General features: G+C 40.0%; 5 protein-coding genes across 8 annotated transcripts; 3 read left to right on the forward strand and 2 right to left on the reverse strand.

Annotated features, from left to right (window-relative positions):
- The first annotated feature begins 11,289 nt into the window (after nucleotides 1-11,289).
- Nucleotides 11,290-64,756, forward strand: LOC114645385 (galectin-4-like). The gene is made up of 13 exons (XM_028793248.2): nucleotides 11,290-11,744; nucleotides 35,153-35,241; nucleotides 40,565-40,766; nucleotides 41,357-41,488; nucleotides 43,273-43,299; nucleotides 47,720-47,737; nucleotides 48,362-48,391; nucleotides 51,944-51,961; nucleotides 54,118-54,153; nucleotides 56,232-56,261; nucleotides 59,661-59,749; nucleotides 63,053-63,218; nucleotides 64,403-64,756. The coding sequence occupies exons 1-13, from the start codon at nucleotides 11,700-11,702 to the stop codon at nucleotides 64,547-64,549; spliced, it is 1,029 nt and encodes a 342-aa protein (XP_028649081.2). The 5' UTR covers nucleotides 11,290-11,699; the 3' UTR covers nucleotides 64,550-64,756.
- A 12,039-nt stretch (nucleotides 64,757-76,795) lies between these two features.
- Nucleotides 76,796-318,304, reverse strand: LOC114647942 (tyrosine-protein kinase receptor UFO). Of its 2 annotated transcripts, none has more exons than XM_028796666.2 (20): nucleotides 317,676-318,304; nucleotides 240,439-240,640; nucleotides 239,043-239,143; nucleotides 235,994-236,176; nucleotides 200,920-201,000; nucleotides 198,125-198,240; nucleotides 161,237-161,435; nucleotides 134,910-135,049; nucleotides 131,580-131,724; nucleotides 131,436-131,459; nucleotides 118,558-118,684; nucleotides 112,401-112,492; nucleotides 104,765-104,860; nucleotides 99,748-99,825; nucleotides 97,121-97,210; nucleotides 90,666-90,787; nucleotides 90,290-90,399; nucleotides 86,362-86,521; nucleotides 86,061-86,197; nucleotides 76,796-83,338 (listed from the first exon to the last, which is right to left on the reverse strand). In XM_028796666.2, the coding sequence occupies exons 1-20, from the start codon at nucleotides 317,755-317,757 to the stop codon at nucleotides 82,885-82,887; spliced, it is 2,739 nt and encodes a 912-aa protein (XP_028652499.1). In that variant the 5' UTR covers nucleotides 317,758-318,304; the 3' UTR covers nucleotides 76,796-82,884. The 2 variants fall into 2 exon arrangements, with proteins under 2 accessions (XP_028652499.1, XP_028652489.1); XM_028796656.2 differs by having other exon boundaries at nucleotides 97,121-97,213.
- An 80,227-nt stretch (nucleotides 318,305-398,531) lies between these two features.
- On the forward strand, nucleotides 398,532-480,223 carry si:ch1073-83n3.2 (uncharacterized). Its single transcript, XM_051919044.1, has 5 exons — nucleotides 398,532-398,741; nucleotides 452,323-452,581; nucleotides 457,163-457,196; nucleotides 461,601-461,712; nucleotides 479,711-480,223. Exons 1-5 carry the CDS (start codon nucleotides 398,699-398,701, stop codon nucleotides 480,022-480,024), a joined length of 762 nt encoding a protein of 253 aa, XP_051775004.1. The 5' UTR covers nucleotides 398,532-398,698; the 3' UTR covers nucleotides 480,025-480,223.
- Nucleotides 480,224-500,418: 20,195 nt separating this feature from the next.
- LOC114647959 (cytochrome P450 2C23-like) lies at nucleotides 500,419-525,921 on the forward strand. 2 transcript variants are annotated; one of them, XM_028796692.2, is made up of 9 exons: nucleotides 500,420-500,774; nucleotides 500,873-501,035; nucleotides 509,873-510,022; nucleotides 514,026-514,186; nucleotides 514,267-514,443; nucleotides 515,255-515,396; nucleotides 521,432-521,619; nucleotides 521,846-521,987; nucleotides 525,544-525,918. In XM_028796692.2, exons 1-9 carry the CDS (start codon nucleotides 500,601-500,603, stop codon nucleotides 525,723-525,725), a joined length of 1,479 nt encoding a protein of 492 aa, XP_028652525.2. In that variant the 5' UTR covers nucleotides 500,420-500,600; the 3' UTR covers nucleotides 525,726-525,918. The 2 variants fall into 2 exon arrangements, with proteins under 2 accessions (XP_051774834.1, XP_028652525.2); XM_051918874.1 differs by lacking the exon at nucleotides 521,846-521,987 and having other exon boundaries at nucleotides 500,419-500,774; nucleotides 525,544-525,921.
- A 3,906-nt stretch (nucleotides 525,922-529,827) lies between these two features.
- LOC114647966 (ADP-ribosylation factor-like protein 2-binding protein) lies at nucleotides 529,828-559,571 on the reverse strand. Of its 2 annotated transcripts, XR_007933503.1 has the most exons (8): nucleotides 559,499-559,571; nucleotides 553,319-553,361; nucleotides 548,826-548,887; nucleotides 541,946-542,052; nucleotides 541,496-541,581; nucleotides 537,417-537,513; nucleotides 531,099-531,936; nucleotides 529,828-529,839 (listed from the first exon to the last, which is right to left on the reverse strand). XR_007933503.1 is itself a non-coding variant. In XM_028796703.2 (7 exons), the coding sequence occupies exons 1-7, from the start codon at nucleotides 559,515-559,517 to the stop codon at nucleotides 531,850-531,852; spliced, it is 501 nt and encodes a 166-aa protein (XP_028652536.1). In that variant the 5' UTR covers nucleotides 559,518-559,571; the 3' UTR covers nucleotides 530,944-531,849. The 2 variants fall into 2 exon arrangements, 1 of the variants encoding a protein (XP_028652536.1); XM_028796703.2 differs by lacking the exon at nucleotides 529,828-529,839 and having other exon boundaries at nucleotides 530,944-531,936.
- Between the last annotated feature and the right edge of the window lie 17,145 nt (nucleotides 559,572-576,716).

Consider the following 576,716-nt stretch of genomic DNA (forward strand, 5'->3'; position numbering starts at 1 on the left):
TCCAAGCTGTGCGTCGAGGTGAGTCCGACTATATCTAGCCGGAACCTCTCAACTTCGCGCACTAGCTCAGGCTCCTTCCCCTTCAGAGAGGTGACATTCCACGTCCCAAGAGCCAGCTTCTGTAGCCGAGGATCGGACCGCCAAGGTCCCCGCCTTCGGCCACCACCTAACTCACACTGCACCCGACCTCCTTGGCCCCTCCCATAGGTGGTGAGCCCATGGGAAGGGGGACCCACGTTGCCTCTTCGGGCTGTGCCCGGCCGAGCCCCATGGGTGCAGGCCCGGTCACCAGGCGCTCGCCATCGAGCCCCACCTCCAGGCCTGGCTCCAGAGTGGGGCCCCGGTGACCCGCGTCCGGGCAAGGGAAAACGCCGTCCAAAATTGTTTTTCATCATAGGAGGTTTGTTTAACCGCTCTTTGTCTCATCCCTCACCTTGGACCAGTTTGCCCTGGGTGGCCCTACCAGGGGCATAAAGCCCCGGACAACAGAGCTCCTAGGATCATTGGGACACGCAAACCCCTCTACCACGATAAGGTGGCGGTTAAAGGAGGGGAACAAGCCCTGTCAACGCTAACAATTTGTTCAGAATTGAATGAGTTAAATTCTCACCATGTTTTCCAAATGCTTAGCATCAAAGAAATTTATTAGATTTTGTTTTAATATTGTTCATCAGACTACCATATATACTTGCGGATAAGTTCTCCCACGGATAAGTCGGGGCTTGATTTTACCGTATAATTTCTGGTATTTTATAATATCGGTCGTATAAATCGAATGCGGAAAACTCACGCTATTGGTCCAATAGATTATGATATGCTAACGCCCACCTGAGAGAGAACCGCGGAGCACATGGCCTTTTTTTTTCTGTGTATTGAGCCTACATGACCACACGGTAATACCCAAGTTATTCCGAAGTGACGTTTGCACTGATTTGTGTTTTTTGTATCGCCCACCCTCATACACCTTTATCGTAAGAGCATCCCTTATCTATGATGGAGAGTTCGATCAGAAGAAAATATGAAGCTGGTTTTTAATTAAAAGTCGTTGAAGTTGCGAAAGAAATTGGTAACTGCGCTGCTGCAACAAAATTTGATGCGTCTGAGAAACTGATGCGAGATTGGAAGAAGATATATATAAAAAAAAAATTTAAATGTCATATTTTTAAACAGGTGTAGAAGTCGGGGTCTGATTTTATAATTGATTTTTTGGGTTTCAAGACCCGACTTATACGTGAGTATATACGGTAAATCCTCTTTCACAGCCAACACTTGAGATCTGGAATGTAATTCCAAAAGTGAAAGCAGCTCTTTGAAGTGATCCTGTTGTTCAGTAAATGTAACCAAATCTGAACACGTCTTTGCAGTTCCGGTTTCTAATTTTTCCTTAGTCAGAATCTTGAACCTCATTTAGTGCTTTAAACACAATTACATCTGCCTCTGATGCTTTAACAGGTCCTTTAAATTTTACCTTCTTAACAGATGTCCTCCAGAAACCTGTGTAAATAGTTCTTAGCAAAGCCACACTGTCACTCATCAGGGGATGGCTTTCTAAGCATTATCTATACCCAGGTAGTCAACAAATTTTTAAGTTTAGTGATTGAATCGATATGAGATTTCTGGTTCAAACTGAGATGGTCTACTTTCCAGTCACTGCATGCTTTCCCTGTCCTGTTTTCAAACATATTTTGCAAATGCGTTTAAGAGTAGTTAATCATTTTTGCCAGAAGCACATGCTATCCTGTGCAATATGTAAATCCATGTTAACAAAACATTCTGGAGTCGACCATTCCTTTTTAAACCCCTGAACATTGTTTCTTTGGTGTACTACTTGAAATCTCTTCAGCTTTTCGCTGACTAAAATTGCGTGATGGCCCACCTCAAGCCATGATTCTTTTATTTTATTAAATACTTAACAGTTGTTAAAGCCCTATAATGGAATGGTCTCTTTAATATCGACCCCAATTTAGCACACAGGTCTCAACATGACAACTCTGAGAAGACTAAATAGGCTTATAAGCCAGCCATCGTTATGAGTCAAATAATCATCGCCATCCCTAAAAACTCACTTTAGCCTGTCATTGGTGAAATCCCCAAAAGAGATAAGAGCTGTCATTGCCAGTTATGTTATACAACACACAGCCCACCCTTTTTATAGACAAAATTGATAGGGTACATACCTGTATACTGTAAATCGTATGCATTAGACGTTATTACCAACACTGAAAAGAGAACATGTCAGTTAACTGTTATAGAATTAGCTAATGAACATCTAAATGTGTCATATGCATTTTTAAAATGTGCAGTGAAATGAGATGTTCTATATATATATATATATATATATATATATATATATATATATATATATATACATATATATATATATATATATATATACATACATATAAGTCACACACATGCACATGGGAGGCAGATAAAGGTCCTGAATGAGAGTAATTCCGAGCCAGACCAGAAAGGTGGCAGAGTGCACTTACTCTCTCTCACTTCTCTGTATACAGTACATACTGTATGTTATATATTACCTGCCAAATAATACAAAGAGTACACAACACGCGTTTTGGGGCTCATCAGGTGTGGTGGATGTTCGACGGCTGTCCGATTGGGTTGATTCTGCGCAATCCAAGTGCTAATGACTTGCTCAGCGTAGCCCCTGAGAGATAGTAACGGGTGTGCGTGCGATGAATTTTATACTCTGCACACCTCATAAGGAGGTCATTTAACTCGGCTCTGGTTTGTGTTATTTTGAGCTTGTGCACCGGATCAGAAATACACTGGTGGGCACTTTCTCAGACATTTCTCAGGATTGTCAATACTCCTGTGTGCTGTACGGGTTATACTGGACTCAGGTCTCATATGCCTCTTAATAGCCAGCCAAACATAAGTCGTATCCTGAAAAGAGTCTTTGATCAGCGGAGGTTTGTTTAATAAAATCTGTATCTTGTAGTTGAGAAGTATTAAAGCACAAGAGAGGGAGCTTGGAGGACATAACGGGGTGAAAAATCCAAAGAAAAAGCCAAAGATTTATGCACTGGTATTTGGACAAAGATAAGAAGGCATACATTGTCCATCCATCCATCCATTTTCCAACCCGCTGAATCCGAACACAGGGTCACGGGGGTCCGCTGGAGCCAATCCCAGCCAACACAGGGCACAAGGCAGGGAACCAATCCTGGGCAGGGTGCCAACCCACCGCAGGACACACACAAACACACCCACACACCAAGCACACACTAGGGCCAATTTAGAATCGCCAATCCACCTAACCTGCATGTCTTTGGACTGTGGGAGGAAACCGGAGCGCCCGGAGGAAACCCACACAGACACGGGGAGAACATGCAAACTCCACGCAGGGAGGACCCGGGAAGCGAACCTGGGTCCCCAGGTCTCCCAACTGCGAGGCAGCAGCGCTACCCACTGCGCCACCGTGCCGCCCAGGCATACATTGTGCAGGAGGCAAAATATTTTGAAATTAGTAATGTATGTAATCTATCCTGGAAAAGGACTTGCAACGGGGAGAAAAGAAGGACAATTATTTTGTGGAGGACTGATGTAATAACCTAAAAGAGTCTGAAAGGTTTAGATCCATAACAAATTTAGCAGTCGTGAGTGAAGAGAGGGGAATGTGCTGTTCGATCAAAGAAGGTGATTTATCAACAAGGTGTTAATAAATGCATTTGGATCTAGAATGATAATTCATTTGTATTCAGAAAAAGAAAGGATACATTTAGTAATACCAGCAAAAATGCATTATTAAATTGAGTTGGTGCGTAAACTGAACTAAAATCCATCAAAGCATAACAGAACTTGCCGTCTTGATTACCACCAGAACCAGGAAACTTCGACTATAAAACACTGCGAACTACAACCAAAACTCCACGCTTTTTGCTCGAGGCAGAGGAGGATGCAGCCACAGAGTAGTGCTTGAAGGCCGCCCTTTGGATATCTTTAGCCAAAAGATGGGATTCTTGCAAACAGGATAACTTTATTTATGAGATAATAAATCAGCAACACTCAGACGCTTGCAAGTGGAAGTGAGAAACCCTACATGCCAGGAAATGACAATCAGATTAGCCATTACAGAGGAAAGGAGCAAAGGATAAGACAGCAGCAAAGAACTACTGTAAAAAAAAAATATTAAAGAAAACCCAGCGCATTTGCCCAGTGGACACACCAGGAACCACATATAACTAAAACAATAGCCCTGGAAACCCACCCCAAAAAAGACAAAAGACGGAGCCTGTTTATACATTTGTGCTGAACGTTTCCGAGTTTGTCTGAGGATAAATTGAAAGAGGAACCTGATATTTGAGAACTGATGTCTGATGTCAGTACAGTGAACGACCTGGGACAAGAGGCTTGGGTATCATTCAAGGGAGTCATTTCTAAGGTTTTAGGTAAAAACAAGCATCCAAACTATAAAGAAATTGTGAAACTTGATTTAGTTAATCTTAAGAAATTGGGTTGCAACAGGAGTCTCTAGTTCATTTTTTGGGATACAAATTTGGAATTTTTCCACTGAAAATCTTCGAGTGGTGAGTGAAGTGGTGAGTGAAGTGGTGAGTGAGTGAAGTGAAACATTTTATCAAGGTTACAAAGATAATGAAAGAAAGCACCAGGGATGTTAGGATGTCAGTGTGATGGCAGACCACTGCTGGAAGAATCATGGGGACGTATCAGAAAAAAAAAAAAAGTGGACAAACGACGGCCCACCACACAAATAAAAAAATTAAGAAGTGGAAAAAACTGGAGAAGTTACAAGTAAGTCAATGGTGTTTAAAAAATTAGATTGACTAAATACTGTCACGTTAAATTGATTGAGGTCAATTTTATATACATAAAGAAACTGTGTCATTTGTTAGATGTTAATTATTTTTTTATTTTTGTAACTAACATTTTTCCACCACATCACAATTAAGTACATTTTAATGGGAGTGCACCAAATTAACATCATTCTGGTCAAAAATCTTTCAATGCCTATCAGACAGCATTGGCACAATCACTCCTAACCCATTAATATCTGTGTCTGGTGGGCTCTCAGATGGGCTTAAAGTGGAGAAGGACAAACTGATTGTAATGGCCTCAACTAGAAGAATCCCAGCCCCCTGGTCATAACTTAGTTGGTAACTCATCTTCTATACTATTTGAAATTGGTAAAAAAAAAAAAAAATCTCACTTACAGGATCTGTTTAAATTTTTTTAAAAATAAGTCAAGATCTAATTCATAAAATTTTAGAATAAGTATTGTAAGAAGCGGCCGGCATACTTGCCTTTCTTTATTGTTTTGACAGATTTGCTCTTGCTGTTGTCGCTCCTCTGTTTCTCTCGGGTGGGGACTGAATTCTGGTTTGTCAAGTTTGACTTGATTGTAGGTTGTGTTATCTTCTTTGTTGTCTAAGTTAGACTTGATCATATGGAATATCATTTTCTTCAGATAAAATTAATAAAAAGTACATTTTTATTGTGCTCATTAACTATTCACAATTAAAACAATATATTTAATTTTGCAGACTGCTATAGATTTTTTTTTATTTTTATAAAATACAAGTCACTACCATTCTTTTGACTTTTTCTTTGTGAACTTCAAAACAATTTATTTTTAAGCCATTATTTGGGCTTGATCACTCTGCACTGATAAGGTTGTTAGGATTATATGAATCAAAAGGATAAATCCTGTATACAGGTATATAAAAATCACCCAAATAACTGTTATATTGTATGATGAGGTTTTCCGCAAGTTTTGCTACTTTTATAAATGTATTAATAGAAAACAACAACAAGTGCCAGAGTGGTTCTTCAGGGCAATGCCATAAGGCAGGGGTGTCCAATCCTGGTGGGCTGCAGTGGCTGCAGGTTTTAATTCTAAGGGCTCGTTTATACTTCATGCTCAGAACGCATACGTGCACACTGCTGCACGTTCCCAGCATTCATTTGAGGCGTCCTCTGAGCAGGTCCTCAAAAATTAACGCGACGCTTGCGCGAGTTGCAGTACCAGCAAACAGTTGGAGGGCACAGTGTAAGGCCAGGTTTACACTTCACACAGCGCATGTTCCAGTGGACGCTCCTGCTACGCAAGCATTGTACTGTTTATACTTGTGCATGTACTTTACGTAAATCTGGAGGAATCCACCAGGTGGAAGTGCAAGATATTATCACGGTGAGAACAGGTTTGGCTTTGCTGTGTTGTGAATTGCCTGGAACACCCATTAAATTCTAATGACACCTTACCGCAATATCTCTGAAAAGGATGTTTAAGGATTAACTCCATCAATCCAGGGATGTGTCCATTCCAGCAAGCATTGGACATGAGGCAGAAACAATCCCTAGAAAGAGCATCAGGTCATCGCAAGGTGAATACAAGCACTCACATACACTAACACCATATTAGTGCCACCAAATCTGCATATCTTTGAAAGGAAACCAGAGCACACTGTGGAAACCCAGCAGGAAAACATGTAAACTCCAGGCAGGGAATACCAAGGACGCGACTCCCTGCGAGACAGCAGTGCTACCGCTCTGCCACCGTGTCATCCCCATGTGTGTAATTATTAAATCATTAATTTCGTTTAAATAATGAACATTGTTATCTGTAAAATGTCACATGCATACTTTAATGCATTTCATCATGAAAGTGATATCAAGTATAAATCTAAGGATTCTAAATGTGCAGATAGTTGGAATATTATACATTTAATGTGTTCTGTGTGGTGATCTACTGTTGTTTGCCACTGCTGTCATGTGAGACTTTTAAAATGTATCGTGTCATTACGATCGGGAATATGGGACGCTTGAATATAAAAGCAACACAAATGCATCTGTATGTCGGCATGTTACTTCACCACATTGAACTATTCATGAAACATCGAAGCGCACACATCGATCCTGTAGGATCTGCATAGTGGCTTTCTGTCACATGTTGATAGTAAACAGAGACTGATCTGTTGAGATAGTAGGGAGCAGGTTAAGGAGACCCTGGAGAGGTGGAGATATGCTCTAGAGCGGAGTGGAATGAAGGTCAGTAGGAACAAGACAGAAAACGTGTTTAAATGAGAGGGAGGTCAGTGGAATGGTGAGGATGCAGGGAGTAGAGTTGGTGAAGGTGGATGAGTTTAAATACTTGGGATCAACAGTACAGAGTAATGGGGATTGTGGAAAAGAGAGTGCAGGCAGGGTGGAATGGGGGGAGAAGAGTGTCAGGAGTGATTTGGGACAGACGGGTATCAGCAAGAGTGAAAGTCTACAGGACGGTAGTGAGACCAGCTATGTTATATGGGTTGGAGACGATGGCACTGACCGGATAGCAGCAGAGAGAGCTGCAGGTGGCAGAGTTAAAGATGCTAAGATTTGCACTGGGTGTGATGAGGATGGATAGGATTAGAAATGAGGACATTAAAGGGTCAGCTCAAGTTGGATGGTGGGGAGACAAATTCAGAGGGGCAAGATTGGGTTGGCTTGGACATGTGCAGAGGAGAGATGCTAAGTATATTGGGAGAAGGATGCTAAGGATAGAGCTGCCAGGGAAGAGGAAAAGTGGAAGGCCTAAACGAAGGTTTATGGATGTGGTGAGAAAGGACATGGAGGTGATGGGTGTAACAGAACAAGATGCAGAGGAAAGAAAGCTATGGAAGAAGCATGATCCGCTGTGGCAACCCTTAACGGGAGCAGCTGAAAGAAGAAGAAGAAGAAGGTAGTACAGTATATCCTGACATGTTGCTGCTCTCATATCTGCCACAACAGACTGTTGATTTCCTGTTTTTTCTAAGACCACTGTCAAGATGTTTTGGTGACCTGAGCAGACCAACATGACCGAGACCTTCACCTTTCTTCATTTTCAGGTTAGCTGGTCATATGTCGGCTTGTTTTATGTCTCATTATTGTTTGGCTGCTCATTAAGGAAAAAGAAACAACTAAGGGGTCTGAGTCACGTCATTAAAACAAAGGTAAAACAAGTTAATCAGCAGCAAAAATTAAGAAGATGGTTAGAATGAAAACCTGTAGCCACTGTGGCCCACCAGAACCAGAGTTGGACACCCCTGCCATAAGGTGAACCATTTTTGGTCCCCAAAAGAGCTATCCACATGAAGGTTCCAGAAGGAACTTTTAATGATGTAGATCTGTATCAGGCTCCATACAGTATGAACAGATCTGTGAAACACCAATAGGTTCCTGATTTTTAAAGGACTCTTCCTGCATACAATCACATAGGCTATGTCCAGAATTTCCTAATCTGTTAGTGTCCTGCCAGGTAGCCTACCATACATTAAAGATTTAAGTCCAACCCGCCCCCACATATTAGGAAGTTTTTCAAAGCCCACAGAACCAACCACATATGCAAAGAACTTGTGCCTGAATGAAATGGCTCTTTGTCATGCAATAATTCAATGAGGAACCACACAACCCAGTGAGGAACCTTAAAGTGCCATTAAATTTACCATTCTTTTTAAGAGTGAACACCAACAATAATAGTAATATAAAATAGACATACATAATAACTTTGCAATTCAAGAAACACCATGGTTTTTTAAGTGTATACTGGCCAGTTCTGCATTTAGGCAGAACTAACCCCTTCCAATATTTCTGTTGCTCATAAAGTCACACGAACGATCCCTCTAAACTGCTCAAAATGGCAATGCGGTGTGCTGGTAAAATAAAGAAAGAAATGGAAAGAAAACACAAAATCTACAGTGCTCGTCAAAGCCCATTTGGAGCCCAGGCGGTGTTTATGGACGTCATCCCTCGTTGTCCACAGCAAACAGTCAGAATCAGGGCTGGGTTAAGATGAAATTGGGCCTGATGCTGCAGCGCAAAAAAAGGCCTATTTTTTCTCGGCATCATTGGTGCTTGTGCATTCGACACTCACTCGTCTGTTTTCATCTGGGCCTATTTCAGGAATGGGCCTAATACTGCAGCATCAATAGCACCCACCTTAATCTGGCCCTGGTCGGAATTATTAGATTTCCATGAAGGGGATGCCTCCGTCAGTGCCATAATTTGATGACATTTTCGCGGTCCCCCTCGGTTTTCGGAGCGCAAGCCCCTTAACTTTCATAAATGGAGCCCCTCAGATGACTGCGCCCCAGGTAGCCGGCTGTGTTATCTAATGGATTGACCGGCTCTGACAATATGTATCCAAAATCAGCCCAATGTCGAAACTTGATAAAAGGTACAGAACAAAGGTGCTGGAAGATGCAAAAGCCAGCTTTGTCCTGAACAGAGCTGTGGGGGTCGGCTAGAGTCTATACCAGCAAGCATAGGGCACAAAGCAAGGAAGAAACCCTAACAGGGTGCCAGGGCATTGCAGGGCAAACACACAAACTCACCAAAGCACACACAGGGGCCAGTTTAGAATCGTCAGTTCACCTAACCTGCATGCCACATGTCTAGACTGTAAAACTACTAAGAAATCAAAGAAACAAGGACATTCAGGGTTAAGAGGGGAAAACAAGGAAATGCTTTTGTAAAACTGCGTGATGTGGGGCGGGGTCAGGTCTAGGTCTCCCTCCGACCCGCCCACACCTATCCCTGCAGCCGAGGATAACGTTAAACGGGCGGTGCACCGCCCCATGATGTCTGATCCCCGCAGGTAGTTGGATGGAGGTCGTCAGTTGCTAAGACCATACAGCGCTAGAATGCTAAAATAATATTAAACAATAAAAGATTAATGGGAGTTGGACAGTTGCACTGAACCCAAGTGTTTATAATCAGGGTCTGTATTGTTTAAAAAACGCTGCCCTCCCAAACCCTAGGCGATCTCCTAGTTCGCCTAAAGTTGGAGCCGGGCCTGACTGGGGATGTAAGAGGTTTATGGGATTAAAGATAAAAAACAACTTTTTTACGTATATGCGAAGAAAACATTCAAATAGCACACAGTCAAACGCAGGACATTAGACCCTTGGGGCGGATGCGCTCTGTACTGCGCCACCGCAAATTCACCTCACATTAGTGGGAAGTACCTGGTACTTCCTGCGTCGGGGGCACCAACTGAGTACTTCGTGTTGCATGCGTCGGGTGCACCAACTACCCCTGTCCCTGTAATATCTATGCAAAATTTGACAGAAATAGCTTAAGCGGTGTAGATTTGCACCCGGACAGAAACGCACGCGAAACACAAGTTCAGACATTATGGTGAAAGGAACTGCCAAGGATGAAAGCAGAGTCATGTTCGCACACGGGGTTAGTAATTGGCCTGTTTGGCGGACGCTCGTCAATTTTTACCGATTTCTGTAATCCACAACTCCGATTTAGATTAATTTTTAACACAGCTGCCGGTCGTTGCCTTTGGCGTCCACTGTTGTGTTAATTCTCTCCTGTCAGTCCCACAGTTATTCGTTGTTTTGGTCCTTCCTTGACCGCCCGCATTAACGTCAGATGAAGAGCAGCCGATCCACACATTAGACGGCAGACATTCGCGAGGATCAATGAGTGACCCCGACACGCCCATCCTTGATCTTATCGCTACCTGACTACATGGGCCAGGTGTGTAGAGCAGGGGTAGGCAACGTCGGTCCTGGAGTGCCACAGTATGTGCAGGTTTTTGTTCCAACCCAGTTCCTTAACGAGAACTCAATTATTGCTGATGAAGCACATATTGCTTAAGTGACATTTTAATGCTTCATTTTAGTGGTCTCGCTTGTTAAGGTTCTCCAACCTTAATTGCTTATTTCAATCTTAAACTGCTGCATTCAGTGTTTTAATTGCTCCTTATTAGCAATAAGATGTAAAACAGGGGTAGGCAATGTCAGTCCTGGTGAGCCGCAGTGGCTACAGGTTTTCATTCAACCCAATTGCTTAATTAGAAACCAATCATTGCCAATCTCAGACCTTATTTAATTTTATGGCTTGTTAGTCTGTGCAATGTAAGGCTTTTATATCGTAGATTTTTTTCCTTTCCAAGGATATCATCCAAATGATTTGAAGCCTAAAACAGATCATTTTCAGTCTGTCACATTTTTCTATTAAGTGTTTTATTAAATCAAACCGTGCATGATGAACACACACAGATGTAATTGGAAAAAAGCTAGCTGGAGAACTGCTGGCTGCTTTGTCTTTTACATCTTATTGCTAATAAGGAGCAATTAAAACACTGAATGCAGCAGTTTAAGATTGAAATAAGCAATTAAGGTTGGAGAACCTTAACAAGCGAGACCACTAAAATGAAGCATCAAAATGTCACTTAAGCAATATGTGCTTCATCAGCAATAATTGAGTTCTCGTTAAGGAACTGGGTTGGAACAAAAACCTGCACATACTGTGGCACTCCAGGACCGACGTTGCCTACCCCTGGTGTAGAGCACCACTTCCCGGGCGTGCCTTGTTCATCTGTCCATCCTTTTACTTATCCTGGACAAGTTCACAGCAAGGAAGCAATAATAGAGCGAAAAGCGGGGGGCAATCCCTGGACAGAACGTCAGTTTGTCTCATACACACAAACTAGCGTAAATTTAGCAACATCAATCCACCTGACCGGTTTTGTCTTTGGAGTTTATCCCATGACGACAGCCTCACACTTTCTAGGAAAAGAAAAGCTTCCCGCCCCATGACGCTGCCAGCCAGCCGTTCGGTCGGCCCTGCTCTCCTGTCAGTTCTACAAGTGTGTCCACGACTCCTCCCTCCAGGTCGCTAAGGTTTAAAAGACACCGGTCTCGTCCGCCGCTGCTTACGCCATCTCAGCCTGACGAGATACCATGGCGTTTATTCCTCCTCCTGGATGTCAGCCCATCTACAACCCGGTGAGTGTGTCCGTCGCTTTCCTTCAATTCATAAAGTCCGTCTTTCACATCTACAGTATTCGTTTTAACTTTTTTAGTTATTTTCTGCACAGGCTTGCATTTTTCTTTCTTCCCCGCCCCTCACAAAGTTTGTATAAGAATCGCGTATTTACTAAGTAAGGGGTACTCAAATATCTGAAGGACAATTTCTAGTTGTTCATTCTGAATCCCTGGTAATTAGCACCTTCCTGGGTGCGGCTCAATGATGAGTCCATGCTGGGTCATTAAATGGTCATTCTTGTCGCATGTACTGCATACTGGCTGGTGCGCCCCAACAAAGAAAACTGACCTGATTGCAGCTGAATATTTCTTGGCCGTTGTGGGGATGTTTCGTTCACGTGTGTTCTGTCTATTCGGGGGTCCCGTTTGTGACGTTTCACCTTCCCAGTTGAGCGCGTTGCCGGGTGAACTTTTCCTTTTGCCAGTTGATCTCTTACCTGCGAGGAACATAAACGGCTTCTTTCGTGGAGTTGATGCGTGCCACTTCACCCCAGTAAAGTTCGACCAAAATATGACATTTGTGGCTCATCAGGATATGTCTTTATTTTATACAATTAACTAAAGTTCAAGCCCTGCGGTGGGCTGACGCCCTGCCCGGGATTTGTTTCCTGCCTTGTGCCCTGTGTTGGCTGGTATTGGCTTCATCAGACCCCCGTGACCCTGTAGTTAGGATATAGTGAGTTGGATAATGGATGGATGGAACTAAAGTTCAAAGTCAGCGTTACGTCACAGCTCGGAGAAGTTTGGGGAGCTTCTTTTTCTCCGAATTGTCTGACTTGGGGCTTCGAGTTCGTAGGGCGTTCACGTGGAATCTCCGCCTCGTAAACTTCAGATTTCGTGCAATCGGAGCTAGCAGTTGTGAAACTTTACCTTCTGTGCACAGTGTGGGTGGGTGCAGGTGCGCCTGGGGGGTTGCTTAGCATAGTCATCGCGCAGGGTTGGTTTTATCTGGATGGAGGCACCACTATAATGGAAAGCCTATTCAGCATGTATTCACCATATTTTGTATTAAAATTCCAATTACTGATATCGCACGTCTTGAAGTTTGATATTAGTGTTTTAAAAGTTGATATGAAACTTTTTTCAAAATTTCATATCGGCATTTTTAAAATTGATATCAACTTTTTCAAATTTGATATCAAGGTTTTCATTTTTGATCAACCTTTTGAAATTTGATTTCAAGTACAAAATTTACAGTTAACATATTTAACATAACAGGCACACTCTTTTAATTATGGCTTGTCTAGTTCTTCATTTAAATGCCGAAGGCTACAATTTCAGTATACGGTAATTTTGTACGTTTAGCTCAATATCACACCTTTTTAGAATTTGATCTCACATTATTGATATCCTGTTTAAATTTGATATCACATGTTTAATATTCGATGTCTACTTTTTGAAGTTTCTCTTGTCCATTGTCAAGTTCTTAAGGTTTGTAATCAGAAGTCAAATCTTTGTTAGGTTTAAAATTTGGTATCCATATAATCCTATGAGATGTTCTGAAATGTGATATCACGTTTTGAAAACTTAATATAAAATTTCAGAATCACGTTATGGAATTTAGCGACACGGAACAGTCAAAACCTCAATTACTGCTGAAAGATTCATCCACTTATACTTTACGTTCTTTCTCCATATTTTTACATTCAGCAATTTAACAGAATATAATAAACTTTTACGGTGAAGTATAAATCTTAAGGTCTATTCATAGCATTCGTAGTCTGAGTCCCGTGTCGCGTACTGTTTGCATTATTAGATAGAGAATAGTTTACTATTCTATTATCTCTGTTTATAGTGGTTATGACTTTGGGTTTTTAGTCGGCTGTCCCGTTTCAGAAGGACTAGCCCCTTGGGCACACGTTATATTGTAAAAACCTGAGAAATGGCCGACGGTGGCACTTAGTCTCATCTGTCAGTTTTTAATCGGATATTTAATGCTATTGAGCGGGCCCGACAAGAAGGAGCGTCTTTGGCAAACGATCTTCACTGTCACTGCTTGATATCAGTTTTGTAAGTGATGACATTCAGTTAGTGAAAGCTGACAGCAAATTTTAAAGCCTTTGTTTTCCGAGCTAGATCTTTAAATTTCTAAATGTGGATATCAAATTTCTAAATGCTGATATATCTCAAATTTCAGATATTTGAGATCAATATTGAAAAAGGTGATCAAGTTTTAAGTTTGATATCAAATTATGCCAACAACACTTGTGTTCTGTGATTTCTGCCTGCTGTTACTACTCGCTTCCTTTTCACTTTAGTTCCAATTTTTTGACAAATTAGATAAATTTGCAAATATAAACGTTCTTGCTAAACACCAAGAAATAAATGTACTTGGTACAAATGTAGTGTCACTTATAGAAATGGTAAGAAAGAATTAAGGTGTAAATGGAGATGTACATTATGAACCAAAGGACCTTAAAGTAAACCTATCAAATTTAAGTCTTTTGGGACACCTTTTACAAAACCTGCAGAGTCATATTTATGACTATTCGTTTTAAGTAATATGTATAAATTTTTATTCCAGAGTTTATGTATGTAAGTAGTGATGATGTGCTGCTGTATCATTCATATATTCCTGGAGTAAAAGCACCTTTTTTAATTTTGAAGATGCTGCAACAAAACCTAGAGAGGAATAGATCAGGCTCAGTGAAATATTATGTTAATCTTTAAATGATCAGTTTTTATAAGTAAACTGGAATCCCTGTAAGAAACATGCATGCCATGGCGTACATTCTAGATGGACGGCAACTTTACTTTTTAATTGAAGTTCAACAATGCAATCCCTTTAAATGACAGGCTAAGGTGACTGACCATTTCAAAAAGTTATAAATACTGATATCAACTTTCCATTTGCTGATCTCAAAATTCAAAATGTTTATCAAATATTATCCTTGCTAGCAAACATTGTCCCTTTGACGGATGCTACTTTTATACCCAATCATGATTGCTCACCTGCTGCCAAGTCACCTGCGTAATGTGGAGTCTTCCAAACTGATGTGATGTCGTGCACTTTTCAGTCTTAATAATACATTTTATTTATATAGCACTTTTCCTAGGCTTGTATTCGAACCCTGGGCCACCATTTGCTGAGTGTATTGCAGCTATTAGTGTAAAATTTGTGTATATTTATGAAATACAATTATGTTGGTCAGTAATACTATTGAAAATCTTTTTTTGTAAGTTTGTCAGTTTAAACTTCATGTGAATTAACATATCACAGAATTGTTTTTATGCATTTTGCAAAATATCCCAACTTTTCTGGATATTATATGTATTGTAATGTGTTACAAACGGTATGCTACTTTTTTTTTTTTTGTATAAAAAGCTGCACATTTCACTGGCCTGGATTTATGAAACCCTAACCCCATGTAAGAACCTTCATGAATATGACCAGCCACAAAGCCAAATGTGAATTTTCTTGTGTTTTTAAGTACGTTTAGCCCTTCATGAGCTGTGATGTAAAGAGCATTCATCTCCTTTTCCCATCCTTGATTTGTGGTTTGAACACTGGCTGCTGTGCCACCAGATCACGCTCTTGCCAAGTTGGACTAACTGGATTTAAAACTAAACTGACTCCTCATTGGTTTCTGTTACCAGATTGCACACAGCACACTCTTTTCTGATTGGTCATACACTCTTTTATAAATGCTGGTTCTTTAATGGCACTTTACAAGGAAACCTGCAATACAGTAAAGAACTTTTTGCTTGATCAAGTTCCATTTCATTTTGGGGAAGGTTCTTGCATATGAAGTTGGTTCTTTGAAAAACTGAAATCTTTCATGTATAGTAGATTGCAGGGCACTAACAGATTAAAAGAGCCTGAGTTTCACCCGTGTTACAGGACATATCCAGCAAGAGTCTTGGTTCTGCTTCATGCTCCCAATTCCCTTTAAGGGATCCTTTTGAACCTGACATCGTCGGTAATGTAACTGGATGAGCTGGACAATGAGGACACCAAACGAAGCAAGGGGAAAGGTGCAGAAGTGCTTTTATTTAAAACCGTCAAAATCAAAAACTGTTCAAATAAAATGCAGTGCTCAAAATGGTCCAATAAATCCATAAGAACAGGTTGAAGTGTGGAGGTTAAAATTTTAATGAATAAATCCAACTAAAACCGAGGTTAAAATACTGGCTGGAAACAGTCCTGCTTCTCCCACCGGGCCCTGCAACAGGGGAGTCTCCCTACCTGCAGCTGACCTTCTCCTTCTGATCTTGGTAGACTTTCGATCCCTGACTCCGTAGGGCTCTGCCACACCGAGACTCGGGTTCCCCAGCAAACGGGGCGCTCACACTGGGCCATCTACCTCCCAAGCCTCCGACTCCCGTGACCTTATGCGGCAAGCTGTCCTTGATCGTGGTCACTCCTGCTCGTCTGCAGGAGTGACCCAATCCATCTGCCCCTAGGTGCCGCCAAACACCAAAGGGCTCACTTCCCAACTGCCTGCACTGCCATCGAGCCTGCTCTTCCTGCTCGCTCGCTCGCTCACACCTACATCATCTATCAGCCTCCAGTTTCCTCTTCTTTCTCCTCTAATCTCTGTTCACCTTTCAGATTTTTTTTTTTTTATACCCCCCCCCTCCTATTTATAATGGGGACTTGGCACAGGTGCGCCGATTAGCAGCTCCCGGCATCAATTACTGATACAGATGATTCCTCACCTGTGCACTTATCTGAGGAATCGCTTGTGCCTCATCGTGTCCGAGAACCGCTTCGGCCACACTACCACACCCCCTCTAAGCTGCAAGTGCAACGATTTATTTTAAAACTAGCCTTTCCTTCTGAGCTGCAGACCCACTATATCAGTCATTTTAAAATCGTGAGCCACTGGTATTTCACAAATTTATTACCATCTACTGTATTTGTGCTTATTTATGGAGCCTGTTGTGGATCTAAATAAAAGGTTATTTTCATGTTGGATGGGTCTATTGGGATCTAAAAATGGTTTCCCTCTGGCATCCCTCTGAAGAACCAGTCTGGCACCTTTTTATTTTTAACAATATGTGCTGTTGAGCTCTGCACAGGACCAGCGTGCCTTCCACCCACCCAGCACCACGAAGACCATCTCTTGCTCCCTGTGGCTCTAAAATAGGCCAATTAAATTGACCCTTCAACAAATGATTAAAAGTAAGGACATAGAACTTTTATTCAGTTCTTTTTCACTTGATTACATGCTACGCATTTGGTTAACCCCTTCCTGTCTCGCTGCTCCCAGATGGTCAGAGGACTCCTGTGCACATTGTCATTACTGAGCACTGCAGGCAATGTGTTAGTGAAAAAAGGCAATACTTCTGTAAAATAACTCGGTAATTTAAGAGAAGCATGGAAATGAGCTTCTGTAGTAACATAATAGTAAGATATAATTCTTTACATTTATATGGCGTTTTTGTCCCTACTCAAAGCACTTTGCAACCGCTGTGCAGGGAGGACCTGTAGCAATGACATTTTATTTATTAGCTGTATTTTTACTTCAGTAAAATTTAAGTATTGCATTAGGTTATTTGCTACTTTAAATCGTAATGTCACTACATAGTGTGTCCTACTTTTACAACTGCTGGTGTGACTCGTAAGAAAAGCAGTGCAAAGAATTGGACAGAGCGTGCGCTATCCACTGAAAGTGCAGAGTCATTCCACAATTTAAAAACTTGCAAGCCAAAGAATTAAACAATTTGATTTTATTAACGGCTGAATAGGCGATTGGTTGGAGTGAAAACCGTGGTCCTCCAGAACTGTCCAGGTCCCCAGTGTTATCTGGTCCTCTGTTGGCTCTTTATTTTTTGGGGACCACCCCTGCTTTAGAGTTCCCTGTTAAAACTGACACAGGACACATTTGGGCAGATGTACTGACTGCTGTTCTGTCTGTTGTAGTTATTTATTGAAATTGGAAGGAACACGACACCATGAGTAAACTCAACATGCTCTTTGCTTCTTTATAGAACTGAGATACCCACACTTCCCTTTTTCCCCCCATGATGCAGTGCTCAAAACATTTGTTTATGTAAATTGGGGTGTCAACATTAGTGCTTAACAAGGACAGCATACATAACCTACTCCTCCCTCTTCAAAGGAAAAGTGCACAAGAACAATAAATCCAAGCTGAACCCAACTTTTTTGTTTTGTTAAGGGAGTGAGTGGGTGAGCCTCTGTCCCATTCTTGAGGGTAAGCAAGTCTAAATCTAGACAGGTAGGCTCGTCTGAGTCGAGGAGGATAACAACGTTCAGTGTAAGCATCTGTTGAAAGTGAAATAAATTGAGGGAGATGTCAAAAATTTTCTAACTGACTCTTCCTCATTCACAGGTGGGGATGATGGTGTTTCTCTCCACTGGTGGTACTCTTTCCTCAATAACAGGCCACTGGTTTACACTGCTATCAGAATTCAAATCGGGACAATCCATGTCTGATGACTCAGTGATGGTCCCTGCCACAACTGATCCACATGTCTTCACCAAACAGTATCATCAGCAGTGCAGACAGTGTAAGAAACGGGTCCACTCTGACTGATTACGATGGCAGGAACCAATTTGGATTTGTTGTTAAGAACCTGCCAATACTGAGTCATGAGGATGAAACACCGTCTTTCGCTTTCTCGTCTCGATGTTCAATTTGTTGTTGTTGTTGATGATATACCACTTTGTTTTGTTTCTGTTGGCTATTTAAGTCAAAAGTTGTTGTATGAAGTTGTCTCTTCATTGTTAGTATGGCAGGTGAAGCCTTAGTGGTGCTCAGTAAGAACTGGTTTAAACAGGTATGAAGAAAGCATTCATCTTGTGATACTTTCAGAGCATGATTCATTGTCCGTACAAACCTTTGTGCTAACCCATTTGTGAAAGGATGGTGTGGTGCAGAGTCAATGTGCTGAACTCTGTTGGCTGGTAGGAAAGTGGCAAATTATTGTGACACAAACTGAGGACTGTCATCACTCTCAAGTTGCTCTGGTAACCATGACAAAACAATTGAAAAGTTACAGGAATTATTCTAACAGCAGTTGAGTGCATAACCGAAACCCCTGGCCACTTACTGTAGGCATCCACAACCACCAGAAACCTCTTTTCTTCAAAGGGGCCTGCAAAATCCACATGGATGCGCTGCCAAGCCTTTTCAGGCCAGTCCCATGGGTGAAGCAACACCAGCTGTGGGGCACTTCTAATCTTCTGACAAGAACAACCTGTCTTAGCCCTCTCCTTAATGTGTTTCTAATCCTGGCCACCAAAAATAACTCCTTGCTATCTATTTCATGCAGAAAATACCAACATGACTTGCATGAAGCTGCTGGATCAAAAGGTTTCTCAGTGGTGGAGGGATGATGAAGACCAGCTTGTACAGATGATTCACTTTTCCTAGGAAGGTAGGGTTTTAGTTCCAGTGAAGTGCTAGGGCTTTTACCCGTAAGAACCATGTCCATTACTTTAGTCAGTATTGGATCATGACGAGTGAATTGTTTTACTTGACCTGAGGTCACAGATGTCACTTACCTGCTTTAAAAAAAAAAAAAAAAAAAAAGGTAACTGGCAAAAGGGTAAGTGCGAGTCCATCTGCATTGGCATGCAACTCACGTTTGCGATATTAAATATCATCGGTACGTGCAGATAAAAGCAATGCCCATCTTTGCGTTTGGGTAGCTGCTAGAGATGGTATACCAGAATGAGTCCCAAAGATGGTAGTAAGGGGTCAACGATCGGTAAGAAGGGTACATTTTTCTCCCAAATGCATACTGATGAAGTTTGCGAATTCCAAAAATTATTTCCAGTGCCTCCCTCTCAATTTGTGTGTAATTACTTTCAGCTGTATTCGAGGTACATGAAATAAAAGCAATTGGTTTCTCCATCTCATGATGGCACAGTGTTCTCCCCAGAAATTTTTTCTAGCCGGGCGGGACGGGGAAATTTGGTGTTGGGGAAAATTAAATGTGCACTATTTGTATTAGTTATTATTTTCCAATGCTCAATATGACTTCCTTTTTTAAGGTTTGACACTTGTGCCAGAATATTTTTATTAAATATAAGAAGTATCCAATTCAGGATCCTAATTGTTATGACATAAACCAAGAGGCACAAGTATTGTCGCTGTCGGGAAGAAAAGTGAAAACAATTAGAAGGGGGGGGGGGGGGGGGGGGGTTATGGGTATGAGAGAGTGTGGGAAACCTAATGAAGAAAAATTTTAAAATATTCTTCAAAGCCAACTTGCATATGCAGAAGGTGTCTTCAGTTAAATATTTATTCTTCTTCTCTTCCAAGAAGCCCAGTTGTCTGCAGCTTTCCCATAATCAAAGTCCCCAGGATCTGGGCCTTCCAAGTAGATCAGCATGAGATTACTTAGCGTGCTTTGATTCATGTGATTTCTCAAACATGTCTTGATCCTTTTAAGGGCAGAAAACCCCCTTTCACATTCAGCTGTGCTCATTGGGATCACTAGCCCAATATGAGATAATTTGGCAAAATTTGGAAACGACTCTTTGAGCTATGATGTTGTTGCCATTTTTAGTAAAATCTGTTTTGGACTGAAGTCTTCTGATTTTGACGCAACTGTCCATTCTTGCCTGCTACTTTCATATTTTAAAATTGGAGGGCTACCATTTTTGAAGTAATGATTGAAAAGAATTTCGACAGACTCGCTTGAATCGTGAGTTTTTGCATTGAAAACTTTTGAAAAGCTGGAAATAATTAGCATGTCGGGGGAATCTTGCATCATATATTGCAGTTTTGAATGACATTACATCACTCTGTTTATAAACAATGCGGAGATCTGACCATTCTTCTGCCAGAAAATTAAGGCTTTGAAAATATCTCCCAGGAGTGTCTTTTAACTCCATGATGGACAATTTTGTGGCGAGCAAAATTAGCTCAGTTTCGATAATATTGACATCTTGCCTTTGCAAAGCCTTAGATAAGTTGGACAACAAAGGTAATACGTCTGAAAGCATCATCTGAGAGGAAACAAAATTGTATGTTTTAATACATCTGCTTAATCCTTCAGCTGTGATGTCATTTCGTTCAGTGGCCTCGGCTATGACACTCCTCATATACTGTCGTGGTGACCGTACTGCAGAGTCATGAGACCACCATCTTGTGTGACTGGCCATTTTCAGCTTAATCTGGGGAATGTTCAGAATATTTTTGATTTCTGTTAAACCAGCCATCCTAACTGAAGAATTTTGGAAGAAATAGAACAGCTGCCTTAAGATGTCGTTCAGTTTTAGATAGATACTTTATCAATCCCAAGGGGAAATTCACATACTCCAGGAGCAACATACTGATACAAAAAAAACAATATTAAATTAAAGAGTAATGAAAATGCAGGTAAAAACAGACAATAACTTTGAATAATGTTAACGTTTAGCCCCCCTGGTGGAATTGAAGAGTCGCATAGTTTGGGGGAGGAACAATTTGTTAAATAAGGTACAGCGGCTTCTGCTTGGGCACTTGCAAGGGCCAATAGGTGGTTTACATGGTGGCAGTTGACGGAGTCCAGATGTTTTATCTTTAAGCAGTTCTGCCACACCTTTCTGATTCCCAATCATAACAGCTGCTCCATCTGACCCTAGTCCAACCAGATTAGCAGTTTTCAATCCATAGTCTCACTCAGTGTGTTGGTTATAGTCTCCGCTTTGCCATCAATCATATTGCGGGTTGATACAAAACTAATTCTGACCTCTTTAATGACCTGGCAAACATATTTAATGTAAATAATTGTTTTACAACTGAGATGTCTGTGGTTTCATCACACAGAATACTGAAAACATTTTCAGCGTGTATATTTTTCAGTATGTTAGACTTTATTTCTGATGCTAGGACATCCAGCAGCTCTTGCATTATTCTTTCAGTGGTGTAATGTGCATTTTTACCAACATTGAGATGTTGTAAAAAGGAATGGCCCATTTCTTTAGTGTTCCAACAGCTTTTCAAACATGGTATGTGGCAACTCATTTTTTGCCAACCAATACATGGATCTTAAAGCTCCCACAAAGGCATCTAAGTTATTTAACACAGATACAGATCTTTCAATTTGACCGATTCCAGTTTCCTCTAGTACACGCTTTCCTAAAAGGTCAGCAGAAGACTCCATGTGCGTTTTACTTTTTTCATGGTCCAGCAAGCTTTCTTTTCGAATTCTTGTGCATGGCATGTTTACCCAAGGTAACTTCCTCCTTGTTGGGTGTTAGTTTGAATATGTCATGCACACTGAGCACCACATACATTTTCTTTGGCCATTAGCCAATCAAAATCTTTAAGCCATTGTTTGTTTATGCTGGAAAAGCGGTGCTTAGATTTATCAATTGGCAGAGTATGTGCTGAAGAGATTTCTCCTGATGGACCAGCCTCTGCAATATCTTTGTCTGAAATTGCCCCATCAGGAGTTGACGCTGCACCTTCATTAGTTTGTGGCGTCTCTTTTCTGAAATAATTGAGCAGTGTTGTTTTCTGAACACTTTTATTACTAATGTTGGTAAAATGTTTGGGAAAAAATAAAGTACCTATGAATAAGACTTTTGAGTGGGAAAGTGGGAGCCTGTTGGATATTCAATGCACACTTGCACTATGGCAGGGCAAGATATGAACAAAAAAGGAATGACAGATGGGTCACTTTAACAAAACCCTCAGCAATTCAGTGACACAACTTTTGCTCAGGACACAATGTGTGCTGCAAGGGTTTCGGCTCACTTGCAATATGGACGCAGGTCCAAATATGAGCAAATAGAAGAACGGCAGATGGGGTCACTTTAACAAAACCCTCAGTATGAGCAAATATAAAAATGGCAGAGGGGGTCACTTTAACAGGAACCACAGTGAGTGCTACAAGGATTTTTACACACAGAACACCCCTAATGCTTAAACAACTTTGTACTTAGCAAACCAATATATAGTTGTTTAAGTACTCAACAAGAGAGCAGCTGTACACTTAGCAGCACTACAGACTGCACTGACACTGAGAACAGAGACGGCACTTCCTGGTGCCCTTTTTCTGATCTGACATGCTGGTTCCACTAGTCTTTATATTTTATTATTTACACTGACTCTGCATACACTGTAATCCTGAATGCTAATAGAAGGTGTTATAGGTTTGTGACACCTTCTATTAACATCACAGCAGTCCTCTCGCCTGCCCACCTCTCCATACTCTTTGCTTGTGAACTCCACTCCGCCTCGTCACCGCTATTAGCTTGTTCAGCATCCAGTGATCGGCAACATTCCGCCCTGCCTTGCCACTTGCGATCCTGCTTCTAAAATATTTGCCCACCCACCTGCTCGTCCCTTGCCATCTCTGCAGATCATTAGATCTGCCTGTGCCTGTAGATCCGCGGTGAGATGACAGCCAGGCGCTCACCTAAATTAGCCAGACGCTAGGGAGAACACTGTGGCATAATATGCGACATCTCTGCACCAACTCCATATGGAGAAGCATCACATGCAAGCTGCAATGGCAGTGCTGGGTCAAAGTGTGTGAGGATATCAGATTTTACAAGAGTGCCCTTAGCTTTGGCAAAGGTTTTTCTGCATTCTTCTGTCCACTTCCAAGCCCTGTCTTTACATAAACAAATATGCAAAATTCTGGGAGAAGTCGGGATGTGGCTGTAGGCTTGTGCATGTGCGTTAATATTCATTGATTGGGATTTATAAATGAGAAGTGTGTGCAACTTTGCTTATCCACAATCTTATGCATCTCATTTTTTTGTGTGTACGCACATTTGTTATTGTTTGTACACTGTTTTAGTGTGAATTCTACTCATGGTGTTGTACATGAAGCCGCAGGTCTTTAAACCCGCAGTCTGGAGCTAAATGACTGTTTGCCACAATGATAGCAGGGTCCTATACAAATGTCTTTGCTCTTTACATTTACCTTTTTTTTTTTTTTTTTTTTTTTTTTTTTCCCCCCCCCCCCCCCTCTCCCCCTTATTCAGGTAACTAAAATGCTTTCTGAAAAAGTGAACAGCAGACTTCTGAAATCTAAAAAAATCATTTGCAATTTCATTTTCCGAGCAAACTAACGGCATGTTGGAATGTTCAAATAATTTTTAAAAAATATTTTATGTATTGTACATTGTTCCTCCTTTTCTCAAAACCCAAACCTTGCTTTCTTATGCAAATCTTAAACATAGGTTATATATGCCATGTGTCAATAATGGTAATCATTGAGTTTTCAGTCACTGTTATCAGAAAATGTCCAATTGTTTCATATCAAATGTCCTGTCTCGTTGCTGAACAAAGAATGTGATTCTCTATGGTCAAAAAGAGTACCTGGTACTTGAAAATACCACATCCCTACAGAAGATGGCAACTCAGTCAGCCAGGTGTCTGGTGAAGACAGTCAATTGACTCTCCAAATATTCACCATAGAAGAAGTAGCTGAGATCGTGCCCTTTCAAAGTCACACTCCTGATGGATCAGATGCATCCTTCACATTAGACCATTAGAGGCTATGTGGGGTGCATGAATGATGAAAAATGTTGGCTTGGTGTGATTTGTGACAAGAGTGAAGCAGAATCGGACATTGCAATACATTTCATAAATCCAAACAATCCTGCAGTCTTTCCGTTGGACACCTAATGACGGTATTTGTTAGGAGCCATTACAGTGTCATTTCACTGCTTAGTGCACCTACAATGGTTACTTGGAGGCTACAGTACCATCTTCATCTTTAAGACAAAGATGCCATAAATTCTGCACTTTGAAATAGAAATGAAATTGGTCACATTCCTACTGCTTCAGTACCAAAATGTTAACATTACATTATAACTAGTGTTGTATTTAATGATAAATCAAGCAACTGTTGCTCGTGTTGTGCTTAATGTCATCCATCCATCCATCCTCTTCCACTTATCAGAGGTCGGGTCGCGGGGGCAGCAGCTTGAGCAGAGATGCTCAGACTTCCCTCTCCCTGGCCACTTCTTCTAGCTCTTCCGGGGCAATCCCAAGGCATTCCCAGGCCAGCCGGGAGACATAGTCCCTCCAACGTGTCCTGGGTCTTCCCCAGGGCCTCCTCCCAGTTGGACATGCCCGGAACACCTCACCAGGGAGGCGTCCTTGAGGCATCCTGAACAGATGCCTGAGCCACCTCATCTGACTCCTTGATGCGGAGGAGCAGCGGCTCTACTCTGAGCCCCTCCCGGATGACTGAGCTTCTCACCCTATCTTTAAGGGAAAGCCCAGACACCCTGCGGAGGAAACTCATTTCAGCCGCTTGTATTCGCGATCTCGTTCTTTCGGTCACTACCCATAGCTCATGACCATAGGTGAGGGTAGGAACATAGATCGACTGGTAAATTGAGAGCTTTGCCTTATGGCTCAGCTCCTTTTTCACCACGACAGACCGATGCAGAGCCCTCATCACTGCGGACGCCGCACCGATCCGCCTGTCGATCTCGCGCTCCATTCTTCCCTCACTCGTGAACAAGACCCCGAGATACTTGAACTCCTCCACTTGGGGCAGGATCTCGCTCCCAACCCTGAGAGGGCACTCCACCCTTTTCCGGCTGAGGACCATGGTCTCGGATTTGGAGGTGCCGATTCCCATCCCAGCCGCTTCACAATCAGCTGCGAACCGATCCAGAGAGAGCTGAAGATCACGGCCTGATGAAGCAAACCGTACAACGTCATCTGCAAAAAGCAGTGTGTGCTTAATGTGCCTTTGATATTTCCCTAACACCCCAATTAATCCTATACCCAAGTTAGCAATGAAGTACTTGATTGTCATTAATGATAAATTGTGAATTTAACACGTTTACAATGGAAAACAAATGAAAGATTCACATAAGAAAAGAGACTCGTTTATGAGAAAGAAGGGACCATGTAAGATCTAGGAATAATAATTTAATGTCTGCACATTCCCACAGTGCTTTAAGCTGATCTGAAAAGTAGACCCAAAAGATTTTTTCCACATTTGGGAGTTCTGCTGGTAAACCCTGATGCTGTTTCTTGTTTATAACCTTTTGAAAAGCCCTGTGTAGGTAAAAGGACATAGCAGCACTAGAAAAGGTCCAGAGAAGAGCAACTAGGCTGATTCCAGGGATACAGGGGTTGAGTTATGAGGAAAGATTAAAAGGGCTGAGCCTATACAGCTTAAGCAAAAGATTAAGAGGAGACCTGATTGATGTGTTTAAAATTATGAAGGGAATTGGTCCAGTGGATCGAGACTGTGACTTTAAAATGAGTTCATCAAGAACACGGGAACACTGTGCGATATTTTCCCTTAATAAGTTTCCAACTAACATTAGGAACTTTTTCTTTACACAAAGAACGATAGACACTTGGAATAAGCTACCAAGTAGTGTGGTAGACAATAAGACGTTGGGAACTTTCAAAACGCAACTTGATGTTTTTTTATTTTGGAAGAAATAAGTGGATAGGATTGGTGAGCTTTGTTGGGCTGAATGGCCTGTTATCATCTAGAGTGTTCTAATTTAAACATGGAAAAAAATTCAGCAGGCTTCATCAGTTAGAAGTATGCTTTCTGAAAGTCTAAACGTAGCAAAGCCATTCTTCCATACAAAATCTCTCCAGTTCAGTTCAATTTGGCTGCTGAGCATGGACAGCCTGCTTCAAATCATCCCATAGATTTTCGATGATATTCAAATCAGGGGACTGTGGCGTCCATTCCAGAACATTGTACTTCTCCCTCTGCATGAATGCCTTTGTAGATTTCGAACTGTGTTTTGGGTCAATGTCTTGTTGGAATATCCAACCCCTGCGTAACTTCAACTTTTTGACTGATGCTTGAACATTATCCTGTAGAATTTGTTGATATTGGGTTGAATTCATCCGACCCTCAACTTTAACAAGGGCCCCAGTCCCTGAACTAGCCACACAGCCCCACAGCATGATGGAACCTCCATCAAATTTGACAGTAGGCAGCGGGTGTTTTTCTTGGAATGCAGTGTTTTTCTTCCACCATGCAAAGCGCTTTATGACCAAATAACTCAATTTTTGTCTCATTAGTCCAAAGCACTTTGTTCCAAAATGAATCTGGCTTGTCTAAGTGAGTATTTGCATAAAAGTGACTCTGTTTGTGGCATGAGTGCAGAAAGGGCTTCTTTCTCATCACCCTGCCATACAGATGTTCTTTGTGCAAATTGCGCTGAATTGTAGAATGATGTACAGATACACCATCTGCAGCAAGATGTTCTTTCAGGTCTTTGGAGGTGATCTGTGGGTTGTCTGTAACCATTCTCACAATCCTGCGCATATGCCACTACTGTACTTTTTTTCTTGGCTTACCAGACCTGCTGGGTTCAACAGTAACTGTGCCTGTGGCCTTCCATTTCCTGATTCCATTCCTTACAGTTGAAACTCTCAGTTTAAACCTCTGAGATGGCTTTTTGTAGCCTTCCCCTAAACCAGGAGACTGAACAATCTTTGTTTTCAGATCTTTTGAGAGTTGCTTTGAGAATCCCATACTGTCACTCTTCAGAGGAGAGTCAAAGGGAAGCACAACTTGCAATTGACCACCTTAAATACCTTTTATCATGATTGGACACACTGGTCTATGAAGTTCAAGGCTTAATGAGCTCATCCAACCAATTTAGTGTTGCAAGTAATCAGCATTGAGCAGTTACATGCATTCAAATCAGCAAAATTTTTGCACAGCCAGTTTCTCACATTTGATTTAATTTCATACAACTAAATACTGCTTCACTAAAAATCTTTGTTCGAAAAACCCCTCAGTACTCGGATGTTCCTAGGAAATGAAAGACATACCACTGTTGTTTTTTTTTGAAAGTAGAGTAAATTTATGCAGGCTGAGGGGTTCCCAAACTTTTTCATTCATGTATAATATGTATATAATATGAAACCTACATATGTGTATTTATATATGTATGTGTATATAAATAATAATGCTCATAGTAAATGTTAAACAACCTAAAATATCTGTGAAAGTTACAGTGCGCCTTGAGAGAACAGAGAACACCCCACCTCACTTTCATAAGATTAGGGGCTCTGCTCGTCGGCTTCACAGGGCTCCGCTGTTCATTTCTCATCACCATTGTAGGTGTTCTAGTCGACTCAATCACCAGTGAATTTGACTGTTGTCTGATCTCTTGAAGCACAGAGCCTGATCAGGAGTTTAACATGCTCCGCTTGACTGGTAATTGTGCGAGTTTTATGCAAATTGTGAAACATGCGTACCCATGCACTTTTTAATCTGTAGATTTTTTTATTATTGTTTTAATGCTCCATGTGAACCCTTGACTCAATGTGCTGTAAATGAGATTTGTAGTTACCGACAGCAGACATTTGACTACTGCCCATGCACAGTTTCACCCATAACCTGCCGTATTCCACGTAGTTAGATCGGTTCCATGTCGGATCACATTCTTTCTTTGCATGAACTCCACCAGGGTTCACTTGGTGCTGCACCACCCTTTCCAAAAGGTCTTGGTATGGTTGCTTTGGTCCCCACCAGGGTGAGATTGATTTCTTCACATCTTCCTAAATGAATAGTTTATTGGGTGTGGGCATGGGGGGGAATCTGGTCCAAATGAATTAGGGGTGAAAATGCCTTTATCCACAGCAGGAGTGTGTGTATTAACTTGTCAACACTGTACACTCTGTAATGGGATTTCGTGGTTCTTTACTGGGTTGGGTGGTTTCTGGTTGAGCCTTTTCTTGACAAATCACCATTTCATTCTGAGAAGGGTTCTTTGCATATGAAGTTGTTTTGAGGATGGAGGAACATCCTGATATTGGGGGGGGGGGGAATGTAATGTACAGTTGGCTAAACATGCATAGCAGTATATGAACAGATTAAGAAAACCTGAACTTAGCCTGTGGTGCTGTATGCAGTAGGCAGACTCAGTCCTGAAAAATTTGGTGATCCAGGCAAGGCTTTAACAGGTGCCCCTTGCATCAGTCGGTTTCACCATAAATAATTGTACTCGTACATTCAGATAGACTGCATAGGTTTGCCTTTTGAATTTTCTTTATTTTTAAAACAACAAAAAGCACACAACTGTATTAAAGAGGGAAGGAGCATAAAAAAATGGGGTAGTTTACAACATACAATAATAAAAACAGTGCAGACATAAAAGAAGAAAAATTAAATATAATTAAGGACATTGAGAAAACTTTTATTATGCAAGCCACAGAGCAACATAGCCTAAGCATTGTTCTATAGTTTTGCCCGTCTTGCCTTTCTTCTGTTGTGAGACTGCATAATTCATGCTAATGATGGGAAGTCCTGCGAGACATTCTTGAAGACCTTAAGTATGTTTTAATGAGTCTGAGCTTGGAGAATCTCCTTTCAGCAGAAGCCACTGTAACTGGGAGAGTGGCAGAGATTCGTAGAACAGCCCACGTATCGTGGTAGATCTCAAAAGCTCCATATTTTATTTGATGGCAAATTTTGCATTTTAAGTTCTCTGCCATCAACATCTGGCTGCTCATGATGGGTTAGAGCGGTGCTTAGGTTCGGACGGTGCTCTAGCAACGCTTCTTTTGACATTCTGGGGAAGTTGAGGAGCACTCCAAATGTGTCTTTCACTTCACCCAGGTTTTTAAATTCTCTTGTAGTGAAGATAGTATCCACAACTACATTTAAGTGTTCTCACCAATTGGCTCATCTCCTGGAGGCTAATATTCAGAGGTGTCCTTAATTAAATTTTGGATTAGAGCATGAAAATAGGGAAATTTGCATGCCAAATTTGTTTTTAAATTTGCATACACACATTTGTATACAAATTTTAAACTTGATATTTTGCAATAATTTTGCAAATACATGTATGTGAATGCACTTTGAACAGCACCTTGTGCCCACCTTGAAACAACCATTTATGGACCATGCTATTCAACCACATAGTTGTATAATGATTAGAATTACCTGTAAAGTTGATGTCCAGAGTTCAAGCTGTAGGGTCTGTAAGACTTGCCAATTTGGGTATGTCACATTTAATGACGGTGTGCCACTCTTCCAGTGCATCTGACTGCCAATAGTATGCTGCCTGATGGAGCTGCTGCTGTCCAAAGGGTTACCAGGTGTGGCAAGTTCAGCTGCAATCTCGGTCGTTGTTGCCTCCAATTCGCTGAGGTTATGTTAATTAATGCTAAGACTGAAAACTTCGGGGGGGGGCAAAAAAAAAAAACTTTCTCTATTTCAGTGTCAAATTTCTCTCTTCAAAGAACCTTTTATTTAGTGCCCTAAGCACAGGTCACCAACAAGAGCAACTATGTTGAATGGCAGCATGTCACTGCTGCTGTGAATGTGGAGAGCTCCACCAACCACACCATGTTTGAAATGTGTGATGGAAAAATGATCATGTTTACTATATAATGTATTGCACTGTAACATTTCAGCTCTGTTGCATATACAGTACTTTGGCACCACTCATCCGTGTGCTCATTTGCAGTACTTCGGCTGTGATTCCTGGTTTGTATTTAGTATGCAGTGGTCTCATGGAAGAGATTACAAAAATTTTGGAAGGTACAAGGCCATCGTGGTTTATTTACATGAAAACACAATGTGCACTGCACATTCGTACAAAGCATTTTGGTGTGTTAGTGGCCTATTTGTGTGTTATTGTCCTGAACAATTTTTTTTGACTGGAATACTTATTTGACATTTGTTTTAAAAATTACAAATTTGTTTGACAAAGATTAAATGTTCAGGTATTGGCATTTGTAACATTCAATTGTACTGCCTCCATAACAGTATGACCAAATTTAATTTTTACTTGTTTACAGAACTTTTGCCTTTTACAAGAGATTGTACTACTTGCATTTCATGATTACAATTTCTATTTTTTTTTTAATCAATGTGACCCAGGTGGTTTGTCGTGTGGTCGGTGCGGTAATGCGCTCTAATCTGCACATGACCCCAACCTAGTAAGAAACAATTTTATTGCATTTAGCTATGTAATGTTGAGTTCCACAATATATACAGTATTGGGTATCAAGAATGATGTAAAATTTCAGTACTTCGTATCGTATCGAGGTTTGAATTGTTGGTATTTTGACAACTCTAGCAGGTTGTCAGTTGGTGTATGGCTTCCAGCACAGCAGGCATGATGGCACTGAAGCTTGGCTGAGATATTCCTGAGCTGTTGGCCATCTCCCTCTGATAGGTGCCTGTTGCCAGAAAGTAACCACTGCTAAAATCTGAACAGGTAGAGCCCGATTTCATGCAGTCTGTCGGAGTTGGACAGTGTGTTGCTTTCCAAACAACAAGCCCTGGGTTACTAAGCAGCTTAAGTCTCCTAAATTAGAGAAGCAGGATTCAAATCTGGTGACACTCTGAAGGATGCACAGTGAGTGCTAAAGAAAAGGCTGAGTGAAGAAATGGAAGCTTAAAAAGCTAAAATAGAAAGCAGTCACTCTGAATAACATGAAGGATGTCTGGAGTGGACTGGACATAATTACTGGACTCGAAGAATCCAGGGCTCAGCTTTGTCCACATCCTCTTCTAGCACCTAACACCCTGAACCAATGTTTAAATACATTTTCCTTCCCAGTGCCTTCTTCTTCCAATGATCAGTTTCCCCACACAATCTCTACTTCATGGACAACAGCCACATCAACTGGAATGTTTCATACAGTAACTGAAGACCAAGTAAGGAGACAACCAAGGAAGCTACACACAGGAAAAGCTGTAGGACCAGATGGAGTCCGTCCTCGAGTTAAGGCCTGTGCTGACCAACTTTGGGGTGTCCTCTGTCATCAGTTTCTTGGTGCAAAGAGAATGTTCTGTGCATCTTCACATCAGCAAAAGCAAGGAACTAGTTGTTGACTTTCAATGTACCAAAAAGCCTCTGCCTGGTCACAATTCAGGGGGTGGATGTAGAGGGGAGGTGCTCATGAATAACAGGAAGACAGAGGAACCATATAACAAAAGGACAGAGCAGGTTCTTTTTCCTTAATGTGGGAAGCAACATCCTTTTCTACAACTCTGTGATGGCCAGTGCATTTGTCTGTGCTGTGGTGTGCTGGGCTGGCAACATCATGTCAGAAGAGGCCCACCAAATCAACCAGCTACTTAAAAGGGCAGGCTCAATTATGGGATAATCTGTGGACCCCTGGTGGTCATACCGAAGGAGAAAATGAAAGCAAAACTGAGTGCTATTTTGAACAAAGCTGCACACCCTTTCTCTGATACACAAACAATGACGACTTTCAGCCAACAGAGCATTCAGCAAAAATGTGTCAAGATAAATGACTGGGGGTTCTTTATACCAACTGCATTACACCTGCATAACGTCTCATTGGGACTGTGACAGCAAAGTCAGAAGTTTTTTTTTTTTTTTTTTTTTTTTCTTTTTAAATGCTTTATAGTCATTCCAGTGCGAGTTCAGACCTGTGTGTGTATTTTGATTTTTATGTGCATGTATATATAAAAATTATATACATACTGAACACATACATAATATTTTAAACAGCTTCTGTAAAAAGCCACATTGTCCCCCCGGGACAGTTTTATCTCCTTCTCGACCTCTCATTTGCTGCCACACAGCGTTGAAAACTTAAAACAAAGGCATGCTGTGACATTACTTGTGGATCCATTGGTCTCAACTGAGATGTGCGTATTGGAAATTGGCAGGTTAGTCAGCTGTAAGAATATCCGATCTGCCACTTGGACGAATACAGCTGTTCTGAATGATGAGACCTAAGTGCACACTCTTGCACAGAATGGTGTGGTTATCCACAGCACTTAATTTTCCACTCCAGCATAGAGTGATTTAGTTTCAAATGTACCCTCATTTTTAAAAACTGATGTCCTAGTGAAAGAGCTTGAAAGATATGGACAAATCCTATTGAAAGGGCCTGTAAGATTCCACTGGGCTGTCGATCACCTGATTTTTATAGCATGTCCCTTCTTTTAGGAGACAAGTGCACATAATTTTGAATGATTTACAGGGTGAACTTAATGTGGCCCTTAAGTTTTAGAGTGGGTGGATTTGATTATGTAGTCTTTCACATCAGAATCGATGAAATGTTTTAAGTGTGGACAGGTAGGGCAAAAGGCTAAACAATGTAACCGTTGTGAGATGACCAGCGATTCAGATGCACCTGACATTTCAAAAAGTAATGGGGGGAAATGCCTTACGATGGATCACTGTGTGCAAGTGGAAACCAACTCTCCAAGGGGGACCTCCCAACCCCCCTTAATCAGATAGGTGGTGGCTATTGGCCCCTGGGTGATGCTCCTGGGTGATTTGCAAGTTGTAAAATTTAAGAACCACTGCATTGGACTATAAATAGGCTGTAGAATGACATTTAGAACGTTCTGTATGCAGGTAGCAAATCCTATCCATGTATTTAGTTAATGCATTTATTCAAATCAAGGGAACTGCATTGGTTCTAATCCTGCAAAGTGACAACAGGTAACAGATATAACAAGTTCTTCAGTGCAAATACGCTGCCTTGGCCCTCCTGAAAGAGCTAAACTTGAGTCTGTACTTCATATTCGTCACTTTTAAAGTTTGGGTTGTCATTTAGCTGGCTTAGCTGCATTTCACAACTTGATCAAGGGTGCAATTTCTCACTTTTTCCAAAATGTGTACGGATGGGCCAGAGTTGCTGTACATGTAGAGTCTTGCACAAATCCTGAATTGTGCGCATGCAGATTTCCATGCATATTTCAGAATACTGTGTGTGTGTGTGTGTGTGTGTGTGTGTGTGTGTGTGTGTGTTTTTAGAAATCTGACCCCAGGCCAGTTTGGCTCCCAGTCCACCATCTGTCATCTTTGCCAATCGGTTCAGGGCGGTGGCCAGTTGCTGGATCTGTAACTAGTGATCTTTCTGTCATCCCTGCCGGCATTTTCTTCTAAGTGTAGCAGCACTGACTACTTCTGAGTAGCCGAGGGAACTGTGGGTCACATTACAGTGGAGAGAAATCAAAGATGCTATAAAAATGGAAGTGTCTGTGTGACTTTCCTCCAAGTGCTCCAGTTTCCTCTCACTGTCCAAAGACATGCAGGTTAATCGGACTTACAGTATTAAATTGGCCCATGTAAGTGGCCTGGTGGTTTTCCCAGCAATGAACTGGCACCCTGTCCAGGGTTTGTTCCTGCCTTGTGCACTATGCTACTTGTGATAGCTCCAGCACCACCTGCGACACGGTTTGGTGTTAAGTGGGTTAGATAATGGCTGGTTGACTGACTGCCTTTCTGTCTGAAATGTCCAACAAAATTTTAGGTGTGTCTTTGGATTACACTTTTTAGGAATGGTCTGTTCTGAATGAAACTTCTTTACTAATGGTACGACTTACGCCATTTTGAAGGAATTAGGAACAATTGCCAGTTTATCCACTTGAATTTGCATTTTCCAACTCTAAACCAGTCAACTCTCATTTTATTATTAGCTGAACAAATAGTTAAACCATATTCTGCATATGTGAAGCTTCATCAATCATTTGAATGATATCCTTGGAAGGGAAAAGAAATCTAAGATAAGAAAACCCTGACAACAAAACAAGCCGTAAAATTTTAAATCAGATTTAATTAGAAGCCAAGCCTTCCAATAACAAAACATCTGGTTGGAACTAAACCTCAAGCCACTACGGCCCTCCTTGACTCTTGGTCTACATTTTAAATGGGAAACCAAAACTTGAAGTACCTAATAATAACAAAGCTGAAGTTTTTAACCAGGAAAAGTTTTATTAAAAAATGTGCACACTAACACACTGATCCACAGGCTCAGATCCAAATTTTGTATACACGTATTGGGTACAAAAAGTAGATTTCAAGTTCTGGGCTATTTCTGTTAACCGGAAGTGGTACTTTACCTTTTATTCATGCAGCTACAGAGTCCAATTTATTCAATTTAATAATTGTTCGATATTCATTTAATTTGTTGTTGATGGTTCTATAACATACATACATATAAATATCATTGTCGTCTTGCAGTTTACTCCTCAAATATCCATCCCCATATCGGAGTATATGAGAAAGTCTAGGGGAGACCACTCCCAATATTAATATAAAAGTGAGTTGCAACTATTTAAAAAATTTTAGTTTTGTATCTAATCTACATTTATTTATATTTAATAAATATTTACTACTGTGGTGGGTTGGCACCCTGCCCGGGATTGGTTCCTGCCTTGTGCCCTGTGTTGGCTGGGATTGGCTCCAGCAGACCCCCATGACCCTGTGTTCGGATTCAGCGGGTTGGATAATTGAATGAATGAATGAATGAATTAATTAATTGTATGTATTTTTATTTCGGGTAGTGTGCAACTTTCTGAACTTGAACTTTTGAGTGCCGCACTATAAATTTCCTTTTGTTGTTCATATCCCTGAATAAGCCACACCCCCCATCTTTTTTTTTTTTGGCCTTTAACAGAACACTGATCTGCCTCCCCTTTCTAACTAAAGATGACTTCTCACCTGGGCTGTGGTATTATGTATATTTTCACACTGTTTACATAACTATGAATTTTATTCTTCCTAGACTTTGCCCTTTTCCAGCCCCATTTATGGAAACCTCCGTGTTGGGATGTCCATCTACCTGCATGGGAAGATCCACCATCACCACTCCAGGTAAGCTGCAGAGCCACAGACTTGAGTGACTTCAAATCAGAAGCCTCCCCAGCACCCCCTTCTGGCCAGCCAGTAGCACTGACTCATTCAATCCTGAGTTCAACGTTGTCTATGGGTTTCCATTCCAATCTAATTCTCCTTTATTTGCTCTCCAATCCTTAATAAACCTCTTTGCTGTTTTCTATGCCTTGGTGTTTAATCCAAAAATGATGAAACTGGTTCAGCTACGTTGATTGGAGCAAAGTTCAAAATTTGTGTATTTTCATTCTGCTTTTCCAGAAGTTCTGGTTACTTATGCCATCATTTTAATCACAGTAGCTGCAGCCCTTTGCGATTCACGGTTTGTCCCCGTGTAAATTGCTTGTGATTAATTCTCTTTATTAGAATACTGTGAAGAAAGTCAGTGAGTGGGAACAGGGATGTCAAGTAATGGGATTGAGGACCAGTAGGTTTGAGACATCTGACACTGAAGACATTGAAGTTTGTGTCACTTTGATAAGGCATACTATGCTGAAGTTTGCGATGACAGCCATTTTGCGCCGCTACGCTCGCCACACATTTCGTTATTAGGTGGTGGAGTGAGAGACGGTTAGCTACTTAGACAGTGGATGATTAGTTGGCTCAGAGTGGATGAGGTCACAGAGGGCAATTTAGCCAGGATATTAGGATACACCCTACTCTTTATAAAATATGTTCAGGGATTTTTTTTTTTAATGACCCCAGAGAGTCAGGACCTTGGTTTTGCATTTCCTCTGAAGGATGCTTCCATTTTTACAGCACAGTGTCCCCAATTGCTGCACTGGCATATTGGGATCCACATTCAGACCAAAGGGTGAGTGGTCCCTGTTTGCCAACAGTTCTTTCAGCAGCAACCCAATCATCCATTCCTTGGAAATAAGAAAGACATAACCAAGATGTAGCAGTTCAAATAAAGAGACGGGGAGGACACTGAGAATTAAAGTGTGCAACAGTGCATTTAATAAATGGATATTTATTAAAAAAAAAAAAAAAAAAAAGTTCTATAAAAGCAAATCTGTGTCCTTAGATGCTCAAAATTTAAAGCAATGAGTGAATAAGTACTACTAAAATCTATTCTTCTGCACATCCCTATGAATTCATACAACACGGCCTGTCGCATCCCAAACTGCCACCTTAGCTGGTAACCCACAGCTCCCAAAGGCACCTTGCCCTTCCCAACGATGTGGCTACACTGTAAATGGTACCTCCGTTTCCATGGCTTCTTTCCATCCTAATCTGCTCCATCTGTTGGACCCTCCACTCCGCCATCAGTCCTGCCCCCTTTAGATTACCCAACAGAGCTGATATGACCTGTCCTGTACTCTCACCTCTGAACACTTCAAGGCCAAAACTCAAAAATGAGCCCTTCATTCTCGTTTTGTTTTTACCATCTCGGCACTGACATACCTTCTCTTTTAACCTGCGTCAAACTCTGGGTGGCACTTGTCAATTACATGCAACTCCTTAGTTAATAACCACATAACTGAGATCGCATCTGTCTACATGTGAGCCATTTGTCCATGGTTATGAAGCCCAAAATCTCTATTAAATTAAACCATTAAAACCTCCTCCTGGACTTCTCACCCGCAGAATGATTGCAAACAGAAAAGTTCTGTCCACTTTGAAGTTTTATGCTGTCCCACATTCTATTAGTGTGTGAAACTACCGGCTCAATTCTAGGCTGAGACAATGTTGAGAAAATATGGAATCCATAAGTGCAAAAGAGTGATCAATCGTCTGGGCTAGCTGACAATGAGGTAAATGCTGTATTGTTGAACTTATAAACACAGTCATTGAGACTGTAGGCAGATTCCTTAAACCCTTTTAAGTTATCTTTTCCACAAACACATTCCGTAAATCCAGTTAGGATTCTCTTTGCCTACTATTCCACAAACACTGAGCTGAATATCTTAATCTTTCACATTCTCACAGCAAAAATCCCCTCGCATGGAAAAGGTCTTCATGCAACTTTGAATCCGGGGTTCCTTAAAATATTTTCTGTAGCAGTGGCATGGTGGTGCAGTAAGGACCCACAAGGTTCATTCATGGAGTTTGGACTGTGGGAGGAAACTCACCAGGAGAACATGCAATGAAATGCGGGTTAGGTCAACTGGCATTGCTAAACTGGCCCTTATTTGTGTATCTATACTCGCTCTGCAATGGGTTGACTTTGTCCAATTGTTGTGCCTGCCTTGCACCTGATGCTTGCTGGGATAGGCTACACCTGCCTCATGACTGCACAGGTGTATCCGGCAGGGGGCACTTGCTCCCTGGAATTGTCCTTCCTTGATGCAAAACAGACTAGAGCCATACTTATCCCTTTTATAACCATGGTGGAAATAATCAGACTAGACAAATACGATACCATCATAGATATACTGTATGTATTTAACTTGCCTTAAAATGTAATTTCCACCCCAAAAATACAATGTATGATTCATTTAATGTATATGTACATATCCAGGCTGGAGAGAAGCCAATTGAACGTACATTCATCATTCAGCCTTCTACAGGGGTTGATAACCGCTATATGAACTGGACCTGGCAAGGTGGTGTGCAGCATTTGGTCAGTTTTTGGCTTCTTAAACACTCACGTTTACATATTTTGCCAAGTCTGTTCTCATGGCCTCTGTAGGCCGTAGCCGTTGTTTGCTGAATCAACATAAGGCCAGAGTGACCATCAGCATTTTAATATTGCCTGCCTGGGTTGTCTTTCTCATGTTTCTGTCAATCTTCCTGGCCAGTTTCATCCTGTTGACTGGTGTTTGTGGCTTCAGTTTTAAAATAAACATCATAGATTACAGTTGGCACACTTCAAACCTTTTTGCTACAGCAGGATATGGTGGGTTTGTAAAGTGAATGGACATTTGCTGTAATAGCAACAAATTCATTCTACTTTTCAACACAATGAACACTTTGTATGTGCAACAACTTTCTTCAATAAAATGAACAAACGTTAATTTATTGTGGAAGTTTAATGATGGCATATCTGACGAAAACTAACATACATAGCATTCTTAGGCCCCTTCTGCATTATATTCTGTGATTATAAACCAGTTTTTCAAAAATGCACACTCTGATCACAGGTTTGTCCTGGTTACGTGGCCTTTTCCTGATAGGTTTTTCTCCCATGCAGTAATAACCAATTCCAACATGGCAACCACAGAGTTGCTTTCCATGATGCTTACTCTGTTGCTTACCTCTAGAATCCCTGAAGCTACCAAAAAAACTCATCCCGGCCCACTTTTAATCCCTTTGCACCTCTCCATTAGCATCTTTTGTTTTGTAAATGCATCGATCAGCACAAGCAGAAAGCAGACTGCTGTCCCATCCCCACCACCACCACCACCACCACCACCACCACCACTGGAGCTCAACTTGGGCAAAAAGTTTTTCCAGCTCAAGCCTTTTTCATCTGGGTCTGAGGTGCTTGGAGTTGTATAGGGTAAATAAAATAGTGTTGTTTGGAACACAACCTGTATGCCAGCATCTCTGAACCTTTAAATATTTGCTACCCAAGTTTTCATAACCGTTTTAAACATGCCCCCCTAACATTTTTTTGAAAGGAGCCCACTAATACCAATTTGTTCATTGTGTGTTTTTTTTTTTTTTTTTAATTAATGATATATCATAGATGCATATTTTATTATACCTATTTAACTTTTATTGATATTTTTCTAGTATCAGAATGTAGTTTAAGTTAATTTGTTTTGGTTTCAATAGATGTAATTTTCAAAATTTCGATTGTTGTGTCCCCCCCCCTTGTTACTTTGCACACCCCTAGGGGGGCCCGCCCCACAGTTTGAGAACCACTGCTGTATGCGTCTGAATTGCACTTTTTCAGTTTGAATTCTGCATACATATGCAAAAGGCAAATTTAGCAATTGCTACAGTTATTGCGATAAAGCCCAGGTTTGGCATCTTTACCATCCTTGCAAGGAACATTTGTTTTTGGGTAAAACATCCTATACTGTATGCAAGCCCAGTATAGGTGGTCTATGACCTATGTGTCTGGCCATTTTGGTGTGGAAAGATGTTTATTGTAAAATGATGTAAAATGCTGTTGTGGATTGAGGTGGTTTGTGTTTTGAAAATACTTTTTTGGAAGTTTAAAAATGTAGTATGGACAACCTTTTAGTGTGCTTGTCAGATTGAAATATTGCTTTCAGCAAGGGTTTGTACATGTTCTCATACTTTTGACTTTTATGATTCTGTAACCACCAGATGCCACTATTTTTTCATCTGCCCATTCTCAAACTTGTGGAAAAAATGCAATTTTATTATGCATTCACTTGTCAAAAAATCTTCATATAAGTAGCTTCTTGAACTTCTAAATTCTGCAACCAAAGAATAGGGATTTAATTTTTTTTTTTTTTTTAATACCTAATACATTGGGAATATCCACCCATCCAAGCAAATTATTGCACAATCCCTTTGCCAATAGTCCAATGCAAACTATGGTGTGGTGGGGGGGCTGCTTTATCTGGGATTCGGGGAAACCTTGACACAATCCCATGAATATGAGATATGCAGTCCCCGCCTCTGGTATATTCCTTGCTACACCAAGCCCATCTCTAATTTGGAGACACCCTGTAATTTATGAAGAACGACTGAAAGAGCTAAACCTTTTCATTTCAAACAGATATTAAGATGTGACATTTTTGAATTGTTTAAAATTAGAGGGTATTATTTCGGTGGATTGAGACTGTTACTTTAAGAGGAGATCAGCAAGAACCTGGGATCACAGTTGGAAATTTTGTTAAGGGTTAATCTTGCACATACCTTAGTAAGTTTAGAGAACTATAGATGCATGGAATACGTTACCAAGTAGTTCATTAAATGGTAGCAGGGATCTTCAGAATGAAACTTCATGTTTTGGAAAAATTAAAGGACAGGACTGGCAATCCTTGATGGGCTGAATGGCCTCTCCCAGGGTTTTATTTCCTCCCTTGTCATCTGCCTGTGATCGCCATCCCAGCTAATACTACCACATGCACACACCCACCCCCGTGTCTCTGCAGCCACTCCAACAATGATTCATCTGGCCCTGTGCCGCTCCACTAATTTGTACATCCATACTGCAGGTCCTCCGGCTGGCTGCTTGTTTCATCCTTCACTTGTGCTCATGTCCACTCACATCCCTCTCAAAATACATCACAACACTATTCCACCAGCCACAGACTATCGCCGATGAGGAATAAAGTCTGCTGAGTAACGATGCGTTCACACCTAACTTTTTATACCACTTGTGGTGATAACCTTTTAAAGTTAAAAGAAAGCAATTTTTTTCCCCTCTCCCTTCCAGTTTCCATGTGAATCTTCAATGTGGCAGCTTTAGCGGTTGTGACATCGCTTTGCACTTTAATCCCCGCATTCAGCTATGGGACAAGGTGGTGTTCAACTCCTTCCAGGGTGGATATTGGCAGTCTGAGGAGAAGGCGCATTTGCCCTTCAGGAAGGGAGAGGAATTTGAGATGGTGATCATTGTGAACCCGGAGGGTTACCAGGTACGTCACTTGAGGCAGTGAGAGCTAACCAGTTATGATCTTCTTTTCAAGTGCTCCCTTTCCTTATCTGTCCCCCCCTTTTTTTTTTTTTGTAGGGTGACTACTTATTGGGAGGGCAAAAGCCGTGCCAGACCTTTGCTAAACACAGTTCACTATGCCACTGTTAGGAGTTTCCGTTCCTAAGGTGACATAATTTTATACATCCAAGATGCATCAGTCCACACACATGATCTCTCATCGTGGCTGATATGGTGTCAGTTTACCACTGCCTGTCACATCCAATGTCCCAAGCAGTGCTGTTAAACTGGAATATAACCTGCAAGTCTGGCTTGAATTAGGCAGAGTATAAGCTAAAATATTTGGATGACGCCATTCATGTTACCCTGTTGGTGCGAGCTGCCATGTCTGTAGTACTTAAGCCCTGAAAACTGGGAAACTGAAATGTTGACAAGTAACAAAACACTTGTGTCTTAGGGTTTTGGAGCAGGGTTGGGGAGGGATTAACATACACTGAGAAAACACAGGTGACATCCCCCTTGACCCCTCTGACTGTCATGGTATTCATTTTGGAGCCTTTGGTGTCTTTATAGGTCAATGTCAACAGAGAGCAATTGTACTTCTTCCAGCACCGCATTCCTTTTGAGCAAGTAGACACCTTGGAAATCGGAGGTGATGTCATCATCCACACCCTGAACATCATTGGTGGAGGCTGGAGTGGAGGGGTGAGTTACCGGGATTGAGCGGGGCTCATGCGCCGGGGTGGAGCCAGCATTCAATCTAGGTTTAGTTCCTGTCTTTAGCTTGGTGTTGCTTCAATAGGCTTCTGTTTCACTTTGAGACCAACCACCTCAGACAAAAGATGAACAGCCAAGATGTGATGACTCCAGTGCCAGATGGTGCACTACTGCTCTAAGACTCCTAAGATCGCCCTGCTAACCCAAACGGATGTCATTGTCATTTTGAGAGACTGCAGATGATGGGACTCCAATTTATTTTTTTTTCAAAATGAAGTCTTGATACATTAGATAGATACTTTATTAATCCCAAGGGGAAATTCACATACTCCAGCAGCACCTTACTGATAAAAAAAAACCATATTAATTTAAAGATTGATAATAATGCAGTCGGTGGCACAGTGGGTAGCGCTGCTGCCTCGCAGTTAGGAGATCTGGGGACCTGGGTTCGCTTCCCAGGTCCTCCCTGCGAGGAGTTTGCATGTTCTCCCCGTGTCTGCGTGGGTTTCCTCCTGGGCGCTCTGGTTTCCTCCTACAGTCCAAAGACATGCAGGTTAGGTGGATTGGCCAATTCTAAATTGGCTCTAGTGTGTGCTTGGTGTGTGCTTAGTGTGTTTGTGTGTGTCCTGTGGTGGGTTGGCACCCTGCCCGGGATTGGTTCCTGCCTTGTGCCCTGTGTTGGCTGGGATTGGCTCCAGCAGACCCCTGTGACCCTGTAGTTAGGAATATAGTGGGTTGGAAAATGGATGGATGGATAAAAATGCAGGTAAAAAACGGACAATATCTTTTGTATAATGTTAATGTTTACCCCCCCCCCAGGTGGAATTGAAGAATCGCATAGTTTGAGGGAGGAACGATTTTCTCAGTTTGTCAGTGGAGCAGGACAGTGACAGCAGTCTGTCGCTGAAGCTGCTCCTCTGTCTAGAGATGACACCGTTTAGTGGATGCAGTGGATTTTCCATAATTGATAGGAGCCTGCTCAGCGCCCGTCGCTCTGCCACAGATGTCAAACTGTCTAGCTCCATGCCAAGAATAGAGCCTGCCTTCCTCACCAGTTTGTCCAGGCGTGCGGCGTCTTAATGCTGCCTCCCCAGCACACCACCGCATAGAAGAGGGCGCTCGCCACAACCGTCTGATAGAACATCTGCAGCATCTTATTGCAGATGTTGAAGGACGCCAGCCTTCTAAGGAAGTATAACCGGCTCTGTTCTTTCTTACACAGAGCATCAGTATTGGCAGTCCAGTCTAATTTATCATCCAAAGAGTTGGACTGTAGTTGTGTGAATATGTCCTGTTTCTGTGATTGACAAGGTCCCCTGCACCCTTATTTGGGTGAAATGGATTTGAAAATGTTATTGCATATGTGAAAATGTAAAGGTTGACTGGAGCCACAGCTCAGTCTTACTTGTCAAGGTATCTGGAATTCAGTGATCTGTGGAGGTGGGCAGTAGGGTGGTTGGCGCTGCTGCCTCAAAGTTCCACTCTTTATATATTGTCTGTCCTGTGAGGAGTTTGCATGTGCATGTGTCTCTCTGAGCTTTTGTTTTTCCTCCTATGTATCTCTTGAATTGATAGGCTTAGGATATGGGGGTGGTTTGTTTGTGTGCATGAATGGAGGAGGCCTTAAACCAGTGTGCTTCTTGGTGATTCATACCTTGTACCCATGATGGGCTTCACTATGCTTTGCCATACAAGTTCAGTATGCAGAGGGGTGGACTCTTGGAGGCTTTTCTTGTCATTCTGATCAGGCCTTTTTTTTCTTATCCATGCAGATGCAACCAGCAATTCCTTCCTATCCAGTAAGTATCCCAGACCTCCTTTTCCCACATTGGAACATAGCCAATAGCTATATAGAATCGTACAGTTGTGGCATGAGAACATTTGGCCTAACAAAGAAGGCAATGCCTCAAAAATTGTCCCATGGAAATGAGAAACAACCAGCAATGGACTAATAAGCCCTCACTTAAACAGATTAGAAAAATGTAACTTAATAACAAAAAACTAAAGAAAATAATTGAAACAAACTAGGAGAAAATCCGGCACACACAGAAATACTCCACCCAAAAATAATTTTTTGTTACTTACCCCTATGCAGTATGTACCGATAGCTGAGATCTCCTGTTTTCTTGGAGATGGAGACTAAGGCTTCTAGGATATCAGAAACTATGGTGACAAATGCTGGACAACCGCAAATATTCCAACTCTTTTTCATTCATTGGTCAAGAGTACCGTCTTCAACTCTACAATGTGAACTCCTGTGAACGACTTCATGTTTGTGTGCTGCTTTCTTTTTCCAGAGCTATTTAACATTTTAGCAGAAAATGCAGACATTCTGTACATTGTGGGCATATGACTGAATAACTGATATGTGGATTATGTGACAAGTAATTCTACTTCTTCCCATGGATGATTTTGGTATTTTCTATTGTCCAGCATTAGCCACCATAGACCACTTATCTGTCTTCCATGAGATAAATTTTCTTGACCATCACTACAAATTGCATGAGGTCCTTAAAACATTAAAAAAAAAAAAAAAGCGCCTTTTGGCGGAGTATTTCTTTAAAGGGACAAATAATAATCGGAAGTAATACAGCATTGCATACACTCCTTGTCAAGAAAAAAATTTGTGTGAATAAAAAATAAACCAAAGAAAGGAAACTGATAAACTAAATTGCAGGACTGCTGGCCAAATAAATCCACATTGAATTAGCGTAACTCTCATAATTCAAGGTGTTCATAAGAAATGTAATGATTTACTTCGTGAGGCATATGTACATAACGAGCAAATACCTGAAATATTCAAATTTGTTTCAGTTTAAATATTTAAAGTCTAAACATTCTCAATTGTAACAGGAATTTGCCATTTTTTCACCCCTGATAGAGGTCTAGGTCCCTAGTGAAGGATCAAAAATAACCATAATCACACTGACCTAAAAATGGTCTAAAACAATTACCCACTTGCTTATGTTTAAAATTTGCAATTTATTAAATTTTGTGGGAGTGGCTGTTGGAGGGCTAGGACCACTGGAAAATAAATATCAAACATATTTATGATCAACCACCTTGAAATAGTATAAAACACTCCACATTTGTGAAAACAAGTAACTTTGGCCCTTTGTGTGCCATTTGTAACCTCCTGGGGTTGGTTGATGTGGCATGCACAACTTCAAGTCCTTCTGATAATTTTTGCTGAAGACACCAATTGGCTTACTCTATCATAAGGGTGTCATTTCCTGCATATCATATAGTCTAAAATAGCTAAAAATAAAAGCTCCATCATAACTAGACATCAAAATGTGTCGAATGGTATATCCTATCTGGGAGTTTTCTTGCACTGGTGAGAAGGGAAATGAGGGACAAAAAAAAAATACTGAAGTGATTTTATTCTTATGAATGCCAAAAACCAGACTGGCTGCCCAACTAAAATGAATGAATTACAAACAGTGGTCAAAGAACCAAAGACTCCAAACAAGCCTTTTAAATTGAACTGTAAATGGAGGAGAATATGAGGTCCAAGATGTGAATGAGGACCCCACTGCAAAGATATAATTCCAATCAACAAGCTCAAAAAGCACCTGCTTATAAAGAGGACTACCATAATTCAGAGAACCTGAGAAAAGCATAATAAATGAATGGTTTCATTTTTATGGGTAAATACAAGTAAACAAAATGGGATGAGTTAACCATTAATTGTGGGATCACACTTTGTAAATTAAAAATGACATCTGTGTGTTAAATATCAAGATCTCTTTTTGAAAATCTCATGAATTGAGTAAGGGCCAATTCACTCTGCATGAATCGGACTGGACTCATTCAAATTGATGGAGCCCACTTGTAGCTGAGATGATTTTAGGCCAACTTAAGATCTTCACACTCTGTGACCTGAAGTGAATCATTTAACCTGCCATTGTTCACAACATATTGTAATAGAACATAATTTATGAGGTAACATAGCAGAACCTAATATCCTGTAATATAATGTAGCAATACTCTCAAAATAGTGTAATCCAACTTTGACCCGAGTTGTAGAATAATGAAAACTACATCTTTGTGACTTAAACTTTATTAAATTTAATTTAATTGGATAAAAGGACCATTGCACATCTGTAAGGTGTACTGCTTTGGGTCAGCATTACAGGGCTTTTTTGAGCAGATTTGGACACCCCTTCTAAGTTCCGTGGACATTATATATCATATTTCCTATGATTGACCATTCAATCCTATAGTACCAAGGATCCAAACTTTTGGAACAGATGACATTAATGGTGCATTCACTGATTTTCAAATGCAAAGTTGGGTCACATCTGATGAACAGACCTTGCAAAAGGTTAAATACTCCACCCAAAAGTGATTGTTTTATATATATATATATATATATATATATATATATATATATATATATATATATATATATATATATATATATATATATATATATATATATATATATATATATATATAAAAAGTTACCACATTTAGTTTGGAATGATGGCTGAGAAATTTTTAATGCCATGTGTTCATGTGTAACCAGAGGAAAAAAACTTATGATATAACCATTAAATGGCAATCCATGCTGCACAACTGCAAATGATATGAAAAACATCTATGGAAAAAACTTCACGTTACTGTCACGTAATCCACAGGTCTGTTTTTTTTTTTTTTTTTTTTTTTTAAGTTCTGGCAAAAGCAGCATATATCAAACAAGAATACACATTCCCATACTACCATGGTTTTTGAATTGAAGATCTGTCTTTCCTCCTCATTCATTGGACAAGAGTCTTCAGTTCAAAACTAGAGTATTTTGGGAATTTTATGTTCTTGTTTACAATGTTTAATTTTTCCAGCAATACCTCTTAATAGTACTTTAGCAAAAAATACAAGTGTTTTGCACATGTTCAGCTTACAACTGGGTAATGGACATGTTGATTGTGACATTAGTATAAGAATGTTTTTCCTTTACATTGGCCATTGTATAGCATTAGTCACTACCGTGTTCTATCATATCTCTATCTCTTATACACCTTTTCTCTCATTCTGCTTGAAGCCAGGAGATTGCATTCTTTTCTTGGCCATCACTGTAAACTACATGGGGTAAGTAATATAAAATATTTGGGTGGAGTATTCCTTCAAATAAAGGAAGGTAACTTTTTTTATTTTTAGTATTGTGATGCAGCAACACAAAATGTCTTTTAGGGGTGAGCAGGCCTCTGAGCAATTTAAAAACTGACCAGGACCTCACAGAACAGCTTCAGAAACAGACCCTAACCCCAAGCAGCCAGATCCCAAACTCAAACTGGCTATTAGGCCTGTGTGGGCCCAAAAGGTGGCACCAGATTTAAACTTACTAAAACCACTTTTAAATTTTTCAAAAATGTCTAACGGAAAAGGGAAACTGCAAAACTTTTGACATCTCAAAACTGTTTTGTAGCATGTTGCTTGCCAGTGCTAACCCAGTGGATTCATGCTCACTTCATTCTCTTAAGTTGTTGACTATCCATAAAAGCACTGGTAGCTTTAACAACATTAAGTTGGATAAAATTGCAAATTTTGACAGATCTGGTGTGTTTTTTTTAGGCTCCCTTGCAGGTGGCTCTGAAGCTGCTCATTTACATAATGGAATGAAAGGATATAATGGTAGTGTGTCCCCAGGCTGATACACTGGAACTATCTTTATAAAGAATTTAGCTATATAAACAAAATGCAAAAAATGGCGAAGCAAAGCAACAATAGTCAAAATGAGGCAAAAGATGTGCATAAATAGGCAATCTTAGCAAACAAATCCAAATCCCCAATCCAGTAAACAGCAGCAAAATTTTAAAAAATCGAGTACAGCACTTGCAGAAAGATCTCTGCTCCACAAGCTCTCCCAGTCTACTGGGACTCACTCCTCCAGCTGAATATAAAGGTGGAAGGCAGTTGTGATGTCATGGTGTCACTGTCTCTTTGGGGTCCCACCTACAAAACACAAAATATTCAATCAACTTAAATGCACAATACCTGAGTAGTACATAAACACGGCAATCTTGGCAAATTTCATAAAACCAAACACATGAAAAGTAATTCCAAAATAAGAAAAAAAAAAAAAATCAAAAGTAAACCTAAGTCAGGGCCCAGGCTGTGGGTGCAGCCCAACCATTGTTGTTTGGAGTCGTTAAATAAGTTTGTCCTTTTTTCGTGTACAAATTCTAATGCACTTTTTTTTTTTTTTGTCTTTGTCAGGGTCAGCCAGGTTATCAGGTATGTCAGAATTTATCAATTAGATTTGCACGTGGGTTGGTATGACTGTCCTTTGTGGTCCTGTGTGCCACTCCATAACTCTTAATGTGGTCCTGAATTGGATTAAGTGGGGTTTGGCCATGGTGGATTTATGAAGTGTGAAGGCAGTTTGTCGCTCGCTAACTGATGGCTATATGTTCTCTCCTTGGAACTTGCAGTCTGCCCAGTCGACTCTAAAGGTTTTTCACTGATCCATTCAAATCAAACTAGAGAAGTGAATGGAATAGTCCAGACACAGAGGTCACTGGAAGTCCTCCTGAAAGATTTACCTATTGACATTTTAAACCCTTAGGATTTTAGAATTCCTATGCTGTATACCTGCAAAAAAAAAAAAAAAAATATATATATAACAGCTAGTGTCTGCTTCCACTTCTGATTCTGTTGGTGAACCCAGCATACAAGATTAAGTCTGCTGGTCCAGGAGAAAAAATCGCGCACAGACAATAACTGGACACACAAGTTAAAATCACATTGTCAGCCTATCAACTAGAAACACGTTGTGTGTTAGCAGCTTGTGGGGTCTATCTGGGGGCTTGCTGCCAGTTTGTGTTTGTTTTTCACTGACTGTTTTTGTTTCCTCTCTAGGGTCAGATGATGAATGTTACATCCTTTTCTGTGAGCCATTTTCAAGTTTGTTTTTTTTTTTTTTTTTAAACTGTAAAGATCTGTGACATTTTACTGTAGACCTTCAAATGTCCATCTGTGGGCTTACCATGTAGGTGCCTGAGCAGGGTCCACTTTCATTTCAAAGATAAGTGCAGTATTTTTCAAACTAAGGATATTTCTTTATAATCATGGTATATATCTATTATATACAGTGCATCTGGAAAGTATTCACAGCGCATCACTTTTTCCACATTTTGTTATGTTACAGCCTTATTCCAAAATGGATTAAATTCATTTTTTTCCTCTGAATTCTACACACAACACCCCATAATGACAATGTGAAAAGTTTACTTGAGGTTTTTGCAAATTTATTAAAAATAAAAATGAGAAAGCACATGTACATAAGTATTCACAGCCTTTGCTCAATACTTTGTTGATGCACCTTTGGCAGCAATTACAGCCTCAAGTCTTGTTGAATATGATGCCACAAGCTTGGCACACCTATCCTTGGCCAGTTTCGCCCATTCCTCTTTGCAGCACTTCCCAAGCTCCATCAGGTTGGATGGGAAGCGTTGGTGCACAGCCATTTTAAGATCTCTCCAGAGATGTTCAATCAGATTCAAGTCTGGGCTCTGGCTGGGCCACTCAAGGACATTCACAGAGTTGTCCTGAATCCACTCCTTTGATATCTTGGCTGTGTGCTTAGGGTCGTTGTCCTGCTGAAAGATGAACCGTCGCCCCAGTCTGAGGTCAAGAGCGCTCTGGAGCAGGTTTTCATCCAGGATGTCTCTGTACATGGCTGCAGTCATCTTTCCCTTTATCCTGACTAGTCTCCCAGTCCCTGCTGCTGAAAAACATCCCCACAGCATGATGCTGCCACCACTATGCTTCACTGTAGGGATGGTATTGGCCTGGTGATGAGCCGTGCCTGGTTTTCTCCAAACGGGACGCCTGGTATTCACACCAAAGAGTTCAATCTTTGTCTCATCAGAACAGAGAATTTTCTTTCTCATGGTCTGACAGTCCTTCAGGTGCCTTTTGGCAAACTCCAGGCGGGCTGCCATGTGCCTTTTACTAAGGAGTGGCTTCCGTCTGGCCACTCTACCATACAGGCCTGATTGGTGGATTGCTGCAGAGATGGTTGTCCTTCTGGAAAGTTCTTCTCTCTATACAGAGGGTTCTCTGGAGCTCTGACAGTGACCATTGTAGTTCTTGGTCACCTCTCTGACTAAGGCCCTTCTCCCCCCACCCCACCCCCCGATCACTCAGTTTTAGATGGCCAGCCAGCTCTAGGAAGAGTCTAGAGAAAGAAGCTGTAGAAACCTCAAGGATGATCAGGGGAAACAGGATGTACCTTTTTTTTTTTTTTTTTTTTTTTTTTTTTAAATAAATTTGCAAAAACCTCAAACTTTTTTCACGTTGTCATTATGGGGTGTTGCATGTAGAATTCTGAGGAAAAAATGAATTTAATCCATTTTGGAATAAGGCTGTAACATAAAATGTGGAAAAAGTGATGCGCTGTGAATACTTTCCGGATATTAATATAATAATAAATAAAAATCCTGGAATGACGCAAGACTTTTTCAGAGATACTTTCAAGTCCTGCGAGACGAGACTTACTGCCAAGAGATCTAACCACATCCGGGACTGGAAATAAGAGTAGATGCCAAAGTAGAACGTCGTAAAGAGGTTCAAAAATGTTGGTGCGGTACACATGCAGAGCAGGTTAGAGATAATGGAAGTATGAAACTATCAAAAAAAAGATAGTAAAGATCACATTACCGCAAGCAAGCGGAAATTATTATACGGTGAAATAACTGAACAGTGAAAAGAGATTGAATGTATTATTTGGATTTAAACTTTGTCGGAGACTTGTAGATTGTCTAATTAGATAGATAGATACTTTATTAATCCCAAGGGGAAATTCACATACTCCAGCAGCAAAAAATATTAGAGTAATAAAAAATGCAGGTAAAAAACAGACAATAACTTGAATAATGTTCAACGTTTGCCCCCTCTGGTGGAATTGAAGAGTCGCATAGTTTGGGGGAGGAATGATCTTCTCAGTCTGTCAGTGGAGCAGGACAGTGACAGCAGTCTGTCGCTGAAACTGCTCCTCTGTCTGGAGATGACACTGTTTAATGGATGTAGTGGATTCTCCATAATTGATAGGAGCCTGCTGAGTGCCCGTTGCTCTGCTACGGATGTCAAACCGTCCAGCTCTATGCCAACAATAGAGCCTGCCTTCCTCACCAGTTTGTCCAGGCGTGAGGCATCCTTCTTCTTAATGCTGCCTCCCCAGCACACCACTGCGTAGAAGAGGGCACTCGCCACAACCATCTGATAGAACATCTGCAGCATCTTACTGCAGATGTTGAAGGATGCCAGTCTTCTAAGGAAGTACAGGCGGCTCTGTCCTTTCTTGCACAGAGAATCAGTATTGAATTTGTGTTGCCATCGGGGAAAAGTAGTGTTTCTTCCCAATGAAGAGGCTTATCTGCAAGAATTAAGACTTGTTGTTTGGTGAAAGTGAAATCCACATATGCAAGCGCTAGAGATGCAAAGTGGCTGGTGAGTAGTGCAGGCCAGAGGTTGGAGAGCAGGAGGCAAAGCCCCCTAGTTAATTATATAAATGGGGATATTAATATATATTATTTCTGCTATTAAGAAAAACCCTTATCATATAGCAAATACATCCTTCTTTCAGGCCAAAAATGTTGGAGTATTGATGCACGTGTTTGAATTACATACTGCAAACCGCATAGCCAAGTTTTAAGAAGGGGGCAAGGGCACAAAGGTTGTGTGGTGTTTGGAGTTTTTTTTACTAAAAACACAATGCAGTGTAATTTGTTCACTTCAGAATCCCTTTCTGTCGGCTGTCAAATATTGAATGTAACAAGTGAAAAATCAGCATTGATTTGGAAAAAGTGATTTCATCACACCCCTGTCTGATATTACTTGCCATGACAGAATATAACTGGGGAAAAAGTAGAATTGTGGAGCAGAGTATATCAATATAATAAGCAGAGTGTAATAAACTAGGGGCTTGTTGGAGTTGTCCTAATTCCATCCATGATGGTGGCTGTAACCAAGCTAACGAATAAAGTAGGATTTAAGGTATTCTTATCTCAAGGAAAATACTTCCAAAGAAATAAAATCTCAGATGCCTTCTAAACATGAAATATGTATTTTCTTAAATTGAAACCTTCAAGGTAGATCTAATTGGTAAGTTTAAGGCTTTTTCATTCACCTATAGACCCTGGTACCATATATCTTGCTGCTTAGAATGGGGATAATTTTTGGGGAAAAAAGTTCATTTTATAACACACTTTATGTGGCAAAGTGTGTGTGTGTGTGTGTGTGTGTGTGTGTGTGTGTGTGTGTAAAATGTTGAATGGACAAATCTGGGGCAGAATAAAAAGCTCTTGTCATGAACTACTGCCGCTCAGCCTTTGGTGTTCCCAGTATTCTGACATATCCTGAGTTATTAAGTATCATTATTGATAGAATATTTTTTTTATTTTAGTGTTTTAATCCTGCTTTTTTTCTTTTCATTCCCAGGGTCAGCCAGCATATCAGGTGAGCTGCATTTTGTCTTTTAGCAGGAAAAACAAGAGCCTTGCAGTTTGAAAACCAGAACTTGTGTGACCAGTTCTGCCAGCACCTAATGTGCTGCAGCAGCCATTTGACTTTTTTTTCCAGCATGTTTTTAATGAAAAAATGTTTGTTCAGATTTTTCCCTTTACCATCATGTGATATTTTCATTATGTCCATCTCGGGTTTTTGTGCCAGTTGCTGAGTGCCCAGTTACTGTTGCCAAATGTCCAGTTATTGTTGCTATGTGAATTCTGAGTGCCCCAGAATAATCTGCAGTGATGTTGTTTATAGTTATGTGATAAAGTACACCCTATAAAATGTTTTTACTTTTAACAAATGTGGACTTGTGAAGAGTCCTTCTTCATCTGAACAGCATCTATAGTTAAAGGTGAATAATATAGCAAGCACCATGCCACATTTACAGTTTGAGATTCCTTGTATAATTTAAATAAACAAATTTTGCATGGGAGCGGGATTCAACCTTTTCATTTCACCTGAATACCTAGAATTAGAATCGAGTGCAGATGACTAGAAAATCATTATAGAGAATCTTGTCTGAACCAGTCTTATTTAAACTAACTCAGACATTTAGTGTGCTTTGACATGTTGCCACCATGCTGAGATCAAGGGCTGTCTGGGGTTTACAGAAAGAAGTTTTCAAACCGCTGCCAACTTGTCCTGCCTAGGCCATCCCAAAAAGCTTAGACAAAGACCAGAATACAAAGTTCTGAAAGAAGTCTCTTAGATCACCAGAATGTTTATCATATGGCCTCAGGGTAGATCTTGGCACAGTTGATGCCAAAGTCTACCATTGAGTCTACCATTGAAAGAGACTGCACTAATCTACATGGTCCAGGAAAAAAATTGTCATGGGCAGACCTTAGTCTTGCTCTGAAGACCTAGACTGCTGGAATAATGTTCTCTGGATGGACATGGCAAAGTGTTGTATGACCACAGTACTAGATCCCAAGTTTGGGGGAAAACTAAATGCACCATTTTGCCCAAAGAACCCAATACCAACTGTAAAGCATGGTGGTGAAAGATCAAATCTTATGTCCACATATGTTAATGAAAAAAGCCTTTCATGGGATTGATTTTGTTTAATTTACAGTTCAGACATATGGTCATGTCGTAAACTCTCCCTCTCTTAAAGCAGATTCACCTGATATAAAAATAATAATTCATTACATTTATGTAGCGCTTTTCTCAGTACTCAAAGCACTATCCACACAGGGAGGAACCGGGAAGAGAACCCACAATCTACCACAGTCTCCTTACTGCAAAGCAGCAGCACTACCACTGCGCCACCTGTGAGGATATGTACCATAAGTTAGGACTCCACATAGAGGCATTACAATCTGTTATGACTGAACATGTGGAAGAAGACCACTCCAGATGGACCCTTTTGAATTTTTATCGAATGGGAAGTGGAGGTCCTCCTTACTGGGAGGTGGGAAGAAAGGTGAAAAGGTTGGCAGGGTGTTGGAAATTTACCACACACACAATCTTGAGTGCTCATTTTACCTTTTTTTTTTTTTTTTTTTTTTTTTTTCAAAGCGGTTATCAATTTAAGTGCTGCCATGTATTTTGTACTTTATTAATTTAAACAGAAAAGATGGCAACACCAAACCATTCTACGATGGGTCATCTGAACTTGTTGAAACAGTTTATGGTTAGACAATCAGATTGCTGGTCCTTGAATATTGGAAACTAGCAGCTGCCCCAAAGTAAACTGATATTGGATGCCCTTGTGATTTGCAGAAAGACCAAAGAACACAAGACTATCCAGTGAAATCAGATTTAAAATACAGAAACTGTGATGCCTATGACTAGTCAAAGCAAAGATTGCAAGAGTATGGAGGCTTGTCTTGGTGATGCACTTTAAACATGTCTTCTTTTTATTATGATTCATATTAATGGACTGGAGTGAACTGTTAACATACAAATGTTTTATAAGGGATGGGTTCAAGGGTTTATATTTTGCCATGTTGTAAAGGTCATTAATTGGCATTAGCAGTGTGTATGTAGTAGTATTCACCTATATTCCAAAGATGTTCCATTTGTAGTTTGTGTTGCATTTCTTTCTTTACTCATACTGACCAATTACTTCCCTAATTATCTACTTTGTACTGTTTTAGGGTGGAATGCCTGGCTATCAAGGAGAAAACCTCATGGTAAGTATAAGTCCATTTTGTATCAACTTTTGAGCTTTTTGCACACTCTGTAGTGGGTTTCTTTTCATATCTTGGCCACACTGATACAGATCCATCCTCTGTGAACAAATTAAACATTGCTTTCACAAGTGACAGAGCAGGATGGTTGCCAATCTGATGTCATACACACAGCCCTTGTGACAACATAAAGGTTGAACATCTTCAAAACCCAAAATTCTGAAGAAGCAAAATAGTTGCATTTGGCTGTTGGTCTTTAACTTATTTTTAAACCTGACTAGGGGGCTTCGCTTGCCAACCCCCCGGCCTGCGCCATGCGCCAGCAAATATGTGTCTTTGCTGCTCGCGTATGTGGATTTCACTTTCACCAAACACCAAAACTTTTAATTCTAGGCCTCTTCATTGGGAAGAAACACTACTGTTCCCTGACGGCAACACAAATTAGATGATCTACAAGTCTCCGACTTAAACTTTAAAGCCACACAATATCTACATACTTCTGTCATATCATCTATGTCCATTTATTCGATCTCTCTTCGCTTTTAGCTTTTCGTCAATATCGCATTGTATTTTGATTCCATGTTTGGAATTACATTGTGACAATACAACGTATAACTGCCTGTGAGTGAATATCGTTTTTCTCTTTACACGAACTGTCTGACAATCGCATTCACACAAATGAGAAATGATTGAACCGTGTGCGTGGTTGTAAATGTTTTAGATGTGGACGGAACTTTTCCAAATCTCTTTGCATAAAGTGTTGTTTCATGGGGCTTGAAGTTTTCTCTCGCGTTATTACACTTTCACCAAATCTTTTAATTCTTGCGGATTCACCTCTTCATTGAGAAGAAACACTTTTCCCTGATGGCAACACAAAATAGACGATCTAAAAGTCTGACTTCTTCTTTTAAATCTCTTTTCGCTGTTCCGTTATTTGAGTAATAAGTTCCATTGGTTTGTACTAATGCAATCTTTACTATCATTTGTTTTGAGACACTTGAATTTTCCTACTTCCATTATCTCTAACCTGCTCTGCATGTGTATCGTGCCAACGTTTTTGAATTCTTTATGAAGTTCTACTTTGTCATCTACTATCTTGTATTTCTGGCCCCAGGTGTGGTTAAATATCTTGGCACAAAGTCTCGTCTCGCAAGACGTGAAAGGGTCGTCTCTCTGAGAAAGTCGCCTCTCGTCTCTCTTCCCAAGATTTTTTTATTATAATAGAGAGATATTACACTCCTGATACTGAAATACCATTTACCGACACTTGTATACTTTAGTTTTGTGTGAAATGGGTGCCAATGTAATGTTTAGGCATGGCTGCATGTATATGAATCAGTGGAAATGTTTTGTAAAAATAGCAAATGGTGGCTAATCTGTCATTTTATTTATAATCTGTTTATTCACCAATCATACCAAAACAGCTGAATTTTCATAAAATATGTTGCCCTCCCCATATTGGGGAGAATGGTAATGGAGTGGGTCAACCCAAAAACTAGTGCTGACACAGGTGTCCAATTCTCATCAACTGACAGGAGTGCACTGGGGCTGATGGGAGGACACATTTATCAGCACATACAAATTTTGTACTAGCCAGAGCAGGATCTCCTCCAAGACTAATTTTGAATTACGGTTTAATTGCCTCACTACATTACAGCTTTTGTCAAAGAGTGTCATTTTATCTTATTGTGAGCTGCGTTTAGCCATGTTCAATTTCCAAAAGACAGATTATTGAGAAATCTACTGAGCCAAAACAGATGTTTGTGCCAAATCCTTTACAGAGCAATCTTTTTCTTTGAACTACCCAAAAACTTTTACAACTCAAACATTTTTTAGGGAGTTTCTCTGTTGCAAACTCACATCTGAAACCAAGTGATGAACGTATATGCAAAAGGAAACTAGGCTGTTTTCCTCCCCACCACCTGTTATTTTGTGGTATTTTACGCAACCTATGATGGGAGATTCAGTCTGCCAGAGCACCTCACCAGCTTGGTGTGTGTTGGCCAAATGTGCAAATAGGAATTTGGGATTTAAAAAAAAAAACGAGCACTGGATTAACATTTTTCTCCAATTTCTTCCAGATTATGAGTAGTCCAGCAATCTCTAATCCGGTAAGTATGTGCAACCCACCAACATGCTGATCCTGTTGATATCAGCCTTTAGTAGGAAGAGGGCTTGAGAAACATTCATTCTGCTTAGAATTTCAGCTAGCTGGATTTAAATTAAATTTTAGTGCAGTCCTCATTTTGAAATATTTTTGATTCCCAATATCAGCAGAACACAAGGAGGTCTTAAGCATTAAGAAGCTAATTCAGTGAAGCCAAACTTTATGGCAAGAGTTCACTAAGGGCTACTTGAGCTCCCTTATTGTCTCCTAGAGTCTTAATTTCACGTTGCACATTCCTTTTTGTGTTTAGATGCTGTGAGATTTCTGAACTCTTTTAGGACCCCCAATGGGACAGCACACTGAAGTGTGCCTGCTGCGTCTGTGGTGGACTGCTTGTCCATTGCCGACGCAACCACAGATTTGCTGCAGTGCCGCGGAAGCAACTACGAGCCAATCGAGATCGCGCTTTGTGCCTGTCGCCAATGGGTAATGCAAGGGACATTGTAAATGCAGGGAACAGTATACGTTGTCCACTGACCTGGCCCAGACTGTGCCCGTTTGCTGTGTCTGTGTGTAGGAGAGTGGTAGTTCCCACTGCAATAAATAACCCTGCTGTTCCTGTTTCAAGTTAAATAAAGCTGGCTTTGCTAAAGTACTGAGACTCGGCCTCGTGTTTTGGGGTGCAAGACAGTGACTCAGCATCACAATGTATTTTGCATAAACGTTTTTCTTTGAAACTTCTACATGATGAAGCTTCGTTACACCTTATGGCATTTTGCTTATTTAATGTGATTTTTTTTTTTCCTGTCTATTCTATATAGCTGGATATACTTTGATACTTTTGAGAATGGACCTGGATTAGGTCCTCAGTGTTTCCTCTGCACGAGACTAAATAGATTTAAACCTTGGAGTCTGTCAGAGTAAGACAAATCCTTAAGTCCTGGAATGCCCTTGGTTGCTCTCCTCTACACAGCTTCAAATGCTGCTATGACTTTCTTGTCCTGTTTAATTCTGGTCACCATGCTGCATCAGATACGGTCTCGCTATTGCTCACATTTAGGAGGCTGCCTTTACCATAATATTCAACAGGGGTGCATGCTTGTTGAATGACCTCCTTGCTGCTACTCGTCAGACTTGGAACTGCTCCAAAATTGTCGTTGATTCCTTCACTGCAATTTTGGTCACCTGAATTTATTACTTCTTTAAATTTCATTTGACCTACAATTCACTAACAGTAATGCATTGGTATGCCAATGAAGCAGATGGTAATAGCTTCTGTTGCAGCTTGCTCTCACTTTATGTACAGAACCACATAAGGCTCTGCTCCAGTCCTGTTTTAAATCCTTTTGCTTGTAATCTCTCTCCTTAATGTGCTCCCTTCCAGAAAGGTTAATGGTAACTCAGTTTATACAGTGAGAGTGCATGTGGCTGATAGTGTGATACTCTGACCTCATCCCCTTGTGCCTACTACTGACATAATAAGCACTGACCACCAATACATTCATAATGGACTAAGCAAACTAAGAAAATGAATGAAGTTCATTGCTTTGGTGACACCCTTATTGGTAATTCTGGTTTAACTGTTCTCCAGCAATCACAACAACAACAACAACAACATTTATTTATATAGCACATTTTCATACAAAAAGTAGCTCAAAGTGCTTTACATAATGAAGAGAAGAAAAATAAAAGACAAAATAAGAAATTAAAATAAGACAACATTAGTTAACATAGAAAGGAGTAAGGTCCGATGGCCAGGGTGGACAGAAAAAACAAAAACTCCAGAAGGCTGGAGAAAAAAAAATCTGTAAGGGTTCCAGGCCACGAGACCGCCCAGTCCCCTCTGGGCATTCTACCTAACATAAATGAAATAGTCCTCTTTGTAGTTCGGTTTTTTCACGGAGTCACTTGATGCTGATGGTCATACAGACGTCTGGCTTTTAATCCATCCATCATTGTTGGAACATCATGGTGCTTTGGGTAGATGGTGGTGGCTCATGCCACCATCAACAGGACACCGGAAAAGGAAACAAAGAGTAGGGGTTAGTACAGATTTTGAATAAATAGTTATTATAATGGATATACAGAGTATCAGGAATAAATTACAGTGAAGTTATGAGAAGGCCATGTTAAAATGTGTTTTCAGTAGTTTTTTTAAAGTGCTCCACTGTATTAGCCTGGCGAATTCCTACTGGCAGGCTATTCCAGATTTTAGGTGCATAACAGCAGAAGGCCGCCTCACCACTTTTTTTAAGTTTTGCTCTTGGAATTCTAAGGAGACACTCAGTTGAGGATCTGAGGTTACGATTTGGAATATAAGGTGTCAGACATTCCGATATATAAGCCGGGGCGAGGTTATTTAAAGCTTTAGAAACCATAAGCAGAATTTTAAAGTCAATTCTGAATGACACAGGTAACCAGTGTAGTGACATCAAAACTGGAGAAATGTGTTCGGATTTTCTTTTCCTGGTAAGGATTCTAGCAGCTGCATTCTGCACTAGTTGCAAACGATTGATGTCTTTTTTGGGTAGACCTGACAGGAGTGCGTTACAGTAATCTTGCCGACTGAAAACAAACGCATGAACTAATTTCTCTGCATCTTTCGATGATATAAGAGGTCTAACTTTTGCTATGTTTCTTAGGTGAAAAAATGCTGTCCTAGTGATCTGATTAATATGCGATTTAAAATTCAGATTACAATCAACGGTTACCCCTAAGCTTTTTACCTCCGATTTGACTTTTAATCCTAATGCATCCAGTTTATTTCTAATAGCCTCATTGTATCCATTATTGCCAATCACTAAGATTTCGTTTTTTTCTTTATTTAATTTGAGAAAGTTACTATTCATCCATTCTGAGATACAAGTTAGACATTGTGTTAGCGAATCAAGAGATTTGGGGTCATCAGGTGCTATTCATAAATACAGCTGTGTGTCATCACAAGCTGTGTACAGCACAATCACATTAATCATGTATTTGATTACAGTATTGTGGGAGCCTATCTTACAGTGTCAAGTACAAGGCAGGAACAAAACTAGTCCTCTCCAGGACACACTCGTAGCAGAACTTAAATTTGACTTTGTGGTAGTACCACTTTGACTCCCATAGTATGGTCCATTAAATCGTTGATTTTTAGAAGGCGTTGCCTGCAGTACTTGGACAGATTGATCACCAAGGGGCATTCCAATCAGGATTCAGAAGTGACCCACTAATCAGTTTAGTTGTGAGTGTACCACATCAACAGGCTAGGGACAGTCTCTGGAAAAATCTCAAATGCACATTGGTGGTGTTCCCTTATTTAAGCAGCTCCACTGCTACAGCAATAGCTAATTTTAATATCTTTTGTAATCTTCAAATATTCCAGAGCTGAAGTTTGAACAAAATGTGTATCTTTATCCACCAGGGAGTCCCCTACAGAAATATAATTCCAGGAGGCCTTTCACCCAAGAGGACCATCATCATTCGGGGCATGGTGCTTCCAGGTGCTGGCAGGTAAGCAGATTGTGTTGGCATTGATTTAAATTTCTAAAGAGTATTGCACTAATATATATAATCTCTCTCAAGCAAAGCTGATATTGCTCAGCCACTGCACATTTTCATTATCCTCCTGTATACTGAAGGGTGGGTATGAATAATGACCAAAATGCCTATAGCTGTTGTGATCCAAGTTCAAGGCCATTATGCAGATCAATGAGACCACCGCAATATTCTATCAGGTATTTAACTTGATTGGACTAACAATTGGTTTTACCAAATTATCACACAAGTTGTACATTATCTTAAACTTAAAATGCACAGGTCCATACCTGTGGAAGAATGGAGGTGTTGAGAGATGGCAGCAGAGTTTTTAAACAGATTTTTTAATGGAATCTTGGAAAGTGCTTGAGGCGTGAAGTGTATTGGTACTGATTTTTAAGAATAGGCGGTATGGGCAGAGTTGTAGTAACTATAGGGGGATAAAATTTGATGAGCCACAGCATGAAATTATGAGAAAGATTAGTGGAAGCTAGGTTAAGAAGTGAGCTGATGATTAATGAGCAGCAGTATGGTTTCATGCCAAGAAAGAGCACCACAGATGCAATGTTTGCTCTGAGGATGTTAATGGAGAAGTTTAGAGAAGGCCAGAAGGAGTTTCATTGTGTTTTTGTGGACCTGAAGAAAGCATATGACAGGGTGCCTCGAGAGGAGCTGTGGTATTGTATGAGGAATTCGGGAGTGGCAGAGAAGTATGTAAGAGTTGTACAGGATATGTACGAGGGAAGTGTGACCATGGTGAGGACTCCAGTAGGAGTGACTGATGCATTCAAAGTGGAGGTGGGATTACATCAGGGATCGGCTCTGACCTCTATTTGCAATGTTGATGGACAAGTTGACAGACAAGATTAGACCGGAGTCCCCATGGACTGTGATGTTTGCTGATGACCTTGTGATCTGTATCAATAGTAGGGAGCAGGTTGAGGAGACCCTGGAGAGGTGGAGATATGCTCTAGAGAGGAGAGGAATGAAGGTCAGTAGGAACAAGACCAAATACATGTGTGTAAATGAGAGGGAGGACAGTGGAATGGTGAGAATGCAGGTAGTACAGTTGGCGAAGGTGGAGGAGTTTAAATATTTGGGATGAACAGTACAGAGTAATGGGGATTGTGGAAGAGGTGAAAGAGTGCAGGCAGGGTGGAAAAGTGTTGGAAGTAATTTGTGACAGATGGATATCAGCAAGAGTGAAAGGGAAGGTCTACAGGACGGTAGTGAGACCAGCTATGTTTATATGAGTTGGAGACGGTGACACTTACCAGAAAACTGAAGACAGAGCTGGAGGTGCCAGAATTAGAGGTTATGATTTGCATTGAGTGTGACGAGGATGGACAGGATTAGAAATGAGTACATTAGAGGGTCAGTGAAGGTTGGGAGACACAGGCGAGATTGCATTGGTTTGGACATTTACAGAGGAGAGATGCAGGGTTATATTGTGAAAAGGATGTTAAGGATAGTGTTGCCAGGCAAAAGGAAAAGGCCTAAGAAAAGGCTTATGGATGTGGTGACAGAGGACATGCAGGTGATGGGTGTAACAGAGCAAGATGTAGAGGACAGGAAGATATGGAAAAAAATGATTCGGGTGCTCCCTTTAGGGGTTGCCACAGCGGAAGAAGAAGAATGCAGTAACTTTAAAAGCTGCTGTTAACTGTGAGAGAATTAGTTCAAAAACATCAATGTGACTGATGCGTCACTGAAATGCACAGCAAAATGAGATTTTTTTTTTTTTTTTTCTGTTCGTTGTCATGCTGCCAGGAGTTTCTAAAATGCCAATGCCAAAAAGGTCTGCAAAGGACTTGTGGATGATCAAAACCTCCTGTAACATTAAACCATTTTTCATGACAAGTTTTATAAATCTTGACTTTTGTGTAAGAATTTCTGAGCATAAGCATGTTTTTATATGTGAGTCACCAGATTCTTTATAAACGGCAGGTGCCCTTGTAGCCTGCCATCCTCCAACTGTTAGAACAAGTAAGGCATATAGGAAAGAGTGAGCTAGATTCCATAAAGAGTACATTTTTAATTTCCCTTTTGTATTCTCAACTGCTCCATCAGTGAGTGCATTTACATTTGCTTTAATAGCCCAGTTAGTCACAGAAATCTGGTTTCAAATATGTCCTGCATATCATTATTCCAGTTAGAAAATAACCAGGGTGTTGGTCTTTGAGAAACATTTTAACACATGTACTTTATATGTCAGTTTTAATAATCCAGTTATTTGACTGATTTAAAGGCTTGAGCATTTTTAATTAAATGTTGAAGCTTGGCAGCATAATCTTGAGACCGTCTCCTTACTTGTTTTCAGATTCATGGCAGCCGTTGGGGTTTTTTTGAAAACCAGGATTCTGAGTTAACCAAGTTAAGCACCTTATCCCAGTTTTGAGTGTGCATGTTAATGCTTTCATTGAGACAATCAATGGCAGTTAAAGTTGGTAGGCAGGTAGTACTGGATTGTGTGGCCACAGGGAGGACTAAGTGGGTATGACAGCAGCCTAGTAGATGTGTCTGGCATGAGAGGACATATGAGATACACAACAGAATGGCCACACCAGAGTTTGTTCTAGTGGTCTGATAGTGGAATTTGATGGAAGGTGTCAGTGAAGGCGAATTGATTTGTTTAGAATAACAGGTGGGTGACAGTCAGCCGTCCATGGATGGCCATAGTGGTGCCAGTGTTGTCATGAACAGAATATTCATATTGACCCTAACCTTAACCCATCCAAGTTTTTCAAGAAAGAAAAACACAAAGGTGTGGCTGCAATATGCTCAGCAGGAATGAATAAACATTTGTCTAGTCTGTTAGTTGATGCTGAGTGAAGAAAAAGCCCACAAGCTACTGTCTCCATCCTGTTGGGTTTTAACATTGGAAGCAGGTGTTGCAGCTACAGCAGTGTAGGGGTGAACAGATGTAATTTTGACCATCCCCCTCATGATCAGCAAATGATTCAAAAGGATAAAGTCTGGAACGTTATAGCGATTTCATCTAAGCGAAGGATTCCAATACAGTCATACAAACTCAATCTAGTCAAGCATCAGTGGGATAATATGGTATGAGCTGCTCAGAGTAGACCTCTACCAGATCATTTATTATGAAAATGGGAAGACATTGGCCTTCTTGAAACCATTGTTCATCTACGACCAGTTCAGGCTGTCCTGAGGCCATCTTATTAGGTAGTGAATAATAGTGTGAAGAATAATCTGTAAAAGAAAGTGAGTGAATGTGGCTTGATTAACACCCACTGCCATCTCCCTTCCTGACTCTAGGTTTCACATCAACTTCAAGGTTAGCTACACGGGTGATATTGTGTTCCACTTGAGTGCTTGCTTAAGGGAATACATTGTCATAAGAAACAGCTTCCTGGGCGGCTGCTGGGGCCAAGAAGAGAGGGAACTGGAGTTCAACCCCTTCCAACTGGGACAGTACTTTGATGTGAGTATCACCCTTTCCTGATGGTAACTTGTATCTGTCATGAGATGCTGAAGAGTTCATGAAGGTGCTGGACAAAATCGAGGCAGCCGGGCCTCTGTACTGCTTTTTGGGTGTTGTTCCATTGTTTGCCTAATTATAGTTTTACCAGTAACGGCGCACTGCACGATTAATGTGCAGTGAATACACTTGACTTAAGCATTCCTAGTTTTCATCCTCCGTTCGCTTAGCATCCGTTTGCTCAGAGGTTGATGTGCTTACTGTTTCCTGAGCAGCTCTTCTTCTCTCCACCCTAGCGGCCCACTTCTTCTTTCGTTGGCATCTTTTCGCGTTAAAACTGATTAAGTCGGTGTTTGTGTTGCAATTACTTAGTACGTTTTCCTTAATTTTTCACTTAAGCTGGCACTTACTGTAAGTCTTCAGATTGAAGAGTTAGGTGAAGTGACGGCGAAGGTGGTAGGGATGAGAATGGCGCCCGTACGCACAACCACACGGCTGCACTGCTGGCCATTGACAAGAGTTGATTCTACAGTAAAATAAAAGAAATAACCTTGGAGGTCAATCATCACCCCAAAAGCGGATAGTAGACTTCACGTAGTATGTGTACCAAATTCCAGGTCAATAGGTCAAATGGTTTGCGAGCTACAGGTGATTTAAAATCCTGGACAGCCATGGTGTGTATATGTATAATATATATATATGTATATGTGTGTATGTGTATACACACACTCCGCTTGTGAATAGTGGGATCCTATTAAGTTTCCCATTGCTTTAAATATGACACAAATGTAAGGTTGTCATGTCTCCATGTGCATCAGACTATCTACTTTCGTAATATTCCTTTTCAATTATACGGCAGAATCTGTACAAACTGTGCATGGGAAATTGGTCCATCGTGGCATGCTCACAAATTCAGCTACACTCTTCCATATCCAGCCATTTTAGACTATCTGCTCAGCTAAAACCCAAGTCTTTTGGAATGAGGGCATGAATATCTTCAAAAATAGTGATGGGGCCCTTTTGAAATCTGAGACTCCTGTGCCCTGTGTGTTTACCTAGGAGTAAAGTTGTGGGAAATAAGTCTTAAACTTCCACTCACTCCAGTTTATCAGAAGATGCAGGGAAGTGTTTTTTTTTTTTTTGTCTAAGACTGTGGAGTTCACTGTTCTTCCTTTTCTTCCCATCAGATGTCCATTCGCTCTGGCCACCGGCGTTTCAAAGTATATGTAAATGGACAGCACCTCTGCAGCTTCCACCACCGCTTCCATGAGTTTCAGCAAGTGGACACACTAGAGGTTGAAGGCGACGTCCAGATCTCTTACGTCCAGTTTTAGTTTCTCCACTATGCCAGAATTGCTTTGTGTTCAATGTCGCTACACAGAAGTGTCCTCCCTCAGTTCAAAGTGACCTGACCACTCTGGCTGAAAAGAGCTGTTAAATTTTAACATCTCTTGCTCTTTCTAGATTTGTAATAGTAATATTTTTTTAATGGATCTGGTATTTCATTTAATAAAGTTATGCTCAACAAAATCATTTTCATGTCTTTGTTAGTTGGAAATCCACTTAGATGTCAGTGTGCAGAATGAACAGTTCAGCATGCAGTATGGAGGATTACATTATCTGAAAGACTAATGAAAACGCAAAGACCAATCTTTTATTTTTTCCCCATTTATGATTAATGTGAGATCTTAAAGCCAATGGAAAGAAGTCCCAACATCTGCTTCACTGCCAGTCTTTGTGTTTTCATTCATGCTTTCTTCCAATACTGCAGTAAAGAATGAAGAAAATTAGCTGATGTCCTTCCATGTCTACTGGACTTCCAAAAATCTGCAGTTTTGAAGGTTAGTGTGGTGTTTTGGTTGGAGGAGAAATGATGCTGCAGTATCTTCTCTTGGATGGCAGAAGTGTGAAAAGTCCATGTGAGGGGGTGTAAGGGGTCCTGCACAATGCTGCAGGCCTTGTGAACACTGCATTGGTAAAATATGTCCTGTAGTGAAGTGTCACCCCAATAATGTTCTCTGCTGTCTTCACTATCCTTTGCAGGCGCATGCAGTCGGATATGTTGCAGTTGCCATACCAGACAGTGATGCAGCTGGTCAGAACACTCTCAATGGTGCCTCTGTAGAACATTGTGAGGATGGAAGGGGGAAGACTTGCTCGCTTCAGCTGCCTCAGGAAGTGTAGTCTCTGCTGGGCTTTGATTAGTGATGAGGTGTTGTGTCCACGCAAGTTCCTCAGTTATGTGCACACCGAGGAACTTGGTACTCTTAACAGTCTCCACATCTAAACCATTGATGCTGAGTGGGATGTGGGCAGGACGTGATTTTCTGAAGTCCATGATTCTCTTTTGCCTTGTCAAGTCTTGTCTTGAGTGGACATGTTAGCGTTTCTCCTGGGTGCCTTCAGGACACGCTGAAGGGAAGCTTGAGAATTTATATTTCTTATAGCCTGGAAACACTCATGAGTCATGGGGATGGAACCACAGGAGTACTTCCAGGTTGAAGAAGTCCACAAGTCTCCATCGGACCTAGAAATGCACACACATCACGTGGTTAGAAGGACAGAAGCACTTCCGGGTCAAAGACTATTTTTAAAGGGATGGTGAAGACTCATCAAGAGAGCCAGAGTTGGGTGGGAGGAGTGGAGGAGAGATTTCTGAATAGTGATTGTTACTTTGATTGTGTATGGTGGTGGAGGTGTTTTTGGGCACTGCATCGAGAAGAAAAACCATTAAAGATCTTCTTGATGATTTTACCCTGTGTGCAGTGTGTCTGTCTGTTGGGTTGAAAGAGGTAACAGCAACCTCTAGCATTCACAAAGGTAATATAAGAGTCGTATCCTTTAAGTTACCGTATTTACTCACATTTAAATTCTCCCACGGATAAGTCGGGATTTGATTTTTATCATATAATTTCTGGTATTTTATAATGTCAGTTGTATAAATTGAATGCAGAAAACTGAAGCTATTGGTCCAAGAGATTATGATATGCTAACGCCCACCTGATAGAGAACCACGGATCACAGTGCCTTTTTTTTCTATGTGGGTGAGGCAATGTGCTGTATCAGTAGGTGCTCCTAACCTCTCTCTCTATTGTGCCTTACGTGACCACATGGTAATACCCAAACTATTCTGAAGCAACGTTTGCACTAATTTGTGTTTTTTGTATCTCATACCCTCATCCACCTTTATCATAAGAGCATCCCTTATCTACGATGAAGCATTTGATCAGAAGAAAATATGTTGCTGGTTTTAAATTAAGTCATTGAATTGGCGAAAGAAATTGGTAACTGCGCTTCTGCAACAAAATTCGATACGTCTGAGAAACTGATGTGAGATTGGAGGAGGCAAGAAGATGAAAAAAAAAAATAAGTGTTGCATTTTTGAACGGGCGTATAAGGCTGGGTTTTTTTTTTTTTTTTTTTTTTTTTTAGGATTGATTTTTTTCGGATTTTAAGACCCAACTTATACATGAGTATATATGTGAATTTTAATGGTAAATTTTCTTTAGTCTGCTTAGCTTTAACTTGAATATAATATAGCTTAACATAGATTCAGTTTAACCCCCTATATGAGTTATAGAAAATGGAATGTTGATAATCTTAACTCTGTGTGACAGTAGATTAACCTATAGATTGAAGTTAGATGGCTAGAAAGAAACATTAACGGTCAGATAGATATTAAAGGCATAATGTTTTCTGCCTAGAAAATGCATAGAAACCTTAAGAAATGTAACCTAGAATATCATAACTTCATCTTTTTTCCTTTTATTTTTTGTTTACTAGCAACTTTTTTACACTATTTTTTGTGTGAACTGTTTGTTTTGAATTTCACCAAAATCATAAAAAATGAAGACAGTTGGACTGTAGAGTGTTGTTTGTATGATGTGTCTTACTGGTGCCGAAATAGCTATCTGGTAGCAGCATTTGAACTATTTGGAAACCCTTGTCAAATGCAGCTACATAAGTCAGAAAACTGCCATTGGAGGACCTTAATGCTAAAAGAACTGATATAAAACAAGGTACTGTGCCTTACTTATTCACTTACCCGCTTACTAGACTCTGCATGCTGACTGTGATTGAATATAGAAGGAGCAAAGAAGCTGTGACGGCGCTTAAAGAATTGTGGGGCAAACGCTGTAGTCGTCTTTTAAATAATCTTGTATATGTCAAGTAGAGTAGAAGGTGTGTTTTTTTTTTTTTTTTATTATAATTGAATTTATTAAAATCAAATAACATTCCATACAAGCAAGTCCAAGTTTTACAAAACTGGGTTCGAAACAATTTAAGCCCCACCACTGAGAAGGAGAGCCAGGCCAACAGAGTAAAACTTTAATAGTAGGAAAAATAAGTAAATAAATGATTAGAATTAAAAGGGAAGAGAATCCGCTCACTCAATTTAAATGCTTATTCCAAAATGTTTGATTTTTTTTTTTTCCAATTTCCGATAATATACAGTATAACATCAGTTACCCACTGACTTAGAATAGGAGAGTTACGATTCTTCCAGTTGAATAAGATAAATCTATGTGCCAATAGTGAAGTAAAGGCAATTCCAGTTTGTTTGTCCTTCTCCACTTTAAGCCCATCAGGAAGCCCACCAAACAGTTATTGGATTAGGAGGGATTGTGACAGCAATGCTGTCTGAAAAGCATTTAAAGATTTCGGTCCAGAACGTTGTTAGTTTGATGCAGGCCCAAAACATATGGCCCAATGAGGCTGGAACTTGATTGCAACATTCTCAGGTTGGCTCTTGCCCTGGAGAGTAGAAGCTTTTAATGAGCAATGGTTGAAGCGATGGATCCAGCTAGTCAGCAATCTGAAAAGAAGAGAGAACGCAGCAGGTTCCCACCATCGTCCACAGGAAACAAACAAGAATTAAATTGACTTAGAGAGCTCACCCCACTTCCTCTGGACAATCTCCTTAACACTGACAGACAATGAGAGCCTTAAAATACTGTATGTAAGAAATTATGATGAAGTAAAAAAAAGTTGTTCAAGGCAGATGTATTTTAAGTTATGCCAAAAATATGACCATCTTCGGCTAAGGATCTGTACTGGGATCCAGAAGGTTGCCGGTTCGAATCCCCGTCACTGCCAAAACAGATCCTACTCTGCCGGGCCCTTGAGCAAGACCCTTAACCTGTAATTGCTCCGGGGTGCTGTACAATGACTGACCCTGCGCTCTGACCCCAAGGGGTATGCGAAAAACTAACAAATTCCTAATACAAGAAATTGTATAAGGCGAAATAAAGAACAAAAAACAAAAAAAAAAAGTCTTCATGATTAACTAATGGCTTTACTGAGTTCTGATAAGGACCGCAAAAAGTACTGTAAGGATCATAAAACTAATATGAAGAGTTAATGAGTTTACAGGGACTATACATAACTGGATTCAAGATATGAGAGCACAATCTCAATCTCCAGAGTGACATACTATAATAAGCGTACATTATAATGGCTTAATAAAGGATTTAGTAATCTTAACCTGGAAACAATGTCCAAACAGTAGTCCAGCCTGAGAGTCGCATCGCTCATATTCTTTGTCTGTAAAGACCAACGTTGTAGCACGCATGAAGGCAAAAGCCGAGCATGTGATACTTGTCGCAAATACAAAAGCTGCTAAAAAGAGGAGAGCCTTAGAAATGGAGGATGTGCAACTAAAGGTTCAAAGAGAAATGGAAGGAGTGCAGCTGAGAGCTTAGCATCCAGTAGTGATGTGATCATGTGGTTGGTGATCATAAATGTTCCACCTCCATGCTCCACGCTATCTGTTAGTGTTTTGCAAGCCTTTCTTGCATTTGTCATAGTGTTCTTCCAGAAAGATGTAAAGTGCTAATGTTTTGGCGGTATGAGTCTATTTTGAGACATGGATTAACTGTTTCAGTGACTGTAATGCATTTTGGAGGGGAGATTAACTGCATGGCCAAGCTGTTTTGAGACCATGACTTCTGTACTGCAGAATATTTCTTAGTAATTGAAAAAAAACAGTAAAGTCTCTTTTAAAGCAAATGCAATAATCGGGACTTCCTGGAAATTAAAAATTCAAAGGTGTCAACATCAGCACCATCAAGCTGAAGAGTGGTGAGACCCCAAGCTCCATTAGCACTCTGCAAGACAGGAAAGCCAACTGTGAAGTGAACTGCTTGTATTAGACAATCAACCAGTTAGATTTTTATTCGAGTGAGAGAGGAGACTGGTGCAAGGTATCCCACATTTATTAAAGTACCAACTGTCTGAAAATGTGAAGCAGCTTTTAAAAAGTCAGAACATAGCCTGAAACATCCCAACATGCAAAAAATATTAACATTTTATGCATTTTACAGCATGCGTGTTTAGAGACTCATTATCAAGTTGACGATAATGAATGTTAAAAACCAAGATATAAGCATTATTCGTTTGTCACATTTTCACCATTTTTTATTGTTTTTCATCATTATTTACTGTCCTGTTTTGCTCACATGATTTGCATCACACTGTGTCACATAACTAACGACTGATGCTATTTAAGACTGCACTTTAGCTTTGAAATACGATTAATTTGTAATCAATTTGATTTCCATTTCATTCATTGGTGAGGGGCAAATAATTTGCAGTGTGGTTTTCAAATTTTGGCTGCATGTTAGGTTTTGTGTGTTCGCTCGATTTTTTTTTTTTTTTTTGGTTTTCTTGGTTTTGATTGAGAGATCTTTAACTAAATTGCCATTAAAATGTTACCTTTTCCCAACACGTTTTCAATATTAGGGACAGTCGATAGGTCTGACAGAAGAAACTGCTCGTGAACAAAATTGGAGCAACGTTGAACCTTTGAGCAAAAGCTGAAGCAGGGAAAACTTAGCAGAAAGTTCTGAACTCTGGCTTGTTTATTGTAATTCCTCATAATGGTTTTGCTCCTTTCAAGGTGAGAAACCATATACTTTTAAATATGGTCAAAAATGGACCAGGAGATGAAATAAAAAACCTATGAGCAGGGAGTAGTGGCAACATTGATATGGGGGATAAAAAACAGAAAATGGCAGCAGCAGTGCAGAAGAGTTTGTGAACATTTATCAAGTGTAATGACTTCTTTCTGAAGTACAGCCCTGTTTGAGCATGATATCCATCACCTGTAATCCATTCATTCTCAACCTGACTTTTAAATCATAGGCACGAAAATAATTATTAGTTGTTTGGTAAAGTGATGAAAACTCTTCAAAGAGACTAATCTATGTGACATCTACTTGTCACCCTCCCTGATGTTGGGCTTGTGGGCTTCAAATGCCAGTGTTCTCCTGCAGTCCGCTTTCAAATGAGACAAATTCATTCTACATACCTGCACTTCTGACATGAAGGAACAGGCTGTTTGCTTTTCTATTCACCTTTCTGGATTAGTAGGTTAGATGAGAAAAACCAGTTTGACCAACAATTCAGGAGCACTGAAACAGGGGCAAATGTTTAGCTAATGACACTGACTCACCAAGGGAATGGTATGAAAATCAGCAGATGTCCGTCCCTACGCCCCGCCTGCCAGCTCTTCTTTTGAGAGCTCACTGTGCTAATGAAAAGCCTGTTGTGAAGAGTCGCCTTTATGATGGCCCCAGAGGGCAAAATGCAAAAACAAACAAGTTAGAAAATGTAAGCATGGTGTAAAATTCAGGTGCCTTCGATGGCTTTGCAGGCACTGCTAGCCCTCAAATGACTGCTTGTCCATCACAAGGACCCCACTTGCTTTCACACACACACACACACACACACACATACAGTGACAGTTTGCAATTGGAAAATAAATAAATGAATATAACCTAAAACAAAAACTATTGTAAATAATTCCTTCTAGGCTTGAGCATGTCTGGTTGTTTTAATTTTTTATAAAATGAGACTTGCAAAGCTATTCACTTGTAACAAATGTTAGGGAATAAAAAAGTGAATGGTAAACAGTAGTACAGTGGGTGACCATTATAGGTATCGGGTGAATGTGGCACTTTAATGGTAAATTATCGGCTGACCAGATTTTCAAAATCCCAAACCAGGACACTTGTGTTACATGTATGCCTAAACACAAAACCCATTCTCATTATTTTAATGCAGGGCTGTGGGAACAAGTACTCTGTGTTTGTCCTGTTTTGTTGCATTACAACCTGGAATTTAAAATGCAGCTTTGGGGGGTTAGCACCATTTTGATTTACACAAAATACTTTTTATTGTGATACAAACAATAATTAAGGCAATAAAACATAAATCGTGAGTATGCATAGGTATTCACCCCCCAAAAAAATCAATACTTTGTTGAGCCCTCATGTGCTACAAGTCTCTTTGGGAATGTCTCCACTGGCTCAGCACATCATGTCACTGGGATTTTCACCCATTCCTCAAGGCCATATGGTGAAAAATTGATGGGCGGAGTGGTGGCTATGAGGCTAGGGATCTGCACTGGCAATCGGAAGGTTGCCGGTTCGAATTCCATAAACACCAAAAGTGACTCTACTTCATTGGGCCCTTGAGCAAGACCCTCAACCTGCAATTGCTCCATCCTGGGTATGACGTTAATCTGCATCCAGCCCTGCAAGTAGGCCCTCCAACTGGCAGGGAAAACTTGAGGGTTGGTGGCAGAATTGACACTCCAACCACCATTGAAAATCTCACACTGTTCCATTCCATCTGAACTAGTGTGGTGCTGAGGTGTCACCCGTCACATGGCTGCACTCAGGTTCTAATCTGGGATCCCAAGGTGGTTTGTCACGTGGTGGGTGCAGCAATGCACTGTATCATCGCGTGCGCCTAACCTTAACCTTTTAACCTCCAGGTCAAACTGCTCCAACTCCTTCAAGTTTTGATGGGTTGTGCTGGCGTACAACAATCTCAGAGTCATGCCACAGCTTCGCAATTACTGTAGACTGAGGTCTTGGCTTTGACCTGGCCATTTCAAGACATTAAAATGTTTCCCTTTTAACCATGCGAGTGTAGCTTTACCAGTATGTTTAGGGTCACTGTCCTACTGGAAGGTAACCTTTTGTCCCAGTCTCAAATCTCAGGTAGACTGATATAGGTTTGTGGAGCAAAAACTTTAGTGTTTTTGCCTTGATGGGAGTGATAGGATGCGTTAGCGCCACAAAATATCCAGCTAAGAAAAAGTAAGGTTAAACTGTAACGCCTCTGTAAATTGTATTGTGCAAGATAAGCAAGGCTGGAATGCTAAATATGTTAAACCGCAAATATGTAGGAAACTGTGATGGCTTGATGGCCATGCGGGAATGGACTTTAAACAATCAGAATAAAGGAGATAAAGTGTACAGTGCAAGATCAGTATGTGGATGTGAGAAATAAGCAGATCAATGAAGTACTGCGTTGCATGATTGATGCATGCTCCTGAAAGGACCAATCCGTTTAAATGTTCTGTTTTATCACGTGTTGTATACTCTGTGGCCACCAGGGGGTGCCAGAGAGCCGAAGAACCCTAGTCACAGTAATAATAATAATTCTTTGAGTAGTGAGAAAAAGCGCTATATAAATGCAAAGCGCTCAACAATTGCAGGTCAAAGGCCCAACAGAGCAGAGTCTGTCTTATACAGTTTGTTTCAAATAAATTTTTGAAATCTGCTCTTTTATTTTGAATAGCCCTGTGTTGTAGTGTTGGCACCGAGGGCCGCAATGGATGGCTTTCTTTGCTCTTTACATGGCTCTTTGAAGTGGCTTGATATCCTTAAACGGACTGCTTGCCTTTTGCCGCACTAATTGGAAAAGCATGTGACTCTGCAGGCTTTCCATTTATATAGGTGCCACTGCCATTAGTGATGTAATATCGGCTCATACTTGGGTGGCTCATCTCTGGCTTATGTACCTTGCCAGTGCCGTTACATATCCCTCCCGCTGAAATCACTGTCCCCAGCAACCTCTTCCAACTCCTTGCAGTGGCACACAAACTTGTTGCAACAGTTTAAAGGTCTTCTCTCCTCCTTCAGTCGTGCAGCTGTTGACGAGGGCACATCGGCACCTGTTTGTCAAATGGCACAGTGGGGGTGTTTAATGCTGTGTTTTCATGCAGTTCAACAGAGGCGTTCAATGCTGGGCAGTAGTAGGCAAACAGGTAAACCTCTTTGTGTGGAGATGCGGATGTACCAATCTCTTGGCTTTATTCCTTTAGTGAACTGGAGCTACATACTGTGTTCCGGGTCTGGATATCCGCTTTGGGACTCTCTTTCTGCTGCTGCTTCACCACGTCTCTACTGTCTGCCTTGTTGTCAGGGTAGTTACCACTGGCCCCGTTTTTCACAGCTCAATTAGGGTGTGCAGCAGCAACTCGATCTGCCACACCTTTCCCCATCTCCATGAGCCTGAAGCTCTGCCAGCATCCACGTATCCAGGGTAATGGACCTTGGAAGATGTAAAAGCGGTGGTGGAGCTGCAGACGTAGCAGTCTCTCAGCTGTCTTTCCCCCAAAACTACTGCTGCAAACGTCACTCCAGATTACAAATTTGAGCTTTGAGACTCACCAGCAATTTCTCGGAAGAGCCAGTCAAGTCTGTTTTAGGTCTCTGAGGCACTCAATACTCTGTTAAATCAGACTAGTCTTTTTATCCCGCTTCTAGCACCAATGTAGTGTTGGCGCCAAGTGCCACAATCGATTGATTCTCTGCTCTTTACATGGCTATTTGAGGTGCCTCACTGTCCTTAAAAGGACTGCTCACCTTTTGATGCACTAGTTGGAAAAAGCATGTGATGTTGCAGGCTTGCCATTTATATAGTCATCTCTGCCATTGGTCATGTAATGCCAGCTCGTACTTGGGTGATTCATCCCTGGCTAATGCTGCTTGTCAGCACCATTACAATATATACTGTATAAGGTATTTTATTTTCATTCCACTTCAACAATCTGGACTATATTGTTTAGTCCATTACATAAAATCCAAATGAAAATGCATTTAAATTCAAGATTTTAATGCAATGAAACAGAACTAACACTGAACACTGTCCCAAGGTATTGTACATATTCCACATAGGCCTACATGATGTACATACAGTACACGCATGAGAAATGAGTTTTTGTGTCTTACCAGTCTGCAGCCTCTTTTATCAAACCTCCATTAAACTTTACCTATTGCCCAGAAGAGCCGACATACTGCCAATTCAGCAACTGCATGATATGTTTATCTCTTCATTGCCAAATGACCTTTCCATACCATAAATGATTTGTTAACAATCAGGTATGTAGACTTTAGTGACTCTCTTTATCAGGTTTATTTTCAAAAGGGATTTCACACTGCTGTGCAAACTAACAGGTAACAAAATGCAAAATATCTAACAAGTAAGCTGGAGAGTTTTTCAGTCATGATCTACTGTCCATGAGACATTTCAAATAAAAGTTTTGTTGGCCCGTACATCTCAATATCAGGCTTCGGAATTATCAGCACTGAATGCAAAGAAAGCCAGCAGCTAGTGATGACATCAGAGCTCATTAGCAACCTGGATTTTGCTTTCAGCGTGTACCGCTCGCATGCATGGGACCGAGGGGCAAGTAAACGCAAAAGTCCCTAACTACCTCTGCCTGTCAACAAGCCATTGCACAAAGTAATATGAAAATGTATACATGATAATATACTGAACTTAATACTTATTAAGTACTGTTGATTCCAAGTATTTAAACTCATCCACCTTCGCCAACTCTACTCCCTGCATCCTCACCATTCCACCGACCTCCCTCTCATTCACATACATGTATTCTGTTTTGTTCCTACTGACCTTCATTCCTCTCCTCTCTTGAGCATATCTCCACCTCTCCAGGGTCTCCTCAACCTGATCCCTACTCTCACTACAATATCATCAGCAAACATAAAATCCTTACACTGGTTCCAGGTTAAGTTTAGGGCTGATTTTCAAAATCCTCCTTTTTACATATAAAGCATTAAATGGCCAAGGTCTGGCTTACTTGTTTGAACTTATCATGACTTTCAAACCAGAGTGCACATTAAGATCTCAAGGTGCCGGTCTGCTAACGATTCCAAGAATTAATAAAATAACCATGGGAGGACGAGCTTTTAGTGGAATGGTCTGCCTGCTACTAGAAGACATGCCCCTTCGGTCTCAGCTTTTAAATCCCGGCTGAAGACTTGTTACTTCAGTTTAGCACACCCTGACAAGAGCTGCTGATTAACTGTACAGACTGCATCTCTGTTGTTTAGTCATTAGCACTAAAACATAAGTAACATGATAGTTAGAATTGGATATTAACCCTCACCTATTCTGTTTGTCTTCTCGGTACTCAAATGTGGCACTTGGTGGCACGGCCCACCTGCCAAGTTGTTTTTCCTGCCTAAGGCAAAGTCATCCCTGATGGAGGATTGCAGGAATCGTTGGGTAGAGGGGTCCTTTAATCGGATTGGCTGGCCCAGCGCTGACTCAGCTGTGGAATGGCCAATAGGGGGAGGCAGCTTAATGGCTGAGGTCTTCAGGACTCTAAATCCAAATCATATTATGGGATATCATGTACTGTTAAATTCTGTTCCATACTTGTAATTTTTTTATTTTTTATACTGTATTGAGGATTTGTTCTGTGTATTGTATTGACCCCCTTCTTTTTGACACCCACTGCACGCCCAGCTTACCTGAAAGGGGTCTTTTTTTGAACTGCCTTTCCCAAGGTTTCTTCCATTTTTTCCCTACAAGGGTTTTTTTTGGGAGTTTTTCCTTGTCTTCTTACAGAGTCAAGGCTGGGGGGCTGTCACAGGGCATGGCCTGTTAAAGCCTATTGCGTCACTTCTTGTGTGATTTTGGGCTATACATAAATAAATTGTATTGTATTGTATCATAGTCCATGGGGACTCCTGTCTAATCTTGTCTTTCAACCTGTCCATCACCATTGCAAATAAGATAGGTCTCAGAGCCGATCCCTGATGTAATCCCACCTCCACCTTGAATTCATCACTCACTTCTACAGCAAACCTCACCACAGTCACACTTCCCTCGTACATATCCTGTACAACTCTTACGTAGTTCTCTGCCACTCACTACTTCCTCGTACAATACCACAGCTCCTCTCGAGGCACCCTGTCATATGCTTTCTCCAGGTCCACAAAGATGCAATGCAATTCATTCTGGTCTTCTCTATACTTCTCCATCAACATCCTCGGAGCAAACATGAAAGGCCAAAACAAAATTAAAATTCAACACTTTTTGGAGAGCATTTTACAAACCAATTAGTTTTTGGTAGTTGAAAATAGCTTTTCAATGTGGATGGAAAGCCAATAAAATTTTTTTTTTTGTGGGTGAAAACCCCATTTCAGTGTGGACAGATGGACAAATTTACGCATTTTGACAATGATTTGTTTTTCGGTGGTCATAAAACAACAGTTCAATGAGTATGTAAAGTGTAAATGAATCATAAAAAGACGTATTTTCAAAAGTATCCTATTTATCATGGAGTAGGGCTCAGTCAGAAATTTCTTGCATGCCATCATTTGAATTGGTGTCTTAATTATGATGAATTGTAATTTGCAAAGCAGACTTCCTATCTTCAAACCTGCTCTTTAGTAATTGAACAAACACTTAATGTTTTTAGAATTCTTTCTAAAAAATTAATTAAAAAAAAAAAAAAAAAAAAAACGGCCAACCATTTTTTAAATAGTTTTATTAAAAGAAAAGCAGATATGTGCCCTGAGTGTTGAAAATCTGCACATCCTCGCAGCCACTCTCAGGCACAGAGAGATTTTCTCACATACAACGTATACAAACTGTACATAGATCTGTAGACTTGTTTTGCTATTTATATAGAACTCTTTTAAAAATGATAAAGTATTTTCTTCTGGACAGACACACCAAATGTGTATTCTACAGTACAAACACAAATCTCCTCATAGATAAAGGCACATTGGTTAGAAAGTTAAAATTTTAAATGCATGGTTAGCTCAAGTTCTGCCTCTCCTGTTGCATTCCTCTTATTGCACCCAGAAAATACAGAAATTAAATAACTCGGATGAACATTTTTACACATCCTGCTTGCTTCATAGGGGAGTAACCAAAAGGCCTCCTAAGTTAGGCCTGTCATAACCCATACGTCACACGGAAACAGTGGAATTCTTGGGTTTAGCTGATCTTATTTTCAAATTAATCAGAAACTTACTGTGACTTCCCTGTACTGCTCTTATAGCTTCAAGTGAGATTTGACTCATATTGCTAGAGCTGTGTTTCCAGCATTAACCCAATAAACTGGAAGAAGCCTAGATGTGCGTGTAATGTTATAGTAGTCAACCGGATGGCACACCCACTTAGCAAGTCGACTTTCAGAAGAAGACAAAATAATTAATTTAACAGTACATTAGTATTAGTGATGAGTGAAATAATGTGATTGAAATTAAGTTTGCAGTGGAACTCTGATTAATAAAAAAAAATGTACAAAACAAATTTCGCTTTTATTAAAATTTGTGACATTGACACATGAAAAATGTCTTTTAGTTCCTGTCTTGAAGCGATTTCATGCCTTAATTCTGTATGCATCTGTGTGTCATTTACTATTTAAATACAGATCTCTAGTGAAAATAAATTACCAGACTCATTTCTGGTCATGTGTAGACATATTGTGGTGCTGTCAGACGTGTATTGTGGATATTCTACTGGTAAAATCTTGTTGATCTGAGTCCCAAAGAAACTGAAAGCTCAATAACGTGGAGTCTACATACCATCAAGCTCATCTGCAGAAATCAAGAAACTGGAAAGGACAGTTTCAAGTTAACAGTCGACCAGGTGGGAGGCAGGCAACTTTCTGTGTCGTGAGACTTTCCTGTGGACAAAATCCAGTAATGAGTATGATGGTATGTCTTCATGTGGAAAATATGCAGCAGGTCAAATAAAAAAAAACACATTGTGCTCCTCTGCAGTGATGTGAACGAGAGGCAAAAACATAATCGGTTTTACCAGTGTAGGCAATTACCTGCATTACACAGCTGTGGAAAAGAACACAGATAAATACAGAACTGTGAATGAGGTTTTAGGTCAGAATATTCATTATCATTTTCACCCCTAAAAAACTTTGAAGCTCCCCAAAAAATGTTTTTAATGAATTTGGCATTTTTAAAATGATCTGTAAAACAAATTTTAGCACTAGTTTCTTAAAACTATATGCAAATCGAAACTCTACTCTTTTTGCTCAGCACTAATTAGATGAATTTTGATGAGGACTGGCAATTCATTCCATCAAAGTTCACCAGTCCTATTCACTGGTTTTCATAATTTAATCACCAGACAATACCAAGACAGACAGAATGTGACTGCGTTTGAGTGAGCCAACAGCTAAAGAATTACAGTTGCTTTGCTTCAGTCTTGTAACTTGGTACAAAGCATGGTAGATGCTGGAGGGTTTTTCACACTCGCTTTCATGGCCATATGATCAGTGGCATTTGAGCGACAAACACTATTACAACTTGTGCTGCTCAAGCGCTGGTCTGTCCTAATGTGTAGAAGTTCATCTTCAAATTAAACCAGCAGACATAGCGCAAATGAGGCTGAGTTTGCTAAATGAACATTAGTGTCGACTTTGTTCATTCTTTTGATTAAAGTGATATGTAGAAGATAGAAATCAGGTTAGGGTTAGGTTAAAGTTAAGAGTAACATACTCCGTTTAGCTAAAAGTACAAAAAAAATCATAAGTGAAAAAATAGCATTTTACTGTTCACCATGGCAACAGGCATAACATAAACTTTGTACAATCCTTCTAAACTTTGAACAATTCCTTCATCCTTATTTTCAAATCATAGCGCGGATGACGCAGAGACAAATTAACAAGTTCAACGTACTGATGACAGATCAGATGGAGCAGGGACAAAGTGGTGGCCAGACTAGGGGTGGGTTTAACAAGTTTGGGATTCCATTGTCCCCTTAGGGTGAATTTGGTTTGTGCTTGATAGTATAATGGCAGCCTCATGTTCAGGGATAATGTGCCTTTACTATTGTAATAGGTTAGAGTCTGAGTGTAGGGATCACAGCAGATCAGAGTCTGAGGAGATTATGACGTATTAATCAATTGCATCCGATATGCAGAAAAGGTGATTTGCTTCTATAAAATCACTCTGTAACTATGCCAGTAATTTAAAGGGTTAAAAACATCAAAAACAAGCAAACAAAAAAAAAGTGCTGTTGTATATAGTGTCAGTCTATAAGAATCTTTACAAGTATAGAGCTACAAAATGGTTGTATGTGTATATATGTTATAGAGCACAGGCATGCTAAATGGCCGGCTCACGGACATTGGGAGAGTCAAAGGCAGGAACTGAACTGGCGTTTGTGTGGGTTAAACCATATTAAATATGTCATCCATTTACTGTGCGCTCCATGCCCACAACAGTGTAGTTCTTGACACATTTTTATTATCTTTGAAGCGCAGGGAGGTTGAGTTATTTAGAGGCCCAGGATGCCTAAACATCAAGGCCGGTTACTTTGCACAGCACCATTCTGCAGTATGGTGGCACAGTGGATAGTGCTGCTGCTAACTCTGACTTAAATTCTATGTTTGGTTGTTGTCTGTGGGGAGTTCGCATGTTGTGTCTGGGATGTACTGCTGGTGTAATCTCAACAGCATTTGTTGGTTTGATGGATGACTTCAAATTAGCCCCGTGTGTGTGTGTGAGAGAGGGCCCTCTGTGTTTGTCAGTGACCCTGGTGTGTGTGTGTGTATGAGTGACCCCTATATGTGTGAGGGGGCTCTCTGTGCATGAGTGGGCCCTTGTTAATAACTGAGAGGGTCCTGTGTGTTTACCATTGTCCTCTGGTTAGTGAGTGTCAGGGTCCTGTGTGTGTGCATGTGTGACTCAGCGGACCCTATGTGGGCCCTGTGTGTCTCAATAGGACCCTGTTTGTGACAATGGGCTCTATGTGTATCAGTGTGTTTTGTGTGTGTATCAGCAAGCCCTGTTACTGAGCGAGTGTGCCTGGTGTATGTGTGTGTTTAATTAGGACCATTGTTTGTATCTGTGGGACCTGTTTGTGTGTGTGGCAGTGGACCCTATGTATGAGTGGGCCCTGTTTGTCTCAATAGGACCGATGTGTGTGTGTCACTGTTTGTGTCAATGGGCTCTATGTGTGGCAGTTGGTTCTGTGTGTGCAGCAGCGGGCCCCGTTACTGAGTGAGTGGGCTGTGTGTGTGTGTAATTAGGACCAGTGTTTATAGCTGTGGGACCCGTTTGTGTGTGTCAGTGGGCCATGTATATCTCAGTAGGACCAATGTGTGTGTCAGTGGGCTCTATGTGTGTCAGTTGGTTCTGTGTGTTTCATCAATGGGCCCTGTTAATGAGTGAGTGGGGCCGCTGTATGTGTCTAGGCATCCCATGTGCATCAGTGGGCTTTATATGCATTAGTGGGCCCTGTGTGTGTCAATGGACTCCATGTGTGTCAGTTGGTCCCGTTTGTGAGTGAGTGAGCCCTGACAGACACAGATACCAAGAATTGGATTAGATCAATTGACCAAGCTTTATTTCTGTCATTTTCTATTAAATTTCTTTTCTTGCAGTTGTAATGGTCTTATTCTGATTATACAGATAAAAATAAAATCACCAATAATCTGGATGACATGATTTAGCCACTGTATTGTCGTTTAAGATATGGTTCCTGTTACACTGGACTATATGCACCCCATGTCCTTGAATCAGCTCGGTCATCGGCCTTTAACTGCAGTGCAAAAGGGCTACCAGTTAAAAGGGCTGCTGTTAGAATTTGGAGGGGTTGAACTGGTTCAAGATGTGGTAGAGAACTGGGCCTTGATGGACATCAATTCCCAACTACTTCTTGCTGATTTGATTTATTGCTGGGTGGATGAGTAGTGATTTGGCCACCTTTATTAAGTAAGCTGATATGTATTTTCTATCACATATGATAAAGTTCTGTATTTGAATCCATTTTTGTTTATCAGGGGATGATGATATGTTGTATGTTAGTTGGACATGTGTGTTACATTTTCACTGTACTTAGTACCACTACTTATGCTTTAATAAACTGGCAAACTGAAAGGCAGTAAGAGCAGAAGGTATGTGATGCTTTCCTAAAAGGTAGTGCAGATAAAACCAAGAAATAGAATGACATCACATTCTGGTTGTTGATGGGACGGTAAAGTAGAGGAGAGCATATTGTTGTCTGCATAACATGCCACACAGTTACTTCTGACAGTCTCATCCTGCTTTACAGGACACAGTGACACGCTGTCACAAAGTGCATAAAGTCATACAATCAAAACTCATACAAATCAGGGCAACAGAGTTAGCACGCGGCGGGCTCAACTGCCACATCCTTCCAAGCTCCCCTTTGAGGTCAGAAGAGCAAACTGGCTAAAAGACGAGGATGCAGCATGAAAAGAGAATGCAGAGCAGAAAGGCACAAGATATGTAGGAAAGTTATATTAGTGCAAAATATATGGTGGAAGTTTGTGTCCCCCTTTGAAATTATTACTCTATTGTGCTTTAGCTAGTGACCCTATGTCGTAAGTAGATAATTAATACAAAAGTTCAGTAAATCCATGTTTTCTTTGGTCTTCAGAAGAAGCCGTCCATTCAACGGTTCTTTTTTGTTCAGAGACTTGAACAAGGACTGAGTCAGTCAATGGGGAGCTGGCGCACTCTCTTACACTTGAAGTATTGTTTCATTGTCCACTCACAACCTCCAAAATTCCACAAAGAGGTGTTACATTTGACCCAGACCTCTTTGTCTTTGTGCCATCTTATAGGCCAGAAACAAAACTCCATTGACACCATCAGTGGTTAGGTCTCCAGTACACTCAAGTCGTCCATTCACTCTTTAACTGGCCCCATTATGAAGCTTGCCAACATTGCTTATCAGCAGGGAGTGCGGTGGCAGTGACAAGCATACATTCACACACTGATCATCTCAAATACAAAAAAATAAGAAGAAAATGGAAGAAAGTTCCTGACATTAAAAATAAACATCTCACAATGATATATGAGTAGAAACTGGATCAACATGGAGATGAAAGAAGGGACTGGATGTGGGACTGGAATGAGTGACACCGGTGTTTAAATCCTCACTGACCATAGATCCAATAAACGGGCTTGTCCTTTGGCACAACATGTACATTTTAAGGATCTACTTATTAGCATGAGCACATTCAGATCTCCATCTTGTCCTTTCATCGCACTTCTTTTTGAGGTCATTAATCCTATCTGGGTCCCCAGGTTCTCCAGACTTGATGATTCTCTTCCATCTTTTGTCACCAGAGCTACAATGGTAATGTTGTATGTTTCCTGTCTGGGTGATTTATTGGGACACCATTATGGAATTCAGTCAATCAAGAGTGATATCCTGGCAGTGAAGGACCATCTTGTCTATGATGCTGGGAGCTGGATTTGTAAGGCAGAGCTCAAGCTGGTCTGAAGTTCTAACCAGGATTCAGTTGCCTTCAAAGTTGCAATTTGAATCCCACATATTCCCTTTTTATGGTTTAAAAAACTAGAATTGAACTCAAAAATGTAACCAATACCAATCAAATGCTGTAGAAGTCCAATGACTTGTATGCAGAACACATCCAAGGAAAAGCCTCACAATGGACTGGTTAGGTATTGGAAGGTTTTTTTGGGGCACATCAACAAACAAGAGTGTGGCCTTCTTTTGATGGCCATACAATGAAGCCAACTGAAGAAGGTAGTTGAGTTTAGCTATTTCCTTCACTGAAATCCAGAAGAGTTCTGCTCCTGAGGGACATTTGTCATTGTTCATGGGGTGGCTTATAAAGCACACCATGGACAGTAGAGGGCAGTGCTGGTCCTTCCCCATCAAGTTGGCTAGCATTCTCTGTCTGGTTCAAACTTTCCAAAGACTCACTAAGAAGTCTGGTAGTCTCATGCTGAGGGCATAGGACATAACGGCCTGGTGGGTGGATATCTGCCGTGACAGTGGTGCCTCCCTTAGTGGGGGCACTAAGAAAAGAACAAGGAAGGTGTTTGAGACTATCAGGAGGTTCACTTCCCCCTACTGCACCTAGCTCACCAGCGTCATTCCTACTCTGAGAACCAGGTTCCTCCATATTGACATACAGAATTTCTTCAGGATCTTGAAGGTCTGGTAGATCCTCCTGAATTTTTTCCAGCTCACAGCGTAGATGCTCAAATCCAGGCCTCTCTTTTGGACTTAAAAGCCAGCATGAAAACATCAGAGTATATCTAAAGTCAAAGAGAAACACAGTTTAAGCAAAGAGTCAGCAGTAGCCAAATATCAAATAATGAAAACAGCACAATAAAAACATGCGGGTGCACATTTGTATAAAATATCTCTGTATATATAAAGCATTAGGACGTCTGTCCACCTGTGTGTCCAACATCCATACCCTTTCTCGGGTGTAATGTTGTCTGGCATCCTTAAAAGGGCAGGATAGTCTGATGAATAAAAGCAAGTGGCCTGCTTAAGACAGTAAACTGTGTAGTTTATGTTTGTGTGTCTGTGCATCATGTCGTCTGTCATCTGCAACAGGGCTGGAATGTCTGACGAAGAAAGGGAACAAGAAGCACAGAAAGAAAGAGGGATGTAAGGGCAAGAATGTCTGATGAAAACTGGCAACAAAACATACCATTGTACCATTAAACACGTTTTAATAAGCGGGCGTTTTGCTATGCTTCTTCAGTAGTTATCCCAACTCATATCTGAGCAATGCTAGTTTAACATCCCCATTATTACTTTCTTTAAATACGGGATGTAGACTTACTGTAATGAAGGCAAAAATCAATCTATATATAAAATGCTAAGGGTTATGTTCATCTGTCACATGATTACTCGCAAACCACTGGGTCTAGAACAGGGGTGTCCAACTCCGGACCTGGAGGGCCGCAGTAGCTGCAGGTTTTCATTCTAACCCTTTTCCTAATCAGTATCCAGTTTTCACTGCTAATTAACTCCTTTTCCCTTCATTTTATTAGCCCTGTTTGTAAGGATTCAGTCTTCTGAATTGATTTGTTTCTTCATTAAATGGCAGCCAAACAGAAATGAGATGTGAAACGAGCCCACCGATGACCAGCTAAACTGGGATTTCAAACTCCAGCCAATTTCACTTCAACCAGTTCCTTAATGAGAAGCCAGTTCTTGCTGTTAATTAAAGCCCTTATTGAATAGCATGACTTGTTGCTGCTCTCATTCTGCCACAGCAGACTGTTTATTTTTTGTTTTTTTCTAAGACCACCATCAAGATGTTTCGGTGACCTGAGCAGACCAACATGACCGAGACCTTCACCTTTCTTTATTTTCAGGTTAGCTGGTCATGTGGCGACTTGTTTTGTGTCTCATTATTGTTTGGCTCCTCGTTAAGGAAAAAGAAACAACTAAGGGGTCTGAGTCACATCAATTAAAATGAAGGTAAAACAAGTTAATCAGCAGCAAAAATGGCTCACCAATTAAAAAGATGGTAAGAATGAAAGCCTGCAGCCACTGTGGCCCACCAGGCCCGGAGTTGGACACCCCTGGTCTAGAATTTTAATCTTAATTGAAAGCTTATGACATAATGTGGGCTGGTGAAGCAAAATATTTGGGTAGCGGTAATGAAGTGCATTGCTGAGGCCACTCATAGGAAGGAGAAGAAGAAGGAGAAGAAGAAGAAGAAGATCAGCTGCATCATCTGCTGAACATGTACGGGAAACAGAATGCGCACACGACAAAGACAGACAAATGCCTGCACAGACTGACGTGTGCTCCAGTCCACACACCAAAGTGATCACAAAACAAAGTGCTACACACCATAATGCTATGAAAAACAACTTCTGTGCTTACATCTCCTGATTCTCCAGCCAATTACAAGTAGTGCATCAGTGATGAAGAATGACAAGTGGTTACCTTGAACATAGACCCACTGAGCAGCTGGCTGATACTATGGCTCACAGAAAATTCACAAAGCCAGGTGTGTGAAGCTTGTCACATCAAACCTAAGACTCCACTGACTAAAGGGTCTGAATACTTGTGTCCATGTGATATTTATTTTTTATTTTTGAGAAGTTTGCAAAAAAAAATCTGTTCTGTTATCACTTTGTCATTCTGGTGTATTACAAGTTGCTTGATGAGGGGAAAAATGAATTTAGGAGATTTTAACTCACTGCTGCAACAAAGTAAAATGTGTGTAAAAAGTGAGGGGGTCTGAATACTTTCTGAAGGTGCTGTAAAGGATAGTAAAATGGTCCACTGAGAAGGTTATCTCAGTTTATTTTAACAGTCCAGGTTTGTAGGCACCCAAAATCCATCTTGGATGTACAAGGTGGCCCTCGTGTCTTCATAAAATAAGCACCGGAGGTCAAATGCCTGAAGAGTCATTTGATGAAAGGCGTTCTCCTTGAGCTCTAAGGGCTCAGACAGTTCAATTTCATTCTTGGTGGAGAGTGCAGGGCTAAAGGTTGTTCTCCATCCTTGATATGGTGCACATACACGGTACTTGAGTAATCTGACATACTGCCTCAAGGAATGGAAACTTCAAGGAAACTTTATACTATGGAAGGAGATAGGGAATTGCTGGAGGCAGCACACATACATACAGATAGAAAAACAGGTGATTTTGTGTATATCCGTCCATTCATCCATTACCGAATCCAGTTTACTGTCACATAGGGGATGGAACCTAACTTGGCAGCATTGGGTACTAGGAAAGGGGCTGCAATTCATGGGGCACCAAGGCTCACACACAAACTCACTCTCATGTCTATGCATCAGATTTAACTTTGCTGGTTCTCCTTGTGATTGAGAAATGTGGAGCAGCAAGAGAAAAACTAGGAAGAAAATGCAAGCATCAAGTGAATAACATTTACAACATAATTAAAAACTCATAATAGTGTAATATTTAAAGTCTGGAGCTGGGAGCCCCCAAGAGAAAGGCCTTAGCTGTTAATATAAGATGCATGCCAGTTCACATACATTCCATCCAGGCAGTCTGGTGGCTGCTTCAGACGATTTCCTTGCCGAAGGTAATCATAAATCTCACTGTTTTCTACACCTGGATAAGGTGTCTGTCCCCGGGTGGCGATCTCCCACATAGTTACTCCGAAGGACCACTGTGAAAGGCAGAGGGAGTGTGGGAAACATTATTCAGTAACAAAATAAAAAAAGCAAATCAGAAAAAAGAAACCAAACAAAGAAGGCAGAACTGACAATTTACACACTGCTGTACAACACTGAAAGAAGACAAAAACTAACAGGGCATCAAAAAAGTGCTCACCACATCACTTTTGGTTGTGTAGACACGGTCTGCAAGACTCTCAATAGCAATCCACTTGACTGGCATCTTGGAAATTCTGCCTTGTCTGTAATAATCACCATTGTAGATCTTCTTGGACAGCCCAAAATCTGCCACACAGACCGTCATGTTCTCGTTCAGCCTGTAGAATGAGATGCATTCATAAGTTTAAAAACCAAGGTGAAGTGCAGGAGATGACAAAAATACTGGGCTTGGAGTAGGCCCAAATTATTATTTTTTATTCATTCTATAATCCCATTTATGGGAATGTGCCAGTTCACCAGAAGACGGGTATACTGGGGAAATCCTGGAGTCACCAGTGAACCTGAAATATGCATCTTTGGGATGTAGGATTTAAACCAGACTATCCAGTGAAGAACCCACATAGACAACTGGGAGAACTGCAGCTCTAACTACAGTGCCACCATGCCACCCAGGCTGATACATGTTATTATTGCACTGTTCTTTTACTAACAATATGTAACGTGTGTGCTACCAAGACTGACTGAATGATTTTTTTTGTTCATGATACCACAAATCTGCACAAAGAACCAGAGGCTTGAAGAAACAATTTAGTGCTTTTGTGGCTCAATAGGGTAGAAGGAGCACATCGTGGGTCAGGATTTATTACAGCATACGGAGCACAGTGCTGATCCTGGGATTGAGATGTTTCAGCCATGTGGAAACGTCTGAAGCAAATAGAGATTAAGAGGTAAGTGAAGTGTTCAACATTAGCAAAGGAATTCAGAAAGTGGATTGAGACAGTTACTTTAATAATAATTCTTTGCATTTATATAGCGCTTTTCTCACTACTCAAAGCGCTCAGCAATTGCAGGTTAAGGGCCTTGCTGAAGGGCCCAACAGAGCAGAGTCCCTTTTGGCATTTATGGGATTCGAGCCGGCAACCTTCTGATTTAACAAGAACATGTGGATGCTGTAATGGAGAGTCATATGTAGCATAAATATTGATAATGTTTTTATTAATGTCCCAAAATATCTAACTTAAAAAATATTTAACGTGGAAGGGAAGTTAATGTTTAATGATATCTAATTTTAAAATGCAGGGAAGCTGGATAAGCCCCTTGTTGACTTGGACATTTATGACCCTACTAGACCAGATAAGAGTTTTTGTTAAGTGCTGGACTGGGGGTTTGAAGGCTGTGCAGCCATCTGGTTGTAAATGATTACACATGAGTGCTTTGCTGTAACCCACACCCCTGGTGAGTGTAACGCTACTATTTTGATACCCTACCTGAGGCCTGGATTTAGTTGGACATTTAGAATTATGTGATTTATGAAGGAGAATATGTTTTGGAAACCATCAACACATCTTCCAAGAAGACACACTGGGGAGTACAGGTGGCTGAAATTAAAGGCCACAAACAGGCCAGACTGTTGAGCTGAGTTTGACTAAGCTGAGTCACTGCGAACGACACACCCACTGATATAGAAGGTGCGTCAAGAACAATAGAAATGGATATAATTGTGACACACTGTGTCTCTCACTACTGCTCTATTCAGACGGCATGCAGTGTGTTGTGATCATTCCATCCAAGGGCCATAACAGAATACATTGAACAAGAGACCAATCAACATACTAAGACAGAGAGACACCTGGTAGCCAAGAATGCTAGATAAACTTCTTAATAATCAGGTTGTATTATTTTACCAAAACTCATTTCATTCTGTTTTGGGCACAATTGGAAATCTTTAATTAATCTACGTTTGAATAAAAAGTGTAACTTTCTCTTCTGTCTGTTTTGGGATTACAGATGTACAAGAAATAAAGAAGTTTTGAGCTACAGTAATAGTCAACCATGACAGTGAGCAGGCTGGTAAGAAAGAAACATATAAGGGCTAGAGATGGGATTTGGGGCATTCAATATGGGGGTCTATGTAGAAAAAAGGGGTTGAAAGAGAAAATAAGGTCATCCTGAGATCCTACCATGACAAAACAGATGTGATTGGAAACTTGTTAAAGGCAGATTACTCACAAATGTTTGGAAAGTTTGAAGTTTGTCTTCATGCAAAGAACCATAGACAAACAGAATAAATTACCAAGTAGAGTGGCGGAGAGAAGGACTTTAGGCATCTTCAAATATCGATGATGTTAATTTTGTACAATCTGGATGAATAGGATGAATGAGCTTATTGGCAGAATGACCTGTTCTTGTCACAATTATCCTAATATTTTAAAAGACAGTGTTTGCTTGTATTTCTGTGCTTTTTTAAATTTCACAGGAGGTATGGAGGTAACTTAAATGGCATTAGAACATCCATCCACAACCTTGGGAAAAAAGATAGTCCACATAGGTAAACTGAGCATATGTTTTATCCATCCATCCATCCATTTTCCAACCCGCTGAAGAGGACAGGGCAATTGAGGAAAGTACATTTAATTACATGCAATACCAAATTAATTTTTTTTCAACTTAAGAGAAATAGATTGTGTGATAGCTCATTAAATCAAAGATTTGCTTTTCCTCCAGAAGTTTCTACTGTGTAGAAAATATTCAGAAATTTTCATCTAGTACCAATTTTTATACATTTAATCGTTCTCTTTCATTCATTACAGTTTAGGCTGTGACGATGCAAGTCCCCTCCAGACTCCCTCTTCACGTATGGGAGCCTGTAGAACGCAACTCCGTCGATAGTTATGACTGAGATGAGCTGACAAATGGGGACAAATTTCACAAAGAGCAAGGGGATGGTGGAAAAGTGCCAAAGTGCTTTTATTAAAAACCAAATCCAAACAAAACAAAAACACTGTCCACAGTGCAGAGTCCCAAATATCCATAAATAAATCCACAAAAACCAAGTGAAAAGTGGGGAATAAAAACCATAATAAATCCATTAAATGCAGAGGTTAAAATAGAGTCACTAACTTCTCCTGATCTCAGCCCAAATTTTTTGTCTGTCCAGCTCACCCTTTACTCGCGTAGCCAGCGGAGACTCAGCAGCCACAAACTCCTTTCCTCCGACCCCTGTCTTGGCTGCCTCCAAAATGTGCAGCCAGACTGTCCTCCCATCTTCCTTCACGCTCCCACAGTAGTACCTCGGATGCATAGAGAGGTCATCAGGACATGCTCATCCCACCCGACACAAATATTCAGTGGGGCGAACCAGCCCCTGCTCATCTCGTCTCGTCTCGTAACCTCTATTCTTTCTCATTGTTTCTCTCGATCTCCGATCCTTGATCCCCTCCACCTGTGCCGGCCCGTACTTATATGGCTCCATGGGGGCAGCGCCTTAATCTCACATGGCAGGAAGCTGATGAAGCTATTGAGAATGATCACACCTGCATGTGCAGGTGCAACTTGCCCCAGTTACCTCATTAACTCCCCGTGGTTGTGCAATCGCACCCACGGAGACTGACACGGCTGTCTGGATTTAAAAGTGGTCATTCTTTTGAAGCTGCGGACCCGCTATACCATATAGGCAAGGGGAAGTCACATTTTTATGACCCATATGGAACCTGTCTCTGTTACATACATTCACACACATAAGAGAATGAGTGCAGAATGAGTTATTGAGTTCTGTTAAATAAATAAAATATAAAATAATCAAAATTAATTTTCACTTTGTTGAAAACAAAAGAGAATGTAGCTCAAGCTCAAAGTGGTATGTGAAAAATTGACTTGAACCCAGCTGAACGTGTGCGGTTTTATTGTGCCCAATCAGGTTCAGGTGTCAGATGTCTAAATTTAACTGAGCTCAGTAGCCATGCAGACACTGACATGGTGGGTCCAACGGTCAGGGTGGCAGAAATGTTCTGTGTAGTGGTCTTCAAGTTGCCTGTTTTGCTCGCATTCTTATACAAACTATCCTGGTGATGGATGATGTATTTCTGGCAGTCAGCCTCTCCCATATTTAAAGACACCACTACAACACAAAAACAGCCAGGACTTACATGCAATTTCTTGCAGCAAGATCACGATGAATAAAATTTTTATTGCTGAGATACTCCATTCCTCTGGCAATGTCCGTCATAAACTTAACCAACATCTGAACTGGTAAGTACTGGGAGAAGGAGAAACAACCAGATTAACACTGGATAAAAACTTTGAAAGATGAAGAATATTAGCAAAAGTGAGGGATTAAAGGAATGGACAAGAGGAGAAAAGAAAAATGTACAACATTCAAGGATATAAAAGTATGAAACTGAAGATCTTTAATGGCATGTAAAAAATAGAAATGATACCATCAAAGAGCAACAAAGGGTTGAGAATCCCCAAGAAACAAAGATGTCCCCAGCCCCAGCAGGCCTGGCAGTTATTGAAACTTACATGAGGACTGTCTCCAAGTCTGGAATAAAGAAGGTAGCTATGGAGATCTCCATGCTTCATGAAGGGCAGAATGACAACTGGCGAGGGATATCCTTCACTTTCCACATTCTGTAAGCAGACCCCTGAAAACAGGTGAGTAGAACAAGATTAAAGAGTAAACAGTAGCCATTTTTCTTTTATAATAATGCAGGGCGAGTCAAAATTATGTTAACACTAATGAAATATTTGTATCGTGACCACACCTTTGGGTGGTTTCATGGTAGACCATTGTCATGGCCTCCACACTCCCCTGATTTGACACCCTGTGATTTCTGGTTATGGGGTATGATGAAGGAGTGTGTGTATAACAGGATAATTTGTGATATCAATTACCCGAAGGACAGAATGCAGATTGTGGTATCATCTACTCCCCGCAACATATGTGTCTGGGTTTGAAATGGTACTGTTGCTCGTTGGTTGTTGTGTGTCGAATGTGATGACGAACAGGTTGAGACATTCCTTAAATCATCTTCCACATATGAAGTATGTTTTGTGAATAAATTGTTTCCGCCGTTCAAGTGTTAACATAATTTTGACTCATCCTGTAAAAAAACATTTATGAAATAAAGTTAGGCATATTGATTTGACTTTTTAATAAGTTCAATAATTTTTACTAAAAATGAAAAGGTCATTTCCTGTCAAGATACTAAATCCAGTTTGAAAGAACCAGTGACACCCAGGGGTCAAAAACCCAATGACTCTAACCAAAGGAAATCATAGGAAGGATTTGTAGACAACACCAGGGAACCAGTGGGCCTGTTTGCTTCTTCCTCAACTCTGAAGTCACAGTTCTCAAGTAAGACCCATGAACCCTGCTTAACTTCTCCCACCTCTCTGCTTCTACTAATGAATTCTCCTTTAAAAAGACCCTGCCAGGCTCCCAAAATGTGCCTGTTACATGACCAGAAGTAAAGATGTGCTTAATTTATTCTGTGGCCTTGGCAGCCTATTAGAGCAGCTGAGCAAAAGCCTTACCAAGTGTCAAGTGCCTGCAAAATTTATGGCAATGTGGTTAAGTGATGATGAAAAGGATTATGTGAGGATCTGAAAAAAAGTCTAAAAATTGAACATAATTTCACTATCCATTCCAAAAAAAACAAAAGAAACCTAAAAGTTGGGAGAGTTCAAGGCTACCTTACGTTGCCAACATCCGAGAATGTATGCAACTCTAAGGAACATAAAGTGAGACAGCCATCACTAAAGTCTTAGGAGCTCTTTTGAAGGTTACGGTTGTCCAAGGATGGAAGGATAAAGATCTGGAGTGAGGATAAACGTTAGTTGGAAAGGTTTCAGATCTGCCCTGCCTCCATATAATGAGGGATGTTCAATCACTTTTAAAGAGAATAGGAGTCAGGTGGAGACTGCAGTTTGTGAGACTCAAGGACAATGTTTTTGATGCGGATGAGGGCAACACTGGAGCACCACAAGGAACAGTCCTGTCTCCCTTTCTCTTCACTCTCTACACCTCAGACTATAAATATGATACCAGGTCATGTCACTTGTTGAAGTTCTCAGATAATTCTGCACTTACGGGGTATACTGATAAAGGGGATGAGACAAAAGAGAGAAGTCAGTTGGAGAACTTTGTTTCTTGGTGCATAGAGAATTGTCTGCATCTTAACATCAGCAAAACCAAGGAACTGCTTATTGACTTCACCAAGGAGGGTCCACGTTCAGTTATTATTCAAGGAGTGAATGTAGAGGTGGTGCACATGAATGACATGTTGGACTGGTCTTGTAACACAGAGGAACTATATAAGAAAGGGCAGAGCAGGCTCTGTGATTGTCAGTGTAACTTTCAATGCTGTGGTGTGTTGGGCTGGTAATATCACTTCAAGAGAGGCCCCTTGAATGAAAAGGGTAATTAAGAGGGCAGACTCAGTTATAGGATGCACTCTGGACCCCATGGAAACAGCAAAAGAGAATCAAAACGAAACTGAGTGCCGTTATGAACAATTCTACACATCCTCTCCATGCTGCACTACTCCTGAGGACTTTCAGCAGGGGTGTGTCAGGAAATGGGACTGGGGTCCTTTATACCAACAGCAATATGTCTGTATATTGCCTCACTGTGACTGGAACTGCCAAGTTAGAAGTTTTCTTTCTGTAGCTGTGTTTTTCCAGAAGTTCAGCAGCTCTAGCATACAAAATGAGATTCAGCAAAAGCATAAAGCGTTGAAACGATTCCACAGACAAAATATCTTTGTTTTTAAAAGCTTTAGTTAAAATTCAAAGTAAAACAGTTCACACAAAAAAGAGAAAATTGATATAGCAATAAAAAGAAAAGTTCTTGTTAAGAAAAGTTCTGTTCAAAGCCTAAAACTTGTTTCATTTCTAATTGTTACAAATCTCTTCTAAATGTTTCTGAACCATTTGAGAACATTATAAAATCATTTCTAAATGGTCAGAAAACTGTATGCTATCACATTTCTATGCTGTAAGTGGGTGTTTGTGGTCCCTGCTAGCTCTGGGACCTGTTCTAAACAACAACTGTCTAAATTAACACACTGTATCTTAATTATAGCAAGAAGGTTCTACCACTTATTAACTTACAGGGGGGAAAAGGCTACACCATTGTCTATGGCAGGCATGTGCAACCTTGACAGGACTATGGGCCGGATTAGAAAGTAGAAAGATTACGCGGGCCGGAGTACTTCAGGATATATATGTATTTCTGAAAATCGAAAATGCAAGAAGGCCAAAAAAAAACAACAAATATTTATTAATATATTATTTAATAAAAACTCTTTATTAATGCGACGATTGAGATTGCATGGTGGTCACAAGCTTATCAATATTAGGAGATATTGTGGACGTGGAAACTCGCAACGTGTTTTCTAGGTGCTCATCAGTAATTCGCGTCCTGGTTTTGGATTTTACGAAGTTCATCCTTGAAAAAAGTTGCTCGCATTTATAGGTGCTGCCAAATAGAGTCATTCTTTTCTGAGCAAAAGCTGTGAGCTTTGGAAACTTGTCACGTGGGAAAGAGTTTTTATAAAAGTCAAGTAATTCAATATCATTGAATTTTGATTTCAGGACAAGGTTCTCTTGTAGTTCAATTAATTCCATTTGCAATGAAAGTGGAGCTAGTTCGACATCAACATCAAATGGACAAGAGAAAATTTGCAAGTTTGCTTCTTGATTTTTAAAATCACGGAACCTAGTGTTGAATTCTCCACTCAATGAATTTAATTCATTCACAAACGATTCACAATCAAAATCTTCGTGGTTCGCAAGTGTGGGAAAATGATAAGTATTGCCTTCCTTTAATTGGCTTTCCCAGAGTCGAAGCTTATTTTGAAATGATTTTATGTGTCCATAAAGCTCATGAATCATTTGTCCCTGAGTTTGTAATTTAGCATTAAGTTCATTTAGATGTGTTGTTAGGTCGACAAGAAATGCAAGATCACACAGCCAGGGTTTGTTTTCTAGCTCAGGAATAGGTTTTCCTTTCATGTCCATGAAAAGAGATACCTCATTTCTCAAATCATAAAAACGTTTCAACATTTTTCCCTTGCTAAGCCAACGCACTTCACAATAAAATGTAAGATCTTCATGATCAGAAAGAACATCAGCCAGAAATTCTTGAAATTGGCGGTGATTTAGCGCCCTGGATTTAATGAAGTTTATACATGCAGTTATTGTGCCCATCACATGTGCAAATTTAACTGATTTTGCACATAAGTTTTGCTGGTGTATAATGCAATGCAATACCGACAAATCTTCGGTACTGATTTTGTTACTTGATAATTCGGTTTTTATTTGGGCAACAACTCCGATGTTTGGTCCAATCATCGATGGAGCTCCATCGGTGGATATTCCGCATAACTTTTCCCACTTTAAATCAAATACAGTAAAAACAGTTTTTACTTCCTGGAAAATGTCTTCACCCCTTGTTGTATTCTTCATTGGTTGGAGAGCAAGCAATTCTTCCGTACAATTGAAGCTAGCGTCAACTCCGCGAATAAATATAGCCAATTGAGCGGTATCGTTGGAGTCTGTACTCTCATCAAGAGCAATGGAAAATGCTTCAAATTTTGATGCAATATTTTTAATGCTTAATTTTATGTCACTGGCCATTTCGTCGATTCGTCGGGTTATTGTCCAACGAGAAAGACTTATCTTTTCCATTTCATGGCTTTTCTCTGGACACAGAACATTCGTGACTGCAGTAAGGCATTCCTTGACAAACTCGCCTTCAGAATATGGTTTTGAGTGCTTCGCAATTTTTTCGCTAACAATAAAACTTGCACGAACAATATTGTCAGCTACATCAGTATGTTTGCGGAATAACATCTGTTGTGCCGATACACATTTTTTCAAATTTTGTATCTTATCTGTTCTTAGTTTACCTTTGTAACTGTTGTAATTAGCGTGTTTTGTATTGTAGTGTCTTTTTAAATTGTATTCCTTTAAAACTGAAATACTTTCCAAGCATATCAAACAAAGAGGTTTTTCTTTCTGCATTATAAAAAAATAATCGTCAGTCCATTTCTCTTGAAATGTACGACTCTCAGCGTCCACTTTTCTCTTCTTTGTTGAAGCCATCTTAATTAGGGTTTGATCAAAAATTCACAAGTATTTGTAAGTATTGAAATGTAGGCCGATATAGCGTGAAACTCGAAACAACATGCAGATAGGTACAGCACTAGCAAAAACCATGAAAAGACTGCGCTATGCTACACACGACAGCAGAGCAGAGAGATGCAGCAGAGTCAACGACTACGTGACTACGAGCTCTTGCACACTTTAAACGTGCGACAGTTCCGGACGTGCCGTAAAAGAGGGGGAAGCACAATATAAAGTACAGTGGACCCTTGACTTACGAACTCAATTCGTTCGCGAGGGCTGGTTGTAACTCCAGTTGGTTGTAAGTCAAGACTATTTTCCCATAAGAAATAATGGAAATACCCATAATGCGGTCCGAACCTCCCACTGAAACACTTACTTAACCTTTTCATAATAAAAAAAGGGTTGTATAATGTGCATAATTTACCAAAACACCAATAATTTTTCTAATGTACTAACCAAAAAGTAATAAAAAGTGCCTAGCCTACCAGAAACAACAATTTCATACTGTACTCACCATTTAATTTGACATCTTTGGGCTGCAGGAAGGGAGGAGGATGATAATGAAACTGAAGGCTTTTTAAAGGCTTTCTTTAACTTGCGCTCAGGCATTTGCAATCATTTCAATAGCTTCTTTTGCGTTAATTTTAATCTCCTCCTGCCTACAAGTTATTCTGACGAGAATTTTTCTCAGCATTTCCTTGCGATGATACAAGGAACTGTTTCTGAACTCTTCTGAGACCCCCCCACACTCAATGGGAACGACATGCTGAATTGCGTCCTGAAGCGCGATTGCCGGGACTGTGGAAGCTTGCTTGTCCATTGCCGGGCAGGGATATCACATGCATATCACCCATCGATATCTTTTCTGTTTGCTTTGGCTGAGAGACTCAGCACAGCTTTAAGCCAGCTGTTGCCCCAGCAACAGATAAACAGTCTTCCATACGGAGTTTGGACTTTGGCATGTCTTCTAGTTGGGGGAGGTCCCAAGAGAGTTTACAAACCTGACATTTTATTGAATGAGTGCCGCATTAATAGGAATGTTTCTGTTTGTTTACAATCGCGCAAGCGGATACACGTGACCGCATTCAGGTCGTAACGCAAGATGTTGGTCGTAAATCAAAATAAAAATTTTGGCCGTAAATCAAGTTGTTCGCATGTCAAGCCGGTCGTATATCAAGGGTCGACTGTACTTCAGAAAGCACTGGCCGCATCATACTATCAAAAATAATCCAACAATACCACAAGAACAAACAGGCATCACCAAGAGGGTTAATGGGCCAGATTCAATGATATTTGGAAAAGTCGTCGCGGGCCGTATAAAATCAGTACGCGGGCCGGATTTTGCCCGCGGGCCGTAGGTTGCACATGCCTGGTCTATGGCTATGACTAAGCAAACACTAATATGAGTTTAACTTAAAGCTTTAACTTCCTAAGATTGGCTCTTACACTTTCCTTTCTATTTAGTTTTCTTAATTGTTCTGGTGTGTATTTGAGTGGGGTTTAATTACATAATTAAACAATATTGTTTATTACTGAGCTTCTGTTAAAAGCCAATTATCCCATGAGGACCAATAAAAGTCCTATCTATCTATCTATCTATCTATCTATCTATCTATCTATCTATCTATCTATCTATCTATCTATCTATCTATCTATCTATCTATCTATCTATCTATCTATCTATCTATCTATCTATCTATCTATCTATCTATCATTGCCTTTTCATGTGTATCTATCAAGCATATACATATAAAAATAATTAAACAACAGTGATCATGAATGTAGCATTATACATTACAATAAACGTTTCACATTTACTCCACCAAAACACATTGCTGTCTCACCTAGGAGCCTCATAACATTTGGGTGGTCAAACTCCTTCATGCAGGCAGCCTCCCGTAAGAAGTCTTCCATCTCGCTTCGTGTGCAGATAGCTACTGTGTAGAGAAGAAGGAGCAGAAGACAGACAGAGACTGTCTTGTGAGGTTCACAACAAATTTAAAAAGCTTATTTTATATTAGGTTAGGTAGACTTTTATATAATCCAGAGGGATATTTGTTTGCAGCAGGAAAGTTCAAAAACAACAGACACTGTTATATAGATTCAAGAAAGTAATCCAAGACACAACATTAGAACACTCTAGACAAGAATAGGCCATTCAGCCCAACAAAGCTCGCCAGTCCTATCCACTTATTTCTTCCACAAAAACCTCAAGTCGAGTTTTGAAAGTCCCTAAAGTCTTACTGTTGACCACACTGCCTGGTCACTTATTCCAAGTGTCTGTGGTTCTCTGTATAAAGAAAAACTTCCTAAAGTTTGTGTAAAGTTTACCCTTAACAAGTTTCCAACGGTGTCCTCATGTCCTTGTGAACTAAGTTTAAAATCACAGTCTTGATCAACTGAACTAATTCCTTATTTAATTTTAAACACTTCAGTCAGGTCTCCTCTTAATCTTCTTTTGCTCACACTGTAAAGGCTCAGCTATTTGAATCATTCCTCATAATTTATCCCCTGTAGCCCTGGAATCAGCCTAGTCGCTCTTCTCTGGACCTTTTCTAACGCTGCTATGTCCTTTTTGTAGCCTGGAGACCCCAACTGCACCCAGTACTCCAGATGGGGACTCACCGGTGTGTTATAAATGTTGAGCAGAACCTCCTTGGACTTGTACTCATCACATCATGGCACTATATAACCTGACATTCTGTTAGCTTTCTTAATGGCTCCTGAACTGTGTCTGGGTGTTGATAGTGTCGAGGCCACCATGACTCCTAAATCCTTCTCATAAGATGTTCTTTTGATATTCAGACCTTCCATTGTCGAATCAAGTCGACGTGTCATACTTTACACTTACATACAAAAAATATATAAAAGTAATTGTTGTAAATCAGAATGCACACTTAAAACATTTTCATTAATAAAAATAATTATGATTAATAATGTACATGGGCGGCACGGTGGCGCAGTGGTAGCGCTGCTGCCTCATAGTTAGAAGACCCGGGTTCACTTCCCGGGTCCTCCCTGCGTGGAGTTTGCATGTTCTCCCCGTGTCTGCGTGAGTTTCCTCCAGGTGCTCCGGATTCCTCCCACAGTCCAAAGACATGCATGTTAGATGCTTTGGTGATCCTAAATTGTCCCTAGTGTGTGCTTGGTGTGTGTGTGTGCCATTAGGTGGGCTAGCGCCCTGCCCGGGATTGGTTCCTGCCTTGCTCCCTGTGTTGCCTGGGATTGGCAACAGCAGAACCCCATGACCCTGTGTTAGGATATAGCGGGTTGGACGATGACTGACTAATAATGTACACAACAATTATTCAGACTTTAACAGGATCCCTACCACTACTGAAACTGACAACACATATAATTCTGGAAATAGATAAGATCTGGAAACTGTTGCTCAACACTTTTGGGAACCAAAATCTGCAGCCTAACGGCAACAAATAAATTTCAGGGAAAAAAAAATGGCTACTGTCTGACAAAACTGAGCTGTCTGTCTATCTAATCTGATTATAATCCAGCCCAGTTACAGACGTTTGATACAGATCAATATTGTTAAAAACTTTTATAGCATCATTCTATGATGAAATCCAAACTAAAAATGAAAACATTTATAAATAAAAACATTACACAAAGATCCGTCATATCTTTGTATTTTCAAATGACCCCATCTCATCTCAAGCTCCACATCACTTCCACATCATGTCCGGTGTTTCTATAGTGAATACCAACCCAATGTGCTCTTCAAGTCAGAGTCCCCCATTGAACCAGCAGCTGCCTTCTGGCTTGCAACGGAGTGTTAATCTGAAGGAAACAGCTCTGCCATTAAACATACATTTGATTTGATATAGTGCCTTTCTATGGTGTTCTCCCTTCCTGGGTAGTGGCCTACATGTTTCTAGAAATGGAGACCTGTCAGGTGAAGCAGCATGCTCAAGTCCACAGAGTACGTTATTACTGGAGACTGAGCTGGCACTATTGTGTGGTGACCACAAGGGGGCCACCCTGCTTACATTTCCATTAAAGTGTACACATTTCTGCTCTTTCAAAGTTTCATAAGTTGTTCTGTATTGTAAGAAATTTGTCTGCTTTTATGAGGTGAGTTATTGTGTGTTATTTATAGAGCAATATCCACTTGGTGAGAAACAAGGACACGACCAGCTTGGCACAGTCTGGAGGATAATTTATAATCAGATGTTCAGTGGAAAAATGGGAATAGACTGGCAGAGAAGGTACTGTTGGACATGCCAGTGTGAGAAGGCATGGGCCTGTAGGGGTGCCAGTTTCACCACTCATTGCAGCAGTGAAGCTGAGCTTGGATTTCCGACCAGTGGGAAGAAGGTCCCTCTTTATCATTAGAGAGGGACACAGAATATGCTTATGTTACTTAAAGGCAATACATGAAATTAATAAAGATTGATTCACAGAGCAGCCCTTATCTGAGGATTATAAAGACACAGATTCAACCAAACACTCTTACTTTTCATGGTTTTCACTGCCACTTTCAGGATGTAGTCTTCCTGCGTAAGTTGTCCAGCCATGACAGATCCAAATTCCCCTGAAAATGAAATACAAGTAATTCTTTTAATAGAAATAAATGTGATTTTCATTCATTTTTACAATAATGCTCAACATCTCTTTTCATTTACTGGTGTGTATGATAAGAAAGTAATCTTTGTGGCATTTACTGTGCAGACATGACATTAATTATGACAAACAAAATCATTTCACGATTCAAAATCAGATTCTTGTGAACTTGAATAAATGTGCAATGTTCTTTTCTAAGGAAGGTTTTGATACAATTTTTTTAAAACAGAGAACTAATTTTCCTTCTCAGAATTTTAAACTCCATGAAAGACAGAAAGTACTCATCCTGCCAATCAATAAGTGTTTTGAGGATTGAGAAAAGTGCTATATAAATATAAAGAATTAGTATTATTATAATAATGGGCGGGTGGCACGGTGGCGCAGTGGGTAGCGCTGCTGCCTCGCAGTTGGGAGATCTGGGGACCTGGGTTCGCTTCCCGGGTCCTCCCTGCGTGGAGTTTGCATGTTCTCCCCGTGTTTGCGTGGGTTTCCTCCGGGCGCTCCGGTTTCCTCCCACAGTCCAAAGACATGCAGGTTAGGTGGATTGGCGATTCTAAATTGGCCCTAGTGTGTGCTTGGTGTGTGCTTGGTGTTTGTGTGTGTCCTGCGGTGGGTTGGCACCCTGCCCGGGATTGGTTCCTGCCTTGTGCCCTGTGTTGGCTGGGATTGGCTCCGGCAGATCCCCATGACCCTGTGTTCGGATTCAGCGGGTTGGAAAATGGATGGATGGATAATAATGGGAGGGCGGCACGGCGGCGCAGTGGGTATCGCTGCTGCCTAGCAGTTAGGAGACCCGGGTTTGCTTAACCCTGCGTGGAGTTTGCATGTTCTCCCCGTGTCTGTGTGGGTTTCCTCCGGGTACTCCGGTTTCCTCCCACAGTCCAAAGACATGCAGGTTAGGTGGACTGGTGTTTCTAAATTGTCCCTAGTGTGTGCTTGGTGTGTGGGTGTGTGTGTGTGTGTGTGCGCCCTGCGGTGGGCTGGCACCCTGCCAAGGGTTTGTTTCCTGCCTAACACCCTGTGTTGGCTGGGATTGGCTCCAGCAAACCCCCGTGACCCTGTAGTTAGGATATAGCGGGTTGGATGATGGATGGATGGATAATAATGGGAAACCTCCATTATGGATAAGAATGGCCACTAGAGGGAGCCAACTCTCACAGTGGAGTGCTTGAGGTTAGAATGCAGAATACTGACTAGAGTTAATATTTTCCTAACCCATTATGTGGACTTCACACAGCACTTGTGGTCTGTGCTGGAAATGGAAGATTTAATCGATTGCTAATTGTGCCTCAGCTTCCCTGGGAAACACAGGCCAGTTTTGGGTTCCAGTTCAGGGATGTGGAGAGGGAGTTTGGAGCCTATCATGGCAGCACTGGATAAGAGGCACGGACATCATTTAAATGTGGCAACTGCCCATCACAGGACTCACTCTGACTCAAATCCCATTGGCACAATTTGGAATCAGCAGCTAGCCTAAAAGGTGGCACATACAAAGTCCACATAGACAAGAAGTGGACATAGGATTTGAACCCAGAAGGCTGCATTCATGATGCAGAAGTGCTAAATACTACACCACAATACCACACAATGGCACATTTTAGATGAAATGCAGAAAAGCTCATCAGACTTTACAATATTAGGATATTAGAACAGGTGTGACCAGAACAGGCCATTCAGCCCAACAAGCTCGTCCATCCAGCTGAGATTCTCCAAAATAACATCAAGTCAAGATTGGAAGGTGTGTAAAGTACAGCTCTCCACCACACTACTTGGTCACTTATTCTGTTGAATCTGTGGTTATTTGTGTTAAAAAAAAACATTCTATTATTTGTGCAAAATTTACGTCTCTGCATTCTTGTTGCAGAGTTTATATGAAAGTAACTGGGGTTTACTGTAAAAATTCCTTTAATAATTTTAAACACTTCAATCAAGTCACCAATTAATGTCTATTTGCTAAAACTAAAAACTCTTTCCTCATATCTCATGCCTTCAGTTTCATGATTAGCCTAATCGCTCTTCTCTGGACGTTCTCCTGCGCTGCAGTTTCTTTTTTTGTACCTCGGAGACCAAACCTGAACACAAGACACAGGTGAGGCCTCACTAGTGTGGTAACATCAACATTAATACTAGTACTTAGTGAAGATTGAAACAGATGAATTTTAATTTGCATATGTTTTGAATTAAAGAGTAAACCAGGCACACAAAGTGCTGAAAATACTCAAAATGCCCACTAGAGGGGGAAATAACCCTGGATAGTAATGAAAAGGGCGAAATAGAAAAAGAAATCAGTTGCTTGCAAAGATGCTGTGAGCCATAACATAAGCTCTGAAAAGTACAAAAGGCATAGCCAGGAATGACAGAAAAGGCAATGGCAATCCAAAGCAAACAAGTCCAAATCACAAATCCAAAATAAAAAGTCAAAAACTAAGGATTAAGTCAAAAATCCAGTCTTCTTCTTCTCTCGGCTGCTCCTGTTAGGGTTTGCCACAGAGGATCATCCTCTTCCATATCTTTCTGTCCTCTGCATCGTGTTCTGTTACACCCATCACCTGCATCTCCTCTCTCACCACATCCATAAACCTTCTCTTAGGCCTTCCTCTTTTCCTCTTCCCTGGCAGCTCTATCCTTAGCATCCTTCTCCCAATATACCCAGTATCTCTCCTCTGCACATGTCCAAACCAATGCAATCTCACCTCTCTGACTTTGTCTCCCAACTGTCCAACTTGAGCTGACCCTCTAATGTCCTCATTTCTAATCCTGTCCATCCTCATCACACCCAGTGCAAATCTTAGCATCTTTAACTCTGCCACCTCCAGCTCTGTGTCCTGCATTCTGGTCAGTGCCACCGTCTCCAGCCCATATAACATAGCTGGTCTCATTACCGTCCTGTAGACCTTCCCTTTCACTCTTGCTGATACCCGTCTGTCACAAATCACTCCTGTCACTCTTCTCCACCCATTCCACCCTGCCTGCACTCTCTTTTTCACCTCTCTTCCACAATCCCCATTACTCTATACTGTTGATCCCAAGTATTTAAACTCATCCATCTTTGCCAACTCTACTCCTTGCATCCTCACCATTCCACTGACCTCCCTCTCATTTACGCACATGTATTCTGTCTTGTTCCTACTTACCTTCATTCCTCTCCTATCTAGAGCATATCTCCATCTCTCCAGGGTCTCCTCAACCTGCTCCCTACTATCGCTACAGATCACAATGTCATCAGCAAACATCATAGTCAACGGGGACTCCTGTCTAATCTCGTCTGTCAACCTATCCATCACCATTGCAAATAAGAAAAGGTTCAGAGCTGATTCCTGATGTAACCCCACCTCCACGCTAAATGCATCCGCCACTCCTACCGTAGACCTCACCACTGTCACAAAATCAAAAATCCAGTAAATCACAAATAATCAAAAAGCAACAAACACTGGAAAACTCACCACAACACAAACACATTCAATGAACTGCAAGGAACTGCAGCCTGTATAGGGCTGAGGGCAGCCCCCTAAATTGAAGAGCAGGTGGTCCTACCTCTTGGGAAAACACACACAAAACAGAAGAAATACAGCAGAAGATACTTTGAAGATAAGAAGCTAGATTAACAACAATATTGACATAAAAAAAATTAACAAAACAGAAAAAAACAGAAAAAAGTAAGATTTTGGATCCCAGTTACTGCCCTGGCTGTAATTTGACAGCATACAGTTTTGCCAAATTGTCCCTAAAATTAGTTTTGCAAGCAATTTTGCAATTGATGTCACCACAATCTTCCACAGATCCTTCTATGAAGCTTCACACGCTCTCATCTGCCTCATGCACTGCCTGCCTGCACATTCACGTCGCCAGTTCCACCTCGCACTCTTTAACTGGGGTCTGAGGTAACACCATCTGCACTCACGTTCCTCTGCTCCATAAGATGATCCAAGCTAGAATCCTTGATTGAGACTTAATGGCTTTTCTTAGGGGTTTTAGAAGTGCTTCCTAACTGCACCCCTGTTCCATGCTCTGCACCAGAATACTTTTTCTAGTGTTTTTGAGCAGGGAGTACAAGGTTTTGTATAAAATATAAACATATGTGCTAATGGAATGAACTTCAAAGGGTGATTAAAGTCAAACGTTTTGGCACCAATTTAGTTTTGTGCAAATTGTTTTGCTCATCAGTAGTAGATTTATTTCTTGTAAATTAACTTCCCCAATGTTCTAAACATGTCAAACTATAATAATAAAATATAAAATACAATTAAAACATAATTATTACTGTAACATTTTGTTATTATATTATATATGATTAAATCCTGATTGTCCACAGTCTTAAAGCAGATAGTGATGAGTCCACCAAGACTCCCAGGCAGTGATGTTAGGAGTGGGGGGCATCAGTGGTTTTACCCCCAATCTATAGCAATCATCACCCGATCTTTTTTGGGAATGTACAAAATTAATATCATTGGGATCCTCATACTTTGGTCTATCCTGCTTGATTCAGCATCTGATCACAGCGTGAAAGGCTAAGGGATCCCCCACTCTTCAATTTTATAGATTCCATAGACGATTGCAAAACTTCAAGGTGGACCAAAATCTGCTATTTGATCTCTTTTGTCTGGATAATTAGAGTAATAACATGCAACAAAATACCAGATGGGACAAAGACCCTAATCTCTGCAAATCCTAATGGTACACCCAGTCCCAGGTCCTCTTCATTAGGTGTACCTTCATGATCAGATCTCCCATTGTATATTCAAATCTAACATTTCTACTTCCTATATAAGCTTGCTCGTCTTAACTGAAACTCCAGATGAGAACTCATTGGACAGAACTCCTAAAGTTTGTCCAGTTACTCACTACTGGTAAGTGAAAAGAAGAAGAAAAATGTGAGGCAAAGGTTAACTACAGTGAAGTCCTTTAATTACCTTCACCAAGAGTCTTGCCCAATGCTAGTTTGTGCCGATCCACCATTACATCTTGTAGCTTCTCCTTCAGGTCATCGCTGATTCCTAAGCTGTTTACTGTAAGAAGTGACAGGAAAAAAAAAAGTTCATGAGTCACCGCTTGTTCTAGGGTTACAGCAAAGCTTAGCAGAAGTTCCTGAAGGGTCACAGAACACGAAAATTGCAGAAATGCAAAAGCTGATGACACACCAGGGTCAGGGACAAGAGTTCAGATATTGGTCACTGCTTCCCCTAAACTGTGGCTGCTACACGTAGCTCTAAGGAGGTTTGAGTCTCATTCCAGCAACTGTCTGTGATTAGCTGGCATCTTCTCCCCAAGTGAGGTATCTCTGAGAATTTCATTTCCATCCTTTATTCCAAACAGATGTACAGTATGTCAAGTGTGGGTTTGTGTTTGAGCATCTGCTGTTCTGCTCTGGTTTAGCTTCTGTTGGATTTTAGTTGGATAGGATCTGCCCTTGTACAACCCTGTGACAATGGTACTACCACCATTAATTGAAAAATGGATCAATGCAGCAATTAATGTTATTATTTCACTGCATCAAGGATCTGCTTAGTTACTTTGGGTACAGAGCTTTCATCATCTTCCTGTGTCAGTGTTGGATTTTCTCTACTTGTCTCTCTATTGTAATAAAAAAAATCCTGGGACGAGACGAGACTTTTTAGCTTGGGACGAGACATGACTGGCGAGCAAAGCCCCCTAGTATGCTAAATTATATAAACTAGCCACAGTACCAGTTGAAGACAGATAATTGAAGAATTTTAAAATATTCAATATCTCTTACACTACATGTATCTGCTGTGCCTTTCCTCAATATCCATGTGTGTCTGAACCTCCCTTGACCCACACTCCCTTCTTTCGAGCATCTTAGAAGGTGACTCTCTCAGCGTGCGCCTTCACTCCTCCTTGTGTGTCTCACGCTTGCACTTCCTCTGACAAATAAACTGACTAAACTGTCACTAAACTGACAAATCACACCAAAGTCAAACTGACCAATCAGGTTACTCTGAGAGACTTGACACGCACACAGACCTTAGTATTTTACTATATAGTAGATTTGCTAAAGTGGGGTGCAAGTGTGTGTGTGCCTAGTAATGGATGGTGGCTAACTCATTAGTTCCTGCTAGTTCTAGTTAATGGAAAATCTGTGATGGAAAAATGAGGTTCAGAAAATGGTTTGATGGATGTTTCGCACAATGCCAGCATGGTGGCATAGGTTTTTGAGATGCTTTCTCACTTCTTATTGGTCCTGAAATTTGACTGTCAGATAGGTGACTATTTATGTGAACTTCAATCTTCACACTCGACCTGTGCGGTGCGGTTTTTCTGCAGCACCTTAAAGACATACATTAATTGACCAATCATAACTGACCCCATGTTGGAATGTGTATGTGTGCGTCAGGTATTTGTGAAGCTGAAGAAAACAAAATGTTTTGCAGTTTGAAATTCTTGACACATTCAGCAGTGGAAACTCGAAACAGCTGTTTTGCTCTGGGGAATCCGTTGCAGTGAAGTGTGCGTGCGTGCATGTGTGTGTGTGTGTGTGTGTGTGTGTGTGTGCAAGAAGGTGAAAGAAGGCCTCAGATTTGATAAAAGGAGTAAGACTTAGGCTGGCACCCCCATCTGTTTCTAGCCTTGTGCTCAGTGCTGTCAGGATTTAGCCAACCCGTAACCCAAATTGGATTAAGCTGGTTTGAGCATGATATATTATGTTATTATATACTGTGCCCTGTGGGGGGCGCAACTGATCCCCCAAACCCCAAACATAATGGCACCACCACAAGTCCCAGGATCAAATAATAATTTATTTTAGCAAATACCTTCACACAGGTTATTCTAAGGCACAGACACAAGCACAATTCCTTTTCCTTCTTCTCTTTCCACTCCTCTAGGTGAACTTTGTCCTCTGTCTCCCAAGTTTGACTCCCCAAATGGATGTGAGGTGTCTCCTTTTATACAAGACCCGGTACAAGGGCATATCCAATGGGAAGCACTTTTGGGTCAGGAAGAAGCTCCCCAAAGTAGCGAGAGCTTCTTTTGGCAACACCCTCTAGCTGCACCCAGGCACCATGATAAGGTTGCCTTTCAAGACTAGAGTTCCCTTGATACCCTACGGGTATCCAAAGTGGGAACTGACTGGAGAAGTAGCACTGCATCTCATGTTGGGGGATGAATTGTCCTAGTCGATCCACTACACCACCAACTGCCCCAACTGGTATAGGAATCATTAGCCATCCTGGCCGGATTGCTTCTTCCATTACATTAGCCATCCATTATGGACTTCTGGCTGGGTAAGGCAGCACTCTTCTACCCAGTTGGGACGCCAGTCCTTCCTTGTCGCCATTCACATTTATCTGCTAATTTTCTGGGTATAGCTTGTCCTTCACTCGATCACAGGGAGCATAAAAAACAAATGTAGCAAGAATTGAGAACCAAGGCAGGAACCAACCCTGTGTTGAATGCCAAACAGGTCCTCTAATCATTCGCTTGATGCCCGATCAGACTGCCAATTCTTGACACCTGTTTTTACACTCACTGTGATCGAATACTGGAGAAAATGCATAATAACATAACATAACATGCTCACCCACAAGGGCCCTTTTAGAGTCAGCAATTACCCTAATGCCGCATCTCTGTAAGCTGGCATGAAACCGGAAATGGACATGTGGAGAGCAAGTAAACCCCACAAAGACACTGACTAGGTTGGGGATCGATTCTGCTCCCCCTAGAAGTAAGAGGCAGCAGTGCCAACTGTTGATACTATGCCAGGTGTACACTGTCATTACGAATAAAACAAATGATACAATGTTTACTTGAATAGTTAATAGCCAACTGTGCTGAACTAATTAATAATGATACTGGCGAAAGATGTGATAACTTAAATACAACTGTTAATAACAATAATAAATAATAAATATATGTTTGAAAAGAAAAATGCAAGATTGTTAAACCCATAGATTCATCTGTTATCTGAACCTGTCTTATCCAGCAGTCCCATAAATTCTCAGTCTGCCCTGGCAGAACTGGGAACAGTATGTAATAAGAAGCAAGACAGGGTAAGATGCCAATCACACATTAACATCTATCCATGCCAGCTGAGATTGAAATCCCAGTCTGTGCCGTGAGGCTGGTGTGGTAACCATTTAGTCAGATCCAATTCTCTGTGACCTGATGGACTTCAGCACACCAGGCCTTTCTATCTAAAACTGCTTCTCTGAGTTCCTTCCTTCCTTATTGATGCCATCTACCCATCTTACTCATCCTCTTCTCCTTTTGTTTTCAATGTTCTCCAGCATGAAGGAATATGTCTTCTCATTCTGTGGCCAAACTATCTGAACTTTTCTTTGACAATCACACCTTCCCATGAGCACTCAGGCTATATTTCTTCAAGGATGAATTTGGTGGATCTTCTTGCTGCCCAAAACAACTTTAGAAGTTTCCTCCAGCACCAAAATTCTTTTGCTTTGAGTGTTAGTGATGCTCCAACTCTCACAGCCATACATATCTACTGAAAACACCATACCATACGGCCATTGCTGACAATGTGATGTCTCTGCTCTTTAGTGTCTTGTCTGGTCATAGCTGTCCTTCCCAGAAGCAAGCATCATTTAAGTTCATGCCTGAACTCTTTATCTATAGAAATCTTGGAGCAAAGGAAAAATAATATATTACTAATTCTCTTTCCTCTTTATCTATTAGCAAAAAATTGACAGGCCTGGTTGACATAATCTTGGTTTTGTTGAAGCTGAGCGGCAAGCCAGCTCTTCTTCCACTTTCATCAAATGCCTCGCTTTCAGCCATTAGATTAGTGTGATCTGCATGTCTAAAGTTGCTGATCATGCAAGATGCAATTTCCCCTTGAAGATTAACAAAGTATATCAAAATAAAAATTTATGACAGCTACAGGTTTGCCCTTCAAAAAGTTTGCCCTTCAAAGAGATACCAATATCATAATGCAATAGCTGGCTTTATCCTAAACACTAAATTCAAATCAATAGTTCTCGGATTTAAAGTAGGTGTCATTTATGGTTTGATTCTTGTTGACTTCTTATGTTGGCCGTTGCTTTATTCCAATCCTTCAGGGTCACCTTTCTCTGGCACATGTGAATGGATTTTTCTTCTTTGTTTGTTAAGAAGCTCTTCTACTTCTTTTCTTTATTGACACCTTCTAGTTGAGTCAAGTCCTCCTGTTTTCTCTGAGGTTTCACAAACAGTGGCCTTGTTTAAAAAATTTGTCGCTATTGCTTGTGCACCTTGCTTTATTTTAGCAAAGTATGGACACGTGCCACCCTTGTCTAATTCCAATACAGACTGTCTTCCACGCTTCTAGCCTAGCCTCAGGTTACCCTTTGGAATAAAAGGGATCACTCCAGCCTTTGTTATGGTACATACAGTAGGTGTAGTTGTCCAGCTATGGAACAGTTATGGCTTGATCAGGAGCTCTTAGCACATAGGGAGCACAGATCTAGGGATTACAATGGGTCGTAAAGGAAGGAGTGGATGTTTTGCCATTGGTTTCCTGGATGCAAATAATCCCAACCTTTTGGATGTCAACTGGTACAAAGTTTTGTCTATCAAGATTGCCAAATGTTGAGTTATGTTGGTTTCTTCACTGACCAAGTGTTTAAATGGTGTATCACAAGGACCTCCATGGATGTCATTTCTCCTGTGATTGATCAGTTTTATCAGATGAGACCCAGAAACTGCATTCCATAGAGGCCCTTTGGGGACAGAACTGACACTTGAACTGAAGTTAAGAGGGAAATTGGTAATGCCAGTCTACAAAGGAAATGTGGAGTACCCAGAGAAGAGTCACCTGGACACGAAGAAGACGTGTAAACTTCATACATACAGTGAACAAACTGAGTCAATCCCAGTATGCTGAAGTTAAGAAGTGCCAGTACTAACAGCTACACCATCCCATACCTCTTCTCAAATAACAATGCAGATGTATTGGGCTGGGGGGCAGAGTGTCACCCAACTCTAGAGAGATGCCAGTTTGTTGCAATGCCACTTTCTAAAGTATATGATAACAAATTTTATTTGAATATTGGGTGTCAGAATGATCTTTGAATCCTGTGTCATGCAATTTACTGGTGCCATGTCCAGTGCTGGAATGACTGCTGGTCACCTTGAACTGGATATAACAGGCTTGAGGATGTTAGCTCACATTATCATCAATACTTCATCTGAACATTTGGGCATGAATGCCAATTAGGGGCATCACATCAGTGAACTGCATATATGTCCCATGCAGACATGCAGTGTAAGCTCCACAGATGTTTTTTTTCCTTGAATATGATTGACAGTCAGCTGTTGTTAAGCTAAATATTTAAATTCAGTTAAAACAAGAAAATTAAACAATGATAAAGATCTGCTAAAAGACATTTAAAAAAAACTAGATTCCACACAAATTCAATGAAGGCCTTTTACTTCCCTCCCTCATTAAAATTAAAAAGGCTATTTTTTTGGTGAGTTTTATCACAGTGGTGTCCGCTTTCTGTGTCTCCGCTTAATTGGTTCTCATTAAAATGCAGACTGACTACTTTAGTGAAGAGGGAGGGCGGTTTGTGACAGCATCCCGAGCTGAGCAGCAACAAAGAAAATCAAGACGAGGCGGCCTGATAGTCCAGACAGGACCGGACAAATTTATTTGGAGGCTTGTCAACATCTGAGCACAGATGTCAGATAGGGGCCTTTTCTTTTTTATGTTACGCTTCAACGTAACCCAACAGGGTGAGGCCTGTTTTCATTTGGGCGTCCAATTCATTACTCACCTTGGCACGCAGAATACAGCTGGGTTCAGACAGCGAGCAGCCAATCAAAATGACCCTCTTTAAGCCCAGTCGTTGTTTGTGAAGCAGGCCCAGACCTCCGGATGTGGCGTGGCTACAGCATTGCGCTATAAGTTTGAGATTAGTGAGATACCGTCTGTGTGACACAGTTGAGGAAGGCATGACTGTTGATTCTTATTCCTGTTTTTTGGTGTGCCTAACTGCTTTGTCTTGATTCATATAAAGTTTTAAGCATACACCTATCTTTTTTATAATTTCCAATAATAATTAAACTCATTGCAATCTGTGTGCTTTTTGTTTATTAAAATAAGCATGCTTTTGTATATAGTATAGTAACATATAGGGTCTCATATAAAAACTGTGGCGGATTTAGGCATGGGCAACAAGGGTAGCTGTTTTGGGCGGCATTTTGCAGGGTACAACATAGAGCACCCTCACCAAAAAATTCAGAATAGTGATTACAGCCTGAGCCGTTTAGTCCATTAAGGGTGCTGTTTATAAAAGTTAAGGGGCAAAGTCAGAAGTCGAAATCTAGTAATGATATTTGTACTTCATATATTAAAGGTTAAGGGGTGCACGCTCTGTAAAGTCCTCGTTATGTACTTAGAGGTGAGCGACTTTTGTAATAGAATGGGCACCCACTCCAGACAGTGAGGGGGATCCCCACTGCTCCTGGTTGTTGAAGTCCAATAATATGCATGCTCGTTGTTCTACTTCCTGCAGCACTTCAGGGTGTGGCAGAAGAGCTGCACTCCAGGGCTCAACAGTTGATGGCACCCACGGATCCTGACAGGGCTGTATCCAACTCCAACTCCAACTCCTGTGGAGCCCTGCGGCAGGGGGACTGCTACCTACTGCTCCTGGGGATGCAATGCTCTGGATACGCTCCCTTCCCTGGTCCTTCCAGTGTGAAGGTGAAGGGCCCTGGCCGCACGTCACAAGGGGTACACACTCTGGACACCAAGAGACTATCCCTGGACTTTGAAATCTTATACTGACTATCTGACTATCTGCTTTGGACTCAGAGGGGTGCCACCGCCCGACCCCCAAAACACCACCAACCTATGGGCATAAACATAAAAATTGTGACAAACAAGAGCAGACCATTCAGTCCTTCAGGCTTGTTCATTAAGCTAATAGGTAAAGTCTATGTCACATTATGTGACTTTTCTAGCAATTTTCATGTGTACCCTTCATTTAAATTTAATCTTAGTGAGTTGAAAGTGGTCATCGGTGTTGTCATGCAAATGTAAAGGCAGTTGCATAATGTGACATACCCAGTGACTAGTCTTCCCCAACAAAAACGTAGGCGTAGGTCAGTGTGCATCAGAGCTGACGGCCAATAAATGCTCAACTGGAAGTACAATACATACAGTATAATGCAGAGACGATATGATACCATTCTAACTGAAAATAAGTGAACCATCTTATTTTGGGGGATTTCTAAAAGAGATTAGTCCACATTATAACATTGATCCTCATAAATAGTTTATGAACACAGTGGTTTCCATTACAGACAAGCCATAGAGTAACCTGAAAGTCCTTAATGGGGTGTCTGTCCACCTCTCACACACACCCAGACTCATTTTTGAGACATAAGGAGAAACTGAAATGGAGACAATAAGAATTTCTAAAGATAGCGTCCAGTAGGATTTGGAACATGGGTTCCTGAAGTGCTGAGGCAGCAGTACCATCTCCCATGCTTCCCTAATTGTTACACTGATGTTACATGAGGCTCTTCTTTACGCATTGCAATATTAAAAAAAAAACTGTGCTGGTGCCAAGACAAAGTTCCACTTACAGGTTGCCTCCATTGTTCGACGGCAGTAGGACCGCTGAGCTCGATATCTGACTACCAGTTCACCTCGTTCCATCATAGGCTCAAAAGCTTCCCTGCCGACACAAAAAAGAGTGAAAACATTAAGCAATTGGGGGGGCATCATTTTCAAATAAATCTCAGCAGAAAGCACTGGGAGCTGGTTAAGCTTTGTGTCAACTTTTCTTCCACAAAACATTAAAGGACACTAAGCTATTGCCATTAGTTGCATTGAACCAACTCACAATTTAGGTGCCAAATGAGGCACATTTTAGGCATTATAAGGGAGCGTCAGGTATGGCCATATGGCACAATTCCTAGAGGGTGATCCGACTCACAGGATCTTCAAGATCTCGACCTGTTCTGTTCTATGCTGGATGCAGCAACGTGCTGTACCAGTGTATGCTCTCCAATCTGATTTGTCCTGACCTGTGGGAGTGTGAACCTTTTAGTTCTAGGGCTCCAAAGCTGTGGAGTAATCTGCCTGCTTATATAAAAGGTGCCCCTTTAGTCTCAGCTTTTAAATCCTGGCTGAAGACTCACTACTTTAGTGTAGCATACCCTGACTAGAACTGCTGATTAGCTGTGCACACTGCATCTTTGTGTTTGTTAGTTATTTGTACAAAAATATAAGAATTACAATAATTATAAACTACGAATTTCCCCCTGGGATTAATAAAGTATCTATCTCTCTATCTATCTATCTACTGCTAACCCTCATCTATTCTGTTTCTCTCGCACTTGGTGCCACTATTCAAATGGCAAGCTTAAACTGACATGAAACTTGCATGCTGTAATGAATTAACCAATCATTTGCTTAATACGTTTTTAATTACAACATAATAAAACAAAGCCAAAATTAAATGCAACACCTGCATATGCATTACATTTCAGTAACACGTCGGATTGCATTTCATTTTGGCATGACTTATCCTCCATACTTCTAAGACAATTCAACATTTTAAAATATTAACAATATTAGGGTTTTGTTTGACGATAAATACATTTTAGTCTTCTATGTGCTTTTTAGCTGATGTCTTAATTTTGGTTTATTAATGCCTCTTCATTCACATTGTGGTGCCCGGATGGGGGTGGTACCCACCCGGGATGCCCGAGAAGACTGGAGGAGGGCCTCGAGGGGGCGACCGCCCTGGGGGCCACGGGTACAGAGCTGGGAATCTCGACCCTGTAGGGGCCCGTGGTCACCGCCAGGGGGCACCCCAATACCAGGAAGTGCTGGGGGGAAGAGGAACAGGGACACCTGGAGTGCTTCTGGGGATACAGCCGGCACTTCTGCCTACACTGGGGCGTGTCGGTGGGAGATTGCCGGGGACACACCTGGAGCACATCCGGGTGTTTATTTAAAGTATAAATGTAATGAATTATTATTATTATTATTAAAGTGGCTGCCTCCCCTCAGAGGAGGACTTGAATCGGGAGCGTAGTTGGACGAGGTCTCTGGAGGGGAGAAGGAAGCGGTCTGAAGACTTAGAGAGAAGGCATTGTGTTGGCCAAGGACTGTGGGGTATTGGGTTTGTGAAAGTGACTTAATGTAATGGAGGCCCTAAATAAACGTGTGTGGGGTAAATCTAATGTGTCTACCTGTCTGTGTCCGGGTCATATTCCACAACATGTTTTGACCTTTTCCTGTTTTCTGATAATCTTTTTCAATCATCGCTTTCAAAACAATGTTTACTCTGCCACAAAGTTACAGTCAGGGCCTATTTTCCTTTATATTGTTGCATTTGTATTTTTCATGTTTTGTCAAAATTGTATTGTTTACTATTATGCCCTTTAGATTTAAATTCTCCACCATTCCTTGTGTTTTGTATGTGGAACCCCAGGAGGGTGGGGCCTCCCTGATGTCACTGCTGCTGCCTTTACATTCAGGTCAGAGTGGGGTGGTCCCAGCAGTGGCTCATTGATTTTGTTGGAGCTTTCAAATTGTGAGTATTGTCTTCTTTTGATTTTCTAGTTCTGTGGGCTTTTTGCTTTGATTTTTAGTTTTAGATTTTTGGATTTAGTATTGGGATTTGTTTACACTGAGTTGCCTTTTAAAGCAACATCTTTGTGCTAATTTTTGCCTCTTTTGTCCCTTTTTTCAAAAATTTCTAATAAATTCTTGTGTTTATGAAGATTATTCCTTGGACTTGTCTCATTTAGCCAGAGGTTATATGATTTCTCTCCTTAACAGTAGCATTTGTGCTTATTTTCAAGAATATCTTTCTGTCCTCTCCAGTCATCTGACGAGATCATCAGATTTAAAATGAATCTTAAGAGAGTTAAAAATTACATAAGGACTCTATTTTTTCTATTATTTTCATATGTAGATTAGGCTAATATGCTATCATTTATTCTTATCTACTATTTTGGTAGGTAATATTTTAATAGTTCTTTTATTAGTAATAATAATATTTCTGTTATTTTCTTTTCCTGTTGCTTTTTTCTTTTTGTAAAGCACATTAAGCTTCAACTTTTGTATGAAAATGTACTTTAGAAATAAATGTACAGTGATCCCTTGCTATATCACGCTTCGACTTTCGCGGCTTCACTCTATCGCGATTTTTTCTCATACACGCTTACGTCACTACGCATGCGCTTTCTGAGAACTTTTATCTAAGCCCCACGATGGCTCCTAAACATGCTGCTTTCTCTAAGCCATCTGACAATAAAACTAAGCGCCGGAGGAAGATGCTTACTATCCAGGAGAAGGTGAAACTCTTGAATATGATCAAAGATGGCAATACCCTACAAAAGCCTCCTCACGCATATGAAAAGACAGCGCAAGCAACTGCCTATCAAGATGTTCTTCAGCCACGCACCCAGACACCCACTGCCTACTCCTAGTACTCCTTCAGCGGAAGAACACAACGATGCACCTGCTGAAGATACTGCACCACCTGAAGACTCTCCTACTGAGGTCGTGCCTTCATAGGTTAGTGGTTGTGTGTAAGAACTGTGTGTGTGTGTGTGTGTGTGTAATTAAATGTACAGTACAATAATCAAGACACTATATAAAAGCGGTCGGGATTGTCATTCCATCCCATGAGTGCAAAGTGTAGCGGTATTCCGCTTATCACAGACTTACTACTTGCGGCTTGCGGTATGAAGTGACGCCATGTGAGCAGAGTTCTGGTGCTCCCATCGTTCCCTTGTTTTTGTGTGCGATACACTGGAAAAATAGACAAAATTATGTCTCTGGAAATAATTAATGTTGATGGAGTACAAATGCCTCACCGCGTAGTAAATATCAGGGGAGATGGTGCTTGCTTATTCTCATCTATAGTTTATTTAGTGCATGAAACTCCGTCTTTAGCGGTACAGATTTGGGCTGACATTGTACAACTTTGGACAGGCACTCGAGGAGATAAAAAAACTTAGGTTTTCGGGAGATGTTATGAATGGGGACTTTGATGTTCTCATTCCCTACACTTACATGCCTGATGTACACATGGAGCGCACACAAATTGAGGATAAAAGTCGGTCATATTAAAAGGCGGGTGAGCCTAGTAATAATATGATATGTGTAACGTCTAATATTATTAAGTTCAGGTGCTTCATTTTCAACAGGTGCATAAAATCAGCACATAGTTATGCAATCTCTGTTGACAAACATTGGCAGTAGAATGTGACATACTGAAGAGCTCAGTGACTTTAAACATGGCAGGGGTATTGGAAACATGTAAACTACCTAAAGTGTGATTCAGATAGTCAGTCCTTTGATTCTGACCAGCTTGGTCTTGGGATGCTGCCTTTGCCACAAGTCAGCATGAGAATTTTGACCCTGCTACATCTGTAAGTAGCATGGCACAACTTCAGTTGCTATGGAGGATGGTCCTAGAAGTCATGCGTTTGAAGTCACCAGCATGACACTTTAAAAACTGGTGCCATAGAACTGTCATCATCTGAGTTTGTGGATTAACACAGAAAATCCTCTGTGTGTGTGTGCGTGTGATGGTTTAGTTAGTGTTTTTTAAATCCCCTGGTCTTATTTTCTCTTATTTTGTCTAATATATTGGGTAATACGAGTGTAATGGTGACTAAAGGGTGTTATTTCATGTCTAGAGGGCTCTAATAATGTTAAAAAAACGTATTTAGAAGGTCGTAAACAGGTTTTCTATACTCTAACTGCGAAAATATTCGATTTTTAAATAAAGACTCCTGCTTCGCGAAAATTCATTTATCACAGTAGAGTCTGGAACAGATTAACCGTGATAAACGAGGGTTCACTGTATCTGTTGTTGTTCTTTAAAAACAATGCCCCTTTTTAGGCCTATGTGGGCCAAAGTCTACCTGTGGTAGTTGAGGGTTGGTTGCCTGGGGTTAAGGCATATCTGGAAAGGTTGGTAAAAGTTCAAAAACTTCTTTGATGGATTTTTAGGAGGCTTTTCTTTGATTTTTGTGATTCTGTTTCTCCCCAATATAGTTCATAAAAAAAGCTTATGGACTTATGAAGTGCCTGGGTATTGGAAAGAGGTAAACCAACCCCAGTGTGATTCAGACGGCCAGTCCTCCAATTATGACTAGCTTCAAGTATTTTGGGACTATGCAATGTTGGTGTCATATTTGATCAGAGATCATGGGCAGCGTTGATTTTGGCATCAGCAGTTCTTTATGTTGAAACAGGAAGGAATTACATTTTTATTGTACACTGTAGCATATAGTGAAAAAAATGTTAAATGTAGTAAAATTTATGAATAAGTTTCATTTCAAACCTTGCAAGAATGTAATAAAAATGTACAATTTTATTAATTCATGCTAACTAAGAGCCAGCCTAGACCTATTCTGTAATACACCAAATGGCCAAGCGTATGTGGACACCCCTCCAAATTATTAAGTTCAGGTGCTTCATTTTCAACAGGTGCATAAAATCAGCACATAGTTATGCAATCTCTGTTGACAAACATTGGCAGTAGAATGTGACATACTGAAGAGCTCAGTGACTTTAAACATGGCAGGGGTATTGGAAACATGTAAACTACCTAAAGTGTAATTCAGATAGTCAGTCCTTTGATTCTGACCAGCTTGGTCTTGGGATGCTGCCTTTGCCACAAGTCAGCATGAGAATTTTGACCCTGCTACATCTGTAAGTAGCATGGCACAACTTCAGTTGCTATGGAGGATGGTCCTAGAAGTCATGCGTTTGAAGTCACCAGCATGACACTTTAAAAACTGGTGCCATAGAACTGTCATCATCTGAGTTTGTGGATTAACACAGAAAATCCTCTGTGTGTGTGTGTGTGTGATGGTTTAGTTAGTGTTTTTTAAATCCCCTGGTTTACTCATTTTAGGTTTTGTGTTTACAGACTGAGAGTTTGAGTTACTGTTTAAATACTGATGAAGCACAGGACTGACTCTTGCTTATGGACTTCCTGGCTGATTTGAATGTTTCTTCTCCTGGTCATTGCCAGCACACTTTGCCTCTCCCAGTGTGTCTTTGCCAATGTATCAACTTTACAGGCTGAAATGCATTTCTTTCTCCCCATATGACTGATATTTATTTTTTTTTCCAATTTTAAGTACTACATATTAGCGGGTTGGAAAATGACTGACTGGCTGACTGACATATTAGAGGATTGTGGATAGCTGGGGCTTAGATGGCAAGATAATGGGTTCAAAGGAGGATTCTATCAAAAAATGTGGTCGAGCACTTATGGAAATGTGTTCTTGACAAGTCACTTTTAAAACAGCTAAAGTAAAATTTAAAGAAGAAAGTATGTTGAGAAAGTGCACACTTCTAAAATGTAGCACTCATGATGGAAAAATATAGAAGAGCTTAAAATGAGACAAGGCTGTCTGTGCTCTGCATTTTCAGGATACATGAACCAGCTCCAGACATAGTGGCCATGTTCTGAGGCAAAATGAAAGCTGGCTTGCCATTTTCAGAGGGATACATCACCTCTGGTACTGTCCTTCAAGGCTTCATTAGACAGTGAATAATTCAGTTTAAACGATCATCTATTATAGGGACCCTGAAGGGCAAACATAAACAAAAAATGGAAACACAAAAACAAAAGATAAAATGCAAACAAAAATCTATTTATTTTGTTTGAATTTTCATGTTTTTTTTTTGTTACTGTCTTGTTCTTTGGGGCCACTGTCATTTATATTGAAAAAAATAATACAAAGAAAACAGACTCACCCAAAACGAGTCTCTTTTCGCCGAAGTCGAGCGATGTAAACAGCCACCAGTATGGCACAGGCAATGGCTCCAGAAATTGCTACAACGACGTACCACCAGTGCCAAGAAAAGTGGCCAATGGATGCATCTGGATAAAAGATCAAGAGAGAAAAAATGCATGATATAACAAATGTAAAAAAGGGGAGCCCGTCCTCCAGCATCGTGCAGACGATTTTCAGATACAGTAGTTCAGTTTTTAAAGCACACATAACTAAGGAATACATATGAATGATCTGAGCAGGACATTTTGATGATACTGATTTATATTTTATGATATCAAATATGCTTCTTTGATTTTTTACACAACATTTAGGGGTTATGGGGGGTCAGAAACACAGGGTGCAAGGTGGAAAATGACCTTGGACAGGTGTCTGCCCATCACAAGGCACACTCCCACACATTCCTGCACACCTACCCTGGGACTACCAAGCTGCCATGAACTGCATTGGGCCAAATGTCCTATTCTTGCCAAAATTATTCTTGTGTTCTAATTGCACTCTGATTGGTTTGTACTTATCATGTGACTCTTCACCGATTGTCATTCCCTGACTGGTTGCCCTTTACAAATGAAAAACATTTTTCAACATAGTGGACATAGAGGAGCTGATTTTCGTGGCACCTGCCGTGCTGCTTACCTGTATGCATCTAAATTATGTTTTATACAGTTTGAATGCTGCCTACAAATCACTCCACTCGCTATATATCAGTCAGTCAGTCATTATCCAACCTGCTATATCCTAACACAGGGTCACGGGGGTCTGCTGGAGCCAATCCCAGTCAGCACAGGGCGCAAGGCAGGAAACAAACCCCGGGCAGGGCACCAGCCCACCGCAGGGCAAGCGCACACACGACAATTTAGAATCGCCAATGCACCTAACCTTCATGTCTTTGGATTGTGGGAGGAAACCCACGCAGACACGGGGAGAACATGCAAACTCCACGCAAGGAGGACCCGGGAAGCGAACTCGGTTTTCATTCTAACCTTTTTCATAACAAGTGACCAGTTTTCACTGCTAATTAACTTCTTTTCTTTAGCCCTGTTTTAAGGATTCAGTCCCCTGAATTGATTCTTTTCTTCATTAAATGACAGCCAAACAGAAATTAGACGTGAAACGAGCCAACAGATTATCAATTAAACTGGGGATTCAAACTCCAACCAATTTCACTCCAACCAGTTTCTTAATGAGATGCTGATTCTTGTTGTTAATTGAACCCATCATTTAATTCCATGGCTTGTTGCTGCTCTCGTTCTGCCACAGCAGAACATTTCCAAAACTGTTGATTGTCTGTTTTACTGAGATCTTCACCCTTCTTTATTTTCAGCTATTGTGTGATGTGCACAGGGGAGCTGGTCATGTGGCTGCTTGTTTTGTGTCTCATTATTGTTTGGCTGCTAATTAAGGACAAAGAAACAACTAAGGGGTCTGAGTCACATCAAATTAAAACAAAGGCATAAGAAGTTAATTAGCAGCAAAAACTGATCAATAATTAAGGAGATGGTTAGAAGGAAAACCTGCACCCACTGCGGCCCTCCAGGACCGAAGTTCAACACCCCTGCTTATGTCATCTGCATTTTCAGTCATTTTAATGTGGACTGAGATACTTTCACAAACAATGCATAAAAACTAGTGTGGATTGAGGTTGTTTTCATTTAGAAACACCAATAACCTAACCTGCATGTTTTTAGGGATTTGGGGAAAAATTAAAATATCGAGCGAAAAATCCAGGCAGACAACAGAAGGGAATGATAATGCAGCATTTAAATCCCATTGAAACTGAAGCAGCAAATCAACATAATAGACAAAAAAATGCAATAAAAATGCATTTCACTCTATACCCCTGTTTGTGTATATGTGACAAATAAAATTTAAATCTAAATCATCTAATGTCATATTGATATTGTAACAGGCTTCCTGCATGTGTTGACCAGGCTGCCCACATCCACAATCTGAACTCAGGCCCTTGCGATTCTTTGTTATCTTGCAGATCAGATTAATAGGCAACTTGTACTCCTCAGCCTAGTGACCCCTCCATAGCTCTAAGAGGCTGTTACTAAGTGTGTTTTTGAATTTAGTTTTAAAGTCACAGGCTCTGTCAACTCCACAATATTTTGAAGGATTAGGTGAATAAGCTGCCATGAACTACATTGGGCCAAGTGTCCTATTCCTATCAAAATTATTCTTGTGTTCTAATTGCACTCTGATTGGTTCATACTTATCATGTGACTCTTCACCAATTGAATTGTGGTCATTGCAACATCTTCTCCACTGACTTGTTGCCCTTAACAAATGAAAAACGTTTTCCAACATAGGGGACAGAGAAGAGCTGCTTCTGATGCTGCTTACCTGTATGTACTTAAATTATGTTTTATTCAGTTTGAATGGTGCATACATGTGCAAAAGACAAATCATCTACCACTCATCTATAGGAGTGTGATAAATCCAGAGGCAAACCTCTGTGTCACCTGCATTTTCAGTCATTTTAATGTGGACTGGGATACTGCCATAAACAATGTGAAAACAATAGTGTGAATTGAGGTTGCTTTCATTTAAAAATACAGAAAACGTGGTAGTGTGGACATAGCCTAAATTTGATTGCCATAGATACTGTCTAGGTGGATTGGAAATAAAAAATTGGCCCTAATGTGTGTTTGTGTGAGTTTGTCCTCCCTGCGATGGTCTGCTCCTGTCTTGTATCTGATTACTTGTTGGGATGGTGTCCTTCCCTACCCTGGATAAGTGGGTTTGGAAGATGGATTGATGGATGGATGTTACAATGTTCTCTTTAAATGTTTTGATATCCAGGATATAACAGTAGCAACCAAACAGGCCTGTGCTGGCAGTTTTTCACTGGACGCACACATTCACACGCCTCACTTTTCCTGGGCAGTACTGAGTTGCTACTTAGCCTAAAATTCATATATTTAAGATTTAATGAAAAGTGTGGAAAGTACATATGGAGGTGGAGGAGAAGTCTAAATAAAGGCTGAAAATTGTACCAAGTTGTGCTAGCATGTTGTTCTTACAAACAGCTGTCCGTTCATCTTTGTCCATTTCAAGGTGGCATGATGTGGCTGGTGGTGTGGCACCTTTATGATGGATGAGTTACCAGTTTATCACAGTACAACACAGCAACAAATCATCACTCAGCGCCAGCCTACCTAGAGTTATCACTGAGACTAATAGTATTATCTCAGACATGGCAGGTAGAGTTCCTAGAGAGGCCAGGGGTCAAACCCAGGAGCTGATCTAGCCCACCATCCACAATGAGGTTTTAAAATATTTGACTGCCTGTACGCCACACTCTCTTATGAACTTGTGTAGAGATGCTTTATTTTCAAATGGCTTGTTTAAACAAAAAAGGGTTCTGTTTCAAAAGTAAGGCAGACTATGGGCAGACTGTGCACTTCAGCCTTCTATGTAAACAGTACCCCTGGCAGGCGCTCCAGTTTGACACAGCTGCACAGATGTGGTTAGTCTGGGATTTGGGTGGAGTGGCGATGTGGGCCATTATTACATAAAGATGCAACCGTTTTAAGAGGTTTGGAAACAAATGTCAGACAAACTCTCGTATTATATTGCAGTGAGAGTCAATTAGTGGAAGACATGGTTTCCAACATCTGTTCAAAAAGGAAGCATCAGCACTACCGGCTTATACGAGACATGCAACTCGAAACTGTCTATTAATTTACAAAAAAGGCAAAACTGCCTAGATCTCATGTTTATGAACAAAGTATCTTTGACTATCGCCTCAGCTGAAAATGTAAAATGATTCCCTGCTCTGGAGATGCATTCGTCACTGAAAATCCCTGACTTTACAATGTGTTTTTGATTGAGGAGGTTGACACAATCTGTTAGCTTGTGCTGATAACTGCATGTGGTGGAAACACATTTGCTCTGTTGTAAAAATCGAATATATGTAATACAAGTCAATGCAAAACATGTGCCATTAATTACTGTTCTGTGAAAAAAGACCAAATGAAGCCTAGAGTAGCTATAAGGAGGAATATTTTGATTACTTAAATTACACAAAGTTAAAAATATAAAGACTAAAGTTCTCTTTCTCACCCTGATGATTGAGGTCTGCTTGGTGTCCAGCGTGATCACCTTACTGCTTTTTTAAAGGGGCACAAGGTTGGGGTATGCACAGAAAGTCAATGGTGGTCAGGAAGAAGAAAACCCTGTCGGTGTTGTGGTGCAAATCTTAGTGACAGGCCCATGTCCTGGGCTGAGCTCTGACTTTTGATTCCAAACTTCCTGAGTGTGGATGTGTTTGAGAGGACCCTCAGATGGACCACCTCCATAATTAGGGCTGGTTAGCTTTGCCAAACTACTACCATCGCATCAATGTAAAAAGTGAGCACAATGTACACTAATGTGTCAGTCCTTACGAGAGCCTGGGGCTCAATTAAATAAAAAAATAAATATTTAGAGCAGTTCCTGGGTATGCAATCAGCCAACAAAACACACCCAGTCCTCTCGTGTGCAGAGCACATGCGTGATGGATCTTAGGAATTCCGGGACAAAACCCAATATGAAAATGCAGCTGGCAATACTGTCAACAGAGAGAATAGTAACAATAACATCTGCAAATATTTATTGGCTGTACAATAAAAGTGAAAAGAGATAACAATTCATAAATATTATTTTAAGATAGATTTAGCAAATACAGAATCTCTTGACATTTGCCAATGCATCTATAAACCCTTGAGGCATATTTTTAAGACATCACTGCACACTGAAATTCTGAAGGACTGGAAAATGGCTAATATTATCCCATTATATAAAAAGGGTGACTGGGCAGAACCAAGAAACTATAGGCCAGTAAGGTTAACGTGCATCACAGGTGACTTAATGGATGGAATTATTAAGGATAAGAATGAGCAACACATGGCAAGAACAAGACATTTACTTAACAGTCAGTATGGGTTCAGAAGAGGGAGGTCATGTTTTACCAACATGCTGGAATTATTTATCTTAACTTTTGATAAGGGTGGCGCAGTGGGTAGCACTATTGTGAATTTCCCCTTGGGATTAATAAAGTATCTATCTATCTATCTATCTATCTATCTATCTATCTATCTATCTATCTATCTATCTATCTATCTATCTATCTATCTATCTATCTATCTATCTATCTATCTATCTATCTATCTATCTATCTATCTATCTATCTATCTATCTATCTATCTATCTATCTATCTATCTATCTACTGCCTCGCAGTTGGGAGACCCGAGTTCGCTTCCCGGGTCCTCCTTGCGTGGAGTTTGCATGTTCTCCCCGTGTCTGCGTGGGTATCCTCCCACAGTCCAAAGACATGAAGGTTAGGTGCATTGGCGATTCTAAATTGTCATGTGTGCGCTTGCCCTGCGGTGGGCTGGTGCCCTGCCCGGGGTTTGTTTCCTGCCTTGCGCCCTGTGTTGGCTGAGATTGGCTCCAGCAGACCCCCGTGATCCTGTAGTTAGGATATAGCGGATTGGATAATGGATGAATGGATGACTTTTGATAAGGTGCCACATGAGAGGATGGGCATCAAACTAAAAGAAGAGGGAGCTCAGGGTACTATGTGTAGATGGGTGCAAAATTGGCTCAGAAACAGGAAGCAGAGTGCTATGATGTGAGGATCCTTATCAGAATTGGCTGATGTTAAGCGTGGTGTTCCACAAGGGTCAGTGCTGGGGCTGTTGCTATTTTTAATATATATATGCCTTGTGCCCTGTGTTGGCTTGGATTGGCTCCAGCAGACCCCCATGACCCTGTGTTCGGATTCAGCGGGTTGGAAAATGGATGGATGGATAAATTATTTGGATAGGAATATAAGTAACAAGCTGGTTAAGTTTGCAGATGATACCAAGCTAGGTGGATTGGCAGATAATCTAAAATCCATTGAATCAATACAGAGGGATCTTAAACAGCACACAGAATTGGGCAGATTTGTGGCTTATGAAATTTAATGTCAGTAAATGTAAAGTATTACACATAGGAAGAAAAAATGTTAGGTTTGAATACACAATATGTGGTCTTAAAAATGAAAGTACACCTTATAAGAAGGATTTAGGAGTAGTAGTGGACTAGTGGGAGCCGCTAAGAAGTTCAACAGAATGTGAGGTTATATGGCGCCTGATGTGTGCAGTACAAGTCCAAGGAGGTTATGCTTAAGCTTTATAACACACTGGTGAGTGGAGTACTGTGTGCAGTTTTGGTCTTCAGGCTACAAAAAGGACATAGCAGTGCTAAAAAAAAAAGTCCAGAGAAGAGCAACAAGGCTGATTCCAGGGCTACAGGGGATGAGTTAGGAGGAAAGATTAAAAGAGTTGAGCCTTTATAGTTTAAATGAAAGGAGATTAAGAGGAGACCTGATTGTAGTGTTCGTAATTATGAAGGGAATTTTACAGTGGATCAAAACTGTTATTTTAAAATGAGTTCAACAAGAACACAGGGGCACAAAAATTAGGAAGTTTTTCTTTACACAGACAACCATCGACACATGGAATACGTTACCAAGTAGTATGTTAGACATAAAGGCTTTATGGACTTTCAAAACTCAACGTGATGTTATTATGGAAGAATCAAGTTTATAGGACTGGTAAGCATTGTTGGGTTGAATGGCGTATTCTTGTCCTGATTGTTGTAATGTTCTCATGTCAGTCATTACTAGAGCCTGGGGATCTGTTCATAAAGGAAAAATATTTAGAGGAACTCCTAGGTAGACAATTGGCCAACAAAATGCACCCAATCATCTCATGGGAAGAACACATGTGTGATGGACCTGCCTTAGGAGTTCCTGGATGGAACCTAATGTCTAAATGTAGCTGGCAATGCTTTCCACAGACTGAATAATAACAATAACGTCTGTAAATATTTGTTGGCTGTACAGTAAAATGGCAAACACATAACAATTCTTCAAAATTATTTTAAGATAGATTCAGCAAAGGCAGATTCTTTGGACGTTTGTTGAATCTTGACCAATAAAAATAGTTTTACACAATAGTCAACTGTTAAGTGCTAGTCTGTCCTGGAGAATTAAATTGTTATTTTTTGAGACTGCAGCCTCTATTGTAAGTTTTTAAACTTTCTTCTAACAAACTATCATGGACTATAAAGTACCTAACTAACTTACAAATGAATTTCTAGGATCCTTGAAGACAACTTAACAAACTAGCTTATAATTATTCTTCCTTTTGATCAATAATTGTTCATTTGTCTTCTTGTGGCCAACAACTTATCAGTCGTTTATAACTTGAATGCATGTGTCTTGATGTTATTCTTAGTTTAAAATGGTCAGACAATTTATAACTTAATATTTAAAGAACTGGAGACAACAAGAGATTGAACAGATAAGTATGAGGATCAAAATGTTTGGGCAGAGTCATCCATCACCAGGATAGCTAACCAATTTTATTTGTGTAAAATCATGAGGTCTGGAATTTACCATGTATATTTGACATTAATTATTGCCCATCCAAGGGACAAAAGAAGGAGCGACATGAAAGACAAAGATACGCACGAGAAAGAGATGCCACTTCATCTGGATGTCAGAGAACACAACTCACGGTTCAGTACGTCTGTTTATTTAAAAGCCCCCCAGGATAAGCTTTCTGAGACTATACATATTCAGTCTTTGCTATATTTTCTTCTACTGCTGTTATTCTATTTTAACAAAGACTACTTTGTCATTTAAATTTCTTTGTTTTGTCTTTCTGTCTCGAGTGATTGAAGTAAAAAATTAAATAAAGAGCCCCTCGTGTGAATAGATTGTTTTTCCTCACAGGATTTAGCAGGTTGAGGGTGACCCCCCATGAAGAGTGAACTTCACAGTAATTGATGGGTAATTGGTTTTAAACAAGTGTGTCTAGGTTATTCTTGGCGATCATGGTGTACTGGCCTTAGGTCTAGGTTAATTCCCAGGGACACAGTGAAGGTGTGTCAACCTTTATGTGTCTAGGTTATTCTCAGGGACAAAGGCAGCCTTAGATCTAAGTTATATCCAGGGACACCCGTGTGTTTCATGCCATAGCTAGTAAGGCCCTTTGTGGGGTACTGTACAGCGATAAGCTGTGTAAGTATCACTTGTAATTCACGTTTGTGTGGATAGAGTCTTTGCGTGCCTTTTTGTATGTGTGAAGTTTACACTAACCCAATAACAAATTTGGTGAGTCCCACTCATGCAATGCTAATACGCAGTCAAATTTAGTAGATAAATACTATTGACAATAATCCAAAATATATTCTAAGATTTCTTTCTGTTTAATTAGGACTCTTCTTAATTCTTAATTAAGATCTTTAAGATCTTTAAGATAACAATTACAAAAGATAAAGTATATGCATTTTACTCGTGCTGATCGCCAAGGAAAGAGAGGTGGAGGGCTAGCGAACATTTACTCTAGCAGGTTAAAATGTAAAAATATCAGTTTTGGTAAATTCAAGTCTTTTGAGTATCTCGCCATTATTATTCAGGGAGATTCTCACGTTCTAGTATTATCCGTGTATAGACCTCCAAAATTCAACGCGTCTTTTTTTGAGGAATTCTCTGACTTGATGTCAATCTTAATTACGAACTATGACGCACTCTTAATAGTCGGCGACTTTAATTTTCATGTAGATAATCAATGTGACCAAAAAGTAAAAGAATTTATGAACCTCCTGGACTCTTTTGATTTGAGACAGCTCATTAATCAGCCTACACATAAAGCAGGTCATACGTTAGACTTAGTAATTACTAAAGGACTAAAAGTTGATATAAAGCAGGTCATTGATACGGGTCTTTCAGACCATTTTCTTCTACTTTTTAATATAGAAATAATGATAGAAAACACTCATGAGAAGCATATTGTTAAAAAACGCTTCTTTGACTCATCAGCAACTTTAAAACTTACAAACATTCTAACCAATCAGTCCGTTTATAGTGCCAACTATAATAGCGAGGAGAATGTAAATAGTAAGGTGGAAAGATTTAATACTAAAGTGAGGGCTGCTGTTGACATAGTTGCACCTGAAAAGACAGTTAAAAAATCTTCTAGCATTGTTATACCTTGGAAGACCCAAAGAGTGTCTGATTTAAAGAGAACATGCCGTAGAGCTGAGCGTAAATGGAGGAAGACTAAACTAACTATTGACTATGAGATATTAAAAGTTAAAATAACAGAATACAATAACACAGTCCGTCTTGAGAGGCGCTGCTATTTCTCTAAGATTATAAATAACAATGCTAGTAATCCCAGAGTCTTATTTTCGACAATTGATCATCTGTTAAACCCAGGTAACTCAAAGGAATGCCTCCTAAGTACTTCCAGTAAAACCTGTGAGGCTATCGCTGTATTTTTCAATCAAAAAATTAATGATATTAGAAATAACATAGTATATCTCCCCAACACTAAGGATCCCCCGAAACCCCAGTACTCCATAATAAATAAATTAGAGTCTTTCACTAGGATAGATTTACCTGATTTACATAAAATAATTTCTCAAATGAAACCATCCACCTGTGCCCTTGACCCAATACCAACAAATTTTTTCAAAGAAGTATCGGGTGTGCTTATTGATAATGTTCTTGACATAGTAAATTCGTCATTAGATACGGGGGTCTTCCCAGACTGTCTTAAGACTGCGGTAGTTAAACCCCTACTTAAGAAAAATAATCTCGACCCCTCTGCTCTTGAAAATTATAGACCCATCTCTAACCTGCCTTTCTTAAGTAAAATTCTAGAGAAGGCAGTCATTATGCAGTTAAATGAGCACCTCAATAAACATGCTATTCTTGATAAATTTCAGTCAGGTTTTAGAACAAATCACAGCACAGAAACTGCACTCGTTAAAGTAGTAAATGACTTGCGGGTAAATGCAGACAGAGGCCATTTATCTGTTCTCATCCTCTTAGATTTGAGTGCCGCATTTGACACTATTGATCATAATATTCTTAAGAATCGCCTTAGTCAATGGGTGGGGCCTCTCTGGCAGTGTCTTAAACTGGTTTGAATCCTACCTGGCAGGGAGAAAATTCTTTGTTAGTTGTGGTAATTATAACTCAAAGACACATGATATTCTATATGGTGTTCCACAAGGCTCTATCCTGGGTCCGCTGCTCTTCTCCATCTACATGCTTCCATTAGGTCAGATTATCTCGGGACATAACGTGAGCTACCACAGCTATGCTGATGACACACAGCTGTATTTATCAATAGCACCTGATGACCCCAAATCTCTTGATTCGCTAACACAATGTCTAACCTGTATCTCAGAATGGATGAATAGTAACTTTCTCAAATTAAATAAAGAAAAAACCGAAATCTTAGTGATTGGCAATAATGGATACAATGAGGCTATTAGAAATAAACTGGATGCATTAGGATTAAAAGTCAAATCGGAGGTAAAAAGCTTAGGGGTAACCGTTGATTGTAATCTGAATTTTAAATCGCATATTAATAAGATCACTAGGACAGCATTTTTTCACCTAAGGAACATAGCAAAAGTTAGACCTCTTATATCATCGAAAGATGCAGAGAAATTAGTTCATGCGTTTGTCTTTAGTCGGCTAGATTACTGTAATGCACTCCTCTCAGGACTCCCCAAAAAAGACATCAATCGTTTGCAGTTAGTGCAGAATGCAGCTGCTAGAATCCTTACCAGGAAAAGAAAATCCGAACACATTTCTCCAGTTTTGATGTCACTACACTGGTTACCTGTGTCATTCAGAATTGACTTTAAAATTCTGCTTATGGTTTATAAAGCTTTAAATAATCTCGCCCCGTCTTATATATCGGAATGTCTGACACCTTATATTCCAAATCGCAACCTCAGATCCTCAACTGAGTGTCTCCTTAGAATTCCAAGAGCAAAACTTAAAAGAAGTGGTGAGGCGGCCTTCTGCTGTTATGCACCTAAAATCTGGAATAGCCTGCCAGTAGGAATTCGCCAGGCTAATACAGTGGAGCACTTTAAAAAACTACTGAAAACACATTATTTTAACATGGCCTTCTCATAACTTCACTGTAATTTAATCCTGATACTCTGTATATCCAATTCATTATAATAACTATTCATTCAAAATCTGTACTAACCCCTACTCTCTCTTCTGTTTCCTTTTCCGGTGTCCTATTGGTGGTGGCTTGTGCCACCACCATCTACCCAAAGCACCATGATGTTCCAACAATGATGGATGGATTAAAAGCCAGAAGTCTGTATAACCATCAGCATCAAGTGACTCCGTGAGAACCCTAACTACAAAGAGGACTATTTCATTTATGTTAGGTAGAATGCCCAAAGGGGACTGGGCGGTCTCGTGGCCTGGAACCCCTACAGATTTTATTTTTTTCTCCAGCTTTCTGGAGTTTTTTTTTGTTTTTTCTGTCCACCCTGGCCATCGGACCTTACTCCTTATTATGTTAACTAAGGTTGTCTTATTTTAATTTCTTTTTTGTCTTTTATTCTTTTTTTCTTCATTATGTAAAGCACTTTGAGCTACTTTTTGTATGAAAATGTGCTATATAAATAAATGTTGTTGTTGTTGTTGATGTCATTCCATTCATTTTTCAAACCACCTAATCCAATTCAGAGTGGTGGTGGCCAAAGCAGAACCAACCCTTGGTTGTGCAGATGTGTGTCTACATTTTGGCTGCTTTATGAGGTCCACCTGTTCATTAATACACCTAGCTTGCTCCCAAAAGTGCCAATCAAGTGCCTGAAACTCAATCTACCAGGGTAAGTGAATAATTATTTACACTTTTGAGATAAGTTTGTTTGGGTTGGCTGTACAGCTTTCCCTGCACACATGTGGAAACATGGTGCATCTGGGGTCATAGTAGTGAAGTTTTGACTTTGATCAGTAAGTTTCTCTTGCTGTTTTCTAGGAGTAAACATGGCTGCTCTCCTCTCTGTTTGCACCAAAGAAGAGCGACATGTAGGGTTGAAGGTGTACTGGGGTCAAAATCCTCATTGGTTCATCAGAATCATAGTATGGACTTGCTCAATGTTGTCATCCATAGTGGTCGTGGACAGGCCTCCTGCTCCTTCTTCATGGTTAACACGTGTCCAACCATTTTTGAATTTCTCACTCCAATTGTAAACACACCACCATGGTCTCCATATTGAGCAGAAACTCTTCCATGAGTTTTGGCCTTTGTTACCTTGTTTTCAAACATGTTCATAGAAAGTTTTAAGCCAGCCCCAAAATATTATTATAATATTGTGGATAAATATTGTATTATCCTCACATATAAAATGCACACAAAGTAGCATAGTGAGTAGTACCTCTAACTCATGGATCAATCGTCCTGAGTTCAAACAATACATCTGATTGTTGTCTGTTTGGAACCAGCATGTTTTTGTGGATTGTATTCCAGTTTTCCTCCACATAACCTCTAAGACAAGCTGGTCAGTTGAAATGATGATTGTACACTGGCTGATGTGTGACAGCAGGTGCGGTTTTGTGTGTGTGTGTGTGTGTGCCCAGTGATAGGTTGGCACCCAGTCTGAAGTGGTTTGCTATCTTGAGCTCAGTGCTGCCAGGGTAGGCTTTGGGCCACCATGGCCTTGGACACGATTCATCAGGTTTCATGTTAGTTTATTCCATCACCTGCACGAGGAGCCACATTAATGCCAGAGTTCGTCCCACATCATTTTAGAATGAAAAGAGATTTTCCATCTTTTGCAGGAATACTCCAGATATTGAAGATCATCTTAAATGTTACATTGTACTAAACATATCAAAACTAATTTACAGCTAAACAAAGACCAAAATCAGGAAAAAGACTATTCTTAATTTATTGGACAATGCAATTAAAGATTTCTTGAAAGCAAAGGGTAAAGGAAAAAAATTATAAAGATTAAGCATTGTGATTTACCTTCTGAAATGACTTCCTGAGCCTCTGAAATGAGAAAAAAAAAAACAAAGTAAGTTACTATTGTGTTTTATTAAGACACGTCGATAATTAAAACAGTTATTAACCGCATTCTCAGTGGCAGTGAGGCAGACTTAGCACACTCACTAGGTTCATTGAGGATGAGAATGACTGCTTCACTCCATGGGCCATCACCAGCTCCAGTGTACGCGCTGACCCTCACAGAGAAGTTGGCAAAAGACAGCGTCAGGTTCACTGTTGTCTCATTGGTCAGTCCAACATCCAGCACTTCCTGAAAGCCAAAGTCATCATCAGTGGATTTCTAGATATTTCCACAAAACACTTCACTTTCTGACTGCACAGTGGCAGTGGGAAAGTTGATACTTCACAGCTTCAGAGTCCATAGTTCAAATCCTGGAACAGTCACTATCTGTGAGTGCATTTTTTCCTTATTTTTTCTGGGTAGACTGTTTTTTCACACATTGTGAAAATCTACAGATGTGCTAGAGACACTGAATTGGGAGTATGTGGACTGAAAATTCATCCCAGATTATTTCCTTCCCAGTGCTGCAAATCTACCTAACATGCATGTCTTTAGAATATGAAATATCCAAATATCTGAGAAACACAGGAAGAACACAAAAACTCCTCACAGTGATCAGGCCTGAAATTCAACTCATGTCACTCCCCATTCAAATGTGAACATTAAACTGCTTTAAAGGGTGGGTTTATATATTAACATAAAAATACTACATGAGGGAGTGGTGTGATCTATATATATTCTCCCTCTCAATCTTTTACAGACCATTCTAGCGAAATCCCGCCCAGCTCTGGGGCAGCCAACGATGTCACTTCTGGTTCAGGTCCTGATGACATCACTTCCCCTACTGGCCTTTAAAGCTGCCATCCTGTGGATAATAAGTCAGTTCTGTTTCGGACTCGATTGTGTGAACAAGTCAATGTTTTTGCAACAGTTTTGCAGCCGGGAAAAATTATACGGGTGGCTGGCCCAAACCTTTGCAATGTCTGATGGTCATTCTTCTTACAATATATATATATATAGTAGAGTCTCGCTTATCCAACATTCTGTATTATCCGACGTCCCACCGCCAAAAAAAAAAGCAAAAAAAAAAACGCATCAATCTGCAACAAGAACTGCAAGTTGCGAGCATGAGCATAGTCTATTTTTTTTTCAGTTAAATTTTTCTGTTGTTTTGTTGTAAAACATGATTACAGTGGACTATGTAGCTGGCCCTCTCTGGCGTGCGTGTCTCTCATGCACATGTGTGTGCTTGTGCATCTGTCTCGTGCGCGTGTGTGTGTGTGTGTGTGTCTCTCTCTCTCACGTGTGCATGCGTGCGTGCGTCTCTCTCGCGTGTGTGTCTCTCGCGCATGTGTCTCTCTTTCTCTCGTGCGTGTGTATGTGTCTCTCTATCTTGCGCATGCATGTGACTGTCTGTGTCTCTCTCTCTCGCGCTCTCTCTCTAACGCTGCACAGGGAGAGACTGAACACGTGCGGAAATCATCGGCGCGCACAAACCGAAAGGGAAACTGGCTTGTTCCTATACCGAGTGTGTGGTCATGCACAGAGGCAAAAGTTTGGCGAACTTTTTGGTCACAACCCGATTTGTATGTGTTGAGAGATGTTCGTGAACTGAGGTTCCACTGTATTAGGCTCGTAATGTGTAAAATTATAACATAGTTTGACGTTTAATAGGCTTTTTCTTAACACCTTCCATTATCCGACATTTTTGCTTATCCGACGTTCTGCCGGCCCATTTATGTCGGATAAGCGAGACTCTACTGTAATGTCTTTTTTGATTATAGTCCTGGCAATCATTATATATGGAATATGTTTTTTTCATATGTAAGGATTTTAAATTTTTGGTCAGAAATGGCGTATCTGGCTTATTTTGGAAGCGTATCCAGTGCCCTCCATAATGTTTGGGACAAAGACATATTTTTCCTTGATTCACCCCTCTGCTCCACAGTTTAAATTTACAAAGCAAACAATTCAGAGATCATGATTAAAGTGCACATTGCAGACTTTCATTTATGGGTATTTGCATACATTTCAGGCAGAGCAAATAGAAATTACAACACTTTGTACACATGATCTCCCATTTCAGGGGACCATATTGTTTGTGACACCACAATGGCAGGTCACTTGATTCTTGCATGCAATGATAGCTTAAAGTCTGCAATTCATAGATGTCACCAGGTCTCTGCTAAACAAAACTCTAATGCAGCCATCTTCAGCTCCTGCTTGTGTCGGGGGACTGTTCCTTTAAGTTTTGTGTTCAGCATATGGAAGGCCTACTCAATTGGATTTAGATATGGTGACTGACTTGGCCATTCAAGAATTTTCCATATTAAAGCATTTCCAACTTTGTATTAGTTTTGAATTTTATTTACATCTTCTTTTAATTGCTTTTGATTGCTCCACTATATTTGCTTTTCCTCTAATTTTGCTATTATTCATTAAATTTTAAACTATATCATTAATATACATCAACCTGTCCATGTTTACTGTAGTTGACTACATGAATACAGTGAACCAAAGCCTCTCCGAAGAGCATTAGGCTTAAGGCAGGAAGCAACCCTGAACGAGACATGCTCTCACACACACTCAACCAAGAAAACTTTTTAAAATGGTAAATTAATTTAACTTGCGTGCTTTTGGGTTATGGAAGAAAAGAAACATGGACTCAGGAAGAATGTGCAAAGTGCAGAGAGTGACAGGATTTGAACAAAAGATTCATTGTTAACAATTATTAATAAAAATGGATAGCCGTACCACAGATCCAAGAGGGACTGGCCTTTGAGAACTCTTCTCCGCTTGTCATCTTATGTCTTATCATCCCTGTTAAGGGGTTAGCTCAGGGATATGCAGGTGGATATGTCTGGGAGCCCTAGATAAAATGAAAAAAAAATCTATCTATCTATCTATCTATCTATCTATCTATCTATCTATCTATCTATCTATCTATCTATCTATCTATCTATCTATCTATCTATCTATCTATCTATCTATCTATCTATCTATCTATCTATCTATCTATCTATCTATCTATCTATCTATCTATCTATCTATCTATCTATCTATCTATGCTCTTTGTCTGTTTCCCATTTCCTTTCCTACACTCCATTTCCCTAAGTTATCACTGACAAAATGAAAATTGAAACACATACAAATCAGAACATACAACTTGACACTTAGGAAACCACCACCTCATCTCACCAGCCACACTCATAAATAGTTACACATGGAAAGAAATTGCAAAGAAGGAATCAAATCTGGTTAAGATCAGAAGACGCCTAACTCCATGAACCTCATGGATACAACCATGCAGTATGAAGCAAAACTGCAAACATTTGTAGGTGGACTAAAAAGTGTGGGATTAATAGATACACAGAATTCCAACCAGTGAGAATATCTGGATGTAAACCTGGCTCCTTCCTCATCTTCACTCTTACCTCGGAGTAACTGTCACCCTGGTAGGCCACACGGTATCCTCTCAGAATTCCATTCACTTGTCCTGCTGGTTGACTCCACCACACCACAGCTATGGTGCCATTGACTTGAGTAGTGACATTAGCAGGAGGAGAATCTGGCACTGCAACACAAACCGGTGTACAAATGACTAGCATGCAACACAACGAGTAAGTAACATCTTTCAAATCTCAAATGGTGAAAACCAAAGAAACATCTAAGTCTCCTTCAAACAAGTAACATACATACATACATGATACATTCTGCTACATTCTTTCATGAATAATTATTATTAAGCTAACTAATTAAAATGAAGCAGGTTACATAATAAAATTGTGATAAACCCGTGTCCCATCCAGGATTGGCCTCTGCCTTGTGCCCAGTGCACCTCCAACCCATTACAGCCCTGTAAATGGATCAGCAAGTCTTGCCCTGAAGCCCACCTCCTTTCCCCCTCTTTCACATACTGTCCGTCCCTAACTCCCCCCACCTTTTTATACTGGCAATGATTATTCTGCAGTGGTCACATTGAAGAGGAGGTGCATTTTCTGAATATTTTAGTGAATTGAATGTGGGAAATAGTTTGTTCAATAGACTTCTCCATAATGTTAAAATAAAAAATTCAAATTTGATATATAAGAGTAAACTTAGCAAAGCACAACTGAATTCCTCAAAATTACTTAAGGCCTTGGAATCATTAAATGAATGAAAAAAATCAAAAGGAGGAACTAGTGAACTAAATATAGAATGAAGACGCGAGCCGATGAACTGAAAGCTGAACTAATCTCCTAGCGATTCACTAAGTCAAGTGCCCCAGATCTTCAGCTCAAGGAATTAGTAAGCAAACCAGTGGGTTGGTTGAGCTGTTGTGCGTGTACACAAATGCATGTACTTAGAGACAGTAGAAGCAGTTAAAAAGTAATGAAGGAAATAAAGAAGATGGTCACTGTCAGGTTCCATAGCTGGTTGAATGTCCTTCATGTCATTTAATATTTTCAATCTAATTCAATTCACTTTGACATTAAGTGCCCACCACTTATGAGCCCAGCAAGCCATACAATTATTTCAAATATTGCATAGTTTGAAAAAAACCTCAAACATAATTTAGAAATATAAACAGAAAAACATTATAAATATATACATATACAAACGAGTGAAAATATAGGTTATGTAAAAATGAGGGGATTATATTATAAGGAAGAGAACAAGAATTACACAAAGTACAATAATAGGGAAAATATGAAAGAGCTAATGCCCCTGGTGGGCGCCTGTCTATCACGAGGGGTGGCGGGTCCACTTGCCCACATACAGTGGATTCAGAAAGTATTCAGATTACTTCACTTCCAACACACTGTGTGTTGTAGATTTAATTTTAAATTATCAAATGTGTCATTTTTTGCCCCTTCATCTACACTCAATAACCCACTATTACAAAGACAAAACATTTTTTTAGAAAGGTTTGCAGATTAATTAAAAATCAAAAACTGAAATTTCTGCTTCATATAGGTATTCAGGCCCTTTACTGTGGATCTCCAAATTGTGGTCACTATAAACTTTACACACCTGGATTATGGCATTTTATCCTATTCCTTGTGGCGGAGCATCTCAAGCTCCTTTAGGTTTGATAGTAAGGGCCTTTAAACTTCCATCTTCAGGTCTCTCCTGGGATGTTCTCTGGAGTTTAAGCTTTGTCACAAGCGGCTGGGGGACAGACCCAGCCGGGATGCCTGGAAGGACCGGGAGGTGGCGTATTCGTCCTCCGGGCCACAAGGGGGCAACCGCCCTGGATATGGACAGGACCACGGGAGAAAAGCAAGGAGGCTCAAGCCCATTGGGACCTGTGGCCACTGCCAGGGGGCACCCCGAGCCTCAGAGAGCCCGGTAGGCATTCACTTCCGCCACACCCGGGAAGATGGAAGAAGAGCCTTCCAGGGATGCCTGGAGTGTTTCCGGGTGCAAAGACAGCACTTCCGCCACACCAGTAAGTGCTGCCGGAAGAACATCGTCAAGCACCTGGAGCACATCCGGATGAGAATAAAAGGGGCCAACTCCCTACAATCTGGGAGCTAGAGTCGGGAGTGGGAGCAGGACGAGGCTCCTGTGGAGAGAGGAAAGGCGTCCCGTGGACATTTAAAGAGAGGCCCGTGTACAATTTGATTAGTGCTGGGAGCACAGTGTGCTGCGCGGGACTCTGTTTTACAAGAACTGTGAATAAACGTGTGTGCTTTGTATAAAGATGTGGTTTCACTCTAGTGGTGTTCGGGCATGTCTCACAGCTTGGGCTTTGGCTGAGCCACTCAAGGATAGTCAAACACTTGTCCCAAAGCCACTCCAGCGTTGTCTTTGCTGTATGATTCGAGACATTGTCATGCTGAAAGGTGAATTGTTACCTCAGTCTGAGGTGTTGTGTGCTCTGGAGAAGGTTTTCTTCAAGACCTCCTCTGTATGTGTAATGGGCAGGAAGAGGAGTATCGGAACCTAATCAAGACTTTGTTAAATGGTGTGACTCAAACCACCTACAATTGAACACCAGCAAAACCAAGGAGCTGGTGGTGGATTTTAGGAGGACCAGGCCCCTCATGGACCCCGTGATCATCAGAGGTGACTGTGTGCAGAGGGTGCAAACCTATAAATACCTGGGAGTGCAGCTGGATGATAAATTGGACTGGACTGCCAATACTGATGCTCTGTGTAAGAAAGGACAGAGCCGACTATACTTCCTTAGAAAGCTGGTGTCCTTCAACATCTGCAATAAGATGCTGCAGATGTCCTATCAGACGGTTATGGTGAGCGCCATCTTCTACGCAGTGGTGTGCTGGGGAAGCAGCATAAAGAAGAGGGACGCCTCATGCCTGGACAAACTGGTGAGGAAGGCAGGCTCTATTGTAGGCACGGAGCTGGACAGTTTGACATCCCTGGCAGAGCGACGGGTGCTGAGCAGACTCTTGTCAATAATGGAGAATCCACTGCATCCACTGAACAGTGTCATCTCCAGACAGAGGAGCAGCTTCAGCGACAGACTGCTGTCACTGTCCTGCTCCACTGAGAGACTGAGGAGATCATTCCTCCCCCACACTATGCGATTCTTCAGTTCCACCAGGGGGGGTAAACGTTAACATTATACAAAGTTATTGTCTGTCTGTATACCTGCATTGTTATCACTCTTTAATTTAATATTATTCTTTATCAGTATGCTGCTGCTGGAGTATGTGAATTTCCCCTTGCGATTAATAAAGTATCTATCTATCTATCTATCTATCTATCTATCTATCTATCTATCTATCTATCTATCTATCTATCTATCTATCTATCTATCTATCTATCTATCTATCTATCTATCTATCTATCTATCTATCTATCTATCTATCTATCTATCTATCTATCTATCTATCTATCTATCTTGCTGTTTTCATCGTTCTGAATGATAATTCCAGTGCGAATCGTAAGACATATGAAAGTATGAGGGCAACCACTGAGAAGGATCTTAGAATAGCTGAAAGGCAGTTAGAGAGGCATCTATACTAATAAAAGGCAAAGCCCTCACTGACTGACTGACTGACTGACTGACTGACTGACTGACTGACTCACTCACTCACTCACTCACTCACTCACTCACTCACTCACTCACTCACTCACTCACTCACTCACTCACTCACTCACTCACTCACTCACTCACTCACTCACTCACTCACTCACACTCACTCACTCATCACTAATTCTCCAACTTCCCGTGTAGGTAGAAGGCTGAAATTTGGCAGGCTCATTCCTTACAGCTTACTTACAAAAGTTAGGCAGGTTTCATTTCGAAATTCTACGCGTAATGGTCATAACTGGAACCTCTGTTTTGTCCATATACTGTAATGGAGGAGGCGGAGTCGCGTATCGCGTCATCACGCCTCCTACGTAATCACGTGAACTGAAAACAAGGAGGAGCCCCAAAGAGCGCTGAAGAAAACATTCTCCGTCAACCCCCACACTCCCCCCCACCCTTCCGCACATCACGGCATTTTCGTTAATGAAGTGATGCAATACTCCAGCTCCACCTTCTTGACAAGTTCATTCACCAAATTATTTGTCAAGTATATTTCACAGTAAGAATTTACAGCACGACTCAAATGCGGGAACGAAGGTAAATGACGTTAATTGTTGAGTGTCTTTTAATACTGTGTAAGCATACATATTAACACATGTGCAATTAAATGTGTGCATTTACGGGGTGATTTCTCAGGCTTAAATGCTCGCCTTTTATTAAAAAGGTAAATGCAAACTGTTTTCATTCTGAAGGGCACAAACCACATTGGATTTCAGCTGTTAAACGCGCAAAAATGTCGGTACACCATATAAATAAGCACAACATATTATCAGTTGTATTGTATGCTTACAATATATATAGAAATGTGTTAATCGTTAACTAATAGTATGGGATGGTGTTTTTCGACTCAGCTACAAATGCCGATGAACACCAGAACTGCTTTGGAAAAATATGAACGCCTTGAGGCCGATCTGGAAGAAGGTAGCGCAGCACCTTGATTTAAACGATTCCATGTCTTGGTGGGTTTGCGTAACTTATTGTCAATATCTTTACACCTGTTTTTAAGACTTATTGACTGAAACGGGCTTTCACGAAAAAAGCCAAATGGGGCAATGCATACAAACTTAAAAGGTTTAACCCTTTAACCGCCAACTCCCTAAATATTCCCCAAGCCAGGCGAAATCTGAACAATTTTTGTTTTTTTACTTTTTTACATTTTTTTTACATTTTTTACATTTATTCAAGCAGTATTGACCACTTAATGTTGTGCAAGTTGCCAGTGTATACACGAAATCTATAAATGTAACCTGAATTCTCAGCTAAGCAAAACATCTTGATACCAAACCGTGCCCTTTTCAATGGTAGATACTGTCGAAACTGTAAGCGGCCCTTCCACGACAATAAACTTTCATCAACTGCAACTGACGGTCCTGGCATGTAGGGCAACTGAAATGCTTCAAATAAATGATCAATCAAAGGACGTAGCTTGAAAAAGTGGTCGCGGTTTGGATCTTTCTTATCTGGCTCGTTTCTGTTGTCATTCAAATGAAAGAATTTCAGCAGCAAAGAGAATCGGTTACGTGTCATGACAGCTGCAAAAAATAGGTGTTGCATACATAGGATCTGTAGACCAGTACATCTCAATATCTGGTTTTCTGATTATTCCCATCAACATCAAAATCCCAATGAATTTTTTCATTTCGTTTTCATCAGTGTCAAACCAAGCACGAACACGGGAATGTGGAGGTAAATTGGGATTTTTCTCAATAAACTGTGCTGCATACAGATTTGTCTGATGAACAAAATGTCTAATCAAATCAGGTGACACAAACAGCTCATAAAAACTGCTCAGCAGTGTAATTGTTTACATCAACAATAAAGCCACACGTTCCCTCAAACGAATGCAGAAAAGGTAGTTCACCACGGGCAGCAGCCCAGCTGAGATGCTGGGGATACACCCACTCAGCGCCGTCATCCGATGCGTCTTCATTCACAATATCATGCAGCGCACGTTGCTGCTCATCACTGTCACTAAAATCTTCTTCAGAACTGCTACAATCATGATCAGAACTGTCCAAAATCGCCTGCAAAGCCTCACTTGAAGTCAGTTTACGTTTCGCCATATTCACAGCTGTTACATGCGAATCACGTCACATGACCGGCCAAAACAACCACAGACTTGTCGAAATACAACGTAGTAATAATACCCACGCCAAACCGGCAGTTATACTACTTGCCAGGCATTCATATAACCACAGGCAAATGTGCCGGATAATTCCGGCAGTATGGCGTTAGCATTAAAACAGCGGTGCCGGATATATCCGGCAGAGGGCGGTGAAGGGGTTAAATAAAACAGAAATATATACCTTTATTTTTACTTCCTTAACTTGTGGAGGGTGTATCCTGTAGCAAAGCCCTAACTTTGCCCTAAGCCTTAAAAACAGGTGTAAAGCTAAACTTGCAGCACCGCTGTTCAATTACACTTGCCTAACGCCTCTCCTAAGGGGCATACTGTGGGATCTGGGCATCAGTCAAAGCACAAATCACAGGCCCGATTAGAAAGCGGGAAGCTGTGATTTGTCGTCTCCCTCCCATGTAACAATCACAGCCCGTGTTACAACGCACTATGTATGTATGTGTATATGCATATATGTATATGTGTGTGTGTATGTATGTGTGTATATGTATGTGTATATATATGTTGATATGTGTATATATATATATATATATATATATATATGTGGATGTGTATATGTATATATATATATATATATATATATATATATATATATATATATGTATATATATATGTATATGTAGATATGTGTATATGTAGATATGTATATATGTAGATATGTATATATATGTATATATGTATATGTGTATATATATATGTTTACAATAACCTCTTTAACACACTACTTCTCCGCTGCGAAGCGCGGGTATTTTGCTTGTATAGCAGATAAGGCGAAACATGACCCCAAGAGATTCTTTCAATATTTTACTAATAAAAGAATATTCAAGGAGATGAAGTGCAACAGGAATAGTAACGATGAAATATAAAATATAGACAGTGAAATAGCAGATGATCTAAACTCACATTTATCTGAGGCCTTCACATGTAAGGAAGTAGATTAAAGGGACTACTAAGGAGGTACTGAGTGATTAGTAGAGGGAGAAATACAGCTCAGATTAAATAAGCTGAAATAAAACAAATCACCAGGACCAGATAATATATACAGTCGAGTTCTTAAGCAGGTTAGTGAGTTCATATATAAGTCCTTGTCACACAGTTTTAGGGGGGTCATGTTTTACCAACACGTTGGAATTCTATGAGGAAGTAACAAAAGGATTTGATCAAAGTTGAGCTTATGATATTATTTATCTTGATAAAGTGCCAATTAAGAGATTGGACATTAAACTAAAAGAAGTGAGAGTTCAGTGTGTAGATGGATGTAGAATTATCAGAAACAAAGGAAGCAGTAGGGTATGGTGTGGTGGTGTCCCTCAGGGGTCTGTGCTAGGGCCACTGCTATTTTTATTTTTATATACAGTATATAATTGATTTGGTTAAGAATATGAGTAACAAACTGTTTAAGTTTGCAGATGATACCAAGCTTGGTAGTCTGTCAGATAATCTTGAGGGAATTGGACAGCATACAGGCTTGGACAGATTTGTGGCAGATGACATTTAATGTAAGTAAATGTAAAGTGTTACATGTGGGAAGTAACAATGTGAGATCTGAATGTACAATGGGTGGTCTGAAAATTGAAATTATGCCTTATGAAAAGGATTTAGGAGTCGTAGTAGTCTGAATACTTATAGTATTGAGAGATTTCAGTTTTTGATTATCACTAAATTTGCTAACCTTTCAGAATACATGTTTTCTCTTTGTCATTATGGGTTATTGAGTTTAGACTGATGGGCACGCATGACAAATTTATCCATTTAAAATGCAAAAAGTGTGTAGAAAGTAGAGGGGTCTCAATGCTTTCTGAATCCACTGTAAGTGCTGACATGGCACACAGTTTGATAAATTGCTTGGATCCATTATTTTCTTCAGGGAAAAAGCTGTGGGTATTCATGTAAGAATGTCTTTGTTTAGAATGTGAACACAGAGGGACACGACAGAAGCGTATGTTTCAGCCATTGTTGTGGATAACCGAATGACAGTTTACCCATCAAAGACACCTTCCAGGATACTAAAAAAAAAATACGGAAGTGTGAAAAGGGTTAAGTTTTTAGTAATATTGTGAATATTCTATTGATGTACACCAAATGCCCAAGTTTTGGGGCTGTCCTGCCAGCACATTGCTGGTTGGCGCCTGTGTTCACTATGAAGATTATATATGACTGCTCTTGAATTTACTTTTTAATCATGTCTCTCTATTATAAAAAAAATCCTGGGAGGGAGACTAGGGAGACGAGATGTAATCTTCTCGGAAGACAATCTGACGTTCTGCAAGAGACACTTTAACGTCATGCGAAGACAATTTGCCGTCCCGCGAGAGACACTTTAACGTCACATGAGACAAGGCAGTGAGATAACATTTAAAACAAGTTCACGGACATCTAACCTAACAGTTGTTGGAGGAGTTTTTGGCAGACACACTTCATGTGCTCCCAGCTTTTAAAACAACGACAAGCGACAAACAGAACACGCAGCTTGCTTGTAGCAGGAAGCCAGAAGTTGAACTGACCGCTTCTCCTTAGTGTGTGTTTAGGCCCCCCCCCCCCCCGCCCCTTCACAACATGAGCGGCAGAGACGCGACGTGGCAAAAGGACAGCTGCTGTACAGGCTTTGAAATGATTGTCGCAAAGCGCGACAAGCAGAAAACGCAGTTCACCAGCAGCAACAAGACAGCAGATGATCCGACTGCAACTCCTTAGCGTGCAATCAGCCCCCCCTTCACAACGCGAGCGGCAAAGACACGAAGTGGCAAAAGGACAGCTGCTGTACAGGCTTTTAAATGATCGACGTGCAGTGAGACAAAAAGAACACACAGCTCGCCAGCAGCAGCAGAAAGGCAGCAGATGATCCGATGGCATTTCCTTAGCGTGCGTTCAGCCGCGCCCCCTTCACAACACGAGCAGCGTTATACGTCCTGCGAGAGAGAGATTTAATCAAGCCCTGGGCCGGAAATAAAGGACAAGTATTGTTTTCTAAACGTTTTAAAATAAAAATAAAAATAATGCATATGCAACCATTCCCATGAAAATAACAATCTCTTTAAATTGTATATCCGGTAAAACAAACCCAGGGGTGGGTGAGCGAAGCGAGCAGGGGGCGGAGCCCCCTTATCTTAACTAATGCTAATTGTTGTGTGACTTTATATTAATTTGGTTCGGTTTTCTATGAGACACCCACCCTCAGCATTTTAAACATCTCCACAGTTCACAACATAAATGGTGAAACACACAACCATGGAAGGCGATGGATTGCTGATGGCCCCCGTATGTTCTGTTGTGCTCCAAGCAGCAGTGTATTGAGTGTCAGTTTGCAATTTAGTTAAGTAGCTGCACATTTTTTTTTCCTGTGGGAAACAAAGCGCAAACCAGTGATTAGTAAAAATACCATAAGCAGCAGCTAATACAGAGCCAAGTTTGTAATTACATACGAGTAGGACTGAGTAAGATAAAGATTTAGTTAATGTCATCACCAAAAAGCAGTTTTACATGTTAACAAAACAATCCCTTCACTGCTAATTGTTTAAACCTATTTTAACAAAATAAAAAATAAATACACATACATAACTTTAGTAAAAGAACGGACAAACTGATGAGTTGTCAAGTGTACACTTAATGTATGCTCACATAGAGGCTCTGCTTTCATAGTCGATGTCGGTATATTCAGCCACAGAAACATACTAGCATTCATAAGTAACAGCAAAATTTAATGAAATCTTTATTGTTATAAGTGTTGAGTGCTGTTAAGCATGTGAAAGATTGCCAGAGGTATAAATTGTAACAATGTGGTGTGAGGAATGTGTGGCTGGCTTGGGAACACTTGAGAATTTCTTAGGAAAAGCTGGAATTAGTAGCTGGGGACAGGAAAGTTTGAGCTGACCTGCTTGTCCTGCTGTCACTGCAATCTTGACCAGGAAAAGTGTTAACAGAAAATGAGAGGGTTCATAAATGGATGGATGGACACACATGTCACTTTCTCCCACAGGTACTTCCCTTTCTAAACCAAAATGCAACTGCAGTGCTGATCTGGACAGACAGCAAAACACATTAGTAGATTTGTCATTCACAGTAGTAAACCCAAAGGTTGCTAGTTTTTCTCATGTTTACAAATGATTTTATGGCAATAGATTTACAATAACGATATGAATCATAACCAACCTCAAAATAATGTAGCAGGGACTTGAAAGAAATAAAATGAAAAACATGCGCATACCACCTATGTCTATTTGGGTTTTACTCCTGTATCATCAAACATGAAGATTAGGTTTATTGATGGTTCCAAATGCAACCAGTATGTGCAGGAGTGTGCCCTGTGATAGACTGGCACCCTGTTCGGGATTTGTTTCTGAATTGCATCTGATGTTGTCAATATAGGTCCTTTAAATTTCAAACTAGATTCCTTACACAGCATCCCATCCTGAAGAAATTCAGACACTGGCAATGAATATTCTTGTACTAAAATGTATTGTGAATGATCTTCACATCTTTGAGATGGACCAGTGATTGTCCCTGCTGCCTTCTTATTCCAGGGGCCTGGGTTTGACAGGTAGGCTGTCTATGTGGAGTTTTAACATCACTTTTATTTTATTTCATCCCAAACCCTAAAAACATGAATATTAGGTTGGTTGATCACCATGATTTTTACCCACATGCATGGGTGTCATCTGTGTTAGACTAACATAGTGTTCACTATTAGGTACAATGCCAGTGAGGTAGTACTAGAAAACAGACAACTGATGGATGTACTGTATATGGAATATGACATTAGATGCCCAAAATATTATTTTACCCCATACAACATGATAGATAGATAGATAGATAGATAGATAGATAGATAGATAGATAGATAGATAGATAGATAGATAGATAGATAGATAGATAGATAGATAGATAGATAGATAGATAGATAGATAGATAGATAGATAGATAGATAGATAGATAGATAGATAGATAGATAGATAGATGACTGACACATCTGGCACCCTATGTAAGGTGGGTCTGGGCTCCAGCTTCATGAAACCCTACATTAGACTGAAAGGGTTCATGCAAGTGGCTAGAATGAGGATCAGCACCTCCAACTCTGAGGTCATGGTTCGCTCTCTATCGCTGTCTAAATAGTGTATTTGCTCTTTCCAGGTTTGGGGGTGATCTAATGCCCTTTGTGAAGGAGTTCAAGTATTTTCGGGATCTTGTTCATGGGTCGTGCAGAAAAGGAATGTAAGTTCAACAAGTACATGGGAGCAGTGTCACTGTGGTGGTGAAGCAAAAGCTGCGCCTAAAGACACAACTCTTGGAACTTTCTATCTACAGCTCTCTGCTCTCACTTATGGTCATGGGCTGTGGGTAATAACTGAAAGAATAAGTACAAATGGCAGAAATGAGGTTTCTTTGCAGGGTGGCCGGCCTGACACTCTACGAGAAAGGGAAAAGCTCAGTGATTTAGGAAAGCCTCAGAGTAGAGTTGCTCCTTTTCCAGGTCGAGAGGAACCAGTTGATGTGGTTTGGGCATTTCATAAGGATACCCCACAGGCAGCTCTCCATAGAGCTACTCTAGGCCCATCCCTCTGGGAGGAGACTTTGTGACAGTTCCAGGATACGCTGGTGGGAGTTTATGGTGGGCTGGTGGGAACACTCGAGAATTCATCCGGAAGACCTGAAATTAGTATCTGGGGATGGGGCAATCTGACCTGACCTGCATGTCCTGATGCAACTGCAATCCTCACCAGGAAAAGTCATTTCACACAGAGAAGATGAGATGGGTTCATAACTGGATGGATGGATGGATGGAAACATATGTCACTTTCACCCAGAGGAACTTACCTATCTAAACCAAAATGCAGTGCTGATCTGGACAGACAGCAAAACACATTAACAGATTTCTCAATATCAGTAATAAACCCAAAGGTCACTAATGGTCCCTAGTAGGAGACTCTGTCAGTTTCCCAATGGACTCTCCAATCATAGCGATGTCATTGATCAGCCAATTGCTTCCATATGGATTTTAACACGTCAGCTTTTCCTTTCCATGTGAAAGTGGGAAAGACGCAGTGACAGAGGAAGAGGTGGGACGGAAAGAGAAATGTTTTGAGTTTGCTTTGTTTTGGTAGAACATATGACTTTATAAAGGAGACTCACAAGGAGGGGGGCCAGAGAGATTTTAGAAAAATGCACTCTGAATACAAATCCAAAAAGACAGCTCATTCCAATTAGGAAGCTCCAGTATTCTCACCATTTTACGATTTGGGCTTTTGGCTTGCCCAGGCTGCATATGGCTGTGTAAAATATATATATATATATTTATGTGCCCTTTGGGAGCCTCCTAAACATTATAAGGAGTATTTTAACTTGGATCTGGGAGAAAGAGGGGGTGGAAGTTCTTCCTTCTCAGTCAGCATTCTTGTTCCCATAGTGGTGATATGGATGGGAAAACAAGCATCAAATAACTAGACATCTGGGGAACAAGAAACAGAGGCACGCTTCAAAAGCTCGATTGGCATTCCTGGGTCTTGTTTATAGCAGTGGGGCCAATTAGTCCTTTGAGAAGGAAACTAGCAGTTAATCTGATCAGATTGGGGGCCCTCAGGCCTTAGAACAGTAGAGCTACCAGAGCCTCTTGTGTGCCTTAAATAGAAATGAAATACTACAGCTGTCATTTGGTGCATTTTTTAAAACTACGAGGACCTAAATATTTGTAAACCAAGTCATTAAATACAGGATTACAAATTATATTTAAGTATACAATTGAAAAAAAGCAAACAAAAACTACGGAGTGTTATATGTGAAAATTTGAATAGGAAAGCTTGAAATCTAAGTAAACATGCAGACCTATGCACTGTGGACACTCGGATGTTGGACTGGTGACCACACAAAGCTGCCAGATGAATCATTCTGAAAAACTTATTGCAGAACCCTGAACCAGTTGGTTCACCTGCCTGGCCTCCATATGTTTGTCATTTATCCTGATTTCGCTAGTCACCTGAACTTTCCACTGAAGATATCATAATAATATAAAGTGGATTCAGAAAGTATTCACAGCACTTCAATTTCTGCACTTTATTATGTTGTAGGTTTAATTTAAAATGAATACATTTGCAATTTTTCTTCTCCATCTACATTCAATAAACCATAATGACAAAGAGAAAACTAATTTTCAGAAAATTGTGGTACAGTGTTCACAAACTGAAGAGGAGTAGTGGGGTGAAACGTGTGTTTGGTTCTCCTCATGAAAAACAGATCAGACAACAGGCGTGAATGATTTGCAAAAATTGGTTATTTTGTTTGGCCGTGCCAAAAGGCACAGTGTACTGGAAGTTGATAATTTTGTGGGTGTCTAAAAGTATTGTCCAACAGTGGCATACATTGAGGCCAACAGCTAATCATCGCCAGAACTGTGGTCGAAAATGGTGCTCACAGATAGGAACTGTCACTATGTGTCACACATTGTAACAGGCAAACAATTCCTGCAGGTGTCCCAACTGTTATTGATTTCTTACAAATACTCTTGATTGTGTAAAAGCAGTGTTAGAACAAACCGTTTGTGCTTCACCTCCAGAGTGAACACAGAATAGCTACTCAGTCTTCCAAGACAAATGTTATCATATGCACAGGGCTAGGATGGTGTGTGATTAGTGCAAAGAACATTTTGACACATTCTTTCACCTTCATTGGCCCACAAAATCCCCAGATTTTAATTCCACAGAAAATTATGTGGGATTATTTGGAGCAATGAATCAAATGCTGGTGACCAACCCGGCTGAACTGTAGGATTTGGTGCTGGAAGACTGGATGAAAACTGATGTTACCTACTGTTGTACATCAACAAATTGGTGGTGTCCATGTCCGACAAAACTGCAGCTGCTCTGTTGGTTCCCTTATATACGATTTACCTGATGCTGACTAATTTTTACCCAGAGTCCTGTAACAACTTCCTTTAACCAAGATGTCTTAAAAAAGTAAACCATAATACATAAAATCTGAGTAATTACAAAGTTAGCAAGTAAGAAAGAACAACAAGTTAACGGTAAGCACAAGCAGTCTAGTACTGTAGTTAGTCCCTCATATAACGTAGCATTTTCAAACCTGCAGTTTGGGGTCCCAGTAGAGGAGCATGTCCCTACAACATTGGGCACGAGGCAGGAAACACTCCTAGATGGGATGCCAAGTCTCAGAAGACACATTCACAAACACACACAGAGCTAATCTACAGCCTCCAGTCAGTCTAACTTGCTTTTGGAGGAAGGACAAGAACTTTGTTGGAAGGAGAAGAACTCACTGTCTGTTAATGATTTGGTGATTGCATATGAAAAATGAGAATATTTTGATAATTAGTTTAAGTAGAAAGTGTAATGAGCTCTGCCATGTTGTAATTTTAAGGAATTGCTTGGCTATGTATGTTTTTGCTGACAGGAGCTAAGAACCATTTTAATCAAATGTATAATACAGAACTGCTACCATAGTGCACATGTGGTTTCAAGAGCTGTTTCGAAGTTATTCAAGCATGCTGTGCTGTTGGCTTCCATTTATGATGTCAGAAGCGTAGGCTAAAGCAGCAATCTTTAGAACCTGGCAAAGAGCTTTATAAGATTAGTATAAGACAGAAGGGGGATAGACAAAAGAGAGAAGGAGGAGGAGGAGGAGGAGGAGGAGGAGGAGGAGGAGGAGGTGGTGGTGGTGGTGGTGGTGGTGGTGGTGGGAATGAGTCCAGGAATGCTCAGAATTACTGGTGACACTTCAAGCAACACAAGAAATGGGCTCCCTGGAAATACTAAACCTCTAGCAGTACCAGGTTGTAAGGTTCCACACTTTATTTTCCTTTTTTATGGTACTATCTATTTGAATTGTGCTTATATAATGAAACTTAATTACAGCCTGCTTTGTTGTCTGCATAGTTGCTCTGTTTTAATCACACGGAGTTAAGAACCAAGTTGCTGTCTCAGAAGGATCAACCAGGGTGAGGGAGTGAGCACAATCTTATTAGGAAGGTAACAGTAACAGTCATCCCTGTGTAAGGTCTGAAGGAAATACTGACAGAAGGTAGTGGATTACAGTCCTGGGTGCAAGTGCATTGCAACTCTAGATAGTATATGTGCAAAGGTTGATATTGTAAGTGCAAGAATAGTTCAGCTAAAGTAGTGACACAGAATTAAACATTATACTTTAGGTCTGCGTTAAAAGTAGTCTGTGCATTTGAAAAGAAGATTTATATTCTCCTAAAAGCCTTTCCATGATGCATGTTTGAAAATGTGGAAGAAAAACTGGAATATCCACAGGAAGTCTCATGGAGATGGAAAGAAAATATAAAAAACAACACAGATAATGGAAGAGCCAGCTCAGGATGATGGATCTGAGAGACTGCATTGCTTACCAGTTACACCCTATTCTAGATACAAAAATAGAACACAAACAATTTTAAAGTTGCTTGATGATTAGTTGTCAGTGTAACTTGCAGACATCCAAAAAAAAAGCTGAGACACTTTGAAAAAAGGCACATCTTCCTCAGACATTAGAACATTTGGTTTCATGTACTTTTACATTGGCACACAAGCAAGTTAAATAGAACTTAAGTTCAATATCTTAGAAGGCCATACCAGAAAGAATCCATTCACGAAACCTTTCCCACAATTCAGGTTAATAGTAAAAAATTCTAACATATGGATTAGAGGTACAGGGCTGTGCCGCTCTCCAACAGAAGGTGAAGAAAGCTGGCCTACTATGGAAGATTCACATTGGTGATGGTCAGTGTGTACCTTTGATTAACTGAGCGAGTCTGAGCAAGTCTTTTTAACCAGTACGCCACACCCATTACTGAACCATTCAATCCTTTTCAGGGTTGTTGGGGCTGGAGCCTTTTCCAACAACACTGAACATTTAGTAGGAACTGAACTGCAATGTGGCACCAACCCACCACTCGCAGAATTGAGAGCAATTACTAATATAACGCATTATATAGGAACTAGCTGTGTAAGCCTGTGCTGTAAAAAGCCCGGGATCCTAGAAACTATTGAAATCGTCAGAAAAAAAATAGAAATGTAGCGGTGTCAGGTAATTGAAAGGAAATACTCTGGACATCTCTCTCCTAGGAGGATTCATTTTGCCACTGTGCTTGCATCGTTTATATATTTACGGCAGAAGAAACAGTAAAGGGAATACCATTTTGCCAATGTTAGCGGCTAAGTGACTCTGTCTTTCTTCTGAGGTTTCGTTTTGCTGACGTGCTTGCCTCGCTTGTGTTATTAGCAGCTAAGAGAGTTTTCTGTTTCCTCGGAGGCAGAGCCCTTACCCCGACTCCACCTCTCATTTCTGGGCCAGACACACACACACACTTCCACGTGTAGACGTTTATATATAAGATATTACTTTTCAGTGTCAGGAATAATCAAATCAAATATTCCTTTTGAAAAATCAAGTGTAACGTTACAGTTAGCTTAATCTGAAAAGTTATAATATTTTGAACAAATCGCTTAAAGTCCGCTGTGATTTTTTTTTTTTTATTCTGATTTATATTTGTCAGCACCTAGCAAATACTACTGTTTGACTGTTACAGTATACAGTGCATCCGGAAAGTATTCACAGCGCATCACTTTTTCCACATTTTGTTATGTTACAGCCTTATTCCAAAATGGATTAAATTCATTTTTTTCCTCAGAATTTTACACACAACACCCCATAATGACAACGTGAAAAAAAGAGATTTTTGCAAACTTATTAAAAATAAAAAAATTAAGAAAGCACATGTACATAAGTATTCACAGCCTTTGCCATGAATCTCAAAATTGAGCTCAGGTGCATCCTGTTTCCCCTGATCATCCTTGAGATGTTTCTGCAGCTTCATTGGAGTCCACCTGTGGTAAATTCAGTTGACTGGACCTGATTTGGAAAGGCACACACCTGTCTATATAAGGTCCCACAGTTGACAGTTCATGTCAGAGCACAAACCAAGCATGAAGTCAAAGGAATTGTCTGTAAACCTCCGAGACAGGATTGTCTCGAGGCACAAATCTGGGGAAGGTTACAGAAAAATTTCTGCTGCTTTGAAGGTCCCAATGAGCACAGTGGCCTCCATCATCCGTAAGTGGAAGAAATTCGAAACCACCAGAACTCTTCCTAGAGCTGGCCGGCCATCTAAACTGAGCGATCGGGGGAAAAGGGCCTTAGTCAGGGAGGTGACCAAGAACCCGATGGTCACTCTGTCAGAGCTCCAGTGGTCCTCTGTGGAGAGAGGAGAACCTTCCAGAAGGACAACCATCTCTGCAGCAATCCACCAATCAGGCCTGTATGGTAGAGTGGCCAGACGGAAGCCACTCCTTAGTAAAAGGCACATGGCAGCCTGCCTGGAGTTTGCCAAAAGGCGCCTGAAGGACTCTCAGACCATGAGACAGAAAATTCTCTGGTCTGATGAGACAAAGATTGAACTCTTTGGTGTGAATGCCAGGTGTCACGTTTGGAGGAAACCTGGCACCATCCCTACAATGAAGCATGGTGGTGGCAGCGTCATGCTGTGGGGATGTTTTTCAGTGGCAGGGACTGGGAGACTAGTCAGGATAAAGGGAAAGATGACTGCAGCAATGTACAGAGACATCCTGGATGAAAACCTGCTCCAGAGCGCTCTTGACCTCAGACTGGGGCGACGGTTCATCTTTCAGCAGGACAACGACCCTAAGCACACAGCCAAGATATCAAAGGAGTGGCTTCAGGACAACTCTGTGAATGTCCTTGAGTGGCCCAGCCAGAGCCCAGACTTGAATCCGATTGAACATCTCTGGAGAGATCTTAAAATGGCTGTGCACCGACGCTTCTCATCCAACCTGATGGAGCTTGAGAGGTGCTGCAAAGAGGAATGGGCGAAACTGGCCAAGGATAGGTGTGCCAAGCTTGTGGCATCATATTCAACAAGACTTGAGGCTGTAATTGCTTTGCATCGATAAAGTATTGAGCAAAGGCTGTGAATACTTATGTACATGTGATTTCTCAGATTTTTTATTTTTAATAAATTTGCAAAAACCTCAAGTAAACTTTTTTCACGTTGTCATTATGGGGTGTTGTGTGTAGAATTCTGAGGAAAAAAATTAATTTAATCCATTTTGGAATAAGGCTGTAACATAACAAAATGTGGAAAAAGTGATGCGCTGTGAATACTTTCCGGATGCACTGTATTATAGGCCGGCATCAAATAGTAACAAAGCACAGTCACAAAAAGACAAAAGGTAGATGTCGCTGATCAAACCAAGTCAGCTACTGGAGCCTTCTCTTCTACAAAGCCATACTTCTTTGTACATTGTGATGCATATATCTACTGTGGAGTTCCTGGCTTTCAGAAACCTCATTAGCAAGATGCTGCTTTCTTGAAGCAAAGTATTTGGTGATGCTTTTAACAAGACGGAACGTAAACTAAAAATCACTTTTGGGGAGGTCCAGTTTTCTCATCTGCTCCTGCCAGCATTTGTTCTGTGCAAAATGAAAGTGTTTTGGGAATCACTGCCCGTTAGATCAATTCTAAACTAGAGAACAAAAAAGCTGCTATTGTTTACAGGTGAACAAAGGGAATACCATACCAATGATGTGCCTGCTGATGAAATCAATGAGGTACACGCTTTACAATTCTGGATTATTTGAAATCAGCAATCAGTGTGGAATGTCTCTATCAAATTTCTATGAACTAAACACATCTTCTTATGATACAACACAGCAGTCCCTTTTAGCGCTCCTGCTGATAAGACTGCTCCGCTATGGAAGTCTTGTGCTCACACCAACAAGGAATCGCCTTTCAGATATTCAGTTTGAAATGCTGCTTCCTATGAGATATAAGGAAGAAATATGAACACATGGGTCCCTGATATTTTGCTAAACTGAAGCTAAAGTTTTTTCTTTGTTTTTACTTTTGTTGATTGCCAAAGATGGGAACCTGCCACATAATTATGAATTTAAAAGTATACTTTTTTTACATTGCATAATATTATAACATTTCCAAATTTAAACTAGTTATACTTAATATGGAATAATGGAGACACTTTGTGTGCTTGAGCTCAGCAGTGCTTTAAGCCCAATAATTAAAAACACATACCTTTTATTTATTTACAGCCATGTTGTGATCATACTGAAAGCAGATATGCAGTAATTGTTTCTGTGAGTTTGTCTGTGAGTGCACCATCAGTTCTAGATGTGTTCACATACATACTGTTTTCTTTTTAAGGATATGTTTGCTGCATATTTTGGAAAGTTTTTTAACTTATTTGTAAAGCAACAAACAAAATTTAATGTGCAATACAATACAATACTAATAAAAAGTAATATTTTTGAATACTTTTATTATGTTTAAATAAATGGGTAATATTTAATATATTACTACTTAACCTCCTTGGCATTAACCCTAAGCCTGTCTCAGGGTTCAGAACTCTTTGCAATGAAGTTTAACCCTGAGGGCGACTTGAGGAAAGATGTTATTAGAACATTAGAACAATCTCAACGGGAACAGGCCATTCAGCCCAACAAACCTCGTCACTCCTATCCTCTGAATTCTTTCAAAATAACATCAAGACAAATCTTGAAAGTCCCTGAAGTCCTACTGTCTACCACACTACTTGGTAGCTTATTCTGTGTGTCTTTGGTTCTCTGTGTGAAGAATAAATTCCTAATATTTGTCTTAAATTTACCCTTAATAGATTTCCAACTGTGTCCCTGTTTTATTTTAAACTCATTTTAAAGTCACAGTCTAAATCTATTGGACTAATTCCCTTCATAATTTTAAACACTTCAAAAATACATACATTATGACCCAATATAAAGTGTTACAACCAAATAGCACCTAGGACAGTATTCTGCTGCCCACTGAATAACATCAAGCTGCATAAAAGTTATGAATGTTTTGATACATTCTGTCATTTTATATTCATGAGTGATGGCGTGTAAACAAAAAGCTGTTAATCCAGTTTTAGAACAAACTGAAACTGAACCATTAGGTGAACCAAGAGAAAGTGATGACATTGTGAATTGGTCATCAGATGCTGACATGGATAATGAAACTGATGTTATGGTACTGTGTGACAGAGCCGCCGTGATATGCCTAGTGACGCAGGTGATGAGAAGCTTTAGCATGAGCCAGTAGCTACAAAGTGTAATAAGAATGTAAGTTTAATGTCACTGTGCTCTGTACAAGAAATTATTTTATAAATCCATTCACATGTACAGGCCAGGCCAAAAGCGGCTCTCAGCATTTAGAAGTGCTTAGCCAAGCATAAGACAAGATGGATGGAGACAGCTTGAGGAATGTGTAGTCAGCCTAAAGACAGGTGTATGCTATTTTATTCTCTGTTAGAAGTGATCACGGGATCTTCTTTCCTTGTTTGGAAATGGACTATTTGCCAACGTGGGGGCCTGCACGTGGAGGAACCAGTATAAAAGGCTGGACAGCAGCCAAACACTTCGAAGCCGATGGATGGATGATATCGTCATCCGTCCTGAAAATCCTTTCAGCGCAGTGACGAAAGATGGCAGACTGTATAGATCAAGATCCCACCTTGGTATTGTCTTTGCCATAGGCTTCCTGTCTGTAATGCCGCGTAAATCGTCAGTAAAGAAAGCTAAGTTATTTTCTCTTATGTGATTTTTACCGCCGTATCACTATGGGAGGGATATTGCCTTTTAATAACATATCTACTGTATATAGTTTTCGGTTACTTAAAACACTGCAATTACAAAAGAACTTATTCCAACTAGGGAGCTATATCGCCCACTAAAGGAACACAAAGCAAAAAGGAAAATTAAATTTGATCAATTTGAAGGACAAGAAAGACATCTTTCTCCTAAGCACTGTTTACAACGCAGCAACTGTCAATGCTCACATCAGGGGAAATGTGGAAGTCATTAATCGTTGCGCTATGTTAACCTACAATAGCACAATGGGCTCATCAACTGCATGGCTCAGGCTCTAGCATTCTACCCTCCTAATCACATGAAATAGAAAAACTTTATAAGAAAAGCATACAAAGAAACTCACTTTTACTATCCTGATTACAGCATCAGGCTGTGCATTGGTGACTGTTTCAGAAAAAGAAATTACACGAAGGACATGTACTAAATCTCAATCTGTTGTGAGAGACGGCCGGCAGTTCAACCCGGCCAGGACGCCCCTAAAATGGATGGGGGAAGGCAGCTGCTTGTCGACACTTCCTCCTCCAAAACACTAATTGGCATCTCCCCTGGAGTGTAGCAATGCCCCAGATTCCCACAGTGCATCCTGGGAATTGGAGTTTGGTTTGTCAGGCTTGTTGGGTACGGTAGGTGCCACCACGGGGAGCTGTTGGAAGACCTGGGGAGTCGTGCTTTACCCATAGCATGGAAGTACCAGTGGATCATGAGGACGGAAGCCCCGAAGTAATTCTGGGCTGATTAAAAGAACTTGAATTCTCCAGCTGACCCGGAAGTGCTGGCAAGTCACATGGGATGAAGAACAGAAGCACTTCCAGGTCAGAAACTATATAAAGGCCTGCTGAAGACCCAGCAAGCGGGCCAGAGTTGGGTGGAGGTGGACAAAGCTTGTTGGGAGGTGTGGAGGAGATTGAGAGAGAAAAGATTATTGTGTTATTGAGTTTATTGTCTGTAATATTGTGGCTGTGGTGCTGGAAGGGTGCTGTTTAGGAAGAAAATTATTAAAAAGGCTTTTTTTTGCTTTTACCTTGTGTCTGGAGAATATGTCTGTTGGGGTTAAAGGGATGACAGTGACCCCTAGCATCTTTACACTACAGCAGTGGACACCAGATGCAGGGCCATCTTAACAGAATTATATCCCCCCAGGCAAAGCAGTGCACTGGGGCTCCTACCTACACAACCACTCAGCAAGTGATAACATACATAGATTAGCATGGGGCCCCCGAGCAACTGCCCAGCATGCCCATGTGTTAAGACGGCCCTGACCAGGCATACCTTTCCTACTGCATTTATTTTGATGTCTTGGCATTGAAATGTTTCTGTTACATATAATAATTTTTTTTTTCTAAACATTTTTGGCTCATTTTCAGGGGCTGAACATAAAACTAACAGGACATACTGATTCCAGATTAATTTAGAATTACCAACTAACCTAACATACTGTATGCCTTTGGACTGTGGGAGGAAAATCAAAGGGCCAGGACAAAATCCCTAAGAATACTGGGAGATGATGCCAATTCCACACAGCGACAAACTGGCCATTCATAATTCAGCATTGTGGAGCTTTGGGGACGTGCTGCAAGAACTCAGTGAGAATCGGACCAACATTCAAAATGTCGCTGCTAACCCATGTGCCACCATGGTTCTCACAACTACAATTAGGAAACTGCAAAGCATCAAAAGAAGAGGAAATAAAAGATGTCAACAAATAAGGGAAACTCATTACATGCTCAGAAATCAGATGCCATATGGACTTTTAATACTTTATAAGATCTCCTTAATTTCCTACTGAAAAGTGACTTTGGTACAGATGACATTAGTCATAGGTTCATCCTATTCACCTTTCTTTAATTCTCAGTAATTTCTCTTCTCTTTTTTCCTTACTGTTCTCTGGTATCACTTCTTAGTATCTGAAACATCTATAATTAGCTCCAGTTTACTGATGTTTAAAATCTTGCGTGAGTTCCTTTTCTTAATTCTTTTTTTTTTCATCCCTAAAATGTCCAATCTTTATTGAATTAATTTGCTGAAAAATTAGCAAGTGAGAGTCAGATCCATGGGAGTCTGAAACAACACAAGATTCTGTGGTTCAAAGCACGGGGGAACAGACATGTTTATCTGAGGAAATGCAGTTGAAGATTTAAGACGCTTCTCCATTTATGAATGGAAACCAGCCTGCAGCAAGATGGGGAACTGAGAGGAGTGCACTGCATTAACGTGACTCATATCTCCATTCAGTTTGTGTTTACATCTCATTCAGGCATGATTCCAGACTTTTCAAATAAAAAGAAAGAATCTCCAACTGTGGAAAAAGTGAAATATTTCTACTAGGAGAAAACCTCTTGTATGTTAAAGGGATGCCTTCCAAGGAGCAGACTTGTCATGCATGAAGAATCCCACGCCGCTTAAAGATCTTTAGCAAGTATAAAAGACAGTAGTGACAACAAAATAGTTTCCCATCAGGCTGTACACCTTTTCTCCAATATACAAAACTATTCTGGATTAATTATAAAATAAACTCTGGCTTGTAGAATGTTTTAGATTTTATTATTAATATCAAGTGTTATCTGCAGCTAACATTATAAATGATTGTCTATTCTGTTAGGCTAACATGGTTGCTTGCTGTGCAAAGTCAGTTAGATAGATAGATAGATAGATAGATAGATAGATAGATAGATAGATAGATAGATAGATAGATAGATAGATAGATAGATAGATAGATAGATAGATAGATAGATAGATAGATAGATAGATAGATAGATAGATAGATAGATAGATAGATAACAACAACAACAACAACAACATTTATTTATATAGCACATTTTCATACAAAAAGTAGCTCAAAGTGCTTTACATAATGAAGAAAAGAAGAATAAAAGACAAATAAGAAATTAAAATAAGACAACCTTAGTTAACATAAAAAGGAGTAAGGTCCGATGGCCAGGGTGGACAGAAAAAACAAAAAAAAAAACTCCAGAAGGCTGGAGAAAAAAATAAAATCTGTAGGGGTTCCAGGCCACGAGACCGCCCAGTCCCCTTTGGGCATTCTACCTAACATAAATTAAATAGTCCTCTTTGTAGTTAGGGTTCTCATGGAGTCACTTGATGCTGATGGTTATACAGACTTCTGGCTTTTAATCCATCCATCATTGTTGGAACATCATGGTGCTTTGGGTAGATGGTGGTGGCACAAGATAGATAGATAGATAGATAGATAGATAGATAGATAGATAGATAGATAGATAGATAGATAGATAGATAGATAGATAGATAGATAGATAGATAGATAGATAGATAGATAGATAGATAGATAGATAGATAGATAGATAGATAGATAGATAGATAGATAGATAGATAGATAGATAGATAGATAGATAGATAGATAGATAGATAGATAGATAGATAGATAGATAGTGTTGCAGGTGGCTAGGGGAGCAACCCAGCCGGGACGCCCTGGTAGACCGGAAGAGGGCTTACGCCCGCCTCAGACCACGTGGGGGCAACCACCCTGGTTGCTATGGGGACCACGGGTACAGAGCTTTGAAGCTCGACCCTGTAGGGGCCTGCGGTCACAGTCAGGGGCCACCCCGATGCCTTGGGAGCCCTGGACGTGGTGTGTGGAAGTGGTGGGGGGAAGAGAAGCAGGGACACCCAGAGTGCTTCCGGGTACGCAGCCGGCACTTCCGCCACACTGGGGAGTGCCGGTGGAAGATTGCCGGGAAGCACCTGGAGCACATCTGGGTGTGTATAAAAGGGGGCTGCCTCCCTCCATTTGGAGACTTGAGTCGGGTATTTACTTGAGTAAATATGGAGCACCAAAATAAACGTGTCTTTGGTGACTTGAACGTGTCTGCCTGCCTGTGTCCGGGTCAAGTTCCACGATAGATAGATAGATAGATAGATAGATAGATAGATAGATAGATAGATAGATAGATAGATAGATAGACAGACAGACAGACAGACAGACAGACGGACGGACGGACGGACGGACGGACAGACAGACAGATAGACAGATAGATACTTATGGTTATTTGACCACAGTACCAGTAGATACGTGCACTGAAATCTAAAGACAGCATTTGACCAGAAGAGCCTGAACCCAACTGTAAAGCATGGTGGTCAAAATGTTATGGTTTGGGGCTGCTTTGCTGCATCAGGGCCTGAACTCATCAAACCAGAGGTTGTTTCAGGATAATGTAAAATCCTCTGACAGAGGATTGAAATTCAAATGAAAATGGACCTTGCAAAATTACAATTAACCCAAACATACCAGTACATCCACCAAGAGATGGCTGAAAAGGAAGAAATGGAGGGTTCTGAAATGGCCAAGAAAAATCCCAGATCTGAATCCCATTTAGATGCTGGAGGGGAGGATTATAAATGGTAGGGGCATACAAAACACCCCTGAAAGAATTCTGCATGGAGGAGTGGGAAACAATGTTCTCCCACTCAATGTCAGAGAGTGATAGTCATGGGGTAACACCAGCCATTAGAGGAAAGGGGGACCTTACTTTTTCCACAGATGGAAATAGCATATCTGCTCATTTTTCATTGAACAAATTATAGTCATCAATTTTTAATTTTTCTTCCTTTATCTAAAGATAGTCTTTAAATGAAGATCAAATCTTGATATGCCCACTTATGTTAAATAAGATCAAATATTTCTTTTACATTGGGACTGTTCAATGAGACCATGTCCATGTACTGTCCCAACACTAAAACAGATACTCGCCCTAGACTGGGTGCCAGTCCATCTCAGGGCACATCCTTAGACAGATAGATACTGTAGATAGACATCCAGCACCAGTTTAGAGTCTTTGAGAGGTGAACAGGTGCTGGAGTATCTGGAGGACACCCACAAGGGCACAGGTAGAATGTGGAAACTCCACACCAATATTGACAGGGTCAGGATTTGAACCCAGGTCTTTGCCACTCTGAAGAAGCACTGCTCCACTGCTCCAGAATATTACATCACAAAGTATACATCTGGAAATAGTTTGGATACTCTGTAATTTACATACATTCATATTTTAACACATACTCTGCATTCACATGAGTTAGATTGTTGTATACTTCCAAGATGAGGAGGAGGAGGAGGAGGTTAGGAGCATGCGCTTAAACAGTGTATTGCTGCACCCACCACATGACAAACCACCTCAGGATCCTAGATTAGGACCCGAGTGCAGCCATGCGACGGGTGACACCTCAGCACTGCACTAGTTCAGGTGGAGTGGTACAGTGTGAGGTTTTTCATGGTGGCAGGAGTGCCAATCCTGCCACCAACCCCCAAGTTTTTCCCTTCAGGTTGGAGGGCCTAAATGCAGGGCTGGATGCAGATTAACGTCATACCCTGGATGGAGCAATTGCAGGTTAAGGGCCTTTGCTCAAGGTCCCAACAGAGTAGAGTCACTTCTGGCGTTTATGGGATCTGAACCGGCAACTTTCCAACTGCCAACGCAAATCCCTAACCTCAGAGCCACCACTCCTCCCCTTGTATACTTCCAAGAAATAAATAAAAATACTAAAAGCAGCGTAATCATTAATTATTCATTATTTCATATAACTGTTGGAATGATGCGAGAAAAATGTTCACTATGTTTAAAAAGAACTCAAAGAGTCATTTTTGTGTCCTTCCACAGCACCGGTGCATGCTACATTACTTTTTGTGATTATCATATCTGCCTTGGTTGGGGGGCACAGTTGCAACACAACTCCAGGGTCTTGGCTTCAATTTCCAGGCTTGTCAATATGAGTATGGAGTGTGCAGATGACCAGACATATACTGCCAGGGTAACACTTGTGTACAGTAGATACTGATCCTTTGTACTCACATAGAGCTGTGTGCTGTATATCACACAAATATTCTGAAAATTTGAGCTGCTGTTAATCAGAAAATATTTTAAAGAAACAAACTAACAAGTACTAACAACAGTATATTAGCACCTCACCTCCCTCTTCTGTCACCATGACTGCCCAGTCCGTCCATTGGGACATGCCTTCGCTGGTCAAGCAAGCCACTCGAACCCGATACTCTGTAAATGGCTCCAGTCCTGGGATTGTGTGGCTTTCAAGGGGAATACGGACATTCTGCTTGTAGATCAGGTCACTGGGGATGACACTGTGGTTATCTTCCATAAAGCTTGTAGCCTGGAAAAAGAAGTACAGCCCTTTGAATTTCATATATCAGTCAGTAATAGGGTGTAATGATTGAAGACGTTTCTGAACATAGAAATGTCACTTTACTTTGAATCAATAAACTGACAATCTGCCAACCTGTCCAAAATTAAAGATGGCAGAAGCAATGATTATATAAACTCTACACGAACGAAAGAATAATGGAATGATGAAAGGTAACAAATTAAAAGTGGGCTCATGAAAGTTTAAGTGTCAAAGTAGAAAATCTTATTAAATAGTTTTTATTCATTTACCAAATGCACTTTACACAATTATAGGTTTGAGAGAAGCTAAACCAAGCCCAGATAGATACTGACCGTTGTATCAAAGGACACTTAAGATAATCTTGAGCAGAATCCCAATTTAAGAAATTCAACATTACGGGAAGCAGCAGAAGAAATAAAAAAAGAAGGAAGAACAAAGCAAAAACTGAAATATGTGGTGCACTATGAGGTGGTGTACTTTTCTAATGTGGCGCAAGAAGGGCCTTCCTTACTGTCTCATTCAATATGGTAGAACACAATTTATGCAGTACAAAAAACTAAAAGAAAGAGCAAGAAACACACCTTTCATACTGGGACACTCTCAACCCTGGGGACAACATTAAGAAGTGTGGCATTAACTCCTTGTCCCACTCACAGTGGCACACCGTACCTCATGAAGGAGAGGGAGTGGTCTGCCTCTTATACTCTCCCCCTCTCACACTTGCTGCAGTTCTCAATGTTGAAAAAGTGGGAGACACATGCCTCTTGTAGTCCTGCTCACCCCGCCCCTGATAAAATGATTAAAAATAAGACTCACTCCTACTGTGCTACTGTGCAGTTCTACACACCATGGTGTGTGGTGGCATGAGAGGAAGTAGTAGAGGTACGTTCCTTGAAGTCTTGATCTGTCACACTCAGCTTCATTTATCTTCTGATTTGTCAGTCTCACCTGGCTAAACATGATTTTTGCAGAACAGCGGTTTATTTTATTGAGGCTGTGTCTGTCTCAGTTGTTGCCTTACGCATGGAGTCTGAATTGCCCCCAAAATAACATTATTGCATATAGTGCATTGTATTTAAAGCTGTGGATGTATATGTTATTGATTGCATGATTGTTTGCATTTCCTTAAAACAACCAAGCCAATGAGTTCACAGGAGAAGGTTGTAGAAGAACTCATCTATTTATTTCCTTACAGTTCTAAAGTTGTTACCTGGACAGAAGATCTGAGACCCCTGGCTAACTCCACTTACCTCTCCCACCCTCTGCCACTTTCACTCAACTCTTCTTTAAAGGAACCTCCACCGGGCTCAAGAGGGTCAGTTTTGTGTTTAAACATGAGCTAATCTCAGCTCCTCTTTATATACTTTTCCTTTGGCAATGCACTCACCGAAATAAATTTCCATTCAATGGGGTTTTTCCAATTTGGAGCCATAACATTTTCTTAACTTTTCTTATTTTATTTAGTAGTGATATCCTTCTAAGATGAGTCAGAAACTAACTAATCAACATAGACCTCAGTATTAATGTGTGCAGTACACCATCTATTGGGATGTATTTTGTAATGCGTGTAGTAATAAAATTGATTGCATTTGTCATTCCAACAGATGGCATATCAGAACCTTTAATAGTAACAAAATGCATTTCATTTGTCATTCCAACAGATGCTTCATCACAAATATGTGTACAGTAGCAATGAAATGCATTCTATTTGTCATTTCAAGTGATGGTGCATCTCAAACATCTGTAGTAACAAAATGCACTACATTTGTAATTCCAACAGATGCCGCATCACATACATTTGTGGTAGCGATATCCTTTTAAGATGGGTCATAATCTATCAACATAGACCCCAGTGTTGTTACGTGCAGTACACCATCTACTGGGATGTATTTTGTAATCCGTGTAGTGATAAAATTGATTGAATTTGTCATTCCAACAGCTGGTTCATCACAAATATTTGTAGTAATAAAATGCATTCTATTTGCCATTGCAAATTATGGTGCATCTCAAACATTTGTAGTAATAAAAATTGCATTTTGTTATTCCAACAGATTCATATCATAAATATTTGAAGAGATAAAATTAATTTCATTTGTCATTTGAACTGATGGCACATCATATTTATAATAATAAAATGCATTGCATTTGTCATTCCAACTGATGGCGCATAAGAAACATTTGTAATAATAAAATACATTTTATTTGTCATTCCAACTGATGGTGTATCACAAACAGTTTAATAAAATGCTGCGCATTTTTCCTTCCAACAGATGGCGCATCACAAAGATCAGCACTGCACTGACAAATATTATAACAGATGGCATTTAACAGATCATAACAATTGGACGGGCACACAGATACACAGACAATAGTCCTTCTATCAAAATAGTGTGGAAGACGGCCGGGGTCATGCCTGCACACTATATTCAGGGGGAGCAGACCTGGACAGTGCAATACCTCTCCCTGGACGCTAGATGGCCACCCCCCTCGTTTGGAGTGATGCCTCAGTTTCCCACAGGGCTCCATGGGAATTGGAGTTGGGTGCAGCCCTGTTGGGTCCCACAGGCACCGCCATGGGGTGCTGTGTTTGGGACTCCTGAGCCCATGTGGGCAGCATATTCATCACAAGCAGAAGTGCAGCTGGAACTCGGTGATCAAGCACCTGGAGCACTTCTGTGTGAACTATAAAAGGAGCCAGCGACCACCACTCAGAGGCCAGAGTCAAGTGGTAGGAGGGCAAAGCTTGCTGAGGAAGAGTGGTGGTGCCAAGAAGAAGAAAGTGCTGTGTGTTAGTAATGGGCTATGATTTGGGACTGTGTATTGCCTGTGGGACACAGGGAAGACGTGCACCCACAGGGGAAGAAAATAAATACTTTTAATTATTTTACACGTGCCTCCCGTGTCCAATCTATGTCGGGTTGTGCGCTATATAGCGCCTTTCTCTTACAGGTAGATAAGCTGATTTCTGTCTTTCCAGAAGTTATTCTCTGCTGGATGTGTTCAGTGTTACTGTTTACAGTTCAGCGTGTGTCTGTCCGGTTGCCATGTCTCTATTACATGCCATTTGGTACATGATTTATAAAAGCAATGCCAATGTTTGTGATGCACCATCTGTTTGATAGCTGGACACACAGACAATATTATTATGGTAGATACATACTGAACACATTAGTGGGTATAGACAAAAAAAATTCACTGGGCATTGTAAGGGTAACATACGGGGTTATCTAAGGACATGTCACTCTGTGGGATTTTCCATTACAAGCAATGCCCTGAAAGATGTTTCTCATGAAAGATGACGTTCTTAATGTTTAGTTTATATATTTAAAGTCTTTAACTGTGGTATAACAGGTGTAAGTTAACATTTAAATCTATAACAATATTTTAAATCAAAGATCAAAAACAACAGCTGAACAGTAATGGCTCCTAGCCCAGTTACTTTCTGGTTAGATTAAAGCTGGTCATTTTCCATCTGCCAAATGTGGAATTAAAAATCTGGTATGACACTTCAGAAAACACACATTTCCTGACCGCAAACCTTGAGGCCTCATAAAACTGCAAAGTCCTAATTAACAAAATTATGCTTCAGTGGACTATGCTTGAGATTTGTCAAAAATAAAGTCTAGGTCTAATTATGTGTGTTTCTTCTATCATTTATATTATTTTATTTGCCAAAGAATGAATTTCAGTCAGTTTTGAAAACGCTGACAATATGTTAGCAATGCCTTACATTTCTTGCTGACACCCTTTCATTCCATGCATTCAGCCATTTTCAACACACACGTTTTCCAGTGTGGGTTAGTAAAGAGTCAAAGCTGAAGAATGAATGAAAAGAAGAAGCCAAACTTGGGCAGGATGTCATCCTAATGCAGGTCTCACTCACACACGTTTAATCAATTCAGCTGAGATGAAGGCCAATACTACCTACTGGGCAAGAAAATGCACCAAAAAACAAGCTGGTGGCATAGTAGCTTAGTGGACAGAGCTGCTGCTTCACAGTTTAAAACTCTTTAGATCAAATCCTGGCCTGGACTCCTGCTGTGTGGAGTTCACACCTTCTCCTGTTGTCGGTGTGGCTTTTCCTCCAGTACCCCAAAGACAGTGAGTATGCAATGTGTCGGGGCACCACTCCATCTGTCCTGCCAAGAGTGGAATAAGGCAAGCAACCAGGGGCATATGGACAAGTCAGAAGATGAAATGAGAGTAAATACATACAGTACAAGGGTCAAAACCACAAGATCAATTCGTCAAAACCAAAAAAGTGTCAACCAAAAAAATTGAAGTCAGGAAAACACAGCAAAAAGATGAACCATCAGAAATCAATGACCTGAAGCACTATGAAAGAACTGCCAGATGATGCTGCCAGCCTAAATATTGTAATGTTACTTGTATGTTACTTGTATTGGAAAAGGAACTACAAAATGACAGTGCTGAATGAATACAATATGGTGTTGCAGAAATTTCCCAAACAAATAACTACTTAAATTAATAAATGCAGCTAGTGAAATAATAAATGTAATAAACCTTCTTGGGCAGTACTGTGGCGCAGTGGGTAGCGCTGCTGACTCGCAGTAAGGAGACCTAGGTTTGCTTCCTGGGTCCTCCCTGCGTGGAGTTTGCATGTTCTCCCCATATCTGCGTGGGATTCCTCCCACAGTCCAAAGACATGCAGGTTATGTGCATTGGCAATCCTAAATTGTCCCTAGTGTGTGCTTGGTGTGTGTGTGTGTGTGTTCTGTGGTGGGCTGGCGCCCTGCCCGGGATTTATTCCTGCCTTGCTCCCTCTGTTGGCTGAGAATGGCTCCCGTGGACCCCTGTGACCCTGTGTTAGGGTATAGAGGGTTGGAGAATGACTGACTGACTGATAAACCTTCCTTCAGTTCTTGTTCTGCAAAGCTAAGCATCAGTTCCCTGCAACTCTGAAATGGATATGGGATTAAGATCATGGAGTGATGGGACAATAACACCATTAGAAAAGCAGATGCTGGTACTGCGCCATTTTCATGTCTTGTTCTCATCAAAATTGTTCAAATTTCACACTAAACCTGAAATGTGTTTCCATTGTGTCAAACCGCATTGTTTCACATTTGGACTTCTGTGTGCGTTTCTGGTCACCATGGTGCAAAAATCAGTTCTAGAAAAAGTGCAGAGGAAAACAATCAAATGTATCCCAAGATCAACAGACATGCCCTTAAATTTTAAAACTTATCATGCCTGTCTCTTTAAATATTTTTTGTTGATCTATGTGACTAAACTTGGGTTTAATATCCAGGAAATCCGATTTTCATATTAGTTTTTCTCTATCTGACTTTCTTTAAAGTGTAATCATTTTTATTGTCCTCCCACAACAGCATTTTGGATTGTTCATGGGCACAACAATCAACTAGGTAACGCTCCCAGAATTCCCAAGTATTGTCATCAGTGTGACTTATAAGCTCCAGCTCATGCAATTCTCATTTATTCATGTTTTGGATAGAAAAAATCATTTACATGCCACTCTCTGTGTTCTCCTCATCTCCGTATTCTTTCATTTCATTCAGTGGTTTCTGATTCATGTCATGCATTTCCGGCTTGGCAAAAGATCAGTTTCTCTTTTTGATATTGACCCCTGCTTGTATTTTTTTAACCACATTTCTCCCGATCTTTCAGTTAAGATCTTTTTCGTTGTCTCTTGCCGAGGCAGACTAGCCCTACGCAGATAGGCCAAGGGAATTAAAACTTTTCAGCATGAACTATAGAAAGCGGTGAGGTGGATTAATTCAGGTCTTCAAAATTCATCACAAAAGCCGAAATCCTTCAGTTAAATAGTAAATCACAAATGAGGACACAGGCAGAAGTTAAGGGAAAGTGGAAAACAAACTCAGGAGCCAGGAAACATAAAGAGTTGAGGGATTCTTTAACAAATATGTAACAGTTTTTTGATGCTGAGAACTTATTTTTCTAATTTTGGCATGTGTACTATTTATAGTACATATAATTTAAAGTCCTGTTCATAAGATATAATTAACTTAGACTTATGGTCCAACTCAGAAGATTAATTCTAAAACTAGAAGCTGTAGGCATCAGAGTTAACTTACAAAACTGGATCTCAAGTTGGTTATCAGGCAGGAGGCAAAGAGAATGGAGTGAGGCCATCAGTGGAGTCACCCAGGGGTCTGTTCTTGGGCTGTTTCTTTCTCTGATTTATATTAATGACATTGATTCTGGTATAGTTATTACACTTGTGAAATTTGCAGACACTAAAAACTTGAATTCAAAAAGATTTGGAACTGGGCAAACACTTGGAAAATGCAGTTTCATGTAAAAAATGTGCAAACTTCTACACGTGGGCAAAAGGAACATCAATTATAAATACAAAATGGGAGAAACTGTAGGAGAGCAACCTCTGAAAAGGATTTAGAGGTTTATACTGACATAACATTTTCATCTTCTAAGCAAAGTGCAGAAGTGAGTAAAAAGACAAATAAAATGTTAGGTTATATCTTAAAAACTTTTGAATATAAATTGAGGGAGTTGTTGCTCAGACTATATGATGCACTAGTGGTACCATATCTGAATGTTGTGTGCAGTTCTGGTCACCACAGTAGAAGAAAGACATAGCAGCACTTGAATCTGTGCAGAGGAGAGCAACCAAGTGCATCCCAGGATTTAAGGGCACGTCTGACCTCGAGAAATAAACCTATTTAGTCTCAAGCAGAGGAGACTGCATGGGGACTTAAATTACATCTTAAAAAAGTTAAGTAGATCCAGAAAACTTCTTCCAGCTTAAGGGTGAATCACATACTCAAGGACACCAGCGGAAATTAAAGGGACGTGCATTTAAAACTGAAGCCAGAAAGCACTTTTTTAATGCAAAGAATTGTGGGAATCTGCAACAAACTATTGAGACATGTACTGTAGATGAAGCAGACACCTTGACAATCTTTAAGAAGTATCTGGATGAGGTATTGGGACAGCTTAGCTATTAGCTAAACCAAGAGTTCCCAAAGTGGTCGATATGGACCACCTGGGGTCGATTTGAACTTTGTAGGGGTTGATAGTTCCAATAAAAAAATTTTGGGGTCAACAACAGCAAAAATAGACCCCGTTACTACTGCTATTTGTTTGTTACTTCAAAATATTTATGATTCCAATAGGTACCTAATTAAGATTTTTTTTTTTTTATCACAGGGGCTGTCGAAATTGTTTGTTAATAAAAGTTTTTATTTCTTCGGATAATAATATGACTGAACCAAAAAAGAAATGCAGACAGTACAGCTTGGACTATTTTTGTTTAAATCTGTCTGAATATGTTGATTTTTTCACTTCATTTTTATGTTTAATAAAGTGATTTCAATATTTGTACTTATTTTGAATTTAAATTTTTTTTCATAAATGTCAAAAATGTAAAAAAACTCTGCTCGTATTTTTTTGTTTTAATTTTCATTAGTGCAGGTTTTGATACTAAATGTTGCACAAGATAATACCATATTCCGTAGTCCTTTTATCTTTTTCAATCATTAATTACAAGTGATTAAAATGAAAAGTTTGATATCTAGTGAGATAATTAATATCGAGTACTGTACACATTTATTAATTTGAGTAAGTAAAGTAAACGACTAGGGGGTCGACAGTTTTAAAACTTTTTGGTAAAGGGGTCCGCGGCCAAAAAAAGTTTGGGAACTCTTGAGCTAAACAAATTAACTTAATGGACTGCACAGTCTCTTCCCATTTTGTAAGATTTCTTATGTTCACATTTTTTTTATTATTTAGTTTTCATGTTATATTTTAGAGTTTTGTTCTTATCTTGCATGCTGTCATTTTGTGTGGTGTTCTTCATAGTCATGGCCATCTTGTTTATTGTTATTACACAGATATCTCCCATTTCATTTGTGTCACCTGATGTGTGATATCATTTCCCAGAGAGTTCCTAAGATGGCTGGACATCCAACTTTTGCGATCATTTTAAAAATAAATGCTCTAAATGCATTTTGACTAAAGTTTTGTCAATTTCTAGTTTGGTGAAGTCTTTAATGCTATGATTTTGTGACCACTGACTTGGATCTTGTTTTCATTGTGATGTTTGAATCTTTGACATTCTGATATTTTTGTCTGTTGCTGGTTCTTTTGACTACTCCTAAAAAGTCTGAAATTCTCTTTTTAACTCTTTGGACATCTAACTTTCAAGGTGATTCGTGTCACTACTGAGTCATTTAGACTCAGAAAACCTTGAGAGCTTTCTAATATTTCTCAAGGTTAATGGACTGAATTGTCTTCTCTCATTTAACAAACTTCTGATTTGAATGTTCTAAATAAAGGAGTTGTGGTTAAGAAAAAAAACAATGTGACAAAAAAAACATACACTTAGATGGAAAAATGGGCTTGTTTAGCTTGGTCATTGGTTAATAGATGGAGTTGTTGAACTCATTATGTTTTGCAATGTAGGAGGTCACATGCAATTTAAAAACTGTTCAACCAAAATTCCAAGTTTCGTAATCATTTTCTTACCTTGCAAAATGTCTATAGGCAAGAGGAAACTGCGGTTGTCATTCTGTTCCATTCTGATTGTTGAAAATTGTATAACGTGTCACAAGTTTGCTTTGACTACTTTGAATGGGAGCCAATGGTTTAAATTAATAGACCAAAATGGAGAAATCTCCATATAGGAACTTCAGAGGTACAGTAAGCCTTTCAGCAACACTTGCCTGGCAATTAATTGGTATCTGTGTTGTAAAGCAGCATATCTTGTATTGTATATCTCAAAATCATCAGGCATGTAAAAGAAAACAAAAATTACAGCATATGTATTGCTTCCTAGTAGCAACAGGGCGGAAAAATGCAAGGATGTGGCATTAAAAGTCCTAACAGACCATATCACTCGACTGAAATGAAAGTTACACAGTAGAACTGCGAAGACCTGGCTGGAGCTTAGTTTACATCCTGACTCGGTGAAGACAGTATGAATACCTGCTTACTGTAAGTAATCCTTACAACAACACTGTGCTGAAAAATTTGAAAAATAATTGCCTGAGAAAAACAAAAAACTGAGCACTAGTCAACCAAACAACTTAAAAATACAAAGGGAACGCACAGACAGAGTAGAAAAAAATCTTTTTTCTATCTAAGAAAAGGACGGACTCAAGAAGAGCTGACTGTTAGCTGTGGAATCTCATTATTAATTAGTTAGTTTTAGAATCTCAGTATTAAATTTTGTGAATTTCCCCTTGGGATTAATAAAGTATCTATCTATCTATCTATCTATCTATCTATCTATCTATCTATCTATCTATCTATCTATCTATCTATCTATCTATCTATCTATCTATCTATCTATCTATCTATCTATCTATCTATCTATCTATCTAATGTTTTGATATTTGTGGTGTCATTTTTTATTTCTCTGTATTTTTATTCCAATTTCCTTGTAGAAGCCATTATTTTCTGCTTAATATTTTTATGGTCAATACCATATTGCTGTTAACAGCTGTGTCCATTGCCAGTCATATGATTCTTTATTGTTGTGAAATGTGACTTTAACACATGACCCTTACAAAACAGGGCAGCATATTCTGGTTAACAGTTTCATAGTGAGTTAACCTAATCACAGATAGACTTGTACTGTCTTCGTGTTTCTCCTTGGTTTAGCTCAACTGGCTGTCTGGTTGCCTGTTAGTGGTGGCCTCTCAATTAATGATATCTACAGCATGGAGACCACAGGGAGACGAGTGTCACTGTCGTTATTGTAAACTTTTGTTCTTTATTTGTTCTCTTTATTTCGCCTTATACAATTTCTTGTATTAGGAATTTGTTAGTTTATGCATACCCCTTGGGGTCAGAGCGCAGGGTCAGCCATTGTACAGCGCCCCTGGAGCACTTACAGGGTAAGGGTCTTGCTGAAGGGCCCAGCAGAATAAGATCTCTTTTTGGTAGTGACGGGGATTCGAACCGGCAACCTTCTGGATAACAGCACAGATCTTTAACCTCAGAGCTACCACTCCGCCCTTATTCAATTCACGCCCTCTTCAGAAATTAATAACATTAAAATGTAAAAATAGAATCATATCTGAAGCAAAATTGTCTCTCTTTAACCCTTGGATGGATCTGCCATCAGGTTGACCTGGGTGCATGCCTTTTGGCCTTGGTATATGCAAGAAAAAAGTAAGGCCGGCTTTTTTCTGCTTCTGTTTTTACCTCAAGTTCTTCCAGGCAACACACCTACATGATTACTGATACATTATATTGCCATCCTCGATCTGATGTATGAATAACTGCTGGCTTAAATCGCCGAGTGAGTCCACCAGCTCATTTTCTTTTCATATGTGACGTTCATAGAATGCACTTATATGCGTGAGACACCTTCATGACTGTGGGGGTCTTAACTTGCTATAACTCATTTCCCAATTTCGTAGATATTACAGAAGAGTTAATACTTGTCACTCATTATGCGCCCAGCTTTTCCTAATAACTGAATTAATCCAACAGTCACCAAAGCGTATATGAAATACCTGGTCATATATTGAGGTGGGAAGATATTCGTAAAGAATGTCTCATCACAGCACAATTGTTTTAGTAGAGCACAAGCTCCATATAACTCATGTTGTGTGAGATCTTGCATCAGATCTGGAGGACACACACAAAAATGTCTTCATGACACTCTGAAGGAATATAGTTAAAATATTACAACAATCCAGACGAGAACAGGCCATTCAGCCCAACAAAGCTCGCCAGTCTTATCCACTTATTTCTTCCAAAAAAACATCACATCGAGTTTTGAAAGTCCCTAAAGTCTTAATGTCTACCACACTACTTGTGCTCATTAATTGTCACCTCTCACAAACAGAGTCTGCTCCATGACTTAAGTCAAAGTCAAATCTGTTTGTCGCAGACTGGTTGGACTGAGTTGCTGGGGATGTCAGACTACACAACTCTACTCTCCACAGCTGTCTTCGACTCTACAAGGCAATGTAAATAAGGCCTGCAACTGACAATCACTGAAAAAGTCATATAATGTGCCATTACAACATTAGAAAATTAGAACAATTTACATGAGAAAAGATCATTCAGCCCAAAAAAGCCCACCAGTCCTATCCATTTAATTCTTTTAAAAAACATCAAGTTGAGTTTTGAAAGTCCCTAAATTCCTACTGTCTACCATAGTACTTGGTCACTTATTCCAAGTGTCTATCGTTCTTTGTGTAAAGAAAAATTTCCTAATGTTTGTGCGAAATTTACCCCTAACAAGTTTCCAATTGTGTCCCCGTGTTCTTGATGAACTCATTTTAAAGTCACTGTCTCGATTCACTGGACTAATTGCCTTCATAATTTTAAACATTGCACTCATGTCTCCTCTTAATCTTCATTTGCTTAAACTGTAAAGGGTCAGCTCTTTTAATTTTTCCTCATAACTCAACCCCTGTAGCCCTGGAATCAGCCTAGTCGCTCTTCTCTGGATATTTTCTAGTTCTGCTTTGTCCTTTTTGTAGCCCGGAGAGAAAAACTGCATGCAGTACTCAAGATGAGGCCTCACCAGTGTGTTATAAAGCTGACCCATGCTGACTGTTCAGAATAACTCCTGTTCTTACCAGGTGCTGCTCAATCTTATCCTTAATAATTCCTTATATTAATTTTCCTGTGAAGCATTTTAAGCTTACTGGCCTATAGTTGCTTGGATCTGCCCTGTCACCCTTTTTACAGTATATAATGGCATGCCATTTGCCATTTTCCAGTCATTCAGAATCTCTCCAGGCCAAAGTGACTAGATTCTAAAGGACTGGAAAATAGCAAATATCATCAGTTTGGAAGAAACTGGCAGAATTGGTCAGTGTGTGCTTCTGAACTGGCAGCCCAGTGATTCCTTAATTAGGGAAACCGACTCCTCATCTTTTTACTGAAAATGAAAGGTTAAATGTATGTTGATTTGTATTTTTCTGTTTCTTATATAATGTAATGCTTATTTCTTTCTTTGGCATTACATTAAATAAATTTGATTCAGTAACATGCAATACTTCAGTCCAAGTTTAAAAATAAAATACAGTTTTCATATTTGAATGGTATATTTATGCTCTTTGATGTCCATAAGAGTTTGTCTGATTCATGTAGAAAAAATTTTGTAACATTTCCCATTGTACTGAGTGTGTTGAACCTGCTAATGAGGTGGTCTACATTTCTTGTTGCTCTCTGAGAAGCACACCACAACTTCACTTGGCCTGGTCTTGGTCTGCAGCTCTGGGTCACCCCGCCACAGCACTAAACCTTAGTCTTGTCACCGTAAATCTGTACTAAGACCAGATCAGAATGGGATCACCTCAAGCTAACAGCACACTGCAACTGACTCTACCAGTTCATCATCTATCTATCTATCTATCTATCTATCTATCTATCTATCTATCTATCTATCTATCTGTCTGTCTGTCTGTCTGTCTGTCTGTCTGTCTGTCTGTCTGTCTGTCTGTCTGTCTGTCTGTCTGTCTGTCTGTCTGTCTGTCTGTCTATCTATCTATCTATCTATCTATCTATCTATCTATCTATCTATCTATCTATCTATCTATCTATATGCTACACCGATCCCTCTCCCACTTGGACAGAGGCAGAGTTGGAGTATGAATTATGTTTCTGGACGTCTCTAGCGCCTTCAACACAATCCAACCTCTGCTCCTCAAGGACAAGCTGACAGAGATGTGAGTAGATTCATACCTGGTGGCATGGATCTAGGACTATCTTACAGACAGACCTCAGTATGTGCGTCTCAGGAATTGCAGGTCTGACATTGTGGTCAGCAACACAGGAGCGCAGCAGGGGACTGTACTTTCTCCGGTCCTGTTCAGCCTATATACATCGGACTTCCAATACAACTCGGAGTCCTGCCATGTGCAAAATTTCGCTGACGGCACTGCTATCGTGGGCTGTATCAGGTGTGGGCAGGAGGAAGAGTATAGGAACCTAATCAAGGACTTTGTTAAATGGTGCGACTCAAACCACCTACACCTGAACACCAGCAAAACCAAGGAGCTGGTAGTGGCTTTTAGGAGGACCAGGCCCCTCATGGACCCAATGATCATCAGAGGTGACTGTGTGCAGAGGGTACAGACCTATAAATACCTGGGAGTGCAGCTGGATGATAAATTAGACTGGACTACCAATACTGATGCTCTGTGCAAGAGAGGACAGAGCCAACTATACTTCCTTAGAAGGCTGGCGTCCTTCAACATCTGCAATAAGAACTGCAGATGTTCTATCAGACGGTTGTGGTGGGGGCACTCTTCTATGCGGTGGTGTGCTGGGGAGGCAGCATAAAGAAGAGGGACGCCTCATGCCTGGACAAACTGGTTAGGAAGGCAAGTTCTATTGTAGGCACGGATATGGACAGCTTGACATCTGTGGCAGAGTGATGGGCGCTGAGCAGGCTCCTGTCAATCATGGAGAATCTACTGCATCCATTGAACAGGATCATCTCCAGACAGAGAAGCAGCTTCAGCGACAGACTGCTGTCACTGTCCTGCTCCACTGACAGACTGAGGAGATCATTCCTCCCCGCACTATGCGACTCTTCAATTCCACCTGGTTGGGTAAATGTTAACATTATACAAAGTTATTGTCTGTCTGTATACCTGCATTGTTATCACTCTTTAATTTAATATTGTTTTTTATCAGTATGCTGCTGCTGGAGTATGTGAATTTCCCCTTGGGGATTAATAAAGTATCTATCTATCTATCTATCTATCTATCTATCTATCTATCTATCTATCTATCTATCTATCTATCTATCTATCTATCTATCTATCTATCTATCTATCTATCTATCTATCTATCTATCTATCTATCTATCTATCTATCTATCTATCTATCTATCTATCTATCTAGTTCATCTGCTGGTGTTTTGATCACAAATTTTGAACCTGGTGTTAACATTAGTACAGTGATTTTGGATCCAAAATGTTGATTAAAGCAGTAATGTACTTGTGTGAATATTCTTCTAATTTAAGTGAAGTTATTTTGAAATGCCTCACCAAAAATGTAAAATGGTATGCTTACATTCATGCAGCCATTTCAGATAATGTTCTGCACTCAGAGTGGCTGACAGAGCTTGAAGATGGATGTCTATGAATGAACTGAAATACCCCTCAATAAAAGAGGAAAAACGAAGAGTGCAAATGTGTCCGGTAAGCTTGGGCATTGACCCCAGCCATCTTGACAAAGAGCGTCTTTTATGTGGTAAGCAGCTGAGCAAGTGGAGAAAGCAGATGGGTGGAGCTGAGTGGGCAGCATCGGCCCCTCCAACACAGGGAGAGCTGTTGTGTTCTGTCCTGACCAGAAAGTGTGGCCTTCACCCTGTGAGGGCTTTTGGGATATCTAAGCTGTGAGGTGTACCTCCCATGACATTCTCCCATAAGTCACCAGACTAAACAGACAGCTTGGAGAGCAGCTGCCGTGTCGGGTATACAACGGTATGGCTGCCCAAATAGGTAAGAGCCCACAGGTAAAAAAATGAAATCATAATAAATTTTTATTATCGCTTTTACTCTTTTATTTAATTAAGTCATGCTGCTAACACATATTTGGTTAAACTAGGATTTAAAAAGGATGTCTAGCAGGCTCAGAGAGGCTGGTGAGACCTTGTCAATGCCCAAATTCATCAGTGACTCACCTACTCCTAAACTAACAGGCAATTAGCCAAAAAGGGAGAAAGAAGGACTCAGTTTGCTGGCATTTCATTTTTCCACAGAAAACCGAACTGAAATGTTTGGTAAGTGAGATCATTTTTTGGCCGCTAGAAGGAATGGGGCAGGGGAGGTGGAAGGGGGAGGGGAATGGGACGCTGCGACCACAGGGCCTGCTAACTTCCTCCGCTCTTTGAGATGCGTTCTCCTTCAAAATGGAAACAGCACCCGGGTTCTGTTTTTTAAACAGCTGTTTAGGAAAAATGTAAACTGAGATCAGCAGAGTGCTTGACTACAACTTATCATGAAAACCGAATCAACAACATATTTGCCTTTTTGCAATGTTGCTCAAGTGAAGCAATTGATGTGTCAAAGTAAAACATCTCATTTATAATATGAAGGTGGAACAACTATAAACTTCTTAAAAGACTGGGATCATCAGGGAGGGTGTGACAAATGCAGACAGGAATACTGTATGTCACATTTATCTGAAGCTTCCTTTCACTATAAGATCCTGGTGCCTCTCTTTGGACATCGTCAATGGCCTTAGGTTAGGAGCACGTGCTGATACAGCGCTTTGCTACACCCACCACATGACAAACCAACTCAGGAACCCAGATTAGGACTCAAGTGCAGCTATCTGACAGGTGACACCTCAGCACCACACTAGTTCAGGTGGAATGGAACATTGTGAGCTTTTTTTTTATGGTGGCTGGAGTACCTATCCTACCACCAACCCCCAAGTTTTTCCCTGCAGGTTGGAGGACCTACATGCACGGCTGGATGCAGATTAACATCATACCCAGGACAGAGCAATTGCAGGTTAAGGGCCTTGCTCAAGGGCACAACGAAGTGGGGTTACCTTTGGCATTTACGGGATTCGAACCGGCAACCTTGTGATTGTCCGCCTTAGGGAAAACAGAAATCAGGTGTAAAAAGTCCATTGAGTATTCAACAGTGATTGTAATTAGGACCCTGATTCCCCAGTACTATCCATAATATAGCTTGGTGGAGGGATTCTCCTTTACATCTTTACATAAAGTCTCTTATGACATTCAAGTTCATTCACTGATGTCATATTTTAGGGTCATAATGGCCATACGCTACCAAGCAGCACAGACTTCAAGGCACAGCACATTCGGCACATCCAAAACACTCAGACAAGCAAGCTAAGTTAAGGCCATGAGAGCGCAAGAACACCTTATGAGAAGGATTTAGGAGTCGGAGTGGACTCTAAGCTATCGACTTCCAGATTGTGTTCAGAAGCCATTAAGAAGGCTAACAGAATGTCAGGTTATACTGTATAGCGCCCTGATGTGTGAAGTACAAGTCACAGGAGGTTCTGTTCAAGCTTTATAACACAGTAGGCTCACCCGCCTTTTAAGGCGACCACTTCTTAAGGCAATTCAATATGTAGATCAATTTGATATTATATACAGTGAAAAATAAAATTTATGTACCACAACTCATTAATTTGGTTATATTGAATCTGAGCCGTATTACTTTAATACTCGTAGTTTCTGTTATTTTTGCAATGAAATTTAAACTTTTGTTCTATATAATTTCGAAAACTTCCTTGAATACTATATTTGGTGTGAAAACTCAATTAGTCCACTACATGGTCAACTACGTCCTCAGAGCGCTTTGCTCTTGAAAATGCTACATAGAGCTGACCATGGCCGAATACTGGTTGTGGAAGATATATTCCAACTTTATCAGCAGTTTGTCCTTGCGATTTATTTATTGTCATTGCAAATGCCACCTTTACTGGAAACTGTCTTCTTCGAAGAACAACAGGCAATCCGTCAGTAGTATCCAGTATAATTCTAGGAAGAAATATCACTTCCCCTTTAGCAGTGCCAGTCAACACTTCTGCCTTTAAAATATTAGGCAGTAAATCTCGAATAATTAGTCGTCTTCCATTATACAGACCGCTCCTCAGATTTCGAATGAGAATTACAATGGTACCTTTCTTTAATTTCAATTCGTGTGATGAAATTCCAGAAAGATTCAAACTGTTTAAAAACTCTATTGGATAACTGGAACGATCTTCATCCGTGCCATCTAATATTGAGTCATGGCTTAAGTATGTAACACATTCACCATCTAATAAATTCAGTACCTTCTCATTTAGTTCATTACAATCTTTGTTGATTGGAGTTAGTATAAACTTATTCGCAAAGTTGGGGATATCTACTACATGAAGTTTATCCCCAAAGATCTCCTTTACTATGTCACCTTTGCACAGCATGCTTGGTGGTATTTCTATTAGTTCTTCATCTAGGCCAACATCATTAGTTAGCGTTCCTTCTCCAAGTTTTAAAAACCAATCACTGAATTCTCTATCAACCGATCGGTTGTTCTTGATCAATTTGAAAGTATGGAAGTTCTTTCAGCTTTTGCTATACTTTATACAGGCTTCAGCAATGGCTGTTCTGGTGCCATGAGGTACAATCGGCAATGTTTGCCTGAAGTCTCCTCCAAGGACAAACACTTTACCCCCTAAAGGAAAGTGCGTACTGGAATTTATATCCCGCATCAATCTATCCACTGAATTTAATGCGTGTGAAGATGCCATAGTGGATTCATCCCACACAACTAATTTAGATTCTCTGAGGGATTTTGCCACTTTGAGCGAGGCGTAATTGCGGAAACTGTTGTCTCCAAAATATTTATTCCTAAGCGAAACATTGAATGATATGTTCGTCCACTTGGAAGTAAATTAGCAGCAATGCCACTAGAAGCACAGGCATGTGCAGTTTCAGATCTTCCTCGTAAGGTACTTATTAAAGTTGTGTATCAGTATGTTTTCCCACTCCCACCTGGGCCATCAATGAAAAATAATCTTGGATTTGCTCCTTCATCTATGGCCTTCATGATGACATTAAAAGCAACTCTTTGCTCGGAATTTAACATGGCGACCATCGCTTCAGCCTTTTGTCTTTCTACCTCAGGATCATATTGTTGAATATCAGATTCCGGAAGATTAGCAGAAGGAATTGGCAAACCGTAATCTGTTAATTTTTTCCTCGGAGCGCAAAATGACAGGGCCTGCAATTTTGGCAATCTTGGTGGTCATTTTGCTCACCTTGTTGTCTTGTGTAATCTTCAGTTAGAGCTGCCTTATGTAATACCCATAAATCAGTAGCATTTGCAGGAGAACAGAAAACTAATATATTTGCAAATATCTCACGAAGATACTTAGGCATACATACCAAGCTTGCATCAGTAAGAGTTTCGTTCCAGATTTCAGCATTTTCTGTCAAGCCTCTGATTTTTGCAGCTTCTTGAAAAGTTGCATACACTTGGTCTCCTGAAGTTTTAAGGTCTTCGAAACTTTTAGCTCCTGATACATGTAGAAGAAGCAGCCATAGGAAATACCTTTCTGTGTCTTTCATATTGACAAAGTACATTCGGCCTATAACAGAATCGTGTCCTTTCTGATGTGGCTCCCACGTATCCTGACCATTTTTCGTTTTAAGCACGTAATTTTCAGGTATTTCATAATAGAAATATTGATTTGCATTTGGATCTGTTTGGTTTAGTTTAAACCATGCAGTTAAGGTTGTGTCCTTGGTTTTAGCTCTTTCGAGTGCCTCTGCAGCATTGCCTTGTCTAATAACGACAGATTGTTGTTCTGGTAAATGCACTTGGAGGCACACATTCATTATTTATTCGCCGCGCCCAATGGAAGTCGCCCTTTTGAAGCTCGCCTTTTTGTGCACGCCCTTATTGAATAGAACCCCCCTGATATTTACTATGCGGTGAGGCATTTGTACTCCATCAACATTAATTATTTCCAGAGACATAATTTTGTCTATTTTTCCAGTGCAACGATGGGAGTACCAGAACTCTGCTCACATCGCGTCGCTTCGTACCGCAAGTAGTAAGTCTGTGATAAGCGCAATACCGCTACGCTTTGCACTCACAGGACGGAAGGACAATCCCGACCGCTTTTATATAGTAAGGCTAGTGAGGCCTCATCTGAAGTACTGTGTGCAGTTTTGGTCTCCAGGCTACAGTTCTAGAAAAAGTCCAGAGAAGAGTGACTGAGCTGATTCCAGGACTACAGGAGATTAATTATAAATAAAGATTAAAGAGCTGAGCCTTTGCAATTTAAGCAAAAGAAGATTAAGAGGAGACCTGACTGAAGTGTTTAAAATTATGAAGGGAATTAGTCCAGTGGATCGAGACTGTGACTTTAAAATTAGTTCATCAAGAACACAGAGACACAGTTGGAAACTTGTTAAGGGGGAACAGCATCCAGGGGATGCTAAATTGATGTTTCTTTCTCCTTCCCCATTGCATTTTGGTAAACAGGAGGAAATCTTCAGTTCTCCCCGGGCGCTGAAAACCCTAGCTACGCCTCTGCACTTCAACCACCACTAATGTGTACCATCCACCTGGGTGATGCGTTGGCAGACTTTTTTGCACCAGTATACTCACCACACCTGAGCTATTAGGTGGTGATGGGTTGAGAGATAGTTAGCCAGTTAGAGACACGGGATGACTGAGGGCCAGAGTGACTAGAGTGTCATGAGCAATTTAGGCAGGACATTGGGATACACCCTACTCTTGATGAAAGATGCCCACAGATCTTTTACGACCACAGAGAGCTGGGATCTCAGTTTCCAGAATTCCAGATTTAATCTTTTATGTCTCTAAGGTCAGCAGTAAATGTGGCCTTAATTCTTCTGCCTGTTAGTTTTCTTTTAAATTTAAGAAGAGTCTCATCTGCAGATCTGCCATGGTAAAAACTGGAGTCATTTAACATACAAAATGTTATCAAATAATTTTGACTCATCCATCCATTGTCCAACCCATCCATCCATCCATTTTCCAACCCACTGAATCCAAGCACAGGGGTCTGCTTGAGCTAATCCCAGCCAACACAGGGCACAAGGCAGGAACCAGTCCCAGGCAGGGTGCCAGCCCACCTCAGGACACACACAAACTAGGGCCAATGTAGAATCACCAATCCACCTAACCTGCATGTCTTTGGGAGGAAACCCACGCAGACACGGAGAGAACATGCAAACTCCACACAGGGAGGACCCAGGTCTACTAACTGCGAGGCCGCAGCGCTACCCACTGCACCACCGTGCCGCCCTAATTTTGACTCATTACAACCCAATTCATACTTTTCCATGTACGTATATCTGGATTTGAACTCACAGATATACTAATGTCATTCTGATATAACTTCGGCCTACTGCAGTTGCACTTATCTCATCAGCTGCATCCCCAGAGTTTTGTGTCTGTAATGACTGTGAAACTACAGCTACTGCTAATAACACACACATTTATGTGAACAAGCTTGTGCAGGTTGCGCAGGAACTGCAGATCTGAAATCTTAGTATAAAAGGAAAACTATCCCTTTCGTACATATGCCTAGGAGTGTACATTTGAGGTCAGCGGAAGTATGAGTGCGTTTTGTCCACTAGGGGGCATACCAAAGCCCCAGACAGAACTAGGCCGAGTGAAGCCCCAGGTTGATACTGTACGTGTTTTTAATTAACACAATACTTCTTTACAAGATAATCCAATCCTTTCTTCTCTTGTCTTTCCTTTCTCCTCCACTCCTTCCAGGTGAATGCTGTCCTCCTCTCCTGATTCCGACTCACTGGGAAAAGTGGAGGGCTCTCATTGAAACCAGACCCGCAAGCACTTCTGGTGCTCAAACCATTCTCTCCAAGAAGGACTTCTGGTTCAGGCAGGATCACTCTGGAACAGGGCATTCATCCCCTACTAGTTCCCCCCAGTGACTCACAAGAAACCCAACAGGACAGCCCATGCTACCACAAAGGCTTCCATACAGGTGCTCACCACAAGGGATGTTGCCAGCAACTATATGAGGGAAAACCTGTGCATGGGAGGTAGTATCCCACTGTCCTAAATTTTTGGCCTCTCAACTGGGAAAGGGACTGATGATCACACTTCTTCATCCAGGTTATACCTCAACTTTGATGGCTTCCCAATTGGGTAATGGATTCCCATACATTGCTGATCCAATGCACCAGTTGCCGCAGTACCCCTCCATGTCCACTTCCTGGCTGGAAGGAGGAATGTCACACCTTCATTCCTGACCGTCCATTATACTGGACTCCCAGCCAGTTAAGGGAACAGAGTCCATCTTAGAGGGGCTGCTGGTCTCTCCATTAAAGCATCTTCCAGTTAAAATTCTGCCTCATAACAGGATGCAACTTGCAGCAGAATACTCAGAGCCTTGTCCAGCCATAGTTTTTCATGAATCACCAGTATATCAGTAACTGATCGAAATGGTGCTCATTCATAAGTTTCATTTCATCTTAACTGAACTCCTGGGGATTACTGCTGGGGTCATTTCTGCCCTCTTGGCACTTTCAGTTTAATGAGTTTTCACAAATCAAAATAATGGGAAACAGTGGCTGATGAGGGAACCGCAGTGACATGGTGTTTACAAGAAATTTTCAAACTGAAAGCACAGAATTTGAAAAAGCGGCTGTTATGCAAGTGTGACTTTTAAATTTTATCATCTTTTGCTGTGTTTTTTGTGTTCAGCATTATACATTTTTGGGTGGAGAGGGGGGTGACTTTGTGGCACAGGAGATAGCTACAGCTTCCTGAATTAACACATTCTGCTGGTGTCTTTGTGGTTTTCTCCCACATCCCTGTCTTTTAAATTAATTGTTTGAGTATTTGTGCTTGTGAGCCCTCTTATAGACTGGCACCCTGTCCAGGGCTGTTTTCTACATTGGACCCAGTGCTGCCAGTTTAGGTTCTGGCTTCCCAGGACCCAAAAATGAATTAAGAGGATTTGAGAAGTGTTATGTAGATATTCTTCTTTCACAAAATTTGAAATTTTATGAAAGACAAAAAGAAATCATTAATTCTCTAATGAATGATACTGGCGGTGGTGCAGTGGTAGTGCTGCTGTCTCGCAGTAAGGAGACCTGGGTTCACTTCCCGGGTCCTCCCTGCGTGGAGTTTGCTATGTCTGATCATAACAATATTTTGTCATCACTTAACTCAGTTGGAATCCCAATTAATTTTACTGAATCAGCCTGCAATCTAGGAGTTATCTTTGAATCTAGCATGTCATTTAAAGTGCATATTACAAAGTTGTCCAAAACATGTTTCTTCCATCTTAAAAATGTTAGGAAATTAAGGCGCTTTCTAAATAAACAGGATTCTGAGAAATTAATTCAAGCATTTATCTCTAGTAGGATTGACTACTGCAATGCGGTGTTCACTGGATGTTCAAACTGCTCTTTATACAGCCTCCAGTTAATCCAAAATGCGGCTGCAAGAATTATTACAAGAACAAGAAAATACGAACACATAATTCCAGTTCTTAAATCCTTACACTGGCTCCCGGTTAAGTTTAGGGAAGATTTCAAAATCCTTCTTTCAACATATAAAGCATTAAATGGCCGAGGTCCGGCTTACTTGTCTGAACTTATCATGACTTACAAACCAGAGCGCACATTAAGATCTCAAGATGCCGGTCTGCTAATGGTTCCAAGGATTAATAAAATAACAATGGGAGGTCGAGCTTTTAGTTACAGGGCCCCTAAACTGTGGAATGGTCTGCCTGCTACTATAAGAGATGCCCCTTCGGTCTCAGCTTTTAAATCCCGGCTGAAGACTCACTACTTCAGTTTAGCATATCCTGACTAGAGCTGCTGATTAACTGTACATTCTGCATCTCTGTTGTTAGTCATTAGCACTAAGACATAAGTAACATGATAGTTAGAATTGGATACTAACCCTCACCTATTCTGTTTTTCTTCTCGGTACTCAAATGTGGCACTTGGTGCCACGGCCCACCTGCCAAGTTGTTTTGCCTGTCTAAGGTAAAGTCATCCATGATGGAGGATCGCAGGAATCGTGGGAAAGAGGGGTCCTTTCATCGGATTGGCTGGCCCAACATTGTTTCAGCCGTGGAATGGCCAAATGGGGGAGGCAGCTTGATGGATCAGGTCTCCAGCAGTCTAAAATTATCCAAATCGTATTATGTGATATCATCTACTGTTAAATTCTGCTCCGTACTTCTAAAAAATTTTTATTTTTTATTTTTTATTGAGGATTTGTTCTGTTCTGTGTATTGTATTGTATTGACCCCCTTCTTTTGACACCCACTGCACGCCCAACCTACCTGGAAAGGGGTCTCTCTTTGAACTGCCTTTCCCAAGGTTTCTTCCATTTTCCCTACTAGATTTTTTTTTGGGAGTTTTTCCTTGTCTTCCTAGAGAGTCAAGGCTGGGGGGCTGACAAGAGGCAGGGCATGTTAAAGCCCATTGCGGCACTTCCTGTGTGATTTTGGGCTATACAAAAATAAACTGTGGAGTTTGAATGTTCTCCCCATGTCTGTGTGGGTTTCCTCCTGGTGCTCCAGTTTCCTCCCACAGTCCAAAGACATGCAGGTTAGGTGCATTGGTGATCCTAAATTGTGTGTGTGTGCCCTGTGGTGGGCTGGCGCCCTGCCCAGGGTTTGTTTCCTGCCTTGCAGCCTGTGTTGGCTGGGATTGGCTCCAGCTGACCCCCGTGACCCTGTAGTTAGGATATAGTGGGTTGGATAATGGATGGATAGATGATACTGGGGTAAATTAAATATTGCAGTATTAAAAAAAAATGTGAACAAATTACAAGTATACAGAGCCCCATAGGTGTCAAGCAAAAAAAAAAACAATCTGTTAGAATTAGTAACTTGTTTGAACGAGTTATGTATCTCATTCAAACTGATTAGTTTTATCATTTTCCATGACCCTTATGTCAGTAATATGGAGTCCTTATTAATTTGATCAAATAGATTATTAGTATTTTTCCACCTTGCAGTGAAGTTCTCATTTCAGAGCCCCATATTTCCTGGCATAAAGTTCAGTGAGCCATAAGTGAACTGGAAGGTGTGCGTTAACATCAGTGAACCGGAAGAACCACCGCTGTTGAAACAGTTCTTTTGAGGAGTTTCAAATGCAGGACAAGTTACGTGAATGGATTTATGGAATGTTCTCCAAGAAAATAATACTCTGGAGTCAGTGGTGGACATGTTAATAGAATAAAAGGTAAGTTTAAAATCTTGTTGATAATGGCACTGAACAGTGTACAGCAGACTGAAACTATTGGCTGGTTGTACTCTCCTGGTTTCGGTTCACTAAACTGCATACCAGGAAAAATAAACAGCTGCTGAAATAAGAAAAAAATAAAATATAATCTATTTGATCGAATTACATAATTCATTTGAACAAGTTACTAATTCATGGCTGACACCTACAGAGATCCGTACAAATAGGTTTATTCGAGAAACTCAATTTTATTATTACAAATTAAAGTGAAGCCATTGTCATCAAAAATGTGAATGGACTAAAATGTCTTATTGAATAGCGCTGTGGCACAGTGACTAGTGTTGGCACCTCATGGATGCCGTGTCCTTTGTTGGAATTTCATGTCAGGATGTGGTCCTTGTGGAACTGCCATGTTACTCCCAAGTCTGGGTGAGTTTTCCTGGAGTACTTTGGTTTCCCTCCCATATGCCCAGAGACTGTGAATTAATTGATTGGTGATTCCAAACTGGTAACCCTGCATGACTGTGCGTGTGAGTAGGCCCTGTGGTGGACTGTCACCTGTTCCCAAGCATTTTCATAGTTTGTCACCATTGTTGCTGATGCAGGCTCCATCCACCTCCAACCATCTTAATTTGGATTTTGTAGGATTGAGGATGTAAGATAGTGTAATGTAAATGAAAAACTCATAAGATTATTTCACACTTTTCTATAATATGTCATGTTTCTCTTTTTAAACCTACATACAGAAGGTGAGTGCCATTCACATTGACAACTTACAGTGCCAGGAAGAAGTCTTCACCACTTTGGAAGTTTTCACATTTTACTGGTATACAACATTGAATAAGCAGTGGATTTAATTTGGTAGTCAGTGGGGTGAAATACCCCTTTTTAATTGGGGGGGGGGGGGGGGGCATTTAGTTAAACACTGCATTCTATTTGTTGTGACCTGTTCTTTTTTATTTATCTATCTTTTTTCATTTTTTTGAAGATTTTTTTTGACTTGTTAATAGTTATTATTGGGTTTTTAAGGTTGAGTAATACACATCAAACTTTTATTTTGTCCTATTTTGATTCCTAACTAAGATGCACTTTTTTAATGTGTTATTGTAGCACCATTTTGAATTTGATGGGTGGTGCAATTTTGGTGATTTTTGTGTCAATCTTGCCGAGGCAACCACCCAAAAGTCCCAGGGAGCATGCTCTTATGACGTCATTGGCATGACCCTATAAAAGTTCTAATTATGTGTTGTTTTGATATCCATGTTTGGATAAAACTAAAGGCTTAACGTGTGCTTGTTTGTAGATTTGTTCTTGCTGTTCTGACATATTTTCTGGCTTATGATTCTGATTCTTGTCTCACGTTTCTGGATTGGCAAAAGATCACTGTGTCTCTTTGTTTTTGACCATGGCACTGTAACAAAGGCGCTATATTGCGCCCGACCTGACACAGACTGGACAAGGAGGCATGTATAAAAACCAAGAAATCTTTCATTTTCTTTAGCTGGAGGGCACGTCTACCCCGTGTCCCCCAGCCACAACAAAGTCTCAAAATACCAACACAAGCACTAAACACTCTTCTTTCTTACACCACCACTCCTCCCATGCAACCTTGTCCTCCTCCACCCGACTCTGGCCCCTGAGTGGTGGTCGCTGGCTCCTTTTATTGGGTACCCGAAAGTGCTCCAGGTGCTTGATTGCCAACATCTGTCTGCACTTCTGGGTGTGGCGAAACCAATGCCCAAAAGGGCCCAGCAGCTCCTGCTGCAGCACCCCCTGGCGGCGCCTGCGGAACCCAACAGGGCTGCACAGAACTCCAACCCCCATGAAGCCCTGGGGGAGTCCGAGGCACCGCTGCAACCCAGGGATACTGTGTTTCCCACCCTTGCCCCCCTGGTACATATGCTGCAGGGGCGTCCCGGCCAGGCATGGGCACCGACCATCCGTCACAACACATACTCTGTTTTGTTCCCAGTTCAACTTTTGATCCCGAAATAAAAATCATTTTGCTTCAGCAGAACACTATTCTGGTACAATAAATTAGCTTAATTAATATGCGGTGAGGATATGCATATATTAAGTAGATAAATCCCATCAAACACGGATATGTAATCTGCAGACAAAAGCTGCACCACCTTTAACTTCTGACCAGCATAACGCAGAGGAGCCACCATTCATGATACATATACCCTTAGCATTATGCTAGAAATCCTAGCAAGTATATTTTTAAAATTAAATGGGAGAAAAGACATAGTCAGAAATCTACTGCACTGTGACCAAAGCTAAACTGAGAGTGAAATACAAATGCCAAAAAACCAACCACAAGTCAAAACCAGGAAAACGCAATGAGAAAATAGACTTATAGAGCCCCAAAATGATTGACCAAAGGGTCATTTGAATCCGCAAACTCGGATGAAGAATATACAGCAAACTTTTAACTTGTTGTGTCATTACCGGAGGCTCACAACATCTGAGGACACGCTTCCTGACCATGCAGAAGTAACCTGAAGACGGGATTGCAAAACTGGCTGAGATGTAAATAACCAAAATGGGGGCAAAAATGGCCCAGATAAATTAACAATGCTAAAACTTAAGACTGATCACAAAACTGATGCCAGATTCTGAATCAGGGGATAAAAAACCCTAAAGTGAATGCTCTGACTTGCAAAAAATAAGAAGAAACACAGAAAAAATGAAACACAGACCCCATTCATAACACATAGCTGCTGTGTGCGCAACACTAAAATTGCTCCTTATAATGCGCCAGCCTATGTACTTTGCCAGCCTGCCACAGCCCAGTAAGCACATCATTTTGAGGGTAAAGCATAGTCACATGCAGCGTGAATGCTATCTGGATCAGCAGTCTCTGATACCTTCTGCTGTCCATCTTCATATTCTTCAGCATCACTGAGACCAAGGCAAACACTAATGGCCACATGGTGTTGTACCACCAAGCAGATGAGAGCTGGAGAGCAAATATGGAGGACAGTGAAGGACAGAAACAGGTTCAAAAGTGGGAGATCAACAAGCCAAAAACGAGAGACAAAATTCGTAGTCAATAACTCGTAAGCTAAAGGTCTGAAGCTGAGAAAGAAAAGAAAATTATATTGAGCAAAAAGTTGTGTGGGGAAAAAGGGTTAGGATAAAGAAATGCACCTTTAGCCGACCTTTTAACCTGTCACATCAATTACTCTCAGGTCGTGACCTCAGTTGACATGTCCCTAGAAACGACGGGACTCAAACATTTGAAAACAAAATGGCGGTGAAAATAGCACAAAAAAAAAAATAAAACAATGATTAAAGTATGCAGAGAAATGAACAATAAATCTCAGATGCGAATACACTACCTCAAAGATGAGTGCTTGATCATTAAAAATGCTTCAGAAAAATACATAAAAAGTAGTCTTTCAACTCAATTAATACTTTTTTCCCCCGAAAACTCTCTGCTCTTTTTTCTTGAATCCCCCCGGGGTCTGTCAAAGTATGTGCAGTGTGCCACGGTGCTGCCCCAATCAGCCTGTCATCATCTCAGATCCTCTTGAAGAGCTGACTGTCCAGGAATGGGCACCAAGTGATGTGCAACACCACAACCATCACACTTTAGACTTTCAGTCTTTTATGAGTCCAAATGATGGTTTAATATAATAATTCCCAGAACCCCTAGTGTTTTGTACCTTGGATGCCCTCGTGGATGTCATTTGGAAGGCAGTTGTTCTGGTCCTTGTTAGGAAATTGCTTCTCACCTGTATAAAGTGTTTTTTAAACTTTCATATTTGGATTTATGGTAGTGCAGTGGTATTGCTACTGCCTCACAGTAAGGAGACCAGGGTTCACCTTCCCGGCCCTCCCTGTGTGGAGTTTGCATGTTCTCCATGTCTGTGTCCTCCAACCGTCCAGAGACATGCAAGTTAGATGAACTGGTGATGCTAAATTGGCCCCATTGTGTGTGTGTGTGTGCGCACCCTTCAATGGACTGGTGCCATCTTGTCTCCTGCTCTGTGCTAGATGGGATAAGCTCCAGTACCACCTATGACCCTGCTCTGAATCATGTGGGCTAGTAAATGACATAGCTATTTGTATTTCTTATTCAGTATAATTAAAATATTGACCTGAATTCATTTTTCAGGCAAAATTCCACAATGATCAAATTACCCAGAAGAATCCCTGATATATTTTGATTAGTGAATCTTTGCAACAACCAAGATATTATAGGCATTTACATTCGCTGTCAAGTCATGGGTATAAATTCATCTCTGAAACTGTTTAAAGAGAAAAGGCAGTGTCTGGCAGCAATTTCAAGGTTTCACACTGTGATGGTCTTTAAATACTTGGCGCTAAACACTGTTTGCACTATTCCACTGTTTGCTGTATAAATGTATCGCCTTCATAAAATGACTTCAAACTTTCTGTCTGAGCTCCATTGTTGTTTCCTCATTCTCCTGTTAGACATTTAAATGGACACTATCTACTTCTTCACTGATGGATTTCTGGTTGTTGTTGAATGCTTTTATGTAAAAAAGTGTGTTCATTTTCCAACTGATATTCACAGTGACACATTTGACTTGATTTTACGCCTGTCTCTTGGTTTCTCTGGTTAGCACCTCTCATTATATTTCATGGAATGTATTCCTTACATTGCCCTTCCCAGTATCCTTCCATAACATTACATCTGTTGGTCCTTTCTCGTTTTCACGGTCTTTAAAGGCCACATCTTTGCTGGATGTTTCTATGCATTTTTGTAATCATGACATGCTTTCTCATTGTTATTGCATTACTTTAAACATAGGCAGCAATTACGTATGCCCCCCTACAGACCAGGCACATCCCAGTTCCCCATTGTTTTCCTTGGTTTTCCTCAGAGGTCAGTGTGATCAAAACATTTGGCCAGTTTCTTGAAGGTCATTGCAAAAAGACTGGCTTCACTGTCCACTCTATAGCCTACAACAGGGGTAGGCAATGTCGGTCCTGGAGTGCCACAGTATGTGCAGGTTTTTGTTCCAACCCAGTTCCTTAACGAGAACTCAATTATTGCTGATGAAGCACATATTGCTTAAGTGACATTTTAATGCTTCATTGTAGTGGTCTCGCTTGTTAAGGTTCTCCAACCTTAATTGCTTATTTCAATCTTAAACTGCTGCATTCAGTGTTTTAATTGCTCCTTATTAGCAATAAGATGTAAAAGACAAAGCAGCCAGCAGTTCTCCAGCTAGCTTTTTTCCAATTACATCTGTGTGTGTTCATCATGCACGGTTTGATTTAATAAAACACTTAATAGAAAAATGTGACAGACTGAAAATGATCTGTTTTAGGCTTCAAATCATTTGGATGATATCCTTGGAAAGGAAAAAAATCTACGATATAAAAGCCTTACATTGCACAGACTAACAAGCCATAAAATTAAATAAGGTCTGAGATTGGCAATGATTGGTTTCTAATTAAGCAATTGGGTTGGAATGAAAACCTGTAGCCACTGCGGCTCACCAGGACCGACATTGCCTACCCCTGTTTTACATCTTATTGCTAATAAGGAGCAATTAAAACACTGAATGCAGCAGTTTAAGATTGAAATAAGCAATTAAGGTTGGAGAACCTTAACAAGCGAGACCACTAAAATGAAGCATTAAAATGTCACTTAAGCAATATGTGCTTCATCAGCAATAATTGAGTTCTCGTTAAGGAACTGGGTTGGAACAAAAACCTGCACATACTGTGGCACTCCAGGACCGACGTTGCCTACCCCTGGCCTACAACATGGGGATGCCTGTAATTCTCGTACAGTGATCCCTCGCTATATCACGCTTCGACTTTCGCGGCTTCACTCTATCGCAGTTTTTTCCCATACATGCTTACGTCACTACGCATCCGCTTTCTGAGAACTTTTATCTAAGCCCCACGATGGCTCTTAAACATGTTGCTTTTTCTAAGCCTTCTGACAATGAAACTAAGCGCCGGAGGAAGATGCTTACCATCCAGGAGAAGGTGAAACTCTTGGATAAGATCAAAGATGGCAATACCATACAAAAGCCACCTCACGCATATGAAAAGACAACACCAGCAACTTCCTATCAAGATGTTCTTCAGCTGCGCACCCAGACACCCACTGCCTACTCCTAGTACTCCTTCAGCGGAAGAAGACAACGACGCACCTGCTGAAGATACTGCACCACCTTATCACGCTTGGGTCACAGATTTGCACAGAGACACAGGAGGTTGTAGAAAAAAAAGAACTTTATTCAAAGCACTGCAAACAAACATTTGTCTCTTTTCAAAAGTTTAAACGTGCTCCATGACAACTCAGAGATGACAGTTCTGCCAGGAGCAGAGAATATCTGAGGGAGAGAGAGAGAAACAAAACAACCAATTCCAAAGCTGAGAGGCGCTGCACAATACTTTTAAGTAAGCGGAGTACCGCGTGAGAGGTTTATCGCGCGTTATAGCGCAAGTAAGAAGGGCAAGGAGCAATGTGAAGGCAGACTGTCAGCTGTTTCAGGGGTTTTCCCAGGGGCGTCTGTGTCCTCTGAGGGTGCGATCAGCGCTCCAGCTTACAACCTGAAGACTCTCCTACTGAGCTCTTGCCTTCATAGGTTAGTGGTTGTGTGTAAGAACTGTGTGTGTGTGTATTTAAATGTACAGTACAATAATAATAATATGATATTTGTAACGTCTAATATGTCTTATTTTCTCTTATTTTGTCTAATATATTGGGTAATACGAGTGTAATGGTGACTAAAGGGTGTTATTTCATGTCTAGAGGGCTCTAATAATGTTAAATAACATATTTAGAAGGTCGTAAACAGGTTTTCTATACTCTAACTGCGAAAATATTCGATTTATAAATAAAGAATCCTAATTCACGAAAATTCATTTATCGCGGTAGAGTCTGGAACGGATTAACTGTGATAAACGAGGGTTCACTGTAGTTCATAATTTTCCAATGTTACATATAAGGATAACAATAACAATAATATCAAACCCTTTTGACAACAATAAACAGATTAATACAACTCCCTACTTCAGCTTCTTATAACTTAATGAAAAAATGTCAGGCTTTCCTGCACTTCTTTAAGGACAAAGTCAATAATATCTATTGTATCAGCAGTTCTCTCCTGTTACTCCTGCTCCTCTTTCCCATGGAGGACTCTGTAAATCTTCCAGGAATGTATTGCTTCTCATCGTCCAGATTTCTTACTATCTCTGAGCAAATTACAAAACTGACCTCCTCTTCCTGCTCACGACTTTATCCTGCCTGTACAGTACATCACTCGTCTCTAATCCGGTTTCCCACCTGATTAAAACTGTACATTTTTAGCCTTTGGCTCCATTCCACTTGCAATTAAAACTGCTGCTGCCACTCATGTCCTTAAGAAACCTGGTCTTGAGTCATCCATTCTTGATAAAAACAGATGCATTTCTAACCACCCTTTGCTAACAAAAGTGTTGGAAATGTTACTTGCCACACAACTTCAAACCTTTCGATCTGAATGGAATCTTTGTAGGCTTTTCCAATGTAGTTTCCGCACACTACACTTAAACTGTCCTCCAGAGCACTGTTAATGACTTTAGCTGCTACACTTAGTGTTCTCCTTCTCCTTGACCTGAATGTTGCTTTGATACATTAAATCATAACTACTTTTATTCACGTTTTTCATCAGTTGGCACTGTTGGCACAGCTCTTTGCTGGCTCACATTATAGAACAGAAAAGAATAGAATTAATATCATTACATAAGTACAATTTTCTTACACAACTACAGCAAACTTATGCTTGTAACTTCTGTACTTGATGCTACAAAGACTACAAAAAAGTTAAAAACACAACAGAAAAAGAATAAAAATATAACAACAATATGGTAAAATAATAAATAAAATAAAATGTATCAGACTGTCTGCAGTGGGTTGGCACCCTGCCCGGGATTGGTTCCTGCCTTGTGCCCTGTGTTGGCTGGGATTGGCTCCAGCAGACCCCCGTGACCCTGTGTTCAGATTCAGCGGGTTGGAAAATGGATGGATAGATGGTATCAGACTGTATAGACAATGCCAGTAATAAAAAAATAGTATAAACAGCTGTGGCAGATGGCTGGACCCTTTACCCAGACAGGATGCCTTCTTAACAGAAGGACCAGGGGGAGAGAATGGATCTAGTGATCACGGAGCTGCTTCAGTGACACAGATTCCCACAGGGCATCATGGGAGTTGGAGTTTGGCTTTCACCCCACCTGTAATACTCCTGGACCACCTGGAGTGCTCCCGGGTGCTGTATAAAAGGGACCGCCTCACTTCATTCGGGGAGCCAGAGTTGGGAGAGTTAATGGAATATTATTAATACTCTGCTATATGTCTGGTGTGACAACAGAATTATCTCAGATTGTTAGATAGAAACATGGACTGCTAGATAAATTATCTTGAAATGCATAGCAGCATATAGTTTTCTGACCTTAAGCCATAGTGCATGGCTATAAAATGCTCTGGACAGGTCAATAGCATGGGAGTAGGATGTAGTTCTCAAATATGCCACTAGGTATCGTGTGCCTATCATCTGGTCAATCAGTCCATTGAGTGGCATTGTGCTAAGTTTATTGAGTGTGTAGTCCTGAAGAAAGAAAGAAAGAAAGAAAGAAAGAAAGAAAGAAAGAAAGAAAGAAAGAAAGAAAGAAAGAAAGAAAGAAAGAAAGAAAGAAAGAAAGAAAGAAAGAAAGAAAAGAACTTTTGCTTTGTGCTGTAAATATTGTGTTTGTTGTACTGTACTGTGAGAAACAATTGAAAAGCATTTCCCACTGACATAAAGCCCTTGTGTGTTGCTGGACTGGTGCCTTGTGTCTGTCTGTGTTGGGTGTGGGGAGCTGGTGCACCCCCTTCAGACCACACATACTAATGTCTTTCATTCATTTACATTTAGACGCACATTCCACATACCATAACATGACTCTGTCTTTCACTAATTCTTCATTTTATCAATAGTTTCACACCGTATTAGGCCAGCTGCTCCATCAAAACAAACATGTAGAAGTGTCTGCTGCCTTGGTGGTGGGCAGAATTGCCTTAAATTAGATATTTAATAAGGTGATGTTTTTATTTCAAATGGACAACTTTTACAGAAGTAGTGACTAATTACTAATATGTTGTAATTTTATTTTTTATGTGCTTTGTTAACCCATAAGGGAGTTTCAATTTATATATATTTACATTTCATTAACTGTGACTGAATTCCTTTGTATTTAGTTTAACTCTTCAGGTGAATGGTTTTGAAATTCTTATATTTTCATATTGCTCAGTTTATGGAGCTTATAACAAAAAAACAAATATCAGAATGCAGAACTATGACAGAGAGAGAGCCTGAGGGAAAGCAGATTCTACCAACATAAACATTTCACGAAAAAGAGAAATGAAAGTGCAAAGCAGACACAATAATTCTCCAGTGTGATCATTCAGACCAAACTCTGAGTTACTCAAGACCATCTGCCTGACATGAAACCTTCCACTCGCACACTCACAACAAACGTGCCCAGTGGGCTGCTGGGATGTCAGGCCCTTGATGCATGTACTTTTCTATTGTCCACCCTGCACACTTTATGTTTCATACTTTAGTAAACTGAAACCTACAAAAAGAGAAAGAGGTGAATGGAGAGGAAGCAGTGTTCTTCAATTTTTATACTTCTCTTTTCCTAAATTAGTTGACCAACAGTAAAACTCCCTAATGAGTGCATACTCAATGTTTCCAATTTTTCAGATTCCATCAGCATTCTGTTGGATCACCAGAGAAGGCAGCTAGAAAAATCAGTTAAGGTTTTATTTGCTTCCATGGGGCTGACTATTTTCTGCTGACATGGCTAGTGGTGTTATGAATCAAACTAAGCAGAGCTGAACTGAAACATGGTAATGAAGTTATTAAAATCCATCCATCTCCCCATCCATCCCTTCATCCATCCATTTTATGAATATTCTTTTATCAGTACAAGAGTGCAAGGAACTAATTCTAATATTGGTGGGGCTTAACACATGAATCCATTCTGAATGGGATTCCATTTTTTTGTGAAGCGTACTCCCATCTAAGGCAATTTAGACTCACTGGCCAACCTAAATGTTGTCTTTGGAGTGAGGGAAGAAACTTGGAGAAATCCAAAACAGGCAGAGGAAGAACATGCATACAATACTCAGACAGTAATTAGGTGGGAGTCTGTGTCTAACTCCAAATAAATAAAAATAATAAAAAAATCTAAATTCTAGAAACATTTTGCTTAACTTGTCATAATAGCAGTATTTACTTATTTCTTGCTACCCAAAGTAACTGCCATTGCACAGGGATAAATAAACAGAGGGGAGACTATCTAGGAAATTGAACATGGCTAAACATAATCCACATTGAGACAAAAAGAACTCTAAGGCAAAAGCTGTGATCTAGCATAGCAATAACATCGTTATTCAGATTAGCTGAGATGAAAATGATGTACATACAGACTTAGATGAGATCCAACCTTGGTTGGTACAAAAGTTTGTGTGGGCTGATAATGTTGTCCACCCATCAGCCCCAGCACAATGCTGCTGCGTGATGGAAACTGTAGTCCATGGATCAGCACTGGCTTTTGGGTTGCCTCCCATTACAACTCTACTTCCAGTTCCCCAGTATAGCAGATAGATTAAGTTGCCTACATAACCTCATACTAAATTCTGTACTTTGAAATATTTACAATTAGGAGAAATAGATAGATAGATAGATAGATAGATAGATAGATAGATAGATAGATAGATAGATAGATAGATAGATAGATAGATAGATAGATAGATAGATAGATAGATAGATAGATAGATAGATAGATAGATAGATAGATAGATAGATAGATAGATAGATAGATAGATAGATAGATAGATAGATAGATAGATAGATAGATAGATAGATAGATAGTGTGGCAGACGGCTGGGTGCCACCCCCAGCCAGGACGCCCAGGAAGATAGGAGGAGGGTTCATGCCTCCTCCAGAACATGAGAGGGCGACCGCCCTGGTTCCATTAGGGGCCACGGGTGCAAGGCTTGGAAGCCCCACCCTGTAGGGGCCCGTGGTCTCCGCCAGGGGACGCTCCCATACCTGAAGAACCCGGAACCCCAACACTTCCGGCACACCAGGAAGTGCTGGGGAGAAGAAGACTGGGAACACCCAGAGGGCTTCCGGGAACACAGCCGGCACTTCCGCCACACAGGAGAGTGTCTAGGGAGTGTCGGGGATCACCTGGAGCCCATCCAGGCACTTATAAAAGGGGCCGCCTCCCTGCAAAGAAGAACTGGAGTCGGGTGAGGAGTGGACAAGGTTTTGGAGGCAGGAGAGAGGCGGCCTGAGAGCAGGCAGACAGAGTGAGAGCCTGGACTTTGGGGGAGTTTGGTGCGAGAAGCACTGGGTTGTGCACTTTATTGGACTGTGTTTATGCACAATAAATGTGTGGTGGACTTAAACATGGTGTCCGTCTGCCTGTGTCCGGGCAACGTATTACAATAGATAGATAGATAGATAGATAGATAGATAGATAGATAGATAGATAGATAGATAGATAGATAGATAGATAGATAGATAGATAGATAGATAGATAGATAGATAGATAGATAGATAGATAGATAGATAGATAGATAGATAGATAGATAGATAGATAGATAGATAGATAGATAGATAGATAGATAGAAATTGAACTACACAAAATACTCAGTGCTTTTTTTGGGCCTTCCACTTTACCTTAGGTCAGGTTAGGTCAGGTCAGGGAGCATGCACCGGTATAGCATCAGCATACAGTACAGTACAGCATCATGTGAATTTCCCCTTGGGATTAATAAAGTATCTATCTATCTATCTATCTATCTATCTATCTATCTATCTATCTATCTATCTATCTATCTATCTATCTATCTATCTATCTATCTATCTATCTATCTATCTATCTATCTATCTATCTATCTATCTATCATGTTGACGCACCCACCACAAGACAAAACAGCTCAGGATCCTGTTTGGCAAACACCCAGGTGGACACGCGGTCCAGTCCCACCCTTTGGAAATGACCCACTATCTGTCACAGCCAGGTGTTACGTGGGTGACCCCTTGGCCTGGTCCAACAATGAGGATCTTACGAGCTGGATCACCCTTGGGTAATTGCGCCTCATGGCCATAGTGCCGTAACTGACACTCCCTCACAGTGAAGGTAATGTGCCTCATTTGGGACTCCATGAGTAACTGCTCATTCGACACAAAGTCAAACCAGCGGTTTATCTTAGTAATTGAGAAATTGTTAAAAGCATATGAGTAGTTACCCAGAAATTCCCAGAATCGGTCAATGGTACTAAAAGTAGGCTAAAGTTCTCAAATATGTCGCTAGGTATCGTATGCCTGCTGTCTGGTTAATCAATCTGTCGAGTGGCATCATGCTCTTTGATTGAAGGCGTATTTCTGCCATTTATTCTACTATCGTGCACTTGACTTGGATGTTTTTTTTCTCCAAGCCACCATGGCAGATGATAATATTTGCATTTTTTGACATTGACAGACTTGTTCCTCATGGACAGGTTGTTACTCAGTGACATTACATTGAACTTCTGAGGTATCTATTGGAAAGCATCAGGAAGAAATGTGAAGAGAGCAGTGAGATAACCAAAACGAAATTTTGCACCATGACTGCCCACCTGAACACATCAAGTTATCAAAGAGGTTTTGACCAAACCATGAGGTTGTTGCATTGTATTCGTAAAATCTTACTCTCTGGGACTTCTTGTTCCCAAAACAATAATCAAGACTTAAGGGAATATGATTTGCTACCAGAAGAAATCCAGGAAAGTAATGCAGGAGCTCTAAACATGAAATGCGCTGCGACAATGGTTGTGCATTTCAAGGAGAGTATTTTGAAGGTGCCTAAAAGTGAATTGCTGTAAGTTTTACAATAAAAGATTTTTAACAGTTCCGAGACGTTTTCGGCCCCATCCCTCGTACATTGCTGTTTTAACTCCGGTAAGCAGTGAAATGTTTTTTACCTGCACAGTACAAACAGTCACTTCATAATCTCCTCCAAATCCTGGTGTCCATGAGATGTCCAGGGAATCAGTCTTTTTGGATGTCAAGTGCAGGTTTTGAGGTTTATCAGGTAGAACTAAGGAGAGGAACAAACCCAACAGAGTATTTAAAAAGGGCTGGAGATCCCATAGCAAATTTATTTTAAACTAAACCTTTTGAAACAGATGAAAAATATGGTAAACCAGCTCAAAGAGCCTTTGGGTAGGAATCAAACACACTTATAACATAACATTCTCATATGCAGGGGCATTGGTCACAAGACAACAACCAGTCAACACACAACTTGTCTGATTGCCTTTTGCAGCTATCATAGGTTACCAACTCTGGCGCATAGAGCTGATGTGCCTCTGGATGTGCTCTTGTCGGGTGTTATCCCATCTGGACATGATTCCAGCCCATCATAACTTCCACACTCACACTGGACCAGTTTGGAATGGCCAATTAACGTAACATGCATGTCATTAAGGGTATGGAAGGAAAACAATGCAGAAGAACATGCAATCTCTGCATATACAGTCCGGTCCATAAGTAATTGGACAGTGACACAATTTTCATAATCTTTGGCTCTGTATGCCATCATGATGGATTTGATTTGATTTGAGCAAGTTGTTCCACCTGGACCTTGCTGAATAAAAGAGTTTTCATGGGTCTGTGAAATTATAATCCCCCATCGCACAAGTTGGATGTTTGGTCAGGGGGATGAAACATATGGAGAATGTTTTCTGAGCATGCAAGCTAGATTTTCTGAAAAGGGGCATTTGCTTTTTCCATCAGTATATGTTGGGGTGTTCAACTCCTGTACTGTAGGGTCACAGTGGCTGCAGATATTCCTTCCCACCACTTTCTTCATCAGTGACCAATTTCTTTATTTTCAGATATTGTATGATGGACACTGTATTGTGTTGGCTTACTTTGTACCTCATTATTGCTTGACTGCTTATTAACAAAAAAAGAGACAATTAAGAAGTCTGACTCTTAAATAGCAAGTTAAGTAAAATTAAAGCAAAATAAGTTAATTGCCAGCAAGTACCAGTTACTAATGAAGAAACTAGTTAAAATGAAAACTTGAAGCCACAGTAGACCTCTGGCATCGGAGTTGGACACCCCCTGGTGTGTAAGTGACTCCGTGAGAACCCTAACTACGAAGAGGACTATTTCATTTATGTTAGGTAGAATGCCCAGAGGGGCCTGGGTGGTCTCGTGGCCTGGAACCCCTGCAGATTTTATTTTTTTCTCCAGCCTTCTGGAGTTTTTTTTTTGTTTTTTCTGTCCACCCTGGCCATCGGACCTTACTCCTTTTCTATGTTAACTAATGTTGTCTTATTTTAATTTCTTATTTTGTCTGTCATTTTTCTTTTCTTCATTATGTAAAGCACTTTGAGCAACTTTTTGTATGAAAATGTGCTATATAAATAAATGTTGTTGTTGTTGTTGTTGTAATGTAGAATGTAAAAAGTGTCCAGTGGAGACATTGTTAAAATTCTTGTTTCTGTCTATTTCAGCTGTAAAGATGAGTAGAAGGAGCCATGAGCACTGTCATCCTTCAAATGCTCCCTCACTATTGAGCTCTTCAGCAGTGGTCTCTCCAACTTTTCTGATCTTATTGTAGATTTCTGCCCATCTTGCTAAGTCAGCCTCCATTTTCCTTAAAACCTTTTACATATAGATGATTTTCCCTAATAAGGTGTTGTTGTGATGTGAGATTTTGCATATAACTTGATAAATATTTTGTATGTCTTTATTTGTAATTTAGGCAAAGCAATGAAATATTAGTGAGAAGCATGTTTACAACCCAAGGAATGGATCTCTTTGAATTTTACGACTGGATTTGGGGGTGTGTGATTTAAACCAGTTTCTCTGCTAAAGTCTTTCAACCCCTGCAAGAAAACCATAAAGACATATGGTCTTGGGGGTGGCAGGTTTTAAGATGTTGTGATCCCCCATTGGTCTGAAGTATGGCAGTTTGAAATTGGCTTGGATCAGAAGTTTTAAATATCATGATGTCCTATTGGCTGTAGGGGTTGGACAGAGAATCTATAAATCTGCTTGTTCAACCACATTCTCTCTCTCTTACTAACATCTGAAAGAAGCATCTCTTATTAACCCCTGATGATGAAAACAACACAATGAAGAGCACAGCTTAGCAGCCATATTTGAACAGGCTTGTGGCCTGTTCTGAAGACGGCTGAGCACCAATGAAGCCTTAATTAGAGACATTTTAAATAACTACAAGTCTGTGTGCCGCCTGAAACTACACATCACCATTTAATCAGGTTGTATGGTTGCCAATATTCAAATGTACTTTGCATATTGTTATTATTTATGAATATCATCAATAATACATTGTTTTATGTGTAACTTAACTCCTTCTTGTCTTTTTGCTACACCTAATTGCCTGAGCATATAGATATAGAAGGGAAGGTAGGGATACGTTATATACTGTAATACCTTATACACAGTGGTAAGTCTGCGGGATTAGGCATTCTGACAAAGGCTACTTATTAATAATACAATAGGGGAAAGTAGAGCAATATATTACTCTACCAAGACAAAACTAACAAGAAGCTGGCTTCTATTGCAATCCAGTAGTAGATGTACACATAGAGACTGGTCACCCGTATGGACATAATACCCCCCCACCCTGTAGCATCTCTTCTTTTCTTGTCTGTCTCATTGCCTGATTAGGGACAGGTCATCTCTGTTACAATTTGTAAAATAATTTTCTTAATAAAAGCATGGGAATGAACATTCTTACCTCGTATGTGTCCAGTCTTGGAGGTTGTCACACCTTTCTTATTGTGTGCTTCACAAGAAAATGTACTGGATTTATTCAAACCTGTCAGGTATAAGAAAGATCAGAAGTTAAGTCCTACTATATTATAAATGTCTTCAGTCCCCCGACATGTGGGGTACACTGAATTACTGACATACTGTGTCAGTATATATCTGCAAAGAGAAAATGGTTATCAACACACTGATAAAAGAAAGGAAGGTTAGAGGCACAGTGTTTGAGTGGTGTAGGCTTTATCAGGTAGATAGCAGAAAAGAAACAAAACAGGAGACGTACATGGGAGGGGAAAGAAGGAAAGCTATTTAAACTGGGGGAAATGTAAGAGCCTAAGGAGAGAATGCTTAAGCCAGAATAGCAGATACTGTATTATGAGGGTTCATTGGAAGGATATGAGCCAATACCCCCAAGTTAACATCTACAGATTCCTTGTAGTTGTAAACACTTTCTTTTTCTAAGATACAAATTGTTTGACATCATCTTCAATACTGTGGTGGCTGCTGCTGTGACACTCAGGTTGGATACATCTGCCTTAATGCCCACTTGAATCCAGGACATTGATAATGGACTGGAAAATGGGGACACATCACAAGCAAGGGCTGGTGGAAATGTGCAAAGTGCTGTTTAATTTTCAACAAATTAAGTGTTCAAAAATCAAAGTATAGTGCTTCATCAAATAAAACAAAATCCAGTAAAACAGTGACATACTTGGAGGTTTAAATCTATCAATAAATAAATCTTAAACAGGTTAAAACACAGAGGATCACTCTTTTTAAAACCAACAAGAGCTTCTGTGCTTCTTTTTAAAACTGACATCTCCACTGCTCACCCTTCTTGCTCTCCTCGGCAAGAGGAGTCATCCCTCTCACTGGTTCATATCCCTTACCACAATCCCTCGGTGTGTGCATAGGCCGTGAGCCCTGCTTCTTCCCGAAACAACCCCCCCACCATCTTTCATGGTCTTCAGTGGGAGCACATCTGGAGTGACTGGTGGCTCCTGCTCTTTGCTCGCTCAGCAGGATTAACCAGGCCCCTTGAGAGCTCATCATGTCTGCCTCTACCCTGTAAGGCGCTGGCTCAGCCCAAATTCTGTCTCTTCATCTTTTCTCTCATTTAAATACCAGACTCAGTTTTTCCTTTTTATCATCTCTTTCCTGTGCAATCAGGTCCTAATTTGGGATCCTGAGGTGGTTTGTTGTGTGGTGGGTGCAGTAACGTGCTATATCAGTGCATGCTCCCATGCTCCTAACCTCCTCCTCCTTTCTGTCCTGCTAAGGCTCTTTTTATGCTTGATTGTTTCAGATGCCTAATTACACACCCAAGAGCACTAATGAGGAAGTCGGATGAACTACACATGTCTACACATGAATGTAGACACTGTTAACTCCCCCATCAACACCCCAGGGCCACTCGCCCATGGTAACACGTGCACCTATACCCACTCAGAGCCTGAGCTCACCATTTTTATTTTCAAACTGTGCGCTGCCACGGACTGCAAACATGTTTAAATGCAGTTGCTTCTTTAAGTTCTTCATCAGATGAAAATTTACACAGCAAAAGTTTTCCCTTCCATATGCTTCCTTTGGCATTCCAAAAGTCATGTAACCATTATCACCGAGCTTCACACAAATTTCACTCAAACGTCTTTGTTGCACAGCTTAAAAAAATCACTTGCAGATGCCATCACAAAACAGAAGTTAAAATATTTGCTGTGACGGGTCAATGACTAAACAAAAAACATTCTTACCATTGGGGTCTGGGTACAAGTCCTTAATCACCACAAACCACAGCACACATCATCGGTAAGTCTCAAAACTCTTCAAATAGCCCTCATGCGATGTACAGTAAATCTTACATTATTTTGAAATTTTTGGGATTGGGTAGTTGAGTGATAATAAAATATTTTACCTGTCCATTGTATTATTTGGGCTAAATGACTCATCTCTCTCTATATATATAAAATCCAACATCTGTCTGTCTGTCCGCTTTCACGAGAGAACTACTTAACGGGTTTAGATCATGTTTTTTTCTATAATTTGCTTAAATATTCCAGTTGATTTTGCGACTTCTCTCATCACGTTAAGTATAATAGTTCTCTTGCGGTACCGATTTATTTGGGCGAATAGAGAGACACGCAACAGGCCAAAGGGAGGGTGGCGGAGCCCTTTTCAGTCATGTGCCAGCCTCGGGCATTCCCTACCTCCACTTAGCTAGTGAACAGAGAACTGCTTAATGGATTTAGATCGGATTTTTTTCTGTAATTTGCTTGAACATTCCGATTGATTTTGCGACTTCTCTCATTGCGCTAAGAATCAATTCGCTTGCAGGAGTGATATATTCATGCTAATCCGAGACAGAGACTGCGGGCTGTGGGGAGGATGAAGCATGACATCAGGAGTAGGGAGCTGGGCAGGGTCCTCCTCACTGTCCTGTTTCACTACTACGTGGGTGGAACTGCGGGGGACAGCTAGTTAGAAATAAAATAAAGAGCAAATATTACTTTTAAAAATGAGCAAGAAATAGACAATTGAAAGTGCACTTCGAAAACTATTCCTTCTTTGAAAGAATTAAACGCCCATTTGCTCTGACGATCTTATGTTAAATACTGCTAGTGGTCATGAAAGGCCTTATTAGGTACAAACAGATTAAACCAGCAAATGATCAGGAATGTGGTCACCTTTGTTTCCTTCCTCGATTCAATTCTGTTTTTAGCTGTGTGATGAGTAGCTGGGGGTGGTACCCAGCTGGGAAGCCCGGAAGAGGGATTACGCCTCCTCCAGACCACGAGGGGGCAGCTGCCCAGGTTACTATGGGGACCACGGGAACAGAGCATGGAAGCTCAACCCTATATGGGCCCTTGGTCACCGCCAGGGGACGCCCGAATGCCTAATGAGCCCTGGATGTCAGCACTTCCGCCACACCCGGCGGAAGTTCATTGGGAGGCACCTGGAGCACGTCTGGGTGAGCGTAAAAAGGGCCGCTTCCCTCCATTCGATGGCTGGAGTCGGGTGGAAGTGGACATAACTCGGAGGAGAGGAGTGGAGGTAGTCAGGAAGAGAGGCATAGAGGAAAAGAGGGCTGGACTAAGGGTGATTGGTGCTGGGGCACTGGGTTGTGCATGGCACTTGTAATATAGTAAAATATGAATAAACATGTGTTTGAACCATTCTGCCTGTCTGTGTCCGGGTTATCTTCCACAGCTTTTTATATTTTTTGTCTCTATTTCAGTGACATCATAACATTTGTGTATTTTTTTTTTTCATGAATGCTACCATTTTATGTGTGTGGTGGCTATGATTGTCCATGTTTGGCTCATGCCTTTGCCTCATCCTGGCTCTGAACCTGTTAACTTTTGTCTCTGTTTCCCAAACCCTTTCCCCGTTATTTGTTAACTGCTTTCATTTTAATGTGAAGGGAAACAATAGGGGTGAGGTTTACAATTGGGTTAATATCAATATCAAGTGCTGTGGTCAGCTTGTCTACCACATCTGAGTCATCTGCCGTTCATTTTTATTTTTTTCCAGTTCCTCCTCTAAAAATAATTAAGACTTTCTTTAGGGGGTTTCAGAGGTCAAGGAATCTGGTTGCCACATTGGTTTTTGAATCAGATATTTTTTAATGGTGCCACGTTGCTTTTGTTGCGGGCACCAATTTTGACTATTCATAGTCAGTGACACTTTTCAAGATTGCCAGGTGTTGTTTCCCACAAGTTGTGTAGAGTGCAACTACTTATAAGTAGGCAACATGGTGCCCCATCATCAATGTTTACTGATACAGCCTATTACCTACTGTTTGCACATTTAAAAGAATCTCCGTTTGTGAACACTTTAGATTCTGTCTAAAATATGATTTTATTACTGGTTTCTGACATTTTCTCTGCATTTCTGTACTTATGATTCTTCTCTCTTGTCCTGGACTGTATTTCCCAAATCATCTCATATCAGTTTACAATCCATCTTCTGATTCCATTTGAAATGACTGCTGTGAAGTCACCAAAGATAAAAAGCAGTTCAATGCCACCGCTTCAATGCAGAGGCCTTGGTTAAGTAAAGTGGACTACTTCACACTAGATTCGAAACAGTCCCCAGGGTAATGTTACTTGATAATATTGGACCATCTTTTGTTATTCACTTTGGATAAAACTTTCTTCTAATTGAATAAATGAAAATATAAACTGAGAACATTACAGAGCCAATAGAGCTGCCGCCTTAAGATTTAAACAGGCCTGTAGTGCCCCAGTATAAAGTCAGTTTCTACCATTATGGAAAGCAATATCTTTCTAGGTATGAAATGACATTAAGCATATGGTGGAATAATGCAAAAGTTGCTTAAGAAGACAAGTTTGAGGGTAATAATAAATTAAATTACTGAGGGAAGCTAATTGCTTATTTTGCACAAAATCAGGCCGAGCTATGATATGCCCTACTGGGCCTTAATTCAAAAACACCTGTGACAGAGAGAAAGACACAACTGGAGGAGAGCCCATCACAGCACTGCCATGTACTCTGCTATTGTGGGAATTGGTGTTTCTGGCACCATTCTTCAGGATGACAACAAATCTGTGGAGTCTATAACTTAGTTGTAGCCTTCATTCTAAGAGTATATTAAGGAATATTAAAAAAAGGAAAGCAATAAAATAAAACATTATGGGTAATATTTTAGACAATGTTTACTTTTCTGAACAGAACTTTTGAAATAATATTTGTTGCTGTCAAATTAAGAGAAGATGAGATTTCCATCCTTCCACACCATCACACTGCAAGTGTAACTTGTGCAGTAGTCGTTGACAAGATTACCACTTGCCACGGCCAGCGGTTTCTACTGTTCTCTTTAATTATGGCAAAGAGCCGTCAAGTTGTTTCTTAGAATCCTGTCTGTCAGTTATAGATCCCATTTCTCTCCACATACTTATTAACTTGTGGTCTGAACATTTAAAGTTTAAAAAACTCCACTTTTTAATGGAAACTATGTCTTTTTTATTTATTAAAATTTACTTGCTTTTAGATTTAATGTTTACCTTATTGATTATAGAAGTGCAAGAAACATCAATACAATACAATACAATTTATTTTTGTATAGCCCAAAATCACACAAGAAGTGACGCAATGGGCTTTAACAGGCCCTGCCTCTTGACAGCCCCCCAGCTTTGACTCTCTAAGAAGACAAGGAAAAACTCCCAAAAAAAGAAAACCTTGTAGGGAAAAAATGGAAGAAACCTCAGGAAAGGCAGTTCAAAAAGAGACCCCTTTCCAGGTAGGTTGGGCGTGCAGTGGGTGTCAAAAAGAAAGGGGGTCAATACAATACAATACACAGAACGAAGCCTCAATACAGTATAAAAATAAAAATTTTACAAGTACAGACCAGAATTTAACAGTATAATCATATCCATAATATGATTTGGATTTGTTTAACATAACATAATATTGGTTACTTTAAAGCTTGTCACCCAATATTTGAATTCTAAACCGAACATTTACCCTAGCATTGTAACAAACATGATAAAGGCCTGTGGGAACCTATCTGACCAGGGGTCATCCAGGCTATTTAAGTGACCTCAAACATATTAATAAAGCATAAGGACATTTAAAACAAGCTAGCATCCAACTACATGACTATACCCTGTGTGTGTATGAGCTGAACATACATATATTATATATATATATATATATATATATATATATATATATATATATGTATAGTAAAATGTCATAACGGAAGGACTGGCATCCAAACTGGGACGAAGACTAGTGCCTTACCCATTTGGCAGGCCAATATGGATGGTCAGCATGGATTGAGGTGCAACCCAGCCGACATGATTCCCAGTTCTTGCCCCAATTGGGGAAAAAAGAGTAATGGATGGACTGGAAGAGACTGTATACCACAAACAATTCATCCCCCAGTGCATTCAATGGTAGTGCTCCTCTGGCATTGTCCCAGTTTGGACACTTGTGGGGTTGTGTAGGACTCATAGTTTGAAACGGTACGCCTGTTGGGGACCTTGGACACCACTGGAGGGTGCTGCTGGTAGATGACGTCCCTGTTTTGTGGAGCTTCCACATAACCTAGAAGGGTCGCATTTTTGAACAGGTGTATAAGTTGGGGTTTGATTTTATGATCGATTTTTTGGGTTTCAAGACCCAACTTATACTTGAGTATATATGATATCATCTATCTATCTATCTATCTATCTATCTATCTATCTATCTATCTATCTATCTATCTATCTATCTATCTATCTATCTATCTATCTATCTATCTATCTATCTATCTATCTATGAAATGGAGGAAACTCTGACAGGAACATGTCTGTACACAACACAACAGAATCAGAACACAAGTTTTTGAGAGTCGACAGCTTTTTATCATGTAGGAAACTGTACTTACTGACATCTTAGCTTTGTTTAAAAATTTTATGAAGGAAAGACGTGACTTTTAATAGTTATAATGCTCTGTGTATCTTCCTTTGCTAAGTGCATTTTTCTTACCATTTTGATATCAGTATACAATGCAGTATTGCCCAAATAATGCTACAGAAGATGTATAAACACAGCTTGTCCCAGCACTATTTTTATACAGTCAGATGGCTTGTAAGTAATCAATACAAGATGGCATACTCATAGGAATAATTTGATGCAAAAGTCAAAAAGTCTTGAAATCTAAAAAGAATCCACATAGCAGTTCTGTTTTTAGTTGTTATCCACAATTTTGGATAACCTGCTACAGCATGGCAGTAACCGTCATACCATCACAATGATGACTTCATGCATCACACACATTCCTGGTTGTCACACAGCAACAGCTAGAATAGCAACAAAGGGTATTAAAATTGTGGTTCTTGGGAAAAAAAATAAATAAATAAAAACAAAATGGCACTACATATCAAATAAAAATAAAATATTACATATTAAAAGTTAAAGATAATGGCATAATTCTCTTCATAACCAAACAGATACATAACAGCTATATTTGTAATTGCAAATTTAGAACTGAAATGAAACAAAAACTCCACACAATCATAATACTGAGTCAAACTGTTATTGAATGAAAGGAGTTTCCTACAAAGCAAAATAGGTGAGGCCTTCAAAGTCAGCCAAGAAACCGGCCAGGATTTTCATTGAGCTGTACAGTAGTGGCTCGCTTAGTGCAGCCAGGCCCCAAAAATACAAATAGCTGGCTTCAGCTGGAGCAGGCCCAAATATGAAGAGCAAGCAAAGCAACTATAAACATCACAAAAATAAAGGAAAAGAAAGTCTCACAAGGGAGACCTCTGGCCATAAAACTCTGGCTTGATCATTAAAAGGGCGCATAAAGAATTATTATAAATAAAAGATTTATTTCAAAAAAGGATAAATAAAGCTGAAAAAAGGCAAGTAAAGGAAAAATTAGTAACCAAGTTCCAATATGTTAAAAAGAGGTCAACAAAACCAAAAAATGTAAAAAAAAAATCAGAAAATACAAAGAAACACTACTCAAAGCGCTCAGCAATTGCAGATTATGGGCCTTGCTCAAGGGCACAACAGAGTCCCTATTGGCATTTATGGGAATCGAACCGGCAACCGGCAATAATCATAAACAGAAGAATTCACTAACCATTAAGCACATACATCCATCCATCCATCCATCCATCCATTTTCCAACCCGTTGAATCTGAACACAGGGTCATGGGGGTCTGCTGGAGCCAATCCCAGCCAACACGGGGCACAAGGCAGGAACCAATCCCGGGCAGGGTGCCAACCCACCGCAGGACACACACAAACACACCCACACACCAAGCACACACTAGGGCCAATTTAGAATCGCCAATCCACCTAACCTGCATGTCTTTGGACTGTGGGAGGAAACCGGAGCGCCCGGAGGAAACCCACGCAGACACGGGGAGAACATGCAAACTCCACGCAGGGAGGACCCAGGAAGCAAACCCGGGTCTCCTAACTGCGAGGCAGCAGCGCTACCACTGTGCAACCGTGCCGCCCTAAGCGCATACATACATACAATAATATACCACAAGGGACTGCAATTCCCATGGGTCTTTATTGGGTTGGGAGCAGTGCCTCAGCAGAGATAGACATGTGGCGCCCACAAAACACAAGGGTCACAAGGGTCATAGCTTATACACACTGAAACATAATTACACAAATCATAAATGTAAACTACAACAACATATATGATAGTAATCTAAGGAGCATAAAGAAGACATTTACACATGAGCCAGGGTAGCAACTCTGGTTTAAACTCCAGGATGGCCCCAATACAAGCATAGCCATGGGATTCAGAATTACATGTCTGTCTTCATCTCTTCTATCACCTGAAGCTGGGTTATAGTTAAGGATGGCACCAAAGGTAGTGACCTAAACAAAGTCAAGTAAACTCCAACTTCAGTAACTTCTAGGCAACCAACCTAGAAAAATTTATAGAATGGATCTTTGCTGCAGTCATAGGGCATTGGTTATGATCTTATGGAGGAGAACTTCAGCTTGCATCTAAAGAGTTCCAAAGCAGCATTATTAACTATGTCCTTTAGTACTTCAAAAGCAACCCATCCCTGAATAAGGGCTTTCCTACCTTGGACCCCAATACTTCCCAAACCATACATAAACATACTGTTGGTATACACAAATATCTCTGCCATTAAGCTGTATCAACGTAACATTATATTCTCAAACCTGCAAAATCCAATTCAGGGCCCCGAGGGAGTGAAGCCTATGGCAGCAGCATCAGGATGTAACATGAGAAACTACCTTGAATGGAACACCAGACCATTGTAGATAAAAGTAATAAAGCCATAACTATACTGTTCTGTGTACTTCCTGTTTTTAATATTTAGGAGGGCAGACATTAAGGGAACATATATGAATCAAACAGAAGATATTGAAAAAGGGTCTGGTTTAGGGTAATGAAGGAGAGGAATACAAAAATCCCAATAACAAAGATGTTAGAGAAAATAACATTTGAGGATGGTTAACAGTCCAAAAAAATAAGCAATGACTGGTCAGCCATAGAACACTGCATGAACCCTGTCTAAGACTCAAAGTCCCAAATGATCTTGGTTAACGATCCCTAATTATGCTTTACTGACCTATGGACCCCTAGTGCCACACCATCTGGACTGACTAGAGTGGGATTCCCTTCCCAAGCCTGAAGCGCACAATGATTTCAGATAGTAATGTAAAACATGTTTCCTTTTGATTATTAGGAGATGTGAACATACAGCTAAAAAGTACAGGAGCCAAAAAAGGAAAACAGAGGAAAAGAGGAAAAGGCCAGCTGGTCAAATGCGATTTCCACTGGACGGTAGCCCCGCGCAGCTAAGGCATTCAAAACAGCTACATAAATAGTTTGGCATTGCACTGCAGTGTGCTTTAGGATTGTATCAATGATGCTGGTCACTGGGCAAGAATATTCATCAGCATCATATTTTCTGTTTTCTTTGTTAGTGTAATTATTTGCCATCTTAATGTTGAACGGACACCTCTTGTTATCCTGTAGTAAATTGGGCCATTTTTTAAAGTCATCTTTAATTAAGTTAAAATTTGAAGAACATACTGTACATGCCCTTTTTCAACTCAATTTCAACAACACGGTTGTGGGTAGCTGGCATCTGTCCTAGCAGTATTGAGAGCATGACAGGTACCCCTTATGAATGGAATGCCAGTCAAATAGAGGGCACACTCACTCTCAAACTTTCATTGGCCAATCAGCTTCATTTTGCCTATATTTTGGTTGTAGGAGAAGACCAGAGTACCTGGACAGACCTTGCAGTGACACAGGGAGAACATGTAAACTCCACATAGAAAGTGACTGGGACAGGATCTAAACTCCATTCCCTGGGAGCTGCAGTCAATAAGTTTTAAAATGAGGGTCGATGTTAACAAGGAAGTAGAATTGCTATTTTATGCACATCCTTCTTCAAAGTAAGTTTCACTCAGCTACAAAACACTCTGTGGATCTCTTATGCAACATGCTGGAAGCAGGCCTGCAAAGCATTCTGTGGACACACATAGAGTGCCTCAAAGCCACAATGACGTCCTTAGTGCTTCTAAAACGACAACCACAGACTGCATCATAAAGGCGAGAAAACAAACAATAAAAAAATAAATACAAAACAAAATGTCTGGAGAGTAAGCATAATGTGGTTGCACTGTTGTCCCATGTTCTAACACCTTCTAGTGTACCAGCATAAAGCAATACTTGTGCATTGTCATGCATTAGCATCCATCTTTTTGGTTTGCACTAATCTGGATGCTTGAGATGAATATATTTATGTGGACATTGCAGGGTCTGCACATAACACTCTACTCACTGTTCTGAACTCCATGTGCACAATTATCTTGCAGTCAATCATTACCTTCCATTTCCATTGTACCTGACATTTTTGTATCCACTAAGACTTTTCTCCTTGCTGATCATCACTTAGTTTGCGGGTCATACTTATGCAAAAAGCACCATATTTCATCATCAATGATTTTGCATTGTAGGAATTCATCAGCCATAACCAGGTCCATCCAAATTATCTTGAATTTGTTCAGTGTTCCTCAGTGACTGTGCTGGCAACCAAGGGTTGCAGTGTCCATGGCAAGTTAAAATCTAGCATGACTTTCATGAGGAATGCAGAGTTGTGATACAATGCAGTCAGCAGTCTATGAATAATTTTCATGCTCAACTTGTTGCACCTCACAGATGATCTCTTCACTCCACATGAATATTGGACAACCTTTTGTTAGCCGTGGTGGTGTGACAGGCTGAGGCAGTGCAGACTGATTTCTTGTTTACTAGAAGCCTGAATTGATGACAATTAAAAATAAAGTGCATGACAAGCGGAGGAGTCACCGCAAGACAACAAGGTGAAAGGAGGACACAGCTTGTTTACTTGATAAACGTCAAACCGTTAATCAGCCTTTGTCAGCAAATACTAAATAAAGGAAAGGCTAAGGTAACAAAAGAACATTTAGAGAAAAACATGGACTAAGCAATCTGACTATTGATTTAGCACACTGATGTATACTGCAGTCAAAAACAATTAACATAACAAAGGTATATCCATCCATCCATCCATTTTCCAACCCGCTGAATCCGAACACAGGGTCACGGGGGTCTGCTGGAGCCAATCCCAGCCAACACAGGGCACAAGGCAGGGAACCAATCCCGGGCAGGGTGCCAACCCACCGCAGGACACACACAAACACACCCACACACCAAGCACACACTAGGGCCAATGTAGAATCACCAATCCACCTAACCTGCATGTCTTTGGACTGTGGGAGGAAACCGGAGCGCCCGGAGGAAACCCACGCAGACACGGGGAGAACATGCAAACTCCACGCAGGGTGGACCCGGGAAGTGAACCCGGGTCTCCTAACTGCGAGGCAGCAGCGCTACCACTGCGCCACCGTGCCGCCCCAACAAAGGTATATTTTAGCACAATTGAATGAATTTAAAGGGTGACAAACAGCATCGAATGTGGAGAATTAATACAGGAGAAAGAGAGTGAGAGACAGGGAGCGACTAGGATAACAATGGAGCCTCCGGCTAACACCAGAGTCTAATTGATGAATTCAGTTTAGAGTGATCAGTAGTGATAAGTGAAGCAAGTTGTGTGAAACTGAATTTACAGCGAAACTCATGGTTTCACTTTGCAATAAAAATTTTCAAAATGAATTGCATTTCTCGTCTAAGGGAAATTCATAAAATTCACACATAAGAAACATAAGAAATTTGACGAACAAGAGGAGACCATTCAGTCCATCAAGCCTATTTATTTAGTTCATAACTAAGCTGTCCCATGTCCTGCGGTGGGCTGGCGCCATGCCCGGGATTTGTTCCTGCCTTGCGCCCTGTGCTGGCTGGATTTGGCTCCAGCAGACCCCCGTGACCCTGTGTTAAAGAATATAGTGGGTTGGAAAATGACGGACTGACTAAGCTGTCCCAACATCTCATCCAGAGTCTTCTTAAATGTTGTCAAGGTTTCTGCTTCAACTCCATGTCTCAGTAGACTGTTCGAAAATCCCAAAACTCTTTATATATTCCTGGCTTCATTTTTAATGGCACTTACCCTTAATTTCCACTAATGTCCTCAAGTACGTGATTCACCCTTTAGCCGAAAGCCAAAAGAAGAATGTGAAGAAAGGCATTCAGTTCCTGTCTGGAAGCATTTACACATACAGTTAGGTCCATAAATATTTGGACAGAGACAACTTTTTTCTAATTTTGGTTCTGTACATTACCACAATGAATTTTAAATGAAACAACTCAGATGCAGTTGAAGTGCAGACTTTCAGCTTTCATTCAGTGGGGTGAACAAAACGACTGCATAAAAATATGAGGCAACTAAAGCATTTTTTTTAACACAATCCCTTCATTTCAGGGGCTCAAAAGTAATTGGACAATTGACTCAAAGGCTATTTCATGGGCAGGTGTGGGCAAGTCCGTCGTTATGTCATTATCAGTTAAGCAGATAAAAGGCCTGGAGTTGATTTGAGGTGTGGTGCTTGCATGTGGAAGATTTTGCTGTGAACAGACAACATGCGGTCAAAGGAGCTCTCCATCCAGGTGAAAGAAGCCATCCTTAAGCTGCGAAAACAGAAAAAACCCATCCGAGAAATTGCTACAATATTACAAGTGACAAAATCTACAGTTTGGTACATCCTGAGAAAGAAAGCAAGCACTGGTGAACTCAGCAACGCAAAAAGACCTGGACGTCCACGGAAGACAACAGTGGTGGATGATCGCAGAATCATTTCCATGGTGAAGAGAAACCCCTTCACAATAGCCAACCAAGTGAACAACACTCTCCAGGGGGTAGGCGTATCGATATCCTCCAAGTCTACCATAAAGAGAAGACTGCATGAAAGTAAATACAGAGGGTGCACTGCAAGGTGCAAGCCACTCATAAGCCTCAAGAATAGAAAGGCTAGATTGGACTTTGCTAAAGAACATCTAAAAAAGCCAGCAAAGTTCTGGAAAAACATTCTTTGAACAGATGAAACCAAGATCAACCTTTACCAGAATGATGGCAAGAAAAAAGTATGGAGAAGGTGTGGAACAGCTCATTATCCAAAGCATACCACATCAGCTGCAAAACACGGTGGAGGCAGTGTGATGGCTTGGGCGTGCATGGCTGCCAGTGGCACTGGGACACTAGTGTTTATTGATGATGTGACACAGGACAGAAGCAGCTGAATGAATTCTGAGGTGTTCAGAGACATACTGTCTGCTCAAAATGATTTCATGATACAGATGGACAATGACCCAAAACACACAGCCAAAGCAACCCAGGAGTTTATTAAAGCAAATTCTTGAATGGCCAAGTCAGTCACCTGATCTTAACCCAATTGAGCATGCATTTCACTTGTTGAAGACTAAACATCAGACAGAAAGGCCCACAAACAACCAGCAACTGAAAGCCGCTGCAGTAAAGGCCTGGCAGAGCATTAAAAAGGAGGAAACCCAGCATCTGGTGATGTCCATGAGTTCAAGACTTCAGGCTGTCATTGCCAGCAAAGGGTTTTCAACCAAGTATTAGAAATGAACATTTTATTTCCAGTTATTTAATTTGTCCAATTACTTTTGGGCCCCTGAAATGAAGGGATTGTGTTAAAAAAATGCTTTAGTTGCCTCACATTTTTATGCAATCATTTTGTTCACCCCACTGAATAAAAGCTGAAAGTCTGCACTTCAACTGCATCTGAGTTGTTTCATTTAAAATTCATTGTGGTCATGTACAGAACCAAAATTAGAAAAAAGTTGTCTCTCTCCAAATAATTATGGACCTAACTGTATTAATTCTGCATGTGTCTGTCTGTATTTAGTGTTTAAATAATGATCTCTAGTAAAAAGTGGTCATTTGTTGCTTTGCCAGTGACATTCTACCTCTGAGCATGTTTGATCAATAAAAGACAGGAGTGATAGAGACAACAATGTGGCTGATGTCAGATAATCTGAATCTATGTCAATATCTGTAATATCGATGAATACAGCTTAGAACTTAACATAATCAGTAGTGATGAGTGAAACGATTTGTGTGCAAATGATTTTGCAGCTAAAGTCAATGTTTCAGTTTGCAAAAAAAGTCACAAAATAAACTGTGTTTCCCTTCTGGCATTTAGCTCCTGTCTGAAAGCATTTACATGTTTTAATTATGTATTGCATCTTTTATTATTCTCCTGGTGGCCCTGGGTGAAATCCTGAGAAAATGTTCACTTCTGAGGACTGCCATCATTTTAAATGCCCTCCACTTGTGTATGACTTGCCCAACAGAGGACATTTTTTGAAATGGCTTTTTCCAAATTATGTATATCTGCTATTTTTTCCTCAGCTCTAATGAAGTTTTCTTAGTTTAAGGCATGGAGTTACACTCATAGGAAGATACTGACCTCAGCAAATGTTTATGTTGGCTAACCCCAACCCACCATTTCAATTCAGATCTTCAGTTTCATTGGTTAAACCTGTCATTGACTCACCAGATTCTGCTTTACCTTCATGTAAGTCATAGAACTAAGGGTTCACCTATTCTTGCACCTTCAAAATGTCTTCATACTGTAGGTATTACTTTGCTGTATTGACATTTTCTTTCAAATCTCTCAAATTTGTAATTGTATTTAAGAATAATAGATAAGAATATATTTAAAAGATAAATTCTGATTAAATTAACAAAAATCTCAAATTATGGTATTAATTGAAAAACTACCGAGTATGGCCGCATAAATAGATTATTTTCATTAATAAGGATGTTTGTTTTGTTCTGCATGATGGTGGCACACAGACGTGCTCAGCTGAGATGTAGTAACAGGACAGGCCTGAGACCCCAAACTGGTCTATTTACATAGGTACTCACTGCAACAACAAATCTGTGGGAACAAGCCCCCCCCCAAAAAAAAAACACAGCATTGACACACTAGAACGACAGAATTGGCTCCAATCTCTGCTGCAAGACTGCCTGTGATGAATGTTACTTTTTTTAATAATCTTGAATGTCGCCAGAGCTGTTTCCAAAACTCTTGAAGAACATTTACATGTTTGGAAGAACAAAGTTTAAAAAAATAAAACAAGAACAGGAGGAACGGACGGTGGTCAGTAGCAGAGAATCTGTAATGTTGATTTAATTCAGTATTGTCATGTAAACCTGGGCATACTTATTTACGGAATTGGAAGGAGCGTCTCACACACACTGAATGAATGAACAGATGGAGCATTTTACACCAGCAAAGGAGAACAGCTGATAACACATCTGGAGCAAAAAAGAAACCAAATCCGTCAGAAAAATAAAAACTGCAGCTGGAATAAAAGCCGGCATCTGACTGGGAGAGGAAACCAATGACCTGAAGCTGATCATCCAGCGAGTGTCTCACAACAAAGTAGCTAAACTCTGGAGCAGCGATGAGCTCAGCGCTAAACATAAAACTGATTTGTTAAAGGCACGTCTATATGTTGTGTGTCCTGCAGCATGTGCAGCTTAGGTTTTAGGCCCAGCAAGCAGCTGTTTTAAAAGTTACAGCAGTACTTTTGGGAGGCATTTTTTAAATTTCCATTACAGTAATCCCTCCTCGATCGCGGGGGTTGCGTTCCAGAACCCCCCGCGAAAGGTGAAAATCCGTGAAGTAGAAACCATATGTTTATATGGTTATTTTTATATTGTCATGCTTGGGTCACAGATTTGCACAGAAACACAGGAGGTTGTAGAGAGACAGGAACTTTATTCAAACACTGCAAACAAACATTTGTCTCTTTTTCAAAAGTTTAAACTGTGCTCCATGACAAGACAGAGATGACAGTTCCGTCTCACAATTAAAAGAATGCAAACATATCTTCCTCTTCAAAGGAGTGCGCGTCAGGAGCAGAGAATGTCAGAGAGAGAGAGAAAAGCAAACAATCAAAAATCAATAGGGCTGTTTGGCTTTTAAGTATGCAAAGCTCCACCGGACAAAGCAGCTGCAAGGAAGTGAGCAATGTGAAGGCAGTCTTTCAGCATTTTTCAGAGGAGCGTCCGTATCCTCTAGGCCAGTGTGCGAACAGCCCCTCTGCTCACACCCCCTCCGTCAGGAGCAGAGAATGTCAGAGAGAGAGATAGAGAAAAACAAACAATCAAAAATCAATACGTGCCGTTCAAGCTTTTAAGTATGCGAAGCACCGTGCCAGAAGCATGTCGCTTGACAAAGCAGCTGCACGGAAGGGAGCAATGTGAAGATAATCTTTGAGCATTTTTAGACGAGCGTCCGTATCGTCTAGGGGTGCGAACAGCCCCCCTGCTTACACCCCCTCCGTCAGGAGCAGAGAATGTCAGAGCAAGAGAGAGAGAAAGGCAAACAATCAAAAATCAATACGTGCTGTTTGATCTTTTAAGTATGCGAAGCACCGTGCGGGAGGCATATCGCTTGACAAAGCAGCCATATGTAAGCCCAGCAACGATGGCAGCAATGTGAAGGTAATCTTTCAGCGTTTTTTGAGGAGCGGCTGTATCCTCTAGGGGTGCGAACAGCCCTCATGCTCACAATATATTTGAGGAGTTTTATTTAATACGTAATAAGTGCTCTGGTTGGGTAGCTTCTCAGCCATCTGCCAATAGCGTCCCTTGTATGAAATCAACTGGGCAAACCAACTGAGGAAGCATGTACCAGAAATTAAAAGACCCATTGTCCGCAGAAATCTGCAACCCAGCAAAAACGCCGCGATATATATTTAAATTTGCTTACATATAAAATCCGCGATGGAGTGAAGCCGCGAAAGTCGAAGCGCAATATAGCGAGGGATTACTGTATTTGCACTTCATTTATTTTTTTAAATATTTTGGTGTGCAATTTGTATTTATGTGCACCTTATATTTATCTTGCATTTTATATACTTTTTTTACTTATTTAAAATTTTTACATTTACTTTATTTCTTTTGGATTTTCTCTGTAAATGTTACTTTAATTATGTTGTTTTCTTTATACAATCTGCTTTTTTCAAAATTAAAACAAAGCATATGTGCTTATTAAATTCTCTCTGTTTTTAGACTTTCCTCTTAAATAATGGTAATAAATTTTACAATGTCGGGACTCTGAGGAGGGCAAGTTGGAGAGCCCCATGGAATTTTTTGCCTAGGATGTTCTTAAATCCCTAGAATCACCCCTGGTGCTCGATCACACGCTAAGAAAAGCTAAATTAGACAATTCCATGCAATGATAATGCTTCCACAATTGTGTTATGAACAAATCTTAGCACACGAGTAGCACATAACAGGCAGAAAAACGCAAAATATGTGAAGAGACTTTAGGGGTTAACTCATCCGTCCTTGGACAGACAGACAGCAAAACATTTCTTAGCCAAATGCTTTTTAAATATAGTCTTGAAGCGCCACAGGCAAGAGAGGAAAGGGATTTGTGTAACAGGAAAGAGTCAAATAAGAGGCTATCATAATGACAATAAGCAAAGCCAAGAGAACAAGATGCTGATACCGACAAGATCTGAAATGTATGCATTATTATTTTTAGGAACATAGGCCAAGAATGATCTGGCATTGTACATCCAAGCTACCAGGATACAAGACGATACAAGCTAGTAGAGATTAGGCTTCCCGAGAATACAATTTAAAGTCAATTTAGAAATAAATATGTGTTGTTTTGGCCTGTTGTCCCATTCAGAGGGTTCTTTCTGTTTTCTATTTTATTGTCTCAGAATAGACCCAGTTAACTGAGACACCTTAACAGGAAAAATTGGTTTAAAAGATAAATAGATGGGTGGCTACTATTTGGCTGTACATCAATTAAATGCACTGCAATATGTCAAAGTTTGCCTGCGAGGTGCAATGAGGCAACATGGTGGCATGGTAGATGTCACAGACTATGCGTTTTGATTTTTGAAATTGGGGCATTTGCAATTTCTCCCTGTGTTTATGTGAGTTCATGTGAGTTTCCTTCTCTACTACAAAGATGTCAACATAGAGCAGCCTGGTGCAAGTGTGACCTGTGTTAGATTGGCATAACGTCATATGTTGATTCCCATCTTTATTTACAGACATACCAGGGAAGAAACACAATTCTAAAACTCTAAAAATACAGTTGTGGCCAAAAGTTTTGAGAATGACACAAGTGTTGGTTTTCACAAAGTTTGCTGCTTCAGTGTTTTTAGATCTTTTTGTCAGATGTTTCTATGATATACTAAAGTATAAATACAAGCATTCCATATGTTTCAAAAGCTTTTATTGACAATTCCATTAAGTTTATACAAAGAGTCAATATTTGCAGTGTTGGCCCTTCTTTCTTTTTCAAGACCTCTGCAATTCGCCCTGGCAGGCTGTCAATCAACTTCTGGGCCAAATCCTGACTGATGGCAACCCATTCTTGGAAAATCAATGCTTGGAGTTTGTCAGAATTTGTGAGTTTTTGTTTGTTCATCCGCCTCTTGAGGATTGACCACATGTTCTCAATGAGATTAAGGTCTGAGGAGTTTCCCGGCCATGGAACTAAAATGTCGATGCTTTGTTTCCTGTGCCACTTAGTTATCACTTTTGCCTTATGGCCTGGTGCCCCATCATGCTGGAAAGTGCATTGTTCATCACCAAACTGTTTTTGGATGGTTGGGAGAAGTTGCTCTCGGAGGATGTTTTGGTCCCATTCTTTATTCACCATCAGGGCAGAGCTTGCTCAGGAATGGCAGCAGGCAGGTGTGAGTGCATCTGCACGCACAGTGAGGTAAAGACTTTTAGAGGATGACCTGGTGTCAAGAAGGGCAGCAAACAAGCCACTTCTCTCCAAGAAAAACATCAGGGACAGACTGATATTCTGCAAGAGGTACAGGGATTGGACTACTGAGGACTGCTGGGGTAAAATAATTTTCTCTAATGAATCCCCTTTCAGATTGTTTGGAGCATACAGAAAAAAGATTATCTGGAGAAGAAAAGGTGAGCGCTACCATCAGTCTTGTATCGTGCCAGCAATAAAGCATTCTGAGACCATTCATGTGGGGGGTTGCGTCTCAGAGGAGGAAGTGGGTTCAAACATAGTTTTGCCTAAGAACATAGCCATGAATAAAGAATGGGACCAAAACATCCTCTGAGAGCAAGTTCTCCCAGCTATCCAAGAACAGTTTGGTGACACACAATGCCTTTTCCACGCCATAAGGCAAAAGTGATAACTAACTGGCTCGGGGAACAAACATCAAAATTTTGGGTCCATGGCCAGGAAACTCCTCAGACCTTAATCCCATTGAGAACTTGTGGTCAATCCTCAAGAGACAGGTGAACAAACGAAAACTGCACAAATTCTGACAAACTCCAAGCATTGATTATGCAAGAATGGGCAGCCATCAGTCAGGATTTGGCCCAGAGGTTGAATGATAGCCTGCCAGGGTGAACTACAGAAACTTTGAAAAAGAAGGGCCAACTCAACAAATATTAACTCTTTGCATAAACTTAATGTAATTGTCAATAAAACCCCTTGAAACTTATGAAATGCTTGTAATTCTACTTCAGTGTACCATAGAAACATCTGACAAAAAGATCTAAAAACACTGAAGCAGCAAACTTTGTGAAAACCAATACTTGTGTCATTCTCAAAACTTTTGGCCACAAATGTACACTAGAGACGTCTCACAGAAGGGTTTTAGAATTGTCTTTCTTTCCTGGTGCCTATAGAAACACAAGTAGTTCCAGTTTCTGTATTGCATATTGCCTGAGAAGGCGTCTGAGCTTGCATATTGTAATCTACTCGGATAATAAAAGGTGACATTTTGCTTCACTTCTCATTGCATCCATAAATGTCTGACATGGTACATTACTCTACTACTATAAATAAAGTTCAGAAAATCCAGTGCATTTCTGGTCTTTTTACTCCATGTGCTGTTTGAACCTTCTCCAAATACTTTGGTGCATTTGGTCTTTGTAAATGTTTGTAATATGCTAGATTACAGAGCTTTATGAAGCCTGTTCTTATTAGGATGTTAGGTGTTTCCGAATATGAGGTAGGTAATTCTCCCATAGACATGCAGATTAGACACCTTGGTGTGAATCATTAAAGGGATGAGGCTTTAAAGTGACTGATTGGTGGTCACAGTGACACCAAAGGGCTCACACCAGGTTAGTGACCTGCATTATTCACACTCAACGCCTGACTCACCTCTTGAAGGATGGCTGAGAGAAATATTTTTTGAGGTACTTTTCTGTTGGAGAAACTATTTTTTAGGAAGCCCTTGCTGCTGACTGCTGTACTCTTTGTGTTTGAATTGCTGACTAAATGGCTTTTGGTTCTTCTTTTTTTTTGGAAAAAATTTGGACACCATGTTATCATACAGTAGACGGGGTGAGGACAGGGGTAGATTCAGCAGTCTGAGAGACAGTAGTCTGTCAACTCAGTAGAACTGACGCTGAAAGAACAGGTCCAGATTATGATAATGGTTACAGGATCTCCACTAAATTATAGTCAAAAATTCTATTTGTGTAAATTGTATTTGATCCAAAGAACCTTTGAGGAGTGGTCACCCACCTATACCTACATTTCATTGCTTCTTTCCAGTCCAGGTTGACAGTCATGAACAGAGAAAGGCAACTCAAACAGCTTTGGGCACAGGGAACGTGACAACATCATGAACAGCTTTGAGAGGCTCCACAAGGCTTATTCTCACTTGAACAAAGCTGGCAACACTGTGAGGATTACATTTTTTGATTTCTCCAGTCTGCGGTGGGTTGCCACCCTGCCCGGGATTGGTTCCTGCCTTGTGCCCTGTGTTGGCTGGGATTGGCTCCAGCAGACCCCCGTGACCCTGTGTTCGGATTCAGCGGGTTGGAAAATGGATGGATGGATTTCTCCAGTGCCTTCAGTACTTTCCAGCTATCACAGCTAAGAGGTAAGCTCTAGAGATATGCAAGTGGATGAGCCTATGGTGTCCTGGATAATGGACTTTCTGTCAAGCAGACCGCAGTTTGTGACACTCAAGGACTGTGTCTCTGATACAAATGTGAACAACACTGGAGCACCTCAAGGAACAGTCCTGTCTCCATTACTCTTCATCTTGTACACCTTTGACTACAAATATACCATCAGGCCATGACACTTGCAGAAATTTTCCAATGATTCTGCACTTATGGGGTGTATTGACAAGAGGGATGAGACAGAGGATATGAGTCAGTTGGTGCAGAAAGAATTGTCAGCAATATAACATCAGCAAAACCAAGGAACTGGTTATTGATTTCCTCCACACCAAAGAACCTCCAATTTTGGTCAATATTCAGGGAGTTGATTCAGTGGTGGTGCCCTTCAGCAAGTACTTGGGGTCCACCTCAATAACAGGTTGGACTGGTCTCATAACACAGAGGATCTATACAAGAAAGAGAAGAGCAGGTTTTTTTTTCTTCGAAGACTGTGTTCCTTTAATGTTTGTAATGATGTCCTTCCCATGTTCTATAACTCTGTGATTGCCAGTGTGATTTTCAGCTCTTTGGTGAGCTGGGCTGGTAACATTATTTCAAGAGAGGGCCACCAAATTAACAACCTAATTAAAAGGCAGGCTCAATTATGGAATACACTCTGAACCCCCTGGCGTTCATAGCAGAAAAAGAATTAAAATAAAACTAAGTGCCATTAAGAACAATGCTGCACATCCTCTTTCTGACACACTCACACTGAAGACTTTCAGACAATGAATTGTTCAGTAGAAGTGTGTCAAGAAGCACAACAGGGGCTCCTTTATACCAGCAACAATGCATCTGTATAATGCCACACAGGGACTTGGATTGCCAAGTCAGATTATTTTTTATTTTAATTTTCTTCCTTTTAGTCATTCTGGTGTGTGTTCAGACCATAGTATATGTGTATATTTATTGTAGTGTGCGGCTGGGGCCCTTGCTCAGCCGGGATGCCTCCACACTGGGAGGACCAAGGGAGCAAGCGTGGCCGGTATGTTACCTCCCCCGGGACGCTAGATGACAAGCGGTGCCTTGGACTCCCGCAGGGCTTCATGGGAGTTGGAGTTTGGTGCAGCCCTGTTGGGATCCGCAAGCGCCGCCAGGGGGTACTGCAGCTGGAGTTGCTGAGCACTTATGGGCAGTCATTCCGCCACACCTGGATGTGTTGCCAGAAATGCAGTCATCAAGCACCTGGAGCACTTCAGGGTGCATTATAAAAGGAGCCAGCAGCCACTACTCCAGGAGCCAGAGTCGGGAGGAGGCAGACAAAGCTGCCAGAGAGGAGTGGAGTTTATTTTGTGTTGTGCCATTTGAGTTTGTGGAACTGTGTTGTGCCTGTGGGACACAGGGAAGATGTGGCCCCCAGGCGAAGAAAATAAAAGTTTATTTATTTTTATAAGTGTGCCTCCGGCCTCAGTCTGTGTCGGGTCTGGCACCGATATAGCGTCTTTGTCACATTATTTATTTATCTATTTATTTGTTAATTTACTTAATTAACTTGTGTAAAAAGCCAAATTCCCCCTGAGAACAAATAAGGTTCTGTCTCATCTGTTATCTCAACCAGTCCACTGAAGGATACGTACACTGGATAAGGGGCCAATGTAGAATCCTCACCTTAACCCTGATATTAAGGGGGCAGAATATCAGGAACTCCTCACAGACAATGACCTACACTGTCCAGCCTCCACCAATGATATTGTGGAATGGCCAGGAGGCGGTACGTGGATGTTCAGCCAAGGTCTTCAGAATCAGGGCTCTGTGCTACTGTGGTTTTGTCATAAGTGACCATGGACCAACAGGTGTGCTTTCAAAGGCTTTTTTTGTCTTTTCTTCCTTCCTTTCCTTCAGTTGGCCACATCTCAGGCATAATATTATTAGATACATAATATCATGATGTTTAATTTACTGTAATTATTTTATAATTATTCCTATCTGTTTTACTTTGTATTTTTGTCTATACTATACACAGTGCCTTCAGAAAATATTTGGCTTAAATTGTTTAAAGTAATTTTTCCCTAATCAAACAACATTCAATATCTCAGAATGACAATGTGAAAACAGAATTTTTGCAAATTTATTAAAAATAAAAAACAGAAATGTGCTATTGCCACAAGTATTCAGAGTCTTTACTATGACTTTACTATGAAATGTGGCTCAGGTGCCTCTCATTCTGTTGATGTTTCTACACCTTGTCCGAAGTCCATCTGTGGTCAATTCAAATGAATGGTTAGGATTAGGAAAGGCACGCATGATTTAATTTCTTCCCGTCTTGTACTTTAATTTTGTTTTTCGTGTTCTTGATATTATTTGCTATTATTTTAATGATATTACTGCATGTGCCACCATTTTGGAATTCTCAGAACTGCTGTGGCCATTTCATTGTGGTTATGATGCCCAGTTGCCACCATTGCCACCATTGTGATATACTGTATGTAAAGAAGCCAGTCCCACCAAATATGGTAAGGAGACCCACGAGTCAAGCAGCTTTCTGTGCACAAATTCCTTTTCTGTTCTTTTCTTAAGTTGGATCAAGCAGGTTAGGGAAATGGATGAATGTTTTATGCACAGTAATTAAAAAAATGAACTGAAATCTAAAGCAATGAGGTTCGATGATTTGTATGATCGGAAATCAATTTTTTTTTATTGAAGATGGTTTTGTGGTATGTAAGGATTATCCTTATATTGTTTTTAGGTGGAGTGGTGGCTCTGAGGCTAGGGATCTGCACTGGCAATCGGAAGGTTTCCCGTTCGAATCTTGTAAATGCCAATAGGGACTCTGCTCTGTTGGGCCCTTGAGCAAGGCCCTCAACCTTCAATTGCTGAGCGCTTTGAGGAGTGAGAAAAGCGCTATATCAATGCAAAAATTATTATCCAGAACTATAGAAACCTTCAGGTTGTATACATAATGAGTCTGTAAAGCTGGCTTCATATCACTTATTTTTTGTAAGACTGTGCATGTGCATAATTAAATTATCTTGCTAATACAAGCTGCCCCTGACTAGGAAGACATTGCTCTTCTGTAGAATTTACCACATGATGTCAGCACCACAACATTATTCAAGACAGTGGTGCGAGTTGACTGGTGTCCAAGATTTGGGCTTGAATTCTAAAATCTTTCTGTGAGTTTTCAGTTTCCAAATACTTTGATTAAAGAACCTTTGTATCTAGAGTGCTTCTGACTTTGTCTTCTGGTTTTTATTTTCGGCTCTGGTGGTCTTGGTTTTGGCTTCCTTCCTGTTATTGACCTCTGCCCATTTTGACTGTGCTTTCTCTTCATTCATTTCCTGACCCTTGTTTATGTATATGGAAGTATTCTTGTCTTTCACCCTGCCTCTGCAAGTTAAATTCCTCAGTACTACATAACCATTTACAGTCTTTAACATTTTAAACAATCAAAAACACGATTACTGTTGAGATTTGAGTTAATTTGTAAACTAATATACTCATCTGTCACTCAGTTCTCTTATTTTCAGTGCTTTATTTATTTAAGCTTCAACTATTACGTCACTGATACTAGTAAATGTGGACACTTTTTGTGACTGAAGACAGAGAAGAAAATTAAAATTAGTAAAAACCTTTTATTGATACATACCAGACAAGGGTAAAATGACAGAGAAACACAGTCCTAGGACACCGCACTTCATCTGCCTCGAGCGCAGATGTCCTTGCTCTTTTATACCTTTCTAGTCTCCTGATCGTTGACCACGTAAGCAATAAAAATAGCGTCCTGACTCATTTTGTATTATTCCAATTTGTAAAGTCCTTACCCTAAAGGTATATTTTCTTGTCACACACATCATTGAAAGAAAACTTCCAGAAAGTATACATGCTTTTTGTCACGTACGCAAAACACAAACAAGTTTGATCATTCTGTTCTATTTTCTGTACTTACACACATACATTTTGTTCAATTACATCATTTTATATTTTTACACTCCTCCCTTTTTGAACAAAATGATGTGGGCAATATAATTAAATTGAAATGGTTGATGAAGGGGAAGGGGGGGGAAAGGGGATGGGGAGGAGAAAATGGAAGAAGCTATACGAGACATGTGCTCCTCATGTAGCATATATGCCCTTTCCATTGAGGCGGTAAAGTACTTAGATATTATATAGCGAAACAAAGGGATAATACAACAACCAACCAGGAGGAGGAGGCAAAATGCCACAACCAAAGAAATGAAAACAGATCTTATCCATTGTCCCCAGGATCCGAAGGAGGATGCAAACCACTGATCCCAGGGATTTGTAATGCCAGAATTAGTGGTAAGTTCATTAGAGAGAGCAGTGAGGCCTGCCAATGCACGAGTTATTGATCCATCTGGCGCGGTATTATTTGGAATATATGTACAACAAGCATCGCCAAACATAGCACAGACACCTCCCTTTTCCGCAAGTAACATGTCCAAGGCTAGACGATTTTGCCAAGTCATCAGAGAAGTACGGTCAAGCTGTTCATGTATGCCTTCAATAGCGTCTTTGGTGAAGTTAAGGAAACGTTGTTGGTTATAATAAAGGTAATTAATCCAGTCAACATTCTTATTAATAGTAATTTGGGGTATAATAAATTCAAAACCGGCAGCAACTTGATCCCTAGCTTTGAATCTGTCTGGGACACCCCTAGGGACTCCAATAGCATCTATGTATACTCCAGGGCCATGTAAGGAGATATTAGTAGGCATATGGAAAAGGGAGCGGGTATGTCGGAAATAAAAAGGAGGTGTGGAATAATATGGGGAGTGAGAGGGAGGTAAGGATAGAAGTCTAAAAGGCATAACTAATTGGATTGGAGCACAGGTACCAGACCAGTTAGGGGGAAGGGTGGCAAATAATTTGGACCTACAGCACATCCACCAAATATCTGATCTAGGAGTGGTTTGGGAGAGGAGAAAGGAAGACAGAACGGTGTTCAGAGAAAAGTTGACCTGAAAAGTTTGAGAACAGAAAGAAAATGGTAATTCTCCTACCCATGTCGTTCCATTAGATTTGAAACATGTATAATTTCCTTCGTGAGTTTGAAACATAGGGGTAGTCATGTGACGGGTGGGGGGAAAAAGAATAGATAGATTAGAACACTTTGAACCAGAGAGGGGTTTCTTGGAAGTAGTGAATAAGTACAGAAGGCAGGGCAACCCCGCGGGGTCAGAAATGTTAGATAATGGGAAAGGGACTGTAGCTAAATGGGAACGGGCTGCAGCGCACGCGTAACAATGAGAACGATTAACTTGCTTAGCTGAATAGAGAACCCACTGCAACCATCTATTCTGATCCCCATAACCAGTTTCTACTGAAAAGGTGCTTGTTAAAGTGTTTAGATTTAACACGCGAACTATAGGGGCCGAATCGTCAGGTAAAGGAATGGTGGTGGGGGTGGAGGTTTCAAAGGAAACATTGGAGGGCGAAAGAAGGGGGTCCTGTACTCTAATATTAAATTTTCCTAAGGGGTCAGTTCCTGAGACATAAGCCCCAAGAATATAAGTGCCAGTATCATGAGAACTACATCCGTGCTTGCTAATACAGCTTCTGTTGTTGCAGCCACAGCACGAAGACACGGAGGAAGTGCTGCGGCCACTGGATCCAGTTTTTTAGAAAAATAAGCCACCGGTCTTTGTTTATCTCCATGTTGTTGCGTCAGTACTGCATTCATAAATCCCTGCTTTTCGTCCACGAACAAAGTGAATGGACGAGAATGATCAGGCAAACCAAGCGCGGGCGCAGATAGAAGAGCAGTTTTGAGGTCACAGAGAGCCTTCTCAGCCTGTTCATTCCATTGGACCTGGCCAGAAAGGGGGATGCCAGGAGTATTAGCCAATTGTTGCAACGGCTGTGCTCTTTCAGTAAAATTTAGAACCCACTGTCTGCAGTAGCCCAGAATACCTAAAACAGACATAACCTGTTGTTTTGTGACCGGTCTAGGAAGATTTTGGATGGCTGTAATGCGATCGCTAGAGAGAGCTCTTGTTCCATACGTAATGTCATGACCTAGATATTTTACAGTTGTTTTGATTAGCTGCAGCTTAACTTTAGAAACTTTATGGCCATTGTCCCCCAAAAACAGCAACAATTTCTGGGTATCTTTTGTACAATCTTCTTCCGTAGCGCTACATATCATTTCCATCTACATACTGTATCCTGTCCGGCCAAAAGCCTTCTAAAATTTTGGGCAAGAGCTTGTTCATATACACAAGGGGCTTCAGTGTATCCCTGAGGCATGACGGTCCATGTCCAACGGCGGTACCGCGTTTGACGAGATCGGAATGTACGGCGGAGATGCCAGCCTCTGCTTCGGGAGACAGAGGATATTGGGCACGGTGCGGGCGGAAGGAGGATTTCGGGTGGATCACCAGAGGCTCACAATGGGCTATCCTTCCATAATCATTCTTTCCCTGGGACCATAGTGAATCTTTAACATTTTAAACAATCAAAAACACGATTACTGTTGAGATTTGAGTTAATTTGTAAACTAATATACTCATCTGTCACTCCGTTCTCTTATTTTCAGTGCTTTATTTATTTAAGCTTCAACTATTACGTCACTGATACTAGTAAATTACATACACTATCCTGCTCAGGCATGTATATGTCAAGGTAAAAAAGGAAATCTCAGCTAGCTCTTTCTTTCTTTCTTTCTTTCTTTCTTTCTTTCTTTCTTTCTTTCTTTCTTTCTTTCTTTCTTTCTTTCTTTCTTTCTTTCTTTCTTCAGGACTACACACTCAATAAACTTAGCACAATGCCACTCAATGGACTGATTGACCAGATGATAGGCACATGATACCTAGTGGCATATTCGAGAACTCCATCCTACTCCCATGCTATTGACCTGTCCAGAGCATTTTATAGCCATGCACTATGGCTTAAGGTCAGAAAACTATATGCTGCTATGCATTTCAAGATAATTTATCTAGCAGTCCATGTTTCTATCTAACAATCTGAGATAATTCTGTTGTCACACCAGACATATAGCAGAGTATTAATAATATTCCATTAACAAGTTAGCCTAAGACAGGGGTCTCCAACGTGTCGCTCGCGAGCTACCGGTAGCTTGCAACCCTTTTCCAAGTAGCTCGCCAAAGGGTTAACGAATCCTACATAAATTTGAAAACTTGATTAGTCAAATTAGGGGTGTGAGATCTTTCCAAAAAAATCATATCACGATCCTTTTAACACAAAATCACAATCCGCAATCTGAATTGCAATCTGTCTTTTCAATGTGGCATACACGTAAGAGAATATCTGGACTCAAACTCATCAAGACCTAAGTAACACTTTATTTTAAATATCAAACAAAGTTGAATTCAATTGTTCTCTCGTTCAGTAGCTAAATGGAGTTAAGGGACATGCCCCGAAGCAGGCGAGTGAGGAAGGCCCCTCCTCTCGACCCGCTGTGTGGATCTTAGATTCGCGCAAATAAATCGGTACAGCAAGCGAACTATGATATATAGCGAAATGAGAGAAGTCGCAAAAAATCAACCGGAATGTTCAAGAAAATTATAAAAAAAATCAGATGTAAATCCGTTAAGAAGTTCTCTCGTGAAAAGCGGACAGACATACAGACAGAGAGACATTGGATTTTATATATTATACTAGGGGACTCTGCCCCCTGCTCGCTTCTCATTTTTATTTGTAATTGCATTGTTTTGTTTTGACATCATTTGTGTTTTAATTCAATAGTGTTGAAATGCATACAGACATACAAAATGTACTTGCAGGTGAACTAAATATTTTTTGTGATGTTTTAATGCAAAATGTGAGTTGCAGACACCAACATTTTGTAAATGTTCAGGCAAAACAAGCTTATTCAGTTTCTTTGAGTGGAACTAAGCTATGAGAATAAACATTAGAAAACATGAGCAGCTCTCTGCCATTTTCATTTTGTAAAAGTATCTCTCAGGGGAAAAAAGGTTGGAGACCTCTGGCCTAAGGAAATAAACACTAATCTTCCATTATCTATGTAGCTATGTTAAACCCTCGTATATTACTGGGTATTACGTATATTACTGTCTAATTAAGTAAACACTTATGTCATCCTGCGGTGGGTTGGCACCCTGCCCGGGATTGGTTCCTGCCTTGTGCCCTGTGTTGGCTGGGATTGGCTCCAGCAGACCCCCGTGACCCTGTGTTCGGATTCAGCGGGTTAGAAAATGGATGGATGGATGGACTTATGTCATCAACATTAACTTTCTAAGCTTGTTTTTTACAATTCAGTGAAACATTCAACACGTCACTTTATTCAAATCAGACTGAACACCACATTTCTAATCATGTAGAAACCAAACAAAGAAAAATATTTAATATGAATTAATAACTCAGAAGTACTGAAATCTCCCAGAGGCTAACGAAACTTCAGCCCCTTACTGAGAACAACATTAGCAAGAAACTTTAACCTGTCCCTAGTAAAGTGAACTTACTATTATTTTTTAATTTATAGGGTATCATTTTCTCATTGTGTTCAGGCAGGTGAGCTAGGATAAATATTTATTTAGTTATTCATTTATCTGTTTATTTTTAGTCAGGCAACACCCAAATGATCGCAGCCACAAGCCCTCCTTCCCACAATCTCCTGTGTCTTTTGCCACATGCAGCTCACCAGTCATTTAATACATTTGGGTTAGATTACTTTTAAACAGTCCTCCAAAGCATGATTCAGCTTTCCAGGATTTATCCAGAATTATAAGGAATACAAAACAGGCGTGTGGCTTCAGTTCAAATCAAATAAATGAGAGAAATTTAAAAAAAAAAAAAAAAAACATCAGCCCACTCACTGCCGACCAGCACAGCTGCCATCATTCCAAACTCTGACTAACCCATCAGCTTTAATGTTTGTGTGTTGTGAATCAACAGCTGGGTCTTTAAAAACATCTCAGACTAGTGGGAAAATTGTGAAATCCCCGTTGGCAGTGCCAAGAGTGGCAGACACTGCAGTGACATGGAAGAAGAGCACACTGAGACGTGATAGGCAATGACTGGGGCCAAACGCAGAGGAGGCAGCGGGGGGTTCAGAATAGATGGACAGAGTGAGGCAGGCCATGGAGAGGTGTGACTGAGGAACACCCTGTGTTTATAAACAGACTGATTCATTGCTGACTTTTCTTGTTTTTCATAAGAGGGCTGCATTTCCCCCCATATTTTGATTTAGTCACATTTATTTATGTTGTTTGCATTACAGAACATAAAAGTCTATAACTTTCTTAATCCAATTCTGGGTCACAGACCCTGGCAACACAAAGACTAACAGATGGTATATCAGTCCATCGCAGTGGGCATTCACACACCTACTTGGCTAAATTAGCTATGTGGGATTGTATATATAAAACTTTAGTACGAGAAGGAAAACTACACAGACACGGGAGGAACATGCAAACTCCAGCAGATAGTGACCAGGCTGGTGATTTGAATCCAAAATGTTCCATCTGTGAAACAGAAGCCTACACCCCTCTCCATCTGCATTTCTTTTAGCCAAGATAAAAATGACTAAAATCAGATTTAGTTTAACTGATAAAAACATATTTTAATCATAACCTTATGTGCTTACTTAGAAATAGAATTTTAAAATGAACTTTTTTACTACATCTGCTGTGACCTGCCATTCAGGCCCATTCTTGCCATGAGCTCAGTGATAGTAGCACTGGCTCTGGTCCACCATGACCAGTGATTTGTTTCAAGTGGGTTTCAGAAGGTATGTATGTGCTGAAGTTGGCACATCAGTAGGGTGCTTTGGGCTGAGGCCTCACAGATCAAGATACCTGGGTTCAAATCTCGACCTCTGTGTAGTCCACATGCTCTTGATTTGTTTTCATGGGTTTTTCTCAGGTTACTTCCAAACACAGAACTGTTAGCTTTACTGGCTGCTTTAAATGAGTCTGGTATTAGTATGTATGTGTGTATGTATGGCCTATGGTGGACTGGTACTCCTTTCAGGGCTTGTCTGGTGCTAAATGAGGCTAAGGAGCAGCGCTGGTATCCCAAAGGTTGCCGGTTCGAATCCCCGTCACTGCCAAAAGGCCACTGCTCTGCTGGGCCCTTGAGCAAGGCCCTTAACCTGTAATTGCTCCAGGGGCACTGTACAATGGCTGACCCTGCGCTCTGACTACCAAATTCCTAATACAAGAAATTGTATAAGGCGAAATAAAGAACAAAAAAAAATGTACCAGGAAAAACTCGGAATGCATCAAGCCAGAAATGAAAAGATGGGCTGATGGATGGATGTGATACAGAAGTTATAGAGGGAAATTAATATGGAATGATGCTGGTACAGATGTTAAGGGTTTTAAAGGGTAACTTCACAGTCACAAGATTGTTTTCCATGTGGTGGCCAAATGAATATTAAAATATTCATCTGTTTAGATGGCAGAATTTGTAAGTCCATTTAGATATCATTAATTTACCAGAATAGCATTTATTCTATTTAGTTCAGCTAGTAGAATCTGACAAAGCTGTGTGTAGTGTGTCTTTAAATATCAGAATCACCATACTAATCAAAGGGGGGGCACGGTGGCACAGTGGTAGCACTGGTGCCTCGCACTAAGGAGACCTGGGTTCGCTTCCTGGATCCTCCCTGCATGGAGTTTGCATGTTCTCCCCATGTTTGAGTAAGTTTCCTCATATATTCCAAATGCATTGGTGATCCTAAATTGTGTGTGTGTGTGCTCAGCGGTGGGCTGGCGCTCTGCCCAGGGAGTTGTTCCTGCCTGGCACCCTGTGTTGGCTGGGACTGGCTCCAGCAGACCCCCGTGACCCTGTGTTAGGATATAGCAGGTTAGATGATGACTGACTGACTGACCATACTAATCAAACATTATAATTAGGTGTAAAGAATATGCTAGAAAGTAACAGAAAGAAACAGCCAATTGTTGATTTGTGTAGAAATTGATGAAAACTGACACCAATTTTTTTTGCACTGTTGACTTTACAAATGTACTGTAGACTGTTAAACTCAATTAAAAGGTTTTTGGGGAGATTTAAAGGTTTTTTAGGGTAGAAAACAAGGAGTAGTGTGCCCTAAAAACTCATTAGACTTTTCTGGTAACCTGTGAGTTTTCTCAATAAATGGGTCATGGATCATATTTTCCACATGAAAACACACTGAATGGAATCAGTACTGTATTTTCTCCACCGGAAAATTAACTATAGGGAATGCTGCCTGTCCCCTATGCTGTCTCGGATGAAATGGGTCAGTTTATAAGCACAGGACCAAGTGGTAGATGAGACATAGTTCAAAAACAGGGCTGTAACTAGAAAATCAAGTTACACTTTCAGACAAGCCAGAAACACTGTGCACAAATCAAGTCAAAGAGGTACAAACAAAAGGCGCTAACAAAAAGGGGATCAGAAGGTCAGAAAATGATAAACAGCCTTTGGGGGTTCACGAATGTCTCGGTACACGTACAAATCGGTTTACGACCAAAAAAGTTCACCAAACTTTTGCCTCGGTTCACGACCACACACTCGGTATACGAACAAGCCAGTTTCCCTTTCGGTTTGTACATGTTCAGTCTCTCCCTGTGCATTTCCTGTGCAGCGAGCAAGAGAGAGAGCGCGGCACACACACATACACACACGCGCCCACACACACACGCACACACATACACACACACAGACACACAGGCAGCACGAGAGAGGGGGGGGGCTGGACACATAAAGTAGGGAGGCAGTTAAAGAATGCACTGGGCTTCATTTTGTTTTCACTTCAGTTTACAGCGATCAGTTTATAGCGTGTATTGTTGCAATGTTACTTTTCTTGGTGGTTTATTAAATTACGGATTTTTTCAAATGTTCATTTTTTTCCCTGTGCTTAAAACTCATTAAAAAAAAAGTGTTTTTAACCAGCGGTTGGTAGCGCTATAGTGCCAACTCTTGCAGCGTTCGTTTTGTCTGTTGTTCAAGGTTTTCTCAGTGTTATTCAATGTTTTTACATTTAGTTTACTATTATGCTGTGCATTCTATGGTTTCATTAACTATATTTGTGCTTAAAAACTTAAAAAAAATATATATTTACTTACAGTTCGTATGGTCTGGAATTGATTAATTGTATTTACATACAATCCTATTGGGGAAATTGCTTCGGTTCACGACCAAATCGGGTTACGACCAGAGTTTTGGAACAAATTATGGTCGTGAACTGAGGTTCAACTGTATTTGCAAACTCGGATAGAAAATGGTCAAAAACGTGTCCCTTTTACCCCTCTTTATAATGGTCATCGCGGTTGTGACATGGCCATAGTAAACGATTATATATTATAATACTGAAGTCACAAAAAAAAGGTGTCAAAACAAATGGTGGAGACAAACATTAAAAACAGGATCGTCAAGTGGCACTTTCAGAGGAACTAAAAGCACTAAGTAAAAAGTCGAACAGATACAAACAAAAGTTGTTAACAAAAAGGGTATGCTAGTCTTTGGGGATTTATCTGCAAATTCAGATAGAAAATGGTCAAAACCATGCTTCTTTTAACCCCTTGTCATAATTCTCATCAAAGTTGTGACCACAGCTATAATGACTGACTAGAATCATACCACTGAAGTCGCAAAATGGCTTAAAGCTACACTGCATTCAGTTTTTGTATCGTGTGCAGATTCGCAGTAGTGTCTGGTTTTAATTGTGACTGGGGCAGTTGACGGTACTCATATTGCTATAACTTATATTGCCACTCCATGGCACATCAACTTTTGAGCCCCAAGATAAACTAACATTTGATTGGAGAGTGGTGGTTGGCATGTGTGGAGGAGTTTCAACATGCTGGTGTCCTAAAAACAGTGCCAATACTCACCAAATGCTGCCCACTACATGTACTTAATAAGGGCATCTAGCGAGAATGAAGCTGCTTTCCTTAGGCATAAGCAGTGACATTCCACTAATGCACACATCATCTGTGGTGCCAAGATGACACTAAAAAATGCTGTGGCTCGGTGACCTGTGTCAACCCATGATTCATCAGGCAAAGTGCGTACGCAGGCAACTTGCTGATTGATGGTACTCGGTAAGTTATGTAGGAGGCTGCTCTACTAGCCATTGTAATTGCATATGTATGAGGTTGATTAGCATATTCCATATGTGGTTGTTTCATGCTGGCAACCTGGCGGGATTTGAGGCATTTTCGTGTACTGTATCCATAATTACAAGATGTCTGTGATTTATAAAGCGTAAATTGCAAAGAAATGTGCGCATACAAGGTTTTATAAATCTGATTGAAAGTTTTGTAAATGAGACCCCTGAACTGGATTAACTGAATGTACTGTATGTATATTTAAAACCTATTAATCTGAATAAAAAATCTATTAAATAAAAATAAAATGAAAGATTTGACAGAAATAACCAAAAAAAAAAAAAACAGATTACTATGTATAAAATATTTGCAATGCCATCTTTTTTAGCTCCTAAAATGACAGGATTTAGAAGATTACCAACAAAAGATTAACACAGCAACATGTTCCAATTTTTCTAAAGCGCAGTAACACTCCATCAGAAAGCATCACATATTATGGCCATCTGTGATCGAGTAATACAGAAAATGACAGAAAATTGTGAGGTCAGAGAACTGCAGGACTCCTGTTCAAAACCCATGCGGGTTTGTGTTGTCGGTCTGGTCTCTGGGTCAGGCCTATAACAGTGAAGTCCCTCACTCATGTCACGCACACTGCAGGCTGACCTTCTCTTGTAATTTGTGTTTCTCAGTTTAGCCACAAACAAGCCACCACATGGCACGGGCAGGCAAGGTGGTTCACGTATTACAGGATCCATGACAGAGTGAACCATCTGGAGACAACATGAACACCAAATGAATAGTGTATCTTAAGCAAAAGAAGATAAAAATATAGCTTGATAATGTGTAACATGCTCTTTTTAAGATCAGTCCTAGATGTACTCAAAGTGACCATTTATTCTTGTATAACAACATTCTCAAACCTGCTTAATCACATTAAATGATGAGGTGGGTTGGCACTTATGCTTGCAGCAGTGCAGGGTCAATTAATCTAATGTGCACCCCTCTGCAATGTGGGAGGAAAGCCAAAGACACACTCACAAAGACACAGGTAGAACATTCACAACCCTCACGTAGAGTGCTAGGTTTAAACCTAGAATGGGAGATTTAAGAGGCAGACATGCTGACCACTGCATCACTATGTCACCTGTTGCTTCTCCATAAAGCTTAGATTAAAGCTGAGTCTCACCTTGGATGGAGAGTGTTGAAGGAGACAGGGCCATGTCATCCTGAAGTAAGTTAAGGGGGGCATCATTCTGCAGCCAGATGACCCTGACTGGGTCAGGGGGGCCTTGGGCACGACAGGTGAGGTTAAAGGCCTGGTTTGCTACTACAGCAAAATTCTGAGGTTCTTCAGTGAAATGAGGTAAACCTTTAGGGGGAGAAAAATAAAGATGGAATTAAAAAAGAATGTTCTCATACGGTACTTTTTACATTTGTGCAAGTGCCTGTGAAGGGCTGAGCATTCTCTTTGCAGAACCTAAAAAGGAAATATCAGTAACCCAAAGGAGAACAACATACTATAAAAACCCCACCTCTACCCACCAAAGTAAATGTGCAACTACCTCTAAATATCATGTGATTGTTTAACAGTGTAAGACCAGTTTGGGGCCTTGAAACAAATCAACAAGCACTCAGATGTGAGAGGGGTGGGTGTCCTAGGGCCACAGCTGAATAAAGCTGAATAGCACTCTGCTCATGTCTCTGCAAGTTTCTACCTTCCCTGGCCACAAGGAGTGTTTTTTGGCTAACTGATGATCATAATTTGCGCTAGTTAGAGTGAGTATGGCTGCACATCTAAGTGTGTCCTACATTAAACCTCCAGCTCATCCACATTTAGTTTGGTACTTCAACCAGGGCTGCTGAATGTTAACAGATTCAGAAAATGAATGGATGGATGTGACAATGGTATGTCTGGTATCTCCAATGATATTACAAAGGTGTTAATAAGTATCCACACTTTTGTGATAATTTTGTTTGGGTTGGCTATACAGCTTTTCTCGTACACATGTGGAAACATGGTGTGTCTGTGGCCACAGTGGTCAAGTTTTGACCTTAATCAGTCAGTTTCTCCCTGTTTTCTAGGAGTACACATGGCTGCTCCATTCTCTGTTTGCACCACAGAAGAGCAGTGAGCACTGACCCACATTTTATGGCTGGAAGTTACGTACTTATAGATGTATAATTTAATAAAAACAGTTCAGGGAAGCTGCAAAATATTTATAAGAATTACTGATCACAACAAACGTTATGTGGTAACAGAGTAGGTGTGTGCTGATGTGGACTAATAAAATGTTTGCTAATGTTACATGTTAGAAAAGTTTACAGTGGTGCCTTGGTTCATATGGTTCTATGAATTATGAACATGTACATAAGGGTCAGTGGTTATCAAGGAAAGTAGGAAATTTGACAAACGAGAGAAAACCATTCAGTTTATTTGTTGTTCGTTTGTTTAACTAATATTTGAGCTGTCCCAATATCTCATTCAGATACAGTTGACCCTTGATATATGACCGGCCTGACATGCGAACAACTTGATTTACGACCAAAAATTTTTGTTTTGATTTACGACCAACATCTTGCGTTATGACCTGAACGCGGTCACGTGTATCCGCTTGTGCGATTGTGAACAAACAGCCGAGAGCGTTTGTAAGCATCAGTCGGAGCCCAGATACATGTGTTTGTGGACGTAATTTCGGTCAGTGCCGTGATTTATATAATTTATTTCGATAATTGCTAAGGAAGGAAGAGAAGGTAATGAAGGTAAAGAAAGTGATCACAATCGAAACGAAGAAGGAAATTGTGCGGAAATATGAGAGTGGTGTTCGTTTGACCTCTCTCGCTAATATGTACAGCATGTCGAAATCCACCATCTCGACAATTTTACAAAGAAAAGATTTGTATAAGGAGGTTCCTTCCAAACAATAACCATCTTCCATTTCATTCTCCTCCTCCTCCCTTCCTGCAGCCCAAAGATGTCAAATTAAATGGTGAGTACAGTATGAAATTGTTTCTGGTAGGCTAGGTACTTTTTATAACTTTTTGGTTAGTACGTTAGAAAAATTATTGGTGTTTTGGTAAATTATGCACATTATACAACCCTTTTTTATTATGAAAAGGTTAAGTAAGTGTTGCTGTGGGAGGTTCGGAACGCATTATGGGTATTTCCATTATTTCTTATGGGAAAAATAGTCTTGACTTACAATCAACTTGAGTTACAACCAGCCCTCGCGAACGAATTCAGTTCGTAAGTCAAGGATCCACTCTACTTCTTAGTTGTTGTTAAAGTTTCTATGTGAACTACAAAGCTCATTAGTTTGTTTCAGATTCCAACAACTCTTTGAGTAAAGACATGCTTCCTGGTGATGCCAATAGGTGTACAAAACGGTGATGGGTTTAACAAGGTTTGCGTCAATGTTGTGAATCAACAAGGTGCACATCTCAAGAACGTGTAGGCTCAGAGAGGGTGCTGATGTGTGCATGACAGCACCGTTCCAAGGTTGATTGCAGTGCTTGGCTGATCTCACACTTACATGCAAAAGTGAGTGGATCAGTCAGGTGCCACATTCACGGATTGGAATGGGTGGAGGGTCACATCTACGCCCAATCAAGTCAAGTGCACAGCTGAGAGGAAAAGATGGGAAGAAAAGAAATAAAGATTGGGAAAGAAAGATGGAAAGAACAAAGAAAGATTGGAACAGAACATTGGGGAGAAAGGAGAGGAAGATAGGGACAATAAAGAGGTTAAAAGAAAAGGTCGATAAAAAAAACTTATGGAGACGGTAGGATTGGGAGCCTTTGGTGAGTAGAGGGAATGAGGCAGGCAGCCAGGGGGAGAGCCCCTTGGAGGAGCTTAGGGCTGACTCTCGAAGGGGTCGAACAGGGACACTCCAACTGAGAATTTTTGGTGTAGCTGGAGTGGCCCAATGCACACTCTCATGTAAGGCTGAGGAGTGGCAGTGAGTGCTGGGAGAAATGAGCCTCGGTGCAATGCCCTGCTGGGAGCCCATGGGAACACTGGGACCCAAGCCTGTGAGAAAAAGGTTGGCTGTGCCCGTCAGCAAGACATCTCCTCTAGTTCCTTTTCCTGGGTAAGCATTCGGTAAAAAAACATAATATTTCCCTATTGAACATTGAACTCAGGATTTAACTCACTTAAGTGACAATCTCTGACTAAAGAGAATAGATTTTTACATAGACAAAAGACCAACATTGTTTTCCACATAAAGTCCTCTCACCTTCCAGCACCAGATAACCTTCATCTGATAGGATCTCCACATCGTCTGCTGTGACAGCACATTGGTATCCCCCCATATCCGGCAGCTGGGCCTTGGAGATCCTTCAAAGACCAAGAGAAGAAGACATAGGAAATTTAGTTCTTTCTCCTAAAACCTTAACACTGCCTTTAAAGCTGATTTGTTATAATTTATTATTATTATTGTTACGCTGAATTGTAATAAGTGGGTTTGGAAAATGCATGAACATTACTATTATTATCAGGACCGGTTTAAGGGTACATTGTGTCCCTAGGCAGAGTTGCTTGCAAGAGACCAAAAAAAAAAGCCCCCCTTTTAGATCTGTGCAGTCGGATCTATAACTGGAGAGAGTGTACCCAGTGGAGATTGGTGCCCTTGTGATTGCACATGAAATCAGCGACTGCGAAATCCCATGGAGATATGCGGCCATGTGATTGCATATGACATCGACAAAGCTGACCTTTGAAAATGGACACCTTCGCGACTGGGGGTTTCCCTTTGGGACTGGCAACCACCATATAAAACATTGTTTTGGCACTGCTATTATAATTATTAAAATTGCATTATTATTATTATTCATAAAAAACCTTTATTCAAGATGTCCTACAAAAAATTTTATATACAAGGGAGTACCCAAAAATTGCAGCAATTGGTCATGGAAATAGGTTGCAGTTATTGATTATACTGCTAGGTATTGAATTCCAAGCATTATTATTGTATTATATTATTATATTGGCCTGAATTGATTGAGATGCATATTTATGACATTTATTCTAAGGTTGTGCAAGTTACTTTAGTGACTTTTTTTTATTTTGCAAGCCGAAAAACAACCAAGTCAGGCGATATTGAAAATCAGACAATGATGATTGCATTTTTCCACATTAATAAGCAGTTTCTCCATAATCAAAGTATTAATCAGTGACATTACGCTGAACTACTGAGGTGTCTGCTGTAAAGCGTCCTCAAACAAATGACCACAGAAGAGTTTTTATAAAGAATGTGGCTGTTGCTTTGCACGTCCTGTATTCACAAGGTCTCACTCCATGTGACTTTTTTTTATTACCAAATTTAAAATTTAGACTGAAGAGAAGATGATTTGCTACTGTGTTAGAAATTTAGGAAAAAATGAGTGGAGGCTCTAGAGACAGTAACAAAAGATGAGTACAGGAAACGTTAACAGGAGTGGGAGACATGATTGTGAAAAGTGTACTGACAGTGACTAGAAGGGAATTGCTGTAAGTTGCCAAATAAAGTTGTTTTTTTAACAATTCCGGTATTTTTGTCCCCCCTCATACATAAAGTACACTTGAGTGACAAGCACTAAAGTACAAAGTTAACTGAGGACACAAACGGGCGGAATCATTTTTGTTTCAGTTACCTGAGCTCGCCCACAACAAGGACCTCATCGTCTGTGTCCATGGGCACCTGGATTTGATTGGTGTCATGTTCATCAACAGGCTCGCCATCCCGCAGCCACTCGATTTCTGGAGCTGGCCCAACCCAATATATTTTACAGATCAATGTCAATTCTTTTCCCAGCGATGTGGTGATGTTGCGTGGGCTCTCATGAAACTTGCCACCTGCAGCCAAAGACAGTAAAAGAAAAATGTTTTATTTCTCCAATGTTCTCATCTTGTAACTGACTAGAAGAAAACAGAGTAATAAACAAGGGTTTGGATCCTGCTGGCTTATCCCAGTGTGCCACACTCCCTTTACAGGCCGCATCAGCTCATTAGAAAGTGTTCACGTTCCAGAGAGGTCAACTAGTCTGAGATTCTTCTTTTTTTTTCCTTAGGAAATCTGCCTTCCTTATAAGGTCCTAAAACAACTTGCTGTTTTACAAGGTGCACCCATATACCCTGTTCTTGGTCTGGACGTTTCTCCTTTGTATAACTCTAAATTCCTCTGCTTTCCTAAATTAAGCCCAAATGAAGCAGTTTTGAATGGCAGGTAGACAACACAATAGGCCTCCACAGGCCAGACAAAGAGCACACAAATCTAGAGAGTGTTAAGCAGGGTAGAATGCAAGCAGAAAAATAGTAAACCCAAAACAAATCTTTAATTGCTATCTAATACCAAAAAACATGTTTTTTAAATATGAAGCCAGGCCTTAATGGACCTGCTCTAGCATCATAATTCTCCACTAAGATTTTGGGATGTGGTATGGAAGACAAAGCAGCTAGGCTGGATACATACGGGTAGCACAGAGTTGGAGGGGCACTTTCGATTTATAATCATGTGGGCATAGTGGTACAAGGCAACTGTCACAAACATGATAAGTGAAAATCTCTGATCTACTGTGAACGTCTCTGTGAAATACTCTATAAATTAATTACAAATTAGCATAAAGTCACAAAATCTTTGAACACTTAAGTGTTCACCCCCTTCAAGTCAGTATTTAGCAGTTGGACCTTTGGCAGCCTTGGCGTCTCTGTCAGCTTTGCACATCTTCACACTGTCGTTCCTCCATTCTTCTTTGCACAACTGCTCAAGCTCTGTCATGCTGCATGGAGATCATGAGTGAACAGCCTTTGTCAAGTCCAGACACAAATTCTCAATTGGATTGGGATATGGACTGTGACCTGGTGACTCCAGGACATTCATGTTGTTGTTTTGAAGTCATTCCTTTGTAGCTTCGGCTTTATGTTTGGGGTCATTGTCTTGCTGGGAAACAAATCTTCTCCCAGGGTGGAGGTCTCTTGCAGACTGCATCGGGTTCTTCATAATTTCATTCATTTTGCTCTCACAAGCCTTACATAGCCTGTTGCAGAGATGCATTCCCACAAACTGATGTTGCCATCACGATGCTTCATTCTGGGAATGGTGTATGTTTGATAATGTACAGTGTTTAAAAATTACATTTAGTCTGATGACTGAAACGTTTAACATTGGTCTCATCAGATCATGGCAGCGTCTTCTAGAGTCTCCCGTAATCTGTCTTGCTCTTGCATCATACACAGTGGAGCTGCAGGTAACTTTTCTTTAGGAATGAAATGGCCTAGATTGTAGCAGTAAATACTGCTAGAGATCTGTGATATAACAGTTAAATGGGTTTGTGTAATTCAAAATAATTAAAGGAGTGCTCAGGCTTCGATAGGGCACAGGTATGTGGACGGTAGCATGGTGGAGAACCAATGGAGGTTGATGGGACAATTTTCAGCTCATGAATTAATTTGCAGACACCTTTGGTCCGGTCAATTGCCTTATCAGCATTCCAGAGGCTGTAAGTAGTGCCAGCACACCCTGATTCCCTGTAGATATATATAAAGGATCCTGAGCACAGAACAGGAGGGGAAGGGATCAGAGGTTAAATAGAGAAGGACAAAGAGGCAGGATCACGAAAGGAGCTGGTGCTGAAAAGGGTGAAAGCAGGTGGTTGGGAGATGAACCCAACAGAAAAGTATGGCTGGCGCTTGAAGTTTGAATGGTCTCTCCTGCTGAACGCTTCAGAAGCAAGGGCAACCAACCACTCTGGTTAGGCTTCTGCCTTAATGCCATGTGGTGGCAATGGAAGGGAGATGAATCAGAGCTTGCAGGGTCCCCTGTAGAAGCCAAAGTGTAGTGGCAAGGGACACGGGCCAGATGAAGGTTGACTGTGCCCGTATGTGGTTGTTGCATGTCTTTGAATAGACCTTTATGGGAAGCAGCAGTAATGTCAGCTGTGAAAGAAAATACAAAGCTCTTGTCTGTCAAGTCAAGTCAAGTCAAGTTGGGGAGCATGCACTGGTACAAAGCGTTGCCGCACCCACTACATGACGAAACAACTCGAGATCCCAGTTGGCAACCCCCCAGGCAGACACGCAGTCCAGTCCCACACTCCAGAAATGACCCTCTATCTGCCACAGCCAGGTGTTACGTGGGCGACCCCTTGGCCTGGTCCAGCCACTCAGGTCCCCAACAAGCCGGATCACCCTCGGGGAAACGCGCCACATGGCCATAGTGCCGTAACTGACGCTCCCTCACAATGCAGGTAATGTGCCTCATTCAGGACTCCATGAGCAACCGTTCATTCGACACAAAGTCAAACCAACAGTACCCAAGGATTTTCCAGTACCAAAGGAGTCCAGTTTTCGTCTCAGGTCACTGGATAGCGTCCATGTCTCTCAACCATACAGCAAGACAAGGAAGCACCAGGAATCTAAAGAACTGGACCCCAGTCAATACAAGCATTGAACAGAGTAGGAGTAAGAACACACCCCTGATGAACCCCAGAATCAACTGGGATAAACACAGAGATTCTTGTCTGTGGTAAAAGACAAATCCTGGCATGGAATTTACCCTTGATTTTATTGCATTATTTATTGTTTGTTTATTGATTTTAATCTCCTCCCAAACACCTATTTTTATTTATTTATTGACTATTTGGGAGTTCTACACTATTTTTTTGCACAGTGGGGTCCTGAACCCTGGTTTGTAATGAAAGCACAAAGCAGTTTCACCACTTATTGACTGTGTGTGTCCTCAGTTGCGCACAAATTGTTTTGCTCATTACTGACACTACTGTAAGCAGTAAGGCCATTGCCTAGTCCTGGTATGGCAGTCACCTAGACAGATTTTGTAGGCCTTCATTTTGTTTCTTTGGGTTTCTTCACAGAATCCACATTGAACCCAGGAGGCAGCAGCAACAACAACTGAGCTCTTTGCTTTGTAATAAAAAAGTAACTTATTTTTATAAGGATCATTGGTCAGATAGTGAAACTAAACCAATACTATTAATTTTATACAGCACCTTTCATATTATGATCGTTTCTTAAAAATTCAGGGTGATGGTACAGTTGAATGCCTTTATATTTTACATCTGGAGCACAGGCAGGTGAGTCACATTGTGAGTCAGACATGGGGACTGAGCTGACAAAGCCTGGATTTACAGTTCAGCGCCTTGGCTACTAGACTACACAATGTTAAATAGCTGTGGCTTCAATGATATAAACTTGTAGCGGACTGCTTCTTATCATCAATGAATGAGGGGCTTTAAAAAAATGAATGGATTTATTGATTTTGGAGTTCCCCAGTCTGGAGCCAGAGAATGATAATTTTATGGCTTTTAAAATATTTTTCATGGAAAGTCCCAAAAGATCCATCTAAATTATACACAGGTGTTCTCCTGCTGCATTCACCCTTATAGAAAATATGATGTCCAAATCCATGAGCATGAAGACAGAGGCAGGCTATAACACAACTTTGTTAGTTACTTTAACTGAAATGATACAACTCAGCAAGTCATTATGGTCTCCCCCAAGCCAACTGTTTCCCATTCTGCTTTTACCCTCCATGGCACCCCTGCTACTGTATTCCTCTTGTGCTGTTTCCTCTTGAATACAACATGCTGGTTTTGAATGCCATGTCTGGTAGTTGTCTGTGTGGACTTTGCATGCCCTGTTTGCTTTTTTCCTCCCATACAAGTTGATTGGTGAGTCTAAATTGCATTTGTGTGGTTATAAAATGAGTGGGCCCTCAGACAGACTGTTGTCCTGATCAGGGCTGTTTCAGGCCTTGTGTCCAATGCTGACGGTCGTGACCCTAAATTGTATTAAGCAGGCTGGAGAATATCATGATGTGAAAATGTTAGTTTGAAAATGTCTGATACCTGAACTAAAGGATGAAACTTTCTATCACCAATGTGTTTCATTAGGGACACAAAGTGGCTAACTCATTAACTAATACTCATTTGTCTTTTTTCTGAGGAGACTGAAGCAAAGCCATTATTAGCTGCAGGACACATACTTGTAAATGTCCGCTTTCAATCTAACGGTGCCTTTAAATGAGAGAACCTTTTTTTTTGATTTCAGTTTTCATGAGCAAAAGAAAATCCAGGACAAAAATGATATGCGCTTATGTACACTTACAGTATATACTGCTCAAAAAATTAAAAGGAACACTTTTTAATCCGAGTATAGCATCAAGTCAATGAGACTTCTGGACTATTGATTTGGTCAGTAAAGCAGCATAGGGGGTTGTTAATCAGTTTCAGCTGCTTTGGTGCACTAGAGTGATAACAATGGGATGACCCCCAAAACAGGAATGGTTTAACAGGTGGAGGGAGGCCACTGACATTTTTCCCTCCTCATTTGTTTTTTCACTAGTTTTGCATTTGGCTACAGTCAGTGTCTACTACTGCTAGCATGTGGACCCTACAGAGGTGGCACAGGTAGTCCACCTTGTCCAGAATGGTACATCAATATGTGCCATTGCCAGAAGGTTTGCTGTGTCTCCAAACACAGTCTCAAGAGCATGGAGGGGATTCCAGGAGACAGGCAGTTACTCTAGGAGAGCTGGACAGGGCCGTAGAAAGCCTTTAACCCATCAGCAGGACTGGTATCTGCTCCTTTGGGCAAGGAGGAACAGGATGAGCACTGCAAGGGCCCTACAAAATGACCTCTCAGACCAAATAATCAGAATCAGACTTCATGAGGGTGGCCTGTGGCCCTGTGCTCATTGCATGGCACCGTGGAGCTTGATTGGCATTTGCATAGAATGCCAGAATTGGCAGGTCCACCACTGGCGCTCTGAGGAGGCATATCCATGGAGGGACGCACAGACCTCTACAGGCTAGACCACGGCACCTTGACTGCAATTGGGTATCGGGATGAAAGTCCTGGACCCATTGTCAGACCCTATGCTGGTGCAGTGGGTCCTGGGTTTCTCCTGGTGCACGACAATGCCCGGCCTCACGTGGCGAAAGTATGCAGGCAGTTCCTGGAGGATGAAGGAATTGATACCATTGACTGGCCCTCACGCTCACTTGCCTAACCCAAATCCAATAGAACACCTCTGGGACGTTATGTTTCAGTCCATGCAACACCACCAGGTTGCATCTAAGAATGTCCAGGAGCTCAGTGATGCCCTGGTCCAGATCTGGGAGGAGATCCCCTAGGACACCATCTGTTGTCTCATTAGGATCATGCAAAACGTTGTCAGGCATGCATACAAGCATGTGGGGGCCATACAAACTACTGAGTACGATTTGGAGTTGCTGCAATGAAATTTCTGCAAAATGGACTAGCCTGCCACATCATTTTTTCACTTTGATTTTCGGGGTGTCTTTGAATTCAGCCCTCTGTAGGTTGATAATTTTCATTTCCATCAAATGATGTGGCATCCTTTCATTCCTAACACATTACCCAGTCCATATCAGTATAAATATCCAGCAGGATTTTTTTCCCACTGAGAGTGTTCCTTTAATTTTTTGAGCAGTTAATTTCTATAACTTGTGGAGATTCCCTCATGTATTTTGCCACAGCAGTAATCTGGAATTACATTCTGCATGAATTGATCGAGGTCAACCAAAACAGATCCATTCTCCTAATTTCATGCTGACATTGGATTAGGGTCAGCACAAGAACAAATTTATCGGAGTGGCATTGAGTGTTCACAGAGGAGTGGATAGGTCAATACAATATAAATAAAACCTACAGTATTTTCAAATTACAACAAATATATATGAAAGTACATACACAAAATGCATACAACAAACAGAACTTCATCCTACACAAAGTGACACTGAAGGTTTGCACTGATGCTCGACAAGCCCAAAGACAGGTAGAGGCGGTGTTTGTTATACACACATAAGGTGGAGCCTGTCAGCGCCCCGTTTCAAGTAGAGCCAACAAAAATTACTAACTAAACCATTCAGTGTAACGGAAAATCTTAAAATAAAATCTAACTAAAAAATAAAAAATGTAGGAATTAGCAGTCAAGATTGACCTTTCTACAGGTTAGTTTACAACTGCAAGCAGCCAACACGGCTAATAAAATAGTGCTGTTAATTCATGTTGGCTTTACCTATCAAAACCGTCAGCTTTGATAATCTAAAATGGTACGCAGAATAATGCATGATACTCATGGTTTAAAACCTATAGATACAAAGGCAGATGTTAAACAACTGACCTCACTTTTAGATGAATAGAACTGAAGAGACTGGAAACTGAATGTTCTTATGAGTCTCTTTTTACACTGATCATTACATCCTGTCATATTTTATAGTTAGCTACGGTCTGATATCTATCTATTGTGATGGATGGCCGGCGAGAGTTTCTGGCCCTCACCCCCAGGCCGCCAGGAGGAGCTCTCCCAACAGCATGGACGTGCCCCGAATTCCAGCAGGGCCTCAAGGACTTTGTAGTTTTTATAGACAGCACTGCTGGATACCTTGGGGACCACCGGGAGTCGCTGTAGGGAGGCTCATGGACTCTTATGTGCCCTATAACCTGGAAGTACGTCCTGGTCACGTGAACAGGAGAGATGACGTACTTCCAGGTTGAAGAAAAGGACTTTTACCCTGACCCGGAAGTAATAAGGACTTGTGGACTGTTGGGCAGGAACACCTCCGGGTCAGGGAGTATAAAAGGATTCTGGGAAAGCCCAGACACTGAGCTGAGCTGGGAGGTAGGGTGGCGAAGTGTCTAGGAGAGGAGGAATTGGGATTATTGGAGTGTTGATTGACTATATGAGTAGTGTGGAGTGGAGGGTGCTTGGTGCACTGTATTATTATTTAATAAATAATAATTATACTTTTACCTGGTGTTTAGAGTGGTACCTGAGGGTTCCAGAGGTTGATAAACGCCTCTACTGCTACACTATCTATCTATCTATCATTTTTTTCTCATAAATGTAGATATTTCAAACTACAGCATTTAGTATGAGGTTATGTAGGCAAGAACAGCTCACAACCTGCAAAAAGTTTCGTTTTAGACGTTGCATCCACCACACCATTTTCTAAACCGATTAATTTCAAATCATGGGGAGCCAGTGCCTCCCAGCAGCGTTAGGGTCAAGGTAGGAACAATCACTGGCCTAGAAATTTTATGCTCATGGCTACACTCTCTCAAACTTGGTAAGTCTTTGAGATGGGAAGGTAGTCACATGTAGATAGATAGATAGATAGATAGATAGATAGATAGATAGATAGATAGATAGATAGATAGATAGATAGATAGATAGATAGATAGATAGATAGATAGATAGATAGATAGATAGATAGATAGATAGATAGATAGATAGATAGATAGATAGATAGATAGATAGATAGATAGATAGATAGATAGATAGATAGATAGATAGATAGATAGATAGATAGATAGATAGAATGTATTAACACTCAAAAATGACTCTTTTGCAGCTTAGCCTAAAAATGCAAGGAGCTGACAAGGCTGCCACAATAGCACCATGATAAACCATCAGGTTAGCTTTAAAACGCTTCACCCTTCATAAAGTAAAAATGTACTAAAGCCACAGATACAAAGGCAGATGTTAAACTACTGAACTCACCTTTTGAAGAGTTGAATTAAAGAAACCAAAACTGAATCGCCTCACAACCTGCTGCTTTCACTCATCCCTTTCTGTTACATTGCATTTTACTATATAAACTAGACACAGTACCTGTTGTAGCTGATAAGCAAATCATTAAATCATACTTACTATCTCTTTCCCTACATGTACTTTCAGAGCCTTTTCTCTGTATTTTTATGTGTGATCGTCTCTTAACCAGTACTTTGTCTCTTGAGTGTGTTCCCGTAAAGCCTGCTTCTCACACTCTGTCATTATTTTCGAGGCACTTTCTCACCTCCTGCCAGGTTTTATACCTTCGGTCTTGGAAGGCGACTCTCTCAGCATGCGCCTGTACTCCTCCTCCTCATGTGACACTCACACTTCCTCTGTTGTTGTGTCACAAAAGCTAAACCAACCAATTAGATTGCTCAAACGGACTGAACACACAGACCTTAGTGTTTTATTCATCCATCCATCCATTATCCAACCCGCTATATCCTAACTACAGGGTCACGGGGCTCTGCTGGAGCAAATCCCAGCCAACACAGAGCACAAGGCAAGAAACAAACCCCGGGCAGGGCACCAGCCCACCACAGTAGTGTTTTATGGTATAGTAGATAAGGTTTTTAATAATTTGCAATGGGCTGAATGTCATTTTGTTTATTTCTTTTGTTTTTCTATTTTTATCTGGACTGGTTTTGAAGTAAATTGTTGTATCTGTTATGTTGGGTTTTTTTTTTTAATTAGTAGTATGCCATTACAATGTTCTTTTTTTCAGATAAATAAACAAATAAATGTCTTTGGTGGGCCTGCATGGATTGTATCAGAAATATAAAGAATTGTTAGTAGTGCTAGGGTGTTGTACTGTTTATAGCCATTATGGATGTAGTGATAAGTCAAGCAAAATGACACCTTTAATTGGCTAACTAAAACGATCAGGGGCCTGAGTTGCCTCAAAAGCATATTGCAATCTTTTTTGTTAGCCAATAAAATGTGTCATTTTGCTTGACTTCTCACTACAAAGAATTGTTAGAAATACATTTTAGATATCGCCCCTGGGCAGCACGGTGGCGCAGTGGGTAGCACTGCTGCCTCGCAGTTGGGAGACCTGGGGACCTGGGTTCGCTTCTCGGGTCCTCCCTGCATGGAGTTTGGATGTTCTCCCCGTGTCTGCATGGCTTTCCTCCCACAGACCAAAGACATGCTGTTTAGGTGGATTGGTGATTCTAAATTGGCCCTAGTGTGTGGTGGGTGTGTTTGTGTGTGTCCTGCGGTGGGTTGGCACCCTGCCCGGGACTGGTTCCTGCCTTGTGCCCTGTGTTGGCTGGGACTGGCTCCAAAAGACCCCAGTGACCCTGTGTTCGGATTCAGCGGGTTGGAAAATGGATGGATGAATATCGCCCCTTCTAGAATATTTAAGAACTTAATGTTTAAGCATTTTTAGGCAATACCTAAAAATTTGACAAAAGCTAAATTCCTTCCTTGCCCATTACATAATCTATGTTTTAATAATTTGCTACTTTTTATTTGATTTATTGATCATTTCACTACATTTTTCTCATTTTTTCTTTTCCATGTTAATGTAAAATAAACTGTTGGGATACTTTTACAGATACTCTTTTAATGTTTTAACATTTTAAACATTGTATGTTTTATGGAAATTATAAATTTAATATATTAAAAAGGTAATCAATCAGTCTATGAATACAGGGAGAGCAGTCAAACTGACTGGGTTAAGATACAGCCCTAAAGCTGGCTTAAGAGGAATCACTAATTGAACAAATTATTGCATGTGGCACTCTGAGTCTGCACACAGAGGAGAGTACTGTCTACAAATAAAGAAGATGCAAGTGTTGGCTATCTCATTGATTCATAAAACCCTAAAAAGCAAAGCAACTATTGAATCCATTAAGCCTGTTTGGTAAGTCGAACGCTAAACTATTCCAATATCATACTCTTCCAAAGTTTCAGCCCAAGACCTCCATCCTTCTGCTTATCAAGTCCACGGTCAAAGGGAGCATTGGTTTATCCTGGCAGGTTTGGTCACAGCTTTTATCACAGGTCTCATTCATACGGGTCTAATATAGTCTGGCCAAATGACCTAACAAACATTTCTTTGAGATGTGGCAGTAAAGCTGGAGTACCTGGAAAGAAACTTATTCACACACACAGCAAGAGCATACAAACAGCACACAGGATCGGGGTTGAACCCAGGAATCCAAAGCTGAGAGTCAGCAGTTTTACAGCACTGTGCCAGCCCCATGTCCACTCTTGTTTGCTGTCTGTTCTTTCCCTTGACTTGCGGACTATAATGTTTTTTACTTTCTGTGTAACTTGATATACAGTATAGCGAGACATATCTTCTGCCAGACCCCTCCCCATTTTGGTCATCGTTTTTCTTTAGAAGGATTTAAAAATCCCAAGGGTCCAGTTTGTTATGATTAGTAAGCTAGTTGTGGATTGAAAGAGAAGACTTCTCCGAGGGAAGGCTGACAAATGACTTTGGGTAAGACCTCATTTTAAACATCCACATGAAGGAGGGTTTTAAATTCCTCAGTCCTCAATAAATCAGCACTGGTCTTGTTTATCCTTTTTTTTAAAAAAAAAAAAAACAAATTCATTCCTTGAAAATACATGATCATTATTTTTATTACTTAGGTTCAAAGCATATGGTAATATACAAAATGCAGGAAATTAGTTTCTGACCATTGCCAGATGGATTTAATCAATGGGTCAACCCTAAAACTCCCAAATTAGTATTTTTGGCTTGGCAAGCAAAAATAGAAAATAATTGTTTAATAATATGTACATTAATTTATACTATTATGCAAACAGTGTCAAGAACCTGATTATGTTGTATATAGTATAATATATCAATCCAGAACTTGCCGACCTGGAAGGAAACATTTGACCTTTAGCTGTCTCCACCTACTTTTCAAGCATTTAAAAAGCTACTGCCCCACAACAGTGCTGTCCATAAACCAGATGGAAGAACCCAAGAAGGCCTCTTGACTTCTCCAGGGTCACAGTTACATTCACTACTGGCGGTGAGCTAACAACAACAAAGCAACAAATGGGACTTTTCTGCTGAACCCCAGCTTTTTCTAACCTTTTTGTCTTATTATACTGCAGATGTCTTGTGAAATTCTCTTTAATAGATAATGTCTGTCATTTTAACCAGTACCACAAGGATCAGCTGATGGATGGGATTATAAACTTATAGTTGTGTTTGTTACTAAACCTCTTTGTAGTAATGGTCAAAAGAACTTTAATCTTATGCTTTAAAGGAGAAAAGAGATAACACATGTTTGATATATTAGGCTTCAATAGGGATCCAAATTGAAACACAGTTATTTATTTCTGCAATTAAAATTGTTTGGTGGTTGAGTTCAAAACTATAAAGAATTCTTTACTAATGTGGACCACCAGACGTCCCAACCCTGACACAGACAGGCAGAGACATGAGTTTCAGCAAACACTTTATTTCTATAGTGGGAAACGCTTTTGTCTTGTCTCCCCAACAGCAACACAGCACAAACACAGCACCAAAGCACAGTTCTCTTCTTCTTCCTCTTCTCTCTGTCTCTATTAATCCTTCTGTCTCCACTCCTCCTGGCAAGCTTTGTTCACCTCCTCCTGACTCTGGCTCCCAGAGTAATGGTGGCTGGCCCCTTTTTATAGGGCACCCAGAAATGCTCCAGGTGCTCGATGACCTTCTTCCAGCAGCACTTCCAGATGTAGTGGAGGTGCTGCACCAAAGGACTCAGCAATCGTCCAGGCGTCCCCTGGTGGTACCCAGGGAACCCAACAGGGCTGTAGCAAACTCCAGCTCCCAGCATGCCCGTTGGAATCTGTGATGCTGTAGTAACTCAGGGGGGCTGCCCTCTATCCTTCTGGTGGAGATAAAGCCCTGAAAACACTCTCTTCCCTGGCCCTTCCATTATACAGGCATCCCGGCCGGGCAAAAGTCCCAGCCATCCATCACACTAAGTTTTCAGAAAGGCTACCCACTGTTTAATATGAGCGTCAATCATTTACGTAAATGTAATGTAATGTGCATTATGGGTAATGCAACACATATTAGCAAAATGAAGCTCTAAAAGGCTTCACCTAAGTAAAACCAATATACAAAATGCAGACAAAATGTCATTATTAAATAAATGATATACATAAAAACAAATATAAAAATAACTGCAACAACTAATTTCTGGCAGTAAACTAATCTTACTACCAATTATTAACAGAATTCTATTATCTTTCTCCTTCATGTTTGCAATATACAGTAGGCTTCAAGGAGTGTTGCTAGCTCACCTACACACTACAAAAGTTGTGCTTCATGCACCAAAGGGCTTTCAAATTGTTCTGCTACTGGCTAGATGAACAGATTAAAGGTACCAGAATGATCAAGAAATACAAATTCAGTCAGACAAAGCAGGGGGTTGAAATTAGGAATATGTTTTTTTCACCTGTCCAAAGGAATTGTCAAAACTTGTAGGCCTGAAAACAAAATACTCAAAAGAAGATGGCTCAAAAGCTGTTAAGTTATCCACAAACTTGAACAACAAAAGAGTCATGTCCCTCATGACCTCACCTCACACTGGTGCTCTTGGGGTATTGACTTCCTCGATCAAAGATATATCTGCCACCTCCTCTTGGTACTGGTTTATCCCTACTGAATATTGGAATATTAGAACAACTGTTATGCGCTCTTCCCTCCTATTTGACAAAATTGTTCAAGATAACATCAAGTCGAGAGTTGAAGGTCTCTAAAGTCCCACTCTCCTCCTCACTACTTGGTAAATTATTCCATGGTTCTTTGTATGAAAAAAAAATACTTTTTAACATTTATTTGAAATCTGACTTTAATGAGTTTTCAAACTTGTCAAAATGTTCTTGCCAAAGAGTTCATTCAAATTAACAGCTGAGATCTATTATAATAGTTCATTTTTAAATTTTAAACATTTGAGTCTTGTCACCTCCTAATTATCTATTTTGCATAAATCAAAAACTCTTTTAGTCTCTCTTCATAGCTCATACTTCTCAGGCCTGGAATCAGCCTAGTCACTCATCTTTGGAGTGTCCCTAGTGCTGCTATGTCTTTTTAATAATATGGAGACCTAAACTGCACAGAGTACTCAGAGTGAGGCCTCACTAGCGCATTACAGGCCTTAAACATGACCTCCCTTGACTTGTACTGTACACATCATGATATATAACCTGATATATGATTAGACTTCATGATCCCTTCTGTAAATTGTCTTAATATATATATATAGTGATGAGTCCACTATGACTCCCAGGTCCTTCTCATAAGCGCACTTCCAACTTTCAGACCACCCATTGTTTTTTCATGTTTATGTAACACTTTACATTTACTTACATTACAAATCTGCCCAAGCTGGCATACTGTCCAAGTTCCTCTATGATGATGTAGCTGATTCTCTATTATCTGCCCCTGCACCTATTTTGGTATCATCTGTAAACTTCACCAGTTTATTAATTAGATTCTTGTCCTGATCATTTATGTATATTAAAATAGCAGCAGCCCCAGCACTGACCCCTGACTGATATTGGAGTCCATCCCCTGCTCCATAACATTTCTGTTTTTTCTGACTTGGCTGTGCTTTCCTTCTGAGGTAGTCTGTTACAGATCAGAATAAATATATAATTTTCTACTAAAATTTACTAAATTTCCAGTTTTAGGGCTATAGGGAGAAGGAGCTTATCACAAGAATATTGGGGCAGAGAAATACTACTAGTCTTACCAGGAAAGGAACTGCATACACAAATAAATAAATACATTATTAAATAAATAAATAAACAAATAAATAAATAAAAGTACATCCTGCCTTATTTCGAAACCTGTTTTGTCAGAAAGCCCAGTTGATATGAGTCTCATGGTGCAAGTGGTATGGAGATGGGAATAAGAATAACTACTACTAATGCTACAGTAATTACTATTATTATGTACATTTATATTATTGTACAGCTTTTAAAGTCTAGAATAATAGATAGATAGATAGATAGATAGATAGATAGATAGATAGATAGATAGATAGATAGATAGATAGATAGATAGATAGATAGATAGATAGATAGATAGATAGATAGATAGATAGATAGATAGATAGATAGATAGATAGATAGATAGATAGATAGATAGATAGATAGACCTTTTGAAAAAATTCTGGGATGCCCAGAAATGTACCATGTTATACCACAAAAGAAATGAGTGAACTAGATAAAGTACTCATATAAATGTGCACTTCTTGCTGCTCAGTACCACACTCTGCATAATCCTGTGTGTCGAAATTGAGCCCCACGGACTGCTGTTCAGCACTGTTGGCTCTACTTCTAACTGCTGATGGGCAAACACCATCAAGTGCTGTTTAGGAGTCAGTTAAATGTGCAAGGTACAATAACAGCGAGCTATCCTGATTATTCACTCAAGTGTGTGGTGACTTGTGGCTGAAGTTTATTGTTTTTGCTGCTAAACTTTCTTTTCTCACTTCTCTGTTTGGATTTCCTTCAGGCCACAAATTAAAATGATTTCATCTTGTCAATTCAAAAGGTGTGGTTTGTCTCTTTTCAGAAGTATACTTAGCAAGTGGGGGCAGATTACTAATGAAAATAAACAGATTCATAATGAAACTGTTGATGTTAATTTTTTATAGCGGGAGCAGTCTGGTTGTGAGACCAGCTATGTTATATGGGTTGGAGACGGTGACGCTGACCAGAAAGCAGGACACAGTGCTAGAGGCAGCAGAGTTAAAGATGATACGATTTGCATTGGGTGTGACGAGGATGGATAGGATTAGAAATGAGGACATTAGAGGGTCAGCTCAAGTTGGACGGTTGGGAGATAACGACAGAGAGGTGAGATTGCGCTGGTTTGGACATGTGCAGAGGAGAGATGCTGGGTATATTGGGAGAAGGATGTTAAGGATAGAGCTGCCAGACAAGGGGAAAGGAGCAAGGCCTAAGAGAAGGTTTATGGATGTGGTGAAAGAAGACATGCAGGTGAAGGGTATAACAGAACAAGATGTAGAAGACAGGAAGATATGAAAAAGGGTGATCCATTGTGGCAACCCCTAATGGGAGCAGCTGAAAGAAAAGGAGAAGTAGAAGAAGTCTGGTTCATGAAGTGAAACTAAGGTGAGCCTGTGACGATGCAGGTTCAGCTCTATCCTCCCATCTTGCCTCTGGGAGCCCTTGAACCCAACACCGTCGATAGTTATAACCGAGATGAGCTAGACAGTGAGGCAACAACAACAGAGCAAGGGGATGGTACAAATGTGCAAAGTGGTTTTATTAAAATCATCAAACAAAACAAATGAGTGTTCAAAATAAAGTGAAGTGCAGTGCTTCAAAGTTCCAATAAATAATCCATAAAAGCAAACGTGGAGGTTTAAAACAATAAAAGAAAAACAATCCTTTAAAACAAGGTTAAAACACAATGTAGGAAGCAGTCTTTTAAAAACTAATGTCAAGCCCGGTGCTTCTTTTAAACTAGAGTCTCACCTGCTTCTCCCGTTAGGGTCCTGCAGCAGGCGAGATGCTCTCTCGCTGCAGCTGACCTTCTTTATTCCTACTTCTGCTGTTCGGATTGCCCCACCGATCCTTGGCTCCAGTCGGCTCCTCCGGACAGCGACTTTGGACTCCCCAACGACCAAGGCTCTCACGTTGTGGAAACACCACGTCCCAAGTCCTGACTCCCACTGCCTTACACGGCCTTACGCGGAGAGTCATCCGCCCTTCATCACTGGTCACTCCCGCTCTATGATCACTCAGCGGGAGCGACCACCACTACTACTACTACTGCCCGGGTGTTGGCCCAACACCCAAGCTGTCTGCTCAGCTGCCGCGAGCCTGCATTCGCTCCCCCACACCGGCTGTCTCACTCGCTCTCTCCTGCTTCCTGCTTTCTTTCTGCCACCTCCGTTTCTTTCTCTCTCTTTCTTTCCTGTTCATCTTCCCTCTAACCGTCTCGGGCTTCTCTATATAATGGACATGGCAGCTGTGGCAATCAACAGTTCCCGGGAACAATTATGCTGCGGACCTCACCTGTGCACTTAGGTGAGACACGGCCACAGTACGAATCCACCCGGAAACCGCTTCAGCCACACCACCACGCCCCTCGCTCCGCCGCCAGCGTGATTATTATTTATTTAAAACAACTGGCCTTTGCTGAGAGAGCTGTGGACCCATAACACCACAAAGCCATGGAGAGAACTAGATAAAGTACTCATATAAATATGCACTCCTTGCTGTTCAGTACCACACTCTGCATAATCCTGTGTGTCTGCACTGAGCCCCACGGACTGCTGTTCAGCACTGTCGGCTCTACCTCCAGCTGCTGATGGGCAAACACCATCAAGTGCTGTTTAGGAGTCATTCAAATGTGCAAGGTACTGCCCACAGTTTAATGGGCAGTGCATTGACCAACACACCACATAGCCTATGGAGGAATGTGGCTGAATAGCACTTTCAAAAGTGCTTGATCAAGTTTAGGGTCACAGGGGGTCTTTGTCTATTGATTAGCATGGGCATGGAAGAATTTCATTGGACTCTGTACATGTGATGACAAGGTCCCTGTGAAAATATACTGATGTAAAAACAGTTCTAAATGATGTAAAACATAGTTCCCTAGTTTTTGTAATTTTCACTTATTTTACTATTTGTAGAACACTTTCAGTTACACTTTTGTGTGAAAATGTCATATATAAGTCAGTGGTGATGGTGTGACTACTCTACACTGCCTTCATGCAACAAAGTTGACTTACTAGAAAGTACCAACGTTACAAGCAATAGAGACTAGTGTCCGTATTGAGTGTGTTTACATGCACGCACACAACTGCGATATGGTAAGTAACCCAGCTAAGACAGAAACCTGGGGTTTGTTAAAATTGTCTGTTTACATGTGTGAGTCTACTTATGGCGTTCTGCTTTAGCAAAACACTCCAATGTTATGAAAATGCACAAAAACAAAAGATTAAATGCCATCAACATCTGCTTTGAATATGAACACAATCATGGAACCTGTTTCTTCCAAGCAGTGTGGGGGACAGTTCTTTTATACTTACAAAAAAAGTAACTAAATATGTTATAAGGTTACTTTTTGTAAAATGTAATGTGTTTTGCGTTACTTTTTCTTCTTTAGTGTGAAAAACTGCACGTATGACTGGCTAGCATTTGAAGATACACGTTATGAACACTAACTGCTGTGTCAGTCAATCACCCTGTTTCTGTAGCAATATCTACAGAATCTTTAGAAAATAGCCAGATGAAAACTAACCTGACACTTTATTAGTATACTCTTGCTAATGGATTGCACACAGCACACACTTTTCTGCTTCGTTGTGCGAATGAGACCTACAAAAGCAAATGTTTGCTTCTTGCATTACACCCTGTCTCCTTGTGATAATAACAATGGAGGTATTTTACTTCAATAAAATAATAATCATAATTCATTACATTTATATAGCACTTTTCTCAGTACTCAAAGCGCTATCCACACAGGGAGGAACTGGGAAGCAAACCCACAATCTTCCACAGTCTCCTTACTGCAAAGCAGCAGCACTACCACTGCGCCACCTGTGAGGAATAAGTATTGTGTTAGGTTACTCATTACTTTAAAAAGTAATCAGACTTCTTAACACACATTACTTTTAATGCGTTATCCCCAACACTGTTCCTGAGATTGTTCTGCTGAGCTTTGCATTATACGTTCAGCTCATCAGCATACACATACCAATTTCTGCTAAACCCAGTCAGATTATTCCAACCAGGAGAAGGAAAAATGTGATCATCCAAGCATTTGCCTCAGGAAAAGTATCTTTTGGATACTTCTACCATTTTCAACCCATGGCTGCAACATGCATATACGTGCACAGGAGAACAGAGCACAACAGACATGTGCAGACTATAACATCTTTAAGTGTAAACTACAGGTTATGTGGCAACATTTCTCGTTAATACTTGCAGAGAAATCTACATGTGTTAACCTGGTTTCTCAGAGACCAATAACCAGGTTCTCTAACCAGAATAAGGATATACAGTACAACCCCAAAATTCGTGAGGGTTACGTTCCTAGAGCACCGCGAATTGTGAAGAACTGCGACTTTTGGATGTGGTTAAAATATGCCTTTTAAATGTCTATTATTATAGTTTAAACCCTAAATACTATATGCCCCCATCCATCAATCCATTATCCAACCCGCTATATCCTAACTACAGGGTCACGGGGTTCTGTCGGAGCCAATCCCAGCCAACACAGGACGCAAGGCAGGAAACAAACCCTGGGCAAGGCGCCAGCCCACCGCAGAATACATTAATACAGTACCTAAAAAATTATCTTAATACATTACCTAAAAACAGAATGTAAAGGTAAACTCGTCTACTGTGCAGTACTGTACTGCTATGTCTCCCACGGTGCTAGAATGTAAAATACCGATGTTACCGATATACGTAGTGTAATTTATGCAAGTGTTTTCTTTGGTATGAGCTGTCGTTTTCTTTGTTATAAGTAGAGTAAATACATAATAATTTTATTTAATTAAAATATAGCAAAATGTACGGGTGCTCACCAATGATGAATGATATTGATGATGATGATGAAGTAGCTGTGCAGTACGATGCAGAGGATTTAAAACTCCTCGGGTGGCGCCTCTTCTTCAGGCGCTTCAGGAGGAGTCGTATCTTTGAAGGGGTCTTTTTCTGGTGGGGTTTCGTACTGGATTTTCTTTACAGGTTTCAGGAGCATTGTGATGGGAAGTTGCTACATTGTCCCCTTTAGCGAACTGCTGGCACAATTTCCGTGCTTTCTCATGGATGATATTACATCCAAGGGGATGTTCTTCTTCCTGGAGTCGGTGATCCACAATGTCAAGGCAGATTCCGTCCTGTCGACACTTTTATTCCTTATGGTCGTTACCATTTTGGCACTATCACAGAAACTTACAGATATGGGAATCCAGATCGCTGCTTCGTTCTTCTTTATGTAGTGTGCGGTGCTGTCATTAATGCTATAGTGGCACGCTACTGCAGCATAACTTTTTAGTTCCCGGAGCAAATCCAGTAGTTCAACCTTCTCCTGGAGTGTTTTAAACTTCTTCTGGCACTTAGACTCAGTGCCAGAAGCCTTAGAAGGTGCAGGGCACTTTGGCAACATCTTATGTGTTTAAGAATAACAAAATGAATACAATAACAAAATGGAAAACACGAGGTCACTCAGCTGGAGATGCGTCACAGGGCAGCAGTGAATCAGCAGCAAGGAGAAATGAATGACGCTCTCGGATTGGCAACTTTCACCATCCCAAACCATGTTTCCCTCAGTGGTGGTAAACCCACTAACCTGGAGACACGTTACAGGGCAGCAGTCAATCAGCTGCAAGGAGAAATGAATAATGCTCTTGGATTGGCTACTTTCACCATCCCAAAACCGCATTTCCCTCAGCGGTTGCTTCTTGTTCTCTCTACAGCACAGTATTGCCATGAAAAAGCCATAAAAAATTGCTGAGGATATTTGCGCTTTCCGCTAACAATTAATAGTTAGTTTCTAAGGAAAAATCCACGAATGACTGAGTCCGCGAACCCTGAACCGCGACTTCGCAGGGATCTACTGTATGTGGCATTACTGAAACTGAGTTTCTGTGAATAACTGGGTTATTAAAGTGCATGTAAACACACTCACTGATTGACTGAAATTTTAAAATGTGATATCATTGGCCAATGTTTTTGATTTATAAAATTCAGTGAATAGGCAACACAAACATAGCACAAAGGTGGAAGGCCTCTAAAAAGACCCATACACCAGGTTAGGACCTTCACTGGTCCGCCTAGAGATTGTCCTCATTCTAGGAAGTCTGACCCCAAACTTAACAGACAGGCTTCTGCCTGCCCAGGCCCAGAATGGGACACAGGCTTTTAAAGTAAATATATATATATATATATATATATATATATATATATATATATATATATATATATATATATATGGTTGAAATAGTTTACTGTCAAATAAATGCAAAGAGTACACGACACGTGTTTCGCCCTCATTCTGGGCTCATCAGGTGTACACACTTCACTGCACTCCCTCTCGGGAATCGAACCTCGGACGTCAGCGTCAGAGGCGATGCCCCTAACGTTGCGCCACGGTGTGTGGTTCGTTTATTTGACATCATGTAGATCGGGGTAATTACATTCACGGCATTGGAGTGTGTACACCTGATGAGCCCAGAATGAGGGCGAAACACGTGTCGTGTACTCTTTGCATTTATTTGACAGTAAACTATTTCAACCATTCTATGATCTGCTCTTCACAAACTGAGAGCACCGTGGCGGATGTTAGCAGATCGCTGGCCAACCACAAAGCGTTACCTGGTAGGTAACCACCCATACAATCAGATTGTGACACAGACTTCGAATGCCGTGAATATATATATATATATATATATATATATATATATATATATATATATATTTAAAATGCACAAAAATGCCCTAAAGGGAGAGGGTAAATTGTAAAACCTCTGAATTGAGAGACAAGGCAAAAAATGAATCTATTAATTAATTAATATAAACAATAATAAAGCACAAAAATAAGGTAAACAGGAAAAACACACAAATGAAGCAAAAAACAAGAAAATCCACTATTGTATAACCATAAAATTATGAGAGGTACAAAAACTACATTAGTCCTACACAATTGATGCTGGTGTTATGTATTTATTTGAAGTTATACATATTTTACGTTTAATTGTTGTGTTTGTTAATCTGTAGTTGTTATTTTTCATATCAGTAAGTAATTTTTGTTGATTTTGTATATGATTTTATAATTGTGTCTTGTCACTTTAAATGTAGTTCTGTTCCTTGTTTTGTGTGGGTGGAGTCACAGGAGGGGGGGCCATCACAACTCCTGAGCCCTCCCACAGGTTATTTAAATTGTCTGAGAAGGCTCAGGGGTTGGGAATCATTTGATTGTTGGAATTTTAATGATTAGTGCTTTTTTTCTGTATTTGACTTTGCTGGATTTTTGATTACACCTTATTAAGTTTTAAGGATTGTAATTTCTGGATATTGTTTTGGAACTTGATTGCTGTGGATTGGCATTTAAGCAACTCCTTTGTGTCTCTTTCTGCTCTTTTGAGCCTAATCGTAATCTGCAATTTGTGTTGAAAAATCTTCCATTCATAGATTTTTTGTTTGTTCTTTCTACTTTAAACTAAAGTTTATGGTCATCCCTTGTCTTGTTATTATATTTTTGATGATATTTGCATCTTTCTCACCCTCCTCTTACTGAAGCTTTTGGGGCCTGGCTGAAGTCAGGTGAGGCTCTGTGGGACAGACCAGTGACGATCTTGGCTTGAATAGCAGCTTTTGGAGGCCAGATCATGACAGTTGGGAGCATTTTTTTCTCTTGAATATAAAGGCGGAGGAAAACTCAAGCAGCAGGGACATCACAGCCAAGAACATAAGAAAATATGCAATACATAAATGCTAAATACTAAGTAAACATGGCGATGTCATGTCATTTCTAACTCACTTAATCCCAACTAGGGTGGCAAGAGATGCTTGAGCTTTTCCCAGCTTGCATTGGGTGCAAGGCAGGAATAAACTTCAGCCCATCACAAAGCAGACACAATCACATACCAAGCACACACACTAGGGCCAAATTACCAATTCACCTAACCTGAATGTCTTTAGAGATTGGAAGGAAACCTGGAAGAAACACATGCAGACGTGGGAAGAACATGCAAACTTCATGCAGAGAGGACACAGAATATGAATCCTGGTCTCCTTACTGTGAGGTAGCCATGCTACCACTACGCCACTGTGTTCTCCTTAAACATAACAATAACCAAAATATAAAATAAGAGAAAAATCATATAAAAATATTTCAAAAATAACCATAGAACAGAAAATAAGCTAGGAAAACATAAAATCGTGGCCCTCTGTTGTTTTTGACTTCCTGCCTGTTCCTAACATCTCTGTTGTCTTGTGGAAAATACCAGTTCTATTAGTCACTTTGTTTTTGAAAGCGTTGACCCATTGCTAAATAAATATATTGTGCTTCATTGCCATGGCCTTTGTTACTCTGTTTCTCAAATTATGCAATTAGGTTTAGTATTATTTTTTAATCTGGACAATCTGTGATGCTTCAACAAAACGGTGAACTCTTACTTTATCCATCCATCCATTATCCAACCCGCTGAATCCGAACACAGGGTAACGGGGGTCTGCTGGAGCCAATCCCAGCCAACATAGGGCACAAGGCAGGAAACAATCCTGGGCAGGGTACCAACCCACCGCAGGACACACACAAACACACCCACACAAGGGCCAATTTAGAATCGCCAATCCACCTAACCTGCATGTCTTTGGACTGTGGGAGGAAACCGGAGTGCCCGGAGGAAACCCACGCAGACACGGGGAGAACATGCACACTCCACGCAGGGAGAACCTGGGAAGTGAACCCAGGTCTCCTAACTGTGAGGCAGCAGCGCTACCACTGCGCCACCGTACTCTTACTTTATTTGATATATATTTCCCACATAATATGGATCCTTATTACACACTCTGCATCCCCTATAGTTTGTAAATAATACACTGATAATCAAAAAAATAACAAGGCCCTGGAGTGAGCACACTTGGGACAGATGCACTCCTCTTTGACTGGTTTCTGTCTCGATGTTCAAGCAACTCCACAGATGCTGAGTAAGCGGTCTCACAAATGAAATTCTACAACTTGAAAACAACTTCTTCTGAGTGATCTGCTGTCATGCGACATTATTAATTTAGTGGTTTTAATGAATACTCAAGGAATACTTTACTCTGAGGGCTAAAGGGGGGGGGGTAGTGTTGTAAGGGCTAAGGCACCTTAAATCACAAGACCGCCAGTTCAGTTCCTTTACCTGCTTCACTGTGCCACTCACCAAACCTGCCTGTTCCCCAATTGTAATGGTTCTGCCATACCATGATCTTGCATGTTTCTTTAAGACAAATAGAAAACATGTATGAAATGAGACCAAACACACTCGACTGGCCTTAAATTAAGGCTAAAGTGAAAAAAGTCATGGAGTTAAACAAATAAATAAGACAGATTTATGTTCTGTGTGCTTTACCATAACACTACGTATGCTTTGCAAAATATGTGTGAATGAGTCATTTCTGCATCTAGAATTAATGCCTTGACACCAAAGTTATATACTGTGAGAGGATGTCTTTACGATAAACTGTACTGGAATATAAGAAGTAACATATAGTACCAGATAAACAAAACAAAAACATAATGCCGGATGTGGCCTTCCTTTACTAATTTTCATATAACATAATTCTGAAACCTCTCTTAATCTGTTCCTGGGTTGCGATCAGAATCTAAAAATTATGCATCTGCACCATAAGATGTAAGATAGGAACCAGCATTGGAAAGGGTACCAGAATCTCTTGCACCCACCTTCACTGGGTCAGCCTAGAGCTACCAATCCACCAAACACACGTTTCAGATATGGAAGGAAATAGGGAGTATTAAAAAAAATACATATCTGACGGACACATGAGACCATGCAAAATACTCACAGACAATGTCTGGGCATGGGAGGGGCGGTTTACCTACTTATCAAATCTGTACTACACCAGCCACCCCCCTAGGTTCTCTCAGGTTGAACTCTTCTCTATATACACCTCACATCTCCAAACTCTTGTTTAACTGACAGGAAGGAGCCATTTAGCTCCAGCCTGTGATTGTGTGCCATATTAAAGTCCTGAGGCTGCCTTTCTTGATCTTCCTTTACCAGCAGTAGGTGATGTTACATTAGAACAATCTGGACGAGAGCAGGCTATTCAGGACAACAAAGCTCGCCAATCCTGTCCACCTAATTCTTCCAAAATAACATCAAGTCTACCTTCGAAGGTCCAACTGTCTACCACACGACTTTGTAAGTTATTCCATGTATCTGTGGTTGTCAGTGTGAAGATAATTTTCATAATGTTTGTGTGAAATTTTCCCTTAACAAGTTTTCAATTGTGTCCCCATGTTCTTGATAAACTCAAATTGATCCACTGGACTAATTTCCTTCATAATTTTGAACACTGCAATCATGTCACCTGATAATCTTCTTTTGCTTAAACTGAAAAGGCTGAGCTCTTTCTAACCTTCCTCACAATTCATCCCCTGTAGCCCTGGAATCAGCCTAGATGCTCTTCTCTGGGCCTTTTCTAGTGCTGCTATGTCCTTTTTACACCTTGGAGATAAAAAACAACAGATGCAGCCTTTAGAACTACACCAGATGAGGCCTCACTAGTGCATTATAAATCTTCAGCAGAACCTCCTTGGACTCATACTCCACACATCAAGGTGCTATATAACCTACAATTCTGTTAGCCTTCTTTATGGCTTCTGAACATTGTCTGGCAGTTGATATTGTCTAGTCCACTAAGACTCCTAAATCCTTCTCATAAGGTGTATTTTCGATTTTCAGATCTCCTATTGTGGATTCAAACTTAACAGTTTTACTTCCTACATATAACTTTACATTTACTTACATTAAATGTCACAAATCTGCCACAAATCTCCTCATGCCTGTATGCTGTCCAAGTCTCTTTGTAATAATTCAACAGATTTAAGGTTATCTGCACATTCACCTGGCTTGGTATCATCTGCAAACGTTAAGCAGCTTGTTACTTATATTCCTATCTGAATCAATTATACTGTATATATTAAAAATAGCAGTATCCCCAACACTGAGCCCTGAGGGACACCACTCTTAACATCAGCCAATTCTGTTAAGGTTCCTCCCACCATCACCCTCTGCTTCCTGTGTCTGAGCTGATTTTGCATCAAACTACAAACAACACCCTGAACTCCCACTTCTTTTAGTCTGGTGCTCAATCTGCAATGTGGCACCTTATCAAATGCTTTCCTAGTTGTTTGTACAAGCCTGAGATTCAACTTATTTTTAAATGGACAGTCAAAATCCTGGTAACCTGTCTTCTATCATATACTGTATATGCAGTAAGTATCCATGAATATTACAAAAGGACTCATTGATCCAACCTTTTGTAAAACAATCTTCCATCCTCTATTGCCACTATGCTACGTCTGTGTCCTTGGTGTAACACAAAAGTCCTAATACCCCTGGCAGCATTCCATTACACGTACTGTCATGGAGACATGTGTCCTCCTTGTTGACAGGGTCCTGTCCTTTCTGCAATTCCAGCCCCAAACGGAAACCCTACTACAGAGTATAACGTGGCATTGACCTGAAAATCATTGAGACAAATACAAATGTTTTACAGGATGTAAAGGTGAGACTGGTAACAAGAGATCTGTTAGCCTTTTAAATGTTCCTCGGCCCACTAGAAGACACTGTGGTTTAGAATTACAAAAGCTCTTGGGAAGAGCAGTGTGGCACTCTCAAGTCACAAATTGTCGTATGGGGGGACCCTGCAGGGAAACCTGGTGCCACAGGGGTTAGCTCTGCAGGAGCACCAACAGGTTTTTGAATGACAGAAGTACTTATGAAAGGTGATTTGGAAGTGTTCTTGGACCTGGTCTTAAAAGTCTATTTCAATCAGTACACAAGGAAGGAAGGAAGGAAGGAAGGAAGGAAGGAAGGAAGGAAGGAAGGAAGGAAGGAAGGAAGGAAGGAAGGAAGGAAGGAAGGAATGCCAGAGGTTTAGAGACAAAGAAGGGTAAAACCGTGTGATGCACAGAGTAAGAGGATAGTAGGTAAGTGGACTAGCCGGGGTGGGGTACAGGTAGTCAGGCATTCTATTTGTGCACAGGGAGGCTAAAAGACTCAGGATTTGTTTTTTTCATCTCTCCTCCTACTCTACTCCTACTCTTGTTTATGCTAATTAAATCACATTTTTTGTTACTTAATTCTCTGTGGTCTTCATTCTGGTTCAAGGATGATTCTGGAGTGATCCTAACATTCACATAGTAGAATTGTGTTAGTAGACACTCTGAGGAGCCTGAAAAGGATACTAATTCAAGGACACAGAACAGTGCCCTGTGGGAACAGATTAGTCACTGGAACTTAAAGAAAATCTAGCCAACAGTGGGAAAACAGTTCAGGAATGAAACATAGACTTGATTGAAATGTAACAACCCATGCAGACCTATTAACAGATTTAGAATCTACAAGGTACATCCTTATTTGCTGCTCTAATTTTGCCTTAATCATAGCAATGTTATTAAAGCTGCCATGCTATTTATACCAGCCAAAGACTGCTTTGATCAAACTTTCATGCAAATCACATCTGACTAGACCTGACTTGACTTTCTCCATAAGCCTGCCAATTGCTTTACCAGGCGTGGACCGATGCCATGTTTGCTGACTCCTCAGCAGCCATACGTTTTAAATTACTCGACTGCCTGTTTTTGTACCATTTCTTATTCCTCTGTTATGGCGCAATGTTCAGTATTGCCACCTCACTGTTCTTGAACCAGAGATGGGGTGAAATTCATAAACAGATTAATGGCTTTGTACCAGGTCCAGCCCTGTGTGTAGCTGTGTAGTTTCACTGTTTTAGTTGCCTGGTTTTGATTCCTACCTGTGCAGTATTTTCAAAATTGCCCCTGTGTTTGTGCGTATTTTCTTCAAGCAGTCCAGTTCCTACTCTATTCTGAACACACATATTAAGTTGACTACTGGCTCTAGTTTGGCACCGTATGCATGAATGCAGCTTATTATGAAGTGCCACCCTGGCCTGCATTGAGTCCTCTTTTGATCTTCATGATGAATACATGGAATTTACGGAAGACGCAATGAACAGAAAAATCAAGTGGGAAGGGCAGATCACATTATGTATAGCGCAGTGACTAGGACAGTGGACCTTAAATCACACGGCTACTGGTTCTGTGACGCGAATCAAATCAAATCAAATCCTATCAAATCAATGTTCTTGTGCTACAAATGTGACATCTATTATAATGATCTTCAAGGTCACACCAATCTGTCTGTACTTTAATTGTTTGTAATCATTTCTTGGTCTGAACAAATTGTTAAGCTGTCATTTATGGGGTTCAGTGGTGGTGTTCATTTTTTATTTTGACGCATATTTATGATAATTTCTTTGTGAATTCTTTCTCCCTGGATGCCATATGGCTTTTTTTTATAATGCTGATGTTCTTGTTGTGCAGGTGCTAGGTTTCTGCTAGGCTTATAGGAGTGCGCGTGTGTGTGTGTGTGTGTGTACAGCATACAGTATGTACAGTACATGTATGGGTGTGCACGTGAATATACACTACACCAGTGTTTCTCAACCATTAAGTATTTGCGACCCGAGTTTTCATAACAGTTTTAATCGCGCCCCCCTAACGTTTTTTTGAAAGGAGCCCACTAATACCAATTTGTTCTTTTTTAATTAATGATATATCATAGATGCATATTTTATTATATCTACTTAAGTTTTATCGACATTTATTTAACTCTATATTTATTTTTCTAGTATCAGAATGTAGTAGTTTAAGTTAATTTGTTTTGGTTTCAATAGATGTATTTTTCATATTTTCAATTCTTGTTTTCATTATTTCATATCTTCGCGCCCCCCCTTTTTGTTACATCGCATCCCCCTAGGGGGGCCCACCCTGCAGTTTGAGAACCACTGTACTACACACTCACACTTTAACATACACATCATCATTTGCACATCTCCTTCATCATTGTACTATTGTGTAACTTTGTATTAATTTTTTCTTTTTAAATTATGCTATTTATGTTTTTTGTAAGTGATGTTGTGTACTGTTATAAGCAGCTTGTGGAAGAAAATACCCGAGGAAGACAGGAATAGTTCAATCAATTCGATTTTTATTTAGTCACAGATGAGTACATGGATTCTACGTTACAAGGCAGAAGAAGAGCATCTTACTTGTCAGTCAGCTTATTTTTATATTTTCGTACCTTCCTCCCTCATCCTTCCCCTTACTTATTAAACAGTATAATATTGTTTATCTAAGCATTTCATCTTATCTTGCAGAAAATTGACCATCTGTTTCTTTTTTTGTGTACATGTCCTAATAGATGCATTCCTAAAAAGGGAAATTGTCCTAAATCACTTTGGTGCACCCTGTCCTATGACAGACCCCTGTATGCCTAGCCTGCCATTAGAGCAAAATAGTTAGCAGTTACTTTTTTTTTTTCTTTCTCAAGTTCAAAATCTACCAAGTCAAATTCCTGTATATTAAGTACTGGTGAATAAAAGTGATTCTAATTCTGACTAATGATGGGAGGTGCACATTATTGCCATGATGGGATGGGATTCCCTTTCCCAGTCAGGAGGTGCATACAGTGGATGGACAGAGTGAGAATGTCTCCCATGAACAGTTGTCAACCTCGCCCCAGTTCAATTGGTGGCAGTGCTCCATTGGTGTGACTCTGCTTTGGATACCCGCAGTGTTGCATGGGACTTGTAGTCCCTGTTGGGTTCTCCGGGTGCTGCCATGGGGTGTTGCAACAGAGGGTGCCCTGACTTTATTGAAGTTCTACCTGTCCAAAGTTCTGGCACCAGAACTACTCCAGGGTCCAGCATAAAAGCAGCCAGTCCTCCCTACTCAGCGTGAGTTGGAGTTGGGAGAGGAGAAGGACAACACTTTTCTGGGAAGGAGTGCAGAAGAAAGGAAACAAAGGAAAAAAAAAAAGATTTGTGCTTGTGTTGAACTGCAGAAGAAACCTTTGATAAGGTATTTCACATAAAAAAATAGTTTATTTGAACCTAGGAGCATCTTTGGTCTAGTTGTACCTGGAGTCTGTGGTCTTGAAATGCCACCATACAGGCCTAACATATTCATTTGATTGGAAACACAGTTTAGTCAAGTGTGCAAAAGTATGGCCTGTGATTGGCTGGCTTCCAGTCCAAGGCTGGATCTTACTTTCAACTTGATGCAGACCTGCTAGACTCCATCATTAATGAACAAAAATGTCCACATGTGGAATTATCAGAAAATAAATACAATATTCTTAAACCCACATAATCCAATTTAGAGTTGCTGGTGTATGCAGAGGGCTGAAGCATCCAACATAAAGCAGGACCCAATCCAGGACAGGACAACAAATGCTTAATGGAGCCCATTCACACACGCACACACACACTTGCCCATTATTCTAAACTTCAGATATTTGGTAATTATGGGGGAAGCAGGGACAATGAACTGCATAATAAAATATACAATAAAATATTGCATTCCTATACATGACAAGAGTTTTCAGAATTGCCACTCTCATAGTAAATGGTACGGTTCCTAACATAAATCTTGCAAAAAAGGTGAAGACACAATCCAAAATTTTGTTTTTAGAAGGTCAAAGACAAAGCCAATTAGACTTATGAGGAAATGTATGAGCTATGAGAAGAGGTTGCAGGAGTTAAATCTCTTCAGTTTAAGCAAATACAAATTAAGAGATGACATGACTGAAGCGTATAAAATATGAAAGGAATCAGTACAGTGGACCCCAGCTGTTACTTTCAAATAATTTCTTCAACAAGAACTCCAGGAACTTGTTAAGTGCAGATTATCCACAAAGGTTAGAAAGTGTTCCTTTGCATACAGTACCATAGACACATGGAATAAATGACCAAGTAGTGTGATGGAGAGAAGAACTTTAGTGACCTTCACATCTCAACTTGGTATTTTGGAGAAATTAGATGGATAGGTTTTGTGATCTTATAGGGCTGAATGACCTGTTCTCATCAAAATTGTTCTAATGACATCAAGACTATGGCTGGCACATCTCTCAAAGGTGTTAGTGCCTCTAACAACATGTTAGTTTATTCTGGAAGTCTAAATTAGTCTAGTTTAAGTCAATGTAGTTGTGCTAATGATGTTGCTTTGTGATGCATTAGAATATCTTCCTGTTTTGGCTCTTGCCTTGCTTTTTATGCTCAGATTGTCAATTTACAACTTTAAGTCCCTCTTGGGAATTGCAGATAACATCCGATTAGACACGTGGGACAATCATGAGGTACTCGGTTGAGTGTGGGAGGCATAATATGATTGATGACATTGTTCAGAGTTGCAATTGCAGATGTGAGAAGAATGTAAGCGGTCAGAAAGAATGGTCAAGCAACAGGCAAGAAGAGGAAGGAGAGGTGCAGGTAAAATTAAAGGTTAATAAACAAGTAGGTGAAAAGATGGGAGCAAATTAGTTATTTTCTGCCAGGAGATGGAAGGATGGCAGACCACAAGGGCATGTGTACAGGGACTGAGAAATAAAAATGAATAAATTAGTAGCAAGAATCAAAGCCAAGTCATGAAAACCAAAATGTGAGCCAAAAACATAATAAGAAATAACCAAGTTAAATGTGAAACCAGGAAAATCTAAAGAAAAGAACACTGAACCTCCATTTTGCATAAAAGGCCACAATCTTGGACTCCACATGATGTTCATTTATAAATCATGGTTTTGGTGATGTCACAGCCAGCAATTGTAGCCTCAGAAATAGGTCATGGCATCTTGACAACAAGGCCAATAGTTTGTCAAGAACACTTAGTTTGTCAAGTTGACATGAGGTTTCCACAAAACAGCAAAAAGTTATCAAGAACCTTCACTGGCCAGCCCAGAAGAGACTCACCCAGACCATCTTACTAGCCACTACCAGTAGGAGGCTTTAGCCTGACTAGGCCCAAAATAGGGGAGAACTAGTTTTAACACTCAGTATAAATCTAAATAGATCCAAAATGCCTCACTAGAAAAAAAACATAAAAAACAACTTTGGCTTTTCAGCAATAAGGATAAGTATATAAAAAGGCAATATTAAAGAGCAAAAAGTTCACATAAAAGGTGCTCAAAAGAGGAACAAGGAGTTGCCAACAGACAATCTGCAAGCAAACAAGTTCTGTCCTGGAAACAGAATGCAAGAACAGAGCAAAATGGTCAAAAAACCAGCAAACTCCAAACAGAGAAAACACAATACCTTAACCCTTTCCAGCAACTTCAATGAACTGCTGCTCGAGCTCCCAGTTCTCTGACTTAAATAGTCAGAGGGTGGGCTCAGGAATGTTGATGTCAGGCGGCCCCGCCTCCTGGGAACCACCCTCAGAGAACAGGGAACAGAGGCAACTTAAAGAGACAGCACATAATTTACCAATTATAAACAAAATCGACAGAAATAACATAAAAAATATGAAAAATGATCATTTAGGAATACAGTAATCCCTCGTTATATCGCGCTTCGACTTTCGCGGCTTCACTCTATCGCGGATTTTATATGTAAGCATATCTAAATATATAACACGGATTTTTCGCTGCTTCGCGGGTTTCTGCAGACAATGGGTCTTTTTACTTCTGGTACATGCTTCCTCAGTTGGTTTGCCCAGTTGATTTCATACAAGGGACGCTATTGGCGGATGGCTGAGAAGCTACCTAATCAGAGCACACAGTTAAAGTTCCTGTGTGCTGATTGGCTCAGCGACGGAGTGCTGCATTAACCAGGAAGTCTCATCTCACTCATTCAGCATTAACGTGCTCCTGCTACTGCTTCAGGGGCCGTATCCAAGCGCCAACAGAAGATGCAAATGATTGCAGAAAAGGTAAAAGTTTTGGATATGATGAAGGAAGGGAACAGCTACACCGCTGCAGGACACCATTACAGCATCAATGAGTCCACGATTCTTTTTATTTAAAAAGGAGGAAAACCATATAAGATCTACGGCCGCAGTGTCCTTTAACCATGGCGCAAAACGAGTTGCAAGTGGACGTGATAAGGCAGTAGTCTGGATGGAATCTGCTTTAGGGATTTGGATTGAAGAGTGCTGGAAGAAGAACAATGGCAGTGCTACACAGTCGCCTGAAGAGGCTCCTTTAGAAGAGCTGTAACGCTATCCTTTGTTATGCAGTGAAATTAAACTCATCGTTATCGGACAAGTCGTCGTGTCATTGTTGGTGAGTAACCATAATTAATTATCTATGTACAGTACTTATTACATGGACATAGTTTAGTGTCACTGTACACACATTTTACTGTATACAATTTTTCTTGCATTGTATGTATTTATTGCTGGTGGCCTGTCTGTCGTAATGGCTGTAACATATGTGATATCGGAGACGCTCCATATCTTTAAAATAATATTTAGGTTTTACTGTATATAAACTGTGTTTACATACATAATTTCAACGAATCTTACCTAATATCTAAGAGAATACAAAGGGTTTATGCTGTATAATTGTGCGGGAAATGTTTAAAAAGAGTGTGGGAGAGTTTATAAGGGCTTAAAATATATAAAAAGAACCATATGAACATATGGTTTCTACTTCGCGGATTTTCACCTTTCGCGGGGGGTTCTGGAACGCAACCCCCGCAATGGAGGAGGGATTACTGTAACTAAGACAGCAATGAATCATAAAGTACATATTATTCAAGGTTGCAATACAACAAGCAGAAACATAATATTCAAAAAAAGTAACATTGCTTTAGAGAAAAATTTCAATAAAAAAACAATAGACTCAAGTTCTTTTTTTGTTCAAAAACTAATCAGTAGGAAAAATATATTTTGTTTACAAAATTTATTGAATTTGTCCAAATTTTAACAGATTAAACAGATATCACCATCAGGAACTAAGGGTCAAAAATGGCTTTGAAAGGTGAAGGCTCAGCTAGTGCGTGTAAATGAACAAAAAACTAAGCCCCCATTACAATACACAAAATTTCCAGTTATAGACTTCATTTACAGTATATACTCGCATATAAGTCGGGTCTTGAAACCTGACAAATTGATCATAAAATCAGACCCCAACTTATACACCTGTTCAAAAATGCCACACCTAAATTTTTTTTTTTTTACATCTTCTTGCCTCCTCCAATCTTGCACCAGTTTCTCAGACACATTGAATATTGTTGCAGCAGTTCAGTTACCAATTTCTTTCACCACTTCAACGACTTTTAATTTTATATCTGCTTCATATTTTCTTCTGATCAAACACTCCATTGTAGATAAGGGATGTTCGTACGATAAAAGTGTATGACGGTGTGAGATACAAAAAACACAAATCAGTGCAAATGTCGCTTCGGAAAAGTTTGGGTATTACCGTGTGGTCATGTAGGCACAACACATCGAAAAAAAAGGCTGTGTGCTCCGTGGTTACTCTCTCAGGTGGGCGTTAGCGTATCATAATCTCTTGGACCAATAGCGTGAGTTTTCCGCATTTGACTTATATGACAAACATTATAAAATACCAGAAATTATACAGTAAAATCAAGCCCTGACTTATCCAGGGGAGAACTTAAGCACGAATGTATACAGTATATAATCTTCTAAAGTTTGGGGAAGTTACAATGCATGCCCATGACTGCCAGTCATGTAGTTAGAAATTCCCAGTGACACTGTCAGACTGGTCTGCAAATCACTCCAACAAAATTAAGCTGGTTTGATTTTGCCTTAGGTAGGAGGGGTGGACTTGTGTGTGTGTGTGAGAAATGACAACCAATGACCTCTCATCTGGAAGTGAAATGCATACAATTTAACAACAAGTAAGAAGGAAAGAAGCTGTTTTGGACTGCACAAATAGAAGACAAGATGTCTTGTGTTTTCTGTACCATGGCAAAATGGAAAAAGTAAAGAAAGGTCCATGATTGTGTCTGAACTAGCCACACCTGGAAAGCCTTCATACAGACAACAGCATTGTGTCACAGGCGTGAGCATGAGAGGCAGCTTAAGGGCTCTAGTAAATGTAATTACCTCACCGAGCCAGGGGTTGGCACGGTTTCATGATTCTTACTCTTTTTCTCTCTCTTCAGGCCAGGTGGCCCTTTTATCACTGACATCATCTTCCTCCCCTACCTACCATCTTCCTTTTTAAAGCGGCAAACCAGTTAGCTACTTTGGTTCTGTTTTGACTCGTATCTTTAAAGATATCTCCACAACTAATTGCATGTCTGTCTACACAAAAACTGTCATATTATACAGGGTTACCAGGGTGGTACCCCAACTGTTTCTCTGTGATCTTTGTGCCATTTTACAGCTGTCTAATTGGCTGTCAGAATGCGACAGTTTGTAATACTCTGTTATCCCCTGTGATTCCTAGTTATGTAATGTGAAATTCTCGAGGTGACAAGATCCAGCAACTGCACCCATTTTGTTTGGGATGCTCCCCAACCAGGCAGAAAAGTCCAAAGTGGCTGCTAAGGGAATTATGTTTGCCAACTGCAGGTCAGCCCTGCAATGGTTTACAATTCGCAGAACTGCCTATTTGTGGATTTGTTATCGATAATGAAATGGAAATTATTTGGTGACTTTTGCAATCTATTTCAGAAAACTGAAGATGAATGGATTGGGAATCCCATCAGCCCCGGAAGTACTGAACCATTGAGCAGGGGCTGCTGGGTGAAACAAGATAAAGCACAACTTTATAAAGGGAGCTATAAGATTGTCGGTTGTCTTTTTGTTTCAGCGCTTTGCTGCACAATTGGATTACACTTACACTCATCAGATTACAATGCTCTCTAGATTTATGTTCTTGTCCTTTGCCCGCTTGTTTGTGTGATTTCGTTTGAGCTGGAAAACTTCTACAAACCTTTGCAACCATTGGCCTCATGGTAGGACATAACTTTACATGACTTTCAGGAGACTCTTCACAGGGGATTCTATTTCATAACTACATCACCATCCTGATGCATCTGCAAAACTGGACCATCATTTGTTATTTTGTGCTTAGTGTTTGTTGGATTTCTTTTGTATTTGTAATGTTATTCATTGCTAGAGTTTACTACTATAAATTAAGTGCCTTGAGCATGGGAAAGGCGCTATATAAATAAAATGTATTATTATTATATACAGTGAAATTTAAGTTAAATTTTGTAAAAGGTGACAGTTCACTAAAGAACTTCAGAACTACACACAAGCATTTTTGTCTGCCAGCCTCACAAATGTGATTTGCTTGCACAGGGATCACTCTATCTCACATTTATCTCAATGCTTTGTATAATATTTATTGTAATAAACTTAGAATAGAGTGTTTCATTATTTTCCGATATAGAAAGACTTTCTCTCTTCAACCCAAAGCATAAAACGTGCAAAATATCAAAAATGAGTCATTTTATAAATACTGTATGCACAAGTGTCATCTAGACATAACTGAAACGCTGCTCCTTTTGTATATCTGACACGTCTGGGATGTAGGTTATTTAAAACCATCAGATAAACTGCAACATGATTCAGAAACACGTAGTACAAAGGAATGTATACATTAGAGCAGTGAATGAGCAAACAGCCCTTCAGGAGTACAAGGTGGCCTAAGTGCCATATTTATCAAAATGAAATATCGTGCCAGAAAGCTAGCTCTCTTACAGCCGTCTTGGACCCTCCATGTTTACACTTGTTTCTAACATAATATTACATAATTCTTTTTATTTATATAGCGCTTTTCTCACTACTCAAAGCGCTCAGCAATTGCAGGTTAAGGGCCTTGCTCAAGGGCCCAACAGAGCAGAGTCCCTATTGGCATTTACGGGATTCGAACCAGCAACCTTCCGATTGCCAGTGCAGGTCCCTAGCCTCAGAGCCACCACTCCACCCTCATACATATAACCCTCTAACCTTCTCAGTCTAATTCAAGGGCTCATGGGACTGAAAAGGGGGATCTACATACAAATGGGGAGAACATGCAAAGTCTACACAGACAATGATTATGAACAGGGATTTGAACTCAGGGTGCTGGATTTGTAGGGTAGCAGCACAGCCCACTGATTCTCCTTCTTATTGATTTGTGTCTTTCTAATTCACAGTAAATGTTCTTATGGAAGATTCAACTGCTCAATAAGAGTGCATATCACCGCACTAAGGATACACATATTGTTTTCTCCTCCTACTCTTTTGAGTTTTTTTCCAAATTCTATTTTTACTTGACTGAATTCACTAATGCTGGCATTACTTGGGCACATTATGTATGGAGTTTGACTCTTCTCAACATGTACACATAGTGTAGTGAATTCACAGGTGAAACATGGAATTGCAGGTGCAAACCGGCACCATCAGGAGACACATCTTCTAGTAGGCATCCAGAATGGACAACAATGAAAGGGAGATTGCAAGATAAGAATTAAAAAGACAGTGCTCCTAATCAAACCCCTCGAGGTGTTCAACTCGACACTCTGGAATCTCTGACCCTCATACAACTAACAAGTCTTTAGAAGATTGGAAAAACAGAAGATGCACATGCCATCTGGTTACTATGAACAGTGGGTTACCAATGTCCTTTAGGGTTTAAAAACTAGCGCAGTGATGCATAGCCACAATGAACAACTATAAGTAGGTCTGTTGATTTAGGGGAAGCTGCAGGAGACCTAAAGATCCTGTCACATTACTTGATATTTCCAGCAATTTTCAGTTGCAGGCTTCATTTACATAATCATAGTGAGTGGTAGGCCAGTTATGTAGTTTGACATCCCTTGTGACTAAGGCCATGTTTATACTTCATGCTCCAGCGGACGCTCCTGCTAGGCAAGCGTTTTACTGTTTATACTTGCGCGCATACTTTACGTAAATCCGGAAGAATCCACCAGGTGGCAGTGCGAGATATTATCACAGTGAGGACAGGTTCGGCTTTGCTGTGTTCTGAATTGCCTGGAACACACATTTAATTCCGATGACACCTTACCACAATATCTCTGAAAAGGATGCTTAATGATTAAATCCATCAATCCAGGGATGTGTCCATTCCAGCAAGCATTAGGCACAAGGCAGAAACAATCCCTGGACGAGGCATCAGCTCATTGCAAGGTGAATACAAGCACTCACATAGACTAGCGTCATTTTAGTGTCACCAAATCTGCATATCTTTGGATGGAAACCGGAGCACACTGTGGAAACCCAGCAGGAAAACATATAAACTCCAGGCAGGGAATACCAGCGGCGTGACTCCCTGCGAAACAGCAGTGCTACCGCTCCACCACCGTGTCACCCCCATGTGTGTAGTTATTAATAGTATTCATTATTTAAACGAAATGAACAACTTATCTGTAAAATGTAACGTACATACTTTAATGTATTTCATCATGAAAGTGATATCAAGTATAAATCTAAGGATTCTAAATGTGCAGAGAGCTGGAATATCATACATTTACTATCATACATCTATTGCTGTTTGCCGCTGCTGTCATGTGAGACTTTTAAAATATATCATTACGATCAGGAATATGCGACGCTTGAATATAAAAGACACCACAAATGCATCTGTATGTCGGATTTTTGCTTTACCACATCAAACCATTCATCAAACATTGAAGCACGCACATCGATCCTGTAGGATCCGCATAGCGGCTTTCTGTCACATGTCGACAGTAAACAGAGACTCTGATGTTACATTCCAACTTTTAATCACACTGCGCCCCCCTAATTTTTGGTACTGTGACTTGCGCATGCATCACATTAATTTCTGAGGACCTGATCAGAGGATGCCTCAAATGAATGGTTGGAACGTGTGGCAGCCATGATGCGTGCGCGTACGCGTTCTGAATGTGAAGTATAAACGAGCCCTTAGTCTAACCAGTCTATGCCTCCTCTAGACAAAAATCAAACAGGTCTGACTTTGCCTTAATTCATTAGGACATGCTTTTGTGTGCTCAGCCGCAAGGACAATGCAGTGAGGTTTTAGACTCCACAGACAGAAGTGAGGCTCATTTATCTAATGTCTCATGTTTTATATGCCATGATACAATGGACAAAAAAGGACTAGGATTGTGGCTAAACTTGCTGTACCTGGAAAGCTTTCATACAGCAGTATCATGGTCAGGCAGACATGCGATTTGTTGTCAGGAAAAGGGGGCGAGCACAGGGTACTTTGGAAATGTGAAACTGTGCTCGAAAATTATTACAGAGTTGTATAGTTTGTCATCCATCCATCCATCCATCCATCTATTTTCCAACCCGCTGAATCCGAACACAGGGTCACGGGGGTCTGCTGGAGCCAATCCCAGCCAACACAGGGCACAAGGCAGGGAACCAATCCTGGGCAGGGTGCCAACCCACCGCAGGACACACACAAACACACCCACACACCAAGCACACACTAGGGCCAATTTAGAAACGCCAATCCACCTAACCTGCATGTCTTTGGACTGTGGGAGGAAACCGGAGTGCCCGGAGGAAACCCATGCAGACACGGAGAGAACATGCAAACTCCACGCAGGGAGGACCTGGGAAGCGAACCCAGGTCCCCAGGTCTCTCAACTGCGAGGCAGCAGCACTACTCACTTTCTAGTTGTGTAATTTGACATCTCCAGGCAATGAGATCAGCAACGTAGTCATGAAGTATGACATCCCCTCCGATTAGAAGGAGAGACTTTAAAGCTAGCGTATCCATAGAAAAAAGTGAAGTGTAAAGTTGAGAGGCATTTTGATTCTCAACTGGTGGGGTGAAGAGGGGTCAGAATAGAAGCAGATTTACTTAAGCTTCAGGGCCCTTAATACTAGAGGGGCCCCAGAAGTGACTTTAGTCCACATTGCTTAAAATTCTGAGTGTCTACTGTATAAGTAGGGGTTTTTAAAAAATAATAATATTAATAACTAGTTGTTCCCTGCATCTCTGCCCACGTAGTAGTGAAACAGGACAAACATTAAAAATCAATTAAAAAAGTAAGAAAAATCTAATAATTTGTATTGAGAAGAATTCATATTGATAGCTTACATACAGTATCTGAGGGCCTCTTGATATACAATACTTTTGGTTTTGCTGTCAGGGGTGAGAATGTAGCCAAAAATGTAAAACGTTGGCGAGGTGTCTCTGGCCAAGAGGAAGGTAGGCACACTCCAACGTGAAACGTTGCCTCTGTATCTGATTGTGCTCAGCTCTCACCCACTTGAGGAGAAGAGCATGTGGCTGGGATATCTCTGCCAATGACCTGCTATCCTCTAAAACACACGTGATCCCGCTCTCAAAAACGTCAAACTTTACTCTTTAACAATCTCTAGATTATAATGTCTGTTGAACAAACAGGTATCACAAGCTAAGCGAGAGGTAGACCGACTCGAATGGAGGCTGGCACGTGAGTGAGGTGGGCTCCACCCAGCCACCTACTTCTGAGGTCCTGCCTCCCTCTCCCCTCAACCCACAGTCTCTCTCGGATTCATACAAATAAATCATTGCCACAACCAAACTATGATTCTTAGCGTGATGAGAGAAGGCACAAAATCAACCGGAATGTTCAAGCAAATTATAGAAAAAAACCCGATCTAAATCTGTTAAGTAGTTTTTCCGAGAAAAGCGGACAGACAAACAAACAGACAGACAGACAGATTTTATATATATAGAAATATAGTGTAATTCAGTACAGCAATTTTAATCAAAATGTGAGATGCAGGGGTTAAAATTTTTAAAAATATGTGGTGATCTGTGGTGGAGCAACACCATTGAAGAAGATACCAGAGGTTACCCAGACCTCATTGCTGGTTGCAAAGAGGCTCCCAATAGCAGTTCTAAGATGGGGGGCCCCGAAAATGTAAGTTCACCATAGCCCAGTATAAGAGAGCTGCAAGGAAAAAGATGCAAGGTAAAGGGAGAACTGGAAGATGTTGGTAAATGGAGAGTCCAACCCAATGAGAGACAAAACTAGGGTCGCAGGTGTTTGTTGTGCTCTTTCAGTCATTTTGCACATTTCTTCCATATTCTATTTCTTATAAATCACCTTTTTTGCTTTATTATTTTGTCTTCCTTGACATTATCAAGTTGTTCTGGGACAACTAAAAATGTTAGGTTTGAATACACAATGGGCAGTCGGAAAATCGAGAGTACACCTTATGAGAAGGATTTAGGAGTCATAGTGGACTCTAAGCTATCGACTTCCAGACAGTGTTCAGAAGCCATTAAGAAGGCTAACAGAATGTTAGGATATATAGCACAATGTGTGGAGTACAAGTCCAAGGAGGTTCTGCTCAACCTTTATAATGCACTGGTGAGGCCTCATCTTGAGTACTGTGTGCAGTTTTGGTCTCCAGGCTACAAAAAGGACATAGCAGCACTAGAAAAGGTTCAGAGAAGAGCGACGAGGCTGATTCCAGGGCTACAGGGGTTGAATTATGAGGAAAGATTAAAAGAGCTGAGCCTTTACAGTTTAAGCAAAAGAAGATTAAGAGGTGACATGATAGAAGTGTTTAAAATTATGAAGGGAATTAGTGCAGTGGATCGAGACTGTTATTTTAAAATGAGTTCATCAAGAACACGGGGACACAGTTGGAAACTTGTTAAGGGTAAATTTCACACAAACATTAGGAAGTTTTTCTTTACACAAAGAACGATAGAAACTTGGAATAAGCTACCAAGTAGTGTGGTAGACAGTAAGACGTTAGGGTCTTTCAAAACTCGACTTGATGTTTTCTTGGAAGAAATAAGTGGATAGGACTGGCGAGCTTTGTTGGGCTGAATGGCCTGTTCTCGTCTAGAGTGTTCTAATATGTTCTAACTTAAAAGTGCCCCCTGGTCTTCATTTGTTTTTTTCCCAAATGAACAAGGGATGACATTGAACATTTACTTGATTGCCTAGAAGCACTTTCTGCAATGGCCTGACCAGAAACCATAGCAGGCAGTCTGGCAATCTTATGGGAGAAGGGGCAGTGGAGACCAACATAATTTATCCATCACAGTGAAACAAGGATGTCTCCATTTTCAATTTAACCGGAAGTTCACAACCTACATGAGTCATCCCCTTTATGGCACACTAAAGAACCTCACTGTTAGGAGAAATAAGCCAGAACTCAGCACATTAATAACTGTTTGGCTGTCTTTTATCTTTTTCTTTACAGGATCCTCCATTTATACTTTTAAACTGCTTATCTGAGTTCAAGGGAGCCATAGGTTATCCCATTCTGAACTAGCTGTCTGTCTATTGCAGAATTATGAACTTAATTATCTGCATTTTGTGTGCTTTTTACACTTTGGATTATTGGACTTCAACCTCAGATAGTGCCTGGGCAGAAGTCTTAAAATCATAAAAAGAAGTGTAAGATTTTCAATCTAAATCAAATAAAATAGATAATAGATACATAATGATAACAATTGTCAGTCTGCTATAAAACAAATGGAAAAAATATGTATGATTAATTATGTTGCTCTGTCCATGATTAAAAAAAATGTAATGGCCATGCATATTTCAAACTGAGCTGATGTCATCTGTGAGGCGCTATATGCATCTTATCTGCCCAATTTGGTAATATGTGCATTCAAAGACTTTTTTAATCTTACACCCAAATAAAGGATGTTTTCATGTTCCTTCCTTCCCTGTTATTTATTGAGGTTATGATCAGAAACGTTTAACAAGTTTTTTTCCTGAATTCCTGCATGGTCGGGGGGGCGGGGGGTGGGATGATACGGGGGATCTAATCAGGGATTTTTGGGCTAAAGGATCATTTAATTAATTTCATTTTACTTTTCTATTAAAAACTTCTTTACAAAGTTCAAAATATTTAGCATTTTACCACAATGGCATTTTTGTTTTCTTACTGCTGCCTTGATTTTAAGACATCCATGTGTTTCATCTCTATGATAATCCTTCCCAGCATTCCCCAAGTCACACTTTGCTGTTGATGTCAAACTAACTTTGGACTGTAGGAGGTGCTCATGTGTTATCCCCAAAGAAGAATGATATTAAAAAAGAGAAGAGGGGTTTTATTAACAAAGCAGGTGAACAATCAAAGCAAATACCCAATGAACAGGGGTTGGGGAGCTTGCTATAGTGGCACTAGGTTTTCCTGCAGACTCCCCATACCACACAGTGTGACTGGGGATGGCCAGACTGTCTACCCTCCTCAATACTCCTGTGACTCTAACCCCAAATTGAGCTCTAGTGGCCTGGGAGATATTAACAAGGCAAATCTGTTGTTATTACCTGTCTCACTTTCATAGAGCGACAGTATAAAGGTCGGCCAGGGCAGTTTTGGGCTATCTGAATTTGTGGAAAAACAAATCCTTTGCTACATGCAGTTTTTGTTTTGCTGGTTAAGAATTTTTTTTTTTTTTTTTTTGTTAGTTTAACTTTGACGAAAGGTTGGTTTGCCTTTGGCTTGTTCATTTGATCATGTGTATCTCCCCATCATTTGATCTCTTGCCAGTTGGTGCAACTTAACAGTTCAATGAGGCCTTCTGGGTGATGGATTGCACTGTAAATCACAAAGTTGGTGTGATACACTGAGAAAGCAATTTAAACACAGAAAATATACACATCAACACTCTGATAATGTTAAGTTAAGTCAAGTCAAGTTGGGGAGGATGCACTGGTACAGTGCATTGCCGCACCCACTACACAACGAAACAACTCGGGATCCCGCTTTGCAACCCCCCAGGCAGACACGCAGTCCAGTCCCACCTTCCAGAAATGACCCTCTATCTGCCGCAGCAAGGTGTTACTTGGGCGACCCCTTGGCCTGGTCCAGCCACTTGGATCACCAACAATGAGGATCTTACAAGCTGGATCACCCTTATGGAAACGCGCCACATGGCTGTAGTGCCATAACTGACGCTCCCTCACAATGCAGGTAATGTGCCTCATTCGGGACTCCATGAGCAACCGCTCATTCAACACAAAGTCAAACCAACGGTACCAGAGGAGTCCAGTCTTCATCTCAGGTCACTGGATTCTGTCCATGTCTCACAATCATACAGCAAGACAGGAAGCACCATGACTCTAAAGACTTGGACCTTCGTCCTTTTGCATAGATATTGGGAGCTCTGCACACCCCTTTCCAGAGACCTCATGACCCCCCATGCTCTCCCAATCTGTCTACTAACTTCATAGAAAGAGTCACCAGAAACATGAATGTCACTGCCAAGATGAGTAAACCTCTCGACAAGGTCAACACTCTCTCTGCAAACAGACACACTGCTGATGGCTGTGCCCAAGAGGTTATTAAAGGCCTGGATCTTGTTTTTTATCTAGGACACTCGCAAGCCCAGACACTCAGACTCCTCACTCAGTCTCTCGAGCGCCCCAATCAGAGCCTTCATTGACTCCGCGAAGATCACAGCATCATCAGCAAAGTCAAGATCTGTGAACCTTTCTTCACCAATGGATGCCCCACAGTCGCTGGACCCCACGACCTTGCCCAACACCGAGTCCATACAAACATTGAACAGAGTAGGAGCAAGAACACACCCCTGATGAACCCCAAAATAAACTGGGAAAAATGCAGAGGTCTTGCCTCCACTCTGCACAGCACTCACAGTACCAGTGTACAGGCTGGCCATGATATCCAGCAACCTCGAGGGAATCCCTCGAACCCTCAGGATGTCCCACAGGGCAGCTCGATCAATTGAGTCGAATGCTTTACGAAAATCGACAAGGCTGCAAAGAAACTGCCAATATTTGCGTTTGCGCTCCATGAGAACCCTCAGTGCCAGGATTCGGTCAATGGTAGACTTCTTAGGCTTAAAACCTGACTGTTCCGGTCGCTGGTAGGTGAGTAAGTGATCACAGATCCTATTGAGGACGACCCTAGCAAGGACCTCACCCAGCACAGAGAGCAGTGTTATCCCCTTGTAGTTGTTACAATCCAGGTGATCACCCTTCCCTTTCCAGATAGGGATGACAAGTCCCGTTTTCCAATCAGTTGGGATGATGCCAGTCTCCCAAATGGAAGTAAAGATTATTTGCAATGCCAGGAGGACAGCCTTACCACCAGCCTGGAGAAGTTCACCCCGGATACCACAGATCCCTGCAGCCTTTCCCCCCCTCAGCTGGTTTGTGGTTATAATGTTAAGGCACCCTATTAAATATATTGGTATTGGTGTATGCAATTATTTTAACACAATTTCAATGTATGTGTCTCCCTCAGAGAAATGACATTAGTAAAATAGTAACAAAAGAAAAATAAAAACCATTGATGCAACAAGATTTATTTATGTATTTCTGTTGCACTGAAAACAGCCTCACGGCTGGATTTTCTACAGAATATATTACCTCAAAATTCCTCTGACACTATAATTTATCAACAATGTGACACAATGAACTGCTTTTCATTCTGGTCTACTGCAGCCAACAATTTAATTTTGATATTTTAGCACTCCACTGGGTATGTTAAAAATTTTAGGTTTACGAAATAGGGCTATTATGGTCATTGTTGTATGTGTACAGATTGGAGTGGAATTCTGACTTGCGTAACATGTCAGGTGTCATGATTAATGAGTATAACTTCCTCACTTTGACGCATTTGTCTTCCATACCTTAAGTAATAACCTTTATTTGAAACTTCTGTCTTTCTTTTCTGACAAATCTTGATGAGTGTGAGATACAATAATTCTCTTCTCCTTGTCATTTTTCCTTCACAAGCTACAGTAAGTTATGTAGGTTTACGCTTTCTTAACTTATGTTTAGATTTCTATCTGAAGACTGGCTTAGGTTATGTAGATCATTTTAGATTGAATTTAGTCTTCGACACGTGGAACTGAGTTGTCAATACTCACAGATGTTTGTATTTATTTAACACAATCAAGAGCCATCTTAAAAAAAAGAACACAACATTAAGATATGTTTAGATGGAAAACTTCTGCTGGATCAGTTTTGACAGAGCCTTTGTCAATTTTGGAATGTTGGTGTAGATTCATTGTCTTCCATATTAAAGATTTTTCACTTCCTTTAGCTTCAAAGTCCATATGAACTACAATTATATATGAACCACATGTACTTCATAACAGGTCATCTACCTGAAGCTAAGCACGTTCGGTCCCAGCCAGTATTGGGATTGGAGACCATCTAGGAAAAGTTTGTTTTGCTGCTGGTACAGTTGTTGGTGAGACCAGCAGGGGGCACTTACCCTGAGGTCTGTGTGTGGGTCCCAATGCCCCAGTGCAGTGTCATGGACACTGTGATGTAAAAATGGTGCCATCCAACAGATGAGATATAAAACCAAGGTCTTGACTCTCCATGGTCATTAATGAATCCTGGGGATCAATTGAAAAGAATAGGGTTTATCCTGATGTCCTTGCTAAATTTTCCATCATGGCCTGTCCATTCTGCCCCCCTAATCATCCCCTCTCTCTAATTGACTATCTCTCTCACCACTTCACCACCTAATTGCTGATGTTTGGTGAGTGTACTGGCACAATAATGGCTGCCTTTGCATCATCCAGATGGGTGCTACAAATTGGTGGTGATTGAAGTGGTTTCTCTCTGTCTAAAGATTTGGAATGGCAAAAAAAGCACCATATAAACATAATTTTTTATTATTATTATTATTATTATTATTATTATTATTATTATTATTAATTAACAGTAGACCCTACACAATCAACAAATAACAACAGGATGTCAGTTGCTGCCATTTTTACATCAGTTGGGCTCACATTTTAACTACATGATATTGTAAAGTGCTTGAAAAATATAGATTTTATGTGCTCTATTAATACATGTAAGACATTCTGTTATCACTGTTATTAATGAACATAATTATAGGAAAAATATTTAATCAAAAAATGTGAAAACCATTTCTTTGAGAAACAAAGTAAACCACAATAAAAATGCCCACCCTGTCAGAACAGTTAACTAGGTACCCAAATATGCTTTAATATTATATTGTGTGTAAATTCATAACTTGGTTATAATTTTAAATAATCATCTTTGCATTTTTGCCATATTTCAAAAAAAGTCGCATTTGTTCCGTTTCATTGCTCATCATGCATTTCCTCGGCTATATGTCTTTTTTTACGAGACTCGTTCTGCCTGTCGTGTCCTTCTCCCTTCCTAAAAGCAGCCTTTGGCCTCTCTGTGTTTCCCAGCGGCACAAAGTGGGCTCCTTGAATCCTAATCTGCACAAGTGGAATGTAAGAATGTGTTGTGAGGCTCTGCTGCCAGACCTGTGACACTGTGTTTACACTGAGTGGAGGCCCTCCTTAAAAAGCCCACTTCTTTAGCCCCCCCACATCCCCCTCCTTACTTTCCCAAAGCAGGTTCATCAACTGACAGTTCAGACTGAAGTCATCTGTGAGCCAAACGTCTCTGGAATGACCAAAGAGTGTTTATTGTATCAAGGCAGCTCTCACCATTTTACTCCACAGCACAGTCAGCGATGCCAGTTTAAACCTGTATGGACAATCAACCTTATCTGTAAAATATTCTACCAATTATCATATTTCAACTTTTAAATTGTCTGGCAGTAAATAATATATCATATTCTCTCCAGCTGCATGTAAATGAACCTTGACTGATCCCAGGTGTGACATTTGCTCATCCATTTTTACACAAAACGAATACATGTCAGAGTCACAGAAGCCAAAGCTTTCCAAACATGCATTGGCAACACGGCAGAAGCCAACCCTGGATGAAATGCCTTCCATATACAGCATATTAATAATTAGCCTACTTTAATTGTGTTTACTACAAAAATAGGAGAAAATATATGACATGGAATGTGCAGATTCTAAACATACAGTGAACCTAAAACTCTGGTGCTGTAAGGCAGTCATGCTAACTACTGTCGACAAGCCATTAAGAGAACACCGTTCAACGCTCTCTGTGATTAGGCAGAGTCTCTGCATTTATTATGAGTTACAATGGATTGTGAGTTACAACGGGACCAGGAGATAATAACGTAAATGTAACATAATACCATAAATCATCATTTTTGCCAGACAAGGTCAAAATCGGGAGGTCAATAATGGATCACGTTACCACAGAACTGGGAAAAACCAAAACTCTGAATCAAATGGAAGGACTAGATTGAAACCAGAACAAACTTAGCAATTGACCTATTTTGAATTGAAACTAATGAACACCAGAGATTGTTGTTTATTTTTTTCTCAACTTATGAATAACCTTGACCATATCTATGCTGGAGTTACAATTTCACATAGGTAATTGAAATGGTTCCATTTCGACAGAATCCCCTCTGACTTTCAGAAGTCCCATATAGATTTTTCCCTGGAACCAGCTCTGAATTTAATTGCAGATGGTTACTAACACTGAATGAGTGAAAAGCATTTCTGAGTTGTTTTATTTATGAATATTTATAAGTGGTGAACACAGCACCCTGGGTTCAAATCCCACTCCCAGTCCCTGGGCTCATTTTCCCCGTGTCTGTGAGGGTTTTCATCCTGTGTTGATTGGAGAATCCAAATTGCTTCTGTCTAAGTGTGAGGGTGTGCTTTCATTTTTTGCAGAATTTTGTATTATTGGAAGCAAACAAAAAATTGAGAGACTTAGAAATATACTAGGCCATCAAGCTTTACAAATAAGGCAGAAGTACATGAGTTAGATGTTTTATATCATTGTAAGATGGCAAACAATGAATACATACTTTTGTCTTTAGTCGTATAGATTATTGCACTCCAATCAGAATACCAAAAAAAGATACAAGTCGGCTGCAATTAGTCCTAAACTAAGCAGGAAGAATTTTAACATAAAAACAGAAAACCTGACCATATCTCACCAGTCTTAGCATCACCACACTGGCTGCTTGTGTTCTTTAGGACTGGTTTTAAAATATGTTTTATTGAATATAAGGCTGTTCTCCGACATGTCTAATCATAATCTTAGATCCTCTAACGCTGGTTTGCTCCGTATTCTGAGAGTAAAGCATAAAAGAACTGGTGAGGTGACTTTATATTTGCTCATGCATATACATCGGAGGATCTCCTTACAGGTTTGGTTGAGGTATGTAATACTACTCAGGGATGAGAGAAGGCTCTATTGCTAACATTGCCATCTCCTACTCTCTCCACAGTGCCATGAAACTACCCAGTTAGGACTGACTCCGCTCCTTATAGTTCATAAAAGCCCAGGGTTTCCAGAAGGAAGCATCATTTTTGGGAAGAACTACCCACCAGATGGAGGTCCTCAGCAAACTGACCTAACTTGTGGCGAACCAGCAGATTACTTTGATTTATTTTTCAGCTCTGATAATTACATAAGTACACTGAACTGTGTGTATTTTGTTTATATTATTTAACACCAGTAATGGCGCACTGCACGATAACGTGCTGTGAATACACTTGACTTGAGCATTCCTAGTTTTTCTACTCTTTCTCTGTACATGTAGCATTAATTTGCTCAGAGGTTGATGCGTTTGCTGTTTCCTGAGCAGCTCTTCTTTTCTCCACCCTAGCGGCCTGCTTCTTTTCTTCTTTCATCTGCATCTTTGTATTTGTGTTGCAATTACTTAGTATGTTTTCTTTAATTTTTCACTTGAGCTGGCACATAAGTGTTTAATCTGCCTCAAGAATGATTTAAGATATGAAGAGGTAGGGGAAGTGACAGTGAAGGTGGGAGGGATAAGAATGGTGCCTGTATGCATGCGTCACATGGCCACATTGCTGGCCTCTACCGAGAGTGGATTCTATAATAAAATAAAATAGAAATAAAAAGAGGAATAACCTTGTAGGTCAATCATCACCCCAAAAGTGGATAGAAGCCGTCACGTAGTATATATGTACCAAATTTCAGGTCAATAGGTCAAATGGTTTGTGAGCTACAGGTGATTTAAAATGCTAGACAGACAAATGAACAGCCATGCTAGCATATTATATATAGCAGATTGAAAGGGTTTGACCCGATTGGAGCCCCAAAATTTCCCTTTTGTGGAGTTGTGATTCCAGCACCTGGCCAAAGTTTCTATGCACCAAAAATCTAGAATGCTTATTTTACCTTTAGAGATATGGAAAGCCAGGACAGTTGAACATTTTAGAAAAAAACTGCTAAAAACCCACCTCCTTAATCTGGCTTTTGTGACCACTTTAGAAATTGGTAGCCTCGCCGGCATTGCTTCATACTTTAATTTCATTGAATGTCATTTTATTTGCAGTTTAATAGGCTGGTCACTAATCACTACTTTTGTGTGTGTGTGTTTTCCACTATACTCTGTGGTGGTGTTATGTGCCACTACCCCTGGATCTAAGTATGCTGTAGCAACCTGAGATGTTAGGAAAACAAAGAGACCTGAAGTAAGTTCTACAAGAGTATGGAGATTGTAGAATGTGCAGGGGTATCTGGGTGGTCTTTATCCCTTGGAACCTTACAGGTTTATTTTCTCCAATATCCCATCAACTGAAGTTTCTATCTTCCTGTCCTCACTGGCCACCTGGCCATAGTTTGTAGTTAATGTGGAAATTAAGGCTCTCTGCGGTTATAAATAAGCTTCACTTTCTTTTTGTAACTGTGTTTATTTATTAATATTGTAAAGCACTTTGAGGTCCTTTGATGTATGAAAATGTGCTACAGAAATTGTTGTTGTTGCTGTTGTTTGAATGGGCCCAGAAAAGGCCAGGAACCTCATTTAGAGTTGGTTCCTGTTTGTGCCTGAAGCCTCTAGGACAGACTGTGGCTCCCAACAACTTAGAATTTGATACTCTTATGTTATGTTATAGATGTTGGGGAGATACTTAAAGCTGAGAAGAAAGATATTTAAAGAAATTCCTAGACTTTATATGAAGTGAGGAAGATGTTGATGGAGGTCCTTACCAGAAAACCACAGTGGAATTGGTCTGTCCTCATGACACTTGATCCTGTCATTATACCAAATAGTCTAAGTAACTTTTGTTAGAAAGTGTCACAAATTATGGCCTCCTATGAAACATAAGTAAGGACTTTAAAGCAAAAAAAGGTACTGGAGGACCTGAAGACCTCTGCTCAATTAAACATGCTTTTTGTGCTGTGTCCCACTTTCAGATAGGATTAAGGGGTTTATTGGACTGGAGCCATCTTAGTATGTGATATACACCAGACTGAGGCCAAAGCCCATGGGCTGCCAGGCCTCGAGACTTGCATATAAATGAAATATGTGACATTCCTGCTCTAATACCACTGAGGAATCGAGAAACAGTTGTTTTTATCATTATTTAGGCCAAAGTTCATTCCAAAAAAGAGAACATGGAAACACACAGAAATAAACTGCTTCCAAGATATTACGCGGTTGTTAAATGTGCTTGTAGTTAAACTTGAAATCAGATTCCCTGTGTCAAATTGTACTGCGAAAACATTACTTGAAAACATGTCATGGACTGGATTACCTCACAGGGCAGCTTGAAAAATAAGGAATTTTTGGAGTGGATTAGCTCATCGATTTATAAATTATGTGTTTAAACCCGCAGAGGACAACAAGTTAAGTGGTTATGAGAATAGAAGGAGAAAAATTTTGGAAATGTGAGTCCAGCTGGGGCTATGAGAACATCACTGATTTAGCCCAGCCAGCTATAAAAATGCCAACAAAAGCTAACGTCCAGAGCAGAGCACACCCTTCATCTAGATGCTCCTTTAAATTAAAGAGAATTATTAGTTTATCACTGATAGACAACAGAGTCTGATGCAGTTGTTCACCACCGTAAGTTATATGTAAGGATGAACATGCTGATCTTCGTATTTTTAAGTTTTGGGGTGTCTTGGTGAAAATAGTCTATCACTGGTCAAAAAATTCTTCATTGTAACAAAAGCAGAAAGACACAAAGAAAACAACTCGGAAAGATCTGAACAGACACTGGAACTGGGCCAACGTAACATTAACAAGTGCAAAGAACAACAAAATGGTTAAAGGCAAAGCTATCAGCAGGAACCTATAGAAAGAAAAATGGAAAATGACCACACATCATTAACATCTTCTTAGATAATATGCTACCATGGCTGTACATTGTCTGTCCAGGATTTTAAATCACCTGTAGCTCACAAACAGTTTGAACGATTGGCCTGAAATTTGGTACACATATACTACATGACGTCTACTATCTGCTTTCAGGGTGATGATTGACCTCCAAGGTATTCCTCTTTTTATATTAATTTTATTTTATTGTAGAATCAACTCTCGTAGCGGCCAGCGGCATTCTCATTCCTACCACCTTTGCTGTCACTTCTCCTACCTCTTCATATCTTAAATCATTCATGAGGTGGATTAAAGACTTAAGCTCCAGTTTCATTGAAAAATTAAGGAAAATGTACTAAGTAATTGCAAGACAAACACTGACTTAATCACTTTTAAAGTGAAAAGATGCCGAAGAAAGAAGAGAAGAAGCGGGCAGCTAGGGTGGAGAAAAGAAGAGCTGCTCAGGAAGCAGCAAGCGCATTAACCTCTGAGCAAACTAATGCTAAATGTACAGAGAAAGAGGATGAAAACTAGGAATGCTCAAGTCAAGTGTATTCACTGCACTGAGGTATAAATAGTTATTAATTTCTAAATAGTTATTTAGAAATTAATATGTTGAATATACTGCAGATAAGTGACTTTCACGGCTAGTATGGCTGCATTTGAAGATTTGGGTAAGCTCTGGTTATCGCACAACAAAAGAGGCGTGACAGCATGTGAAGCGGTACAGAGTACATAGGAACACGTTAGTGAATGATTTTTCTGAATGGTGGAGACTAAAACTAAAAAAAAAAATATCTTAAGAATATTGTGGTGGTGATTCAACCAAGTGAAGTTTCATGATACAGCAAAAGAAGAATCTGTTTCAAGAGCATATGTGGATACCTGAACGACTCTTTGACCTCACAGGCCACACAGGCTGTCATGTTTCTTCCAAGGTTCCTCACCTGGCTGGGGTTCGATGGCATTTTTATGTCGGTTTTGTTCATTTTTAATTCTGTTGTTTATATTAATAATGTCTGTGGTGGGCTGGCGCCCTGCCTGGGGTTTGTTTCCTGCCTTGCTCCCTGTGTTGGCTGGGATTGGCTCCAGCAGACCCCCGTGACCTTGTAGTTAGGATATAGCGGGTTGGATGATGGATGGATGGATGGATGGATGAATATTAATAAAGTTAGTCAGTCTGGGTGTCTCCTTTATGTTCTGTGTGTTCTCTAGAGTGGGTGTCAGTTTCCCATCACCATCAAGGATCAACCCTCAGTCCTAAAAGGCTGGTTAACCCACATTCTCTAGTAGTTCATTGTGAAAGAGCACATGGTGGGATAAGATTCTCTTGTAAATATTCTTGTATTTTTCTGACTTCTAAAGTTTGAACCTTTTGCTTTGGGTTTTGACTTCATCTTTTTAATTTTGTAATGGGACTATGTTTGCTTTTGTCATTGCCAATTTTGAAAGCATCACCTCCCATGCCTTTTGCCTTGTGTTCCTTGGAGCTTGTTTTTGTGCTGCAAAGCATTCTTGTAAAATAATATATACATCTTTTAATTTATAAAGCGTCTTCATTGCTGTTTTTGCGTGACTGGCCAGGGCTGATGGTTTCCTCCTTTCATGGTTGCTTTGAGCAATTATTGGGACTTCCATGCTTCAGGACTTTCTAGGTCAAAACACAGGTCAAGGATTCTGGGTAGGAAATACATCTTTCTAAGGTAAGCCAACTGATTTATAAATTATTATTCTTTAATTTCGTTTAGTTGGGGTTACTACTGTGCTCAGGCCTGTGTTGGCTTATATTGGTTTGCTCAGTAAAGACATTTAACAGATTTAATTTTAATGGCCATAATGCTGTTGCTTGTAGCTCGACAGATTTGGCCTGGCAAGCCTCACTGTCGGCTACAGCACTGGATGTTTAGAGCATTTCACATACGTGCTCTTGGGAGACAACCTAATGGCTTATCTGATTGTAATTCCACCCCAAGGTGAGGGTTGGTGCTGTTGCCTAATGATGCTCCTTCTTTCTCCACTAGAGTTCTGACAGCTGTCAGTCCCAATGATAGTCCCTTGGCCCTGCCCTTCTCGGTCTGTCTTCTTCTTAAGGTGTACCACAACTATTTTTTCCTGGCGGAGTGGTGGCTCTGAGGCTAAGGATCTGCGCTGGTATCCCGAAGGTTGCCGGTTCGAATCCCCATCACTGCCAAAAGAGATCCTACTCTGCTGGGCCCTTGAGCAAGGCCCTTAACCTGTAATTGCTCCAGGGGCACTGTACAATGGCTGACCCTGCGCTCTGACCCCAAGGGGTATGCGAAAAAACTAGCAAACACTGTTGTAAGTCGCTCTGGATAAGAGTGTCTGCTAAATGATGTAAAATGTAAAAATGTCATGATATGACTCAAGTCCGAAAAGACCTATATTGCTTTAACAACTGTTCTTGCATTTTTTTCCCATCACAATTATAAGGTTTGCCTTTTAGTTGCCCCAATTCTTAATCTTGTCTTGTCTGCTGCTTTACAAGAGCCATTTGAGAACGGCAGCAACATCAAGGGCCGCACCATTCATTCAGCTTTAGTGAGGACCATTTCAGTTTGAGCAAACAACTGACTGGAGAAGGAAACCAGCCAAACGATGTTCAGGTTACTTTGAAATTTATGTTATTTCAGGGCATGTTATCACAAGGGTTTACTATATTTGTGTTGACAAATGTAAAGTGTGTGTATTTTATTTTTATTTTTTCCACAGTAAAGAACATTAATCTTATTTCAAAATATTTAAGTGTAAATTGTGTGGGGTGTGTTATCTACTAAGCTGGTATAATAACATCATTATTAAATTGTGGTTGATGTCCTAGTAATACAAATAAATATTTTGGGTTAATTTGACATGTCTATAGGCTATTTCTGTCTTGTGAAAAGCATTGTGGAGGTGGATCTGATGTTTTACCAGGCCCAAGGGAAAAATGGCCTTGGATCTGTCCCTGGTCAAAAGTGTACTTTAATCAGTAGCCTGATAGTCCTAATCAAATGAAACTTTTAATTCTTGTGTGAGGTTCATTTTCATTGCAATACCTTGCCTCCAAGTATAAAGGTGTCTAGTATTCATAAAATATATATATATATATTTACACCCAGATCCATCCATCCATTTTCCAACCCACTGAATCCGAACACAGGGTCCTGCTGGAGCCAATCCCAGCCAACACAGGGCAGGAACCAATCCCGGGCAGGGTGCCAACCCACCGCAGGACACACACAAACACACTCACACCCCAAGCACACACTAGGGCCAATTTAGAATCGCCAATCCACCTAACCTGCATGTCTTTGGAATGTGGGAGGAAACCGGAGCACCCGGAGGAAACCCACGCAGACACGGGGAGAACATGCAAACTCCACACAGGGAGGACCCGAGAATCGAACCCAGGTCCCCAGATCTCCCAACTGCGAGGCAGCAGCGCTACCCACTGCGCCACCGTGCCGCCTTACACCCAGATGCAGCTGTAAAAATTCCAAAACATCGAAATGAGTAAGAAAATAATTCCTAAAACTAGGCAATGATTCAGTAAAGATAAGGCATTGCTAAGTACCTAATTCACACCAAGCTGATCTGACATGAAAGGAAGGGTGAGCATCTCATTCTGGTTTCACCAGAGCACTTGCTGTCTTTCTGGATTCCTCACTCAGGACTATTTTCACTTTACTTTATTTATAGTGAAGAGACTGCAATTTGTATGAAACTGACTAGCAAAAAAATACTGCTTATGGTTTATAAAGCCTTAAATAATCTGCTCCATCCTATATTTTGGAATGCCTTTCACCTTACACTCCAAATCATAACCTTAGATCTTCAAATAAGTGTTTATTATTCCAAGAGTTAAACTTAAAAGAAGTGGTGAGGCGGCCTTCTACTGTTATGCACCTAAAATCTAAAATAGCTTACCAAAAGAAATTCGCCAGGCTAATACAGTGGAGCACTTTAAAAAACTGATAAAACCCCATTATTTTAACACGGCTTTCTCATAGCTTCATTTTAGTGTAACTCTGATATTCTGTATATCCATTTAATTATCTTTTTTTTTTTCATGGCTCCAAAAATCCGTAATAACCCCTACTTTTTCTGCTGTTCTTTTTCTGGTTTTCTGTGGTGTTGATCTGTGCCACCACCACCACCTGATCAACCACCACAAAGTCCCTACATTGATGGATTGAAGGCCAGAGGTCCACATGACCATCATCGTCTAATTCTTCCACGTGAAGCCTGTAAACCATGATGACTGATTGAGAACATTTATGTTAGGTAGAATGCCTAGTGAGGGCAGGGTGGTCTTGTGGCCTTGGAACCCTTGCAGATTTTGTTTTTTTCTTAAGCCCTCTGCATTTTTTTGTTTTTTTCTGTCCTCCCTGGTCATTGGGCCTTACTTTTTTCATTGTTAATTAGTATTGCCTAATTTTATTTTTATATTTTTTCTTTTTTTCTTTCATTATCTTGTAAAGCATTTTAATCTACATCATTTGTATGAAAACGTGCTATACAAATAAATGTTGTTAATGTTGCAGTGTGCTGACGATTACCTATGTTACATCGCTGCTGATAAAGTGTAGTCCACCACAGAAGTGGACTATGGATGTTTCATAATCAATATTCCTTGTTTTCTACTTCAAAAAATCTTTTTTAGTACGTATTGCATTTTGCTATTTTGCTGTTATGAAACTGCATGTGATACATTTTGGCATCATTTTCACAAAAATGTACAATTGAAACAAAACTCACCAGTTTTGCTCATCACTATTAGTGAAATTTACTGGTTCGCTTAAACAATGCCCATAAAAATGTCCTCTTTATCTGTTTATAGGCAAATGTTATTATTGGGGGCCATTTCATATTCATTGGATGGCATCCATGCTCATCAGTGTTCATCTGTTTCATTCTTTTGTTTAAGCTGTAATAACAAACAAATCCTTCTTGGCTGAATATAATTCAGCTGGAGAGCAGCAGGGATAGATAATTAAGACTTTGAGTCAGCCAGTAAACGAGGACATCCTACTCTACCAGAAGCAACTCTTGAAAAAGGTTGTTGATTCAATGGGAGACAAAGCCTCCTTGGTGTATCCGTGCAGGTTCAAACATCTCTCTAACATGCAACCAAGAGTGATTGAACAAAACAGCCAAGTTTAAAAAAACTGATTGATTGATTTCACAATTTTACAGTTGTTGGAGTGGGAGGAAAGCCTCGTTCACATGTCCAGTTATACTTGTGTTCTGTTTTCTGCATATGTGTAATGGAGGTAATTGCTGACACACTGGTAAAGTCAGTTCTATTGATTCATTTCATTCACATTACCGTGGAGGAGTGCTGTGTGTTTTTTTTAATGTGACATGCTACATGTGTTCCACATGAAGACACACACAAATGCGCCATTATGACCATCACTGTGGTTTTTCGACCTGATAGTAACTACGCAGAAAGCCACTTGCCCCTGTCTGTAAAGGCCATTACCTAACAACCATCCCCTCCTGATTTCTGCAGATAAGCTTAATGGTATGTATGCTCCATGGGCAGTGAAGCCTTACGTTTCTTTTCTGTCTCTAATGTATCCCAAGAACTGCAATAACACTTGGGTGACCACTCAACAAAATGTCTACATATGACAGGAAATTAGTCTAATGATTTTTTTTTCACCAAGACCTTCATTTACAAATGACAGACAGACACATGCAGAATGAATGCATGTAAATCCCTCCAGACACGACTAAACACCTTAATGTCAATGACAAGAATTTTGCTGGAAGCAAAACAAAAAATTTGTTTCAGATTTTTTTTCAAATCAAAACACCGTGTTTTGAATTCAGTTTTGCACCAATTGTTTTGCACATCACTAGCAACTGGGGATTTTAAGCTATGGGTTCCCATATCAATGAATGTACTGTCTCATCATTGCATTATTCAAAATTGGCATCCTTGTTAGTGCTCTCTCTATTTGTGAATCTTTTGCATGTGATTAGTATAGGAACCTAATCAAGGACTTTGTTAAATGGTGCGACTCAAACCACCTACAACTGAACACCAGCAAAACCAAGGAGCTGGTGGTGGATTTTAGGAGGCCCAGGCCCCTCATGGACCCCGTGATCATCAGAGGTGACTGTGTGCAGAGTGTGCAGACCTATAAATACCTGGGAGTGCAGCTGGATGATAAATTGGATGAGACTGCCAATACTGATGCGCTGTGCAAGAGAGGACAGAGCTGACTATACTTTGTTAGAAGGCTGGTGTCTTTCAACATCTGCAATAAGATGCTGCAGATGTTCTATCAGACGGTAGTGGCAAGTGCCCTCTTCTACAGAGTGGTGTGCTGGGGAGGCAGCATAAAGAAGAAGGAGCCTCACGCCTGGACAAACTGGTGAGGAAGGCAGGCTCTATTGTAGGAACAGAGCTGGACAGTTAGAAATCTGTGACAGAGCGACGGACGCTGAGCAGGCTCCTATCAATCACTGCATCCACTGAACAGGATCATCTCCAGACAGAGGAGCAACTTAAGCGACAGACTGCTGTCACTGTCCTGCTCCACTGACAGACTGAGGAGATTGTTCCTCCCCAACACTATGCGACTCTTCAATTCCACCCCCAGGGTAAACGTTAACATTATACAAAGTTAGTGTCTGTTATACCTACATCTTTATCACTCTTCAATTTAATATTGTTTTTTATCAACATGCTGCTGCTGGAGTATGTGAATTCGCCCTTGGGATTAATAAAGTATCTATCTGTCTGCATGTCTGCCTGCCTGCCTGCCTGCCTGCCTGCCTGCCTGCCTGCCTGCCTGCCTGTCTGTCTGTCTGTCTGTCTGTCTGTCTGTCTGTCTGTCTGTCTATAAATAAATAAAATTAAACTTAATGAGTACATCAGGTGGAAGCACTGAATTTGCCTGATAGTAGTGGGAAGAGACTCTTCTTAACACACTGTTGGAATGAGGCTGTAGCTAAAAGTGCTATAAGAGAGTGCCTCCTGCAGGGGATGGAGGGGATTTTTATATAATGGCATCCAATTTTGCCATCATTCTCTTTTCCACAACAGTTTCCAGTGTGTGATGAAGCAGGCTTTCCTGGTACGTTTGTTTGGGTATTGTGTATCTTTAGAGCACAGGCTGCTTCCCCAGGTGACCATAGAGTAGAAGACCACACTGGCTACTAGGGACTGGTAGAACATTTTCAGCAGCTTGCTGCACACGTCAAAAGACCTGAGTCTCCTTAAGAAGGACAGTCTGCTCTGGCCCTTCTTCTACAACGCGACTGAGTCCACAGACCAGTCCAGTTTGTTTTTCATTTGAACCCCCAGGCATTTGTAGCTTGGCAACACTTCCAATTCCTCCTCCTGAATGGTGACTGGTCTCAGAGCCTCCTTGGAATGCCAGATTCTACCACCAGCTCTTTTGTCTTGCTGATGCTGAGATGCAGGTTGTTGTCTCTACACCACTAAATGAAGCCCTCCACAATCTTACTGTACTCTGACTTTTCTCCATTATTAATGCAGCCTATGATGAACGAGTCATCTGAAACTTTCTGTAGGTTACAAATGCTGGCTTTGTGCTGGAAGTCTTTTGTGTTTTGGATTGATTGAAAATCACAGCCATCGTTAATTCTTATCAGTGAAATGCTAGGAGGGAAGCACATGTCATTTGAAAACCTTGAAAATGCAGTACCATGTCACGTAAAATACAACACTGCCTCTCTATACATATGCCTTGCTTTTACTAATTCATTCCTAACTAGGGACTTCATATAGCACACTTTTTTGAAAGATCCTTAAGGGTTGCCATTCACACAGGCAAATAAAGAAAATTAAATTGCAATGCTGAAGAACAAGAGTTAACCAGTGTTTATTTAATGTGGTCCTTGCCAATGTGAAGGTTCGGAGATTGCTTTCTTAACTTAATGTAAACATTTTACTTTCCAAGGTAAATGGCGATTCCACTATTTATATCTTAATGTAATAGATGGCACTCACTGTTTATACCTCTCTCATAAAATGTCTGTTAATGGAAGTGATGGCTGATGCACAGATTTGCTATTTTTTAACCTACACTTACCTAATCTCCTCTACACAAGAGGAGGCCAAAAGTCTCACAAATTTTGATTTTGTTAAAATATGTCATAACATTCTTAAATCTGAATTATCTAATAAGGGCATCAGGAGGTTAAAATCTGTCTCAGTAGTTTCAGGGAAAAAATGGAACCAACTCCATGTCTTCACGGGGCATGTTCACACTCGTAACCATCATTCAGGCAAATTAGAGATGCAACTTACACGCTTCAGCTCTTGCCCTGAATTCTTTTGATTACTTTCTGAAGTATATACTATTTGTAATAATGAAATTTTACTGTTACTGTTGTGATATTACTATAACACTATTTTTTTTCTCAATGAGCGCTTCTATTTTACACATTACTTTCATAGGCCCCTCAATATTTTTCATAACAACTATGTTGTTAGCTACTGTATATGGGCTGATGACAATGTGACAACATCATACAGCCATTATAAAAAAAAAAGATTGCACTCATTAACTTATGTCTGAACCTTGGGTCTGTTAATTAAAAACTTGAAAGATTTTAGTGCTAAAAACCAACAAAGAATTATTAGGGGCTGCTTAAGGCTTTGACAGTGTTTAAACTCTTCACTTCAACTTTTGGTACTTGTTTAGTAGATAGATTTGGTCATATGGCCAAAAGTTTGTGGGGAATGGACCATCATACCTATATGAACTTGTTGGATATCCCATTTGACAATCATAGTCATTAAAGCACCATATCATCTACATATAGTGATAGAGTCCTTTTCTGATAATCTTTCTTTCTGGCTTCTTCAGGAGATGAATAGCCAATGGCTCAATGGCTAATGACAAAAGCATTGGCGATAGGGGGCAAATCTAGGTCCCCGAGGTTATGTTACTGATGCAGTCTGAGGCTTCTGGTTTAGTGTAAAGTAGTTTGATCCAAGCAGATATATTGGGGCACACCACAAACCTGTGCTGTGTAGTAATATTATTTGACTCTATCACTGGCTTTTTGTGCCTTCAGAAAACAGTAAAATTTTAGATAAGTCTGCATTTGTGGGTGAGTATATCACATCAAACAGGCACCAAACGTTTGAGGCTGAGTGTTTGCCTTTAATAAATCCAGTTTGGTGTTGTGAGATTACTAAGGGGAGCACTTTCTCAAACCTAGCCAGGATTTTCGCTAGTATTTTAAAATCATTACGCAAGAGAGAAACTGGTCTATGGAAAAACAATTATTAGGGTTTGGTATAATATTTGGGGTCAAACTTTGCTTTCCTTGCCTTCTATAAATATTTTTTAATAATATAGGAGCCAAATTTTCTATAGAACTCATTTGGTTTGTCATATGGGTCTACAGCTTTCCCAGTCTGGAGTGAGTTTGAAGCATCTTGTATTTCTAAAAGAGGCTAGCAAATGGCCAGACCCCACGGCTCCAAGGATCCACACTGTAGCTCTCCTGGCACCCAAGTTGTCTTGGATTTCCATGCCATTTGGACCATCCTTTGGGAGCAAAGCATTGTGACTGAGGATTGTGCACCCTTTAAACCACCAAATAAACAAATCATTGCACAGGCTTTGCTGCAAAAACAATAAAATAAAATTAAGAATATTGTATCAACTGACCACAATGGCTGTTAGTGTGAATGTAGCCACATTTAATAGTGAACTGTCAGATTCAAGCAACACCAGAAAAGATTTTGGCTTTTCTTTTGTATCTTTAATAAAGATGGACGATGTCATAAACTGTGCTCTGAGATTTTTCAGTTAAGGAGGACAGAAGTGTCTATGTATGACTGTTATTTTTATAATATTGTTTTTTTACCTTTTTAATTTTTAAATTCCAGAAAAGGCATTTTTTCTATGTTTTCCCTTCTAATGGGAGGTTTGCTGAATTCAAATTTGGAACACTTTTTTTCTTTGAAATGTATTTTTACCTTATTAAAATAATTTTTCCTCATTTCAGGTGCTGTTTTTGTTTCTCACAGGTTTCACCATTTTTGGTTACCGGGTGAATTAAACAGAGATGTACGGTGCATAACATTAGCTGTGCAACAGGTTAAAAGGTCACCACTGACATCCTGTTTCCATCCAAGATTGTGGATAATCCCTTAAAATGTCTCTGTGTTCTTCTCAGAAGTTTTGGTTTATTTATTTTTTGGCTTGGTAAAAGATCAGTTAGACATTTTGGTTAAAGAACTTTTCACTCTGTTTGGATTACATTTCAGTTCCTGGTCTATCTATTTGAAATACAGCCTCCTTTCCTAGTCAATATATTTACTTACTAATAATGGTGTTGAAGAGCGGCAAAGTATTGTATGTTGATTAGTAGAAGCAAGTAAGAATTTCACAGTACTCTGCACACACAACAATAATGACCTTATAAACCCAAGAAAAGTCATGCCGCTTTATAACGTACATTCTAGAATACAAAATATAATTAAATATGTACAATCTCCCAAGATACAATGACCCATTTAATGCTATTACTAGAGCTTTATGTGAGTTAGTAAAATTACACCAACAGAAGAGAGGGGAAAAAAGGGAACAGGGGGAGACACTGTCATGGGGCTAGTCAAGATCATGAAAGGTATGTGTCTCAGAAGTCAAAAAGCCAAAATCATCATCAAATGTTCTAAACCAGAAAGACAACCTAAATACTGTGAAAAAAAACGCAAAACTAGGATGCCTGAGCTACAACGTCTGGAGTGATGCTGAACTAGAGAAACATACTGCAAAAATCATAAAGAAAACATTGTCTTGATAATGTCACAGACATAACATTAGAATAAAATAAAACTTTATGAAAAAAAGAGAAACCTGTTGCCAAACCTGCAAAAGTCAAAAACTTAGACTCCATAATTCAGATTTATCACAGTTTAGTAGAACACCAAAAACAGTATGAATATATTGGCAAAAGAATCGTGATTTAGTCACCTTAAAAAATAAATAAATAATTCTCACATACTAACATCCACAACCTAAACTGGAAATGCCGGATATGAAGATAAATGAATGAATGAACGGAATGTGCGTCTCCAGAAAACAATAATCCAGTTTTCATACTTAAACTTGTTATCAGTCTTTCATCAGCACTTAAAATGTTTAGCCTTTACTATAACTTTAAGCATGTTTTCTTGTAAAATGTGGACATATTTCTTCACAATATCATTTGATTGTGTTTGTCTGGATGTTCATGCATGCAAACTCCCTCCAACAAGTTTAGTAAAATAGAGAAAAGAGCCTTCATTTTCATGTACAATTTAGCTATTTATAAAGAAAATAAATTGCCAACTCTTTCAGGAATTTGCAAAGAGTGCCATCCATTTACAGGGTCTGAGCAAACCTTTAAGCTTGGGTTTATCAATAAATCCAGACAGTCCTTCCCTTGTGACGTCTTGTTAAGTATGAGTGGTTGGCTGCAGCAGGTGACAAGTGACATTTCAAAGTCGTACTGTTATGGGTCAGTAGGCACATTTCTGGTTTTTGATCAATAAGCACTGAGCAGGCAACTGACAAACCTTTACGAATCCATCTATAGCACCATCCATTTTCTGATTTTTCTTAGACAGACAGACAGACAGACAGACAGACAGACAGACAGACAGACAGACAGACAGACAGACAGATAGATAGACAGATAGATAGATAGATAGATAGATAGATAGATAGATAGATAGATAGATAGATAGATAGATAGATAGATAGATAGATAGATAGATAGATAGATAGATAGATAGAACTTTATTTGACTAAAGGGAGAAGTTTGGCTTTTTTCGGAAGCTCTTTAAATAAATAAATACACACACAATATTCTGAATAAACACCAGAATGACTATAAAGCAAGAAAATTAAACAGAAAGAAAAGTTCTGACTCAGCTGTCACAGTCCTAGTGAGGCGTTTCTTGACACACTTCTGCTGAATGATTCATTGGCTGAAAGTCCACCATGTTAGTGTGTCAGAGAAAGGATGTGCAGCTTTGTTCATAATGGCACTCACTTTTGTTTTAATTCTCTCCTTTGCTACTACATCCAGGGGGTCCAGTCCTCTTTGGCTTAGCAGGCTGGAGTTTCTAACCTTTCATGATCCTGAGTCAACTCTAGATGGGACACCTATCCAGCTCAGGGTAAATTCATTCACTACCACACTGCCTCATGGAATTTTAGGGTGTCATGGATTGAATATTCATGTCCTTTGAGGTCTAGGAGTAAATCTGAGCACACAGAGAAACCACTGGCAGCAAAATGGACAACATATCTAGGCATATAATGACCACATCATGGATCAAACAGAGGAATTTTCCAAACTGCATATCGTAATTCATGTGACAATCGAAAAACAGAGTCATAGATCTTTCATGGTGATGTAGTGCTTGACAAAACATCAGGTTTCACTCTAAACTGTATAGTCAAAAATGTTCACCTCATATCCTACACTCTCCCCATCATCACATCTCAGAACCTCCAGTACCAGGCATTTTTCATGTCATTTTAGTTGTTTTCAATATAATTCCACCTTAATTTTGCCTTCTTCTCAATGTACTGTATTTCAATAACTCTTGATTATTTATTGTTAGATCAGACATAGTTTCTGTATTTTTGTACAGGGGATCCCTGCTATGTAATATTAACATGGACTAGAAATGTATGAACTATAGTGAAACTGCCTATAGTGGGGTTAATATTCCTTTCAGAAATAAAGGAAAACATGTTCAACTCCTTTGAATGAGCTTGCAAGACCTGCTGCATGCAGGCCAACCAATTAATAAGTTCAGGAGTATGAAACACTCACACCACAGATTCTGCCCAATGAATACCAGTTGATTCCCCTATAACAAAAGGCGCTATATAGGTGCCTGACCCAGCACAGATTCACACTGAAGGCACGGATAAAATAAATAAACTTTTATTTTTCTTCAGCTGGAGGGCACATCTTCCCTGTGTTCCCCAGCCATAACACAGTCCCCAAAGCACCAACACACCACACACTTTCTTCTCCTGCACCACCACTCCTCCCAGTCAACCTCGTCCTCCTCCACCTGACTCTGGTTGCTGAGTGGTGGTCGCTGGCTCCTTTTATTGGGCACCCAGAAGTGCTCCAGGTGCTTGATTGCCGACATCCCGCTGCACTTCCGGGTGTGGTGAAACTAGTGTCCAGAAGGGTCCAGCAGCTCCTGCTGCAGCACCCCCTGGCGGCGCCTGTGGAACCCAACAGGGCTGCACAAAACTCTAACCCGCATGAAGCCCTGGGGGAGTCCGATTTCAATGCTGCAACCCAGGGAGGATGCCATCTAGCATCCAGGGGGAGATGTTGTGATTCCCATTGTGATGGACGACCGGCTACAGACTCCGGTCGCCACCCCCAGGCCGCTAGGAGGAGCCCTCCGGACAGCATGATGGTGCCCCGAGTTCCAGCAGGGCCTCATGGACTTTGTAGTTTGTATACACAGCCCTGCTGGATACCTTGGGGGCCACCAGGAGTCGCTGTAGGAGGACTCGGAGGCTCTTATGTGCCCTATAACCCGGGAGTACGTCATGGACACGTGACAGGAAGATACGATGTGCTCCCGGGTTGAAGAAAAGGACTGTTTGCCCTGACCCGGAAGGAATAAGGAACTGTGGACTGATTGGGCAGAAACACTTCTGGGTCAGGGAATATAAAAGGACGATGGGAACTCCCAGACGTCGAGCTGAGCTGGGTGGAAGGGTGACAATGCGTCTGGGAGTGGAGGATTGTGTTAATTGTTATTTAATTATTGATTATTATTGAGTATTGTGGAGTGGAGAGTGCTTTGTGCACTAATTTGTCCAAATAAATTCATATTGGACTTTTATCTGGTGTCTGACGTCTAGTCTGAGGGGTCAAGGGGTCACAGAGACCCACAATCTGTCACACCATGCTTGCTCCCCTGGTATAATATGCTGCAGGGGAGTCCTGGCCAGGCACAGGCCCCGGCCATCCGTCACAGCCCCTAAAGCTATGGCCATATTACATGACTGATAGATGAAGGGATATCAAACTTGACAGCTGCAGTTGCTGATCTCATTGCTTGAGAATGTCATGTTACACAGATATGCAATTCTGTGATTACTTTCTAGCTGTCATGCGTGTGTGCATAGAAGACAGCTTAAAGACTCTAGTAACGGTAATTCCCTGGCACTCTAGGGGTTGGCGCTCTGTGTGCTAATACCTTTTCTCTTCTTCCTTCTGTACACCAGAACATCAATGGCTATACCACTACTGACATCACTTCCATTGTGTCCATTCACCTGAACCCACCTCTCACCACCTGAAGGACTTAAAACCGGAAGATCCACCATCTTGAATTTGGTTCATACTGGACTTGTGTCTGTGAAAATATTCTTGTGATTATTTTGAATTTGTGTTTGTTGTTTTGTCAACAATTAGCTCTTTATGGTTTCTTTTGTCTTTTGTCACACGGTACAATATTTGCATTTCCAAAGCCCCTTTTTTCTGACAGCCAACAATGTGCTGCTTCATCACACCATTGCTATATGAATACACAGGTACGAAGGATTCAGTCACAATCTCATTTTTTTTCTTTATTCTATTGATTATGGTTTGTAAACCATGAGACATCAGATAGATGATGATCCACATTCCTTATTCCATGTAGCTGCATTAACTTCATTGTACATCTTGCTCAGCGTTCATTGGTTGCATGCACAGACCCCCACCCCTACAACTTAAGAATAAGCTCGTCCCAGACTGGTTGAAATTCTACAACTGTCTCCAAATTACTATATGTAAATAAATTCTGTCACTGAAAATCACCGACAAAATCATGTAGTGTGACAGGGTCTTAGTTTTTTGATAAGTAGCCAGTGTATTTCTCCCCATGTGAATCCTGTGATTCTCCATACACTTTTACAATGCAGAGATGTCCATCAGAGTGAAACATATCCCTTTTTCTCTGGGCATCCATTAAAACTTAAATCCACAATGGATTGAAATTCCAACTCACACACAATCCCACTGCTGGGTTAACTGTAAACTATTCTTGCTCCTCTCCTGTGCAGAGATGTATTCGTATCGCATTCGCTTCTTATATCTCTCAGCTAACCAGAATTAAGAATTTGCCAATTTTCCTTTCACCAATTTTAAATTTTATTCCACTGCTGGTCATTTTAACCCAGCAAGGTTTCTAATTATTTTCTTTTCTGTGGTGTGCCAAAAATTGAAAGAAACAAATTTCCAAGCTGTAATCTCATGTATAACCAAAAATTCCTATAACCGCAGTTTTGTCTTGGCAACTGCTGCTTTTCCACATCAAAAAGGGATGAAAGAGGACACAGTGAGAGTCGCTACACTGACTTGCCTGTATTAAGGGGTGCACTTATATATAAAGAAACATAACAATCCCAAGTACAGTCTACAATTGATTTAATACTTTATTAACTGGAGCACCAACAGTGTCACAGTGAGAACCAGAAAAGTGGGGCCTTAGCATCAGGAACTCTGAATAGACACTTGCTAAAAGAAGTAGCTCATTCATTCATTCTCAAAAAAATAAAAGACTAAGCAAAAAGGAAATACATTGTCCATTACTGAAACTACCAACTTACAGTATGCTTCTTTCCAGAGCTTAAAGTGGAATGCAGTACAACAAAGACCAACATGCCGTTCACTTTACCGTACCATACACAGATTAGCAGTACCTTTTTGGCTGCCCAAATGCTCTTCGATTGGCTGTTGATGTATCTGATGCTTACAGCTTAACAGGTACTCCCACCCCACTCTTTGATTGACTATCACTGTATCACAATGATAGAAATGTCATGGTACTGGACATTTTTCCTTAGTGATCCTATGAGTATTGGCAAATCTTTGCGACTCTTTACTAGGTCCCATGATGTATCCGGCACTAGCAGCTTCAAGGGGGGATACTTTCCTCCAAAACTTTGATTGACCATTAAAAGAATACCGCCAGTGGTTCCACTTTAACACCTGCTTCAACCTGAATGACAAAGTCAAGGAACTTTGGCAGGAGTTCACTGAATTGATCTTGACATCAAAAGGAGTGGCTACTGGTAAAACCTGATGTGAAATTTAATTAGTGCAAATTCTCATTCAGCACAGAACAGGAAATTCAAAAGCCTTACAGCAACTCAAATTTAGAAATGAATGGCACTGTGGTGCCATTCCAAGAATAAGACCTTAATTTCCTGTCTAGTCTCAGTCAGTGTTTCGTGTATACCATGTTTTGGGAGCTTTGTCCAGGTTTTCCTGGTTCATCTCATATCCCAAAGATGTGAAGGTTACGTGCCAACCCTTATCTGGTCTTTTATGATTGCAGTCGAGTGTGTCTATTAATGGACAACCTCTAGTACAGTTGGTTCTGATCTCAACTCTCTGTCCTTGCTATTTTGAAGTTGGGTTAATGTGAATGTATATAAGGATTTGTCAACATGAATGTCAACAGTTAAAACTGAACGGAAATATTTATTTTATATCACACCTTCCACATGGTATCACAAGAAAGTATAAGATGACCAAGGTAATATGATAATCTCAAATCAGCTTAATAGAATTCAAAGGGTATTTTGAATCAGTTTCCATCAGGCCACCAGTCCTCAGACACACTTGCATACACACACCCATTTTAAAATTACCAGTCAGCCAACATGCATGTCTTTGGGATGTAGAATGAAAACCCAAGTATCTGGAAGAAAACCAAAAAACTATTAGACAGACATACAGACTCCACACAGATAGGGATCAGGTACAGGATTCAAACCCAGAATGCTGGATCCATAAGACCACTACTCTAGCCATGAACTAGAACAAAATAAAAAATAAATGTTATTTCTACAGTAAACACCAAATCAAGGTGTTTAATAAGTGCAGAGCTATAGGAAAATTGACCAGGCAGGTTAAGTGACTTGGTCTGGATCACAAAAAATATTCAATGCAGAATAAAAATGGACAGTCATGTGGAGAAGTCCAAAGATGTAGTCACAAGGGCTCATTGCTTATAATAGAGAGAATTCAAATGCTTGATATCATCATTTCAGCCATTACACTGGACAACAAAGATTTTGCTTTATGATCACTATTAGGCGTATCTTACGACTTTTGGCTTGTTGATCAACAAAATCATCTTTCCATTTTCCAATCACATACTGTTTAATAATTCACAGATTTTTGTGATTTCATCTCATATTTTAAATATGCAGGACAGAGTACAACAGCAATAACTGGAACATCTCTGGTAATCTAAAAGTTGTGGCACTGCTACAAAGAATGCAGCTCAGAAGTACCAAGTAATGTGAATGGGACAGTCATGCTAAAGAGTCTTATTAAATTAACAAGACTTGACTGATGCATCAGAATTTGGTTTCAAACTTTCAGGGAAGAGAAATGCGGCAGACTTGTTGTCCCAACAAAGATATTTTGTTTTCTTCTTCAGATAAAACTTGGACTAATGAAAAATTCTGTGAAAGCAATGAACAAGGAAGGTGAAGGATTCTGACATTTGAGACAGATGAGTCAATGAATAACTAATGTTAAGATCAAGCAGGACATTTTTGTTGGTGCACAAATCAGACACATCATCAACGACAAGCAGTTTAAAAATCTGCTATTAGGGACAGAAGAAATCACATAGAAGGTATTTATGGATGATGCTGAGGGCATCAAACTACATTCAACTGGTTGACAACATGCTTCAAGGATATAAAATCATGTTGCTAAAGATTAATTTTCTGCATTCCCACTAGGACTTTGTCCATGCTAATCTGAGTGTAGTCAGTGATGAACCTGGTGAAAGATTTCACCAAGACATTGCAACAATGGAAATACTGTAGAAAGGCAAGTGAAATCCATCAATGCTGGCTGACTATTCCAAAAAAATAAAGTGAGAAGCATCAGATTTAGAGTATAAACAAATACCAGCAGCAAAACAATTTTAGTTCAGTTGAACCAATGCACTGTGTCAATATCATTAAGTGATTAAACACACTACATTAAATAAAAGTTAATTTCATGTTTCTCTAAATTCCTACGTAATACAGTCCATCTGAAAGTATATTAATGTTCAGTTCAAACCCGAATCATCTAAAATTTTTCAGGAAGCAAAACGTTTGAAAAAAGTATTATCTATCCACTGCTGGATGAAGGCCTCTGTCATACAAGTCCACACATCATGGTCAGCTTTTATTCTCATCTCATCCAACCATCCATCTTCCATTCGGACAACTTGGTTTTTTCTTGTTGGCAATCCACTATAAAATAGCTGAAATCCGTCTTCCATCTTTTCTTCTGGCTATACTGTATGTCCAGCTTACCTCTGTTTCACCATCTCTACAGTTCTCAACCATGTCTGCAACCTCATTTTCTTTTAGAAATTCCTAGCATACATCTTTCCAATGCTCTTTGAGTGACTCTTAACTTCCTGGTAGTTTCAGGGTCCACTATTCACATCCAAGCACCATCAATGGTAAAAGGAATTGGTTATATGCTTTATGTTTTAGGCACAATGTTAAGCTACTTTTAAAAATAAGATTTGGTTTTGAATTCTAAGCGAGTTCACATTTCTTACTTATCTCCTCAGTTATTTTTCCACTTGCAGATTTCAGTGAACCAAAATACAATAAAAATATGAATCAACTAATACATTTCAATTTTCTCTCCATTCAGATTTATAACCTTTCATTCATCATGCTGATTTTAACTTTAACTTAACTCTTTAACTTTATCTGTCCACCTCTGCTTTGGCCTCCCCCACTTTCTCTCACCCTATACTTTCATTCCCATCGCTCTTTTGCTCACATATTCATTGCCTCTCCATATCACATGTTCATAAAACTTTAACCTACTTTCCTGTACTTTCCTAGATATCTCTCTTACTTTTTTGTACCTCTGATTGTGTCATTTCTTATTCTTAATTCCACTCATCCATCTCAACATTGAATTTCTGCCACAACCAACTTCTTTTTCTGTGCATCTTTCCATGCCTCTGTTCCATTGATATTGTCTTAAAAAAATCTTACATTTAACCTTTGCCTTAATTCTTCAGTTGCTCAATACTCCTGATACCTTCTTCCAGTTCCTTCAGCACTTCACCATAGATTACCTTTGTATCCAATTTTCCATTGAGGTCTACTACTGGTCCTAAGTTTTTGATGATATCCACTATCCACTCTTTCAATAGCTCTCTCCATAGTCTATCTTCTGCATCCTGAACATCATTAAACCTCATATTCTATCTTCATCCTATTTATCTCCAAATCTCTATCTTCCAAAGCCCTTTTCCAGTCTTCTAAATTTCTCTGAACTTCCTCCTTTCTGATGCTACACAACACATTGTCATCCAAAAAAGTATGCAAACCAGGGGAATTGAGCTTTTACTGCATGAGTCAACAAATCCATAACGAGATCAAAGAAGTAAGGTCTTAAAGAAGATCCCTGGTGCAAACCTACTAAAATTTGTTCATCCTTAACTTAAGGTTTGCCTGCCTTTGATGTGAAAAACATGAATTAATTAATTCATGAATAAATGCATGATATAAACACTGTTAATTCAATACCAAAGATTCTACTACATGCTAAATCCAGATAGACATAGCAGCGCTTGAAGCTGTGCAGAGCTGAGCAATCAAGTACTTCCCAGGAGTTATGGAACTGTCTGCTCTGACAAACTCTGAGAACTAAACCTGTTAAGTCTCAAAGTAGGAGAGAGTGTGTGGGAACCTAAACCAGGTATTTAAAATCCTTAAAGACATTAATAAAGTAGACCCAGCAACATTCCGTCAGCTTAAGAGTGAATCATGTAGTCAAGTACAAGGGAAAGTGCATTTAGGACTAAATCCAGTAAGCACATCTTTACTCAAAAAGTTGTGAGAGTCTGGAAAAAAATACTGAAACATGGTGTTGAAGCAGAAACCTTCACAACCTTTAAGAAGAATCTGGACGAGATATTGGGACAACTTAGCTATTAGCTAAGCAAACTGGCTTGATGGACTGAATGGTTTCCTTCCATTTGTCAAATTGTGTTTCTTCTATAAAGAGCTGCGGATTACAGTGCCTAAAGAGGGAAGTTCTTCACGTGCATTGCTTGTGTTAAGGTTTTATGTGCAGTGAAAATTGGCTTTCTGACATAACCTTATGAAAGAAATGAAACTCAATGTTTGTTACTGAAAAATACATTAAGTACAGTAACTCAAATAACAGAATAATAAAACAGGCCAGAGAGTGTTGCAGCACAAAGGCCTACCTAATGCATTTTACTAAATCTACGTTTCAGCAACTTTAAAACTGCAGAAGAAAGGAAAAGGGGGTCAGACTATTTAAAATAACTGGAGGAGAAAATTACAAAATCAGACACCAAGGCACTGAACTGTAAAACAGAGAGAGAGTGGCGGTGCGCGGGCAGTGAATCCAGAAGCCCAGCATCCAGTCCAAGAAATGAAATAGCCTGTCTAAAGGAAATTCTGTTTTCTGAACATTTAAATGATACAGCAATTACTGAGATATGAATTAATATTTTTAACTACAATATAGAAAATGTAGCAATGAAAATTTGATTTGGGTAAATAAAACAAAGTAATGTACTACTGTACTTCAGGTACAGAGAATGGTTGAGGACCACGGTAGCTGACCTTAACGCCCTGAAGTGACATCTTGCAGCCTGCTTGTATGGAGACTGCATGTTCTCACTGATAAGTGTGGGCTTTTCTCCAGGTATCCCACTTTTCCACCATAACATCTCAAAAATGTTAAATCTGATGTTGATTGAAAAATCTTGATCAGCCCAATATGAATATGTCCTGAACTACATAGGCAGGTTAAAACACGGATGGACTTTGTCACAATAATTAATGTGTGGAACATTTAAGTATTTTGCTGATGCTTTTATCCTACGTGACTTTTAACATTTGAGATACAATGGGTTACATTTCTTTTCGTTTTTTAACTATAGAGCACAGGGAGGTGAAGGTTTCTCATGGTCACAGAGTGTCAATAGCAACATTTGAACCCACAACCTCAGTGAATGAAGTTCAAAGCTTTAACCTCTGCACCACCAAACCACACTACTGACACTTATATTTTATTAATCTGTTTAATTCAAAAATGGAAGAGATACTTGAAAAAGTACAGGAAAGTAGATTGAAGTGGTATGGACATGTGATGAGGAGAGACAATGAATATGTGAGTGAAAGAGTGATGGGAATGGAAGTACAGGGTAAGAGAGAGCGAGGGAGTCCAAAGCAGAGGTGAATAGATAAAGTAAAAGAAGAACTGAAGGAAAAGATCTGACTGGTGAAGAGGTGGAGGACCAAGCTGTTTCGTGAAGGTTGATAAAGCACATTGACCCCACATAAAAAGGGAGAAGAAGAAGAAGAAGAAGAAGAAGAAGAAGAAGAAGAAGAAGAAGAAGAAGAAGAAGAAGAAGAAGAAGAAGAAGAAGTTGAACTTCAAACTTTGAATCAAAGAGTATTAGTTAGCACTTGCTTTACAGCTTGAGGTGATTTGTGAAGGTTAGGCAGATTGATTGCACTGGATTGGCCTGTTGTGTGTGAGTGTGCCCTACAATGGACTGGCACACCTGCACCATTGCTTCCTGCCTTGCACCCGAAGCTGCAGGGACATGGCTCTTCAACATGAAACTCTAATTGGAGTGTGCTGCTCATAAAATGACTAAACCACAATCATGTAACATTTACATTTATTTGCTTGACATACGCTTTCATCCAAAGTGACTTGCCAAAGAGGTAAACATAATCACGTAACATTAGGCTAAGGCCTGTTTGCTCAGCAATGTAATGCATGGTAAATTGGCACAGTGCTCTAATAGGGTTGCTAGGGACCTGACACAGCACTCTTAAAAATAAAGGTCCTAGAGTGGATCTTTAGAGCATTGTCATAACAGAACCATGTTTGGTGCTCAAAAAAAAAAACATGCAGATAAAGGCTTCAGAAAGAACCCTTTCTTTTGATCCATGAGAAGTTCCATAAAATAACCATAAAGACATGTAAATAGATTTGGTAAAGACTAGTAGGTTCGTCTTTTTAAAGGACTATTACGGCATACAAAAACACAGGTGGGGATGGAAGGAGGAGCGGAGCTCCCGCAGGACACTCACGTAACCACTGGAAGAACGTTCAAACTGCACACCGACAACCATCGAGCGCGCTCTATCGGGTGCCCTACCATATACCACCTGGGGCTACAGAATAATATATGAACGAAAAAATACAAATATCTTAATTTCTGCAAAGCACTGTCGTACTTCACTAACTGATTAAACGTATTATGGAGACAAGTTTCGATATTTTGTTTTAAATGTCTTGTTATCCATACACCCTAACACAACCCCCCCCCCCCCCCCAATACACACACACACCCACCAACCAGCAAAGCAAGTTTTTTTAAAGACTAATTTAAACCTAACGGAATTGATTTTCCACCCACCTTTTTGGCAGAAAAATCGCGGCATTTTGGGAAAAATGATTTCACCCTAGTTACCAGTCATTGTTGTTGTTGTGATTTTTGTAATAATTTCCCAAACTCCCCAAACCGTTTCTCGGCCGTCTTTTCTGCATTCTAACTAATCGTACAACAGATGAATCGGCTTATTCTTTGATATAAGTTGCGCTTTTCATGACAGCATTCAGTACTCTGTGTTTCAAAGTAAGGATAGCAAACTGTAAAGAATTACACGCATTTTCTCGTCTGCCTCAGTGGTTAGCAATTCCAGAGTGCCAGGTTTGAATTCAGACCTGCCCACAAACTCCTCTGGTTTTGCATGAGCGTCCGTTTCATCCTAATCATGTGTATTAAGTTGATTGGGCAATCAAAACTGGCCGATTCTTGTCTTGTACCCAATACTAACAGCACCGCAAATGTGCCTTTTCGAAAATGGATGGAACGATTGGATAGATTTCGAAAGCCAGGTGGGCGGAGCGCCCTACAAAAGGGCCATGTCACAACAGCTTCAATAAAGTCCAAAAAAATCAGTTTTTCGTTTTTTCAAACGTGTGTTTTTGTCTAAGTGCAACAACCTTTAATGACGCAAGCGAGCGCGAGTGCATTCATGTTTTTGTATATCTCACAAAACGATAGGACTGAAACAAAGAGTGACTTGCTTCTGTAAAAGTTTTATTGTTAGATGCAAACGCATCGAATGCATACATCATACCGTGTTTTCCTCTTAAATGTCAGACGGATCCTCAAACAATCCGAGCGATTAAAACGACCTCAAATTCGCGTCGTATGCTTGAATGTGAAAACACCGGCGCGGTGCAATGAGCCAACCTTTACACATTAAAGTGACATAATACTAAAAAGTCTCTTTGATGAAGTAAACTTTCCATCACTCCATCCATTTTCTAAGCCCACTTATCCAGAAGCTGGTGCCCAACTCAGGAAGCATCGCGCGCAAGGCAGGAACGACCCCTGGTCAGTAACCCAAGTCCATAGACACGCGCAAGCGCACATGCACAGCACACACATATCGGGGGCCAATTGGGCGCCGCCAGTCCACCTACCCTGCACGTCTTTCAAAACTGTTGACCCATTTCCAGAACACTATAGCATGGATACATTTTCTAACATGTTTTAAAATTAAGAAAACAGTTATGTCCGCAGGCGTTAAGGCTTTTGACTTTAGGTTCAAACCGCATTACTTGTAGTATTACTTCCAGTTGGAAAAAAAAAACTAACGGTATGCTTTGATAAAGGTGATAGTCGAGTAATACTGATAACTGGGATGTTCAATTAATTTGATTTAAGTTTCTTTAATTTAAAATTGAACAAATACAAAAAGCAGACAAAAGAAAATCTGTCATTTCAATATCTTTAACAGTACTTGTGCACATGATTTTTAAACGTGCTACCACAAGTAAGATTTAGGTTATGTTGTAAGTATGATATTTGAATTTGGATGTGATGTAAATGTGCAGCAGTTGTAGCATTTAAAACATGCAACATTTTTTTATCGGTTGTCTGCCCAGAGCCTTAATACAGTATATAAAATTATACGTGTCCAAGCTATAGCCTACCATAACAAAGCCGCTTCCGAGATCGCGGGAAGCGCAGCCTACCTCATCAGCATTAAGCTGACGGCAGCAAACAGCACTGAGAGGGGTAGCAGGCCATCTAAGGACTCACACACAGAGAACCTATTTAGATTTGAAAACGACCAGGCGCGGAGTCCGTGAGGCGGCAGCGCTACCCGCACTTATCATCCATCACAGTAAAATTGGTCCATCTGGGTTTTCTAGCAAATGTTTTTTTTCTTCAATGAGTTATTAGCGACTATAAATTGCCCTCCTGTGTGAGTCCAAGTATGACTCCTTTACTTCACCAAATGATGGAAAAATCGGGTTCAGAATTTTGATGGATGGATAGCCAAAAAGAACAATTCGCCTACGGCACCGCCTCCCTCCCTCTTCTGGACACGATAGGATCGCGGGAAAGCGGAGCTTATCTATGAAGCATTAGGACTCTGACTCGAACAGAGCGGCAGTGTTTTGTTGGGAACACTCAAACTCACACGCAGTCTCACTCCCACCCCCTCTCACGCTCACTCCCACTCATAGAGTGCCCTCTGGAAGCGAGAGAAAGCTTCAGCTTCGCGAGTCTCATACACTACGATCACACAGTGGAGTCAGTTTACAAAATTCCGATGTTCCTTTCCTTATGAGGACAGGAGATGATGAACATGACATACAGAAAAAAATGCCGGGCGTTAAAACCTGTTATCATCATTGAACAAACGCATTGGACTAGGGTTCCATTTTTAACGGGACCTCAGGTATGAGTGTTCACATCAAATAAAATGTTGTCAGATACAAATTATACATAAAGTACAATATAAAGTGTAGTGCTTAGCTGTTCAACTCCAACGACTGCGCCCTTAAGACAAAACAATAATACACGACCTAATTAATATTAAAAGTCATGAATAGAATTATAAATATGGAATAAATATAAATAAAAACTACATAAATAAACATGTAAGAGAGTTAACAATAGAGTGTCATGTAATTCACTTTTCTTATTAGAGATACGGATGGACTGCAGGAAAATGCGTCTCCCCTGTTTATCTTACGTGGGCTTGATCGAGTGATTCGGTTCAAAGGGCACTCATAACCGCACTTGTAAGAGGGAGTCTGCACTGGCATCTCGTCCATATTTGGTTCCTGTGTTGCTCTTAAAAACTTAATTACTGGGATGTTCAATATATTTTATTTAAGTTTCTTTAATTTAAAATTGTTATGTTTGCTGTAATGACTTAACGTTTTCTAGATACTTTGACTTAAAGTTTTTAGCTGCCACACTAACACAGCTAATTTATATTTAACCAAAGCAATCAGATAATTTTCTTTTAACAGAAGAATAATCAGTTTCAGGGACTGTTGTCATTACTCACTTATTTTAGTTTAGATTAGATCAACTTTATTTATGTTAATCTTATTCAAAATGAATAGTTTTCTAATCCTCAAAAAAACATAATTAACGTTTTCCCCTCTACACAGTTGAATTAAGTTGATTTGACTTAAAATAACCAAGCTTTATGTACGACTCTCCCCGATTTGCATAAAGCCTGATATTTTGCATAAAGACACGCCCCTTTATTGACAACACACTCCAAGCCTCCACGCCTTTGTATACCTGTAATCTTTCTAGTTAGCCAATAAAAGGTGTCATTTTGCTTGGCTTTTCTCTACATTCATAATGGCTAACACGGTACAGCACCCTAGTACTATACCTGGAAAGAAAGACTTTTAGTCAATTAATTTTTTCCCCTCAAATGCCATGGGCTTTTTTTTTGCGATTAGGGATTCTAATTTATGAAAATTTTCTGATACAAGTCACATACCCTATATCAGAAAAACAACTTTTTTGTACCTTATACGACAATATAGTTATTGTTAAGGTCACAGGAAAAATGAAAACAACCAAATACAATTTGTTTACCTTGTGCGGTAATAAGTGAGCCACTAGACGCTTAAGCAACCTTTTGTGTTCTATTTAATTACTGAATCGCAACGCACTGTCCAAAATTTATCATGTAGTGGAACAAAGTTTAAAAACATATGAAATTTTGTTTTAATGAAAGGGATTCTTTATATATTAAGCGAATGCATCAACTAAAAAGACACTTCTTAAACTAATTATTTTGAACCACTGCTTCTGATTGAATTAAGTTCTTTTAACACAACATTTCTTTTGGAACGCGACCCTGCACTGCGTGAAGCGGGTTTGGAAATGTCAGATCGTGTACGTATGTCAGCACGCACACTAATGAATAAACAGTTTTAGAGCCGGCTTGCACATATTTTAACCAAGTTAAATAAGGATTTCGAGGTTTAGGCAGTCAATACTAAAACATAACTACACCAGTTTCATAGACGAGAACAGATCATTCAGCCTGCTGTCCGGATACTTTAAAAAGTTGCCAACGACCGAAACGATATAAGGATTCTGGTGCCTACTGTAGTCTACACAGTTAACAACTTCATATTCTCAGTTTTCACATAGTTCATTTTGATACCAGATATTCTATTAGATTACTTTGCTTTATTTAAATGTGCTCACATCCTCGTACAATACGTCTGGAGGCTTTTGTATGTTTCAAACCGGTTTTCTTTCTTTTTACAAATTCCTCGCCGCTGTCATCCGCCTGCTCCCATTTACAACTATTGTTGAAGAAACGTGAAGAAATTCTGCGCGAGTGTTTACAAACCCTCGCTTCAATTATAAAAAAAGAAAGAAACAGAGGCGATCTTAGAAACTCAAGACACACAGACACATCAAGAAATATCGTAAAGGAAACTTTCTCACGAACATCAGTCGGACTTACCTGCCTGGGCGCTCCCTGGTGTCCAGGTGGAGCAAAATGAAAGAAACACAGGCATCAAAAGCTGTCTGAAAGGTATTCCCATTATCGTTCCTTAGATTTGGTACAGTCCTCAAATTTATGAAAGCGCGACAAAAGTTCCTTTCTTCTTTGATCCTCTCAGGGAGTCATTCTCCGAGAAGAAAAATGCGAAGTTTAGCACTTGGAGCTTAAAAGTTGTTCGAGTGCTTGTTTCCTTAATTGCAAGCAGATAGAGCCGAGTGCCTGTAAATATTATATTACATTAATTTATGCAAAAAAGGGATGTACTAAAAGAAAAAAAGGAAACCGTTTTAGTGAGCTGATAACACAATGATTTCTTAAAAATCACTGTCTTAAGAACCTTTAGGTACACGCATATAAATCCAAGACGTTCTTTCTTCAACAAAGTAAATGACTGAAACAACTCATACTGGACTAGTTCAAAACAGACTTAAAAAGTACAAAGTATAACGTTTCGTGGCTATTTCGCTGAAAGCCTTCCCGTACTGCGCGACTAAGTTTAAAGTCGATGTTTTTTTTCTATTACTCTAGAGTGGAATTTCTTCCTTTCACTACTTTTCCATTGAGCCTCCCTCCCTCCTCCTCCCTCTCTCCTCCTCCTCCTCCTCTCTCCCTCCCTCTCATTCTATCGATCCCAACCCCCTTTCGCAGGCTTCGCTGAGATTTGAGTTTGAGAGCTTAAAGGGAAAGGCGCGAGTTTTAGCAGCGATGATCTGATCAGCCAATGGAAACGCAGATCATAACTCAACATTCACAGAGGCGGTATGAGCAAGTCGGGGTCTCGGAACGGAGCCTCTCCTGGCATCACTAGGCGCGTGACAGCAATAAACCCTCAAATCGGCCAGTGCCCGCTCTTAAAAATTACACTTCTGATACTGCACTTTACAGGGTTGTGTGGTTGTGTGGGCATCGGCTTGACTAAGACACAATTCATTCTGGCTTGTTTGGATATGAAGGTGGTCCTTTGGTCTTAGAAAAAGTTCCCAATATCTAGACAAAATAGAAATCTTTAATGGATAGTGGTCTTCCTCGTAGGATACTGACAGATTAAGAAAACCTGAGTTTAGTCTGTGTTATTATATAGAGCAAGCAAGAGTCTTTAAAATCAGGAACTTAGCTGAATTTCACAAAACTGTTATCATGAAACTGTGCTTTTTTATAGTGGTGGTGTTAGAAATACACTTGACTCCTTAGTATTTAAAGTCAATGTGGGAAGTAAAGAATTTAGTATAATCTTGGACTCTGACTTAAAATTTAAATCACATTTTAAACAGATTACTAGGATGGCATTTTTCCATTTCAGGAACATTGCTAAAGTCAGACTTTTTGTATCACTGCAAGATGCACAGACATTATTTCACACTTTTGTTTTAAATTGGCTAGATTACTGTAATTCACTTCTATCAGGCCAACCTAAAAAAAAAAAAGACATCAGTTGGTTTCAGTTAGTTCACAATGCAACAGCAAGAATCTTAACCAGGAATAAAAAATCTGATCGCATCTCACCAGTTTTACCGTTGTTACACTGGTAACCCACATCATGTAGAAATGACTTTAACATATAACCTCCATTCAACTTAAAATAATTAAGGAAATGATTCACACTTAATATTTTCAATCTGAACCAATTTAATTCTTTTTAGCTTATTGATCCCAGAATTTTTAAGTTGAGGCAAATCATTTATAGTGATTGGGTCCAATTCACATGCTTTATACTGAAGTAAATGTATTTTTTAAGTTGTGACAATTTAAAATGGTTTATTGGTCATAACCTGTTTTTAAGCTATTAGAAATACTATGATTATAACACACTCCAATGCTGTTCTTTTTACATTTATTTAAAAATCTAGTGCAAATGCACAAGCATTTTGCAGTGTAAATCTTAAATATAAAACAAAAAAAAATATTAAACATTTCTACAGCTTTCTTGAAAGTATGTTTTATTATGAGTTCTAAAATTAACAGTTGAGAAACAGGGTTACTTACCATAAATCCTCCGTTATAAAAGTCTGCTGCTGAAAATGACCAGACCTGTATAGCCACGTCCACTCCACTTGGGAAAGTGTTCTTCTTTTTTGGCAGTTGGAAAGCCAGCAAGCTGGAAAGTTCGACCAGAAGAATAAACAAACAGCCCCTTGCACACAGCACACGGACAACCTAAAATATTAGGGTAACTGAAATAGGATTTTTACGTTTATTCCCTCCACCATAACTTACTTTGGTACAAACAAAGTTTTTTACTTTGATTGAGATCTGAAACCAGATATTTCAAGCTACAACCCTAAATGACTAATCTTAAGTTGCTTAAAAGAGAACATTTATGTTGAATGAACAACATCAATGTTATACTTTTTTCAGTGAATGGTGTATAAATTCTTAAATATTCTTGTTCCTTCCTATATTTTGGAGTGCCTGTCCCCCAACACTTGAAGTCATAAACTTAGATTTTCTATTAGCGGTCTGCTTATAATTTCAAGAGCCAGACTTAAAAGATGTGCTGAGGTGGCCTTTTGCTGTTATGTCATTAAAATCTGGAATACTTTACCAATTGAAATACACCAGGTTAATACTATGGAATATTTTAAGAAATTTCTAAAATCCCACTGTTTTAATTTTGCTTTTTTCATTGTTTCAGTTTAGTTCTATTCTTAATAACCTAGGCCTGCATACAATTATCTGCATTCATTATTAATCTTTACTTTTCTCTTTTCTTTTCTGGTTCTTCTGTAACACCACCACCACCACACCACCACCTGATCAAAGTCCTAGGCAGCCACCTGTGATTTCTGAATAACTCCGTACTGCGAGGCAGCAGCGTTACTACTGCATCACCCTGTGGTGTATTCATGGTTTAACAACATTTGTACATAAACAGTGACCTTAAAAAACACAGGAAAAATATTGTTTATTTGAGGCTTATTTTAGTAACATAGTGCATCTTTTGGGGGCCCGGCCACACCTTAAATTCCACCCATGATAGAAAACCACAAACAAGCCCCAGAGAGGTAATTCTAAAATTTGAGGCAAACAAATGTGTGCCAAAGGGAGAACCATACAAGTTGTGGTCCAAAAATGAGCCCCAGAGGGGAAACCCTAAAAGTGAAGGCTTGCTAATGAGATTGACCCTCCCTATTAAAAGCCATGGCACCTAACCATGATGGTCTGAGAGTTGGAGGAAAGCCAAAGTACCTTAAGGAAAATCTTTTACACACATGGAGACAGAATGCAAACTGCATTCTGAAAATAATTAGGCACGGTATTTGAACCCATGACAATGGATCCTTTAAGCAGCAGGAGTAATTCTGTTGTGAACAATTTAGATTTAAAATTAAACTTCTTGTGCTTCTAAAAGAGCTGAGATATGGAAATGGCTCCAGCAGTGATAGAATTCATACCCCAATAGATTTTTATTGAATTATTTTATATAACATCATTAGCAGCACCCGATGACATGAGGCATTTTAAAGGACAAAAATAACAGGAGTTGAGAATCAGACAGAAAAATTCCTGAAAATTCTAATAATAATGAAGAACAGAAGTAAATTCATGGAAAAGCTTAGACATCTAGAATGAACAGAGTGAACCCAGAGGGTTACTCCTAATGGAAGACTCAGTCTTACTACTAATACTTGGAGTAAAGGGGCCACAAAACTGAAGCTTTCCTTTTCTTAAAAGTTGACACAGAGTGGGTTAAGTTGCTTGCAGAGGTTTCTTATTAATTTTGAATTAAAGTGATGTAGTTTAGCCAGCTGACACGTAATTCGGTCCAATGTTAATTTTTCTCATAAAGGGACATACAGAGCCGGACTCAGTAATAGCAATAAAAAGTTCAAGGCAGGAACCAACCAAAGGGATATCAGTGCATATTTCTTGTTGGATTCACACCAGACAAACTATTATTATTATTTTTTAACATTTTCTTAATTTTATTAGAATCAAACAACAATCCATACAAGCAAGTCAAGTTTAACAAAACTAGGTTCAAGACGCATTAACCCCCACCCATGAGAAAGAGAGCAAAACTTTAACGATAGTAAAAACATGTAAATAAATAAATGAATAAAAATAAATAGAATAAAAAAGAGGGGAGAGAATCCGCTTCCTCAATTTAAGTGCTTATTCTAAAATGTATTGTTTAGATCCTGCCAAGTTTTAAAAAAAGTTTTGTACAGATCCTGTAAGTGAGAATTTGATTTTTTCCAAACCACACACCACGCACCAAATAAATTAGAGTTTCTATTTACACTGGGCGTGTAGAGGTGAACTATCCTGTCATATAGATCCAGTATGAATATTCAGATCCTGACCATTGACCATGTTCTCCCCATGTCTGCCTTTGTTTTCTTGGAGCTACGGTTTTCCTCACACATCCCTAAAGATGTACAAGTTAAATTAAATTGTGATTCCAAATTGTCCTCATGCTAGAGGACCAGCACCCTGTCTAGGTATGTTTCTTATCTATCATCCAGTAGCAAAGACAGGCACCACACGCCATTACTCAGAATTAAATTATATAGGTCTGTGAATATTGTTATGCAGTAATAATTGATTATTTATCTTTCACATTTCACTGAACAACACATATCTTCAAAAGGTTTGCTTTCTAAAAAAATTGGTCATTATGATAGATAGCTTCCAGCTGAACACAAATATAATTTCACATCATAATTTGTGGAGATATAGTATAAAATTAACTTTTATCACTTAATGATTCTGACATGTTGCATTAGTCCAATTGTGCCAAAAATGCTTTGCTGCTTATTTTTGTTTATACTCACCATCTGATGCTTCTCGTTTCAATGTTCAACAATAGTCATCCGGCATCGATAGACTCAACATGCCCTTTTCCACTGTTCTAATGTCCTGGTGAAACCTTCCACCGTGTTCATCACTGACTGCATTAACATTAACAGAGAACAAGTCCATGTGTGAATGCAGAAAATAAATCTTTAATGACATGTTGCACTTCATGGTTTTATATTCTTGAAGTGTCTTGTCAACCAGATAGACATAGTTTGGTACTCTGTAGATGCCAAAAATATTCTCAGCAGTATCCCTGAATGCCTTCCGTGCGATTTCCTCTGGCCTGACTAGCAGATGTTCAAACCACTTGTCATTGGTGATGTGTCCAATCTGTGAATCAACAAAAATGCCTTCCTTAATCTTGGCCTTAGTTATTTGTGGAAACATCTGTCTTAAATATTGAAATCCTTCACCTTCCATGTTCATTGCTTTTACAAAATGTTTCATCAGTCCAAGTTTCATATGAAGAGGAGGCAAAAATATCTTTATTGGGTTGCCAAGTGGTTTATGTGCCACACTTGTCTGTCCTTATGAAGTGGGCAGTTCTTTTAATTGTAATGAGACTCTTTAGCATGGCTGTCCCATTCGAGGTCTATACAAGGTGCATTCTTAGTAGAAGTGTGGTACTTTTAGATCACCACAGACTTTCAGTTGCAGTTGCTGTTTTGTTTATGTATAATTATGAGAGGAAATCACAAAAATAGGTGATTGCAATAAAACAGGCCATGACAAGAAAATGTAAAGGTGATTTTTGTGATCAATTGGCCAAAATCTTGAAGATACACCAAAAGGGGTTCAGTAAGGAAAATCTTTGCTGTCCAGTGTTACCTGCTGCCTAAAATTTTAGTTAAAATAAATATTATTATGCACTCGTAAACAAGCAGTCTAGCTGACAAATGCACTTCTATGTGCCAAAACAAAATACAATAATGCCCATATTGAATAATTCTAGTAAAAGATGAAAAACTAACTGCCAAGGAAAGATGAAGCCACTGTAGCCCAGCAGCACCAAGGCTAAGCATTCATATTTTGAGGAAATAGCCTAAAATATGTCATTTCCTCCTTATCTACTGGGGAAGTGGACCTTTTTGTCCCTCAGTCTTTGTCCAGTTCAGCTTTACTGGCTAGCTAAGCCTTTCTAACCTCTGGCCATTTTGAATGGTTTCCTATAACTCTTCTTGTGAGTTTAAAAAACTTGGGATCACATAGATAGATAGATAGATAGATAGATAGATAGATAGATAGATAGATAGATAGATAGATAGATAGATAGATAGATAGATAGATAGATAGATAGATAGATAGATAGATAGATAGATAGATAGATAGATAGATAGATAGATAGATAGATTTGTCCATTGAAAGAAATTTACCTTTTAACAGAAGATTACAGCAACATCCCCCTCAAATACCCACCAGAAATACTAAAAAGAAGAGGATTCTGAGTTGACCAAAGGTAAAAAAGAGAAATCCCAGTCACACTGAGGCATTATACAGATGTATTGCTGTTGGTATAAAGGAGTCCCAGTTACGTTTCTTGACACACATCTGCCGAATAATTAATTGGCTGAAAGTTATCAGTGTTAGTGTGTCAGAGAGAGAATGTGTGGCATTGTTCATAATGGAACTCAGTTTTTTTTTTCAATCTCTCCTTCACTAATTCCTCCAGCTAGGACTTGTTATTTGTAAAGCGGTGCACTGATTTTGAGGGTACAATCATGTCTTCTCAGAAGTTAATTTAGTCTGTGATTGGGTCTCTCAATATCATCCCTATGTTGCTCACACATCATTTCCTAGTCTGTCATTTGGAAGAAGACATTCAGAGCCATTTCACCCTCCAGGCTCAACTTCCTCAGTATCCAAGTGGTAACAGGCTGCTGTCTAATAGTAGCCTTGTAGATGGGGGAAAGATGGATCAGGCTGTGGTCAGATCTTCCCAAAGAAGCCACAAGTTTAAACTTAAAGGTATCTTTCACACTTGCATACAGCAGGTCCTGCTTGTCCTCTTAGTCTTATCTGACTGTGACCATCATCATGCACTCAAGCGATTTTCTCTTTGAAAAGAGTGAATTGCTCTCTTAGAGTGAGGGGGGAGTAACTGTCCTTAGCAAACAAAGTCAAGTATTTTTTACCACCTGGTCTTACAAATCTTGTGATCCCACATGAGTAACGACTAGATGGCCGCTACCTTATAGATGCTGTAGGAATCGGATTGTAAACCAGATGGATGATAGTTCAATACAACTACTGACTCTGTGTTTCATGACATACATGACTTTATCTTATGTTCTCCAATTGTGATGAAATACAGCATAGACAATACAGAAAAACTGTCACTCCGTGCTGGGAATGTGCATAATGACTGCTTGTTATAAATGTATATTTCTGCTGAACACAAACAGAACAGGAACACTGGTGGGCTCTTTAGGTCCTTCTTTCGCTTTGGTTCTTGGCTGTCCATATAAAGTCTGTATGGACTGTATAAATGAAATTAATTATTATTATTATTATTATTATGGACTCACATAATATTGACAGATGCTGCAGGATTCTCCACTTTTCTTTTAACAAATTAAACAAGTAAAGCTATGTGGATTCTCATTACTCTCTAGGCAAATACCAAGACTGAAATAATAATAATAATAATAATAATAATAATAATAATAATAATAATAATAATAATAATAATAATAATAATTTAAAAAAACCTCAATCTCTTGACTGAAGAATGAAATAATGATAATAAAAAAAACCTCAATCCCTTGTTTTGCTCCTCTGGGGTGTGCAGTTTTTTTTTTTTTCTTGACTTCGTTTTGTGTAGAAGAGGTCATCACTTTTAGACATTATTTGCTACAGCAGACAAAAAGAGCCTGAGTCCATTGCTCTGTTCTTGTTCAGCAATAAAGGACAAGTGGCACAAAGGGCGACTTCTGAAAGGAGCATTGTACTGACCATGCGGACCCCCACTGCCCTCCCCCTCTCCGACTCAGTGCACTTCACTGACAGCGTTCAACACTTTCTGGTTCAGCTGAGTGACTGAGCATCTGAATGTGACCAGGCAGGGTACTGACATCAGAAAGATGAAATGTCTGTGCTGCAATCTTCAAGAAACCTGTCAGGCAGGAAAGGTAGACAATCACCATACCTGACAGAGGACCTCTCAAGAAAGTAAAGACTTACTGATGTCAAAAGTGGCTCATATGAAAAGCATCTTCACAACGGCAATAAAATGTACAGAGTTATATTATATATTATAATATATACTAGCATTTTCTAATAAATATCACCTATCTTGTTTACAACTCCTGACTCATTTGTTTCATCATTGTGTTAATGCCTTGATGAACGGGTGACTAGTGGGTTTTATTACTGCCAAAAAACACTTAGAACCTAGGTCATTCCTTTAGGATGGTTGTTCACTGTGAGGAATTTGCGTGTCCTACCATAATCATGTAGACTTTCTGCTGGAACTGTAGTTTTATACTGCATTGCAGATATATCAAGAGCTAGCTAGTGGATGCTGGGATTGTTTGTCACTTATGACCCTTTAATCAATAAAACAGGGTTCACAAATCTATCTATCTATCTATCTATCTATCTATCTATCTATCTATCTATCTATCTATCTATCTATCTATCTATCTATCTATCTATCTATCTATCTGTCTCATATAGTGCCTCTCACATCTATGTCACCATGTATAGTATATTGAGTTGGGACGGCTGACCATTACCTTTCCCTAAAATTGAAAGCTCTTTTTCTCATATTTGCTAGTTAAATCACTTCTCTGTGTGCTTTTAGAAGTCCTGTATTCACTGGTACTGCACATTGTGTGACTGTTACCCTCCTTATATGTTATTCTTTTATATCTTTGTTACTGATAGAAGAAATGTAAATAAGAGCTCTGTTGTGTCAAATGCATATGGCATCTCAAACTAAAAATGGTAGTGTTTTAATATCTTTTCCATCTTTTTATATCTCCAGTTGCACTTTGAAGTCTCACTTGTAGCTAAGGAATGCCTACTTTGCATGACATGTTCCGTTGTGATTGTGACTTCAAAGAACTTTACATAATAAGAGAAATAAAAATGTTGGGTATCAGATATCAAAACAGAGTCAGAGTGAGCCTAAGCTTCTGAAGAGCTACAAAAGGCAGCTTTACTCTAGAAGATTCCTATTATTAAGTTACATGCACTTTCATTTAGTATTTTGCCTTTTCTTAAAAATAATGTCTTTAAGTTTCAACTGCTTCATTTAGATAATTGAAGGCTGGGAAAATCTGACCCCCATCCACACAACCTATTTTTGCAATGAGGCCTTGAATCAGATTGATGAAAAAGTACCACCACAAATTCACCTCATCACCTAATCCTCACAATATCAGAACGATGACACACGTCTGCTCTAACGACTTCAGGAATTGCTCTGAAGAATGTCCAGTGTGGATTTCTAGGTGGCCAGCAGGACTACGACTTGTTGTCTTTGACTTTCCAAAAGCTTGTGTGCTCCTCCAGTTAATTTTTCTGAAAATGTATGTTTTCTCTTTCTCGCTTTCTTGAATCTTGGTCAGTATTAAGGATGTAAGAAGTATAATCACATTGTGTAAGCTAATTATTTTACATTGCATGTTGTGATTGTGGATTGTAACTATAGGATACACCATTGCTTTTGGCTATTTACTTTTTTGACACTCACTAGTCTCTTCATTTTCTATCTTGGAGTTAAAGTCTTCAAATATCCATCCATCCATTTTCCAACCCGCTGAATCCGAACACAGGGTCATGGGGGTCTGCTGGAGCCAATCCCAGCCAACACAGGGCACAAGGCAGGAACCAATCCCGGGCAGGGTGCCAACCCACCGCAGGACACACACAAACACACCCACACACCAAGCACACACTAGGGCCAATTTAGAATCACCAATCCACCTAACCAGCATGTCTTTGGACTGTGGGAGGAAACCGGAGCGCCTGGAGGAAACCCACGCAGACACGGGGAGAACATGCAAACTCCACGCAGGGAGGACCCGGGAAGCAAACCCAGGTCCCCAGGTCTCCTAACTGCGAGGCAGCAGCGCTACCCACTGCACCACCATGCCGCCCATCTTCAAATGTTGCAATGATTTTATATTAAACTGCTCCTAAATGGGTGGTGTGAATCAGAACTGACAGCATGAGTGTGCAGTCAGGCAAAGCAATGATATTGTATGGAAAGCGCAGTGGAAATTCAGGGCAGTGTTGGGGGGTGGCCGAGGAAAGTGAGAGTGGTTTCAGCTGTGGAATAAATCCTTAGAGAACAATATTATTCTTCACTTTCCACATCCAAAAACTTCAAAAAACCACAGAATCTCACTTTAGAGAATTTACTTCTTTGCAACTGTGATATCACATGCACAGCAAATTTTAGGGGAAAATTTGTTAAACTGTATGCAAAATCAAAATCTGTCTTTTATTTCATCAATATCTGTAGCAGATTTACATCTTCTCTCTCATGTTTGTGCATCTTAGGTTCTTTTGCAGAGGTTGCTCTTCATTTCCCATACCGCTGTTCCCACATACAATTTAAGATGCCTCATATTGATTACAATACAATACAATTTATTTTTGTATAGCCCAAAATCACACAAGAAGTGCCGTAATGGGCTTTAACAGGCCCTGCCTCTTGACAGCCCCCCAGCATTGACTGTCTAAGAAGACGAGGAAAAACTCCCAAAAAAACCCTTGAAGGGAAAAAATGGAAGAAACCTTGGGAAAGGCAGTTCAAAGAAAGACCCCTTTTCAGGTAGGTTGGGTGTGCAGTGGGTGTCAAAAAGAAGGGAGTCAATACAATAACAATACACAGAACAGAACAAATCCTCAATACAGTATAAAAATAAAAAAGTTACAAGTACAGAGCTGAATTTAACAGTAGATGATATCACATAATATGATTTGGATTTGTTTAGAGTCCTGGAGACCTCAGCCATCAAGCTGCCTCCCCCATTTGGCCATTCCACAGCGCTGGGCAAGCCAATCCGACCCCTCTACCCCACGGATTCTGCGATCCTCCATCAAGGATGACTTTACCTTAGGCAAGCAAATCAACTTGGCAGGTGGGCAGTGGCACTAAGTGCCACATTTGAGTACTGAGAAGAGAAACAGAATAGGTGAAGGTTAGTAACAAATTTTAACTATCATGTTACTTATGTTTTAGTGCTAATGACTAACAACAGAGATGCAGTCTGTACAGTTAATCAGCAGCTCTAGTCAAGAAATGCTAAACTGAAGTAGTGAGTCTTCAGCCTTTGATTTAAAGGCTGAGACCGAAGGGGCATCTCTTATAGTAGCAGGCAGACCATTCCACAGTTTAGGGGCCCTGTAACTAAAGCTCGAACTCCTACTGTTATTTTATAAATCCTTGGAATCATAAGCAGGCTGGCATCTTGACATCTTAATGTGCACTCTGGTGTGTAAGTCATGATAAGTTCAGACAAGTAAGCCGGACCTTGGCCATTTAATGCTTTATATGTTAAAAGGAGGGTTTTGAAATCTTCCCTAAACTTAACTAGGAGACAGTGTAAGGATTTAAGAACTGGAATTATGTGTTCGTATTTTCTTGTTCTTGTAATAATTCTTGCAGCAGCATTTTTGATTAACTGGAGGCTGTATAAAGAACAGTTTGAACAGCCAGTGAACACCGCATTGCAGTAGTCAATCCTACTAGGATTAGGACTAGGACTAGGATTAGGACTAGGACTAGTCCTACTAGGACTTCTCTAGCGCCTTCAACACCATCCAACCTCTGCACCTTAGGGACAAGCTGACAGAGAAGGGAATAGATTCATACCTGGTGGCATGGATCATGGAATATTTTACAGACGGACATCGGTATGTACGGGAACTGCAGATCTGACATTGTGGTCAGCAGCACAGGAGCGCTGCAGGGGACTGTGCTTTCTCCGGTCCTGTTCAGCCTATATACATCAGACTTCCGATACAACTTGGAGTCCTGACAAGTGCAAAAGTTTGCTGACAACACTGCTATCGTGGGCTGCATCAAAGTGGGCAGGAGGAGGAGTATAGGAACCTAATCAAAGACTTTGTTAAATGGTGCGACTCAAACTACCTGCACCTGAACACCAGCAAATCCAAAGAGCTGGTGTTGGATTTTAGGAGGACCAGGCCCCTCCTGGACCCCATGATTATCAGAGGTGACTGTGTCCAGACGGTACAGACCTATAAATACCTGGGAGTGCATCTGGATAATAAATTGGACTGGACTGCCAATACTGATGCTCTGTGCAAGAGAGGACAGAGCCGACTATACTTCCTTAGAAGGCTGGCATCCTTCAACATCTGCAATAAGATGCTGCAGATGTTCTATCAGACGGTTGTGGAGAGCGCCTCTTCTGCGTGGTGGTGTGCTGGGGGGGGCAGCATAAAGAAGAGGGACACATCATACCTGGACAAACTAGTGAGGAAGGCAGGCTCTAGTGTAGGCACAGAGCTGGACAGTTTGACATCTGTGGCAGAGCAACAGGCGCTGAGCAGGTTCCTGTCAATCATGGAGAATCCACTGCATCCACTGAACAGTAACATCTCCAGACAGAGGAGCAGCTTCAGAGACAGACTGCTGTCACAGTCCTGCTCCACTGATAGATTGAGGAGATTGTTCCTCTCCCACACTATGCGACTCTTCAATTCCACCTGGGGAGGTAAACCACCTTGCATTTTTTTTAACTTGCACTGCATTTTTATTGCTCTTTGATATTGTTTTTATCAGTACGCTGCTGCTGGGGTATGTGAATTTCCCCTTGGGGATTAATAAAGTATCTATCTATCTATCTATCTATCTATCTATCTATCTATCTATCTATCTATCTATCTATCTATCTATCTATCTATCTATCTATCTATCTATCTATCTATCTATCTATCTATCTATCTATCTATCTATCTATCTATCTATCTATCTATCTATCTATCTATCTATCTATCTATCTATCTATCTATCTATCTATCTATCTATCTATCTGCATGACTTAATTTCTCAGAATCCTGTTTATTTAGAAAGCGCATTAATTTTCCAACATTTTAATATGCACTTTAAATGACATGCTAGAGTCAAAGATAACTCCTAGATCGTGGGCTGATTCATTAAAATTAATGGTGATTTCAACTGAGTTAAATGATGAAAAAATATTGTTATGATCAGCGTCATTCCCTCCAACAATTAACATCTCTGTTTTATCTGTGTTTAAAGACAAGTAGTTCTCATTCATCCACTCCTTTAATTCACTAACACAACTAATTAAAGGCAACATCAGAGAAACTTCATTTGATCTAAATGGAAGGTGTAACTCTGTGTCATCTGCATACGAGTGAAATTAACATTATGTTTCCTAATGATAGATCCCAGTGTAAGCATGTAAAGTGAAAACAGTAAAGGTCCCAGTACTGAGCCCTGCAGGACACCATATCTCACTTCTGTGTATAATGGTGGAGTACTGTCAGCACATTTCTGTACATATTGGAATCGATTTGATAAATAAGAACCAAACCAAGCAAGCACAGTGCCTGTAAGCCCAACATCATTTTCTAGCCTGTGCAGTAAAATAGAATGGTCAGTTGTGTCAAATGCTGCAGTTAAGCCTAACAACATAATTACAGTGGAATTTCCTTCATCAGAGGATATCAGAATGTCATTTACAACCTGCATTAGTGCCGTTTCTGTACTATGACCAGTGCGGAAACCAGACTGGAATTTCTCAAATAAATCGTAATGCGTAGGGTGTGACTGAAACTGATTGGCGACTACTTTTCTAGTATTTTAGAGAGAAAGGGTAAATTTGAAATAGGCCTATAATTATTTAGTATGTGTGGGTCTAGGTCTGACTTTTTAAGTAATGGTTTAATGACAGACACTTTTAGTGCATCAGGTACTGTGCCATGCAATAATGAACTATTGATAATGTTTAGAATAGGCGCTGCAAGAACATCCATTGCACTTTTTACAAGTAGTGGGTTTCATTTTAGAAATTAAAGTTAAGACTTCCTGCTCAGTTACAAGATTAAAATTGCTAAAGTGCTGAATGCAATGTGAGACAGGGTCTGCTAAGCTAGTATTTGGTTTGTACTGTGATGCTGAGATCTGGGATCTTGTATTTTTAATTTTCTTATTGAAGAAGTTCATAAAGTCTGTACTGCTAATATCTGTTGGTAATTTGCACTGTAGATCTGAATTCCCATTTGTTAATTTAGCAACTGTTCTAAATAGTACCCAAGGATTTTTATTATTTCTATTTATTATTGTAGAATAGTATTCTGAGCGAGCTTTAAAGACAGCTTTTTATATTTTTTAACACTCTCTGTCCATGCAATTTGAAAGACATGTAACTTTGTTGTTCTCCATCTGTGCTTTGATCACTTTTGTTTTAAGGGGCGCCACTGCGTCCAGAGCATCTCTCAAGGTCACATTAGAGTTTGATGTTAGCTGATCTAAATTGTTTTCCACGTTTACATTTGATGTTAATTGATATAAATGGTTTTCCACAATTACACTTGACTTACTCAAAATATCTATAAATTTTGAAGCAGAATTACAATCTAGATGTCTAACTGTCTTCGTTTTAATCTGTGAGTGCGTTGGCAAGGGCAGGATTAAATCAAATGTAATTAAGTAGTGATCAGAAATAACTTCATTTAATGGAGTAATATTTAAATTTTGAATTTCAACTTTGTAAGTAATAGTTAAATCTAATGTGTGGTTATGATTATGAGTTGGACCTTTGACTATCTCACAAAATCTTACTATCCTACTGAATTTAACAAATAAGTAAAACATTTGCTAAAAGTGTCAGTTTCCACATAAATGTGTGATCATAATTTATAGCCAAATCAGATAAAAGGTTGCTAAATTCAGTCATGAACAATGAATTTGGCCGTGGTGGTTTGTAGACTAGCACTATTATTGTGTTGAAATCTGTTTTAATATTTAAAATAAATGCTTCAAAGAATGTAAAGTCACCTAAATTTTTAGATGTGATTTGCATTTTGTTACAATGAATTATTCCAAGGCCTCCTCCTTGACCAGAATCTCTAGACTTATGAAGGAACGAGTAGCCATCTGGTGACGCCTCAACTAGGGGAACAGTGCAACATTTACTAAGCCAGGTTTTAGTGAGAAGACACAGATCAGATTTTGTATTTAATATAATATCATTTACCAAAACAGCTTTACTGCCATGAGAGTGAATGTTCAATAAGCAGCATTTAAAATTGCATGCTTCTTTCTGAACTGGTGATATATTTTTTGTTTTAAATTGAAGTAAATTTCTATTACAGATGCCCCTGGTGGAGGGTCTGGTTCTTTCTCTTGGTCTAATTATACACCTTATTTTTGGTTATCAAGTAGTTTAAGGTTTGCATCAAAACTAAATTTACTGGATGCGCCACATCAGGGATTATGGGTAACAGCTTCAGGATAGTAACAGGTGGGATAAACAACAGCCTGTGATTTAAGATCACATGACTGCAGCCTGGATGGTGCTCGAATCAGCCAGGCAGTTTTGTTGCCATATTTTGGGATAATACATAAGATCCCCTCCAGTTAGGATGAAGACCATCTCTTTTGAAAAATCCAGGCCTTTCCCAAAAATCATCCCAATTGTTCACAAACACTATGCTTTTATTTCCACACCAGATTTCTTGCCAGCAGTGAAGGGAATGCAATCTGCTATAAATCACATCCCCTCTATATAATCTTGGTAAAGGGCCAGATACCACTAAATTATGACATTTTCTTTTAGCTTTGGTGCATGGAGAGATGGAAGTTCATCTTTCTTATTCTCAGTTTCCAGAGGCACACTGCAGAGTGCTGAGAATCTGTTCTGGGTCCGAACTGGTGACCTGGGTGGTGAGGGACTAAATTTTGGCTTCGTAGACCCCCGTCTTACCCACTCGCCCTGTGGCTGAATTGGTGCTGCTGACTTCGGCCGTGCACTGACCACAGTGGGACCTGGAGGGACTGAAGCCGAATCAGAAGTAGCCGAATTGTCTAAACAAACCAAGTCAATCCAATTTTCAGTTTGCCTAATTGCTATCAGGTTCCTAATGTGGTCCTCCAATTCACATATTTTCCAGACCAACTCTAAATTAACTAAACACTTTTGTCAGGTGAAGCTGTCTACACTGTTGGCCGGAAATCCTGAACTGTACTGTACATGCTACAGGACACACAACATATAAACGTGTCCCCAATGGGCAGACAGCAGAGAGAACTTACGTTTAGCGCTGATATCATCTTCTCCGTTTTTGTAGTAACTTCAGTGCTTCGGCGCTTTCCACGTTCAGCTGAAACACTAAGAGACCATCGGCTTTAAGTTTCCACCACCCGCTGAGTAATCAACTTTGATTTCTCACTGCCGGTTATTTCACCTGCTCAGCTGTCGGTTTTACTTCAGTTGAACTTACTCGGATGTTTGCGAAGGGCTATGTGATCCTCCACTTGCTGCTACTCCGAAGAGGTGTGGCCTAAAAGAGAGAAAGAGAGAGCAGATTCTGCTATGTCTTTGAGCATAAACAAAACATTTGTGATTATTGATCTTTAAGTTCACTTTTCATATGTATTTGTGAGGCTATTTTGACAATTAGATTAGAATTTTTACATATCATTCTGTGTGATCCTATTCACTTTTAGTTTTGTTCCGCACATGCCTTATGGGACCAAGAAAAGGAAATTAGAAGAGTGGGTTGTTGATAAAAACAGGGCCTGCACATATCTGTTTGATACATCTGCAGTCCTAAAATCACTGACCTGGAAAAAGACCTGTGAATCCTTGCTTACTTTAGTTACCTCTTTGCCCTCTGCCATTTCTATTCTCTTGATATTTCAAAGGATACCCCTAACAACCAAACAGTATCCTATAATTCCAGAATGTTGTGGAGGATCAGTCACTACTCTGTGCTTTGACTGTCAGAACTCTGAATTTACCATTGTGATAAATCTACTTATGAAATAAGAGGCTTCCACAAGTAAAAAGGTTTGGGGACCGTCCCCGCAAAATGGCTGTAGGACAAAGAAAAGACACAGACTTCTTCTGCAATCAAAAACATATATCGTGTTTGACATTGGTTACATGAAAATATGGCATTTATATACAGACAAACAAAATGTAGACGGGAAGTGAGTTGGCAGGAGATGATGTTGAAGCTGTGGGACAGATGCAACGTCATCAAAGGCGGACTGGAAGTGATGTGGTAACGGTAACAATGTCATCACAAGTAACATAATATGAAAGGGCTGGAAGTGATATCATCTGGGTTTGACGGACGTGACATTTTTCGGTGGCCATCTTTGGAATCCGTCAGCATGTAGTTATTTTTCTTCCTTTTGTCTGATGGAAAGAAAGAGAGAGAGGCACCATTATCACATATCAATCACTTGTCTTGCGATATTTCACTCACTTTTGAGCTTGTTGACTACCTCCTAAGTTCATGTGTGTGACACAATTAAATGCAATACCCGATGTGGGACTGCAGCTCTTCTTTGTTGTTTTCCTCTTGTTCATTTACAGTGTGTATACAGCAGACTAAATGTCTATATTAGAACTGATGATTCCAACACAATGGACTGCCATCACTCTGTTGCTTATTATGGGGTGTACTAAATGTAACTTTGCAGAGTAAGTGTTGTGTATTGGGATGATGTGAAACCCAGACAGTTTCGGCTAAACAAGTCAACCTAAAAACACCCACCTGAGCAAAGTCTTATTTGAAAGATTATAGCTCTTAATTAAAAGAAATACGTTAAAGATAAAAAAGAATTCAGTTTAAAACTTAATTAATTCATAAGAGAAACGAAACTGATACACAGGTAAAATTCCGTTACAACAAACTGCCAGGAACCTAAAAAATATTTTGTTGTAATGAAAATTTCGTTATAATGATTCTGTATTTGTCACTATAGTGCTTTCTTTAACTTGCGTCCAGGCATTTGCAATCATTTCAATAGTTTCTTTCACGTTAATTTCCTGTCTCCTGTCTACAAGTTATGCTGATGAGAATTTTTATCAGCATTTCCTTGAGATAATATACTTTCAGGGTGCGAATGATGCCCAAACCCAATGGCTGAAGCACTGCTGTGTATTGGGTGGGAGAAATTCAACACAAACATTATCTAAATGCGGCAGCATGTTGTGGGCAGCACAATTATCAATCAGAAGTCATATCATCCTTTTCTTCTTCTTCTTCATATTGTGAAGTATCTGAACTCTTTTGGGATCCTCCCCCCCTGCCCCCCATCCAACAGGAACGTCACACTGAAGTGTGTCCCGAAGCATGATTGCTGCGTCTGTGGACATTTTGTCCATTGCTGGGGCAGGGCAACTGCAGGCTCACAGCGGTGCACTGAAGCGTCACAGAAGCAAATCCTAAAAGATCGTGGGCGTGCTATTTGTCCCTGTCTTACACCCCAAAACACAAGGCTGAGTGTCAGTACTTTAGCAAAACCAGCTTTATTCAGCTGTTTCTTGAACGAGCATCACTGAACCACATAAAAACTGCTTTTTCGGCATCTTCAAATGAAGCACTTCACATATATTTGCAACCCGAGATTTTTCTTCTTTTTTTGCTCGGTCTTTCAAGAAAGTTGACAGTGTCAATGACGAAATTCCGAATTCACTGGCAACGTCTTTTTTCTTTTTGCCACAATCGAGAGCTGCAAGAATGTAAAGTTTTTTTCTAATATGAATTGTTATTGTTTTTTCGTGTTTGCCGTTTCTATAGGAGGGTAACAATGAGTTAAATTCCAATTGATGTTTTTCAAATGTTGACGAGCAAAAAGCAAAAGGTATCACTGAAAACCACCGAAAAAAAAAACAGTACGAGAATTTTTTTTTTTTTTACAATGTTTCTGTTTGGGGATCGTTGTGCACAACTGAGCTGCAAACACAGAACTAACTGCTCTGTGGCTGATTCATTCAAGCATTTCAAGGTCACTTCGTTGTAATGAAAGTATCTGCTGAATGTACTTCATAGTAATAAGATTTCTATAGACTCAAGCCATATGGGGAAACTGTCGGGACCATAAAAATACTTCTTTGTAATGAAAATTTTGTTGTAAAGATATTCTTTGTAAAGGAATTTTACCTGTACATTCAAAAAGTAATTAGAAAAATCTGCTACGTTCAAGAACTATTAAACAAAATAACGAAACTGAAAGGAGAAAAATAAAAAATAAATAAGTATACAGAAATATTATCTAAATAAAGTTAAACAATACAAAGAACTACTTAATCAAAATAATAAAAAAAAACTTAAATAAGATAATGTATCTTAAAAGGGAAGAATTAGTGTTTAAAGTAGTGTAAACAAGGGTTTAAACTCTGAAGATTTATACTTAAATCTCTCTATTATAACAAAAAAATCTTGGGTTGAGACATGATTTTCTCGAAGACACTTTAACGTACCATGAGACAAGGAAGTGAGGCAAAAGGACAGCTGCTGTACAGGCTTTTAAATGATCAACACACAGCAGCAGCAGCAGCAAGCCAGCTGATCGAGCATAGAGGAGGTAAAAAAAAATTATTTGTTTCCCATTTTATCACCATTTAAGAGAGGGCTTTGGGGGAGCAATCGCATCTCCTTAGTGTGCGTTCAGCCACCCTCTTCACAACGTGAGAGGCAGAGATGTGAAGTGGCTGGCATGTAGCGTGCCCTGGGAGAAGGAGGGGGAATAACTCATTCACTACAGCTTTATTACTGGCAAAAATCAAGAAATAAAAATGAATTAAAATGAATGAAATGAAAATAACAATCTCTTTAAATTGTATATCCGGTTAACCAAACCCGGCGAGTGGATCAGCGAAGTGAGCAGGGGGCAGAGCCCCTTAGTTATAAAACAAGAAAAACAAGATAAAGTCAGAAGCATCATAGGCTAGCTTTATTTGAGCTATTAACCATAAGAACTTATCATGACTTCCGTTAAAGAACAGAAACAACGAAAAGAAATCCTCAGCAATCCTTGCAAGGCTGTCGTCACACTACAGGACTTTGAGCTGGACAGCATGTCACACTTAGTGACTGTAGTTGGATCTCATTATGCTGATAACATGACTGAAAATCACAGGGGTTGATGGATTACACAACTTCTCAACACAGTTTCAGATTTCCTATTGTACAGTTAAAGTATTGTGAGGTCAACACATATTGGAAATTAATGTGGAATACCAAGTAAATGTAAATATTCAATATGGAGGGAAGTCAGGCAGTAGCTGCCCCTGTCATTATTGCCTGTGACACTGATAAAACCTGTAGAAGATCATATTATTCTGATCAGGGACAAGAGAGTTGTTTACATTGGACATTTGGCTGAGTGGTCTTTGGAGATCAGTTCTCACACACCACAGCCTGTCCCTGGGTCTTGCAACAAAATCACACCTCTACTATGAGTGAGTTGCTGGAGAAGATACACTTGCATGGCTGGCGATCCTGATTGCATGCCATGAGTGACCACAACTTATTTAGATTTAGTAAAGGAAGACAGGAATTGCTGAAAAAGTTCATATAGTCACATTGTACAGTGTTTTAAAGTACAAGCCCTACGCACTAAGTAATTGTCTCATAATCATATAAAGTAAATCTCACTGGGGCTCAGGGCAGAAGGTTTATAAGACTCAATAGGCCAACTCTCAAAGTTGCAAGAGCACAAAATGAAGGGAAGGGAGAAGCCACGGACAGATTCCAGGCCAAGTTATTTAAGTAAGAAATGATAAACTATTTGACTGGTGTTTCACAGCTCCAGAGTCCCTGGTTTGATCCCTCACCTATGCAATGTTTAAACATACAGTGGGTTTAGAAAATATTTAGATCCCCACTGATTCTGCACACTTTTTTATCTTGTTGATTTGATTCTAAATGGATGAATTCACAATTTGTGTCCATCAATCTACACTCAATAAGCTATAATGAAAAAAGTGAAAAGTGTTTTCAGGAAGGTTTGCAAAATTTATTAACCTCTTAACCGCCCTCTGCCAGATATATCCGGCATTGTAGCATTATTGCTGACGCCTTACTTTCGGAATTATCCGGCACATTTGCCTATGGTTATGTGAATGCCTGGCGCGTAGTATAACTGACAGTTTGGCGTGGGTATTATTACTACATTGTATTTCGACAACTCTGCGCTTGTATTGGCCGGACACGTGCTGTGATTCGAAAGTGAAAGCTGTGAATATGGCGAAACGTAAACTGACTTCAAGTGAGGTTTTGCAGGCGATTTTGGACAATAATTCTGATCATGATTGTAGCAGTTCTGAAGAAGATTTTAGCGACAATGATGATCAGCAACGTGCGCTGCATGATACTGTGAATGACGACGCATCGGATGATGGCGATGAGTGGGTGTATCCCCAGCATCTCAACTGGACTGCTGCCCGTTATCTGAGCCAGAAAAGAAAGATCCAAACTGTGACCGCTTGTTCAAGCTACATCCTTTGATTGACCATTTATTTGAAACATTTCAGCAGGTATTTCAGCAGGTAAATACTGCTTGAATAAATGTAAAGTAAAAAAACAAAAATTGTTCAGATTTCACCCGGCATGGAGAATATTTAGGGAGTTGGCGGTTAAAGGGTTAATAATGAAAAACGGAAACCTTTCATTCATGTAAGTATTCAGATCCTTAATACTTTGAAGAAGCGATTCCAGCTTTTAGTAAGTCTCATAAGCATTGTACACCTGAATTTTGGTAGTTAATTTGATTGTTCCTAGAAGATCCTCATAAGCTCAATTAGATTGAATGGGAAGCATATGTAAACTGTTATCTTTAGGTCTCTTTAGAGATGTTGTATGGCGTTTATGTCTGAACTTTGGGTGGGCCTCCCAATGACAGTCTAACGCTTATCCTGAGGCTACTCTAGCATTGCCTTGGCTGTATGTTTTGGTTCATTGTCATGCTGAAAGGTGAACCATCGCCCCAGTTTGAGGTTGCATGCACTCTAGAGCAGGTTCTCTTCAAGGACCTCTCTGGATTTGGCTGCATTTATCCTTCCATCAATTCTGACCAGTCTGCCTGTCCTTGCTACCGAGAAGCATCCCTGTAGTAAGATGCTGCCACCACCATAATTCACTGTAGGGATGGTGTTAGGAGTATAATGAGCAGTGTCTGCTCAAACAATTATTTTTTTTGTCTCATCAGACCAGAGAATGTTTTTCCTTATTCTCTCAGAATGCTTTAAATGCCATTTAGCAAACTCCAAGTGGGAGTTGGGTACCCCACCATAAATGCCTGATTGACAGAGTGCTGCTAAGATGATAGTCCTTTTGACCAGTTGTCCTATCTCAGCAGAGGACTTTTCAAGCTCTATTAGAGTGACCACTGGATTCTTAGACACCTCCCTGACCAAATCCCTTCTCTCTTGGTTATTCAGTATGGCTGTGTGGCTGATTCTAGGAGTAATGGTGGTTCTAAACTTTTACAATTACTGTGGCAACTGTGCTTCTAGGAACACTCAAATCTTAACATATGGTTTTATACTCATGCCCTGATATATGCCTCACCACAATTTGATTGGGAAGGTCTTTTTTGAAAGTACATGCTTCTGGCTGATATTGCTTGCAACTTTTAGTGTTGTGTATTATTACGGTTGAATTTATGTAGTAATTTGTGTTTTTGACCATATTCAGTCACTTAGTCACTTATTTATATTTAGAAGAAAACTAACCAGATGCTGACAGTTTTTCCATAACAAAAAACTCCTAATTATAGTTCATCTTCTACATTAACCTTAACATTTTAGACTGCTTGCTGACACTTTTTGCACTCAAACATTCCCCAATTTAGCCCAATCCCTCTGTGTTCCTCTATTTTGGTAAACAGAAACCTTTTTTCAGTAATTTGATCTCTCAGAAGTAAGGGTTTTTTTTCACTTTGCTAAATGCAGGTTCTACTTAAGCCCCCCTCCACCTTCACACAGTGAGACCACCCTAGAGTCTTGGCAGCAGCTCATATGACTCGGGTATGCCACCCGTGGTTTTCCAATTTAATACCATATAAAAGTACCTTGGACTGGGTCTTATGGTTAGTTTTTGTAAAGTTATTGAGGCCAGCTTTTAATGATTTCTTTATAATACTCTGACTTTGTCCTTGAAGTATTTTCTGGTTTTCTGATTACAGTTTTATACTAGAGGTTAATGGCTGATCTAGTGTTTCTTTGCTTGTTAACACTGGTTTAGATTGGATAGGTTTTCACTATTTTCCAGGGTTAATTCTCTAATGTCAGTCCATTTATGACACCAAACTGTTATGGTGAAGCCAGGGTTCCTCCCCGGCTCATGTTTAAAATGTTTCCTTTTATCTTCGTTATTCTTTTTATTGTCATTCACTGTTTTCCATTTTTTTAAAATAATATTGCTCTGTTTATTTATTATGTATTATTTGTTATTTGTACTCATTTTGGTTGATATTTAGTTTCTATGTGGGTCTTGCAAGGCTCTTCTGTTCTTTATAATTTGTGTGTGGATCCCTCAAAATGTGAGACCGCCCTTAAATCACTGTTAATGGGCCTCCCCCAGCCCTATAAACACAAACTGGATTTTGATGTCCAATGTGGTTCACTAAAAAGGTCCACTGGTGGATTTGACGGTCTTTGTGAGTATTGTGATTTTCTTTGGGTTTTTTTGCTCTTCTTTCTTGGTTTATTTTTGTGGACTTCGATTTGGAACCTTGAATTGTCTTTGAGGGCAAGTGCATTTATGATTATGTTTTGCTCTTTTCATCCTTTAAATGTATTTTTCCTAGTCATTCAATAAATCCTGCTTTATAGACAGTTCTTGTGGCCATTCTCTATACAATTTTCCTGTGTCTATACAATTTTGGGGTTGACAGTGAACCTCTCCCTTACATGTTTTCTGACATTACAGAATATTATATTTTTAAATTTTAAGAGTGAATCACATTTTTGCCAATGACCAATGTAAGGTTGAAGCCAGCCACTCAAGTGAAATCTAGGCTGCACCTCATCTGGGCAGGCTGGTGGGATTCTGGTTTGCTTCCCTGGGTATTTTTGAAGGCCTCACACCACCTTGGCCACCTGTGAGATGAATAATAATACAAACAGTGCCCAAGACTCAAACAATCATATAATGTAAAATTTATCAGTATCACAACAGCTTTGCAGCAGTTTGGTGTTTTAAGTGTTATTTATTAAGAGCACTCTTTGTGTCTCATCATATCTTCAGACATGATTCCTAAGCCTTAATGTTTTTTTGCTAACTTGATGACATTGATAATTGCAATTGCTGAACTCTACTGGTGTAGCAATCCTGCTGACTATGCCAAATGGGGCTTTTGCCATAGTAGAGTAGAATTCTTTAATGTCATTATGCATACACATAACGAAATTTGTTGCTGGTATGACTCGGCTTCAAGGCAGAATACTTAAAATACACAATACACTATCTATATATATAAAATTCTTTTCGCGTTTGAAACAGAAATTACGTATGAGTGTTTGAAATGGAAATTACGTATGACCACAGAGGAACAGGAAAAACATTCTTAATAAACCTGATTCTTATCGAGAGAGCGAATGGTGACATAGCTCTGGCTGTAGCGTCATGGGGAATCTCTTCTACATTATTAGATAGAGGCCATACAGCACATTTGGCATTGCAATTACCATTAAACCTCGCTCACGACGAAAATCCAATTTCCAACATACGCAAGGGCTCTGGAAAGGCAAAAGTCTTGCAACATTCAAAGATGATAGTTTTGGATGAGTGCACCATGGCACATAAAAGAGCTTATGAAGCCTTGAACCGGACAATGCAAGATCTCAGAGATCCTACCAAAATAATGGGAGGTACTGTTGTTTTACTCGCAGGAGATTTTCATCAAACATTACCAGTAATTCCACGAGGGACACCAGCAGATGAACTCAACGCGTGTTTAAAATCCATGCTTCTCCCACGGTCAGTTATATGTCGTGTGTTCTTGGGTAGGTACACCAAAAAATGTATACATTTATACACGTAATGGGCAAACAAAAAATGTAGTATTCCCGAAAGCACTGCAGTAGTACTCAATGTATCTTTACTTCTTAAATGTTAATGTTTTACTGTTTAATAATTTATACTCTTCTTATATGTTGTTCAAATTCTTTTATCAAAATACCAGTAATGGCGCACTGCACGATAACGTGCAGTGAATACCCATGACTTGAGCATTCATAGTATTCATCCTTTCTCTGTACGTTTAGCATTCGTTTGCTCAGAGGTTGATGTACTTGCTGCTTCCTGAGCAGCTGTTCTTTACTCCACCCTAGTGGCCCGCTGCTTCTCTTTCGTCGGCATCTTTTCCCGTTAAAACTGATTAAGTTAGTCTTTGTGTTGCAATTACTTAGTACGTTTTCTTTAACATTTCACTTAATCTGGCACTTAAGTCTTCAATCTGCCTCAAGAATGATTAGCGAAGGTGGTAGGGAATAAGAATGGCGCCCATACTCATACGCCTCACAGCCGCCCTACTGCACGCTGCCGAGAGTTGATTGTACAATAAAATAAAATAAAGATAAAAAGAGTAATAAAATCATCACCCTGAAAGCGGATAGTAGACGTCACGTAGTATATGTGTACCAAATTTCAAGTCAATAGGTGAAACGGTTTGAGAGCTACAGGTGATTTAAAATCCTGGACAGACAAACGAACAGCCACAGTAGCGTATTATAGAAGAAGATTTTACTGTTTAATAATTTTATTGTTATATCTAATGTGCTTCTTATATATTACTTCATGTTCTTATATGATAATGATGTTAATAATGTTGTTTATATTGATTTCTATGTTATTGTAAGTGTTCTTTATTTGTTGAAAAATAAAATTGGCAATTAACAAACTTATTTTATAAATACTACATTTTATTTTTTTTCCCTTGCACTCAGTGAGCGAAGCCACTGGGTAATCAGCTAGTAAATAATAAAATAAACATAATAAGTATAAAAGACAGCAGCAATAAAACATCATCAAGTCCAGACTTTTCCTGAGGTAGTACCAGTGATCTGTGTGCGTGGGTCTGCAGGGAAGGATTACGAGGGAAAGTGCGTGTGCATGTCTACAGGGGGGCAGGTTAGGGGTAAATGTAGATGTATGTGTGTGTATCAGCAGGGGCAGATGGACTTCACAGCTCTGGGGAAAAAGCTGTTTTTCAGTCTGCTGGTGCATGTTTTTATGTTTCTGTACCGCTTTCCCGAAGGCAGTGGTACAAACAGTCCATTTCCCGGATGGGTGAGATCCGCAGCTATACATTTGGCCCTCTTCTGCACCCTTCCAGCATATACAGAGTCCAGGTCTAGGAGAGGACTTCCTATGATCCCCTGTGCTGTTCTCACCACCCGTGCCAAGTCCTTCCTGTCCTGTGCTGTGCAGCTGCCGTACCACACTGTCATACTGTGACAGAAAATGCTTTTATAGAGGATCTGTAGAAGTTTGTGAGCAGCCTGAGGAAGAAGACTCTTTGTTGGGCCTTCTTTACCAGGTGAGATGTGTTCAAAGACCAGGTCAGATATAATGTGGATACCCAAGAACTTGATATTGTCCACACACATTACAGCCTACTCATGTATGAATATAGGAGCATGTTCTGTTCTTCTGGACCTCCTATAGTCCACAATTACCTCTTTGGTCTTGCTGGTGTTCAAGATGAGGTTGTTGGCTGAGCACCATAGTGCTAGGTGCAGTATCTCCTCTGTGTAGTGAGTCTCATCATTGTCTGATATGAGACACAACCACGGTCGTATCATCCGCAAACTTCACAACCATATTTGTGGCATGGATGGCAGAGCAATCGTGCGTAAATAATGTGAAAAGTGCGGGGCTGAGCACACAACCCTGTGGTGTGCCTGTGTTCAGAACCAGTGTGGTTGATGTACGATCTCCAATTCTTACCACCTGAGGCCTGTTGGTGAGAAAGTCCCTGATCCAGAGACACAACAATGTGGACAGACCCAGATTATGAAGCTTTTGTACCATCTTGTCTGGGATTACGGTGTTAAACGCTGAACTAAAATCGACGAATAGCATCCTAACATAAGTGTTAGGGCATTGCAGATGAGTCAGGGCTGTGTGAAGTACTATTGAGACAGCATCCTCTGTCGATCTGTTCCTCCTGTAGGCGAACTGATGGTTGTCAAATTCAGCAGGGATGGCATCCTTGATGTACTTTAGGAGGATTCTCTCAAATGCACTTCATTATTACTGGGGTCAGAGCCACAGGGCGGTAATCATTAAGGCAGGTGACCACTGATTTTTTAGGCACTGGCACAATAGTGGAGGATTTGAGGCAGACAGGGACCTTTTCAAGTTGTAGAGACTGGTTGAATATGTCCAAAAAGACTCCTGCCAATTGATCAGCTCATATTTTCAGTATCTTACCCGACACCCTGTCCGGTCCTGCAGCTTTATTGGTGTTGATCCTCCTCAGCGTGGACCTCACTTGGTGTAGTTGCAGGACTAGAGGCTGATACTGCTCCTCCAGCTAAGGGAGATGTACAGTCTCCCTATGCCTTTTAATCATTTGTCTTGAATGTTTTGGGTAAAATTGTTACAAATGAATTATGAAGTATTAAATATTAATTGTTTTACTTATAAATAATATTATCTTGTTTTGATATCGCAACATCATTTTGTTTTCCCATGTTTTTCCATAGGTATTACCAGCTTGTATTGTTTTCCAATGGCCTCAGCAATCTTATTTAATATTTTCACAGTTGGTTTCTAGCCATTAGTAATGAGTGAAACAGCATAGTTTTGATATCACATACAGTTTTGCAAAATTTCAAGTAAAATTTGTTTAGCTGATTATTTTGTGATGGTGAAAAGCAAAACTCACTGAACAGTTGCTTTCGGTTTAAAAGATTTTTTGGGAGAATGAGAAAACATGTCATACTGCTTCCTAAAGACTTGTTCAAACTTATGTGTTTACATTGGTTCTTTTCTGCAACTTTGTAAAGCATATATTCCAAACCCCACTGGTAAAATCAATGCAATTCATGCCTCTGTTTCACATCACTATGGAGGAGAGCAGTTCATTACTTTAAAAAAGTAGTTCATGCTGCTAATTTTCAACACAAAGACAAACTCAAACATTGTAAATATTATTGTGTTATCTCCACAGGAAAATCTCACCTTATAGTAGTTGAGGATTTGCATATTTTCAGTGAATTTCGTTTTCCTTTCTTTGTTTAAATAGTAAATGACGAACTGATTCTTGCAGAATTAATGTATGATAATTCTTTCACACAGGAACTAAATGCCTTTCTTCCTGTGTGAATGGCACAAATTTCACTGGTATTAAAATACAAATTCACTGACTTTCATAGCAATTCAGTTTTTACGCAAATCATTTAACTCATTGCTAATATTTTTTCGTCCATTTTTGATAGTGCTTGGCCCACAGTCTAACAAGCATGTCAGAGAAGACCAGATGTTCCTAGGCACAGATTCCGACTCCAAATCTTGGTTTAATTTGAATTTAGATAATGTCCTCAAACCACAATGATGTATTAATTTAACCATCCATCCATCCATCCATCCATCCATCCATCCATCCATCCATCCATCAGTTTTACAAATCTGGTCAATAGGGAGTCAAAGTTTATTCTAGAAAGCGTTATATTGGGTAGATAGTCCGGGAACCTCTCTCTATCATAATAAGCTTAGACATACTGCTAATGTTATACCTTAACTTCCATCCATCCATCCATCCATCCATCCATCCATCCATCCATCCATCCATCCATCCATCCATCCATCTATTCACTAAGTCATCTTTCTTTGTTTCAAGATTGAAAGGCAGTAAAATCTATTCAACAGCACTGGGCACAGGGCAGAACAAATACTAAACATGAAAGCCAATCCATTACAGTAAAATCATTCTAATTAACAATATAATGCAAAAACATCCATGCATTCATGAACTTTCTAAGCCCATTTTCTCACTTATACCATGACAGAGAAACAAGGCATATGCTAGTTGAATCACACAAGGTCAAATCAACCCTAAATGGAAAGCAAATTGAAAAAGCCTAAAGTATATGATACAGGAAGAGTAAAACACAAAAGACAATTTACTATATGTATTGCACGCAACCATTGTATTAAAGTTCATCAAGATTTTAAAGTTCATGATGCCATTTTCAATTCATAATCATTTCCTTCATTTTGTCTTAGGTACAGCGGATATAGAAAATATTCAAACTCCTTCCCTTTTTCAGATTTTCTATTCTTCAGCATTGTGCTAAAATCTTTTAAATTCATATTTTCCCCAAAGTATTAAGATAATTTTCTCAGTGATTAGTTGAATCACCTTTGGCCTTGGTTACAGCCTGAAGTTTGATGCAACAAGCTTTGTCAACCGGAACTTTGGGATTTTCTGCCATTCTTTTCTGCAGACAGACTGCTGTCACTGTCCTGCTCCACAGACAGATTGAGGAGATCGTTCCTCCCCCAAACTATGCGACTCTTTAATTCCACCAGGGGGGGTAAACGTTAATATTTAACATTATACATAGTTATTGTCTGTTTTTTTCACCTGTATTATTATCATTCTTTAATTTAATATTATTTATTGTATCAGTATGCTGCTGCTGAAGAATGTGAATTTCCCATTGGGATTAATAAAGTATCTATCTATCTATCTATCTATCTATCTATCTATCTATCTATCTATCTATCTATCTATCTATCTATCTATCTATCTATCTATCTATCTATCTATCTATCTATCTATCTATCTATCTATCTATCTATCTATCTAGATCCTCTCAAACTCTGTCAGATTGAATGGAGACAGTCGTTGGACAGCTATTTTCAGGTCTTTTCAGAGATGTATGATTGAATTCAAATTTGTGCTCTGACTGGGCAACTCAAGGACACTCCCAGAGTTGCTCTTAAACCACTCCTGTGTGGTCTTTACTTTATGCTTAGAGTCATTGCCTTGTTATAAGGTGAACATTCAGCCCAGTCTGAGGAGTAAAGTGCTCTGGGGAAAGGTTTAAATAAGGATATCGCTGTACTTTGCTGTGTTAAGCTTTCCCTCAACCCTGCCTAATCTTCCAGTACCTTCTCTTGAAACACATCCCCTCAGCAAGATGCTGCCACCACCATGCATCACTATTGGAATGGTATTCTGCAGGTAATAAGCGGTGCTTGATTTCCACCACACACAACACTAATCTTGATTTCATCTAACCAGAGAATCTTTTTCTCATGGTATGAGAGTAGTATTAGTTGGCTTCCATGTGTCTTTTACCTAGGAGTGGCTTCTGTCTGGCCACCCTGCCTAATAAGTGTTACAGTAATGGTTGTCCTTCTGGATGTTTCTTCCATCTCCTTACAGGTTCTCTGGAGCTAAGCCAGAGTGACCATCGGGTTCCTGGTCATCTCTCTTACCATGACACTTCTCCTACGATTGCACAATTTGGTTGGATGGATAGCTCTAATAAGAGTCATGGTTGTTACAAACTTCTTCCATTTAAGAATTTTGGTGGCCAATGTGCTCTTGGGAAACTTCAGTGCTGCAGGAATCAGATCTGTGCCTGGACAGAATCCTGATTCTAAACTCAGCAGGTAATTCTTACGACCCCATGGCTTGGTTTTTGCTCAACTATGGGACCTTCAATAGACAGGTGTGTGCCTTTCCTACTCATGTCCAAACAATTGAATTGACCATAATTGGACTCCATACAAAGATGTAGAAACATCTCAGTGATGGTCAATAGAATGGGATGCACCTGAGCCAGATTTCATGTCATAACAGGGATCTGAGTACTTGTGTCAAAGTTATATTTCAGTTTTGTTTTTTTTTTTTTTTATAATAAAATTTGCAAAAATGTCTACAATCCTGTTTTTATTTTGTCGTTTCGGGGTACTGAGTGTTGTTTAATGTAGAAAAAATGTATTCAGATGATTTTGGCATAAGGCCAAAAAAAGAAAAAGTGAAGGCGTCTCAGTTCTTTCTGAATCCACTGTACATCCCAGAATCTCTTCCCACTAGACCCTCCACTGCATTCCAGCATAGATTACAGTTCAGCCTATCAGGGCTGCAGAATTCCCTGTCTATTTGTATAACTCAAGTAAAACCCTTAACTTTATGTGTGATATTTAACCAGTCAGCCCTTTCAAATTGTGTGGAGCAACACCATTTAACAATGCACAGGACCTTAACAACAAAAAAATAATATGTCATGAAATATACAAAATATATATGTGTGATTTATTTATTTAAAAAAAAAAAGTTTAGGAAATTGCATGAGAAAAGGAGTGGTGGCTCTGAGGCTAGGGATCTGCACTAGCAATCGGAAGGTTGCCGGTTCGAATCCCGTAAATGCCAATAGGGACTCTGCTCTGTTGGGCCCTTCAGCAAGGTCCTTAACCTGCAATTGCTGAGCGCTTTGAGTAGTGAGAAAAGCGCTATATAAATGCAAAGAATTATTATTATTATTATTATTAATTATTATTAAAATCCTTTCCCATATAAACACTTCATAAGGTTTCCCCTGTGGCCATTTACTGGGAAACTCATTAACTGGTCTTCTATAAAATGCTTACACTTGAATAGGCTGTAAAAAGCATTCATGCTTTTGAACATTTTCAAATTTTATTTATTTTTAATTTGAAAATTTTCTTTTGTTGACAAGCACAAAAATGTTGAAGTGGAAATGAAATAAAAGATATTAACAAATAAAAACAAACACATAATGACTGATACGTTAGTATTCTCACTTTTCATCCAATTTATATCAGACAAAGATGTTCATCTCTCTGTGTTTGACTATGGCACAAATAACTCATGAATGGATTAACTAATTGTGTGCTTATTTAATTTCTGAAACACTTCTAAACTTGAACATTTTGAGAATTCTGATTATACTCAATACAATTTCCATTTTTTTTATCGGAAATAAATTAAAAACTTTCCTTTTTAACTCTTTTGAGTCCTATGTCATTTTTATTTCATAGCAAAGAATGTTTTACTGTTTAAGCATCACAAATTTATTTTTTGAGAAAATGCTTCCCAATTAAAGTTGGAGGCAGCAGAAATATTTGAAATGTCTGATGACATTCTTGACTATTTGTGAAAAATGGAAAAGAACTTTTCAAATCATTGGTAAGAGAAAAGAAAAAAAAGTGATTGAAACTGCCTTCCTGTTACACTAGGATATCTTGCCTTCATTTCTAACATCCATCCATCCATTATCCAACCTGCTATATCCTAACTACAGGGTCACGGGGGTCTGCTGGAGCCAATCCCAGCCAACACAGGAAACAAACCCCAAGCAGGGCGCCAGCCCATCGCAGGGCGTGCACACACACACCAAGCACACACTAGGTACAATTTAGAATCGACAATCCACCTAACCTGCACGTCTTTGGAAGGAAACCGGAGTACCCGGAGAAAACCCACGCAGACACGAGGAGAACATGCAAACTCCACGCAGGGTGGACCCGAGAAGCGAACCCGGGTCTCCTAGCTGCGAGGCAGCAGCACTACCCACTGCGCCACCGTGCCGCCCTCGTTTGTAACAGGACATTTAAATTAGAAAATAAGAATATATAACATTTCTTTAACTTTACATGTTGTTCTTTACTTATTTTGCATATAAGAAGTCTAATTTCTTTTAACCAATGATTCTTAATAATTAACTATTTTGGAGGTAATATCGTATTGAATGCAGAGGGGTGTTTCTGGACTATACCGTTTGTCTGTATGCTGAATGGTGTGATTAAATTGCTTCTTAGTCATTATATGTAAATTAACCTAGCTTATTAAAGGAAACTTTCTGTCAGGTTTCTTCTGTCTGCAATTTAGCATTAAAAAAATCATATGGTGTAATTAAAGGATGTCCATTTTTGAATTTCATTTATAACTAATTGATTACCCAGTGGCTTCGCTCACTGAGTGCAGGGGAAAGAAATAAAATGTAGTCTATAAGTTATTAAACAGTAAAACATTAACATTAAAGAAGTAACGATACATTGAGCACTACTGGAGTGGTTTCGGGTAAACTACATTTTAAAGGCGCTATAATACAATAGGTAAGTAGTAGATCCCTTGTGAAAGGCGCTACACGACCGCTGTGGTATAGAAATTACATTTTCTATGTGATTGTCCAAATTTTTCCCTGACAACCTTGCACAACATGCCTGTGATTTACTTGTTAAAATAATTAATCACAAAAGCAACTTTGAATGTTGTGCAGGGCAATTTACAAACAGAGTCCTGCTTCGATGGCGCTGATTACACTCATTCGCAAAGATTTCCACTCTCCCAGGAGCCGACGGGGGACTTGATGTGTCACAAACAGTGCGAGAGGAGAGGACGCTGCCCGAAACTGCAAAGCTCTCGACTCGGCGGAGCAGCCCAACATTCTGCACCTCCCAGCGTCCACTTTGTTCTCACGACACCCTCGCAGCTGAAGGCGGTCTCGTCTTCACATTGTTTACAGCTTGGCACAGTTAAAAAGTAGAAAGACGCAAAGCTGTTTTCCTCATCTCTTCTACTATCAAGTACTGCCAACTAAAAAAAACTTACAATGTGGCAGTTTCAGCGACAGTCACGTGGACAAATAAATAAAACTTCTCTGTCATAACGTGCCTGGCTACTTCCTGCATTATAATATGTTCTGTGGTCATAGGTAATTTCCATATCGTGCGGTCATACGTAATTTCCATTTCATACGTAATTTCCATATCACGTGGTCATACGTAATCTCCGTTTCAAACGCGAAAAGAATTTTATTTATATAGATGATAGATGATGGCTCGATCTTCTTTATTTACTGAGTATTTTCAACAACACATGTCCATTGAACTAAACCCCAAATGTGTTTTTGTTGCTTTGACAGTTAAAAGAGTTTAGGTTTGCCATCAGGGAAGGAAAGTAGGAGGTAAATAACAAGACAACAGAAAATACTTTAAAGGAATATCTAAAATAAAATGGAATAATCCATTAAGAACTATGGCAACCAATGGAATATGGACCAGGAGATGAAAAGTAAAACCAAACACCACAGCATAAATTTTAGTCATGAAACTTCCCATAGTGTTTAGTTCTGTTGGTTAAATACCTCAGCAAAATACACAAAAGAACTGAAAAGCTTGGCCACATAAAGTAGTACAGTATGCCACGCCTTAAGTAGAGGCAACCCAATAATGACATTTGTCATGTATTATTATTATTATTAATCCATCCATCCATTATCCAACCCGCTATATCCTAACTACAGGGTCACGGGGGTCTGCTGGAGCCAATCCCAGCCAACACAGGGCACAAGGCAGGAAACAATCCCAGGCAGGGTGCCAACCCACCGCAGGACACACACAAACACACCCACATACCAAGCACACACTAGGGCCAATTTCGAATCACCAATCCACCTAACCTGCATGTCTTTGGACTGTGGGAGGAAACCGGAGCGCCCGGAGGAAACCCATGTAGACACGGGGAGAACATGCAAACTCCACGCAGGGAGGACCCGGGAAGCAAACCCAGGTCCCCAGGTCTCCCAACAGAGCAGTAATCTTTATACATAATTAGAAATTTGGCTAACACAGACTGAACGCTGTGGTTTCATATATCCAGTGTGCTGATGACCAAAATGGTGGCGCCCATCCAACAAAATGGCATAGTGGGGGTAGAATCAAAACATGAAGGTAGAAAAAAGCAAACAATGTGAGAATGAGTTTACTTTAAGAAAATAACCCTTTTTCTGAATACTCATTGTTCCATACCTAAGAAAAATCAAAATTACACATATAGTCAGTCAGTCATTTTCCAACCCACTATATCCTAACACAAGGTCACGGACACATATAAAAAAATTTTATTTCATTAAGAACATTTTTCAGAAAAACAGATATTGCAACATAAAACAAGTAATCAAAATTAAAGAGGCTAGCCAAAGGTCTGAACTAAACTAGAATTCTTTGTCATACCTTTACAGAAATATTACTCAGTGCATTTACATGTGCTTTAATAATCCAGTTATTCACTGAAACCAGGTTTCTAAAATGTCATGTAAACTCTTACTGTGGTTAGAGAAACCGGGTTATTGGTCTTTGAGAAGCCAGGTTTGACTGTGAGTAACCCGGCTATTTAGCCATGTAAACCCTTAACCAGGCTGCACTTTACGATTGTGAAGTCTGTGCATGTCTTTTGCACTTTGTTAGCTTTGTAACACTTTCAGCAGCCAGGGGTAGAAGTGCCTACAAGATAAATTTTCAAAAGCAAACACTTGAACGATCACATCATTCCGTCTCCCTGTTGAAATAATCTGTCTCAATATTTCAAAAATTGTTACATTTATGTTAATGATCTGAATGTACAGTGTTAAACTCAGCATCATAATTTCCAGAGCAGTAGAGTAACATGTTAAAAGTAATACGCATTACATAGTCTGTTTACTATTTAAAGTAACCAGTAACCTAATAACTTAATAATGCAATACTTATTTTATTGAAGTAAAAATACCTGTGTTATTATTACTCCAGTAGCACTGGGTGTAAGACAAGAAGCACATGTGCCGGTATGCCAGTGCTTTGCAGAGCTTAATCACACAGCCAAACAAAAAGAGCATGTGATGTTGGCCAATCTGGTAAATTAAATCACTAAATAAAGTATAAGTATAGTTTTCATCCAGCTGCTTGCTATAGACATGTTGAAACAGTGTGATCAGCTGACGCAATGGCCATTGTTCATATCGCTAATCATCAGTTGCTCAGGTCAAAGGGGTTGATATTATTTACTTTATAGTACATGAAGGACTAAATGGATTTATACAACACAAAAAATATCACAAGCTTCATGCTTGTTTTAAGAATGATAATGACTTTTTTGTGCACTTTAATGACATTTTACCAAACAAGAACTCTAGAAGTGTATTTGTGCGTGTTGTGGCAAGCGGCTGGGGGTGATACCCAGCCGGGACACCCAGGAGGACCAGAGGAGGGCTTACGCCTCCTCCAGACCATGAGGGGGCGACCGCCCTGGTGGCTTTGGGGACCATGGGAATGGAGCTTAAAAGCTCAACCCGATAGGGGCCCATGGTCACCCCAATGCCTATGGAGCCCTGGCCCTCAGCACTTCCGCCACACCCGGGGGAGAAGAAGACCAGGGACACCTGGAGTGCTCCCGGGTGCACAGTCGGTACTTCCGCCACACCAGGAAGGGGCGGCGGAAGCTCATCAGGAGGCACCTGGAGCACGTCTGGGTGTGTATAAAAGGGGCCGCCTCCCTTCATTCGATGGCTGGAGTCGGGTGGAAGAAGGACAGAGCTCAGAGGAGTGGAGGCGGTGAAGAAAGGCAATGAGGAAAGAGGCCTGGACTTTGGGGTGATTGGTGCTGTGGCACTGGGTTGTGTGTGTCACTAAATAGTCCTGTAAATAAACATGTGTTGGGTGATAAAATCATGTCTATCTGTCTGTGTCTGGGCTGTTTCCCACAATGTACACGGTGGGATTTTAAGAAACCAGGATTCTGACTTGACTGGGTTACTCACCTTATCTCGGTTGTGTGTGTGCATGTAAATTCACTCACTGTTACTTTGTTTATAGAGTTTAGATGAAGCTTGAACACTGAATTAAACATGCGGTTATCTTAAATGGCATCAGTATAATAACGTCATGCATAAAGGTGCCAGCAGATTATGTAACTGGCAACAACAAATAAACCCTTCAGCCTGGAAATTTGAATCATAAAGTGGCAATCTTCCTTAAGAAAAACAATTACAAATTGGCATAGGGATGATGTCAATGAAATAATGGCAAATAACAACAAGAAAAGACAAGTAATAAGGAAAATCATGTAGACTCGAACTTCAGATTCCCAAACAAGTTTAAAATATCTCAAGTCTCCTGTACTAGCGAGACATTTTTGTGGAGTTTACTTCTAACACGTGATCAGTGTTGTTGTTACTGTATACTCACATATAAGTCAAGTCTTGAAACCCGATCAATTGATCATAAAATCAGACCCAGACTTATACACCCATTCAAAAATGCAACACTTAAATTTACCAATTTCTTTCTCTACTTCAACGACTTTTAATTTAAAACTGGCTTCATAATTTCTTCTGATTGAACCCTCCATTGTAGATAAGGGATGCTCTTATGTTAAAGGTGTTATGAGGGTGTGAGATACAAAAAAACACAAAACAGTGCAAACGTCGCTTCGGAGTAGTTCAGGTATTACCGTGTGGTCACGTAGGCACAATACATAGAAGTAAAAGGCTGTGTGCTCCGTGGTTACTCTCTCAGGTGGGTGTTAGCATATCACAGTCTCTTGGAACAATAGCAGGAGTTTTCTGCATTTGACCAACATTATAAAATACCAGAAATTATACTGTATAAAAGTCCAGACTTATACACGGGAGAACTTAAATGTGAATATATACGGTAATACCAATTATTAAAAAAAATACATGATTATTAAAGGAAGGCTTTTAACTGTCTTGGAAATATGCGATCAAAAGAAAAGTGAAAAGCATTGTTAAGACTGTAAAGTGAAGAAAATAACCAAGAGAAAAACTCCCACATTATAAACTTAGCGTTAGCATATCATAATCTCTTGGACCAAAAGCGTGACTTTTCCGCATTCGACTTATACGACTGACATTATAAAATACCGGAAATTATACGGTAAAATCAAGCCCCAACTTATCTATGGGAGAACTTCTCCGCTAGTACATACGGTGTGTTGTTTACTTGGACAATGGAAAATAAAATCGATTAGCCTATGGTGAAAGTTGGGTAACCTCCCCAGGCATATTTCAAATTCATTATTTCAGAATGGTCAATAAATATTATTTCATGTATACATTCAAATCTTTGATAAATTGTACAATTCTTATATAAATGGATGGATATTTCAGATTGTAACAAAGCAAAATGTGAAAAGTTAAAAGAAAACTGAATACATTTTATCCTGACTATGCAGCCATATTTACGCACGAGTTGAAGGAGACTAAAGCATTGGCTCCCACTCAAGAGTTCCCTGTATCTAGATGTTTTTATCCAAAAACACAATATTAATCAGAGTCCATTTTGTCTTTAATTAAATTCTTTTTGTTTTTAGCCCCTTGGCCGTTTTCCACTTCCATTATCTGCACACACAATGGTGTCACTGAGTAACCAGCTTTGGGCATTAAGGCCTAATAAATGAACTCCAGAGGTTAACGTTTCTTTCCTGAATATCCCTACTACTGAACTAAAAGGCCGCCTTCATAATCAACACTACAGTACTACCGAAAGGAGTAAAAGCAACAGAATAAGCACAAACACATCCATCTATTCATTATCAAATCTTTATTATCCAATTTAGATTTCGGGGTGAGAACCTAACTCCTCAGTGTCAAATTCAATGACAAGGAAACTACTTAACCACTCAAATTTCCACTTATTAATAGTGATGAGCAAAACTGAATTTGCTCACAAAACAATTAGCTAAATGAATTGCGTCAAGTAAAATTTATGCTAAGAAGAATAGCATTTAATTCTTGTCTAGAAGCATTATCATTGATTAATTTTGCATGCATCTGCCTGAAATCTAATATTTAAGTAAAGATCTCTATTGATAAAAAGTATATTAAATATGCAGCATGTCATATTTTGTCACATTTAAAAAAACATAATGCACTCCTCCATGATGATGTTACTTAAAGGCATAAACAGACATTAGAGATTATATGCTTTATGCAGCTGCACAAAAAGAACATGGGCAAACATGGAAATGTGAATGAGGAGAGTGTGAATTAGGGGGAATTATTTTTTGCTTTCACCCTCCTAAAATACCCTTAAATCTTCCAAACTACTCTTTTTCATGTTTTGCAATGATGAAATTGACTGCAAAGCAAATTTTTGTATACATTTCAAAAAATTGTATTTGAATCAAAATGTGCCTTATTTTTCTCATTGCTAGATAAAGTAGAAAAAAGAAAGAAAGAAAGAAAGAAAGAAAGAAAGAAAGAAAGAAAGAAAGAAAGAAAGAAAGAAAGAAAGAAAGAAAGAAAGAAAGAAGGCAGCATTTAGAATGAGGAGTCTCAATTGCATATTACTGGAGTTCTGTAAGCTGGACTTGGTTTGAGAAAGAAAGATTAAAACAAGATTCTCTTCCTTACTATCTAGCCATATGAACCTGCTATGTCCATTACAGTCATATGAAAAAAGTTTGGGAACACCTCTCAGCCTGCATAATAATTGACTCTACTTTCAACAAAAAGATAACAGTGGTATGTCGTTCATTTCCTAGGAACATCTGAGTACTGGGGTGTTTTCCGAACAAAGATTTTTAGTGAAGCAGTATTTAGTTGTTTGAAATTAAATCAAATGTGAAAAACTGGCTGTGTAAAAATGTGGGTCCCCTTGTAATTTTGCAGATTTGAATGCATGTAACTGGACTTTGGGGAGGCCAAGACAAATACAGGAGCAGCATATGCGCAAGATTGTGAGAATGGTTACAGACAACCCACTGATCACCTCCAATGACCTAAGAGTACATCTTGCTGCAGATGGTGTATCTGTACATCGTTCTACAATTCAGCACAATTTGCTCAAAGAATATCTTTATGGCAGGGTGATGAGAAAGAAGCCCTTTCTGCACTCACGCCACAAACAGAGTTGCTTGTTGTATGCAAATGCTCATTTAGACAAGCCAGATGAATTTTGGAACAAAGTGCTTTGGACTGATGAGACAAAAATTGAGTTATTTGGTCATAACAAAAAGCGTTTTGCATGGTGGAAGAAGAACACTCATTCCAAGAAAAACACCTGCTACCTACTGTCAAATTTGGTGGAGGTTCCATCATACTGTGGGATGTGTGGCTAGTTCAGGGACTGGGGCCCTCGTTAAAGTCAAGGGTCGGATGAATTCAACCCAATATCAACAAATTGTTTGGGATAATGGTCAAGCATCAGTCACAAAGTTGAAGTTATGCAGGGGCTGGATATTCCAACAAGACAATGACCAAAAAGACAGTTCGAAATCTACAAAGGCATTCATGCAGAGGGAGAAGTACAATGTTCTGGAATGGCCGTCACAGTCCCCTGACTTGAATATCATCGAAAATCTATGGAATGATTTGAAGCAGGCTGTCCATGCTCGGCAGCCATCAAATTTAACTGAACTGTAGAGATTTTGTATGGAAGAATGGTCAAAAATACATCCATCCAGAATCCAGACACTCATCAAAGGCTATAGAAGGCGTCTAGAGGCTGTTATATTTGAAAAAGGAGGCTCAACTAAGTATTGATGTCATATCTCTGTTTTGGTGCCCAAATTTATGCACCTGTCTAATTTTGTTAAGATGCATATTGCATATTTTCTGTTAATCCAATAAACTTAATGTCACTGCTGACATACTACTGTTTCCATAAGGCATGTCAGATATTAAAAGGAAGTTGCTACTTTGAAAGCTCAGCCAATGACAAAGCAAAAATCCAAAGAATTAAGAGGGGTTCCCAAACTTTTTCATATGACTGTATATGATTGTGTTAGTTAAAGCCCAGCTGCTCAGCATTGTGGTAAGGGAGGAACTAACCCTAAAAGGAGTGCTAGCCTATTGCAGAGTACTCTCATTCACACACAAACACCTACTCATATCAAGCCAATTTAGGACCTCCAACCACACCATCCTCGTGTTTTAGACATGTGAGAAAAAACCTGGGAAAAAAATTTAAAACCGATTGGGGAGACTTTGTTAAATAAGTGTGTGGCACCCGGCTGGGGTTCCTACCCGGATGGGATGCCCAGGAGGACCGGAGGAGGGCTTGTGCCTCCTCCAGAACACAAGGGGGCATCCGCCCTGGTTGCCTTGGGGGCCACAGGTACAGAACATGGAAGCTCAACCCTGTAGGGGCCCGTGGTCACCGCCAGGGGGCGCCCCGATGCCTTGGGAGCCCTGGGCCTCAGTACTTCCGCCACACCGGGAAGTGCTGGGGGGAAGAGTATTGGGGACACCTGGTGGACTTCCGGATACACCAACAGAGCTTCCGCCACACAGGGGTGTGGCTACAGAAGCCCTTAGGATGCATCTGGAGCCCATCCGGGGTGTATAAAAGGGGCCGCCTCCCTCCAGTCAGGGGCAAGAGACTGGGTGGAAGAGGACAAAGCTTGGTGGAGAGGAGTGGAGGCAGACCAAAGACTGTGAAAGGCATTGTGAGTGTGGCCAGGACTCAAGGGGTGATTGGTGCTGAGGCACTGGGATTGTGCACTTCTATTGTATATAATAGTCGTCAATAAACGTGTGTGGTGAAGAAACATCATGTCTACCTGTCTGTCTCTGGGCTGTTCCCCACAAGTGCTAATGGTTACCAGGCAAAAATTTGAATTTAGGTCTCTGGAGCTTTGATGCAACAACACTAAGTGCAGCACCACCATACTCCATTCTCTTTTGTAATTAATAAATACAGTTAATTATAATGCATACATTTACAACTTAAGAAATAAGCACTAATTAATTTATATCAATTTTAAAGTAATGATAGCCTGAGTCAGAATTGTGATGGATATTGTGGCACCTGGGGTGTGTGGTCATCCTTAACCTGTCATGTGACAGCCAAGGCAGAACATTTCTTTATTTTTAATTTGTTTTGCTTTATAGACATTCTGGTGTTTGTTTAGACAATTTTTATTGTCTTCAATTCACAAAGTTTATTCTATCTATCTATCTATCTATCTATCTATCTATCTATCTATCTATCTATCTATCTATCTATCTATCTATCTATCTATCTATCTATCTATCTATCTATCTATCTATCTATCTATCTAGACCAAAGTGTTTGTGTATATTTTTATTTACCTATTTATTTATGTGTGTATTTAGAGCTTCTGTAAAAGACAAAGATGATAGATAGATAGATAGATAGATAGATAGATAGATAGATAGATAGATAGATAGATAGATAGATAGATAGATAGATAGAGAGATAGATAGATAGATAGATAGATAGATAGATAGATAGATAGATAGATAGATAGATAGATAGATAGATAGTATTTTATTTATCCCCAGGGGGAAATTTGCTGACCAGAATATGTAAGAAGTAAAATAGGAGCAGACAAAAATCTTGTTTTTAAAGTGGGCAGAGATCAGAATAGCTAATCAGAATAGCTAAAGAGAAAGACTGAACTGATCATCAAAGTCAGAAACTCAAATCAATGTTGTAATCAAAAATAGCAGTGCAATGAGATTGTCACACAAAATATTAATTTATCCCTTACCAATAATAACCTTTGATGTGTGTATTATTGCATATCTCAAAGTTTGTATGTTGGGACCATAATGACATCACCCTTAGAATAATTAAAATTACTACTACAAGAAATATAAGTCTAAAATGTTCAAAAATTATTCCAAATGAATTTTAGGAGTTTAAATATCAGAATCATCATAGCTACATATGCTGGCTGCTATGTTTTTTTTAGCACAGGATCCAGTACTTATCATGTCTGAGCAAATTACTCTCATGTTTAAAGTAGTTGTTTATTTTTGTTATTATTCTTGCAGTGCCAGAATGTTCTGTTTTCTGTCTTTGATGAGACATTCCTGTAAATAGCACAGTTTATCCCAGTTAAAACTGCCATCCAGTGGCCACTGTTCATGGACCTTAGTCCTTTTTTTCATATGCTTATTAACACTTTTACTATAATTTATTAACATATACAATGCCGGTCAGCCTACACTGGGAAGTGGTTAAGCATCCAGCCTCATTACCTATTTTACCAATCTTGGCTTTTAGTAAAAATCTTTGCTTTAGTCAATCAGTTTTAAAATATCTACTTACTGTAGGATGAAGAACTGTCAGTCATTGGCCCTGCCCAAGCCATTTAGCAGCTGAGGGGAAAGATTGAAATTTTACCAAACAGGTTTTCTCAAACATTACCTTCATACACCAGTGCATCCTATTTCCCCTCCCATAAAAAGGCCAGTCCCCAGTCCGAGATCATTAGTCCTGATCCCACCACTGTCACCAACTGAAGGGTTTCAGTAAGAATTTACCTAGGTAAAAAAAAAAAAAGGTATTCTATTTTTTATCTTGTCTCAAACCCGCATGCAGACCTCTAGCTGCAAGGTTCATACATACACACCATTTGTTCACAAATATGCTTTTTTTATGATATTTTTCTGACCTTTCTAAAATCACACCAAAGTTATTAGGTTTGCATTGTTAAAATTCTGATTCTCAGAATAATTAAACCTGTGATCAGAATAAACAGCTTTACACAACAGACACCTCATTGCTCAAAACCTTAAACCTGCACTTGTCAACCTTTATCCATCTATATTTTCTTACTCTATTTGTTATAGTAAGTTTGTGTTAAGACTAATAATTAAAAGTAATGCAAGGTACTATTTATGAGTAAATACAAAAAAAGCAGAGTAAAATAATGAATATTTTGATTTTCAACAATTAAATATGTAACCAAAAGGCAACCTGACATTTTAAACTTGCAAGCCACTTTATTTAAAGCCCTGGAGCCCTAAAGTTTCCCACACAGACCCTATAGTGGTCTACACCATTTTGTGACTGTCACTGTATGGTGTGGCGGGTGGCTGATGGTGGTACCCAGCCGGGATGCCTGGAAGGACCGGGAGAGGGACTACGAGAAGGCAGCTGCCCTGGTTGGTATGGGGACCACAGGAATAGAGTATGGAAGCTCAACCCTATAGGGGCCCGTGGTCACCACCAGGGGGTGCCCAGATGCCTATGAAGCCCTGGACGTCAACACTTCCGCCACACCCGGAGGTGCTGGCGGAAGGAAAACCAAGGACACCTGGAGTGCTTCCGGGTGCTCGTGTGGCACTTCCGCCACACCAGGAAGTGCCGCAGGAAGATCATCAGGAGGCACCTGGAGCACGTCCGGGTGGACTTAAAAGGAGCCGCCTCCCTCCATTCATCAGCTGGAGTCGGGTGGAAGAGGACGAAGCTTGGAGGAGAGGAGTGGAGGCAGAGAAGCAAGGCAAGAAACTGAAGAGGCCTGGACTGAGGGTGTGTGGTGCAGGGGCACCGGGTTGTGTGCAGTTTTTGTTGATGGGTCCCTGCCTTGAACCAGGCAGAAAATCCCATCTGGGCACACCCTGGCGTTGACCACGGGCCCCTATTATGACTTTGCTTGTTCCAAAGGCCTACAGACCATGAAATCCCAGATATTTATTTTCTCCATGCATTCTTTTAATTGGAGTTTTTGTTTTCCTCGCCTCCATTGTCATCTTACCATATTGTAATTTATAAAGTTAGTGGACTTATACTGTCGTACTTTACATACATAACATAGTTGATATTATTGGTGTGGCAGAGATAACATGATTTTCACAGCTCCGGAAAAGAAGAAAGGTAAACATGGAAGTGTGAACAAGGATTTAAGGAGTATTTCTTTTTTACCGCCAAAAATCCTTTAACCCCCCCCCCCCCCCAAAAAAAAACTCTTTGCAAAATGAATGCTTTTTTTGTCAGTTTATGTCAGTTTTGTGAAGCAAATTGAAACTTGCTTGTTTTGCTTATCAATACTTATTAATATTAGGAATGTAGAAAGTGGCAGAAAAAAGAATCACCCAGAAAACTAGACCAGCAGATATTATTACTTTGTATGTAAAGGATGATCAAGCTGACCCATGTAACTAAAGGCAGTTAAATTTAACATGCATCAAATATAAAGTAATGGAAGAAGTTAATAAAGAAAAGATTGAGCGCCACATGTCAAGAAATTGTATTAGGAAATAACAAAAATGGGTTGTCACACACATGAGACTGGGAAGCAGTTAGAAGGCCTGAATAATAGTAGTACCATGCCAGACCAGGAGGAGGCGAGCTGCACTGACTTTTTCTCTCAATCCTCTGCTGAACATCCACGGGAAATCCCGCAAGGTTTCGGCACCATTGATGACATCACTTCCGGTACCGGTGCTGTTGATGACGCCTGTTCTGATACCGGATCATTGATGACACCATGTCCGGTCCCAATGACGTCACTTCTGGGTCTGATGCAACCGATGACTTTACTTCAGGCCCTGATGATATCACTTTCATTTCTGGTCCCGATGACGTAACTTCCTGTCTCGGCCTTTAAAGCCACCATATTCTCACCCTCAAGTCAGTTCTGTTTTGGACTCAAACCTGTGAACATCTCAAACCAAATTACCCATTTGCAGCCAGGGCACAATATATGATTGGCTGCCCCAGACCTTTTTTAATGTGTTTTGACTGTTATTGTGACAGTGTTCAGAGGAGGACTGTTGCGTTTCAGTAAAATGCTGGAAATTAAATTTTTGAGGAAGTAACTTATTCATACAATGAGATAAGGACAAATGATATTATTTATCTTGAATTTCAGATTCAGAAAGTACCACAGTACAAGGGACAGTAAACTAAAAGAACTGGTCCAGACAAACGGTTATGGTAAAGGAAGTCTTGGAAAAACTGGGTAATGTTATAAACGGCGTCCCTCAGGGATCAGTTCTGGGGCCACTGCTTTAATAATTTATAAATGATCTGACAAAAATATAAACAACAAGCTTGCTAAGTGTCCAAAATGACACCCAAATAGGAGCTAATTCTAACAGAGAATTAGATAAATTGTTTCAAAGGAACTTGGACAGAGTTCAGGCTTGGGAAAATTTGTGGGAGATGAAATTTAATGTAATTAAATGTTAAGTATTACATGTAGGAAAAAAATGTTAGGTTTGAAAACTCTATGGGAGATCTAAAACTTAAAAATACACTTTATGAGAAGGATTTAGGGGTCATAGTGGACTCATCAATATCCACATCCAGAAAGTGAACAGAAGTGATCAAGAAGATTAATAAGACGTTGGGTTATACATACAGTCATATGAAAAAGTTTGGGAACTCCCCTTAATTCTTTGGATTTTTGTTTTCATTGGCTGAACTTTCAAAGTAGCAACTTCCTTTTAATATATGACATGCCTTATGGAAACAGTAGTATTTCAGCAGTGACATTAAGTTTATTGGATTAACAGAAAATATGCAATATGCATCATAACAAAATTAGACAGTTGCATAAATTTGGGCACCAAAACAGAGATATGACATCAATACTTAGTTGAGCCTCCTTTTGCAAGTATAACAGCATCTAGACGCCTCCTATAGCCTTTGATGAGCATCTGGACTCTGGATGGAGATATTTCTGACCATTCTTCCATACAAAATCTCTCCAGTTCAGTTAAATTTGATGGCTGCCGAGCATGGACAGCCTGCTTCAAATCATTCCATAGATTTTCAATGATATTCAAGTCAGGGGACTGTGACGGCCATTCCAGAACATTGTACTTCTCCCTCTGCATGAATGCCTTTGTAGATTTCGAACTGTGTTTTGGGTCATTGTCTTGTTGGAATATCCAGCCCCTGCGTAACTTCAACTTTGTGACTGATGTTTGAACATTATCCTGAAGAATTTGTTGATGATTGGACCTCAACCAAATTTGACAGTAGGTAGCCGGTGTTTTTCTTGGAATGCGGTGTTCTTCTTCTGCCATGCAAAGCGCTTTTTATTATGACCAAATAACTCAATTTCTGTCTCATCAGTCCAAAGCACTTTGTTCCAAAATGAATCTGGCATCTTTGTTCCCAAACTTTTTCATATGACTGTATAAGTCAAGGGACGTTAGGGTTACAATAAGAAACACACTGTTGAGGCCTCATCTGAAGAACTTTGTTCAGTTTTAGTCTAAATATTATAAAAAAGACATAACGTTACTAGAGAAAGGCCACAGAAGAGTGACTATGCTGATTCTGGGATTGAGAGTTATGAGCTTTGAGGAGAGACTGAAAGAGTTGAAGGAGTCAGTTTCAGCAACAAGAGATTAAGAGACAGCATGATTGATGTATTTTAAATTATTAAGCAAATTAGTACAGTGGATTTTATCTGTTTATTTAAAGTTAATTCTGCAAAAGAAGACAGGTGATATGGTATGGTTGGCAGATTCCATACAAATGTTGAAACGCTTTTCTTTAAGTAGTGGGGTGGACAGCAAGACTATAGAAACCTTCAAATGTTGACTTGATGTTATTTCAGACAGTTCTTTAATGGCATTTTATGGTTCTTTATTGGATTTTGCGATTCATAATAGAGCCATTGCTTGACAAAAGACAATTTAATTCTGGGAAGGGTTCTTTGCCTGTTACGTTGGTTCTTTGTGCTTTGTAAAACTTCCAGATATGCTGAAAAAAACTGAAATCTTAAATGTATGCTAGACTATGTAACAGGACAGTAACTGATTAAGAAAACCTGAACTTAACCAGAGTTATTGTATGTAGGAATAATCCTTTTAAAATCATAGCTTACTGGTATTTGACTGTAGTGTCGTTGATTCAAAATTTTATATTTTATTTTATTTTTTGCCCATACAAACAAACAAACATGAATTTAATTTTACAAGGACAGTTAACATAAAAGCATTTTCTTTTCCTGAATTGTACCAGTAATCAATCACAGTAACATCTCTGTAAACAATCAAAAGCCCAGGAAATGGCTAGGATGCTTCAGCTGTTTTGATTAATTTATAACCTAAGAATGGATGGGCACCTAGGACTAGGAATCGCCAAATTGGTTTATAGCTTGGGAAGGGAAGGAATTCGGAAACACTTAAAAGAGCACAGAGTGTAAGCAGAGTTATTTATCTTATTGACAGCCAGCAAATCAAATGTTTGTAACATCACATGTTCAGGAATCCTACATGGAATTTTAAAATAAATATGCCTTGTCTGGAAGCGACATCAGAAGAAGAAGCAGCAATGTCAGCAGAAGAGACAAAGACACGTGAAACCATTTCATCTTAATATCGGAGAAAGTAATTCATGGATTTCACCAGTTACTGAATCAAAAAGCTGCCTTGGGATATTCATCTTTGACTCTTTTTCATAAGCTTTTTCAAAAGGCTATCTATACATCCAGATTTTGCTATCTACTTTTTCTTTTATACTATCCTCTGCTGGTATTATTATTCTTAATAAATACAAAGTTGCTTTTAACTTTTTATACTTTGTCTTTATATCTAGAGTGATTGAAGTGATAAGGTAAATATTTAGAGCTCCTGGAGCAGTAAAGAAGTGGCATTTAATTTGAACTGCAAGGTTTTACTGGGCTGAAGATGCAGAGTTCTGTTCAATAATGAACAATGTGTTAAAGTAAGACATCAGTGGTTGATAAATGGCCTATACCCAAGGAAGTTGGGCGTTTGTATGTTTAAATATATTCTTGCAGACCAAAGTAATATTTAGGTCTGAGATATATCTAAGACAATGTAAGTAAATAAAGTATTTTTCTGGAACCTTTATGTGGATGAGACCCAAAAATGGTTCCCCTATAGCATTGCTCCATAGAGCCCCTCTGGCACCTTTATTTTTAAGAGTTTAGTTAAATGGGATGGATGAGCATGTTGGGCTGAATGGCCTGTTCAAATCGCAATGGTTCTAATGTTCTTAAACAAACTATGTGGATACAGGTACAACCTAAAAACTATACACTGTCTGTCTGTGACTAGGTCAGGACTTAAACTGAGGACTCTGTTATTGTGAAGGGTCAGAGCTAATCACTTCATCCTTCAGTAGCTACAAGTTTAGGCTAAAAATCACAACAATGTATTTATTTTTACTAATATTGAACCGATTGGCACAGATTTGTTAAATATGGCAGCTATAATAATCCTCCAATCTGATTTCATGCAATCTACTAAACTTATTTTGGTAAATTGTAACTATGTATGTAGTTAAAATGGTTTAAATTTATTGGGCTGCTACATGCAGGTAAAAAAAAAACAAATTTACATTACATTCATCAAGTTTAATGAGTTTCAATTATTTCAATAAAATGGCACTTTAAAAAGGCAAAAAAGTAAGAACAAAATGTTTTTGTAGCTGCATTGAATTTCCTCCAAGGCTCCAATCTACCGTTAAATTAAGATGTGGCATGTAACTTGATATTTATTTAACCTTCCGAAGCTTATGTGCATTCCCGAGTCAAATCCATGCGTACCGGGTACACAGTACAGTCCACAATTTTATCACACTCTGGAAATGAGCTTATTTTTATAAAATAATACTTTGAGGCAGTAAAAAAACTGAACTCGGAAACTTGTGGGAAAATGAGACGTGTGAATTGAAAGCACTGGGACAAAGGTCAAAAACTTTACTTCAACCCCTAACAGAGAACAAATATGCAGTCAAGAAAAGAAACAGCAAGTATCTCACCCTGTTCCGCGTATGTTCAAAACATACCTGTGGCCTGTGAAGCAAATGTTTCTAATTACCTGCTTATTAAAAACAACTCAGTGGGATATATGGATACCAGAAAATTCAATACTCCCAGTCCTTGGGATTCTTCCATAGCTACTCTCCACCAAACAACATGCCTGGAAAAAAAAGCTCATCATTTTTCTGTTAAATATGAATTGGTTGCTGGACTATCAGGTCATAAGCCTGCAGATTGTGTTACCTTTCCAATGAGTTGAAATACAAGTTGAAACACACCCACTCAGAATTAGTCTGAAGTTGCTTAGAAAGCTTTGAAGGTTGGTGTTGCTTACAGTCTTTCTTAGTTGGTTTCATCCTGCCAGCCCTTATAGATTTAACAGCTTTGCACGATGACATCTCCTTAGAGTTTTACAGTTTTATGTTGACAACTTGAATAATCAGATTGAGATTTCAAGAACTCCTGTCTGAAGGGGTAATACTTGTGATTCTCCATTTACTTATCCATCCATTTATTTTCCATCCATCCCGGTTTTGAATCATGGTAGATGAGCCTATCCATCTCCGGATGTGGTGCCAGCCCAGGACATGTTCATTGGTTTCACTATTGTCACTTAGCATGCAACATCTTGCTAGTCTCCGGTGCCATGATTGCTAAGTATAACATCCTTATCTCAACACTTCTGTCTTTCTTACCTGAAAAATCAGGAGAAATTTGTCATGAACAGACAAATGTAATAGGGGAGGATATAGTGCTTTGCATTATGGTGCTTTTGTTAAATTCACTGGACATCAAAGATTTTGCTTCCTGGACTCTTTTTGGTATTTGTTATGGATTTTGGTCTAATAATCATAACAATCAGTTTGACTTTTTGTCTCTGTACTGTTTACAATTGTTGGTCTATTGGGGAGTAGGGCGATGCTGTGTTGAAGTGATGCAAGATGACACATCTGATTCTGTCAGATTTAGCATTTCTCCAGCTGTGCAGCTTGGACCGAATTGCTGCCTCATTTCTGACAGTTTTACAGCTTTCCATTCATGGATCTTGTTAAATTTTTTGTAAAACTGTTATTTGGCCACCTTCACATCATTTTACACATCAGAAGGTTGCTGCTGTACCTTTCGACACATAATCTAAGGAATCTGCTTGGTTAACACTATTAGTTTTAATTGGATTTTTTTAAATCTGTTGAGCTGCAGGGTTGGACCACCCAGATTTTATACTGGCATTCTTTCTCTAAGCTCAACCAACCCCGCCAAAGCAAACAAAAACTCCTAGATCAAGTCCTTCTCCTCCTCCTCTGTTCAAGGAAATGATCAAGAAAATCACAGACAAAAAATTGTGATCTAAAATTGGTAATCATGACAGTGTTCCACTGGAACATTTTGCTTTTAAACACAGGAGTGATTTCTCTTATAGACTGGTTAATTTAAGTAAATGTGAACATGCCAATCCCACTCTAATGCAAACTAAAACAATTGTACTGAGACCCTTCAGAAATTGTGGTCTAGGTGTGGTACCAAGCAACATGGGACCGATTAACTATGCAATATATTGTGCATTATGGGAAGTATTTCTACCAGTAATTAGGCAGATTAAAAATAAATCCACAAATGCATACAAGGATGTCACAAGTACTAGTCCATCGTAACACTTGATTCAGCCTCAGAGTCTCGTTTTTTTTTCTCACGTTCAGATTCAGAGGCACTCCTTCACATACGCAGATCACAATTTGTGCCTGGGTCCCTTGATCAGAGGACTGATGGGGAATTGGCCATTAGGGATTTACAGACCTCTGCTGAACAGTCAATTAGAGTGCACCTTTTTTTTGCTTGGTTTACTTGACTTGAGTTAAAGTTCTCTCACAACCCTAAACTTAACCATAATGTAACCGGGTTTATCCCATAACATCACTGACATAAATTGTAAAGCAACAACCTTTTCAATGGAGTGAAGCACTGGAGGTCCGCAGACTGACTCTGTTGGGGGTTATTGCTGTTTCCTGAGTCTTTGGCATTCACCTGTTGTGTTAACTTTCCATTATGAGAAGAAAGAGAGGGAGAGAGATGACTTCAAGTCAACACCAGTCAGATACGCCAAAAAACAAACAAATGAAGAAGTACTGTTGTTAGAAATCTAAATATCTATAAACTCCAATAAGCAAGCTAACATTACATCATTTGTTAAGTCACTAAAGCTTGCGTTCTTTGGAGTAATGGAGTAGCATTATGTGCAATAGTTTAGATATTGAGTGTTTAACAGATGATATCTGATGTTGCAGTACCTAGCTGAGAAGTGGTTGAGGATTATTTATTACCACCATATAAACCTCAGGATGTACACATGTTGTTAAAGGCTGCTATCCTTAGTTAACATATGAAGTGCTCTGAGTGCTGATGTATTGAGGACACATTTGTAAATTTCACCAACACACACAGGCTCTCTTACTTATTAGTTAATTTTTGGCTGAATTGAGGAAAATTCTGCTTAGGGCCCCAGTCTGGCTAGAGGCAGCACTGATTGAACCAAATAACAGATGACAATGTAAAAAAAAAAGTGTAGATTCCCTTGTGATCAGGTAGGTCAAACGGCCACATAGAGCGCTGATAAGAAACAAATGCCCTTTACGACCAATGATGAAACCCTCAAATCTTACACCACAAGAGTGACACACACAAGTGGGGTGTCCGCTCAACACGATCACACTTCTGACACAATGCGGACCCTGGAGGCGCATTAACATTGATACTTTGTAGTAAATGTGAATCAAATATTCCCAAGTGAACATTTTTAACAAATATTTACAGGCCTAAAGACAGCAGATGTGTGACTTAAGATAAACTAAACAGAGCAGGCGTTCAGGCTATTGGAGAGACAGTAAGTAACGTCACTCAGTGAAATTAAATTCATCAGATTCGTCAATTGTCTAAATGAAATTGAGCCACTCCACTGTGTACCTTCAGCAGAGCCTGCCTAAGAGTGAAATGTGTCCTTTCTGTTGTATGTAAAGTAACTCATTTTAATTCTTTCAGGGCTAATGTTGACTTTTGTCAAAATTCAGGAGTAGAGGGCAGTAAGCAGCTGTAAACTGCAACAAAACTCACCATTACATTTTAGTTTGTCTCTCTTTGCTAGAAAGAAAGTTACATAGCTGTGTTGATTTAACCTCGATTCCCTACTTGTGCATGAGTGGCGAAGAGCAAACAACCTCTAAAATGGCACCGACATCTGGCAAGAGACCAAAGCAAATGTGCAAAGCAAAATACTCCACGGACGTTTTATGTAATTACGTCAAATAGGACACTGACCTGTCAGACTCCGAGTTTGATGCAAGTGATCTGGAAATGGATGTCAAAAACGAAAGTGAGGTACCTGCATCATATGATAGGTCACCAGCTGATCATGGTGCTGAACACTTTCGTTTAGCTGATGCGTTTACAGCAGCGTTTGCCTGGGAGAACCACCACTTATGATGACAAGAGGTACAAACCATATTGCGTCACACTGCAACCGCCAACACCACCCACCTGCTGGCCCACCGTGCATTCCTGCTGACCAGTGAGGTTCCCCCATGCAGCCACTGCCACCAGAAATGCCAAACATGTGCCAACAGCAGCCACAGCACATTGCAACAGACGTTTTATGTTGACTTACCATTGCTTTGTGTTTTTTTCAGAAAACTGAGTTTTGTGGAAAAAATATTCAGCCCTAAAAGAGTTAATGTTCTCTTCTAGTCCTCTTTAATAAAATCCCTGTGTGCGTCCAGGTGTCCTTGTGTGTGTCTTCTGGTGAAGTGCGCATGCACAGGGCACGGTGCGATGTGCGATATTACTGTCAGAGAAAGTTACAGGTGTTTTACGGAAATACAAACCTGTATTACTGCGAGAGGAAATTAAAGGTACACAATACAGTGACGCATATTACAGCCACATACAAGCCAGTATTACTGTCGGAGGAGATTAAAGGCATATTACCGACACGCACGCCTGTATTACCGCCAGAGAAAATTAAAGGTATATTACGGACGTACAAGCCAGTGGACGTACAAGACAGTATTACTGTCACAGAAAATGAAACATACACAATACACGGCGGCAGCCCATGAAGAACGGTCAGCTCAGCAAGTAAACATCAACAAAAGAAAGGCTGAAAGAAAGAAAAATATGACCAACAAAAAGAATGAGGTCAAAGTCCCTTGCCATTTAATACAGACTGTTCCTACTAATGTTTATGTACTACTGTTCTAGCACCCGTTATTGTAACGGGCTAAATGACTAGTTATTATATAAAAAGCATTTTGTTCACAAAGCTCATGATGATTTTTCTCAATGAAAAAAGTCCAAGATACCCCTGGGGTGTTTCGTGTTACTTCTGGCTCACTTAAAATTTTGGTGTGTGAAATGCAACTGAAGTAACTGGAGTTTGACATGACCTAACTAATCATCTCCTGATTCGGCACAAAGCAAGTAAACTATGAGTGTGAAAATTCTTTCAACCACTGTAATGGACGATATATATGGCCTGGCATCCCTGCTGGAATTGGCCCCAATTCCTTAAATGGCTAGGAGGCCAATTCAACAGAAGGACTGGGGGATGCTCCATCTCAAGGCTGTATCCTCCCCCAACCCATTTGATGGCAGCATCCCTGGGCTTCAGTACCCATTCGGGCACCCGTAGAAAATGCTGGACATTGTAGTTTGGTAGCATAGCAAAACTGGGGTCCATGGGTGCAAATAGGGGGTGCTGCAGTGAGTTGCATTCCCTATTGTTTGGACTTCTGTAGAGCCTGGAAGTACTATCAACGGGTGAAGCCCTAGCACTGAAGTACTCCCAGGTCTTCAGTAAAAGAAACCAACCTGCCTTGCCCAGGTGAGTTGGAGCTGGGAAAGGAAGCAGGCAGTGGAGAGGAGTGGAGAAAGTGTATGTATAATTGCCATGTAGAGGTATTTGTTTAAAATAAAACCCTTTGCTTTGAACCCAGGACATGTCTGTGCATCCTTGTTGGGGGTTTGGGGCTCTGTGGCTCCCAATGTGAACCACACCACATAACAGGTTTATAAGCAGAAGGCACAGTTGAAGGATAAAAACCATGAAAACACCACAAAGAAAGACATATAGGAACATATGAATATTTGAATATGTCTGCAAAACACCTCACTGTTACTGTGACAGCAAAGTCAGAGTTTTCTCGCATTATAGTCATTCCACTGTTAATTCAGATCAAAGTGAGTGTATTTATTTATTTTAAGAGCTTCTGTAAAAAGCGTAATTTCCCCCAGGGGCAAATAAAGATCTATCTATCTATCTATCTATCTATCTATCTATCTATCTATCTATCTATCTATCTATCTATCTATCTATCTATCTATCTATCTATCTATCTATCTATCTATCTATCTATCTATCTATCTATCTATCTATCTATCTATCTATCGATTGAGGAGTTGGGTCCCAGGCACCCAGAATCCCCATTTTTTTTTACCTTGACTGGAGTACTTTGCTCAGGAATATACAGAAAATAGAGTAAACTAAACTTTTGAGCCATGGGTCCAAACAATCCACAGGACATCACTCTCTGAGTCTAGCACTCAAGTGTTTCTTCCTCTTTCTTTGTGAGTTGCTCTGTAACTCATGTCAGGTTTGCACATACATTGTGGTCAGAAGATCAGAGAAAAGGCCAAAATAGCTAATTAGTGTGCTTCTCTTTGATCTCCTGAGCTTGTGCTTATGAATGATAGTTGATAGTTCATAGGCAAGTTCCATTTGTACATAACAGGAACTGATTCTGAATACATCCAGTCCATGACTCAGGCTGGTGGCTTTGTAAAAGTGCTTAGAGCAGGTGCAAGACACTGGCCTGTAAAAGTCTTGACAAGTGACTCACAGCCCACTGGCTTTGTGGTTCGAAGGGCCACTGCCCAGCGATGTGAATCACGGCTGAGGCACTGAGTGTGGAATGTGAATTGGATAACAGTGAAACCTCTGGAATGAAATAAAAGCCCCCCTGCCTCATAGCATGCAGCCTTCAGGCATATCCCAATTGCCGTCCCTGCTGGCTGAAAAGAAAGCAAACACAATACAGCGCAGAGGTGGGGCTCACATGCGCAGCCCTAAAGATATGGATGTGATGTCAAGATAAGAGGAGTCGCAGCTTAATTAACAGCGTGAAAGAAGAGGAAACTCCCAGCAGTTCACAAAATATGTGGCATAAGGAATTCTTATACCTGAAGGCACAGAGACCTTAAATCAGAAGAAAGAAAGAAAGAAAGAAAGAAAGAAAGAAAGAAAGAAAGAAAGAAAGAAAGAAAGAAAGAAAGAAAGAAAGAAAGAAAGAAAGAAAGAAAGAAGGTAGCATTTAGAATGAGGAGTCTCAATTGCATATTGTTGGAGTTCTGTAAGCTAGACTTGGTTTGAGAAAGAAAGATTTAAAACCTTCAACCACACCAACCTCACGCTTTAGACATTTGAGAGGAAACCTGGGAAAATATTAGAAACAATTGGGTAGGCTTTGTAAAATAAGTGCTGATGGTTACCAGGCCAAAATTTGAATTTGCAACACTACGTGCAGCACCACCATGCTGCATTCTTTATTATAATTAATAAATAAATTATAATGCATACATTTAAAACTTAAGAAATAAGCACTAATTAATTAATATCAATTTTAATGTCCTGTGACAGCTAAGTCAGAATTTTTCTTTCTTTTTAATTATCTTGCTTTATAGACAGTCTGGTGTGTGTTTAGACCAAAATGTATGTTTATATTTATTTATTTACCTATCTACCTACAAATAAAGTTAGATAGATAGATAGATAGATAGATAGATAGATAGATAGATAGATAGATAGATAGATAGATAGATAGATAGATAGATAGATAGATAGATAGATAGATAGATAGATAGATAGATAGATAGATAGTGTAAAATGAATAGACTCGACACACTTAAAAAGGTTTGGGGCAGCCACCCGTATATTATTCCTGGCTGCAAAAGAGTCTTTTTAAATACAGAGGTGTTCTCTATACCGAGTCCAAAACAGAACTGTCGATGGTTTGTCAAGAGGCCAGTTTTAAGGGATAGAATAGGAAGTGATGTAAGGGAACCGGAAGTGATGTTCTTCATTAGTCAGAGTAGGTGCCGGAAGTGATAATCTTCTAGTGATATTTTTCTGGGTGCCGGAACCAGAAGTGATGTCTTCTGTTCTAAATCAGACAGGTTTTCCCGCGGCTGGTCTGCTGAGATAACAGGAGAAGGTTTAATGCACCCCGCCACCCCCTGGCCTGGCATGGAATTACCTTTGCTTGGTCCATACAACGTCTTCCTAGTTGCACGTGTGTGACATGGCCCCCCCCCCCACCTCAGCCCAGACCCATCAAGTTGTCCGAGAAGCCATGGCATCGAGAAAGGGCATCGACATTGGCGTGCAGTACACCACGGCGATAAACGACTGAATACTTATAAGGCTGCAGATCTAAAAACCACCTCGTGACGCGTGGATTGGACACCCTATGCAAGGCCATCCACTGTAAAGGTGCATGGTCTGTCACAAGAGTGAATTCACGCCCCAAGAGGTAATATCTCAGCTGAGTAATCCCAGCTTTAATCCCTGAGTAAAGCCCATTTAATAGCCAAAGCTTCCTGCTCCACTGCCACATACCTGGTTTCACGATACAGCAGTTTCCGGCTCAGGTACATAATGGGGTGTTTAACTCCATCGACACTTTGGCTCAGCACGGCTTCAAGACCTGTGTCCGAAGTGTCCGTCTGGAGGATGAAAGGCATAGAAAAGTCAGGCGCTTTCAATATAGGAGCTGACGTAAGGGCCATTTTCAGGTCACTGAATGCAGCCTCTGATGTCTCATCCCATGCCACGTGATTAGGTTTCCCCTTCCTTGTGAGGTTTGTCAAGGGCGTTGCTCTCTCAGAGAAACGGGGTACAAACCGGCGATAGTTACCCGCTAAGCCGAGAAAGGCCTGAATCTGCCTCTTGTCCATCGGACGGAGCCAATTCAAAATGGCATCTATTTTAGAACACTGTGGTCTCATACCCCAGCCCACTAGATAGCCTAAATATTTGGCTTCGACCAACCCAAAGTAACATTTCTTCGGATTAATACGAAGACCAGCTTTTGCTAGTGACCGCAATACAGCTCGAACCTGCTGTATGTGTTCCTCCCATGTGTTGGAATAGATAACAATGTCATTCAAGTAGGCCGCACTATATGAATTATGAGGACAGAGCACTTTGTCTACCAGATGCTGGAATGTCACAGGTGCCCCATGTAATCCAAATGGGAGAACACGATGCTGCCAGTGCCCAATAGGGGTGCTAAATGCTGTCTTTTCCTTAGCTGAGTCCGTTAAGGGAACCTGCCAGTACCCCTTAGTCATATCTAAAGTAGTCAAGAATTTAGAGTTACCTAGCATTGGATAGGCATCGAATTGGGAGACTTGGTTAAGCCGACGGAAGTTATTGCAGAACCTCCAACTTCCATCAGGCTTACTGACCATGACAATAGGACTGGACCAGGGACTATAACTTTCCTCAATCACACCAAGGTCCAGCATGTGTCTGATCTCCAGCTCCATTTCAGCCTTTTTTGCTTCGGGAATTCTGTATGGGCGTTCTCAGACTATAACCCCAGGTTTCGTCATAATGTCATGCACAATCAGGGAGGTCCGTCCCGGACTTTCACTTTCTACCTCAGGGACAGACAGGATAACTACTTCGAGCTCCTGTCATTGTTAGCGAGTCAGATTATCTCCGAAGTTAAGGTTTAATTTATGAGCAAAGTGAGAGCGGGGCTGTCTGGAAGAGGACTTGAGATCCCTGTACTTCCACGGTTTTCAGCAGATTGACATGATAAATCCGCTTGCTGGGACGACGATTCGGTTGTTTCACCAAATAATCGGCCAATCCCTTTCTCTCCTTAATTTCATAGAGGCCTTGCCAATGAGCCAGTAATTTAGAATGTGAGGTAGGAACTAAAACCATGACTTGATCTCCTGGGCGGAACTCCCGAAGAGACGTACCACGGTTATAGCATTGGACCTGGGCTGTTTGCGCCTTTTCCATATGTGTTTTCAATATTGGTCTAATCTTTTCAAATCTATCGCATAACTGTGCAACATATTCCAATACATTTATTGACGGGAGGGCCTCTTCCTCCCAGCCTTCTTTTAAAATGTCTAAAATGCCCTGTGGCTGTCGTCCATATAGCAATTCAGAAGGTGAGAACCCTGTGGAGGCTCGTGGGACTTCCCGATATGCAAAAAGGATGAGGGGGAGGAGCTGATCCCAGTTCGTTCCTTCCTCGTTGACTACCTTACATAACATTTGCTTGAGAGTTTGATTGAACCTCTCTACAAGACCGTCGGTTTGAGGATGATATACCGAGGTTTTAAAATGTTTTATCTGAAGTGGCTTGGCAGTCTCCCTGAACGTCTGCGAGGTAAAAGGTGTCCCTTGATCCGTCAGGATTTCTTTAGGGATGCCGACATGCGCAAATACACCCACTAATTCCTGTGCGATAGCTTTTGAAGTAGATGAGCGCAGTGGAACAGCTTCTGGAAAATGGATAGCATAATCTAACCAGGACCATTATATATTTATGACCACTGGCTGAGGGTTCTAGGGGTCCTACTATATTGACCCCAATACGCTCAAAAGGGACATCTATTAAGGGTAATGGAACTAGAGGAGCACGGTCCCTCGTAGGAATCTGCCTCAATTGACACTCTGGACAGGATGTTCAAAAGCGGCGGACCTCCTCATTAATTCCGGGCCAAAAGAATCTGATCTTAATCCACTCAAGTGTTTTTTCAGGTCCCAAATGGGTTCCCAGGAGATGGGTATGTGCTAATTCACAGACTTGTCTCCGGTAAGTCCGTGGTATTAACAACAGTGACCTCATTTCCCCCTCATGGTCAGCTACCCAATATAACAGATCATTATTTAACACAAAGTGAGGACCTTGTGGCATTGGATATAATGTGCGTTGGCCATCTATCAGAACAACTGCATTCTTTGCAAACTTAAGGGAGTCGTCTTTCCACTGCTCCGTTTTAAATGAAGCTGGGGTCTGCCTAAATTGAAACTGCAGGCGTGTGAGGGGATCGGATTTGACCTCAAAGGGAGGAGTTTCATCCCGAGTCGACTCCGCGCTTGATGAAGATGTATGTGGCTGAGACGTCCCGGGTGTTTCCCCATCGTCACCAGAGGCCGAACTCCACTCCCTAACCGGCTGTAAACACGGCGTGGAAGAAGTTGAGGGCGCTGATTCCGCGTCCGTGACTAGACCTAGTGATTTTGGGGAAGAAGCGTCTGTGCTACCGCTTTTAATGTCTATCCAATCTCTGCCTAATATCACGGGGAAGGGAGGACTATCCATCACCGCCACCGTCAACTTTATTAATACGCCGTCCTGACATATATAACATCTGGCGGAATTATAACTCTGGACATCCCCGTGAGTGCTGGTAATGCGGGTTTTAATCTTTAACCATTGTTGCGGTAGTACCAGATGGCGAGCAACAATAGAAATGTTACTGCCGGAATCAAATAAAGTTGTAGCTTTAATTCCATTAACTAATACTTCTCCCGTATGTGTAAAGGCCAGAGGGTTAGCGAGTGAACACCGTGCCTCCCCCCATACCACTCCGCAGACCCCGTCGTTGCTTCGTGGAGCCTGCCAACGCGTCCCAGGTTCCACTCAAGTACTCTTCGTATTGTAGCTCTGAGACTCTATGTTAGGAACGCAAATACGCCAGGGTTCACACGAGTCCCGTTCTGATACTCCCAATCCGATTTCTGCCCTGAGGAGTTCTATAGCCTCTGCTAGTGAGACAATATCAGTGAAGCCCCAGGCCGGCTGGGCGATTTTTACAGGTAGGGCACGGAGCAATAAGGCACAGGCTACTTGCTCCGCTATTTGATGGCTTGATTGTTTGTGTGGTTGTAACCACCTTACCACTTTAGCCCATAAAGCCATGGCCTGCTTTTTCACTGCTTGAGCAGGTTTATAGGTCCAGGCCATTAGGTTTTCCACCTGCCAGCCTGGGTTTCCTCCACCTTTATCAAAAGGCTTGCCTTTTGTGGGGTATTTAGGGGCAGTCCCCATACTCCCCATACCCCAAGAGACCATAATAAGTCATCAATGTGTTCACAAATGCACCAGGCTCTATCCTGTGGTTCCCGTTTCTACTTTTCCCTGGACCTTTAACAGGATAATGGGTCGAAGCATACTCGAATTTTCCCTGACACGCCCCGACCGACCCCCACTCAGCAATTCGGGAGCAGTACTTACCCATCTGACTTTTCTTGCGTTGGGTGTAGTGTGTTGAGTCTTTGTTTTGTTCTGAATTCCATTCTCTTCACGAGGTCACCATCCTGCCAACTACGCCACTGTAAAATCAATAGACTCGACACACTTGAAAAGGTTTGGGGCAACCACCCGTATATCATTCCTGGCTACAAAAGAGTCTTTTTAAATATGGAGATGTTCTCTATACCGAGTCCAAAACAGAACTGTCGATGGTTTGTCAAGATGACGGTTTTAAGGTATAGGACAGGAAGTGATGTAAGGGAACCGGAAGTGATGTTCTTCATTAGTCAGAGTAGGTGCCGGAAGTGATAATCTTCTAGGCGGCGGAACCGGAAGTGATATTTTCTGAGTGCCGGAACCAGAAGTGATGTCTACTGTTCTAAATCAGACAGGTTTTCCCGCAGCTGGTCTTCAGAGATAACAGGAGAAGGTTTAGTGCACCCCGCCGCCCCCTGGCCTGGCTTGGAATTACCTTTGCTTGGTCCATACAACGTCTTCCTAGTTGCACGTGTGTGACAATAGATAGATAGATAGATAGATAGATAGATAGATAGATAGATAGATAGATAGATAGATAGATAGATAGATAGATAGATAGATAGATAGATAGATAGATAGATAGATAGATAGATAGATAGATAGATAGATAGATAGATAGATAGATAGATAGATAGATAGATAGATAGATAGATAGGCTTCCAGGGGGTGCCGCCAAGCCCCAATCCCAAGACACAATCACATAAAGATGGTCCCAGGTGAAAATACATATCTTTATTCACAGTACCTTTTATTACAATGTCCACACCACAATCTCCAATGCACAAAATGCCTCCTTCTGCTCTTCCAGTTGAGTTTTGCCCTCTGCCTCCCAACTCCGACTCAAAACATGAAGTGAGATGCTTTCCTTTTATGATAGACCTGTGAGTAGTTCTGGAGCAACAGCCTCATATAACGGAATCACTTCCAGGCCATACGGAAGCCTCCCAAACCAGGTAGGTGTATTCCCAACAGCACCCCCTAATGGGACCCAAGGAGCCCATTGAAACTACAAGTCACGGGCAAACTATCTATCTATCTATCTATCTATCTATCTATCTATCTATCTATCTATCTATCTATCTATCTATCTATCTATCTATCTATCTATCTATCTATCTATCTATCTATCTATCTATCTATCTATCTATCTATCTATCTATCTATCTATCTATCTATCTATCTATCTATCTATCTATCTTCATAATGTTAAAGCTGGACTTAGTAAACCACTACAAAACATCCCTGGATGAGGCACCAGCTCATCACTACCACTGCGCCATCATGCACCCACATGTTTAATACATGCTTTAATGTATTTCATCAAGAAAATGATATCTAGTATACATCTTAAAATTCTAAAATGTTCAGAAAGCTGTAATATCATGAATGTAATGCATTTTGTGTGCCTGCACACTCCTGTCAGCGTAAGAGAAAGCCCGTTTAAGAAGCACATAGTGACTGACGACTAGGTCGGGGAACACATAGAATATGAAGCATTTAATATGTTACTTTAGTTATGAAGGAATTTGAGAAACTCTAGTAAAAGCGGCACGGTGGCGCAGTGGTAGCGCTGCTGCCTCGCAGTTAGGAGACCCGGGTTCAGTTCCCGGGTCCTCCCTGCGTGGAGTTTGCATGTTCTCCCCGTGTCTGCGTGGGTTTCCTCCGGGCGCTCCGGTTTCCTCCCACAGTCCAAAGACATGCAGGTTAGGTGGATTGGTGATTCTAAATTGGCCCTAGTGTGTGCTTGGTGTGTTTGTGTGTGTCCTGCGGTGGGTTGGCACCCTGCCCCGGATTGGTTCCCTGCCTTGTGCCCTGTGTTGGCTGGGATTGGCTCCAGCAGACCCCCGTGACCCTATGTTCGGATTCAGCGGGTTGGAAAATGGATGGATGGATAGTAAATTAAACATCGATTTTAAGATGAAGTTTACAATGTCTTACTTTAATGACAAAATAAACTATAAGATTAAAATGGAAATTTTGAAATTAAAGTCGACATCTCAACAAAGACCTTTTTTTTCTTCACTGTGGCCCTAATACACTTATGTATGACACTCACGCACTCACCTTTTCATGTCAATTTTGACATCTGACCACTTCTTTTTTTAAATTCTTCTTTTTAAAAAATGCTTTTACCATTGTCTTTTATCAAAACACTGAACGGAAAGAGCTATTTATATTAATTTGCATATTCAAATATTCCAAATTCTGGGAGGAGTCGGGTGTGGGTGTAGGCGTGTGCATGTGCGCTAAAATTCACCTTGGTTGGGATTTATAAAGAGAAGTGCATGAAAATTTGCTTATGCACAGTTTTATGCATCTGAATTTTTTTGTGCGTGCGCATACACATTTCTGTTGTCCGTATGTTGTATTGTGATTTGTACACACTGCGTTATACATGAGCCCCGTGAGATTGAAATCTCACTCATGTGGATCACTAAAGATTACATGATGGTCCAGCTGCTGAAGATCACCCTCCTTGGAACTGCCCACATAATTCGTGACCATACAATTGACTGGAACCCTCTACAAAGCTAATTCTTGCTCTGTGGTCAAAGTTGCTGACCTTGATTTGAAATGAATGGATTTAAGAAATTTATAGCATGAAGAAGAGGATTAAATGGGCCATAACATCAGATGGGATGCCTTCTGCATGAATATCTCTCTCTGGACCAATTTCTCCCTCATAAACACATGCATTGCAGTTGTATGTTGATTAAAGACCCTAATTTAGCACAATGAGTGTAGACCAGAGTCCCATCTGGGGTTGCTTCCTGCTGGCACAGATCCCTGTTCCCTGGAAAGCTGTACCGGAAAAGATGGATTCAAAAAATAAAACGAATGAATAAACCTTTATGTTAATCTAAAATCAAATCAAGAAATCTACAGTAAATATTTAGAAAAGATATGGCTAAAAGAAAGAACAGACAATGGCAAACAAAAACAACACGAGGGAAAGTAATAAACAAGTCAAGAAAGGAATGAAAGAAAGAAATATGAAGTATACACTGAGTTGCATAAATATAACCCTTTAGTCCTGACCCCCTTATCTATGTGGGTGGATTGCAGTACTGCTGTCCAAGGCCACTCTCACCAATTGTGCCAACATCCCACGGGAATAAGTGACAACCACTTCAGCAAAGGGGCAGGATTTTGTAGGGAGGGAAGAATCAGTGTGGCCTTCAGTTTTTTAACCTTTCCTTCTTGTGTAGCACAGTCATGAACAGAATACTTCCGTAGAAAAGAAGAGGATATGATTACACACAAAAACGGAATAGCGGAGTTCATGGGGTAGGAGATAGGTGGTGCCTGGGAGCCAATGTAAAGCTCTAATGCAATGGCCTCTACTTTCCTTTTTCTTCTGACAGAATTGAAAGCAAATGGAATCACTGCAGTTCCTGGGAAAATGTCAACCTTTTCACTTCTTAGGACAGGCCATGGGAGGGGCCTGCTGTGTCAGGAATTTCAATCATCCTTCCACTCACATGCATTTTGTTTTGTCCCCGATGGATTATGTGAGCTGTAAATAAATTCAAATGAGCTTCCTTTTTCCTTATATGATATATAAGCTTTAACAAGGAATTGGAAAGAGCAACATGCATCTCACAGGCTGATGAACACTTAGCACCCTCTAGCGGTACTGCATCAGTCACAATGAAACAAATTCTGTAAATTTAAGGAAAGGCCATTGACAGTTAATACAGATGTTAAGCTGTGTGGCATATAATTTAACATATATATATATATAGAGAGAGAGAGAGGGCAAATATATATATTAGCTTTAATTAGCATGTAACACTCTAATTTGGTGTGTGCATAAGAAATATAACAGTGTGCTTTTTGTGGTGGAAGTACATAATAAAGAAGAATAGATGCATCATTATTTAAAATATTAAAATATGTAGTTCAGTTTAAATGTTTAAAGATTAAATATCCTAAATTATAATAGAAATATTCTAATAAAGGACAATAATGGACCAAAAATCAAAAATAACATCATATTTGTAATAACTGATCTTTAAAATGATTACCCGCACCTTCTGGTAGTGGCTCTTAGACAGCTAAAAACACTGGTAAAGGATCAACTATCAAAACAATTATTTATATTCATGAACTTGAAATAGCATAAAATTACACTCCACATGCCTATATTATTGAACCCCAATTCTACAAAGTTTTGTGAAAAGAAGTAACTGGCCCCTCATATCCCATTAGGGGGTGAATCCCTGTGGTCATTTCTAGTGGTAAGAATAATTTCAAGTTCTTCTGATAATTTCTGCTGTAGATACCTGTTGGTTTACTCTTTATCATAATTGTATAATTTTCTACTCAAAATATGGTCTAAAAATTGTTATAAAGATTAGTTTTTGGATCTACAGGGCCAAAACTAGGAGGTAACCCCAAAAAGCTGAACTTCTTGAAAAACTAGATATCAAGTTATCTGTGGGGGTTTTCTCTTACTGATGTAATTTGAAAAGAATACATAAGTACTTGGGGCAGCACGATGGTGCAGTCACCTCACAGTAAGGATACCCGGGTTCACTTCCCAGGTCCTCCCTGCGTGGAGTTTGCATGTTCTCCCCGTGTCTGCATGGGTTTCTTTCGGGTGCTCTGGTTTCCTCCCACAGTCCAAAGACATGCAGGTTAGGTGCACTGGCGATCCTAAATAGTCCCTAGTGTGTATGTGTGTGTGTGTGCCCTGTGGTGGGCTGGCGCCCTGCCCGGGGTTTGTTTCCTGCCTTGCGCCCTGTGTTGGCTGGGATTGGCTCCAGCAAACCCTGTGACCCTGTGTTAGGATATAGCGGGCTGGAAAATGACTGACTGACATAAGTACTTTTTATGAACACCACAAATCTGTACTAATTTTACTGTTGTTTCCCACTTGTTTTCATCCTTATTACTTTCTTGTGTTATATCTTTCTTGCTGTATCTAAAGTTTAATGCTAAAATAGGGTCCCATGCAGGTTAGGTGGATTGGTGATACTAAATCATCCCTTAATTGTGGTTGAGTGAGTGTGTGTGTTTGCCCTGCAATTAACTGGTGCCTTCTCCAGGGTTTGTTCCCTGTCTTGTTCCCTGTGTTAACAGGTTGGAAAATTACATGAAATTTTTAAATAAAAATGATCTTTGTCCACCTGTGGTGGGCTGGCACCCTGCCTGGGGTTTGTTTCTTGCCTTGCGCCATGTGTTGGCTGGGATTGGCTCCAGCAGACCCCTGTGACCCTGTAGTTAGGATATAGCGGGTTGGATAATAGATGGATGGAAGGATCTCTGTCCACACTAGCATTTGCACAGAGTTTCCTAAAGTTTTCTCATCCATACTACTGTATGTATATACAATGCATGACATAATCATCTACCTACACTGGACATGCAGGCAGCATAGATATCCTAAACTAGGCATACACTGTGCGACTTTAACATGATTTTAAACCCAATTTTCATTTGTCAACTGATTTTTTGAGTACTGTAGGTTCAAATTTCAGCTTCATTGGCTATCATTTCACATACAGTATGAGAGTGGTTTGTTATGCCGGACTGCATCACACGATTGGGCTGCTGTATGATCGGCTGTACTTTTGTATGGGCAGTATTTGTGAGCTGATTTTCTGATGCTGGCATCAAATTTCCCAAAATTCGTTGTTCAACGACTGCAGTATGTGTGCATTGCACACATATCGTCTGAGCGTCCACATTGTAGTAAGTCAATAATACCAAACATGCTCATAAACTTTGAGCACATATACAGCTGCAGCTCTACCCTGCAGTGTTAGTAGTCGCTTGACCATGAATTCTAAAAATCTCACAAAGCACAATTTAGATGCTGTGGCCTGCAAGGGGTTCACCAGCTCCCCAAACCTGACACAGACAGACATAATGCACAAGTCCAGCACAACACAGGCTTTTATTCAACTGTTGGAAACTCTTCCCAATGGTTTCCCACCAGCATTGCCAATACAATACAATACCAAAAGCAGCATATAAACAGCACACAGCCCTTTCTGTGCCAGCTTCTCTGTCTTTGTCTTTCCTTCTGCCTCCACTCCTCCTCCAGCAATCTCTCTCCTCCACCTTCCAACTCTGGCTCACTGGAACTGAGGCAGCGGACTACTTATATGTTGGGCCTGGGGATGCTTCCAGTGCCACTCCATGTTTTCCCGGAAGCACTTCCAGGCCATAAAGAAAGTAGGGAAGCCCTCCCCTGACAGCGTCCTCTAACGAGACCCAGGGACCCTGACTGGGCTGCACTTCCAGACTCCAATTCTCCAGCACCCATGTGGGTGTCCCATCTGGGTTTCATATGAGGACCACTGCCATCTGACGTATTAGGAATGGAACTGCTCCCGAATCTCGGCTTCTGCTAGTCTGTCCATTATTTTCTGTTGGCCAGACACAGTTATATCTCCAATCCGCTGGCCAATTTGTTTTTGTCGTTGTGTTGGCCTCTCATCTGGGTAATGTATTTTTCCCCATCTCATCTGGGATGTCCTCCTACAATGCATACAGGTAAGCAAAACAACAAGTTCAATGGAAAGCAACTCTTTAAAACCCGCAATGTTGGAATATGTTTATCTTCCATGAAGAGTGACAACATCAGTCAATAAAAAGTTGTAATGAACAGAATCTAACCAGGGAAGAACCATGTAATAAGCGCCAACCAACCAGTACACAATGTGGTCTACATTTTCAAAAAGCTTCATTTTCGCCTGTCCACACTGAAATGCCACACTGGTGTTTTCAAATATCTCTGGCTCTGGAGACTCTGGAGACTTCAAAAATATTCATTTTCATTGGTTGAAAACACCAGTGTAATGAGGATGAAAGGTAACAAATGGAGAAATGTCTTCATTTTTAAACTAAAATGTAGTAGTGTGGATTGGAGCCTTAGGTAAGTCATTAATGTAAATTGTTGATAGGTACACAGCACAGAGCATCATTTATTCCTACAGCTGTCATGATTTGGAGCTAGGACCATAGTGAGAAAGTGTGTGCTATTAAAAGTTCCACAAGCCTGAGAGAGGTTAGCTCTTAAAAATATTCTAGAAAAGTCTCAAAAACTCAAAGTGCCTTGCAAGGGAATGAAAAAAGTTAAAACCTTCGGCTTGCAGAGATCAATCAGCTAAATATTATTTATAAATCAAAACAAAACGTTTAACAAAAAATGCTCAAAGAGCAAAAAGGAGGCAAAAGGAGTTTCCTAACTAGCAACGAAATCCCAAAACAAATCTGAAAGAATAATCCAAGACACAGAGCAAGAATAACTGGTAAAAGCCAGTAACTGGTAATTCCAAACAGTAAACAGTACCCACAGAACTCCATCACAACTACAGTGCGTCATTGACAAGGGATTCCTCCACTCTGACCTAATTAGCCTGAAGGAGAACTCGAACATGGAAAGTTAAACAACAGGAAAGCAGTAAGTATATTAAAAACAAACGTAAGCCTGGAAAATAACCCTGGCTCGACCATAACAGCAACATTTCTTACAGACAAGACTGGAAAGGACTCTGCTGTAAATAGCAGAAGACCCACCACATTAATGGCGATTGGAGACAGACTGTATCTAACAAGTGAGAGGAATTTGGCTTTGTCAAGTATTAAGCACAGTCAGCCTAAACCACAAATGCCAAACTCAGTCTGCATTTCAAAGTCAGGATCACACATTTAGTTTTAATTGTACTGTGCTCCCTTTTTCAACATTCCTAATTCTCATCCATCTCCAGTCCCCCTCCTATGTTTTCCACTCAATGTGATGAAACCAATCCAGTCTTGACCACCAGGGGGCACACAGCTCCCCAAACCCCGGACACAACAGACACAGAGCACAGTCTTATCACCCAGCACGTCTTTATGTTAAATGGGGAAGTGCTTTTCTTCTGCTCCCCACAGTAGCACAGTACAAAGCACCAAAATTACAAATAAGCATAATCCTTCTTATTGGCTCCAGCAGACCCCTGTGACCCTGTAGTTAGGATATAGCTTGTTGGATAATGGATGGATGGATGGACAATCCTTGTTTCCTCCTCTCTCTTTCTTTTTTTATTTCTCTGTCTCCTCTCCTCCTTGCAAGCTTTGTCCTCCACCTGCCGACTCTGGCTCCTCGACTGAAGTGAGGCGGCTCGTTTTATAGTGTACCTGGAAGTGCTCCAGGTGTTACCTTGACCTTCTTCCAGCAGCACTTCCTGGTGTGGTGGAAGTGGTGCCACAAAGGGCTCAGCCGTACCTGTAGCACCCCCATGGTGATGTCCACAGAATCCAACAGGGCTGCTCCAAACTACAACTCCTGGCGTGCCCTGCGGGGATCCATGGTGCTGTAGCAACCCAGGGGGGCTGCCTTCTACCCTCTCAGGGGAGATAATCTCCCAACCGTGCTCTCTCCCTTGGTACTTCCACCCGGTTGGCGTCCCAGCCGTGTAAAGGTCCTGGCTGTTTGAAACACTAGTATCAGAAAATCATCTGAAATACCAGGTTTGGCCAGTTCTCTGCAGTACCCAACATGTTACAGAACCTGAACTCAAAGTGACTGGCAATGAGAAGTTAAAAATTCATGCAACTTATTTAAAATCAATTGAACATTTCTCACTGTATAAAATCAGGCCAGATCTGACTATTTTTAAAATTAATTTTAACCCTCACTCTGGATCTTCACTTTTCCTATCTTTGGAGGAGCTTGTAACTTTTTTTGTTGATCTGAATCTTCACTCTTTTGCTCTTTTCATCTTCAAACAAGCAGCTTCTCTGGCACGATGTAGTGATATAGTGCTGTCAGATGACACGGGAATATTTACAGTAGTATTTTCCAATTCAAATTCCTCACATTCTCAGATATTATAGATATAGGTAGCCATCAGATCCTTAATGGTCAATCTGTGATAACTCTCCAGTTCGCAGCTTGTTCAAAAGGCACTTGAGATGGGATAGTACTCAAGTCTGCATTAAAAGCAGAATCTCTTCTGTTTAATTTAAAATTCATTGAAAAATGTATAATAATAAGCCACAGGATAAATCTTAAAATTAATTATTAATAACATGAAAACCTTAATAATTGTAAAAGTCTGTAAAGGCTACAATATGGCACAATGCAGAGGAGATAAAGATTAACTAATCATAACAGAGAGAAATAAAACCATATAAACCAGAAGTGAAAGAAATTGCAAGAGCATCTACAATTCTTACAAGATGTAATTGCTTTACAAGTTTTTGGACGGTGAAGCTCATGGCCATCACAGCATTACATGAAGATAGCCACACCCTCTTTAAAACATAACCACTCCCATATGCACATGTAGCCACTCCCTTAGGGATGTTGAGTATCCTAGCAACAGGACGGAAATCCTGTCAAACACCCTGACTAGAAACACAAAAGGGCCTTGAATAATCTTTATAAAATAAGGATTTTTTTAAAGCAAAGGCTCAATATCCATGAATCCATGAAGCTCCGAAGATCAAAATAGAATTGCTTGAGGATTCAAAACAATCCACTGCAAACAAAGTCTCAATACAGAATCCAAAGGCGAGGTCAAAACTAGAGCACAGGTTCAAGAATCCAGAAATCATGAAAAGCAATAGCAAAAGACACAGTTAGACACAAGAAACACTCCACTCCCTAGCATGTTCAAAATGAACTCCAAGGAACTATGGAAGGCCCTCCAACATGTAGGGTGGAAGGCAGTTCCTGCAACCACCCACAAAACACATGGGATGTAATCAAAGAAATCCAAAGTATAACATACATAACAAACAAAAGAAACATTAATACAAACAAATGATACAAATTTAGACAAAACAGACAAAAACACAACTTTGAACCCAGCCAGGGGAGAAATGCCATGACAACTAAGAGCACACTGATCCTACCAATGCTCATGAACACTCACTCATACTCCATACTCACCCTTGGAGGTCTCAGGAATGTTGATTTGCTCAGGTCCCAAAAACATTTGAACAGTGCTCTTAGAAATGTAAAGAAAAAATCAGCAATTTTGAAAATGTCTGCTATTGCACAATGAGAGCAGCAACAAGCCATGGAATTAAAGAACGGGTTTAATGAAAAACAAGACTCTACGCCTAATTAAGCAACTGGTTGGAGTGAAATTGGTTGGAGTTTGAGGACCTGACTTAGTTGGTCTTCTGTTGGCTCATTCACTTCACATTTCATTTCTGCTTAAGGAAAGAAGTGAAGCAATTCAGAGGAACAATGAAGAAATTCCGAGGAACAACAAAAATCAAGTCAATTAAAATTAATTCAAAAGAAATTAATTAGCAGCAAAAACAGGTCACTAATGAAGAAAAGGTTTAGAATCAAAACCTGCAGCCGCTGTAGTCCTCCAGGACTGCAGTTTGAGATCCCTGCCTTCAACCAATCAGTTCCATAACAAGGGGGCTTCGCCCCCTGCTCGCGTTGCTCGCCTACCCCCGGCGTTTTGAAACTGTGCCCGCTGGGCAGCCATAGTTTCAGACGCGCATTGTAGGAGCTTGCGTTGTTTTGAATCCGTGCTTGCCCTGCTTCTGCGGTTTGAGACGCGCGTTGTAGGCGTATATCCGTCAGTCAAGCTCGTTCGGTTTGAACCCGTGCCTGCTTTGCCTCCGCAGTTTCAGACGGTGGGTCGCATTCGGCGTTTTGTACGATCCCAAGCAGCACATTATTCCTAACTTCACTCCGCAGTAGTGCCACGCACAATATGGCGGTGACGCCTGCGCCTTCACTACGCAGTAGTGCCACTCACAATATGGCGGCAATGCCTGCGCCTTCCGTATTATGTCGGGTTTTACCATACTTTCCCACGCCTTCCGATGCGCGATGTAGGCGCCTGCACCTTCCGGGTCTGCCTCCGCTGTGTGGTGTGGACATTTAACTGTCGTTTTTTCTGCTTTTATATTCTGTATCTCTCTGTGCATGTGTTTCGTGCCTAGGTTTTTTTGAAGCTGTTGCATTCCAGTTTTCATCATCTGTAACCTGCTCTCCATGTGTTTGGCCCCGTTCTTTAACCTCTGTATGACGTTTTACTTTGTTTCCTACTCTGTCTTTTATTTCTGACCTCGCTTTATCCTGCTTGCGGCATGTCAGACGGTTCGTAGTCTGTCCCGTTTCGCTCTGGGGCGGGGGGCTTTGTGTGACGCCTGCACACGTTCGTAATCTATCCCGTTTCACTCTGGGGAGGGGGGCTTTGTGTGATGCCTGCGCACTATGTCTCCTGCATCCACGGGCAGGTCCCTGCATCGATATCTGGTTTACCATTCTCAGTTAGTAATATGGATGAGATGGTCATGTTACAAGTCCACCAGCAGGGGGAAGCACATGCTGCAGTGCAAGAAATAGTACAAGAGAAAGCAGAAGGCAATGACACACCAAACTATAAACTTATAAAGACAAGGAGCAAGGAGGAGCAAAATGTGGAAAGTGTGGCTGAATTAGGCAGTGTCCAGCAGTGAAGTCTAAACTGCAGAAATTTAAAAAGGTGGGTCACTGGGGGAGAGTGTGAGGCAATAAATCAGTCAGAAAAGTGACAGAGACTGTTTTTCAGACACCATATTTTCTTGACGCTGTAACAGAAACAAACAAAGAAGATGAACAATGGACTGTGCAGTTTCCCGCTGGGGCAACACCTGTCAAATTTAAATTAAATGAAGATGCAAATGCAGATATTATGTGGAAAGAGGAATTCAATATGTTAATTCCTGAGAGAGAGAATTAGAGCAATCATATATAACAGTATGCAGTTCTGGTGGTCAGCTGGACTCTTTGTGAAAGTTTGAAGCCAGAAAAACTTGCAAAAAAAAGTTATTCCTTCCCAGCCTGTGTCATCCGTGACTAGAACGTAAACAATCTAAAGACCCCAGTCTCTGCAATATGAATCTCATAAGAGAGGTCCACATTGCTTTTGGCAAGCCAGTAATCCTCAAGACAAAGTCTGTTAGGATCCGGTTAGAGAGAACATTCAGCCATGTGCAGTGCTCACAGTATGCAGACATCCTTTGCCTTTTATGCAAAAGGTAAAGAAGGAGGTGCAACACATATAAAAGAAAACTGGCATAAAGCAAGTAATGAATCCTAAAGATCGGTCTGTACTCATTGCACCAAACTCAGAATGTATTTTTGATTTATGCATCTATGCTGAGCTAAAGAAGTATAATGAAGCTGTAACGAGAGTGTCCTTTCAGCTGCAGACGAGATCATTGCCAAGCTGAGAGGAGCAACTGTGTTCTCATGCTCTGATGCTGCATCAGGCTTTTGTCAAATACCCTCTCTCCCAGAAAATATCAAGCTTATTGAGCCATTTGGGAGCCCCTTGGGATCACCAGTGCACCAGAAAATTTGCAAAGAAAAATGATGGAAGCTCTAAATTGCCTTAATAAGCTCTCACTGCTGACTGGAATAAGTAACTAGAGGGAGGAGCCAACTGCTGTGACATCATGGTGGCCACACCTGCTGGGGGCTCCACCCACAAAACAGGGAATGGAGGCATATTTAAGGAGATAGAAAACAAACAAATGATAAGTAAAACCAGCAGAAATACCAAAACAACATGAAAATATTATCAAAGCAACAATAAAACATAAAATACACATAAATTCACTCTGATGCATAACATTTGGGTCTAGAAGCCTGTTTGCTATTACTGCTACAGTTAGATGACATGGATGCAATAATAGCATGAAAAAAAAACACAGAATAGGAGAAACTGCCTATGACTAGAACATATGGCACTGATAACAATATGACAGGCACTAAGCCTTAAAGTAAATATAAGACATGCAGTAAATGGTCTTTTTCCACACAACTAAGTCATTGTTCTTGCACTAATTTTTTTTAGCCATGTTACTTTGGGTTAAAAAATGAATTTTCTTCAGGTGAGGATGGCCTGCACTGAGTGTTTCTGTTACAGTAAAAACAAACTCACAATGGCATTATCTAAAGATCAAAATGATTTAATATTTTTCCAAGATGGCTATTAGTGGCAAAGCACCACAATTGTCTGCTATCTATCATGTCTGGATGCAGCCTACAATTTTAACTTGAGACTTCAACTCAGATACTTATTTGAAAAATGTATATTTAAGAAATTTGAACTCTGATTAGCCACAGACTCTCCACATCCAACAAATAAAATCAGCACAGGAATCTTCTCATCACTTGAGTTATAATTGTAAAAGCATATGGTATTAAAAGCATATGTAATGCCCGCTACTAGTACATATAATTTTATTCTGGTATCAATTATTTTTGAGTATTACTCACTATTACAAGCCATGCAGTTGTCTCCTAAGTGCATGTGTGTGAGTCACTATAATATAAAATGTCACCAAACCCTAAACCTAACCCAAAACCCCTTCAGCCCTGTTCAGGACAAACCAGGTTAAAAATGACATACTGTATCTCACTATTACGTAAATATGTGATAAACAAAATCATGATAACAAACTCAAGATGAAGTAACTGGAATGAGAACTCTGATATTCTAGCGACAGCAGAAACCTGATGAAATCAGATCGACCATGGGAAGAAAATCCATGTAAATATGGAAAGAATGAACATTGGTGTTGGAGAGGGTTAGGAGTACACGATGATACAGTGTATTGCTGCACCCACCACATGACAAATCAACTCAGGATCCCAGATTAGGACCCGAGTGCACCACATTAGCACCACACTAGTTCAGATGGAATGGAACAGTGTGAGGTTTTAAATGGTGACTGGAGTGCCAATCCTGACACTAACCCACAGGATTTTCCCTGCAAGTTGAAGAACCTGCTGTCAGGGCTGGATGCAGATTAACGTCATACCCAGGACGGAGCAATTGTAGGTTAAGGGCCCTGCTCAAGGGCCTTAAGGACAGAGGATTTGTTCTGTTCTGTGTATTATATTGTATTGACCCCCTTCTTTTTGACACCCACTGCATGCCCAACCTACCTGGAAAGGGGTCTCTCTTTGAACTGCCTTTCCCAAGATTTCTCCCATTTTTCCCTACAAGTCTTCTTAGAGAGTCAAGGCTGGGGGGCTGTCAAGAGGCAGGGCCTGTTAAAGCCCATTGCAGCACTCCTTGTGTGATTTTTGGGCTATACAAAAATAAATTGTATTGTATTGTATTATAAGGGCCCAACGGAGTAGAGTCACTTTTGGCGGTTTATGGGAACCAGCAGCGCAGATCCCTAGCCTCAGAGCCACCACTCCACCTCCGTGTTGGAGAAACTGGCAGAAATTTTCTGGCAAGAAAAGGATTCTTCTTGTAATGTTTAAAAAGTGGGTCTTTATAAAAAGGCTTTTTTTTTTTAAACATGCTTTATTTCTTTTTATTGCTGAAACAGCTTGTTACATTAAAAGTGATTCTCATTTTACTTGGCTATTGAAAACATACCTTATCTGGTAATGCTTTGGTGTTTGCTTATGAATTACCTGAATGTTTTGATAATTAATGTACAGACATGGACAGATTTGCTGGTTCTCCTTCACAGGAAATGAGGAATTGTCTCTGAAATAACTTGAAATTGACAAAAGTAATTGGCACCCATCTTTGTTTACTCCATATTTAACAAAATCAGACTTTGTTTTAGAGTTTGATTCAACACAATATTTCAAATACTAAGATATATAAAAATAATGGGACCCTCAACCTCATATTTTGTTGCACAAACTTTCGAGGAAATCACTGTAAACAAACAATTCTTGGAGCACTTGATGTCACTTCTGCACCTGTCCACAGGCAGTTTGGCCCACTCTTCCTGAGCACACTGGTCCAGCCGTGTCAGGTTTGAAAGGGGTCTTCTCCAGACAGCATGTTTCAGTTCTTTCCTTACATGTTTGATAGGATTCAAATCAGGGCTCATAGAAGGCCACTTCACAATAGTTCAGTGTTTTGTTCTTAGCTATTCTTGGGTTATTTTAGCTGAGTATTTCAAGTCATTATCCTGTTGGAGAATCCATGATCTGTGACTGAGACAGAGCTTTCTGACACTGGACAGTACGTTTCACCCCAGAATGTCTTGCTAATCTTGAGATTTCTTTATTCCCTGCATAGACTCAAGACACCTTCTGACAAATACAGCAAAGCAGTCCCAAAACAAAACTAGTCCTCCTCCATGTTTTACAGAATCTACAGTGTTTTTTTGTTTGAAAGCTTCTTTATTTGTTTGCGGACACAGAACTGATGTGATTTGCCAAAAAGCTCCAGTTTTGTCTCATCTCTTCAAAGGGCATTCTCCCAGAAGCATTGTGGATTGTCAATATGCATTTGGAAAATACCATTCCAGCTTTTTTCTGTTTTTCTTTCAACAGTGGGTTTCATTGAGATAACTGTCACTCAAAAAGTGATGGATGATGTAATCAGACGCTCAGCTTGTATGTCTTTGGAAGTTGTCCTTGGCTTTTTGTCTATCACTCTCACTATCCTTTTGCCCATTCTATGGTTAATTTTGCTCTTGTGGCCATGTCCAGGGAGGCTTGCTACAGCCCTATGGACCTTAAACTTGTTAATAATATTTGCAACTGTTGTCACAGGAATATCAAGGTGCTTGGCGATGGTCTTCTAGCCTTTGCCTTTAACATGTTTGTCTGTAATTTTCTTTCTGATTTCCTCTGACAAATCTGTCCTTTGCTTTCTCTGGTCCACCTTCCGTGTGAGACACACGATGACACTGAACAGCACAGTGACTTTTCTCCATTTAAATCTGGTGAATGACTGATTGTATGATTGGAGACATGTGAGATACTAATTAAAGAAAACAGCTAGTTTGAAAAATCACACCAATCCAATTATTTATGATCTCTTCAAGGGGCACCGACAAATATGTCTAGGCTTTTTACAATATCTTTGTGAAACAAGTGATACTTGATCTCTTGACACACTTGCTGTGCTTTACTCAATGTCATATCAAAGGCATACGGGTACACAGAGGACAGTTGCTCTTCATGTCCTCACTTCCAGGCAACATACAGCACTTTTTCAATGAACTGTAAGGGGACCAACAAGTTTGTCCACGTCTGTAAGTTGAAAATGTAATTAGCTCTGCTTCATTTTGGGTTTAAGGCATTAACTTAAAGTTGAGTTGAGTTTCTTGGCAATCCATGTTCTTATTAATAATTGCTACTGCAATTACGTATACTCTGTTGTTGTCTCCCATTTATGGTGTTAAAACTATGAGCTAAAACAGCTGATGTTAGAAATTTTTATTTATTTATTTTTTTTACGAACCTTGGATGATGGCACAAGAATGTTTTTTATAACCCCTGTGTGTGTGAGTTTGGGCCATTCATACTATTTTGTTGGCATTTTTAAGCATTTTAATGCGTTTTGTGGCTTTTTTGGCCGTTTTGTAGGCAGTTATCATATCACTTTTTTTTTTCTCAAGCATTTTTGCAACATTTTCAAAGAACCATTTTTCAGGGAATATATGATTGACATCACTTTTAATTTTGTAGGTCGTGAGGTGTTCACTGTTGTGATGTTATTGTTGTGTTTCCAGAGTGTATAAGTAATGAATAAGAAGTAACAAGTTTGCAGATGATACCAAGATAGGTGGCTTAGCAGATAATTTGGAATCCGTTCTATCATTACAGAAGGACTTGGATAGCATACAGGCTTGGGCAGATTTGTGGCAGATGAAATTTAATGTCAGTAAATGTAAAGTATTACACATAGGAAGTAAAAAGGTTAGGTTTGAATACACAATGGGCGGTTGGAAAATGTAGAGTCCATGTTATGAGAAGGATTTAGGAGTCATAGTGGACTCTAAGCTATCGACTTGCCAACAGTGTTCAGAAGCCATTAAGAAGGCTAACAGAATGTCAGGTTATATAGCGCCCTGATGTGTGCAGTACAAGTCCAAGGAGGTTCTGCTCAACCTTTATAACACACTGGTGAGGCCTCATATGGAGTCCTGTGTGCAGTTTTGGTCTCCAGGCTAAAAAAGGACACAGCAGTACTAGAAATGGTCCAGAGAAGAGCGACTAGGCTGATTCCAGGGCTACAGGGGTTGAATTACGAGGAAAGATTAAAAGAGCTGAGCCTTTACAGTTTAAGCAAAAGAAGATTAAGAGGAGACCTGACTGAAGTGTTTAAAATTATGAAAGGAATTAGTCCAGTGGATCAAGTCTGTTATTTTAAAATGAGTTCATCAAGAACATGTGGACACAGTTGGAAACTTGTTAAGGGTAAATTTCCCACAAACATTAGGAAGTTTTTCTTTACACAAAGAACGATAGACACTTGGAATAAGCTACCAAGTTGGGTGGTAGACAGTAAGACTTTGGAGACTTTCAAAACTCGACTTGATGTTTTTTGGAAGAAATAAGTGGATAGGACTGGTGAGCTCTATTGGGCTGAATGGCCTGTTCTCGTCTAGAGTATTCTAATGTCTTCCATGACTTTAGTGCTTTGAATCCTGGTGGTGAAAATGATGAAGAGCAGGTGTTGTCAGTGTTGTGAGTGCACATATTGGCTGCACCCTGTTCTTCAGCAAAGGGAGTCTATTGAAAAGGACAATTCTGGACTCTATATGAAGCAAGCAGCATTCTGAAATATTCCAGGATTACACACTGGTGTCTGTAAGCTTGTAAAATATGTGGAAAAAAAATCACTGCTTCATTTCACAAAAAGTTGTCTTCGGCTGGTGGTGTAAAATCATGCAAGCGCGTGAACTGGTCATCTAGCAATAGCTAGTGAGGAAAGAGTTAACATCTACCGTAGTAGTGTCCAACTCAAATGAACTAAACATACACAATATGTCGAGATGTAAATTTAAGAAGCCCAGTTTAGGGTCACAGGGCACCTGAAATTACCGCAGCAGCACTGCGTATAAGGTAAGAAACACACATACCAGTGTGCCGGTCATCAATCGTACAGCTGAGCTGAAAAGAGTGTACTGTGTGCAATCTGATAACAGAAACTTATTATTATTAACTGAGTATCTGTTTAGTTTGAATCCAGTTATTTAATAAAGATATTTCAAAACAGTGTGATGTGGTGGCACAGCAGACAGTGTTCACCAGGGGGCTCAAATTGAGGATGGCTGTTATTTACTTCACAAAGGACTAAATGTGTCTTCTGAATTGAGAGGATTCAATGACACATTTTAAATATTCAGTGTTAAAATAGTGTAGTGTGCAGCCAGGATGCCTCCACGCCGGGAGAACCGGGGGAGCAAACGTGGCGAGAGTGTTACCTCCACTGGGACGCTAGATGGCAAATCCCCTGGATTGCACCGGTGCCTCAGAGTCCTACAGGGCTTCATGGGAGTTGGAGTGTGGTGCAGCCTTGTTGGGATCGGCAGGTGCCGCCAAGGGGTGCTGCAGCACGGAAGTGCTGCCGGAAATGAATAATCAAGCACCTGGAGCACTTCAGGGTGGGCTATAAAAGGAGTCAGCAGCCACTACTTGGGAGCCAGAGTCGGGAGGAGGAAGACGATGCTTGACCAGAGGAGTGGAGGAGAAGGAAAAGAGTAAAGGAAGAGTGTTGTTTTGTGTGCTGAAACAAGAAAAATAAACCTTGTGTGCCTTGAACTTGTGTCCTACGCTTGTCTGTGTTGGGTTCAGCTGTTGGGCCACAATAAGAAACAATACTCATTTCAACACACTCAGTGATACCCCTCAACCTAGAATTACACTGGCACATGCACATCTCACATGGCACAGTGAGAAAGACCTTTGTGCTACCATGCACTCTGCTTACTCCCATTTCTTAAAATATCAGTACTGAGCTTTAGACTGATTGAAAGTAGTACTCGGGTGTTGTACCGTGTTAGCCATTATGAATGTAGTGAAAAGCCAAGCAAAATGACACCTTTTATTGGCTAACTAAAAAGATTACAATATGCAAGCTTTCAAGGCAACTCAGGCCCCTTCTTCAGGCAAGATGTGATCAATGATTAATGAATCAATGTAATGAATGATTTCATCTTGCTTGAAGAAGGGGCCTGAGTTGCCTCGAAAGCTTGCATATTGTAATCTTTTTAGTTAGCCAATAAAAGGTGTCATTTTGCTTGACTTTTCACTAGACTGATTGAAAGTAAATTTAACTTTGGTTGAATTCTTGTCACTTGATTGCAAGATGCATTCCTTAATCTGTCCCTGAATAGCTGTCACTAGAAGACTGATGTACATGCACAACGACAACTGCATTTTTATTTATTTTTTTCCTAGTTTCAATGAGCTTCTTCATTCTGGAAGAGACATTGACTTAACTTCCAAAGCACTCTGTTGCTTTCTTTAACCCGCATTTTATGAGCGTCTCCATTGATTTCAACAGAGCTGGGGTCTGACTCAAAACTCTGGAAAACTGCATGAAGACGTTTTCTAAACCGCTCGCTGCAAAAATTCATAGATGTGAAAAGTGTCATTAAAAACAATGGCAAGTAACATTTCAAACAGTTTAGGAGACCGCTACTAAAACGCAAGAGGAAAACACCTAGATGAGAATGGTCCCCTCCACAAGTCTGCCTCACTATATAGCCTGCTGAATCTAATGGCAGAAGGATATGAGCTCTGAGTGCACTTTTTGGAGACAAAAAATGTCATTTAAAAAAAATAATAATAAAATAAGCTGTCTTGGAGATGGAATGACCATATCACATCTTACCTAGCTTAGCTTTATAAGACCAGTAAAAAAGCTGATCAGAGAGAAGAATGGAGACGGGAAAGTCAGGCCAAGAATCCTTTAACTTACTGCTGACACTTCAAGCACCGTCACAAATTGAACATTTAGCAGCACCAGGTTGCGTGGTGTTCACACCTTTGGTTTATGGCACTATCTGTTTGAATGATCCTAAATAAATGTGTAACTGATCTTCTGCCTGTTCTGGTACTTCTGTCTAATGGTCTGAGGTTAAAGAGGTAAAAGGAAGTGGCAAGTGATGAACTACAGCAGTCGTTAATCCTGGCAGTGTGGTAAGAGCATGAGATTTGAAACATTTTACTCATGCCTTCATAATAAAGAGTATAAAAAGGAAATATGGTCCCCATAGGATCCTACCACAGTAAAACAATGGAATTACACCACAGGAAGCTAGATTCATGAATAACAGTGGTATCTGCTTGATTTGTCACACTGTGTTTATCGATGTCTGTTAAATTCATCTTTATTTTCCCTAATCGATCAATAGACATTTCTTTTCCAACATTTGCACAATGATGAAACAAGCAAGGCTGAATATTAAACAACTCTCCTAGTGAAAACATCTCCTCTATCCCTGTCACCACCTGTTTTTTTTTTCAGGCCAGAAAATGCTGTCCTATATTTATTTGTCCATGAAATCTGCTTTCCAGATGAATTGCAGCACACTAGAAGTAATCCATCTAATCAGTGTGGCCCATGCTTGCCTATGAAGTACAATTTGCAACATTTGTCAGGCAGTCCATTTTGTGTATTTTCTTATCATCTAGAGAAGGTGCTTGGGAGGCTGGGGATGGGAGAGGCTTAAACTGCCTGAATCCCGGAAAAGCCTTGAACTCTCATTGGCCAGCTGAGGATTTCATGAATGCTTTTCCATCACTGTAAGAGATTACTGGATTGTTTTAGCAGTTGTGCTGCTGCTCCTCAGGCTGTCCATCGCTTTCTCTCTCTGTTGCTTGGATGTGACATTCTGAAATGAGTCTCACTGGAATACATCGAGGATTCCTGAAGAAGTACGGTAAGAGCTGCACCTTTCTTGTCCTTTCTATTGCACTGTGAACTTTAAATTATCTCGGTCCTTCCTATCCCATCCAGCACCTGTGGGCTGATATTACTGTCAGTATAGTGTACAGTCTTACAAGTCCGTATCCTCAGGTAGATGTTTGATTCTGTTTTTGTAGTTCTTGCTTTTCTTCATTGTTCCTTAGATTTGGATGTGAGTTGCAACTCTTCATGAACAAATCAACAGAAAGTCATCAGTTATGAAATAAAAAAGACACATAAAAACCACCACCATCATCAGAAAATGAGCCCTTGTGTAAAAGGGCTGCTGAGACCATGCAGCCACAAGGACACTTTGGATTGTCTGTGTCAGCTTGATAACTTTGCAGTGAACCAATGATCAAATCTGAGACAACGGCACATTATGCGTGAAAAAAACTTTAAGCTCCTATCACTTGAATATTTTCTATCAGTCATGGTGCCCTCCTGCTTTTCTCATCAGAACTGCAATGTGAGGTGGGTTCTTCTACATATTAGGTTATTTGGTGATACTAAATTGGTCAAGTGTGTCTGGGGGCATTGATATGCAGTGGTCTGGTATTGACTCCAGTTTTGTTCTCTGCCTTGCACCTTTCACTACCAAGATAGGGTTTGTTCCAAAAATTCTGCAGTAGAAAAAGTGGGCACAGGTGGGTGGATGAATGCAATGAAAAATGTGAGACTGGAACTCCACAGTTACCTTGCTGGGCATCCCTGGTAAAGGGGCTTCAACCTGTGTGCCATTAAGCCTTTAGAGAAAAGCAATCTGTTTGTGTTAAGGAGACCGCCAATGTTTATCAGATGCTTTGCCACAATTGTCTCATTTTAATGTTATATATTTTTATTTAATAGCAGATCTCTTTAATGTGCAATGAGCCCTAGTGCTGGCCCCATCTTCAAAACATGAATTTTCTCCTTCTCTGCACTGGCACATTCAGTGCCTATAGAAAATATTTTCCATTTGGAACTTTATACATTTTATTACAACATTGGATGCCAGTGGATTAAATTTGTACTTTTTGACACTGAACCTCAGAAAAGGATTCTGTGAAAACAGGTCTGTGCAATGTGATCTGAATTAATTAAACAAGTAAAACAAAAAATAATTGATTCCACAAGTATTCACCCTTTCAAGTCAGTATTTAGTAGATGTGCCTTTGGCGACCTTGGCAGACTTAAGTGTGTGTTACTCAGGTCTCTGTCGGTCATCTTTTTTATATCTGGACACTGCTATTTCTCCCCGATTTTCTTTAAAAACTGCTCAAGCTCTTTCATGTGCCATGTTGATCACGAGTGAACAGCCTTTATGAAGTCCAACCACAAATTCTCAACTGGATTGAGATCTGGACTGGGACTCATCCACTGCATCGTATCCACATTGTTGTTTTGAAGCCATTCTTGTGTAGCTTTGGCTTTAAGTTTGAGGTTGTTGTAATATTGAAAAACAAATCTTCTTCCATGGTGCTAAGTATCTTACAGAATCTACTGTATCCTTTAGGATTCTCTGTATTTCGATACATACTTTATAACCCTCATATTCCTTCCGGGGCCTTTTGCAAAGAAGCATCCCCACAGCCTGATGACGCCACTACCATGCTTCACAGTGGTGGTGGTGGTGTGTTTTTGATAATTTGCAGTGTGACATGCCATTTAGTCTGAGACAAAAAGCTCAAATTAGTTCTTATCAGACCACAGAACCTTTTTTCCAACTGATTTCAGAGTCTCTTTTGTTTTTTCTGACAAACTCTACCCATGACGGCTTGCTCTTTGTCTCTCCTATAAAGCTGCGACTGATGAAGCAGTAGTGTCTTCACAGTCCCTCCATTTTGATCTACTATAGCTTTTAATTACTTTAGAGTTCTCATAGGTCTCTTGATCGCCTCCCTTGCTAGTCTTGTTCTTGCACGATCGCTCAGTTTTTGTTGCTCTGGGCATTTTTACAACTGTGCCATATTTTTTTTTCCTTTCTTAAAGATTCATTTAACTGGACTCCAAGGATATTTGGTGACTTAGAGATTTTCTTGTCTCCATCCCCTGACTTGTAGTTTTTAATCACCTTTTCATGGAGTTGCTGAGTGTTCTCTTTAGCTTTTATTGTGTAGTTTAGCCCACCATACAGACTCACCACAAGACAGACCTTCCACATTCACGTGCATTTAGACCACAAACAAGTGAAACCCCAGGCAGTTGATCTCCATGACCTAATTCTTCACCGGTGATGATTTAGGTGGCATATTAATGGGGTGAATACTTTTAACATTATTTATTTTGTGTTTTATATTTTAGCTTTTACTTTGACATTTAAGAGTCTTTTCTGTTGATCAATGTCAAAAAAGCTGTTGATTCAATGTTGCATAACAATAAAGTGTGAAAACTTCACAGGGGGTGAATACCTTTTATAGGCCATGTATTCTGTCTGTTCATCCATTATCAGAAGTAGACTCAAAGCCTGAAAACCCCACTAATCAACACATAACATGACATCCTCACAGTCGTTTAATCCAATTCAGGCATGAGGAAGGAGGGTCACAGCCTGTCCTGGTAGCATCAGATGTAAAGTAGGAACCATCCCTGGACAGGATACCAGTCCATTACACAGCCAAATCACAGATACAATGATACTGGGTCAATTCAGGATTGAACATCAGCCCAACATGCACATACATGGGAAAATGTGCAGTCTTCACACAGACAGTGAGTGAGGCTGGGACTTGAATCCAGAATTCTGGTTCTACAAAGCCTGCAGAAAGTATTTTGACCCCTTCACTTTTTACACAATTTATTATGTTGCAGCCTTATGCTGAAATCAATTAAAATATTTTTAGCTCATCAGGCAGCACTCAATACCCTAGAATGACAAAGAGAAAAAAAGATTTTAGAAATTTTGCAAATTTGTTAAAAAAGCTGAAACATTGCAATTACACAAGTATTCAGACCCTTCACTCAGTACTTAGTTGCAGCCCCTTTTGCAGCAATCCCACCCTAGTGTATTCTTAATTTATTTTTTTAACATTTTATTGATTTTATTAAAATCCAATAGCATTCCATATAAGCAAGTCAAGTTTAACAAAGCTCAAACCCCACCCATGAAAAAGATAGATAGGCCAACATAGTAAAACTTTAATAATAGTAAAAATAAATAAATAAATAAATAGAATAAAAAAGAGGAGAGAAAATCCGCTTCTTCAGTTAAATGCTTATTCTAAAATATTATTGATTAGATCCTGCCAGGTTTTGAAAAAGTTTTGCACAGAATCCTCTAAGTGAGAATTTGATTTTTTCCAATCTCAGATAATAAAAAACATCAGTTACCCACTGACTAAAAAGAGGTGAGTTAGGATTCTTTCAGTTGAGCAAAATAAGTCTGTGTGCCAATAGTGGAGTAAAGGCAATCACAGTTTATTTGTCCTTCTCCACTTTAAGCCCCTCTGTGAGCCCACCAAACACAGCTGTTAATGGGTTAGAAGGGATTGTGACACCAAGGCTGTCTGAAAGGCAGTTAAAAATTTTTGCCCAGGATGATGTTAATTTAGTGCAGGCCCAAAACCAGTGAGGCTGGAGCTTGATTGCAGCGTTCGCACGTTGGATCTTGCCCTGGAAACATTTTGGACAATTTTAAACAAGTGCTCAATGTATAATTTTAAGTTGAATAATTGTATGCTTTGTGCATATGGAGCTCAAGTGAATTCTGTGCATTGCTACCTTCCACTCCATTTCTGAGATGTTGAGTGAGAGATCCTTTTCCCATTGTCCTCTTGGATCTTTGAATGGGAGGGACTTTAAAATGTTTTATATATTACAGAAATGCTGTCTGAGTCCTCAAGACTGATCAATATTTATTCCAGCATAGAGGGAGGTGGGAGGTGAGGAAAATTGGGCAGGTTTTGTTTAACAAAGTTTCTAATTTGAAGGTAGTGAAAGAAATGTGTTGCTGGAAAGTTAAATTTGGAGTATAATTGTTCATAAGATCTGCGGTGGGCTGGCGCCCTGCCCAGGGTTTGTTTCCTGCCTTGCGCCCTGTGTTGGCTGGGATTGGCTCCAGCAGACCCCTGTTACCCTATAGTTAGGATATAATGGGTTGGATAATGGATAGGTAGATGTTAATAAGATGAGAAGATGTTGTCTATGTACAGAGCTCTAAGTAATTTAAATTTGATCTGACAAGCTTTGCACACCTGGATCTGGGGACGTTATGCCATTTTTCTCTGCAGATCATTTAAAGCTCTGTCAGGTTGGATGGAGACCATCAGTGAACAGATGTTTTCAGGTCTCTCCAAAGATGTTTGATTGACAAGTCTGTGTTCTGGCTAGTACACTGAAGGACATTCAAAAAATTTTTCCAAAGTGGTTTTGTTATAGCTTTGTGTTTTGGATCATTGTACTGTTTGGAAGGTGAACCTTCCACCCAGTCTGAGGTCCAGAGTGCTCTGGGGCAGGTTTTTATTAACATTATCTCCTTACTTTGCTCTATTCAGCTTTCCCTCAACCTTTACTAGTCTCTCTGTCCCAGCCCCTGAAAAACAACCCAATACCACTACCAAGTTAGAGAGTCCTTTAGGTGTCTTCTTACAAACTCTCAGTGGGCCTCCATGTGCTATCTGGCCATTCTGCCATAAAGCCTGGAATAATGATGTGTTGCAGTGAGTATTGTCTTTCTGGAAGTTTCTCCCATCTCCAACTAGGTTCTCTGGAGATGAATCAGAGTGACCATTGGGTTCTTGCTCACCTTTCTTACCATGGACCTCTTATCCTTGATTGCTTAGATTGGCTGGAATGCACTCTCTAGGAAGAGTTGTGGATATTCTGAACTAATTCATTTTAAGATTTATGGATGCCACTGTGTTAATGAGAACCTTCAATGCTGCAGAATTTGTTTTGAAGCCTTTCCCAGATTTTTGACACATTCCTGTCTGTAAGCCCTTCAGGTAATCCAATCGACCTCATGACTTTGTTTTTGCTCAACTGTGGGAACTTCTATAAATAGGTCTGTGACTTTCCTGATCATGTACATTGAATTGAATTGACCATAGGTGGGCCTCAAACAGACTGCAGGAGCATCTCCATAATGATCAATAAAATGGGGTTCACCTGAGCCAAATTTCAATTGTTATAGCAACAGGTCTGAATACTTGTGTCAATGTCAGACTTCAGTTTTAATACATTTACTAACATTTCTAAAATCTTATTTTTGCTTTGTCATTCTGGGGTATTGTTTCTTGATGAGGGAAAAAAAAATTTTAAAGCACAAGGCCTCAACATAAGAAAATATGAAAAAAATAAAGTTTCAGAATACTTTTTGAATGCACTGCATATATTGAAAGTGCTAACCTCTACCATTGGATATGCCACTGATTAAAAATTCCTTTCACATTCACCAAAAATCTGTACTGGAACTTTTTACAAAATACACAAAAATGTACATTAACAGAATTCTGTGACGAGGTTTTTTATTTTTCATTGAGACCCTGTTTTTTAAGATATAACAAATTTCAGCTCTGTCAGTGTCATATGCCACACGATAACTGCTTTTTTTAGCATGTGGCCTATAAAAATGGGCTTATGTCATCACCAAATCCATCCATCTGTCAGCACTCACGGTATCTGAAACCAAGAATCCAATTCTGTTTATTCTGTTTTATGATGTCAGGGAAAGGCCCTTGTTTTACACACTTAAACATTATGATACAAAGCAGGGCTTCAGCCATCCCCAAACCCCAAAATGACCACACTAAGAGTGCTGGGTTCAAATAACAATGCATTTATTACTTACACTTATTTAAAAAATGTAACACAAAGTTAACATAAGCACAAGATTCTCTTTTTCTCTCTCCCCACAATACTTCTCACCACCACTGCACTGCCCTCCTCCAATCGAGTGTTGCCCTATGTTCTCCCCGCTCTGACTTGCCTGGGTAAGGGAGTGCAGTCCCTTTTATTAAGGACCCAGGAGTACTGCTGGTGCCAGGGCCGCTGCCTGATGGAAGTACTTCTGGATAATGTGAAAGTCCATTATAACAGGGAGCTTGTCTTCCTGCAGCCTCCTCTTACATCATCCAGTGACCCCAGCAGGGCTGTTCTGCCAGACTACATCTCCCAGAATGCCCTGCTGGCTTCCTACTGGGCACTTGTGGAAGTAACAAAACGGTGGCACAAGTGTTGCCATATGTGGCGTAATTTCGCTATCCGAAGGAAAACTTTAAACTTGTAGCGGTGTATTTTTTGCAGCAAAAAATATAGGAATAAATTTTATTAGGGGGGCACCATTAAAACTGTTATGAAAACTCGGGTTGCAAATACTTAACACTAGAATTACTAGAGTCTACAAAAAAACTTGTAGATCCGGCCCACCTTAAAACCATTCTCACCTCCATTTTGTCTTCTAAATGTGCCGATTAACACGAGCAGCAAGCAGCCGGCTATTCCATCCCCCACCGCCGCAGAACGTTCACTAACTTTTCCCAGCTCATGCCTTGTTTGATTATCTGGGAGTGACTGAATTGCTGGAGTTTTAGTGTGGAAATAATAGATCGCTATTTGGAACACACGCATTTCATGTGTGTTCCGTTTCTACAGTAATCTGTGTAAACACATTTTAAAAACAGATACGTTTTTCATATTTTAGTAGTAAATGACAAAATGTAGGCATAAACTATATAATGTATGAAGCCTGAAGTCCAAAGATCAAGTAAACACTTTCACAAAAGGTTCAAGGATGATACAACAGCTTCAGTGGCATAGCAGCAAGATTTGCTGACTTGTAATCAAGAGTCCCTGGTTTGATTCCCACCCTCTGCTATATTTGCCATTTTCAGTAGTTAGCTGCTCTTTTTGTTAATATTATACAGTACACACATACATTTGGTTTGCGTCTGTAACACACGGTGTGCATTTATAGGACTTGTAAAAGTTACCGTTTTTTTTACTTTTATTCTTTCTAAATCACAATCACGATACATACTACCGCCACATATAGGAGTGAGTGGAGATCGCACCAGTGACTCTTGATCACACTTGGTTTGTGTCTGTACTTGCGCTGTTTCGTAGAGTCATAAGGGGGGGGGGGTTGGAGGGGGGATGTTAGAGCGCGTGAGCTTATTTAGTGCTGCAAGATCAACGCACATGTTCATCTTTTTTTTCTTTCAGCAATAGCGCCAACATAAATCCACACCCGATCTGACGCGGTTCGTTTTCAAATAATATTGCATTAGTGCGATGATGTTTTCACATATATTGTCTCTTTCTTTCAGGTGTGTAATAGGAACCACAGCATAGAGAGAAGTGTGTACATTGTAACAGGTACACACATTGTAAATGTAGGAAAGACGATCCTTGCGTGTGTGTGAACAGTTAACATTTGAATCTGATTATTGCATATAGCGCTGAACTTACTTCTCTGTACTATTCTATCCTCTGCATGTCCTGGAGTACAAAAGAAACAGCATACAGCAACATGTGGGGACTGGCAAGATTAGGGAAAAAAAACACGCAGTCACTGATTACAAACCGTAAGATGTTATGGGAATGAATATGAATAATATGAATAATGTTGCATCCGTGCCACAAAGTTTTCCGAAATGTGCTATACAACTCATAAAACAAATAATTCCAAATATCATATATACCTACGTCTGTGTTTTTTTGTTTTTTTGACATCATACACCATAAGGTGCACACTAATTCAGCATGAGCAGGAACACTCAATAAAACTGAATAAAACAAAATCAAGTGACGGTGAGATATGAAGAAGGCAGATTCGCCAGCGTTTGTGTGTCAGCTTTTATCCCTTCGGATGAGAGAATGTCCAGTTCCATTGTCTCAAAACACCACTCACATCTCCAGTTTTACCGTTTCAAATAAAAAATAACAGCGTCAGATCCCTGGGGGGTGTGGGGGAGGGGGGGCGCGGTAGTATGTATCGTGATCGTGATTTAGAGAGAATAAAAGTAAAAAAAACGGTAACTTTTACAAGTCCTATAAATGCACACCATGTGTTACAGACGCAAACCAAATGTATGTGTGTACTGTATAATATTAACAAAAAGAGCAGCTCACTATTGAAAACAGCAAAAAGTGAGTGGGGATCGAACCGGGGACTCTTGATTACAAGTCAGCAAATCTTACTGCTATGCCACAGAAGCTATTGTATCATCCTTGAACCTTTTGTGAAAGTGTTTACTTGATCTTTGGACTTCAGGATTCATGCATTATATAGTTTATGCCTACATTTTGTCATTTACTACTAAAATATGAAAAACGTATCTGTTTTTAAAATGTGTTTACACAGATTACTGTAGAAACGGAACACACATGAAATGCGTGTGTTCCAAATAGCGATCTATTATTTCCACTCTAAAACTCCAGCACTTCAGTCACTCCCAGCTAATCAGACAAGGAATGAGCTGGGAAAAGTTAGTGAACGTTCTGCGGCGGTGGGGGATGGAATAGCCGGCTGCTTGCTGCTCGTCTTAATCGGCACATTTAGAAGAGAAAAGAGAGCTGCGAACGGTTTTAAGGTGGGCCGGATCTACGAGTTTTTTCGTAGACGCTGGTAATTCTAGTGTTAAAGGTTGAGAAACGCTGTGCTAGTTCATCCTCTCCTCTGGATTTGGCCACACATTCTTAGGCATGTCACATCTAATGTCCTCTGTAGCAATACATCTGGGGAAATGTCTTTTAACATGCCTAATCCATCTTTGGTAGGGCTCAGGGGAAATATTTTGGTATCCTGCATTCATGGCATCCAGTTAAGGACATTTGATCATGTGGATGGTGAATATGTGGATGGTAATGAGTTGAGCTGACAACAAAACACCATGGGAACTGTGTTTGGTCTGACAGTTATTATTATTTTTTTTTTTGTAGTATTATACATATATTTTGCTTTGATGTAACAAACTAAAGTAATTCAGTTTTGAATATGCTGTTAACAGTTTTGAAAATGGGATATAAGCCTATGCAAAATGGCCTCAAAATACATGACTGAAAAAAGGATTCATGAATCTTGCAGCGTATGGTCATTGAAAGCATGTTGTGTGAAAATGAGAACTGACCTTCAGTTTAGCCCACACAGACTGCTGTTTTAGTATCTGTGTGAAGGGTTTTGAAAACATACCTTCAGTATTGAGAAAAGCTTGTTAGCAATTGAAAAAAAAACTGTAATCAGTTTTATAGTATTATTGACAACCACCATACCAACAATGCTCAGCAGTAAACATGTTTCCTCTCCCTCCAGTGGGAGGTAGTAATTGCATCTTACAGTTAAGCAGAAACACAAAAACATGCTTCAGAAGGCAGTAGTGTTTTTATATTTGCACTAGTGCAGGGGGTCCTCGGGATACGACACAGTTCAGTTATTACAACAGTGATGTAACCCAAATATTGGTGTAAGCTGAAACACACCTTAGCCTAAGTCATTTACCTATCCTAACACATTTGCAAAATCATAATCTAGAAAATAAAAACACAACTAAGCCGCAGAAAAAGGAAAAAGACATAAATATTCTGTACTGTACACTGTAATGTAGTAACAGAAAAAATGATAAAAAATGAGTGTAAAAATATTCCTTACCTTTATTCCTTCTGATCTCATAATGTCTGATTTCACTTCCATCGTGATGGGTTTCCAGTTCTTTGAAGCACTACCATCTGAAGACTCTGACTTTCATTTAGGAGCCATGATAAGGGCCACAAAGTCACCAAACAAAGCAACACAAATGGAACACTTCCTCCGCATGCAACAAAACTAGTTTGCCAACTCCCTCACTCATATGCTGCGTTACTGCTAGTTCGCCCATGTAGTCTGTAAGTACGATGCAAATGATGTAACCCGTAACGCTCATGTCTCAATTTTTTTAAGCTTTTATGGGAGTGAGCGTTGTAAACTCGAAACGTCGTTTGTCGAGACCTCGTAACCCGAGGACCCCCTGTATATGATTTTCAGTCATATGCTCTTGCAAGATACACATCTTACCTATTGGAATGCCCAAAAATCTTAACAATGGATGCCACTGCAGAGCATGGTAGATTTGGCTGTAAACTCAGTCCAGCCTCTCTTATTGAAAGAACATGATTTGTAACTGGGGTGGGCAATTTCGGTCCTGGAGGGCTACAGGTTTTCATTCTAACCCAATTCCTTAATTAGAAACCAATCCGTCCTAATCTCAGACCTTATTTAATTTTATGGCTTGTTGGTCTACAATGTTAGGTTCTTATATTGTAGATTTCTTCCTCTCCAAGGATAACATCAAAATGACTTGGAGCCTAAAACAGATAATTTTCAATCTGTCGCATTTTTCTATTAAGTGTTTTATTAAACCAAAATATTGCATGGTGAATCCAAAACAGGTATAAATGGAAAGTCAGATGGAGAACTGCTGGCACCGTTGTCTTTTGCATCATATTGCTAATAAACAGTTATTTTAGTGCTTCATCAGCATTAATTGACTTCTCACTAAGAAACTGTGTTAGAACAAAAACCTGCAGCCACTGCGGCCCTCCTCCAGGACCTACCCCTGATTTATAACATGATCGACTACTGTGGCCCTAATCATACCTGAGCTTATGGATTTTGACCTTCTTCTTTGCCTTTCACCATGCATGTCTACACTTCTCTCTCTTCCTCTCCTTGTTGCTCTTCTTCCTTTGTCACCCACTTGTCTGTCTCTGGAAGGGTCAAATCAGTGGAACAACACTTCATTTTGTAAGGATCATAATGAAAGCCAAGACAATGCACCTGGCTAGGTATGGCCTAGGAAGGTGAAGGGCTAAAATGATATCACCTGGGGTTGCTCTACTTGTTTTCACATTTGTTTTAGATTTGGAAATTTAAAGTGGAGGTATGATTCTGGAGAAATGTATATTTTCAGAATAATACATCCATCCATTTTCCAACCCGCTGAATCCGAACACAGGGTCACGGGGGTCTGCTGGAGCCAATCCCAGCCAACACAGGGCACAAGGCAGGAAACAATCCCAGGCAGGATGCCAACCCACCGCAGGACACACACAAATACACCCACCCACACACCAAGCACACACTAGGGCCAATTTAGAATCGCCAATCCACCTAACCTGCATATCTTTGGACTGTGGGAGGAAACCGGAGCGCCCAGAGGAAACCCACGCAGACACAGGGAGAACATGCAAACTCCATGCAGGGAGGACCCGGGAAGCGAACCCAGGTCCCCAGATCACCCAACTGCAAGGCAGCAGCGCTACCCACTGCGCCACCGTGCCGCCCAGAATAATACAGAACACAATATTGTTTTGAGAAGATTTGAAATTAAATTTAAGAGTTTTGAAAGCAGTGTAATTGATCACAGCACCTCAGTAAAACACCTCAAAACTTCTGGAACCAGCCTTCTATGTAAAAGCCCTACCATGCATTTGGAAGTGAGGGTCCAATATTGTTTTGAAAAGTTTTGAAATTAAATTTAAGAGTTTGAAATCAGTGTGTTGGCATTTGCAAAATGCGGCATGGATATAAGGCAGGGGTTCTCAGACTCAGTCCTGGAGAGCCACTGTGGTTGCAGGTTTTTGTTCCAACCAGTTTCTGTTTTTAATTGGACTCCTGGGCTAATTAAGTGAACTGTTACTTCCCAGTTTCTGTGTTTTGGGAACAATATAGAAATTAGAAAACTAAGTTTGGCAAATTGTTTGTATTAAAATGTAGCTGGGAATAATGAATTTTTTTCTTTTAAACATTTTTTTCTATTTGTTTAATTAATCCATTATTTACTGATTAGTAGGTCTGATGCTAAAGTAGTTGTGGCCTTTCATAATTCAGTGTTGTTTGCCTGGTTGTCTGCTCTGCTCGTTTTTAATTGTCATTATTATTAATATACAATGAAGTGAGCAAACTGCACAAAGAAAGGGCAAAATATAATGAAATCAACAAAAGAGAGTCAAGCATTTAAATCTATATCAAAAGCAGAAATATTTCTAAATGTCTTATAAATGTAAAAATCATGCTGCTGTGTTTTTCTGAATCTAGAATAAGAGAAAAGAAAGAAACCATTACCGGCTAATTAAATGAGATCAGCATTATCAGTTGTTGTCACTGATTCTGAATCTGGCTGAATAAAATCCTGCAGCCACAGTGGGCCCCCAGGACTGACTTTGAGAACCCCTGATATAAGGTGTGTTGCTTGTGGTGGAGTTTGAATAAGAATTGCATTCATGCATTTTGGGAAACTGTGAGCAATGACTGCATTTTGTGGAGAACGAATGAAGAGTGATCTACAGTTTTGGACAAACAGACTGATGTTCAGTTTACTTGGTGAGGAGTTTGGTAAAAGTGAACCCCCTATTGAGTAATATGTGTAACCAATTGTAAGAAACTGTAATGAATATAGGCAAACTATAGCTGACCTGTGTCTTCTTATATTGGTCATTTTTACCACTGGTTGAGTCACAAGTCTATGAATTTATATAGACTCCTGTTTTGTCTGATTGGTCAAATGTAGTCTTGCTGAACTCAGACATATAATATGCTGTTAACGTCTGGAGACAACCATGAGTAAATTGTGCTTAAAAGTGGGTGGGAACAATTCAATGGTTCACTAAGTGTCACTTTTCTAAGCCTATCCAATGCCTCATGAAGGTGGTGCTCAAAGTAGGGGGCGATTTTGAACTGCAAAGATTAGAGATGCTCTTATTAACCTGGTGTGACAGACAGCAAGCCTCTGGTTACAACAATCTGTCTACAGTCGTAAAATCTCCTAAAAAAACCCTATTAGACATATAAATGTTGATTGCATGTGAAGAGAGCACATTACACATTTAAAAATAAACATAACCTGCTGCAAGGGAATAACCTTCTGTGGCATCAGATTATACACTGGCATTTAACATCACAAATGGATGAATGGTAAACATGAACGATACAGTACGTTGTTCCAGGCGCTATGTGTGCTTTCTGTTATTCAGCATTACAATGATAGTGGAGGAGTCAATGTTAGCTTGAAAGAATTAGCAGCTATGCTTGTGAAAAACTGCACTGCAACATACGCATTTGAAGTAAATGGTGTGTCACACTCCACCGAAACATCTGCCATTAAGAGAACTGATCATGAAGAGCCACAGGAGATGCAGAGTTCAGTACTCAAAACACCCCGATCAACAAATCTGCCTAACAACACCAGTAGATGCACAAATGAGGCTGCACAACATCCATCATCTGACTGCATGTCTACATGCATAACTTAAGAAATTTAACATTACTGTCTAACCACAGCATTTTTTTTTTTTTTTTTTTTATATTTTTATTTTATTAATTTTCATTGTAATCATTCCATACAAACAGATCCATTTATAACCCAACAAATTTGAAAACAAATCAAACCCCACCCCTGAGAAGGAGAGCTTAGCTAAAGGAAAATTTCTTTAAGCTTTTTAATAAGGCAACATTAGACAAAAGAAGGGGAGAAGTAAATATCTATATAAATAAGAGATGGAGAAGGGAGTTAAATACAATAATAGTTAATTCTCTTATTCTAAAATAATATTGATTAAATCCTGCCAAGTTTTGAAAAAATTTTGTACAGATCCTCTAACTGAAAATTTGATTTTTTCCAATTTCAAATAATATAAAACATCAGTTTCCCACTGACTTATAAGAGGAGAATTAGGATTCTTCCAATTTAACAAAATAAGTCTGCGTGCCAAGAGTGTAGTGAATGCAATCGCCATTTGCTTGTCCTTCTCCAATTCCAGTTCATCTGGAAGGACACCAAACACAGCTGTTAGTGGGTTAGGAGGGATTGTGATACTAAGGCTGTCTGAGAGGCACTTAAAAATTTTTGTCCAAAATGATGTTAGTTTGGTGCAGGCCCAGAACATGTGACCCAGTGAGGCAGGAGCTTGGTTGCAGCGCTCGCAGGTTGGATCCTGGCCTGGAAACATTTTGGACAGTTTTAAGCGAGACAGATGAGCTCGATATATAATTTTTAGTTGAATAATTCTATGCTTTGCGCATATAGAACTCGAGTGAATTCTCTGCTTTGCTACCTTCCACTCCTTTTCTGATATATTGATTAAGAGATCTTCTTCCCAATGTCCTCTTGGATCTTTGAAAGGTAGGGACTCTAATAAGATTTTATATATTGCGGAAATAGTGTTTGTTTCCTCAGAATTGAGCAGTATTTTTTCCAGCATTGTGGAGGGTGCAAGGTAGGGGAAATCGGGCAATTTCTGTTTAACAAAATTTCTAATTTGAAGATAGTAAAAGAAATGTGTAGCTGGGAGGTTAAATTTTGAACGTAATTGTTCAAAAGATGTAAATATGTTGTCTATATAAAGATCTCTGAGCATTTTAATCCCAAAACTTTTCCAGGTATTAAAAACTGGATATACTTGCGAAGGTTGAAAGAGGTGGTTCCCTTGCAAAGGTGCCACTGATAAAAGATTTTCCATCTTAAAATGCTTCCTAATTTGGTTCCATATTCTGAGTGAGTAAAGCACAATTGGGTTATTAGTATATTTGCGATAACTTTCATTTATTGGAGAGCAAAGCAGGGAATATAAAGAAGTACTACAGGATTTTACTTCTATTGCAGACCAAGCCTGTGTATGTGCATTTATTTGTGTCCAGGTTTTTATGGCTTGTATGTTTGCTGCCCAGTAATAAAACTGAAAATTAGGTAAAGCCATGCCACCTTCTGCCTGAGGTCTTTGTAGGGTCGCTCTTCGGATACGTGGGTGTTTTGAGTTCCAAATGAATGAGGTTATTATTGAATCTAACTGTTTAAAAAACGATTTATTGATATATATTGAAATGTTTTGAAATAAAAAGAGAAGTTTAGGAAGGATATTCATCTTAACAATGTTAATTCTTCCGGCTAGAGTGAGATGAAGGGTTGACCATCTATGCAAGTCTTGCTTAATTTTTTCCATACAGACGCCAAAATTTTGTTGATAAAGAGCTTTATGTTTACTTGTGATATTTACCCCTAGGTATTTAAACTGATCTGCTATGGTAAAAGGTAGGGTGTCTAATTTAATATTATATGCTTGTGAGTTCACTGGAAAGAGTATACTTTTATTCAGATTAATTCTAAGACCAGATATCTTTTGAAATTCTGTTAGTGCTGTTAAAACAGCAGGGACAGTGTTTTCTGGGTCCGATATATATAAGACCATATCATCTGCATATAGAGAAATTTTCTGTTCCAGTCCTTCTCTGACAATCCCCTTTATCTGATGAGAATTTCGGCAGTGAACCGCCAGTGGTTCAATAGCGATTGCAAACAACAGTGGCGACAAGGGACATCCTTGTCTGGTACCACGTTCTAGTTTAAAGTAGTCTGAGCAAATTTTATTAATACAAACTGAAGCTTCTGGACTGGTATACAGTAGTTTAATCCAAGCACAAATATTCGGGCCAAACCCAAATTTCTCCAATGCAGTGAAAAGGTAATTCCATTCGATCATGTCAAATGCCTTTTCTGCGTCTAATGATAGTAATATCTCTGGGGTGTTTGATTTTGCTGGTGAATATATAACATTAAACAAGCGTCGGAGATTTGAAGATAGATGTCGGCCTTTAATAAATCCAGTTTGATCTTGTGATATTACCGAGGGCAGCACTTTCTCCATCCTTCTAGCTAGGATTTTTGAGAGTATCTTAACATCATTATTCAGGAGTGAAATTGGTCTATATGATGCACATTGTAACAAGTCCTTATTTTGTTTAGGAAAGACGGTGATTAATGCTTGTCGAAATGTTTGAGGTAGTATTTGGTGGTCTTTAGCTTCTGTAAATGTTACCAATAAGAGTGGAGCTAGCTGAGTGGAGAATTTCTTATAAAACTCTACGGGGTAACCATCAGGGCCTGATGATTTCCCGCTTTGTAGTGACTTTATAGCGTCTAGTAATTCTGTTAGCGTTAGAGGTTTATCTAGTTCCTCAGCACTTAAAGCATCTATTTGTGGTATTTGTGAATTATCCAGAAATGCATTAGATTGCGTGTTGTCTTCTTTGGGCTCAGTGGAATATAAAGACTTATAGTAATCTCTAAATGTGTGCATTATTTTATTATGGTCGATGATTTCTTCTCCATTCTTGTTGGTGATTGCTGGTATTGCATTGTGAACTTCTTGTTTATGAATTTGTTGAGCTAAAAGCTTATTAGCTTTTTCTCCGTGTTCATAGTAATGCTGTCTAGACTTATAAATAAGTTGTTCAGTTTCTTTAGTTGTTAAGATGTTAAGTTCTGTATGCAGGGCCTGCCTTTTCCTGTGAAGAGCTTCACTTGGACGCCTGGCTTGTTCTTCATCTATTCTAGTAATTTCATTTCTTAGCTCTGACACTTTCTTGGTTTCTAATTTATTTCTATGGGAAAGATATGAAATAATCTGGCCTCTTAGGAAGGCCTTTAGAGTTTCCCAGAGTGTTCCTGCAGAAACCTCTGTAGACGTGTTTGTCTCTAGGAAGAAGCTGATTTGTTTGGATATAAATTCTGTGCAGTTCTCGTCTGCCAATAAAAGAGGGTTAAGACGCCATCTGCGAGGTGAGTACGAGGGGCTTATTGATTTTAGCTCCAAGACTAGAGGGGCATGGTCAGAGATAACAATTGTGTCATATTTGCATGATTTAATTGTAGGCAGGAAATTATTATCTATAAAAAAATAATCAATTCTTGAGTAGCTATAATGCACTGGTGAGTAGAACGAATATGTTCTTGAGTTTGGGTTAAGAAACCTCCAGGGGTCTGATAAGTTGTGATCATTTAAAAACTGTGTAATTATCTTTGCAGTATTAGATGTCGTCCCCCCTGTCACAGGAGTCCTATCTAAGAGTGGATTTAAAACACAATTAAAGTCCCCAGCCATTATAATTTTATGAGTGTTCACACTGGGAATGGATGCAAATAGATTTTGCATGAATTCCTTATCATCAACATTGGGTGCATAAACATTTATCAAAATCATTTTACTGTTATATAAGTTGCCCATGACCATCACATATCTCCCTTCAGGGTCCGACACTACCTCTGATGCTACAAATGGAACTGTTCTATGTATGAGAATTCCCACCCCTCTAGTTTTCTTTATAAAGCTAGAATGGAACATTTGGCCAGTCCAGTCTTTTTGTAATCTGAACTGATCCTTGGTTAGTAAGTGGGTCTCCTGTAAAAATACTATTTTAGCGTTTAAGCCTGTTAGGTGAGAGCATACTTTCTTTCTCTTTAATTCGTGATTCAGGCCTTTAACATTCCAGCTCACAAAGTTAACTGTCCCATCATGGAGACATTGATTCTGAGTTTTTAATGTCATTTTATAGTTTTAATTGGTAATATGGCAGTTTTAATCTTAGTTTCAAGATTCCCCAGGAGTTGTTGCATGTTAGCCTGTTGCTGCATTGATATTTATAATTATAAGGATTATAAGAATAGATTAGATATAACCACAGCATTTTTATATCCACAGATCTCAATGCTTATCTAAATTCTGTTTGTTGTTGTTATGTCATAAAGTGATGAAAAATGATAGAAAGATATCATAGCAGACAGAGGCTCTTCTGAAACGTATAGATAGATAGATAGATAGATAGATAGATAGATAGATAGATAGATAGATAGATAGATAGATAGATAGATAGATAGATAGATAGATAGATAGATAGATAGATAGATAGATAGATAGATAGATAGATAGATAGATAGATAGATAGATAGATAGATAGATAGATAGATAGATAGATAGATAGATAGATAGATACTTTATTAATCCCAAGGGGAAATTCACAATGTGAATTTACTAGTAGCTGTGGTGGTCTATGTGTGTGTATGTGTAGGTGTGTCTGCACTCATTACAATGTGCAAATTAATCATTAACCTTCACTTACTTTGTGCTATCAAGATCCTGAACGGATAACAGTAATTTTTGCTTTTGATTTTCTCTCAGCTTCAAGTCTTTTGTTCAGTATCTTTTGCTCTCTGGAGGTGGTTTAAAACACATGGAATGGAGAAATTGGTGGCATGTGTTTTAGGAGAAACCCTGAGAATGTAACCTTAGTAGCGTAGGATTTCGCCGCTACTCACTACACACTTTTTAACGGGTTGTCCTGAGATATGTATTCTCGTTTGAGAATCACATCTGGTCCCACAAGAATAAGACCAATGTAGTGCTGAGTAGAGCACAGGTCTATCAGTGAACATGAGCTTACTAAATCTGACCAGTGTGTCTTCATATTGGTGAACTGTATTGCTGAGTCTATGAATTCATGTAGACTGCTGTGATTTCTTATCAGTCACCTGTGGCCTTGTTTGGCCTGGTGGGCCTATCAATAAACAAGACAAAATAATGCTGACCAGTGTGACTTCTTGTTGGTCATTTGCGCTACTGGTCAAGTCAGGAGTCCAGGACAGCAGTCAGCATCATTATAGATGAAACAAAGAGTTGGTCATTTATCCATACATTTTCTCAACACTTTGTTCACAAGACAGGAACCAACCCTAGTGGGATACCAATTCACTGGAGGGTGCACTTCAAATTTAGAGCCACCAGTTTTGCCCTTATTCAAGCATAGAAATGAACATTGAGGTGAATGTGCAAAGAGATGGTAACCAGCCAGAAATTGTGTCCAGGTTTGTGAGTCACTTCTTCTAAATAAATGTGTCACTTTTTCACCCAAATTACATTCCTTTAAAATCCTCATTTCAGAAGACAATCTTTGACAGATTTCCGCAGGCTGGACTTCGGGATTTTCCCTCTTGGAATAGGAGGGACCCATTACTTTTGGGATTTGGAGATAATATGAAAAAATACTGAATAATCCACAGAGTGGGCCAGGACAAAATAAGGAAATAAGAGACTACTGGGTCTAACTTGGTGGAGAGTCAAGTAGAGATCTCATTTGTACATGTAATTTATCATCACAGACTGACAGAGGGAGTGTTGTTTTATAAATAAAAACTAGACAGTTGAATGGACCCTCACTTCCAAATGCATGGTAGGGCTTTTACATAGAAGGCTGATTCCAGAGGTTTTAAGGTGTTTTAGTGAGGTGCTGTGATTAACTACACTGGTGTTTTGAAGATGATTTGACATCAGACAAAATCCACGATAGTCTACTCAGCTGAAGAGTGAGGTGATTGAGGTGAAAATGAAATATTTGCTTGTTGAGTCCCAGCTGGTTGTTCACTTCACAAGAGTCCCTCCAAATCGGAAAGCTTCACATTGTAGGGATACGATCTCCAAAAAGAGCCTGCTAGCTGTGTCCCTTGGTTAGCGTCCCATGTGCTCTAAAATCATAATTGTAAAAAACAACCAGCTGCTTAATTGTTTTGGCCTCTCCACAAAATATTGAAAGTTTAAACCTCCATCAGCCTCTTCCTGCTAAAGTAAAAGATAATCCTGCCGATGACCATTAAAACCAAGCACAGAGAAATTCAAAATGCAGCCCTGCCTCCACTTCTCCATTGCTGGGTATTTTTTTTTTTTTCCAGCTGTGGAATTTAAAATATGTGAGATTTGGAAGGGGGATGGTTGGATTTCCACTAGGCGTCTCTGAAATGATATGTACAATAAAAACATTAACCTCATCTTCAGTGTGGGCTCCTCCAGTAACTGGGCTGATACTCCCCTTAGTACCACCCAGTGACTTTACATAAAGACAATGTATCAAGTCTATTATCACAGTAAAACAAATGCATGTAAAATATAAATGCATAAATTAAAATATGTTTTGTAAGAATTCTTGCTAGGGAGGGCCTCTCGTGGTGCTAAGTTTGATGTAGAGTACACAGAAACATACCTATATTAATACCTATATTACCAAGTAGTGTGGTAGACAATATAACTTTAAGGACTTTTCAAAACTCAACTTGATGTTCTTTTAAAAGAATTAAGTGGATTGGACTGGTGAGCTATATTGGGCTGAATGGCCTGTTCTCATCTACATTGTTCTAATGTTATTAGAGGTGCCGTAACTGGTATAGAGGAAGAAGAGCAGTGTGAAATGCTTGCATCCCTGGGGGTCATCAAAGCTGGTTGAATTTGTGGTAAATGAATGATTTAAATGCAACCTATTTTATCCTGTGCTGGCTTAATGTAATGACTGCCGCACAACACACTAATCAGCAGACACCAGCTGCAGGTCAGCTCATTTAAAAAGAAGGGGGCTAGTGCAGAAAATTGTTTGTTTTTTGATATTATAGAAAGTGATCATTAATCTGAGAGAAAAGGGAGCGATAGAAAGGCTGCCTTGACCAGAAAAGCAGTGATATGAAGTACTAAAAATGGCTTCAATCAGTTTCTTAAATTCCTTCTCCTATGGTCAGGTTTATGGATAGCCTTGGCTTATTCTGGCGCAGTTACAGAAAGGCATGATCTGAATGTGTATCACATTGGACTGCTCACAAAATATTACACAGATCAACCTTTATTGTATAATTGTTATATTCTGGTTAGCCTGTGGGCACAGCGAGTGTCACTGTCTCCATTAAATGCTTTGGCCTAGGTTTGATTTAATGTGCTCTGACCTCCAAAGATCATATGAAAAGACAATTTTCGATCAGGGATTAATAAAAGTATATTAAAATAAATAAATAAATACATACATACATACATACAGGGCGGCACGGTGGCACAGTGGGTAGCGCTGCTGCCTCGCAGTTGGGAGATCTGGGGACCTGGGTTCGCTTCCCGGGTCCTCCCTGTGTGGAGTTTGCATGTTCTCCCCGTGTCTGTGTGGGTTTCCTCCGGGTGCTCCGGTTTCCTCCCACAGTCCAAAGACATGCAGGTTAGGTGGATTGGCAATTCTAAATTGTCCCTAGTGTGTGCTTGGTGTGTGGGTGTGTTTGTGTGTGTCCTGCGGTGGGTTGGCACCCTGCCCGGGATTGGTTCCTGCCTTGTGCCCTGTGTTGGCTGGGATTGGCTCCAGCAGACCCCCGTGACCCTGTGTTCGGATTCAGCGGGTTGGAAAATGGATGGATGGATACATACATACAAGTAAATAATTGTAATATGAGTCTATGATTGTAGAATACCACACACCACAGTATAGCTTGGACAGTCAAAAATTATTGTATAAAATAATACCAATCACAAGGAAAGAGGACTCTAAGGCAGGATATAGACATTGATGAGACAACAGCATTGAAAATAATAAATGATAATAATAACTCACTATTAAATAAAGAATGACTACAGGATATTGGAAATCAGACACTCCATCCAACACTCCAGTATACTATAAGGTTCATGGTTCATCATATAACCAATCCCAGTGTACAATAGTGAATACTGTTAACAGAAAACAGAAAAATTGTGTCACCATTACATCAGTCACAAAACACTAAATATACTACAAACAGATTAGGACATACCCCAGGGAGAAATGTTCCAAGATACCCATCAACACCCATAAAGTCTAAAAAATAATAAATGCCAAATACATTCAATAGATGCTGGGTAACTATAAACAGTGGATCTGGAGAAAGAGTACAAAATAAAACATCTCCACCTGACTAGATTTCATGAAGTCTAATGGATGATGTAAAAACTGGTCCAAATGCAGGAACATCCATGGTTTCCAGGCCCTGATCAATGACAGCCCTCACCCTGATATTCACAAGCTCAGCCCTTGTTTCTCCTGTAACAGCATTCTTACAGCATGAAAGTGCCATGAAGGAACCCCTTCTGCTCATCCAACCCGCGAAAACTCCAACAGAGAACACTCGTTGACCTCTCTAAAACTCCACCTCTCCAGGACACATATGTCAAATTCCAAAAGAACAATGAATAGCTTCTGTAAATGGTCATATAATGGTCATATTAGTCCCTTTTCAAAGGATCTTCTAATCCGATTGTAAAAAGCAATGCAATGGTGTTCAAGAAAGGAGCTATATCAGTGGTCTCCAAGTTCACTCCTGATGGACCCCTGTTGCTTCAGGATTTTGACATATCTTAAAACAATCTTATTAAAAATGATAGATAGATAGATAGATAGATAGATAGATAGATAGATAGATAGATAGATAGATAGATAGATAGATAGATAGATAGATAGATAGATAGATAGATAGATAACTTTATTAATCCCAAAGGGGAATTCACATACTCCAGCAGCAGCATGCTGATAAACAACAATATTAAATTAAAGAATGATAAAGATGCAGGTATAACAGACAATAACTTTGTATAATGTTAATGTTTACCCCCAAGTGGAACTGAAGAGTCGCATTGTGTGGGGGAGGAATGATCTCCTCAGTCTGTCAGTGAAGCAGGACAATGACGGCAGTCTGTCGCTTATGCTCTTCTGTCTGGAGATGATACTGTTCAGTGGATGCAGTGGATTCTCCATGATTGACAGGAGCCTGCTCAGCGCCCGTCCCTCTGCCACGGATGTCAAACCGTCCAGCTCCATGCCTACAATAGAGCCTGCCTTCCTCACTAGTATGTCCATGTGTGAGGCATCCTTCTTCTTTATGCTGCCTCCCCAGCACACCACTCTGTAGAAGAGGGCGCTCGCCACAACCGTCTGATAGAACATCTGCAGCATCTTATTGCAGATGTTGAAAGACACCAGCCTTCTAAGGAAGTATAGTTGGCTCTGTCCTCTCTTGCACAGAGCATCAATATTGGCAGTCCACTCCAATTTATCATCCAGCTGTACTCCCAGGTATTTATAGGTCTGCACACTCTGCACACAGTCACCTCTGATGATCATGGGGTCCATGAGGAGCCTGGTCATCCTAAAATCCACCACCAGCTCCTTAGTTTTGCTGATGTTCAGTTGTAGGTGGTTTGAGTCGCACCATTTAACAAAGCCCTTGATTAGGTTCCTATACTCCTCATCCTGCCCACTCCTGATGCAGCCCACGATAGCAGTGTTGTTAGCAAACTTTTGCACGTGGCAGGACTCCGAGTTGTATTGGACGTCCGATGTATATAGGCTGAACAGGACTGGAGAAAGTACAGTCCTCTGCGGCGCTCCTGTGTTGCTGACCACAATGTCAGACCTTCAATTCCCGAGACACACATACTGAGGTCTGTCGGTAAGATAGTCCACGATCCATGCCACCAGGTATGAATCTGCTCCCATCTCTGTCAGCTTGTCCCTAAGGAGCCGATGTTGGATGGTGTTGAAGGTGCTAGAGAAGTCCAGAAACATAATTCTTACTGCACCAAAGCCTCTGTCCAAGTGGGAGAGGGATTGGTGTAGCATGTAGATGATGGCATCCTCCGCTCCCACCTTCTCCTGGTATGCGAACTGCAGAGGGTCAAGGGCATTGCGGACCTGTGGCCTCAGGTGATGAAGCAGCAGCCGCTCCATGGTCTTCATCACATGTGACATCAGAGCGACAGGCCTGAAGTCATTCAGCTCACTAGGACATGATACCTTTGGGACTGGGGTGATGCAAGATGTTTTCCTAAGCCTCGGGACTCTCCCCTGTTCCAGGCTCAGATTGAAGATGCACTGTAGAGGACTCCCCAGCTCCAATGCACAGATCTTCAGCGGTCATGGCGATACTCCATCTGGACCCGCTGCTTTGCTGGCACGAAGTCTCCTCAGCTCTCTACTTACATGGGTGGGGGGAAACTCTATCCTATGCTGGTATCAGCAGAAGGATGGGTGGTAGGTGCAGTACTCTGAAGTGAGAGTGGGTTAGGGTGGTCAAACCTGTTAAAGAAGTTGTTCATCTGGTTTGCTCTCTCCATGTCTCTCTTGATGATGGCACCCCGCTTCGAGCTGCAGCCAGTGATGATCTTCATTCCATCCCACACTTTCTTCATGCTGTTATTCTGCAATTTTTTCTCCAGCTTTCTCCTGTATTGCTCCTTCGCCGCCCTGAACTGGACTTGGAGTTCCTTCTGTATGCGCTTGAGCTCATACTGATCACCACCTTTAAAAGCCCTTTTCTTCTGGTTCAAAAGGCCCTTGATGTCACTTGTAATCCATGGCTTGTTGTTAGCATAGCAGTGTACTGTTCTTACTGGAACTACCTCTTGGTTTGTAGTAAGGCTAATGCAGAACCAGGTTATGATCTGCTTTCCCATGTGCAGGCAGCAGGGTGGCACTGTATGCATCTTTAACGTTTGCATACAGTAGGTCAATAGTCCTATTTCCCTGGGTGTTACAATCCACATACTGGAAGAAGGCAGGTAATGTTTTGTCCAGCGTCACGTGGTTAAAGTCTCCAGCGATTAGCACAAGCACCTCAGGGTTCTGCGTTTGTAGTTTAGCAACAGCGGAATGGATGATGTCACTCGCTGTCTCCATGTCTGCCCGAGGAGGGATGTAAACAATAACAACAATGACGTGTCCAAACTCTCTGGGCAAGTAATAGGGATGCAGACTTATGGCCAACAGTTCGATGTCCCTGCACCAAGTGGAGATTTGACGTTTACTTGTCCAGAGTTGCACCAGCTTGTATTCACATAGAGAGCAAGTTCTCCTCTTTTCCGCTTCCCGCAGGTATTTGCATCTCTGTCCGCTCTAACTGTGCTAAGCCCAGGTAGCTCCACGTTAACATCTGGGATGTTAGTTGTTAGCCACGTTTCACAAAAACACAACAAACTACATTCTCTGTAGGTCCTGACATTTTTCACCACCACAGCCAGTTCGTCGATCTTATTTGGTAGTGAGTTCACATCTCCCAGGATCACAGAAGGCACCGAAGACTTGTATCAACACTTTCTCACTAGCCACTTGGCTTTTAGCTTAGCGCTGGCTCTGCTGCCATAATATGACCTTCTTATCTCGTCAGGTAAATAGGGAACCACACCGGCATGGGCCTTTGTTCTCAGCGCTTGAAGTTGGCTACCTGAATAGATGAGTCTCGGCGTGTAAAAATCCATGTCCAAATAGTAAAAAGTAGTAAAAACTGTCCAGGGAACGAGTCCACATAAAAGAAAGTGGTAGGATTGATCAGTGAAATAGAGAAACATAGAGAAAAAGGTAGAAGGTAGAAAGATAAAGTCATACACGGAGCTGCTGGAAAGGCTGCCACTTTCAAGAAATATGCATAAAGTGAACACAGCAATGATAATCAAACAAGCAGATGTGATTAATGTAAATAAACAGAATAAATGAAAAGTGAAAAAAACTAAAAACAATGTTACAATAATGCAAAAAATTAAAATAAAACATATTTACATGCAAATATAAGCAGAAATGGAAATACATAAATCAAAGACATAGATTTAAAGTAAAAAAATAGAAAACATATACAAAAAATAGCATATTCTATTCAATAAATATACTGTACATAAAGCGAACACAGCAATAATAATCACACAAATGAATGCGGTTAATGCAAATAAACAGAATAAATAAAAAGTGAAAAAACATTGCCATATGTTGTGAAATGAAGTATGGCAAGAATGGGTTGTGAGGCCTCTAAAAAGCAAGCTAGGACCTTCACTGGCTAGCCAGGAAGAGGCTCACCCCAATCCAGCTGGTCTTCCTAACTACTACTTACTGGCTTAGGCCTACACAAACCAAAAAAGGGGAGGTGGCTTTAAATGTTAAAAATATAAAGAACGTCCACAACATCCACAAATATAACTCAACAATGACCTACAAGGAAGAACATTTATAAGGATATTTTGTTTCACTTGTCTCTACAAGCCAGTGATCGATAGTTATTCATAAAAATGGTAAACATTAGCAAAAATATCCCCAAAGAATGAAAAATAGGCAATAAAGTGATTTGCCTAAAAAGACAATCCACAGCAACTAAGTCTCGAAACACAATCCACAAGCAGAATCCAATTAGCAAGCAAGAATACTCTAGAAACTAGACACAGCTAAAAGAAAAATACAGCACTTACTGAAAACACCACTAAACCCAATGAACCACTGCTGAATGCTAAATTCTGGGCTCCCCATAAAGTCAGAGTGGCGGCTCATGAATGGTGACTTTAAAAATGACAAAAAAGATAATAAACTTATCATAAATACAAACCGGGGAAAAATACCTGGCAGAAACACAACACCTTGTCCCTCGGGCCAGTTTTGACCCACCATAAGCTTGAATGAATTTTACTTTTCATTTAGAGAGGATTCTTTGCTAACAATCCATAAAAACTTTCTAAATGTTACCTTTGCAGCTTATAAATGTGAATGGTTAAAGTAAAGTAAAATAACTTTACAAAATGCAAAACATGTCCCAAATTTCAAACTTTTGTACTTTGCTACACATTTTTGGAACCTTCTATATCCTTTGGTTCAATGGATTTTCTAGATTTAAGGTGCTGTGTTTGTTCACAACTCATGAAAACCTCCTAAATTTAATCTGTTTCTAAAAGGATCATCACTATTCCTGGTTAAGATGGTTAATCAGCATAAAATTGGTCTGGGGTGAAATATTTGTTGTCCAGGGCACCTGCCAAGGGGGTGTCAGAATCAGGTCAAAAAGACCCATAAAGCACAGCATTGATTCATCACTTAAGGACATTGTTAGGTTTAAAAGACACACATGCTGGTTAATTAAATGTTACATTGGTTTTCAGTAGATGTACATGTCTGGGGACCTGGGTTCGCTTCCCGGGTCCTCCCTGCGTGGAGTTTGCATGTTCTCCCCGTGTCTGCGTGGGTTTCCTCCGGGCGCTCCGATTTCCTCCCACAGTCCAAAGACATGCAGGTTAGGTGGATTGGCGATTCTAAATTGTCCCTAGTGTGTGCTTGGTGTATGGGTGTGTTTGTGTGTGTCCTGCGGTGGGTTGGCACCCTGCCCAGGATTGGTTCCTGCCTTGTGCCCTGTGTTGGCTGGGATTGGCTCCAGCAGACCCCCGTGACCCTGTGTTCAAATTCAACGGGTTGGAAAATGGATGGATGGATAGATGTACATGAAGATGTTTTGCCATTGACTAGCACCCTAAAGCTACTCAGATTGGATTTGGAGCCCAAATGCATCTCTCGGTGTAGAAATTGGGCTAGAAAAATATGCAGATTGGGGAACACTGGGGGACATTGTCCTGTTAGCATATGTGTGATGGCCCATTAAATTTGGCAACAAACTCGAAAAATGAATGACTGAATAGACGGACAAAGATGAATTGACGGTAGTGGTTTCAGTTTTTATATTATAAAGCACATGAAGATCTTTAATTCACTTCAAACTTCTTCGTATTTTACACAAAATCAGGAAGAAATATAATAGTTAATTATATACCTTGAAGAACATGCTATCACTTTGCTATTTATGGTTTCTTTCAGGCTAGCAGTCCAAGCCATACTACATGTAGTTTTTAATTTTCTTGTAATTAGAATATAAGTCAACTCCATTGTGGTTCTGTTTCTAGGAAAATCATCTGCCACATTCCATGACAATCTGTAGTGGGGAGAACCTTTTAAACATGTGCCATAGTCTACAGTAGAAACCCTGCTTTTACAAGCTTATTATTAATCCTCTTGTGAGTGATACCACTGAAGTGTTTTAACCCTAATATGTTAATGTTTGACTGTAACAGTTTATTCATTCTTTCTCATTTGCTACTGTGCTTGCTGCTTTGCAGCAGACTTAAACTGCTCCCCATTTCCCGAGGATTTGTCAGGCTATAGTCTGATTGAATCCTAATCCTGATTCATGTAGATTTACATCCAGCACATACAATAATGTTTAATCTCTTAATCACTTGATATCTGCAACATTTTGTGCTGAAAGGCTCTTCTGGAAGGCACACTCTGTCTCCTGCTGTGGCGTTTCAAAAGGCACATGCAACATCAAATGTTTGAAACAGGTTTAACATTTTAGATGCATGCTTTAAGTATGGCCAATTCTTTTCAAGGTTCACCCACTGATCATAAAGACTTCTTCTATTCTGTATGTTAACCTCCTCAAAAACTGATAATCTCTTTTCCTAAAGACATGGTTCTTTACCACCTTAAAGACTGACCATGTGTGGTCCTGAAGGCCTGTATTGGTACCTCAGAGGCTAATATAATTATACAACCATACATCGTTACTGCCTTAAAGGCCTCTATGATCATGTATGACCTTAAAACATAATTTCTTAAACTATAGGTCATGACCCAAAATAGGTTATGTTGCTACCTTTTGAGTTGCAAAGGGTCATTACTTACTATTGAATTCTATGGGAAAGGGTTATGTATCTTTTGATGGGTCTTTGTGGACAGTTTAAGCAATTGACACTGCCCTACTATGACCGTTGTCCAAGGGGAATCCCCACTCACTATGACTATCAGTGGTGCTTCTCAAAGGGACACAATGTGCTATATCTGTCGCCATTTATTCAAGGGGGACCTCCGTTGCTATTGGTAGCAATTCTGCAAGGGTGAACTCCCTTGATCTAACAGTTGTCATGGAATGGGTCCTGAAAACACTTAAAAGTGATGAGAGAAAGAAAAGATTAAGAAACACCACCTTAAAGGCTTGTTTCTTTACTGCCTTACAGACTGCAAATTTTGGATTCTAATAGCTTGTGTCATGGATGGCCGGGGCCCTAGCTCAGCCAGGATGCCTCCACACCAGAAGGAGCAGAGGAAGAGATGTGGCTGGAACATTACCTCCCCCGGAACGTAAGGCAGCAGCCACCCTGGATGATAGTGGTGCCTTGGACTCCTGCAGGGCTCCATGGGAGTTGGAGTTTTATACAGCTTTGTTGGGGTCCATGGATGCCAGGCGGTGCTGTAGCAGATGCTGAGCCCTGGAGCACAGCACTTCTGCCACACTCGGAAGTGCTACCAGAAATTCATCACCGAGCATCTGGAGCACTTCTGGGTACCTTATATAAGGGGCCAGCAGACACTACTCGGTGAGCCAGAGTGGAGGAGGAGTAGAACAAGGAAGAAGTATAAGAAAGAAAGAAAGAAAGAAAGAAAGAAAGAAAGAAAGAAAGAAAGAAAGAAAGAAAGAACGAGAGAGAGAAAGAAAGAAAGAACTGAGCACTTGTAGGTGGTTTGTGCATTGTGTGTGGTTTAAAAACGTGTGTGCTTATTGAACTTATGTCTCTGTGTCTGTCTGTCTGTGGGTTGGTCTTCCACACTTGGACATTCACTGCCTTAAAGACTGAAAATGTCTATTCCTAAAGTCAATAAGACTTGCATTTTTCCGAGTTCAAGGGCTTATCATGTATGATCTACCACTTCAAAGGCTGACCTAACTCTAAAGACCTGCAATTTTATTATCTGAAAGGAATAATCCACCAAAAAAAATGAAATTTTTTATATGTTGTTTATGACATTCAGTTTATAGTGATTGCTGTGAAAAAAATTAATCTCAATGTTTTAATTCAGAACAGAGATAACAAAGTTTTTGAAATGGTAGGTGCCCACAGAGAACAAAAGATATAAAATATGCTAATGAAAAAAATCTTATGTTAATCTTGTTGCATAATAAACTTGACAAATAGTTGGCTTGTATGCTCAAAACATTTCAAACACATGTATTTTTATTAAAATATTGCTTAAATGAATGAAATTGGATCAAACTTTGATGTAAACAGGCATTTTCTACATTCATATTCATAGTAATAAGCCACAACTGGAGTATCTCAGGATTATTTAGCGTCAGTCTGTAAAACTGCATGTGTGAGTCGACCTTCTAGATGTTGAAGCATCTTGGATATGCACAAGTACAAGGCATGATCTCTTCCTGATAATATCTGTAACAATATTTTAGTTAAAAATACTTGCATTGGCAATGTTGTGAGCATACAGCTGGATAACTTGACATGAAGATTGTGCAACACAACTTGAGATGACTTCATGGACAATATTGTTTGATGTTGCTTAGTCACCATAGACTCCTATTATATCAAAAACTTTGTTACTTCCATTCTACATGAAAACAAAAAATTTTTGATGAACACCCTCTCAAGCTCCTTTGTATTAATTAGCTTATTTTTTCAAGTAGGTCCTAGCAGTACAATTGAGTTTCACTTTTGTTTGCCCCTGACTTTCGAATTTCATTTTCCCCTTTTTATGTTTTGGTTGCCTGGATTGGCTTCAATTCCTTTTTGTCTCAAACTACGTCAATCGTTTTATCATTTCTTGGTATTTTGTTCTCCTAATAATCATCAGGCACTCTGTGGTGACCTTCATAATTTGCCTGCTCCCTTGTTTATTTTGTGTTCTGATTTTTTGCTTTTTTAGGAGAATATCTAATTTAAGCTTGACTTGCTACTTGAAGAGGTGTTGGCGATGCCATCAGGAAGAGCTTACCCTGTGGTATGTGTGTGGATCCCAATGCCCAGTGAAGTGATGGGGACAGTTCTGCTGTAAAAATTGTGCCATCCTTCAGATAGAGACATGAAGCTGATGTTCTGACTGTCTGCGGTCATAATTGATCATTGGGCATCATTCAGAAAGAGTAGGATGTTCACCCAAGTTCTGGCTAAATTGCCCACCATGGCCTGGTCATTCTGGCCCCCTTATCAACCCTTTTCTCTAACTGACTATTTCTCGCACTCCTTCTCCACCTAATAAATGATGTGTGATGAGAGTTTTAAAGCAAGAAGGCTGTTGTTACATCATCCTGGTGGGTGCTACACATTGGTAGTGGTTGGAGTTTTTCTCCATTGTCTATGTAAAGTGCTCTGAGTAGGTTAGAAAAGCACTATAAAATGTAATTAATAATTATTACCTCTTTTATTATTATTTATTATTTACATTTTGCCTCTTTAAAGGTGCTGCCTTTTTCTGTGCTTTTGTGGGTGGAGCCCCAGGAGGCGAGGCCACTGTGATATCACTGTTGTTAGCTCCTCCTGCTGTTTTTTTTATTCAGCCAAGAAAGAGAAACCCAGCAACAAAAAACAGAGTTGTTGTTTGAAGATTTTATACATTTTTTGTTGGATTTACTGTTTTTTTGTGATTTCTTTGCTTGTTTCTAGAATTTACCTTGTGGATAGTGATTTTGGACTTGTTTACCTCAAATTACTCCTTTTTTCTCTTTTGAACATTGTTTTATTCTTTCAATCATTAAATTCTACATTTTAAAAGAATCCTCCTTGGCTATACACCAGAGTTTACACAGATTCTGTCTCTTGTGAGGCGTACAGTATTTGTATTTTGAACTTTTAATGTCTGTTCCCCATTTTTGGGGTCTTCTCCAGATTAGTGCCAATAGTTGGTGCCAGGCTGATTTAAGGAGATCCTCTTTTGGGTTAATCAGTTATGGTCATGGCCAGCTTTTGTGGACCTTTTGTAGCCTTACCCCCTTTTTGCCATGTCTGTGACTTCAGATTACTACAGTCTGTGAAACATTTCAAACGTACATAGCTAGCAAAAGTCATCCTAATGGCTCAATTCAGTAGCCTTTTCACATGTGTGGCTCACAAGCGTACTTTCATTTTGCATCATCTTGAATATCATGGCCTTGAAAATGAAAAAACAAATCATGAAAGAGTCAGGAAAACCAGAGAAAGATTGAACATTTACTTCTTAAAGGTGATTAGGTTTATCAATGCATGTTATGTGGTGTGGTACCCGGCGGGGGTTCATGCCCGGCCGGGATGCCCAGGAGGACCTGAGGAGGGCTTGTGCCCCCTCCAGAACACGAGGGGGCATCCTCCCTGGTTGCTTTGGGGGCCATGGGTACAGAGCTTGGAAGCTCTACCTTGTAAGGGCCCGTGGTCACCTCCAGGGGGTGCCCCAATGCCTTGGGAGCCCTGGACCACAGTACTTCCGTCACACCCGGAAGTGCTGGGGGGAAGAGTATTGGGGACACCCGGAGGACTTCCGGATACACCGACAGAGCTTTTGCCACACCGGGGTGTGGCTACAGAAGCCCTTAGGAGGCACCTGGAGTCCTTCCGGGGTGTATAAAAGGGGCCGCCTCCCTCCAGTCAGTGGCAAGAGTCGGATGGAAGAGGACGAAGCTTGGTGGAGAGGAGTGGAGGCAGACCAGAGACTGTGAAAGGCATTGTGAGTGTGGCCAGGACTTAAGGGGTGATTGGTGCTGCGGCACTGGGTATTGTGCTCACTAGTGTAAATAATAATGTACAATAAACGTGTGTTGGGTGAAAATATGACGTCTACCTGTCTGCGTCCGGGCTGTTGCCCACAGTGGACACATTTTTTTGTACCCTTACAGTTCATTGAAAAAGTGCTGTATGAAAAAAGTGATTACATGAAAAACAGTTGTCCCCTGTTCACCTGCATGCCATTGATATGTCATTCGGTAAAACAAAGCAAGTGAGAAAACAGATTAAGTAGTGCTTATTCTGCAAAGATATTCTGGAACAGGCCGGACACATTTGTTGGTACCCCAAGAAAAGGTCATAAATAATTACATTTGAGTTATTTTTCAAACGAGCTGTTTTCATTTATTAGTATCACACAGGTCTCCAATCATGCAATCAGTCATTCAACCCATTTAAATGGAAAGATGTAGTCACTCTGCTGTTTGATGTCATTGTGTGTCCCACACTGAACATGGAGCCGGAGATAGCAAAGGAGAGAGTTGTCTGAGGAGATCAGAAAGAAAATGACAGACAAGCATGTTAAAGGCAAAGACTAGAAGACCAACTCCAAGCAGCTTGATATTCCTGTGATAACAGTTGCAAATATTATTAAGAGGTTTAATGTCCATAAAGCTGTAGCCCTATGGAAATAGAGGAAGTTGATCCCAGAATGGACAAAATGATAGTGAGAATGGTAGAAAAAAGTGAACAACAACAACATTTTATTTATATAGCACATTTTCATACAAATAATGCAGCTCAAAGTGCTTTACATGATGAAGAAAGAGAAAAAAGACAAAATAAATAAGAATTAAAATAAGGGAACACTAATTAACATAGAATAAAAGTAAGATCCGATGGTCAGGGAGGACAGAAAATACAAAAAAACTCCAGACGGCTGGAGAAAAAAAATGAAATCTGCAAGGGTTCCAAGGCCACGAGACCACCCAGCCCCTTCTAGGCATTCTACCTAACATCAACGACCTCAGTCAGTCCTCATGGTATTCAGGGTTCACATGGAAGAAGTTGATGATGATGGTCATGTGGACTTCTGGCCTTTAATCCATCAATGTAGGGACATCACGGTGCTTTGATCAGATGGTGGTGGCGCAGGTCGCCACCCCAGAAAACCGGAAAAAGAACAGAAAAGAAAGTAGGGGTTAGTACGGATTTTGAATATGAATACAATGATTAATAATGACAATTAATTGAATATACAGAGCATCAGGAATAAACTAAGATGAAGCTATGAGAAAGCCATGTTAAAGTAAAGTGTTTTCAGCAGTGTTTCAAAGTGCTCCACTGTATTAGCCAGGCGAATTCCTATTAGCCTGGCGAAGGTCAGCTTCCAAAAAGATACAAGTTGAGCTTCAAGGCCAAGGTCCATCAGTGTCTGATCACACCATACATTGGGTTTTGAGTGACAGTGGGCTCAACAGAGGAAAACCCAGGAGGATTCCAATGTTGAAAGAAAAATGTAAAAATGCATATTGAAATACTGACAAGTCAATGTTTCTGGGAAAATATCCTTTGGACAGATAAGACAAAACTGGAGCGTTTTGCCAAGTCACATTAGCTCTACGTCTACAGATGATAAAATGAAGCTTTCAAAGAAAAGAACACCATACCTACTATGAAACATGGAAGAGGATTGGTTACGTTTTTGGGCTGCTTTGCTGTATTTGGCACAGGGTGTCTTGACTCTTTCCAAGGAGTTATAAAATCTCAAGACTATCGAGACATTCTGAGGTGAAACGTACTGCCCAGTGACAAAAAGCTTTCTCTCAGTAGCAGGTCATGGATTCTTCAACAGAATAATGACTCAAAATATACAGCTAAAAGCATCCAAGAATAGCTAAGAAAATAATATTGGACTGTCCTGAAGTGACCTTCTATGAGTCCTGATTTAAATCCTATTGAATATCTGTGGAAAGAAGTCAAACCTGCAGTCTGGAGAAGACCCTTCAGACCTGACCCAGCTGGAGCAGTTTGCTTAGGAAGAGTGGCCAAACTACCAGTGGACAGGCGCAGATGTCTCATCGAGAACTTCAGGAATTGCTCGTTTGCAGTAATTGTGCAAGAAAATATTATGTTGTGGGTACAATCATTTTTGTCCATCTAATTTTAATTTATGTCATTATTGGAATATTTGTTGTTTCAAAACTTTAAAGCAAAGTCTAATGATATTAGTTAAATGCAGAATGGGTGACAGTTACATTTGACAATTTCAAGTTATTTCAGAGAGAGTTGTGGGTCCTTCTTTCTTCATGAAAGGACACCAACAAATATAACCATGTCTGCATCCACTGTTTGTCCGTCCAGTTTACATGACTGCTGCTCCTGCTCTTCCCATTGTTTTCAGTGAAATTCTTATGTTTTTGAGTAGTGCTTTTTGTGCTTTGTTTGTTTAACTTCATCTATGGATCTGTTTGTATGTTCAAGCACTAGTGTAGCATGTGTTGTGCAGTTAACAAACAAACAAACAAAAAAACAAAACAAACAGAGTGAGAGAAGGTAAATAACTTTACTAAAAAGTCATGGAAAGTGCCTGAACAAACATGGGGTTATTTCTGTAGCCAGGGAATGCTTATGATGTTTTTCCATTTAAGTTAGTGACAGTTGTGTGTTCATTTTACTCAATTTTATGTTACAAAAGAAGTTTCAGGAATAGATTAGTTCTGCAAGGCGGAAGAAGCCAAAATGCATAGATATAAAAAATACTTGGCTGTTGTCCTGTTACAACAGGATGTGCCCTAAACATAATTTTTCTGGGAAAATTCCATATATACAGTATATATGAAGGGAGGGGATGGCGTCCTGTTAGAAAAACTTCAGCTTTTCCTAGAAGGTGAGATATTTACAGATCTATACCAGGAGTGTTTGAAGTTCTAATTGACACAGAAAGGCTTCTGATGACAGGCAATTGGTCAGTGCAACATTTTTGTGCCTGTCAGGGGACAGAAAAAATGTTTCTCAGAAATAGGTGAAATGTTGTTTTGTAGGCCCACAAGGTACCACAGGGGCCTGGTCCTCTAAATTCTGCTCAAGACTCAGTAGTTACTATTTGAGGGACATCTGGCATAGTCGTGTTACTGGAGTAATGACACCCTTGACAATATGTTATTCTGGAGCTTACTCTGTAAATAACTGCAATGTGAAATTTAAAGGCAAATTGTCACCAAAGAGAACCTGAGTCTGGAGTCCACAGGATAATCGGGGTAACAGGGAGTAAGTAAATGAGGCTGGGTAGTCTCCAGCGACACAGAGAAACAAAAAGGAGTGCATTGTGGCTATTGAGCTATCATCAGTGCAGCTTAAACTATATTTCTAACAAGATAGATAGATAGATAGATAGATAGATAGATAGATAGATAGATAGATAGATAGATAGATAGATAGATAGATAGATAGATAGATAGATAGATAGATAGATAGATAGATAGATAGATAGATAGATAGATAGATAGATAGATAGATAGATTATAGTAGTAGAACAAACTCATAGGTACACCATCACATATCTATATTACTAAACGACAGTTGTATATATGCATGGATGCAGGACGACGGACGCAGGACGCATCGAAGCGCATGCGCACTGCGACTCAGCGCCCCAGAGTCAAACCCAGTGGCTTCCCAGACTCAGTAGATAGCGCCCAAACAACACAACACAACCTGTAAACTAAACTTCAGGTCACAATACAACCGCCGCCCGAACGCGCACACCACCGCATATAAAACCTTCGTTTAGTAATGTTTACGAAGGTTGTATATATGGACAGATGGCAGACACAACCTGTGCCAAAGGCGCACTCGCACAGCGCCCAACAGTCAAACCCAGCGGCTTCCCAAAGTCAGTAAGTGGCTCCCAAACAACACAACACAACCTGTAAACTAAACTTGACGTAAAGCGTGTACACCAACAAGTTGCCATGGTGACATACTTAAACATTGACATAGAATAACTAGACGCCTCATAACTAGCAGAATCGTACGTCAACGTCGCCGCCATATTGTTAGTGGCACTGCTGTGGAGTGAAGTAATGAATAATGTGCTGCTTGGGATTGTACAAGCCGCTGTACGCTCCACACCAGATCCCAGGGGATTACATTTCATAGGTAAGGAGGAACAATTGTTTTGGTTATATTTAGCCATTAGAAAATCCCGTTTTATAATCTTTACTTTAGCTAAGCCAGCCTAAGCTAGCAAAGCTATGCATTTATGTGCTCAAGTGAGCCTCCAAACAATGTTTTGGCTAAACGTATTTAGTCACTAACTATGTAGATTGTTGTTAGCTGTTAACATTTCTCAAACTTGATGATGTTTTTTCTCAAGGAGCACATTGAGGAAACACAGTTTGAAATTGACAACCATCATTTAATGCTCATGTCTTTAGTTGTGTCTGTCTTCCACAAACTAAGGCTGCACCATATTGCCAGACTGAATACTCTCAAATTACAAGATCTGAGTGAGCGAGAGGAGTGTAAGTCTGGAGGAGATCAGTGAGGTTGTGGAGAGCTTTAAATGTTAAGAGCGGTATTTAGTATTGTATTCTGTAGTTAACTGGGAGCCAGTGAAGTTGAGAGAGAATAGGTGTAATATGTTCAGTGGATTTACAACAGCAGGATATTATCCTGGCAGCAAAATTTTGAAGAAGTTCTAAGCGATTGATAAGTTTTTGTGGGATGCCAGATAGAATACCATTACATTAATCTATACGTGACGTGACTCGGGCATTAAACAATACTTCAGTGCTGTGTTGCGTAAGACCAGGACAAAGTCTGGAAATGTTTCGAAGATAGAAGAAGGCAGTCCCCGAAATGTTACTTATATGGGAGGAATGGTTAATAATAATAATAATTATAATTATTATTATTTAATAATTGCCATTATTAGTGTATACATGGATATAAATAATTGCATTTAAATGATTCACCAAAATCTGTTGTATGTAAACGATACTGTTTTAAACGTTATTGTTTTTTTATCAGAAAACCCGTTTTCCACATCTACCTGTATTAGTGTAAATGGCACTTTTGCCACTCGCAATAAGGCTGACGTATCGTGTCTACTGGCGTCTATCTATATATGTGTATGCATTTAAACTAGAGGTAGTGGTGACTACTGACAGTGCCGGCAGTCAGCTACTCCACAGTGCCTGCAGTCAGGGGTTCAATTATGATTCCTAACAGCAAACAACTTCTAGCTAACAACACACCCATAGAAAAACAAACACAAGACTGCATGGATAAAAACAATAAACGAAGGTGCCTACAACGCGCTTCTGAAACACCAGAACCAAACGAGTCATGACTCCAAAAAGAAACAGCTTTACTACAAATATATTTATTTCATTAAATGAAAACTTTCCCAGGATGCTCCCACCCTCCATGATCTTACATCCCTACAAAGATTGGAGGGAACAGAAAGTAATTGCCATTCTTGGATTTGCGATTCTTTAGAGAATCGGGGGTTTACTGGTTATCAAGATACTCGAGTTGCGATATATTAACTACTGCTATTCAAATCTGCAATATATTGAAATTCATTTTCTTGTTCTTGCATTTGACTGAACGTAAAATTGACATTAAATTTTTATAGGCAAAAATGTCCGAGTATTACATTTAATCAGAGAAAGCCTTAACTCAATTCATCTTGCTTACTGTATTTTTTTTTAATATCTTCATGTTCTCCAGATTAAGACTGAGAACATTCAGTAACAGTACATACCACACACATTGATTCAGAATCTGACCTTTATGCTGTTATGTCCTTGTGAGGTGAGCCATTGTATTTGTAATAGGACCTCAAACTATAATTACATTGAATTGTTTCATATTGTAAATATTGTTTTAATATACAATATATACACACATTGAGTACATTTTTAGGTCCACTGTACTCATGCTGGGTTTTAATGGTCTCCTCTTGCTTTTAAAACAGCCTCAATTTATTATGGAATGGATTCCACAAGATGTTGGAAGCATTCTTTTGAGATTCTGGTTAATGTTACCATGATTACATCACACGATTTAAGCAGATTTGTCAGCTGCACATTCATGTTGCGAATCTCCTGTTCTACCACATCCCAAAAGTGTTCTATTGGTCTGGTGACTGGGAAGAACATTGAAGCACACGGAACACATTATCACATTCATGGAAACATTTATGTTTTGTGACCTGGTGCATTATCAAGCTGGAAGGAGCCATATGAATATGGGTAAACTGTGGCCATGAAGGGAGTCACATATTCAACAACATTACTCACATACTCTGTGGCATTAAAATGATGATTGATTGATATGAGCCTGGACTGTTGACACAAGGGAGGTTGGGATTCAAGCTGTTAGCATAAATATCTGACCATACCATCTGTATCTCAGCATAAACTGAAACTCATCAGACCAGGCTATGTTTTTCTAGTCTTCAGGTGTCCTGTTTTGGTGAGCCTGTGTCCACTACAGCCTCAAATTTCTGTTCTTGGCTGACAGGAGTGGAACCTGATATGGTCTTCTGCTCTTGAAGTCCATCTCCTTCGGGATTTGATGTGCTGTGCATTCTGAGATGCTTGTTTGCTCACGTCAGTTGTACAGAGTGGTTATCTTGAGTTACTGTAACCTTTCTGTCAGCTCAAACCAGTCTGGCCATTCTCCTCTGACCTCAGTCATCAACATGACCTTTCCATCCATAGAACTGCTGCTCACTGGATGTTTTTCCCGTAAAATGCCTGTCATTTTCTCTGAAAGTAATACTGGCTTTGCTGTCCGTAATATGCGTTTAATTTTCTGTCACAACAGTGGGCAATCAGCAGATTCTCCCCAGCAACTGATGTAATGTGCGTGAAAATAAATCTATTTTTAAAAGTCATTGTATTGTAATATCATGAAAATTCGTATATTTAGGAAAACCCCTTCAACGACTGACACTTTACACTTTACCGGGCCAAGCTTCTTAGTTGCAAATCTGACATCCACAGAATGAACACTTGCACAACAATGGGGAAGCTGGTCTCTGTGTCTCAGTACCCGATGGGATTTTTCATGTTTTCTGTTTTAGGTCTTACCTCATTTACCAAAATCCGATTGGATCTGCCGCGCAATATTTTATAGGTCCCGCCCTCTCTGTCTTGTGTGATGCGTCAGGCAGCCTTTGAAGCATCTGCTTTGAAGCATAGCACCGTGCCCCGCGCATGCGCACTTCACCAGAAGACACACACACGGACACTGGACGCACACAGGGGTTTTATTAAAGAGGATATATATATATATATATATATATATATATATATATATATATATATATATATATATATATATATAAAATCAAAAACAAATACCACTGACTCACTCATCACAAACACTCCCGAACCATGAGGACCTGGGACTTGAAATTTGGAATGTAGGTTACCCTTGGCCCATAGGCGCTCGCTAAGAAATGGTTTTAAAAATTTCGTGGTCCAAGCATGTTCTGTTTCTATGTCTGTCTGCTTTATGTCTGTCCACTTTTCACGAGAGAATTACTTAATGGATTTAGATCTGGTTGTTTTTTATAATTTGCTTGAACTTTCCAGTTGATTTTGTGACTTCTCTCATCGTGCTAAGTACCATACTTCGCTTGTATTTATGCAAATGCAACAGAGTGGCTGTGGGCTGAGAGTAGGGGGGCAGGACCTTGTAGTCATTGTATGTGTGTGTGTATGTATGTATCTTCCAGCATTACTTCCAAATGGCTGGAGCGATTTTCATGACACTTGGTACACATGTTTCTCATTGGTCGACTTAAAATACTGTATGGTGAAATCAACCCTAACCCACCCCCTTCTGGGTAGGGTGGGGGGTGAACTTGCGGTCATGTATGCATGTTATCATCCAGTTGACACTTGGAACGACCACCAGAGGGCGAACTGGAGGTGACTGCCAGCATTCTTTATGTTTGAGCGCCACCGCGCCACCCCTGTCGTTTTTGAAATTAAATAGAGTTGGCTGGTTCCGTGCGTCAACTAGATGATAACATACATACAATACCTCAAGACAAACACATTAGTGAGTCTTCATTGTTTGTTAATTTATTTTTGTTTTTAAAGTTGTGTTTTTTTAAATATATTTTTCTCAAACAATCTTATCTTTTTACAAAGTGAAACACTGAGCTTCACAGAAAATTCATCACTACTCATTAGTAGATAATGGATTAAATCACCAGAACACCTGGAAAAGCAGAATGCAAATGATGATGAAAAATTAAAAAACCATGTTAAAAACTCACTAAATTATTCTAAGTGACATACAGTACATAAATCTTTGGTACATTCTAATAAAGTTGTGGTTTTGTAATTTCTACCCTGTCCCCAAAACAGAACTGAGATAATTGAGCTACTGTAATTAGGCAAGGAATCCAATTAAAAACAGAAGCTGGCTTGAACAAAAACCTGCAGCCACATGGGGTCAACCAAAGTGAGTTTTGGGAACTCCTGTGTTTAGCATATGAACCCCCTAGTGGTCCATGAGACTGACTGCATTGAATCATCTGAGGTGAAGTCTGGAAACAATAAGGAATAATTTAAGTACATGTTATGTTAGGTAGGGTGCTAGGTGGTGTTTTGGAACTGGCCATCTGACCTGATCACCGGACTCAGCTTTAGAGACTTACAGTATATTATGATATTGTATGTAAGGACGCTACCCTTCTACTAATTATATATCTATGTTTTATAAGATCATATGGATTTCATTTTTTCTTTGTTACTTACTCATTCTTATTCTTACCTAATCTTCTTTTAACTTCTCTTTAACATCTTGTAAAGCACTTTGAGCTGCATTCTTTGTAGGAAATCTGCTATAGAAATAAGATCTGTTATTTGTTGTGTTCCCACACTGACGTGTATTTTTTCCAGTCTGTGGGAATGAGGCTGGTTGAGAGTTGAATGAAGTTAAGCCTACAGTAGCGATGTGTTAATGTGAGATAAGCACAGTGAAGAAAGATGGAGATCCAGCTTGTTAAAATTTGTGGGTTATACAATGAAAGAGCAGCAATGCCATACCAGCTCCACCACAGCTGTCATGAAGTGCCTGTCAGAGGAGCAGAAATGTGGGATCTGTTGAGAGCACTCACAGTGCAGCTAAACAATATGCTGCAAAGCTTTGGGGGTAGGGAGTGAGCATCTTTTACAAAGAGCCTTTTTGTGGAAACCTAATTAAGGTCCTGCCTACTAATGCTATAGATGTAAATACCCTGAGGCCTCCCCCTCAACACAGACTTGTATAGGGCAAATGTGCTTTAGTATCTGGGAACATGAAGGCATTTAAATTTATATGTTTATATTTTAAGTAACTTTGGAGCACCTGCAGGCATTTTTCTTTCAATTTGTGAAGAATAAAAAACATATTTTTTGTTTTGCCTTATACAATTTCTTGTATTAGGAATTTGGTAGTTTTCGCATACCCCTTGGGGTCAGAGCACAGAGTCAGCCATTGTACAGCACCCCTGGAGCAACTTACAGGTTAAGGGCCTTGCTCAAGGGCCCAGCAGAGCAGTGGCCTTTTCGGCAGTGACGGGGATTTGAACCGGCAACCTTCGGGATACCAGCGCAGCTCCTTAGCCTCAGAGCCACCACTCTTTACTCTTTACCCTTTGGAATCATAATCTGATGGAATGGAACAAAATCTAAGCACCATTTTCCAGGAAATGCACAGATGCATATCAGGATGATAGAATTAATAAATAAGTAAGAGTTTTTATGTGGCAATCTGACATTAATTTAAAAGTAAATATAAAATAATAAAATAATTATTTAATTAGCAATCCAGCATAATGACCAGAAACACGAATGGTACCTGTAAGTTGATACTTTGTATTGTATTGTGAATTTACTGTTCTACTAATATCTAGAAAATTAGAAATATTTAGACAGGAACAAGCCATTCAGCCCAGCAAACCTCACCAGTCCTATCCACTTAATTCCTCCAATATACTGTAATATCAAGTCGGGTTTGGAAGGTCCCTAAAGTCCTACTGTCTAACACGCTGCTTGGTAGCTTACTCCAAGTGTCAGAGGTTCTTTGTTTAAAGAAAAATTTCTAAATGTTTGTGTGAAATTTACCCTTAACAAGTTTCTAACTGTGTCCCTGTTTTCCTGATGAACTTAAAGTAACATCTCGAACCACTGCACTAATTACCTTCATAATTTCAAACACTTTAATCATGTCTTCTCTTCATCTTCTTTTGTTTAAACTGAAAAGGCTCAGCTCTGTTAATCTATCTATCTATCTATCTATCTATCTATCTATCTATCTATCTATCTATCTATCTATCTATCTATCTATCTATCTATCTATCTATCTATCTATCTATCTATCTATCTATCTATCTATCTCACGCAGTTTCTCTATTTACCACTTGAAATGTAATTTTTTTTTTGAAGAAAAGACTTTTTAATGTCAAAGTGACAACAGATCTCTGCAAAGTGGACTAAACTGTTTTCAAATATAAAACAAAAAATAATTGATGGCATACGTATCCAGTTCCCTTAATATGATACATCTAACTCTTCTCTGGTTTAGAAGTCACATAATTGTAACATAATAGTCTGTATTTATATGTATTTTATTTGTTGTCAGTGTTAATGATTATTTTTATATTTTATGTAATTTCTCTTGATTTTGATTCTAATTGGTTAATTGTATATTTTCTATTTTAGTTTCCCTATGTTCCTTGTTCTTTGTTCTCCTGAGTCCTCCTTGTGGTTATTTAAGATGGAGCAGAGAAGGCTCAGGAGTATGATCTCATTCAGTTTGTATTTAGAGATTCTGTGAGTATTGCTGTTTCTGTAAATTTTTTTTGTTTGTTCTTGCTTCAGTTTAAGGATTTTGATTTCTGGATTGCGTATTGGGGCTTGTTTCCTTTGGATTGCCTTTTAAGCAACTTCTTCTTCCTATTTTTGGTGTTTTGAATATTTACTTAAAAATTTCTATTTTTTGTGAAAAAATACTGATTAATAATGATTACTTATTTTCCCTTATACTCACAAGCCAGAGGTTTAGGTAATTGTCTCTCTTGTTGGGCCTTTTTTACATTTTGGGACTTTTCTACTTATTTTGCCAAATCCCCTTAGTTGGGGTCTGCTAGGCTGTAAACCTTCAGATAGTACTTTTGAGACTAGCTAGACTTGGAATGAATCTCTTTGGGCTGGCTGGTTAGAGTGTTGCCCTTCCTTTATAGTCCTCTGAGGAGGCACAACCATTTTGTTATGTTTGAGAATCCATATCACAATAATAATTAGTTCAATGGAGATCATCTTTCTGCTGTTAAGGGATTTCAATTAATTTTAGTTTACATGCCCCTTTATCTGGAAGGTCCAACTTATGGCAAGTCTATAGTGTGGTCTGACCTACACAATGAAGAATAAGAAACACTCCAAGCTATTCTGCACAGAGGTGATTGAAAAGCAATCAGGATGTAAACAAGAAAATATTCATGCCACTGAATAACCAGTTAAATCCATCATTAGGAAATGGAAAAAGTGTGGGAAAGCTGTAAATCTAATAAAACAGGCTGTCAACAAAAACTGATCATGCAAGAAGAAGACTAGTGAAGTAGGTCATTAGGAGACATACAAGAACTCGTAAGAAGTTGAAATCTGCAACTGTTAAGAATGAGCAGACAACTTTATGGGAGAGTGGCAAAAAGAAAACCCACTGTTAATAACAATGCACAGAGAGTTTTCCAGAAAGCACATGGGGAGCTCTGTAATCCAGGCATGTCAAACTCACTACCATTGGTGGGCCGCTTCGACTGCCATACGTGCGTCAGTGGGCCGCACTGTAACAAATACTATTAAACAAAGTTACTGTAGCTTTCTTTCCAATACTGAAAACTTTAAAAAATGTAACACTTAAAGTTTAAAGAAAAGCAATTTATTTTTATACAACTCAGTACAACAGCGTACAATTAGAGTCTTAGCCTCTTAGCTAGGTCCTTATATTATTATATTAATTATATTAAATTCATTGCTTATATAGGAGACTTACAGTGTGAGATCTATTTCTTTTGTCCCGACACTTGGCATCTCTTGTTAGTAACCAGTTCGTCAATATCAGGCTTGAAATCTTGTGCAGCTGCAACTTTTATGAGGGATGAAAGGTGCTCGACGGTAAGTCTTCAGCGATGTGGGGTTTTGGTAGCTTTCATTAACAAAAACAATTGCTGACAAAGGTAAGTGCCTCCGAACATTGACATACTCTCTGCCAACTTACGGATCTGCACATACGAGGGTGGCAGGTAAGCATACGAGGGTGGCAGGTAAGCATACAAGTCTGGCACACCAACTTCGTTGTATTTTGCATTCAGAATAGAATCTGACTGCACTTCAATCAATTCTATTTGGATATTCTCAGGCGCATTCTCAACGTTGTAAGAGTATGTTGACGTAAACAGCGCAAAGTCCTGCTCGTGTGAACTGAAATCACGAAAATTCTCACTGAATTCATTGCTCAGTAATTCAAGTTGGAAAACAAATCCTCCAAAAATCAAATTTTACTTTACTAAGTTTACTTTAAAGTTTATATTGTAAAATAAGCCGATATGCAAAAAGCCACCTGTCCTACACAAATTTTACAAACTCGAAATCACAAAAATATATTAATAAACAACTCACCAACTTCTCGTGTCCACTTCAGATCTTCAGCTGTAGTCTGCACTAACTGATCGTTACAATACTAGCACAAAATTACATAAAACTAGAGCAAAAAAAAGTGAAAATATGTGGGCTATTACTATTCATGATGGTCAGTTCTGCCCAGTGGCCAGTCTCAGCAGCCCAGCCAGTAGTGTAGCCTTAGCAGGGGCGGCTCTAGGCTCGTGGCGGCCCTGGGCAGAGAAAGAATCGGTGGCCCCTTCGCCCGCCAATGTCAATATAGTATCTTATGCACGGCGGATGGCCACATCCATTGCGGACACTGCATAGCCGCCTCATGCTCATGACACGCTTCTATATGCGCGTGTCCGTAAATTGAAAACCAAGTGGCAGCCCATGATATTCTCATTACGGCAGAATGTTATAATACTACATAAAGCTTACTGCTCTGACTCTAGCTACATTAGTAAATACAGCGTACTAATTAACAAGAAACACAATGTTTTTCGGCCACATTGCCGTCAGCTGTGCCGTTATTTTCTCTTTCTGTTTTATATTCAATATATATTGGCGTGGCGACCCCTGGGATTTGGCGGCCCTGTGCAGGTGCACAGTTTGCACATGCCTAAGGCCGCCCCTGCTGCCCGCTGCTGCAGCCTAGCACTTCAGTTGTGACGTTGTGGCTCATTAACTTTGGTCAAGGCTTGTGGCTATACTAGTAGATGATGTTTCTGGTACTGTAATGCCATGGGAAAACATGCTTTTGTCAGAAGGCAGATGTAAGAAAAGTCAATAAGTAACGCCGAAGATGCAGAATGATTCAATCACAAATGATAGTAATCATTTTGTACAATTTCAGTGCTAACTAGGATCTGTCATGCGGGCCACACAGATTTCTGTTGCGGGCCGCATGCGGCCTGGGGGCCACGTGTTTGACATGCCTGCTGTAATCAACACGAATCAGAATTAATTTTATTGGCCAGGTACACTAATATGTACTTGGAATTTGTCTTGATAGTATTGATACAACATACAAGGACAACACATTCATAAGACAAATATGAGAAAATAAAATATAAAATGATAAAGTATGATGTATCATACAAGAGCAATACAAAAAAATAAAGAGATATTAAGATTAAAATGCCCACGCAGTCTACTTGTAGTGTGCAGATATACATAGATACTGAGCAGAAGCTCAGACCTGACTACCAAAAATAACTGCACATGGGAATAAAATGTTTAGGTGACGTGTTGTTTTAGATTTCACTGCACAAAAACATTTGCCGTAGGGAAGTTTTTGGAACGGGATGCCCTGGGTGAGTCGGATCAGCAATTATCTTTGCGGCCCACTTCCTTATCTGGGACTCAAATAGGGCTTCAATATTCTGTAAATTACAGCCTATAATCCTTTCACAGGCTTTGATGATGCATTGCAGATTGACCTTACCCTGAACAGAGGCAGCACCAAACCAGACAGTTACAGATCAGGTCCGAATAGACTTGATGATGGTTGTGTACATCTCATACGATACTGGTTGAGGGAGGCCTATTAGTGTTTTACCATCTGCAAATTTAAGAAGTTTGACAGATTAACCATGAGAGGTACAGTCATTTGTATAAAGTGAGTAGAGTAATGGGAAAAGGGCACATCCCTGCAGTGCACCAGTACTAAGGGTTAACTGGTCAGACATGTGTGTGCCCAACCGCACGTACTGCTTCCTATCTGTAAGAAAGGTTGTGATGCAATGGCAGATTGAACAGGGCAGGTTGAACTGGGCGAGTTTCTTATCTTGGAGCTCTGGGATGATTGATTGAATGCAAAGCTAAAGTCCACAAACAAGATCCTCACATATGCCCCTGGCTCATCAAAGTGTTAGTAAATAAGATGATTCTGTAGTTTGATGAGGTCAAAATTGAGACTTTTACCTAAACACCATATGACATTGCACATTATCAAGAACACACAATCAGGTTGTGGAATTCTTCTGAACAGCTGCCAATGGACGGCATATGACAGTAAAATAAATACAACAAAATATGGTGAAATTCCAGAAGAAAACATAACGTAGCATGCAAAAAGCTTATATCTTGAGTGAAAACTTGTTTTCCCTAAGCAGAGAGCCAAACCTATAGAGGAATGGCTGAAAAACAACAATGTTAATGTACTGGAGTGGCTGAATCAGAGTCCAGTTTCCATATTTATTAAGTGTCCCAGAGAAGGAAAATGGTCCTAACTGGCTCAAAAATCTTAGAGGGACAGAAATGGCATCCTACTCTTAAGATTAGGAGTAAAAACACTTTAGTTTTCCTAATTTAGGAAGCTACTCTTAACTTCACCAGGATTTAGGAGAGCTTGTGCGCCATGCTAACTCATTACGAGCTACTAGAAGATGGCATTCAGACAGAGATAAGGCCAAACATACTAGGAAAGGCAAAATATTTTAGAAGCACCAGACAACAATTAACTTGTTAAAAGATATTAATTTGACAGAGATGGAATAATACTTGTAAAATGAGTCTGACTGTGGAGCCAAGAACACACATTATGGCAGAATAATAGAAAGTGGCCATGAAAACCCAAGGGTTTTGTTCTCTGTAGTGAATAAATGATTTCAACCTGCATCTGGCCCCGGGCGGCATGGTGGCGCAGTGGTAGCGCTGCTGCCTCGCAGTTAGGAAACCCGGGTTTGCTGTCAGGTCCTCCCTGCGTGGAGTTTGCATGTTCTCCCCGTGTCTGCGTGGGTTTCCTCCCACAGTCCAAAGACATGCATGTTAGGTGGATTGGAGATTCTAAATTGGCCCTAGTGTGTGCTTGCTAGTGTGTAGGTGTGTTTGTGTGTATCCTGCGGTGGGTTGGCACCCTGCTCGGGATTGGTTCCTGCCTTGTGCCCTGTGTTGGCTGGGATTGGCTCCAGCAGACCCCCGTGACCCTGTGTTCGGATTCAGCGTGTTGGAAAATGGATGGATGGATGGATGCATCTGGCCCAATTACCTCCTCTACTGAAGTCTGTGAAACATTCCTCCACTTTATCCACAATAAAATTAAAGATCTAAACAATGCAACTAACATAAATCCATCATCCATTTATATCTTTCCCTGTCTTCCCACTCCATCCAGCTCCTTTTCTAAATTTTCACCAGTCACATCGGCATTTGTTAATGACCTGCTTTGTTAGATGAGGCCAACTACTTGTGTACTGGACCCCATCCCCACCATACTTATTAAATACTGCCTTCATGCCATACAACCTACTGTCCAGAATGGAGAACATTCTGGGTATTTCTGGCACTGCCCTCCAGTGGTTCAATTCCTATCTAACTGATAGGCAAGAGTTTGTCCTCGGTCCTCTTCTCTTCTGTATTTATATGCTTCCCCTTGGCCATATTATTTATAGCTATGGACTGGGTTATCATTTTTATGCAGATGACACTCAACTCTATTTCAATGTCAAAAGTGGAACTTCATCAGAGTTTTCTCAGCTCACAACTTGCCTCAGTGTAATTAAAACCTGGATGGAGCAGAACCCTTTAAAATTAAATTGTAACAAGACTGAACTCCTGTAAATTGGCACTAAAGTGCTACTTAAGAAAATTAGCTCCTTTTCAGTCACTATTGACGGTGATCTCATCAGACCTTCTTCTGATGCAAGGAATCTTCGTGTCATTTTTGATTCCTCCCTTTCTTATTCCGCCCACATAAACACATTAAGAAACTTTCTTACTTTCACCTTATTAACATATCCAATGTTCGCTCATTCCTCTCCTTTTCTAATGCTGAGAAACTTGTCCATGCTTTTATAACATCCCTCATTGATTTTGTAACTGGCAGGTGCCCCTTCTAATCTTATATCACAGCTTCAGTTGATTCAAAACTCTGCTGCAAGAGTCCTTACACGAACCAACAACAGTGATCACATCACACCCATCCTGCTTCACCTTCACTGGCTCCCTGTGTCTTACAGGATTGAATATAAAATTCTGTTAATAACCTACAAAGCTTTAAATGGCCTTGCACCAGACCACATTAGTGACCTTCTAAATCACTATGCCCCTGTTCGCCTATTAAGGTCTTCTGATTCTGGTAATCTTGTTGTGCCTCACACTAACCTGCACTCTATAGGTGACAGGGCTTTCAGCTCCATAGCACCCAGACTTTGGAATGACGTCCTGAAATTAATTAGATCAGCTGACTCCATTCATTCTTTTAAAAAACAACTCAAAACTCATCTATTTAGGAAGGCTTTTAACTTAACTTAACATTCTGTACTTTCTTTCAGTTTACCTCTTTGTCCAGATGCTCAGGATAATTTGTGTGTCTGTTATATCACAAATTAGGTTATTTGTTAGGTTTTTCTTTTAGTATTGAATTTAGTATTTTACTCTGGTTTATTGTTCTTTATTCTATTTAATGCTTTGTTATCTGTTTCATTGTTCTACTCAGGAAAACATTTGTATCCAATGTTACATATACCCTGCTGTTTTTTTCTGACTCTGTGAAGCGCCTTGACCATAGAAAAGGTGCTATATAAATAAAATATATTATTATTATTATTATCCATCCATCCATCCATTTTCCAACCCGCTGAATCCGAACACAGGGTCACGGGGGTCTGCTGGAGCCAATCCCAGCCAACACAGGGCACAAGGCAGGAACCAATCCCGGGCAGGGTGCCAATCCACCGCAGGACAATTATTATTTTTATTATTATTATTATTATTATTAAATCTTTTATGTTACATGAACACTGCATCTATGTGGAGAAGCTATGCGCTGTCAGACAAAATGAAAGCATTGGCAACGTTATATGTAAAATTCAACTTTGTAATACTGATGGTTTAGGTTTTTCACAAATAACATTTCTTGAATATTGCACTCTTACAATGTGTGAGGTAATGCTCAGATTAATACATTTTCCCACCACTCCATGTGAGGTAATGATAAAATTAAACTGCATTCATGCAAATTGGCAAGTATATAAAGATTATGCATATGTAAATCATAAGCGATATGACAGTATCGATATACAGGTGGTCCAAACTGTGTTGTAATAACCAGCATGTTACCCTCAAGAAAAGCAGAGCTGGATAAGTGATTAACACTGAAATGTCACACAGGTACACTGAGCTCTGCATTCCATGAACCCCTGGAACATTCCTGTTATATTTTACAAGCCATGGAAGGTTCAAAAAGGCAGGCAGAGACTCCCAGGGCTTAAATAGAGCTTAAATACATCTTTGGAGAAGATAAGATTGGTGCCAGGGAGGGACACAGCAAGGCACAGGGGAAGATGATTGGGACACTGAAAGAATGAATATGACAGTATACTGTAACTGTTACTTTACAAGGACTTTCCCATAGCCATAACAGTGGGAAGGTGATTCATCTAAAAGTACGGCTGCACATCATTCATCCTTCCATCCACTTTCTTAACCTGCTTCTTCCTGAGCAGGGTCACAGGGAAGCTTGAGCCTATCTCAACAAATACTAGGGTGCAATGCAAGAATAATCCCTGGAGCAGTCATTGTTAACTAAATTTGCCTATTATTGAGCTTTACTCTCGTTCAGTGTTGTGTCTCTGTCTTTTCATCTCGGTGCTTCTTACTCTTATTATACTTTATGATGTTGCAAAATGGCAACAATTACATGCAGCATAGAGAAATATCCTGTCTCATTATTTTTCCCTTCTTCTTCTACACTTAATATTATTATTATCTCTCTATTATAATAAAAAAAATCCTGGGATGGGACGTGAATTTCTCAGAGAGATACTTTCACGTCCCGCGAGACAAGACTTTGTGCCAAGAGATTTAACCACATCCGGGGCCGGAAATAAAAGACAAAAAGTACAGTAGATGACAAAATAGAACATCGTAAAGAATTCAAAAACGTTGGCGTGATACACATGCAGAGCAGGTTAGAGATAATGAAAGTAATAAAATTCTAAAGTCTCAAAATAATGATAGTAAAGATCGCATTTGCGCAAACAAACGGAAATTAATACTTGGTGAAATAATGGAACAGCGAAAAGAGATTGAATATATTGTTCGGATTTAAACTTTAAGTCGGAGGCTTTTAAATCATCTAATTAGTGTTGCCATCAGGGAAATTGTAGTGTTTCTTCCCAATGCAGAGGCGTATCCACGAGAACTAAAAGATTTGTTGTTTGGTGAAAGTGAAATCCACTTACGCGAGCAGCAGAAACGCGAAGTGGCTGGCGCGTAGCACAGGCCGGATGGGTTGGTGAGTAATGCGAGCAGGGGGCAAAGCCATATTGTTATTATTATTATTATTATATTTGTGGTACAGCCTTAGTGTGAGTATCTGAAAACTTCAAAACATCATTATGACTTCCAATTTATGGCTCAGGGCTTTGAGAAGTCATGATGTAATTTGTTCTCAAATGTATATTCTCTGAGGTAGGACAAATTCTTGTCCTCAATTCTTGTCTTTGATAAATAAATACCAGTCAAGATTTCGATCCAATTCAGAATTTGTAACTGGACTTGAAAAGGGCTGTTCATTCTCAAATCCCATGATACCTGACAAACTGTTGCAGTTTTTTAAAGAAGAAGAAGAAGAAAAATGGGCAGAAATGTCACAGCTGTTAGACCTGTGCACACAGACTCATAGATGTCATGGCTGTCAAAGGTGCATCTACTAAATACTGACAAGAAGGGGGTGAATTCTTATGCAATCAATTCTTTTGTTTGTTATATTTGTAATTAATCTAGATTCCTGTTGAAGAGATCTGTTTTCTCTTTGACATTAAAGAGCCTTTCTGTTGATCAATGTTAAAAAAGCCAAATTAAGTCCACTCTGATTCCAAAGGGTGAATTATTTCTTTAGGTGCTGTATCCAGGGTAAAGAGGGTATTTTCGAGGGTAGAGGATATTTTACAATTCAATCAAATTATGATTAATAAAATTTAGTTTGAAAAATGTTGCTAGTATTGTGTCACAATTCTCTGGGAGATTTGCAAGTGACAATCATACTGTACTGTGTAAAAACTTGAACTTGGACAGTTCTACTGCCTTGCAACCAAAGTGAAAAAAAACTGTCCTTCAGATCCCCTGAAAGTTTCAAAATCAAAATTGCGGGGTATCCCTGAAACTATTTTTTCTTAAATTTCAAGGTGTTATATATGATTCTGACCTATGGATTCAGAAGACAGTCATTGTTAAGATGTTTGCTATTATTTTAACCTGCTTTACTTTCAAAACTATGTGCTTCTGCCTCCCATATTCTTAAATGACTAGAGCTGTAGAGCTGGACTGTGGTAGGATGTCTCTGAGCTGATTAGTTCACTGCACCTTTGTCCAAATAATAAAATATTAATTCATCCAGTGATGTGTCACTTAGCCTGAATGTGTTCTGAATCTAAGAGTAGAAAATAATTGTTGTTTCATTGTAAAACTGGATTTGCTTCTAAAAAGTCAAGTGGTACAATGAAAATATTCCATATGAAGAAATCTCAAGTGAAGGTTTCACTGCTGATGTAGCTAGCATCAGCACTGTTATGAATAGTGAGTTAGTGGTTTCTGCACTCCTACAGAGAAGTCAGTATGTGTAATAAAACATGTCTGTTCTGTATGATGCTGATTGGAAGTAGGAGGCAGTGTGGCTTTTGTCTACAGATTATGTATCCATTTATGCTGCAATTTGCTTAAAATGCGCTAATTGAGAACATTATACATACTGTAACTAATTGTATTTTCTGTATTAGCAACATAAAACACTGGAGCACTAATGGGACTCCTTGATTACCATAGAGTATTTTGCATATTGGTAGCAAATATAATAGACTGGGTTAAAATCATGTTCTGGTTACTTTTAGTGGGGAATTTCCACCTTTTCCGTGCATCTCAGCATGTTTTTTTGGTTACTAAGTTTCCCTTCAGCACTCCAAAGACATGCATGTTAGGTTCATTGATGACTATAAACTGGACTGGTGAAGGTGTACATATCCTGGCATACAGTGGCCTAGGAGGGCGGGTGCAGTGGGTGCGGCCCGCACCGGGTACCAGCTCTGAGGGGGTGACAAAAAATTGCCGGTTTTGTATTAATGCGCCTTTTTGTTACATAAAATAACATGTCAAATAATTTACATGGGCTTTAACAATCCCTAATTGCAGCAAATTGCGGGTGAACAATGTGATGCTGTAATGATTTAGTATTATTGTGTGGTGCATGGGGGGAGGGGGTGTTCTGTCTCGTTTCTTTTGAACTGCGCTGGTGCTCAAGTACACAAACAACCGGTCCTGTGACTCATTGTTTCATCCCTGCCACAAATATATCATCGCCCCAAGTCGTTCTGTGTAACAAGATGATATTTTTAACCTGAACATCATAATAATATAGTCGGCGTGAAACGTTTTAGACAGTGGGGTGGGTATGTATTGTCTGCTCTAGAACCAACCATGTTTACTTTAGGATCATTCTACGAGCGAGCGGACAATATCTCCCTCCCCATCGCACTATCTTAAGGCCCCTATATATACGAGCTGGGACACACGACGAAATCATGTGTCACAATTCTGGTTAATTGGCGATTTGGCGTAATTTTTGGCGACAAATCAGAGGCCAAGAAGGGGCAGTATTGGGAAATTATTATTTCATCAATAATCATTACAGTTTGTTGGATTAGAGCCCAGAGAACGAAACTTGTAAACAATTGAGTTTTCATTAAATTGTATTATAATAATGATAAAGTTATGCACTAGGTACTATCACTATGAAAAAAGATTTCTTACATTGTACATTAAACTGGCTTATTAATAAAAAGGCATTTTACTTTTTTTTATTCATAAAAAATTGTTTACAAAATAATTAACATTATGCCCTCTTTACTTAACCAATTGAATAAAAAAAATTGCTTTCTCAATAAATTTCATTTTATATTTTGATGGACATGGGGGTGACAAGTTTAAACTCCATACCGGGTGCCACCAGACCTTGCTACGCCACTGCTGGCATAGTCTCCAAAATTGAACAACTCTACCTGGATGTAGCTCTGAATGATCCTGACTTGTCCCATCTCTCCCTCTTTCCACAAGGAGGTTTCTTGTTCAAACAGTGGAAGGAGAAATTCTTGTATCTCTCACTGGATGGCAACCTGCTCATATGTCGGGATGCAGATTCCCCGCCAGATCTGGAGATTGGCCTGCACTCCAGCTGTGAAGCAATTCTGGAGGGTACAGAGATCAGTGATCTTCCTCGACTTCCCCTTGGTGCACAAAAGGATTGCTGTTTGGCTCTGACCCTCAGAGATGGCAAATACCTACTGCTCTTGGCATCTGATCGACAGGAATGCAGGTAAGACAAATGATGAGGATTATTAGAACATTAGAACAATTTAGTGAGAACAGGTCATTCAACCCAACAAAGCTTCTTCAAAAACAACATCATGTTAAGTTTTGAAAGTCAATACAATTTTACTTTCCACAAAACTACTCAGCAACATATTCTATGCTTTTGAAGAAAATTTTTCAAAATTTGTATTACACTTATCCTTAACTAGTTTTTGTCAGTGTCCCCATGTCTTTGTTGAAGAATTAGTTGTGAATAGATTTGCCCTAGTACATTGGATTTTACTCCAAAGTACAGTAGACACAATTACAATATGCAGGTCAGTGAAGTGGCCAGTGAGGCAAAACTTGAGATCTTCATAAGGTATCATTTTAAAATGTTTAGTACTTTACCAAAAGAATAGCATTTCCATAAATGAGGATTGAATTTATTCAATCCAGTGATGGATCTCAAGGGGCTGTTCCACAAAATAAGATGGGTCAGTGGGTGGGGTGGGGCAGCTTTTTTTAGAGTCTGTTTAGTGGCTAACCAAAGGACAACAAAGATTGAAGGCTCACATATATATTTATGCATATTTGTACCAAGTGTGAGCTGTGTAGTGAAACCACTATGATTTTAATGTTGACACCTGGGATGGGTTGGTGAAGTTTATATGATAGATAGATAGATAGATAGATAGATAGATAGATAGATAGATAGATAGATAGATAGATAGATAGATAGATAGATAGATAGATAGATAGATAGATAGATAGATAGATAGATAGATAGATAGATAGATAGATAGATAGATACTTTATTAATCCCAATGGGAAATTCACATTCTTCAGCAGCAGCATACTGATACAATAAATAATATTAAATTAAAAAATGATAACAATGCAGGTGAAAAACAGAAAAACAGACAATAACTAGTTCCCCTCTGGGTGGAATTAAAGAGTCGCTTTATCATCCAGCTGCACTCCCAGATATTTATAGGTCTGCACCATCTGCACACAGTCACCTTTGATGATCACTGGGTCTATGAGGGGTCTGGGCCTCCTAAAATCCACCACCAGCTCCTTGGTTTTGCTGGTGTTCAGGTGTAGGTGGTTTGAGTCGCACCATTTAACAAAGTCATTGATTAGGTCCCTATACTCCTCCTCCAGCCCATTCCTGATGCAGCCCACGATAGCAGTGTCATCAGCGAACTTTTGCACATGGCAGGACTCCGAGTTGTATTGGAAGTCCGATGTATATAGGCTGAACAGGACCGGAGAAAGTACAGTCCACTGTGGCGCTCCTGTGTTACTGACCACAATGTCAGACGTGCAGTTCCCAAGACGCACATACTGAGGTCTGTCTTTAAGATAGTCCACGATCCATGCCACTAGGTATGAATCTAATCCCATCTCTGTCAGCTTGTCCCTAAGGAGCAGAGGTTGGATTGTGTTGAAGGCGCTAGAGAAGTCTAGAAACATAATTGTTACAGCACCACTACCTCTGTCCAAGTGAGAGAGGGATCGGTGTAGCATATAGATGATGGCATCCTCTGCTCCCACCTTCTCCTGATATGCAAACTGCAGAGGGTCAAGGGCGTGTTGAACCTGTGGCCTAAGGTGGTGAAGCAGCAGCCTCTCCATGGTCTTCATCACATGTGATGTCAGAGCAACAGGCTGAAAGTCATTCAGCTCACTAGGACGTGATACCTTTGGGATTGGGGTGATACAAGATGTTTTCCAAAGCCTCGGGACTTTCCCCTGTTCCAGGCTCAGGTTGAAGATGCGCTGTAGAGGGCCCCCCAGCTCCGATGCACAGACCTTCAGCAGTCGTGGCGATACTCCATCTGGACCCGCTGCTTTGCTGGCACGAAGTCTCCTCAGATCTCTGCTCACTTGCGCTGTTGTAATTATGGGTGGGGATGTCTTTCCTATGCTGGTATCAGCAGAAGGATGTGTGGAGGGTGCAATACTCCGAGGTGAGAGTGAGAGTGGGTTAGGGTGGTCAAACCTGTTAAAGAAGTTGTTCATTTGGTTTGCTCTCTTCACGTCTTTCTCAATGGTGGTACCCCGCTTCGAGCTGCAGCCAGTGATGATCTTCATCCCATCCCACACTTCCTTCATGCTGTTATTCTGCAACTTCTGCTCCAGCTTTCTCCTGTACTGCTCCTTCGCTGCCCTGAGCTGGACTCGGAGTTCCTTCTGCACGCGCTTGAGCTCATGCTGATCACCGTTTTTAAAAGCCCTTTTCTTCTGGTTCAAAAGGCCCTTGATGTCACTTGTAATCCATGGCTTGTTGTAAGCATAGCAGCGTACAGTTCTTACTGGAACTACAATGTCCATACAGAAGTTGATGTAGTCAGTAGTGCAGTCAACAACTTCCTCAATGTTCTCACTATGAGATCCCTGCAGGATATCCCAGTCTGTAGTTCCAAAAAGTTCTCTCAGAGTATTCTCAGCCTCCGGGGTCCACTTCCTGAATGATCGTGTGGTTACAGGTAGGACTCTCACTTTTGGTTTATAGTGAGGCTGAAGCAGAACCAGGTTATGATCTGCTTTCCCAAGTGCAGGCAGCGGGGTGGCGCTGTATGCGTCTTTAACGTTTGCATACAATAAATCAATAGTCTTATTTCCCTGGGTGTTACAGTCCACATACCGGGAGAATGCAGGTAATGTTTTGTCCAGCGTCACATGGTTAAAGTCTCCAGCGATTAGCACAAGCGCCTCAGGGTGCTGCGTTTGTAACTTAGCAACAGCAGAATGGATGATGTCACTCGCTGACTCCTCGTCCGCCCGAGGAGGGATATACACGATGACAACAATGACATGTCCAAACTCTCTGGGCAAGTAGTAGGGACGTAAACTTACGGCTAACAGTTCGATATCCCTGCAGCAAGTGGAGATTTTGACGTTAATGTTTTTGGTCAACATTAACAATGTTTTTGACAGTGTATTTTTCCACAGTGAAGAAAACATGCACTCATAAGGATAAAACTATGCTTATGCTTATACCATTTATTTTCCCATTGTGAGTAAAAGTAAGGCCTTCCAAGATATCATCAAACCCAAGTAAGGACCTAGAAAGCTATAAAACAAATCAAAATGGGTTTTATTACTAAAAGAAAGGTGACAATACAGGTGGAACACAAGGTATAACCATGGAAAGGAAATAACAAAGCAGAACTGCCAATACAACCTACGTCAACACATTCAAATCAATTCTGTTTATTTTTATATAGCGCTCTTTACTGAGTGCAGGTACAAAATGCTGTGACAACTTCTCAGGTAAAATGTAAATACAAACTTTACTAAATACATAATAAAGTGATAAAGGCACAAAGTAGTTTGAAACAGAGTAACATAAATGAAGCCCAGCACTATATGTCCTTTAATTAATTATTGTGCTAAGGGCAGTTGACATTGAAGGAGAGCAAAATACACATACACCTTATTCAGCAGAATCCCTGATGAAAATGAGGGTTGTGTGGTCAATTATAACAGCAAAAGTCAAGACAAGGTCAGATGCAGTGAATCTTAGAGACCTTGGCCAACTGGCCACCCATCCCCTACCATGTATTCTACAGTGCTGTCGAAGCTGGCTTTCTAATCTGATGACAGAAGGCCACATGGTGGTTTACTTCAACCATGGTTTCACATAATGCCATCTCCTTATCTCCCACCTAATAACTACACTCTTCTAATAGTGGCCTTTCTTCTTCAACACTCTTGAATCCTTGCAAACATCTGTCCTCCCATCACTAAGGTCAATAGGTTGGCTTCATACTTCCAGTCTGAGACCACTTCCAGTGTTTATAATAGCCATTAAGTATTACTAGGGTGTTGTACCATGTTAGCCATTAGGTATGTAGTGAAAAGTCAAGCAAAATGACACCTTTTATTGGCTAACTAAAAAGATTACAATATGCAAGCTTTCGAGGCAACTCAGGCCCCTTCTTCAAAGAAGATGAAATAGCAGTTAAAAAACCATATGGCCATGTGGTTAGTGCTCCCTCTGGTGGCCCCGAGTATTATAACGTTCTAGCTCCAAAAAAAAAAAAATACAAAATTTGGAGTAGGCTGTTGAATTTGGCAAGGCTGTTGTGCCAGTTGAATTTCTTAATTAGAAGCCAATTATTACTGCTAAAACAATCATTGGTCAAGCAAAATCTGTCACCTGTCATCCATAAATCCATAAATTCTGTACAAATCATACAATGTGATTTCCTGAATTTTTTTTTTTTAACATTCTGTCTCTCACAGTGGGAATGCACCTACAATGTGAATTTCAGACTCCTCCATGATTTCTAAGTGGGAGAACTTGCAAAATCGCAGGGTGTTCAAATACTTATGTTCCTCACTGTATATATATATGTGTATTTTCTTATTTAAAGACAGATAAAGTTCTATCAATGTTGGATATATTTTAGGAAAGGCCAAATACAGTTCATACAGAACTGATAAATTTTTCCACCTTTTCTTATGAAATGATCTTTGTTTAATAGCAATTTACTTGAAATCACAAAATCTGTGAAATTTCTCTGAAACACAAATGTTTTGAATATGAGCTCAGGCCGGTGCCCATAATGTTTTCTCTTCTTTTCTTTTCCAGTCAGTGGCTTAACATGCTTCGGAAAGTGAAAGAGGTACGTTATCAAGCTTATCAACTATTACCATTACTTCCCTTCATTTTCACTCTGCCTGTCCTGCTTTTACGGGGGCAATGTGCCGAGCTACCTAGGGCCCACCATCATTTTTAGTTCCCCCTAAGAAATCTCAAAGGCTAGTAGACTGGCTAAAAGAAATAACCCAGCATGTCCTTGATCTTCTTCCTGTGGGCAATGCCAGGTAGACAAACTCCTTGGCAGGCATCCTGGGCATTCTACAGTGCTTTAAATATGTTTTTGGCACCTTTCTGATATCCATTATTTTTGTATCTTTGCCACATGGAAATGTTTCAGAAGTGCAGACAAAATGTGACGTTAAATAAAGGAAAGCAGAGTAAACATATAACAGCATTTCTAAAATGCTACATTTTATATATTTAACTAATAATATTATCCAACACTTGTATTGGTCATGTGAAAATGTAATTGACCCCTTAGTTACTCCCTCAAACAGCTGACCAAAGTTAATGGATGATTAGACTCAGCTGACTGAAAACAATGAGTCCTGTTGACTCTGAACCCCACCATATAGCGACCCTTACAATGAAAGTGATCACCATCAGGTGCAATATGTTGAAGAACACCCCTCAATCAGAAAAAAATAAAAAATAGCATTTCCTGAACAGGCGAAGAAAAATGTTGTTGAAACTTAACTACTAGGACAAGGTTACAAAACCATTTCCAAGGCTCTGAAACTTCACAGCACCAGAATAAGAGACATCCCCTCCAAATGGAGAATAATGTAGAACAGTGGTGAATCTTCCCAGGAATGGCTGGCCTGACAGTATTACCCCAAAGGGACAGTGACAGCTCACTCAAGATGTTACAGAGGATTCTAGAAAAAACACCCAAACAACTTCAGGCCTTTCTAGCCCCAGGTACTGTATGGTCAGTGTTCATGACTGCACACTAAGAACACTAAAAAGGGGATTCGTGGTAAAAGAGAAAGTTGGAAGGATCTGAAATCCAAGAGTAATGTCGGTGCTCATCTCACATTTGCAAATAAACATGTGGATGATCCCAAAGCCTTTTGGAACAACGCTTTATGTAAGGACGAGTTAAAATTAGATCACTTTAGATGTCTGGTGTAAAGCAATTTTCAGCAGTAAGAATATCATACCTGCAATAAGCCATGGGGAGGTAATGTGATGGTATGAGATATTGTGTAACATAAAGACCATTACTGAAACATGAATTCTGCACCTTACCAGAATATGCATCAGGGGATATCTAGTTATCTGTCCTAGACCTGAAGCTAAAGTGTTGTTGGGTTATCCAGCAGTTTAATAACCCAGAATATAAAGACACCTATACAACTGAATGGCTCAGAAGTTCTGGGTGGGCAGGATATGCAACAAAGAGTTCATGCTTGCAAACCTACCAGAGTGTATGAATTAAAGCAGTTCTGCAAAGAAGATTGGGCTAAAATTCCTCAAAAATGATATGAAAGACTTAAATTAAATTATAGTAAGCATTTAGTTGTGATCATTGCTGCTAATGGTGCTGCAACCAAGTATTGAAACTATAGACGCAGTTAGTTTTTCCACATGGGTGATGGATACCTTTGTTCCTTCAATAAAGAAACTAATGCTTTCAATAAGTATATGTTCTGTTCAATTACCATATTGACTAAAGGTCTGAAGCCAGTCATTGTGTCAAATATGCAAAAACAGAGAATATTAGAAAGGAGGCAAATACTTTCCACAGTTCAGTAACTATAAATTAAAACACATCAACTATTCCCTCTTTATCCAAGCTTTGACAAACTGACTGCATGTTTTTCCACTTGTTAGAAAATGATTTTTCTGCATCGAACAGAAAATCTGTCCTGGTGGCTAAAGCAAAGGATTTTAAAGCACACATTCACTGACCACTGTGACTCATTTTGTGACTCACACTGAGCGACAACTTAATCTAAACCAAGGGTTGGAATTCTAGTCAGGCAAAAGAAATCTCAGGGATGGAGACTGACTGCCAAGAATTAGTTCCACCTTGTTATCCAAACGGTTACAGCTGTGGCGAAGGAATGGATTGTGCAGATTGTGCAAAGCACAAGGGTCTACGAGCTTGGGGAGCCCACTTGGGGCTGTATAGATTTTAAAAAAATTGAATGACTTAAATCACATGCACAGTTCATTGCATTAATAATTCACAGTTTCAGTGACGTTTACACCATCACAAGGAAAGTCCAATCCAATCCATGATGATATTACGTATTCGGCATGCCTACAGTTTACACGAATGCAGACTTCAGGAGTTCAGAGGCTCGGAGCCTAATCGGAGTCACAACACGTCCTAGTCCGTCTTACAGAGAAGTGCACATTCCCAAATTTGGCGACCTTTGGCACACCATACCGGACATGAACGGAAGACGTTTTGAAGGACATCAATGAATAATGTAAATATACATCATTATTGTAAATAATTGTTACTTTTGTACTTTGATTTGATGTCAACAGTTTTCGCAGTTCGAACTCGTAAATGGTAAATCATAGCAATTAGTCGGCAAACACTGAATAATTGAACAATTTGACGCTTTTTATACTCTCGCCATACGACGCTATGTCGGCCAGAAGCAGCGGATCCAGCAAACATTATAAGAGTGGTATTTATGAATGTAAGTCATGCCGCCAACAGGAATTGAAAAACACTAAGCTTACTAAGATTTCTACCTTTCTCAAAACTGAGCAAGGGCCAGCGATAGTGACAGGTTATGCAGACAGTGCAATGAGTGAAATGGTTGCAGTTATACTGAGTCTGGAAGTAGTGATACAATGGCTTCAGATCAGGAGCTATCTGCTAAAACAATTAGAAATGGAGAAACTAGTTAAGACAAACAAGCAATACACAGTATGTGACAAAGCAATTTCCTACCGACAAGGCAATTTTCTTGGAACCATTGAAACTTGACTTTATGATGTCCATTTTCTCAGAACTCGTGTAAAACAGGTCGATTGTGTATCCCGTCATCCGGTGTTGTCATTGTAATTTGTCACAAATTGAAATAGCTTAATTTTATAGCACAGAACGGTTTCTACTTTCTAGCTTATGTTACATTTTAATCATCTTCCTTCACAAAGTTGTCTTGGAAGAGTAAGCAGGTCCACATCTTACACATATTTATGTACTAGTACTACCCACACTTCCCACATTCCATTCCCACAATTTATTTTATTTTTGCTAACTTACAGCTGCTGTAATACAGTGATTAAAAATGTTATTACAAATTCCATTTAGACAGCTGGTTTGTTTGTAATCAGCATGTGATCTGATGGTGACGCGGTTGCGGACACCACTGCCCAGCCGTCCCCTAGGATCTAGTTGTGAATAAATTACTAACAGTTATGCCAGACAGGAGGGGCCCACCTCAGGGCACTGCACTGGGGCCTTCAGCAAGCCAGCTACGCCACTGGGTTACAGGTCTGTGACTTGAAACCCACGCTGAACAGATATTGGCCTAAACTTAGAATTTTCTACTGAAGAACAAGCAAGAGGTATAAATACATTTATATTTATCTGTCTAGTGTTTTTAATTAGTGATGAGGAAAAGGAACCACACAAAACTGAATTTGCAGAGACACTATTTGAGTTTTTTGGTACACTACAAAATTCACAAGATAAATTGCTTATCACATCAAAATATGTGCCATTCACACAAGAAAAAAGGGATTTAGTTTCTGTCAGGATGTATTTTCATCCACATGCTTTTATTCAAATATTAATGACAGGCAAACACCTTAGGTGAAATAGAAAATCACTAGAAGTGTGCAGGTCCTCGGCTAGGATAAGACAGGTGCTCAGTAATGTTGGCAACATAGAGTTTTCCAGTGGAGAAAATGCATAATGTGCACAATATTGTGTTCTTATGTGTCTTCAAGTGTATCTCATTTTAAAAAATGTACTGCACTCCTCAGTGGTGACGTGAACGACAGACATAAATTTAATTGATTGTGTGACCTGAAGTGTGGTATGGACTCCATGATTTTTGCAGCTGCAGTATGAATGTGGCATTAGGGAGCAGTTTTTCTTGTTGTCCACTCAAAAAAAAAAAATAAAATTAAAAAAGTTTCGTGTTGCACAATTTTGAAATCACCTGCAAAACAAATTTCAGCATCTGTTTCATGAGTTGAAACTTGCCTGCTTTGCTAATCACTAGTTTTAATAGCTGAACACTTTTCACCCAAAACCAGTTTAAACATATTTTATGAGAACAGTTTCTATGTGGTGTATTATGAAATATCAATGTTGCCACTCAACCCCAAAAAAGATCCTTTTTCATTCAGCATTTTAATAAATTTTCCCATTGCAACTGAGAAATTTCAGAAAGTTATATTGATTTAATTGTTTGTTTGTTTACTTATTTATTGTTTTATTTTGCCAAAGAGTACAGTGCCCCGCTCTCCTTTGAGATCCTGCAGACATCATTTCAGCTCGTCTCTGCAAGGCTGGCGAGAGGGTGGTTCCCCAAAGCATGATTCTTTTTGCCAGGAGGAAGGTAATGTGACATGTATATTTGCCTCTTGAAAATGTATTCTAATTTATTTAAATCTTTAAAAGAATAAACAATGAAAGCGCAAATAAATTATACAGCAACAATTTTGACTGAAAAATTCAGCAAAACACCAAATGCGTGTGATATGGTGCTACCATGACAATATGCCTCTTGATGTTATCAGTCATCCAGATCATAGTGTATTTATTAGTAGTGAGTGCAAAGCAAAAAAGCTTACTGTGCATTCTTGAAGATGTTTCTTCACTCACACAATCAGCTTCTTCAAACTTTTAAACACTAATTTGTAATCCAATCATTTACCATAACCCTTTCACCATAGTCTTAAGAACCTTCACAGGCAGTTGTTAAGCGTATTGCATGACTGATGGTGTGAATAGTTGTGAAACTGCCAGGATAAAGCTTTTAGACGACATTGTATGCACCTAATAGATGGTATCAGAAACACCTTGTTTAGGGAAAATTGTTCCAGACTGATATAGACATCTTCCTTTAAAAAGCTTTAACTCAATCAACACTTCAATCATTAGATGACATATTGAGCAATATTCAGATTTAATAATCTTAGCCAGTCAGTGGCAGTTAGCGACACACTCACATGAAGCCGATTATCTAATTTAACGACTGAGTCCAAATAGTCTGTGACTGGCTTGGATAAAATCAAACAGGTTTGATTTTCTCTTTGGTCAGGGGGTGGGACAGAAGCACAATGCATTAAATGTAACAACAAGGAATAAAAAACATGTGGTTTTCGAACCACACAAATAGAAGAGAAGATCATTTGTCTGATGTCTCATGTTCTATGTACTTAAGTAGAATAGGAAAAAAGAAAAAGGACCAGGATTGCAGCTGGATGCACCACAGATATTAAGTCTTCACACAGCATTGGCTCCATAAGGCAGCGTGGGGGCTGTGAACCTCACAAACAGAAGAGAAGATCATCAGTCTGACGTCTCATGTTTTATGAACTATAAAGAAAGTGGAACTGAGGATAGGAACTTTGAATGTTGGCAGTATGACTAGTAAGGGGAGACAGTTAGCCGATATGATGGAGAGAAGGAAGATTGATACATTGTACGTGCAAGAGACTAAATGGAAGGGGAGTAAGGCCTGGTGGATCGGAGGTGGATTCAAATTGTTCTGTCATGGTGTGGATAGGAGGAGAAATGGAGTAGGAGTTATTCTGAAGGAACGGTATGTCAAGAGTGTTTTGGAGGTGAAAAGAGTGTCAGACAGAGTAATGGTTATGAAGCTGGAAATTGGAGGTGTGATGATGAATGTTGTTAGTGCATATGCTCCGCAAGTTGGGTGTGCAATGGATGAGAAAGAAGATTTTTGGAGTGAGTTGGATGAAGTGATGAACAGTGTACCCAAGGGACAGAAAGTGGTGATTGGAGCGGATTTCAATGGGCATGTTGGTGAAGGGAACAGAGGAGATGAGGAGGTGATGGGTAGGTATGGTGTCAAGGAGAAGAAAGAAGAAGGTCAGAGAATAGTGGATTTTGGCAAAAGGATGGACATGGCTGTGGTGAATACGTATTTTAAGAAGAGGGAGGAAAATAGGGTGACGTACAAGAGTGGAGGAAGATGCACACAGGTAATACTAATAATAATAATAATACATTTTATTTATATAGTGCCTTTCCCATGCTCAAGGCACTTACAGAATATAATAAAGAATGGCAGGGTATACAGTATATAGCATTGTATAAACCAGATAAATAAGTAAAGAAGATTATGGCAGTGAATTCAGAAAAAAAAAACAGACAACATCATTGGTGGTCTAGTACACACACACATACAGGTTACATGAGCATCTTGACAGAGAAGTAAACTGAGAGAAGGGTAATAAAGTCACGTAGAGCTAAAAGCTGTCCTGAACAGATGAGTTTTGAGTTGTTTTTTTAAAAGAATTCATGGAGTCAGCTGACCTGATTAATTTTGGTAGGTCATTTCAGAGTCTGGGCGCTATACAGCTGAAGGCCCTGTCACCCATGGAGTGTAGATTAGTGAGGGGCACAACAAGATTTCCAGAATCAGAGGACCTTAGTGGGCAGACAGGCACATAGTGATGGAGAAGGTCACTGATGTAGTTTGGCGCAAGGTCGTTTAAGACTTTGTAGGTTATTAGTAGGATTTTATATTCGATTCTGTAAGACACAGGGAGCCAGTGAAGATGGAGCAGGATGGGTGTTATGTGCTCGCCGCTGCTGGCCCGTGTAAGGACTCTTGCAGCTGAGTTTTGAATAAACTGGAGCTGTGATAGAAGATTAGAAGGGGGTACCTGCCAGTAGGGAATTAAATCGATGCGGGATGTGATAAAAGCATGGACAAGTTTCTCAGCATTAGAAAAGGAGAGGAAGGAGCGAACACGGGATATGTTACGGAGGTGAACGTAAGAAAGTTTCTTAATGTGATTTATGTGGGCAGAATAAGAGAGGGAGGAATCAAAAATGACACCAAGATTTTTTACAGTAGAGGCAGGTCTGATGAGATCACCGCCAAGATGGACTGGGAAGGAGCTCATTTTATTAAGTTGCATTTTAGTCCCAATTTGCAGGAGTTCAGCTTTATTGCAATTTAATTTTAAACAGTTCTGCTCCATCCAGGAATTAATTTCACTGAGGCAGGTTGTGAGCTGAGAAAGCTCTGATGAAGTTCCACTTTTAACATTGAAGTAGAGTTGAGTATCATCTGCATAAAAATGATAACCCAGTCCATAGCTACAGATAATATGGCCAAGGGGAATCATGTAAATACAGAAAAGCAGAGGACCAAGGACAGAGTCCTGAGGGACTTCTTGTGTGACTGGCGCTGAGCTGGACCTGCTGTTGCCAAGACTAACAAACTCTTGCCTATCAGTCAGATAGGACTTGAACCACTGGAGGGCAGTGCCAGAGATACCCAGCATGTTCTCCATTCTGGACAGTAGAATGTCATGTCTGACTGGAGTGTCAAATGCTGCACTGAGGTCTAACAGAATTAATATGCTGGTTTGTCCAGAGTCTGCTGCCATAAGCCAATCATTGGTTACCTGTAGCAGAGCAGTTTCACAGCTGTGCCGCGCCCTGAAACCAGACTGAAAGGGTTCCATCAAACTATTAGAGATTAAGTAATTGGTGAGTTGGGAAGCTACAACATGCTCAAGAGCTTTTGACAGAAAAGGTAAGTGGGAAATAGGCCAGAAGTTGTTAAGATTGTCAGCATCAAGACCAGACTTTTTTAACACTGGGGTTACAGAAGCAATTTTAAAAGTGAACGGCACAAAGCCAGTGTCAGGGGATGAGTTTATTATTGTTGTAACAGTCAGGATTATGGCATGAAGGCAGGATTTAAGTAGTGTGCTGAGGATGGGGTCCACTACACAAGTAGTCGGCCTCATCTTACAAAGCAGGTTATTAACAAACGCAGATGTGACTGGTGAGAACTTAGAGAAGGAGCTGGATGGAGTGGGAAAACAGGGAGAGATATAAACAGATGATGTATTTATGTTACTTGAATTATTTAGATCTTTGATTTTGTTACAGAAAAAGTGGAGGAATTCCTCACAGACTTCAGTAGAAGAGGTAGTTGGGCCAGATACGGGTTTGAGTAGTTTATTAACTACAGAGAACAAAACCCTTGGGTTATTGTGGCCATTTTCTATTATTCTGCCATAATGGGTGTTCTTGGCAGAAGTTAGTGTTTCTCTGTAAGCTCTTTGGTGGTCAGAGAAAGCCTGGATGTGAGGCCAGTCTTACGTGACATTCTCTCAAGGCGTCGGCCAGCTGCTTTCATAGATCGCAATTCTGAATTATACCAAGGAGCTGAACGTTTAAAGGAAACCTCCTTATGTTTTAAAGGAGCTGTTTTATCTAATGCTGAATGAAGGGCTGAGTTATAGTGGTCAACAAGACTATTTAGTGTTGACAGAATAGGTGCAGACAGTAAAAGATCAGAAATGGATCCAGAAAGGATAGAGGGACAGATATTTTTAAGGTTTCTGTAAGAGATTTGTCATTTACAGGTAAGAGGAGGGAAAGGCAGTGAGACAGTGAAAAATACTGCTTTATGGTCAGAGAGTCCCAAATCAGTGCTGTAAATGTTTGCAACAGATAGTCCAGAAGTGCAGATCAGATCCAATATATGACCGCCAGAGTGGGTTGGAAAATCAACATGTTGTGTCAAGTCAAAACAGTCCAGTAAGGATAGGAATTCATTTCTCAGTTTAGATGTTGGGATAGATTACATTCTATGTAGAAGAGTCAATCTGAAGGAGATTGAAGACTGCAAAGTAGTGGCAGGGGAAAGTGTAGTTAAGCAGCATAGGATGGTGCTCTGTAGGATGACGTTGGAGATCAAGAAGACAAAGAGAGTGAGGGCAGAGCCAAGGATCAAATGGTGGAAGTTGAAAAAGGAAGACTGCAAGGTTGAGTTTAGGGAGGAGGTGAGACAGGCACTGGGTGGTAGTGAAGAATTACGAGACAGTTGGGAAACTACAGCAGATGTAGTAAGGGTGACAGCAAGAAGGGTGCTTGGTGTGACATCTGAACAGAGGAAGGCAGAAAAGGAAACCTGGTGGTGGAATGAGGAAATACAGGAGAGTATACAGAGGAAGAGGATGGCAAAGAAGAAGTGGGATAGTCAGAGAGATGCAGAAAGTAGACAAGAGTACAAGGAGATAAGGCGCAAGGTGAAGAGAGAGGTGATGAAGGCTAAAGAAAAAGTGTATGATGAGTTGTATGAGAGGTTGGACACTAAGGAGGGAGAAAAGGACCTGTACCAATTGGCTAGACAGAGGGACCGAGCAGGGAAAGATGTGCAGCAGGTTAGGGTGATTGTAGCTGTGTTTTTCCCAAAGTTTCCAAAGTTCAGCAGCTCTAACTCAAAAAATGGGATTCAACAAAGGCCTGACGCGCAGAAATGATTCCACAGACAAAATATCTTTGTTTTTAAAAGTTTAGTTAAGTTTCAAAGTAAAACAGTTCACACAAAAAAGAAAATTAAAACAGCAAAAAAGGAAAAATTATAATAAGAAAAAATTTAGTTCTAAGCTTAATCTTGTTACATCTTAAATCATAACTAATCACTTATAATTTCTGAACCATTTCAAAGCGTTTCTGAACCATTTCAAAGCGGTCAGAAAACTGTATGCTTATCCATCCATCTTCCAACCCGCTGAATCCGAACACAGGGTCACGGGGGTCTGCTGGAGCCAATCCCAGCCAACAAAGGGCACAAGGCAGGAACCAATCTTGGGCAGGGTGCCAACCCACCGCAGGACACACACAAACACATCCACACACCAAGGCCAATTTAGAATCGCCAATCCACCTAACCTGCATGTCTTTGGACTGTGGGAGGAAACCGGAGCGCCCGGAGGAAACCCACGCAGACACGGGGAGAACATGCAAACTCCACGCAGGGAGGACCCGGGAAGCGAACCCAGGTCCCCAAATCTCCCAACTGCGAGGCAGCAGCGCTACCCACTGCGCCACTGTGCTGCCCTGTATGCTTATCCAATTTCTAAACTTAAAATGGGTTTATTAAGTCTCTGTTTACTGGGACCTGTTCTAAACAACAACTAGAGCTTATTATCACACTGTTTCTCAGTTATAGCAAGAAGGTTCTATCTCTTACTAACTTATAGGGGGAAAAGACTATACCATTATCTATGACTATGGAAGAAATTATATTCTATTCAAATAAAGCAAACATTAATATGAGTTTAACTCAAAACTTTAACTTAAGATTGGCTCTTACAGTGATAAAGGATAAAGTTGGAAACGTACTCACAAGCGAGGAGAGTGTGTTGAGCAGATGGAAAGAGTACTTTGAGAGGATGATGAATGAAGAGAACGAGAGAGAGAAGAGGTTGGATGATGTAGAGATAATGAATCAGGAAGTGCAACGGATTAGCAAGGAGGAAGTAAGGACAGCTATGAAGAGGATGAAGAATGGAAACGCCATTGGTCCAGATGACATACCTGTGGAAGCATGGAGGTGTTTAGGATGAGAGAGGCAGTGGAGTTTTTAACCAGCTTGTTAAATGCAATCTTGGAAAGTGAGAGGATGCCTGAGGAGTGGAGAAGAAGTGTACTGGTGCCAATATTTAAGAATAAGGGGGATGTGCAGGACTATAGTAACTACAGGGGGATAAAATTGATGAGCCACAGCATGAAGCTATGGAAAAGAGTAGTAGAAGCTAGGTTAAGAAATGAGGTGATGATTAGTGAGCAGCAGTATGGTTTCATGCCAGGAAAGAGCACCACAGATGTGATGTTTGCTCTGAGGGTGTTGATGGAGAAGTATAGAGAAGGCCAGAAGGAGTTGCATTGCGTCTTTGTGGACCTGGAGAAAGCATATGAAAGGGTGCCTCGAGAGGAGTTGTGGTATTGTATGAGGAAGTCGGCAGTGGCACAGAAGTATGTAAGAGCTGTACAGGATATGTACGAGGGAAGTGTGACTGGTTAGGTCTGCAGTAGGAGTGACAGATGCATTCAAGGTGGAGGTGGGATTACATCAGGGATCGGCTCTGAGTCATTTCTTATATGCAATGGTGATGGACAGCTTGACAGACGAGATTGAACAGGAGTCCCAGTGGACTATGATGTTTGCTGATGACATTGTGATCTGTAGCGATAGTAGGGATCAGGTTGAGGAGATCCTGGAGAGGTGGAGATATGCTGTAGAGCGGAGAGGAATGAAGGTCAATAGGAACAAGACAGAATACATGTGTGTAAATGAGAGGGAGGTCAGTAGAATGGTGGGGATGCAAGGATTAGAGTTGGCAAAGGTGGATGAGTTTAAATACTTGGGATCAACAGTACAGAGTAATGGGGATTGTGGAAGAGAGGTGAAAAAGAGATTGCAGGCAGGATGGAATGGGTGGAGAAGAGTGTCAGGAGTAATTTGTGACAGACGGATATCAGCAAGAGTGAAAGGGAAGGTCTATAGGATGGTAGTGAGACCAGCTATGTTATAAGAGTTGGAGACGGTGGCACTGACCAGAATGCAGGAGACAGAGCTGGAGGTGGCAGAGTTAAAGATGCTAAGATTTGCATTGGGTGTGACGAAGATGGACAGGATTAGAATTGAGGACATTAGAGGGTCAGCTCAGATTGAACGGCTGGGAGTCAGAGAGGCAAGATTGTGTTGGTTTGGATATGTGCAGAGGAGAGATACTGGGTATATTGGGAGAAGGATGCTAAGGATAGAGTTGCCAGGGAAGAGGAAAAGAGGAAGGCCTAAGTGAAGGTTTATGGATGTGGTGAGAGAGGACATGCAGGTGATGGATGTCAGAACATGATGCAGAGGACAGAAAGATATGGAAGAAGATGATCTGCTGTGGCGACCCCTAACAGGAGCAGCCGAAAGAAGAAGAAGAAGAACAATGGATAAAAGAAAGCAGAAAGCAGATTGCTGCTGAACCCGCTGCAGCTGTTAACCCTTCTTATAGATCTGGTTCTATAAGGCAACATGCTATTGGCTGTCAGAAACACTTGGTAAATGTGACATGAGCTGCGATTTTCAGTCATGTAATTTGACATGGTGCAGTGACAAGATCAGCGACTGTGTTCGACAAACTTGACACCTTAACCTTAATGTGACATCAGCTGTAGAGTCCTCTAAGTAGCGTCCTTTGTCCTTTAAGTCAATGTCAAATTAAGGCTATATAACATTATGTGACTTATCCAACGACTTTCACTGTTAGCCTTGATTTACATAATCTTAGCAAGTTGGAGGTAGTCAGCAATGTGCTCCCACTAAGCTGATCGTATAAGGTGACGTGCAGTGACTCAGTCCAACTAATATGCGACCTCCTCCAATAAAATGAAAAAGATTTGATTTTGACTTTAGTCGTGGGGGTGGGCTATGTGTGAATGACAGCTGACAACAAATGAATGCACATCTGGAAGTACAATAGATATAGTGCAGCAATGAGGAATAAAAAACACAACTATTTCAGACATCACAAATAGGGGAGAAGCTTGTCTGTCTGATGTCTTGTGTTTTACATAAGATAGAAAGGCTGAGAGTGTGGCTAAACTAGCCATAGCTATTAACTCTTTGTACAGCTCTGGCTCCATCAGGCAACACATTATTGGCTATCATGAGAATTACAACCATGCTGGGGGGTCAGTGTTCAGTCAGCAAAATGGAAATCTCCAGTGATTTGCAGTCATGTAAACTAATATAGTGTGTTAGCGACTGTGGTCAACAAGTCTGACAGGCCACACAACAAAACGTTGTGTAATGTGACTTTGTCTGGAATATGGGACAAACAGAGTTTTTTTTTAAGTTGGAACATCTAGCCTGGGGCTGATATACAGGAATGTCCTTGGATGTTCTTGGTGTCTGGTCAACAAAGTAAGAACCTCAAAACTTAACAAGGATTTACAGAAAAAAAAGTACTGAAGTCCTTTAAATTATCAAGAGACATTTTTTTCAAATTAAGGCATTACATTTGAACCAATTAAGGTGTGGTAGAGCCATTCAATAGTTTCTGTAAGATCTGCCACTGGTGAGTATGCGCACAACCTACTGATTTTGAATTATAGACTTTATCAGCTGTAGAACTGTGATGTTAGAGATAGATAGATACATTCTCCAGCAGCAGCATACTGATACAAAAAACAATATTAAATTAAAGATTGATAATAATGCAGGTAAAAACAGACAATAACTTTTTATAATGTTAACGTTTACCCCCCTGGGTGGAATTGAAGAGTCGCATAGTTTGGGGGAGGAACGATCTCCTCAATCTCTCAGTGGAGCAGGACAGTGACAGCAGTCTGTCGCTGAAGCCTGCTCTTCTGTCTGGAGATGATACTGTTTAGTGGATGCAGTGGATTCTCCATGATTGACAGGAGCCTGCTCAGTGCCTGTCGCTCTGCCACAGCTCCATGCCTACAATAGAGCCTGCCTTCCTCACCAGTTTGTCCAGGCGTGAGGCGTCTTTCTTCTTAATGCTGCCTCCCCAGCACACCACCGCGTAGAAGAGGGCGCTCGCCACAACCGTCTGATAGAACATCTGCAGCATCTTATTGCAGATATTGAAGGATGCCAGCCTTCTAAGGAAGTATAACTGGCTCTGTCCTCTCTTGCACAGAGCATCAGTATTGGCAGTCCAGTCTAATTTATCATCCAGCTGCACTCCCAGGTATTTATAGTTCTGCACCATCTGCGCACAGTCACCTCTGATGATCACGGGGTCCATGAGGGGTCTGGGCCTCCTAAAATCCACCACCAGCTCCTTGGTTTTGCTGGTATTCAGGTGTAGGTGGTTTGAGTCGCACCATTTAACAAAGTCATTGATGAGGTTCCTATAGTCCACCTCCTGCCCACTCCTGATGCAGCCCACGATAGCAGTGTCATCAGCGAACTTTTGCATGTGGCAGGACTCTGAGTTGTATTGGACGTCCGATGTATATAGGCTGAACAGGACCGGAGAAAGTACAGTCCCCTGTGGCGCTCCTGTGTTGCTGAAGAGATGGTTAGTAGGTGTTAGGAGTCTCATAACTCAAAAAATAATAATTAGACAGTTTAATACTTTACCAGTTGACAGAGAGAACATTTGCAGCAGCCAACTACTGGTGATGGTCTGTTTATCATATTGGGTGGCTAAGCTCTTATTGAAGATGAGAACCAACTACCTGGAGAATTAACTTCCTTTCCAGAAAAATGTAAGGCATTTCCACCACCTTATGGAAACTTAGTTCATGGAGTCCCAGGGAGGATTTTAATAGGGGCATTGTGAAAATTAAACATTAGAAGAGAGCATTGGGAGTCTATAATTAAGAAGAGGTTGAGGAAGTGCAGAGAGTGTCAGGAGTCAGCAACAATAAATTAGGAACCACAAACTGAAAATGAGATTGTGAGGATTCGGTTACACAGGTACAGGTCTAATGTGAGTGCAACATGGTCTCACGTGTACATGAGGGAGCAGAAAACAAGGTGATTTGGGCTCTTCCTTGATATCTACATGTGTATTTGATGTTTTGGAGGTGTTCCCGATGGCTACTTATAATGAAGAAAACATGCTTAAATGTGCAAAAAAAATAACTGTTTGTTTAACGTTGATAGATAGTGTAAGATGAGCGCTATATTGCTCCCGACCCGACACAGATTAGACACAGGAGGCACGTGTAAAATAAAACAAATATTTATTTTTCTTCGTCGGTGGGCTACGCCTTCCTTGTACCCACAGACACAACACAGTCCCAAAGCACACTAACAACACAAAAGCACTTTCTTCTTCTTCAATACCACTCCTCCCAGACAACCTTGCCCTCCTCTACCCGACTCTGGCCGCTGAGTGGTGGTCGCTGGCTCCTTTTATAGTTCACCCAGAAGTGCTCCAGGTGCTTGATCACCAAGTTCCGGCTGCACTTCCGGGTGTGATAAATATGCTGCCCACACCAGTGTCCAGGAGGGAGGTATTGCACTGTCCAGGGCTGCTCCCCCTGAATATAGTGTGCAGGGACGTCCCGGCTGGGCATGGACCCTGGCCGCCTGCCACAATAGATAGATAGATAGATAGATAGATAGATAGATAGATAGATAGATAGATAGATAGATAGATAGATAGATAGATAGATAGATAGATAGATAGATAGATAGATAGATAGATAGATAGATACTTTATTCATCCTTTCATGGAAATTCCGGTGCTTTGTATCTTAAGCACATTAGTAAAAAAATGTTACAAATTATTAAAAAAAAGGCCAGGAGAACAGAACATACATGCATACATACATACATATATATATATATATATATATATAGGGTATATATTCATTGCATTCGTATTCTGTGTCACAATCTGATTGTATGGGTGGTTACCTACCAGGTAACACTTGTGGTTGGCCAGCAAGTCGGCTAACATCCGCCACGATGCCCTCAGTTGTGAGAAGCAGATCATAGGATGGTTGAAATAGTTTACTGTCAAATAATGCAAAGAGTACGCGACACGTGTTTCGCCCTAATTCTGGGCTCATCAGGCGTACACACTCACTGCACCCCCTCTCAGGGAATTGAACCTCGGACGTCAGCGCTAGAGGCGAAGCCCCTAACGTTGCGCCACGGCGTGTGGTTCATTTATTTGACAGCATGTAGATCGGGGTAATTACATTCATTGCATTCGTAGTCTGTGTCACAATCTGATTGTATGGGTGGTTACCTACCAGGTAACGCTTGTGGTTGGCCAGCAAGTCGGCTAACATCCGCCACGATGCCCTCAGTTGTGAGAAGCAGATCATAGAATGATTGAAATAGTTTACTGTCAAATGAGTGTGTACGCCTGATGAGCCCAGAATTAGGGCGAAACACGTGTCGCGTACTCTTTGCATTATTAGACAGTAAACTATTTCAACCATATATATATATATATATATATATATATATATATATATATATATATATATATATATATATATAAATAGTGCAAAGTACAAATGGTGAATTGTTACAGTGTTGGAAGGTAGAGTGATTACCAGGTCATGAATCACTTTTGTTGACAACAGTTATAAAATCTCACAGCAGTAGGAACAAATAATCTTCTAAAGTGTTCAGTTCCACGGTGCAATGAGAGAAGGCAACTGCTACATTAACTTCTCTGACCTGCCAAAACGCTGTGGAGAGAGTGACTGCTATTGTCACGGATGGCCTGTACCTTCTTCCCCATACACCTTTCTACTACCATTCCCACGGAGTCCACAGTTCTACCTAGCACCGAGCCAGCCTTCTCCACCAGCTTGTCCAGCCTGTTCATGTTCTTATCTGTCATACTGCCTTCCCAACACATGGCAGCAAAGAAGAGGACACTGCCAACAACTGTCTTATAGATCACTACACTGCTCATTCTTTGTGCCTCTGTCCTGTTATATTATTCATTGAAACATAAACAAACAGTATATTATTAAATAAACACTTCAGGTGTTCATATCTCCTCCCTTTACTCACATTTTATGTTGCAGCCGTGTGTCAGAATCATTTCAATTCATTTTCCCCACATTGAAAAACACTTAGTACACCAGACTGACAAAGTGAAAACAGGATTTTTAAAACGTTGGCAATTTTTTAAAAAATAAACTGAAATATCCTCTTGGCACAAGTATTCAAACACTTCTGGTTTGAGTGAATCCCATTTTCTATAACTTGTTTTTGACCTGTGGTCAATTCAATTGATTGGGCTGATTAGGAAAGGCACACACCTGCATATAGACTGTCCCACAGTTGACCAAACACCAAGCCATGAAGTCAAAAGGAATTACCTGAAGAGCTTAGAGAAAGGATTGTGTTGAGGCACAGATCTGGGGAAAGCTACAAAATATTCCTGCCACACTGAAGGTTCTCAAGAACACATCTGCCTTCATAATTCTTAAAAGGAAGAAGTTTGGAACAACCATGACTCTTCCTAGATCTGGTCACCCAGCGAAACTAAGCAATTGTGGGAGAAGGGCATCGGTAATTAAGAGAGGAGACCAAGAGCAGGATAGTCACTCTGACTGAGCTTCAGGGAACCTGTCTGGAGATGGGAGAAACTGGCAAAAGGACAACAATCACGGCAACTCTCCACCAATCTGAGCTTTATGACAGAGTGGCTGGCCAGAGTCTTCTCCTCAATCAAAGACACATGGTAGCTCACTTGGTGTTTGTGAAAAGGAACCTAAAGTATTCTCCAGCTGTGAGAAAGGAAATTTTATAGTCTGATGAAACCAAGATTAGCATCTTTTCTGTAGGAAACCAGGCACTGCTCCTCACCTGCACTATACCATTCTAACGGTCAAGAATGATAGTGACAGCATCATGATATAGACTAGTCCAGGTTCAGGAAAACCTGAATGGAGCAGATTGGGCCAAAGTTTTATCTTCCAACAGGAAAATAAGGCTAAGCACAAAGTAAACACAACACAGGAGTGGCTCAGAGACAGCTCTGAGATTGTTCTTGAGTAGCCCAGTAAGGGCCTGGACTTTAACTCAATCAAACATCTCTAGACAGACTAAAAAATAGATGATCACCAACGGTTTCCAACTAACCTGTGATTGAGAGGATCTGCAGAGAAGAATGGCACAAAATTCTCAAATGTAGGTGTGGGGTAGCTTGATGCGTCAAACCAAAGAAGATGCCAGGCTGGAATTACTGCCAAAGATGAAATGAGTAAACGGTTAGAATACTTGTGTCAATGTGAGATTTCAGTATTTTATTTTTAATATGTTAACAAAAAAATTGAAAATTCCTGTTTTGGCTTTATCATTCTAAGGTACTGAGTATTGTTTGATGTAGAGAAAAAATAATTTAAATGATTTAGCACAAGACTGCAAAATAGCAAAGTATGAAAAACATGAAGGGGTCTGAATACTTTCTGAATCTGCTGAAAAGACACGTGAGTCCCCATACACTATAGAACTGAGAACACAGCCATTAACAGGTGAAGGAAAAATTACCAGTGTGCTTGACCTTCTTCTATTATCACAGCATTAAATCCAGGTCTAGCAATGTTCTACCTTGAATGGGCCCACTCTCATTAAAGATCCCCAACAAAATACATTTTAAGAATGGAGAAAGAAGCAAAAGGTAACCATTGTGCTCGGAACAAACTAGAAAATGCAGGGATTATCCATTGATTGTCTGTGTGTCATGAAATTGTAATGTGGTTGTATATTTACATACATCAGCGTATTGGCCCTTTCTAAAAACCTCCTGTAAATTTAGCTCATTGGAAATGTTGTTTGAAACAGTGATATGGTCCTTGGTGCAGTAGCTAACAGCTAATTATAGTGTAAAAGAAAACTAAAATTAAACAGTAAAAGAAAGTCATTGCTATACTAGCAAAGGAGGATGATTGATTGACTTCTCTACTGAAAACTCTCTAATTCTCTCAAGCTTTCTTTCATTGTGAAGAGGTTGCCCTCGAGTCCTCAAGTCTATAAGTTGAAATCTTCAAATTACAAGGATTTACCATACTTAAATAATGCTCCACCATTTAGTTTACTAAGTGATTACATAATGAACTCCATGACAGAAATCTGTTAGCTATTTCTGACTATAACGTGTTGCTTGTGGGCAGACCACTGTGAGTTGATTTTAGCTTTGCAATATTACAGAGAAGATTGTCACAATGGCATTGTGGTGGGAGCTGCTGCCTCGTATCTACAGGCTCAGTCACAGTCTGTGTTGAGTTTGGTCACTTTCTGAGTAGGTTTTTCTCTAGGTCCTCCAGTTTCTTTTAGCTTCTTTGGTGGAATGTGTGCCAACTTCATTAAACCTACATTTTATCAAATACTAGCTGTCCCCCGTGGCTCCACCATAGTAGTAGTGAAACAGGGCCAATTTTAAAAATCAATAAAAAAATAAAAAAAAAACGTTATAATTTATATTGATAGTTTTCATATCTGAGGGATTCTTGATATACAATATTTTTAGTTTTTCTACCAGGGGTGAGAATGTAGCTGTGATCTCTTTGCGAAAAATGTTAAAAGTTGGCAAGGTATCTCTGGGCAAGTGGAAGGTAGGTACAGTTCAACGTCAAACGTTGCCACTGTCTGTGATCGTGTTCAGCTCTGATGGGAGAGTGTCCCCCACATGTGGAGAAGAGCATATGGCCGTGATATCTCTGCCAATGAGCAGTTACCCTCTACACACACGTAGTTGTGATCTCTCTCTCAAAAACGTTGTTACTCTTTAACAATCTCTAAATGATAATGTCTGCTGAACAAACAGATATCGCTAGCTAAGCGGAGGCAAGGTACACTCCAACACATGGGGAGAGGTAGAGTGACTCGAACATGAGCCGGGGACACCAGCTTTACTTGCTCAGTGCAATCTATAACATCCAAGTGAAAGATATCACAGCTACTGTTTTAAAAAATCAAAAACACTATTTGTCCACTCTTCTTTACAGAACTATTCAAGTTCGGTCAAATTGGATGGTGAGCATTGGTGGACTGCTATCTTCAAATCTTTACACAGATTTTCAAAGGGATTTAGGTCTGGGCTCTGATTGTGCCACAAGAGGACATTCACTTTTCTCTCCTTCACCCACTGTGTGGTCAATTTTACTGTGTGCTTCGGGTCGTTGTCGTGTTGAAAGGCAAACATTCTGCCCATCTTCAACTTTCTGGCAGAGGGTAGCAGGTTTTCCTCAAGAATTTGACGGTATTTTGCCCCATCCAATTTTCCTTCTACCCTAACAAGCCCCAGGCCCTGCGGCAGAGAAACACCCTCACAACAGGATGCTGCCACCTCCATGCTTTACTGTAGGTATGGTGTGTTGTGGGTGGTGAGCTGCATTAGATTTCTGCCAGGTGTATCGTTTGGTATTGAGGAAAAATAATTTGATTTTGGTCTCATCTGACCATAAGTCCTTTTTCCACTTGGCATCAGAATCTTCAAGGTGCATTCTGACAAAGCTCAAATGAGCCTTAATGTGGCCTTTCTTGAGAAGTGGCTTTTTCCTTGCGACCCTCCCGAACAAGCCACAATTGTGGAGCGCTTGTGAAATTGTTGTCACATGCACACAATGACCACTCTTTGCCATAAAATCCTGTAGCTCCTTCAAGTGGCCATTGGCCTCTTGGTAGCCTCTCTTACCAGTTTCCTCCTTGGTCTTCCATCCAGTCTGGAGGGACGGCCTGATCCAAGGAGGGTCCTAGTAGTACCAAAAACTCCTTGGGATTAATAAATCCTTTGAGATTTTTTTGTATCTGTCTCCTGCCTTATGCCTGTCCACAGCTCTATCCCTGAAATCTTTTGAAAGTGGCTTTCCACCCATAGTCAGTTGTTTGCTCTCAGATGCACTACCAAGCAAGGGAACGAATGCTCCAGGAACCGCTGTTTTTATGCTTCACTAATCACACTGATCACAGGTGGAAGCCAGTAACCATGGTCTGCAATGAAAATGGTGGTTACTTCCACCTGATTGAGTTTATAAATATTGTTTAGGAGGAGGTGATCCTTTATTAATCTCAGTATTTCTTGTTTTTTATTTTTTTTAATTCTTCTGAACTGTAGCTGTGATATCTTTCACTTGGATGTTATAGATTGCATTGAGTAAGTAAAGCTGGAAAAAATATTGGTATGTGTTTTCATTTAAGGCTGTAAAGCAAAAAAAATGGGAATATTTCGAAGGGGGTGATTCTTTTCTATACCCACTGTATATAGAGATAATGAGAAAGATGAACCTGTGAGTATAAAGCAGTGTCTTCATTATCTGGAACCAACCACCAAGTTGTGAAGTTAGAGGATAGCCTGAAAGATTTTTAGAAAATGGCTAAATGAGTTTTATATATAAAAAGTTAATCTCACACACATCAGCACCCACTGATGCTGCAACCAAACCATCTGAAGCTCTTATCAGTGCTGAAATTTAACACAAAGTCTTTGAAGGACTGACAGAAATAAAAATGTCCTAGTCATGGTAAGTCTGTACTAGTCCTTTCTGTAAAATACATCAAATATCACAATGAACAAAATTTTCATTTTGTGGTTTTTCTTTCACATGTTGTTGCAGAGCCTAGATATAACAAAGCAGGCCATCAAGAAAATCTGGGTCAGTCTCTTGAAATGGATTACAGTCTATAAAGTTGAAGCCGTACATGCACAATAGTCTATTATGCTCAAAGTGAAAGCAGAAATACTTGCAATAGAAGCAATCTTAGATGAGAAATAGTTAATGGATGCAGATTACAAGTAAACCTGCAAGCTCTAAAAGAGAGTGCTGCTGCAATCGTAGCTTAATTCAATGAATGAAATGAAGCACAGTTAAGTGCCTGGTCAAAGTGTGCCTGCTGTAACATCTGTGTGGATCATACATGCTGTTACAAGAAATGCCAAAAGACATGATAAAGGTTTAGGGCAGCCTCCCGTATATTGTATACTGGCTGCTAAAATTGATATGATTGAACAAAGATGTTCACAAGACTGAGTCCAAAACAGAACTGATCAAAGACAATAAAGACGGCGGCTTTAAAGGTCCAGACAGGAAGTGATGTCATCTCTGGGGCCGGAACTGGAAGTGATGTCATTGAGGGTCCCAGAACCTGGCGGGATTTCCTGGGAACGGTCTGCAAGTAACTGGGAAAGACAGTCAGCACACTCCGCCACATACTACACTTCTATAAAAAATTATCCATGTGGAATTATTGCATGTAAATGATCCCAGACAGGAATTACAGGAATTTCTTCTTTTGTGATTAGCACTAATTTCACAGTAAGCAAAACACAATTAATTTTACTACATTTTTTGTGAAGTCAAACACCTAATTTTGCTGCCAATTCAACTTTGTGCAAAACATTTTGCTCATCACCAATAATGAGAAAAGTCAATCAACACCAAATTTGAAATGATAGATGAAATCAGGTAGGAGAGGAAAATGCTTTTTCATTACTGTTTGCCTCAGTACACTCTGCACCTGTTCCAATGAAAACGAAATGCAATTAACACTCTTGGAGTAGGCCCCCCATTAGATAGATAGATAGATAGATAGATAGATAGATAGATAGATAGATAGATAGATAGATAGATAGATAGATAGATAGATAGATAGATAGATAGATAGATAGATAGATAGATAGATAGATAGATAGATAGATAGATAGATAGATAGATAGATAGATAGATAGATAGATAGATAGATACTTTATTAATCCCAAGGGGAAATTCACATTCTCCAGCAGCAGCATACTGATACAAAAAACAATATTAAATTAAAGATTGATAATAATGCAGGTAAAAACAGACAATAACTTTGTATAATGTTAACGTTTACCCCCATGGTGGAACTGAAGAGTCGCAAAGATTTGGTGGAGGAATGATCTTCTCAGTCTATCAGTGGAGCAGGACAGTGACAGCAGTCTGTCGCTGAAGCTGCTCTTCTGTCTGGAGAATTATCCAATATACAAATAATGATTTTATTCGTAAATAAATATATTTTGATATATAAAGGAAACCAGATGTACTAAATTAATTTACAATTATTGTCTTTTTTTTTTCTCTGGCAGAGAGAACATCCCGAAGTAAAATAGGAAAACGTTCAGCCAGTTGCCTACGACATGGCAGGGATTCTCACCATGCCATGAAGGCTGTTTGTTTGCTGATGGGAGGGGCAGCTGCTGGACACAGTCTGGGTTACATGGTCACCTTGGCAACATCAGCTGGGAACTCTTTGGAAACACCGCCACCGGATTTTAAGGACCTGGGTTACCATCCTTCCACCTGCTCCCAGGAAGCAGACAGCCCACACTTTGACAGTTTTGAGTACGAGTCAGCCGACCAGGACTTTGACAGCTTTGATTATGGAGCTTTCAGCTTTTAGGCTGGCAAATAATCCCTGAGAACTGAACATTTCTTTAGGAAGAACTGAATGGGAACGGTGCAAAATGTCTTAATGATATTGAGGAGGCGTGCTTTCAAGATGGTGTTCCTAGTGGAAAATGAAGCACTAAAGCAACTGAAAAGACAAAGTAGCCAAATTGTCTGTTACTCGTCTGTGCTGTTTTGGGTGCGGTTTAGTTATTTTATACTAGACAAAGAGCCCGTTTCGACAACGTAAGCTGAAACGGGCACGAGTGGTATAGTAATAAGTATAAGCACCACAAACCTGATATAGGTGAATGAATGCATAATTAGGCCTTGAGCTGTAGTCGAAATCGCCTTTCAGGCCTCTAGAGCTTTAATCGAAGTCGCCTTTCTCTTTGAATTTTTGCAGCTGTAAATCCGCCGCCTCCCGCAATGTTGGGGTTGGATGTTGGTCGAAGTCGCCTTTCTCTTTGAATTTTCGCGGCCGTAAATCTGCCGCCTGCCGCAATGTTGGTCTCGTAAGGTTTTTCAGGCAGCTGCGCAGAAGGCGACTGCGCATTCAGCTTCGGACTTTTGGACGTGAGTGAGTGAGTGAGTGAGTGAGTGAGTGAGTGAGTGAGTGAGTGAGTGAGTGAGTGAGTGAGGAGACTGGCGAATTATGTATTAAGATGAAAGGGAGGTTCCTAATGGAGTTAACATACTAGTCACAGTTGACAATGATGATTTTTTTTTTATTATTAAAAGATGTAGAGCAAGATGAGAGATGCCATCCATTAAACTTGAACAAAGTGGATTTTATTTTATACTTACCAGTAGGGTTATATAGAAACAAAATGCTTTCCAACTAATTTTTTAGATTAGTATACAGCTACTGTACATGTGATGAGTGTTCGGTGTAATAGAAATATTGAATTAATCATAATCACTAGATAATAATAATAATAATAAATTTTATCACTTTAGATCACCAAGAGAAACAATTGTTATTATTACCAGGGCTTTCAAACTGTGCACCAGCTAATCAACTTCAAGGCAGGTGTAAGGAGTTTGTGTGCTCCTGGTTCATTACTAATTGGTTTTTAAGGAGGCACTTCACAACACCTTGACGAGAATAATAATGATAAAACTACATATATTTTAATATATAATACTAGTGGAACTACCTGGCATTGCCTGGGAATATTTATATAATGTGTTAATGTAATAAAGCAAATATTATGTTTTTTAAACATTGTCCCTTCTGTTATGGTATCCGTACCATCAGTCATCAACGCTACCTGTCCGATAACTATCAATGTGTCTCCTCTCATAAGTGTGGTTGAATTCCATAATTGTGTGTAACTCCTTCCTGGGTTGGAGCCATGAATGATACTTCTTTGTATTTCCTTGGTTAGTGTAGTTTCATGAATAAATGTTTAATTCTGCATTGATAAACTGGATAGCTTGTTTAACAGTTGAATCCATGGACCAAAAAAATTATCTACAGTAGGGGGTGCGGGGTATTGTTGCGGTGTCCATATTATTATAGGAGACATCACTCGAAGCTGTATTCAGTAATGTAATAAACTTGTTTCAAAGCTGGCTCCTTCAACATTGATTTAAAATTGTTACAAATCACAATGCTGTATTAGCATCAAAACCTAAAATTATAACTGCCTCATCATAAAACGGACTTGAGTGAATGTCTACCATCAAGAACAATAAACGTTACTAATTTCGTCCTCAGTCATTCTCTTTCTGATATTATTCTGAACAACGGCTCAGCATGAAATAAAAAGTACCATTTCACTGTTTCATTGTGGCTTGTCTCTATTGTATTTAGCAATGATGTGCAGATTTATGATGGTTTGACTTTTTCAAAAATGTAAGGATTTTCTTTAATATAAAAATGTAGTGTCATCTGTTAATCTATTAATTTCACAGTTATTGTCACGTGTACACAATGCAATGAAATTCCTAACTGCATGTTTCACCAACACATAGCAGGCCTAATCTTAGTCTGATGGCTTAAGTCACTGGTTATGTATAATAACACATCAAAAAAAAATAGGGAGTGGCATGTAAAATAGTCATGTTTCCTTTTACATACAGTTTTGTGAAAAAAATGCTAAACTTTTTTTGTATGTGATTTTAAAAGTTTTTAGGAAATATGAAAGAAAAGAGCATTTCTTCTAAAGAGCTTGGTAACACAGTGCACCCCTTTTCGGCCCCAATATTTCTCAGAAATGGGTGTACATGAAAAAAAATAAGGAAAAATATCTTTTGGAAATTCAACATTGATAAACATAACCCACAATGAAACAAAAAAAACGTATTCTTAGACAAAAGCAGTACTCCAGGGAGACAATGAGATTTTTACCCATATTAGTTGTGAAGAAAATCCCAGGCCTTTGGTTTTAAATGAGACCACAATTTAGCCAGTACAAAGGTTTATGCATGTTGATGACCATGTCCTCCCATCAGCCTATCTCTCTCCAGCTGCATGATGGGATTCGTAGTCCTCACATGGCACTGGACTTTGCATTGCCACTCTCTAATATAGCCTCTCTCCCTGATATGCCATATCATCTATATTTTGAAATGAGCCAAAGGAAACACACATGCAATATTTATGAATGAAAATAAAACAGATTATGATTTTTATTTATAGAGATTTATAAGATTAGGATGGTGTGGTGGTACAGAGTGTAGCGCTGCTTTGTCACCAAGCCAGTGTCCTCACTTTAGACCCCATGCCCGTCATTGTTTGTGTTCTCCCTGTGTCATTTTTCCACCCACATCTCTTCAAAACATTCAGGATAAGTTAACTTGTGATTTCAAACTGGCCTGGTGATTATGAATGTTCCCTGCAATGGACTGGCTCTACATCCATGACTAATTTCTGCTGTGTGGCAGGTGTTTCCCATTTTAAGCTGAACTGGTTAAGTGGAATTGAGAATGTTATCTTAGAATTATGCTGACAAAAATAATTTTATTCAATTTACTTATTATAACCCACAACCATGTAATAAAGTAAATGAATTGACAAAATTAATGGATGCTTATTATAGACTTGTCCAATGAAAGGCCAGAGGCAAAGTCATCTGATGCTGGGCATTAATCCCTTGAAAATAAGCTTATTGTGGTGTTTATTTTTAGACTTCTGGTTTCTAAAGTTATGAGTGCTTTTGTATATTTAATATTTATTATGAAATTAATTTGTGGTAGTTGCAAGGCCTTGTCTTTGTACAAAATGCTACTGTAATATCACAGAAGGTTCACACGTCTTACTATTCACAAGCAGAATTGCTCTTAAGTAATTGCTTGAATTGTAAGTCATTTTTACCCATACTACTTTTAACCTCTTATTTAATTGTTTAGAGCAATCCCCACAAAAATAAAACTATTAGCCAAAACTTATTCTATCATTCAAAGTGTATATTAAATATCCATTTCGTAGCACTTAACTTTCTAAGGTGTTATAGAGCAGTGATCTCAAAGTTTGCTCTTCAAGGGGTCTACAAGGTGACAGCCATCATATCATAGCAAAGTGACTTTGAAAATGCTCAAATATGTTAGCCCATTTGGCACTTAGATATTTATTTATAACAACCAGGTTGTTGTCCAACTTCCATGCTACTAAATGAACTTCCTGGTCTTAAATTCATGAGGGACAAATCTAAAGCTACCATCATGAAGCAAATCACTTGACCTTCTTGCAGACAATACTAATGTTTATTTTCGTTTTACTCCTTCCTGCTCAACTCCAATTTCAACTGTAACCTGTGGACAGAATACCAAGAATAACTTTAATGATAGGGGACCAGCGGGGTGTTTCCGTTTAATAAACCAATGCAAAATGAAAAAACTCTGAGACCATGATCCTCAGCCGGAAAAGGGTGGAGTGCCATCTTAGGGTTGGGAGTGAGATCCTGCCCCAAGTGGAGGAGTTCAAGTATCTCGGGGTCTTGTTCACAAGTGAAGGGAAGAATGGAGCGGGAGATCGACAGGCAGATCGGTGCGGCATCCGCAGTGATGCAGGCTCTGCATCAGTCTGTCGTGATGAAAAAGGAGCTGAGCCGAAAGGCAAAGCTCTCAATTTACCGGTCGATCTACGTTCCTACCCTCACCTATGGTCATGAGCTGTGGGTAGTGACCGAAAGAACGAGATTGCGAATATAAGCAGCTGAAATGAGTTTCCTCTGTAGGGTGTCTGGGCTTTCCCTTAAAGATAGGCTGAGAAGCTTGGTCATCAGGAGTGTGCAGGAGGAGGAGTATAGGGACCTAATCAAAAACTTTGTTGAATGGTGCGACTCAAACCACCTACACCTGAACACCAGCAAAACCAGGGAGCTGGTGGTGGATTTTAGGAGGCCCAGGCCCCTCATGCACCCCGTGATCATCAGAGGTGACCGTGTGCAGAGGGCGCAGACCTATAAATACCTGGGAGTGCAGCTGGATGATAAATTGGACTGGACTGCCAATACTGATGCTCTGTGCAAGAGAGGACAGAGCCGACTATACTTCCTTAGAAGGCTGGCATCCTTCAACATCTGCAATAAGATGCTGCAGATGTTCTATCAGATGGTTGTGGCGAGCGCCCTCTTCTACGTGGTGGTGTGCTGGGGAGGCAGCATAAAGAAGAGGGATGCCTCACGCCTGGACAAACTGGTGAGGAAGGCAGGCTCTATTGTAGGCATGGAGCTGGACAGTTTGACATCCGTGGCAGAGCGACGGGCGCTGAGCAGGCTCCTGTCAATCACGGAGAATCCACTGCATTCACTAAACAGTGTCATCTCCAGACAGAAGAGCAGCTTCAGCGACAGACTGCTGTCCCTGTCCTGCTCCACCAACAGACTGAGGAGATCATTCCTCCCCCACACTATGTGACTCTTCAATTCCACCCGGGGGGGGGGGGGGGGGGGTAAACGTTAACATTATTCAAAGTTATTGACTGTCTGTATACCTGCATTGTTATCACTAATTTAATATTTTCTTTATCAGTATGCTGCTGCTGGAATATGTGAATTTCCACTTGGGATTAATAAAGTATCTATCTATCTATCTATCTATCTATCTATCTATCTATCTATCTATCTATCTATCTATCTATCTATCTATCTATCTATCTATCTATCTATCTATCTATCTATCTATCTATCTATCTATCTATCTATCTATCTATCTATCTATCTTTCATCTGGGAGGAGCTCAGAGTAGAGCCACTGCTCCTCCTCATCGAGAGGTGTCAGATCCGGTGGCTTGGGCATCTGATCAGGATTTCTCCTGGACACCTCCCCGGTGAGGTGTTCCGGGCACATCTAACCAGTAGGAGGCCCCAGGGAAGATCCAGGACATGCTGGAGGGACTATGTCTTTCGGCTGGCCTTGGGATTCCCCTGGAAGAGCTAGTAGAAGTGGCCAGGGAGAGGGAAGTCTGGGCATCTTTGCTCAAGTTGCTGCCCCCGCGACCCGATCTCGGATAAGCAGAAGAGAATGGATGGATGAAAATGAAAAAAACAGGCACAAAAACAAAAATGATGGCATATCAGCCCAACAAGCAAAAGGTGTCCCAAGTTTGGGAGGCTTGCGTAACTCAATGGAGCTTGCTCCAGGTCGGGTTCTAGGTTCAAAATCAGAAGCCATACTCTAGATCCCTGACCTGAGGGTGCAGGACCAGCTCGGAATAATGTGGCCAGGTTAGTTGCTCTCACCCTGTAGCTTCTCACAGCAGTGGGTGGAAAAGGAGAGACAATTAGCGTGAGTATCCCCTTTTGTCATACAGTGGTACTTCTTGCCTTAGCAGAGCCAGGATGGTGATTCCCCAGGTACACATGTGTAACAGCTTGTTGTGATCATATTCTTTGCCTCAACACATCCTCAAACTCAGTCTTTCTCTAGTTCAAATGATCTTCCTTATTTCTCAAATCTCTATTTTAAAATCACCCTAGTAAAATTCTTGTTTGTTCATCAGAATTATGGTAGAAACTTTGCTCAATGTTATTATCAGTAGTGGATGTGAACAGGATGCTTCTTCATGCTTAACACTTGTCCAACCATTTTTAAACTTCTCAATCCATTCATAAACACTCCCCTGTGGTAAAACACTGTCTTTATATTTTACAGAAAGCCTTCTATACATTTTAGCCCCTGGAACATTTTCAGCCTATTAAAAGCAGTTCACAGTTGGTTGGTCTTCTTTGGTACATTTGAAGAGTGGATGAGCTATGTTTATTCCTAGAAAACAATAACAGAAACTGATTGATCAAGGTCAAAACTTTACCACTGTGACCACAAGCACACCTTGTTTCAGCATGTGCATGAAGAAAAGTGTACAGTTATCCCAAGCAAAATTATCACAGAAAGTGTGGATAATTATTGAATTACCCTCATATATTAAAAAATGTAGTGAGATATAAGGACTGAATTTGGTGCTGGGCCACTCATGCAGAATCACTCAGTTTACAGTGAAAAATTAACTTAATATATTCATCTTTGGGATGAAAAATGAGTAAAGACCTTAGACTAAACAGGGTGTGGTGGACGGCTGGCAGCTCATGCTGGCCAGGACGCCCCTGAGATGGAAGGAATGGGGAAGGGAACTTTTCCAGGACACTGCCTCCCCCAAAACCCCAAATGGCAGCTCACCTGGAGTGTAACAGTGCCCTGGATTCCCGCAGGGCATCCTGGGACTTGGAGTGTAGTTTCTTAGCCCTGTTGGGTACCGTGGGTGCCGCCAGGAGGAGCTGTGAGAGGACTGGGGGAGCCATGCGTCATCCACAGCTTGCAAGTACTAAATCACGAGGGCGAGAGCCCTGAAGTACTTCCGGGCTGAAGGAAAAAGCCAATTCTCCATTTGACCCGGAAGTGCGAGCAAGTCATGTGGGTGGAAGGACAGAAGCACTTTCGGTTCAAGAACTATATTAAGGACTGCTCGAGACCCAGCAAGAGAGCCGGAGTTGGGAGGTAGTAGGACATGCTGGGAGGTGTGGAGGAGAAATTAGGAATTAATATTACTTTACTGATGTGTTTATTGTGGCTGTGGTGCTTTGGAAGCACTGTTAGAGAAGAAGAAAAAAGATTAAAAGTCTTCTTAGTGCTTTTAGTGTGTGTCCAGATAGTCTGTCTGTTGGAGAAAAGGTGGGCAATAGTGCCACCAAGCGTCCATTCTATTACAAGGAATAAAATGAAATGGATCAAAACCAAGTTCAATCATTGTCCACTAGGCCAATTTTTTTCTTTATAGTTTCTATCTATCTATCTATCTATCTATCTATCTATCTATCTATCTATCTATCTATCTATCTATCTATCTATCTATCTATCTATCTATCTATCTATCTATCTATCTATCTATCTATCTATCTATCTATCTATCTATCTAAAGAGGCTAATATTACTATATAAGTAACAGGAGAGTCCCTATGTGGGTATTGTCCCACATGCTCGCCTGGTGACCACCTTACTGGCTCTGGTGAGGTAAGCAATTCCACCTAAGTACAAGAAGAGGCGCTGATGCTAACAATATTTTCTCTTTCATCTTTCGCAGCCAGGAAAAGCAAGATGCCTAACTCCCCACTGATGCCTTGAAAAGGCTCTGCCCCTTCCAGTACAAATTGAGCCCACTACTGGAAGACGGTATCAAATGCTAAACTGATCTTGATCTTTATTTGCCTAGCCAGTAGCTTAACGCTTTTTATTTTCTGACATTTTCCTACTGTCTTTTCTTTTTGATATACTAAAAAGGGTTACCAGGCTGCCTATCAACCCTGGTCTGCTTTCCTGGCCACGCTACAGTGTACACTCCACACAAACCAAAATAATTCAGCCTAGTTGTACACTTAGAACCAAACCAGACTGCACTCTTAAAATGAGACCCTATTTATTTTGTGGGGAAACATGACACCACCAAAGTTTCAGATGGATTAAAACTGTGCTGTTCTTTAAGACACAACCTGGAGCAGAACTCTTCAGATGACCAGGAAAATAAGGAGAATTCCCAATAGGTGGTTAAAGTGCATACCATAATAAAAGGATCTTTGTGTCAGTATTTATGTGCCTTTTTTCTCAGCCTTTAAAAATATATCTTGTGATGGACGACTGGGATTCTGGTGCAGTCGGAAACGCCTGGAGGATGGAAGGTCCAGGTGAGAGACGATATCTCCCCTGGAACACAAGAGGGCAGCCTCCATGGTTTACATCAGGGCCACAGGACTGGAGCTTGGAGGCACAACCTTGTTGGGCGCTGTGGCCACTGCCAGGGGGCCGCTGGACAATCCTGTAGCCCTGGACTGCAGCACTTCCGCCATACCAGGAAGTGCTGCAGGAAAATCACCAGGGTGTACCTGGAGCACATCCGGGTGCAACATAAAAGGGGCCACCTCACTCCATTTGGGGAGCTGGAGTCAGGAGGCAGAGGACGGAGCTTGAAAGAGGAGGAGTGAGGGCGGCAGAGAAGAAAGAAAGAAAGAAAGAAAGAAAGAAAGAAAGAAAGAAAGAAAGAAAGAAAGAAAGAAAGAAAGAAAGAAAGAAAGAAAGAAAGAAAGAAAGAAAGAAAGAAAGAAAGAAAGAAAGAAAGAACTGAGCTGTATTGTGGCTGTTGGTGCACTGCGTCAAGTGCTATAAAGAAGAAGAAAAATAAAAGTGTGTGTGTCCTGGGGCCTCATGTATAAATGGTGCGTACGCACAGAAATGTTGCGTACGTACGTTTCCATGCTCAAATCAAGATGTATAAAACCTAAACTTGGCGTAAAACCACACACATTTCCACGGTACCTCATACCCTGGCGTTCGCAAGTTCTGTGCTCGGTTTTGCAGAGTGGCGGCCCCCAGCGTCAAAGCAGTCCTACTGTTCCTGTGTGGTTACTCTTTCTTTCTTAGATCCACATTCCTGACGCGGCTTTATAAATACACTGAAACTAACTGCATATTGTTTATTAGTGTAATGCATCTGATCGTAATTAACCTGTAACAATATAATGGTCCAGGGAATAGCCATAGTATTCCAAATACCATAACTGCTTTAGCGATGTTACTCTCACTGCACCTTCTTTTTTTTCTTTCAGCTGCTCCCGTTAGGGGTTGCCAGAGCAGATCATCTTTTTCCATATTACTCTCACTGTACCACTCGGAGTATTTACAGTATATCACTGTATCTGAGTTTGGAATTACAGCAGCAGCTGATCAGAAAGAGAATTATCAGGATACAGCATCAAGCACACGCTGCCTCAGCCACGGCAAAACACTTCAGAGCCTTTCCTGTACGGACCTCGCAGTTCAGAAACAGTTTCATCCCAAGAACTTTAAACGCACTCAATCAGTCCATCTAGTGCTCCTTGCAGAACTGTCTGTACTTATAAGTACAATTACCTCACTGTAAACTTGCACAACAGTTACAATACTGCACAACCTGCGCCACTTTATAAAGTGCGTATTTACATATGATGACGATATCATTTTTAAGATGAAATGCAGCAAAATATGTTGATTATATTATACAGATAAAACTTTAACTTCATTTAAATAATCTATATTGTTAATAATCAAACATGTGAGGACACGGTGCCACAGAGCTGGCTAGTTCACGGATTGTTCCTGCCTCATGCTTTATTCTTGCTGGGCTGGCGCGACACTGGTAGGATAGATAGATAGAATAATTAAACACGTACCATGAAGATATTTCAATGTTCCTTAAACGTTTTGAAGAATCGTTGTTCCAAGCTTACAGCTGGCTTAACGTCAATTACAGAGCTGATTGTGTGGCGATTGGGTATTTGGAGAAAGAAAAGTAAGGACAAGAATTGGAGGTTAGTATTTTTGAAAGAGACAGTACTTCTGTAATAAATTATTTCATTGAAGGTCGCGCCTGGCGCAGCAAGTATCTTGCGTGAGACATGAACAAGCACTGCGCCACCGAGTTCCCATGTTTAATAACAGGCTTTCATTCCTATCATGTATACATCTCAGTATTTTAATTATTCAGAGAGCTGTAATATCACGAATGTAATGGATTCTGTGTCCTGTCAGAGAAAGAGAAAGCCCATTTAAGAAGCAGGTAGTGATTCACACACATAGAGCACATTGAAGATCAAATACAGAACAAAGCATTTAACGTGCTACTTTAGTGACAATGGGATTTGAGAAACTAGTAAATTAATCGATTATAAGATGAAGTTTATGATGTTCTACTTTAATGGCAAAATAAACTACGTGATTAAAGTGGAAATTTCGAGATTAAAGTTGACATTTCGTGCTTTTTTCCTACTGTGTGCCTATTTTTTTTTTCTTTTCTCTGTACCCTAATAGGCTTTCATATAACACTCAGACGGTGGGCTATGACTCACCTTTTCAAAGCGACTTTGATATCTGACCGGTTCTTTTTAATTTCGGACACTGTGTATCTTTGTGAACTTGAGCTTTCTGCAAGCTTTCTCCGACACTCTGTCACTCAATCAACTTCCTTTTGTTGATTATATCACTGTTTAAACCAACAAATAGTACATTTTTCCTTGCCTCCACTTGGTATTTGCTGTACTTTTGCCATTGTCTTTTCACGGAAGGCTGAGCTTAAGGGCTATTTATATTGATTTGCATATTCAAAGAGGCGCAATTCTGGGAGGAGTTGGGGTGGGACAGCAGGCGTGTGCACATGCATTACTTTTCACGCTGACTGGGATTTATGTAGTGGAAGAACGTGGAAGTTGGCGTTCGCACAGAATTATTCATCTGGATTTTTTTGTGTGTACGAACATTTCCGCTTTTGTCCGCATGCCATGTTATTGTGTGAATTTTACGCACAGCGTTGTACATGAGGCCCCAGGGCTCTCCATCACTCGTTATCCTTCTGGATCTCACAGCTGCATTTGATAGGTAGATCATAATATTCTCCTCCATCGTCTTCACTATATAATTGGACTTTCTGGCTTTCCTTTGGAGTGGGTCGAGTCCTATGTTATAGATAGGGCTGAGTATGTGGCCCTGGGGTATGCTAAATCTCGTAACCACACTGTCACCTGTGGGGTCCCACAAGGATCAGTCTTTGGGCCGACCCTTTTTAATACCTATATACTACCCCAGGTCACATCATCCACAGGCATGGAGTTTCATTCCATTGCTATGTGGATGATACGCAGCTCTATGTGAAACTGGATTCGACTTCTCTTACACCTCCATCAACTCTTTCCTCCTGCTTGGATGAGATTGAGCCTTGGATGTTCAAGAACTTCCTCAAGCTGAACAGCACCAAAACTGAAGCTCTTTTAATTGGTACCCCATACCCCCCCCCCCCCCCCCCATCAACTTCGTTCCTCCATAAATTGTATTTCCTTTTCTTGTCATACCATTACTTTCTCCCCTTCTGTTACTAATTTGGGTGTCAAGTTAGACTCCCATTTGTCATTTGATACACATGTCCATCACCTCTGTAAAATTGCATTTCTTCATCTTCGAAACATAGCCAAACTCCATCCCTGCCTTTACCTTTGTAATGCTTGTGGACGAAGGTTCGAGGTAAACAGCAGGCAGACACAAATCAATAGCAGAAAGCAATTTCTTTATTCTTGGTGAGAGGAGGCTTGCAGCCCCTGTCAGCTTGTGTCACTGACAGCAGGACCAGGAAGCCTAACCAAGGATGGGAGTTAGCTCAGTTTTATAGTAGCTTGTTTACTAAACAAAAAGAGGAAGTATGGCAGTTCAATTTGAGTTCAAGCAGATCATTATAGCTTGTGATCACACCCTGGATTTGAACATACAGGAGCACACACAGTGTCTCTAACAGTTAAAAGAGTTATTAGCACATTCACAGTCTTAAGCAACAGCCCTTGTGAGCATCAACACACACAAGAGCAACTGCAGCGATCTCCCAGCTAACTGTCACAGGATGAGTGCAACCTAAGCAGATTTAGACAATACTCACTTCCTCATTCTTTCTGCACCATCAGGATTACAATACTTCAACAGCTATGTGGCAGTTACAATTTAAGAATCTTATTATAGCTTATATTTCGCACATAATGATCATCCCACGTAATAATTGGTTATACAATATCAAAAGTTACCTTAAAAGTTAGTTTAGTACATTAGTCATTCAGGAATACACTCTTACAGCTTAGTGTCTGCATTAGATTACATTTGTTCAGTTAGCTTAATACATCCTTATTTATTAATACATAAGTGACATGTTTCTTATAGTTCTATGAGCACCATACTTTATTTGGAAAGACTGAAGCACCTTAATTCTAAATATGTCTTCTTCATGCTGAAAATGGGTGGCCGAGCCTTTGCAGTTGCTGCTCCATGGCTCTGGAATGCTCTACCAGAAAACCTGAGAACACAGCAAATTGTGGGCTGTTTTAAAAAACAGTTAAAGACTTTTCTATTTAGGAAAGCATATTAACAAAATTGCCTCTAATTATTGTTTTATCTTTCTTTTTATCTTGTTGTGTCTTTGTTTACATTTTTTTATGACGCACTTTGAGGTTTACTACAAATGTAAAGTGCCTTATAAATAAAATGAATTATTATTATTATTATTATTATTAGGGCGGCACGGTGGCGCAGTGGGTAGCGCTGCTGCCTCGCAGTTGGGAGAACTGGGGACCTGGGTTCGCTTCCCAGGTCCTCCCTGCGTGGAGTTTGCATGTTCTCCCCATGTCTGCGTGGGTTTCCTCCGGGCGCTCCGGTTTCCTCCCACAGTCCAAAGACATGCAGGTTAGGTGGATTGGCGATTCTAAATTGGCCCTAGTGTGTGCTTTGTGTGTGTCCTGCGATGGGTTGGCACCCTGCCCAGGATTGGCTCCTGCCTTGTGCCCTGTGTTGGCTGGGATTGGCTCCAGCAGACCCCCGTGACCCTGTGTTCGTTTTCAACGGGTTGGAAAATGGATGGATTATTATTGTTGTAGTTGTTGTTATTATTATTATTATTATTAATTTTGTGGACTTTACCAAAGTATCTGAAATTCCATACTCTTACCACACTGTCAGGTAATGTAGTTCATCGCTTCCCACATAATCATTTTTGGTCTGCTCTCTTCAGGATAGAAAATGACAGAGAGGTCATGCAACTGCAAGCTTCTCTCTTAGTGCCCTCTGATAACCTACTCACCGATGAAAAAGCTTAGGTTAGTTCAGCTGTTTTTCAGTTTTGGGTGTACCATTCACTAATGAAACGCTCATGCAGTCCAGTATTTTCTGTACGTTCAAACAAACAAGCCATGGTGGCTCTTTTCTTATTAATAAAACCCTGTGGACAAAAAATATTTGTTTGTCAGCCTTCCATGGTCTTTAAATGTTATAGATAAAGCAGAAAAATAATTTTACAAATAAAACATACAAACTATTCATCAACCTATATACTAGATATTATTTTTATACACCACATTCCACCTCTTGATCAAATTTTTGTATGATATAATTATGATCATAATTAAACAGTCTTAATTATTTTAACAGTCAGTTTCACAAATCTTGTTTTGAGTTGCAATCATGGATTTTCTTGTGTTCAGTACATCATTGGCTGTAGGTGATTCATTTCCAAGTGATGTGTTACCAATGATTTCTTTATTTTGGAGACACTCTGAATAACTTGGATGTACTCCTGTTTCATATAACTGACAATATTTTTTTGTTTTATTCTTCTTTTTAACTTTTTGCAGTTCTTTATATGTGATCAAAGATAGTGGTTAGAAATGAGACAAGTTCACTCCTTCCTCTATACTATCCCAATTTCACTTTAAATCTATTCTGTGTAAATTGTTTATTCTTCCACCAAATTTATGCTAGTACAATAATACAATACAATTTATTTTTGTATAGCCCAAAATCACACAAGAAGTGCCGCAATGTGCTTTAACAGGCCCTGCCTCTTGACAACCCCCCAGCCTTGACTCTCTAAGAAGACCAGGAAAAACTCCCAAAAAAAAACGTGTAGGGAAAAATGGAAGAAACCTTGGGAAAGGCAGTTCAAAGAGAGACCCCTTTCCAGGTAGGCTGGGCGTGCAGTGGGTGTCAAAAGAAGGGGGTCAATACAATACAATACACAGAATAGAACAAATTCTCAATACAGTATAAAAATAAAAATTTTAGAAGTTGTGAGACTTGCCCGGACACCATCAGACAGACACCGCATCTTTATCAAAAATCTCTTTATTTTTCTTCTTTTCCAACACACAACTCAGTCCCGCACAACACACTGTGCCACTAGCCCCAGTCACCTTTCTCCTGAGCCTTTCTCTCACTGTCCCTGGGCCTCCTTCTCTCTCTCCAGGAGCTTCGTCCTGCTCCTGCTCCCGACTCCAGCTTTGTCATTGGAGGGAGGCGGCCCCTCTTATCCTCACCCGGATGAGCTCCAGGTGCTCCACCTGACGTCACGTTCTGGTGTGGCGGAAGCATCAGGACAGCACCTGGAAGCACTCTGGGTGACCCTGGAAGGATCAACGTCCATTGGCGAGGCAGAAGTAAATAAGCCCCGGGCTCCATGAGGCTCGGGGCACCCCCTGGCAGTGGATACGGGCCTCCACGGACTTGAGCTTCCCTGCTCCCCTTCCGTGGCCATCTTCTGCTCCAGGGCGGTTGCCCGTTCGTGGCCCAGAGGACAAATATACCACCTCTTGGTCCCTCCAGGCATCTCGGCTGGGTCTGACCCCCAGTCATGTACAACAAAGTAAGGAGCAGAATTTAACAGTAGATGATATCACATGATAAGATTTGGATATATTTAGAGTCCTGGAAACCTCATTCATCAAGCTGCCTCCCCCATTTTGCTATTCTACGGCTGAAACAGTGCTGGGCCAGCCAATCCAATGAAAGGACCCCTCTTTCCCACAATTCCTGTGATCCTCCATCAGGGATGACTTTACCTTATGCAGGCAAAACAACTTGACAGGTGGGCCATGGCACCAAGTGCCACATTTGAGTACCGAGAAGAGAAACAGAATAGGTGAGGGTTAGTATCCAATTCTAACTATCATGTTGCTTATGTTTTAGTGCTAATGACTAACAACAGAGATGCAGTCTGTACAGTTAAGCAGCAGCTCTAGTCAGGATATGCTAAACTGAAGTAGTGAGTTTTCAGCCGGGATTTAAAAGCTGAGACCGAAGGGTCATCCCTTATAGTAGCAGGCAGACCATTTCACAGTCTAGTCTTGTGTCATAGCTAATTAAATCACTGTCCCAAATTATTCATCAAAGCACATGCAGCTATGATACAACCTCAGTTAAAAAAATGTCAGACGCTATATAAAATAAAACAGAATGTGACAATCTGCAAATCATGTAAATCTTATATTTAATCGAAAGTAGTAAAAAAAACAACATATCAAATGTTGAAATGGATACTTTTTTTTTGAAAAATATGCGCTCATCTTGAATTTTATGCCAGCATCATGTTTAAAAAAAAATCACTGTGTGGCATCACTTCTTCTTTTATCAAAACTCTGTTAATGTTTAGGAATTGAAGAAACCAATTGCTGTAGTTATGAAAGTGAAATGTCCCATTCCATCCATCCATCCATTTTCCAACCCGCTGAATCCAAACACAGGGTCACAGGGGTCTGCTGGAGCCAATCCCAGCCAACACAGGGCACAAGGCAGGAACCAATCCCGGGCAGGGTGCCAACCCACCGCAGATGTTCCATTCCTGATACAGGATTTCAGCTGCTCAATAGTTCAGGGTCTCCTTTGTCATATTTTTAATTTCATAATATGCCAAATGTTTTAAATGTGTTTCAGACCTGGACTGCAGGCAAGCTAGTTTAGCATTTGGACAGTTTTACAAAGGAGCCATGCTTTTATGAAATGTGCAAAATGTGGTTTGGCATTGTATTGCTGAAATAAGCAATGCCTTCCCTGAAAAAGACATCATCTGGATGGCAGCACATGTTGCTCCAAAACTTGTGTTATCACTCAGCATTAATGTCACCTTTCCAGATGTGCAAGCTATCCTTACCACATGCACTAATACACCCCCATACCATCTGGGATTCAGGCTTTTTAACTGTGCACTGATAACATAGCTGGATGCAAATCATCATATTCTACTTTAATTTCCATTTACACAGCATCACACTGTTTTTGGAAACTGGGGTTGCATTAGCTTCAAAAATCTGAATGGTAGCATGACAAAGGTGATCGTGTCAACCAGCTCTGCACACGTGAGACACATGACACAGAGTTTGTTAGTCTTGGCAACAACAGATCCAGCTCAGCACCAGTCACATAAGGAGTTCCTCAGGGCCCTGTCCTTGGCCCTCTTTTCTTCTGTATTTATATGCTTCCCCTTGGCCATATTATTCGTAGCTTTGGACTGGGTTATCATTTTTATGCAGATGATACTCAACTCTATTTCAATGTTAAAAGTGGAACTTCATCAGAGCTTTCTCATCTCACAACCTGCCTCAGTGAAATTAATACCTGGATGGAGCACAACTCTTTAAAATTAAACTGCAACAAAACTGAACTCCTACAAATTGCAAGTGCAACTTAATAAAATGAGCTCCTTCCCAGTCCATCTTGGCGGTGATCTCATCAGACCTGCCTCTACTGCAAAGAATCTTGGTGTCATTTTTGATTCCTCCCATTCTTATTCCACCCACATAAATCACATTAAGAAACTTTCTTACTTTCACCTCCATAACATATCCCGTGTTCGCTCCTTCCTCTCCTTTTCTAATGCTGAGAAACTTGTCCATGCTTTTATCACATCCCACATCAATTATTGTAATTCCCTACTGACAGGTGCCCCTTCTAATCTTATATCACAGCTCCAGCTTATTCAAAACTCAGCAGCAAGAATACACGGACTAGCAGCAGCGAGCACATCACACCCATCCTGCTCCACCTTCACTGGCTCCCTGTGTCTTACAGAATTGAATATAAAATTCTATTAATAACCTACAAAGCTTTAAATAACCTTGCGCTAAACTACATCAGTGACCTCCTCCATCACTATGTGCCTGTCCCCCCACTAAGATCCTCTGATTCTAGAAATCTTGTTGCACCCCACACTAATCTACACTCTATGGGTGACAGGGCCTTCAGCTGTATAGCGCCCAGACTCTGGAATGACCTACCGAAATTAATTAGATCAGCTGACTCCATGAATTCTTTTAAAAAACAACTCAAAACTCATCTGTTCAGGAAGACTTTTAGCTCTACCTGACTTTATTATTCTTCTTTCAGTTTACCTCTCTGTCAAGTTTCTCATGTAACCTGTATGTGTGTGTGCGAGACCATCAATTATGTTGTCTGTTAGACTTTTCTCTGAATTTACTATCTTACTCTTCTTTATTTACTTATCTGGTTTAGTACAATGCTATATACTGTATACCCTGCCATTCTTTCTTAAACTCTGTAATGCGCCCTGAGCATGGGAAAGGTGCTATATACAGTAAATAAAATGTATTATAATTAAATGTATTATTAATCTAAAACCACACACACAATTGCACAGACACAGTCTTGGGTTTTAAAACACTTTATTTTATTCAACAGACAAACTAAAACAGGATTCTTTCTCGTGAATACAAGTCTGTACAGCACAGCAATTCAAACCTTCCTCTTCTCTCATCTCCACTCCTTCCAGTCAATTGTTCTCCAGCTCCTGGATTCCAGCTTAACCTGAATGAGGCAGAGCTGCTCCTCGTATTCCACACCTGGAAGCCATTATGGGTTAGGCAAAAGCCCCAAAATTCCCTACAGTGTCTATGGATGCACCCACAGAACCCAACAGAGCTACCCTGCAGGACTACAGTTGCCTGCATGCCCTGGGAGTGTCCATACAGGTACCATAGCCCAGGGATCTGGCTGTCTCAGGAGAGCAAATAGTTCAAATAGGTCACTTCCACTTATCCATCCAGCATACTGGCTTCCTGGCAGTATAACAATCCTTGACTGAGCCCTTCCAAGATGCCAGCATCTCAGCTGTGATGTTGTCACTTTCTGCCAATCTTCTGACTGAGGCAGGGAATGTCCTGCCTTCTTTCTCGTCCAGTTACTGGCTGGGTAAGGAACCTTGAAATTGTCTCATCTGGGCACATAGACTGGCATCATCACTTTAGGCACCAAGTGTCTATTTGTTCAACAGGACAGACATCATAGCTAAACAACCCTTGTCATTCCCTAAGACGTCTACCTCTAGGGGTTGCTTGATCATAGTATACATACTTGCTGTGCTATACACTTCAGTTCAGCATTGGATGACTGGCCCTGTGCTTGTGTCACAGCTGACAACTGCAGCAAGAATTCTGTGTTTTTCCCATTTAGACTAAACCCAATCAACAGAGCCTACCTCATTTATAACTGTACCAGCTGCATTTGCTTATTTGAAAAGTCCTCTAATTTAGTGTGTGTCTATTCCTTATAATAGTTGTGATAGTTTTAAGGGTCCCCGTGACCCCTTGAACCCTCAGACTAGATGTCAGACACCAGATAAAAGTCCAATAATTAAATTTATTATAATAATAATGTGCACAAAACACATACACTCCACAATACTCATAAACAATAACTATAATCAATAAACAATCACAATCCTCCACTCCCAGACGCGTTGCCACCCTTCCACCCAGCTCAGCTCATCTTCTGGGATTTCCCATAGTCCTTTTATATTCCCTGACCCGGAAGTGTTTCCAATCCCTCAGTCCATGTAATCTCCTATCACTTCCGGGTCAGATAAAAATCCTCTTCTTCATCCTGGAAGTACATAATTTCCCTTGTCGTCTTGCCTATGACGTACTTCCAGGTTATAGGGCATGTAGAATTCCCTGAGCCTCCCTACAGTGTTTTCCTGGAGGTCCCCATGGTATCCAGCAGGGCTGGATGTAAAAACTACAAAGTCCATGAGGCCCTGCTGAAAATCGGGTAACCTCTATGCCGCAGGGAGAGCTCCATCTGGCAGCCTGGGGGTGTTGGCCGGGATGACAGGCTGGCCATCCCTCACATAGTATAAATTTTATTAATTATCACATCTATTTAATTAATATCCACAATCAACACTTTATAAGATGAAAACAGTTGTCCTTACTTTTGTTATTCATAACTAGTTTGCAAAACTGCTCACTGATTAGAAAAAGGGTGAGAATGAAAACTTGTAGCCACCGGCCCCCCAGGCCCGGAGTTCGACACCCCTGCTTTAGAACATGGGTAAATTGTGTCCATGAAAGGATGCACGTGATCAGCAGCAATACCCATTAGGCCCTAACATTCAAATGACGGTTGATTGGTATTAACAGGCCCAATGTTTGCCATGAAAACATTTCCCACACCAACACCACCAATCTGGACTGCTGACGCAAGGTTTTTTCTGTGCAGGAATCATACTGTTGTCATTAAATTTTGAACATACTATCTGTGTGTTTTAACAGAAATCGAGATTCATCAGACCAGGCTACATTTTTCCAGTCTTCAACTGTTCAATTTTGGTGAGCCTGTGCCCACTGCAGCCTCAGTGTTCTGGTTTTGGGGAACAGGAATGGAACCCGACATGGTATTCTGCTCTTCTCCCTCATCCACCTCAAGATTTCACATGTTGTGAATTCTAAAGATGCTTTTCCGTTCACCACACTTGTACAGAGTGATTAAAGGTTACTGTAGCCTTTCTGTCAGTTCCAACCAGCCCGGCCATTCTCCACTGACTTCTCTCATCAACAAGGTGTTTCCATTCTGCAGAACTGCCACTCACTAACTTGTGCCTGGATGATTTTACACATTTTGTAGCTGCCACATGACTGGCTGATTAGAGAATTGCAAGGCGTTCGGGGTTTCATAATAATTTGATCAGTCAGTGTATATGAAATTTTTAACCTTAAGTGCAAAAATTGTAAAAGGAAAAAAGTACCTTTTACTCGTCATCAATTCTAAGCCAGAATACATAAAACCGTTACATTTAGTCTGTGAAAAAGGTACCAAACCAATTTAATCTCAAACAACGTTTTACAAATGGTTCAGGACAAAGCCACTCCTGAATGACATCAGAATGAGAAGTACTTCTAACTATGATGTTATACTGAAATAATTAAATTGAAAGAAAACAATTTAAACCAAAGCTGGCGTACATCGTTAAAACAATTAAGGAATTATTACAGTTTTGCAGTTATTTCGGCTAATGAAATAACCCATTCTGTGAAGGATATTATAGAAAATAAACGACTGGCGATTAGACCCGCCAATTTTAAAATCGTCACGGAGACCCACCAGTGCTATGTCACGCACACAACATCAAGGTGGTCGCGTTAGATAAAAATTACGAATCCTCAACTGCCTGCGCGCGCCTCAAGACTGCCTCTTGGAGTTTCTACCACGCCTATATTTAAATAGAAGCCCCGCCCGTCGACCTTAATTGGGTGTTGCTGTCTTGCTGTGCTTCCCTAAAGTGACAGCCAAGTATGCACTAAGTAACTGTAACTTTACGTTGTTTAGTATTTCTAATATTTCTGCGCTTTACTTAAGGTATACTTGCGGAGTATGGACTTTCAGATAAATCCTTTTCAAAGCGGAATTGTTCGTTATCTTTAGATGATCAAAGCTGCCAAAATCCAGGCACGTTGGCCTCTCGGACACACCCCCTGATTTAAACCTTCAGGCGGGCCCCTTTTCCACAATCCATATTTGCTTCGTAAACATGGAGCTTATCGTTACGTTGTTTCTGGCCGCAATCATTCTGGGTCTTCTTTATATGTTTTTACTAAAAGACTCATTTCGCTACGCGAAGATGCCTCCGGGTCCGACCCCGCTGCCAGTGATTGGTAACCTGTTACAAGTAAACGGCAAAACTCCTTACAAGAGTCTTTTAAAGGTGACTGTTGATGAAGTTTCCAACAACTACCCTGTCGCATGAGTGAACCCCGAAGCTCACAAAATCACTTCCTTGTTTTTTTCTTTTTTACTCTGCAGCTCAGTGACACGTATGGACCCGTGATAACGGTGCACCTGGGAGGACATCGCGCTGTGGTTCTGGTCGGATACGAAGCGGTGCAGGAGGCCCTGGTGCAGCAAGCCGACGCTTTCGCTGGCAGAGCGCAGTTTCCACTGCCCTTACGACTTCTAGGAGGTTTCGGTAGGTGAACTGATTTATTAACCTCAGTGGCTGGAGTGGGAAGAGAAAGGTCTGGCAGTATTCGCTGTTGTTTCGGCTGTTCCATCCTTCTCATACACTTATAATACCCCAGAAGCAATGCCGATATCACAGTTTCTAGGAGGTTCGAAAGTGCGCTGATATACAGAAACTATTTCGGAGATGGTGGTGAGAAATTGAGAGAAGTTCCGGTGATTTACCGGCCCACTTTAGGCACTGATTACAGGTATCGTTCCGAACCGAAGTAAAATTAATTTGACGTTTGACATTAATGGCTTCTTGCGCTGAATCTCCGAAGCCCAAATTATATAGTGTTGGAAAATTTAGTTATTTAAAAGTTCCCTTTTTCTGATGAAGCGTCACCTGGTGCACGAATTTTGAATGTTTTATTTTTGGCATATAATTTGTTATGTGACTTTTCACTCACTCCACCTCAACCCCTTCAATGGAGACAGGTCTTAGTGGTGGTCTAGACCTACAGTAGTCCACAACCATTTCCTTGGATTTGGAAGTGTTCAACAGCAGTTAGTTTGACCAGCACCATCCTACAAAGTCATTCATCAGACCCCCTTACTCCTCCTCCTCCTGTCCACCACTGACGCACTCCACAATGGCAGTGACATCTGAAAACTTCTGCATGTGGCATGTCCCTGAGTTGTATGTAAAGTCCGATGTGTACAGGCTGAAGAGAAAAGGGGAAAGATCAGTCCCCTGTGGAGCTCCTGTGCTACTGGTTACAGTCTGTGATGTGCAGTTCTGACAAACTGAGGACTACCAGTGAGGTAATGTGTAATCTAGTTCATCAGTTGTGAGTCCTGTCACAAGTGTTTGAACCGAAAGATGAGGCTTGTTTACCCTTCAGAAGCAAGAACGATCCCTAATGTCACTTACTGATCATACTTGGATGGCAAACGTTTCATAGTTAGTTGATATCTTTGAATATTTGAACATGATTAATTCCAACATTCAAGGAAAAACTGACAGTATCTTCCACTGATAAAATCAAAGCTTTTAGAAGGAAGTTTGGCTTTTGGGTTGACATGGTTGAAGCAAGTCAATGTGGATTTGCTACCACATATTGCTGCAACCAAAAATAAAAAAATCATGCCACTAAGCATCTTGAAGTACAGGAAGGAATATTCGGTTTTTATTTTCCGAAGTTGCATTCTGAAGATAATCAATGTAAAAAATACGGGTTGAGAAACCCAACAGTATAGTCATTCTAAGCTGAGACTCGCAGTAAAATAGAAATTATTTGAAGTATGCGTTATTAAAATATGAACTTTAAACATAAAGAAGTGCTTCTACCTTCTTAAAATAATGGTTCTTTAATGGCACTTTAATGTTCTTTACTGTTTTTTTTTTTTGGTATAACCATTGCTTGACAAGCACTATTTAATTCTGGAAAGAGTCCTTTGCATATGTAGTTGGTTCTTTAGGATTTGAGAAAACTTGCATTAAAGATTTTAGTTTTGTCATACATACTGTATTAGTATGATAGGCTAAAAAGCAAGACGCTAACAGATTAAGAAAAACTGGACTTAGTCTCAGATATTGTATGCAGCAAGAGTGCTTTTAAAATCATGAGCCAGTGGTGTTTCACAAATCTGTTACCATCTATTTATGGTTATTGACAGTATGGAGCCTGTTACAGATCTAAATAAATTAAGGTTCTTTCATTAAACATTATGGATAGGTCTTTTAGGAACTAAAAATTTTTCTCCTGTGGCATTCCCCTTAAACACTCTGGCACCTTTGTTTCCACAATGCATTCTTAAAAATAAATGAAGAATGAATATTCTTACCTTGAAGAAAAACCTCTAGTAATTCTACAATTTTTTTAACGTGAACCTGCATGAGTTAGGATTTTTTGTATTACAAGCATAAAAGCCAACATGCTGAAGTTAGCTGCCTACAGTCATCCAGGTGAACTTTTGCATTGAAAATGGGACTCTTGACTTGCCTCTTTCCCTCATTCACTGGTCATCAATTCAAAAAGCTTGATTCCCAATGCATGTGTTTCCTCTGCATGTACTGCCCGTGATTTTCTGGAAGTATTTAATTAATAATAGCCAAGAACACATTCCTTTTGGTCTTGCTGGGCAAATGACTGGACAATGTGATGTGTGGATTATATTATATGAGGAGTGTGAACTTTCTTTCCTGAACCTTTTTACATTGTTTGCTGTGTGGTTCTCAATTAGTCTCCATTGTGACCTGTAGGGGGCATTGCAGCACCCCAAACCCCAGATGTAACAAGAGCAACACAAGTACTGAGTTCAAATAAAAGGTTTATTCACACAAATACCTTACAAAGGTTTCTCAAAGAGTATATAAATACTCTCTCTTTCTTCTTCTTCCCACCCAAGTGAGCTTGTCCTCTTGCACCTGACTCCAACTTACCCAGATGAGACAGAGACTTCTTTTATCTGAGACCCGGGAGTATTTCAAAGGCATTGTCCATAGGAAATATTTCTAGGTCAGGCAAGTACAACAAACTTGGGATTATACATCCCTGCAGTACCTCCTGGCATCACCCACGGAACTTAACAGGGCTGCACTCCAGAACTGTAACTAATAAATAAATCATTATTTGCATTTATATAGCACTTTTCTCACTACTCAAAGGGCTCAACAATTGCAGGATAAGGGCCTTCCTTAACATTAGAATTATCAGAGCCTACGAAAAAACTCGTAGATCCGTCCCACCTTAAATCGCTTCTTAAATCCGTTCGCACCTCTCCGCCAGTGTCTTTTGTCCTCTAAATGTGCCAATAAATATAAGCTGCAAGCAGCCGGCTATTCCATCCCCCCCACCGACTTATGTAATATAACAGAACAAGTCAAAAATATAACTGCAGAAATAAAAGCCGCGTTAGCGTGCGACATTGACACGCATTTACTGTGACTGCCTCCGTGGCGTAACGGTATCAGCTGCTGACTGGGAATCAAAAGGTCATGAGTTTGATCCCGCACAACACCGTTTTGAGAAGTGAACTGCTGTTATTCTTACTATTTTAGAATGAAAACATGCATATGATTTCAGTCTGTAACAGCCGGTGTAATTTATGATACTTGTAAAGGTTAGCTTTTGTTTTTTTTTTTTTTTTTATTCAGTGTCATTCTCTCAGTCGTGTTCAGGATCCTACAACCCCACTCCCCCTTCGCATACATTTGGCGGTTTGTAATCGGTGACCGTGAGTTTTTTTTTTTTCCCGATCTTGCCAGTCCCCACATGTTGCTGTATGCTGTTTTTTTTGTACTCCAGGATATGCAGAGGAAAGAATAGTAGAGAGCAGTAACAAGTGCACTTTTTTTCAAGACTATAACCGAAGAAAAAAGAAAGCAAGTTACAGTAGGCGGTTGATACGACAGCTTGCGTGGTGCAATGCTAAGAACTGCTGATTTCCGTTCCATGCTATATAAAATCATCACATTCAAATGTTAACAGTTCCCACACACCCAAGGACTGCCCTTCCTACATTTACGACATGTGTACTTGTTGCAGTGTACACACCTCTCTGTGCTATGGTTCCTATTACACTGAACGAGCACCTGACACTGTACTTTCTTCCCTGGGGGAATCTGAGGTCTTAGAACTGAAGCTTGTTGATGCTGCATCATCTTATCTTTTTCCATCGCCTTTTCCTGTAAGAAGCGACGACGAAGTTCCTCTGCAAGGTGAGCCAAGAACACTCTTCTTTTCTCAGTGGATCCCGTGCATGCCTTGTACAGTACGTGTGTGTTCATTGCTGCTAGGTCAGGGATGTTGTAGAACACAGCAACAGGCCACCTGCGTGTTCCTGTTCGCACCGAATAAGCATGCACCTTCTGGTCCATGATGTCAACACCACACTGGGGGGGAAAAAAAAAAGAGAAATATATGTGACATTTTGAAGAAATCATTTTATCACCAGAATAGTACCAGTAAACATTGTCACACTAATATTCTTTTCATTAGCATACCTTCATGTGGTTGTAGTCAGTGACCGTGTTTGTTTTTTTTTTTTTTTTTTTTTGATCTTGCCCAATCTCCACATCATGGTGTATTGTGCTGAGAATGTAGAGAAACTTCTTCTTTTTGGGCACATACACTGTCAGCATGGCACTGGGAGATCTAAACACCAGCGTGGAGAATTGTTCATGTACTGAACTGACTTTAGGTGCAGGTGGAAGTTCCCGTCGCACTTTATTCATGGTGCCAAGCAGAGTTGTGTTGCGGTGCAGCAGTCTATTAGCCAGCGAATGTGACATGAAGTTGTCTGTTGTTACGGTTCTGCCTTTGTCCAGAAATGGCTCCATAAGCTTTATGACCACAGACTCAGAAAGTCGTTCTCCCGTGGGATGACTGGGATCCTCTCCTAAATAAGGAGTGGCATTGCACATGTACTTTGTCTCCAAATCTGCCACAATCAAAAACTTTATGCCAAATTTTTCAGGCTTGGTCACGATGTATTGTAAGAAAGGATAACGGACCTTAGTTGGAAACAGTTGCTCATCAACTGTAATATGTTGCCCTGGGTTGTAACTCAGAACACAGTTCTCAACAAAACGTTGCCAGATGTCCGAAATTGCAGCAAATCTGTTGTTTTTCACACGTTCTGCACAGGTGTCTTTGTTGTCAAAGCGCAAATGCCGCATGATAGTCTAATAGCGGTGATGGGGCATCGTATCTTTGATTGCCGGTACAACAAATAGTTCTGACCAGGCATCTGCCACAGCACCAACTGTAGTCATCGCTGCTCTTGTCAAAAGAATGGAGATAAATGCCATCGATTCAGAGAGGGAGAGGCTCCAGCTAGTGTCTGCTCTGCAACCTTTGTTGACTGTGCAGTCTCTGATTGTCAACAACATACCTATGTCAATAAAACACAGCAAGGTCTGCAGTCTACTGGTTACTTTACGCTGTAGGAAGATAAGTAAATAAATAAAGGTAAATTAGGTAAACAACATTTGATGCGGCTTTTATATAAGTAACATAAAAATGTTTTTCATATAAAGACCATCAAACTTATTCTGTTATATTTGTACCTTTTGTGAAAGTGTTTCTTTGATATTTGGACTTCAGGCTTCATACATTATATAGTTTATGCCTACATTTTGTCATTTACTACTAGAATATGAAAAACATTTCTGTTTTAAAAATATGTTTGCACAGATTACTGTAGAATGGAACACATATGAAATGCGTGTGTTCCAAATAACAATCTATTGTTTCCACTGTAAAACTCCACTTCACTCCCAGATAATCAATCAAGGCATGAGCTGGGAGAAGTTCGTGCACATTCTAAGTCGGTGGAGGGATGGAATAGCTGGCTGCTTGCAGCTTGTCTTTATCTGCACATTTAGAGGACAAAAGACGCTGGCAGAGAGTTGCGAACCGATTTAAGAAGCAATTTAAGGTGTGATGGATCTACGAGTTTTTTCGTAGGTTCTGGTAATTCTAGTGTTAAGGGCTCAACAGAGCATAGTCCCTATTGGCATTTACGGGATTCAAACCGGCAACATTCTGATTGCCAGTGCAGATCCCTTGCCTCAGAGCCACCACTCCGTCACTCTCTTATTTAAAGCATTGTGCTTGAAATAGAATTACTTTTATCTTTCTTAGCCAGTACTGCACATTTTTATAATGAATAAAATTACATCCTAAATACTTTCTATGCCCATTATACAAATTAGATTATTAGTGTAGTGCAACATGTTTAATGAAAAAAATGTTGAAATGGACCATATCTTTTTCAAAACCCATTTAATTAAAAGTACTCGGAGGCTGGAAACCAATTAAAGCACCATCCAACATAAAGTAGGAACGGACAATGGACCACAAAAGAGCACAAGTAAACTTGTGGTGGTGACATTAATTACCTGCGGTAGCTCAATGAACAGTAGCTGATAGCTACAGCATTGTGTAACACCAAATGTGTTCTGCTGCTTCATCCACTATCCACAATAACCGTTGCTGTTTTGGAATTTTTAGATGATGCATTGCTGGTCAATGATTCACGATTACAGGTGGTACTGGGGCAGGAGTCAGACTGTAAGATGCTTCCATGCATGGTAAAGAGATGGATGCTGTTCAGTGAGTTCTGTTAGTTTGAATGCACCATTGCCAACAGGACAGTCAGGATTTTCAGTATATTGTGTTTGTCTCCCTGATAACTTGATTAGTGGAGAGGGAGCCAGGTGATTGCTTGAGCAAGGGGTAGAGAATGCAACGAGACTTGAAGTCACCTGAAAGAAGACTCCCAGTTCAGTCAGTGTCAGCAGGGAGCCATACATCCCTTTTGTGTATTTTGTTATCTGCAGGGTGGAAAAGCCTCTAGGTGTAAAGTGGGGGGTCGAGACTGTAGGGACACCAGGGAGAAAGTTCTAGGAGGATGGTCCCAGGAATTCCAGAAGGCATCCCTGACTCCATAGTGACTGTGCAGTTTATCCCAAAAAGCACCTTCTTGTTATTACTGTAGTGAACCTGTGATCAGGAGGAGAGTAGGACAAGGGTGAGAGGAACAGATCAACATATGTGATAGTGGAGAGATGATTGTGTTTACAGGTGAGTGCGTAAAGTGTTCCCAAGATGGACAGGGAAGCAAATCCTGTCCTTGGATTAGCCCAGTACAGTATAGCAGTCAGGGTTTTGTTTTTTTGTTATTCTTTGTACCTCCTTGGATCTTATGCATTACTTCTGAAAGTACCATACTAACACCGCATCAAGACCAGGCTATGTAGTACAGCACTAGCGGGGTATGATCCTTAGGTTTTGCTGCAGTGAACAAAGGAAGGAGATCAGGATTAACTGAAATCAACCAATCCACAGCTACTACACTTGTAGTCTGGTGTTTGTCATTTTCGTGGTGAGGTGATCATCTGATTGCTTGTTAACAGCACACTGATATTTAACAATGTGCTGCTATGCATTCCCTCATATTTAAAGTGGCCATAAGGTATGTAATACCTTTGGCCTTCTTGCTCAGGCAATGAACTTATAAACCACTTGGGTTTTTTCATTGTTGTCAGCCTTGTGTTACTAAGTAAGTTGTGTAACCTGGCAATTGCAAAGACAGAGTTGATTCAGAAAGTAGTTGGACTCCTTCAATTTTTTTCACATTTTGCTATGTTGCAGCCTTATGCTAAAGCCAGTCAGTTATTTTTTTCACTCATCAAGCAACCCTCAATACTCAAAAATGACAAAGTGAAAATAAGGTTTAAGAAATTTTGTCAAATATCTTAAAAATCTGAAATATCACATTGACACAAGTATTCAGAGCCTTTTTCACTACTTGGTTAAATCCCCCTTGGCAACAATTCTAGTCCAGAGTTGTCTTCACTTTGACACAACTAGCTTTGCACACCTGTATTTGGTGATTTTTCTGCCATTCTTCTCTGAAGATCCTCTTAAGCTCTGTCAGATTGGATAGAGTTGGTGGACAGCTATTTTCAGGTTAATTCAAGACTGCCCAATTTGTTTCATGTCCAGGGCATTCTTAAAGTTGTACCTATGCCACTCTTGTGTTATCTTTGCGTTGTGCTTATTGTCCTTTTGGCAGGTGAACCTGAAGTTCAGAGTGCTGGTGTAGCAGGTTTTCATTAATAATATCTCTGTACTCTTTTTCTGTTCAGCTTTCCCTCAACCCTCTCTAGTCTCCCAATCCCTACTGCTGAAAACAACCCCATAGCATGATGATTCCACCATCATGCTTCATTACTGGAATGACATTGCACAGGTGATGAGTGGTGCCTAGTTTCCTCTAGACATATTAATATTGCTTTAATCAGGTCAAAGACTCTTGGTTTCTCCAAGCAGGTTTCTATGTCTTTTACCTAGGAGAAACTTCTGTCTGGCCTTTCTGTCATAAAGTCCAGATTAGTGGAGTGTTGCACTGGTGGCTGTCCTTCTGGAAGTTTTTCCCATCTTGATACAAGTTTTCTGGAGCACAGCCAGAGTGATCACCAGATTATTGGTCACCTCCTCCCATTGCCCTTCTTGCACAATTTCTAAGTTTGGCAATGTGGCCAGCTCTAGGAAGCATTGTGTTTTTTTTCTGAAATTCTTTAATTTAATCATTATTGAGGCCACTGTGGTCTTGGGAATGTTCATTGATGTAGGGATAGTTTGTAGCCTTCCCCAGATCTATTTCTTAACACAGTCCTGTCTCTAAACACCACAGGCAATTCCATCAACCTCATGGCCTGGTTTTTACTCAATTGTTGGGCCTTCTACAGACCGGTGTGTGTCTTTCCTAATCATTTGTAAACTCCTGTTTTGCTTTGTGATTCTGGGGAATTGAGCATTGCTTGATTTGTAAAATAAAAAAAGAATTTAAACAAATTTTCCAACAAAATGTTAAAAAAGTGAATGGGTCTGAATATTTTCTGGAGTCCCTGTATTCACTGACAGTGAATGTTAAATGTTAAGGGAAAGAACCACTCCATGTATGCTACAATGCAATGAAAGAGTTACATAAAATGTAAAAAAGTTTATGTAGTTTAAAAGTGCCAGACATCAGATTGTTTGTTTGGGGGTGGGGGACAAAATATTGAAAGTCACAGCATTCCAACTAAGTTTGTGTAAGTTGAGCTCTTTGAGTAGAAGAACTTCTTTTTACTAAGTACTTTGGTTTTGCAAAGAACCCACTTGGTATGGCAGTATATCTTTCTTTATAACTTTCAGATATTAGAAAAGCCACTTTAGGTAAAGATATGATCGTTACAATAGTCCTCAGACAGTGTGGAAGAGAAATAAATTGTCTCTCATTTCTTTTGTTATTTTTGCAGGGTGTTTTAAGTGCTGTTCTTAATGATGTCCTTGGTCTTTCTTGCAGGGCTGCTTCTCAGTAATGGAGAACGATGGAAACAGCTTCGACGTTTCACTCTGTCTACTTTGAGAGATTTTGGCATGGGGAAACGCAGTATCGAAGAATGGATTCAGGTGGAAGCCCGACACCTAACTGAGGAATTCAGAAAAAATGCCAGTAAGCCCATTACTTTTGATTGTTGTTGGATTTTGTTTTAAACATTATGTAATGAAAACTTTTTCCACTATGGGAGTGTGCGTGAATGTGTTGTGCAGGGATATTATAAGGATATATATAGTAGTATAGTAGGTGGAAAAGGAAAAGCTGGAAGAATCCATGCAACACTTGGGAAATACCTGTGAGAATGTAAACCCCATCTCCAGGAACCATGGAGCAGCAGCATTAAGCAATTTAAATCTAACATAAAATTCTCAAACCTGCTTGATATTATTTAGGGTCCTGGGTAGGGAGAGTTTTTCCCAGTAGCATCAGATATCGGGTAGGAAATGGCCCTGAACATGGCATCAGTTAATCGCAGGACACATATTCAAATGTGATGGTTAAAATACAGAATTTCATGCAACAAAACCACTAACATTCTTTCATACACTGCTGAACATAAGAAAAAAAACATAGATCATCTAGATAGATATTGTGGCAAGATGTCCTGGGAATTTAATAGATGTTTCAGGCAATTCACAGCACAGCGAAGCTGAACATTGTTTTCTCACCATGATGATATTTCTTCCACCTGGTGGAATCCTTCATATTCACATAAAGTACGTGCCCAAGTATAAATAGCAGTGTCCGCAGGCATGTCGTGTGAAGTATAAACGTGGCCTTAGACCGTACTGATTTAAGGTTTTCAAAGGTTTGTTGTGCTTTGGTGTTTCTGGATGGTACATCTTTGTATGTTAATCCTGTCTTGTTACCTGTGCTGTCAAGATAGGTGAAGCCCATCGATGGTAAGCTTTCTGGGGGGCATCGATGTGTAAGCTCTTTCTTAGAGACAGTGATCTCCAACCCATCTTGGCAACGATTTGGAGTCTGGTCGTTTTCACTTGAGCATGTTTGTAGTGGTGTCATCTGCAAAGTTGTCAAGTCTTCCAGCTTCTGGGAGAGGGTCCACAGTATATGTGTTGGTTGGTCCATTCCCATCTTTATCACCCAGTTGATTACAAGTGTGAAGATAATTGGTGACAGCAGACATCCTTGTCTAACTGTAGTGTTAATGATGAATAGTGCTGATATGTTTGTGTTATAGATATCTCAGCAGGTGGCATCTTCATACATGCTCTGAAATACATTTACTGTCTTCTGGGGGATGCCGAAGGTGTAGATACAGTATGCCATAGTGGGATATAAGGAGGCACTACGGTATACTGTATCTACACCTTTAAAATTTAGATAGGTTTTGTACTTTATGGGTTGTGTTCCAGTGGTTAACTCTGCTGCCTCATAGACCTGAGTACATCTGCAAGAATAATTTGCCTTCATTTTCACATTAAAAAACTTGAAGTTAACTAACATCTTTAAATTTAGTAATGTGTAAGTATTAGAGTGTCTGTGACCTGTTCGAGTTGGGTATGTGGTGGTGTGGGTGTGTGTATAAGAAGACCCAGCAATGACATTATACATAGATTTGATGGACACTCACTGAATCCTTATTGGAGTAAATGGGTTCTGGAAGTGAGCGGATGGGTGATAAGATATTTGAGTTTGAATGTCTGGCTTATATCTGTTCAGTTCAATTTGCCAGTAAAGATTTTAACTAATGTTAAAATAGAAGTTTTACAAATACAGGTACACAAGCTATAGCAGCTATTGTTTTGTCACCTTTTGCACATTGTGATAAACCTTCTACATCTCTTGTAATGTTTAAGCAAAGAGAATTTTCATTCATTTCAGATGAGAGTAGGTTCACATCGAGCATATGTGACAGACACGAAAGAGTCTGCAAATGTCACAGTGAACATTATGCAGCCTGCAACATCATCCAGTGTGACCGGTGTGGTGGTGGGTCAGTGATGGCCTGGGGAGGTGTTTCCTTGAAGGGTCACACAGACTTCCATGTGCTAGGCAATGGTACCCTGACTGCTGATGAAATCCACGGAGCCATTGTCAAACCTTATGCTGGTGTAGTGGGCTTTGGGTTCCTCTTAGTGCAGAACAATGCCCCGCCTCAGAGTGTGTAGGCAGTTCCTGGATGACAAAGGCATTGATGCCACTGACCGGCCCGTATGTCCTCCAGCTTTCCTTGTGAAATGGTCCTTCTCCTGGTATCTTATCCATGCTGTTGAGACTGTGGTGGGAGACACAGCAAACCTTCTTGCAACTGCACATATGGGTGTGACATTCTGGATGAGCTGGACTACCTGTGCAACCTGAATTGGCAGCAAGTACTGCCTCATGCAACTAGTACTGACAAGGACACTAGCAAAATGCAAAACTAGAGAAGAACCAGTCCGGAAGAATAAGGAAAGAGCAATTGTCTGAGGCCACCACCTGTAAAACTATTGCCTTTTTTGGGAATGTCTTGCTGTTGCTTCTTCTCTGGTGCACCTGTTGTCACTTTCATTTGGACCAAAGCAGGTGAACTTTATTCACAATCGTTTATGCTTCCAAACTGGACAGATTGATATCACTTCAGCTTAATTGACTTGATGTTAGATTGTGATAATAACGGAGTCGTGTGGGGTCAAACTCGTGACCACTTGATTACCAGTCAACAGCTCTTACCGTTACACCACCAAAGCAGTCATGTTAAAGACGTGTCAATGTCACACCCTAACTCGGGTTCTTTTTCTGCAGTTATATTCTTGAATAAAAGCACACTTGTTTTGTAATACTTGTACCTTTTGTGAAAGTGTTTATTTGATATTTGGACTTCAGGCTTCAAACATTCTACGTTTCATGTTTACATTTTGTCAATTATTACTAAAACATGAAAAATGTTTCTGTTTTAACAATTTGTAGTTTACATAGATTGTTGTAGACACGGAACACTTAAAATGCATGTGTTCCAAATAACGATATAATATTTATAAAAGGTGTCATTTTGCTTGACTTTTCACTCTATACAACTCTATAGCAAATGACATGCAGGTGAACAGACTTGAGGTGAGAAAACTTTGTGTGGCGGTGGGGGGATGTGATAACAAGCTGCTTGCTGCTTATCAACACATTTAAAAGACAAAAGACACTAACGGAAAGGTGCAAAGGGATTTAAGACGGGCTGGATTTACGAGTTTTTTCGTAGGCTTTGATAATTCTAGTGTTAATGTAACATTGGCTAACTAGTAGGACACTAACCGATTAACAAAACCTAAACTTGGCTTAAGTTACTGTGTGTAGCAAGAGTCTTTTTAAAATCGTGAACCAATTGGTATTTCACAAATTTGTTATATCGACTAGCCACGATACCTGTTGAAGACAAGTAATAGAATAATTGCTCTCTCTTGCCCTACGTGTACTTTCAGCGCCTTTCCTCTGTATTTACGTGTGTGTGAAGCTTTCTTCACCTGTGCTCCCTTTTTCTCAAGCACGTTCATGTAAAGTAGACTTCTTAGACTCGTGTCATTATTTTCTGGTTGTATACTTTACAACTCTGAAGGCGACTGTCTCTGAGTGCGCCTTTATTTCACTTTTTGCATCTCAGACTTGCACTTCCTCTTTTGTCGCGTCACCAAAGCCCAAGTGATCAAACATGCCAAAGCTAAGTTGATCAATCAGATTGCTCTGAGGGACTGAACATACAGACACCGTGTTTTATTATACAGTAGAGAGATGTGAAACTTGCTGCAGATATAAATGAGTAAAGGTTCTTTCTGAAACCTTCATGTGGTTAGTTATTTTGGGAATCAAAAATGGTTCCCATATTGCATTGCTCTGAAGAACTATTTTGTGCCTTAATTTTTCAGAGTGTAGATTCCCTAAACAGGTTATAGATGGTATATGTATAAATGTAAAAATTGAAATATATCAAAGTGGAAGTCAGTTAATTATCAGTTCCAGGTGGGAATGGAAGGTTACAGTGAGTAATATCATAAGCTCTCTCGCTGCAGAGCATTACTAGTCTTTGGTATGTGACTTAACGGCCATAATATACACATTCTAGGAATTAAACAGTTTACAAGCTGTCATGTTTTCACTTTAATCCAAGTCTGTGCCCTTCTCCTAGGCTCGCCCTGTGATCCCACCTTTTTCCTGAGTCGTGCCGTGTCAAATGTTATCTGCTCCATTGTGTTTGGACAACGCTTTGAGTACCAGGATAAAAGATTTGTCTTTCTGCTGAAACTTATTAATGAAAACGTGCGATTGGGCAGTAGCCCTTCTGGACAGGTTAGAGGCTTTTTTTTTTTTTCTGTTAAGATTTTCCTCTTTTATTTGGTAACTGTCTCTGTATGTTTTCTCCATCACAGTTGTATAATGTGTTTCCAAGTATGATGGATGTTCTTCCTGGGACTTTCAACATGATAAAGAAGAATGGGACAGAATTAATTGAATTTGTTTCTGAGATGATCAAAGACCACAAACAAACATTGAGTGATGATGACCCACGGGATTATATTGATGCCTTCCTCATCAAGATGAATCAGGTGTCTTAAAAAAGAGGCAAAATATTTTTTATTACAAGTATCAATATTGCACCATTTACGGACTGGGAACCAGATGAGAGAATATTTGCATTTTTTTTTTCAGTTTAATTCTCTTCAAGCTTTAATTTTTGAAGGCTTTTTTATACATATTTATGAGGAGGGATGCAAAAATTCTTGGACTTGGTCAATAGCACAGAAGAATTAGCAGAAATTTTGAAACACTTTAAACACATTTTGTTTTGAAACGATGTGTAGTCAGTTGTATGTGAGGTTGACACCATGTCCAAGGTTGATATATATATTATAAAAAAAAAAAAAAGAAAAAAAGAATAATCTCGAAACTCACTAAACTTGGCTAATTGACAGTTGATTCTTCATTATGTTGTGCTGTCAAAGTATCCTTTGCCAAAATTTATCTTGCAACAAAATTCTAGCCCTAGAAGTGCTTCATGGTGTGTAACTACAACTGTGTATTGGGGCTTGCTCACATATGTGTGCGCTCTGTCTGCGTCTGTTGCTTGTGCTTGCTGCTTTTTTATTTTTTTGTGCTCACATTGATAACACCTAGTAATTTATTACGTACCACCAGTGGTACTCATTCTACCAATTCAAGAAAAAACAAAACAAAAACGCTACTTTAAAGGATGGTTAAATACTGTACTGTACTGCTGCCTAATTGAAAACATTTTTATTGTGTTCAGTACATATATACAGTTTTGACTTTGCAACTCTTTTAATTGCCCAGTAAACTAATTGTGGAACTTCTTCTGTCCTTTTATTAACTTGTTTACTTATTTTTTTTTTTTTTTAGGAAAAGGGCAACTGTGACACTGAATTTCATTATGACAACCTGCGAGCAACAGTTTTAAATCTCTTTCTTGCTGGAACTGAGACCACAAGCACTACGCTGAGATATGGGCTATTGATTCTAATGAAGTACCCGCACATCCAAGGTAGGACATGATTAGTTAACAATATTAACTGCTGTTTGAGGATTCTGTACATTTTGTGGAGGAGCACGAGTTTTTAATTACTTTTAGGTAGATCCACGCGTCTTCATTGATTTCAGCATTTTGATATGAAAGAAATACTTTACCCAGAAATATTTTTATGTTACTAACTCCATCTGTTTTGTAGTGGTAACTGAGAAATAATTTTTAATCTCATGTTTTCATGAAGAACAGAGCTAAAAAAGTTTGATATAATACAAGACAATGATGGTTAATGCTACAGCTGTACATCGAAAAATAATATGAAAAACGTCCATGGGATGGGAATTTTCATGTTACTTGTGTCGCATAATCCGTATGTTAGTTATGCAGTCGTTCACTCACGACATGCAAAATGTATGCATTGTTTTGTTAAAATACAGTCATGCGTCAGTATACAGCTGACCAAGCTGAGGGCCATAGGAAAAAAAAAATTAGATAACAATGTTCTAGAAATTTTCCAAACCAGCCACAGTAATAAGTCTTTCATTATTACCATTATTATTTTACAGGATCTCATATCTTCTGACTCTTGGTCAGCCTTTTAAGTGTTGTTTTGATCAATGCTGCTCCACATAGCTAATGCATTCAGCCCACACCACCCTCCCTTACACCAGTGTTTCTCAAACTTTATGGTCCCATGACCCAATTTTGCCTTTTTAAGCTCATTGATGACCTGCTAGAAGTAATTGCAAACTGCTGCCTTGGTGAAACAAGCACAATTGGGGGGTCTCCCTTGGTAAAACAAGCTCACTTAGAAACAAGACAACATATCCTGAAGCGCTGTCAATAGCTTAGGTAACCCACCATTATCTCCTCGTGAACCAACAGCAACTGGCGACCCATTGGTGGCAACATGGGTTGCATCCCAGTGGTTGAGCAACACTGGCTTACGTGACCTATCATAACTCACTCATGAACCAATAACAGCAACCCACCAGCGGTCTGATCATGAACCTGGTGTGTGGACACAGAGACTTTTAAGACCGGCAGTTAAAGTATGCCTACTAGCAACCCACACCAAAACCACAGAGCCTCAATTTGCAATGACCTGTACACTTTTTTAACTGACATACAGCCAAATGGCTAGTACCAAATGGAGCCATAATTTGGCACATGACTGTATTGTTAAATAGATGCTTCTGGAAAAATCTGTGCACATCATAAACAGGAAATGCTTTCACATACTGTAAGATTATGCTTTGAAATTGAAGATCTGCCTCTCCCCCTCATTCATTTTTCAAGAGTCCTTCTTTCAATTCAAAGACACCAGGACAAAGCAGAGATCCAAACTGATAACTGTGAAAGGAGAAAGCTTATAGAGGATACTTTGCAATTTACATGAATGAACAGAAAATTCAAGGGATAGGAATTACTTTGAGTGGAGCAAAACAAGAGAAATATATATGTGAATGGCACAAATTTTGCTGAAAGCAAAATGCAATTTTTTTTTATTTTTTGAAGCAATACACTGAGTTTTAAATCAAGTAAAATTGGCAGTGAAAGTACACAGATGAGAAAAACTTGAGTATGTGGTCAGATGTGATTTAGGGATGGAATAAGGGACGGCAATGCTGAACAATACAAAGAATTGAGTAAGCCTGTGCTCTTAAGTGTTCCAGACAAGTTGAAGATATGTGCAAATAAACAATTTGGGGGGGGGGGTCTACATGGGGTTTGGGGTTAAATATATAAAAAAAAAAAAAAGAGTACGCAGAGAAAGTAACAGGTCTGGTCAGGTTGGGGAGCATGTACTGGTACAGCGCATTGCCCCACCCATCACACGACTAAACAGCTTGGGATCCTGGTTGGCAACCCCATAAGCAGACACGTGGTCCAGGCCCACCCTCCAAAAATGACCATCTATCGGCTGCAGTTGTGTGTTACATGGGTGTCCCCTTGGCCTGGTCCAGTTTCTTGGTCCTCACAAATGAGGTTCCTGCTAGCCAGATCACCTTCAGAGAATCTCACCACATGACCGTAGTGCCATAACTGATGCTCCCTTTCAATGCAGGTAATGTACCCCATTCGGGACTCCATTAGGAGAAAAAGTAATAAGGGTATAAAAAAAACACCAGAGATGACACAGAAGCAAGGAGAAAATATGAGTTTAAAAATAAACAGACTTTCTGTTCCAGTACACATGGAGCAATACTAAGTATTACATAATCTCTTCCAGTTATCTTTTATATATCTAAAAGAGGGATGTAAGAAAGAAGAAATGTCACATGTGGTCTATGGAAGTGTATAACAGTACAAGAGATTTGAAAAATAAATATTGGCGGAATGTCTTTGGAGAACAATAATTAATAAAGTCGCAAACTAAATGGTAATATATGGGGATGGTAAAGTAATAGTGTGATAAAGTTTAATAAAAAGGTGAAAAATAGTAACTTTTTAAAAGAAAATGTTTGGTGTGCAAGGAGTAAACTTGAGTGGAATAAAACCAGAATTTTACATAGATGCAAGAATGTTGTCTTTGATTGCGAAATGAACTAAAGAGAGACAAACAAGTGATCCAAGCCCAGGGGACAAAGATCTGTGGACAGAGATAGCAAATTAAAAGATAAAAACAAGTTATTTGGAAAAGATTAGACATAGACATATCAATAACACAGATTTTGGTACAGTTAGAAAACTTGTGAAATTCGCCCAGTTGAAGGAATGACAGACACTAAGGTTGCAGCAAAAGTTTCAGAACTGGTCAAATGCATCGAAAATGCAGTTTAATGTAGAAAAGTGCAAAGTGCTTACACATGGGCAAAAAGAACGACAGTTGTAAAGATGGGTGACACTGTCCTAAAGGAAGCAACCTCTGAGAAGGATTAAAGGATTTATGCTGACACAACCTTTTCATCATCTAACCAATGTGTTGAAGCTATTAAAATGCAAATAAAACAATGTTTGTTGTGGCAAAAAATTGTTACCAAAAGGCTTTTTTTTTGTTCTTTATTTCGCCTTATACGATTTCTCGTATTAGGAATTTGTTAGTTTTCGCATACCCCTTGGGGTCAGAGCGCAGGGTCAGCCATTGTACAGCGCCCCTGGAGAAATTACAGGTTAAGGGTCTTGCTCAAGGGCCCAGCAGAGTAGGATCTCTTTTGGCAGTGACGGGGATTCGAACCGGCAACCTTCAGGATACCAGCACAGATCCTTAGCCTCAGAGCCACCACTCCACCCAGTGGAGTTTCATTTTTTTACCCGAAATGAAGGCTATTAGGACTCGGAGGATAACTCGGCAAACAGAGTCTATAGTTTCATTGCAATAAAACAATAATAACACAGACTCAACCCAATACGGCCAAATTGGATTGAGCCCTGAACAGGCCAAGAATCACAGTTTATATAGTTATTTCTTATCTTCCTGACCTCGCTCAAATTAGCTCATTCTGCACCTGTCTAGCTGGTACCTCGAGTTCTCATGGAAACCATTATTATCTCCTGATTTCCTTCTGCAGCTGGCCTCCGGTATTTTTACTGTCTATTGTTCATTTTTACTTTCTGTTTTTGCTTATTTTGATTGGCTTTGGCCAGGCAGCTCTTCCTTCTTCCATTTTTGAGCTTTCTCTTATCACTTCCTCTTCCTTCACTTTCAAGCTATTTTATACTTGGTGGCTTAAAGCTAAGCTTTAATTAAAAAGAAATATGGCATGTGCTTTTATTTAATCATTTGCTTGGCAGGCCTGTCTTGTATTAACATCTGCACTAAGGTTAATGCTTATATATTTCTCTATATTTATTTATGCTAATACATGAATACACTAATTTTATTTTCCATACATTACATCATCTTGACCTCGTTGTAACAATGCATTTGCTGTTTCTGCTGACTCACTATTCCAGCTGGTTTCTCACATACCTACCTTGACCATTTTTCTGTATTCCGTTATTGGTATCAGTCCTTGCTTTCTGGCCTTCTAACAACAGGTGTTCTTATTCCCCCTTCTCTTGTCCTCGGGTAGTTTCTGTATGTCGTTCTCTTCCTGTTCTATCCTTCCTTTCTCAATATTGGTAATTTTCCTTCAAGCTTTAACTAGAAAATGCAATATAACTAAAGTCTTTATTTAACTATTTGCTTGACATATCTTATTTGCTTGTCATGTCTAAATTATGCTAAATCTATTGCTTCAGAAGCTGTTAATTACTTTTATGTCTATTTACTGTATGCTAATACATACATTTTTATTTTCCATATGTTATATAGTAAAAGCAGTTTAATGCAAATTGAAAGACATTATTTTCAGACTGTGTAATACACTGGTTGACATCCCATCTGGGGTATTGTGTGCAGTTCTGGTGACCACACTATAAGAAAGACATAGCTGCAGCACTTGAAGTTGTGCAGAGGAGAGCAACCAAGTGGATTTCAGGATTTAAGGTCATGTCCTACTCCGACAGACTCTGAGAATTAAACCTGTTTAGTCTCGAGCAAGAAGAGACTGTCCAAAGCAAATGTTGTAATAGTACCAGTAGACTCAAAATTAGCCTGGAGATGGAGATAAGTCTCTTGGAAAGGTTGAAAAGAGAAACAAAAAGGAAGTGAAAGTGAATTAGAAGAAATGTCTTCTGATTTTAAGCAGTAGTGTTTAGATGTGGTTGGGAGAATTGGGGAGGAGAACACCAGGACTGCGGAGTCAGCACACAAAACTTTTAATTCCAATTCTTTAATTTCTGATACCAACAACTCAGACTCTTCACTTTGTAATTGTAGACTAATTTATTTACGATGTTTATTGAAAGCTAACAACCTATAAGATGCAAGGCGCTTTATCACTACCAGTGTGTATCATCAAGCTACTTTTTAGCACCCTAACCTAAACTAAACTTTGGGTTTAAAGGCTGTAATAATGTTGTTGTGGCTTATAAATGCTGAATAACATTAAATATAAGACTAAACGTACAAAACTAAAAATGAATCTGTATTTTTATCAACGGTTTAAGAAAACCTAGTTTAATTGAATCGATATATGTAAAATTGGAAATTTTACAAATTATATTACTATTTACATTTAATCAGAGTCCAGTAATCCAATAATTGCTTGCAACTTCTTGACTCCAACTTCGACTATACAGCTTTGGATAACATTAACCTTGAAGAAGATGCAGGAACATATAGCAGTAGCAGAATTCACACCCTTTATATTAAAAATATTTTGCTAATTCTCCACAGGCCTGACCTGTGGGATAGGGTGATGAGACAGATGCAATTTCTCACAAAAAGGAACATCAAAGGCTCATATAATTTTGATAAAGATGTACTCTCAAAACATGTCTAGGGTGGCATCTTATAGTCTGAGATTGAGGTAGAAATTTTTGTTGTTATTTTCAAAAGATAGATTTATAGCAAATCCAATATGGCTTAACACCCAAAGAACACATGCAGTTTATCTTCAGTTCAGGACAGACAGAACAAACACATACATTTTAAAATATTTTGATAAAATACCTGCTGCCCTCCGTTTGAAAGCTGAATATGTTCCCTATAACACAATAATGACCATTAGCACAGGCATCTCAACCAAAGAAAATCAATGACACGGAATGGACTGGTTAAAGTGTGGATCTTAATCCTATCAAAATATCCGTGGAACAGGAAGAATTGAGCTTTGTGGAGTATTTAAATGACCTTCAAGCCTTTTACTAAGGAGAACAAGTTAAAACTGTAAAACCCATATATTCTAATTTGATAGAGACTAATCCAGATAGGCTTCTTCTGCAATCGAAGCATCAGTTATGTGGTGCTCATACATATACAGCCATGGCATTTAAAGGCTTTATTTTACTAAAAAGATGATAAATTTGTTTTAAGCTTAATACCATGTAACCAATAATATTTATTAAATGTGTAGAATGATTTTTGTGTTGATGTCCACTCTTATTTAAAAAAAAAAAAAAAAGAAATTTCAATAGGGATATGTAGATGTTTGATATCCATTATAAATTCTGTGTCAAATTTAAGTCCATGTCCTTCAAGTATTTTTACTCACTTTTTTCTTTAGAGAGGGTCCATCAGGAAATTGATGAAGTGATTGGTAATGACCAACCACCATCCATGGAGCACCGCAAAAAGATGGCCTTCACAGATGCAGTAATCCATGAAATTCAGCGATTCATTGACATTGTTCCAATGAATCTGCCCCATTTGACCACACAGGACACTTCATTCAGGGGCTACAGCATCCCAGCGGTGAGTCTCAAACACTTTGTTCAAAGTAACCCAACAAAACAGATGGCTGATGCCACAAGTATGGCATATTGTGCCTTGTAGTACTCACACTTATCAAACAGTACAGCTCTTGAGGTATTTAATAGAGTGTTTTTGATTTGTAAAAAGGAAGTGGTGGATTCTTCATTTTTCTAATCTATGTAGGTTAACATGAGTCTTCTGTTTTGTGTTTGTCATGATATCGTAGGGTACATTGGTGATTCCTTTACTGCACTCTGTTCTTTTTGATAAAACACAATGGGAATCACCACAGTCCTTCAATCCTGGACATTTTCTGGATAAGAATGGCTGCTTCAAAATTAACCCTGCGTTTCTGCCTTTTTCTACAGGTATGTAATTGCTGTAGCAGTTTATAGCCGTAATGTGTGTCTTGTGTGAATACCAGCATGAGACTGATCAAATGTGATTGCACATAAGAATGGATGATTGTAACCTGTTAGTGTGTGAAAAACTGAGCTGAGTGGAACAGTGCACACATAAATATGCACAATGGACCCTCCTCCTTTGGCACTGGGGTTTGACTGCCTCATTGCCGGAGGTACTAATCTTGCTTATGGGAAGTGGCCCCAGAGATCTCAGGAACCTTTAAAATTTTAGGAAAATAAAAACATTTTATTTTAGTTTTACACAAGAGAGTACTTATAATATTGAAACATACATCTGTGTGTGTGGTTTTGAGGTGGTTTGGACGATGGGTGCTTTGGGCTAAGTAATTAGAGCTATGAGTTTGGACCTTCCCAAAGTTTTTCTCCAGGAATGCTGCTGATTGAAGTTTTCTTCATTTCTTCTCCATTCTGAATGGTATAAATCTCAATTATACTGTTAAATGACTTTGTCATGATTTTCTCATGTTATTAAGTTAAAAATGACCAATTTTATTGTGTATGTTTGATTGTTCATGCATTTGAATGTAACTATATATACTGTATATAACAATCATCACAGTCTAATACCAAGTCATTAAGCTACAAGGGTATCAGTCTGTCCAGTTAGGAAGCATAAGCAACTGTGAGTCAACTTCACCTGCTTTGGTGCAAATGAATGTGACAACAGGTGTATTGGAGAGGCAACAGTAAGACACCCCCAAAAATGGAATGGTTTTGCAGGTGGTGGCCATAGACAATTGCTCTCTCCTTATACTTCATGACTGTTTCTTCTCTAGTTTTGTGTTTTGCTAGTGCATGTGTCACTACTGGTAGCATGAGGCAGTACCTGAAGCCAGTTGAGGTTGCACAGGTAGTCTAGGTCCTCCAGGATGGAACATCCATACATGCCATCTTCAAGAAGATTTCCTGTGTCTATCAGCACAGTCTCAATAGCATGGAGGAGATATCAGGAGAAAGGTTGTTACACAATTAGAGCTGGAGGACATGTGGGCCAGTCAGTGGCTTTGATGCCCTCATCATCACAATCACTTATGCTTCCTGACTGGATAGATTGATGGGTAATGGAGCCTTTGTCAATCAATTGCCATCCACACGTTTCAGTTAAGGCTTTGCTATGCAAAACAGGAGCCATATATCAACACCATTCACAAGCACCTCAACCTTCTCTGGACTTGGTTTCATCTGAGATAGAAAGTATCACAAGGAAATCATATTTTTTGGTCTGGCAAGTCAGCATTTCAAAATGGGGAAAAACATCAATCATGCTTTCTGGTCCAAAGAGGAAAAGGACCAAAAAGCTGTTATCAGTATCTGTCATGGTATGGGTGAGTGTCAGTGCCCATGACATGGGTAACTTACACATCTGTGAGTGCACTAGTAATGCAGAAAGAGTCAAAAAGTTTGGAGCAAACATAAGCCACCATCCAGATGGTGATTTTTCAAGGGATGTCCCTGCATTTTTCAGCAGGACAATATGAAAGCAAATTTTGCCCAGAATACAAGTGCATGGCTGTGTAAGTAGAGCGTATACGTACGAGATTGGCCTACCTGCAGTCCTGACTTGTCTCTGATTGAAAATGTGTGGTGCATTATTAAGTGCAAAATATGGCAATGAAGTCCCCGCATAAGTGTGCAGCTTAAGACCTGCATAATAGATGAATGGCAGGAAATTCCGCTTTCTATATGTAACCAACTTGTGTCTTCAGTACCAAAACTTTTAGTAAGTGCTATTAAAAGGAATGGTAATATTACACAGTTGAGAAATTCTTGTCTAAACTAATCAGATTTCACATGAGTGTATATTTAAAATAAATAAATTCACAAGGTAAGCCATCAAATAATATGATTTTTGTAGTGTTTTCTGGATGAATTGAATACAGAAATAACTCCTTTTTGTTTTTATTAGCATTTTCTATATTGTCCCAACTTTTTTTGGAATTGGAGTTTGAAGAAAAAAAAACATTAAGCCATTTTTATTTATTATTTAAAATAGACAAAAATATTGGTACCCCAACCTAATATTTTGTAGCACAACCTTTGGAGACAGTAACTTCCATGAAGAGCTTTCTGTATGTCTGAGTGAGATTTTTACACTTCTTTACTGGTTGTTTGGCCCATTCTTCTTTAGTTCTCAAGTCTGATTGACACCTTCTTCCAGATGCAACTTTTTCTGCTTTTTCCATTGATGTTTAATGGGATTCGGAGCATGACTTCTAGCAGGACACTTCAGAACAGTCCATCATTTTCTTCTCTTTCATTCTTGAATGTTTTCTGAGGTATATTTTGGGTCCTTATTCAGCAAGGGGAACTGTGTCCTGCAACTGAGATGCAGATTCTGACACTAGGCTGTACGTTTCACTTTAAAATGCCCAAGAGGCAGCAAATCATCCTCAAAACATCACTAAGCCTCCTCCATGTTTCATGGTAGGAATTGATGGAGTTTTCTTTGAAAGCTTTGACATTGGCAGCCAAACAGAAATGAGATGTGAAACGAGCCAACAGATGAACAGCTAAATGGTACGTCAGACTCCAGCCAATTTCACTCGAACCAGTTTTAATGAGTAGCCAGTGCTTCCTGTTTAGATTTTAAGTTTAGATCTTCTACCTTCATGCCCATTTTCATCCTGGCAGCAACAATGTGATTTAAAACTATTGCACTTTGAGCGTGAAAGGTAACATGGTTTTGAAGTTTTCCTTGGTTCTTTCTCTTAATTCTTGGGTCAATTTTCCTTGTGTGGCTACTGCCAAGGACACCAGTTACAGTTGTATGGGCCTTAACTTCTTTATAATAGTGGCAACAATCATCACAATAACACAAAGCTCTTTAAGACGGTCTTGTCCCTTTTACTTTAACAGTGTTTGGCTGTTACTGTCTGTCTTACCTGTTGGATACACTCTCTGCTTACATGTTTTGTGTGACACAAAACAGTTGAGTGGGTCCTTTTCTCCATTTAAACTGGTGAAGTGGGAGATTACAAGATTGAAGACACATGTGGTAACTATTGAAAGACATTAGTCTGTCAAGCATTTCTACAAGATTATTTCTTATAAATTATATAAAGTTCCAAGGATTTTGTACTGGTAATTTTGAAATGTCTTTGTAGAATAAGCAAGAATTGAATTTCCATGGCAATTTACTTTTGTTTGACTAAAACTAAAGAAATGCATGTATGGATAGTAAAAACAAAATTTTTTTCAGTACCTTTTAGGAAAAATAGTGCATTATTTTAATAAAATGCAAGGGTACCAATATTATAGTTCTGTCTGAAATATGAAAATTTATTCCACCTGTAAATGCATGGCAAGTATTATCCAATTTCAACCCTTATCGTAAAAAAACAAAAAACTACACTCTTAAAGATTAATTTGTGACAACCTAAGTAAGAGATCACCCTTCAGCCATTTTGGAAATGTAATCATCTGTGTCTCAAAAACCGGAATATTCCTGAAAATGTCTGATCTGGTCTGTATCACCTGATTCCAATTTTTCATTTCACAGGGAAGCGTGCCTGTGCAGGGGAGGGTCTGGCCCGGATGGAACTCTTCCTGTTTTTCTCGACTCTTCTACAAAACTTCTCATTTCATTTTGCTGAGGACCCTGAAACCATCAGCCTCTTACCTGATGCCAGTTCTTTTCTAAAACTCCCCCAGGTTTATAAATGTTTTGTCAGTCCCCGTTAACTAAATGGTGGGGTAACAATGTGATTTACAGTTTTTGAGCATGGAAGACAGTTTGTATGCTAAGGGAGTTAATTCTGTTTTCACTTTGGGTTTCATGTAAAAAGATGAAAACCACAGCTTAGGCTTGGACCTTTTGCAGTTCTGCATTATTAATACTTTGATGAATATACCATTATTTACTTAAGGTGAGGTCTATTTAGCTAACAGTAGGAGGTCTTAGGATAACATTACACATAAAAGTTAGGAACCTAGGAACTAAAGAATTTAATTTAACTGACCATACAATATACATATGACATCTCCGAGTTTGTGAGAGCTGATTTCTATTTTGGCAATATTGGGTGAATGGGATAACATTAAAATATACTTCTTACTTCCAATTCAGGATTTTGAGAACCCAAGCTTTTCATAGGTGCTCATTCATCACACAGGGTTAAATTGAACTTGGCATTCAGCCTAAGAAGAACATCTTTGGGGATTAAGGTTGAAAACTGCAGTAACCAGAGGAAAAATCATGAAGGAGAGAATACGAAAACACTTGGCACAACAACAGTGGGACACAAGATTGAAAAACAAGACAGTGTATCCACCAACAACACTTCCACCGTGCAAGTAAAAACTTTTTTTTTTTTTTTTTTTTTCTTCTTGTAGTATATTCATTTTTCCTTTCTCAAATATGATTAAGATTAATCATTAATTGTAGCTGGACTGACAAACTTTAACACACTCTGGAGCAAATATGGGCTCAGACTAAAGGAATTTACCTAAAACATGTGTAACAGACTATAAGGAGGAGAGCAACTAGGACTGGACTGAGAGGTATGAGCCATGACGAGAACCTGAATGAGTGGAACCTTCTCACTTTAAGTGAATGGAGATTGTGACATGATTGAAGTTTTTAAAATAACGAAGGGAATTTGTACAGTCGATCCCAACTGTTAGTTTAAAATGAGTTCAAAAAGAACATGGGGACAGAGTTGGAAGCTTGTTTAGGGCAGATTTTACACAAATGCCAGAACCAGAGCCAAATAAAATAAATTACCAAGTAGTGTGGCAGAGAGCAGGACTTAAGGGACCTTCAGAACTTGACTTGATGTTACTTAAGAGAAATAGGAAGAATGTGTTTATTGGGCTGAATGTCCTGTTGTTGTCATGGTTGTTTTAAATGAGGGCATCATGTTACAAATCACAAAGAAAAAAATTAAAGGAAACGCCTGCTTGTGAATTTCCCCTTGGGATTAATAAAGTCTATCTATCTATCTATCTATCTATCTATCTATCTATCTATCTATCTATCTATCTATCTATCTATCTATCTATCTATCTATCTATCTATCTATCTATCTATCTATCTATCTATCTATCTATCTAAATATTTGTAATTTATATGAACAAGATGGAATTGCCCAATTACATTTTTTTGCTGTGTTGAGTACAATAAAAGTGCATTTCTGAGACCAACGTGCAACACTTCTCATACACATACTCACCTTAATTAGTTGTATTATTATTCAAACAGACATTACCTTGAAACTTTTGCATTATATTTTTCCTAAACGGCACTTTACAAAGAAAAATCTAAACAATGCAGCAGCACCGGTAACCATTTTTTTATTGCCAGGGTAAAACATTTTCAAAATGTTATGTCCAATTGAATATCGTCAAAGAGTAAATTCAGTAGGATTTTGTCAGATTGTCAAAGGTCCAACTCATAATCATAACCACACATTAGATTTAATTATAACTTACAAAGTTGAAATTCAAAATTTAAATATTACTCCATTAAATGAAGTGATTTCTGATCACTACTTAATTACATTTGATTTAGTCCTGCCCTTGTCAACACACTCCCAGATTAAAACAAAGACAGTGCGACATCTAGATTGTAATTCTGCTTCAAAATTTATAGATACTTTGAGTAAGTCGAGTGTAACTGTGGAAAACCATTCAGATCAGTTAACATCACATTATAATGTGACCTTGAGAGAGGCTCTGGACACTGGCTCCCCTTAAAACCAAAGTGATCAAAGTACATAGAAGCTCTCCCTGGTTTAATGAAAACACTCGAGCTCTTAAATTAGGGTGTCAAAAACTGGAGCGCAGATGGAGAACAACAATGTTTTTCAAATTGCATGGACAGAGAGTGTTAATAAATATAAAAAAGCCCTCTTTAAAGCTCGCTCAGAATACTATTCTACATTAATAGATAACAATAATAAAAATCCTCGGTTACTGTTTAGAACAGTGGCTAAATTAACAAATGGAAATTCAGATCAACGGTGCAAAATACCAATAGATATTAGCAGTACAGACTTTATGAACTTCTTCAATGAGAAAATTAAAAATATAAGATCCCAGATCTCTGCATCACACTACAAACCAAATACTAGCTTAGCAGACCCTGTCTCACATTGCATTCAGCACTTTAGTAATTTTAATCCTGTAACTGAGCAGGAAGTCTTAACTTTAATTTCTAAAATGAAGCTCACTACTTGTTCCCTAGATCCAGTGCCAACAAAACTAGTAAAAAGTGCAATGAATGTTCTTGCAGCGCCTATTCTAAACATTATCAGTAGTTCATTATTGCATGGCACAGTACCTGATACACTAAAAGTGTCAGTCATTAAACCATTACTTAAAAAGTCAGACCTAGACCCACACATACTAAATAATTATAGGCCTATTTCAAATCTACCGTTTCTCTCTAAAATACTAGAAAAAGTAGTCGCCAATCAGTTTCAGTGACACCTTACGCATTACAATTTATTTGAGAAATTCCAGTCTGGTTTTCGCACTGGTCATAGTACAGAAACGGCACTAACGCGGGTTGTAAACGACATTCTGATATCCTCCGATGAAGGAAAATCCACTGTAATTATGTTGTTGGACTTAAGTGCAGCATTTGACATCATCGACCATTCTATTTTACTACACAGGTTAAAAAATGATGTTTGGCTTACAGGCACCGTGCTCGTTTGGTTTAGTTCTTATTTATCAAATCGATTCCAATATGGACAGAAATGTGCTGACAGTACTCCATCATTATACACAGAAGTTCAATATGGTGTCCTGCAGGGCTCAGTACTGGGACCTTTACTGTTTTCACTTTTCATGTTTCCACTGGGATCTATCATTAGGAAACATAATGTTAATTTTCACTCGTATGCAGATGACACTCAGTTATACCTTTTCATTTAAATCAGATGAAGTTTCTCCGATGTTGTCTTTAATTAGTTGTGTTAGCGAATTAAGGGAGTGGATGAATGAGAACTACTTGTCTTTAAATACAGATAAAACAGAGATGTTAATTGTTGGAGGGAATGACGCTGATCATAGCAATATTTTGTCATCATTTAACTCAGTTGGAATCCCAATTAATTTTACTGAATCAGCCCACAATCTAGGAGTTATCTTTGACTCTAGCATGTCATTTAAAGCGCATATTACAAAGTTGTCCAAAACATGTTTCTTCCATCTTAAAAATGTTTGGAAATTAAGGCACTTTCTAAATAAACAGGATTCTGAAAAATTAATACATGCATTTATCTCTAGTAGGATTGACTACTGCAATGCAGTGTTCACTGGATGTTCAAACTGTTCTTTATACAGCCTCCAGTTAATACAAAATGCGGCTGCAAGAATTATTACAAGAACAAGAAAATACGAACACATAACTCCAGTTCTTAAATCCTTACACTGGCTCCCAGTTAAGTTTAGGGAAGATTTCAAAATCCTTCTTTTAACATATAAAGCATTAAATGGCCGAGGTCCGGCTTACTTGTCTGAACTTATAATGACTTACAAACCAGAGCGCACATTAAGATCTCAAGATGCTGGTCTGCTTATGGTTCCAAGGATTAATAAAATAACAATGGGAGGTCGAGCTTTTAGTTACAGTGCCCCTAAACTGTGGAATGGTCTACCTGCTACTATAAGAGATGCCCCTTCGGTCTCAGCTTTTAAATCCCGGCTGAAGACCCACTACTTCAGTTTAGCATATCCTGACTAGAGCTGCTGATTAACTGTACAGATTGCATCTCTGTTGTTAGTCATTAGCACTAAAACATAAGTAACATGATAGTTAGAATTGGATATTAACCCTCACCTATTGTTTCTCTTCTCGGTACTCAAATGTGGCACTTGGTGCCACAGCCCACCTGCCAAGTTGTTTTGCCTGCCTAAGGTAAAGTCATCCCTGATGGAGGATTGCAGGAATCGTGAGAAAGAGGGGTCCTTTCATCGGATTGGCTGGCCCAACACTGTTTCATCCATGGAATGGCCAAATGGGGGAGGCAGCTTGATGGATGTGGTCTCCAGGAGTCTAAAATTATCCAAATCTTCTTATGTGATATCATCTACTGTTAAATTCTGCTCCGTACTTCTAAAAAAAAATTTGATTTTTTATTGAGGATTTGTTGTGTTCGGTGTATTGTATTGTATTGACCCCCTTCTTTTGATACCCACTGCACGCCCAACCTACCTGGAAAGGGGTCTCTCTTTGAACTGCCTTTCCCAAGGTTTCTTCCATTTTTCCCTAATAGGTTTTTTTTTGGGAGTTTTTCCTTGTCTTCTTAGAGAGTCAAGGCTGGGGGGCTGGCAAGAGGCAGGGCCTGTTAAAGCCCATTGCGGCACTTCCTGTGTGATTTCGGGCTATACAAATATAAACTGTATTGTATTGTAAACTGTAGAGTTGTCCAGGCTGGCTCAGGGACCCATGCAGCACCCCCTGGTAGCCACCCCAGATCTCCACAGGGCTGTGGAGAACTCCATCTCCCATGGAGCCCTGCGGGAAACTGAGGCACCATCATCAGCCAGGGAGGCTGCCACCAAGCATCCTGGGGGAGGTACTGAGACACCCATGGTTGATCCCCCGGAACATATGTAGAAGAGCAAGGTGACAATTTGTGAGTATCCCACAGACTCACCAGCACCTCTTCTGAGGCCTGCTCAGCAAATAAACTGACCAAAACCTCACCTATGCAAGTCATGATGGACAAACCCATGTATAATCCAAAAGGATGGAGTTGTACATATGTGGTAATCCAATATAAGATGTTACCACCATTCTTTATAACACAAAGCACAGTTATGTCTTATGACATCTGCCCCAGACTGTTCTATTGCTATAAAGCACCTCTTTCCTCCGTAGAAAAGTTGTGATGCTTGGACCTGAGTAAGAAAGCAAATTACAATGGAGTTGACTGTCAAAACGAAATAATCCAGAGAAAAGTTGTTTATTTATAGTTAACACATATGCAGTGGACTTTGCAATATTTATACATTAAATACTATAATGATTAGGAAGTAAAAAATAGTGAAGGACAAAATGGTTTCATCGCAACTTGAATTGGCTTCAAGTCACCTAATGTTAACATGATGTAAAATAACTTTTAAAATGGCCGTTTTCTAACCTGCTTACTCAGTTCAGAGTTACCAGGAGACAACATTTATCCCAGCAGCATTGTGGGCAAGGCAGGAATAAATCCTGGAGAGGACACAAGTCCAACACAGTACTAACATCTACTTAGGCACTTTACACTCAACAATGAACTGAATATGCATGTCTTTAGGATTTAAGAAGAAAATCCATGTAGACATACTGGGAATGTGCAAACTCTACACAGGCAGAACCCAGGCTGGATTTCAAACCTAGGACTGTTAACCACTTTGCCAGTGCTCATATGCTGATTCACAACGGACACAAGTGCTGCTACTGTCACTACAGTAGGACCCCCCCCCCCAACCACAGGCAGATTGTCTTAATGCTTTATATGTGCTTTGATTAATGTTATGCTTAAGAATAACTTTTCCATCTGTTTTCAAACAGAATATCATTAAGGTCTCAAAATGAATAAATTACCTTCTGCCATATTCCTTACAATCTCAACTAACAATAATATCTAATATACATTTTGGATTAATTAAAAAACATATTTCTTTATCAGGACACATTAGGAATATGAAAAACTGTGATGGCACCATCAGCTGTGTTAACCCAACTCAGCAATGTATGCAGTTCATTAAAGCAGACACTGCTATAAGACAAATGTGACTGTCCTGATCTGATGACGTTTGTTTTGCGCAGTTTACCGCCGTGATTGAGGACTGACTGTACGGAGTGACTTTAGGGACCTTCAGATCTCGAAGCAGGTGCCGATAAAGCTGTCACAACAAGACCTCCTTCAAGGTTCAGACCCCGTCCTTCTTTCTCCTAAGAATAAAGAACACAAATACAGAAGTTACTCGCAAGCTCTGCCCTCCCTAAGCTTTTCACATAAACGTTACATGAAGGTGCATCCTAAATTATGTGGAGTATTCTAGTCCTATTTTCTGTCACAAAACACAGCAAAGTACCGTTTTAAAAGTGGCTGAACAGCACGGTCATACTGTATTTGGGTGGGCTTTGCAGTGTAGTTGACTGTATGCCGAAAAAACAAAATGGGAGCAAAAATTTCACTGCTGCATTCACTTGTCTGTTCTTTACAAAGACACATTTCTTAATGAGAAGAAAAATGAATGTGTCAATGAGGCTGTTGCTCCCTTATAGCATTTTGTTTGTCTATTACTAATTTCTAACCATCAGCATTTGGACACAAATAAGGGAGCAAACTCTACAGAAAAGGGTAAATTACAATGAAAATGGTAAAAGAGATGTAAGAATTATGGCAAAGAATATAAATATGCATGGATTTCTTAAAACAAAGTCTAAGGCCAAAATATGGAATACCACTTGTGCGAAAATGAAACAAATAAAATGGCAATTGCAAAAATACAACAATATATATAAATGAGTCAATACACTGTGGAAAAAATGCATAATTAAAGTAATACTTATTATGAAAAATCATCAAATTATTATGAAATACAATTATTACAGATTTTATTTCAAAATGGCCTCAATTTTTATTGCAAAATATGACTTTTCCAAATAGCACATTTCTGAATGGGTCATTTAATGCCGACACTGTTTATTTCAAAATGCCTCTTTTCCTGATGTTTCATCAACAAAAATATTTCTTGCATAGCCCAAACTCAAACAGGGAATGCCTCAATGGGCTTTAACAGGCTCTATTTCTGACAGCCCCCCTGGCTTCACTCTCTAAAAAGACATGCAAAAAGCTCCCCCCAAAAATGGATGAAATATTGGGAAGGGCAATTCAGAGAGAGAGAGAGACCCCTTTCCAGGTAGGTTTGGCATGCAGAGGGTGTCAAAATGGGGTAAACACAATACACTAAACAGAACACAAGTAATCCTCCATACAGAGCCATCTATCATCACAAGCTCAGAAATACAACAGTACAAAATACATGGCAAAATGCAAGAGTAGATGATATCACTCACTAAATACATCCCATGATACAGATTTGTTCAAATACATCAAAAACAAAGTAGAAAACCAATTGATATATATGAAAAATAACAATATTTGTCCATCCGCCAGATTGTGCAAAAGGAGTGAGACAAGTCACACAGAGTCAGAGTCCTACAGACCTCGGCCAACAAGCTGCCTCCATTTTACTGGCCATTCTTCAGCTGAGTCAGTGCTGCGCCAGCCAGTCTGACGAAGGGACCCTTCTATCTGATGATCATCACATGTCAATCGAGACCAGCTGTGCTGAACCTGTTCTTATTGATTAATCCTTTGCTGTCGATTACTTTTACTTAATTTTCAGTGGAAGGCTGCCAAACAACAATCTTTAGTGTTACTTTACTTGCATTCCAACTTGCTAACTCAAAGTGGCATTCAAAACTTGGCCCAGGTAGTGTTATAATAAGTTTGTTATAATATTAAGTTTAATGTCACTGTCTCTTTGCAGACATTTTAAATCTGTTTTTCTTTTCTTTGTACATGGATAGCTGACCCAGATTTAGCACAAAGGGGCTCAGCATTTAGAATTGCTGGGCTAAGCATAGGACAAGATAGACAAAGACAGCTGGAGGAATGTATAGTCAGCCTAAAGACAGGTGTATACTATTTTGTCCTCTGTTAAAAGTCAGCACAAAATCTTCTTCCCTTGTTTGGAAACTAAGTAAGGGCCTGCACGTGGAGAAACCAGTATAAAAGACTTGGACAGCAGCAGCCAAACACTTTGAAGCCGATGGACGGATGGGTGATATCGTCATCCGTCCTGAAAAGGCTTCCAGTGCAGCGACGAAAAATGGCAGACTGTATAGATCAAGATCCCAACTTGGTATTGTCTTGCTATAGGCTTGTAATGCCGCGTAAATCGTCAGTAAAGAAAGCTAAGTTATTTTCTCTTATGTGATTTTTACCACCGCATCACTATAGGTTAGGTTAGGTTAGGTTTCTTTATTTAGTCATGTTTACACAGGAAAGCATGAAATTTGCCTTCTCAGTTGCATCTAATAACAAGTAACAGACAGAATGAAATAAAACAGACAAATAGAAATAAGAAAGGTTAAGGTAAGGCAGTTAGATAAAACATATCTATACCAAAAAAAAAAAAGGTAACAGGATATATATCAAAACCTTAAACATTATCTCCGATATTTCTTATTGAAAAGTCGTATGGCACTAGGAAGAAAGGAGTTTCTGGAACAATTTGTGTGGGTTTTCAAAGCAACTATCCTTCCTGATTTACTGAAGTTTAGTTCTACATGTAATGGATGTCTGTCATCAGTCGAGATGATTTCCAGTTTCTTTAGCATTGCCCTCTGACACACACTAGTCAAATCATCTACATCAGCCCCAATAACTTTAGCTGCATACTTCGTAATCTGCTGGAGCTTTTTTGAGTTTTGGTTTGTCAGACTATTAAACCAGGCAATGAAACTGAAAGTGATCATGGACTGGATCATACTACGATAGAAGGACAACATGAGGTCCTTGTCTACTTTAAATAGTTTGAGTTTATGGAGGAGAAATAAGCGCTGGTTGCACTTAGAAAATAATTTTTTTGTATTTGTATTCCAGTTAAGATTGTTATCTAGGTAAGTTCCTAAGTATTTATGTTCATTCACTATTTCTACCTCCTCTCCCAGAACTACAATAGGTGAACATACAGATTTCTGTCTCTTAAAATCAAATATCATTTCTTTGGTCTTTTTTACATTCAGAGTGAGAGAGTTTTTATTGCACCATTTTACCATACAGTCCACTTGATTTAGATAGTGGCTTTCATCCTCCCCAGATATGCATCCTATGATCATGGTGTCATCCGCATACTTAATAATGGAGCAGTGGTCATTGTTCTGTCTGAGGTCACTTGTGTACAGAGTAAACAGTAATGGTGATAAGACACACCCCTGTGGACTTCCTGTGTTTGAATGAAGAGCTTTTGAAAAAGTGTCCTGAACTTTCACTGTCTGTGAACGATTTAAAAGAAAGTTCTGAATCCATAGTGTGATAAATGGGTTTACATTCATACTGTTTAATTTCCCAATCAGTATATGAGGCTGTATAGTATTGAACGCTGAAGAAAAATCCAAAAATAGTGCTCTGACATATGAACCAGGCTGATCAAGAAAAGTATAGATTTGATGTAAGATAACAAGCAGAGCATCTTCCACACTTCTGTTTGCACAACAAGCAGATATCGCCTTTTAATACCATATCTATATAGCTTTCGGTTACTTAAAATGTCGCAACTACAAAAGAATTTATTCCAACTAGGGAGCTATTGCACCCAAAAGGAACAGGTAGTACGAGTAGAACTAGTTCATTTAATACATGATGCTATTTTCAGACAAATTGGTGTTATATTGGAAATGCTTAGACAGAGAAGTGCCCTTTAAAATGTTGATGCTGATGAAGTTGTTAATAGTTTTAACAGAAAGGGCCTGTAAAGTAATTGTATAGGCACACATTGATGCAGATGACCTTCTGTACATCAATATTTGGATTACTTACTGTCCGACCATTCCCAGTGTATTGTCAATGTGTCTTAAAACGGCATCATTTAATGGCTGACAGACCTTGGAAGAACTAAATGAATAACAGCGAGCCATTATAAGTAAACGGGGGTGAGGGGGTCCGAGGGGCAGGGGAGTCCTTGTATCCACAAGATAATAGATAGAAACTGCAGGACAGAGGACATTGCATTTCATAATAATTAGATGACTTTTATTTAATTATGCATTTTTTACACAGTTTATTGACTCATTTAAATATATCACTACTTTTGAATTTAATTATTTTATAATTGTCATTTTTTTTATCCCATACGAAATAACTAAGCAATGGTATTGGATTTTAAAGTAACAATGGTGCACTGATTGTGAAGTTGGTTGGAATAGAAACCTGCAGCAGTGGATTTGTAAACTACTGCTTTATTAAATTTGGAAAGAGACAGCACATACTGAAAACCAAGCTTACATATAGCATTTACATTACTTTTAACATCAGATACTTTGTCAATCATTAGTTTAACCCCAAATCTGTTCCATATTATTATCCACTAGAAGGCATTTTACTTTTCTACCTTTCTGAGGAGAAATCAGGACCTCCAACATTCACATAATCTCAGGTGAGGTGACTTAACTCTTTGGAGGTGGGTGATGACTTCTAACCACTGATGTGCTACACTGCATCAAGAGGACATGTGTTCTGTTTTTTTTTCCCAGTCACAATGTCTGTGTGGACATTTTTGTCAAAGAATACTCTTGTCTGCTCCCACATACCAAAAGATATTATTTTTAGGTTACCTGGAGACCTCAGATTGTCTTGGTATTGATTAAATTTATTGAGTCAATGTCTATGTGATGTTTACATCTTCTTGTGCATCCAAGAAGGATTTATCTGGTTACTCCAGATTTTCACTCTAAATTGTAAAAACATGAGTGTGAAGTTATTTGTATGAGTGAGTGTGAAACTATTATGAGTGGGAGTCCCAAAAGCACTTCAAAAAATGCCCACTAGAGGGATACATCCTGCCAAAATCCCTGACGAGACACAAACAAGGCCTTGAAGAATCTTTAAAAATAAAAGGTTGATATCACAAAAATTCACTTCAATAACAAGGAAGCCCCACAGAGAGCAAAGGCAAAAAGATTCACCCTAAACAAAACGGCAATCCAATGTAACCAGAGTCCCAGTACAGAAAGAAAAAAATGCCAAGTCAAAAATGGAGGATGAAGTCAAAAAATCCAAAGAATCAAAAAGCACAGTATAACACACAGCATAAGAACTCACCACTCCCTCCTAAGTACTGCATGTTCAAAATTAACTACCAGGGGCTGTGGGAGACCCTCCAGATTGATAGGGTGGAGGGCAGTTCTTGACAGTGATTGGCAGGTGGCTCCATCTCTTTGGGGGTCACCCTCAAAACATATATAACAGAAGACAGGTAGCAAAGCAAGTAGAGCAGATAATTAACAAAAGTAATATTATAAATGAACAGTTCAAAAAAGACAAACACCAACACTTTAATAATAATGAAATAATAATAAATTGTATTTATATAGCACCTTTCCCATGCTCAAGGTGCTTCTCCACAGCCAAGAGAGGAACCCTGTCTGAGATATAAAAAGGGGGTTTCAGTGGCTGCAGCCGGTGATACTCCCTGCCCTGTCTACTGACCTTACAGTGCATTTCGCTCATTTTCTTTGTTCTTCTTATAGTATTTTTTATGCAATTAAGACATAACAACAGCTACTCTATGTATTAAAATGAATGTCAATTGTAATGCCATTTGTTTCTAACAGACAAGCAGTTCTGACTAAATACTTACAGCTCTGTAATCTAAAATCATTTTCTTGAAGGCCAAAAAGTTCTTGAAGGACAGCAACATCTCAAATATCTCTTCTGTAATCTTCTCCTTATGTTTCCTGGGTAAATAAAGATAGAAGGATTATTGTTTCCTCCTGCTGTACACAACTCTCTAAATACTGCCACAGTAGGTAGCAGTTTGTCTTAAAAATTACACATAAAACATTTTGGTGGACTCGTTCTTTTTTCAAATTCACTGTAAATTTCTGTATCGAGTTCACAAAAATATTCCTGTCAGTAAATGTGTGTTTACATTCACATGCAAAACCGGGATAAAGCAAGTAACCCAGTTAAGGCAGAAACCTTGAGTTTCTTAAAAACCTGTGTTTACATGTACAAGTATCACTCTTAAAAATAATTGTCCTTTAATGGCATTTTGTGGTTCTTTAGTGGGTTGAGGACCATTGCTTGACAAAGTGCCATTTCATTCTGGAATGGGATCTTCGTATATGAAGTTGGTTCTTTGTGCTTTGAAATACTACCTAATAATTAAAAATAATTTATTTATTAATAAATAAAAAAATGGCAGAGGCCTTGTACTTGTATGAAGCAAGAGGCCTTTTAAAATTATGACCCACAAATCTGTTATCATCTATTGATGCTTACAGTCATATAAAAAAGTTTGGAAACCCCCTCTTAATTCTTTGGATTTTTGTTTATCATTGGCTGAGCTTTCAAAGTAGCAACTTCTTTTTAATATATGACATGCCTTATGGAAACAGTAGTATTTCAGCAGTGACATTAAGTTCATTAGATTAACAGAAAAAATGCAACATGCATCATAACAAAATTAGACAGGTGCATAAATTTGGGCACCTCAACAGAGATACTTAGTTGAACCTCCTTTTGCTAATATAACAGCCTCTAGATGCTGTCCTCCTATAGCCTTTGATGAGTGTCTGGATTCTGGATGGAGGTATTTCTGACCATTCTTCCATACAAAATCTTTCCAGTTCAGTTACATTTGATGGCTGCCGAGCATGGAGAGCCTGCTTCAAATCATCCCATAGATTTTCGATGATATTCAAGTCAGGGGACTGTGACGGCCATTCCAGAACATTGTACTTCTCCCTCTGAATGCCTTTATAGATTTCAAACTGTGTTTTGGGTCATTGTCTTGTTGGAATATTCAACCCCTGCGTAACTTCAACTTTGTGACTGATGCTTGAACATTATCCTGAAGAATTTGTTGATATTGGGTTGAATTCCTCCGACCCTCGACTTTAACAAGGGCCTCAGTCCCTGAACTAGCCACACAGCCCCACAGCATGATGGAACCTCCATCAAATTTGACAGTAGGTAGCAGGTGTTTATCATGGAGTGCGGTGTTCTTCTTCCACCATGCAAGCGCTTTTTGTTATGACCAAAGAACTCAATTTTTGTCTCATCAGTCCAAAGCACTTTGTTCCAAAATGAATCTGGCTTGTCTAAATGAGCATTTGCATACAACAAGTGACTCTGTTTGTGGCGTGAGTGCAGAAAGGGCTTCTTTCTCATCACCCTGCCATACAGATGTTCTTTGTGCAAATTGCGCTGAATTGTAGAATAATGTACAGATACACCATCTGAAGCAAGATGTTCTTGCAGGTCTTTGGAGGTGATCTGTGGGTTGTCTGTAACCATTCTCACAATCTTGCTCATATGCCGCTCCTGTACTTTTCTTGGCCTGCCAGACCTGCTGGGTTTAACAGCAACTGTGCCTGTGGCCTTCCATTTCCTGATTCCATTCCTTACAGTTGAAACTGACAATTTAAACCTCTGAGATAGCTTTTTGTAGCCTTCCCCTAAACCAGGAGACTTAATGATCTTTGTTTTCATATCTTTTGAGAGTTGCTTTGAGGATCCCATGCTGTCACTCTTCAGAGGAGAGTCATAGGGAAGCACAACTTGCAATTGACCACCTTAAATACCTTTATATCTCATGATTGGACACACCTGTCTATGAAGTTCAAGGCTTAATGAGCTAATCCAACCAATTTGGTGTTGCTAGTAATCAGTACTGAGCAGTTACATGCATTCAAATCAGCAAAATGACAGGGGGACCCACATTTTTCCACAGCCAGTTTTTCACATTTGATTTAACTCCATAGAACTAAATACTGCGTCACTAAAAATCTTTGTTCGGAAAACACCCCAGTACTCCGATGTTCCTAGGAAATGAAAGACATACCACTGTTATCTTTTTTGTTGAAAGGAGAGTAAATTATTACGCATGCTGAGAGGGGTTCCCAAACTTTTTCATATGACTGTATTTACTGTATGGAGCTTGGTACGGATCTAAATAATAAATGATTTTTCTGAAATTTTCATGTGGATGGGTCTTTTGGGACTCAAAAATGATTCCTCTGTGGCATTACTCTCCAGAACCACTTTAGCACCTTTTTTGTTTTTGGAGAGTGTACACTTCTGGAGTTTTCTTTTGACAAAATGCTCCAACATTATTAAACTGCACAAAAAAAGAGTTAAACACAGTGAATCTGAAAACAAGCACAAAGCATGTGCTACTTTTCTACTGTTATATAAATGTGTTTAGTCCTTCATGTGCTGTGAAGTAAATAACATCTATCCCCTTTTTACATCCTCGACCTGAGCCTCTTCTGCGTCACCCTATACCACTGTTTCAGCATAGCTATAAATCATCAAAACAGATTGATTAAAACTAAACTTACGAACTTATCATTATGTTTCTTTTGGGTTGCACACGGCACACACTTTCAGCATGGCTGCACAAAGGAGCCCTGATAAGGACCTGCATACTGGTGCGTTAGCTTCTTGAGTTAGACCCAGTGCATCTTTTTACTTCAATAAAACAAGTGTTGCATTAGGATAATGTGAATTTCCCATTGGGATTAATAAAGTATCTATCTATCTATCTATCTAATTGTTACTTTGAAAAATAATCGGACTAGATAACGCATGTTACTTTTAACATGTTACGCTACTGCTCTCGAGATTGTGCAGCCCACCAACATTAATGTAGAGGCAGAGGCACAACAACAGAACCGACAATTTCTTCTGGTCCTGAACTGGAAAGAGCCAGGGTGGCTCCCATTTCTGTTGAGAGACTGTGAGTGCTTGTGATGAAAATTACTTTTTTTAGTAAAATTAAATCAAGAAGAGCATTCACATGTCAAGAAGAAAAAAATTGACTCTGTTTGTTTAGACAAATCGGCCATTTCTGATTCATCTTCAATCTCTCCAGACCCCACATTGGTCAGTGCGCTGCCAAAACCAGCAGCACCAATTCAACAGCAGGATGAGTGGGTAACAGTAAGATGGGGGTCTAAGAAGTTCAAATGTGGTCCATCAGCAGTCCTGAACATTCTTATCACTGCCCCTGGTGAGAGAAGTTAGTATCTTTAAAGCTGTTAACTCTTACTTAAGTTCTGCCGCGTGCCAGGAGAGGCTTTCAGCCCGAGTTCTGACATCAGTAGTGCACAGTGTTCAGAGGTGTTTGGACCTGGAAGACATAGCAGCTGCATTTGCTGTAGTCAAAGTCCGCAAACAGATTTTGAAAGGTACAGTAATACCATTAGAAGCCTTTTTTATTTCTGTTATGTGCATTTTTTTTTTTAAATATTAAAATGTGCAACTTGTATTTATTTTTTTGCATACACACCTTATAATTATTTGCATTTTATTTAGATTTTTAACATGTACTTTATTCTATTGTTTTTCTGTTGCTATACAAATGTATTTATTTGTTGTGTTGTATTTAATGTTTTTTTACTACATTAAAACAAAGGGTTTTTTTGTGTGTGTGTTATATCCTCCCTCTTGATTTTACCAATTGACATTTTGCTCTAAAATAATACATTTTACCATGTGACTCATGGGAATGTGAGTTGGAGTGCTTTGCAGAGATTTTTTCCCTTCAGACTGCCTAGAATCGCCTCTGATTTAGCGATTTGTGAAATACTAAGACCAATTATTTGATCCAAAAGAATAATGAGACTATTTGCAAACTATTTTATGCATTGGTTTTGGGGGAAAAAAAAGAAAATGTACTTTCATAAGATAAAATTGTGAACCTGAACTCACTCTAAAGAACTCGTAAAGCCTTCCATGCTGAATCCTGGCATCCTTGCCACGAGTTGTTCTTCAATGTATTTTCCAAGCTGTTCTTTCTGAAAAACAACAGCATCTATTTTACTTGGAAGGACAACATGTACTGTAAGCTTGAATGCACCAATGCAGGTTGGTGCACATGCAATTTAAATGACTTGCTCAGACACTGGGTTTGAAACAGTGCTTTTTATCTTAAGGTCCATTGCCATAGTCATTAGGTCACAATGCCTGCCACATATTTAAATTCACTAACATCAAAATACATTTGACTTGTTAACCATAGTGTCCATCTCTAAGCACAGGGAAAACATGCAAAGCCTGCACCCCTGTCTTGTGGTGATTGTACCTACTGAACCATTGTACATAACAAAGAGTATACCCAATAATCCCATGCTAGAAAAGAGGAACCCCAGCAAAACTCACATATTCCTTAAATAAAGCTGCATAGTTTAAGTTGTTCTCTTCAGTTTCTTCAAACTCCAGGTAGTAGTGTTCCATGAAATTTCTCTGTAGCTGTTGAAACTTGTCATCTGTCCAGGAAAAAAAAATGTATACTTTGTCCTTAAAATAATTTGTATTATTATTGTACTGTAATTCTGTCTAAAGAGCTTTATGAAGATGCAATGTACACTGTCTGATTGATTGATTGATAATGAGGCCCATCAATTGTAGCATCATCTCCAGTAGTACAAACTAAAAGACTAATTAAATGGCTGTAGTGTCGTGGTTTCTAATATTTTACATTTTATTTTATTTTTTGCTTACATAAATAAATATGAACTTAATCTTACAAGTACACTTAACAGATTGCATCACTTTAAAACAAATATTTTGCTCTGATGGACAAGATGAATTTAACACTTAAGGTGGCAACTTAACATCAAAGCATGTCCTCTTCGCAAATTGTGCCTCACTTTTAAAACATCTGTGCAAACAAAAATAGAAGACCAGGATAATGCCTCAGGCTGTAGTGGTTACTTTATAACCTGCGAACAGATGGGTGCCAGGTATAAAAATTGCCAAATTGATTTACAGCTTGGGAAAGGAAGGGAAATGGATGTATTTAAACTGATCAAAGAGTTTGAACAAGGAAATCCATCATATTTATAACCAGTAAATCAAATGTGTGTAACATCACATGTTCTGGAATCCCATGTGGAATTTTAAAATAAATATGCCCTTTCTAATGGACCAAAAAATGAGAGCAACGTCAGAAGAAGAAACAGCAATGACCGTAAAGTGACATCAGGAGAGAGTGGGAGAAGTAAGACCATTTCATGAACAACATCGACCATTAAATCAACACTGCCCATGGCATACTCCTTGACATTGCTGATTTTCCATAAGCTTTTCCTAAAAGATATATATTGTGGAGATCAGCCCGGCTCCAGACAGAGACTCGACACCCAAGTCCAAAAACACACATTTATTTTCTTTTATAGCACACAGTGCACAAATTACCAACAATGCTCTGTTCTTTTTTTTTCTTTTCTCTTCTCCTACCATCTCCACTCCTCTCATGCAAGCTCTGTTCTCTGCCTGCCAACTCCGGCTTCTTGAATGGAGTGAGGTGGCCCCTTTTATATTTCACCCGGATGACCTCCAGGTGTTCTTTGATAATTTCCATGCAGCACTTCCTGGTGTGGTGGAAGTGCTGCCTGGACACCCGGAAACACTCCAGGTGTTCAGTTCCTTTTCTGGCAGTACTTTCTGGTGTGGTGGAAGTGCTGCAGTCCATGGCTCCAGAATGAATTGGGCACCCACTGGCAGTCGCCTGGGGCCCCAATAGGGTTGAGCTTCTAAGCTCCAGTCCTGTGGCCCCGATGCAATCCAGGGAGGCGACCCTCTTGTGTCCCGGGGAAGATATTGTCTCTCTCCCGGTAATTCCATTCGCCAGGCATCCCGGTGGGGCAAGGTCCCCGGTCATCTGCCACAATAAATATACAGGTCATTCTGCGTAACAAGCTCGTCGGTCCTATTCATTTAATTTCTCCAAAATAACATAATTTTAAGATGTAATGGTCTCTAAAGTCCTTTCCACCATACTATTAATTAACTCATTCCATGTGAATGTGAAACTTTGTAATATTTCTGCAAAACCTGTCCTTAAAAAGTTTTCAACCATGTCATTGTATTCTTGTTGAAGAATTAATTTTAAAATAATATATGGGATCCACGGTACTAATAGTTTTTATAATTTGAAACACTTTGATCATGTTATTTCCTAATCTCTATTTGCTTAAACTGAAAATGTTCAACTCCTTCAGTCTCTCCTCATAGCTCATACTGTACCTGTCAGTCCCTGAATCAGCCTTGTTTCACCTCAGCTGGACTTTCTCTAGTGCTGCTATGTCCTTTTTGTAATATGGAGACCAAAAGTGACCACAGTACTTCAGGTAAGGCCTCACTAGTGATTTATATAAATTAAACATAACCTCCTTTGATTTGTACTCCACACATTATGATAGAATCGAAATCACTTCTGTAATCTAACTGATGTACATAGTGATGAGTGCACTATGATTCCCAGGTTCTTCTCATTACAGATACTTTCAGGTTTCAGATCTCCCATTGTGTTTTCAAATACACAATTTTTACTTTCTATGTTTAATACTTTTCATTTATTTAAATTAAATGTCATCCACAACATACAGTATCTGCCAAAGCTTGTATAAGCTTGTATTGTTTAATGTTTCTGCTTATTCTACATTATCTGTCATTTCAACTAGTATATGTGACATCACCTAACTTAACCACCTTTCTATTTATATTCTTATCAAGACTGTTTATAGGGTTAGGGTTAGGGTTTGTTTATATATATTGAAAAGAGCAAGGTCCCAAGTACTGATTCCTGAGGGACACTGCTTTTAACATCACCTAATTTTGAAAAAAAAAATAGCCATGGCTATAACCTTTTGCTTCCTGTGTTTAAGCAAGTTCTGCACCCATCTACATCAGCACAACGAATGCCCACTTTTTTGGTTTGATACACAACCTTTCATGTTGTACCTAATCAAAAGCATTCTGAAAATCAAGGTAAATAATATCATATGCAAGTCTCTTATCATATTCTTTTTTTGCTAGCTGAACCCATGTTAAGTGTTCAATAACACACATGTTCTTCGCAAGATTTTGTCATTGTTTTCCTTAATAATTACTTCCATTAATGTATCTGTGATGCTTGTTAAACATATTGTCCGCTAGTTACTTGGATTAGCCCAACTGCCCTTTTTGTAATAATGGGATAATATTTGTGAGCTTCTGATTCTGTTTTAAGAGGCCTTTAATGACCTCTTGGGCTCAGCCATCAGCAGTGTGTCTGTCTGCGGAGAGAGTGTTGACCTTGTCGAGAGGTTTACTTACCTTGGCAGTGACATTCATGTCTCTGGTGACTCTTCCTGTGAAGTCAGTAGACGGATTGGGAGAGCATGGGGGGTCATGAGGTCGCTGGAAAGGGGTGTGTGGCGCTCCCGATATCTATGCAAAAGGACGAAGGTCCAAGTCTTTAGAGTCCTGGTGCTTCCTGTCTTGCTATATGGTTGTGAGACATGGACACTAACCAGTGACCTGAGAAGAAGACTGGACTCCTTTGGTACTGTGTCTCTCCGGAAGATCCTTGGGTAACGTTGGTTTGACTTTGTGTCGAATGAGCGGTTGCTCATGGAGTCCTGAATGAGGCACATTACCTGCATTGTGAGGGAGCGTCAGTTACGGCACCACGGACATGTGGTGCGTTTCCCCGAGGGTGATCCGACTCATAAGATCCTCATTGTTGGGGACCCAAGTGGCTGGCCCAGGCCAAGGGGTCGCCCACGTAACACCTGGCTGCGGCAGATGGAGGGTCATTTCCAGAGAGTAGGACTGGACTGCGTGTCTGCCTAGGGGGTTGCCAACCGGGATCCCAAGTTGTTTCGCCATGTAGTGGGTGCGGCAACAAACTGTATCAGTGCATGCTCCCCAACTTGACTTGACTTGACTGTTTCTTAGAAATTAAACTAGATTAGAGATTACAGGCTACTCAGACAGCATTGGGTGCAAGAGAGGAACCAGCTATGGATGGGGCAGCTGTCCACCCCAAAGCCCACTCATGCAAACAGCCACATTGACACTCACATGTGGCTAAGTTGGCTATGACAATTAACATAAGAAGCACATGTTTAGGGATGTGTTCTGGAGAACAACAGTACTTTGAGGAAAAGCACACACAAAGTGATAAGGTGCAAACTCCATACAGACAGGGCCTTGGCACAGAATTCAATCATTTTCACAGGATTTGAGAGGAAGCAACACAAGGCACCTGCAGTGAATTTTTTTTATAACAACAATCACCTGCCCAAAAGGGCACACTTGTCACTTACTGAGATTATAAACTTGCAATGATATTGGAGAACAAAGAATTGAAGTGAGTGTGTTCATAGTTAGTACAGGCTTGTTTTGCATTTTATTAATTTTTGATTTTCAACAAAAGTACAGTCTTGCACTCAAAATCACTCTGTTCTCCTAACCATATATTTATTTCTACAAAAGCATTAAAGGTATGTTAATTTACACCAGTAGTTCCCAAACTTTTCTATGCCCTGCACCCCTAGGAAATGATTCATGTTTATACCTCCTAAACAGGTAATATAATATTTAGAACACTAGAACATTAGAACACTCTAGACGAGAACAGGCCATTCAGCCCAACAAAGCTCGCCAGTCCTATCCACTGATTTCTTCCAAAAAAACATCAAGTCGAGTTTTGAAAATTCATAAAGTCTTACTGTCTACCACACTACTTGGTAGCTTATTCCAAGTGTCTATCCATCTTTGTGTAAAGGAAAACTTCCTAATGCTTGTGTGAAATTTACCCTTAACAAGTTTCCAACTACGTCACCGTGTTCTTCATGAACTTGTTTTAAAATAACAGTCTCGATCCACTGTACTAATTCCTTTCATAATTTTAAACACTTCAATCATGTCACCTATTAAACTTCTTTTGCTTAAACTGTAAAGGCTCAGCTCTTTCAAACTTTCCTCGTAATTCAACCCCTGTAGCCCCGGAATCAGCCTAGTCGCTCTTCTCTGGACCTTTTCTACTGCTGCTATGTCCTTTTTGTAACCTGGAGACCAAAACTGCATACAGTACACCAGATGAGGTTTCACCGGTGTGTTATAAATGTTGAGCAGAACCTCCATGGACTTGTACTCCACACATCAAGGCACTATATAACCAGACAATCTGTTTGCCTTCTTAATGGCTTCTGAACACTGTTGGGAAGTTGATACCTTAGAGTCCACTATGACTCCTAAATCCTTCTCATAAGGTGGACTCTCGATTTTCCAACCTCCTACTGTGTATTCAAACCTAACATTTTTACTTCGTATGTGTAATACTTTACATTCACTGACATTAAATTTCATCAAATGGGCTGAGTGTAATCAGCAGCTGTTGCATCCAGTTCAGATCCCTTGTCCCCACCTGGCCAAAATGTCAATCAAACTTCGAAATCAGTGATGTTTCATGATCAGAACTTGCACAGAAACCAATACTAGACCTTGCCCTTATACGGATCATTACAAGGTTCAAATTCCATTCTCTTAAAAAAAAGTTCCTGACCTTTATAAACACACAGCCTGCAGTAAAGACCCCACGAGAATGTACATTTCTGTGGCTCACTCACAGGTGACAACTGGGCGCACAATGCTTCATTCTTTTCATACCATCAAAGAAGGGCACAAATCAATAAATGCCCTACAAATGACGGCACGCTGCAAGACACCTATATCTCCACCATGAAGGCACAGAACACACCTCACTCAATTTTGATGAATCGTGATGCAGCCTTCCACTTTGTCACTCCCCCTGAAATGTCATCTCGCACACCCTATGGGTGTGGGCACTCTAGGTTGGAACTCTTTTTGGCGAACATGGCATAGTGTTTCAGAAACTTGGAAGACAATTTAGAAGAAGGTGCTGCTGAAATAAAGTAACTATATTACATTGTCACATGCTCTTGTAAACTGTGGGTGTGTGATGCAGAAGCACATTTGGATATGTCAATAAATATGTACCACACTATTAATAACAGTAGCAGAACTGCCATGTGTACAAGCTACAATGAAATACTTACTTGTGTGTTCCAACAACATTCTACACTTTGAAAACACAAATAAGATATATTTTGGTGAAAATATAAGCAAAAGGACACATCAAAATTATTCTGACATTTTTGGACAGGCTCATTATAAAGTACATCAACACACATATGGCACATCCAGTTCTTTTCAACCTCACTAACTATTGGATTGCTTATTGAAAGCAATTACCAGGCATGGAGTACACAAATTACAGTGCCTGCAAAAAGTAATCACCCCCTTGGACATTTCACATTTTACTATCCTACAAAATTGACTGTAGTTTCAATTTGGTTTTTGATAGATAGATAGATAGATAGATAGATAGATAGATAGATAGATAGATAGATAGATAGATAGATAGATAGATAGATAGATAGATAGATAGATAGATAGATAGATAGATAGATAGATAGATAGTGTGATGGACGGCCGATGTTTCAGTCTAGCCAGGACATCCCTCAACTGAAAGGAGCATTTTCAGGGCACTACATCCCCCGGGATGCTAGATGCCAGCTCCCCTGGATGGTAATGGTTCCTCGGATTCCCACAGGGTAGCATGGGACATGGAATCTATCTCTTCAGCCCTGTTGGGTGCCGCGGGTGCCGCCTGGGGGAGCTCACCAAGATCCCAGGGACTATTATGGTTACGTCAACCCAGAAATATGTAGGAGTCACAAGGACGGAAACCTGCAGTACTTCCGGGACACCTGAAGAAGGAGTTTGACCCAGAGACGAAATACTTCTGGGTCATTGACTTTAAAAGGACTGTGGGAAACCCCAGCAGATGGAGCCGGAGTTGGGTGGGAGTGTGACGGAACTGCTGGGAGTTGGAGGATTGTGTTTCGAATTATTATTGATTATTGTTATTAATTTATTATTGAGAATAGTGGAGGTGCTTGGTGCACACTTTTGTAATAATAAAATCAATTATTTGGACTTTTACCTGGTGTCTGACGTGCCATCTGAGGGTTCAAGGGGACGACAGCGCCCCCTATATTCCACAATAGATAGATAGATATACTTTATTTGTCCCCAATTTTTTGATGTTGATTAACAGAAAATGACTCGTTAACGTCAAAACAAAAACATATTTCTGCAAAGTGTTCTAAATTATTAGTAATTATTATTATAAAACAGTAAACTATTTATTGTTGTAATACAATAAAAAAGAATATTTACTCACCTACAATCACATGCTCAATGTATCCAATGATGGTGTCAAATGTTGCATCAGATCCAGAAAAACTAAAGGTTTACAGAAAAGAAAACATACTATTAAAGCTTATTAAAGCATTCTCTTAATTATAATTAAAAAGTTGGCAAATGCCTTGCTCTGATGCCATACTTTGTTGTCAGGTGATTTTCAGTACAGCTTTGCCATGCTAGCAACAGTAGATGACTGGTTAGTCTCCAAGCTCAGTTCTACAATTCACACTTCACGTTAAAACCAAATACCAGGTTCACCTATTGGACCTAATTTTAGTTTTCCTGAAATTAAATTTGTTTCAAGCCTTAGAAATTTCAATCTTAGCTATCAGTGTTTCAGCCTCAGATCATTCAACTACAATTTTCTCTTCATGTATTATAATCTTACAAGTTGTGTTATGTGGCTTCGTCCGGGAAACTTTCTGTGTCAATGGGCCTCAGTTATAGTACCATTGGTTAATCGGATGTATCAGAAGTATAGTTTAAGTAACTAAGAACTTTTCTGTTGTCACACATGTGCGTCCAGGAGACAACCACAGAGATCATTTAATAACTGTTACACTCCAAACCAGAAGGTGGCGCTGTGGTCTAATATCTTTTCCCCTTTTCCCCTGCAGAAAGGCTGAATGACACCGCTTCCATCTCTGGCATCACTTACAGTTTCTGCCATCCTGAATCCGCCCCTTCCAGCTCTCATATATCATAACTGGCTCTTGGAGAAGTCTGAACAAGAAAACTTTGATTACTTGCACAACCTTTTTTTCTGTTTCTGTTTTAGTCATTACAATATACAGGGATCACTACAGTGCATCATCTCTTGTTAACGTTTCTTACACGCTATTTGTATTTTTTTTTTGTTAATAGTGGCTAACATTATTAGTTCACTCAAGCTGCTAATTGTTGAACATGACATACAGTCTTTGCTTTTAAAGTGATATTCAGTAATGTTACAATGGTGATTTGAAGTTTATTAATTCAAAGCTAAAGACTTTTAAAAACCTGAAATCTCCATTAGCATCAAAACCTAAAGAGTATACAGTGGATTTGAAGAAATGTCAACAAAACTCATTCAAAAGCACCATCCTATTCTCTTCTTATTGCATTCTAAAAAGAAAAATCTCCATCAGCTATTGAAAACAAATCCCACTTCATTCTGTTCCGTTGTGTCTTAGCTCCATCAGTTAATCTGATGGTTTTTTTTCTCTTTTTATTTCCTGTTTGCTTTTTTCACTTCAAAAAGCACTTAACACTGGTCATTGATTGGTAATGTGAACTTAATGATGAAGTGCTGTTGGACAACTGTTTTTTTTAAAAATGCAAGGCAATGCGTTTTTAATAAAATGTCATATAATCAGTTTGTGTCAGATTTATTGCCACATGTGACACACCCCCAGTCCACTGAAGCAATCAACAATGCTACACAATAATTTTCCCCATTTCTAACTGTGCTCCCCGAACTGCTGCACTCCTAATCACGCTCGATTCACAAAGGAAGAAATCTCCCTTCTTCAAAAAAGGTAAAACTGGCTCCCAAGGTCATCAAGGTTGATAAACATGGCTCTAAGATAAAGATTGTAATCCAATGAAATTGTTATCCCAAGGAGGTCGAGGGAAGGAACAAAAAAAACCCAGCAGTTGCTGCCTTTGATGACATGGTGCTTTTGTCGATGTTCTTATTTAAAGTTTGTGAGTGTGGATGAAATTGTCTAGAGCAGTGCACTGGCTGATGGGAATTATAGTCCCAACTTTGACATTTGCACAGAGCTGCAGATAAGATGAAGGGGAGGATGGGTAACATACATTAAATACCATTCTTACTAAATCAATAGTGGAAAAATGACTACACTCACAGCCACGATTCCTAGTAAGCACCTGCTAAATGCATCTTCTTCAATGCTTCCCTGAACTTTCCTCCTTTCACTTCACTTCTGCAGACTACCTTCATTTGGATAAAAGCAATGTGCACCAAAAACAGTGTAAAGATTTCCAATCGACAAAAGCCGGATTACTAAAAAACTAAAAAGTCTCCTTAATGACACAAAGAGACCATTCAAATATGATGACAAGACAAAGCAGAACTGCGTTGGGCTGGTGCCCTACCCGGGGTTTGTTTCCTGCCCTGTGCCCTGTGTTGGCTGGGATTGGCTCCAGCAGACCCCCCGTTACCCTGTTGTTAGGATATAGTGGGTTGGATAATGGATGGATGGATTTTAAACTGTCAGCAGTCGTACCACCTAAAGCTAAGGATGTTTGGGCCGGCCCAGTACTTGGATAGGAGACCACCTAGGAAAAGCTTGACAAAGCTGAAGAAAACGCTGAGTGAAGGGACAGAAGCTTGCAGAGCTGATATAAAAAATTGACCCAATCAGAACAAAAAATATATTTGGAATAGACTGGGCATAATTACTAGACTGATGTAATCCAGGGATCAGGATGCTTGAGGGAAAGAGAACATGGATAAAGCAAACATCCATCCATCCATTCTTCAACCCGCTGAATCCGAACACAGGGTCACGGGGGTCTGCTGGAGCCAATCCCAGCCAACACAGGGCACAAGGCAGGACACCAATCCCTGGCAGGGTGCCAACCCACCGCAGTAAAGCAAACACCCTGACTTAATTATTTAATTTGATTTTCTGTCTTTCCCCCAATAACTTCTTCCAATGACCAGTCCTCCAACACCATCCCTGCTGAATCAATAGCTCCTACCACTTCACCTGGTATGGCCAGTGATGAGTCCACCACTGATTATCAATATGGGCTTTCTATAACTGATAACTAAGTGAGAGGACAAATGAGGCTACACACAAGAAAAGCCACAGGATCAAATGGAAGTTAGTCCTTGAGTTCTTGAGATCTGTGCAGACCAATATTGTGGCACCAGAAAAATAAGAGTGCATGCAATTGCATGGAAAAAGCTGTTGAAGATCAAGGTGACTGTAGAAATAGACAGTGATTTTGGCTGTGGAATAACCCTTAGGGGCCAATATCCACTACTCTCCAGCCTAATAAAACTTTAGAAATCCCCTACAACCTAATTCTACAGAGTTTAACAATTGTAAAATCACATGTGAAAAGTATTTTATGGTCAGTTTCATAATGCTGCATGGAAAATAAAACACTGCATGGATAATAAAAGCTTTTTCCTCCATCACAAGTGGAGAGGGAAACTGTATATATAAATTTAGTCCAATTCAACGTTGGGAAGGCTCTGTCCTGGCAGCACTAACAACAAGACAGGAAACAGCTAAGTGCAATGATGGTCATCCCAACTCAGTAACGGACTTCTGAAGCTCTGTTAGAGAGACCATTAGTTTCTTGGTTGCCTCACTGACCAACTACTCAGTTTGTCCAGACAGCCATCTTTAGGAAGTTTCCTTATTTTTCCAAACTTCATCCATTTCATAATTATTGAAGCCACTGTGCTCCTGGGAAGACTCAAAGCTTTATAATTTTTTTTATCCCCTTGCTGTGGTCGATGTCTTGCCACAGTTTGATCGCAAAGGTCTATAGAGAGTTTCTTGGACTTCATAACCTGTTTTTGTCCTATCATGCTGTAAACATTGTGGGACCTTATAGACACAGGTGTGTGCTTTTTTAAACGATGTCCAGTCAATTCAGTTTGCCAGAGGTCGACTCCAATCAAGTCCTAGACACAACTCAAGGAGAATTAAAGCAAACAGGATGAGTTATCCTTACAGGTGGCGCAGTGATAGCGCTGCTGCTTTGCAGTAAGGAGATTGGGGGTTCGCTTCCTGGTTCCTCCCTGTGTGGAGAGCGCTTTGAGTAGTGAGAAAAGAGCTATATAAATGTAAAGAATTATTATTATTAACCTGACCCCAATTTGGAGTGCAACAGCAAAAGTTCTGGATACTTCTATGAATGACAGATTTTAGTGTTTGATTTTAATAAATTTGCAAACTTTTCTGAACTCATGTGTTCACTTTGTCATTATGGATCCATGAGTGTTGACTGAATGACAAAAATGGTATTTGAATTTATTTAAAATGAAAAACAATAAATTGTGGAGAAAATGAAGGGGCACAGATACTTTTTAAATCCACTAAACATGACACCAGCTCTTCGTAGGACATTTTTAATATACAAAAAATATGTAAATGTAAAGTATCCCTTGCATCGTGTTTCTCTATCAAATTTATTTTATGTAGATCCTAAAATATGCTTAATTTGACCTATGAATCTGTATGATGTCTAAATTTATTCCTTTGGAAACTTAGTAAGTAATTATGGAAGACAAAATATCCAACCACATGAATATCTACAAATTAATCATCTTCCAAGGAGTCAGTGCAATATACAGTACAAGAGTCACAATGTAGAAGAGACCCTTACAAGCTAACAGCAGAAAGAAACAACGTCAAAAAAGAATAAGGGTGTCCCAGGCCTGGGGTTTTGTTTGTCATCCACAAAACACTTCAAATCTAGTACTGTAATAGCCAACTTGCTCACCTCAATGCCAAAAACTCTTCTTTTCCCACATCTTCACCTTCAGCTGTGTCACATCCACCACAAACAGGAACAACAGATGAAGAATACATAAAGCAAAAAACAAAACAATATAATCAAAGACTGCTATTCCTTTCCACATTATTTTGTTTAGCAAACATTTGAACTAAAACTCAATAGGTTCAAGGCTTTTTTAATGCTATTCAACATTCAATTTTTGGCATCTAACATGTCCGAAAACAGCACCCCCAGAAAGGTTACAGTACTGAACAGGTTTGACAAAAGCAGCCACTAAAAGGTTCTCCATTTAATTTATATCCCACCACCCCACCCCACATACACACCTTAATAATTGAGTAATTTGACCCGTAAACTTGTATACTTTCTAAATGCTGCCTTTTGATAGATAGATAGATAGATAGATAGATAGATAGATAGATAGATAGATAGATAGATAGATAGATAGATAGATAGATAGATAGATAGATAGATAGATAGATAGATAGATAGATAGATAGATAGATAGATAGATAGATAGATAGATAGATAGATAGATAGATAGATAGATAGATAGTGTGGCGGACAGCCAGGTCCCATGCTCGGCAGGGACACCCCTGTTGCATCTGTTCCAGGGGAGCAACCATGGGAAGCTCAATACCTCCTCTGGGACGCTTGGTGGCAGCCTCCCTGGCAGATGGTGATCCCCCAACCTGTTGCATGGCTCCATGGGAGATGGAGTCCTCCACAGCCTGGTTGGGGGCTTGGATGGCCGCTATGGGGAGCTGCATGGAGTCAGCAGCCTGGGCTATAAAAGGGCCAGCCACCATCACTCAGAGCCAGAATCGGAAGGAGGAGGACTAAGCTTCAGGAGGAGTGGTGGTAGAGGAGAAAGGATTGTTGCTGTGTTGGAATTGTGCTTTGGGACTGTGTATTGCCAGTGGGTCACGGGGAAGATGTGCGCCCACTGGTGAAGAAAAATAAAGTCTTTGTGATTTTGTACGTGCCTCTGTGTCCATCTGTGTTGGGTCAGGCGCCTATATAGCGCCTCTGTTACAATAGATTGAGATTATTTGCCCACAAGGGGAACTGAAATAATAAAAATATAAATATTGTAACAAAGCACTAGTGCTGTCCTGCAAGCACACACAAGAACTGGCTTGAATAATAAGAGAGCTACTGCTGTCAACAATAGGCTTGCAGGTGGTGGTATTATGGTCAGACCTGTCCAGTTGTACTGTAGGCATACATCTAAAGGTTTTAACACTGGAGTGGGGCAGATTCAGCCAGTTGTGTCCACTAATGGAAGATCCTGATAGATGTTTGTTCTTTTCAAAGATCCCTGGTTAAAGTCACCAGCATTCTACAGTCAGAATGCTTCATCAATAGAGTGTTAGTAACAGAGTAAATAATTTCTGTTGCTTAAATAATAAACATTAACCAGAATGATGTCACTTATCTCCCTAGGTGGTAGCTTGGATGAATTCAGTCAGTATTTTAGAGTCTGCATCACGTTTTAGTTTTAAATGTAACTAGCCACACTACCTCATTTCACTGTGTGTTGTCCGGTATAACTATGTATGTGACAAATAAATAAAGAATTGTTATTATTACCTGTCAAAGACAGGCTATAGAATAATTTTAAAATATTTGTTAATTTTTGCCCTATATGTACCTTATCTGCATATGCCTGAACCTCTCTTGACTGGGACTCCATCTCCCGAAAAGCCTGCTTCTCAGACTGACATCACTTTTGAGGCGCTTTTCTCACCTCTTGTCCAACTGTATACTTCCCATCTTTGAAGGAAACTCTCTCACCATGCCTCCATTGCCATTTCTCCTCTTCGTGTGTCTCACACTCGCACCTCCTCTTTCAATTATATTACCAATGCCAAACTGACCAATCTGATTGCTCTAAAGGACTGGACACACACAGACACTAGTGATTTATTACATATTAGATGTGCTTGCTTTTTTGTCATTGCTCATTCACATATATCTCTAGTCCCCCCTGCTGCCTTTTACACTCTGTCTGATCATATCAGAAAAAAACATCCACCATTAAACAGAATCTGAAATAAGAAGTTTAAGATGGTCCTCTGAAATACCAAAATGGCTACAGTAGCTAATTTTGCTGCGACTCACCATGTGATGTGATAAAATATTCCTCATTAAATTAAGGAAATCCAGGTTTGAAACTTTTCCACCTTACTTTTATGCTTACTCTGGATTTTTATCTCTTCCAACCTTGGATGAGCTGAGCTCCTTAAGCACCTGAATACAGTCAGTCAGTCAGTCATTTTCCAACCTGCTATATCCTAACACAGGGTCACGGGGGTCTGCTGGAGCCGATCCCAGCCAACACAGGGCGTAAGACAGGAACAAATCCCGGGCAGGGTGCCAGCCTAGGGACAATTTAGGATGGCCAATGCACCTAACCTGCATGTCTTTGGACTGTGGGAGGAAAAAGGAGCACCAGGAGGAAACCCACACAGACACGGGGATAACATGTGAACTCCACGCAGGAAGAGAACCCAAGTCTCCTTACTGCAAGTCAGCAGCGCTACCACTGCGCCACCATTGCTGGCACCTGAATACATGAATATTTCATAAATATACCCTACTTTATGCTCTATTATTTTCTCAGATGTTGTAAACATAAGGTGGCCTTCAGATCCTCTACGATCACCTGTGACGTCTCTTAAGTTTGCAGCTTGTCTAAAAGGTAGTTGAGATCAGATCTGCGATAACGGCAGCATATCTTCAGTTTAAAACTCAATTAACAAATTTATATGGGAGTCAGAGGCCAAAGCTTAACATTTATAGTTAATAAAAATTAATAATTGTAAAAAAAAACAAAAAATTGACGCTTTAAATATCTTGAGTAGGGCTATGGGGAGGGAAGGCTATGCCAGGGTTAAATGATTTACCCCTTTAATCTAAAGAATCTAGAGTCCTGAAAGACAGCATACAAACGCTACACAGGAACTTCCAGTTGTTAATCTAACCAGGGTACAAGCACTTTGAGAAATGTAACCAACTGTTATCTCAAATGTTGTAAGTCACAGTGGATAAAGGTGTCAGTCAAATAGATAAATATAAATGTCATACGTATCTCCCTGCTGCTAAGGCCCATCAACCTGGGTGTGTGGTAGCCTCACATCATCGGATGTTGATCCTTGCCATGGATCAGCTAATAGAGCCGGGGTAAAGTGAAATATACGGTTTGCCTCTAACCCCAGGTGAGTGGAATGAGATGAAGCTGGTGGTAAGTATGTGCAAGCACTGTGATGAAGCAGTCAGGAGCACATGGAGCTGAAGAAAACCTGTACAGCATGGAGGAGTGTCTGATAGTGGGTTCAGATGATAAGAAATGGATGGTCCTTTTCAGGGATAACTACCACCAATTTTTTGTCTCTTGTACCCCCAAATAGTTACAGTGTTACTTACTTCATGTAGTTTGTAGTGATGACTGAGAAAAAAAATTGAATGTAATGTTTTCATGAAGAACAGAGATAAAACACTTTCTGATTGAATGGATGTCTATGGTGACCAAGGTTGAACCACGGCAAACAGCATAAAAACTACCATCAAAAAATCTCACGTTAGTCCTACTGCATAAATCATTTGTTAAGGCCTCCATTGGTATGCTGAGAATGGTTAAAATACATGCATTTTTGCTAAAATAATGATAAATAAGTATTCCAGAAACCCAGAGTAGTGTCCGCAGAAGAAACACATTCACACATGAACAACCTTTTGGGGTAAAGAAAGGAATCTTTACCATTGAAAATTTATGATTATTTTTTTTTCCAAGGCCATTGGTACAAACCACGTGACAGAAGTTACATTCAAAATGGGTGGAGTATTCCTTTGAGATATTTTTTAAATATGAAATTGGTATATTGACTCTCCTCGCAGCAGCTTGTGGAATGGGGTACAGCAAATATGGGTCGAGGTAAACGTTTAACTCCGCCCATAATCCACAGCATTACGTCATATTCAACACACTGCAGGTGGCAGTCGTCACGCTACAGTAACTGTAAGCACGATACACCTGGTTACACAATGGGGTAGATCAGAGTTGTGTGATGGTTATCGGACTCAAATAATGATGACTGTCGAGTAAACCAAGTTACATAAACGTGTAATTCTCATCATTTGCGTGCAGGTCATGTCTTTCCTGTCTTAACATGGAACGTGTGATGTCTATAAATTACAGGATGAGTTATATGTTTATCACCGCCCCATTCCGTATGCTGCAGCGAGGACCGTCAAGTGTACTGCATTCTACAGGTTTCAGAAAGGTCCGTGCTAAACTCTACAAGCCCAAAAATATTCAAGACTGCAAGTGGGAACTTTCAGAGGAGAAAATAAAGCGCAGCCCCATGCATGTACAAGATGACAAGGGTCTTTGGTGAAGAACACGGAAAGAGTACGACAGTGTTAAAGGACGATTGGCGATTCTCTGTCTAGTGCCAAGTATAAACTGTATCATTATTATTACTGTTTAGTGGGTACTTGTTATTTCTATGAGGCGTTTCCCGTCTCCCATAACACCAGGAAAGCGTGGATATGAACGTTAGGTTTCCTGACGGTTTATCATTTGTTAAATGCACGCGTTTGTTGCTGGGCGTAACTTCTATTTCGCGTGTGCCTCACATTTCCCATCCTGATATTCGTTACGGTTTATTTAACATGAGAGAACTTTTAGATACTAGCTGCTTAAACGCACACGCAATGTAACTTAGCTTTAAGGAGGCTCTGTTACGGCACAAATATAGAAATAGTAAACTATATTGTATTATTAAAGACGTGCCCATTTTAAAGAGAGCCCCGTGCCAAAACTCTGCACTTGTGACTTCCAGCCGAACGGCACTGAATGCCTCACCTACATTTAACGTAACATTTTCAAACCTTCAAATCGCGCACTTCAGTTATTAGGCCACGTACTCTGCGAAAGGCTCTGCTATTCCGCCGTTCATTTCAAAATAATTAAAAATTCCAATCTATGTAATATTCACATCCTTGATTTGAAGAAGGAAAACCAGGCTAAAAAATTGTGAAGGTAGCTGCCAGTCGGAAACCTAAGACATTACCCCTGCGCCACTACACATAGTATTTTGCCGCTTTATTAACATTTAAGGACACTTTTAAAATTCAGACTTCTAATTGTATCAGTCGGTGATTTTCTAACCATCTTAAACCTGAACAGGGATGCGGAGGCCTTCGAGCCTATTATACAGTGTAACATTTTTAGTACTGTAGTAGACAGCGTAGCACCGTAAAAATAGGCGGGGCTAGACGGATGATTGACAGTAAAATGTTCACAGGTATGCATTCTAGGAAACCCTGTAACTTTCTCGTTGCACCTTATAAGTCCAGGGAGACTCCAGACGGCTGGTGAAGATTTCCACAGCATTATAGATACAGTCTTAGACAGATAGTAAAAAAGGTATGGGGAAGGACACTGCACGCGACGATGAACGACGATCGGGAACACTAAGCGAGTGGAATACCCTGCCTAGTTTTATATGATTCTTGTAGTTTAAGTGATTCTGCTAGAAGGCCTGTTAGTTATTTGTTGCTAAATCGATAACGCCTATTATCGGTCTTAATTCCCATTCGGTGTGCGTCTCGGTATTTCCATGTAGGTAGTTCGTTACAGTATTGTACAGTATTGAGCAAAAAAAGCTCTGACAGCACGGTGCAGCTCTCTAACCGCAATTATAGGATGAACATAAATACATTTGATTAAGTGAGTTTGAGTAGAGTACAGTTGTGACGAAAATAGGCTATTCAGCCAAACAACCTCGTCCATCCTAACCACATCGACCGCCCAAAATAACAAAGTCTACATTTTATGGCCCCGTATGTCCTGCTCACCACCACACTACTTGGTAATTTATTCCACGCGTCTATGGTGCTTTGAGTGAAGACAGCTTCCTAACGTGTGCCGTATCTGCCGTTAAGAAGTTTCCAACTGTGTGCCCGTGTTCTTGTTGCATAATTTATTTTAAAGTAACAGCTATAGGATCCACTGTATTCATTCCCTTCATAATTTTAAACACTGCATTCCAGCCTCCTTTGAATCCCCATTTGCTTAAACTGAAAAGGTTCGACTCATTCAAGCTCTCCTCATAACTCATGCTACTTAATATTTGTTAGGTTATATTAAAAACTTACACGTTTCAATCGCTGCCATCTTCTTGTCGTGTGTAGTTACTCGGGCAGTCTCCTAGTAACAGAGAGACGCTTTCAACAACCTGCGTGTTCGAGTGGAAACCAAAAGGCGGACACTTACGTTCCAGGTAAAACTACCTGTGTGTGTGCAAGTAAGATCCTATACGATTAAATACAGTAGACTACTTTAACGTAAACCACAATGCATCGATTAAAATAAATGCCATTAATAGCAAAGGATTAACCACAACTGAGACACAGTAATATGACAATGAGAGATTTCCTGATTGTCGAGTGCATAGGATCCTGGACGAAGCACTAATTCCCTTGAAAAGGTTACAGTTTCAGGAGATCGTTGGGATCATTTATTGGTTTATTTTCAATATTGTATTTTTTTTACCCTTAAACTTAAACATAAAATGTCTTGAATTACCGTATGCTGCCCTAATTCGGGCTATTAAATGTAATGATTTACTTTATGAAATAGAAAGACATAATAAACAACAATAGATAAATGTTTGAAATATTAAAAATACGTGTTTTCATTTAAATCTTTAAATTCTACGTATTATCGATTGTAATAGAAATTAGTAATTTTCCACCCTTTGACAGAGGTCCATAGAGGGCTAAATCCGTAATAAATGATTAAAAATCAAAAATAACATCATATTGGTAATCGCTGACCCTAAAACAGCCCGAAACAATAACACCCATATTATGTTTGAAATGTGTAATTTTAACCTTCTGGGAGTGGCTCTTACAGGGCTAGGACCACCAGTAAAGAATCAAATATCAAATAAATCATCATATTCAAACTTTTAGAAATACTGATTTTTAGCTGTATTGTGCTGGGTTATGAGGACCCTCGTAGCACCATTACTTAACAAAGAACCATTTCATTCTGGAAAGAGTTCTTTGAATATGACAGTGGGCTTTGAAAGGGTTCCTAATATGTGGGCAAACCAGAAACCTTTAGGCTACCTAGCAGACTATTTGGGCAGATCAAGAAAACCTGAACTTAGCCCGTGTCATTCTAAAACCAGCAACCCATGTTTCACAAATGTGTTATCATTCATCCATCCATCCACTAGCTTATCCAGTACAGGGCTGCGGGTTAGCTGACGCCTGTCCCACCAATCATCGAGCGCAAGTCTTAACATCTATTATGAAATCTGTTACGGATGTAAATGAAAGATTATTTCTGCAACATTTATGTGGATAGTTCGTTTAGAAACCTAAAATAGTTTCCCCATTCCATCACTTTGAAGAACCGATTTGGCACCTTAATTTTTATTACCTATGGTCAAGATGATTCGAACAATATATATGTGGGGGCTTTCTCGTATCGGTCAGTCAGTGGCAGAAAAAAAACTGAAGTGATTTCAAAGAATTTCTTATGATCAGAAAATGATAATGCACTCGTTTTTTTGTGATTCTCACAGACGTTTCCTTTACGCTATGTTTGTGTAGACTTTAAGATTTTCGGGTCAAAATTTAGGCAATCCTGCATGGTCAAGAGTTTTCATGTCCTTAGCAAGAAGTCCAATGTCACCTGCGACCATGGCCGGTATAGCGTTTTTGCTTAAGAAAAAGAGGTCAATGGATTCCCAGTTACTTAAGAGTTTCATAAATGTAAGATTAATGCTTCTTTACTCTTTGATATATTATTATTGTCTATACCATTTCTGATAGATTAAATGGATTTTGGACCTTTCACATTCATGTATGCATTTGATGTGCACAATAGGAGTGCATATATATCTTTTAATGAATTTCATAGTTTTGGGTAAATTATGCCCTAGAAAACCAACAGTTTACTACAAATATTAGCTAAATGAATGTAAATTTGACTTAGCATTCCAGAACTAGGGGTGATGCAGTGGTGGTGCTGCTACCACGCAACAAGGAGACAGAAGTTCAAGTTCTCGATGATTCGTCCATGGGTTTCCATCATAATTGATGTGTAAAATTTACTAATTTGAAATAAGTTAAAAATAACATTGAAAAAAGTAAGTTTTTTGATGGACTTAATAAAAATTATGACATCTATATCCATTTAACTAATTGTCTAATTTAAAGAGATATGTAGATCTAACATATCAATCATTGGTTATTACATTAAAAACATTTTTTAGATTTAATTCATTTTCTATCAACTTTATTGTTTTTATTTAAAAAAAAAAGTAATTTATTCAGGTATATTGGTGTCTTCGTAGCATTACAATAGCCAATTATACTATGTTAACATAATTAAAGAATATGAACGGATATTGGGTGATAACAACAACAACAACAATAACAATGACAACAACAATAATAATAATAATAATAATGATAATAATAATATATTTTATTTATATTTTCATTTCCCATGCTGAAGATTGCACATTTTGTGTAATCTTAATATTGTATTATTATTGTATTAATTTTGCATAAGAGGCAAAGAAAAAGATTCTCTTCTAAGGTAGCATGGGTAAGGAATTTGCCAGTGTATCAAATAAATAAATAATAAAAATTCAGGTTCCACAACCACACGAAACTCAGTCCGAAAAAATTACTTTACTAAAAGTCTTTTATTTTTTTTGTCAGTTGTACGACCTGGGGCTGCCTTTGGGAACAATGCAAGTGAGGGGGTGGATCTTTATGCAAATACAGGACAGTTACGTGTATAAAACGTGTTTTATTTTAAGTTAAATCAGCTTAATTTAACTGTGTGTAATGAATATGTGCAAACCACGTTTTGAGTATTTAAAAGTGTTAATTTTGAGTAAGATTAACATAAAATAGTTGAGTAAACCCAACAATCCCTGAGGCTGAGGCACTTTTTAAAAAAAAATACTTTAATGGCTTTATTTCAACATAATTCAATTGTATTAATGTGACATCTAAGAAGACTAGATAACATTTACATAAAGTATCTATCTATCTATCTATCTATCTATCTATCTATCTATCTATCTATCTATCTATCTATCTATCTATCTATCTATCTATCTATCTATCTAATATCAACAAACATGATTATTTTAAGTTAGATTACATTAGATAGATAAAGTTAACGACTCAGTTCATTTCAGTGTGGTCCATATGACTGTTGCTTTGTACAATCGAGTTTATATATTCACTAATTTCAGAAATGATTCACGTTAATACTAATAGAATAACAACTATAATAACCATGGCTAGTTGTGCTACCCATCTTAGACGTTTTGAAAAAATCAATGTAGACCAGGGTTAACTTTGTGCGCACCATGTAATGCATCTGTCTGTGTTATATGCCATTTAGTGTGGCATTCATAAAAGCCATGTTAATGTTTGTGATGAAGATAATAATAATAATAATAATAATAATAATAATAATGTTGCAATATACATATAAAATTACAATGTTATAATTTAGCATGAAAGAGACTCTTTGTGGTTTTAAAACTGCAGACAATTTGAGTACACAATGAGTTAACTACTCAGACTCGCTGTGTAATCAGTAACACCCTTTAAAGTCAGAAGGTGAATGCCCCCTGTAGCAGCAGCAACATCAATGGCAGCTGTCCAAGTCTGCAGCTCAAGAAGCAAAATTGCAGGTTTAAATGGTGATTTGCTAATGGATATGAATCCCTTTGGACCATCTCAGTAACCAGCAGCTATGAGTGGAATAGAGCCTGCCTGGGGGTGAATAAAAACCCTCCTAGTGCAGTCCCTCTCTGTAGCAGCTAGCCTTCTTTGTTTGTATGCCGCCATCTGCAATTCACATGACCTCAGCAAGGTTGCTGTGTCCAAATCTGTGTGTACAAATGGCCAGATTACTATTGTGATGTGCACACAACAAACCCGGAGGCTTTGGGCTTAAACCCACTACTGGCACCATGTGACAATGAACAAGTCACTTCACCTGCTTGTGCTCCAATTGGAAAGACTAAATAAGTGCAACAAATTGTATATCCTTTGATAAAGTCATCAGCTAAATAATGTATAATAATACAATGCCTAGCATTACAATAAAATGTTTTTTCATGCCGTTGCAGACACATGTGGTGCAGTGGATATAATGCCCATCCCTATTCTCAGCCTCTTGAATCCCAGACATGTCAAAAAGAGGTTCTCAGCATTAAATGTCCAGGTGAAATGCATCGGACCCTCAGAGACCTTTTATACACCTTGTAGCCAAGCGGCCTGGGCATACACATGATGAATATTGCGCTTTGGGCATGTAAAAGATGCTATTCCTCGAGTCTTAGAAAACAACACTCCTTCATTTTTTCCCCTCTTGTGTGTTGTTTTAACTCATCTGTTGGGATGTTTTATTTTTTTCCAATTGCTGCTTTTTGCATGTTGTTTGATTTTTCTTTTACCTTTTTCTTTACATTTGCACATCTGGTGTGACAAATATACTGTATATATATACCAGTTACAGAGCACTGCCACTTGACTTGATCATTCCTAGTTTTCATACTCTTTCTATGTACAGTACGTTTAGCATTCATTTGCTCAGAGGTTGATGCACTTGCTTCTTCTGGACCAGCTCTTTTTTCTCTACATTAGCAGCCTGCTTCTTCTCTTCTTTTGTTGACATCTTTTTGTAATAAAACTGATTAAGTTAGTGTTTCTGTTACACTGACTTAGAACGTTTTCCTTAATTTTTCACTTAAGCTGGCACTTAAGTCTTCAATCTGCCTCAAGAAAGATTAAAGATATGAAGAGGTAGGGAAAGTGACGGCAAAGGTGGTAGGGATGAGAACGGCGCCCTTATGCATGCACTGCTTCATAGAGTTGATTCTACTTCTTCTTCTTCTACTTCTTCTTTTGGCTGCTCCCGTTACGAGTCGCCACAGCAGATCATCTTCTTCCATATCTTTCTATCCTTTGCACCCTGTTCTGTTACACCCATCACCTGCATGTCCACTCTCACCACATTCATAATCCTTCGCTTAGGCCTTCCTCTTTTCCTCTTCCCTGGCAGCTGTATCCTTAGCATCCTTCTCCCAATATACCCAGCATCTCTCCTCTGCACATGTCCAAACCAATGCAATCTCGCCTCTCTGACTGTCTCCCAAATATCCAACTTGAGCTGATCCTCCATCCTCGTTACACCCAAAGAAAATCTTCGCATCTTTAACTCTGCCACCTCCAGCTCTGTCTCCTGCTTTCTGGTCAGTGCCACCGTCTTTAACCCATATACCATAGCTGGTCTCACTACTGTCCTGTAGACCTTCCGTTTCACTCTTACTGATACCAGTCTGTCACAAATTACTCCTGACACTCTTCTCTACCCATTTCACCCTGCCTGCACTCTCTTTTTCACGTCTCTTCCACAATCCCCATTACTCTGTACTGTTGATCCCAAGTATTTAAACTCATCCACCTTCGCCAACTCTACTCCCTGCATCTTCACCATTCCACTGACCTTCCTCTCATTTACAGACATGTATTCTGTTTTGTTCCTACTGACCTTCATTCCTCTCCTCTCTAGAGCATATCTCCACCTCTGCAGAGTCTCCTCAACCTGCTCCCTACTATCGCTACAGATCACAATGTCATCAGCAAACATCATAGTCCATGGGGACTCCTGTCTAATCTCGTCTGTCAACCTGTCCATTACCACTGCAAATAAGAAAGGGCTCACAGCCAATCCCTGATGTAATTACACCTCCAACTTGAATGCATTCGTCACTCCTACTGCAGACCTCATCACTGTCACACTTCCCTCGTACATATCCTGTACAATTCTTACATACTTCTATGCCACTCCTGATTTCCTCATACAATACCACAGCTCTTCTCGAGACACCCTGTCATATGCTTTCTCCAGGTCCATAAAGACGCAATGCAACTCCTTCTGGCCTTCTCTAAACTTCTCCATCAACATCCTCAGAGCAAACATTACATCAGTGGTGCTCTTTCTTAGCATGAAACCATACTGCTGCTCACTAATCATCACCTCACTTTTTAATGAAGCTTCCACTACTCTTTCCCATGACTTCATGCTGTGGCTCATCAATTTTATCCCCCTGTAGTTACTGCAGTCCTGCACATCCCCCTTATTCTTAAATTTCGGCACCAGTACACTTCTTCTCCACTCCTCAGGTATCCTCTTACTTTACAAAATTCCATTAAACATTCTGGTTAAAAATTCCACTGCCATCTCTCCTAAACACCTCCATGCTTCCATAGGTATGTCATCTGGACCAATGGCCTTTCCATTTTTCTTCCTCTTCATAGCTATCCTTACTTCCTCCTTGCTAATCCATTGCACTTCCTGATTCACTATCTCCACATCATCCAACCTCTTCTCTCTCTTGTTCTCTTTATTCATCAGCCTCTCAAAGTACTCTTTCCATCTGCTCAACACACTGTTTTCGCTTGTGAGTACGTTTCCATCTTTATTCTTTATCACCCTAACCTGCTGCACATATTTCCCAGCTTGGACCCTCTGTCTAGCCAATCGGTACAGGTCCTTTTTTCCCTCCTTAGTGTCCAACCTCTCATATAACTCATACACTTTTTCTTTAGCCTTCGCCACCTCTCTCTTTACCTTGCGCTTTATCTCCTTGTACTCTTTTCTACTTTCTGCATCTCTCTGACTATCCCACTTCTTCTTTGCCATCCTCTTCCTCTGTATACTCTCCTTGTATTTCCTCATTTCACCACCAGGTTTCCTTTTTCTCCTTCCTCTTTCCAGATGTCACGCCAAGCACCCTTCTTGCTGTCACCCTTACTACATCTGCTGTAGTTTCCCAGCTGTCTGGTAACTCTTCACTGCCGCCCAGTGCCTTTCTCACCTCCTCCCTAAACTCAGCCTTGCAGTCTTCCTTTTTCAACTTCCACCATTTGATCCTTGGCTCTGCCCTCATTCTCTTCCTCTTCTTGATCTCCAACATCATCCTATAGACCACCATCCTATGCTGCTTAACTACACTTTCCCCTGCCATCACTTTGTAGTCTTCAGTCTCCTTCAGATAAACTCTTCTGCATAGGATGTAATCTACCTGTGTGCATCTTCCTCCACTATTGTACGTAACCCTATGTTCCTCCCTCTTCTTAAAATATGCATTCACTAAAGCCATGTCCATCCTTTTGGCAAAACCACTATCTTCTGACCTTTTTCATTCCTCTCCTTGACACCACCGACCTATCACCTCCTTGTCTCCTCTGTTCCCTTCACCAACATGTCCATTGAAATCCACTCCAATCACCACTTTCTGTCCCTTGGGTACACTGTTCATCACTTCATCCAACTCACTCCAAAATTCTTCTTTCTCATCCATTGCACACCCAACTTGCAGTGCATATACACTAACAACATTCATAATCACACCTCCATTTTCCAGCTTCATAATCATTACTCTGCCTGACACTCTTTTCACCTCCAGAACACTCTTGACATACTGTTCTTTCAGAATAACTCCTACCCCATTTCTCCTCCCATTCACACCATGATAGAACAATTTGAATTCACCTCTGATCCACCTGGCCTTACTCCCCTTCCATTTAGTCTCTTGCATGCACAATATATCAACCTTCCTTCTCTCCATCATATCTGCTAACTCTCTCCCATTACCAGTCATACTGCCAACATTCAAAGTTTCTACCCTCAGTTCCACTCTCTTTACTTTCCTCCTCTCCTCCTGCCTCCAGACACGTCTCCCACCTCTTCTCTTTCTTCTTCTTCGGCAACAACAGTAGCCCAATTTCCGCCAGCATCCTGTTGGTTAATAGTACCTGTGGCGGTCGTTGTTAACCCGGGGCTCAACCGATCTGGTATGGAAATTTGTATTGTTGTCCGCATATTGATTTGGCAAAATTTTACACCGGATGCCCTTCCTGATGTAACCCTCCCCATTTATCCAGGCTTGAAACCGGAACGAAGAAACACAGTGGATTGTGCATCCGCTGTGGCTGGGTTAGAGAGTTGATTCTACAATAAAACAAAATAAAAATAAAAGAGGAATAACCTTGGAGGTCAACCATCACCCCAAAAGCAGACAGTTGACATCACTTAGAATATGTGTACCAAATTTCAGGTCAATAGGTCAAACGGTAGTTTGTTTTATATATATATAAATATATATATATATATATATATATATATATATAATCTTCATTTGGATCTTGATCTTTGTTTTTCCGCGAATGAATTAGAAGAAGAAGCACTAGATGGCAGTAGAGAGACAGCTAAAACATAGGCATTGCATTAAGAATCTCCTCCAGGCTTATACTACTGAAGACTGTAGCACTCCAGTCATACCTCAAAACACAGACATTCAAACTAAACAAATTAACTTTAAATTAACTAACCTTTATTTATATATAATCTTCATTTGGATCTTGATCTTGTGTTACAATGGTTAGCTCCTGAGGCCTGGTTAGAGAATGAGATTGCCGAAGATAAAAGGTACGTGCCTACGTAACATATGAATGAAAGAAAGACAGTGGGTAAAATGAATGACAACGTAACAGCACGTTCCGGAAATTATTATTGTTACGTTGTAGCCGGCGGGTGCTGCGCGTCTCACAGTTGTACTGTGGCTTGCTCACATGTCAGTGAAGTGATCCCTATTTATGTTTTAAAGAGCTTGGATACCTATGTGTCCCCTTTTTATAACCATTGCTCCGTGTGTATTGCCTTACTCTTTGGATTGCCACAAAGCAACCTGCGAGATTGGAGAAAGGTTGAGAAGAGATCGTGAGAGGAAACGACAGTGTCGTGAAAACGAGATGGACTGTGAACGGAGAGAAGCAGAAATGCTCCTACACCACCACATAATTACTATTCAGACAGTGATTCCGAGTAGGCCGTTCCTATCGAATCAATGTCCAAGGGTTTTGTTTTGTAATTTTGTTTCCCTTATAAAAAATCATAATGCTGTGTGATGAAGGGCCCAGTTCACGACTGGCAGCCGTGTTTAAACAGGGAGCCCTTCACAGACAACTTTAACACACGCAACGTAGTTGGGCGCACATGGCTAGTATATATATATATATATGTAATGTATGCATAGGTACGTGCGTGACAAACATCAGACTGTGATCAGACCTATGCATGTATATATATATTGCTCAAAACATTAAGTGAACACTAAATCATCACAGTCTAACACCAAGTCAATTAAGCTGTAGGGATAGCAATCTGTCCAGTTAGGAAGCATAAGTGATTGTGAATCAACTTCACCTGCTTTGGTGCAAATGTAAGTGACATCAGGTGCACTGGAGGGGGGTGTAATTCTACTGTTTGTTCTGTTGTTTTATTTTTTTGCCTGAGGGAATAGGTATAAATAGATAGTGTAACATATGAAGGTTAAATGCTGGAATTAGAGACATTAGGTCTACACAGTAAATGTAATAAAGGGGACAAGACAAAACAAACGTCTAGGATGACAGCTCACAGGAAAACCTTAGAAAAACTGTGAGAGCTTGACATAGCAGGAATTTGAACCCAGTTACCTGGAGCTGTAAGGCAAGAGCACTGATCACTGTGCCACTTTACTGCCCTTGTTTGATGTATTAAACTACAATCATCATTAGTCAAGGCTTACTGATATTTAGAATGGTGAGACTGCATCTACTTAGGGGATGCATTTGTGTCCCATGTAACAACTCTTGGTATTAAATATTTTCAGATATATGTTGGTAATACAATAAATACAGTATATGTTACGTATGTACCCATAGTGTTGTGTGCTCTTGAATAATCATCGTTATTTGTATTTCAAAATTTAGACCTTGTGTGTACAAATGTGTCACGCTCACTGCTGCACAGAAAGTATCATCTACCCCATCATGAAAATGGGTCAAAAGCAAAACTGGGAAATGATTAACCATTCATAGAAGGATGAACTGATATCATTGTTAATCATTTTAATTACAAAACCTTCTGGTATTCTGAGTTTGTTTTTGTCAGCTTAAATAAGATGCAATGGGTCTGAAATTGACAGCAGTTTAACCTAATTTGTAAACGTTCATGTAGTGCATTTTGAGTAAAAGTCCACTAGCAAGTATGCATCTGAGTTTTTACATCACAGAAATGTGCATAGAGTGTGCCATTTGCTGTTTTTGGTATGTTTAATAATAAACTTGAAAGCTCCAGGCATTTCTGAATGAGAGCCACAAGGCTTGAGAAAATAAACATACTTTAGTATTATTTCAATACAGATATAGGAAGAAGCGGGCATTGCCCTCTCTATCTTGGCTCAACACAAGAGACCTCTAGCCTGCCAAAATATAAAAAGGCCATGTGCTCTGTGTTTCATGCCCTCTCCTAGCTGGCATAAATCGTAAGGTAACTAGAGGGTATTGGCTTCACTCCAGAAAACCTCCAGAGTAACATATTTTGGACACTAATTGTGCTTAATTGTTAGACTACTGGAGCATAAATCTAAAATGATTCAGAGGATCTTGACTAAAACGGTGCAACTAAAGGTGAGACCCATTTAAAATGACCAATTAGGTTTTCTTTTAGGGAATTTAGAGGAATCAAATAAGCAATTGGTTGTGTTAAAGTGCTAAAAGAAAGGATTGTGCACAATATGATGGACGTTTACATGGATTATCAGAGGACACTTGATCAAGGTAGATGGACTGTCTTACCAAAGGCTCTTAGATGGAAAACACGGAGAATGGAGAGATGAGGGCTGCGTGGAAAAGAATATGTGGATCAGGCTGTCTAAATAAGGCTACATTGAAAAAGATAGTGAAGGGCAAGAACATGGCAAGAACCAGACATACAGTCATATGAAAAAGTTTGGGAACCCATCTTAGTTCTTTGGATTTTTGTTTGTCATTAGCTGAGCTTTCAAAGTAGCAACTTCCTTTTAATATATGACATGCCTTATGGAAACAGTAGTATTTCAGCAGTGACATTAAGTTTATTGGATTAACAGAAAATATGCAATATGCATCATAGCAGAATTAGACAGGTGCATAAATTTGGGCACCCCAACAGAGATATGACATCAATATTTAGTTGAGCCTCCTTTTGTAAATCTAACAGCCTCTAGACGCTGTCCTCCTATAGCCTTTGATAAGTGTCTGGATTCTGGATGGAGGTATTTCTGACCATTCTTCCACACAAAATCTTTCCAGTTCAGTTAAATTTGATGGTTGCCGAGCATGGACAGCCTGCTTCAAATCATCCCATAGATTTTCAGTGATATTCAAGTCAGGGAACTGTGATGGCCATTCCAGAACATTGTACTTCTCCCTCTGCATGAATGCGTTTGTAGATTTTGAACTGTGTTTTGGGTCATTGTCTTGTTAGAATATCCAACCCCTGCGTAACCTCAACTTTGTGACTGATGCTTGAACATTATCCTGAAGAACTTGTTGATATTGCGTTGAATTCATCCGACCCTCGAATTTAACAAGGGCCCCAGTCCCTGAACTAGACACACAGCCCCACAGCATGATGGAACCTCCACCAAATTTGACAGTAGGAAGCAGGTGTTTTTCTTGGAATGCAGTGTTCTTCTTCCGCCATGCAAAATGCTTTTTGTTATGACCAAAAAACTCAATTTTTGTCTTATCAGTCCAAAGCACTTTGTTCCAAAATAAATCTGGCTTGTCTAAATGAGCATTTGCATACAACAAGCGACTTTGTATGTGGCGTGAGTGCAGAAAGGACTTCTTTCTCATCACCCTGCCATACAGATGTTCTTTGTGCAAATTGCGCTGAATTGTAGAACAATGTACAGATACACCATCTTCAGCAACATGTTCTTGCAGGTCTTTGGAGGTGATCAGTGGGTTGTCTGTAACCATTCTCACAATCCTGCTCATATGCCGTTCCTCTATTTTTCTTGGCCTGCCAGACCTGCTGGGTTTAACAGCAACTGTGCCTGTGGCCTTCCATTTCCTGATTCCATTCCTTACAGTTGAAACTGACAGTTTAAACCTCTGAGATGGCTTTTTGTAGCCTTCCCCTAAACCAGGAGACTGAGCAATCTTTGTTTTCAGATCTTTTGAGAGTTGCTTTGAGGATCCCCATGCTGTCACTCTTCAGAGGAGAGTCAAAGGGAAGGAAGCACAACTTGCAATTGACCACCTTAAATACCTTTATATCTCATGATTGGATACACCTGTCTATGAAGTTCAAGGCTTAACGAGCTCATCAACCAATTTGGTGTTACAAGTAATCAGCATTGAGCAGTGACATGCATTCAAATCAGCAAAATTACAAGGGGAACCAAATTTTTGCACAGCCAGTTTTTCACATTTAATTTAATTTCATACAATTAAATACTGCTTCATTAAAAATCTTTGTTCGAAAAACACCCCAGTACTCAGATGTTACTAGGAAATGAAAGACATACCACTGTTATCTTTTTTGTTGAAAGGAGAGTAAACTATTATGCAGGCTAAGAGGGGTTCCCAAACTTTTTCATATGACTTTACATGTTGCACAAGTGTCCCGGTTTGAGACTCTGGTTTAAAAATCTGGTCATGCTTTAATTCAACATCAGAGTGCCACATTCACCTAATAACCTTTGACTTTCACTTTTGTTATTACCTAACATTTGTCATAACTGAACAGCTTTGCAAATCCCATTAGAAAGTGCAGAATGGATTAACTAGAAAAGTTTTTATTTATTTATTTAGGTTACAGTGGGGCAAAAAAGTATTTAGTCAGCCATCAATTGTGCAAGTTCTCCCACTTAAAAAGATGAGAGAGGCCTGTAATTTTCGTCATAGGTATACCTCAACTATGATAGACAAAATGAGAAAAAAAATCCAGAAAATCACATTGTCTGATTTTTGAAGAATTTATTTGCAAATTATGGTGGAAAAAAAGTATTTGGTCAATAACAAAAGTTCATCTCAATACTTTGTTATATACCCTTTGTTGGCAATGACAGAGGTCAAATGTTTTCTGTAAGTCTTCACAAGGTTTTCACACACTGTTGCTGGTATGTTGGCCTATTCCTCCATGCAGATCTCCTCTAGAGCAGTGATGTTTTGGGGCTGTGACTGGGCAACACGGACTTTCAACTCCCTCCAAAGATTTTCTATGGGGTTGAGATCTGGAGACTGGCTAGGCCACTCCAGGACCTTGAAATGCTTCTTAAGAAGCCACTCCTTCGTTACCCAGGCAGTGTGTTTGGGATCATTGTCATGCTGAAAGGCCCAGCCACATTTCATCTTCAATGCCCTTGCTGATGGAAGGAGATTTCCACTCAAAATCTGACGATACATGGCCCCATTCATTCTTTCCTTTACACAGATCAGTTGTCCTGGTCCCTTTGCATAAAAACAGCCCCAAAGCATGATGTTTCCACCCCAATGCTTTACAGTAGGTATGGTGTTCTTTGGATGCAACTCAGCATTCTTTCTCCTCCAAACACGATGAGTAGAGTTTTTACCAAAAAGTTCTATTTTGGTTTCATCTGACCATATGATATTTTCCCAATCCTCTTCTGGATCATCCAAATGCTCTCTAGCAAACTTCAGATGGGCCTGCACATGTACTGGCTTAAGCAGGGGGACACATCTGGCACTGCAAGATTTGAGTCCCTGGCGGTGTAGTGTGTTACTGATGGTAGCCTTTGTTACTTTGGTCCCAGCTCTCTGCAGGTCATTCACTAGGTCCCCCCGTGTGGTTCTGGGATTTTTGCTCACCGTTCTTGTGATCATTTTGACCCCACGGGGTGAGATCTTGCGTGGAGCCCCAGATCGAGGGAGATTATCAGTGGTCTTGTATGTCTTCCATTTTCTAATAATTGCTCCCACAGTTGATTTCTTCACACCAAGCTGCTTACCTATTGCAGATTCAGTCTTCCCAGCCTGGTGCAGGTCTACAGTTTTGTTTCTAGTGTCCTTTGACAGCTCTTTGGTCTTGGCCATAGTGGAGTTTGGAGTGTGACTGTTTTGAGGTTGTGTATAGGTGTCTTTTATATTGATAACGAGTTCAAACAGGTGCCATTAATACAGGTGACGAGTGGAGGGCAGAGGAGCCTCTTACAGAAGAAGTTACAGGTCTGTGAGAGCCAGAAATCTTGCTTGTTTGTAGGTGACCAAATACTTATTTTCCACCATAATTTGCAAATAAATTCTTTAAAATCAGACAATGTGATTTTCTGGATTTTTTTTTCTTATTTTGTCTATCATAGTTGAGGTATACCTATGATGAAAATTACAGGCCTCTCATCTTTTTAAGTGGGAGAACTTGCACAATTGGTGGCTGACTAAATACTTTTTTGCCCCACTGTAACCTAAATAAATAAATAAAAACTTTTCCAGTTAATCCATTCTGCATTTTATAATGGGATTTGCAAAGCTGTTCAGTTATGACAAATGTTAGGTAATAAAAAAAGTGAAAGTCAAAGGTTATTAGGTGAATGTGGCACTCTGATGTTGAATTATAGCATGACCAGATTTTTAAACCAGAGTCTCAAACCGGGACACTTGTGCAACATGTAAAGTCATATGAAAATGTTTGGGAACCCCTCTCAGCCTGCATAATAGTTTACTATTAGTTTACTATTTACTATTACATAATAGAGGTATACCTATGATGAAAATTACAGGCCTCTCTCATCTTTTTAAGTGGGAGAACTTACACAATTGGTGGCTGACTAAATACTTTTTTGCCCCACTGTATGTTACTTGTCACTTGAAATTGTCATTTAACGTGTATATGGGGTGTATTTGTTTGTGTGCATGTGTGACTTATAATGGCCCCTGTGATGTACTAAAGTCCTGCTCAGGGTTGTTGTCAACCTTTTGCTCAGTCATGGTGGGATAGCCTCTGCCCCCCCCCCCCCCCCCCCCCCCCCCAACCCTGAAATGGATTGAGAAGGTTCCAGAACTTACCTATTGAACTAAATGTATTGTGGAGTGCAGTATCTGCAAAGCTTTTGAATACACAACGTGTTTACATTTTCTATCATGTTTATGCTTCTGATTTTCTGTGTTTGATTTCCCTTTAAGATTTTGGCTATTGTAGATGCCCCAGAGGATGGCTGGATATCCCCAAAGGATGGAGATGGATACCTTACCTGGCTGGGAGACCATAATAGAAATAGTGTGGGCAATACCCAGCTTGAGTGGTATGCCCAAAAGCTACAGGAATCAGTAAAAGAGGATGCCAGAGAGCAGTTCATCCCCGACTATAACAGGTGGCAGTGTCCCTCCTACAGGGTTCAAGTTTGGACAAGTTTTGGAATTGGAGTTTAGAGGTGCAGCTCTGTAGGGATACCTGACAGACTGTAGAGGGCGCTGCCGGGGGAGGACCTCGTTGGCTTTCTTATTATCCAGAAAGCACTTCCAACTGGCCACATCATATCACTGGAAGTGCTCCTGGGTCCAGCATAGAAGGTGCCCACTGCAGGACATGGATGAGTCAGAGTTGGAAGGCAGCAGGCGACACTCATTGGAGGAGAGCAGGAGAGAGAGAAGAGAAAAAGAGAGAACTGAAAAGTCTGTATATTGTATGTAATTGCAATTGTATTAAGGAGAGTGGATTAAAAGACCTTTATTTTAGACCCGGAGTTGTGTTGGGTCACGTATGTCTGAGGTTTGAGGGGTCAGTGGCGCCCCCTACTGTTCACAATATATTCAGGGATTGTTTTTGATTTTCAGTATCATTTTCCTCTATTTTTGTGCTAAATTCTTCTCAGCACTAATTATAAATATAAAAAACAAAATAATGGATCATGTATGTATTCACCTTCTTTAATATGACAGTCCCAAGTCATCACCAGTGCAGACGATTGGTTTTAGAAATCACATAATTAGTTCAATGGAAGTCAACTGTCTGGAATGTCCATTGATTGCAATATACACTACTGGTTAAACGTTTTAGAATACCTAAGTTTTTCCAGCTTTTTTTCAAATGTAATCAGTTGAAATGCAATGAATGATATAAAAAGGTTAAAGCAGTAAACTGCCAGAGGTTTAAATGTAAAATATAAGTTAACAAAACCTGAAAAAAAGGAAATATCAAAATATTACAAATGGACCTTCTTCAGAGAACAATTAATAGGTTACAACCTGCACATGCTCTGCAGCAAATAAAGTCAATTAAGCCTTGCAAGTTGAAGCAAACAATTTGTGCAGGTGTCCCAACTTCTGTTAATTACTTAAAAACCCTCTATGTGGCAGTAAAATAGGGCCTTGAAATGGACTGTGGACTACTGCAGACTCGATGAAAATCTTATGGACTGATGAATCAAAATTTATAATTTTCAGTTCATCACTCGTGGTGTTTGTATGCCTTTGAGTTGGTGAAAAGATGGTTCCTCAGAGTGTGATACCAACTGTCAAACATGGAGTAGGAAGTGTGGAGGTCCGGTGTTCTTTTTCTAGAGGCAGAGTTGGTGACTTGCACAGAGTGACTGGCATTCTGAATCAAAAAGGGCACCACAGCATTTTGCAGCACCACACAGTACATTCAGGTCTGCATCTAGTAGGTTACAGGTTCATCCTACAGCAAGACAATAACCTAAAAAACACCTCCAGGCTATATCAGAACTACGTTGAAAGAAAAGAACAAGAAGGTACACTTCAAAACATGGAATGGCCAGCACAGTCCCCAGAATGAAACCTGACCGAGTTAGTTTGGAATCAATGGCACAGAAGTTTGAAAGGAACACAATCTCCAAGTGCAACACATTTGTGGGAACTTCTGTAACAGTGTTGGGGAGATCTTTCTGGCCAATATTTGATTTCTTTTATAGAAAGAAAGCCACATACTGTATGTGTTTGGTGGTAATATGGGCAAAAGGTGGCTACTTTGAAAAATCAAAGATTTGAATAAAATTCTGTGCACCTAAAGAATCCTTGATTTATTTTTTTATTTGACATTGTTTATTTGTTCTATGCCTTGATTTCATGAAATTTTAAGACATTAAACTGTGTGCATTTCTATAAAAAAACTGAAAAAAACTGAGGAGATCTAAAACTTTTGAACAGTATTGTAAATGTCCCTGAATGTGGAAGGGTGAACTTGTATTCAGTATGGTGGCCAAACCTACACAATAAAGACAAAAGAACACTCCAAGCAATTCCATTAAAAGGGGTGTGAAAAGAAAAAGTCAGGGGATGGAGATAAGAAAATATCCAAGTCATTAAACATCCTTGGAGTAAAAGATTATGGTTAGAGCAGGCCATCCACAAAAGTGACTGATCATGTAAGAACAAGACTAGTGAAGGAGACCACCAAGATATCTCTGAAAACTCGGAAGGAGTTAAAAGCAACAGTAGCTCAGGTTGGAGAGACCGTACAGGCAATTGT

This window comes from Erpetoichthys calabaricus, chromosome 1, assembly GCF_900747795.2.
Source record: "Erpetoichthys calabaricus chromosome 1, fErpCal1.3, whole genome shotgun sequence".
NCBI lineage: Eukaryota > Metazoa > Chordata > Cladistia > Polypteriformes > Polypteridae > Erpetoichthys > Erpetoichthys calabaricus.

Coding starts and splice junctions, on each gene's coding strand:
- LOC114647966 (XM_028796703.2), bottom strand. Junction 548,888..553,318: donor GAAGAGTTTTTGGCATTGAG/GTGAGCAAGTTG, acceptor GTAAACCTTTAG/TTTTTCTGGATCTGATGCAA. Junction 541,582..541,945: donor CAGCTTTATTTAAGGAATAT/GTGAGTTTTGCT, acceptor GTTGTTTTTCAG/AAAGAACAGCTTGGAAAATA.
- si:ch1073-83n3.2 (XM_051919044.1), top strand. CDS start 398,699: ATGAGTCTCACTGGAATACATCGAGGATTCCTGAAGAAGTACG. Junction 398,742..452,322: donor AGGATTCCTGAAGAAGTACG/GTAAGAGCTGCA, acceptor TCTTTCCACAAG/GAGGTTTCTTGTTCAAACAG. Junction 452,582..457,162: donor TCTGATCGACAGGAATGCAG/GTAAGACAAATG, acceptor TTTCTTTTCCAG/TCAGTGGCTTAACATGCTTC.
- LOC114647942 (XM_028796656.2), bottom strand. CDS start 317,757: ATGGGAATACCTTTCAGACAGCTTTTGATGCCTGTGTTTCTTTCATTT. Junction 118,685..131,435: donor TCAGGAAGTCATTTCAGAAG/GTAAATCACAAT, acceptor TCTTTTATCCAG/ATGCATCCATTGGCCACTTT. Junction 97,214..99,747: donor GGCAGTGAAAACCATGAAAA/GTAAGAGTGTTT, acceptor TTCTCTACACAG/TAGCTATCTGCACACGAAGC.
- LOC114647959 (XM_028796692.2), top strand. CDS start 500,601: ATGGAGCTTATCGTTACGTTGTTTCTGGCCGCAATCATTCTGGGTCTT. Junction 501,036..509,872: donor ACGACTTCTAGGAGGTTTCG/GTAGGTGAACTG, acceptor TCTTTCTTGCAG/GGCTGCTTCTCAGTAATGGA. Junction 521,620..521,845: donor GGGGCTACAGCATCCCAGCG/GTGAGTCTCAAA, acceptor ATGATATCGTAG/GGTACATTGGTGATTCCTTT.
- LOC114645385 (XM_028793248.2), top strand. CDS start 11,700: ATGGCGTTTATTCCTCCTCCTGGATGTCAGCCCATCTACAACCCG. Junction 54,154..56,231: donor ATCAAGGAGAAAACCTCATG/GTAAGTATAAGT, acceptor AATTTCTTCCAG/ATTATGAGTAGTCCAGCAAT. Junction 63,219..64,402: donor AACTGGGACAGTACTTTGAT/GTGAGTATCACC, acceptor TCTTCCCATCAG/ATGTCCATTCGCTCTGGCCA.